This window comes from Heptranchias perlo, chromosome 36 (assembly GCF_035084215.1).
Source record: "Heptranchias perlo isolate sHepPer1 chromosome 36, sHepPer1.hap1, whole genome shotgun sequence".
NCBI classification, from domain to species: domain Eukaryota; kingdom Metazoa; phylum Chordata; class Chondrichthyes; order Hexanchiformes; family Hexanchidae; genus Heptranchias; species Heptranchias perlo.
The window spans coordinates 19,113,279-19,646,615 of NC_090360.1; the positions used below are offsets into that span (position 1 = coordinate 19,113,279).

Below are 533,337 nucleotides of genomic sequence, written 5' to 3' on the forward strand. Positions count from 1 at the left end.
TGGTATCATATTTGTGAATCTTTTTTGCACCTTCTCCAATGCCTCTATAATTTTATATTATGGAGACCAGAACTGTGCACAGTAGTCCAAGTGCAGTCTAACCAAGGTTCTATACAAGTTTAACATAACTTCTCTACTTTTCAATTCTGTCCCTCTGGAAATGAACCCCAGCGCTTGGTTTGCTTTCTTATGGCATTATTAACCTGCATCTCTACTTTTAGTGATTTGTGTATCTGTACTCCTAGATCCCGTTGCTCCTCTACCCCATTTAGACTCTTATTATTCAAGCAGTCTGTGGCCTCCTTATTCCTCCTACCAAAAGGCAGCACCTCACACTTATCTATATTGAAATTCATTTGCCAATTGCATGCCCATTCTGCAAGTTTATTAATATCTTCTTGTACTTTGTCACATTCTTCCTTTGTATTGACTACATCCCCAATTTGGTGTCGTCCGCAAATTTTGAAATTGTACTTCCAAAACTTGAGTCCAAATTGTTATTATAAATTGTGAACAACAGTGGTCCCAGCATTGATCCTTTTGTCAGTCGGAGTAGCTACCCTTTAAATTCTACTCTCTATTTTCCGTTTTGGAGCCAGCTTGCTATCCATTCTGCTACCTGTCTTCTGATTCCACAGGCTCATGAGTCTGATCATGGTAAACTACTCCTCCTCATCCTTCTCAACTTGTCTGCAGCCTTTGACACGGTTGACTACACCATCCTCCTCCAATGCCTCTCCTCCGTCATCCAGCTGGGATTGCAATCGCCTGGTTCCATTCTTGTCTATCCAGTTATAGCCAGAGAATCACCTGCAATGGCTTCTCTTCCCACTCCCGCACTGTTACCTCCGGAGTCCCCAAGGATCTATCCTTGGCCCCCTCCTATTTCTCACCTACTGGCTGCCCCTTGACGACATCATTCGAAAACACAACATCAGATTCCACTTGTACGCTGATGACACCCAGCTCTACCTCACCACCACCTCTCTCGACCCCTCCAACGTCTCTCAATTGTCACATTGCTTGTCCGACATCCAGTACTGGATGAGCAAAAATTTACTCCAATTAAATATTGGGAAGACCGAAGCAATTGTCTTCAGTCCCCGCCACAAAATCTGTTCCCTAGCCACCGACTCCATCCCTCTCCCTGGCCACTATCTGAGGCTGAACCTGACCATTCACAACCTTGGCCACCTATTTGACCCCGAGATGAGCTTCCGACCACATCTCCGCTCCGTCACCAAGACTGCCTACTTCCACCTCCGTAACATCACCCATCTCCGCCCATGGCCTCAGCTCATCTGCTGTTGAAACCCTCATCCATGCCTTTGTTACCTCTAGAATGGACTATTCCAATGCTCTGCTGGTTGGCCTCCCATCTTCCACCCTGCATAAACTTGAGCTCATCCAAAACTCCGTTTCCCATATCCTGACTTGCACTGAGTCCCCTTCTCCCATCACCTCTTTGCTCACTGACTTACATTGATCCCCAGTCCGGGAAAGCCTCGATTTAAAAATTCACCTCCTTGTTTTCAAATCCTTCCATGGCCTCACCCCTCTCTATCTCTGTAACCTCCTCCAGCCCTACAACCCTCCGAGATCTCTGCACTCTTCCAATTCTGGCCTCGTGCACATCCCCGATTTTAATCGCTCCACGTTGCCGGTCGTGCCTTCAGCTGCCTAGACCCTAAGCTCTGGAATTCCCTCCCTAAACCTCTCTACCTCTCTCTTCTCCTTTAAAACGCTCCTTAAAACCTACCTCTTTGACCAAGCTTTTGGTCACCTGCCCTAATATCTCCTTATGTGGCTCGGTGTCAAATTTTGTTTGAAAATTGCTCCTGTGAAGCGCCTTGGGACGTTTTACTATGTTAAAGGCGCTATATAAACTTCGTCTTCTTCTTCTTCTTCTTCTTCTTGTTGTGCCAACTATGCGGTTGAGCCTACTAATCGAAGGCCTTTTGAAAATCCAAATCATAGAATCATAGAATGATTACAGGACAGAAGGAGGCCATTCAGCCCATCGAGCCCATGCTGGCTCTTTGCGAGAGCAATCCAGTTAGCTCCATTCCCCCGCTCTTTTCCCGCAGCCCTGCAAATTTTCTCCCTTCAAGTATTTATCCAATTCCTTTTTGAATCTGCTTCCACCACCCTTTCAGGCAGCGCAGATCATAACTATTCGCTGCGCAAAAAGGATTTTCCCCATGTTGCTTTTGGTTCTTTTGCCAATCACCTTAAATCTGTCCTTTGGTTCTCGACCGTTCTGCCAATGGGAACAGTTTCTCTTTATTTACTTTATCTAAACCCCTCATGATTTTGAACTCTTTTATCAAATCTTTTCTTAACCTTCTCTGTTCCAAGGAGAACAACCCCAGCTTCTCCAGTCTATCCACGTAACTAAAGTCCCTCATCCCTGGAATCATTCTAGTAAATCTTTTCTGCACCCTCTCCAAGGCCTTCACATCCTTCCTAAAGTGCGATGCCCAGAACTGGACACAATACTCCAGTTGTGGCCAAACCAGTGTTTTATAAAGGTTCAACATAACCTCCTTGCTTTTGTACTCCATGCCTCTATTTATAAAGCCCAGGATCCCGTATGCTTTTTAATTGCTTTCTCAACCTGTCCTGCCACCTTCAAAGATTTGTGCATATATACCCCCAGGTCTCACTATTCCTGCACCCCCTTTAGAAATGTACCATTTAGTTTATATTGCCTCTCCTAATTTTTTCTGCCAAAATGTAGCACTCCGCACTTCTCTGCATTAACTTTCATCTGCCATGTGTTCGCCCATTCCACCAGACTATTTATGTCCTCTTGAAGTCTATTACCATCCTCCTCACCATTTACTACACTTCCAAGTTTTGTGTCATCTGCAAATTTTGAAATTGTGCCCTGTACACCCAAGTCCAAGTCACTAATATATACCAAAAAAAAGCAGTGGTCCTAGTACCAATCCCTGGGGAACATCACTATATACCTTCCTCCAACCTGAAAAAAAACCATTCGCCACTACTCTCCATTTCCTGTCACTTAGCCAATTTCATATCCATGATGCCACTGCCCCTTTTATTCCATGGAATTCAATTTCGCTGACAAGCCTATTATGTGGCACTTTTTGAAAATCCATATACACAACACCACCACATTGCCCTCATCAACCCTCTCTCTTACCTCATCAAAAACCTATTACATCTACTACATTACCTTTATCTACTCTTTCTGTTACTTCTTCAAAGAATTCAATAAGGTTGGTAAATCATGACCATCCCTTGTGAAATCCGTGCTGACAATCCTTTCTAATATTTTCAGTTTCTAGATGTTTTTCTATTACATCTTTGAGTAAAGGTTCCATTATCTTTCCTACCACCGACATCAAGCTAACTGGTCTATATTTCCCTGGACTTGTTCTATCTCCCTTTTTAAATATAGGAATAACATTAGCTATCCACCAGTCCTCTGGCACTATTCAATTTTCTAATGAATTTTTTAATGTATGTAATAGTGCCTCTGTGACCTTTTCCCTAACTTCTTTTAATATGCACGGATGCAATGACAAACGTCAGGACCTTGGAGAAGGAAGAGTCGTAGTTGGAGAAGACAAATGGGTCAAGTGAGCGCTTTTTGAGGAGGAGGTGCTAACAGTTTGAAGGTGAAGGTCCCTGAGGAAAGGAACTCATTGATAATGACAACAAACATGGCGGACTGGAAAGGGAGTCAATGATCAGGAGCTGTGTGGAGAGGGGATTATAGAACAGGATTTAGGTGTCATGAACATGATGAACTTGAAGAGGGCAGAGGGAGATGGAGAGAAACTGCAAAAAGGTAACGGTTCAGGGTGAGAGTTGATGGGGGACAGGTGAAAGGCTGGAAGCAGGGGAAGAATCAGGAAAGGTTTTTGACCTTGGAGACAAAGCACTACATGAGCTCTTTGCATTTGGGTGGAGAGCTTGTGAGCTAGGGCTCGAAGGAGGTCTTTGATTAAAAAAAAAAGGAACTTAGTGTTGTCCTTGTCCTCTAGGACGTTCTTTGAATTGTTCATAGTTTTTGGATGAGGAGAGTGAGGCTTAGTAATGCTCAATAGGGCCAAGGCAGATGTGGTGATTGATAAACCAGTTGTGCATCACTTATACGCAAGTTTACGCTCCTCTGACTTGAATGAGTGGAGAAGAGTGCTGTACCAAGGGGGATGACAAGAGAGGAAGACAGATTGATTTAACAGAAACCAAATCATGGTAGGCAGAGGGAGGGATTAAGCAGATTGATGGTGGGAATAGTGTTGTGCTGGATGAAGTACCACAAATGAGGGAGTTGGGAGTTTGTGAGGAAGCTAAGAGAGATTTTTTTTCATTGGCTAGTGGAGAAGAGTGGGATTAGGAAGGACGGTAGAGGGATGTGTGTGGGAAACGAGGCAAGGATGAGGTCATGCATAGGCTTATTAGCAAGATCTCAGAAGTAGAAAGGCCATGGGAGATGACGAGGTCAAAGGGGTGGCCGAAGATATGTGTTGAAGAGTTTATGTGGAGATTGAGGTCTAGGGAGGACAGGAGGGTGGTGAATTTGGAGGAGAGGGGGCTGGGGAGCTGAATAGGTTGAAGTCACTGAGGTTGAGGAGTCAATGCAGAGGCTAGTGGGGGAGAAAATGGAGGACATCTGAGTGAGTAAGTGAGGCTTGGGAAGGTGGTATATAACAAAGATTTTGAATGAGATGTGTAAGGAATGGAAAAGGCGAGTTGCTTGAACAAGGAGAAGGTGCCAGAGGAGTCAGAGGGTAGGGGAGAAGCCATGGTGAAACTTGGTGATAGGGGCCTTGCTGCTGCTACAGTGGTTTATACAGGAACATAGGAATTACTAGACGAGAAAAGATCAAGGCCCATCTAATTTGCCTTCTACCACCCTGGTAATCGCATGATACAACGATAATGGAGTCATTGACTAATCATAGCAATCAATCTCTAACAATTAGTCTACAACAGAACAAGTGATGGAATCGATAGTCAGACAGTGAGGCTTCGATAGGAGGGAAGGAGTCATTGGCTGTGAACCAGTTCTTGCCAGTGTCAAGATGTCAATCGATTCATCCATGATTAGATTGTGGTTGGTGAGAGCTGAGCATCTCATGTCCAGCAGACTGCCCGCAATGCCCAGTATCTAATTGTACAGTCGCATATTCCAGGGGTGTAACAATAGGACCCCCTTGTTGTCCGAACTGGATATCATTCCTTTGATTGTGCCCTCATGAGCGCTTGTCCAATCATTCAATAGGTAGACTGAGAAACACTTGGTGAGACAACACCTAATGTGATTGTTGTTATTTTACACATAGAAAATAAACATGCAGAGTAACAGTCAAAGCAAATGCCACTTCCTTTACTCAGTCTTGCTTCTCTCCTCATAAACTGAGGAAAAATAATAAACCATTCCCCATGTACCTTTTGTGGGTTGACTTGCTTGTTTTTGGCATTGGTTTCTATCTAGACAACTTCTAACTGACCTAATGATTTTAGTTTCCAGCTCTGGAACCTTGGCACACACCTGGTAATCTCCTAGTTAAACACTGACTGACTGCCCAAGGCTTTCTTCTCTCTTATATTCTCTGAGTATTCAGAAGGACAAGGCCTCTGACTTCTTCCCCGTTCAGGGATTCACCAGGGCTTATCAACCAACTCAACTGCCCCCTCTCCCAACAGTGTATTATCAGAAGACACTCCATGATGGGCTCACAAAGATAGAAACATCCTTAGTAGGTGTGAATGTTCACTGGAATCACTAAACTAACTTTCATCGTCTAAAACACGCTGGTTCAGATTCCTCATCTGAATTCTAATTTACATTTCCCAGCTCTGCTGTTCTGTGATTTTAACTCCTTGAGAGCTACACTTAAGCAGCTACAATTACTACAGTAACATTTTTAACCTCGATTACAGGGTGATCCTCCCATGGCAATTGAGTCAGAAATCATGGTATATATGTTCACATTTCTTGTGAATATTCAGAGAATAAAAGAGCAAAAGAGGCAAAGGCGAGATAAGGAGAAATTTTTTTATGCAGCGAGTTATTACGATCTGGAATGCATTACCTGAAAGGGCGGTGGAAGCAGATTCAATAGTAACTTTCAAAAGGGAATTGGATAAATATTTGAAGGGGAGAAAATTGCAGGGCAACAGGGGAAAGAGCGGGGGAGTGGAACTAATTGGATAGTTCTTTCAAAGAGGCTGGCACAATGAGCCAAATGGCCGCCTTATGTACTGTAAGATTCTTTGATTCTATGATTCTAAAAGGGACTCTTGGGCAGTCAGTCAGTGTTTCTAGAAGACCACGGGGTGCTGGAGTAGAGCTGGAAGCTAAAATCAAGAGGTCAGTATATGGTGTGTATCCACTTTGGATATTTGGAGGCAAATGTATGCTCACTTCTGGCTGCTGTATGTTCGGCCTCAAATCCTTTTTTAACCAAGGTAGGTGACATTTGCTGCTAGAATCGAGGGTGAGAAAGGCAGTGTTGCTCCTATAGTCAGATTTATTGTGAAAACACCCAGCTCCTTGCCAGTTCTCCTTCTTCCCTTTTCTCACTCGCTCTTCCCCATCCCATTGTTACTCACTCTTGCAAACTACAGTTAACATCCTATGTTCTGTGCCTCCTTAGCCTGAGGGATTGATTAATTTAATTCTGTCATTTTCTGGATGGTTCCTCCCCTCTTCGTGCAAACAGTTCTTGTAGCCAAATATCCTCCTCCCTTCCATTGAGCAGCAGAATTTCCAATGAGATTTGGAGGCTTGTGCAACACAGAGCTCCCTGGGCGGAGCTTCTTGATGCCATAAAAACCCAGCACACATGCCCAACGCAGCTAAATCTGCTCTCTCGATAGCTGTGTTCATTGTCACTGTTTAATTTCTCCGACAACGTCGCGATCTTTGGGTTAAAGAAATGTCCGGGATTGCTGATCAGATCAACCAGGCTGCCCACAATGCAAAGACTGCAGCAGAGGTTAAAGGTAATGAAGCTATACAGAAGCAAAAGTTTAGCTACCCCAGTGACTTTATCTGGTCAGTATTTGAATTCTACGCAACGGAAAGGTCCTAGGTTTGATCGCTGGTGTGTGTTGAGTTAGCTGAGGATGGTGGTCAGTGGCAACTATTGCGGTCACAGTGACAAACTGGTGCCAAAAATCGAGGAGAACAATTGAAGTGTTACCAATTATTGCGAATGTATGTAGCAACTCTTCTTAAGTGAAACTCTTGTGTGTTTTTACAGAAAGCCATTTCCATTTTGTTTATCTGACATAGGGCTTCTGCTAACTTCCCACATTTAGTTCATCACATCCATTCTGTATTACTGAGACACATACACTGTGTGTTCTAGCGAAGGGAACATTATACAGAGAATGAATTATCAGGTTTATAGGTTAGACAAGGAGCCAAAACATGTAATGTTGGAGGTCTTGATATACCAGAGTATCACACTGGGAGATACATTAGGGGAGTGTCACAGGACGAGTATTGGGTATACCTGAGAATACTAGTGATGGGTTTCAAGTATAGCGGCTTCTCCTCATCATTCAATCAACTTAATATCTGACCATTCAATTATTTTTAACAATAAATTACCACTGTACTGTGTTATTTGCATTGCTTAATCCAAATTATTGGATAATTCAAATCTTTTAAGCACAATAAATTACTATGAATTGTCAGGAGTATGTAGCAGAGTGTTACATTGATGGGTGTGGAATATAACAGAATGTTACAGTGTGGGATTTAACAATGTGTCAGTGATGGGTATGGGATATAACAATTATACAGTGAGGGGTGTGGGATATAACAGAATGATACAGTGTGTGGTTTATCAGATAGCATTGCAGTGAGGGGTGTGGGAAAAAACAGAGTTATCGAGAGGAGTGTGGGTGATATCAAAGGATGTTACACTCAGGAGTTTGATGTATAATGAAATGTTGCAGTGACAGGTGTAGCCTGTAACTGAGCATTCTAGAGTGGAATATGGAGTATATCAGAGTATTAGAGTCAGGATGTGGGGTATATCAGAGTATTAGGGTCAGGGTTTGGGGATATCAAAGTATTAGGGTCAGGGTGTGGGGTATATCAGAGTATTAGAGTCAAGGTGAAGGGTATATCGGAGTATTAGTGTCAGGGTGTGGGGTATATTGGTGTGTTAGAGTGAAGGGTGTGGGGTATATTGATTTGTTAGAGTGAAGGGTGTGGGGTATATTGATTTGTTAGAGTGAAGGGTGTGGGGTATATTGATGTGTTAGAGTGAAGGGTGTGGGGTATATTGATTTGTTAGAGTGAAGGGTGTGGGGTATATTGATGTGTTAGAGTGAAGGGTGTGGGGTATATTGATTTGTTAGAGTGAAGGGTGTGGGGTATATTGATGTGTTAGAGTGAAGTGTGTGGGTATATTGGAGTGTTAGAGTGAAGGGTGAGGGGTATATTGATTTGTTAGAGTGAAGGGTGTGGGGTATATTGATGTGTTAGAGTGAAGGGTGTGGGGTATATTGATTTGTTAGAGTGAAGGGTGTGGGGTATATTGATGTGTTAGAGTGAAGGGTGTGGGGTATATTGATTTGTTAGAGTGAAGGGTGTGGGGTATATTGATGTGTTAGAGTGAAGGGTGTGGTTTATATTGGAGTGTTAGAGTGAAGGGTGTGGGGTATATTGGAGTGTTAGAGTGAAGGGTGAGGGGTCTATTGGAGTGTTAGAGTGAAGGGTGTGGTTTATATTGGAGTGTTAGAGTGAAGGGTGTGGTTTATATTGGAGTGTTAGAGTGAAGGGTGTGGTTTATATTGGAGTGTTAGAGTGAAGGGTGTGGGGTATATTGGAGTGTTAGAGTGAAGGGTGTGGGGATTATTGGAGTGTTAGAGTGAGGGGTGTGGGGTATATTGGAGTGTTAGAGTGAAGGGTGTGGTTTATATTGGAGTGTTAGAGTGAAGGGTGTGGTTTATATTGGAGTGTTAGAGTGAGGGGTGTGGAGTATATTGGAGTGTTAGAGTGAAGGGTGTGGAGTATATTGGAGTGTTAGAGTGAAGGGTGTGGTTTATATTGGAGTGTTAGAGTGAAGGGTGTGGGGTATATTGGAGTGTGAGAGTGAAGGGTGTGGTTTATATTGGAGTGTTAGAGTGAGGGGTGTGGGGTATATTGGAGTGTGAGAGTGAAGGGTGTGGTTTATATTGGAGTGTTAGAGTGAAGGGTGTGGGGTATATTGGAGTGTGAGAGTGAAGGGTGTGGTTTATATTGGAGTGTTAGAGTGAGGGGTGTGGTTTATATTGGAGTGTTAGAGTGAGGGGTGTGGGGTATATTGGAGTGTTAGAGTGAGGGGTGTGGGGTATATTGGAGTGTTAGAGTGAAGGGTGTGGTTTATATTGGAGTGTTAGAGTGAAGGGTGTGGGGTATATTGGAGTGTGAGAGTGAAGGGTGTGGTTTATATTGGAGTGTTAGAGTGAGGGGTGTGGAGTATATTGGAGTGTTAGAGTGAAGGGTGTGGAGTATATTGGAGTGTTAGAGTGAAGGGTGTGGAGTATATTGGAGTGTTAGAGTGAAGGGTGTGGTTTATATTGGAGTGTTAGAGTGAAGGGTGTGGGGTATATTGGAGTGTTAGAGTGAGGGGTGTGGGGTATATTGGAGTGTTAGAGTGAAGGGTGTGGTTTATATTGGAGTGTTAGAGTGAAGGGTGTGGGGTATATTGGAGTGTTAGAGTGAGGGGTGTGGGGTATATTGGAGTGTTAGAGTGAAGGGTGTGGTTTATATTGGAGTGTTAGAGTGAAGGGTGTGGGGTATATTGGAGTGTTAGAGTGAAGGGTGTGGTTTATATTGGAGTGTTAGAGTGAAGGGTGTGGGGTATATTGGAGTGTTAGAGTGAGGGGTGTGGGGTATATTGGAGTGTTAGAGTGAAGGGTGTGGGGTATATTGGAGTGTTAGAGTGAAGGCTGTGGGTATATTGGAGTGTTAGAGTGAAAAGTGAGGGGTATATTGGAGTGTTAGAGTGAAGGGTGAGGGGTATATTGGAGTGTGAGAGTGAAGGCTGTGAGGTATATTGGAGTGTTAGAGTGAAGGGTGTGGGGTATATTGGAGTGTTAGAGTGAAGGGTGTGGGGTATATTGGAGTGTTAGAGTGAGGGGTGTGGGGTATATTGGAGTTTTAGAGTGAGGGGTGTGGGGTATATTGGAGTGTTAGAGTGAAGGGTGTGGAGTATATTGGAGTGTTAGAGTGAAGGGTGTGGAGTATATTGGAGTGTTAGAGTGAAGGGTGTGGGGTATATTGGAGTGTTAGAGTGAGGGGTGTGGGGTATATTGGAGTGTTAGAGTGAGGGGTGTGGGGTATATTGGAGTGTTAGAGTGAGGGGTGTGGGGTATATTGGAGTGTGAGAGTGAAGGGTGTGGTTTATATTGGAGTGTTAGAGTGAAGGGTGTGGGGTATATTGGAGTGTTAGAGTGAAAAGTGAGGGGTATATTGGAGTGTTAGAGTGAAGGGTGAGGGGTATATTGGAGTGTGAGAGTGAAGGGTGTGGGGTATATTGGAGTGTTAGAGTGAAGGCTGTGAGTTATATTGGAGTGTTAGAGTGAAGGGTGTGGGGTATATTGGAGTGTTAGAGTGAAGGGTGTGGGGTATATTGGAGTGTTAGAGTGAAGGGTGAGGGGTATATTGGAATGTTAGAGTGAAGGGTGTGGGGTATATTGGAGTGTTAGAGTGAAGGCTGTGGGTCTATTGGAGTGTTAGAGTGAAGGGTGTGGGGTATATTGGAGTGTTAGAGTGAAAAGTGAGGGGTATATTGGAGTGTTAGAGTGAAGGGTGTGGGGTATATTGGAGTGTTAGAGTGAAAAGTGAGGGGTATATTGGAGTGTTAGAGTGAAGGGTGAGGGGTATATTGGAGTGTTAGAGTGAAGGCTGTGGGTCTATTGGAGTGTTAGAGTGAAGGGTGTGGGGTATATTGGAGTGTTAGAGTGAAGGGTGAGGGGTATATTGGAGTGTTAGAGTGAAGGGTGAGGGGTATATTGGAATGTTAGAGTGAAGGGTGTGGGGTATATTGGAGTGTTAGAGTGAAGGGTGAGGGGTATATTGGAGTGTTAGAGTGAAGGGTGAGGGGTATATTGGAATGTTAGAGTGAAGGGTGAGGGGTCTATTGGAGTGTTAGAGTGAAGGGTGAGGGGTATATTGGAGTGTTAGAGTGAAGGCTGTGGGTCTATTGGAGTGTTAGAGTGAAGGGTGTGGGGTATATTGGAGTGTTAGAGTGAAGGGTGAGGGGTATATTGGAGTGTTAGAGTGAAGGGTGAGGGGTATATTGGAATGTTAGAGTGAAGGGTGTGGGGTATATTGGAGTGTTAGAGTGAAGGGTGAGGGGTATATTGGAGTGTTAGAGTGAAGGGTGAGGGGTATATTGGAATGTTAGAGTGAAGGGTGAGGGGTCTATTGGAGTGTTAGAGTGAAGGGTGAGGGGTATATTGGAATGTTAGAGTGAAGGGTGAGGGGTATATTGGAGTGTTAGAGTGAAGGGTGAGGGGTATATTGGAGTGTTAGAGTGAAGGGTGAGGGGTCTATTGGAGTGTTAGAGTGAAGGGTGAGGGGTATATTGGAGTGTTAGATTGAAGGGTGTGGGGTATATTGGAGTGTTGGTGTGAAGGGTGAGGGGTCTATTGGAGTGTTAGAGTGAAGGGTGTGGGGTATATTGGATTGTTAGAATCTGCTGCCTTTGGGTAAATTGCTGAATGTCGTATTTCTATCTCCAGGGAAAGAAGCAGAGTGCGCTGCTAAGAAGGGCTCATCTCAAGTGGAGCAAGTCATAAACCAAGGTGCAGTGTAACAACTCATCCTTTTGTCTATTTGCTATTTGTTTTGATGAAAATGAAGGAATTCCTCCACTCTTAGCCCTGTCCCCTCCCCCACTCACAGTTTTCTTACACCAGGCATCATCTGTAGCAAAGACCTGGGGCAACCTCCTCCGGACCCTCATACTGTTCCTGCTCTGAGCCAGTTCCTAGGAGAAGGGTTACAGCCTTCCACTGACGATTCTCCTTTGATATTTCCTTCCCTTGTGGTGGAGAATTTGGATCAGGAACTCCATGCAGTGGGGGAGGGGGGTGGGGAGACGAATCAAACTTGTCTCCCTCCGCTGCTATCAAACCGCTTAATGGACCATCCCTAACAGCCTCCCCTTCCTGCAGCATTGCTGCAGGAGTTTCTCAGAGAAGTGTCCTAGGCCCAACCATCTTCAGCTGCTTCATCAATGACCTTCCCTCCATCATAAGGTCAGAAATGGGGATATTCGCTGATGATTGCACAGTGTTCAGGTCCATTCGCAACCCCTCAAATAATGAAGCAGTCCGTGCCCGCATGCAGCAAGACCTGGACAACATCCAGGCTTGGGCTCATAAGTGGCAAGTAACATTCGTGCCAGACAAGTGCCAGGCAATGACCATCTCCAACAAGAGAGAGTCTAACCACCTCCCCTTGACATTCAACGGCATTACCATCGCTGAATCCCCCACCATCAACATCCTGGGGGTCACCATTGACCAGAAACTTAACTGGACCAGCCATATAAATACTGTGGCTACGAGAGCAGGTCAGAGGCTGGGTATCCTGCGGCGAGTGACTCACCTCCTGACTCCCCAAAGCCTTTCCACCATCTACAAGGCACAAGTCAGGAGTGTGATGGAATACTCTCCACTTGCCTGGATGATTGCAGCTCCAACAACAGTCAAGAAGCTTGACACCATCCAGGACAAAGCAGCCCGTTTGATTGGCACCCCATCCACCACCCTAAACATTCACTCCCTTCACCACTGGCGCACAGTGGCTGCAGTGTGTACCATCCACAGGATGCACTGCAGCAACTCACCAAGGCTTCTTCGACAGCACTTCCCAAACCCGCGACCTCTACCACATAGAAGGACAAGGGCAGCAGACACATGGGAAGAACACCACCTGCACGTTCCCCTCCAAGTCACACACCATCCCGACTTGGAAATATATCGCCGTTCCTTCATCGTCGCTGGGTCAAAATCCTGGAACTCCCTTCCTAACAGCACTGTGGGAGAACCTTCACCACACGGACTGCAGCGGTTCAAGAAGGTGGCTCACCACCACCTTCTCGAGGGTAATTAGGGATGGGCAATAAATGCTGGCCTTGCCAGCGACGCCCACATCCCGTGAACGAATAAAAAAAAAGCCTCCCCTTCCATTAACATTGACTTCTGTATTGCTTCTTTAAGCAGTAAAGGTCCTAAAACATTTCAAAGTATACCTGAGTTATTTTATTACAATGAATTCAGTTTATTTTCTAGTTTCCTCTTTCTATTCCCCCCCCCCCCACAAAGACATTTACTTTTGCTAGGGATACAACTTCATGGCAACAGCTGCCCTCTGATATCTCATCCAATGGGCCCTTCTTTGTGAGTTTTTATTATTTGTACTTGGGATGTGGGCAACACTGGCAAGGCAGTATTTATTGCCCATGCCTGGTTATCCTGAGGGCATGAAGCATCAAGTATATAGGCCAGACTGTGTAGCGGTGGCAGGTTCCCTCCCAAATCAGATGGCTTTCACGGTCATTTCATTCTGGTGCCAGCCACAAATTACCAGATTTCTCAATTCAGCGTCACAGCTTGGCCAGTGTGTGGGATTGTGATTGTGTGTGAGTTTACAGCCTCTGGGTTACTAATCCATTATGGTATCTATTAGGCAATTCAACCTTGGGAGAGATTTTGGCGAGACCTCCTCCTGCCTTAACTTGTGCATTTTGGGAAAGAAATTGGACCTCATTATGCCCATTTTAAGGGCGCAACGAGGGCCAAATTAGGGGAGCAACGTCCTGCACCTGATCAGCGACAGGGGATGGGGCCCCGCCATATTGGAACAGGCAGCTGCTCAGGCACCCATGGCGCCTACTTGGAACAGGCATTAGGCCCATCACGTATGTAAATGAGGGGCCTAACACCTACCTCAGGACCCCTGCGCTACATTGGTGAACGATGAGTGGAGTAGGCTCCGGGCCTCCTCCATTCAGGATTCTTCAGCGGTCGCTGTGGCCTAAACAACGACCACCGCCAAATAGTACAACGTCCCTCTGAAGCCAGGAGGAGCAGGAGTGCCTCTCCCAGCTCCAAAGCACTTCTGAGGGCCAACTGCCCCCTCCTACCCTCACCCCCTCCCTCCTGTCGTCCTTCCCCACCCCCTTCCTGGGACTTACCTGAGGGGCTGCTGCAAATGAGGAAATTGGAAACCTAGCAACAGGCGAGCTGCGTCTGGAGGTGCAGCAGGCCCGAATTATTGAGGTGGAGCTCCGTGCGCAGATGGTTATGTAACCAGAAATGGGCTTTGTCCGATTTTACGCCATTGTCACTGGATAGGATCAGAAACCCTGACTGATGCTCACCATGTCACACTGGCTCACACTGGATTGGAATTACCATTGAAAGTAGAGATTGGAACAGATTAGAGCAGTGCAATGTTGGAGTGTTGTGCTGAGACTGAATGCTCAGTGCCATAGGCAATAATGTTCTTAAAGTGGACTTCATAATACAGGACTGGTGCAATTCATTTACGGTACGGTTTTGTTCTTTCAGCTATTGATAGCGGCGCTGAAATGTTGAAGCAACAAGGGACAAAGGCGTTTAAAAAAGGCACCGCAAATCTTCCTGGCCTTTAAAATGATCTGTTGTTTGCAGCAGGAAGCGGGTGTAGATTGTTACAGTTTAACTGCGTCTCTTGTATTTGTAAAGGAATTAGTCCATTTAGCTGAATAAAATGGCTCAATAAAATAATTGTCAAATACTGCATTTTGTTCAGTTTTTAAAAATACTTATTTTGAACTCTGCATTTTAAAGTAATATCTTTTGATTCTGTTTGGCTAATTTATTTGTATCTTTGTGATATCTCCCATCCAGCCCTGGAGCAGTGCTATCAGCCCTTCCATAATGTGTGTGTGTGTGTTTGTGAGTATGAGTATGTATGTGTGAGTGAGTGCTTTGGGGGAGGAGAGGTCGGAGGTTTAAATTCCTCTACTTCCAGCCCTCACTCAATGGCAGAGTGCTTTTGGCCTGCTATCTGCTTTCCTTATATCACCAGTGTTCCCGGGGGAAGGGACTCATCAGTGGGCCTCCTCTCTCAGGATGGGCAGACATACCTCATTCATTGCTTCAGTTATATAAGGTATTGGTGAGACCGCACCTGGAATACTGCACACAGTTTTGGTGTCCATACTTAAGAAAAGACATACTTGCTCTCGAGGCAGTACAAAGAAGGTTCACTCGGTTAATCCCGGGGATGAGGGGGCGGACATATGAGGAGAGGTTGAGTATATTGGGACTCTACTCATTGGAGTTCAGAAGAATGAGAGGCGATCTTATTGAAACATATAAGATTGTGAAGGGGCTTGATCAGGTGGATGCGGTAAGGATGTTCCCAAGGATGGGTGAAATTAGAACTAGGGGGCATAATCTTAGAATAAGGGGCTGCTCTTTCAAAACTGAGATGAGGAGAAACTTCTTCACGCAGAGGGTAGTAGGTCTGTGGAATTTGCTGCCCCAGGAAGCTGTGGAAGCTACATCATTAAATAAATTTAAAACAGAAATAGACAGTTTCCTAGAAGTAAAGGGAATTAGGGGTTACGGGGAGCGGGCAGGAAATTGGACATGAGTTTAGATTTGAGGTTTGGATCAGATCAGCCATGATCTTATTGAATGGCGGAACAGGCTCGAGGGGCCGATTGGCCTACTCCTGCTCCTATTTCTTATGTTCTTATGTTCTGCCACCAATCTGCAAATTAAAGATGGGAATATGTGCTCCTCCCCCCACGGCTAAAGGCAGAAAATGGCCCACGGTAATTTTAATTTTCCACCCACCCATCCCTGGGTCCCCTCAGGATATTCTTCTGGCCTTGAGGCCTTCTGGCTGCAGCCAAAGGTCCAATTGCTGATGGCCCCTTTTCCACGCACTCCACCCCCAGTCCCAGTGTAAGGCCCTGCCAGGTGATGGACCTTTGCCAGGAGTGCACCCAGGCCATGCAAATGGCCCAGACCAAGAGAATCGCAAATGTAAGGAATCTTACAACACCAGGTTATAGTCCAACAAATTTATTTTAAAATCACAAGCTTTCGGAGATTATCTCCTTCCTTTAAAAGGTGCAATGCACTTTGACTGAACTCCATGTGACAAAGCTTTCTGTTTCAACAACTCTGCGTAAAAAAAATTCTCCTAGCCTCCCTCCTCACTCTCTTAGTGAACATTTTAAATTGATGATCCCTAGACTGCCCAACTAGAAATAGTCTATCAAAACCCTTCTTAAATTTAAACACCTCTATTAAACCTCCTATTAGGGAGAGAGATAGGGAGAAACTCTCGAGGAGAGGAGCAAACAAAACAAAAACTCTCTCTCTCTCGAGAGAGAGGAGCAAACAAGACAAAAGAAAGAACAGACACTCAGGGAGAGAGAGAAAGAGGCAAAGAGAGATAACCTAACCCGTCCAGCGGGAATGGGGTGCGTTTGGGTTGGATGCCCGGCTTATGCCCCACCCAATTTTACGCTGGACAAGTTAGGTTAAAATTGGGGCTTTAGAGGGACTTTCAGCTACGGTGATAGACACAAAACCACAGATACACGTAGCACGCAGATAAAGAGAGAGAGAGTCAGAGGGCCCGATAATAACGCAGAGATGGGTTCTGAGCCGGTGGGGGGGGGGCGGTGATAGTGGGTTTCAACATGGATACCTAATTATCATTTCACTTCCGGGTTTCGTGGCTCCAATCCGCACTAGCATGACACGAACTCAACTCGGCTATTTAAAGACCCAATTCAAAAATGAACTTTGGAAGAGTTGGGAGCTGTTGGAAAGAGACGTCAAACTTACAGCATGAACTCAGGACATTCAAAGGCTGCGCCCCGTTTGAACGACATCTCACTTGATGTACTGCTGGGTGCAGCGAGGAGCAGGAAGGAGGCAATCTTCCCCAGCAGCAGGAAGAAGAAACCTGCTGTCACCTAGAAGGCGTGATTAGAGGTGGCTGAGGAGGTCAGCAGGAGTATCGTGCCCCGTTCCTGGATCCAGAATCGGGAAACTCGGCAGTAAAACGGAACAGCACTTCATGGGGATGGTTAAATGTCCTAATCAGGTCAGGAAAGGTGAATAGTGTCTTCTAAAGCCTACTCCATCACATCACTCTTCACAGCCACTTAGGTTTCAAGAACACCCATCATTCACTTCCTCACCTCCCCATTTACCCATCCACTACTGCTACTCACCCCAATCCCTTATGCAATGTGATGCACCTGCCTGATAGCCACCCTCGCCGAATGCACTGCATCCATCGAGTGAACACATGCCTTACAGTCACTCGTAGGTCTGACGTTCCCCTTTGCAGGAGAAGCGAGCACAAAACACAAATGAGAGGGAGAGGACTGGAGGTGGCCCGCCACAGATTGTGCATCTGACATCAGCAGAGGAAGAGGCCATGGAGATCAGTGGTATCTCTGCATCCCTGACCATCGGAGATGGAGAGACTGAGACTTCACAGCTGCCTGGTGACAGAATTAAATATCTCCGACCCACACCTCATACAAGACTAAGTCACGTTGACTTGATTTCAGCAATGGATGAAATATGATCATCTTAATTATGCTAAGTAGCAACATTTTTACATTGCCAGTATTCATTCATATCTGTCTCTTCTCTCCTCCAGGGCCTTTATGTGTAGAACAGCAGTCACTGGACTTTCCTGATGACGATTCCTCACAGGAGCTGATTCCTTCTGAGGGTGCACCGTCACAGGGCATATTACCAGGCACCAGTGAAGATACTCACACTTCAATGGGTCCTGTTAGATATTTAGTTGGGTTTTCACCTGGTGAACCACAGTTCACAAGTGAGCACGAGCAGACATTGATGGCAGGGGCAGCTGTGGAGAGTCTGCCCCGGGGGGGACGCACTCCTCTCCAAGCCCTGCTCAGCTGGACACAGATGCTGAACCCTGGGGTCCATCAATGAAAAGGGGAATCATAGAGGGCCAGCAGCAAATTTGAGAGGTACTGGCAGACATGCCAAGCACACTGTCCACAATAGCAGAGAGGATGGAGGTGTTCAGCTCGAACATTTGTGGATTGATGTCGCAGGCCATTGCGAGAATATCTCCCATGGAGAGAGTGGCTTCCTCCATGGGACTTCAAATGCGGCTATCAAACCAGTTCATGCAGGCCTTGACAATGGCCATGCAGACTTTGGATGCCAACATGTCTGCCGCCTTAAACAAGAAAACAGATACCTTAGCAGTGGCCTTACAACATGGCACTGATCTGCACCAAGCTGTTCCCCTGCAGAGAGGTGGGAGTGATGTGCCGCTGTCCCAGGAGAGGGATGATGGCGAAAGGGGACATGAAAGTGGGGACGCCACTCAAAGCGCTCCCACGTCTCACCCATTGCCCCTCCCTCAAGCAGTACGTGGCATGTTGTCCTCAAAATGCCTCCGGTGGCACCCTGGAATGCAAAAAAATTGACACTTTCACATTGGTAATGCATGGCCATCAGGACCAGCAGGGAGCAGCTCTTCTTCTAGGATGCTGCAGATGTCTGATGTGACAATCTGAGCCTTCAGAAAGCACTGCCCTTCAGAGAGGTCAAGGAAGCTGAGCCTCTGCCTGTGCATCCTGTTAGGAGGGTAATGCCTCCAGCAAACTCGACCCCTCTGTTGCTCTATTGTTGTCTGCCTCCCTGTTGTCCATCTGCAGCTCCCACCACAGCGCAACCTTGTTGCCGTGGATGGTAATTGTCTTCCTTGTCCGAAGTCCAATCTAAAGCAGTCATGGCGTCACCCATCCTGATGTTCTCTGTGTTGCACACCTCCAAACTTCACCAATACGTCTGTCATAACAAGAACTCTCACCAAACCGTCTCCCAGAGGGAACTGAGAAAGCAGCTGTGAGCACTGAGCCTTTATCCATATCTGGACACCTGACCTTTAACCATCCCCATGAAGCGCTGTTCCGTTTTACTGCCGAGTTTCCCGAGTCTCTGTGCAGGAGGTGTTAATTTCAAATCTCTGCCAAAATCTCATGAAAGGACCCTCATTAATCCCCATATTATAATGAGAGCTCCGCCTCCCGAGAGTGGGTTACATGTCCGCACCCAAACCTGCCTCCGTTAAACTGGAGGTTGGAGGCGGGTTGGGGTTGGATTTCAGATTTGTGAAATTTTAACCTCCCCCTGCCCACCGCCACTGCCCCGCCTGTAATGGGGGGAGGGTTAAAATTCCCCCAGAGAGAGAGAGATAGAACCACAGTCACACACAAGGACAGGGATTGGGATCTGCCGCCACACATGAACTGGTCACGTGAGCACGAGATCGTGCTTCTAAAACATGACAATCAAACCATTGTGCTCCAGAGCTTCCAGACTTTGCTCCAACAGAGCGTGATGTGTCCACTACCGAGTGAGCTACCATCTTTATCCTTGTAGGGTTCTCCCAACTGAGTGGGCAATTCCATTCGGAGTCCAACTCAGAATGTCCGCACCCCCCTGGCAACAGTGACGGGTGAGCTTGTGTGACCAGCCAGACCTGTGGAGGTCTGGAGACGAGGCAGCGAAATACAGTGACTGTCCGGATAAGGTGAAGCCAAGCTCATGCTATCATCTGAACCCATAATAGGAGATCAATCCTGTATTGGCTTTGCATATTCCGGTGTTATTTTTAAAACAGTGAAGTCACATTATTTTTAATCACAATCGAGGTGTGTCCAATAGGATGTATTGAGATAAAGTGAAGCCTTCATTATCTACCTGATAGGGACATGGATGTTCATCATCGCTGGGTCAGAATCCTGGAACTCCTGACCTAACAGCCCTGTGGGAGCACCTTTCACCACATGGACTGCAGCGGTTCAAGAAGGCATCTCACCACCACCTTCTCAAGGGCAACGAGGGATGGGCAATAAATGCCTGCCTTGTCAGCGACGCCCACACCCCAAGAATGAATATATTTTAAAAATGTTCATGAAGCCATTGCTCTTTTCTCAATGACGTTGACTATCTTGCTAATAACACCAGGGCCCTCTTTAAATAAACACACATTGAACATTCACAGTAAGCTTCCTTGAATATATTGCAGGCTTCTGCTGACCCCTGACCTTCAAGGTAAACAGGGACGTTTCTTTGGCACATGCGCATCTGAAGGTTTTTTGACATAATGGGCCATCTCTCAGAAAGTCGACTGATGCTGTTGTTTTAATAAATTTTGCCCATTATGTTTCGGGGGGGTTTGAACCCATTTTTTTTCATGATATGAACTGTGTGGCTTATTTATTTTAATTGATTGGGGCAGAAACAACTAAAATCAAGGTACTTTTGTCCCACAACAAATCAAAATAAATTATTTGGTGAGGGGGCAGGGCTTGGGATTAATCATTTGTTTTAATTGGCTGTGGTAGAGACTAATTTATTGGCTGGTGCTAGGGCCTAATTGATTTTAATTGTCAGATTAGACATTCACTTATTGCCATTGATTGGACAGTGGTTCATTTAATTTAATTGCTGAAGGTAGAAATTAATTTATTTTCACTGGTTCGAGGGACAAATGGATTAATGTAATTAGCTGGGAGTACAGTTCATTTAGTTTAATGGAGTGACAATTGACATTGCAGCCACTCTACATCGCACATCCGACTCGGGTTAGGGTCAGGGGTTAGGGCTAGGGTTAGGAGAGATTAGGGTTAGGGTTAGGGGTTAGGTTTAGGGTGTTAGTGTTTACAGTTAGGGTTAAGGTTAGGTTTTAGGTTAGAGTTTAGGGTTAAGAGTTAGGATTAGGGTGTTAGGGTTTATGGTTAGGATTAAGGTTAGGGGTTAGTGTTAGGGGTTGGTGATCAGGAGCTAGGGTTTTGGAGATTTGGGGATTGTTAGCACTGGGCACCATGCGAGATCTGACCTTATGTCTGTGCAGTTCCCTCTGCATTGCATGGAGAAATCGCTGTCGCTGAAAGCGTCCTGTGTTAGTCGGCGTAGAAACAGGAGGAGGTGCTGATGGGAGAGCGTGACTCCTTCACACATTGTTCAGGACACTGCAATGGCACTGGACTGTTAGCAGTTCTACATTATCCATCACTGAAGCAAGGACTCCTCCTTGGAGAATATTGGGGTGACATATTGAAATCTGAAAGGAATTATAATCAACAGCCCCCTCGCCGATTCTTGGGGCATTTAACTGTGAGCAGGAAGATGAATCAACCACTCACAGAAGACAGCGGTGAGGTGGTGGGTTGAGTATCTGTAACCAATCTAATCTCTTTGAGGGTCCTGAGCCAGTACTGCTCCACCAAAGGGCAATTCTCAAGACATGTAAATGTCCTCCAACTCCCCCATACCGACTCCAACAAGCTTGGGGTGTAGTAAGGGTTCAGTGGTTGAGACAAAATGGGATGAAGTAGACTAGTTGTGGAATATTTAGTTCCTTCCCCTTCCTCACCAGTGCAGCCTGTTGTACGTTGATATGGACTACGGGGTCCTTCAAGCTCATTGCATTTCTTCTCCTCTTCACACTGACATGTACACACATGGACGCGTGTACACACATGGACGCATGCACACACATGGACGCATGCACACACACGGGTGCGCGTACGCACACAGATTCCATACACACATGTCCTGAGAGGGTGCAGGTCAGAAATCAGGGCTACGATACTGGAACCCGATATCCACTACCTCACTCATGCTGGCGAGGCTCCACGTTGGGAGGGGAACCTCACAACATGGAGCCTCACAGACTCAAACACATTCATCTCATGCGTGAGACTCCCAGCAAATATGGGATTGCTGATAGGCCTGGGCAAATATTCTCCATTCACACATTGGTGTCTGACCATTGCAAGATAGGGTGAGAAGACAAAGAAATGGGATTAGAATAGACAGCCCCAGTAAAAGAGGCCCTACTGGCACGAACACAATTGGCCAAAGGCCACGGTCTATGCTGTAATTTCAATGATCATTAAAAAGGAGTTGCTACACACAACAGTTTAATTCATTATTAAACTGTCAGTATCTCACAGCAAACAATTAGTTTTGAAGTTCAGTCACTATTGTCCAACAGTAGGGGACAAACAGACCGACCAACACCACATCCAAACCTCCCTGCGATCCAACTTTGATAACTGCAGATATGCCCCTGAGCCTACAGACATCAAGACCCGTGGCTCCTGTATTTGTAGGGTCATCGTCTGAACCAGCACAGGGGCGTTCTAGGTCCACTCTCCCACTAGGGACAGATTCTGAAACCCAACAGGCATCCACCTCACTGCCTCCTCTCATTGGGGGAACATTCAGAAGGAGCACAAAGAAATTGTGGAGAGCTGCCAGGGTAACGAGCATTGGCATGAATAATCCTGTCCCTATAATTGCCAATCACCTGCACACTCATGAGTGAAGTTGCACTAATGGCTACACAAGCACAATCAATTATGTCTGAGGCTGTGGGAATCTTGTGACATGGTGGAAGTGGAGGGCTCTGTGTAGTGCCGCTGGCTGCTTCCCAGAGGAATATTGATGAAATCTCTGGCCCTGGGAAATAAACAATGCATCACTGACCTCAGGATTGGGCTGGGGGAAGTTGATGTTGCAGCATCTCCCACCCATGGGGAAAGGGAGGAAGACGTTGGGTATATAAGGAAAAACCCAGAAAGTTCTGTGGAGAAGGGGAGTGAGAAAGATAGTCGGACGGATGCGTCATGCTATTGTACATAGAATTACATAGAATTTACAGCACATAAACAGGCCATTCAGCCCAACTGGTCTATGCCGGTGTTTATGCTGCACACGAGTCTCCTCCCACCCCTCTTCATCTAACCCTATCAGCATATCCTTCTATTCTTTTCTCCCTCTTGTGTTAATCTAGCTTCCCCTTAAATGCATCTATGCTAGTCGCCTCAACTACTCCTTGTGATACAATCTAACCACTCTCTGGGTAAACATATTTCTCTTGAATTCTCTAGTGATTTATTAGTGACCATCTTATATTTATGACCCCCAGTTTTGGTCTCCCCACAAGTGGAAACATCTTCTCCACATCTACCCTATCAAACCCTTTCATAATCTTAAAGACCTCTATCAGGTCACCCCTCAGCCTTCTCTTTTCTAGAGAAAAGAGCCCCAGCTTGTTCAACCTTTCCTGATAGGTGTAACATCTCCGTTCTGGTATCATCCTAGTAAATCTTTTTTGCACCTTCTCCAGTGCCTCTATATCCTTTTTAAAATATGGAGACCTGAACCGTGCAGTGCTCCAAGTGTGGTCTAACCAAAGTTTTATACAAGTTTAACCATAACTTCTCTGCTTTTAAATTCTATCTCTCTAGAATTGAATCCCTGTGCTTGCTTTGCTTTTTGTTGTAGTTGCTGAGTTGTATCCTAGTTGCCAATTATTATCTAATACACTCTGGTTCATATACCTACGTGTTTGGAGCTTTATTTGAAAGAAGCCATGGACCTGGTTATCCAGTGCTTACATGGACCTTCACACCTGCATGATGCGAGTGGAGACTGAAGGCTACGAGGTATGACAGAGATCACCCGCATTTGCTTGGAAAAAGCCAGTGCATAAAATTCAATGCAGCTACAATGTTCACATTCACTGACAGAACCCTACGTGTCCTGGAACTGGTTTGCAAGTCTGGTGACTAGGAATATGCACAGTTCTATTTTGCTGTCCTTTGTAATCTTAGCCTGGCCCTGTGGTAGTATAAGGTTGTGTTCAAATGGTGCATCTAAAGTGCAAATGCCCTGGCATGTCTCCTCTTTGAGAACCTGGAGAGAGCTTTGCCAAGAGGGGTGCCCACAGCTGAACACCGTAAAGCTCATTGACAGTTTCAGCAGTACAAACAGCAACCAAAAAAGAGGTGACTACAGCTTTAAGGATCTGTCAGGAGGGCTCAGTGAAGATCTCCCTAACTTTTCTTTATCCAGCAAGTCAAAACAGGCAACAAGAACAGTAATGTGCCTCTAGCAACAAGTGTCCAACTGAAGGGAACGGGCCTCCCATTTTAAACACCACTTGTCAATCTGACATTACACCTCTCACGAGCACTCTGTTTCTTAACCAGTTCCATGTTTCACCCCTGATTCCTGTGGATTTTAGATTAATTAAAAGTCTTTCATGTGGAACTTTATCAAAAACTTTCTCAAAAGTCAAAGTTAACTATATCATACAGATTTTATCTGCACCATTCTCAAAGAAGTCAAATCTGTTTGTCAGACAAGCTCTGCCATTTTCCAATCTATTTCTAGTGATTTCAGGTCAACTCCATTTGAACATACTTCATTTGAATGGTGCAAGAGCAGACAGCAATAGTTGAGTTTCTAGTAATAGAAGATAAAGCTTTTTAGTTCCAAAGGCACAGTTCAGTGAGGGTAACTCCCTGTTGTCTTTGCTGATTTCTAAGCCTGCATATGTCATATGTGTTTTGGCATTCAGAGCAACATAGGAACAGAAGCAGGCCATTCAGCCCCTCAAGCCTGTTTCGCCATTCAATTAGATTATGGCTGATCTGTACCTCAACTCCATCTACCCACCTTAGACAAGGCTTTTCCTGGTGCTGTAGGCCTATCTGTGGACTCCAGTTTCTGTATCAAGGTGTGACCTTAGCGTCTGCCTTCAATCTCTGAGTTAAGTAGGCAACTTCCACCTAGCCTCTGTACCACAGAAAAAAAATACTACACTGGTTCAGTAGGGGGCACTTCTCCAAGGTTAGAGTTAAGGCACATACATGGTTGGTACAGTGTGGGGCCTCACTCTGTGTTGTACCTGACCTGAGAATATCTGATGAGGCAGAAGAGCTTTGGTCTTCATAATAACCCATTTGGACCTGAGAGTGTTTGATGGGGCAATGTAGGGGGATATTTTACGTGCTAAACCTGATCTGGGTGCCAAAACAGGGGGGAAAAAAATCTTTCATTCTTCACCGCTGAATAACCTTCACTTTGAAAAGCACAAAAATTGACAAAATAAAAATGATTTTAGGCAGTTTGACTAATTGATAAATCGTGAGCCTCAAGCAGCTGTGATCTTATAGGGTTTACATTACTAGAATAATGAAAAATGATCAATAACTGTAAAGAGATGATGCTGTACTCTAGTAAAGTTTATTTTAATTCTGATATTTATTATAAAATCTGCAAGTGCTCAGAACAGTTAAATGCAACACACAAATTCATTGGACAGCATGCACTGCATCATCACAAGTTTCAACTGTCAATGTAATCAGGTGAGTGTAAGCAGACTAAAGACACACAGAAGTACAGTTACAGAGATGAGCGATGAGAGACAGATGCCGACACAAAGAATGCGATGAACTGATCAGCAGCAGCTCAAAGTCAGTTATTTAAGGGACTCTGTTATGTTGGCCACCGAGGGGGACACACAGAATGAAAGTAATGAGGTGACTGGAAGTGAGAGGGCTTTGGACAGCTTCCCTTCTTTTATCTTTAGCTATTAAGGTCTTGACACCTGTGGTCCTCGATTCTTTATGGCAACACTGGTGTGAAAGTTTAGGGGAGAGGGGAAGTGCACCCAGAATCTTCTGAGAAATCGATAGTCCTCATTTTCCAGTCTGTAAAGAGGGGAGAAAGACAACTCATTAGAATGGGCCATCTTGTGGATCGGCACCCTTAATGTTGCAATATAGTGGAGTGTGTATCTGAGGCAAGTCTGTAACACTGAAGGTGAATTCAGATATCTCAATAATCTTCATTGCTCGGCAGTTCAGGGCATAGCGAGTTAATGACAACAAACCAGTGGTTTTACTGAATGAGACTGCCCATGACATGGGACTACAAGACCCAGGGGTCTCAGTAAACAATTGCAGGTGAGTTGTGTCTGAGGTTTGAAGCCATGTTCTTCAGTGATGGGCAGTAATTGCAACACTCACTGACAACAAAAATAGATCTGGAACACCTCATTATCAGCGCTACCACACAAAGTGGAATGATACTGTACTCAGTATCAGTACATATTCTCATTGTGCCTGTGTTTAGAATCCAGTAGACACCTTCACTCATCAATATTGCAACTGAGGTGTCCATTTAATGCCTGAAAGGTGTTGTAATGATAAGCAGAGATGTAGGAGTAGAAAAGGAAATACACAACTGTAAAGGAAACTTGGGGGAAAGAAAAGGCTGGATATTCCCAAGGCAATGAGATTTGCAACTGAAACTTGAAAGGCAAGAGTTCACAAGAAGATCAAAGATAAAATTAACAGATGGTGGAAAGAAAGAGATGTAATGGTTGAAAAGATATAACAGAAAACTAAACACGGATTAAAAGACAGAAAGATAATGCAAATGTTTTTCCAGAGGTGCAGTTGAATGTTGGTCCATCTCTTTGAGTGGATGGAGAATTTTTAAAGGCAACAATAAGAAAAATTATATTGCTATTATGCTCTTATTTTACATTTTCTAATATTTTTTCCATTCTACCTTAATTTTACTTCATCCACTTAAAAATTATCATCATATTGCCTTCTCCATCTTGGTAGGAATAAAGCTTGAACCAAGCTAAAGGATAACCAAGTCCAGAGATCAACTATCAACTGATCGATCCAATCTCTACAGGGGACAGGAATGGACACGATTGGTTTTATCCCATGATCACAAAGCAGCACCGAGGTGGGGAAATGTGGGAATGGAACCTACCACTCTACTAGCTGTTAACTAGCAACCAAGCCAATTGGACAGTCTCAAAGAAATCCAGACCAAATGTCTGCATCCAGTTCAGTTCAGCTGCTTTTGCTCAGGATTAAGCAAATAAAAACAGGCCAGGAGTGCCGAAAGATCAGGACTGCTCGTCATTGTATTCTCCTTCACTGGGGAGGTGGGACAATCCTCACCACACATCGTTCTCCAGCTAGCAGGGCATCACTCAGAAAATGACATTCCCTGCTGCGCCACTATGCAGCCTGCCCAGTTTGCCATTTATGTAAATTAATGGTTGGAAAGTTGGACTTCAATATGGGAGCATTGTTGCACGAGGATTGCATCTTGCTGTTTAGATAGACAAGAAGCAATATCAGTTTACCATGAACAGTGTCCCATCATTATTTTATTTCAAATTAGGGGTGCTTGTACATTAACTCCTGCAATGCCCTGAGTTTATTACAGAGCACAACACATTGGTGGAATTGACCTGAGAAGGGAAGTGCCTTTTGGGGTTTGACAATATTGAGTAACTGTTCCAATTTCATTCTCATGGTTTATGCCTTTGGCTAAAGCCTCCGATAAGCTATCACCTTGTAACACCCTCTTCAGTCTTGATAGATCAACATGCAAAATCTACCATTTCTACATGGATAATTGACAGCACCATACTTTACAAATCTATCAATAAGCTAAGAAAGGAAATGGTTCACAAGTCAAAGAAGAAAAGGATGGGCTGCAAAGAATAAAGAGTTGGATTATGGGAGCACTGAAAAGAAAGTGGAATGTTCAGGGACTGAAAAAGGGATGGGTAGAAATGGGTGATTCAAAGTCTTCTTCGCAGACCACACTCTACCTCTTCAGTGGCCTCTGTAGCTTTCACCAATGGATCCTCTATGGTTTGTGCTCCCTCAGCCACCTGTTCAGCAGGAATTTCTTTACCAAATTCATCCTAGCAAAACACAGTCATAGATGTTATTGTCAGCCCCTACTGCAGGGAGAGAAAGTACCTTAGCATGCTCTCACCTGGGGACTTCCCAATTTGGTTGGATCCTGAAAGCAATGCACATTATAAAGCCATAAAAAGACTAGCAAGGTCAAGACTTCTCATTGCATAACAATATCCTGTTGGAGAAGATCATGAATCACTTTTAACATTGAGTTGAGCAGTACCTGTTTCACTGGCTTTACAATAGATAAGTACTCATGAGATTGGGATGAATGAGTTTCAGTCTATATCTGGAGAGGGACCGGGTAGTACAGTGCATTCGTACATTGTTCTTTCACTCCTGGCACTGGGTTTGAATCCAACACAGACTGGTGGATTTGAAAGCACCTTCTCTTTGCAGGTGTAAGGATCCTACCAACATTCTTCCTTCAACCAAAACCACAGAAAACAGATTAGCTGGTCATCCATTTCATTAGTGTTTGTGGGACCTTGTCATATGAAGAATGGCTGCCCCATTTGCTACAAGCAATGGTAGCTGCACTTCAAAATAACTTATTGATTGTGAGTCCCTTTGGGTCATCCTAAGAGATGTAATAAGACAGTATGTAAATGCAAGTTCCCTCTTCTTTCTTTACATGAAATAAGAACATAAGAAATAAGAGCAGGAGTAGGCCATACGGCCCCTCGAGCCCGCTCTGCCATTCGATAAGATCATGGCTGATCTTGGGCCTCAACTCCACTTTCCTGCCCGATCTCCATATCCCTTGATTCCCCTAGAGTCCAAAAATCTATCGATCTCAGCCTCGAATATACTCAATGACTCAGCATCCACAGCCCTCTGGGGTAGAGAATTCCAAAGATTCATAACCCTCTGAGTGAAGAAATTCCTCCTCATTTCAATCTTAAATGGCCTACTCCTTATCCTGAGACTATGTCCCCTAGTTCTAGACTCTCCAGCCAGGGGAAACAACCTCTCAGCATCTACCCTGTCAAGCCCCATCAGAATCTTATATGTTTCAATGAGATCACCTCTCATTCTTCTAAACTCCAGAGAGTATCGGCCCATTCTACTCAATCTCTCCTCATTGGACAACTCGCTCATCCCAGGAATCAATCTAGTGAACCTTCGTTGCACCGCCCCTAAGGCAAGAATATCCTTCCTTAGATAAGGAGACCAAAACTGTACACAGTACTCCAGGTGAGGTCTCATCAAAGCCCTGTACAATTGTAGCAAGACTTCCTTACTCTGAGTTTGTTTATTTTTAACCCATTTCCTACAGGGCATGATCCCACAATTAGCAATCTCACCGAGAGGGGCCTTGGAGAGATTTGCCCCATGGCACAATGGGGGTTGATCTTCTCTGGTGGGGGGGGTTAAGCAACATTGTTAACACAGAATAGAGGGAGCTTTGCCCTGCGACTAAAGCATGCGATAGCTGATTTGGGAGAATTTGATGCTGACACTGGTTTGAGTGGGAAAGTGCTCCATTCCCTAACATTAATATCTCCCAGCCTGATTTGCACAAAGAAAGTTATTAAATATTATGATATTAGGAAACAGTGATTAATTTCCAGAGAGGGTTCCTCTGGGTCCTCCCAGAATTCTAGGCAAAGTGGGGCCTGTTTGGCTCATTATGTCCGTGCTGGCACTTTGCTAGAATCCAGAATGAATCCCAGTGCTGCTCTCCCCCTGTCGACCAGAGTGTTCAGCTGCTTCAAATATTGATCCAATTTTCCCTTAAAAAATGCAATGATCTCTGCCTCAACCACTCCCTGTGGCAAAGCATTCCAAGCTTCAACGACTCTCAGTGTAAAGAAAGGTCTTCTAACCTCTCTCCTCACTCTAATGACAGCATAAGATTGATGACACCTTGTCACTGTCTCCCCAACCAGAGAAATAGATTTCCCCCCTATTCACTGTATCAAAATCCTTCACAATTCTTAAAAGAAACCTTTTAGCCTTCTCTGCTTGTGGAAGTGGTCCCAGTAGCTCAAATCTCTCCTCATACTTATAGTTTACAATCGCTGGCATCATCCTGGTGAATCTATTCTGTACGCTCTCTGTGGCTCGAATGCCCTTTTTCTATAATGGGGCATCCAAAAGTGCACACAGTACTCTAACTGTGGCCTAACCGTTGCTTTGTACAAATCTATCATTACTTCTTTACTCCTGTACTATTTCTAAAACCCCTGTTGGCCTTTTTGTGGCTGAATGAAGCTCAAACACATTGGGCCAGAATTTGCTGGCAAATTAAAGGTGCGCGCCGTTATTAGTGCGTAAAAAACCCAGTAATTTGTGGCGAGGAAGAGGTACACCACGAATTGCGAATCACCACAAATTGTTGGGCGATTTACATTGCTCCACCTTTAGCCTCACAAAAACTCCGCAGAAAGTTAGGGCTGGTATTTCACAACATAAGGACTCTCTTAATGACAAGATTTATTTTCCTGCAATGCCACTTAACCTCTCCGATCCAGAAAGGGAACAATTAAAACTGTGGAGTCTCATTCCTGCAGGGAGTAAATTGTTCCTAGACATTTTTTAAATTTAAAAATTTTTTTAAATCTTTCTTACTTTTACATAAGAACATAAGAAATAGGAGCAAGAGTAGGCCAATCGGCCCCTCGAGCCTGCTCCGCCATTCAATAAGATCATGGCTGATCTGATCCTAACCTCAAATCTAAATTCACGTCCAATTTCCTGCCTGCTTTCCTTTCTCTCTCTTTTTTCTCTCTCTTAATCCAATCTTTCTTTCCCTCTCTTTATTTCTCTTCCTGTACCTGATTTGACTCGAATTGACCTTATTTCCTTCCTGTTTCTTTTTCTATCCTTAAATCTCATTAAGGAGATAGACTGTTGGCCCTGTCGTTCACCGAGGTCCTCGCTGCCCCGTTATCAGCTCGCACTTCCAGCAAGTTACGGCGCAAAAATAGCTGGGGCTGAAGAGTGAGGAAAAATATCCAACTCACGGCGCTCACCGCGAGAAGGCCCCGCTCCGGCAAATTCTGGGCCAATGTTGCACAACCAAAAGAAAATCAACTCAGAGTTTAAGCTCAAAATGGAGAGCGTATTTCACCCTGAGCTACTCAGTCTTTCATCCCTGAGGAAATGTTTCAGTAAATGTGCCCATTTAAGGCGGGCTCCTATGAAACGCCGTGGAACGTGTTACTACGTTATCGGCGCTGTATAAATGCAAGTTGTTGTTGTGGTTAAATTGGTGCCCCTCCCTTCCCACTCCCACCATTCACTGGTCGGGTGCCTCAGTCAGCTGAGTGTCAGACTCGGGGAGACAGAAGCCCCTGGGTTATATACCTTGGCTGGGTTGCTCACCTTTCATCCAAAAAGAGTATCATTTCTTAGGATGTGGGGAGAAAACAGCGGACTGCTGGGACTGACCAGGACTGGCCATATAGAAAAAAGAGAGAGGAAAAGTAAGAAAGATTTTTAAGAATTTTAACATTTAAATCTCCTGGTTACTCAGCAGTGGAAATGGGGCTGAGGCGTTTCCCACCTCTCTGGCCCACAATTCCAGCGATGACATTTATCGTGGCCGCACTGTACTTGCCTTGGTTGTAATGGTATCACATAAGCCACCTTCAGTACTGTGCGTAACATGTTGGGACTGAGGGACCATAGAGAATTCATAACCCAGCCCAGAGCAGCTGCTGCAGGCTCTGCAGCTCAGCTCCATGTGACCGAGCTTGATCACGGCTATTTTAAGAACTGAGTACGTCAGTTATTCCTTTGCTTGGATTAACTCGTTCAGGCTGCAGACATCATGCAGCAGATTTCACTTCTCAGCCGGCCATCGGCAGCTCCCTAAAAGCCTTTAAATACCAGGTCCGGTTTCAGCAAACACACAGAACTGGTTAACAGGAGGATGTGCGTGGAGGGGAGAGGCAGGCGTGTCCACTCCTCTCACATGACCTCCGCATCTGCATTGCAGTAAACTTTTCAAAGTGTCACACCGTAGAATTGGAACCTGCTAAATAATGCTGAGTATGCGAGCGGCCTCAAGGGCACGTCGAGGGGAAGCAGCAGCCTGGAGGAGATGGAGGACACTCCCGGGGAAGGGTGGGGTGAGAGGGGAGGAAAAGAACAGACACATAACTGAATTACAAACACTGGTTGAATTAAACAACACCAGTCCTCTGGGAAAAACAGTTCTCACCTCTTCTTCTGCCCACAAACAGATTCAAAGGAGAAACCATCTGTACTTTAAAAATAATCACTGCCTTTGCATATTCCCAACTCTAAAATAATATTAGTTATTTTGCCAGTGAACCAGTAAATGCAACAGTAAATACTGCTGATGTCAGGGGGCCGGGGCCCTGAGTTTGGTCAGGTTGCAGGGTGCCTTGGGATGGTGTGCAGTCATGGTCTTATCGGCCAGTGTGTAGCACACAGGGGGCCTGTATATGGTGGGCAGTGCATTGCACGATAATTAGTTAGTATATAAATAGATGCACCCTATGTCTGGATTAAGCAGCAATTTTCAGCATGGCAATGAGCACTCTATGATTGGGTTCTTGGTTTAATGCTCCATGGATTAAAGAACTTTCCAACACAAAGCCAAAGGTCACCAGGGAAAGGGCTGATTAGTTATTTTAAAAAATAAACACTTTCTAATTCCTCCTCTCTCCTGAAGATGTTTGTTTCCGCTGGGGCTAAGTTCCAAAGGTGGAAGCAGTCCTCAAGTCAACCTTCATGTCTGGGCCTTTACAGTGAGCGTCGGCAGGCTATACGCCCACAGAGTGCATCAAAGCCAAGCCCAATCCTGTCCATGCCTGGAACTTCCTAACGGTGGGTCACTGGACAGCAGGACTGGGAACCTGGGCTGATTTTCCCACTCTCTAGCCCAGAGGCCGTCGAAGCCAATTCCAGCGAGGCAACTGCCACACCGACACAGATCAGCTAACTCAGCATAAACCAGGGATCAAAACCTGGCCTTTCCTAGACTGTACGTTCAGTTCCTCAGCAGGTGATGAACTTGTCAACGTAAACTTATTTTACTATGAAAGTCAATGGGTGGACGAGTTGCCCTCCTATTTCTGTACATGGTGTGCCACCCATTGACTAGAACTGGGAGAAGTAAGTGAGCTTGGCAGCAGCACATACAGTAACTCCACCTCACCTCACTAGAAACTGGAGCTATCAGCCTTCGCCAAATCCAAAACTGGGCGGGAAGTACAGTGAAGGGGGTGGGGGAGGTTGCAATCATAGTGTCAGCCCTGAAATTTATTTTACTTATTAAAAAATTATCAAAAAACTTAACAGCCTCAATAATTAATGCCTGCATAACTTAATAAGGATGAATTAAATGGAAGAAAATTGACTTCTTTTATTTTCTCTTTGAAATTTCGCTCCGCAAACGGACTGTCTGGTGTGAATCCAAATGGATTGACAACCCTACTGGAAATTTATGGCAAAAAAACTATTGGGTGAATTCACCGATCCATGCTGCCGGCGGGGAGCTGCGCTTGAAGAGGCCATTGGTTGGAGAATCGGTGCTCCAGTGCGGTTGTCTGTCCCTGAGCTGCACTGGGAGCCATGGGACCAGTGAATCTCCACTATGTGAAATATCCCTGGTCTTGTGCCAAATTGGTGGATTGTCAGGAGAATTTGGGAAATCAGCAGAAAGGTCAACTAAAGATAACAAATGGCAGTACCATAGCATTTTACAGCACAAAAGAGGGCCATTCGGCCCATTGCGCCCATGCCGGCTCTCTTAAAGAGCTATGCACTGAGTCCCATTTCCTTGCCTTTTCCCTATACCTCTTTTAATTTTTTTTTTAACCATTGCTTTTTTAAGAGCTATTACGGATTTTGATTCCCCCACTATATCTGATCGGCCATTTCATGTCCTAGCAAACCTTTGTGTGAAAAATTGTTCTAATCGTTTGCTTCATTTTTCAGGTGCTGATCTTAAATTTACGCTCTCTTGTTACTGACTCACTGGCCTATTTACCTCACCTGAACCCCGCTAGCAGATCTCCTCTTAACCTTCTCTGCTCTGGAGAAAAGAGCCCCAGTTTCTCCAGCCTCTCCTCATATCTAAAGTTTCTCATCTTTGCTCTCACCTTGGTAATTCTCTTCTGTGCCCTCTCCAAATCCTCGAGTTCCTTCCTGACTTGGTAAAGCGGAGGAATGCAATACATTTACTCTCTGCTTAGAAAGACCTTTGTTGGGGGGGAGGGAGGGGGGTGAAATTGGGGGGCTAGTGTAGAATGGGCAATAGCAAATTAGCAGCTTCCATTGGGAGGGGTTTAAAACAGGTGGCCGATTCGCTATTGCCCATTTTGCTCTATCGCCCAAGACTGATTTAATCTCCCAAATGTTCTCCTTGATCATTTACAGCATTGTTGAGATGCTAGGCAGGGTTCCTCTTACATTACTCTGATGATGTGCAGTTAGAGCTCCCCATGAAGTCCCACTCTAGCCCTTCTGCTCTCCACACTGTTGAGTCCTGTCCAATCGAGACTCAAACCTTCCATCTTTGTGAACCCCTAGGCGCAGTTTTGTGCTGCAGGCTTTTGCCCATTGGCGACTACATTGAGATAGTTCACCAGCAGCAAGAGCAAGTATGCTTTCATCTTACTCTCTGGGTTAGATTTAAGGGCTGCTGCCATGGTGCATTGCCTGGGCTTTGTTTATCAAGACCATGCAAAGTATGAAAACAGGAGCCAACACGATTGCTTGGCTTTGTTTTCTTGTTAATGAGGAAGAAAACTCTTCTGTTCCTCTTTCTCTACCAATAGCCTCCTTCAGCCAACTGGAAGCTGCAACACAGTGGCTCAACCATAAGGCTCTCTTGCTTCTATTTTCTCCTCTCTTTCCTGAAGGGAGATTCGTGCCTCTGTACTCATACTGTCCCACAGCGGCATGGCTGAGATTGGGAATTAAGTGAGTTTGCAAGGGATTCCTTCACTTTGTGGCGTTATATATTGATGCTTCAGCCTACTGTGCCGCAGTTTGTTTATTTGGGTACGGTAGTATTAGTGGATATGCTACTGGACTAGTAACCTAGAAGCCTGGACTAATTATCCAGCAGAACGTGAGTTCAAATCCCATTTCAGTTGACTTTTTTTTTAAAAAGCTGGTATCGGTAAAAGTGACCATGAAGCTGTCGGATTGTCCTTAAAAACCCAACTGGTTCATTAATGTCCTTTAGGGAAGCAAACCTGCTGTCCTTACCCGGTCTGGCCTATATGTGACTCCAGTCCCAACGTGGTTGACTCTTAACTGCCCTCTGCAGTGGCCACTCAGTTGTATTAAAACTACTATGCAGCGGTTCAAGAAGAAGGCCCAACAACCATCTTCACAGGGCAATTAGGGATGGGCAATAAGTGCCAGCCTTACCAGCGACGCCCGCTTCCCGAGAATGATTTTTTTTTTAAAAGTCCCGCACAGAAATTGCTATCTATTAAAGAATATATAAAGCAGTAAGAAAACCCTGGTCACACTGGTAGGTCTAAAGCATGCCCAGTTTACGGGGCATAGGCACTTTCATCCTATTTTCGATATACACAACGTTCGTTCTCACCAATTTCACAATCCCGCTGGCTGATGCCATGTTCTCCGCTCCTTCCACTGTCTTGTTGGCCACTGTGTTGACTCCAGCGACCACTGCCCCTCCGACCATGTTGGCCTGCTCCTTGGTTTTCTCAGCCACTGCCAACCAAATGAGAAATAAATCTTAATAACACACTCGAGGGTCCCCAGGAAATTGTTGTGGCACTCATCGCCACTTGTTAAGGAGATATCCGTTACCTGTGTTCACGCTTTGTACAACTCCTTCCTTTGTTTTGGTGCCTATTTGGGGGTTAAAAAAAAGTAGAAGTTACAATGGTGCAATTTCAGAACATGGCGTTATCACACTCCCTGAAATGATATTATTTCAATTTGCACTCCACCCTCTTTTTCCGGGGTGTAACACTCACACTCCACTAACAAAGAGTGGCCACTTGGATAAGGTACCAGAGGACCCCCCCCCCCCGCAGCTATTCGACTGTAAAGGGCTTCACAGACAAGCTCACTGTTCACTTGACATCCAAAGATACACTTTCAAACAGGGGTGCACCTCCATAACAGTCAGGAGAGGGAATGGCTTATTTTACTCCTCTGTGGCCCAGGCACCCTAACTGCTCCCCTGGCTGACAGCACAGATCAAGGTCCAAATCTGGAATCCTATTGGTCCGTCTGCCTCAATACCAGACTTGCTGGTGCTTTTATTCGGAGGAGCTCAGGGGTAGGGTCATCATTCCACCCTGAGATGGGGAGCTGGTAGGAGTCACACTATACACAATGGATAAATGCATTGAATCTAGGGTGTGTTAAGATGTGGACTAACCATCGAGGAAAGCTTCTCTCAAAGAGGGTGGGTCTTTTGGACATTTTTACTGTGCTCTGATACGATGGTTCAACGATAATGTCCATTGCTCCTGTTTCTACCGGCCAATTTTTAAAAAAAAATTCTTGGGCGATGCAGTTACGAAGAACCTTGGAATAGTAACATTCAAACCCTGTCTGAATCATGCACAACATGGATATTTGGCACATGGTGATACCCGTTTAATCTTTAGCTGTGGCAAGTTCAAGCCTCCTCTGAGGGACAAGATCAAAGACGCTGACTGGCCTATTCCTGTTTTAACAGGACCACCTGCATCCTGTCTATGTTGTAAACATGTCAGTCTTTACTCTTCTGGCTTTCGGTTGGCCTTGGGAACTGGTTTTTAGCCAATTAAAGCCCACCTTTTTAATTGCGCCCATCTCCAAAATGGATGCTGGAAGCCAGGGGAGTGAAAGAAGACAGAAGTTAATTGAAAGAGTTCTAAGTTTTTTTTTAAGAAAGTAGGATATAATAAAGAGAGATTAGTCAGGACTGGGGGGGAGGGGAAGTAAAATTAAAGACTAGGAACTGGGCAGAATTAATGGATTTAAAATTGTTTTTAAGCATTTTCTTATTAGTATAGGGTTACTGTTAAGTATTAAAACTAATTCTGACATTTATTACTGTAATGTTAGTGTTTGACTTAGCATCACGCTGTGTGAGCTGAAAACTTTTCAAACCTGGCTGGCCCAGAGGAGACGGGATATTCTCTGGTGCTGCCAGGGATCTAAGGGTTAAAGTATAGGTTTAAACCTCAATTCAGCCAAAGATGCTGGTGATAAATCTAATTGCCCCCCCCTCCCAATATCTGTGCCTGATGTGGGACCAGATAACTCAACACTGTCCAAGACCTGGACGTGAGACCTTCCTGGTCTGTGTGACCCAGTACCATGCCTGGTATCTGGTACCCATTTACCGATTGATTCAATCAGGGAGCAAGCTGTAGTTTGGTGCCCTGCTTATCTGGAACTCACTGACTCGTGGTGGGTCCATGGGTGTGAGCTGCCCTCTGGTTCCTCATTCAACTGGTCCTTCCTCATGTGTAAGCCTACACAATGAGTGTTGGAAGGTTACCCAAGCACTGTGAGTATCTCAGCCAGGTCTGATTGTAGACTGCAGGTGAGGAGACAATCAGGCAGTTTACAACATGGGTCATTGGATCATGATCTGGAGCAGGAAGCCTGGCTGATATTTCCCCCTCCCTAACCTAAGGGCATTGATACCAATTGTAGCACTCCCGTTGTTGCCCTGGCTGAGCTTAGCACAGACCAGAGATTGAACCAGGAGTTTCTTGGACTGCACAACTCAATAATACACCACAAGGGGCATTTAATTACAGCTACCCCTCTGTTCACTGACCTATGTTCACCAATGCCTCGATTTTAAAATTTGAATCCTTTTGTTCAAATCCCTCCATGGCCTCGCCCCTCCCTACCTTTGTAACCGTTTCCAGCCCTACAACGCTCCCAGAGCTCTACGTTCCTCCAATTCTTGCCTCTTGTCCATCCCCGATTTCCTTCGCCCGACCATTGGCAACTACGCCTTAAGCTATCTAGGCCCCAAGCTCTGGAATTCCCTCCCTGAACCTCTCCGCCTCTCCACCTCTCTCTCCTCCTTTAAGACTCTCTTTAAAACCTACCTCTACCTGTCCTGATGTCCCCTTCGTTGCCTCGATGACGATTTTATTGTCTGATTACGCTCATGTGGAAGCGCCTTGAGACCTTTTACTAAATTAAAGGTGCTATATAAATACAAGTTGTTGTTGCTTTAACAGATTCCTGAACCAATCAGGACTTTCCTTTCTGTAGGCAATGGTGTAACGAACGTGAAATGCTTCAGTTCTGCTCTGAGCTGGACTGCTCACCATCGCCCTGTCCCCTGTAGCTGAGTGACAGGGTGTCGCTGTCCCTCGGACTCACCCACTCCTAGTGGGGAGCCAAGTGTTACTGCTTCTGGGGCAATGCAGCATTCCTGGTGTTAGAGGGTCTGATGTGCTTGGTTAATTCTGCTTTCAGTGGGTTGGACCTTCCCCTGTCCACAATAAGCAGGTGGTCTTAAAGTCCACACACCCTCTTCGTAAGACCTCATAAAGAGATTAACAGTCCATTATAGTTATTACATGATCAAAACTATGTCACATCACTGTGAATTTTGCCGGTTAAGTTCTCGGAACCAATATATTATTGCATTGACACAAATCTGATCGATTTCAAATTGAAGAACATTGGAATACATCACATTGAAAAATAAGCCAAACTTGCATTAAGCAGCCTATAGAGTTATGATTGTACACACCAGAATCAGATGGTCAATAATGGGCAATATTTAACAAGCCTCAAACTAATCAGCTAATTTCAGCTAGTGGTGGGCAGTTGGGTGGGTTTCTTGTATAAAGGGGTGAGTTCACCAGTGTGCCCAGACACATAGACTTTCCAAGGTGCTGCAAAATGTTTGATCTACATGAAGATGTTGTTAATGTGCTGCTTGTTTGGAATTGTCACTGTGCTTTGATCTGTTCATTGAAAGAGCCAGTACTGAACGCTTTTCCCTCCCGACTCACTGGTAACAACAGCTAAGGTTCAATTGTAATTGCTTTCTGCTCCTCATTCACGATGAGCTGACACCAGCCCCATCTTCTCTCCCTTTCTTGGTTCTCATTCCTAGTCATGAGGGCGTGTGTAGGACCTGCTTCTACTTCACTGCCAAAGGCACTCCTGAAGATGGCTGCTTATACGGTACGAGAGAGAGGCCGGAGGCAACTCCCTCTCTGCGGGGAAGCATCTGTTCGCTCCCACCCCCCACCTGCACCTCCTTTAACAGTGTGGCCCAGATCCGGAGCTCCTGTGTGTGGGCCCAAAGGGAGACCAGGTTTACAGGCTCGTGTCCTATTGCAATGTGTTGGATCACTAGGGTATTGTCACATCATGCTAACACTGGCAGGATCCTCTTTAACCACAACCCTGTCATGAATTATCATTCTTATTGTAGATTTGTGAATATTTCAGTTACCAAAAATTAAGAAGTCTCAGGATCTTCCTGGTCATGGATTAATGGCGTCAGGACTCTATAGATTAAGATTTTCTATCCCTTTTTATGTTAAGTTGTGACGGGTAGCTGAGATGCCCTTCCTATTACTGAATATTCAAGACAGCCCGCCCTGTTTCTCTGCAGTCTCGTGGTCCCTCTGTGTGACGAGATGTACCACTCTGTAGCTCTTTGATTCTGTGCAAGAAACACTAAAAGAAAATCTTATTCTCTCCCCTAACTCCAATCCTTTGCTCAATTCCTCCCACCAGCTGCATGCAGTTCTACCAGATCTGCCTCCGTCTTAATCTGATCCCGTAGAGCAAAATAAATCTTTCAAATGATAAAGGGGGGAAAAAAGCCTGAAAGGCTTATTCAGCAGCGCTCCTGCTCCATCTGTCTGATTGTGTGATTCCTGGTCTGTTGCTGTCCTCGAGACAGATTTTTATTACTGTTCTGCCTTTACAGGTCACAGTATTCACATCTGCACCACGGATCCACCGCGGCCGCACCCCTCACCCCCAAATTCCAGCATGGCCATTGCACCATTTGTGACTTTAGAACCAGGCAGAGTAACAAGGGATATGAGAAAACAGAACTGAGTCAATGAGAGAGATTTTGCACCATTTAATTCAAATTAGCACAACCTAGACGAGCTGGTCCCGAGTGCATCCGATGTGAGGGTCTCCTCGCTGGTGACTGCTGACGAGGGACAGAGTGTGAGCCTCGACAGACTGGTGGGCTGCGGATACAGACTGAGGGGAAAAAAAGACCGACACTCGGAGAGAAAAAAACATACACGTTTCATACTCTGCAAAACTTATCAGAGAGAGATTAAAAAAAGCCCCTTTCCTTTATTGCGATGAATCGAATATCAGTGTTGAGAAATCATGAATAGAGCAGACACTGAAATGAAAATTCCAGTGAAACCCACCCAGCTGGACTATTTACAGTTATTCTCTTTAACATCGGTGTGACAGAGTTGGTTCAAAGAAATGCAGTGATAGGCAACGATTTTTTTTTAATGTACTTCAGGATGGATGCAGACAGATTCAATCTGTTCTCACCTCATACATACCCTCCCCTGCAAAACAAAAACCAACAGTAGAAAATAACACTGAAAAGGTCCAGACTGACGGTTTCTCAGGAATATTTCCCAGGTTCAAGTTGCAGGTGTTTAGCTGTTATTTCCTTACCTACATACATAACCCCTTCTTTCGTTTTCTCTGCAGCCTCTTGCACGCCCTGCTTGGTTTTCTCTGCTGCGGCCACCACTCCTTCCCTGGCAAACGAGAAACCTTTCTTCAGAGCGTCCATTGTTTGGAGCTTGAATTGCTAGTGTACGAGCCCTTTTTGAGGAGAACTCCCTTCAGCTCGCTCTATCAGCTGCTGCAGCTCCTCAGTATCAGCCCCAATCTTTTTTCCTTGCACTCGTCTTTTCGACTAGTCTCTCTCTCTCTCTTTCTCTGTTTGCACTGTGGAGGCTGAATGATGAATCTCGCAGCCTTGTCAGCTCTATTTATGATGTGCCTCGCCACTGGTCCACGCAGTGCTTATGAATATCTGCTGCTGCAATATTAATGACATTGATCAGGGAGGCAGACCGGTGGACTGACTGGTCTTTTCTGGAAATGTTCCAGGGAATCAAGAGCATTGGTTGAGAATCACTGCAGCCCAAAGCTGCAAAGGCACTGTAACCATCACTCTCAAATACTGCAGAGTGCCACAGTTGGAGCCCCTGTCAATGTACAGAGAGGCACTGTGGGCTTTCTTACAAAATCTGCCTCTAAGTAACAACAGACTTAACACCTGATGTATGTTTCCCGATATGGCTGAATTTTTAACATGCTGGAAAATTAAAAGTTGCACTGCAATATAAATTCTGCATTCTGTGCTAAGACAATATGGTGACCGTGACTCAGCTAAACAGAAGGATGGGCTGTTTGAGTCATTTACTCCGAGAACTATAATTAATATTGCAACCCTATCACAAGCAATACATTAAAGTTAAAAATATACATCCATATATTTTTAGTTTTGCCTCCTCGGTCAATTCATGCCCAGATACGGGCGAGGAGGTGATTTGTCCCCTGCACCTTTTTCCCTGGCTGGAGTGGCAGGACCAAACCTGTTTCCAGGCCTCGGTTGTGAGGAGCGAAACTGGCCCTCCATAGAACTCCCCATTGCTTCCCTGTGAGGGAGCACCTAACATCACCAAACTGCGTCCCGCCCAACCCCAACCCCACCCCACTGCTCCAGGCAGGCTTCAGACTTGACAACTGGGAAATTACAGATGTGTCCCCCTCCCATTAGTTTGGGGTATGAGTTTCCCCACACACCGTTAGTTTGGAGTATGAGTTTCCTCAAACACCGTTAGTTTGGGGTAAGAGAGTCCTCACACACCTTTAGTTTGGAGTATGAATTTCCTCATACACCATTACTTTGGAGTATGAGCTTCCCCACACACAATTAGTTTGGGGTAAGAGAGTCCTCACACACCTTTAGTTTGGAGTATGAGTTTCCTCACACTCCGTTAGTTTGGAGTATGAGTTTCCTGATACACCGTTAGTTTGGGGTAAGAGTTTCCTCAAACACCATTGGTTTGGAGTATGAGTTTCCACACAAACCGTTAGTTAGGGGAATGAGTTTCCTCACACACCATGAGTTTGGGGTAAGAGTTTCCTCACGCACCGTTAGTTTAGAGTATGAGTTTCCCCACACACAATGAGTTTGGAGCATGAGTTTCTCCACACACCCTTCGTTTGCAGTAAGAGTTTCCCCAAACACCGTTAGTTTGGAGTATGAGTTTCCTCACACACTGTTAGTTTGGATTATGAATTTATTCACACACCGTTAGTTAGGGGAATGAGTTTCCTCACACACTGTTAGTCTGGGGTACGAATTTCCTCACACACCATGAGTTTAGGGTAAGAGTTTCCTCACGTAACATTAATGTGGAGTATGAGTTTCCTCACACACCGTTAGTTTGGGGTACGAGTTTCCCCAAACACCGTTAGTTTGAGGCATGAGTTTCCTCACACACCATTAGTTTAGGGTAAGACTTTCCTCATGCACCATTAGTTTGGGGTATGAGTTTGTTCACACACCGTTAGTTTGGATTATGAGTTTCCTCACACACCGTTAGTTTGGGGTAAGAGTTTCCTCACACACCAATAGTTTGGAGTATGAATTTCCTCACACACCATTAGTTTGGGTGAGAGTTTGTTCACACATCGTTAATTTGGGATATGAATTTCCTCACTCACCGTGAGCTTGGATTTTGAGTTTCCTCACACACCATTAGTGTGGGGTAAGAGTTTCCTCACACACCACAAGTTTAGGGTAAGAGTTTCCTCACACACCGTGAGTTTGGGGTCCGAGTTTCCCCACACATCTTTAGTTCGGAGTATGAGTTTCTTCACACACCATTAGTTTGGGGTAAGAGTTTCCCCACACACCATTAGTTTCGGGTATGAGTTAAAACACACACGACAAGTTTAGGGTAAGAGTTACCTTGCACACCGTTAGTTTGGAGTATGAGTTCCCTCACACACTTTTAGTTTGGAGTCTGAATTTCCTCACACACCATTAGTGTGGGGTAAGAGTTTCCATACACACCACACGTTTAGGGTAAGAGTTACCTCACACACCATTAGTTTGGGTTAAGAGTTTCCTCACAGACCATTAGTTTGGGTTAAGAGTTTCCTCACACACCATTAGTTTGGAGTCTGAATTTCCTCACACACCGTTAGTTTGGAGTATGAATTTCCTCACACACCATTAGTTTGGGGTAAGAGTTTTCTCACACACCATGAGTTTGGGGTCCGAGTTTCCCCACACATCTTTAGTTTAGAGTATGAATTTATTCACACACTGTTAGTTTGGAGTATGAATTTCCTCCCACTCCGTTAGTTTGGGTATGAGTTTCTCCACACACCGTTAGTTTGGAGTATTAGTTTCCTCATACACCGTTAGTTTGGGATAAGAGATTGCTGATACACCGTTAGGTGCGGGAATGAGTTTCCACAAACACCGTTAGTTTGGAGTATGAGTTTCCTCACACACTGTTAGTTTGGAGTATGAGTTTCCTCACACACTGTTAGTTTGGAGTATTAGTTTCCTCATATACAATTAGTTTGTGGTAAAAGTTTCCTCACATGCCATTAATTTGGGGTAAGAGATTGCTGATACATCGTTAGTTTCGGGTATGAATTTCCTCACACACCGTTAGTTTGTGGCATGAGTTTCCTCACACACCGTTAGTTTGGGTTAAGAGTTTCCTCACACTCCGTTAGTTTGGAGTATGGGTTTCCTCACACACTGTTAGTTTGGGTTAAGAGTTTCCTCACACACCGTTAGTTTGGGTTAAGAGTTTCCTCACACTCCGTTAGTTTGGAGTATGAGTTTCCTCACACACCGTTAGTTTGTGGCATGAGTTTCCTCACACACCGTTAGTTTGGGTTAAGAGTTTCCTCACACTCCGTTAGTTTGGAGTATGGGTTTCCTCACACACTGTTAGTTTGGGTTAAGAGTTTCCTCACACACCGTTAGTTTGGGTTAAGAGTTTCCTCACACTCCGTTAGTTTGGAGTATGAGTTTCCTCACACACCGTTAGTTTGGGTTAAGAGTTTCCTCACACACTGTTAGTTTGGGTTAAGAGTTTCCTCACACACCGTTAGTTTGGGTTAAGAGTTTCCTCACACTCCGTTAGTTTGGAGTATGAGTTTCCTCACACACCGTTAGTTTGGGTTAAGAGTTTCCTCACACACCGTTAGTTTGGGTTAAGAGTTTCCTCACACACCGTTAGTTTGGGTTAAGAGTTTCCTCACACACCGTTAGTTTGGGTTAAGAGTTTCCTCACACACCGTTAGTTTGGAGTATGAGTTTCCTCACACACCGTTAGTTTGGGTTAAGAGTTTCCTCACACACCGTTAGTTTGGGTTAAGAGTTTCCTCACACACCATTAGTTTGGGTTAAGAGTTTCCTCACACACCGTTAGTTTGGGTTAAGAGTTTCCTCACACACCGTTAGTTTGGGTTAAGAGTTTCCACACACACCGTTAGTTTGGGTTAAGAGTTTCCTCACACACCGTTAGTTTGGGTTAAGAGTTTCCTCACACACCATTAGTTTGGGTAAAGAGTTTCCTCACACACCGTTAGTTTGGGTTAAGAGTTTCCTCACACACCGTTAGTTTGGGTTAAGAGTTTCCTCACACACCATTAGTTTGGGTTAAGAGTTTCCTCACACACCATTAGTTTGGGTTAAGAGTTTCCTCACACACCGATAGTTTGGGTTAAGAGTTTCCTCACACACCGATAGTTTGGGTTAAGAGTTTCCTCACACACCGATAGTTTGGGTTAAGAGTTTCCTCACACACCGATAGTTTGGGTTAAGAGTTTCCTCACACACCGATAGTTTGGGTTAAGAGTTTCCTCACACACCGATAGTTTCGGGTTTGAGTTTCCTCACACACCATTAGTTTGGGGTATGAGTTTCCCCACACACCGTTAGTTTGGAGTATGAGTTTCCCCACACACCGTTAGTTTGGAGTATGAGTTTCCTCACACTCCGTTAGTTTGGAGTATGAGTTTCCTCACACACCGTTAGTTTGGTGTGTGAGTTACCCCAAACACCGTTTATTTGGGGTATAAGTTTCCTCACATATCGTTAGTTTGGGGTATGAGATTCCCCGTACACCATTAGTTTGGGGTGGGAGTTACCCCAAACACCGTTAGTTTCAGGTGTGAGTTTCCTCACACACCATTAGTTTGGGGTAGGAGTCTCCTCACACGCCGGTAGTTTGGGGTATGAGTTTCTTCGCACACTGTTAGTTTAGGGTAAGAATTTCCTCACACACCGTTTATTTGGGCTATGAGTTTCCCCATACACCGTAAGTTTTGGGTATGAGTTTCGTCTCACATTGTTAGTTTGGGCTGTGAGTTACCCCAAAGACCGTTAGTTTCAGGTATGAGTTTCCTCACACACCGTTAATTTGGAGTATGATTTTCCTCACACACCATTAGTTTGGATTATGAGTTTCCCCAAACACCACTAGTTTGGGGTATGAGTTTCCCCACACACCATTATATTCGAGTATGACTTTCCTCACACACCTTTAGATTCGAGTATAATTTTCCTCACACACCATTAGTTTGGAGTATGAATTTCCTCACACAATGTTAGTTTGGAGTATGAGTTTCCTCACACACCCTTAGTTAAGAGTATGAATTTCCTCACACACCATTAGTTTGGAGTATGAGTTTCCTCACACACCCTTAGTTAAGAGTATGAATTTCCTCACACACCATTAGTTTGGTGTATGAGTTTCCTCACACACTTTTAGAATGGGTATGAATTTCCCCACACACCATTCGTTTGGGATTTGTGTCTCCGTGTATTATTGGATTGGGGTTTGCGTCCCCATGTAGTATTGCTGTTGGGTTTGGGTCCCTATGTCGTGTTGGTTTGGGGTTTGGGTCTCTGTGTAGCATTGGTTTGGAGTTTGGATCTCCGTGTAATATTGGTGTGGGATTTGGGACCCCGTATAGTGTTGGTTTCGGGTTTGGGTCTCCGTGTAGCACTGGTGTCGGGCTTCTGGTCCCCGTGTTTTATTGGTTTGGGGTTTGAGCCCCTGTGTAGTATTGGTGTGGGGTGTGGGTCCCCGTGTAGTATTGGTGTGGGGTTTGGGTCTCTGTGCAGTATTGGTGTAGGGTTTGGGTCTCTGTGCAGTATTGGTGTGGGGTGTGGGTCCCCGTGTAGTATTGGTGTGGGGTTTGGGTCTCTGTGCAGTATTGGTGTAGGGTTTGGGTCTCCGTGTAGTATTGGTGTGGGGTTTGGGTCTCTGTGCAGTATTGGTGTGGGGTTTGGGTCCCCGTGTAGTATTGGTGTGGGGTTTGGGTCCCCGTGCAGTATTGGTGTGGGGTTTGGGTCTCCATGTAGTATTGGTGTGGGGTTTGGGTCTCTGTGCAGTATTGGTGTAGGGTTTGGGTCTCCGTGTAGTATTGGTGTGGGGTTTGGGTCCCCGTGCAGTATTGGTGTGGGGTTTGGGTCCCCGTGCAGTATTGGTGTGGGGATTGGGTCCCCGTGTAGTATTGGTGTGGGGTTTGGGTCCCTGTGCAGTATTGGTGTGGGGTTTGGGTCCCCGTGCAGTATTGGTGTGGGGTTTGGGTCCCCGTGCAGTATTGGTGTGGGGTTTGGGTCCCTGTGCAGTATTGGTGTGGGGTTTGGGTCCCTGTGCAGTATTGGTGTGGGGTTTGGGTCCCTGTACAGTATTGGTGTGGGGTTTGGGTCCCCGTGCAGTATGGTTTGGGGTTTGGGTCTCCGTGTAATGTTGGTTTGGGTCTCTGTGTAGTGTTAGTTTGGGTCTCCATGTGATGTTGGTTTGGGTCTCCGTGTAATGTTGGTTTGGGGTTTGGGCCTCCATGTAATGTTGGTTTGGTTCTCCGTGTAATGTTGGTTTGGGGTTTGGTTCTCTGTGTGATGTTGGTTTGGTTCTCCGTGTAATGTTAGTTTGGGGTTTGGGTCTCCATGTAATGTTGGTTTGGGTCTCCGTGTAATGTTGGTTTGGGTCTCTGTGTAGTGTTAGTTTGGGTCCCCGTGTAATGTTGGTTTGGGGTTTGGTTCTCCGTGTAATGTTGGTTTGGTTCTCCGTGTAATGTTAGTTTGGGGTTTGGGTCTCCATGTAATGTTGGTTTGGGGTTTGGTTCTCTGTGTAATGTTGGTTTGGGTCTCTGTGTAGTGTTAGTTTGGGTCTCCATGTAGTATTGGTTTGGGGTTTGGGTCTCCATGTAATGTTAGTTTGGGGTTTGGGTCTCCATGTAATGTTGGTTTGGGGTTTGGGTCTCCATGTAATGTTGGTTTGGGTCTCTGTGTAGTGTTAGTTTGGTTCTCCGTGTAATGTTGGTTTGGGTCTCTGTGTAGTGTTAGTTTGGTTCTCCGTGTAATGTTGGTTTGGGTCTCTGTGTGATGTTGGTTTGGGTCTCCATGTAATGTTGGTTTGGGGTTTGGTTCTCCGTGTAATGTTGGTTTGGTTCTCCGTGTAATGTTAGTTTGGGTCTCCGTGTAATGTTGGTTTGGGACTGTATTTTTGCATTTTCTCACTCCTGCAGTTTGGGATTGGAGTTGAATTTACCTGCATGGCTCCTGTATCTGCTTCACAAAGTAGCCAGACACCATGTGACGATTATACTCGAGTCCTCATTACGTGTAAGATTGTGCCACATTAGTTTAGCAACAATAGGTAGAAGGTAGTCATTTGTTCTGTCTGGGCGATTGTGACAAGTGGGATCCTCTTGGGATCTCTTCTGAATCTTCTGCACTGCACAAAATTAATAAAATGCTTGGAGAAAAATACTTATAGACACTAAGTCAAGTGACCAGGTGACAAGAATTGGCGACTTCGATAGCTTTCAAAGGAATCCAGACTAATGAATCAAATAGAAATGCAAGATGGATTGAATGAATAATGTCAGGTAATGAACTTTCAAACAGGAACTATAACTTTTGCATGTAAGGAAGCAAAGTTTACTGGCAAAGATGAAAAGGCTAACTGATATTGACGTGAGCTCGTTTTCGTTTGAGAAAGGGAGGTTGAAATGAGACATTAACCAGGTCTTCAAATTCCGAGAGGCACAGATCAAGGGTGTCCGATCTTCTGGTGCAGTTGGTTGACTCCATGCTCCATTTTAGCACCTGCTTTCGGGTGCGTCCCTGGCGGGGTGGGGGGGGGGGCTCCGAAAATCGGGGAATCCTGGAGAGGGTCGGGAGCCCGGCTCCAACCTGCCCACTTCCGGGTTCCCCACAGACGCGCCGACGTGCGTGCGCAGCCCCCGCGTGTGGGACTCCCGCAGGCAATTAAAGCCACTTGAGAGTATTTACCTTGCTATTTCAGGTCATTAACAGACCTGATTAAGGGAATATGTGAGGAGGGGTGGGATTTTAGGGACAACAGGGTCTGTTTCCCACACTGGGGGAAACACTCCCAGTTGAAATGGACGTGTTGCAGCTGTCAGCCTGTGGCAGCTGCAAAGGTCCATTTGACAGGTGGGGGGGGGGCGGGGAGACCCTCACTCATTGCAGGAGGCCACTCTGTCACTTGGGACAAAGTTTGGCCTCCACCACCCTCCTCCTAACAATCAAATTCACCAACTTGCACACTTACCCCGGGGTCCAGAGACATTTACCTACCTTGCGGATCCCCTCAGATGTACATCTTCCGGATGGGGGCCGCCGTAGCTGCAGTCATGACCTCCTCGGTGGGCGAACAGCATCACCAGCCTCGCCGGCCAAGCCGGCCACCTCTGACACGTGGAGCTCCACAACACAGTGCTGTGACACATCCACCTGTACAGCAGGAGGGAGGGCAACCGCAGAGAGAGATGCTTCGCAGGGGGCACTACCCTCGCCACAGGGTCTATAGACCGAGGCTCAGCTTCCTGGACCTCTCCGAGCAGCAGGGCACACGGAGGCTCAGAGTCACTCGACACGTAGTCGTGGACATCTGCAGCCTCCTTCATGCTGATTTCACCGGGTGCGTTACCCACGCGCCCAATAGCCCCCCCGCCGCGGACCCGCAGCCCTGGTAACATCGAGCATGTATCACAACTAGTGAATGTGCCTCAAAGGCTCAGATTTAGGGTTTAATTGACCCTTGGGTGGGCTTATCATGAAATCGAGGGTCCCCACTTTCCACCTTTGTTTTTCGAGGCATATTTCCGGGCACAAAAGTAAACATTCTCGGGGTACAGTTCGGAGGGTCAAAGAGTGGTCTGAGGCAAGGTCAGTAACCGGGGTTTAAACTCATGAACAGGTAACAGAAAAATCATTAAAAATGTCATTTCATTTTTCAGTATTTTAAATTATAATATTTACATCATCAATTGCTGTTTCCAGTGCAGATCCTGGCTTAATGGGAACTCACACCAGGGGAATCACACACATGCCGGTCATGGCTTTCCAGCCACCAAGGCTAAAACCCTGGGCTGTGTTGTAAGGGGTTTCTTTTTTTACTGTTTCTCGGGCTTATAATAGGTCAGCCAGTTATGTTTTTCCTGAGCTGCCCTGCCCGCAGTGCGGTTGCGAATCGCTTACCCCTTCCTGATTCTGAGCTGAGGACTGGGGTGTCCGAGGGGACCTCCTAGGAAGTGCTGTTGGTGGGGCTACCCTGGCGAGCGGACCCTTGCTGTGGGTCGCAGCCCTCGCTGGCTGGGGGCTTTTCCCCTGTGGCTCCTCCCTTCCCAAGTCTGAGCTGGGGACAGGCAACCCTTCTCTGCCTGCTGCCGGTGGCTGAGAGTCTTCCTCTCCAGGTTCAAAACCTAGGTCGGGGGCGGGACTACCTGCCTCGAGCTCCTCCTCCTCCCCACCTGAGTCCCAGAAGAGAGGGGGAATGGTTTGGACAGGGGTCTGGGTGACTCCTCCCCTGATGCATGCGACTGCCCCTGCAGGTGCTGCCTGTGAGCTGGGAGCTGCTGGGAGCTGGGGATTTCTAACCTCGGGTTGGATCCCAGCTGCCTGCTTTTTCACCTCCACAGTACTGGGAACTGGTAGCTCTTGGACCGCTCCCCTCCTAGCCTTGTCTATGGCTCGTTCCCCTGCGCGGACGGTCAAGCCCAGGAATTTAACTTCCTGCTGACCGATCTGCGCTTTCTTCTCTAGTCATAGCGGGGCATCGTCAGGGGGGGCTGAGGGAGCTACCACACTGGTAGTGGCTGCTATTCTTCCCTGGCTGGCCATAAAAGATCGCATGGCCTCAAAAAATGACTCCATGGCAGCGGGGGCAATTCCTATCTCTGCCTCCCCCGTCGCTGCCTTTTGGGCTGGGGCGGTGGGATTCTTTCCCTTAGTATCCTTCCAGGGGTTTTTACAATCTTTGCGCAAGTGGCCATCCTTCCCGCACCCAAAGCAGTTTAACTTAGCCTGGGTGGGACGATTCCCTTCCTGGTGCCATTCCCTTTTATGCTGGGCCCCTGATTTAACCTCGTGGACTTTCCCCTTGGGTTGGGGCGTCTCGATACCCCTGATATTTTTAAATGCTATCGTGAGCTGGCGGATCACCGTTTCCTCGGTGGTCTGGGGGCTACGGGGGTCAAACCAGGCCGCAGCTCGTGTTCGAATTTGGGGCAGGCAGTTTGTCATGAGACAGCGGAGCCAGTGGGCTAATTGATCTCTGTTCAGGAGTGTCCGCCCTGGCATTCCCGGGCATGCGCTCCGGTAGACTGGCCACAGCCTGTCTGCGAAAGCCTGTGGGGACTCCCCAGGGAGCTGTACCGTTTTTCCCACCCGGGCGAACGGACTCCCATCATTTAGTCCCATGGCCTCCAATATCTCATCCCTTAACTCCTCGTAATCTTTCTGCCCCCTTTTGCACTCATCTGATAAGGTTTGGAGGAGGTCACCCCCCAGAGAAAACAGCAGCATTTTTGCTTGTTCTGCTTCATCGCAGTCATTAACGCACGCTGCCTGCTCTATCTCACGGAAGTGTAAAGAGGGGTCTCCCCTCACTGTAAGCTTAGGGATATGGCTAACCATGGCCCTGAGCTGTGGGGTGCCATGCGGCACTACAAACTGGTTCTGGATGGCCCCTAGGTCCTCGCCATCGGCGGGCGGGCCGTACCTCCGTTGTCGGAGGGGGTACACTGGTCCCGGTCCTGGTCTATCTACCAGGAATTGCTGGGTCTCCCCTAATGCTTCATCCTCCACCCCCCCTTGCTGCCAGACCTCCTGAAAACTCGGGGCTATGGGTGGTGGCCGTGAAGCCTCTGGTTCCCTAACCAGTGTCGTTCTGGGAGCTGCCTGAGGGACTTCCCTGTTTGGGTTGCCGGTAAAATCCGACTGGCCCGCCTTCGGGCTAAGGAGGCATACCATGCCCTTCGCCCTCGCTAAGTCCATGCCCAAACGTTCTATTTCTTGCCTGCAGGGGCGATGATCTGCGTCCTCAAACCCCTGGGCGCAGGCCAGCTTATATGCTGCCTTTACCTCGCCTACTTTCTCCTCCTGCTCTTTTAATTCTTGCGTGAGGCTGTGGATCTTATCCATTAACCAAACCTCACTGCCTCTCGCCTCTCTGACCTGGTATTCCAGGTGTTCCATTCTACCTCTAGCGCTACTTTTGAGCTCAGCGATCTGGTATTCCAGGCGCTCTACCTTTGCCTGGTGGTCCCTTGTCATCTGCGCCCTTTCTTGGTTTATTGCCTCGAGCGCTGCTAACCCTTGCTCTTCGGCTGCTGTCTTTTCCTGCAGCTCTAGGGTCAACTGTTTAATCTTGGCTGCTTGTACTGCTACAGCACGGTCTAGTACCAAGACCTGCTTTTTAAAACACAAGAGCCAGACCGCCTTCTCAATACCTTTCTTATACTGTTTACTTGCTGTCCACTGGACGGCTGCATCTATGGGACGCTTGGCCTTTAACATATCGCCCACCCACTTTTTCGCGATATTTACCTTGCCGCACACATAGGCAGACAACCTTTCCTCCATTGCGGATTCCTCCTCCGCACCACTGTCTGTCTTGTTACACACTTTCGCCTCAGCTCCTGGCTGGCTCGCCATTTCTGTAAGGGGTTTCTTTTTTTACTGTTTCTCGGGCTTATAATAGGTCAGCCAGTTATGTTTTCCTGAGCTGCCCTGCCCGCAGTGCGGTTGCGAATCGCTTACCCCTTCCTGATTCTGAGCTGAGGACTTATCGAGTGGTAACAAAGACAGACAAACAGACCAGTGGATTGGTACAAGGAAAACCAATGTTTATTAATAAGAAAACTAAAACTACAAGGTAAACAGTATAATACAGAAGATAAAGAAATCGCTATGGATGTAATACAGTCTTACACTTATCGGGTTGAAAGAAAACGGACACATCGAGGGAAAATTCTAAAATCACAAGTTTAGCAATATCCCCTTTAACCCCCAACCTTACACCTATGCTAGGTTGTCTTGTGGCGGCCAGAAAATTAATGCTCACCGGTGAAACAGATGAAAAGGCCTGGCCTCTGATGCCCTGCTGCTGCCGTCGACATGTGGTTGTGAGGTTTACTGGATGGCTTCCTTCTTAGTTGCTAGCAGACAGCAGGACCGGGCCAAGAGGCGAAGAGAACAGCCCAAGAGAGAGAGATACTGGGCAGCCCCAGTTATACCCTCTTGGTAACAGGTTTTTTTCATACCTTATCAGCTTGCTTCATTGTTTGATTTAAGCACGAAACGTAAGACAAAGGACCCCATCTCTGGCCCATTTACATTAATGGCCATTTCCTGTATCGATCTGTTTGCTAACTGCTTTACCATTGTTCCGAATGTACCTTGATGGTTCACCTTTTGTCCTGCGATCACTTCCTGCTCGAATTTTAATGTGTTGGCCGGCCATGTTGATAGCTTGCCTCAGGGCTAGAATGCAGCTGCATTGTTTAAAGAAACCTGTCTGAGACACGAAGCCTGCCAAGTTGTTGAGAATGCAATTTCAAATCTGCCGGTCCTCGGCCATGTGTCTGACTGCAGCCATTTTGAGAGACCTTGGATTTTTTAAAACAGTCACACCAGGGTTTCTTTAATAACTCCAATAAATCTTCGGGGTGGGGGGAACAGGTGAAATTTTGCGAATCCCTTCAGTGTGCATGCAGCTTCTCAACTGCTCCTGGCAGTGGAGTCTGTGTGTGGGGAGTTTTCAATCGGAAAACTGACTTTAAGTCGACAGAGGTTTTTGCAAAATGTACAAAGAACAGCAACAAGACTAATACCGAGTGTGGTACCCTTTGTGTGATACGCTGCAGCCTGTGTGTTATCCTGTGTGTAACACACTCCAGCCTGTGTGCAACACGCTGCGGCCTATGTTATCCTGCATGGATCATGCCATGCCCTTTGAAGGAGGCCCTTTGGTCTTCCAGCTGATTCCAGCTGGGTCATACCACGCCCTGTGTTATCCTGCATGTAACACTCTGTGGCCTGTGTTATCCTGCGTGTAACACTCTGTGGCCTGTGTTATCCTGCGTGTAACACTCTGTGGCCTGTGTTATCCTGCGTGTAACACATTATAGCCTGGGTTATCCTGCGTTTAACACACTGTAGCCTGTGTTATCCTCAGTATAACATACTGTGGCCTGGGTTATCCTGCGTGGAACACTTTTTTTATATTTCAAAATATAGTTTATTTCATAAAATTTAAAGATGCACATGGTTTACACACAGTTCAAATAAAGGGCACAAAATGCAGCACAGATTCAAAGCAATACAGTACAGCTCGGACACACTATGATCTCATTGTTACAATTTTAAAACACAGTACATATTTTCTAATACATTCTGTACAATACAAGGTGGGGTGGCCTTACACGGTGGCCTTTCCCCATAGAGCCTTTGTGTACATCGTCGCCTCAGTATGTCCCGCAGCTCGTACTCCTGCTCCTTGGATTGTGCCAGTCGGCAACACTCGGTCGTGGACAGCTCCTTCAGCTGGAAGACCAGCAGGTTTCAGGCGGACCAAAGGGCCTCCTTCACTGAGTCGATGGTCTTCCAGCCGCAGGTGGTATCTGTCTCGGTGTGAGTCCGGGGAACAGTCCGTAGAGCACGGCGTCCTGTGTTACCGAACTGTTGGGGATGAACCGGGACAGAAGCCAACGCATCTCTCTCCACACCCTCTGCGTGAAGGGGCGGCCTTGGGGTCCCCTGACCCAGATCCCCAGCATCTACAGGTAGTCAGACCTGACAGAGAAGGGGGCACTGCGGCCTGTGTTGTCCTGTGTTTACCACACTGCGGCCTGTGTTATCCTGCGTGTAACACACTGCGGCCTGTGTTGTCCTGCGTGAAACACACTGCAGCTTGTGTTGCCCTGTGTGAAACACACTGCGGCCTGTGTTGTCCTGCGTGCAACACACTGCGGCCTGTGTTGTCCTGCGTGCAACACACTGCGGCCTGTGTTGTCCTGCGTGCAACACACTGCGGCCTGTGTTGTCCTGCGTGCAACACACTGCGGCCTGTGTTATCCTGCGTGCAACACACTGTGGCCTGTGTTGTCCTGCGTGTAATACACTGCGGCCTATGTTGTCCTGCGTGTAACACACTACGGCCTGTGTTATCCTGCGTGCAACACACTGCGGCCTGTGTTGTCCTGCGTGCAACACACTGCGGCCTGTGTTATCCTGCGTGCAACACACTGTGGCCTGTGTTGTCCTGCGTGTAATACACTGCGGCCTATGTTGTCCTGCGTGTAACACACTACGGCCTGTGTTATCCTGCGTGCAACACACTGCGGTCTGTGTAAGCCTACGTATTATCCTGTGCCATCCACGTTAAATATAACCTCGTCCCATTGCCTTCTGGGAGAGCTCCATTGGCTGGTGGTCTGTTAGAGTTTTGCGTGAAACCTGTTACAGTGAGATCAAATAACTGCCTCTGCTCCCTCCACAGATAGTGTGCAGAAATCAGGATACATCAACTCTCCAACCTCATCAGAAGCTTTTAAGGCACAAGTTAGTTGTTGCTGCTAATGTGAAAGAAATGCAGGGCGTTTTGAAATAATCACAGCCGCCAATCCCCTAAAATAATTGAATTTATCTGCTTATCACTTATTGATCGTTCACTGCAGAATCCCGTGAGGCTCCAGTATACAGCAGGCACAGGCTGGAAACACTGCTCCTTGTAGCTGGACAGTGCATTATTGAGTCCAATGAATCTTACTCCAATGAAGAAGTGATACAGCCTTCTGACGTCACCGTCCTGCTGACGGGTGCCTGTAGCTAACCCCCAGTGAAAATCCTTCCTCCTCCCTCCCAAGACGAGCTTGCAACATTGCAAGGTCATATTGAGTGACGCTGCAATTATTGAGCAGAATATGATAATAAATCAATGTCATTACTTTCAAATGAAAGAGATTCGTTACCTGGGATTGGAAAAAAGGTCGCAAAGATGTGAATCAAATATGCAGCCTGTACCCAGTGACATGCGCTGCCTGCAGTGTAGAAGTAGGAAGGACCTGGTCCTGTGCTGGGTTAATGGATCTCACTCATGACTACACTTCAAAAGAACTTCATTGGCTGTAAAACGCTTTGGGATATCCTGAGGTCGTGAAAGGCGCTATATAAATGCAAGTTCTTTTTTTAATTAGGAGCACCACCATTTGTCTTGGTGCCTCTCAGAAGGGAAGAGACAATAAGCTTGGATTCCTGCTCCCTCTCACTATTCACTCACCCCTGCTGAAAAGTGAATACGTGCAGATGAGGCCTTGTTTGCACTCCTCGCACCAGGCTCACCGAGAATGGCCGCTCGTTTGGGGCAGACGGTGTCCGTGAAACTGTACCCCGAATGCACCAGTACCCTGAGGAGAGGACAGGAAGGGAGCAAACCTAACGTCATGGTCACCACTTCTGAGCTGTTCGTTGGGGGTGGGGTCCATCCTCTAAGAAAGTGCAACATGTTTGATGTCCCTGTGACATTAGATGCAGGTTTAAAATGAATTACATTTGATTCTGAGTGACTTCTGAGATATGCACGTCTCTTCAAGACTCCAAAGGATTCTTTGAAAGTGATTTATTTCATAGGTTAAATGATCAGTTGCCAAGATTAACGGAGAGAAGGGTCCTTTGTTTTTGTGTGTGATTGTGGGTGGTTTGTTAGGAGGATACTGTGGGTGAAATTGAAATGGTCAAACTTTAAATTGGATCCACAATCCTCTTCTACTAGGCTTTGATTTAGTACACAGTTGGTAAAGTATTTTGGATCTTGCCTCAAATTCCAAATGAAGATCCCAAAGATGATGATATGGGGCCAGTAATTTCCAAAAGTGCATCAGAATTATTTAACCCTACCCACAAACACCCAGACACTTAGGTGAGGTAATTGAGTCTGTGTCCATGGAACTGTACACTAGACTGTATCAAAGTCTTAAATCAACTGGTATCATTATTACCACTCATTCCTCTGTTCTATACTCCAACCAGATAAGACGGCCACTTTTAATTAAATAATCACTTTGCACTTCTGCTTTTCTCTACTTCCACCTTCGTAACGTCGCCCGTCTCCGCCCCTGCCTCAACTCACCTGCTGCTGGATCCCTCATCCGTGCCTTTGTTACCTCCAGACTCGACTATTCCAGTGCTCTCCTGGCCGACCTCCCACCTTGCACCCTCCGTAAACTTCAGCTGATCCAAAACTCTGCTGCCCGTATCCTAACTCGCACCAACTCCCGTTCACCCATCGCCCCTGTGCTCGCTGACTTACATTAGTTCCCGGTCCTGCAACACATTGATTTTAAAATTGCCATCCATGTTTTCAAATCCCTCCACGGCCTCGCCCCTCTCTATCTCTATGACCTCCTTCAGCCCTACAACCCTCCGAGATTTCTGCGTTCCTCCAATTCTGGCCTCTTGCGCATCCCCGATTTTAATCGCTCCACCATTGGTGACCGTGCCTTCAGTTGCCTAGGTCCTAAGCTCTGGAATTCTCTCCCTAAACCTCTCCACCTCTTTATATCTCTCTCCTCCTTAAGACGCTCCTTAAAACCTACCTCTTCCTGTCCTAATATCGCCTTATAGAATCATAGAATCATAGAAAGGTTACAGCATGGAAGGAGGCCATTTGGCCCATTGAGTCCGTGCCGGCTCTATAAAGTTGACATGCAAGACTTTTAATATATTGCAGATTTTCCGTTTTTGGCAAAAGCAACTGCATGCCACGATGCCAGTATGAGTGCTATTCTGTAGTGCATGCTGAGACAAATAAAAATGATATTTATTTCCTCCAAACTATATATATTTCCACAAAATAGCGCCCATCATAGTTAGTGACCATCATGCTAGTCATTAATTTTACTAATGAAAGCTTTTATTGTGATTTGTGAACATCATATTCCTTAATTAATCGGATTTATTTCTGTCTGCACTTCTAACCAGTGATGTAAGTGTCAGTGGCAATGATTATAAAATCATAGAATGGTTACAGCTCAAAAGGAGTCCGTGCCGGCTCTTTGCAAGAGCAATCCAGCTAGTCCCACTCCCCCGCCCTTTCCCCGTAGCCCTGCAATTTTTTTCCTTTCAAGTACTTATCCAGTTCCCTTTTGAAGGCCCTGATTGAATCTGCCTCTCCCACCCCCTCAGGCAGTGCATTCCAGATACTAACCACTCGCTGGGTAAAAAAGTTTTTCCTCATGTCACCTTTGATGTTTTTGCCAATCACCTTAAAGCTATGTCCTCTGGTTCTTGACTTTCTGCCAATGGGAACAGTTTCTCTCTATCTACCCTGTCTAGACCCTTCATGATTTTGAATACCTCTATCAAATCTCCTCGCAAACATCTCTGTTCCAAGGAGAACAACCCCAGCTTCTCCAGTCTATTCACGTAACTAAAGTCCCTCGTTCGTGGAATCATTCCAGTAAGTCTCTTTCGCACTTTCTCTAAGGCCTTCACATCTTTCCTGAAGTGCGGTGCCCAGAATTGGACACAATACTCCAGTTGTGGTTGAACCAGTGTTTTGTTAAAGGCTCATCATGACATCCATACTTTTGTACTCTATGCCTCTATTTATAAAGCTCAGGATCCCATATGCTTTTTTAACTGCTTTCTCAACCTGCCCTGCCACCTTCAACAATTTGTGCACATATACCCCCAAATTTCTCTGTTCCTGTACGACTTTTGGAGTTGTGCCCTCTAGTTTATATTGCTTCTCCTCATTCTCCCTACCGAAATGTATCACTTCGCATTTTTCTGCATTAAATTTCATCTGCCACATGTCCGCCCATGCCACCAGCCTGCCTATATCCTCTTGAAGTCTATCTCTGTCCTCCTCACTGTTCACTACACTTCCAAGTTTTGTGTCATCTGCAAATTTTGAAATTGTGCCCTGTACACCCAAGTCCAAGACATTAATATATATCAATAAAAGCAGTGGTTCCAGCACCGACCCCTGGGGAACACCACTGTACACCTCCCTCCAGTCCGAAAAACAACCATTCACCACTACTCTCTGCTCCTGTCCCTTAGCCAACTCTATATCCATGCTGCTACTGCCCCCTTTATTCCATGGGCCGCAATCTTGATGATAAGCCCACCGGGCGGCACTTTATCAAACATCCATATGCACCACATCAACTGCACTGCCCTCATCCACCCTCTCTGTTACCTCATCAAAAAACTCTATCAGGTTAGTTAAACACAATTTGCCTTTAACAAATCCGTGCTGGCTTTCCTTAATTAATCCACACTTGTCCAAGTGGCTGTCAATTCTGTCCCAGATTATCGTTTCTAAAAGCTCCCCCATCACCAAGGTTAAACTGACTGGCCTATAGTTGCTGGGTTTATCATTACACCCTTTTTTGAACAAGGGTGTAACATTTGCAATTCTCCAGTCATAAGAACATAAGAATTAGGAGCAGGAGTAGGCCAATCGGCCCCTCAAGCCTGCTCTGCCATTCAATAAGATCATGGCTGATCTGATCCTAACCTCAAATCTAAATTCATGTCCAATTTCCTGCCCGCTCCCCATAACCCCTAATTCCCTTTACTTCTAGGAAACTGTCTATTTCTGTTTTAAATTTATTTAATGATGTAGCTTCCACAGCTTCCTGGGGCAGCAAATTCCACAGACCTACTACCCTCTGAGTGAAGAAGTATCTCCTCATCTCAGTTTTGAAAGAGCAGCCCCTTATTCTAAGATTATGCCCCCTAGTTCTAGTTTCACCCATCTTTGGGAACATCCTTACCGCATCCACCCGATCAAGCCCCTTCACAATCTTATATGTTTCAATAAGATCACCTCTCATTCTTCTGAACTCCAATGAGTAGAGTCCCAATCTACTCAACTGACACAGTCCTCTGGCACTTCCCCCGTATCTAAGGATGTTATCTAAGATTATGGCCAGTACCACCGCAATTTCCACCCTTATTTCCCTCAGCAACCTAAGATGCATCCCATCCGGACCGGGTGACTTATCTACTTTAGCACAGCTAGCCTTTCTAGTACCTCCTCTTTATCAATTTTTAGCCCATCCAGTATCTCAACTATATCTTCCTTTACTGAGACTCTGGCAGCATCTTCTTCCTTTGTAAAGACAGATGCAGAGTACTCATTTAGTAGCTCAGCTATCCCCTCTGCCTCCATGAGTAGATCTCCTTTATGGTCCCTCATCGGCCCCACCCCTCATTTTACTACCCGGCTCAATGTCAAATTTTGTTTGAAAATCGCTCCTGTGAAATGCCTTGGGACGTTTTACTACATTAAAGGTGCTATATAAATGCAAGTTGTTGTTTTAAACCAGATTTTCCAGTCATTGTGTCACTTCCTTGCAGGATAAGCTGAGCAACTTTTATAAGAACATAACATAAAAAAGTACAATGGGCACGATATTGTAAAGGTTACGGTACTGGAATAGCAACCTCAACTGGTTCATTAATGCCCTTCAGGGAAGGGAGTCTGTCTCCTCTACCCAGTCTGGCCTACATGTGACTCCAGTCCCACTATGTTGTTGCCTCTTAATGCCTAGCAAGCAAGCCAGTTGTAAACAAGCACTGCAAAATAAAATTGGACCTACCTATCTGTAAAGACCCAGGCTAAGGAAATCTCATGCCATAGTCTTTCTCACTAGCACCTGGGGGTTGGTGCCCAATTTGGGAGAAGTGTCCCACAGACTAGTCAAGCAATAGCTTGATATAGACATACTCACATAATCATATCTGTAAGTCAATATCTCAGACTCCTCCATTACCAGTCCTAGGTGGGGGCACAGTCGTATATAGTTGGATGGGAGTAGTCCTGGGAGTCCTCAACATTGTCTCTGGACTACATGAAGCCTTCAGGTCAAACAAGGTCAAGGAAATCTCGTGCTGATCACCATCTTCCAACCCCCTCTCGCATCACTACTCCTCCATGTTGAACATCACTTGGAGGAAAGCAAAGGCACAGAATGTACTCTGGATGGGGGACTTCAATGTCCAACACTAAGAGTGACTCGGTAGCACCAGAACTGACCAAGCTGGCTAAAGCAGCTAGCTGACTGGCCCGACATCAAGTGGTAAGGGAACCAACAAGAGGAAATAACCTACTTGACCTCATCCTCGCCAATCTACCTGTCGCAGACACATCTGACAACAAAAGCATTGGAAGAAGTGACCACCACAGTCTTTGTGAAGATAAAGTCTTGGCTCCATCTTAAAGACAACCTCTATCATGTAGCATGGTGCTACCATCATGCTAAGTGGGATAGACTAAGAACCATTTACCAACGCAAAACTGGGCATCCATGAGATACGGTGGGCCATCAACAGCAGCAGAATTATACAACACCGCAATCTGTAACCTGGACCAGCGCATCCTTCATTCTTTCATCACCATCAAGACAAAGCCTTTTCACCATGTACAAGGCTCTAGTCAGAGGTGTGATGGAATATTCTCCACTTGTCTGGATGAGTGCAGCTCCAACAACACTTGAGAAGCTCGACACCATCCAAGACAAAGCAGTTTGCCTGATTGGTGCCCCTGTTACCAGGCTCAATATCAACCCCCTTCATCACCGGTGTTTGGTGATAAAAACCAAGTATGACTACAATTCACAGGATGCACTGCAGCAACGCACCAAGGTTACTTCAACAGCACCTCCCAGGTTACACTGCCAAGAAGGATGAACAGCAATGGCGTGGGAACACCATCACCACCAAGTCACACACGACCCTGACTTGGACATATATCACCATTCCTTCATCGTCGGTGGGTCAATATCCTGGAATTCCCTACCGTACAGCATTACGGCAGAACCATCACCTCAAGGACTGCAGCTGTTGAAGGAGAGCGTCCACCACCACCTTCTCAGGGCGACTCGGGATAGGCAATAAATGCCGGCCTTGACCGCGTTGCCCATATCCTGAGAACAAATATAAAAAGAACAAGGCAAAAAGGCTCGTTTCACTCATCAATCTCACTCCCTCCATGGGTACAATCCATTCTATTATGGAATCGACCCAATCCATTTGATTTCTTGTGGAAATGTTATGCAATGTTTCTCCTTGCTCCTCCCAAAAGGTAAATCAAGACTCCACTTTTTTTATTCGTTCATGGGATGTGGGCGTCGCTGGCGAGGCCGGCATTTATTGCCCATCCCTAATTGCCCTTGAGAAGGTGGTGGTGAGCCGCCTTCTTGAACCGCTGCAGTCCGTGTGGTGATGGTTCTCCCACAGTGCTGTTAGGTAGGGAGTTCCAGGATTTTGACCCAGCGACAAGGGGGGGGAGCTCCTCTAATTTTGATGCTTGTTAATGTTATTCTCATATTCTTTATTTCTTCATTTAAAACCAAGTTAGAGAACCTTTCTATTCCTCTTCATTTATGGGGTCTCTAAATGGATCCTGTTTCGAAGAAGTTTTTTGCTAAGTTGAAAAGTGGGCATTTAAAAAAAGGCAAAGTGCAAGCACAAAGTAGACCAATTGCTCATACACTAAGGGTAATTTGGTTGGTTTTGTTATGTGGTAATGGAGTAAACACAGAACTGTGATCTAAAGACCACATTCCAGAGCGAATGATCTGCAATATGAGAGAGGACCTAATCTCACCTTTTTCTTTGGTTTTCTGTTCTTTTATTTCCCCTTCTCATTCCAGAGCCACACACCTGCTCCCGGTCAAGAGAAGAGGCTAGAGACTGTAAAGAAATATAGGTTAAGGTATTTAGGGGAACCAGGCTCGAAAAGGTTAATTAGTCAACGCTTTAGCTAAAACCACTGTACCATAACATAGACTGCTCTTAAATTAACTTACTGCAGCTGCAGCCACTCTCAGCCATGAGAATCTTGTTATTACAAACTAAGGGAGGAATGTAACGGTACCCCACTCCTCTAGACATGCTGGAATGCTGAAGTTAGCCACTATTCCTGTCACCTTCAAGGTCTATAGAGTGATTTATCAACTGCAGGGACTGAGGAACATTGTGCTAGGGATAAGGAGACATAAGGGGAGCCACAAGGCACTGTCTCTTCTGGGCAAGTACGTGTTGATTCAAAGCTAGGTGGGAAAGTAAGCAGTGAGGAGTTCACAAAGAGTCTGCAAAGGGATATAGACAGGTTAAGTGAGTGGGCAAAAAGTTGGCAGATGGAATATAATGTGGGGGAATGTAAGGTTATTCTCTTTGGTAGGAAGAATAGAAAAACAGAATATTTTTTAAATGGTGAGAAACTATTAAATGTTGGTGTCCAGAGAGACTTGGGTGTCCTGGCACAAGAAACACAATAAGTTAGCATGCAGGTACAGCAGGCAATTAGGAAAGCAAATGGCATGTTGGCCTTTATTGCAAAGGGGTTGGAGTACAAGAGTAAGGAAGTCTTACTACAGTTGAACAGGGCATTGGTGAGAACTCACCTGGATTACTGTGTACAGTTTTGGGTGTCCTTATCTAAGGAAGGATATACTTGCCTTAGAGGCAGTGCAACAGAGGTTCACTAGATTAATTCCTGGGATGAGAAGGTTGTCCTATGAGAAGAAGGTGAGTAGAATGGGCCGATACTCTCTGGAGTTTAGAAGAATGAGAGGTGATCTTATTGAAACATATAAGATTCTGAGGGGGCTTGACAGGGTAGATGCTGAGAGGTTGTTTCTCATGACTGGAGAGTCTAGAACGAAGGGGCATAGTCTCAGGATAAGGGGTTAGCCATTTAAGACTGAGATGAGGAGGAATTTCTTCAATCAGAGGGTTATGAATCTTTGGAATTCTCTACCCCAAAGAGCTGTGGATGCTGAGTCATTGAGTATATTCAAGGCTGAGCTAGATAGATTTTTGGACTCTAGGGGAATCAAGGGATATGGGGATAGGGCAGGAAAGTGGAGTTGAGGTTGAAGATCAGCCATGATCTTATTGATTGGCGGAGCAGGCTCGAGGGGCCGTATGGCCTACTCCTGCTCCTATTTTTATGTTCTTATGTCCATAAGATTGGGCAAATTAAGGGGAGTATTTTGGAAAATACCTGATTGGATGAATTTTGCCACCATTCCATTTTTTGGGGGTTTAACTGGGGGAATCTGAGCCTTTGTTAAGTGTAGAAGACAGGAAAGAAAGTACCAGGCAAGTAAACGAGAATGAGAGTACATTCATGAAGGAACAGGGAATGAAATCGTCACTTCTACCCAATGGACAACCGGGTAATAATTCTCAAATGTGCTTTGTAAACTACTGCTTAAATACTGTAATGTATTGATTCTTGCTTGTGCTAAATAAAGTCATATGGCTATTAACCATTATGGTGTCAGTCTCACAATTGAACAGAGAGTCAAATCCTCACATGTGACTTAAAATCCAACCATTTAGATCTAAGAGAGCAACTCAGCAAAGACATTTCTCTGATTTTCTGTCTATCATTGAGGGGAAGTGATTAGTCAGCCTTGGCTCAGTGGTAGCAGTACTCTTGCCTCTTAAATAAGGAGTCTAGCCTTTACCGTCACTTGAAAACCTGTTTAAAAATGCATATTGATTTTAACATCTTCTGCTCTCTGATGTTTTCTTTAAGTAAATTTTCTTTCAGCAATATCTGAGGATATCAATGTGGGAACATATTTTAATATAGATTCTGTGTCCAATGAAGCTGAAACACCACTGAAGCATTTTGTATTAATGACTGTTCTTCTGTTGACATGAATCCAGCTCCCTCTCACTCTTGGGCCAACATCCTGTATGTTAATGAATACATCTTTGCTGATGTTAATCCAGCTTCCTACCTTCTGTTTATCCACTATTGGAGCTGCGAAATCCAACTTTATTGAAACAAAATGCCAACTCCTCATCTGCCTGCAACTCGGGCAGATGCTCCTTCTGATACCCGGCCAAAGTTATCTCTCATAACTTCTATGAATCCTCCTTTCTACCACTTTCTATCCAGATGGTACATTTGTAAAGCTCTCTTAGAGGAAGCTGACTTTTTTGGCTCACTCTTCTGCACCAACTCTAATTTTGTTAAAGAATCTCCCTCCATTACCCCATTCTTTCAAACATTTTGACCAGTGCCAATGATTTACAATGACTGAATAAGTCAGTTCTGTTTTTATTAGATGGGATTCCAGGATTTTTAATTGGTGTTTTGGGGATCACATTCCACGATTCCTCCATTTTTCTGTGAAAACAATGGTCTTTAGAATAACTGAAAACAAGTTTTATCTCCACTAAGTTTGTCAGATCTGCCAATCTTTGGTCTCCAATAAGATATCAGATTCTGATGATAACTTTCCCATTGTCCTCAAGAGGTGTGCTTCTGCATTTGCTCCTGTCCTGGGCCACCTCTTGAATGTCTCTTGCGTACAGTTGAGGCAGAGACCATTGCAACTTTTAAGGGAAGATGATGATACAGTGCTGTAGGGAAGCAGTGGACTAGTTTTGGATTTCTCCAGCAAAGAGCTAGCACAGACATGGACTGAATGGACTTCTCGTGTGCTATAAACATCTATGATTCTGTAGATCAGTCCATATTTCTTTCTCCTTGGAAATGTGTTTGTGTTCTCTCTACCTCATGGATGGGTTCTTTGCCATTCCAACTACTGACCCCATTGCCATTAAATTGGTACTTTCTAAAGTCATAAAAACTGTCACTAACTCTTGACCTATCCATCAGTTTAAAGGTGTGAGCCTATCTATGATTTTCAACATGTCTGTTCCACCTGTGATCTTGTTCACTCTGTTACACACCAATGGATCTTTGTTCTTGAACACTTTGATGACTGATTGGCATTTCCTTGGGCATCTCCAAACCCAAAGGTGTGCAGCCATGCACTTCTAAAACAAGTTACCATCATATTGACTCTCATCAAAGCTATATTCATGCCTGTCTTGCATCCTTTCAAATTGGACTATCTTTGCTTTAGGTAATGGCTCATCCTCTAAGTCTTGTTCCATTCACTTGGGAGTGCCCAAGGATCTGTCTTCTCTTTCTCACTCTGTTCACTCTACGTATTAATTATCTGCTTCACTATGTGTGACCTCAAATGGAATGTCCACATTTCCTCCGTTGCTAAAACTGCCTCCTAGAACTTCTGGTGCAGCAAGCAATTAGGAAGGCAAATGGTATGTTGGCCTTTATTACAAGAGGATTTGAGTACAGGAGTAAAGATGTCTTACTGCAATTATATAGGGCTTTGGTGAGACCGCACCTGGAGTATTGTGTACAATTTTGGCCTCCTTACCTAAGAAAGGACATATTTGCCATAGAGGGAGAGCAACGTAGGTTCACCAGACTGATTCCTGGGATGGCGGGATTGTCGTATGAGGAGAGATTGAGTAGACTAGGCTTGTATTATCTAGAGTTTAGAAGAATGAGAGGTGATCTCAACAAAACATACAAAATTCTTACAGGGCTCAACAGGGTAGATGCAGGGAGGATGTTTCCCCTGGCTGGAGAATCTAGAACCGGGGTTACAGTCTCAGAATAAAGGGTCGGCCATTTAGGACTGGGATGAGGAGAAATTTCTTCACTCAGAGGGTGGTGAATCTCTGGAATTCTCTACCCCAGAGGGCTGTGGAGGCTCAGTCATTGAGTACATTCAAAACAGAGATCGATAGATTTCTAGATGTTTAAGGCATCAAGGGATATGGGGATGGTGCAGGAAAATGGCGTTGAGGTAGAAGATCAACCATGATCTTGTTGAATGGCAGAGCAGGCTCGAGGGGCCGGATGGCCTGCTCCTGCTCCTATTTCTTATGTTCTTTTGTGCCCAACACTTCTTTCTCCCTCAATAGTCCTTAAGTCTACAAGGTCTGACCATGATTTTTATATTGCTTCCATATCTGGAAGGTTCTTCCACCTTCCTCATACCGCAGAATAGAAAAAATAAGCTTTTTATCTGAATGGTGATCCCTCTCTCACCTCTAGCCTCCAACTTCTCTAAACCATTCTCTCTCGCCTTTTTATTGTTAATTTTGTGGTCCGTTTTCCCCTAAACTTTCCTTTGTTGTTCCTCCTAAACTCTAATTATGAAATCCTGCACACTCTTTCTTCACCTTCCATCCTCACTCTAACTCAATCCTTTCCCAGGCTTCGAAACTGTGGAACTTTCACCTCCCTTGGTCTTTCTTTCCTTTTACAATCCTCAGGGTTTTTAACAGTCAGGTTTGGAGTCTCCACTTCCTCGTTTACAGGGGGAGTCTAGGGGACCCATGAGGTGGAAGTGAACGAATGAAGTGAACATTGCATAATGTTTTCCACAAGAGATGAACAGCCTCTCACATCAAACCCACATTGTTTTCAAACTTATCAAATTCCTTCACTTAAGATTTTTCAGGATTCTACTAATAAAATATTAATCCAGGAGATTATGTGGGAGGGAGGAAGAGAAGAGGAACAATGGGACAGGTGGAGCATTGGAGTGGATGGGGATGCAGATGGAGATTTCTTTAAAGGGCAGTTGGGAAACCTGGGTTGAAGGTCCAAAGTCAAACTGATTAGGAAAGGAGACAAACAATGAATTAGAGGTTAGGTAATGCCAAATTTGGGCGTTAAAATTCTGTTGAACAGGAGGAGACAGAGCAATGAGTCTACACGATAGACTGGCGTAAATAGGATCAGCTATGTTGATCTAACTGTCCGAGCAGTCAGTCCTGTTTGGACATACTTGATCCCTTCTATGGTACTAGGAACATCAGCTGCCCCAGGGAACCTTGGATATCTGACTGATCTAATAGTGCTGATTGGCCTCTACTAAGTGTTACCGTGTCCTTGACTTGGAAATATATCGCCATTCCTTCATCGTTGCTGGTTGACCTAATTCTACACAGACAGCAGGCTCAGGGCTCTGCCCATTATTCCCACTAGTACATCAAAGACCACCCCCCCCCAACCCACTGACAGCCATGGACTGTTTCCATGGGCCCCCAGCTGCTGCCTCCTGCCGCTAAATTCCTACCCCCGCCCGCCGGCCAGGTAGTCAATCTGGCCGGATGTTGGGCGGGGCACTGGAAAGGTATATTTAAATGAGGGTCAAAATCCTGGAACTCCCTACTTAACAACACTGTGGGAAAACCTTCACCACACAGACTGCAGCGGTTCAAGAAGGCAGCTCACCACCACCTTCACAAGGGCAATTAGGGATGGGCAATAAATGCCGGCCTCGCCAGTGACGCCACATCCCACGAATGAATTAAAAAAAAGTTACACTATTTATAAATTAATATTCATAAAACTAGAAGTTTAACAGCAACTTAGTTCAGCATCAATGTTTGGGCTATTGAGTAATGGTGGAAAACAAATTCTAGATTGGAACATGTTCATTAAAGAACAGGCCAAACTGTGGCCTCGATTGTTACGGAGGGTGCGGGGGAGCCCTGGTAGCAGGCAGTGCACCCAGCAAGGTCGGGGACCTGGAGGGCCTGCCGATCTTAATGGCAGGGCCTCATTTAAATATACCTTTCGAGTGCCCTGCCCGACATCCGGCCAGATTGACTACCTGGCCGGCGGGCGGGGGTGGGAATTTAGCGTCAGGAGGCAGCAGCTGGGGGCCCATGGAAACAGTCCATGGCTGTCAGTGGGTTGGGGGGGGGTGGTCTTTGATGCACTAGTGGGAATAATGGGCAGAGCCCTGAGCCTGCTGTCTGTGTAGAATTAGGTCAACCAGGAACACTTGGGGAAATGATTGTCTGAAGGAGGGGGGGCTCTGGCCACGATCGGATGAAGGGAGGATGTGGCCGCGATCGGGAGGGGAGAGTCCGGGGCTGGGGAGGCCCACGGGCTCTTTGAGGGGCTTGCCGGGGAAGCACTCTTGCTCTTCCTGGCCCAAAAGGAGTTCAAAGAAAGGCACGGTTTTAATACTTTCTCTGGCCAGTCGGCTCCTCCCGCTGTGTTGTTGCTGCCGGACACAGACAGTGCGAGACTCCCCCGGGGTGGACCTTAAATTTACAACGCGGCGCCAATGACATCATCAGAACGCAACTTTTGAATCTTAAGTAGGCGCCGCCTGTTTTTAGCGGGAGCCTCGTCCAGGGCCTGAATCGCCACCGTTAATATTATGGCGGCCGGGAACACGTCAGTTTGGAGGCCAGATTTACATATCTAGGATTTTAATCCCTCGCCCGACCCTGCATGTCCATCAGGGGTCGGGGTTAAAATTGAGGCCTGTTTCTGAAATGGGAACTCAGATTTATTTTGTTCTTTACAGTGTAACAGGAATCACACACAACTCAATGAACCAAAACTGTTAGTTTTCTCAGCCGCCAATACACTTTAGGAAAAACAGGAAACAACATATTTTGGAACTGATTCAATACAATAAAAGGGATCTAAAGAGGTCGGGTAAATCTCACGAGGCTCCTTTCTCTGCGCAAGACCTTGATGGAGAATTGGGTGTAGACACCAGCTTTGGTAGCTCCAGTTCTCTGATCCGTGCTGTGGTCGAGCAAGACCTCCGCAACGAGAGCCTCACCTCACAAAATTCATCCGATGGCGTCCTGGAGAAATAACGTGTGAGAATTTTACATCGTTTGTCAATAGAGTCTAATGACGCTAAAAAATGGACTAAATAAGTTTATGCATGGGAGGAAGGGAAGAAAAAGGTTCAGTGAAGAGCAAGGGAGAGAAAGACTTGCATTTCTCTAACACTTATCCCATCTCTAAGAAATTTCTCAAAATGCTTCACGAACAATGAATTACTTTGGAGTGCAATGACTGTTCTGTAGACAAATGCGGTAGTCATTTTGCAGAAAGACAGAGCGGGAGTGAAGTTAGATGCTACGGATAAGAGAGAATCATCTGTCGATGATGAGTTTTTCCTTGTGTCCTGCTCAGAATGCGAGAGAGCTGATTGAGTTTCCCTGTATATGGGAGTTGTATTGACGTCTGGGTTGGACTCGCACTTTATGGCAACAAGAGCTGTTGAGGGGAAAAGAAGTGTTTGCCGTAGAGAAGGAAATCAAGCTTCTTGGAGGAAATGAGGGAGTTCCATCTGGGATTAAAGGAGATGGTGAGGTCAAAAGTGTCAACGAATGAAGAAGGGCCAATGGTGGAGCCATCAAAGATAGAGGGGGCAGCTGTTGATTGGACTTAGAAGGACGTGAAGAAACTGTTATTTGATGAATTGCACAAGATGTGTTGAAGTGAGTGAATGAATTCTCTGCTGAATGAATGAATTCTCTGCTGACATTGCTGTGCTTGAAAGCACACAATTTATCAGATGCAGTATTGATTCTTCAAACTTGAAAAGTGCTGGTTGAGCATCTCCTGACTGTTTAATCATTCTCATTTTAAGAAACACAGTAAATGGTAATAGCCAAGCTAGTTACAATGATTACAGCAATTTACATGTTTAGTAGTCAATGTATCCACGATAGTTACAACATGTTACTTCTTCCTTCCTTCTTCTTCACTGTGCTCAAATCAAAACCCCTTGCCGTCTTTCACTAACTCAGTTTTTTTCCCAGGACTGTGGACTTGCAGATGCATTATGTACAGTACAGTGCTTGCAACAGGATCAGTGAATAAAGTGTGTAAAGTAGGAATTGTAGGGAGGGTGGTTATAACAGGTTCAGTATCTAGAGTAGTTCCAGTAGATGCGTTAAGTAGATGATGCATGCAGTCATAACAGGGGGATGAACCTCAACAAGAGTCACACCGTGGCCACAATGATATAGATCAAATTCCTACCATAACTCGTGCTAGTGAAGCCATTAAGGTAATGGAGACTATTGGACCAGACTATCCCGGCAGAGATTTGTAAGTGTGGCTGTGGAGTCCTCACTGACTGGCTGCACAGATTCTTCAATCATGTGTTTGACATTCTGCTGCGTACATATCTCTAATGATTCTTCCATCCTGCAGATCACATGTCCCACCAATGATGTAACTGATCAGATGCTAGGTTTTGGATCAAGGCTGCATCCAGGGTATCTTGTGCTTGCCTGGCTGGTGGAAGACTTGCATTAGAAGATGACCAGTTTGTGTTTGATGCATTTTGCCATAAGGAGATCATTCGGTATTGGCATCCCTGCCAACCATGTGTTAAAGCTTTCCAAAGTGATCAGTCTCTCTGTTTCTAGTGTTGCAGTAGTCATGTTTAAAAAATTGTTCTTGGGATATGGTCAACACTGGCAAGGCCAAATTTATTGCCCATCCTATGTTGCCCTGAACAGATCATCAATAGTCATCCTTAGAAGGTGGTGGTGGGCTTTCTTCTTGAAAGTAACAATTGTTTGTGCAACTGAGTGGTTTACTGAGCCACTTCAAAGGGTATTAAGAGGGAACCATGTAGTGTGGACAAGGCACATGTAAGTAGTAGTCGGTTCTCTTCCCTGAAGTGGGCACAGGTTTTATAATGGAAAAAGTAAAAGTGTAACAAGAGAAAGTAAGGTTTTGCAGGCAGGACGTGCCAGCAGACATAAGGAAGTGAATTGCGGCAGGAATTCTCCTGCTCGTCTGCTGTTTACACAGATTTTCTGGGGTTGCTGTGGCTCTTCTGCTGAAGTTACATGGGGGAACAGGACAACCTCCTCCGAAATTCACCCCCCAAGAGTTTTAATGCATTACTGAGGGAATGCTGCACGGTCTGAGGTTCCATCCTTCGATGAGCTGTTAAACTGAGGGAGGCCATCTGCCCTCTTAGGTGGATGTAAAAGATCCCATGGCACTATTTTGAAGAAGAGCAGGGGGACTCTCCCCGGTGTCCTGGCCAATATTTATCCCTCCACCAACACCACTGGTGTTGCTCTTTGTGGGATCATGCTGTGCTCAAAATGGCTGCCGCATTTCCTACATTAAAACAGTGACTACAATTCAAAAAGGACTTCATTGGCTGTGAAGCACTTTGGGACATCCTGAGGTTGTGAATAGTGCTATAGAAATCCAACTTGTTTCTCTCTTTCTGTGACTAATCAATCTCCCACATAGGAAGTCAAGGCCAGATACAGTCTTAAAGGACGTTAGCGAACTAATTGGGTTTTATACGACATCTAGCAGTTTTCACGGTCATAAATTACCAGATTTATTGAATTTAGTTTTACAATTGCCATAGTGGGATGTGACTTACTGGTCCAGTACCCACTGTACCCAAATATCTGGGTCACTACAAAACTGTTCTTCTTGTCATTTATCACCATCTTTGGTGTGTAGACACTAGTGATAGTGACAAAACGCTTCTGTTTCAGTGGCAGACTATCTAATTTCACGGTGAGGTAAGTGTGAATTGCAAATCCGAACCTGCAGGATGTAATGCTTCATTTGCCTGGTTGCTGTAGAAGAAGCCATCGTCAGAACTATCGTCCACCAAGTGTCTTTCTGCAGGCAGTTGTGTGATGACAATGCTGCAGCGAGCCAGCCTCCATGTAAACAAAAGAAAGAATTGCATTTATATAGTGCCTTTCATGACCTCAGGACCTCCCAAAGCGACTTACAGCCAATTAAGTACTTTTGAAGTGTAATGTAGGAAACATGGCAACCAATTTGCAGACAGTAAGGTCCCACAAACAGCAATGGTAATGATGGGATAATCTGTCTTAGTGATGTTAGCTGAGGGATGACTATTGGCCAGAACTCCCCTGCTCTTCTTCAAAGTAGGGCCATGGGATCTTTTACGTCCACCTGAGAGGGCAAACAGGGCCTCAGTTTAAATTCTCATCCGAAAGACAGCACCTCCGATAGTGCAGCACTCCCTCAGTACTGCACTGAAGTGTCAGCCTAGATTTTGTGCTCAAGTCTCTGGAGTGGGACTTGAACCCACAACCTTCTGACTCTGTGTCTTGTCTGTCAAGAAAAGTTCTGGTGTTCCGTGAAGCCTGTGACATTCTGGTTTTTAATTTCCCATTCATAATTCAGTTCCAATTTTAAATTTCATACATTTTGTCCTTAGTTTTATACACTGCTTTGATTTTATATTATAATTTATTGTTGAATAGCAAAATTTACAGCAATATGGGAAGCAGAGGAGTTGATTGGAACTTAGGAGTTTCTCAGCAGTACAGGCTGAAGAGATGGGAGATGTAAAACTGAGGTGCTACAGCCCCATCACTGGCAGGATGGTGTAATTACAGTGTGACAAGTTTACATAGATAGTTCCCATTATAAATGTGAATATAGTAATTTATAATGGAAAAAATTGAAACAAAAATGTAACAGAAAGTAAGGTTTTGTAGACAAGAAGTGCATGCAGATGAAAGATTGTTAATATATTATATAGATGATCCAGTGCAGTATTTGCTAAAGGTGCTTGTGACCTCTGAAGACATAACATCGACACTGCAACAACTTTTATTTTTCACTATCCACTACAGAGACGCCATTTGATTCTTTCTGCGGTGCATAAATGAAATGAGAATGGTCATCTGATACAAACAACCCAATGCTGATTCACAACTGCAACAGACACAGTAGTTACAACAAATATGGCAAGTTGCCACAGTACCAGGCACGGTAACATCAGATACAATAGGTGCAGCATCTACAGGTACCTTACCTACCCAAGTGCCTGTTCTTCATCTGTGAGTTTAGACAGTGAATATTGTCAGGCTATTCAACTGTGTACGGCAACACATTAGAGTCCGAGTTGTCTTCATTCACCATGCTTCCAGTAGAATCATTGCTAGCAATCAGGAGCAGGGGCTTGGGCTGACTTTAATCCATTCTCTGGTCTGGGGGTGCTGAGGCCGATGGTCCTGCCCCAACAGCTGCCCTGGATAAGATCATTCACTCAGCACGGACTGTTGGTCAAATCTGCTCTGGAAATGTTTTTACCGATTAGATCACTGGGTGGGGGGGGGTGGGGTTATGTTACAGTACTTGTAATAATTAGGGCACGGAGCAAATGATCAGTTCCACTGCGTTATAGTCAGGAACATTATGCCTGGCAGACGCCTCAGCTACATTGGTGCAGCTTGGCTCAGTTGGTAGCACTCTCACCTCTAAGTCAGAGTTTCAGCCCCACTACAGCACGTAATCCAGGTAGATCCTTCAGTGCTGAGGGCATGTTGTATTGTCCTGCGGATGAGATGTTAAACCTTATCCAATGGTTCAGGTGGATGTTAAAGATCCCATGCCACAACTTCAAAGAAGTGCAGGGAGTTCTCTTAGTATCTTGGCCAATATTCATCCTTCAAGGGAGTTCCCCTGTTATCCTGGCCAATATTCCTCCTCCAGGGTAGTAAACAATGTGGGCACCACACTTTAGGAATGATGTCAAGACCTTAGAGAGAACGCTAAGGAGATTTACTAGAATGGTGCCAGGGATGAGGGACTTCAGTTACGTAGATAGACTGGAGAAGCTGGGGTTGCTCTCCTTAGAGCAGAGAAGGTTAAGAGGAGATTTGATAGAGATTTTCTAAATCATGAAGGGTTTTGATACAGTAAATAAGGAGAAACTGTTTCCAGTGGCAGAAGGGTGAGTAACCAGAGGACACAGATTTAAGGTGATTGGCAGGAGAACCAGAGGTGACATGAGGAAAAATAATTTTACGCAACGAGTATGCACTGCCTGAAAAGGTGGTGGAAGCAAGTTCAATAGTAACTTTCAAAAGGGAATTAGATAATTACTTGAAGGGAAAAAAATATTGCAAGGCTATGGGGAAAGAGCAGGGGAATGGGACTAATTGGATAGCTCTTTCAAAGGGCTAGTACAGGCACGATGGGCTGAATGACCTCTTTCTGTGTTGTATCATTCTATGATTCTAAAAGGATTGTTCATTGCAAAGCTTTCTGTTAAGTAAAAACAACTACCTTTGTTCATGATGTTTTGCATCTTACATAATTCATACCGCTCACCAACTTGATAGGGTCCTAATTCATCACTGTCACAAATTTGTAAACTTTTAAGCAAAAGGTTAGCAAATTTTAGCATAGATTCCCTTTTCAAAGTTACTATTGAATCTGCTTCCTCCACGCTCTCAGGCAGTGCATTCCAGATCATTACAACTCGCTGGGCAAAGAATTTCTCCTCATCTCCCCTTTGATTCTTTTGCCAATTATCTTAAATCTGTGTCTTTTGGTTACCGGCCCTCCTGCCAGTGAAAACAGTTTCTCTTTACATCGAGTTACATCAAAACTACAGCACAGAAACAGGCCATTCAGCCCAACTGATCTATGCTGGCGTTTATGCCTCACACGAGCCTCCTTCCTCCCTACTTCATCTAACCCTATCAGCATATCCTTCTATTCCTTTCTCCCTCATGTGCTTATCTGGCTTCCCATTAAATGTATCTTTGCTATTCGCCTCAGCTACTCCTTGTGGTAGCGAGTTCCACATTCTCACCACTCTCTGGGTAAAGAAGTTTCTCCTGAATTCCCCATTGGATTTATTAGCAACTATTTTATATTTATGACTCCTAATTTTAGTCTCCCCCACAAGAGGAAACATTTTCTCTACGTCAACCCTGTCAAATCCTATCATTATCTTAAATACCTTTATCAGGTCATCCCTCTTTTCTAGAGAAAAGAGCCCCAGCCTGTTCACCCTATCCTGATAAAGATACCCTCTCAGTTCTGGTATCATTCTTGTGAATCTTTTTTGCACCCTCTCCAATGCCTCTAAATCCTTTTTATAACATGGAGACCAGAACTGTGCACAGTACTCCTAGTGTGGTCTAACCAAGGTGCTATACAAGTTTAACATAACTTCTCTGCTTTTCACTTCTATCTCTCTAGAAATGAACCACAGTGTTTGATTTGCCTTTTTTATGGCCTTATTAACCGGAGTCACTACTTTTAGTGATTTGTGTAACTGTACCCCTAGATCCCTTTGCTCCTCTATCCCATTAAGACTCTTACTATGGAAGCAGTATGTGGCCTCCTTATTCTTCCTACCAAAATGCACCACCTCACACTTGTCTATATTGAAGTTCATTTGCCAATTGCACGCTCATCCTGCAAATTTATTAATGTCTTCATGCGTTTTGATGCATTCTTCCTTTGTATTAACTACACCTCCCAATTTGGTGTCATCTGCAAATTTTGAAATTGTACTTCCGATACCCGAATCCAAATCGTTAATCTAAATTGTGAACGACAGTGGTCTCAACACCGATCCCTGTGGAACACCACTTCCCTCCTTTTGCCGGTTGGAAACAGTTTCTCCTTATTTACTCTATGAAACCCCTTCAGAATTTTGAACACCTCTATTAAATCTCCCCTCAACCTTGTCTTGCTCTAAGCAGAACAATCCCAGCTCTTCCAGTCTCTCCACATAGCTTAAATCCCCCACCTGACTTTTCCTAGTATACTGGCCAACTTTCCTCCCTCAAGGAATTCCATCAAAAACAAATTACTGGTCACCCATTCCCACATTACAACAGTAACTGCACAATGTGATTGATTCCATGTGAAGTCCTGTGGAATGTTTGAGGCTCTTGATAAGACATTACAACAGTGACTACACTTCAAAAATACTTCATTGGCTGTAAAGCACTTTGGAATGTCCTTAGGTCATGAAAGGCGCTATATAAATGCAAGTCTTTCTTTCTTTATACAAATTCTTTCTTTCGAGGTGCACCATGTACAATGCAAAGTGTTTACAATCACTGTACCACATCCATTAAATCACACACAGACAGTCTAGGCAAAAAGGACGACAGTGACAGGAAGATACAGTGGGATATGCACAATATGTAAACAACAACAACTTGCATTGATATAGCGCCTTTAACGTAGTAAAAGGTCCCAAGACGCTTCACAAAAGCGATTATCAAACAAAATTTGACACCTAGCCACATAGAGAGATAGTAGGACAGGTGACTAAAAGCTTGGTTAAAGAGATAGGTTTTAAGGAACTACTTAAAGCAAGAGAAAGAGGTAGAGAGGCGGAAAGTTTTGGGAGGGAATTCCAGAGCTTAGGACCTAGGCGGCTGAAGGCACGGCCACCAACCGTGGGGCGAAGGAAATCTGGCACGTGCAAGAGGCCAGAAATAGAGGAGCACAGCGATCTCGGGGGGTTGTAGGGCTGGAGGAGGTTACAGAGATAGGGAGGGGTGAGGCCATGGAGAGATTTGAAAACATGGATGAGAATTTTAAAATCGAGGCATTGCTGGACAGGGAGCCAATGTAGGTCAGCGAGCGCAGGGTGAATGGGACTTGGTGCGAGTTCGGATACGGGCAGGAGAGTTTTAGATGAGCTGAAGTTTATGGAAGGTGCAAGGTGGGAGGCCGACCAGGAGAATGTTGGAATAGTTGTGTTGGGAGGTAACAAAGGCATGGATGAGGGTTTTAACAGCAGATAAACTGAGGCAGGGGTGGAGACAGTTGTCTTGGAGGTGGAAGGAGGCGGTCTTGGTGATGGAGAGGATATGAGATTGGATGCTCAGCTCAGGGTTAAATAGGATGCTGAGGTTGCGAACAGTACTTGGGTTCGCTGGTGTCCATCCTCGCCGCTGCAGGAGGTGCAAGTAACAGGCCCCTGTAAACCTATTTGATTCTCGGGGCCACTTCCAAATCACAGTGAGATTATTGTAATTGCATTTTAACACCAGTGACTGGGATTTAGTTAAAGGAAACCAGGGGAGGTTATCTCAGGCTCTTAACCATTCTCAGTGTGTTTAAAATCTGTAAACCTGCGATTTACTTAAAAGCATTTCTTCAAACAAGTAGAATTAATAAGAGTTTTATTAATGTTTCATCTCCATCCTTCCTGAAAGTATTTTTTAAAAATCCGTCCTTCCCCCCGTCACACACCATTCAGCAAGATTCTCACGGTCTCCGCCATTGCTGATCCAGCAATAAAACGGATCAGTGTGATGTGTCTCTTCCATCCTTCACTGCCTCCACCTGATCTAAACTCCCTCCACTCCCCCCCCCACCCCCACCTCTGATCAATATCAGAGTCACCATCTTGTGAACTGTTTTAAATTCTTTAGGTTTTATTTTGGAAGGGGAGATATATCAGTGCTGGGAATGTAACACTCTTCTACTCTATTCACTCAATCAGCACCATGAGCTCACAGCGCATTACAATGTAGGATAGATTCAGGGTAACGCTCCACTGATACTACCCCAATAGGCAGTCCTAGGTCAGGTACTGCATGCTCCAAGGGTTTGACGCTGGGTCAGTCTCTCTCCACACTGCCTTTTCAAGCTCTATGTCAGATGTAGCTGGAATTAGATGCAAATTAAGCTCCCCATGCTCTTCCCTAGCAATGTGCCTTAATGTCAGGCTCATGAGAGCACCCCTACTGCACATTAACCTTTGAGTGAGGTTGCCATTTTGTAACAGGGAGGCCGCAGGGTCAATCCCTGGTCTGTCCTGAATGAACTGGTCCTGGCTGAGGCAGAGTTGCAGGCAGTACAACTGGCCTTAGTGTCCCCCAGCGAGGGAAGGTAAAAGTTATCCACTGTTCCCACTCCTCATTGTCATCCAGTGAGTCCCTACTGTCAAATAGTTGGCTGCCACCCACTGTCTCCGTTCACACATGAAGAACTGTCACTCAGTGAGATTCACCACCTTCAAGGGAGGAGGAGGGAGGAGGGAGAGGGGAGGGGAGGGTGATTGGGGGGGAAGGGATGGAGGGAGAACGTTTCCTGTGAATAATGAAACAGTGACACAGAGAGAGAGACTGCCCTCTCATCACTCTGGGCTGGATTCAAACCTAGGCCCCAGAATTGAAAGGGCCATATTCTGACCCACTGTATGTCCACTAGGGTTGTTAGCATTTGCCAGGATCAAAACTGGAGAGGGAGTGGAATCGGGTTTATGGCCAGGAGATAGCATCAGGCTTCAGTTTTTAGATCTGCTTTCCTAATGATATAAATGCATCAAAAAATGTTAATAAGAACATAAGAAATAGGAGCAGGAGTAGGCCATACGGCCCCTCGAGCCTGCTCCACCATTCAATAAGATCATGGCTGATCTTCGACCTCAACTCCACTTTCCTGCCCAATCCCCATATCCCTTGATTCCCTTTGAGTCCAAAAATCGATCGATCTCAGTCTTAAATATATTCAATGACTCAGCATCCACAGCCCTCTGGGGTGGAGAATTCCACTGAGTGAAAAAATGTCTCCTCATCTCAGTCCTAAATGTCCGACCCCTTATCCTGAGACTGTGACCCCTAGTTCTAGACTCTCCAGCCAGGGGAAACAACCTCTCAGCATCTACCCTGCCCTCTCAGAATCTTACATGTTTCAAGGAGATCACCTCTCATTCTTTTAAACTCCAGAGAGTATAGGCCCAGTCTACTCAATCTACGATATATTAAAAATCTTACATCTGCATGCACTTCCTAGCTACAAAACCTTACTTCCTGTTGTCACGTTCTTGTCACACTTTAGTCAACTTTTTCCATTATAAATTGCTGTGTCCACATTTACAATGGAAGCTACCTATGTAAACTTGTCACGCTGCAATTACACCCTCCTACCAGTAGTGGCACTTCAGCACCTTTGTTTTGTGTCTCCCAGTTCCTCAGCCTGTAATGCTCTTGTGCTGCAACCAACTCTATTTCTCTGTTTCCTAAATTACTGTAAGTTTTGCTATTTAAATATAAATAATGTAAAATGAAAGTATGATATAAAAATAAGGACTTTAAAATGGCGACTGAATTACATCTGAGCATCCTGATCCGATTATCCACCTGCCCTCTAACCTGCTTCACCTGAAGTCTACACTCAAGGGGTAATGTTAACTCTGGTGTAAACGGGCAATATCGGGAGTTGACTATTGACCTCAGTAATCTCCCCATCACTGACACCAAGATCAACGACGCAGACTAACAAGGCCATAAGAAATGCCAACCAAACAATGGGGTTCATTTCTAGAGGAATAGAATTGAAAAGCTGAGAAGTTATGTTAAACTTGTATCGAACCTTATTTAGAACACACTTAAGAGTACTGTGTACAGTTCTGGTCTCCATATTACAAAAAGGATGTAGAGGCATTGGAGAAGGTGCATAAAACAAGGATGATATCAGAACTGAGAGGTTATAACTATCAGGAAAGACTGAACAGACTGGGGCTCTTTTCTCTAGGAAAGGGAAGGCTTAGAGGTGACCTAATAGAGGTCTTTAAAATTATGAAGGGGTTCGATAACATAGACATGGAGAAGATGTTTCCAGTTGTGGGGGAGACCAAAACTAGCAGCATAAATATAAGATAGCTGCTAATAAATCCAATAGGGAATTCAGGAAAAACATCTTTACCCAGAGAGTGGTTAGAATGTGGAACTTGCTATCACAAGGAGCAGTTGAGGTGAATAGCATAGATGCATTTAAGGGGAAGCTAGATAGGTACATACAGGATAAAGGAATAGAAGGATACGCTGATAGGGTTAGATAAAGTAGGGTGGGAGGAGGCTCATGTGGAGCATAAACACCAGCATAGACCAGTTGGGCCGAATGGCCTGTTTCTATGCTGTAAATTCAATGTATTTCTATGAAATAGACTTGCCTTTTAAAAAAAATCTTTGGAATCCAGTTTACATTTTAGAAATTTATGGCCGTACACTAAAATCCAGACTGCGTGAAAAATCAGATGAAAGACAAACTCATGTTCCAGCCCCTCACCCAGCTCTTCACCGATACAACGAGAAGCAAAATATTGCAGGAACTGTAAGGTTTCCTGCAGTGAGTGCACCCTGCCCATAACTGAGTGTTTCAGCCCCAGGACCTCTTGTAACCTTTAGTTTAATGCGATACATCTCAACTGGAGTCAGTATTCTGCAGTACGTTGCCACTTGCCTCCCCAGTGTTCCCTGGCCCACTCACTGCTCTCGGTTTCTTGAACTTTCTGACTCTGCAGTATTTCCTCATAAACCATTTCCTGACACTAAGCTGCACAGCCAGCACTTTGTATGTTGGTAAAAATCAATAAACAATAAATATTTATAAGCCCGGGCATAATTGCAGTAACTAAATGTCTACATGGAAAAACGCTACCCTCCCCCATTGAGATTTAATTCAATAATTCAAAGGACAGGAGTCTGTCTGAGCAGAACATGTGCATCGTAATGAAATACCTGCTACAATCATTGAACAGCAGATCCAACCCCTGATCTGTAACAAATGGGAAATAGCTGTTTGATTAATGGCCACAATATTCAATCCAAGCCTTCAATCAGTCGCCAGGATCTACTAGCCACAGAAACAGGACCATTCAAGCCAACAATGGGGGTAGGTTCTGGACATCTGGTTTACCAGCCACAAACTACAAAAGTGGTGGGACAGATGAACCTGAAGTCAAACCTTGCTGAAGACATGTATTGACTGGAATGTTGGCTTTGCACTTTCCCTTCATGATTGATAACCTGACCCAGCAACAACAAACCCAACCCAGCAACAACAAACCCAACCCAACAACAACAAACCCCACCCAGCGACAACAAACCCGACCCAGCGACAACAAACCCAACCCAGCAACAACAAACCCAACCCAGCAACAACAAACCCAACCCAGCAACAACAAACCCAACCCAACGACAACAAACCCCACCCAGCGACAACAAACCCGACCCAGCGACAACAAACCCGACCCAGCGACAACAAACCCAACCCAGCAACAACAAACCCAACCCAACAACAACAAACCCAACCCAACGACAACAAACCCAACCCAGCTTTCAACATAGTAAAATGTCCCAAGGCGCTTCACAGGAGCGATTATCAAACAAAAGATATGACACCGAGACACATAAGGAGATATTAGGACAGGTGACCAAAAGCTTGGTCAGAGGTAGGTTTTAAGGAGCGTCTTAAAGGAGGAGAGAGAGGTAGAGAGGCGGAGAGGTTTAGGGAGGGAATTCCAGAGCTTAGGGCCTAGGCAGCTGAAGGCACGGCCTCCAATGGTGGGTCGAAGGAAATCGGGGATGCGCAAGAGGCCAGAATTGGAGGAACACAGAGATCTCGGAGGGTTGTGTTGGAGGAGGTTACAGAGATAGGAAGGGGGAGAGACCATGGAGGGATTTTGAGAATAAGGATGAGAATTTTAAAATCGAGGCGTTGCTGGACCAGAAGCCAATGTAGATCAGCGAGTGCAGAGGCGATGGGTGAACAGGGCTTACGAGTTGGGATACGGCCAGCAGAGTTTTGGATGAGCTGACATTTTCAGCAAACCTAGCCCGACACCCCAGCAGACCCAGCCTGACACCCCAGCAGACCCAGCCCGACACACCAGCAGACCCAGCCCGACACACCACCAGACCCAGCCTGACACACCAGCAGACCCAGCCCGACACCCCAGCAGACCCAAACCCAAGACCCAAACCTGGCTGGATCCTCCCCCCACCATCTGTGACCTGAAACCCCTTCAGGCCTGAAGGCCGCCCTGAGGTCTATGTTGGCTAGGTGCCTCCCTCCCACCCATGACCTACTGACCTGCGGCCTGAGCTGGACCCTGTCCTTACTGCCGCCTGCACTCTCCTCTGGTCCCTCAGCGCCTGACTATAGACAGGGGTGGGCCTGATTTAAATGAGCAACCTTGAACCAATTTTATGATTCAGGTGAGGCTGTGCCCAGTGAGAGCCTTGGAGTTTGTCGATAATTTATGTGGTTTTGGAGGCCTCTTAAAGGAAAAAGGTAAGTATAGTTTTGCATTTTTATGTCCCCTTGGCTGCATTTTACTCAATGCATAATTAGGTTGTACTGGGTAGGCCTCCATTTTTGTTTTTATCCCCCCAATACTTTTTCTCTATTGGTGGCTTCTGCTGGTTTTGACGTGGCACATTAGAGGAGAGGCTGTGCATCCCTCTGGGCACGGTGAACACATTGCCAGACACCAGCCCTGAGCCATTTTAGCTCTACCTGTTGTTGACTTGGGATCCGTACCTGGGTACGGCAGAGGGACACCTTGGCCTGAACATCTCGGCCGATCCTTGACTGCCAGCTTCGGCGCAATGAAAGAGAGAGTGCAAACGGGCACTGGCTGTAGACGATGCTTCCAATGGTGGCTCCTAGAGTGGACGGAAGTTCCCAACTTAGGTTTGTGCCATGGTCACAGGAGATGTGAACACGTGCAGTTTTGCCACCCTCCAGATAGGAGCTCACTTCTTCCTCATTTGCAGCTGGGTGCGAGGGAGCTGCATTGGCTCAGTCGCCATCCTCCCTCTGTGCAGATGGCACCTCTTCTTTTACTGGAGGGTGGACTTCAGCCTCAAAACAGGACTGCCCGCTTTGGTCCACCTCCTGTAGCAGGATGTTCAATTCTTCACTATCAGAGGGAACAGTGTTACCTACTTGTCCTTGTAGGTGGTGGAAGTCATGGGTTTGGGAGGTGCTGTTGAAGAAGCCTTGGCCTGTAGATAGTCCACAGTGCAGCCACGTGCGCCAGTGGTGGAGAGAGTGGATGTTTGAGGTGGTGGACGGGCTACCGATCAAGCGGGCTGCTTTGTTCTGGATGGTGTCGAGCTTCTTGAGTGTTTTTGCAGTTGCCCCCATCCAGGCAAGTGGAGAGTATTCCATCACACTCCTGACTTGTGCCTTGTAGATGGTGGAGAAGCTTTGGAGAGTCAGGAGTTGAGCCACTCGCCACACAATACCCAGCTTCTGACCTGCTCTAGTAGCCACAGCATTTATGTGGTTACTAGAGTTGAGTTTCTGGTCAATGGTGACCACCAGGATGTTATTGTTGGGGGATTCGGCGATGGTAATGCCGTTGAATGTCAAGGAGAGGTGATTGGACTCTCTCTTGTTGGAGATGGTCATTGCCTGGCACTTATGTGGTGTGAATGTTACTTGCCACTTATCAGCCCAAGCCTAGATGTTGTCCAGGTCTTGCTGCATGCGGGCATGGACTGCTTCATTATGTGAGGAACTGCAAATGGAACTGAAAACTGTGCAATAATCAGCAAACAGATCCACTTCTGACCTTATGATGGAGGGAAGGTCATTGATGAAGCAGCTGAAGACAGTTTGGCCTAGGATGCTGCCCTGAGGAACTCCTGCAGCGATGTACTGGGGCTGAGATGGTTTCCAGTAACCACAACCATCTTCCTTTGTGCCAGGTCTGACTCCAGTCACTGGAGAGTTTTTCCCTGATCCCCATTGATGAGTTTTATTCGAGCTCCTTGGTGCCACACTCGGTCAAAATGCTGCCTTGATGTCAAGGGCAGTCACTCTCACCTCACCTCTGGAATTCAGCTCTTTTGTCCATATTTGGATCAAGGCTATAATGAGGTCAGGAGCCGAGTGGTCCTGGCGGAACCCAAACTGAGCATCGGTGAGCAGGTTATTGGTGAGTAAGTGTCGCTTGATAGCACTGTCGATGACACCTTCCATCACTTTACTGATGGTTGAGCGTAGGCTGATAGGACTGTAATTGGCCGGGTTGGATCTGTCCTGCTTTTTGGCAACCGGACATACCTGGGGAATTTTCCACATTGTCGGGTAGATGCCAGTGTTGTAGCTGTACTGGAATAGGGGCACGGCTAGTTCTGGAGCACAGGTCTTCAGCACTACAATCGGGACCTGTAGCCTTTATGTCCAGTGCCGTTTCTTGATGTCACAAAATGTGCAGCAGCCTACACCCTGTGCTATGCGTGTGTAAACACTAGGGCCCAGTCCATATACACAGTGTGTAAACACTAGGGCCCAGTCCATATACACAGTGTGTAAACACTAGGGCCCAGTGCATATACACAGTGTGTAAACACTAGGGCCCAGTGCATATACACAGTGTGTAAACACTAGGGCCCAGTGCATATACACAGTGTGTAAACACTAGGGCCCAGTCCATATACACAGTGTGTAAACACTAGGGCCCAGTGCATATACACAGTGTGTAAACACTAGGGCCCAGTGCATATACACAGTGTGTAAACACTAGGGCCCAGTGCATATGCACAGTGTGTAAACACTAGGGCCCAGTCCATATACACAGTGTGTAAACACTAGGGCCCAGTCCATATACACAGTGTGTAAACACTAGGGCCCAGTCCATATACACAGTGTGTAAACACTAGGGCCCAGTGCATATACACAGTGTGTAAACACTAGGGCCCAGTCCATATACACAGTGTGTAAACACTAGGGCCCAGTGCATATACACAGTGTGTAAACACTAGGGCCCAGTGCATATACACAGTGTGTAAACACTAGGGCCCAGTGCATATACACAGTGTGTAAACACTAGGGCCCAGTCCATATACACAGTGTGTAAACACTAGGGCCCAGTGCATATACACAGTGTGTAAACACTAGGGCCCAGTGCATATACACAGTGTGTAAACACTAGGGCCCAGTCCATATACACAGTGTGTAAACACTAGGGCCCAGTGCATATACACAGTGCGTAAACACTAGGGCCCAGTCCATATACACAGTGTGTAAACACTAGGGCCCAGTCCATATACACAGTGTGTAAACACTAGGGCCCAGTCCATATACACAGTGTGTATGGGTTCGAAATATGGTAAAATATTATCTATAAACCGAATAACTGTCGACTAATATTAGGAACAATCACAGTGAGGAATTGCTGATGGAATGATTTTAATCCAGTGTATTGTGTTGCCGGAGTGAGACAGATAAGAACTGAAGAATAAGGTACCAAAGGGCCCAGTGAAGCTGAGCCCCTGGTACATTAACTCTCTCATCACTGCCGCTAAATGCATTTTAAATAGTCAAAGTGTTCTTCCCTCTGACTTTGCATGTTTGATTATTCCAAACATTTATCTCTCTTTGAATAAAGCCAGTTTTCTTCATATGGGTATCTGAAATTGACTTTGCACTAAATTCCCTTTATATCCCCTGGTCCAATTGTCATGGCAGACTTTGAATTACTTTTTGTTAATCTCATTCAACCATCCCATTTTATACAAAGCCATGAGGTATCTCTTCTTAATCATCTTCTTTCAACAACAATAACTTGCATTTATATAGCGCCTTTAACTCAGTAAAATGTCCCAAGTCACTTCACAAGATCGTAATCAGACGGCATTTGACACCGAGCCACATAAGGACACATTAGGACAGGTGACCAAAAGCTTGGTCAAAGGGGTAGGTTTTAAGGAGCTTCTTAAAGGAGGAGAGAGAGGTGGAGAGGCGGAGAGGTTTAGGGAGGGAATTCCAGAGCTTAGGGCCTAGTTTACTGAAGGCACGGCTGGCAATGGTGGAGTGAAGGAAGTGGGGGATGGGAAAGAGGCTAGAATTGGAGGAGTGCAGAGTTTTCGGAGGGTTGCAGGGCTGGAGGAGGTAACAGAGATAGGGAGGGGCGAGGCCACGGAGGGATTTGAAAACAAGGTGAGAATTTTAGAATGGAGACATTTGTGGATCGGGAGTCAATGTAGGTCAGCGAGCACAGAGGCGATGGGTGAACAGGACGTGGTACCAGCTGGGATATGGTCAACAGAGTTTTGGCTGAGCTGAAGTTTACAGCAAATCCAGCCCAACAACCCAGCAGACCCAGCCTGACACACCAGCAGACCCAGCCCGACACCCCAGCAGACCCAGCCCGACACCCCAGCAGACCCAGCCCGACACCCCAGCAGACCCAGCCCGACACCCCAGCAGACACAGCCCGACACCCCAGCAGACCCAGCCCGACACCCCAGCAGACCCAGCCTGACACCCCAGCAGACCCATCCCGACACACCAGCAGACCCAGCCCGACACCCCAGCAGACCCAGCCCGACACACCAGCAGACCCAGCCCGACACACCAGCAGACCCAGCCCGACACACCAGCAGACCCAGCCCGACACCCCAGCAGACCCAGCCCGACACCCCAGCAGACCCAGCCCGACACCCCAGCAGACTCAAACCCAAGACTACAGGAAATCCAGGCCAAACCCAGCACAGTACTGTGGGAAACCCATTGACATCAACATGCCACAACACACCCGACAAGCCCACCTCAACACTGCAATTTCCCAACATACCCAGCCCAACACTCCATCAAACCTATTGCAAGACCCTGACCTGCTGGCAAATCCAGTGAAACATTACGGTATATAGGGAGGGGATGGGGGGTGGACAAGATAAGGTGACAGACCAGTGATAGGCAGGGGAGGATACAGACAGAGACACCGTGGCAGGAAGGAGAGGCAATGGGAGAATGCGAGTGGTGGGAAGGGTAAGGGATGCTGGGGGCAGATTAATGCCAAGGGGGTTAGTTCTTCACATTGCTTTCTGTCATCACCTGGTGCCCTGGCTGGATTTTCCCCCCACCACCTGTGACCTGAAACCCCCTTCAGGCCTGGACAGGTCTCTCCCATCAGCAGCTGAAGGTCGCGCTGAGGTCTACGTTGGCCAGGTGCCTCCCTCCCACTCATGACCTGCTGACCTTCGGCCCTGGTCCCTCCCTAGGGAAGGGCAAGGCCGTGGAAGGATTTGAACATGAGGATGAGAATTTTAAAATGGAGGCTTCCGTGGACCAGGAGCCAACGTAGGTCAGCGAGCACAGGGGTGATGGATGAACGGGACTTGGTGCGAGTTAGGATACGGGCAGGAGAGTTTTGGATGAGCTGAAGTTTACAGAGGTTGGAAAACGGGAGGCCGGCCAGGGGAGCTTTGGAATAGTCAGGTCTGGAGATGACAAAGGCATGGATGAGGGTTTCAGCAGCAGATGAGCTGAAGGAGGGGCGGAGACGGGCGATATCACGGAAGTGGAAGGAGGCGGTCTTGGTGATGGAGCAGATATGGGGTCAGAAGCTCAGCTCAGGGTCAAATAGAATGCTCAGGTTGCAAACAGTCTGTTTCAGCCCGAGACAGCGGCCAGGGAGAGGGATGGAATTGGTGGAAATTCAGCCACGACTGAACTCCTGAGTTAAGCTAGAATAACTCAGCTTATTCTAAGTTTCCAATATCGCTCCTGATGAGCAAGGTTCACTAGTAGAAGGTCAAAGCTGGAAGATTACCCCTCATGTCACAACTGGACGAGGCCAAACAGCTCAAGCCATCTCCAAAGGGGATGTGGCGTCACACCGTGCACAGAGCAAGGCACAACTCCCGTGGACCTTATACAACATTGTGCAAGCGACACACTGAAGCTTTACCCCCTGGTGAACTGTTTGCTCACGAACATGTGAAAGTCAACGCCCTGCCATTACAAATCCATTCCCGTTTCCATGGTATCTGGCCCCCCCTAGTGTTCCAAAATTAAAAAGCTCATCACTGCTAGACAAAACTTGGTGCCACCAGAACTAGGTCAGTGAGGGTCTGTACTTGGGGAATCTCTGCACCACTTTATTTTTGCCAGAAATAAAGATGATGGCACAGAAAAGTTCAGTGAGGTGAGAGTTACACTTCATTGCATCGTTTTACTGAAATGTTAAATGAGACAGGCTTAAAGGCAGTCTGGAGTTAACAACAGGGTGCTGTAGGACATGGGAGGGGGGAGGGCAGCCTGCTGAGGGCTGAAACCCCAAACCATTTATCATAGAATCATACAGCACAGAAAGAGGCCATTCAGTCCATCGTGCCTGTGCCGGCTCTTTGAAAGAGCTATCCAATTAGTCCCATTCCCCTGCCCTTTCCTCGTCGCCCTGCAAATTTTTCCTTTTCAAGTATTTATCCAATTCCCTTTTGAAAGTTGCTATTGAATTTGCTTCCACCTCCCTGTCAAGCAGTGCATTCCAGATCATTACAATTCGCTGCATAAAAAAATGTCTCCTCATCTCCCCTTTGGTTCTTTTGCCAATTATCTTAAATCTGTGTCCTCTGGTTACTGTCCCTCCTGCCAGAGGAAACAGTTTCTCCCTATTTACTCTTATCAAAACCCGTCATAATTTTGAACACCTCGATTAAATCTCCCCTTAACTTTCTCTGTTCTAAAGAGAACAATCCCAGCTTCTCTAATCTCTCCGTATAACTGAAGTCTCTCATCCCTGGTACCATTCTAGTAAATCTCCTCTGAACATTCTCCAATGCCTTGACATAAGCTGATTTAAAAAAAAGAATTCCTACCCAGAGCAGTGGAGCAATCCAACAGATTGTCAGCCGTGGCTCATAAGAACATAAAAACATAAGAAATAGGAGCAGGAGTAGGCCGTTCGGCCCCTCGAGCCTGCTCCGCCATTCAATAAGATCATGTCTGATCTTCTCCCTCAACTCCACTTTCCTGCCCAATCCCCATATCCCTTGATTCCCCTAGTGTCCAAAAATCTATCGATCTCAGCCTCGAATATACTCAATGACTGAGCATCCACAGCCCTCTGGGGTAGAGAATTCCAAAGATTCACCACCCTCTGAGTGAAGAAACTTTTCCTCATCTCAGTCCTAAATGGCCGACCCGTTATCCTGAGACTATGACTCCTCGTTCTAGACTTTCCAGATGGGGAAACAGCCTCTCAGCATCTACCCTGTCAAGCCCTCTAAGAATTTTATATGTTTCAATGAGATCACCTCTCATTCTTCTAAAGTCCATAGACTATAGGCCCATTCTACATAATCTCTCCTCATATGACAACCCTTTCATCCCAGGAATCAATCTAGTGAACCTTTGTTGTACTGCCTCTAAGGCAAGTATATCCTTCCTTAGGTAAGGAGACCAAAACTGTACACAGTACTCCAGGTGTGGTCTCACCAAAGCCCTATATAATTACAGCAAGACCTCCTTACTCTTATACTCCAACCCCCTTGCAATAAGCATACCATTTGCCTTCCTAATTGCTTGCTGTACCTGCCTGTTAACTTTCTGTGATTCGTGTACAAGGACACCCAAATCCCTCTGACTACCAACATTTCTTAGTCTGTCACCTTTTAAAAAATATTCTGCTTTTCTATTCTTCCTACCAAAGTGGATAATTTCACAATTCCCCATGTTATACTCCATCTGCCGCCTTCTCACCCACTCACTTAGTCTGTCTATATCCCTCTGCAGCCTCTTTGTATCCTCCTCACATCTTACTTTCCCATCTAGCTTTGTATCATCAGCAAACTTGGATACATTACACTCAGTCCCCTTATCTAAGTCATTAATATAGATTGTAAATAGCTGAGGCCCAGGCACCGATCTTTGCGGCACCCCACTAGTTACAACCTGCCAACCCGAAATGACCCATTTATTGCTCAGTTGACATCACTCTCACCTCTGAGTGAGAAGTTCTTGGGTTCAATCCCCACTCCAGGACTTGAGCACATAATCTAGGCTAACTCTTCAGTGCAGTACTGAGGGAGTGCTGCGTTGCCAGAGTTGCTGTCTTTTGGGTGAGACATTAAACTGAGGCTTTCACGCTCGGGTGGATGTAAAAGATCCCATGGGGCTACTTTAAGGGCAGTGAGTACACCACAAAACAGATTAACTGATCGTTCATTCGTTTGCTGCGTGCAAATTGGTTGCTGTGGCAACAACTCAGTAAAGGGCTTGGGGCCTCCATGGATGAGAAAAGTGCCACATAAATGCTCATAAAGTTCTTTCTTTCTTAGCAAAAGCAATTACATTGAAATTACAACACAGAAACAGGCTCTTCTGCCCAACCATGTTGGTCTCTGTCCTCCACACGAGCAGGACCCTAATCCCATGTGCCCATCCTGTTCCCATATCCCTTAGTCCCCCTTTCCATCCACCAATTATCTAACCTATTCTTAAATGTTGGCATGGTCTCTGCTTCAATCACTAACTCTAGTAATAAATTCCACAGCAGCACAACCCTCTGTATAAAATAGTTTCTCCCACTCTCTGTCCTAAATCTCTTACACTTAAACTCGTCCCTCCCTTTGTTCTAGACCCTTCAATCACTGGAAACAATCTGTTTCTATCCACTCTGGCCCATCTCTACCCCAGAGGGTGATGGATGCTCAGTCGTTGAGTATATTCAAGACTGAGATCGATAGATTTTTGGACACTAAGGGAATCAAGGGATATGGGGATAGGGCGGGAAAGTGGAGTTAAGGTAAAAGATCAGCCATGATCTTATTGAATGGCGGAGCTGGCTCGAGGGGCCGAATGGCCTACTCCTGCTCCTATTTCTTATGTTCTTATCCCTTCATAATTTTAAACCCCTCGATCAAATCACCCAGTAATTTCCTAAAGACAACAGTCTCAATTTATCAAATCTTTCTGTGTATTTGTGTTTCCTCAGACCAGGCAGCACCCTAGCGAACCTGCTCTGTATCCTCTCTATAGCCTCAAAATCCTTCCTACAGTGCAGAGCACAAAAAGTTGCAAAAAAAATCCACCATCTACTGTTCCAAAATTAAAATTCTCATCACTGCTCCTTTCCATTGGAAACTGCTTCTCGTGCTTGTTTTTCAGTCAAGGACTGTGCTGTTATTCAGAGTCTCTCTGCATTTCTTTTCTTTAGCCAGAAATAGCACTGGTGGCACAGAAAAGTTAAGTGAGGCTGGAATTTATTTCTTCTGCTTGCTCTCCTTTTTGGCTGGATTCTTTTTCTTGTTGTAAATTTACCACCTTCTATTTCTGCCTTTCCTACTTGCTCTTTCTGATTGTGTTATTTTCCCCTGCCCCTTCCTTCCTAGTTTGAAAGACTCGTTACTTCCCATTTATCCGTTTTGCCAGTTCATTAGCTCCCTTCCTGTTCAGATGTAGCCCGTCCTTGAGGAATAGCTCCCGTCTTTCCCAGAGCTGGTGCCAATGCCCATAAGTGGAAATCCTCTTCTTGACATCACTCCTTTAGGCATGAGTTGAGTTCGCTAATCGTCCCATCCCCCTCTATCCTCGCACATGGCTGGGAGAGTAATCCAGAGAATACCAGCTTTGAAGTGCTGCTCCTGAACCTGCTTCATAATCTCCTGAGCCCCTTTTGAAGGACTTCAGGACTTCCCATTCCTATATCATTGCTCCCATGTGGACCACGATGACTGGCTAGTCTTCCTCTCTCTTCTTCCAAAATCTTCTTCAGTCTTTCTAAAATGTTCCTTACCCTAGCACCTGGGAGGCAACAAAGCATCCTATGGTTCTTGATTAAACCTTTCAAAAATGAGCTGGATAAATATCTGACTAGGAATGGCATTGAGGGTTCGAGGAATAGGTACAGACTCTGTTGATCAGTCTATAGGATCCTTTGGCTCCTGGGCTGCTAGGGGCTGGGCAGGTGGATGGACAACTCAGTGTGAAATTTTACTTGATTATTTTTGGGGATTAGAGAGTGTTAATGCAGAGCTCTTCCTAAGGAAATTAAGTGGATGGTCTAAAATCCGTGATAAGGTAAATTGTATTTGGTCTGAGAGGGCGAATGGTCTTTTCTCATTGTTTCCTTTATCATTTTTATGTAAGCTACTTGTAAAAAATAAAGCAACCCTGGAGTAGGGGCTGTGATTTGGGGACTCTCCAACAAGGTTAAGGGTCAAAGAACAGGAATCAATTCATTGAAACAGGCCATTCGGCCCATCGAGTCTGCACTGGTACTTTTCGCCACGTGATTTTACTGGAACTCCCCATCTGGCTCAATTGGTAAAAACAATGTGTAAAGAGGCCAAGAACTTGTATTTATAAAACGCCTTTCACAATCTCGGGACGACCCAAAGTGTTTCTCAACCAATGAAGCACTTTTTGATGCACAGTTAAATGTAGGCAAACATGGCAGTCAATTTGTGCACAGCAAGGTCCCACAGGCAGCAATTAGATAAATGGTGGTGTTGAATGAGGGAGGAATGTGGGCCTGGATACTGGGAGAACTTTTCTTTGAATAGTGCCATAGGATCTTTTATGTCTACCTGAGCCAGCAGCCGGGGCCTCAGTTTAACGTCTTAACCGACAGGCAGCACCTCTGACAGTGCAGCACTCCCTCAGTACTGCCCCTCCGACAGTGCAGCGTTCCCTCAGTACTGCCCCTCCGACAGTGCAGCACTCCCTCAGTACTGCCCCTCCGACAGTGCAGCGTTCCCTCAGTACTGCTCCTCCGACAGTGCAGCACTCTCTCAGTACTGCTCCTCCGACAGTGCAGCACTCCCTCAGTACTGCTCCTCCGACAGTGCAGCACTCCCTCAGTACTGCTCCTCTGACAGTGCAGCGTTCCCTCAGTACTGACCCTCCGACAGTGCAGCTCTCCCTCAGTACTGCCCCTCCGACAGTGCAGCACTCCCTCAGTACTGCTCCTCCGACAGTGCAGCACTCCCTCAGTACTGCTCCTCCGACAGTGCAGCACTCCCTCAGTACTGCTCCTCCGACAGTGCAGCACTCCCTCAGTACTGCTCCTCCGACAGTGCAGCACTCCCTCAGTACTGCTCCTCTGACAGTGCAGCGTTCCCTCAGTACTGCCCCTCCGACAGTGCAGCACTCCCTCAGTACTGCCCCTCCGACAGTGCAGCACTCCCTCAGTACTGCTCCTCCGACAGTGCAGCACTCCCTCAGTACTGCTCCTCCGACAGTGCAGCACTCCCTCAGTACTGCTCCTCCGACAGTGCAGCACTCCCTCAGTACTGCTCCTCCGACAGTGCAGCGTTCCCTCAGTACTGCCCCTCCGACAGTGCAGCACTCCCTCAGTACTGCCCCTCCGACAGTGCAGCACTCCCTCAGTACTGCTCCTCCGACAGTGCAGCACTCCCTCAGTACTGCCCCTCCGACAGTGCAGCACTCCCTCAGTGCTGCCCCTCCTACAGTGCAGCACTCCCTCAGTACTGCCCCTCCGACAGTGCAGCACTCCCTCAGTGCTGCCCCTCCTACAGTGCAGCACTCCCTCAGTACTGCCCCTCCGACAGTGCAGCACTCCCTCAGTACTGCCCCTCTGACAGTGCAGCACTCCCTCAGTGCTGCCCCTCCGACAGTGCAGCACTCCCTCAGTACTGCTCCTCCGACAGTGCAGCACTCCCTCAGTACTGCTCCTCTGACAGTGCAGCACTCCCTCAGTACTGCTCCTCCGACAGTGCAGCGTTCCCTCAGTACTGCCCCTCCGACAGTGCAGCACTCCCTCAGTACTGCCCCTCCGACAGTGCAGCACTCCCTCAGTACTGCTCCTCCGACAGTGCAGCACTCCCTCAGTACTGCTCCTCCGACAGTGCAGCACTCCCTCAGTACTGCCCCTCTGACAGTGCAGCACTCCCTCAGTGCTGCCCCTCCTACAGTGCAGCACTCCCTCAGTACTGCCCCTCCGACAGTGCAGCACTCCCTCAGTACTGCCCCTCTGACAGTGCAGCACTCCCTCAGTGCTGCCCCTCCGACAGTGCAGCACTCCCTCAGTACTGCCCCTCCGACAGTGCAGCACTCCCTCAGTACTGCCCCTCCGACAGTGCAGCGTTCCCTCAGTACTGCTCCTCCGACAGTGCAGCACTCCCTCAGTACTGCTCCTCTGACAGTGCAGCGTTCCCTCAGTACTGACCCTCCGACAGTGCAGCTCTCCCTCAGTACTGCCCCTCCGACAGTGCAGCACTCCCTCAGTACTGCTCCTCCGACAGTGCAGCACTCCCTCAGTACTGCTCCTCCGACAGTGCAGCACTCCCTCAGTACTGCTCCTCCGACAGTGCAGCACTCCCTCAGTACTGCTCCTCCGACAGTGCAGCACTCCCTCAGTACTGCTCCTCTGACAGTGCAGCGTTCCCTCAGTACTGCCCCTCCGACAGTGCAGCACTCCCTCAGTACTGCCCCTCCGACAGTGCAGCACTCCCTCAGTACTGCTCCTCCGACAGTGCAGCACTCCCTCAGTACTGCTCCTCCGACAGTGCAGCACTCCCTCAGTACTGCTCCTCCGACAGTGCAGCACTCCCTCAGTACTGCTCCTCCGACAGTGCAGCGTTCCCTCAGTACTGCCCCTCCGACAGTGCAGCACTCCCTCAGTACTGCCCCTCCGACAGTGCAGCACTCCCTCAGTACTGCTCCTCCGACAGTGCAGCACTCCCTCAGTACTGCCCCTCCGACAGTGCAGCACTCCCTCAGTGCTGCCCCTCCTACAGTGCAGCACTCCCTCAGTACTGCCCCTCCGACAGTGCAGCACTCCCTCAGTGCTGCCCCTCCTACAGTGCAGCACTCCCTCAGTACTGCCCCTCCGACAGTGCAGCACTCCCTCAGTACTGCCCCTCTGACAGTGCAGCACTCCCTCAGTGCTGCCCCTCCGACAGTGCAGCACTCCCTCAGTACTGCTCCTCCGACAGTGCAGCACTCCCTCAGTACTGCTCCTCTGACAGTGCAGCACTCCCTCAGTACTGCTCCTCCGACAGTGCAGCGTTCCCTCAGTACTGCCCCTCCGACAGTGCAGCACTCCCTCAGTACTGCCCCTCCGACAGTGCAGCACTCCCTCAGTACTGCTCCTCCGACAGTGCAGCACTCCCTCAGTACTGCTCCTCCGACAGTGCAGCACTCCCTCAGTACTGCCCCTCTGACAGTGCAGCACTCCCTCAGTGCTGCCCCTCCTACAGTGCAGCACTCCCTCAGTACTGCCCCTCCGACAGTGCAGCACTCCCTCAGTACTGCCCCTCTGACAGTGCAGCACTCCCTCAGTGCTGCCCCTCCGACAGTGCAGCACTCCCTCAGTACTGCCCCTCCGACAGTGCAGCACTCCCTCAGTACTGCCCCTCTGACAGTGCAGCACTCCCTCAGTGCTGCCCCTCCGACAGTGCAGCACTCCCTCAGTACTGCCCCTCCGACAATGCAGCACTCCCTCAGTACTGCCCCTCCGACAGTGCAGCACTCCCTCAGTACTGCCCCTCCGACAGTGCAGCACTCTCTCAGTACTGCACTGAAGAGTCAGCCTGGATTATGCAGGACTTGAACCCACAACCTTTTGACTTGGACAAAAGCTTCTGTGTTTGCAACAAAGCAATATGGTCCAGGATGGTTTGACTCCCTGGTCTGGGCTGTTAGGTGAACTCAAGCAGTGCCCCTGGACTAGGGAGGGCAAAAATCATCCAGAGTGCCCACTGTGATCACTTTCCCGTGACCCCTGTTGGAGAGTGGGAGGTGATCCAGGATCCAGCTCGGCTGTAATATCCTACACGGATGTATAGTCTACTGAAACTCAGTGGGTGTCCAGTGCCTCTGGAAGCATTCCTCACAATGAGCTGGGACCTTTGGGTAAGCAGAAGTAAATTAGAGGGTACGGTGGTGTGGTGGATGGGGGACTGGGCGAGTAAACCAAGAGGCTGAGAGTTCAAATCCCACCAGAGCAAGTTGTGGAATTGGATTAATTGGCCTGGAATTTCCTGGAAAATTTCGGCATCACAGTGGAGTTGTGCCCTTTCTCCCCCGAGGAAATTTGCACTTTACTGATTTGCGCTACATGTGAATGTCTTCGATTTATTTGCGACGCTTCTGAGATATGTATGCTGAAACCCTCTGCCACTCATCTACATAGCTCCAACCCCCATGCAAAAGAGTTCACGGGTGCTTCCTGGATTTACGTGAATAATTCACTGACCAAGATTTGCGCCCAAAGGTTTAGGCACAGTACAGCCCATAGTCACCCGAAACTGGTCTAACTGAGGCTTTTGGTTTTTGATAGCGATTTTCTTTGTGACTTAAAAAGAAAATTCTTACTGAGGCCTGCCCTCTACTTAACCAAAGTGATGTCAGTCTCAATGCATCTGAAATGTTTCACCCACCCCACAACCCCCAACACACTCAGAAAGATTCTTCAATTGGAACATGCTTCCCAATGTGGATACCCCTTTCCTGAATAATAACAGAAAAGGAGCAGTCAGAGGCAGGAGGCTCTGAGAGTGAGGCATCACAGCAGAAGACAGTGACCCCCTCGCTATTACCCCTGTTGGTGGTGCTCCATTTGCACTTGTTATATGATGGTTTTTACCTTCCAGCAAATAAGATTTGCAGGAAATTAAGTTCCCTTTGTCGAGATCGACACAGAAACAAGCATAAATGCTGGCGTAATCTTTGTATAAGTGCGATCGCAGGACATTCCATAATAAATCTGGTTATTTTTGGGTTGACACCAGTAAAATAAACTGCTGGATTGTTGTAAAAACCCAACTGGTTCACTAATGCCCGTCGAGGAAGGGAACCGACCGCCCCTACACAGTCTGACTAAGTGGTTGATCCTTGTTGCCCTCTGAACTGGCCTAGCAAGCCAATCAGTAAAAACAATCGGTACCAAGGAGGCTCATCACCACCTACACCGGCCAACTAGGGGGGGGACAATAAATGCAGCTTTGCCCACATCCTGAGAACAATTTTCTTTTTTAATTGGTGGTGTCGGGGGGGGCTAAAAATAATACAAAGAAACGTTCATTAATCTAAAGTTTGTTTCAGTAGAATCGAGAATAGTTTTGAAGATGGTTGTGTACAAGCTGTCTGCCTGTCCATTCGAGGTACAGCACCCTTTAGAAACATACCTTCTATTTATTGATTTTTCACTATTGGAGGCTTCCTCTTCCTGTGCTGAGCCTGCTGATAAGAACCTTCCTCCTTGTTCCTCCCTTGGTAAAATTAGGAATTGGACCAACGAGCTGTTTCCTTACGACCCATTGTACAATCTCGGTGCCGACTCAAGTCTTCACAGGAATGCTGGGCTGTATTGTTCCTCAGCTTTTGACGTTTCCCATGCAGACTGGGAGGGCTGGGAAGTTTTTTTTTCCCTTTTCTTTGTTTGAGATTTTCACAGAGCAACAACAAAAAAAAGGCAGCTTGCAGGAATCCAACAGTCATTCTCACCACATCCAGGGAAGGAATCAATTTTTTTTTTGATCGGAGAGAAAAATGATATTCCGAATCCTTGTCATTCTCTTATGTCTGCGATTGGCTTGGTTGAAGGGCCGTTTGGAGAAGCCTGAACATCCAGACAATGGTCACAAGGATTTCTTGAGAGATGAGGTTGAATTGAACAGGCATCGAGGGAAACGCAGAGAGACTCACCGCGTCAAGGAGCTTGACAATGTTGAGGAGCGGGTTGACACTGAGCTGGACGGCTGGGGCTACGAGGTGGTCCAAGGAACCAACAAACCTTTCTCCTATGTTCGAACCACCACCTCCGATTCATCCAAGAGGCTAATGCAGACAGCTTTAACCAGTGCAAGAGCATCTTTAAAATCCCCATCAGGCAGGCAAGTGGAACAGACACAAATATTCTTCAATGCAGTGCAATTCCTTACAGCTTTTGTAAGGGATTCTTGCAGAAAAAAAATTGTCCTTAACAAAGTTCTCTGAATATTGAAAGACTGATTGCCAATTCCAATCAGTGAGTCCAGTGTTTGAGTACAACCCCTAAACCAGCCGCCCAGGTTAGTGACATTGTAACGGGGCAGAATGGATGCAGGGTCTTAAATTTTGGAAAATGAGCAATGGTGCCCATTCCCTTCATTGGTCATTTGGTAAAGTACGCTGCTCGGTGTGGGACTGAGGGATCAGGAACTGGGTTCAATGCCTGGTCTGCGCTGAGTTAACACTCAGCAACAGAGGTGCCTAAATCAGCCATGGTCCCTGGTCCTGACTGTTATACAGTGAGTCCTGCTGGAAAGTGAATGCATGTGTGTGCGTGTGTGTGTATGTGTATACATGTGTATGTATATATGTGCGTATGTGCGTGTGTATACACGTGCGCCTGTGTGTATACATGCGTGTGTATTTGTGCGCGTGTATATGTGCATGCATGTGTTGGGGGTAAGGACAGGATTGGGCCAGGTTGTGGTGCCTGTCACTCACCAACAAGACTCTCAGATGAAGAATCAGCGTCAGTAGGTCACTATCTCTGTAGAACTGAACCCAGGGTCTTCGGGGAGGAGGTTAGAGAACTGGGGGAGTTTGACCTTAGAGGCAATAAATCTTGGGGCGGGGGGGGCGGGGGGGGCGGGGGGGGAGGGGAAGTGTTCCTTGTCTCGGGTAATATATTACAGGGACAACGCCCGTATGTCTCAGAACAGCTCTATTCAGCCAGAATTTCTGACTAGGCTGGGGGACAATTTGGAGCTGCCCAACCTCAGGATATGCAGCAGGCCCCAACCACTCATGACTTTTTCTGGGATTGGGTGCTGCTAAATCAGCTCCCAGACTGCTCCAAACCTCCGGCTCCCATTAACATGAATGTCGAGACACGGGCAGCCCATGTAATTGGCAGACGGTCCCTATGCCAGCACTGGGCGGAGGCGGTGGCGGGACGGAGCAGTGGTGATTGTGACTGCCGCTGGCAGTCCCTATGGTGCAGGTTGGCTACAAGTGTCCGTGCTACAAGCAGATGGCAAAGCTCTATAACTGGCACCATGCTGATCCAGAACCTGCGAAGACAGCTTCCCTCAGTATAGTCAACACTTAGTCATAATCATCTTTCCCACCGAATCACAACAGAAGTGTGACGCACCCGCTCAATATCACCACAATTCGACATTTCCATAAGTATGGAGAACTTTGTCAGTTGGGTGAGCAGTCTCACTCTGGTGCCAACTGGCAAGCCTTCTTTCATCTTGTACCACTTCAACCGTGAAATATTGTGATTCTGGCACTTTAAAATTAACCTCCACCATTTCTCTAAAATGTTCTGCTGACAACACGTGACTCTAAGTCTGCAGTTAGATACTGAGCTGCTCTGAAGGTTTGTATTTTGAGTTCCACTGTTCTTGTACGATTTTCCTGTTCTGTCGCACTCTTGTGAAAGCTTCAGTTACAATCGGCCTTTTGCAGACCTTAGGTTGGGTTTGTCTCTCTCTCTCCACACATTCCGTTTCCCAGAAAATTAAACCATAAAAAACAGGAGAAAAAAAAACGTAAAACCCTGCAAAGCAGCAGCAAAAAGTCGCTGGGAGAAAAATGAAAATAAAGAATCAGACAAAAAACCTCTGGCCTTTTTAAGAGCGCCTTCCTGAACTGAGCTTCCCTTTTACACCCACTGGTCGCTGAGTCAAGCTCGTAACAAGATCCTGTCCTCGGCAGAGGGGAAATTTCTTTCACTGTATTTATATCAATTTAAACTTATTTTACCATTTAAATATCGTGCACTTTAGACCCGCTGTGCTAATTGGAGAGAGATCCATTGAAGGGGGTATCTGCCCAATAGGGTTGCCAACAATAGGGTTGTCCTGGAGTCTCCAGGAATGAAAGATTGATCTCCTGGACGCTGCTGTTGCACTTTCCCCACAGTACGGCATCTTCTGGCTGTTCGACAACAGAAACAGGGATCAGCATTTTTCTGGGACTGACTGATGGGCTGTCAGGTTCCTAGTAACATGATGGGGAGACTCACTCTAACCAAATACGCATAAATTGATAACACTTCCATTCACTGTAGGGTTGCTAACCCTCCAGGATTGTCCCAGAGTCTCCAGGGATGAAAGATTAATCACCTGGACACTGATACCAGCAACTCTCAGGAGAAAAATCATAGGGGCGTTAAAAAAATGGTGTGTCTTCTTATCATTTTCTTTGAACACTTTCGTTTATTAGTTATAAAAATATTGGAGATGGACAAAAGGCTGTTTGACCGGGCGGGGAGGTTGTGAGACGGGAGGTCATGTGATGAAAACCTCCAGGAGTACGTCCAATCAGAGTTGGCATCCACATTTATTCTTAATGAATACTTTGCCTCTGTCTTCACAAGAGGGGGACGATGCAGAGATTGTAGTTAAAGAAGAGGAGTTTGAAATATTGGATGGGATAAACACAGTGAGAGAGGAAGTATTAAGGGGATTAGCATCTTTGAAAATAGATAAATGGCCAGGCCCGGATGAAATGTGTCCCAGGCTGTTAAAAGAAGTAAAGGAGGAAATAGCGGAGGCTCTGACCATCATTTTCCAATCCTCCCTGGCTACAGCCGTGGTGCCGGAGGATTGGAGGACTGCTAACGTGTACAGTTTTTTAAAAAGGGAGAAAGAGATAGACCGAGTAATTATAGGCCAGTCGGTGGTGGACAAATTATTGGAATCAATTCTGAGGGACAGCATAAATCATCATTTAGAAAGGCACAGGTTAATCAAGGACAGTCAGCATGGATTTGTTAACTTGATTGTATTTTTTGAGCAGGTAACAAGGAGGGTCGATGAGGGTAACGCGTTTGATGTAGTCTACATGGATTTTAGCAAGGCTTTTGACAAGGTCCCACGTGGCAGACTGGTAAGAAAGTAAAAGCCCATGGGATCCAAGGGAAAGTGGCTAGTTCAAAATTGGCTCAGTGGCAGGAAGCAAAGAGTAATGATTGACGGGTGCTTTTGCGACTGGAGGGCTGTTTCCGGTGGGGTCCCGCAAGGCTCAGTACTAGGTCCCTTGCTTTTTGTGGTATAGATTAATGATTTGGACTTGAATGTGGGGGGCTTGATCAAGAAGTTTGCAGATGATTCAAAAATTGGCCATGTGGTTGATAGTGAGGAGGAAAGCTGTAGACTGCAGGAAGATATCAATGGACTGGTCAGGTGGGCAGAAAAGTGGCAAATGGAATCCAATCCAGCGAAGTGCGAGGTAATGCATTTGGGGAGGGCAAACAAGGCAAGGGGATACACAATAAATGGGAAGATACTGAGAGGTGTAGAGGAACAAAGGGGCCTTGGAGTGCATGTCCACAGATACCTGAAGATAGCAGTTCAGGTAGGTAAGGTGGTTAAAAAGACATATGGGATACTTTCCTTTATTAGCCAAGGCATAGAATATAAGAGCAAGGAGGTTATGCTGGAACTGTATAAAACATTGGTTAGGCCACAGCTTGAGTACTGTGTATAGTTCTGGTCACCACATTACAGGAAAGGTGTGATTGCACTAGAGAGGGTACAGAGGAGATTTATGAGGATGTTGCCAGGGCTGGAGAATTTTAGCTATGAGAAAAGATTGGATAGGCCGGGGTTGTTTCTTTGGATATAGATATAATGTGGGTTAGGTAGAGAATAAAGCTCCCTCCACACTGTTCCAGGGAACTCTGCATAGATACAGAGTAAAACCCCTTTCTATACTGTCCAAACAAGCACTGCCATCTCAGGTGCAGAACGAGTTAGATTCAGAGCAGGGAGCTCCCTTTACACTTGCTGAACTAATGTAACATTCCCATTTCTCACAACAGCTCCCCTGAGTGAGATGACACTTGTTACCTCCTCTGAATGGTGTCAATCTGATATTGTCTCTGAATCGGGTCAAAACTTCTTCTGGAGTAGATTTCTTTGAACCTTACCAGGTTTGTACATCTGCAGGAGGCACCTTCACATGTCCCTGGATGAGAGAGCTCACTGCTCGCACTTCCAAATGAGACAGTTTAGTTGCTATCTGGAAGAGACGACTCAGCACTCTGTGCTAATGGAAACATATCTCACATCTTCTGCTGTATCTTGGAATTGGGGTGAGAAAAAAATCGAAAAGCATTCAGCTGCCCTACACCTTATAACTGGCATCAGATACACTGACACAGATCCTAAAATGTGCCATTTGCCTACATGTATCCTATAAACTGGTGTGAGAAGGTCACAGATCTTAAAACACATCACACTTTACAGCAGATTGAACCCAGTCTACCACAGCAGATTGAATTCAGTGTTGTAGAAGATTGGGGGGTGGGGGGGAAACAGTGGTGGGGTGGGGGGGAGGGGGGAGTGGGGGGAGTGGAAGTGGGGAGAGGAGTGGAGTGGGGGAGTGGGAGTGGGGGAGGATTGGAGTGGGGGAGTGGGAGTGGGAGTTGGGGAGTTGTGGGGGAGTGGGAGTGGTAGTTGGGGGGAGTGGGAGGGAGTGGGGTGGAGTGGAGTGGGGGGAGTGGGAGTTGGGGGGAGTGGGTGGGAGTGGGGTAGGAGTGGAGTGGGGGGAGTGGGGGGGAATGGGAGTGGGTGAGAGTGGAGGAGGAGTGGAGTGGGGGGAGTGGAGTGGGGGGAGTGGGAGTTCGGGGGGGGAAGTCAGTGAAACCACAGTGCCCACTAATGGCTGAAGCTGGAACAGTGCTGCTCCCAGTCACTCACTGGGCCGTTCTATCCAGTGAAGTCTGAGTGTAAATGCCAATAAATAATAGGATTTGATGGCAGAAAGGTAGTTGGGGTGAGAAGATAAATTTAGGAACATTACAAAAATCTATAAAAGATCACAAGGTAATTACAGATTCAAACCATCTTCTTTCATCCATCCGGGGAGAACCCACCACCACTCTCCCCACCGCAGAATCAAATTGTTTCTTATATGATTCCAGGGTTTTTATATTTTACCCAGGAGTCCATCCCAAGTGCTGCCCACTCTTTGACCTTTCACCTATTTGACCTGTGTCCCCTTGTCCTACTCTCGCTAATTAGTATGAAATAAGACTCTGGATTTATCTTTTCTGTACTGTTTGCTGCCTGATTTACTGCTAAGATCCTCTCCTAACCTCTTCCTTTCAAGCTGAAAAGGCCAAGTCTCTCCAATCTTTCCTCATAATTCAGAGCTCTAACATTAGGGATCAGCCTTGTAGCTTTTTCTCTACACTGCAATTGACTGTCTCCCCTGTGTCTCAGTGACCAGCACTGGACACAGTACTCAAGGTGTGGTGTTCAGTTCGATCATGACATCCTCTACTTTTACTCTACTTGGGGGTTACCAACTTTGGCTGAACGTATTCCTGGAGGTTTCATCACATGACCTTCAGCCTCCAACCACCCTGCCCGGTCAAAGAGTCTTTCTTCCCCCATCTCCAAATAACTAATCGAACAAAGTGTACAAATAAAATGAAAAACATACAATTTATTTTTCTCCTGGGTTTGCTCCCAGCAGTGTCCAGGAGATTAATCTTCAATTCCTGGAGATTCCAGGACAATCCTGGAGGGCTGGCAACCCTAACTCTACTGCTTTGGCTATGTAGTTCAACTTTCTGTTGGTTCTATTGATTGCTGCTCTGCAGTGTTTGGACATATTAGGTGTTGAGTCTCCTAAGACTCTGAGGTCTCTTTCAACTTCATTTTTAGCTATTCAGCCCCATTCATGGACTTCATCTGTTGCCCAGTTTCTCTTCCCATGTTCAGTACTTCACACGTGGCCTTATTAAATTCAACCTGCTGGTGTTCTGTCCACTTGTAAATTTTTTCCAGCTTGTTTTGCCTCCTCAGAATCAACTGCCCTCCTAGTTTGGTGTCATCTGCAAACTTGACCAGTGGCATTGGGTTTCTGAATCCAGGCCAGTGATGTAAATCAGAAACAGTAGCGGTCCCAATATCAATCCCTGGAAGACCCCACTCAGCAATCCCTCCCAGAACACGACATAATCCATTTAACCAGAACCTATTTTTTCTACCCCTCAACCAATTTCTTATCCATTCCCAAGATTTATCTTAAATCTTCACAGCTTTGAGCTTAACTAGCAGCCTTTTATGTAGAACATTGTTGAATGCTTTTTGGAAGTTTAGGTACACCAGGGCTTTTCACAGTCCACTTTGGAGGACACTTCCTCAAAAAATAGTCAAGTACATTGGCTGAGCAGGAACGGCCCCTTCTGAATCCATGTTGACTGGTTTCCACTAGCTTATTATCCTTAAATCTACTCTTGATAATTGCCTGGGTTGAAGATGTGGAGATGCCGGTGATGGACTGGGGTTGACAATTGTAAACAATTTTACAACACCAAGTTATAGTCCAGCAATTTTATTTTAAATTCACAAGCTTTCGGAGATTTTCTCCTTCCTCAGGCAAATGTTGAAGACTAATGGGTCTGTAAATGTCTGTCTGTTTTGTCACCCTTTTTGACAGTGGGCTTGTTTCCAGTCTAGTCATACCTCCCCAGTGTTCATCAACACCCTTGTGATCACCACCACTGCCATGCAAATCTCACCCCGTCTCTCTTAGTACACTGCGATAAATAACACTTACCCGTGGGGATTTATTTGTTGTCTCCTTTATATCAAAGTCATTAATTCTCCTTAGGTTATCAGCTTTTAGTCTTCTATTGTAAAAACTTGGAGGAATTCAAAATATTACCTATTGAATGCTTATCCTCTGTTTTGAGACCCATTTGCAGCTTTCAGAATTCTCACCTCCCCTCTGATGGGTGTTAAAGTACTTAAAAAAAAATTCTTACAGTTTTGTTTAAAGATCATAGCATTTAAATATTTAAAAGTTATTATTACATTTTGAAAGGCACAACGAACCACCATTTTTGTAAATATACCCAGGAGTTGTAGACATAACATTATTTGAAACTTCTTTCTCTCCCCTGGTTTTAGGAACTGGTGTGCATTTGTGAAATCCAGATTGTCCACTGCTGTGGTTTCATGTGGAGTAGAACGGTTTGTCCAAAGGTCCATGGAGCCCTGTATGAACGGGATGGTCAACTGCCAAAATGTAGTGTAAGTACCAAATGTGTGAGATATCACACGGGGGGGGGCAGCAAATCTGTTACGAGACATCATAGAGCAAAGAGCCTATTTGATTTCTCATAAAGAATGGCATTGAGCAAGAATTTGAAAGGACAAGAACATAATGAGTGAAACTTCTAATGGTGAAGCTGAGGCTCAGGGACAAGGTGTATTTCAGAGGAAGTTTGCTGGGACTTTTGGCTGGGAAGTCTTTGTCAAATAGGGAGGGTGGGCTGTTGCGGAACTTGAAAGTAAGGGCAAGAACGGTGAAAGCAATTCACTGGGGCACAGGGAGCCAATGGAATTGGGCAATAATGAATCTGTTTGACTTTGAGAGAGAGGACTTGGGCCGCAGAGTTCTGGATCAGATGAACTTTGCGAAGGGTGGAGGGCAGGGGACAGCATTTATGAGATCCACTGTCAAGGTGGTGGAGTGATTGAGGGTTTCAGCAGTTCAGGAGGTGAAGCAGCAGCAGAAGCACCATTGTTTGGAAGGTGGTCTCGGTGACGGACCAGACATATGGTTGAAAGTGCAGCTTAGGGTCAAATAGAATGCTGTGGGTGTACACCAACGAATTCATCAGGCAGCCAGGGAGGTCAATGGTGTCGGGGTCGGAGGTGCTTAGGTCCAGGTGAGAATCAAATAAGATGGTTTCAGTTTTGCCAGTGTTGAACTTGGGAACTTTTGACTCATCCAGGACTTGATGTCAAACATCAGGTTAGTTGGTACAGGCACAGCCTTGGAGTCAATGGTAGGAGTTGGTTGTTATTGGATTCTGACTGCATGCTTGTGAATGATACTGCCAAGCTTTGCATGAAGCTGATGCATCAAAGCTGGAGTCCTGGTGCTCACTAAGGGTGACTCTGCGATCAAGGGAGGAGAAAACTCGAAGAATGCATTGGGACAAGTAGAAGGACAACCATGAAATAGTGGTGCTACAGTGGAGAATGGAGAGGTGAACAATGGCAGAGAGGTTGAGGAGGAATGTAAGCCATGATTGCAGTGACACCAGATGTCGTTGGTGACTTTGACCAGAACGCTCTTGATGCTGCGGGCTCTTTGGAAACTGTATCGGAAGGACCTGAATGTGGAGTTGTGAGCATTATGAGCACATAATTGGATGGCACTGATGTGGTCAAAGACCTTGGGGAGAAAGGGTAGTAGTTTGCAACAATTGAGGGGTCAAATGATGGGCTTTTTCAGGAGGGCAATATAGAAGGCAGTTTTGATAATGGTACATACAATGTCTGTAGACAGGGAGAGATTGACAATGTTGGTAAGTGTTGGGCTGATGAGGGAAAGTTGGGTGTTCAGGAGCTGAGTTGGAAGAGGATTGATGGAGTAGGTGATGGGCTACCTAGAAGGAAATGAGTATAATGAGGGCTGGGTGAGGAGATGGAGAAGAAGATACAGTGTGCGTGGGAGGTGGTGGGGGTGAAGAATAGGGATGGAGGAGATGAGAAAAAGCTCATCAGAGTATTAGCTTTTGGGACATTACTAAAAGTTGCTTGCTCACTGGAGAAGGGCCCATCTCAAAGCACCTGGTGGTGACATCCCCCCGTGTGGGGGAAACGATTCTGCCTGGCAATGGAAGTGGGAATCAGGAATTCTGGTATCTGTAATCTTGCAGAGGAAGGATTTGATTCTGGAATTTAAAAACAACATTGGACAGGTAAGGAGAGAACTTGTTATCAACGTTTATAACTGTAAATATATATTCCATGTATTTCATAGGGCTTATGAGTTCAATCACATCAATGTTGCGCTCCATCTTCCTCTCTATGTGTTTTGGTCAATGCTTTTGCTCTCCCTCTCTTTTTCTCACTGTACCGAGTAGGAATAAACAGGTCTTTTTCCGGGTGGCAGGCAGTGACTAGTGGGGTACCGCAGGGATCAGTGCTTGGGCCCCAGCTATTCACAATATATATCAATGATTTGGATGAGAGAACGGAATGTAACATTTCCAAGTTGCAGACGACACAAAGCTGGGGTGGAATGTGAGCTGTGAGGAGGATGCAAAGAAGCTCCAATGTGATTTAGACAAGTTGGGTGAGTGGGCAAGAACATGGCCGATGCAGTATATTTGGTTGTAAAAACAGAAAGACAGATTATTATCTGAATGGTGATAGATTGGGAAAAGGGGAGGTGCAACGAGACCCGAGTGTCCTTGTACACCAGTCGCTGAAAGCGAGCATTCAGGTGCAGCAAGCAGTTAGGAAGGTGAATGGTATGTTGGCATTCATTGCAAGAGGATTTGAGTACAGGAACAGGGATGTCTTACTGCAGTTGTACAGGGCCTTGGTGAGACCACATCTGGAGTATTGTGTGCAGTTTTGGTCTCCTTATCTGAGGAAGGATGTCCTTGCTATGGAGGGAGTGCAACGAAGGTTTACCAGACTGATTCCTGGGATGGCAGGACTGACGTATGAGGAGAGATTTGTTCGACTAGGCCTATATTTACTAGAGTTTAGAAGAATAAGAGGTGATCTCATCGAAACATATAAAATTCTAACAGGACTAGACAGACTAGATGGAGAGAGGATGTTCCCGATGGCTGGGGAGTCCAGAACCAGGGGTCACAGTCTCAGGATACGGGGTACGCCATTTAGAACCGAGATGAGGAGAAATTTCTTCACTCAGAGGGTGGTGAACCTGTGGAATTCTCTACCACAGAAGGCAGTGGAGGCCAAGTCATTAGATGTATTCAAGAAGGAGACAGATATATTTCTTAATGCTAAAGGGATCAAGGGATATGGGGAAAAAGCGGGAACAGGGTACTGAGTTAGACGATCAGCCATGATCATTTTGAATGGCGGAGCAGGCCCGAAGGGCCGAATGGCCTACTCTTGCTCCTATTTTCTATGTTACACTTGATAAATAACATTCTAAAAGGGAACTAAACACATCTTTAATATGAACAAATATTCAAAAATGGAGAGGAGTTGCAGAAGTCTATAAATTACTTGGTTCTGTGAGACAGCAGGAGAGGTCAAGAGATGAGGGGACATAGAATGTAGGAACTTCTCCATTGCTACATTGTCAGGGATCAATGGTGATGGGTTTCCCTGAAACCAGCAATGAGTCCTCCTGCCCGGGCTGAGGATGAAGGAGGAATTACTTGAGACATGTGGAGGCATTTTAACAGAATGGACCTCTCCTTCCAGGTACCAACTGGCTTTTAGACCTATGTACAAGGTGAAGCAGATGATTGTGACTTCCTTGGAGTGGAGATGTTGTCCTGGACACACAGGATCCAACTGTGAACACTCAGGTAAGTCGCAGTGCAAATGGCAATAGATGGAGTACAACAATTGGCCTCAGTACCCAGGGTTAGGGAGGGCAAAATTGGTCATTTGTGGCTAATTGTGATAGATGGCAGATCTGATGGATGAGATACTCAGTGATTGTGGCAATGTGTGAAATGGCTGAGTTGCAACAGATGCATAGTTTAGAGTAGATATGATGAGGACTGCCTGGGATGGTACAACCAGAGAGCCATTTGGAGCCCATTTCCCCCTCAACTATGTCCCTCAGCAGACCTGCTGCTCTACGTCTCTCAGCCATCCAGCTCTTGGAATTTTGTTGGAGGTAAGATTGAAGAAACCATCAGCTTGCACTGATATAGTGGTTTTAAAAGAGCCTTTTTAGTGCTTCACAAGGGAAGGGGGTGGAACATGGAGCAGGAGTTGGGGGAAGAGGTGACCAACAGTGTGGGTGATCTCCTGGCACTTAGTTTCTCATGAGACTTCTGCCAATTTTCCAAAATGCTTTTTGTTTGTCCCCAGACCTGTCTGGGGTGTTTGGGAGGAGGCCGGGGAGATCTGGCTGCACATCAGGTGTTCAGTGCCCATCGGCCGTAACCCTCGCACCTGCAGACAATTAGTTCATGCAAGGGCTTCTCCTCCCAAAGGAGTCTGCGCGATTACACCCAATGGCATCTCGCAGGTACGTGAATCCCGGAGTAACCGTAACGTTGGACGTTTCCCGGGAAGCATCTCGATCACAGTGGGATAGGTTTTCAACTTGCCTCCCGTCTTAGAAACCGCCAGCATACTCTGAATGGCCGCTCCTGCCGTTATTCATACCTGTCGGCCTAAACTCACCAACCGGGCGGTGACTGCGGGAATTGTGTTCACAGGGTCAGCAGAGAGCCGGCTGCTCAGCCATCTGCAGCACAGGGCTGGCATGTCGAGTGGTACTAATGGTCAGCTAGGGCCCGAACTCCCTCGCTATCTCCATGCGGGCAAGCTGCATCGCTGAGCAATGGGATGATGCCGTGGAGTGGCTGAGAAGCCAACCAGCCTCACCAGCACCTTGTGCAGAACCACCTCCACCTCAGCGGCCACCAGATAGGGAGTCGGATGCAGGGCTGCTCTGACATTTGTCTGAATCTTGAGTTTCTTTACCTTTCACTTTATAATGTTCCTCCCTTTCGGCCTTGGTGAAGGCTGTTCATGGATTGAGTTGCCTCCTGTGCCTTTCCAAAGGTCTTCAGAGTTTTTGCCCCTCCAGCCTGACTCTTCACTTCAATTGTCCCCTTCTCCTTAAATTTCCATTTATGCGTAATATTCTGTTCCCACTAGCATGCTCCCTTCATGTCTGGCCATGCCTGGGGAATATTTAGTGCAAACTCCACACTTCTGTTTAGAGCTGGGTTTTAGTCAGACTCAAACGCTCAGATCTAAAGAGCATCCGTAGCAGCAAATCTAGGCTCTTGGATTAAGGAATGGTTTAACGTGGAACAGGTTGTACAATGGAAATAAATTAAATGGTTTTGACAGTTTGTCACATTTTTCCTAGTTCTTGAGGAGCTCACTGCAACAGCCTCCCTGAATCAGGCACTGGAGGGAGAGCAAGTGCTCGAAGAAATCTTAAACCCAAGTAGGTTACATTTCAGTTAAGAATTTTGAGATTGTAACTGCGGTTGTTTTGTTAATTTGTGAATGAACGAGGGTTATTCCCCACGTCTTGATATTACCAGCATTGGCTTCAAACAAGAAGTCAAATTATCACCTACTGTCCTAAACACAGGATATCCCCAGCACTGTCCATTTAAAAAGGAGCCATGATGTGGAGATGCCGGATGGACTGGGGTGGACAAACATAAGGAATCTTACAACACCAGGTTATAGTCCAACAGTTTTATTTGAAAATCACAAGCTTTCGGAGATTATCTCCTTTGTCAGGTGAGTTACATTTAAAAAGGAGAGTAGGTAATCAAAGCAAAATGGTTTCAATGAGCCTTTTCAGAAGCCTCAAAGGGATTGATCACTTTTAAACCCAGGCCAGAGCATCAGGACAATGTCTTTTCACCCAGGGGTCAGAGTTTGAATTCAGATAATGAAAGGAAAGTCTCCTTTCTCTGCTGGCTCTGAAATGGAGTCTGGGGTGTTCACCTTCTGCTACTCCTTAATCGTTACATCTAATAAACCTCACTCAGAGTTCACAGACTAAGTTGCTCGGTCTGTTGCAGTGTTTATGCTTCCATTATTCGAAGGACAAATTGAAGCACTTTACAAATGGATTACAAACCTGAGGAGAGAGCCCAGGAGAGCCAGGTTGGATTGTTCCATGAAATGAAGGAACCTCCCTTTAACAGAGAGGCAAGCAAAACAAGCCTCACTGCCAGCACCGCACTCTGTCCCTGGAGTAAACTTTATTGTGTTGTTAGCAGCCCTGGGAGACAGGTGTGGCTACACATATAGGTCAGTCACAGAACAACAAAAGCAACATATAAATCAGCTATTAAGACAGGAAGCCTGCCTGCCCCCCGCCCCTCACCCCGATTCAGGAAATTCCTGCCTTGATCCCAGGGAATTCTCTGCAATTTCCAGGATCCCTTTGCGGCTTTTCTTGTACTTGCCGGTTATTCGGGGACTGGCTCCAGATGTCCTGATTTAAATCATTATCGAGCAGCAAAACCAGGCTGCTCAGTGAGAGCCCGGCTGGGTTCACTCAGCCGTTCACCCTGGAGGTTGATGGACCGTGTATTAGGATGGGAGAGTGCAGGGACTGAGAAGAGCTTTCCACACAGTGCAGCATCTTCTGGCATCAGCAGTTTCTGGGACTGTCTGATAGGCCGTTAGGTTTATAGTAACCTGTTGGGGAGACTCACCCTAACCAAATATGCACAAATTGTTAACACCTCCATTCACTGTAGGGGTTGCCAACCCTCCAGGATTGCCCTGGAGTCTCCAGGAATCAAAGATTAACCTCCGGGACACTGCTGCAAGCAAACCAGGAGAAAAATCATTGCGGCAATAAAAAAAGGGGGGTTTTCTTTGAACACTTTTGTTTATTAGTTATAAAAATATTGGTGGTGGGTCCAAAAAAAAGGCTGTTTAACTGACAGTCAAGAATCATCCAATCAAGTAATAAAGTCTGTTCACTTTCCAATTGGTGCAGGAATACAGTGCCCTGTGAGGATGGACATGTCAGGTGACTAACCTCCAACCAGAGTTAGCAACCCTAAATTACTGTGACCCAGCCCCCCATTTAACGATCCTGTTTCCTTCCCTCTGTCAGTTATTAACTCATGGCCATATCTTACCCTTGATATGTACTCATGATGTGGAAATGCCGGTGATGGACTGGGGTGGACAAATGTAAGGAATCTTACAACACCAGGTTATAGTCCAACATAAAATAAAATTGTTGGACTATAACCTGGTGTTGTAAGATTCCTTACATTTTATATGTACTGACCTTAGTTTGTAAAGGAATTTCTCATGTACTTTACCAAAGGCCTTTTGAAACTCTACATGTGTTTTGTTGTATGGCTTCACTTCATAGAATCATAGAAATTTGCAGCACAGAAGGAGGCCATTTGGCCCATCATGTCTGTGCCGGCTGAAAAAGAGCTATCCAGTTTAATCCCACTTTCCAGCACTTGGTCCGTAGCCCTGTAGGTTACAGCACTTCAAGTGCTCATCCAGGTACTTTTTAAATGAGTTGAGGGTTTCTGTCTCTACCACCCTTTCAGGCAGTGAGTTCCAGACCCCCACCACCATCTGGGTGAAAGAATTTCTCCTCAACTCCCCTCTAATAATTCTACCAATTACTTTAAACCTATGCCCCCTGGTTATTAACCTCTCTGCTAAGGGAAATAGGTCCTCCCTATCCACTCTATCTAGGCCCCTCATAATTTTATACACCTCAATTAAATCTCCCCTCAGCCTCCTTTGTTTCAAAGAAAACAACTTCAGCCCATCCAATCTTTTCTCATAGCTAAAATTCTTCAATCCTGGCAACGTCCTCATAAATCTCTTCTGTACCCTCTCTAGTGCAATCACACCTTTCCTGTAATGTGGTGACCAGAACTGTGCGCAGTACTCAAGCTGTGGCCTAACTAGTGTTTTATACAATTCTAGCATAACCTCCCTGCTCTTATATTCTATGCCTTGGCTAATAAAGCTTTCTTAATCACCTTATCTACCTTCAGGGATCTGTGGACATGCACTCCAAGGTCCCTTTGTTCCTCTACACCTCTCAGTATCCTCCCATTTATTGCCTTGTTTGCCCTCCCCAAATGCATTACCTCACACCTCATTATTTTGAGTGTCACCTCCTTAAAAAAGTCTGATGTTTGTCCTTTCCCTTCTGAAATAATTTTGGCCTTTGTTTATTAGATTATTTTCAGTCAGGTGGTACTTTATTTTGTTTCTAAATATTGATTCTATTGGTTTCTCAATATTTAAAGGAACTAATCATCTCGAATTCAACTGGGAGCCTGTTTCACGGGTAAGAGAGTGCTTCATGTGTATGTGAGCTCAGTATGAAGGACAGGACAGTGGAAGCTAAACATAACCGCTGCCAAGTGTGTCTCTCTAAGGAAATCGTTGCATATCCAATGTTCCCTCCTTTAGACTTTAGACTTAGCAGGAGTCTATCATTTCAAAACTAATCAGCAGAAACAATATTTCAATGAGCAAGTGGTCAATCGATGGAACAGACTTCCTAGGGAGAAGGAGGAAGCAGTTAGTATTGATTCAATCAAATGCAAATTAGAGAGATTTCTTTCAGAAAATAACAATAACATAGAGTATATGAGAAATTTGAGACATGATGTGGTGAGTGTAGTAATGCTGGGGAGGAACAGGTGACTTTGGACCCATGGTTCCCTAAGCTCTCCACCACTGGGTTTTCCTCACCTCATGTCTGGGTCTGTTGTAGACTAATTGATAGAGATTGATTGCTACGATTAGTCAACAACTCCACTATCGTTGTATCATGCGACTACCAGGGTGGCAGAAGGCGAACTAGATGGAACTTGGTCTTTATTTCATCCAGCAATTCCTATGCTGTGTTTATCCACTGAGCCTTTGTGGCTGTTCAGCACTGAACGGTACAAACAGTTCTGCCTGCGATGTCTCGTGTACTTATCTACGTTCCTTTTTTGCTGTAGCAGAACCCGTTCCGATGATTGACGATGTGCAGGTTCAGGACTCGCAGCTGCATCATCTACAGGACGACGTTTCTGTCACTACTGCCTCCACTCAGGCCTTTCAAGAACTACTGAACGACCTACGGAAAACAAATCCCTCGATGGAAAGCAATGAAAACAAAACAGGTACACAGTCCAGGCTCAGTCTCTAATACCAACAAATATCTGGGTAATGCTCTGAGCTGTGGTTAAGGACCTCTCTTCATTGGCAGCTGTTACTGGTCACTCTATGTGGATCTCCCCTATTGCTGCTCATACGGAGTTGGGGATTTTTTTTTTAATATTCTCTGACGTGAGCATCACTGGCAAGGCCGGCATTTATTGCCCGTCCCTAGTTGCTTGGAGAAGGTATTGGTGAGCTGCTTTTTGAATAACTATTTGTAGCGTTTTGATACAACTGAGCATCTTGCTAGGCCACTTCAGAGGGCAGTTAATTGTCTACCTGGTTGGTGTGGGACTGGAGTCACATATAGGCCAGACCGAGTAAAGTCAGGTTTCCTTCCCTAAAGTGAACCAGCTGGGTTTTCACAACAGAGAGTCCAGTAATCTGTCTATCTCAGCCTTGAATATTTTCAACAACTCAGCGTTCACAGCCCTCTGGGGTAGAGAATTCCAAAGATTCACAACCCTGAGTGAAGAAATTCCTCCTCATCTCAGTCTTAAATGGCCGACCCCATATCCTGCGTCTATGCCCCCTAGTTCTAGACTCTCCAGCCAGGGCAAAACAACCTCTCAGCATCTACCCTGTCAAGCCCCCTCATAATCTTATGTTTCAATTAGATCACCTCTCATTCTTCTAAACCCCAGAGAGTATAGGCCCATTCTACTTGCCTCATTGGACAACCCTCACATCTCAGGAATCAATTTAGTGAACCTTTGTTGCACCGCCTCTAAGGCAAATATATCCTTCCTTGGATAAGGAAACCAAAACTGTACACAGTACTCCAGGTGAGGTCTCACCAAAGCCCCGTACAAATGTAGTAAGACTTCCTTACTTTTGTACTCCAACCCCCTTGCAATAAAGGCCAACATTCGATTTGCCTTCCTATTTGCTTGCTGTACCTGCATGCTAACTTCTTGTGTTTCTTGTACAAGGACACCCAAGTCTCTCTGAACACCAACATTTAATAGTTTCTCACCATTTAAAAAATATTCTGTTTTTCTATTCTTCCTACCAAAGTGAATAGCCTCACATTTCCCCACATTATACTCCATCTGTCACCTTCTTGCCCACTCACTTAATCTGTCGATATCCCTTTGCAGACACTTTGCATCCTTCTCACAGTTTACTTTCCCATCTAGCTTTGTATCGTGAGCAAACTTGGATTCATTACACTCGGTCCCTTCATTTAAGTCATTAATGTAGATTGTAAATCGCTGAGGTCCCAGCACCGATCCTTGGCCTCTGTAAGCTTATAGATACAGCTGGGAGGTCTGAGAAGTTTAAAAGTACATAGGTTAAGGATCCTCCCATCTTTTGTGAACTTCAGCTCATCCAAAACTCTGCTGCTCGTATCCTAACTTGTACCAAGTCCCGCTCACCCATCACCCATCCTCACTGACCTACATTGATTCCAGGTCCCCCAATGCCTTGAAAGAAGTCAAAAAAACAATTAGGAAGGCAAGGAGAGACTACAAAATTAAACTATCAAGGAATATAAAAAGAAATAGTAGAGCATTCAACAGGCACATAAATAACAAAAGAAAAATCAGGATAGGGATAGGGCCACTAAGGGATACGTAGAAACATAGAAAATAGGAACAGGAGTAGGCCATTCAATATGATGATGGCTGATCCTCCATCTCAATACCATATTCCCGCTCTCTCCCCATACTCCTTGATGCCTTTTGTGTCGTGAAATCTATCTATTTCCTTCTTAAATATATTCAGTGACTTGGCCTCCACAGCCTTCTGTGGTAGAGAATTCCACAGATTTACCACCCTCTGAGTGAAGAAATTTCTCCTCATCTCAGTCCTAAATGTCTTACCCCGTATCCTGAAACTGTGAACCCTCGGTTCTAGACCCCCCAGCCAGGGGAAACATCCTCCCTGCATCCAGTCTGTCTAACCCTGTCATAATTCTATATGTTTCAATGAGATCCCCCCTCATTCTTCTAAACTCTAGTGAATACAGGCCTACTTGACCCAATCTTTCCTCATACGACAGTCCTGCCATCCTAGGAATCAGTCTGGTGAACCTTCACTGCACTCCCTCTATGGCAAGTATATCCTTTCTTAGGTAAGCAGACCAAAACTGCACACAATACTCCAGGTGTGGTCTCACCAAGGCCCTGTATAATTGCAGTAAGGCATCCTTCCTCTTGTACTCAAATCCTCTTGCAATGAATGCCAAACTACACATGATAAACTCACAGGTAATAATAGCGAAATGGCAGAAATATTAAATAATTAACTTGCCTCAGTATTTACCAAGGAGACTAAGGTGGGCATGACATTAGAAGAAGAAGTCAAAAAAGATATAAAGACATTTAAGATAGAAAGGGTAGAGATAATTGATAAACTAATCAAACTTAGAGAGGATAAAACCCCTGGTCCAGATGGATTGCTTCCACGCATATTAAAAGAAGTTAGGGAGGAGATAGCAGAGGTACTATTACATATACAGAAAAATTCATTAGAAAAGGGAACAGTGCCAGAGGACTGGTGGACAGCTAATGTGATTCCTGTATTTAAAAAGGCAGATAGAGCCAGTCCAGGGAACTATAAACCAATAGTTTAACGTTGGTGATAGGAAAGATAATGGAATCCTTACTCGAAGATGTAACAGAAAAACATCTAGAAAGCAAAAATATAATAAAGAATAGTCAGTACAAATTTCAAAAGGTAAGGTTCATGCTTGACCAACCTTATTGAATTATTTGAATTTACAGAAAGGGTAGACAAAGGTAATGTAATATATTTGGATTTTCAAATGGCCTTCGATAAGGTACCGCATAGTAAACTCATGACTAAAGTCAAAGCACATGGAATTAGGGGACAAGCAGCAGAATGGACAGCAAGCTGGCTACAAAACAGAAATCAGAGAGTAGGGGTTGAGGGGAGCTACTCAGATTGGCAAAAGGTGGGAAGTGGTGTTCCACAAGGATCGGCGCTGGGACCACTGTTGTTCACCATTTACCTAACGATTTGGACTTGGGAATCGGAAGTACAATTTCAAAATTTGCGGATGACACCAAATTGGGGGGTATAGTTAATACTGAGGAGGACTGCGACAAAATACAGGAAGACATTAACAAACTTGAAGAATGGGTGTGTAATTGGCAAATTAATTTCAATATAGATATGTGTGAAGTGGTACATTTTGGTAGGAAGAATGAGACGACCACATACTCCTTCCAAAATAAGAGTTTAAATGGGGTAGAGGAGCAGAGGGATCTGGGGTACAGATACACAAATCACTAAAAGTAGCGACGCAGGTTAATAAAGCTATAAAAAAGCAAACCAAGCACTGGGATTCATTTCTAGAGGGATAGAATTGAAAAGCAGTTATGTTAAACTTATATAGAACCTTGGTTAGACCATACTTAGAGTACTGTGCACTGTTCTGGTCTCCATATTATAAAAAGGATATAGAGGCACTGGAGAAGGCGCAAAAAAATTTACGAGGATGATACCAGAACTGAGAGGTTATACCTATCAGGAAAGATTGAACAGGCTGGGGCTCTTTTCTCCAGAAAACAGAAGACTGGGGGATGACCTGATAGAGGTCTTTAAGATAGGGGGGACATAGAGAAGATGTGTCCACTTGTGGGGGAGACCAAAACTAGGGGCCATAAATATAAGATAGTCACTAATAAGTTCATTAGGGAATTCTGGAGAAACTTCTTTACCCAGAGTGGTTAGAATGTGGAACCCCCCCCAACACAAGGAGTAGTTGAGGCGACTAGCATAGATGCATTTAAGGGGAAGCCAGATAAACACATGATGGAGAAAGAAAAAGGATATGCTGATAGGGTTAGTTGAAGTATGGAGTGAGGAGGCTCGTGTGGAGCATAAACAGTGGTATGGACCTGTTGGGCCGAATGGCCTGATTCTGAGCTATACATTCTATGTAATTTCAAATTCTCGTTGTCGTACTTAAATCCCTTCATGGCCTCACCCTTCCCCATCTCTCTAACCTCCACCAGCCCTACAACTCTCCCCACCCCCCCACCCCCGCCAAAATTCTCCATACCTCTGACTGGCCTCCTGTGCGCGTCCGCTACCTCCCCCACCATTGGCTGCTGCACCTTCAGCCCTCTTGGGCCCCACGCTCTGGAATTCCCTCTCTAATCCCCTCCACCTCACACTCCTTCATTTAGACCCTCCTTAAGCAGCTTCTTTGGCCGAGCTTTTGGTCACCCCTCCTAACGTTCCCTTGCTTTGGCTTGGCATCTTTTTTTCCTTGATTATGCCTCTGTGAAGGCCTTTCATTTCTTATCTACGTTAACGGCACTATTTAAATGTAAAGTGTATGACAGACACGTGTATTGGAATAGGTGCAACAGGAAGTTAGTGTTACACTTACAGGAACGTTCACTATACACAAGACTTTAATATATTAATACATCATGTATTCCCTGACCAATCCAATTCCCCTGTTTGACACGACACAGGAAGAGAAAGAATACTATTAAGGAAAGTGCTGACTACTAGATTTTGCCCTTGAGAACAGTGACACCTAGAGACACTTAGAGTTCACCACAACTATTAAAATTAATTAAAATGGGAGACATTACTTAGGGCTGCTCACCTGCACCTCCTGGTGGTTGGTTTCAGAACACCAAAAGGGAAGGCTCATTATCAGATCATCTTCCATTTATGCTAGAGCTGGTGTGAGGGATAGGAACGTCCAAGAAAGGAGAGAAAATTCCAGTTAAAGCTTGTAAAATTCTATCCGACAGCACTCCCGCAACTTCCGAACTGAACTAAGTGGCTGGATAACTCTACTGCACTAGCAATACTGTAATTGCAGTGGGGGGCACTTTCATGCTTGCCATGAGATGAAAATTTGATAAAAATATAACAAAAGTAGATTTAAACCAGTAAATTGCTAGTGTTACCCACGGTCAGTTTTAAGGGGTTGGTGGAGAAATTGTATTTTCCCAGCTCTATAACATTGCTCACCTCTCCCTGCACTGCCAAAATTCTAATCCATACCTTCATTGCTCTAGAATTGACTCCGTAAATGCTGCCCTCTTTATCCATCCTTCACAAACTCCACTTTATCTAGAATTTTGCCTCCAGAGTCGTGTCTCACACAAGGTCCACGCTCCCATCATCCCTGTCCAGTTCATACTCTGATGGCTTCCTGTCCTCCAGGACAATTGGACTATAAGGTTCTTGTCCTCATTTTTAAATCGCTCCATGGTCTCAAACCCACCCACCCACCCCCACCCCTTATCTAACTGATCTTTGCCAGCGATATATCCCATTCTGTATCCTCTGTTACAGCTCAACCCAGCTTACCATCTGAGGCCCTCCTCTTTGGAACTCTCTTCCTTAACCACGTCACCTTGCTATCACTCTTAAAAGCTTCTTAAATCACTTTGATCATGCGTTTGGTTTCCCTCGGCATCCTCCACATGCTCTGATCTGTTTCCTTACACAGGTGGTTTTATAAATATGCAAACAGTGGCTCTGGTTGAATGTCGTGGAGGATTGTGATATGGATGGTCAGCTAAAATTTCTTACATTTTAAAATTACATGCAACATATTTTTGGTTTTACAGAATTTCCTGTGCTTCAGGATATATTAAAGCCTCATGTTGAAAATTTCTTGAGACAACATCTTCATTCATTGTGGACAAGCTTCAACAAAAGCCTGCAGGACCTGTCTGATATGGTCCACAATTTATCACAAAGTATAGAGGTCAACAGGAAGAATATTAACGAGCTCTCGAAACAACGAATGCCTCAAAGGCAACTGGAGGAATTCAGCACTAAGTTACAGTTGAAACTTGATGAGAACAGTGAGCAGCTGCGGAAAATTGAGGACATGTTGAATGATCATCAGCAGAAAATAGATCATGAATTGCACGCTCAGAAGGTTAACCTTGACCACAACCTAACCATGATTAAAACAGAGACAGACCTAAAAGTCAAGCGTAGCCAGAAGATGATTCAGATGAAGTCGCATCTTCTAGATAACTCAACAGCTGAGGTGAGGAAAAACCAAGATAGACTATGGCAAGAAGTCTACACTTTAAATCAAAATCTGGCAAAGATCGCTGAGATCAAAGACCCAAAGTCATGTCCATCATGCAACTCTAAAGATATCCGCCAAGACAAGGGAATGTCCAAACAGGACTTTGACCAACTCAGTGCAACTGTTGAGGTTCATTCAAGGAATCTTACACACTTAAATAGAATCTGTGGATTGCATGATTTTACATCAAATCTGGTTACCAATTTCCAACAACAGTTGGAGAAGCAGGAATCAAATTGTGCACAACTGGTGGCTGGCTTGAAGAGAGAGATGAATCAAAAACTGAATGAGACCAGTGTGGGTTTTACTGAGAATGTTTTGGGACTGAATGTTTCCTTTATCCATCGAAGTTCAGGTCACGAGGAACTTCTTTACAACCTTGACAATAAAGTGAAAGAACTGAGTCGGAGGTTGTATAGCATTCCAGAAGATGACCAACTTTGCGACTGTCAAGCGTTACTTGTGGATTATGGTTTGGTTGTTGATAACCTGAGGAATGCCAGTAACTTTATGGACAAAATGCACTTCGATCTGAATGATGTTAAACAGCAAGAACTAGACCTGAGCAATAACTTAAATGATTCTGTACAAGATCTGTTCATGGCTTTGCAACAAATTCGTCAACAAGTCCAGGACCTCCAGTACTTGCAGCAAGACGAAAACAATGCTTTAACTGAGGATATCGCAATACTCAAGAAGAATTCCACAATGATTATGAGAGAAATTAGCCATTTGAAAAAGCTGGATGCTACCATGGGCTCTCACATCAAATACCTCAATAGTTCCTTCAGTTCTCTTTTGGAAGATGCTTTGAGGCACACAGTCATTCTGGAGAGTTTGTTGGGACAAGACATATTGGAGATCACATCTGAAGGTGCAACAGAGCTCCAAGCGCTTTCTGTTCGCACTTTATATCAAAACCTTAATGAGACAGAGAAAGACCTTGCTACCCATAATATAATTTTGGAAAGCATCAACAAGAGGCTGCAGGTGCTTGAAGATGGCAGGTCAAATGATGAAATTAGGGAATTAATTAGTTCTGATGAAAACTTTTTGAAGGAAAGCTCTTCAGAAGTAGATGATAGAGACCATCGTTCCCTTGAACATACAGAACCAAACCATGAGGCAGTGGAAGAACAACAGATGGATGATTCAAAATATGATTCCAGTGAAATATTAATTATTAAAAAAGACATTGAGATGTTGAACTTGAAAGTAATTAAACTGGAATCCCATTGTAATAACGAAGACCCTTTCTACAATCGTAGCTTGGAACAGATGAAGGAACTGTTTACAAAGTCAGTGGAGATTCTGCAGTCAGATGTGTCATCTTTGAAACAGTTTCTTGAACGTCACATCTCTGTGTTTCAGAAGCTCACTGGCAGTGCAGACAATCTTTCTAATGGGACATTCCGTATTGGGCGAGGAGGCTTTGGCTCAAAGCGAATGAGAAAGCTCCACAAGCAAAGTCACCATGGCGACAAACAGCTGGAGATTTATGGAAATGCTTCAACTGTAGTCAACAAAAATAGCATCCCTATTGCACAGGGTAAGTGCATCTGTTGACAATTGTTTGTGAATGTGACTGTGGTGCACTATCCATCCTCAATCCCTCTGCAGCCTTTGGCACGGTCGACCATACCCTCCTTCTCCAACGCCTTTCCTCCATTTTCCAGGTGGGACTGCTCTCGCTTGGTTCTACTCTTACCCATGCAATCGTAGCCACAGCATTTCCAGCAATTACTTCTCTTCCCACCCTGTACCATTATACCAAAGATCGGTTCTCGGCTCTCTCCTCTTCCTCATCTACATTGCTGCCTCTTCGCGACAACATCTGCAGACATGTGGTCAGCTTCCACATATATGCTGATGACACCCAGCTCCACCACCCCTCAACCCATCCATTGCTTCTCTGTTGTCAGATTGCTTGTCCATATCTAGTCTTGGATGAACCACAATTTTCCCCAGTTCAACATTGGGAAGACTGAAGACATTGTCTTTGGCCCTCACCCAAACTCCGTACCCTCAACAGATTCCATCCCCCTCTCTGGCCATTGTCTCAGGTTGGACCAGACTGTTTGCAATCTTGGCGTCCTATTTAACCGAGCTGAGCTTCCGATCCTATGAACTCTCCATTACATCTACCTCTAACATTGCCCATATCAGTCTCTGCATCAGCCCAACTGCTGTTGAAACCCTCATACATGCCTTTGTCACCTCCACACTCCAGTCTAGCAGTAATGTCTTCAGGACTCAGTAATATCATCACTGACCGAGCCACACTTGGTAGTAGACATGGAAGTCCCCCTACCCAAAGTACATTCTGTGCTCTTGCTTCCCTCAGAGCTACCTCCAAACGATGTTCAACAGGGAGGATTACTGATTGATCAGTTGAGGGGGGCAGTAGGTGGTAATCAGCAGGAGGTTTACTTGACCTTGTTTGACATGAAGCTACAAGATTTCTGGTCTGCAATCAATGCTGATGACTCCTAGGGACACTCCCACCTGACTGTATCCCAATCTCTGTTGGGTCCACCCTGTTGGTGAGGCACAAGGATGGTGAGGAAGGAGTACAAGATGTTGGCTAAATATGATTCTGTAAGTCAGGCTGTCACTCGACTAGTCTGTGGGCCAGCTCTCCCAACTTGGGTACCAGTCCACAGAAGTTAGTGAGAAAAACTTTGTAGTCGACTAGGATGAGATTGCGGTAGCCTTATGCTGATACGATGCCTGGGTTGTCCCTGATAGATAGGTCCAATTTTCTTCTTATTGAACTTTGTAGCAATTGTTTACAACTGGGTGGCTTGCTAGATTACATTAGAGGAATTAAGAGTTAACCACATAATTTGGGACTTGAGTCACGTGTCGGCCAGGTTGAATAGGGGTGGCAGGCTCCCTTCAAAAGTACATCAGTGAACCAGTTGTGTTTTACAACCCAGCAGCTTCATGGTTATTTTTCTGGTGGTAGCCTACAAATTACCATATTTATTGAATTCAGTGTCACAATTTGCCATGGTGGAATTTAAACTCATGACCTCTGGGTTACTCGTGGTTATAAGGGAGAGATCGAGGCCAAGTATGGTCCACTGATAGTACTTATGCAGTTACCTTCGAAGTGCGAGAGAATCTTGTTGGCCTGTTTGACAGCTTCCATTTTTTTTTTGTTTGAATTTTTCTGTTGAGTCCCTCTACATTCCTTTGTATTTTCCAGGACGCACAGAAGTATAAATTCACTAAGGAAAGCAATAGAAACAGAAATCACATTAATTCTTTCTTCTCAAGCTCTTTCCTAGGTTTGTTTTTTTTGTTTCCCATGGTGTTGGCCTTGGTTCAATAGTAGCACTCAGTCTGAAGGTTGTGGGTTCAAGCCCCATTCTAGAAACTTAAAACATAATCGAGGCTGACACTTCAGTGCAGTACTGAGGGAGTGCTGTACTGGCAGAGGTGCTGTCTTTTGGATGAGATGTTAAACTGAGGCCCCACCTGCCCTCTCAGGCGGAAGTAAAAAATCCCATGGCACTATTTAAAGACGAGCAGGGAGTTCTCCTGCTGCCCTGGCCAATATTTATCCTTCAACCAACATACTAAAAAAGAAATGGTAATCAGTTGCTTGGTTTTGATTTATTTTTGCTCTTTGTTTAGAATTCCAGGCTGCATTTTTCGTGGGACTTTCCAACAATTCAGAAACTAACAGGATTTTGAAGTTCAACCAGATCTTCCTGAACTATGGAGACGGCTATTCATTGGAAAAAGGTTACTTCAAAGCTCCACTCAAAGGCATCTATGTGTTTGTGGTGACTATGGAGTTCGGCCATGGGCCTGGTCTTGGTTATCTTTTGGTTGATGGCAACCACACAATAACGCTTCAGAATAGCAGAAAAAACCAGCAGCACAGCAGCCTGGCTTGGGGCTATGCCATCCTCGAGCTCAGCAAAGGACAGCACGTGTGGGTAGAGGTGGCACAAGGGTTTGTAGTTCAACGGACTCCGCCTGAGACAACATTTGGTGGATTTCTGTTATTTAAAACATCTTAAGGTTTCATTACCAGTCCTGAAAATAGAAGAAACTTAAGACTATTTTAACAGATTCACTATTGGAGGTTTCCATTCAGGAACTATACTCTTGCTGAAGAGCTCCCTTTACATTATCACACTGTGCTCACTCGCTATAAAAAGAGTTTCCCTAGGTTTTACAGCTCATAGTAGTCAAGGTGGTATCTATTCATGTTCTCATAGATGCATTACATTTGATTCAGAAATTACACAAAGATGTTGTCCAATTTGGACAATCTATTACAGTAATAATAAACTTTGAACTCTATATTGTCTACTATAATATTAGCGCAGAACACCATTACTGCACCAATGTGCTCTTTGTTTTTACTATCTTAGTCCATCATTGCACTCAGGAAAATTATACCTGAGAATTTAGCTAAGCTTTCATTTCCAGAACCTTTGGCCTAACAGTGGGCCAATCTCATTGTGAGACCTCCTCCTAATGGTCTCACAACTAACAGCATTATTGTGTACTTATGTACAAATTTGAATGATACACACAATTGTCTCCCTATTCATTTACAAGGCATTACATTCTAACAGAAGCCAGCTGTTGTTTTTAACTGAAGCAGGAAATTCTGGATTATACTGCCCAACTAAGGAACAAAACCAGAGGCTGAATCCATCAATGTGTGTTGACCTTTTCTCAATTCCCCACTACAGTACATAGAGTTTTACCTAAATTTGCCTCTGGTTTCCTTCTGCCTCTCCCAGGATGTTGTACGACTGGGAGGAGAACACCATATCTGGAGGGAGGAGGGGGGGTGTGGGGAAGCTTGGTGGTCCAAATGGTCTTTTCCCGTTCTTTTATGTCCGTATATAGGTTATTACGGTTCACTCAGACTATCTTTTTGATAAAGAAATTGGTGGTGCTTTCATTTTTCAAGTTAGGCCTTGATTCATCTCAGACTGGAAATGTTAAAATGGCTTAGAAAGCAAGACCAATCTCTGGAATAGCAAGTCCTTGATTGAATGAGAAAGGATGTGAATCAGCAGAATCGATGAGTAGGGAAGGATTTCCGGCAAGGATTCAACTATAAATTTCATTGTTTTTAAAGATAAGAAGAGAACTCCAAAACTCAAGCAATTAAACAAATCATGGTTAGAGGTTGGCATGAAAAATAACATGGGAGCTGGCAATATGCCAGTGTGAAAAAAGCAATAAAATCATTCATCCTTATGTTGACTGATCCCCAGAGTTCTAAATTGACATGTTTTTATTCATATTGTTGAATTCACCAAATTATACATCAAATTGTGGGTGTCGCAGCAAATCCTTTGGGACCCCACAGCAGTTATGTAGTACTGTGTACTATGGCCCCACCTAAAGAACATGTAAGGGAAGAAAAACAAATAAGCACAGCTGACAGAGCGATTGTTTACTAAAATAATGTTATTTACTTAAAAGTCAGATACAGGACATAATCTGTGTACACGATGTACTTCTTGCAATGCAATCTGTGGTAAACTTAATAAGGCACCTTTTACCAGATGCTGTACAAAATAGGTTTATAAATCATTACACTTGGTTTAATGTGTTGTTTTACTGGCAATGACATAAGCATTAGAGTAACATTACTGCTTTAACCCTTTGTTGTCTGTCCATTTGCTATGTACAAATACGCTAACTAAATGATTTCATAATATTCTGATTCATACTTTTGTCCATGCCACAATGACAAATTGATAGGGTGATGTTGATCTGGCAGGTGGCAGATGGAAGTCACCCTCCCTTTTCTTTAAATAAACTAAAGGCAGGCTGATTTGAGAAAAAAGGCACAATCATTAAAAACATTTCTTTTAAAAACAAACTCCCTGACTCGCATGGTTTCCTTTGAAAGACAAGAACATCTTTTATAGACGTGGATAGGGCATTGAGTTTGCACCCCCTAGTTCCAGATTTAAAGGGCTTTCTTGCACCTCCATCACAACAATGCTGTTCCTCTGCACCAACTCCTGCTCATCTATGTACTGAATGTACCTCAATGTTTTAAGGGGATGAGTGAAAACAATTACTTGTACCTATTGTACTAAAATAATTCATGATTGGAGGGAGTAGGGTGAATGCAGGGACAGACAGCATTATTCACCATTCCTTACACCAATCCTTCATTATTCTATAGTGATTAAAAAGAAAATTCAGCACTCCAGATGTGAATTCCCTGCAGCAAGTTCAAAATGATAAAAGCTGTTCCAACCCAACAAGAACGTTCTTGAAAAGGAACACAATGATAAAACCGCAGATTTAAAAACATAAAAGTACAATGCACCGATGACAGTGTGTTTCATATTTTCTTTCACATGGGACTTTCATGCTTGTGAAAAAAATATCCAAAATGCATCACCTCCAGTACAATATCTCAGAATTCACGGCCTATACATGCTAACATTATGCAATACACAGCAGTATAATTGATTGGGCAGGAGTCACAAAATCACATCTCACTGATAAACATTCAAGAGGGCACAAGCTTGGTTATTGGTACTTCATCTTTCACATTCAGGGGTAAACATGAGAACCACAGCGTGCCCGTCACTGTACATGACTGTGCATGGTATGCAACAAAAACAATCCTGTTTATATGAATGGACCGCACTGTATCTTACTGACCCCACCCTCCTCCCCCGGGGGGGGGAAAAAGTCTCACGCCCTACTTTGGCTATCATATTTACAAGAAAAGCTTGCAAGGTTTCATCAGCCGTACTACACAAGATATAAACATTATGTTACATAACATCTTACAAGACTGTGGCATCTGGGAACCTGGCACAAATTAGACAACCACAGGATTATTAATCGTTCAATACATGAATATGGTTTGGAATTACTCAAATGAAATAAAATACACAAGAGTTGGCATTACATAGCTTAAAATCAACCAGCACTTTGCACTACCTGCACAGCTTCTTGTTTTCTCCTGGAACACAGTAAAGCTCACACTCACCTTCCAGAGTCACTATTAGTGTGGAGCAAAGACAACTACAACAAAAAAACAAGCTTTAAGAAGGGAGGGCAAGAAAACTTGAGTAGTTTTGTGTATTATGGGGATCAGTGGAATTGCTGAGTCCTTGGCAGTGATATTTCATACTCATGAAAATAAACACGTGAAATGCCACTTAAGCTGTGATAACTTGGAAGAGAATTTACACCAAATCAATACCGGCACTCAAATCAAAAGAATGGCAGCGGAACACATATTACATCGGCTGAAAGTCTCTCATTTAAGAGATACAGGATTTCACTTGTGCCTGTAGTGTTTGTGAGTAATAGCATTTTGCATTTGTGTAAGAAGAATTGTTATAATACAAGGTTTGTGATCTCCCACCACTCCTGAGGAGATTAACAGAGCTGCAATTCAGACTCTTACCGTACACCACTATCACAGCACTGGCTGAATGCTCTGCACTGCCTGATTTTCTGTGGTGAGTTTAGTCAGACAGGCCAAGAAAAATTCTCTCTCTGTTTTGCCCCAGAGCAAATAGACTTCCTGTGATCTAAAATGGATCTCCGCTAATACTCTAGGGCTTCAAATAACAAATAATGAAAAAACTAAGTTATAACTAGAGGGACATAATTACTTCTGAAAGGAAAACTGGGAGAACATAATTAATAAAACTATGAGAATGAATGTTTTTCTATTTCTTAGAAGACATACTGGTCTGTGAACCTTGCTGGCAACCTTTTGCTACCCACAAGAAAGTTGACTATCCAAATTCCAAGTTTTACAGGTGTTTACCCAGCTAGCAGACATCAAATTCAAGGCTTGCACTGCTGCTTGCCCTATTACATGAGAGAGGGCAAGTGGATGGATACAAAAAAAGGGGCAACAAAAGTGAAAATTAAACAGAGACTGAAAGGATTAGAGTTTCAAGAAGACAAGAACAAATCGCTTGACTGCCGAAGTGCAATCAGAACAGTGGAGCTAGCTGTGAACATAAAGTGTCCAGGATTCAAGAGAATAAATCTTGCCATAGCATGTTTCATACTTGGTGCCAGCAGAAGCTCACTCTGTGCAGCTAGCATTCACAAAATTCTTGCAAATGCCCAAAGTACTAGCCAATTTAACAAGACTTTGGAGGTGGGGAAGGGAAATAATTGTCGTGCCCTCATGGCTTATGAAGACAGGTGAAGGCAGATTTGTTCATCTGACCCCATTTACAGATAGCAGGTGAAAACCAACCATTAACTCCCAGCAATAGTTTTGCAAATTCATTCAGAATTGAGGCTTTCACAGAAAGCACCGTGTCCTGGCTGTGAGACACCATTCCTAGAGTTCTCATGGTGCCAGCTATCATCATTCCACTGTGGGCCGCAAACAGAGCACAAAAAAGACAGCGACACATAGGAATCCCAAGGAAGCTTAAGATACTCCAACAGCATTAATTTACGGTCTTATTTTTTTTTTAAACATGTTGCTGTCCGTTATGAAGTATGGCATAGAGGCTTGTTATCAGAAGTCCTTTCTTCACTCACTATGCCATGCATGAAACAGTTCTGAATTCAAAAGGTAATTATTAGCAGCCTATCTAGTGTGGTGTGTAGAAGGGACTGGAGCGAGTGAATGTCCGCCTCTCTAACTACACACAAGTCCCTGCCCCTCTTTGGGGCCATAATGTCAGCTGTTTAGCGGCTTGATCAGATCTTGATGTCTTGAGATTCCACCATTTTGGCAAGTGTTTTCTTCACTCTTAGTGCTGTCAACCGGGAGGCAGGGTTATGAGCCCAACATTCTGACATCAACTTCAGGACTGCTCTTAAACACTGTGGGGGTTGAAAAAGAGTAGGTGGGTATTATCAAGGAAAAACAATATTAGAGAGCAAAGTCAGATCTTATGAAGATGTACAGTACCTTCCTTGTAGTTCTAATATTCAGAAATAAGTTTCCTTAACAACTAAAAAAAAAACAGGTTCAATTCCAAGTTAACTGAGGCATATCATTTTTTTTTATTCCTCCCCAATTAATTGTGGACGCTAACTTTGTTCGGTTTTGTGGTGCTACAAACTTCTGATCCTCTGTCAGTGCCAGGCTAATTCACCAGCAGGTGGTGCAAGAAAGCAGCATGGGATAACTCATCCAGCAGGTTCCTCTCCCTATATAAGCAGGGAGCTACCCAGCCTTCAAATGCAACTTGCTCTTACCTCTGCCCTTTCCAGTCCTGCTCAGCCAATGAGCAAATCTGTCCCACACCCTGATACAGTATGTCAGTAATCCACTCCACAGTGCCAACTGGATTTCCTAAACTAGGTTATCAATCTAAATAATGATACAAGTAGGATCACTTGCTGTCTGGTTTGCTAATCTATACACATATACAAGCATGATGACTTTGAGTTAGTCTATTTTACGATCCATTACTAATTAGGGCAATCTTCTGTAAATTTTGTCTGCTACTAGTTTGGTCAAAGTGTAAATTATTTATTTCAATAACATTTCACTGTAAAATCTCCCTTTGGCATCTGAGCTGGTGCTACAGACTATGAAACAGGTGATCTAGATAAAGCTGGAATGCCTACTGCCCTTTTCGCAGAAAGGAAGTGTCAGCATGACTCCACCTGAACACTGCCCAGTAGCTGGGGTTGGGCAGGCTTCACCGTAAACCCAGAGGGATCTCATTCAGATATTAGCTCATCCAGGCATTGGTAAATACAATGTCTGCAGGGCCTGGAACATAAAATAGCCAGCTGCTAACGAGCTATATCTTTGCCAGCATATTGGCAGGCTGATTGCCAAAACGTTAGTTACACTAATGAGATGATAATCACCTTCTCTCTGGTTTAATACCTACCTATTTGCAAATTCAAGCTCACAATGGTCGTGAAATCTAAGTGTATGATAATTTTATGTTTTACCATAGCTTTCCAGAAATCAAAATATGAATGTCGGATTTCATGTACATTGACCTGTAAAACATGATTCACAAATTGCACCTTCATGCACATCTTTAGGTTCTAAATATAGGGATCCAACTATCATACCAAACTTTATGATAACACAGAACTCAATTCAAAGAATCGAGTGGTGTATTTCAGCTGTCGACAGTGTTAGTTGCACGGTCAGTCAAAAGAACTGCAGTGTCCTTACAGGCCTCACTAAGAAGCATGAAACACTCACCTCATCACTGTTCCACCTGTTAGAAACTGTCGGACGGAGACATTTAACACACGTCACTTCCCTCATATCCTCATAGGAGGGGTCGTTTGGCACCATGTCATAATACGGCAACTGGTAGTCCTCTACAATACCTGCAGGAAAAGAAAATCAAATTAAAATCAGAAGTGGGAATTCCCCTGATGACTTATGTCCCTATGTCCCTATGAAAGCAGTGCAATGGCAAAACCATTGGGTGTTCCACGGTTTCTGATCATGATGGACAGGGCCACTAGTTCTATACTTCATGGGTCAAGAATGTTTGTACATTTCACACACCTACCCTGCCATTCACTCATTAACTTCTCAAGGACCAATACAATTCCCAAACACAACTGGGTTACAATGTCCTCTTCTTCTGCTTGTTCTTTTTATTTTTTTTTCTACTTTTCCGTTGTCTCTTTTTTCTCTCTCTCTCTCTCTCTCTCAATCCACTCTGTTTCCCGCTCTTTATTTCTCTTTCTGTATCTAATTTGACTCTAATTCACCCTATTTCCATCTCTATCTTTCGCTCTGTTTCTTTCTCTATCCTTTTCTATCATTGGCTAAGGAGATAGACCATTGGGCACGATGTTCGCGAGGTTCCAACACGACAATGACATCACTGCGCCGTTATCACTTTAGCGTTCCAGCAATTTGCAGCCCAAATATAGTGCGCTTCGAACGGTGAGATAAAAAGACCAATTAAAGTTGCTCGCCACAAGGTGCCCCATTGCAGCAATTTCTGGTCCATTCTTCACAAGACACAAAATAGATATAGATGCAGAGACCATTCAGAGCATATTAATTGATTCAACTGTCCCTATCTCCATCTAAATCTATGTATAATTATATAAACTAAAGTGTTGCATTAGTGTACATTTTGTCAACCATATACCAGATATCACATATTGTTAAAGATGAACAATAATCTTAAAAGAGATAAAGAAAGCCAATCACTTAGTGCCAGCTGTTTCTAACCTGGAGCCTGAAACTTTTAAGCATTTTCCAATTTGTACAGTCCTTTGCCAAATAACAATTAAACTCTGATTGACCTGAGGCTTTGTTTACTTGACAATTAGACTTTATGGCTTTAAGAGGATATAGCTCCACCTTTGCAGCAGAATAATATACTGCATTGTATAAACATAGAAAGCAGCTCATCATTCGCCTTAGTGAGAAACATCACGGGAGCTTCAGTTACATTTGAAAATTCTGTATGAAATCAGTCCAACTGAGAAACGTGAGCGATCTGAATATTTTCTCTCATACACTATTTACAGGTGAATGCTGTAACATACCTCCTGTAAGACAGCGACGTGACATCTCCCATATGACTAAGCCAAAGCTGTATATATCTGCCATCAAGTAAGCCTGAAATTGGTTCTTGTTGAGGCTCTCATCTAGTACCTCTGGTGCCATGTATCGCTTTGTGCCCACTCGTGTATTTAGTGGGATATCAACTTCATTTGTGTCACTGTGAAGATAAGGCAACAAATAGGAATTAGGAAGGAGCATTCAAAGCTAATAAAAATATCTTGGATTCATTAGGAACTTTTTGAAGTTCGGGAAAAAAAATTCCCTATCTCTCCTGAAGACAATGACCTAGGCAGCTTAGCCAAGGGGTCAAGTTTCATGTGTGAATCTAAACAGTTAGTGTCAACCAGCTCTTGATTACGAGATGTGTATAAATAAGAGACCCTGCAAAGTGGATAAATTTATCTTTCCTCATCATTGGAGCAATCATCACACACGCATATACGTGCACAATACAAACACACACACGTGTTTTACCAAAATAAAATTTGGGAGGAGGGAGATAATAGCTGAGGAGGTCCAACCTCTGCTGTCAAGGCAAGTCCTGTGTATTAATGAAAGTTAAACAGAAATGTTTGGCATGGAGGAGCAGGAGGAGAGGAAGGGTAGCCCTAGTAATAAAGGATGAGATGAGATAAAGACAGTAGTGAGAAAGGATCTTAGCTCAGAAAAATCAGGATGTAGAATCAGTATGGGTGGAGCTAAGAAAGAACAAGGGCAGAAAACACTGGTGGGAGCAGTCTACATGCCCCCTAACAGTAGTTATAGCATTGGACAGACTATAAATCAGGAAATTAGAGAAGCATGTAACAAGGGTAATTCAATAATCATGGGAGACTTTAATCTTCATATAGACTGGGCAAACCAAATTGACAAAGTAGTTTGGAGGACAAGTTCATGGAATGCATCCAAGACAGTTTTTTTTTAGAACAATATGCCAAGGAACCAACTAGGGATTGTGTAATGAGACAGGATTAATTAGTAATCCTATAATAAAGGATGCTCTATAATAAAGGATCATAATATGATAGAATTTCATATTGCGTTTGAGAGTGATGCAGTAAAGTCCGAAACAAGGGTCTTAAATTTAAACAAGGCCAATCAGGTAGGTATGAGGGGCAAGTTGGCTAAGGTAGATTGGAAAATTAGATTAAAAGATATGACGGTAGAAATGCAATAGCGAACATTTAAAAGAAATAATTCATAATTCCCAGCGAATATACATACCCTTGACGAATAAAAACTCCACAGGAAAAGTGATTCAACCGTGGCTAACTAGAGAAGTTAAGGATAGTTTTAGAATAAAAGAAAAGGCTTACAATGTTGCTTAAAAAAGTAGTAAGCCTGAGGAATGGGAGAGTTTTAGAAATCAGCAGAGGATAATCAAAAAATTGATAGAGGGAGAAAATTGAATATGAGAGTAAACTAGCAAGAAATATAAAAACAGATTGTTAAGAGCTTCTACAAATATATAAAACGGAAGAAATTAGCGAAAGTAAACGTGGGTCCCTTAGAGGCAGAGACAGGAGAAATTATAATGGGGAATAAGGAAATGGCAGAGACGTTAAACAAATATTTTATATCTGTCTTCACAATAGAACAAAAAACATACCAGAAGTAGTGGGGAACCAAAGGTCTAATGAGAGGGAGAAAAATTTCCTGATTCAAATAAAATTGGGAAAAGAAATTTAGGAAGAAACACTGAGGAGCCCAAGAACCATTCTTAGCTGTATGCTCAAATCAAATCTGATCAATCTACAACGGAGGCCTGCAGTTCAATAACTGCGAGCCAAGAATACAGATTCCCTTGTGAGAAACTTTACTGCTTGAATGGTGGGCACATTAACTTTTGAAGAACTACATATTGGTCCAAGGGAGGCCTCTCTGGGCACAATTTCCAGATAGCCGCTTGAAGCAAGATTCCAAAAGGCATCCCCTGATCAGTCCTAAGGTCCAAAGTTTATAGATGGATTTTACAGTAGCAACATACACATGATTGGAACTGATCAAACCTGGGGCTAATCCCAATTCAATCAGATACTCAAAAGTAAGATGTTCCCCATCTATTACAGGTTTGGTGACTTGGTAGCTGGACATCCAACAAATATTATAAGCCCTACTACTAGACATTTTAATGTAGCTAATCAAGAAGTACCAACTATTTTTGGTACGTGACCATGTCCTAGCAATGGTGTCCATTGCTCTAAAGAAAAAGAGACCTTCTTTCAGGTTACGAATTGGACCCCTTTCCTAAACTACAGAAACAAAACCTGCCTGCAGACCATGGTGATGTTAGCCTCACTCATAACTGGTATAGCCAAAAGCCATGGTTGGTGCAGCCAGTCACAATGACTTTTACCTGTTCTGTGTAAACTTTCTATAGCATCCTGGGATAAGGGGAAATGGAGGAACATGTACAGAAACCATGGTGTCCAGAAAAAGGATAGGCCATCCAGGTCCAAGTAATTCATAGGAAACACTGCATACAGAAACCACCTTTTTGCTGCAAACATGAGTTAAATGTGCTGGGAGGAAGTATAAATTATGACAACCATGTTGCAAATTTTTATGGGCATACTTAGCATGTGGTTCTCCCAAAACTAACCAGGTTTGGCAAAATTCCTAGTGTGTGAAGAATTACTGAATGGAAGAAGAATAGTCATTTTCAACTACAAATGTTAGCTTGGCTCATTTGGTGGGCATCATCATAGAAGGCTATATTCATGCTATTGACTGTTGTTCAGGTAGCATGGTTAGAGTGCGTCACGTTGAACTTTCCTTTGTCTGCACAGTTATGAAGTATTTTTAAAATTAGTGCAAGTAATTTTGTTCCATTCCAGATGGTTTGCTGTTCTTGTCTCGGAGTCAGAAGACTGTAGCCCCCACTACGGACTTGAGCACATAATCTAGGCTGACACCTAGTGAAATGCTGCACTTTTAGAGGTGTTTGTCTTATGAGAACAATCATTTGTGTACCATGGATGTGTAGGTGACACTGAGTTGGTCTGGGATCAATGGATGCAATTTGAATTATTTTAAAATATTCTTTTATCAGGAAATGCAACATTTTCAGAGTTTTAATTGTGATGGAGTACAGGATCATGCAGAGTGGGAAGGATGATAATTCCTATTCAAAATGGGGCCACCCAAACACAAAACTGCTGCATACAGACTCAATGTAGGACTCCGCTTATTCGCAACAAAAGTGGTTGTGGGAAAGATTTTATAATTCCTTATATGCTTTAAGACATTGTGAATGGGCTGTGTATTTTTTCTCCATGTAAAATATTACCTATATTATTTCAACCCTGTCCCTCAAGGTTACAGTCACAATTAAAAAAAAGCATTTGCCTTTATATTCAGGAAGTCCTGCATTACCTGTTGAATTTCACAGTTAGGCCCAAGTCAGCAATGCTACAGGTTCCATTCTTTTTCACCAGGATGTTTTTGCTCTTTAAGTCACGATGTGCGATAGCAGGTTTGCCTTGCGTGCCGTAGATTTCTGTGTGGAGGTGACAGAGACCGCTAGCAGCAGAGTAGGCCAACTTCAGTAAGGCTTTGGTATCAAGCACGGTGCATTTCAAGTAGTCGTACAGCGAGCCATTCTCATGGTAATCTGTAATCAGATACAACCATGTCGACGAGCCTTTGCCTTCAATGTCTGCAGCAATAAATCCTGTTAAAAATAAAATCGAAAGACAAAGTTTAGCACTTGTCTTCTCGCATGATAGAACTAACTATGTCACCATGTCCAAGTGAAAGAGTAAATACAAGCTACTATATATTGAGAATGTTAAAGAAGAAATCTTGGAGAAAAATTAAGGGGAAGGATGTCTAATTAAAAACGGGGAGAGGCAGGCAAGAGGAGTAAATACACTGTTTTTAAACAAGAACAGCAAACCATCTGCAATAGAACAAAATTACTTGCACTGATTTTAAAAATACTTTATAACTGTACAGGAAAAGGCAAGCTCAAAGTGACGCACTCTAACCATGCTAACTGTACAATAGTCAATAGCATGAATACAGCCTTCTTTGATGATGAAACTCCACACAAATACTCATTACTATTACAGATGTTTCAAACACATTAATATTGCCTTGGATCCTTTCAGTGCACTTGGCAGCAGAATTTGTTGGCCCCATCCTGCTTTCACATCTGGTTAGAGGCATTGATGTGCATGCTGAAGTTGACCGATCATAGACCACCAAATTCCGGCACACTATCAAATCACACACAAACAGCATGACAATTTTAGGTAGCTTGTTTTCTGAGGCGAGTTATTTTAACACCAATCAAAAATGCAATTATTTTTCATTCTTCCTTGCTACCTGCCTCCTGAGGCAAAAAGGACTGACTGACTTGGCTGTTGCTGGACATTGTGCTACTGAATACTGGGCAGCAGATTATTGGACTTTTGTCAGATTATTTGAATTCAACTAAATAATAAGGAACATGCACCAGTATTTTCCACTGTGTGCCAGTTTTTATGGATCTGTTAAAAGTAATACACAGAGAAAAACACTGATTATAGTCATCGCTCAGTAAACTTATTAGGACCAAACAGATATAGTCAACATTGCACTTGGCCTGACGGAATGCATAGGGCTGTAATTTTGTGATAACATTTTGGTAAACCACGGTTTAGTCATGATGGATATCTTAGTAAAAATTACAAAGTCACGGACATATTTTGTGATAACCAAACTATCTTTATGTTGCTATTTTTTCCACTCTTCCCCCTTCACTTCTGCATTTTCTCTCCCCTCTTCACTTCTGTTTTTTCCTTTCTACTTTTGCTCCTTTTTTGTCCTTTTCCACTTCTCTTTTTCTCTTTGGCTTCACCTCTGTTTCGCTCCTCTATCTTTTTCTCTCCCCTTCGCTTCAGTTTTCCTCTCTCTCTCCCCCATTGCTTTGGTTGTGTCTCTTTTCACTTTCACTGTTTCCTCTTCCTCCAACTTATTTTCTTTTTACTTCTATTTGTCTCTGCAATCAGACATGGTACAAAGAGGCAGCACTTGTTCTGCTGAAGGGAAGAGCATAGCATGATTGACACAAACCCTCACCATTGCCCTATATGACTTTTAAAACAATTATTAAAATCATGGATCCAAGACGCCTCTGACAGGTTGAGCAGTTTCATTTTCGAGCACTACAGGCCATCTTTGCCTTCATTACTAAAAAGCTGATATCTTTCATGTGTAGCAGGAAAGAGTCAGACAAAGTAAGGAAAAACAAGTATACAAATGGTGGGGAGAAACATAATGGGAAACAAGAGGTGGGGGCGGGGGGAAGTAGTAAGAAAACAAACCAATTATTTCACATTCTATGCAGCAAATTCCTATGACAATTCTCAGGAAAGCACAACAGCCAATGAGAAATGCTAGCACATAAATCAATAATGTTAATCAGTGTTTGACGTATACAAATTGGATTGTTGGAATAGCTCACCTAGAATACTTTCGTGTCTCATTAGCACTGTCTGGTAGATCTCAGTCTCACGGAACCAGCTGGCCTCCTCTGCAGAAGGGAACACCTTTACTGCCACCTTCTCACCACGCCATCTCCCCATCCATACCTCACCATAGCGGCCTTTACCCACTAGCCGGACCATCTGAATCTGTTTTGCAATTGTACGTTGCACCTAGGGGGAGGGGGAGGAAGAAAACAGGAGTTCATTAACGACGACACACTGGCAAAAGACAACAAGAGCTCAAAATAACATTCAAAGTAATGGCTTTTCAATCCCTGCAAATATTGGGACTGGCAAGGAGCAATAGCATTGGGCTCGCAGGGGAGTGCTGTACGCATCCATGTGCAATCTTAGACTCAATTACATATCATCTTTTACATAAACTTTAAAGAACTAAAGATACAAAAATCTAGGGGTTAAGTGCGAGTTTAATGGGGACCCCCATAAAAGTGGTATCCACAAATTGTACCTTTTTAAAAATCTCTTGCTTGTTTTGAGTTTTATTGATGTTCAAAATAATCAATTTTATTGATTTTCTCCAAATTTACCTGGGATTTTTGGGGTGCAATTTTTTCCTCACTGATTGTCACTTTTTTTTAATACTAAAAATAAAACTTGAAAAATCTTTTGAGTTTTTAAACTGGCAATAAAAACTGACTTTCAAGATCCTTATTTATAATTCAACATTTAAAATAAGGGAGGTGGGGGGAGGGGATTGTAGAATTAGAACCAAAATACTAGAGTAATTTCTATAAAAGTGCCTAAACAGATATACAGACACTAGATGCATGATTGAGGCTATAAAACAATGCTGCATTTCATAGCAGTGCATGAGGGTTACATTTACAAAGGAAACCCTCTCAGAGTGCTGTGAAACTCTTTATTTCAATGCTTCAATCATCCATCTAGCCGATTATATAGAGTGGGTATTTGGACAGGTTATAATCTATTCGAGGAGTTTCATTTAACATGATAAACTGTATAAGCAAAGCTTAACTGGTTTGTACATATTTAAATTTGGATTATATTGTCTTATGCTCATTCCTGGCACAGTAAAAAAAAGTTTAAAACTTTATTTTGTAGATGTTTCCATACCAGTAGCTCAGTGTTCTGGTGTTCACAACTGGCTACATAGCATCTCTGGACTGTCACTACTGTAGCATTAGTTGATATAATAGGGAAATGCTATATAATATTTCTCATCTGAAGTAACTACAGCTCTTGTTCATTCCAGAATATAAGAGAAATGATTGATCCAGGCCATCCTAGTTCCACAGCACACTTGATAATTGCATTTCTAAAGATGACAGTGACAGCTGAGATTGCAACTCCACACCAAAAAATACAAACAGCTGAGAGAGAGAGATCAAATATTGCAGCCGCATTCCAGGAAGAACATGACCCATTTTACATTTAGTGCCTGCAAACCATGCAGCTTCATATTTAATATTCCATCACAAAATGGATCCTGTGGAGACTTGCATCTGTAAAGAACAGGTTGGTCCTTCTCCAATGCAATAGCAATATTCTAATCATAATCTGCAGATAGAATTCAATTCCAAATTCTGTTCATTTTAAGGATCTGCTCCCAGATGTGCTCTCTGTTTTTCTAGTGCAAGGTGCAGTTTCTTGAAGACCTGTCAGTTAGGACCTTCTTGTCAGAAAGACCCATTCAAATGATGTATTGGTGGATTTGTCTTTGGTCAGCTGCCACTAAACTTAGCTACACCAGTCTCTTCAATGGTTCAAAGGGTATATGCTTATTGCGATGTATTATTTAGTCAAACAAACCAGTAAGGCAATAGGTTCAATCTCTGTACTGAAATAGTTGATCTCAGCCAGGGTGGTGGTGCTATAATTGGCCTATGTGCCTCCAGGCTAGGGAAGAGGAAAAGCAGCAGTATTCTGCTTCTCATCACTATCCAGTAACCCCAGCTGCAAAAGCGTGCGCGCGCATGTGTGCATGGGTATATGGGTATATGTGTTTAGGTTAGCGGAGAACAGAAACAAGCTCAAATGTGATACCCATGGTTGACCAGTCCACAAATGGTCACTGTCACACATTACACATATGAAGAATGGTCACTTTGGCTAGATATCAGAGGCTTATGGCACCTGTGAAACCATTCTCCATCATGAGTCACCATCTTCAGAAAACCTGAGTTACCCTAGGGTTTGAATGCCATAACCTGTATGTAGAAGTAGAAAGGATGCCAACACCTGCATATCTTAATAGCCGACCAAAGATGGATTTACAAGGCCGTTCATAGCTGGGAGACTTAACATAGCAGCAAACTAATATCATACACATGAAAAAAAAGAGTTTTCTTTAAAATATTCTTTCTGGGGCTTCCACTGTACCACTTGTCCCTTATTGATCAAAATCAGCTCAGTCTTCAATAGAGTATCTATTCCTTCATCTTTTTTTGAAAAGAGTACAGTGGTTCCATGGAACTTTAGGATGAGAGTTCATATTTCTAATAGTTGCACATTCAGTTTCTAATTTCAACTATGTCACTGCGTGATGCCCAGGCCAAGCCCTTCCACACAAGGAGGGAAAATCAAAAGTTAACAATTGTTCTTGGGCTGCTCTTCTGAAGTTTGGCTAAAGAGCACAGTGCGCAGAAAATTAAAAGTAGGTCTCCAGTCTGTTCACTCAGCCAAGGAAAGGTGGGTGATGATGCAGGGGGCGAATTAATACTTGCTCTAAAACAGAAAATATAAATGACCTAGATTAATTTAATAGGTTAGAATTTAAGAATTTTTAGGAACAGGAAAAAAGCCAGTAGTCCCAACAAGGCTATGCCTTTTCATAATTAAACCCCCAGCTATGAGCCTTCTCACCACTCCTTAATTCCATCTTGCTTCACAAACGCCTCTAATTTTTTCTTGAATCTATTGATAATCTCAGTTCAATGACCTTCCCTGGTATCTTATTCCACAGGCCTGTTATCCTTTGGGAAATGTGACTTCCTGATTTTTAACTACTTGATTTTTAACTTGTGCCCCTTTGAACTTTTCACTATGGTGAATTTATCTTGGTCAAGCTCCTTCGTTATCTTGAAAACTTCACAAATGGGTCATTATGAAGCCTCCTTGCTTCAAAAGAAAAAAGCCCAACCGCCTTCTTTTTTTAAGATTTGAATTTCTGATACCTAGAATCACCTTTGCTGCTCACTTCACTGCTCTCTCAAATTTTACTCTAAGTAAGGCTCACCAGATAATTTGCTTTATAAGAGCAACACAAAAATGTTCAAACATTTTACTGAGTAGCCAATAGCAGATTAGCCTGAAGAGTTTAATTATGGCAGTTACACAAGCAAAGGACTATATAAAAATATTTCATCATGTACCTCTGACAATGCAGTGTTGAGTTGCTGTTCTCTATATTTTTACAATGTTGTTACTGGGTGTATTTAGCACATTGCCACCAATGCACTGCAGGAAAAATTTCACTTGAGCCAATGTTTTAATAGAATTTCAACGCGCTTTAACAGCAGATCGAAGTGCTTTAATAGTGCACCAATGTGCTCCAACGGCGTGCCGATGTGCTTTAATAGTGCACCAATAGGATGCCGCTGTGCTCCGATAGTGTGCTGATTTGCTCCAATAGTGTGTTGTTGTGCTCCGATAGCAGGCCAATGTACTTGAATACAGTGTAACCTTCAATTAACTGTTCTTACCAAATCAGCAGTACTTTACCCTTGTGTTAAAATTCTAGTGATAATATATAAGGGCAATTGTTTAATAGATCTGTAATGATATGAAGGTCTAATCTTGCTTTTTAATCTAACTGCTGGCATATTATATTGTTTATCAATGACTATCAATACAAATAATGCCCATCATACTGGTGATATCATCTCCCTTACACATTCCAAGCTCACATTTTCCTTTGCTCTTTTGCAGTTGGTGACCCACTTAGTTCTTTACAAATTGATCTATTAGTTTTAAATGGGATTAAGTAAAACTATCAGATGTAAACTTTAAGATCATTGAAACAATTGTCACATTCTCCCGAGTATGTGAAACACGCTATATAATTGCAAATTCTTTCTAAGGGAAACATGCAAACATTGGAGACTGTGCAGAGAAGTGCCACAAAGCTGGTCCCTAGTCCTAGAGGTCAGAGTTATTGGGGGAAACTGGAACAACTTGGGCTTGAATGTTTTAATCTTGAAAGGAGACAAAAGAAGGGTGATCTTAGAGGTATAAAAGATCGTCAAGATAAATTAGGAAAATTAAATTAAAATGCAAAAGTAGGACAAGTGTCCACAGGTTCAAATTAGTAACAGGCAAATTTAGGACATGAAGCTTTTCTTCACATGCAAAGTTATCAATGCATGGAATGAACTTCGAGATATAGTGGAGGCAAAAACCCTGGAATCATTTAAGAACCAATAGAATGCTGCAATGAGTGGGGGGTGGGGGGGAACTTTCGGGTCTTTCTGGTTGGATGAAATAAGAATGGCCTTCCTCATCCGTAATTATGTCATAAGGCGGACAATATGCAACCATTAATGATGCAGTAACAATCCTTTGTGCTCTCATCAGCAGAGGGAGGCTTGGTATACTTTTTGTAATTGAAGATCTCTGAAGCTTGGTTTCTGTAGTTAGAACCTTTTTTTGGTAACTACATACAACTTCACAATAGAATAGAAATAAATAAACTTGCTCATGTGTTGGGAGTTTTGTTCTCTCTTCCTTCAGATATTTTTTGTGAAAATTGGGGATATATCTCACAGCTAGTTTATCTCTGGAAAAAATGCCTTCCAGGCAAGGTCAGTTACAATCCCCTATGTCCTGGGATAGCAGGCCACAGGATCACACTACCCCTTCAGAGAGGTTCCCGATCACAGCTAAAGGTGAGGAGACATGGCGGGGGATCGGGGTAAGTGGAAATAATGAAGAGCAGGTGCTTCTCCAGCTAGGGAATGGACAGGTAAAAAAGGGTGAGGCAGCTGAGGCCAACCTCATGTAACTTCAAATGGCAGGATTGTTAGAGGCCTAGAAACAAACCTTTTTGTCTGGGAATGGTAGGAGTTACAGATGGAAAAACTAATTTTTAAACAGGACAAGACAAAAACCTTAAACATCTGCCAGTCCAACTAATCTGGATCTGAGTCTTTGCTATTTTGTGCGTGGTAGGGTCCAAGGATTGCAGGATTGCCAAGACAATAAATTGTCATTTGGATAAGCTACAAATTACCTGGAGAACCAACTCAGCTTGTGACAGACCAAGGGCATTAAAATCTGAAATTGTGTAATTTGTGCTCTTACCAAAAGAGGGAGCCCAGATCCACTACCTGAGCTCTGTGACTGGTCAATCAGGTCCTTCAGTGACTCTCCCGGCGGAATGAAGGCCACGTCCTGTTCAAGGTCCCGGTTATAGCGACGTCTGTCTGCCTGCCCCTTGTACCTGAAAAATAGTTGGTATTCATCATCTTTTGCTATTCATTCACTTTTAGTATACCACAAGCCAAGAAAGGGGGAAAAAAACTCTGCAAAGGCAACAGAATAAAGTTCATCTTTCAGAAAAACAGTGGAATAGCTGCTTACAAATAAACATCATTCCCCATTGTATTGCAACGCCAAAAAGGAAACAAGATATTTTAAACCAGATTAAAGTACATATAATCACAAGAGAGTCAAATTACCACATCTTAAGCTGCACAGATCTCATATCCTCCTGGGACAGGCAGGAAATAGGAGGCTTTAAAATGCAAATAAATAAGAAAGGAAGGGAGCAGACGAAGCCTTGGTTTAATGTCTCATCCAAAAGAGGGCTCCTGTGGCAGCACAGCATTCCCTCAGAACTGCACTGAAGTGTCAGCCTACATTATGTGCTCAAGTCTCTGCAGTAGGGCTTGAACCCATGACTTTCTGACTTAGCTGTGAGAGTGCTACCATTGAGCCAAGACTGATAATTGTGCAAAATGCTAGATTACTTCTATAGGCATGGTCTCCCTGACTGCTTGAAAGCTCATACAAATACAATATGCTAATCACCACTGGGTGACACTGTCTCTTTAGAAAGTTTGTGATTGTAAGACTATCCACTACGCTGCTGTACCAAAGGCCTCATTCAGGGCCCCATTTTTAGTTCTTTGCCAGAACGGGCACCATTGAGACTGCAATTAACCAGAAGAGCACTGAAGCACACAAAAATGGAGATTTGTACAGACAGTCTTAATTTCTTCCAACGAATGTGGAAGACCATACTGGTATTGTAACATTCCTCTTCATTCCTTCAACCTCTAGGTACAAACAGAAGTAAGTATTGTACAAGCTGGTAGTGGGACTCTCATCTTCAGGCCAGCTTGGAGCACTTACCACCCTCAGCTGCAAGTGAAGACAGTAATGCTCCAGGCAGTTGCCCCATGGATGGCATTAGGAAGAACTCTGCACTTACTGACTTAAGAAATGACCACCACACAAGCAACTCTGGTCTTTCCTTGGTGTCCTGCCCCGCCACGGAACAAAAGGAATTGCACCACACTGCCTAATTTGCTAACCTCTGTTTATTAGTGGCTTTATCTATAGTTTTGTTCTTAAAGGTAACAAAACTGCCTAGACCATTGAAAATCTTTCTACATTAAAGGCTAAAACCCTAGGAATAACAACTAAAACTATAGACTTTGTATTAAATTTCTACATTTTAGATGTTGCATTAAGAAATTGGCAATAGCTGAAACAAGTGGAACACATGTGACACTACTTTTCCTTTAAAACACAGCTCTTACCTGAAGTAGAAAGCAGTTGTGATTATAATCAGCACAAAGATGCAGACGATCAGTGAGATTAACAGGCCTAAGCGGTGGACATCACCCTCAAATAGTCCATCTGCAAGGAAAGGTCATGTTAAAAAATATCAAAGAATAATGTATCAAGTGCCATTAGGCACATTACCAATGCACTGATGTCAATCACAGCAGTACTGCCAAAATGCACATCGCATCATAAAATGCAAAAGATTTACCCAAGTTAATTTGACACTAATTGCAAGACACCTTCTAATAGTGATGAGGGTATTCAGCCAAAGAAGTTTACAATGTCTTATGATCAGAAAACTAATAGAGGAGATGGTTCGGGTATAGTCTAGGTACATTCCCACAAGGGGTAACAGTAGGGCAACCAAAGCCAGAGCTCCCTGGATGACAAAAGAGATCAGAAAGTAAGATGAAGCAGAAAAAGGGGGCATATGACAGATGTCGGGTTGATAGTACAAGTGAGTACCAGGCTGAATATAGAAAGCTCAGAGGGAAAGTGAAAAAGGAAATAAGAGGGGCAAAGAGAGAGTATGAGAATAGACTGGCAATTACATAAAAGGGAACCCAAAAGTCTTCTATAGGCATATAAATAGTAAACGGGTAGTAAGAGGAGGGGTGGGGCCGATTAGGGACCAAAATGGAGAGCTATTCATGGAGGCAGAGGGCATGGCCGAGATACTAAATGAGCGCTTTGCATCTGTCTTTACCAAGGAAGAAGATGCTGCCATAGTCAGAGTAAAAGTGGAGGTAGTTCAGATACTGGATGGGCTAAAAATTGATAAAGAGGAGGTACAAGAAAGGCTGGCTGTATTTAAAATAGATAAATCACCAGGTCCAGATGGGATACCTCTTAGATTGCTGAGGGAAGTAAGGGTGGAAATTGTGGAGGTACTGGCCATAATCTTCCAATCATCCTTAGATAGAGGACTGGAGAATTGCAAATGTTACAACCTTTGTTCAAAAAAGGGGGTAAGGATAGATCCAGCAACTATAGGCCAGTCAGTTTAACCATGGTGGTGGGGAATCTTTTAGAAACAATAATCCGTGTCAAAATTAACAGTCACTTGGACAAGTGTGAATTAATTAAGGAAAGCCAGCACGGATTTGTTAAAGGCAAATAGTGTTTAGCTAACCCAATTGAGTTTTTGATGAGGTAACAGAGAGGTTTGATGGGGGCAATGCAGTTGATGTGGTGTATATGGACTTCCAAAAGGTGTTTAATAAAGTGCCACATAATAGGCTTGTCAGCAAAATTGAAGTTTGTGGAATAAAAGGGGCAGTGGCAGCATAGATATGAAATTGGCTAAGTGACAGGAAACAGAGTAGTGGTGAATGGTTGCTTTTCGGACTGGAGCAAGGTGTACAGTGGTGTTCCCCAGGGGTCGGTACTAGGACCACTGCTTTTCTTGATATATATTAATGACTTGGACTTGGGTGTACAGGGCACAATTTCAAAATTTGCAGATGACACAAAACTTGGAAGTGTAGTGAACAGTGAGGAGGATAGTGATAGACTTCAAGAGGGCGTAGACAGGCTGGTGGAACGGGTGGACACATGGTAGATGAAATTTAACGCATGGAAGTACGAAGGGATACATTTTGGTAGGGAATGAAGAGAGGCAATATAAACTAAAGGGTACAATTCTAAAGGGGGTACAGGAACAGAGAGACCCGGGGGCATTTGAAGGTGGCAGGGCAGGTTGAGAAAGCAGTTAAAAAAGTAAATGGATCCTGGGCTTTATAAATAGAGGCATAGAGAACAAAAGCAAGGAGGTTATGATGAACCTTTATAAAACACTGGTTCGGCCACAACTGGAGTTTTGTGTCCAATTCTGGGCACTGCACTTTCGGAAGGATTTGAAGGCCTTGGAGAGGTTGCAGAAAAGATTCACTAGAATGGTTCCAGGGATGAGGGACTTCAGTTACGTGGATAGACTGGAGAAACTGGGGTTGTTCTCCTTAGAGCAGAGAAGTTGAGAGGAGATTTGATAGAGGTGTTCAAAGTCATGAGGGGTCTAGACAGAGTAGAGAGAGAGAGAAACTGTTCCCATTAACAAATGGGTCGAGAACCAGAGGGCACAGATGTAAGGTGATTGGCAAAAGCACCAAAGGCGACATGAGGAAAAACTTTTTTACGCAGCGAGTGTTTATGATCTGGAATGCACTGCCTGAACGGGTGGTGCAGGCAGATTCAATTGTGGCTTTCAAAAAGGAATTGGATAAGTACTTGCAGGGAAAAAACCTGAGGAAAGGGCGGGGGAGTGGGACTAGCTGGATTGCTCTTGCAAAGAGCCGGCACGGACTCCTTTTGTGCTGTAACCATTCTATGATTTTATAATCATTGCCACTGACACTTACATCACTGGTTAGAAGTGCAGACAGAAATAAATCCGATTAATTAAGGAATATGATGTTCACAAATCACAATAAAAGCTTTCATTAGTAAAATTAATGACTAGCATGATGGTCACTATGATGGGCACTATTTGGAGGAAATATATATAGTTTGGAGGAAATAAATATAGTTTTTATTTGTCTCAGCATGCACTACAGAATAGCACTCATACTGGCATTGTGGCATGCAGTTGCTTTTGCCAAAAACGGAAAATCTGCAATATATTAAAAGTCTTGCATGTCATCTTTATGCATTATAAATTCCTAGGTCTACATTTATAATGGAAACTATTTATATAAACCTCTATTGCCTTAATTACACCATTCTGCCAGGGGTGGAGTTATAACGCCTCAGTTTTGCATCTGCCAGCTCTTCAGCCTGTAACGCAGAGAAACTGCTATGCTCCAACCACCTTTACCTCCCTACTTCACAAATTGCAGCAAGTTTTGCTATTTAACTATTAATGATGATATAAAATCAAATTATTACATAATAAGGGTAGAGAGTATGACTTTAAAGGAGGGGCTGAATTAAATCTGCACACCCTGGTACAATTATCCCCATTTCTAACTTTGCTTCACCTGAAGACTACATTTGGTCTCGACTCTCCATGTGCAATGCCATGGAGTTAGTGTTATGTGCTATGCTGTGCAAAATTTATTAGCAATGTCATTTCAAGCTATTGAAGACAAAGAAGTATGCTGCACTGACTGCAGACCGTACCACCCTTCAAATAAGCACTTGCCATGTGCTACCTATCACACTACTGCAAAGCCCATGTCACAGTGCTTCAGAAAATTGCTGCAACGACAGCACAGACCTCACACTTTGCGATAGTTCAGACTAACCCAGAAAAACAAAAACAGCAAAGCCAATACAATTCATGTGTCATAATATTTTGGCTAAGTGCAGACTATGACAAAGCCAATATAAATCATATGCATCACCCTACTTTAAAAACAAATGCAATAAATTATACTAGTGCAGACATACCAACGTTTCAAGCTGATTAACAGGTGAGAAAATTGAAACTGCCAACAACCCTGAACCATAAAATTAACATAAGGCATCAGAAGCAAAGGTTTCAAATGCAAATTATCAATAATATTTTCCAAGTTAGATTTGAAATCTTGTACATTCTCCCAAATAGAATACTATATGATTATTGTGGGTGCCTCAGCTTTGATAAGCAGGACAGATTAACAAAGAAAAAGTTAAGAACATCAACTAAGGATTTTTAATGAGACACAAAAGTTCAGATGTTCAGACAGCTTACCTGAATTAGAAATTGGAGTAAGCGTTGGGTGCAAATCCTTGTTACAGAAGTCGGTCTTGCAGCACTCAATAGTTCTCCGTTTTCTCACTTTTGTTGAATCCTGCAGGGGGAATAAAGGACCAGATCAATGATTTAAATGTTTCCAAACCCAGGTTCCAAATAACAAATATCTTGGAAAGTAATTGAGGTTAGTTTACATTTCATACTTAAAACTCAGATTTGAATTAATATTTGACAGCTGCAGTTGTGTCAGATCTAACCGTGGAATAGCATACCACTTACATTAATTCCTATTACATACTCTTTCAAGAATACAGCATTATAAGTAAAAAAAAACTTTCTCTTCCTCCTTCAGATTTATTGCAGTACTTTTAAAAATTCATTCTCGGAACGTGGGCGTCACTGGCAAGGCTGGCATTTATTGCCAATCCCTAGTTGCCCTTGTACAGCTGGGTAGCTTGCCAGGCCATTTGAGAAGAAAGTTAAGAATCAACCATGTTGGTGTGGGACTGGGGACACATATAGGGATGGCGTTTCTTTCCCTAAAAGGATATTAGTGAACCAGTTGGGATTTTATGACAATCTGACAGCTTCAGTGAAAGGTCACTTTTATTGGTGCCAGCTTTTTATTTCCAGATTTTTAAAACAGAATTCAAATTCTGAAACAATGTTGGGATTTGAACTCAAATTCTCTGGATTATTTGGCTCGACCTCTGGATTACTAGTCCAGTAATTTAACCACTACACCATCACATCAGTGCTTCTTAGAAAGATCAAAATGGTTTAACACTTCAAAATTCTCCTAATCCTTCCTCTAGGGTATATACAGTTCCTCCTTCAGATATCAACTTAAATCAGGGCCTCATTCTGGCTTGAGTACAACTGAGTTTATTTAAACCCAATAACAGAAGGCCTGACTGAGGTGATTTCTTACAATGTGTTCCCATTCTTTTGAATGATGTCACCTTTATACATTCCTCATTCATTCCTTTATAACAGTTTCTCGGTGCGGAGGTGAGGGAAGATGATCAAAAGCTGGACTATGATCAATTACTGATGACATTACATAAACAAAAAAGTCAATGTATCAGAAGAATTTAATTCATTACAAGTTTTGAGATTTTCCAAGTTGGCACAAAGGACAAAACAGAAATCTTTTGTAGAATGTGGAGAAAAGGTGATTGCAGGATTCCTGGGAATTTATTTTTGACTGAATGCCAAGCAGAATGGAAGAGCCAGCCACAAGTCCCAATATGCTGAGAAGATGTGAGTGCTATATAGACAATTTGAGGAAAACAATCTTGCTGTCACATGGACCTTCCCAAAATACACTCTAAATACTTTAAAAAGAACCCCAAGTTTGGAAGGCTAGCCTTGAGGAATCATTGACCAAGGCAAGAGCAGATTAAGATCTTATCTTGCCAGTAATGTGCAGCAGCCATGGAAAGGCATTTGTGAACAATCATGTTAATGTAGAGCGGATAACACCAAGAATCATGTATGGATATTTTTCAAGCTTATCAATGAACCTCCATGGAAATGTTTGGTGTATGGATCTAGTACAATGTCCTTCAATTACTTGAACCCCAGTTTGGATTCAGTCCAAAATGAGTGAATTGAGCTCTTCTCTCACTCTTGCTGTGTGCAAATGTCTTACATAAATTGGATTATGACAATCTATATCCAGTTTCTAGCAGATATGGATCTACAGCTCAAAACTTCTCACAAATTGACACTAATTTGACAATCTCAGAGGCCACAGACATGACCGATGTGGGACATGAAAATATTGTATTAGAACAGCCAAGGATATTCTTCTGAGCCTGGTGTTTAGATGCACTATTGGGGCATTGTAGATGGAGCTTCTGATCTTTTGATCAAGTAAGCTCGGTGTTTATCTTTATTCCAAAACATTCTGGCAGTGTATTATCTTCTTCAAAAGAAATCCAGTTTCTTAGCCTCCATATTTGGAAACTGCAGCTCAGTAAAACCAGACTGAGTATATTTCTCTGTTCATAACAATACTGAGAGAATGTCAAAAGGTACAACAGCCGACTGGACAAAGAGCCCACATATAACCCTTCTTTTGAAATGTAACAGAAAGTACTCAAGTTAGATACAGCAAAATGTTCCTCCCTCAGCAAGGTGACCATATCTAGAAGGTAGGGACATAAAAATGTCCATAAATCTAGTACTAAGAGTAGAAAAATTCTTGGGTTACTAGGCTAAGCACAATGATCATCCAGCTGAAATAACATGGCAATTCAAGGGAATATACCCCTCCCCCAACATAAAAATTGAATCGTATAAATCCTCCTCAATCTGTTGGCCACTTCTGAGCAAGGCATAGGTGGTGTCCTTGCTGGTCATTATAGAGTCAACTCCTAACTCATAACTAAACAAAAACTGGGGCAGTGAAGGGGATTAAAAAGTTGATTGAGAGTAGTGCTTGTTTCTGAAATTATTTTAATTTTCTTTTTTGCTATTCACATTTAAAAGGGTTGTGAGAATCAATTCATGTTATGTAAATAACTTAAAAAAGATAAGTGTTATTGAAAATGATGTTTTAGACAGCAGCTTGCACCCACTGCTGAACTAAAGTATGTACAATAAAGTTATGCTTCTTTAAATTATCACATCAATTAAACTTTTAAAAATATTCTTTTAAAATAAATGTTTGAATACATCTCCAGCAAAAACAAGTCATTAAAAATGGTCCATAAACAAGCCATATATTCTTTAAAATATGAGAATATATGAATTTAGTGCTGATGTCAAAGGAGACTTTGGTTGGGGGGGGGGGGGGGTGTGGAACGACGGGGGACTCGTGGGGAAGAGGCAAGAGGGCAACAATATCATTTCATCAAGCAAAGGCATCATATGTACCTAAGGAAGATGTTGGTTGTATCTCTACTGAGAGTCAACATGGGAATAAGAACCTCTGGATTGGGCAATATACTGCTTTTTCAATGTATTATACAGGGCACACTGCTAGGTTCTAAAAATGAACCCTAGAATTTTCCATCAACAACAAAAGAATGTTTGTTTGATGGTCAATATAAATGTGATTAAAATACAACATCCTGCAGGACAGATGCACATACAAAAGTTTTGTAGCTTTGTTATATCATTTTAAATTATAAGTGATCAAAGCAGGATATTTGAATTGAACTTTCCTGCATCCTAGCTCTGCAAATGAATGAATAGCTGAATATCTCACTATTTTTAAAAGTCATCTTATAGGGTAAATGCCACCTCATAAAGCTGCATATTTACTGTTCCATACCATATGCAGTATGTATACACCACATTGCTAAACAAACTAATGTGCTGTCTTTAACAGCTTCACCATTGCCAGTAAGTTTGTCTCACCGCCTGACGTACAGTAGAGATAAGGGGGTAGAATTTCCACAGGGTTCTCCCGAACTCCCACCATACCTTCAACAGATCAGCGGAAACTCCGAAGAAATGACTACACAGCTGTAATGTCGGGAGATCTATCCCATGCAGTGGCACTGTGCTGACATCATATGTTCATGACATGTACATTCTTTAAACAAATGACCACAATATAAAATGTGGGACATGAGCATTGTAAAGAGAATACAAGATGCCTGGGATGTACCCTTACAAATGCTCCCAGACTTTATTTTTGTGAATTATGTGCTCATTAAATGAGGGATATTTGTTATAGTTGAATGAAATACTTTGCATTTTGTATGAATCCAGGTGCTTTCAGGTAGTCAGATAGAGAATAAAGCTGCCTCCTGTGGCCTCCCTGCGATTGAATGTCAAATTCAAGGCAGTTTAGTGCCATGGGCCCATATCCACTTGGACTGGTACTGCCCAAAACTATTTCACATAGGACTCTTACAGCCTGCAGACAGAGGAGACTTTCATCCCACCATTCTGGCTCCCAGAGGTGAAAGTGTCAAAGCTGCTGTGCCACTCAGTATCCTACTTTTAAAAAACACAAAAAATTGTGGGTCCAATATGAACAGAAAATAATTGCTTACCATTGCCTGGGTTCCAATGTAATGTTGTGCAGGTAATGAAGAAAAGTGAATTGAGAAAAATTCATTAGTTATATGAATGTATTTATTTAAAATAACTCCATATTTTAGAATGATGTAACAATACATGATGATTTTAATAAAATATAAATTACTTTTAGTTATTGTTTTCATTGGTATTCATTGCTGGAAGGGTGGGGATTTTCAGCTGTGCTGAGCGCACAGGCCATTCAAAGTGGTGCTTTTAAAAAATTAATTAAAAGAAATTGCACAGCAGAAAGTGAGCATTACTTGCCAATGTAACTCCTATTTTTCTGAAGGACACAGACTTTGAGGCTTAAACCTTTGCCCAACTTGCACAATATCTATTTATACAGGTGGAGTCCTCTTGATCTAAATCCCAATAGGATACAATCAGTTCTAAGTACCAGGCGAATGAGAAATTACAAGGTTTTTCAATGAACAGTGAGAAACAATTTCTCATCAGCTTGGTACTTAGGACTGATTGCATCCTATTAAGCACACAGTACTGAGTTTTGAAACTGTCAACGCTTGATGTTTAAAATGAGTCACAAAGGTGAAAAAGTGTTGGATTCCCTCGTAATCAGGTCTCTTCCCTTGATGAGGAAGTTAGGTCAAAAAATATAAAATTTTATCTGTAACTTGTTCCAGGCAGGGTCCACTGAGCTGTGGATAGGTATCAGACTCTAGTACCTTGAGGGAAATATCAATGGTCGGGTTAAAGTTTACCAGTAAGAGGGGCAGGCTGAAGAAACAGCACGTAGAGTCATGGGGAGTGTGAGAAACTGTTCTTGAACTATGCCCATACTTTAATCGTAAATACTTGTGCCTTGAGGGAGAACTGGGTATAACTTAACATAAGGAGTAATTTCTTCACGTTTATAGTTATTGATTTAGGATACAGATGGTCAACAGTAAATACTGACTCAGTTGATGTTCAGAGGGGAACTGGAGCAATTCCTAATTCAGTATGTAGTGGATGGATTGAAAAAACAAACTAGGAAATGGTTAGGTTGGATCCTGAAACAGGATATGGATGATAGTGAACTGGGTGGCTTTTTCTCATCCCAATGATGAACAACCTGTCCAGCACCTGGTAAATCGATAGCGCCTATGATGGAAAAATCCCTGTCACTGCAAACCTGATTCCAAGAAACTGAAGAATCTCAACTAATTGATGTAGTGATAATGGACAGAATCATGTGGGAGGGCAAGTAGCGGGCTGGTAGAAACCTGTGGTGTCTCAATATTGAAAATTGCTCTACATCTTGCTGAGTCGCTTGAGTTAGGCAAGCCGTCTTTACTTAAGCCACTAAAAGGTCATCAAAAATTTCTATTTGAGTGTTGGGATTAAAACTACAGTTTTTTGCTGGAGTGTTTAAACAAGTCCAACATTAGAGGATAAATGTCATAGTTACTTAATGTGACCAAAGTACTTTTGATGAAGACCGAGAAGTCTATCCTTGGGGGTATCCAAACGACTGCCCAGAGTCACATGCAGCTCACAAGCTCTGGCTGTCTGGTCCATGAAGCCCGAGCAACTCAATTTTATTTGCACTTATATTCCTCACTCCACTCGTTTCTCCCGTTAGAATTTCACAGGCCTGAGGTTTGGTGATGTTTTTCTCCGTCCTTTCTATCATTGGTTGAGAAATCCTATATCTGAACACCTAGATCTGATATAATGGCAATTTGAGATATATGCAAATTAACTGGTACATTCATTTGGACTTAATATGTGCCCTGCGAGGCTTCATGGTGGGCATCCAAGCGGCCCACAAAGACAAAAGTTTTGGACACTCCTGGTCTATCAAATAAAAAGCAAATCCACCAATACATTAACCATGAGGATCTTGAAGTGTGAGCTTAGCACAGACATGAGAGTGAAAACTTGGGATTCTCAGTTGAATCAGAGCAAGGGGAGAGATCATACTTGTAGGTGCTGTGAAACCTAGAGACCTAGAATGGTGCTGTTGTAATTGCACTGGGTGAGGAAAGAGACTACAGCAGTGTGGTAAAGAAAGAACTTGGGATTTACATTATAGCAATGAATTATTTTGAAATGTAGTTACTGTTGTTTTGTAGAGAGTTAATTTGTGCACAGCACGATCCTACAAACAGCAAATGAGATAAATGATCAGTTAAACTTTTTTGGTGGTGGCTCAGCCAGGACACTTGCATAACTCCCCATCTCTTTTTCAAATAGTGCTATGGGTTCTTCCACCTGACCAGGCAGGTGGGGCCTTAATCTAATTTCTCATCTGAAAGACAGCACCTCCAACAATAGAGCACTCCCTCAATACTGCAATGAAGTATCAGTACTAAGCATACTGCAATATACAGCAGTTTGCTGTTCAGTATACTACAGTATACAGCAGTGTGGTACTCAGTGTACTACTTTATACAGCAGCATACATATTATATTACAGTATAATGTATAGAATTAAATGGAAAACAGATGTTACTGGTGTATAACCTGAATAAGGCTTGAATGATATTCATAAAACACTTGTGGTTTGAAGTCATGTGCACTGAGTGCATGCAATATAATGCTCAACAGTAAGAAAATTCTTTAATGTGTGGCTGATTAGTGCAGATGTTGCAGAAAAGTGAACTGCAAAAAATGTGATAGCAAAATGCATGTTTTTATTCACTTATTTTAGAAGGATAGACAATATAACCAGAGATCCTTTTAAGTAGTTACCATTACAACATTTATTTTAAAAATTGTTTCATTTATGACAGTTGCATGCATAGCCTCACTTTGAGAGGTATTTGTCATTGGGCATTTTTGTTAATTGTAGTTGTACATGGACAAAATCTTCTTTCGGATTGTGCATCATATGGTATCTTGTTGAAAAAAAGTACCCAATATTATTTTTCAAGATGAGGATGCTAAAGCCAGTGCTCGAATAGCATCAGCTGAGACAAAAATTTAAGAACTTCTTTTACTGGGCTATAATCCTCTTGCATGCATTATAGTAAATAGCAGAGCAAGCATCGCGTAGAAAGACACAGGTTGGAGTTGGCTACAAAACAATAACAGAAAGGTTCAGATGACATCATCTGCTAAATCTCTATGTTGCTGTTTTTGAAACATACTTTAATTCAGTGAAAACAATTAAATTACAAATACATGACAGACTCCTCTGATTGAAACTCCAGCCCTATTACGCCAACTAACTAACTGCAGTGATACTAAGTTTCATAGGGAAATTGCATACCATATATGCATCACAATATATAAGACTTTTATAGGGGAACCACAAACTCCATATGCGTTACAGTACATAAAGCGCATTACAGTTAATTGTGGAATGATTTATATTATTATGGTGCTTGCTTTACGGTGCAAGGCTTGTACTTAAAGCTCATTTTGACCTACAGAAAGTACCAAATGAGAGAAATTTTCCAAAAAATAAAGAATGTCACAGAAATTGATTTTCTGTCATTGGTAAGTTTAAATAATGAAAATTTCAGAATACGGTTTAATCATCAGTACCCCCTATTCAATATGGTGATGGTTTGTATTCCAGTTATGGGCTTTCTACCAACATTTTTAACTTAAATTCACAGCAAAATGGTAGTTTCCATAAGCAGACTGAGGCTACTCTGAACTGAGTGGGATAGTGTGCTATGGGACTAATAATTACCCCTCAACTACAATATATTGCACTGGAGACCATGTGAAATGCCTACTAACTTATCCTGTCTATTCTGAAAAGTGCTAAATGCCACACTGTTAGTCTATTATATTCAGGATAAAACTAATGGTCGAGTTTATTTACAAGATAATTAACTGAAACAGAAAGACACAGCTAGTTACTGATGGTGCAATTAGAAAATAATAATAGGAACATAGGAGTAGGCCATTCAGCGCCTCGAGCCTGTTCCGTCATTCAATGAGATCATGGCTGATCTGTAAACTAACTCCATCCACCGCTTTGGCTCCGTATCCCTTAATACCCTTGGCTGGCAAAAATCCATCGATCTCAGATTTAAAATTATAAATTGAGCTAGCATCTACTGTTTTTTGAGAGAGAGTTTTCCAAATTTCTACCACCCTTTGTGTGAAGAAGTGTTTCCTAACTTCTCTCCTGAATGGCCGGGCTCTGATTTTAAGGTTATGTCCGCTTGTCCTAGACTTCCTCACCAGCGGAAAAGTTTCTCTCTATCTGCCCTATCAATTCCTTTCAAAATCCTCAAAACCTCAATCAAATCACCATATAGCCTTCTATATTCCAAGGAATATATGCCTAGTTTATGTAATCTCTCCTCATAATCTAACCCTTGGAGCTCTGGTAACATTCAGGTGAAAATCTGCGCTGCACTCCTTCCAAGGTCAATATATCCTTTCTAAGGTGTGGTGCTCAGAACTATCCACACTCCTCCAGACGTGGTCTAACCAGGGCTTTGTATAGTTCAAAAACATAATGGAGTATCCAGGCAAAGAACCATTTGACGAGCAGGTAATCACAGTTCATTCAAACCTATTAATGCTTTGATCTTGTGTAATTTTACTAGCACCTAGAACAAACCTTCTTCTAAAACAGATTTACTGCATATGTCTTTGCCATAAAGGAAGATAATATAGATGTCTCTCAACCATTACAGTTCAGAGTTATGGAACTCACCTGATAGATAGCTTTCTGAACAATGCTTTGGATTAACAGTAGTCAAAGATTTCTTCCTACTTAGCAAACCAAAACTAAAAACTTAAAAAAAAATGAACCAGAGTATATCCAAGTATAATTAAGGAAGGCCACCTGTACAATACCTGGGAGCAGAATATAGGTAGATCAACTGAGCTGTTCAACAGGCCTGTCCTTCCCTAATACAATACATAGCATGTGCACTTTGTAGGAAATTTTAACTTTTGTTTCCATCTGCTATTAGAATAGTTAATTCACAGTGCAATCCACAGGGAGATACATTCTGTACTTCTATACAGGATCGAGCTTTTATTTTGGGAGGGGGAGAATGAGTGGGTGAGGAACTCAAAGGGACAGAAGATGAGGACACATTTTAAAACAATGGGCTTATACAGTTTCTCTTTTTCAGAGGACCTCCACTGGGCAATTTAAATGGGGTTCCAACTGTTTAGGTCCAGACGACTGTATCCAGGACAAAGTATACTCCATAGGTATGATTCGATGAACCATAGAGTTGGAGGTGCAATTCAGAAAAAGCAAATATCCAATTATGGGAGTGTGTTTCCGAGAGAATCATATTTAAGCAGCTTGCTGCATGGGGTCTCAGGCTTGTCCTGCCGGCATTCTGTACCTTGAAATTATAGGAGTAAAGCTTTAGTACTGGCAACGAGGACTAGCTAGGAATTGGAGATCATAAACACCGTCCGGTGTTAATGAGTTGCTAAATTTCTTATTCTAGTGTGCCAGAATACAAAAGATTGCTTATAGATTTGAGGGAAGATGAAGTGGCAAGAATGGACTATTCCAACTTTGTGATCAGAGCGCAGTGGATGATGTGGAGACAATCAGTTGGAGGATAATCTGCATGCTTTTCAATTAAGAGATACTGAATCATAGAATCATAGAAGGTTACAGCATGGAAGGAGGCCATTTGGCCCATCAAGTTCGCACCTGCTCTATGCATGAGCAATCCAGCTAGTCCCACTGCCCCGCCCTATCCCCATAGCCCTGCACATTTTTTCCTTTCAAGTACTTATCTAGTTCCCTTTTGAAGGCCATGATTGAATCTGCCTCCACCACTCCCTTGGGCAGTGCATTCCAGATCCTAACCACTCGCTGTGTAAAAATTTTTTCCCTCATGTCACCTTTGGTTCTTTTGCCAATCACCGTAAATCTATGTCTTCTGGTTCTTGACCCTTCCGCCAATGGAAACAGTTTCTCTCTATCTACTTGGTCTAGACCCTTCATGATCTTGAATACCTCTATCAAATCTCTGCGCAACCATTTCTGTTGCAAGGAGAACAACCCCAGCTTCTCCAATCTTTCCACGTAACTAAAGTCCCTCATCCCTGGAATCATTCGAGTAAATCTCTTCTGCACCCTCAATAGGAGCTTCACATCTTTCCTAAAGTGCGGTGCTCAGAACTGGACACAATACGGCAGTTGTGGCCGAACCAGTGTTTTATAAAGGTTCATCATGACTTTCTTGCTTTTGTACTCTATGCCTCTATTTATAAAGCCCAGGACCCCATATGCTTTTTTAACCGCTTTCTCAACCTGCCCTGCCACCTTCAACGATTTATGCACATACACCCCCAGATCCCTCTGTTCCTTCAATCCTTTTAGAATTGTGCCCTCTAGTTTATATTGCCTCTCCCCATTTTTTTCCTACCGAAATGCATCACCTTGCATTTTTCCACGTTAAACTTCATCTGCCAGGTGACCGCCCATGCCACGAGTGTCTACATCCTCTTGAAGTCCATCGCTATCCTCCTCACTGTTCACTACCCTTCCTAATTTTGTGTCATCCGCAAATTTTGAAATTGTGTCCTGTACTCCCAAGTCCAAGTCATTAATATATATCAAGAAAAGCAGTGGTCCCAGCACCGACCCCTGGGGACCACCACTGCACACCTCCCTCCAGTCCGAAAAACAATCGCTCACCACTACTCTCTGTTTCCTGTCATTTAGCCAATTCTGTATCCATGTTGCTACTGCCCCCTTTATTCCATGGGCCGCAACCTTAATAGCAAGCCTATCACGTGGCACTTTATTCAAACGCTTTTTGAAAATCCATATACACGTCAACTGCACTGCCCTCATTCACCCTCTCTGTTACCTCATCAAAAAACTCTATCAAGTTAATTAAACACGATTTGCCTTTAACAAATCTCTGCTGGCTTTCCTAAACCAATCCACACTCGTCCAAGTGACTGTTAATTCTGTCCCAGATTATCGTTTCCAAAAGTTTCCCCACCACCAATGTTAAACTGACTGGTCTATAGTTGCTGGGTATATCCTTCCACCCTTTTTTGAACAAGGGTGTAACATTTGCAATTCTCCAGTCCTCTGGCACTGCCCCCGTATCTAAGGATGTCTGGAAGATTATAGCCAATACCTCCGCAATTTCCCCCCTTATTTCCTTCAGCATCCTAGGTGCATCCCATCCGGACCAGGTGACTTATCTATTTTAAGTACAGCTAATCTTTCTAGTACCTCCTCTTTCTCAATTTTTAGCCCATCCAGTATCACAACTATATCTTCCTTTACCGAGACTCTGGCAGCAACTTCTTCCTTGGTAAAGACAGATGCAAAGTACTCATTTAATACCTCAGCCATGTCCACATGAGCAGATCTCCTTTATGGTCCCTAATCGACCCCACCCCTCTTCTTACTACCCGTTTACTGTTAACATGTCTGTAGAAGACTTTTGGATTCCCTTTTATGTTGGTTGCTAGTCTATTCTCATACTCTCTCTTTGCCCCTCTTATTTCGTTTTTCACTTCCCCTCTGAACTTTCTATATTCAGCCTAGCTCTCACTTGTGTTATCAACCTGACACCTGTCATATGCTGCTATTTTCTGCTTCACTTTATTTTCTATCTCCTTTGTCATCCAGGGAGCTCTGGCTTTAGTTGCCCTACCTTTCTCCCTCGTTGGAATGCACCTTGTCTGTACCCGAATCATCTCCTCTTTAAAGGCCGCCCTGTGTTCAATTACAGTTTTGCCTGCCAATCTATGATTCCAATTTACCTGGGCCAGATCTGTTCCCATCCCACTGAAATTGGCCCTCCTCCAATTGAGTATTTTTACTTTAGAGTGTACAGAGTCCTTTTCCATAGCTATTCTAAACCTTATGATACTATGATCACTGCTCCCTAAATGTTCTCCCACTGACATTTGCTCCACTTGGCCCGTCTCATTCCCTAGAACCAAGTCCAGCAATTCGTCCTTCCTCGTTGGGCCAGAAACGTACAGGTCGAGAAAGTTCTCCTGAACACATTTCAAAAATTCCTCCCCTTCTTTGCCCCTTATATTATTACTATCCCAGTCCATATTAGGATAGTTGAAATCCCCAGTTATCACTTCCCAATGGCTTTTGCACCTCTCTGTAATTTCCCTGCAAATTTACTCCTCCATATCCTTCCCACTGGTTGGAATACAGAATACTCCCAGTAGTATAATGGCACATCTATTGTTCCTTAACACTAGCCAAATAGATTCTGTCCTTGACCCCTCCAGGACATCCTCTCTCTCCAGCACTGCAATATTCTCCTTAATCAATACTGCCACTGTGAAAAAAGAAAGTGACATAGGTAGAGTACATAACAGAGTCTACACAAGAGAAAACAATGAAAAGACTAAATAATGATCTGTGTTAGGTTATGCTAACACAATACAAACTTGTATGTTCCCTAAAATATGGGACAGAAATTAGAACATTTGTAATCTTGCATTAACTTCAAAAAAAAGTAAAACTAAAACCAAAAAGGTATGTTAGTCTATTTTCTTGCAGATATGCCCAAAGATCAGCAATCGAGTCATCAGGCTGGCTAATCACAATATCCAAAATTGAAATACAAGAGTGGTACATATTATAATATAATGCTATAGTAGAGAGTGAGATCCTTGCTTTACAGTGTTGGTCTTACCTTGCACTGGAAATCTGCTCCTTCTAACCTCATGCAGCCAGAGCCGAGGGTAATTTCCCCATTTTCATCCTCTTCAATAATGGCAAAACAGTTTCCATTTGTTCTGCATTATAAAAATAAATAAATTAGTAAGACTTGATGTGATATTTAGGTAAGCAAAATTAAGTGGATGTGTCAGTCAGCTTTCTAACTGCTGCCTAGTTCTGGTAATAATTGAACAAATTGAAAAATACAGCTATGCCTGGAGACACAGTTGGAGAGTCAGAGCTATGCCGAGGACAAGGATGACAGCTTCAGTATGTAAAGGAATTTCTTTGGGGGGGTGGGAGATGGGGAGAAGGAAAGAAAGCCAATCATGTACAGGCTAAGAACTGGGAAGTCAGCCTTTGCATGTGCCTACATGTCACACAAAGATGACCTCCTTTCAGTTGAACCTTCTTGCAAGATGCATCCTTTGTGCAGTAGGAATGATCTGCATCAGGTCACACTTTCCTGGTAAGAAGGCATACGTAGAGGTGACCTCAATGTTTTGAGATGTAATGATGTCACAGTGTGGGGCGTGTATCCATATGTTCCCTTTCCTGCCCTACATGTTATAAAAGGCAAAGCCCTAACCCCTTGCTAGCTATCTATTTTGTCCATTAGTGTCCATAATGGGGTTGATGACCAAAGCCAACAGAGCTGGTTGAGAGAGTGGGTGGAGCTTGAAAGATATCTTCCAGACAATGACCACCAATGGTAGGTAAACTTTCATTAGCAGATCACATTCTCTGCACACCACTGGAGACTATCAAAGTAGTACAAGACTAGAGGGAGGGGATGCCTTGAGAAGTGGATGCAGTTACAGCCAATAAAACTCATTGGGCAGTAAAGCCCCAGGTAACATTGTTTTCCGGAAGCGTGATTGGGCAACTGCTTGACAAATACCATGCTTCAAAGCTGTACAGGAAGTAACTGTGGATTGAGTGCAATGGCTTTCAGTGTCTGCAAGGTTCCTTGTGAGCAAAATGGTAACAGTGCAAAAGGCATTCTATAGGCAATTGGGCAAAGCACAATTTTGTAATCAGTTTGCCTAATGTCCTGCAGCTGTAGGAGACAAATAGATGACTAGGTTTGCAGGGGGATTCTAAAAGGTTGGCAATAAGAAAGCCTATCAGATTCTGACTGGTGAAGAGCACTGGGGGAAGACAAAAATTAGGGATAATCATTTTTTTTATTTGAATGAAAATGAGAGGCCATCTTGGTGAAGAATCTCAGCTGAGACCTCAGGAGCAGATGTACAGGGGAGCAGACAACATAGGGCTACCTGACCATCAGTTTTTGTATTTGACTGAGGCACAGGCATGATGGGCCAAATGGCCTCCTTCTGTGCTGTATCATTCTATGATCAAGCAGAAACCAGTGCTAGGAAAAGGCAGTTGTCCAATGGTAAAGGTAAATCCCTTGTAGGTATAAGAAGGGAATTGCTTGGTTTAGTGTTCCAAGCCTCAAATAAAGCTTGAGATTAGAGGGGTATTCCATCAGAATCTGAGACAGTTGGGTTGAGAAAAGCAGAAGTGGCTGCCACATGAACACATATCAACCCTGGTTTCAGTTAAAGGTCTACCAATAACCACTGATAACATAATATTGAAACTACAGGAGAAAGGTTTAAAAGCCTGCAAGATAGACTCTATGAACTTCTGTTTTCTGAAATTGTAAACTCTAGAGGTACATGATTTACAACATTTAGAATATCAACCACAGGGAGTGGCAAACCCTGACTGAAGAATTTGACTTGACATTTAGGATAGGAGGTCTATTTGGTACAGCAATTAGATGGGTCAAGCAATGTTGAATGTCAAAGTATCAGAAAACCTTGCATACATATCGCTTAGTTTTCCTATAAATTCTGGGATCAGAATGTAGGCTCAAATAAATTTGTATGCCCAAGAGACTGATAGGCCATCTGTCTGCTCCTTGTGGGAAATTAATTGCCCAGAAAGGCAAATAAGTGAATTTCCAAGTAACCCCAAAAACCTTGAAATAGATCTACTTGTGAAGGTAGACCAACATTTGCCATAACATGTGCGGTCTTGTTGTCCACCCTGGCTGAATGTTATGCCAGCCCCTATGATACAGACAACAGTGGGCAAGTGACTCACATCCAGAGAGGGACAAGATACAGGTTTCACCTAGTTTGCTGACGTGTTACTTGCCCATAGGTAGAATGACTTGTCCTGCACCAGAGGCTGGAAGTGTTGTAATGCTAGATTTATTGCTCTGAATTCCAAATGTCTTAAATACTATTGTGATTCTTGCTCCACCTGCTAGCCCTGAGACCACTGGTTGAGAAGGTGGGCTCTTCATTCATATATGGATGTATCTGTCACTACTGTATTGGGTGATGGCGGCTGCAGCAGAACACTGCAGAGCATATTGTGTTCCAGAGATCACCACTACTGATCCTGAGATGACCTCAGCTGAGTATATTAGAGTAAATCTGTGGGGAGACCAGCAGCATAGAAGGTTTTGCTGGAGATACCTAATGAGCAGTCACGTGTGGAACAAAGTTATTGTCATCAGACTGAGGATACAAAGACAACATTCTACTGAGATGCAAGATCCCTCTGTGTGTGTTCCCTCCTCTCAGGATAGACTGTGGCCCAGGGCAGAAAACTCCAACATGTGGAGGATGCAATCCACTGAAGAACTCAAATTAGATTTCAAAAACTGACGAGTGCAACAAAGTTGTCAAAGAGACAATCATAATACACCTTTATCAGGTGTAAGCTTTTCCATATCCCTATTCATGCCGTCCCAACTTCCGTGACATTTTCCCCATTTTTTAGTGGAAACAAAAAATGACTACAAAATAACAAGTTTACTACAACCATAAAGATGTTTCATTATGATTGTAAATATCTAAGCAAAGTAATCATCTCCTATGCTGCTCAGTAGGTGACCCACACCTCTTATCAAGTATTGTGAATCATACCCTCTCCGTGCTTCAAAATGTGCACGTCATGGCTCTAACAATTCTGTAACTGGGATGTTAGTATAATCACTTGAACAGGCTACATCATGAGACTATTTGTGTGACATTACAGACATTGCTGGTGGGACAAATGCACAGTTCAACTCCTCGCCATAAACTGACAGCCATAGCTAAACTGATCCAGTAAACAAAACAATCAGACGTACGTATGTTACCCATTACCCACATGCGCAGTGGATTGTGGCATGGTTTCATTAACTCCAGTCAATGAATGTAAATCTTGACCAAAACAAGAATGGTAGTGAAAACTCAGTTAAGGGTATATGATATTTTATATTTAGTGCAGCTGTATAGAATTATCAAAATTATACAACTAAATACAAAGAACTGATTATTAGAGGAAACCTGCCTTCACACTATAGGTCAGGCAAAGGCTTAGAATTTATGGTAAGACAACTGCAGACTAAAGATGGTCTAGGGTAAGGATTGTTATGCACAACGGCTGAGTTTTCTTTTGTAGATTATTTAAAAATCCAATTAAGAAAGTGACTATAAAAACTTGGATTCATTTTTAAGGATAGAGCAATATTTCCAAAAAATATTTTAACTAAGGTAATTAATTCCAAATAGAAATGTGAGGACAGTAAAATGACTTGGGTCTCAGAGGCAAATAAATAAAGGGAGAAAGAATCAGAATATGCTTAAAATACTTCAATAGGAAGGAAGGAATTTTAAAACTATGAAGCATCCGCTCTTATTTTTACTTTAACACATGATATTTTATAATATGATGGAGTGTGGTGGGACTACAGACATGAGGGGGTGAAGGTCTGGCAACATTTTAAAATCGACTCGGCATTTTTTTTTCTCCTGTGAACATTGACATGGTCTTATGATCACATGGCCTAGGATTAATTTTAAGCCGTACATACCATCAATGTTCAATAATGATACTATCAACTTAAACCATTTTCTGAATTTATTTGACTTTATTTCAGCTTGTAAATATATAATTTAAAAGGAGAATTTTAATCATAAGCTTTTGGTGGTAGAATGGCAATTTTAGCAAGCAAAGATACACCAGCCTTATAACGGTTAAACTTAACTAAAACTTGCATTTATATAGCACCTTTAACATAGTAACTGTCCAAGTCACAGAATGGATAGCAGGCAGTAGTAGAAAAAAATGGGGGCGGTGAGTTAACAGGAAGGTTTTGAGGAGGATTTCAAAGGCAAGAGAGGAAGCAAAGAGGGCAACTTAGAAAGACAATTTTAGATTTGAGGGCTCTGACAGCTCTACCACCAATGGTGGAATGGAAGATAGCCAGAATCAGAAGAACAGAGGGTGTTTGCCACGATGTTATAATGTAAGTGGGATATGTTATAATAGGGAGTTGTAGAATGAAGACGATATGTAGCTCCATAACATTCTCTACTAAATCTAAACAATTACAAGGTGTAGCAGCAGTGTTAGCATCCAGATGATCTTGTTGCCATCATTGTAAAGGATTATTGCACCTCATAGCTGGTCTACTATACATGGAACACTGTCTCAATGCTATCTGCAGACAACTACCAAAGCAAATGCACATCAAGCAGAAGTTAGAGATCTAAAACTAGATTTACTGCTGCTTTAAGTTAAAATAATAAACATCATTCTGCATTACTTAAATGAAATTCATTGTCACACGAAAAGACACTATCACATCATACTGAAAAACCTGTGCTATAAAAAAGGGCAAAAACTGGCAAGTGACAGCAGAAACATTCAAAACCACTGACTGAAGTTGTGAGGTAAGCAGGAGTACATTTTCAGTTCAGTAATAGCTTTGACGAGAACCACAGACCAGAGCTACACCAATCATTAAAATGTTGGTAGGATCGTACCTATGACCTTAAAGCGTAATCGCTCCATTTTTCTTCCCACATGATTAACACTGCACAGCTTTTCAATACTCTATAAACAACGAAGGGAAGACTTCTCAGCTACACTTCCAAACATGTGATGTAATGAACTTAGTGCTGGTGGACTGCTATATTTTAACTTTAATCTGTCCTGGCTAAACATCAATAACAAAACAAAATGATAAAAGACTAATAGGAGCAATGCACTTGGAGACACTATTAATGCTCATGACAAATACATCTTTCTTACTGCCTCGCTTTACAGCTTTTGCATTGTGAAAACTGTTCAGTGTACTTTTCTCCCACAACTGACAGACAGTGCAGTAACTCACTTGCATGTATTGTTCCCTTCCTCAGTTGCACAGTGACCAGAACAGTAACAATGAAGCCGTGGCTCTGCATCTTCAGGTGCTACAGTGGCACCATTTGCCTTCATGCCTGTTCCCATATGCATGCTGTCAGGATTCTGACCTTTATAGGGAACAAATAAAAATGGTTATTAGGGCATGGTAATATTGTAAAGGTTAAATCAGTTAGCAAAGATTTTACACTTTTATTTATTGTTGCTCTCACAATTGCTGCCATGCTTCTCCTTCAGTCAGGATGGTGGCACGGCATAGACTCTCAAAGTCTTCACAGTTGCTACCTATATCGTACGCATTGGGACGTTTTTTCTACATTAAAGATACTAAATAAATGGAAATTATTGTTGTTAATAACAAAAGGCTCACTCCCACTTACATCCTAGGCCCAAGAACTGGTAGTTACAGGTCTGTCACTAGTGGTGTAGTAACGTGAGGTTATGAATTAAGCGTAGCACACGAGAAACATGATGGACAACATTAAATTGTATTGGTTTGTGTAACATTTTCCTATAATGCATTGATATCAATATACTAAATAAGCCTCCGGTAGCAACTGGACTAGCAACCCCGAAGTTATGAGTTCAAATCCATGGCAAGTTGTGACATTGAATTCAATAATGACCACGGTAGTTGCTGGATTGTTGTTTAAAAAAACGAAAGGGAACCTGCCTCCTCTGACCTGTGTGACTCAGTCCCACATTATGAGGCCGACTCTTAATGCCCTCAGGGCAATTAGGAAATGGCAATAAATGCTGCCGGTGTCATCCCGAGAACAAATATATAAAAAAGTCTAGTGACAAGAATATATAGGAATAGTTCAATTGCTTCCTTTGTCAGGCCTTTCTCCAAGTTTCACACATGTCCTTATGCAAGAGGATAAAGTATGTCTTAAGACTTCAATGATTAGCCTTCCAAAGTATTGAAATCAGCTTTCAAAATATTATATACACACACACCAGACACACACAATTTGTAAGTTTACACACACTAATAAAATGCATTTATTCAGTGGAACATATCAGAACAATGCATTCTGAAGTCCTTGAAATCACTGCATGAAGTTTAAAAACTACACATGTAGTCATGTCTGAACATTCTGGGCTACTGAGAGGCAGGACATGGGACCAGTTAATGAATTGGACCAATTGCTTCCTTTCATTGTTAAATCAGAACTATCTTAGAATAATCACTTCCTATAGGGCTCTTTGATTGCACTGATAGGTTATTTTAAAATGTCTTGTAGGACAAAGAAAAGGCTAGAATTTTGATGTTAGAAGCCCAATTAGTCAGAGATTAAGAAAGCTTGGGCCTTCCAAATCTATAACAATACTGGAGGTAATGTGGCTACATCCATCTCTATTTTGGGGCTGGCAACTGGATGAGCATACTTTCAAACAGCAATCAGCCTTGCAGAAACAAACTCCTAAATCTATTCAAGGACAGAAATATGGCACCATTCACTTTTCAGTGTAATGAATCATCACCCATATCGGAATGAGATGATTTGAAAATTGTATATTGATTGTTTTGGTCAGTTATCGATATCTGTATCACTGCCATGAGGACCTGTTAAGTAGAGCTTAGCCACTGTCTTGCACATCTCCGACTGACTGAGATCAGATTGCCCAGCCTTGCATTTAACTCGGGATGCTGCAGGGAGGTTCCATTATCCCTAGAGTATGACTGATATGGGTCTGGACCAACTGGGGAAAGATATGACATAGCTTCCCCATCTATTCCAGTTGGTTGACCTATCAAAAAAAAAGATTCAGCCACATTAAAGCTTCAAGGCTTGTTTGACGCAGGTCCAGGCCTCTGCACAGCTTCCAAGTAGACAATATGACTGTTTTATGCTATTAAGTTCTTTTTATGAAGCATCTGTTGCTGTATCTCACTAAACCAGCATGTAGTTATTTGACTTTAAGTTTCTGAATACGTTGAAAAATCCCCTGGAATTCTCCTTAACATTAAAAAACTGAAATTACTAAACTCCTGCAAAGTTCAAGGTTTGCTTATTTCTGTTTCTGTATAAGTTTGTGGCTAAAAGCTTAGAACTTTCAAGATATGAAGGTTCTAATTAGAAAGATGTTACCAGCATATATCAAAGGAATATTATGTATCTAGAACTGTGAAGCAAAACCACTTCGCACTGATGTCTCTACTGTACCGAAGGCCAGGCCCACCCCAAATTCTAAGTTTGGCTTCTCACTAGATTACCCTGTTTTACTAGATCCTCATCAGCAGTAGAAGAGACCCACCTTTCAATTTCACACTTTAAACTCTGAATTTTCATTTTATTCTTTGTATAGTGATGTATATCTGTAAATGACAGATCTCATGAAGGGGTGATGGCTGGTCAAGTGATATTTATCGTTGTTAAAATTTGCTAACCTGTTACTTAAGTTTACAAATTTATGACAGTGACGCATTAGGACCATATCAAGTTGGTGAACAGTATGAATTATGTAAGATGCAAAACGCCATGACCAAATATAGTTGTTTTTATTTAATAGAAAGCTTTGCAATGAACAATCCTTTTGGAACCATAGAATGATACAGCGCAGGAGGCCATTCGGCCCATCGTGCCTGTGCTGGCTTTTTGAAAGAGCAATCCAATTAGTCCCACTCCTCTGCGTAGAATTATTTTTCCTCATGTCGCCTCTAGCTCTTTTGCCAATCACCTTAAATCTGTGTCCTCTGGTTACTGAACCTTCTGCTAATGGAAACAGTTTCTCCTTACTTACTCTATCAAAACCATTCACAATTTTGAACATCTTTATCAAATCTTCTCTTAACTGTCTCTGCTCTAAGGAGAACCCTAGCTTCTCCAGTCTTGCCTCATAACTGAAGTACCTGATCCCTGGTACCATTCTAATATATATATCAAAATTTATTTCAAGCAGCATCATCTTGATCTGACAATTTGGTATACTTTTTAAACCATCTGCTTAAACCCCTCTCCCCTCGCCTCCAACAACAAATGCGAGGAGCTCACGGACTTCTTTGTCAATAAGATTGAGATCAGCTGCCTCTGCCACTTCCCTCCCTTCCCCGAGCCCACTAAGCAAAACTTCTCTAAAGGCTCCCCCTGCCTTAGCCCTGAGCTCACATCTTTCTCTAGTTTCTCTCCTATCTCATCTTGTCCATGGGGTCCACCTCATGCTCCCTCGTCCCTATTCACACCAAACTGATGACCACCCAACTTGCCTTCCTGGCCCCCATGTCAGCTGATATTGTTAGCGATTCCCTCTCCTCAGCTACTGTTCCCCTCCCCTTCAAATCTGCTGTCATCACACCCCTCCTCAAAAAACCTACCCTTGACCCCTCTGCCCTTGCAGACTACCACCCCATCTCCAACCACCCTTTCCTCTCCAAAGTTCTTGAACGTGTTGTCGCCTCCTAAATCCGCGCCCATCTTTCCTGCAACTCCATGGTTGAACCCCTCCAATCAGGTTTTTGCCACTGCCACAGCACTGAAACTGCCCCTCTCAAAGCCACAAATGACATGCTATGCGACTTTGACCATGGTAAACTATCCCTCCTCATGCTTCTCGGCCTGTCTGCAACCTCAGACATGGTTGACCACATCCACCTTCTCCAAAACCTCTCCTCCGTCATCCAGCTGGGTGGGATTGCCATTGTCTGGTTGCATTCCTATCTATCCGGTCGTAGCTAGAGAATCACATACAATGCCTTCTTTTTCCGCTCCCACACCCTTACCTCTGAAGTCCCCCAAGGATCTATCCTTGGCCCCCTCCTACTTCTCATCTACATGCCGCCCCTCGGCAACATCACCCAAAAACATGTCAGGTTCCACATGTACGCTGACGACACCCAGCTCTACCTCACCACCATCATTCTCAACCTCTCCACTGCCTCGGATTTGTCATGCTGCTTGTCCGACGTAGCAAAAATTTCCTCCAACTAAATTCTGGGAAGACTGAAGCCATTGTCTTTGGCCCCCCCACCCCCCCACCCAACAAACTCTGTTCCCTAGACACCGACTCCATCCCTCTCTCTGTCCACTGTCTGAGGCTGAACCAGACCGTTTGCAACCTTGACGTTCTATTTGACCCTGAGCTGAGCTGCCAACCCCATATCCGCTCCATCGCCAAGACCGCCTACTTGCACTTCCATAACATTGCCCGTCTCCGCACCTGGCTCAGCTCATCTGCTGCTGAAACCCTCATCCACGCCTTTGTTACCTCTAGACTCGACTATTCCAACATTCTCCTGACTGGCCTCCCACCTTGCAGCCACCAGAAACTTGAGCTCATCCAAAACTCTGTTGCCCATATGCTAACTTGCACCAAGTCCTATTCACCCATCACCCCTGTGCTCGCTGACCTACATTGGCTCCAGGTCCAGCAACGCCTTGATTTTAAAATTCTTATCCTTGCTTTCAAATCCCTCCATGGCCTCACCCCTCCCTATATCTGTAACCTGCATTTAGCTGCTTAGGCCCTGTGCTCTGGAATTCCCTCTCTAAACCTCTCCGCTTCTCTATCCTCCTTTATGATGCTCCTTAAAATCTACCTCTCCACCTGTCCTAATATCTCTTTATGTGGCTTGGTGTCAAATTTTGTTTGATAACGCTCGTGAAGGGCTTTGGGACGCTTTACGACGTTAAAGGCGCTATATAAATGCAAATTGTTGTTGTTGACAACAAAACAACAGGGTGTTCTGAATATATTGCCACAATTTAGTTTTACCCCATGCTCTTCGTTTGTGCTTACGCAAAAGGTGGTTTCCACAGGCAGGCCTTTGCCCCCCTATGATCTGAAACTTGTACATAAGGTGAATTGGTTAGTATTGCATTGGATTAACAATTATCGACTTACACACTGGAAAGATGGTCAGAGTACCTGAAATCTCTGATAGACAGAAAAACACCATGGTGGTAGACCATGTATTTCAGGCTAAACAACAAAACAAATTTATTGCACGACGCATATCTAAACAGAAGTGAACTAAATTCTCAGCAAAATGCAATACAGTACTTAACTTCCACTGGTAATTAAGCAGCTAAGATAAGAGCATTCATACAATTCTTAAGGTCCTTGTTCAGAATCCTTTAACCGAAATTTGGATGACCGTAAGAGGGTAGTTAGCTCCACAGAACTCCTGTTTCATCACGGTTATATGGAAGTAAACAAACTGAATGACTGAACATAAGATATGGCGAGAGGTTGTAGCATTACATAAAAATTACAACATGGAAGCCATGCGTTCAGCCCAAGCAGTCCATAATGGTGGTTATCCTCCATGCAAGCAGCAGAACTAATCCTATGTGCCCATCCTATTCCCATATCTCAAGCAATATGATTTATTCCCCTTTCCTTCAACCACATCGTCAACCTATTCTTAAAAGTTCATTCACTAACTACGGTAGTGTATTCCATAATCCCACAATCCTCTGTGTAAAATAGTTTCTCCTGTTCTGTGGCCTAAACTTCTTACCATAATCTTACATTATGTCCCCTCCTTCTAGACCTCTCAATCACTGGAAACAGTCTGTTTTTATCTACTCTGTTCAATTCCTTCATAATTTTAAATAACTACCAAATCACCCATAAACTCCTCTATTCTAATGAGAACAGTCCTAATTTTTCATGTTTTTGTATTTGTATTTGTATTTCCTCATACCAGGCAGCATCCAAGTCAATCTGTGCTATATTCTCCCCATTTCCTCAACTTCCTTCATATAGCGTGCAGTCCAAAACCGAACATAATGCTCCAAGTGTGGTTTTACTATGGTTGTATATAGATTCACCATTACATCTCAAATTTTATATTCACACCTCCTCATAAAATCCAAAAAAAAAACCTGATCAAGACAGCTCCTTCGAACTCAGATCAAAATTGATCTTTCACAATAGGCAAGTGTTTTGAAGCAAACCTAAACTATTTCTCATCAGCCTGGTAATCAAAATGATTTATTTCTATTACTTGGGTGGATTGAAGGTGGAAAAAAACCTCCCCTCACTGTGTGGAAAATTGCTGATTACATCTGGTGCACTATGTCCCCTTCATAAAACACTATGGAGTGGACCATCCAACACCATGATGTCTCATATTATCAGGTATGGACATTCAAAGAACTGCAACTAGCCAGAGGCGCTCAGCGGGCCAAAAAGTGACCAGGTGAGCTAACCTCGCAATATGGTGCAAGGTTAGCTCACCTGGGCGTAGGCAACGGCAACGATTGATGAGTAGAGGTTCATGCATCATGAGTCACCACATGCCAGCAAATGGCACACAGACTCAGGACAACTTCGATACCATTAACATGTAGTGCCTCCAGACAGAACTGTAGATTTGTTCCAACAATAGGCTCTCAAGTAGAAGAAACAAAGGATATCTCACCACAAATGACACTGTGGCTTCAACTTTAAAAAAATCCAAATGCAATGGCCTGCTTAGTACTGTATTCACATAATATAGACATATTTTGACAACGCAGAATGAAGCCCATGTCCACCACAGCATCCGGTCACTTGTTTGCAATATATTTAGTAATCACATTTAGCTCTTGACCCTCTCCACAGGGAAAAAAAGTTTATCAACTACTTTTCATGAATATTACATCCCTTTCATAGCACAAAATTAGGAGTCAGATAAAATTAATATTTATTAAAACGTGAAGTTGTAAATTGATTTGAAATAGTGTATGTTAATTTTTTAAAAGAGAAGTGAATATGGAAGGTGTGGGCTGTTTGTGAAATTATGGTGATTCAGAAACAAATTTACTAGAGGGCTACCACTCTACCAATAAAAGTGCCTGTATGGAACCAGATACTAAACTCTATGCTTGCATAATCTGAAAAAGCTATTAATTTTAGCAAGACATAGACAATAATAGATTGTATTTCCCTCAAACAGAGTAACTTGGCTGAACCATTGACATATCTCATTTTTAATTAAACTCCTAACAGGCAGATCTGGCCCTACTAATGATGCCACCTCAGCAAAGTCAATGAACCCAATCATCTGGCAAGCACCAACTATGCAGACATCGCTGTTAAACAAGCAGAAGCACAATGTTAACAATGTACAAGTGGTCCTTTATTACCATCGGAGTCTGTCATGCCAGTTCACACATGATCAGTCAAGCTCACTATCATAGACCTGATCAGAGAATTATCTTATCTGTTTGGATGTCTACCAGTATTTTTGGCGGCCCAAAAAGCCAAAGATGCATTTGGGAACAGCTCCAGTAGAACTCCAACAGAAACAAGCAACTGTTTCCATTAAATTGTCAGGGAAACACCACTGTTACTGTTGTAATATCTCAATTTACCCCAGAGGTACACAATTATAATTAATGGCTTCAATTGGGCTGATAGAGGCACCAATTCAAGGTGTTTTACATTACAAGAGCCCATCCAACAGAAAACTTGCGATTGTCTTGCCAGAACAAGAGACCCATTTTTTTTTCTATGGATTTTATGGGCCACTGAATTCAGCTCTGCTTCTGGCCCGTTAAATGCTCAGAGTGGTTTAGTGCATCTAGCTTCATGACACTATGTGATGTGAAAATAAAACACTGAAGCAATGCAATGAACTAACATGTAATTATAGGAATGGCTTCCGCTATTGGGGGGAAAACTAACTGGAATCTTTGAGGTTGGAACACTTTTACAGAAATGAAGGTGGTCGGATGGCCAACAACCCAATTGATGACATCACCAATGTGAAGCAATGCTGCCACTCAAATTCCCCTGCAGAGTAGTGCATTCTAAAGAGCTTAGTTATGTTTTTTCTTTGTTTTTTAGTTCTGCTTGTTCTTTGCTCTCCGCCCCAATCCAAACCTACTCTCTTCTGAGTCAACCTCTGCTCTGATCCCCTTCTGCCGCCAGCTCTGATCTTTGATTCTACTTCCATCTGTTGGGAGTCAACAGCGCCACAGTCCCAGCTACCAACAATCTTTGTCTTCAAGCCTCAGTAATTTATAGGTACTGCATTCAAAAACCTTGCTTTTCCACTGCCACTGCTCACCTGGACATTGACCCCACAATGACTCCACTTTCGTCATCCACGCCGCTTGACCTGCTCCCACTAAACTGTGGCCGCTTTTATGAAAGCCTTACTGAGAGATGAAACCAACCCACAAAAGCATCTGGTAGATTTGACAAGCACACTCTTGTCTCCAGGGTTAAGGCACCAGGGGGCTAATAACTGCAGTGTTGATAGGGAGTGTCTCCAAAACCTCCAGGAACTGACACTACCCATGAACTCAAAACAGCTTACACTCAATGCTCAGAACAATGAAGCCTCAGGCTAAGGCAGACTATCTCAGGATTTCTGTCCACCAACCACCTCTGGATCACTGCTCCCTACTGCATTCTCTGGATTACTGCCACTAACAACCTGGGTTATCAACCTCCAACAACTTCCAACTGCAAACCACTTGTCTGACAGCTGCTCAAAAACTTGCATTTTGACCATTACATAGCATCACACTTCAATCTTAACTCTGCTGCATGACTCCAATCACTCAGTTACCAAACAGACCTCACCCTCATACTCCAACTCTCATACCTCCAGGTTTTCCCTTATCAAGCCACTACTCTAGGAACTTCCTCACAACGCCCCAGCTCTGACACTTGTCCATATAATCTAAGGTCACCCAATGTGTCCACGTGTGTAATTATTGTCTGCTGTTCCAGACCCGAACAATCCCCTCTTTTGGTATGCTCTGCTCTTTATTCTTCCTCCATCGCCTCTAACATCTGCCTACAATGCTCTCTCCTTTCCCACTTCTCCAGCAACACACCCCTCTCGATCCTCCATTTGCCATTACTCCCCAGGCAATGTTATACTACCAACCAAGGCTAGAATCCCTCTTGGTTGAGCACATTGCTTTCCTCCAATGGTATTTTCCACCTCCCTCATCAACACATCCATCGCTCCCTCTCGCAGAGCAGCAACCCCAATTGCCTCATCCCCCCATTTCCACCCATCATCCCACCCAACTCACTCCTTAGGTGTTAACCTCTCTAACCTCCTCATCCTTCCGGCATCTTCCACTGCTCCCCTCTGATCTAGCTGACAGTTCATCACCACTGTTCCATTCCACAGTGCCTTCTAGAATGTTCACTCCATTACGAACAAGAAAGCTGACTCATGAATGACAACTTCCTCCCTCTCAAAACAGCTACACATTACATCATGTGCCTCTGCAGCAGTGGCAATGTGGCGTTTGAGGAGGATGATGTGGTCGACCATGTCAAAGGCTGCAAAGAGGTCAAGGAGAGAAAATTAACCACAGTCAAAGACAAAGACATTTGTGACTTTAGTTGGGGCTGTTTGGGTGCCGTGGCAGGGGTGGAAACCTGAGTGGAGAGATTCAAACAGGGAACTGTAGGAAAGATGGGCATGGATTTTGGAGGTGGCAACACATTCAAGGATTGTGTAGAGGAAAGGAAGGTTGGAGATGGGGTGGTAACTCGCAAGGACACAAGGGTTGAGGGTGAGTTTTTTGAGGAGGAGTGTGATGACTAGTTTTGAAAGGCAGGGAGTCAGTATGAGGAAAGGGAACCATTTAAAATGTCAGTGAGCGGTGCGGGGGGTGGGGGGGGGGGGGAGCGGGTTGCAGGAAAGGAAGTTAGATGGGCAACAGATTAGTAGGAATAAGGTTAATAGGTCAGGAGGTGGGTCTCAGAGTATATGAGCTCCAGTTAAATATAAGGTAAAATAGGAGAGAAACCAAAGATAGATGCTAGGATGGAAGGGGAGCCTAGTGCAAGGTTCGGCTTGATGTGCAAGAGGAATAATCCATGTTCCCTGACTTTTATTCCTGATTCAGAGCCTGATTTAAGAAATACTGTTACAATTTTCACAGGTCCACGGGTGAACAAGGTCCTTTCCCCATACCCCAGACAAAATTACAGCAACTAGCAATATCTGATTACAGTTTGCTGGTGTAAACATACAGAATACAAATCAAAAGCAGATTTCCAAACATAGCGTCACTATTTCATTAAGGTTCTTACTGTTCTGTGCAGCTCCACTAGAGGGTGCTGCACCATACTGGTCTTCAGTAAATCCGTGGAACATCACTGCTCTTGCCATTACTACACTAAAATGTCCGTTTCCTGCAAGTGATTAATGTTTCGTTCTGGTTTTTGAAATTGATGTAATAAAGCCGCTTGTATTGTCTCCAAGAGCTGTTGAGTATGCCATATTCAGGAAGTGGCCAGTGTGTGGAGAGAAATAAATTCCCCAGCAATCAGCCGATGACTTCCTGTATGAGCTTCCTGCAGTTGGAAACCCAACAGCGCAGTGCATCACTGCCAGCATTTCAGCACAAACCTTTGGGTCATCCAAAGTGTTTCTACTGCTTGTTTTATTTTCAACAGAAATTGAAAGTCTAATATTCACTGGACTTTGATGTTGGTTTACTTCTCATTTAGCTAATGCCAGTTAATGGGGATGTGGTTAATAAGGCAATTTTTTCCAATACTAATAGACTCACATGTACTTAAAACCAAATTGTTAATTTTTCACTGTGATTTGCCATCACCTGGACAGGTTTTTTTTTAATAAATCGTAGTTTCTGCTCCCCATTCTTGTTTCTTTCAAGGTAAATCAGTAAGTGTTGAGAGCTCAGTTGGCCAATACAATTCTGGATTTGTTTGGCAAAAATGGAGTTATCTGAGGGACAAATCTGACACACCACAATTTTAAAAGTCAAACTGCACTGTCAAAAATATTTGCATAATCCATACATATTATCTCATACAAATTTTGTTACTTTTTGTATCACAATATTTAAATATATTCAAAACTGAAAATATAAGCTACTGTTTGGTGAAAACAAGACTCCCCACTTGCTTCGCCTTTTTGCCACAGGAGTAGGCCATTCAGCCCCTTGAATGTGTTCTGCCATTCAATTAGATCATGGCTGATCTGTATCTCAACTCAATTTACCCACCTTGGTTCCATATTCCTTAATACCCTTACCTAACAAAAATCTATCAATCTTAGTTTTGAAATTTTCAATTGACCCCCGGCATCAACAGTTTTTTGTGGGGAGAGTGTTCCAGATTTCCACTACCCTTTGTGTGAAGAAGTGCTTCCTGACACCCCTGAATGGCATAGTTCTAATTTTAAGGTTATATCTCCTTGTTCTGGACTCCCCCATCAGAGGAAATAGTGTCTCTCTATCTACCCTATCAAATCCTTTAATCATCTTAAAAACCTCAATTAGATCACCCTTTAGTCTTCCATACTTGAGGTGATACAAGCCTATTCTATGCAACCTGTCCTTGTAATTTAACCCTTTTAGCCCCAGTATCATTCTCCTGTCCCCTTGGTGCTGACTCTTGGAGTACAGTTTCATGGGAGCTAGTCACCCTCGGGTATCTTGCCCAAATATCCATTACTTACATACAAGATTGGATGGTTTTGCTAACAGATTATTTTACCATCAGGTATCACAATCAAACATCATCCTGTCCTCACTTGATCTCCACACAGGCACAGGGGTTACTGGATAGTGATCAGATCAGGAATCCTGTCTGATTTTCCTCTCTAGCCAAGGAGTGCTGAAGCTAATTGTGGTGCTCCTACCACTTTTCCAGCTGAGATTAGCGTAGGCCACCAATCACTCGAACATACCAATTAAGAGCAGGAATGGGCCATTCAGCCCCTCGTGCCTGCTCTGCCATTTGATCACCATTAATTCAGAGTGAAATTAAAGTGCCAAAACAAATGCATATGTCTCAGACTACATCTGTGAATAGTTAACCTTGCAAATGAGATAATGAAAGCAGGAATAATGACCATGAAAATGCAACTGTGGCTCACATGGAAACACGAGTGAGACCGGGAGTCTGTCATGAAGTACTATAAGTGGAACAGTATAGCGAAGAAACCAAAGCAGCCATCAAGCGGTTTTGGGACAAGAGTAAAACGGCTATCATGGAGCAGTGAGCTGAGTGGTTCTTGACTTAGATAATGCGATTAGCGTGGGGAAATTGAGCCAAGGTGCAAAGGAACACTTGAAATTTGTAGCTCAACCTTTCTACAATCATCAGAAGTTACAGCCTAACTTCCCAAAGTCACCTGAAAGCAACCTCCTTACCTACAAAGCAGAACTCCTCTCCACCCTTTAATTGAAAAGCAAGAGTGAATCAGGCCCTCTCTTGAAATTGTTCTTAATTCCCTTTGCAACATACCTAGAATTTGAACAGCCAGGCAATAGAAACCCCTCCCCTGAAGCTGCTATTCAACCCCAAAGCCCCTCTCCACTGAGCAATAGTTCTTAGATTGCACTTCAAACTCACATTCACCCCCCCCCCCCCCCCCCCCCACCAACCACCAACACCCCCAGGAACAGAAACGGCTAGACTGGACCAGAAACATTCCCCCTCACTGAGCAGACATTCAGGCACTGAACCCCAAGCCAACATTTATCCTCAACCTCACTTCTCCCACTGAGCAGAGATTTACGGATTGGACCAAAAACCCAAAAGAACTCTCCTCCCACAATAGAAATGCTGCTTTTGGACCAAACCCCTCGCCTCCAATGTGCAACAATTTGGACAACGTTACACACTCCCCACATTGAACATCAGTATCAAACTGCAACTCCCCCTTGGATTTAATACAATCCACTGAGCCGAGACAGCACAAATGTTCTCCCACCCCCCCACCGCACTGAATATCCCTCTCCCGCAAGGACCAGAAATATCTAGGGCATCCCTCAGCCCCTTGTTGGATTTCTTCCCTCTTCCTTACCTCCTCCATCTCCCTCACACCTTCCTCCTATTTCTCGTTCTCACCCCTTGCCCTGTCCTTCCTCGAGGCTCCCAACTGCCTCCTTCCTCTCTCTTCTTCTTCGTCCAAATAACAAGGGCAATAAGGGATGGGCAATAAATGCCGGCCTCGCCAGCGACGCCCACAGCTCATGATCGAATAAAAAAAAATTCCATGCCTTCTAACCTGCTTGACACGTATACTGGATTTGGTCTTGATTACCCAGATGAAATGCCACAGGAGATCAACTGGTATATTTTAAAGCAGAAGATTTAACCTTAAAATAGAAAACAGTTGCTTCTGGCAAGTGGCAATAACCTAAATCACAGAGATGACCCGCACAATTTCCTTCTCTCACTCTTCAAGAACAAAAAATATTACACATTAAAAACTTTCTGATTTGATGACCTAAACACTGATCAAAGTGAAGAAACAGTGATATAAATTTTATTTGCACTGCACTTGGAACAGCGACATTGAATATGGCAAAATCCACTCATCTCATGGGATACTCAGATCTAAACATTCAGATTTAAGTGTTCAAATAGTCAAAACAAAAAGGAGCCTGGATCTAAAATATCTGATCGAACAGCTAAAAAGCAAGATTAAGATTAAAATGTTACAAAACATAGGGTCCCTCTTAGAAACACTAGAACTCTTTCAATGCTGCTGAAGTGAAAGACCCTGGTTTTATTTGGGCAGAAAATTCATCATCTTTCGTATTTCACTGGTAAATTTTGTTTATTAAAGTAAAGGCAGCTCTTGCACTGAATGGCAATTACTTACTCCAAGCAAATACCACAGGTATTTATTTAGTACACCAACTGTTGAAGCGTTCCTGTACTATATACCAAAAGGAAAGTCGATGCCAGTAAGCAGATGCACTGCGAAGGGATCTCCTGAGTTGATGGCACTGAACCATGTCTGCCTCTCCAACAATCGTGACAATTCTGATTTTTTTTTTTGAAGAGAACTTCTGGGAGCAAGAGAATAGTATTTTCTGGTCTTTTAATATTCCAAGAAAGACTATTTTGAAATAAAAGATTTGCAAACAAAAGTATTTCCCATTTGACTGGAAATATTTTCTGTGTTGCTACTATAAAAACAAAACCTGCTGGATGCTTGCCAAGCAGGGTCTCCAAGCTGAAATTCATGAATTACATGATTTGTCCAAAAATATGTATTGAATTTCAACATTTTGCTTCAACAGTAACAGTAGTAATTGCATCACTTACATTTTGCAGTAGTGTAGATTCTATAATTACTAGTGTTGCTTTAAACAACAGCATCAAAGCATCCATGTTTTGAACACTTCTATCCATCTTACCTTCAAGGCTGACTATGAAAAACTGAATCAAGTGCCATGATAATCCAAAATTCCCAATTAGGGCATTTTCAATATACCAGACAAAGAGCTTCAAGCAATGGAATGCTAAGCATAGACAAACCAATAAAATACACAATGCCAATATAGTGATCCAGAGTATGCTTTATTGGCTGTCCAGAAGTACTTCCATTAGAGAAGACTGCACCAATTTAGACCATAAGACCATGAGAGATAGGAGCAGGAGTAGGCCATTTGGCCCTTCGTGCCTGCTCCGCCATTTAATGAGATCACGGCTGATTGGACTTTTACCTCAACTCCACTTTCCTGCCCTTTCCCCATATCCTTTGACTCCCTCGCTGATCAAAAATTTGTCGAACTCAGCCTTGAATGTATTCAACGACTCAGCCTCCACAGCTTTTTGGGGTAAAGAATTCCAAAGATTCACAACCCGTTGGGAGAAGAAATGCCTCCCCATTTCCATCTTAAATGGGCGACCCCTTATTCTGAGACAATGCCCCCTAGTTTTAGATTCCCCCATGAGGGGTAACTTCCTCTCAGCATCTACCATATCGAGTCCTCTCAGAATCTTATCTGTTTCAATAAGATCTCCTCTCATTCTTCTAAAGTTCAATGAGTGTAGACCCAACCTGTTCAATCTTTCCTCATAAGACAACCCTTCCATTCCCGGAATCAACCTAGTGAACCTTCTCTCAACTGCCTCCAATGCAAGTATATCTTTCCTTAAATAAGGGCACCAGAACTGTATGCAGTATTCCAGGTGTGGTCTCACGAGCACCCTGCTTTTATACTCCATCCCCCTGGAAATAAAGGCCAATATTCCATTTACCCTCTGGATTACCTGCTGCACCTGTATGCTGACTTTTTGTGTTTCATGTACGAGGACACGCAAATTCCTCTGTACCGTGCCATTTTGTAGTATTTCTCCATTCAAATAATATTTTGCTTTTTTATTTTTCCTCCCAAAGTGAATGACTTCACATTTTCCCACATTATAGAATCATAGAAGTTTACAACATGGAAACAGGCCCTTCGGCCCAACATGTCCATGTTGCCCAGTTTATACCACTAAGCTAGTCCCAATTGCCTGCACTTGGCCCATATCCCTCTATACCCATCTTACCCATGTAACTGTCCAAATGCTTTTTAAAAGACAAAATTGTACCCGCCTCTACTACTGCCTCTGGCAGCTCGTTCCAGACACTCACCACCCTTTGAGTGAAAAAATTGCCCCTCTGGACCCTTTTGTATCTCTCCCCTCTCACCTTAAATCTATGCCCCCTTGTTATAGACTCCCCTACCTTTGGGAAAAGATTTTGACTATCGACCTTATCTATGCCCCTCATTATTTTATAGACTTCTATAAGATCACCCCGAAACCTCCTACTCTCCAGGGAAAAACGTCTCAGTCGATCCAACCTCTCCCTATAAGTCAAACCATCAAGTCCCGGTAGCATCCTAGTAAATCTTTTCTGCACTCTTTCTTGTTTAATAATATCCTTTCTATAATAGGGTGACCAGAACTGTACACAGTATTCCAAGTGTGGCCTTACTAATGCCGTGTACAACTTCAACAAGACATCCCAACTCCTGTATTCAATGTTCTGACCAATGAAACCAAGCATGCTGAATGCCTTCTTCACCACCCTATCCACCTGTGACTCCACTTTCAAGGAGCTATGAACCTGTACTCCTAGATCTCTTTGTTCTATAACTCTCCCCAACGCCCTACCATTAACGGAGTAGGTCCTGGCCCGATTCGATCCACCAAAATGCATCACCTCACATTTATCTAAATTAAACTCCATCTGCCATTCATCGGCCCACTGGCCCAATTTATCAAGATCCCGTTGCAATCCTAGATAACCTTCAGTGTCCACAATGCCACCAATCTTGGTGTCATCTGCAAACTTACTAACCATGCCTCCTAAATTCTCATCCAAATCATTAATACAAATAACAAATAACAGCAGACCCAGCACCGATCCCTGAGGCACACCGCTGGTCACAGGCCTCCAGTTTGAAAAACAACCCTCTACAACCACCCTCTGTCTTCTGTCGTCAATCCAATTTTGTATCCAATTGGCTACCTCACCTTGGATCCCGTGAGATTTAACCTTATGTAACAACCTACCATGCGGTACCTTGTCAAAGGCTTTGCTAAAGTCCATGTAGACCACGTCTACTGCACAGCCCTCATCTATCTTCTTGGTTACCCCTTCAAAAAACTCAATCAAATTCTTTAGACATGATTTTCCACTCACAAAACCATGCTGACTGTTCCTATACCCTCTAACAACTTACCCACTACAGATGTCAGGCTCACTGGTCTGTAGTTCCCAGGCTTTTCCCTGCCACCCTTCTTAAACAAAGGCACAACATTTGCTACCCTCCAATCTTCAGGCACCTCACCTGTAGCTGTCGATGATTCAAATATCTCTGCTAGGGGACCCGCAATTTCCTCCCTAACCTCCCATAACGTCCTGGGATACATTTCATCAGGTCCCGGAGATTTATCTACCTTGATGCGCGTTAAGACTTCCAGCACCTCCCTCTCTGTAATATGTACACTCCTCAAGACATCACTATTTATTTCCCCAAGTTCCCTAACATCCATGCCTTTCTCAACCGTAAATACCGATGTGAAATATTCATTTAGGATCTCACCCATCTCTTGTGGTTCCGCACATAGATGACCTTGTTGATCCTTAAGAGGCCCTACTCTCTCCCTAGTTACTCTTTTGCCCTTTATGTATTTGTAGAAGCTCTTTGGATTCTCCTTTGCCTTATCTGCCAAAGCAATCTCATGTCCCCTTCTTGCCCTCCTGATTTCTCCCTTAACTCTACTCCGGCAATCTCTATACTCTTCAAGGGATCCACTTGATCCCAGCTGTCTATGCATGTCATATGCCTCCTTCTTCTTTCTGACTCGGGCATCAATCTCCCGAGTCATCCAAGCTTCCCTACTTCTACCAGCCTTGCCCTTCACTTTATAAGGAATGTGCTTACCCTGAACCCTGGTTAACACACTTTTGAAAGCCTCCCACTTACCAGACGTCCCTTTGCCTGCCAACAGACTCTCCCAATCAACTTCTGAAAGTTCCTGTCTAATACCATCAAAATTGGCCTTTCCCCAATTTAGAATTTTAACTTTTGGGCCAGATCTATCATTCTCCATAGCTATCTTAAAACTAATGGAATTATGATCACTGGTCCCAAAGTGATCCCTCACTAACACTTCTGTCACCTGCCCTTCCTTATTTCCCAAGAGGAGGTCAAGTTTTGCCCCCTCTCTAGTCGGGCCATCCACATACTGAATGAGAAATTCCTCCTGAATACACTCAATAAATTTCTCTCCATCCAAGCCCCTAATGCTATGGCTGTCCCAGTCAATGTTGGGAAAGTTAAAGTCCCCTACTATTACCACCCTATTTTTCTTGCAGCTGTCTGTAATCTCCTTACATATTTGCTCCTCAATTTCCCGTTGACTATTTGGGGGTCTGTCGTACAATCCTATCAAAGTGATCTCTCCCTTCTTATTTTTCAGTTCTACCCATATAGACTCAGTGGGCGAACCCTCGGATATATCCCCTCTCACTACTGCCGTGATGTTCTCCCTAATCAAGAACGCAACTCCCCTCCTCTCTTACCTCCTGCTCTATCTTTCCTATAGCATCTGTACCCTGGAACATTGAGCTAGCAGTCCTGCCCCTCCCTTAGCCATGTTTCAGTAATAGCTATAACATCCCAGTCCCATGTACCCATCCATGCCCTGAGTTCATCTGCCTCGCCCATCAGACTTCTTGCATTGAAATAAATGCAGTTTAATCTAGACTTCCCATGGTCTTTGCCCTGCTTTCTCAGACCATCTGTCCGGTCATGTTTTATACACTCTCCCTTACTGCCTTTTGTTTCTGTCACCACTTTACTTCCCACTGACTTCCTGCATCGGTTCCCATCCCCCTGCCACATTAGTTTAAACCCTCCCCAACAGCACTAGCAAACACTCCCCCTAGGACATTGGTTCCAGTCCTGCCCAGATGCAGACCGTCCAATTTGTACTGGTCCCACCTCCCCCAGAACCGGTTCCAATGGCCCAGGAATTTGAATCCCTCCCTCTTGCACCATCTCTCAAGCCACGTATTCATCCTAGCTATCCTGTCATTCCTACTCTGACTAGCCCGTGGCACTGGTAGCAATCCTGAGATTACTACCTTTGAGGTCCTACTTTTTAGTTTAACTCCTAGCTCCCTAAATTCAGCTTGTAGGACCTCATCCCGTTTTTTACCTATATCGTTGGTACCTATATGCACCACGACTACTGGCTGTTCACCCTCCCCCTCCAGAATGTCCTGCAGCCGCTCCGAGACATCCCTGACCCTTGCACCAGGGAGGCAACGTACCATCCTGGAGTCTCGGTTGCGTCCGCAGAAACGCCTGTCTATTCCCCTTACAATCGAGTCCCCTATCACTATCGCTCTGCCGCTCTTTTTCCTGCCCTCCTGTGCAGCAGAGCCAGCCACGGTGCCATGAACCTGGCCGCTGTCATTATATTCCATCTGCCAAATTTATGTGTTTTAGCAGATTTGATGACATGCTCTGGGGTTCTGATAACACTGCAGTGACTAAAGTAGCCTGAGGTTGTGCAGTTATTTGAACTGGGGATGATTTGTGCCCTCGAGGACCATTACACTTCCCCAGCTCTCTGAGTCAATGCAGAATAAGTCACCCAAAGGTAAACTACTGGACGATTCCATAGAGCAGCCCCAACTTTACTTGATTCTGTATCAGGCTTAGAGCAGTTCTTCTCTTGAGAACTGAAAGCCTTAAGTATTTGTGCTAAGCATTGAAGATTTTTTTCCAGCAAATTCAAAGCTCAGTTCAGGAAATCGTGGAATGGAAAACAACACAAGCATGTCTCGTGAGCAGCAGAACGGATCCATAACAAGATGTGCAAGTTTTGAGATCACTGTTCACATTAACCAAAGTTAATGATGAGCGTCTGAGGCACTAAATGAAGTGATGCATCACTTAACCAATCAACTTTGAACAAGGTAAATAATACACACATTCTGGGAACAGAAGTCAATGCCAATAACTTCACAAAAATAAAACCCAAGGGAAAAAAAGAGCTTTGATATTTAAGGTTAATATAACACTTACAAGAGAATACCCAACTACACAATTAAGAGAGTGAGAAGTATCTAAAAGTGTGTGAGTTACAGTTTCTTGTTTACTTGGGATCATAGAGAAAGAACTAATGCACACTTCCAGGATACGACCAATATCACAAATGATCCCAAAACACACTTTATGAAGCAACAAATCAGTTCATTTCCTTTCATTTTACTTGTATCTGACAATTGAATGAATAAGAAATTATGATTGGTAGGGTTACTCAAAATGAAGAATAATTCAGCATCAACTGAGGACTATTCTACTGAACTGTCCCACAGTCCTAAATGTTATTACTGTCTCTCAGTCACCTCATGTTGCTTTTATAGTTTAGAACTACTAGAGGCAGCCTGGGAACAGACATTAAGTGTAGAACAACTTCTGTGATGCCATGAATTTTTGGCCCAGCGACGAAAAATAGGGGCAGTGCACTATGGGTAGATTTTCCGAAACTCAGCAACGAGTGGCTGAAAAACACCAATAAGTGCATAGATATCCATCTCCCTTCATTACAGATAGAATTACGGGGCAATGGAGTAGAATTACTTCAATTTTAAATGATTTTCCTCATACTGTCTAGATTAATAATTTCTCCAAACCAGGAACTATCACTGCTTAAATGAAAATATTCAAAAGATTCGATTGAAATGGACAAAAATAAAATTTGAAAGCAATGTCAACATCAATCAAAATGATCTGCAACTGATTTAAAAAAAGAATACAGATAGTAATATTTTCTCCTTGCACTTACTGCCTTTACCAAAAAATATAGTTTACTGATCTCTATGCTGTGCCCTGAGCAATAACATTTAGCAACAAAAGCTGCTTTTATATCTTGGAAGCACGAGTTAACTGTGCTGCTCGACTACAATGTGCAGCTGGTCTTCATGTAAACCAGCTATACTGTGCAGGCTTGTCATACCATTTATGTGCAGACTGGCAGTGACATTTTCACTAGTGTGCATACATGAAGTAGTAACCAGCATGATTTCACTATAAAGAATAGCAAGGAGTGTGTTACGGTGTCATCAACAATGCACACTGTCACCACTGGAACAGTACATTTACTGGCCCCAGCAAGAGAGGCAGCAGTCAGGAAGGCCCAGTTATTTTTAATAAAATAAGTTTATTTAATGTAGCCGTTGGCTGCGCGAAGTCCATACTATGGGAGCCAGAGGCTGTAAACCAACATAACAGCAGTTTACGTGTTGTGAATAGTTGGGCCAAACTTCAAAAGGCATTTACGCTCTCGACTTGGGTTTGGAATAGTAATTTGAAAAGTGTTCATGCCACAGATTAGAAGAAAGTCAACATGAACTCGATATGTGTGTTACAATTCTATCTCGCTTCTCCCCTGCACCCTCCCCTCGGCAATCAACACTATTTGAAGTGCAAAAAAAATAATGGAAGCAGAGCGAAAACAGAACAGTGAAAATAGCACACCTTCTAAAAATATAATTTCTTTCAAAGGAAAAACAAAAAGAAAATGTTGAATTCAGTTCCCTGCTTTTTGCAAAACATTAAACTGAAGTTTCAAAACTGACATTTAAAACAACAACTTGCATTTGTGAAGCACCTTTAATGTAACAAAATGTCCCAAGGTACATCACAGAAGCTTTATCAAGCAAAATTTGACAATGAGTCACTTAAGTAGATATTAGGGCAGGTGACCAAAAGCTTGGTCAAAGGGGTGGGTTTTAAGGAGCGCCTTAAAGGAGGAGAGAGGTCGAGAGGCGGCGGGATTTAGGGAGGGGATTCCAGAGCTGAGGGCCTAGACAGCTGATGGCACGGCCACCAATAGTGGAGCGATGAAAATCAAGGATCATGGGGAATAGATTTGAGCTTACCTTGAATCTGCAGAATCAGTAGTAGATAGGCCCCAAAAACTGGAACACCAACTCTATGCACAATCATTCCTGTTGCTGTTCTAGCTCCCTGAGCCACTCCAATTGTAGATATGTGTGACGGTATATTCTTGGGAATTGAGTCCAGAGGACGACAAGAAGAAGGTGACTTCTATTAATTAGTCCTTACTTGGTCTGGTAGTCGACAACCCTGAAAGAAAGCAGGCCAATAAGGGGATTAGCATCATTTACACTCATACATAAATTGACAAATTTTAATCACTCGCACAGAAAAAACTACAAATTTTAATTTCAGAAACGGATTCAGCTAGATGCCAAAAAGGTTCACAAATAACCAAATCATTTTGAATTAATTACAACCATACACCATCACATTCCCAGCATGCCTAGGTTTCCTCTGCCATTTTCCTGAAGCACCAGCAAGGAAGAATTTCAGTCCCTTTGTGTCTGGAGCCAATAGGAATACAATTAATTCTATGGCTACAAATCAACATTTCCCACCCCACAGGATGCAGTTGTGAACCATCACTTACTGGTTGACAGGAGCACAGCGTGTTCCACAACTAATCTGAACAAGAGCTAGTGCCAACAGGTCTTGCACTTATAATTGGAAGCAACATTGAGGAGCTGTGTAGAGTTCAAGTGGCACAGTGTCCCAGTATTGCTACTAGGTAACTTGTTAAAAGAAGTATTAACTTTGTCTCAAGGAGTTTTTGTCTCCTTAGATTTCTTGTTACTTCTTTTCCCTTGCACCATCTACCAAAGCCTCTCAAGTTGATCTTTAGGAAATATACTAGAATCTTTTTGGAGGGAGACGACAAAGGAAGAAATGGAATAGGAAGACTCCCAACAATTGTCTCCTACCTTCCTGTGGGTGAGAAAGTTATACATGATGTGCTTTATGAAATGCACATTATAAAACCATTTGTGCCATTGGGATAAATTTGGCATTTAATTCCTGCTAGCGATCGATCCCATTTGTCAAGTGTAACAATATGTTAGATGTTATAGTAATGCTTTTTGTAACAACTAAGTATAATTATAACTCTTAGATTATTTTTGGAGAAGTACTAAATGATTTCACTGGAATAACAACTTGCATTTATATAGCGGCTTTAACATAGAAAAATGTCCCAAAACATTTTACGGAGGCATAATGGAAAAAAAACAATTTATATTATTGAAAGATCTTGTGTAGGTCATGTACTTCTTGTCTACAAACCTTACTTCCTATTGCCATGACTCTTAGGCATGCTTTTTGTTAACATTTCCCATTGTAATTTGCTATGTCAACATTTCCCATTCAATTTTTGCTATGTCAATTGTCACAATGTAGTTACATGCTCTGGCCACCAGGTGGCTCTAAAAAGCAAGATTCTGAAGTCTCCCAACACAGTCACCATCTTGTATATAAAAAAAAACTTTGATACATTAACTGACGCAGGGAAGTGTCACAAGCAATTGCTAGTCTCCTTCGTATGTTGTGCTAAGAGGCAGTCACTGATTAGCTCTATGAAATTGCCGCTCAAGTTATTCCTGGTTGACAACTTCAACCCTCGGACATTGAAATCTCCCATGATTATCATGATAATTTCCTAAAGCCATTCTTCTTTGTCTAAACAACTATTTGAACTGATGATTGAAAACAGTTGCCAATTACAACTTAATTGCACTTATTAATTTCTATCTAGATTAATTCTGCCTTTTCTTCTGCTGTTGTATCCATCTTTCTGCAGCTGGTATATGACTCACCAAAATGTCACCACTCTACCCAATTTCACAGGTCTATCTTCTTAGCTCGATCTTGTGCCCACTCTTCTGCTTGTAATCATTTTTCTGGGATGCCAATATTTTCACTGGCTGCAAATATCCCTAATCTGAAGAGTTTATTAATACACCTTTCATTAGTATAAAAACATTCAAGCTTATTCTTCAACACTTTTCTGTTACACCTCCATTTTCCTCCTAAGTCTGAACATCATCTCCACATCAGTCACAGTGTTTTGCTCAACCATATCCAATGCTATATCCCTTCCCCATCCAAATCTTTATTGTATTTTATTTGGTTTTTGTCAACAGATTTAACTTCCAACTATTTAATGACAGTTTATACTTCTTGTGTAAGTTCTTTCTACCTGAAAAACTTCCCCAATTACCTAACAAATCCCTCTTGCACACATTTTACTTGAACACTGATGCACCACACCCTTACAGTCAACTCAATGGATTGCTCTTTTTTTCAGATTGCAATAGATTTCTGGGAAATAACTTATGAATATGCTTTTCCAATTCATCCTCACAATACACCATTTGTTGCAATGTTACACTAACTATTCTGCTATACTGATGTACACGTGCTGTTTCATACTGTAGCCTAGGGTCTACAACATGACCACCACATCTTAAGTGCATGGCTTAAACAACTTGCCTTTAGCGAAGGTAAATGTCTCCAGGCACTTCACATAGGTATAATCATACAAAAATGGGTGCCAAGACAAAGAAGGAGACATTAGGAGATACGATCAAAAGCTTGGTCAGAGCGATGGGTTTTAAGGTGGGCCTTAAAGAAGAAGAGGGTGGTGGAGAGAAAGAAGGATTTAGGGAGAGAACTCCAGATCACGGGACCTAGATGGCTGAAGGCACAGCCGCCAATGGTGAGGCAAAGGGAGGATGGATGCACAAAAGATCAGAGTCTGAGGAAGAGAGATTGTTTTTGTGGTGGAGAGTATATGGGGTTGGTAGATCAGCTGGGGGTCAAATAAGACACTGGGATTATAAAGAGTCAGGTTCAGACTGAAGCAATGGCTGGGGAGGGAGATGGAATCAATGGCTAGGGTACGGAGATTGTGGTAGGCTCCTTAGGCAATGGCTTCAGTCTCCCCATTATTTACCTGGAATAGATCGAAGCTCATCCAAGACTGGATAGCGAACAAGTCATGTGACAACACTGAGGCAGTGGTTTGAGAGAGGTGGAGGAGAGGTAGAGCTGGGTGTCATCAACATACATGTAGAAGATGGCCCAATGTCCATGGGTGATATTGCCAAGGAGCAGCTTGTAAATGAGGAAGAGAGGGAGGGGTGGGGCAGGAAGAGAAATTATTGCTACGAATGCTCTGGCAACGATTGGATAGATAAGAGTGGAACCAAGCCAGAGAATCACACTGAGCTGGACAATGGAGGAAAGGCGGTGAAGGAAAATGGCTTTCTCAACCGTGTCAAAGCTTGCAAAGAGGTTGCGGAGGACGAGGAGGGCTAATGCATCATGGTCACACTCACAGAGGATGTTATTTGTGACTGATTAGGGCTGTTTCATTGCTGTGGCAGGGATGGAAACCTGAGGGCAGAGATTCTAACATGGAGTTGCAGAGAAGATGGGCATGGATTTCGGAGGAGATAACACATTCATGAACTTTGGAGAGGGAAAGAAGGTTAGAAATTGGGCTGTAGTTTGGAAGGACAGAGGGGTTGAGGGCGAGTGTTTTGAGAAGGAGGATGATTGTGGTTTAACCAACAGAATTTTTCAAGCTCTCCAACTCAGTGGGTAAATTCTGTTGGACTGAGTAGTGATCAAGATGTTTCAAAATTCAATCCCTAGTTTACACCAAGTTAACTGGCCTCAGCCGGGGTTACAGTGAGACACTAAAAGTGGGCCTAATATTCCTAACCTGTGCAGGGTGAAGTTTAAAAAAAACACATGGTCAGGGCACCCATTCTTCAACACCATCCACCTACCTCTGCTGGAAGCATGCATAGGAGAGTGCTGGATGAAAACATGATCAAGCTTAAGCTTCGCTGTGATAGCATCTACAATCAAATAACCTGCCAAAGCTCACTTGTCCAGACTAGCACATAATAAGAATGGCTGTCTGACAAGACAAGGAAAGGAGGTTTAAACCGACAATATGAGATAGATGGGGAAATGTACTAAAGCATAAATTTTAAAAATAACTGCTGGAACACAGAAGTTACATCTTGGGTGATTGGGACGTGGAGATAAGGTTCAGCTTGATAAAAATTTTATATACACACATTTTCAAATACTTTTGGCAAAAGGGTACATATTAACTTTAGTACATTGCTCTCATTCTCCTTGACGCACCTGGCAATACTCGCTCAAAAGTGCAGCTGGGTCCCAGCTAGACACTCGTACTCACCTCTCTATTAACGGGAAAAGAACTATCTTTATCCTTTCTAACCAAGGTGTGGCAAGCTGAAATATGCAGGCATTGGCCTAAAACCACAGATCAACAGGAATCTTACTTAAACATGAGATTTCTTGGTAAACTAACAGTACTTTTTGGGAAAATTTAAGGGCAAGGATTGTTTTTGGGGTGCTGGAAAAGGGAACAGGAAAAACACTCAAATCAGTTCACCACTTTGACATGCACTGAGATGTTTGTGATGAGACTGCAAATCAAAAGCCAACAGACAATTGGAGTCCTGTGAACCAAACAGTAATTAAACAAATTCAAGTCTGGACACGAGGTTACATCTTTTGGTGCATGTTTGTATATTTCTTTTTAAATTGGAGCCTGGGTATGCAGTGTGGAAGGAGTAAGCAGACTTAATATCCCCTTCAAATTTTTAACTAAATCCCTACCACATGTCCTAATCAGTAAGTAGCATGGGTAGCTTCCATCTTCCCATACAGTGACAACAGATATTCTGAGCCCTTATCATTTTGACAGATTCTAAATAATCCTGTGCAGAACAAGAGATAATCCTGCTTCGATCACATTTACAACCATGATAATATGGACCGTGGGGTTTGCAGTGTGTCCTGAATGCAAACTGCGTCTCTTCAGTATTTTTAAATGAAGATATGGAAGAAATATAATTAGATACTGCAAGACTACCGAAACAACCTCTGTAATTAAACAGTTAATGCAACACAAAGCAGATTGTGTTAAGATGAATAGAAATTGCCTTTTTTTGGCCTCTTATTTCTGTGGGCTTGACCCGCTGACCCCTGTCAGCCTGGCGCTATTATTCTTGAATGGCTAAACATGTCTGAGGTATTTGTTAAAGGATGTGCTGCAATTACCATCAGTAGCCACTTCCACCATTAATAACTTGATCTGTCTGTTCTTTGGGGACTTCGTGTATTTTATTTTAATTGCGGCTCTGAGCAGCATTCATGAGGACGACAAATTAGTGGCAGAGTGGGGAGGTTCATGTCACATCTTATTTTCACAAGGAGAAACAACCCATGACCTGTGGCCTAGTTTTCACACATCCATGACTCTTAGATAATGAGGAAACAAAAAGGCTTCCTTACTGCAAGGAACAGACAAAACCCCGAAGAGGGGAGAACAAAGTCAGCGCCTCAAACCAAGGCAGCGACAGATTCCCATGTCAGCTAGTCGAGTCTACGGGGTGTTGGACCATTTCCAAGATGTTAACACACACGGCCCTGCTGACCCAGTCACACTCCTGTCATGAGGCAGGGCACTCCAAATTCCTGGAACCTAGGTCAATCTATTGCCTTTTTTTGTAACTGCATGCAAGAAGCAGACCTTTGTACAGCAATTACTCTCTCCCTTTCCTTCGGTTTGAATTATAATACATATAGTTTAGCACAGATGTGCTGTGTATAAAGTTTAACAGGTTTTCAATTACAATTGCAGTTCATGGCAGGTCCCGCAGAGTTGCAGCCCTCGAAAACATCAACTTTTCAATCCAGGATTCCCTGAGGAGATCTACTTATAATTCTACCACTCCTGAACATATTTTTAAATAAGCAGATGACTACACTCAAATTACACAGCTACTGCGTGGAAAATGATTGAGTACTACAAGACATGAGAACACTGTTCAAGGCTTTATTATAAGTAAAATGTTAATTGAAAGCTAGGAAAGAACTATTATTGCCAAAATATTAATTTTACACAACATTTGTCTGACAGTAATCATGAAGTTATGAGTGAGGGAAAGTATTTATTTAAAGCAAGGCTTTAAAATAAAATACCACACCCTCATCGACATTGAAAATGCTGGAGCTATTCCAATGTACAAATTTACAAAATGGCTAGCCTCTAAGGATTACAACTGGCTGGTTCCCCGAGTTTTCCCAATGAACTCTTTTCCCATTGCAATTACCTAGAGTGGATATTGTTGTTTTGTCATATCAACTCTGCTTTGTGCACAATTTGATGATAAAGGGAGAGGAAATTATTTCTTACTACTAAATTACAAAATTCTAAGTATCACACTCCCATCGATCCCATCCTCTCTGAGCTTCACCAGCACCCTGTATCCCAAGGTTGCCAATTTTATCCAAGCCTCTCCAATTCCCTCCCCTTTCCCCATGCTTGTGGTCCACTGTCTCCCCCACCTCCATAGTGTAAAGCTCCTGCAAGTGAGGAGCAGTATATAAGTTTTCTGGGGAAGGGAAGGGTGGTGTTAGCGCCATAGCTACTGGTAAATTACATCTCGTAATAAGGTAATGCTAGACATGTGCAATGTGCCTGGTATAAGACAGTTAGAGGTATTAAATTTTGCACAAAAATTGCCACACATTATATACATATATAGATGCAAGCATCCCACAAATGCCATCAGTTTACACAAACTTCATTGCTAAAGATGGAAAATTGGGATTCATTTACTAAAAATAACTATTTGCATTTATAAAGCACTTAAGCACATCTCTCAAATATGTCCCAAAGCACTTCACATGGAATAAATTACACTGTGCAGCTGTTTTGTTCACAAGGTCCAACAAACGACAATGAGATGAACAACCAGTTAATCTGTTTTTGGTGGTAGTTGAAGGAGGAATGACAACTAGCATACTGGGAGAACTCCCTACTTTTCTTCTGATAGTGCCACGAGATCTTTAGCATCAAATAAGCTTGCCTAGTTGCTGTTTTCTGCAGGGTACTGCAAAACAGTCCCTGTTTCGTTCTTTTCCCCCTCTTTTTCCCTCCAACCCGCACTAAAAGTGGCAGGCAGTCAAAGCAAGATAGAATTAAATGAATAAAACAAATTAATCCAGATGAACAGCAGCTCCAATGATGCAGCACTCCCTGGGTACTGCACTGCAGTGTCAGTCTAGGTAGTGTGCCCAAATCTTGGAATGGGCCTTGAACCTACAACCTTCTGACTCAAGGTTTCAGTCACACTGAAACTGAAATGACTTCAGTCACAGAGAAAAATTACTAACTACTGAAACTCATTCGTCACTGAGAGCTCAGACAATTGCATCATTCTCATTATCAAGAAAAGAATGCAGCTGCTGGGGCTGAAATGGAAAGCATAAGTAATATATATTCAAGATTATTAATAAAAAATTTGTGAGGGAGTAATACACAAAAATACAAGAGTATAGGAGGTATTACAACTGTAATATGCCTCAATTACAGACACAGTGACAAGCATTTGTAACATGCAGTATCTGTAGAATAACAAGATGAGAGATCTAGGGCAGAATCAAGAGTGAAAATACTGGGTTGGAAGTAGGGGTGATGAAAAAGATTTAAATTAGGACTGCATCCTAAGCTGCCATAACAGCTCAATTGTGCAGCCAAGCAATAGCGGCCAGAGAATCCCAGGTTCAAATCCCGATTCTGTGCTAAGTTAGTTGACCTCAGCTGGGAGGACAATAGGGGCAGAATGGGCCTCAGCACTGCTGGGCTGGGGATGGGGACAATCATCACTCAGGTGAGGTCCAGAGGACACCCATTAACTATACCACAACATTGGATCAAACCTTCAGAGGGGAAGAAATGAATAACTCCCCCGCTGCAATGTAAAGCTACTTCTGTGGTTCAGTTATTTGCTTTATTCATTTAATTCTATCTTGCTTTGACTGCCTGCCACTTTTAGTGGGGTTTGGGGGGGTTGGAGGGAAAAAGAGGGGGGAAAGAACGAAACAGGGACTGTTTTGCTGTACCCTGCTGAAAACAGCAACTAGGCAAGCTTATTTTACATGAAACATCCTAATAATAGATCCTTGGCTCGAGGAGTACATTAACAGAGATTAAGCTTTTGCATTTCCAGGCCATTAGTCATAACAACTCGTAGTATTTGCCCAGCAAACATAGCTGTTTATGTAAGAATTGCAATGCAGTCATTTTTGATAACATAGCATAATTAGATTAATATCCTTACTGATTTCTGGACCTATTGTTAAAGAACTTTCAAAATTTCACATCAGGTTGGAGAAAGGGAGTGCTTTTCTTTGTTAATGCTTAAATATTGTAAAAGGACTGTAGTTACAGTTATTGAGGCCAGCAAATGAAAGTTATAGCCCCAATTACCGCCGATAAGTGCACACCCAAATCTAAATTGCACAAAATTATGTCACAAAGAAATACATTTGTAATATAGTTTTTACATCCTCATGATGTTTCAATGTATTTTACAACCAATAGATTACTTTTGAAGTGTAGTCATTATCGTTACGTAGGTAGTCGCAACAGCCAAATTGCGCACAGCAGAATTCCACAAACAGTAAATGAATAAATGACGAGATAATCTATTTTAGTGGTACATGTTGAGGAAGTGATGCAGGACACCAGGTAAACTCCAAAAAGCGCCATGGGATCTTTTATGTATCTCAACAGGCAGATAGGACCTCAATTTAATATCTCCTTGAAAGAAGGTACCTCTGACAATGCAGCACTCCCTCAGTGCTGCACTTAAGTGTCAGCCTAAATTGTGCATTTAAGTCCACAGGAGGGCTTGAACCCACAATGTTCTGACTCAGAGATAAGAGTGCTACCAACTGTGCCAAGCTGGCATTTAGGTTCCGAGAAGCCGCCAAGATGCATATGCAGCTGAATTTTATATATATTTAATTTCAAAAATACTCTGGCTCCAAAATTTAGCTTATGGCTATCAAAATGTAAAACTCCAATTTACATTTGAAATGAAAGCTGCAAAATCGTTAGACCAATAGCTGATAGATGTTATCACAGAAAGGTTACAGCATGGAAGGAAGCCATTCGGCCCATCCGCGCCGGCACTATGCAAGAGCAATCCGGCTAGTCCTGCTCCCCTGCCCTATCCCCATAGCCCTGCAAATTTTTTCCTTTCAAGTGCTTATCCGGTTCCCTTTTGAAGGCCATGATTGAATCTGCCTCCACCACCCCCTCGGGCAGTAAATTCCAGATCCTAACCACACGCTGTGTAAAAGTCAATCAACACACACACACACCCACCTCACGGGTAGTCTGGCATCTCGAACAATTATTAATCTTACAGGCAGTTTGGGATCTGGAGTGTGGTAACAATGGCTAACCTGACATGAATTCTGGGATCTGTAGCATAGTAACATTAACTGAATTTAAAGGTAGTTTGGGATTTGGAGCGCAATAATATTAGCTGATCTCAGGTAGTCTGAGGTCTGGAGCACAGTAACAATTGCTGATCTCAAAGTAGTCTGGGATCTGGAGTGTAGCTGTCATGTTTAAACATGGACTCATTCTGAACCAGGATGCAGAGCATACTAGGAAAGGGAGCTGAGGTGCACAGCACAGGGTGCGCAAGGAGGTGAGGGAATGGGAGGCACAGAATTTGAAAATTAAAACCAATGGACAAGAAAAGTAGGTATTTATCTGCTTGGTAGTGCTGGGAATACAGCAACTTGTGATGACATGTGTTCTCAGAACTTTTTCTGCTCCTGGATCAAATTTCCACTCAGAGGACAGAAATGGGACAAAACTTTGCCTGTCCAATCAGAAAATAAGAATATGTTTAAAGTACCAGATTTATAAAAAATATGAATCACAGCAAGACTAGCAATTTGCAGAATGAACCACAGCTTCTTGTTTGTAAATTTCTATATGTCGAATTCTGGGAGTTATCTATATCAGAATGACACCCACGTTGACAGTGGTGCATTCTGGGAGTTGTAATCCACAGTGTGACATTTGTGTATTAAGGGAACCACTAATTAGTTGCTCTCTTCACTCAAGCACCTGTTAAATGCAGCAAACTTCCAGCCCAACCTTCTAATTACAGGGCCCGGATTTAAAAAAATGTAAAAGCATTTGAAATAGAAATCAATTGTGTAAGTAATTATATTAGTGATTTTTAAAAAAAATATTTTTCTTGTGTTACATAGATTAGTGATGCAACTCTCCTGAGGTGACTCAGAAAACAAGATGCCAGCCAAAAAGGATCTTCAAAAAATATTTTGAGTAGTATCATTGTTATCCTGTTCTCCTCCTTAGTAATCATTTTATTGGTTGCTGACTGCTGATACTTGGTTCAGTTTTCATATCTCCTTGGTAGTTCTGTATTGGTAACTTTTGTAATAGATTTTTGTGGGGTAGAAATTAGTATATGGCAGACTCAGCGCTGCGCAAACAACACGCGCCTAATCACGTGGGCGGAACTAGGAAGTAAAATTGATCAGGGGCCCTCATTATCATTAAATAGGTGGCCTGTCAGTGCCAATCACGTTGTTAATTGGTAGCTCGCCTAATCGGGGTGTGAATATCGGGCGCTCCTGATGCAATTTACAGGCAGCCAGCACCTGGTAACTGGAGGGCAATTTCTCAACATGGCAGATGGAAGGATGTCCTCTTCACACCAGGCGGCAGGAAGGTATCCCGGCAAGCTTTTCAGCAGCAGTGGTCAGAGGTGGCAGAGCAGGTCAGCGTCAGGAGCATCACCCCACAAATCTGGCTGCAATGCAGTAAAAAGTTTGATGACCTGACCAGGGTTGCTGAGGTAAGACTGCTAACTTGTATTGCATTACTCTCTGCAAAGTCCTGCGCTACCTGAAGCCCTACCAAATCTTCCCACCCCCAATTATTAGTATTCTCCTCCTTTCACTGCAGCACACTTTACTCCACCTCCCTCTGCATCTTCTAATCTCACTATTACTATCTTCATCTCCATACTCCTCTGCCACCCTTCACACACTAGCACCATTATTCTCCCTTGACATATACATCGTCAAAGCATCTCAGTAGGCTACCACCAACACGCTCCTTTCTTTCTTGCAGGGCAAGCTCGCAAGAAATAACAGGGATGAGGAGAGAGGGACAGCATCCATTCACATCCTCTCCCAAGTCAAGGCGGACATCATGCGGATGGGTCGTGTCAGGGGCGTGGCGAGGCTAGGGGATGCGTCCTGCAGGATTCTTTCTCTTCTCACTGCTTTGAGCTGCCACTTATCTGTCTCTGCTTATTCTTGATATAAATGCTAATACTTGTCCCTCTTCCCTTTCAGCTGAAGCAAATGTAGAGCGCCTAAAGGCTGAGGAGCTCGAAGGGGTCATTACTTACTATGACAATTCACTCAACGTTACCTTAGCAAGCATCAGCTCAGACACTATGCATACTTTACAGGATAGTCAAGAAGGGTTGGCACTGGGAGACTCACCGAGCTCTAGTGCTTAGGAGCATGGGCAGGGATAAGGACCGGCCCAGGAAGCAACAGGTGAGAGAGTTTGGATCTCAGCATCCTGGTTCTGACGAAAGATCATCAACCTGAAACATTAACCCAACTTTCCTCTCTCCACAGATGCTGCCTGACCAGCCGAATGTTTCCAGCACTTTATTTTTAGTTCAAATTTCCAGCATCTGCAGTATTTTGCTTTTTTAATAAAAATGTAACATTTTCCTTCTATTCTCTACTCTCTTACTCCAATTTGCATCTATATTTAGCTATGCAGTTACAAGAGGTAAAACGATGATTCTAAGAACATCACTGATACAGTTAACTCACTGGAGGGTTATGCAATAAATTGAAATATAACTTCAGGATGTTGACCATTTACACAAGCAATCAACTGAAAATAAACAAACATACAACTGACATAACCTGAGCCCAGTGACTACAGTGGAAAGTTTAAATCCTAATGTTGAAACTTGCTTGAACTTTACTTGGTGAGTTTCAACAGTCCTCAGTTGGTATGAACTGGAACAGAAAGACAAATCAAAAAGTGGGAGAACAGCAGTAACTTCCAATGAAACTGACTAATGAAAAGTAGTTCCAAATAGAGTCAATGAATTATTAATTTACACTAGCAATATTGTAGTGCAGTTAATTTGGTATCAAATTGGCAGTTATTCCCTTTAGAAGCAACATACATATTATTTATAATTTACGATTTCTTTCCCAACATATTTAATATACAGATTGAGTTTCCTATGAACCGAAACTTGTGCCCTATGTGTCATAGGATGAACAGTTACATTACTCCTTAACTATGGTATGTTGCACCATGCTAAATAAAATTAGTCGTCAAATTTATTTGCAAGTAAGAAATAGGATACAGCAAGTTACTATAGTACAAATATTGACAAACCAATAATGATGAATCAATTCATAAAGGAGTAAAGCGTCCTCTAGAACATACTTTTACACAGTTCAATAATTTGCAAGACATTTGAATTACATTTTTTGGAACCCAGCTATAAAGTAGAGTGAACAAAAACTAAAAAGATATGAGAAAAACCTCCACCATTTTATCCTGGTCCAAAGACATCTTAATAAGGAACTGTCAGTCAATCAAGACGGAAATCATAATTGCTAAGCATGCTGTGTATAAAAAGAATTTGACAAGCAGATGTTCACACCTTGCCCAGGCCTCGCATATCTATTAATGCTTTAACCAAATATAATTTGATTTGCATTTATAATAAAGCTTTGACATCTTGGCTAATTTACAGAGATCAATTAACTTGGCATGATCCAATAACTAATTCATTTCCAGGCCTCCATTTTGAAGTTGGAGTTAAGAAAGTCAGCTTCTATCTGAGGCCTAATTTACTTCAAAACAGTTTAATGTAAGGTACAGAATTTTACCCCATTTGGCACAGGCTGAAAAGCTCTTCTTTCATCAAATGTGTGAACCCAGATTGGTACTGAATGGTACAGAAATTCAACACTCGGGTCAGGAATCTTACAGGATACTAGCCTGGCCTAGAATAACATTGCTTTGTACATCTATGATTCTATTTTGGACAGTTACATGGGTAAGATGGGTATAGAGGGATATGGGCCAAGTGCAGGCAATTGGGACTAGCTTAGTGGTATAAACTGGGCGACATGGACATGTTGGGCCGAAGGGCCTGTTTCCATGTTGTAACTTCTATGATTCTATGATCTCCTGACAGCAAATGAATGTTCAGCGAACCAACTTGAGATTTCCACACTGGGAAGCATGCTTGTTCTGTAGTGACACAAGTGTATTTCAAACATGTGGCGATGATGGCAGATATTAATGTGCTAGAGGTGCACCAGTATAAGCACAGCATGTACTTGGTCACTATGGTATCGTGTTTAGCTATGAAGTATTTTAGCTTGATAGCCATTTTACCACCATGAATGAAAGTGACCATATTTCTAACAAATGCACCTTTATGCACAGAACACTCTCTGCTCTCCTGGAAATTCTACAATGTCTGTTTACATTCATATGCTGCCCCAGGTCAGAAAGCTGCAAGGTAATGTCTATTTTGCACTTTCGTATCTGTTTACAGGTACACATATCTATTTCCCCTCAGATCCAACGTGCAAGCTTTGCTGCAAGCTGGTATTTTAAACAATATTTAAACGTATGAGCTCATTTGGTTTGACGATCAGGTGAAGTTCATCCCTAAGACCAGTAGCAGCCCTGAATCTTAATTAAAAACTGTGACAAAGTATTAGTTATGGAAACTGGTCCAATTAATTACAAATCTAGTTTTGTTGTGAATTTCTTACAAATCTACATCTTAAATTACAATAGCTAGTTAAGTATAAAAGAGTGTGGAGATATTTACTACAATGGTAGTTCCAAGTAAAACTAAATCCCACTATTTAAACTCTGAGTTGGCTGTCACTATAACGCAAGAACATTCACATCAGATTGGTAGAGCAATTTGACTGAGCGAGCTGGTGAAAAAACAGCCAATACTTTCCAGTCCGAAGGAACACTGTATAATTTAATATTTCCCGCTACATGAAAAACTCAATACAAACCTGTGTATAAAATCTTTTCATGTTTGCGGGTGGGGGTGGGGAGGAAGAAGAAACTGAGAATCTCATCCTATTCTGACTGCAAAATCCTTACAGCTACAATCAAAACTTTATACTAGTGTCTTCCCGCAGCTCCTCAATGATTTACTGGAAAATGTAACAATTGAAGAGGTACTGAGCCATATAGACCATATGATCCCAAGTTCAATCACGACCAAGGTATTAGTTTGGGCACTACAGTTTGTTTTAGCATCCCTAAAAAGAGGGATAAACCCGGCAATTACAGGCCAGTCAGTCTAATGTTGGTGGCGGGGAATCTGATAGACAATAATCCGGGACAAAATTAATTGGCACTTAGAAAAGTATGGGCTAATAAATGAAAGACAGCATGGATTTGTTAAAGGGAAATGGTGTTTGACTAACTTGATTGAGTTCTTTGATGAAGTAACGGAGAGGACTGATAAGGTTAGTGCAGTTGATGTTGTGTATATGGACTTTCAAAAGGCATTTGATAAAGGACCACATAATAGACTTGTTAGCAAAATTAAAACTATGGGACTAAAGAGGGAGTGGCAGTGTGGATACAAAATTGGCTAAGGGACAGAAAGCAGAGCACAGTGGTGAACAATTGTTTTTCAGATTGGAGGGAAGTATACAGAGGTGTTCCCCAGGGGTTGGTATTGGGACCACTGCTCTTTTGATATATATTAATGACCTGGGCTGGGGTTTACAGGGAATAATTTCGAAGTTTGCAGATGACACAAAACCCGGGAATGTAGTAAACAATATGGAGGATAGTAACAGACTTCAGGAGGACATAGACAGACTGGTGAAATGGGAAGACACATAGCAGATAAATTTAACAGAGAAATGTGAAGTGATATATTTTGGTAGGATGAGGAGAGGCAGTATACACAAAAAGGTACAATATTAAAGGGTGTACAGGAACAGAGAGAACTGGGGGTGTACATAAACACATCTTTGAAAATGGCTGGACAAGTTGAGAAGGCTGTTAAAAAAACATATAGAACCCTGGGCTTTATTAATAGAGGCATAGGGGCATAAAAGCAAGGAAGTTATGTTAAACCTTTTTAAGACAATGGTTAGGCCTCAGCGAGAGTATTGTGCTCAATTCTGGGCACCACACTTTAGGAAGGATGTCAAGGCCTTAGAGAGGGTGCAGAAAAGATTTACTAGAATGGTTCCAGGGATGAGGGACTTCAGTTATGTGGAGAGATTAGAAAAGCTCGGGTTGTATTGTTCTCCTTAGAACAGAGAAGGTTAAGGGGAGATTTGATAGAATTGTTCAAAATTATGAACGGTTTTGACAGAGTAAATAAGGAGAAACTGTTTCCAGTGGCAGATGGGTCGGTAACCAGAGGACACAGATTTACAGTGATCAGCAAAAGAGCCAGAGGCGACATGAGGAAACATTGTGTTATGCAGCGAGTTGTAATGGTCTGGAATGCACTGCCTGAAAGAGTGGTGGATTCAATAGTAACTTTCAAAAGAGAATTGGATAAATACTTTAAAGGGTAAAAATTTACAGGGCTATGGGGAAACAGCAGGGGGATGGGACTAATGGGATAGCTCTGTCAAAGAGCCGCCACAGGCACGATGGGCCGAATGGCCTCCTCCTGTGCTGTACCTACTATGATACTGTTAATTCCGAATCACCTAGACAACTTCAAATTTCAGATAGTGGATCTTCTCCAATGTCGGGTAAGGTCTATGCAGGCAAGCAATGTAAGAGCCACAAGCACTGCCATGCTTAGAGTACAGCATTGTCATCAGAATGACCTCTGCAAAAGTACTGTAATGTAAATGCAGGTTGAAACAGAGGTCTAGGTCGAAACAAACAAGTGGCCAAGCCCTCAAGAGGAGGAAACAATGGGAAAAGAAAGCATTGAACACACCATCAAATGTTTCAGGCAGACATGTAGTACAAAGGGAATATTAATAAGGGGCAAGACAATTATTAGGACAATCCTTTGTGGAGATACTTCTCATTCCATTTTGCTTTCCAACACTTTATCTTCTATAAAATGATTGAAGGCTTAAGGGAGAGTGTCAATATCAGCTTCCTTTAAAAAAAACTGGTGAATGTGTGTTCATCAAGGTAATGGAATGAGAAAAAGACATTCCCATTTTCAAGAACTCAGTGTTAGCACCAAGCATGCCCAGTCCGAGTACAGCCTAATTTGCTGCAGAATAATATTCGATTCACTCAGTCCCAATCTCAGAAGGGTGTCCCAGCTGTACAAGTGTGACATTTTTATTTTCCAAACCAGCTATCTTTGAGTGAGATAGCCAATTTAGTGATGGTTACCGCCAAATTAGGCATCTACTAAAAATGTGAGTCAAAACTCCCTGGACTCATTTTACATAGAAATCTTTGCAACCGACAGAGGTGTTGGCTGCATTTGTATTCAGGTCCCAAAGATAAAATGTCAGTGTGTTTAAACTTTTGTGCCACCCTGCCCTTTTACAAAGCTGATTTTGCAGAGCAGTCTGTACAATGAAGGCTGTTATTAATGATGCAGTGATCTACAAAATCAAAGTTGTTTTGCCATATAAGATTTTAAAGAGGGCGTTTCACATTTTTAGAAATCAAATTAGAGGGGTTTTTGTGGTTTAAGTTTAAATGTCCTTTTTAAGTGTTTTCTATATTTTTAAGAGACTAGTGATGACCTCATTGGAGGGGATACTGATAGTGTTGAGAGAGATGAAGTATCCATCTAATTGGAGTGAAAAGCACCATGGGTTAATGACTGTTCACCTAAGATGCTTCAGTGTCTCCAAGTGAAGTTGTCCTGCTAATTATTCAAACCAAGCTATTCATTCACACATATTTTTTCAAAATCTTTTGCTAGCCAAATATATTAAAGTTAATCATAGTTGTCTGCAGCTGCTGCTTTTTAAAAAATAGCTTTATGCAGGTATCCAAAACAATTCTTCATTCGCAGCCTAAACCACGGAATCTTACCCTATTTATAAAAAAAATAAGTTCAGTAGTTCAATCAGAAAGAGAATAATTGCCTAGTGTGGAGAAATTCAATCCTGCACATTATAATTTCTATCCATGGGTGGCAGTGATATATTGCCTCCTTTCTGCTTGCTCGCAGACTTCGTTGTGGGCAGGCAATAACAGCCACAGTTGGGGGACTGAGTCGCAAAGCCCGACTCTAACTAATAGATCAAACTGTATTTTGTAATGAAGCATTTTGGACACGTGCAATTTGGAACCTTTTTTTTAAATTGGGAAACCTCACCACAGTTAAATATTTAAGAGTTGGATCCTGTAAGTAACCCATCTTATGTAGCAAGCAAGTTTGCAATAATGTGGTAAAGGTGGTACAATTGTATGCCACTGAGATCCTCAGGACTGCGCCCATTGTATGCCAACAGGGGGCTTTGAAATCACTATTCATGTACTTCAGTTTATCAAAATCCAAATCCAGTCATGTGACTTGATTAACTGATAGTTATGGTGGCACAGGTGAAATGATGGTTATGGTGTTTTGATAATAGACCTATGACGAGGTTATTCTGCATAAAGCTAGGTTGTTCAATCAAACTAGTTTGATTAAAAGGTTTCCAACTACATTACTATTTTGGTTGATTCTTTTGATAAATCAGCTGTGTTCTTACACTTTACTCCATTTCTAATTCTGCACTGAGACACTTACAACTTTAAAATATGCTTAGAGTTCTGCTAAGGTCATCAGTTGCTCAAGTGTAATTTGAAATAAAATGGTTCCCGATCAAGTCAATTACAGCCATATTTTTTTCTGGGAAATTCCCGAGATCCTCCTCTGCCAAGTCTTGGTTCAGTTTTTTGCAGTAGTAAAATGACTAGCATATGCAGACAGTTAATGTGCCATTCTGATTTAGTCATTTTATTAAATGACTCAGTGGGTAAATTAAAAGCCTGGTGTCATACTGAGCCATACAGAGCAGGAAAGTGGGAAGATCTATTCCAGGTCTTTGCCAAGTCAGCTGATTTCAGATAGAGCAGTGTAATTGGTCTATGTGCCTTTGGGCATGGGGGGGGTGGGAAAAGATAGAGAAAATCCCAGTGGCCACTGCTAGGAGTGAGGTCAGAATCAAGTCCCACTTGGACATTTCACCTGCACAAATAGCCTGCTTATACTCATTTTTAAGGCTTAAACATGTGGCATGTAGCAAGTATTTGCAGTTGCCAGTGCCTTTAGAACCAGATGAGTCACTTCCTTCTGGAGCAGAAGGGAGAAAATTGAAGGTGGGAAAAAAAGCTCCGTCTTAATTGGTTTAGTTTGCTAATAGAACCGTGTGCTCATTTTCATTGCCTGGGGTGGGGAAGGGATTTTTTTTTAAAAGACAGTGTATTCTAACAGAATCCATTTATATCTACAAAATACATTGGGTTCAAAATGCTGTGATAATTATGCAATACGTGTACAGTTGGCTCTAATACATCGCTTACTACTGACATGGACATCAGAATGCACATAGCAATCTGTTTTCCTGCTGAGTCATAAATTTAATCCATTTATACTGAGTGTAGTTTCATGACTCACACGACATATTGGAAAAGATTGTCATCTCTTGTCTCTTCTCTTCCCACCTCTCCCCCCCCACCCCCCCTTATCCTCCATCTGCCTTGGCCTGTGTGCAGGTACAGGCTGAAGAAAAAACATAGTCCTTACATATACAATCTAATTTTAAGTCAAAGTTGTTTTTGCTTGAAAAAATTGAATTATCTAGGTGTGGAAATTAAGCAATTTTAAATGAAACAGCACACTAAAAAAAGCCATAAAACATCAAGGCAACTATAGAAATACGCCAGATAAAAACTTGAGCAAGTTCCCGCATTGCATCAACAATCGGGAGGTTAGGACTTCCTCCTCAACACCAACAGATTCAAAACTCACAAGTTGTGCAACATAAAATTCAAACATTTTATGAAATAGTGGAATTTTGGTTTGCTTTCTGTGATAGCACATCCATCCCCAAAATTGGCAGTTCTATTTAGTGCAGAGAAAAGTTCCATCATGTTTAATTAGCAGCCACTTCCTCAGCAATTGTAAATAACTGGATGCCAAGACCGTGGTGGCGGCTGGTTCCTCTACTTCCATCTGCTCACTGCATCTACTCATTTGGGCCGTTCTCATTCTCACTTCCCCTAGCAGCAGCATCCTCCCGCATAGCATCAACAATCCGGAGGTCAGGACTTCCTCCTCAACACTGACAACAGATTCAAAACTCACATCTGCTGGCAGTTGCAATAGAGAACTCACAAGCTCAAGAGGTTGGCTGTTTCTGAATTGGTCGTTGCTGCCTGTTTGGGATCCACGACTGCATCAGATGTAGCTACTTCCTCTGTAGATGGGATTAATTTACAGCACTGAAAGCAGCTGGCAATGCATCTGCTTTCAGCACCACCCCTCACCAATGATGAGTAGATCATATGGAGTGCCTGCAGGACACCCAATGAAAATGGCACATCAGCATCATACATGGCAATCATATTTCACACCAAACATTTCTTGTAGTGCTGTTTCTTAGCATAAATGACACCAACGTCCATTGGTTGGATCATGGTCATCTGTTTGGTGGTAAAAATATTAGTTCTGTAGATGCAAGTACTTCAAGCATGCCCCACAGCCGGCACAGGCACAATGCACCAAATGACCTCCTTCTGTGTTGTACATTCTATGATTCTAAGATGTCAACTATTAAGGCAACTTCTCTGTCTTTCGATGCCATGCTTTGGTCAAAGTAATGCAGCCACTCCTCAAGAAGACCACCAATCATCCACACCTTTTTGTTGCTTCTGCTGGTTACAGACGGAGTAAAAGCATTACAAAAACATTGGGTTTTTTTTTGTTGTCAATCACCAGCTTTCTTTTCTCCCCCGAGTCATGCTAGTGCAATAATAATTCACTGCTTAGCTTTTTTCATTGATGAAAGCTAATGTTCTGCTTGGGTGAAGCTAATAAGTTTGAGTGAACCTATATGCCAGTCTCATCAGCATACTAGCTGAGTTGTACATCCTCTTCCTTTGGCTACAAAATTTCTTGTAATCAGTGGTGATTTTCTCCATGTTTTTTGGGTAGTGGCAAGAATGTTAAGTTTCTGTACCACATCTTAATTTCTCCAGGGTGCTGCTCCACATATTTTATCATCTTGTAATTTACCTCAAATGGGAAGGGTCCAGTACTTCTGGCTGGCCACATTTTCAAATTGTTCTCTGTCTTCACTCAATGATGCACTGCATTCAGGTGGGGGAGGCCTGCCATACCTGGGCACTTGATGTTGGTCATAGGATTGAATTAGAATAAAATCAGCAGATTTCACTGGTCAAGACCCATTTGCAGTGGGAATTTAAATTTACAAAATATTAAAAATATGAGTAGAGCAACAGATTTTCAATACTTTTTCAGTGGGAGACATGTTTTGCATGATTGTGATTTAAATTAACAGGTATTTGAATAAAGCAACTTCAAATAATGAATATACTGTATACAAAGTAACTGTGAGATTGTTTAGAAGTTTGCCTTTTAGTTTTTTTTTAAAAAGACAATATCTGTATAACAGAAAAGGTAGGGTAGATAGGTTGGGAAGATAACCTGCACAACAGCAAATTGCATTTATATAGAGCCTTTAATGCAGGAAAACGTCCCATGACCCTTCACAGGAGCGCAATAAGACTAAAATTATATACCTGTATATCAAAGATCATTATATGCTTTTTCTTTACAGTTTGTTAATACATTTATTTCTCAACAAGCATTCAGTCTCTGGTGTTTTACTTAAAGGGTGATAAATAAACAGAAAGGCAAGATGGTCGAGGCAAAGCCATTAGTGGAATTCAAAATGCACTGGGATGCTAATGTGGGAGAGTTAGGATGCTAGAGGGATGATCCTAAATAGAACACATGGCTTGTTCACAGCTTTGTGTTTCTTCCAGTCATGATTGACGTATGAACTAAATGGCTAGAAACACAAACTGCAAAGCACTGTCTCTCTCCACCTATGCTGGAATAATATTCCACTGAAGGGTCAATATCCCCAAGTTTGAGTATAAGCATACAGTCTTGAGGATTTTGGTAAGGAACCTTCAATCAATATTCCACTCTGTTTGCCCATTACAACTGACATCAGTTGTTATCCAGTCAAATTAGGATAACAATTGATGTTAGTTGTAATGAAAAAGTAAAGAAAGACTTGGATTTATATAGCACCTTTCACAACCTCAGGACGTCCCAAAGCGCTTTACAGCCAATGCAGCACTTTTGAAGTGTAGTTAGTCACTGTTGTAATGTAGGAAAATGGACAATGAGTGGAGCATTGGAAGAAGGTTCATTACTAGCAAGACCTCTGATCCAGTAAGACATCTGATCAGTTCCCTCCCATCATTTTCAAGATGAAAGTTTTGACCTAGTGTTTGAACACAGCCTTGTCCTGTGCCATCTCTTTAATGTTACTCAGTCTAATTTTCCTTCTCTTTGGAAATTCACTTTTGTTCAACCTGATTACCCTAACTACTGCCCTTACATAGGTACTTTCTAAAGTTGCTGTTAAATGCCAATCACCAACCACCTTGACAGTTCTGGCCGAATCCATGATTGCCAGCATGGATTTCAGCATGGCCATTCCACTAGTAATCCCGTTGTCTATGTTAAATACCTGTGGAACTCAGCTCTTGAGCGCTTTAGCAAATCACCTGTCATCACTTTGCATGTCTTCACAGGGTCTGGCACTGTGCAGTGCTCAACAAGTTACCATTATGAGGCTTATGTTCATGGATTTCTAGTTTCCTCTCAAATTGCTCTATGTTGTAGCTGACTGCATGTCCTCTGACACACTTTCCATCAAGTCAAAGGCTCTCCAAGCCTCTTGTTCCTTCTTCATATCACTAACCACTCTTTCATCACACAACCCTATCCACTGTTTCGCTGATAATTCCACTCTACACTGATCAACTTCTCTCAGAACCCATATCAGTGTTCAAAACCTCTAGTCCTCTTGCAGCACATTAGTTGAATCTCAACACTTTGATCTCCAATAGGCAATGAAAATCTTGTTTTTCAAAGAAACTATCTTTCCAACTCTTGTAAGTGTTGTAAGAGCTACCACCTCTCCACTATGATTGTTTCATCCTTAGTCCTGACATAGGCTGTTAACAGAAATTTTGGGGGGCGGGGGGGGGTAGTAAATTGTATTTTTTTTACAATTCATACTAGGAGTTCTCCTCTTTATATTGCAGGTTGCACTGATCATTCCATGAAACAGCAGTACAATCATAGAATTATACTCATTTATATACGGAGATGTACAAAATGTAAGTGATCATAAGTGGCCCAAGTCGGTGATAAGACTTGAGATAACAAGGTCTTATGTGATGGCTAGGTCAAGGGAGTGGCTGTGAGTGTGGGAGAGAAAACACATGTGGAGGGTGAGGTTGAAGGTGGTGAAGAGGGCAGAGAAATCAAAGAAAATGAGGGTGCCTGATTTCAAGTGCAGGTTGAAGTTAGCAAGGTAAATGAGATGATTACCCATTGGTAAGCTAGGTCTTGACCAGGCCCAGGATATCAAGCTGCACTTTTGGGAAAGGTCATAGACGTGGACAGCCTTGTTATTAAGAGACTGACTTTGTAGAGTGAAGAGGAGGGCCATTGACATCCATAGACTTCCTGAGTGACAGGAGATGTCGGAAGGAGTGTGTAAAGACTCATGGGAGGGTGGGGAAGAATGGAGAAATTGACCATCAAAAAGCACAGTAAATGGAGTAAGAGCAGGTAATGAGGCAGTTCAGGAGGTTTTTTTTTATTCGTTCATGGGATGTAGGCGTCGCTGGCGAGGCCGGCATTTATTGCCCATCCCTAATTGCCCTTGAGAAGGTGGTGGTGAGCCGCCTTCTTGAACCGCTGCAGTCCGTATGGTGAAGGTTCTCCCACAGTGCTGTTAGGAAGGGAGTTCCAGGATTTTGACCCAGCGACGATGAAGGAATGGCGATAGACTGCCAAGTCGGGATGGTGTGTGACTTGGAGGAGAACTTGCAGGTGGTGTTGTTCCCATGTACCTGCTGCTCTTGTCCTTCTATGTGGTAGAGGTCGCAGGTTTGGGAGGTGCTGTCGAAGAAGCCTTGGCGAGTTGCTGCAGTGCATCCTGTGGATGGTACACACTGCAGCCACTGTGCGCCGGTGGTGAAGGGAGTGAATGTTTAGGGTGGTGGATGGGATGCCAATAAAGCGGGCTGCTTTGTCCTGGATGGTGTCGAACTTCGAGTGTTGTTGGAGCTGCACTCATCCAGGCAAGTGGAGAGTATTCCATCACACTCCTGACTTGTGCCTTGTAGTTGGTGGAAAGGCTTTGGGGAGTCAGGAGGTGAGTCACTCGCTGCAGAATACCCAGCCTCTGACCTGCTCTTGTAGCCACGGTATTTATATGGCTGGTACAGTTAAGTTTCTGGTCAATGGTGACCCCCAGGATGTTGATGGTGGGGGATTCGGTGATGGTAATGCCATTGAATGTCAAGGGCAGGTGGTTCGACACTCTCTTGTTGGAGATGGTCATTGCCTGGCACTTGTCTGGCGCAAATGTTACTTGCCACTTATCAGCCCAAGCCTGGATGTTGTCCAGGTCTTGCTGCATGCGGGCACGGACTGCTTCATTATTTGAAGGGTTGCGAATGGAACTGAACACTGTGCAATCATCAGCGAACATCTGACCTTATGATGGAGGGAAGATCATTGATGAAGCAGCTGAAGATGGTTGGGCCTTGGACACTGCCCTGAGGAACTCCTGCAGCAATGTCCTGGGGTTGAGATGATTGGCCTCCAACAACCACTACCATCTTCCTTTGTGCCAGGTATGACTCCAGCCACTGGAGAGTTTTCCCCCTGATTCCCATTGACTTCAATTTTACTAGGGCTCCTTGGTGTCACACTCGGTCAAATGCTGCCTTGATGTCAAGGGCAGTCACTCTCACCTCACCTCTGGAATTCAGCTCTTTTGTCCATGTTTGGACCAAGGCTGTAATGAGGTCTGGAGCAGAGTGGTCCTGGCGGAACCCAAACTGAGCATCGGTGAGCAGGTTATTGGTGAGTAAATGCCGCTTGATAGCACTGTCGACGACACCTTCCATCACTTTGCTGATGATTGAGAGTAGACTGATGGGCGGTAACTGGCTGGATTGGATTTGTCCTACTTTTTGTGGACAGGACATACCTGGGCAATTTTCCACATTGTCAGGTAGATGCCAGTGTTGTAGCTGTACTGGAACAACTTGGCTAGATGCGCAGCTAGTTCTGGAGCACAAGTCTTCAGCACTACAGCCGGGATGTTGTCGGGGCCCATAGCCTTTGCTGTATCCAGTGCACTTAGCTGTTTCTTGATATCACGTGGAGTGAATCGAATTGGCTGAAGACTGGCTTCTGTGATGTTGGGGATATCGGGAGGAGGCCGAGATGGATCATCCACTCGGCACTTCTGGCTGAAGATGGTTGCAAAAGCTTCAGCCTTGTCTTTTGCACTCACGAGCTGGACTCCGCCATCATTGAGGATGGGGATGTTTACAGAGCCTCCTCCTCCCGTTAGTTGTTTAATTGTCCACCACCATTCACGGCTGGATGTGGCAGGGCTGCAGAGCTTTGATCTGATCCGTTGGTTGTGGAATCGCTTAGCTCTCTCTATAGCATGTTGCTTCCGCTGTTTAGCATGCATGTAGTCCTGAGTTGTAGCTTCACCAGGTTGGCACCTCATTTTTAGGTATGCCTGGTGCTGCTCCTGGCATGCTCTTCTACACTCCTCATTGAACCAGGGTTGATCCCCTAGCTTGTTGGTAATGGTAGAGTGAGGAATATGCTGGGCCATGAGGTTACAGATTGTGCTGGAATACAATTCCGCTGCTGCTGATGGGTTGCTCGGGAACAGCCAATGGCATGTGCCACTGTGGATGCAGTAGCGGATGTCCAGGTTGGAACAAAGGGTGGAAAGACATAGAATTACATAGAAACTAAAACATAGAAACAGGTTTGGCCTAATTAGTTTGTGTTTATCCTCCTCATGAGCAGTAGTATTAATCCCATGCACCTGGCCTATTCCCATACCCCTTTATCCCTCTCTCCTTCAACTATCTGTCTAACATATTTGAAAGCTGACATAGTTTCTAATTCAATCACTAACTCTGATAGACAAAAGCCTTGAACGCCATCATGATAGGAGTTCTGTTGGAGGTAGTAATGGATGGGGTAGAAGAGTGACATTGACATGGTATACTGTGAGGAGCAAATACAAGGAGAGGAGAAGTTGGAAATTATAGGAGACCATAAAAAGAAAGCAGAGGAGCTTGGTTCCAGAGCCAATACAAGCAGGTGACTAGGCAGGAAGCAACCAGTAATTGCAGCATTACAAGTTCATGTGTATGAGAGGTTGAAAATAGTTATGTCAGTGCTGACTTTGTTTCAGTGGCACTCTTACTGAGTAGTGTCAGGGCTTGCCCATGGTACCAAGTTGAGGCCTGTTTGAGAGTTAGCAGGATCTGCTTCAAAGTCATTGAAGTAATCAGAAAGATTCCTATATTCACAACCACGATGATGGCATAACCAAGAACCATTTTTACTTACTGTTTTGAGAAAACATGCCTTCTACAACAACATAAGTATATGGCAGAATTCCCAAATCCAGAGCAAGTCTTATTCCTATTTTCTGGCCTAAAGTAACTTTTAAAAGCTTTTTTAAATTTCTCTTTACATCCCATTAAAACAACAATAACTTGTATTTATTTAGCGCCTTTAACGTAGTAAAACATCCAAAGCGCTTCACAGGAGTGTTATCAAAAAAAATTTGACACCGAGCCACCTAAGGTGACCAAAACTTGGTCGAAGAGGTAGGTTTTAAGGAGTGTCTTACAGGAGGAGAGAGAGGTAGAGAGGTGAAGAGGTTTAGGGAGGAAATTCCAGTGCTTAGGGCCTAGGCAGCTGAAGGCACGGCCGCCAACAATGGAGCGAATAAAATCGGGGATGCACAGGCGGCCAGAATTGGAGGAATGCAGAGATCTTGGAGGGTTGTCGGGCTGGAGGAGATTATAGAGATAGGAAGGGGAGAGGCCACGGAGGGATTTGAAAACATAGATGAGAATTTTTAAATCGAGGCGTTGCCGGACCAGAAGCCAATGTAGGTCAGTGAGCACAGGGGTGATGAATGAACGGGACTTGTGTGAGTTAGGATACGGGCAGCAGAGTTTTGGATGAGCTCAACTTTAAGGAGGGTGTAAGGTAGGAGGCCAGCCAGGAGAGCATTGGAATAGTCGAGTCTAGAGGTAACAACGGCATGAATGAGGGTTTCAACAGCAGATGAGCGGAGGGAGGGGAGGAGACGGGCAGTGTTACGGAGGTGGAATCGGCCGTCTTGGTGATGGAGGGGCTATGGGTCAGAAGCTCAACTCAGGATCAAATGGGACGCCAAGGTTGCGAACGGTCTGGCTCAGCCTCAGACAGTGGCCAAAGAAAGGGATGATCGGTGGCTAGGGAACAGAGTTTGCAGCAGGGACCAAAGACAATGGCTTTGGTCTTCCCAATATTTAAATAGAGGAAATTTCTGCTCATCCAATACTGGATGTCGGACAAGCAACGTGACAAACCAGAGGCAGTGGAGCAGTCGAGAGAGGTGGTGGGGAGGTAGAGCTGGGTGTCATCAGAAAGCACATCTGATATATTTATTTAATAGATGGAACAAGTATTACAATAAGTGACCAAAATCACTTGTTTTATTCAGATGGGTTCATGTGTTGCATAAATATCCTATCCAATGGTTCCCTGGTGTAGATCCTCTTTGGTATAGATATAAATAAACTAAGTCTACTGTTCTAGTTAGAACGATCCAAATTTTGCCCATTTTTAAAATTAATTTTCTCTTGTCTCCGGCCCAACGAGGAAAGAGGTATTGCTGGACTTGGTTCCATAGAATAAGGCGGGCCAAGTGGAACAAGTGTCAGTAGGGGAGCAGTGATCATGGTATCATAAGGTTTAGAATAGCTATGGAAAAGGACACAGACCACTCTAAAGTAAAAATACTCAATTGGAGGAGGGCCAATTTCAATGGGATGAGAACAGAGCTGGCCTGGGTAAATTGGAATTAAAGATTGGCAGGCAAAATTGTAATTGAACAGTGGGCAGCTTTGTGCAGTCTAGGCACATTCCCACGAGGCAAAGGTAGAGCAACTAAAGCCAGAGATCCCTGGATGACAAAAGAGATAGTGAGTAAAATGAAACGGAAAAAAGGGGCGTATGACAGATGTCAGGTTGATAACACAAGTGAGAAGCAGGCAGAATATAGAAAGTACAGAGGGGAAGTGAAAAAGGAAATAAGAGGGCAAAGAGAGAGTATGAGAATAGACTGGCAGCCAACATAAAAGGGAATCCAAAAGTCTTCTACAGGCATGTAAACAGTAAACGGGTAGTAAGAGGAGGGGTGGGGCCGATTAGGGACAATAAAGGAGATCTACTCATGAAGGCAGAGGGGATGGCCGAGGTACTAAATGAGTACTTTGCATCTGTACAATAATTTAGAACAAAATTAACAGTCACTTGGACAAGTATGGATTAATTAAGGAAAGCCAGCACAGTTTGTTAAAGACAAATCGTGTTTAACTAACCTGATAGAGTTTTTTGATGCGGTAACAGAGAGGGTAGATGAGGGCAATGCACTCGAAGTGGTATATATGGACTTTCAAAAGGTGTTTGATAAAGTGCCGCATGGTAGGCTTGCCATCAAGATTGCGGCCCATGCAATAAAGTGGGCAGTAACAACATGGAAACAGACAGTAGTGGTTAACGGTTGTTTTTTGGACTGGAGGGAGGTGTGCAGTGGTATTCCCCGGGGTTGGTGCTAGAACCACTGCTTTTATTGATACATACTAACGACTTGGACTTGGGTGTACAGGGCACAATTTCAAAATTTGCAAATGACAAAACATGGAAGGGTAGAAAACAGTGAGGAGGATAGTGATAGACTTCAAGACGATATAGACAGGCTGGTGCCATGGGTGGACACGTGGCAAATGAAATTTTAAGCAGAAAAATGCTAAGTGCTACATTTTGGTAGGAAGAACAAGGCGAGGCAATATAAACTAGAGCGCACAACTCTAAAAGGGGTACGGGGACAGAGACACCTGGGGGAAAATGTGCACAAATTGTTGAAGGTGGCAGGGCAGGTTGAAAAAGCAGTTAAAAATCATATGGGATCCTGGCCTTTATAAATAGAGGCATAGAGTACAAAAGTAAGGAAGTCATGATGAACCTTTATAAAACACAGGTTCGGACACAACTGGAGTATAGTGTCCAATTCTGGGCACCGCACTTTAGGAAAGATGTGAAGGCCTTAGAGAGGGTGCGGAAGAGATTTACTAGAATGATTCCAGGGATGAGAGACTTTAGTTACGTGGATAGATTGGAGAAGCTGGGGTTGTTCTCCTTGCAACAGAGAAGGTTGCAAGGAGGTTAGATAGAGAGAAACTGTTCCCATTGGCGGAATGGTCAAGAACCAGAGGACATAGATTTAAGGTGATTGGCAAAAGAACCAAAGGTGACATGAGGAAAAACTATTTTACACAGCGAGCGGTCAGGATCTGGAATGCACTGCCCAAGGGGGTGGTGGAGGCAGATTCAATCATGGCCTTCAAAAGAGAACTGGATAAGTACTTGAAAGGGTTACGGGGATAGGACGGGGGAGTGGGACTAGCTGGATTACTCTTGCATAGAGCTGGCGTGGACTTGATGGGCCGAATGGCCTCCTTCCGTGCTGTAACCTATGATTCTATGAAAATTGGCTCAATGGCAGGAAGCAAAGGGTAATGGCTGACGGGTGGTTTTGCGACAGGAAGGCTTTTTTCAGTGGGGTGCCGCAATGCTAAGTACTAGGTCCCTTACTTTTGTGGTATATATTAATGATTTGGACTTGAATATGGGGGGCTTGATCAAGAAGTTTGAAGATGATACAAAACTTGTCCGTGTGGTTGACAGTGAGAAAGAAAGCTGTAGAGTGCAGGAAGATATCAATGGACTGACTGGTCAGGTGGACAGAAAAGTGGCAAATGGAATTCAATCCAGAGAAGTGTGAGGTAATGCATTTGGGGAGGGCAAACAAGGCAAGGGAGTACACAATAAGTGGGAGGATACTGAGAGGTGTAGAGGAACAAAGGGAGCTTGGAGTGCATGTCCACAGATCCCTGAGGGTAGAAGGACAGTTTGATAAGGTGATTAAAAAGGCATACGGGATACTTTCCTTTATTAGCCGAGGCACAGAATATAAGAGCAGGGAGGTTATGCTGGAACTGTATAAAACATTAGTTAGGCCACAGCTTGAGTACGGCGCACAGTTCTGGTCACCACATTACAGGAAAGACGTGATTGCACTACAGAAGGTACAGAGGAGATTTACGAGGATGTTGCCAGGGCTGGAGAATTTCAGCTATGAGAAAAGATTGGATAGGCTGGGGTTGTTTTCTTTGGAACAAAGGAGGCTGAGGGGAGATTTAATTGGAGGTATATAAAATTATGACAGGACTAGATAAAATGGATGGGGAGGACCTATTACCCATAGCAGAGAGGTCAGTGACCAGAGGGCATAGATTTAAAGTAATTGGTAGAAGGATTAGAGGGGAGCTGAGGAGAAATTTTTTTCACCCAGAGGGTGGTGGGGGTCTGGAACTCATTGCCTGAAAGGGTGGTAGAGACAGAAACCCTCAACTCATTTAAAAAGTACTCGGATGAGCAATTGAAGTGCCGCAACCTACAGGGCTACGGACCAAGTGCTGGAAAGTGGGATTAAGCTAGATGGCTCTTTTTTGGCCGGCCCGGACACGATGGGCCGAATGACCTCCTTCTTGTGCTGTAATTTTCTATGATTGTCCCAGTTATTTATTTTTTTATTCCTGAAAACAAAATTACAATTTTTAAAGGATGCACTGCCTCAACTGAATCAATATCAGTGGTTTCTACTAAAATGCACAAATACTTGCTCTGAAAAGCAAAACCACCGTCTCCTGGTATCAGCGCAGTGAAAATCTATTTGTAAAATTGAGAAACAAGTTCATTCACTTTTTCCATTTAACTTCCAGAATGACGGTGATTCCAATGAGAAACAATAACACATCAACAAATGAGTATATAGCATAGCAGGGACTGATTTTCAAAACACCACTTTTTTGGTTAAGTAAAAAGCACATTCCAAGAAAGATGTCTGGCAGCCAAACCAATGTTTTTAAAGCTGTAATCGGAGACTTTTTAAACAAATGGCCTTCTAATGAAAGCATGCCTAGACTGCGTCTCTAACCCCCTTTCATCGTGTGCAGCAAGCCTTTCAGACTATTGGCTCTTTGCCACCTCCCATTACACTGAAGGCTGAAGGAGTTCTCCCTTTCCGCAGGCCCCTCCTCTAAAGCTGCCCTAGGCGCCCAGGCTGACATGCCTTTTAAGCACTGCTAGACTGCAGCACAGACTTTCTGGCTCCAGCGCTATTGTTTGCTCGGCTGCTCTGCCACACATTCAGGCCTTGATTAGCATAAGAATATTGCCATCTCCCAGCAAGCAATCTCTGTTGAGATCTTCACTGCTTAAATACCTCCATTCCTTCACCGTTGTTCTGCACATTGAAAGCTGCATGCAGCCAATGCTGTACCGTGCTCATTTTCTGATTAAAATACAAACTCACAACAGATCAGACTTTGTTGAACTTTAGTTTACCATCAACAGCCTTTGACAAAAGCAATGAGGCAGAACACAGACCAGCTTTGAAGTTTTGATTACTTAACCAATTAACTGCTGAAGTTCAGTGTAGGGAAAATGGAATCTTTGTTGTTTTATTTGTTGTTTTGCTACAATAAATTTCCATAACAATTTTTTTTAAAAAGGAACGACGTTAGGTGTCTATCTCAACCACCCTGCATTAAAACAGGTTTACAGTGAAGTCCCTGTTTAATTCCCAGCCTCAGCAAACATTCACACCCAGGATCCTGTCTAACAGCAGGTTTCTAATCTCAGCCTGATCATTAACACCAGCACCAAGTGCAACAGCACAAAAGAGGGAAGGTCCCTCCCTATCCTATACGATTTCACCTAACTGAGAAACTAGGATTGGTACAGACAAACTCAAAGATCATTCAGCCATTCCTGACAGGTTGAAATGATCAAGAACATGAGACACAATCTTTTTTTGGGGGGAAGAAGGGAAGGAAGAAAGTTGAAATTAGACAGAGGGATACTTGAGACATTTTGCTACGTTAAAGGCGTTATATAAATGCAAGTTGTTGTTGATACTATACATTTAACTGGAGAACAATCTGTTGTGCTGCTCAGGACCACCTTCTCACACTGCTTTAACCTTACAGAACTGCCACCAAGGCGCAGTTGGAACTTCCAGAGGCTTCCAGGCCCATCCTAAGAGGTGGTATTTGCTGGCAGCTCCGGAGGCAATGGAGCCCCCAGCACAAATGTTGCTTTCTCCAGCCATTAAAGTATGGATGTCAACAACAAAGCCATAATGTGCAGTTTTTAAAATGCTATTCCAGCTGTTGTGGAATCCACCCCACAATATAAACAGGATGATTTCTACTGCAACACAACAAAGCTATTTCTTAAAGAATTTCTGCTATATTCTAAATAATAGACACTTTTACAGTGATACAGTGCCTCTAATGCTAGGCACATGGTACACCCATCATCTGTGTCTCTGACAGTACCAAAATCAAACTTTTGTGTGCCCAGAGAATGAAAGTTGGAGGCATCAAAAGCAAGCAGCTCTTTCTATTGGTCCTCCAACAAGGGACCAGTGGCGCATAGTAGCATTAAAAATAGGAAAGCGATGCTTGGAGGGCTTGGGCCTCCACTTAAGTGCTGCTTTCTTGGAGCAACAAAGTAAAAGTTGCTTAACAGTGATTCAATAGCATGGAAATCTGGTCACCTGAGTATTCTAATCTTGATGAACCAGTCAAGAATCCATATTTTTGCAAACTTACTGACTGGTTAAGAACCTATACCTGAATCATCATCAGCACCAAGCCTTGTGGCTAGTGATGCTACAGATGGCACACTTAGCAGCATAGAGGCATCTTTAGAATATAGTAGTTTGCAATGCAGTTCCAGGATATTGTTGGTGTAGACCTCTTCCATTTTATGGCTTTTTTATATTGTAGAATCGCTTCTAATGGAAGGTATTTTGTAAAATAATTTGATTTCCGTTATATTGAATTCACCCCGATGAAATTTTAATCTTCTGCATGCAGCTGTTACAGGGACATGTTTGCAATATTCTCAGTCTAGTCACAGACATTTCCTGATATTGTCATAGGTCTATACATGCCCGCAATGTTAAAGATGCAGTGCTGAGCTGTACACCAGCAGCAAACAACTTGCATATATATCAAGCCTTCAATGTAGAAAATGTCCCCGTGTACTTTACAAAGGGTGAAGAAAAAAATAAAGGAATAATGGAGCAGATGCCAAGCCATGGTGCAAGAGTTAGGAGAGGGGATTGAGTGCTTGGTTGAAAAGATGGGAGTCCAGAGGCAAGGTGACTGTCTTGTTCACATCATAGCATTGCTGTCAAAGCACAGAGAGCTGCTTCTGAAAGCAGTGGTATAATATAAAGAAGCCATGAAGGCGAGATGGTTATGAACACCCTGTTCTTCTTCCTTGGCAGCCTCCCATCCTTCACCCTCCAAAAATACCAACTTGTTCAACATACTACCGCCCACATCCTGTCTTGCACGAAGTCCCACTTACTCCTCACCCTAGCTCTTGCTGACCTACACTTGCTCCCTGTCTCCCGACACATTGAATTCAACTTCCACATTTTCAACTTCAAAATCACTCTCCAGCCTTGCTGTCCTAACTATCCATCCTATCTCTGCTGCCTCCTCCACCATTACACCCACTCCTGCACCTTCAGGTCCTCTGCCTCAGGTCTTTTGTGCATCCCTTCCCTTCACCCCATCGTTGACAGCAGAGCCTTCAGCCACCTCCACCCTACACTGGAATTCCCTACTTAAATCCCTCCTTCTCTATCTCAAACCTTAGAAAACTTCTCAAAATTATCTTTTCAACCAAAATTTTACTCCTGGCTCTTAACTCTCCAATTCCTTTATCCACTTTCTTTCTCTCCCTCTTGGATAGCTTTCTACTTTGAAGGCACTAACCATGCATGATTGTGTTACTGGTTGACCCTATGAGCATGTACTGTACACGAGTGTACTCAAAACACACCGGGAGCGACCTCCAGCAGAATAATTCTGGGTGTTAATGTAAAAAAAGACCAGCAACATTTACAATTCAACAGAGGCATAAATTATAATGTGACAAATATTCAGTACTAGAAGACTAACAAAACGCTGTCAGAATTTCCATCAACTTTCCAAGTGAGGGTTATAACCTGAAGAATTAACAAGCCATTTTACCAGTTACAGGTCATCTGCCCCATCGATATAGAGTACCTGGTTTAGAAAACAGAAATCCTGGCGTGAGCAAAGCAGTGTGAGGTCTGTTCTTCTCGCATACTATTTAAAGAAACAATGTACAATCCAATCACTATTTGTTAAACAATCACACTTCGCTTCTGTGCGCTAAAGACAATTTGAAGAAAAAACAGCCCCAAACAAAAAGATATAAAGTTTATAAAATTTAACTAGTTAATTTTGTCATCTTAACTGTTAAGCAGTTAAGATGACAAAATTAATTGCGGTACTTAAGTATTGGTGCCAGCTTTCTCCTCCCTTCTCTGCAGTGCAACAGTCACAATAAACTGAAAATTAATGTTTGTAAACAAGATGGATGAGATAATGAAATTCTTATTTATTCTTCCCCAGGTACCAGCAGCTCCACAGTACTTTGATAAATGGCCACTCTACATCCATGAACTTAGAATCATAGAAAGGTTACAGCACGGAAGGCGTCTATTCGGCCCATTGAGTCCGCACCGGATCTATGCAAGAGCAATCCAGCTAGTCCCACTCCCCCACCCTATCCCCGTAGCCTTGCAAATTTTTTCCTTTAAACTACTTATCTAGATCCCTTTTGAAGGCCATGATTGAATCTGCCTCCACCACCCCATAGGGCAGTGCATTCCAGATCGTAACCACCCGCAGTGTAAAAGTTTTTCCTCGTATCACCTTTGGTTCTTTTGACAATCACGTTAAATCTATGCCCTCTGGTTCTTGACCCTTCCGCCAATGGGAACAGTTTCTCTCCATCTACTCTGTCTAGACCTTCATGATTTTGAATACCTCTATCAAATCGCCTCGCAACTGTCTCTGTTCCAAGGAGAATAACCCCAGCTTCTCCAGTTTATCCACGTAACTAAAGTCCCTCATCCCTGGAATCATTCTAGTAAATCCCTTCTGCACCCTCTCTATGATCTTCACGTCTTTCCTAAAGTGCGGTGCCCAGAATTGGACACAATACTCTAGTTGTAGCCGAACCAGTGTTTTATAAAATTCATCATCACTCCCTTACTTTTGTACTCTATGCTTCTATTCATAAAGCTTAGGATCCCGTATGCTTTTTTTAATTGCTTTCTCAATCTGCCCTGCCACCTTAAATGATGTGTACATATACCCCCGATCTCTCTATTCCTTTACCCCTTTTAGAATTGTGCCCTTTAGTTTATATTGCCTCTCCTCATTCTTCCAACTGAAATGCATCACCTCGCATTTTTCTGCGTTAAATTTCATCCGCTGCGTGTCCGCCCACGCCCACAGCCTTTCTATATCCTCTGAAGTCTATCTCTATCTTACTCACTGTTTTCTACTCTTCCAAGTTTTGTGTCATCTGCAAATTTTGAAATTGTGCCCTGTACACCCAAGTCCAAGTCATCAATATATAATCAAGAAAAGCAGTGGGCCCAGCACCAACCCCTGGGGAACACCACTGTACACCTCGCTCCAGTCCGAAAAACAATCGTTCACCACTACTCTCTGTTTCCTGTTACTTAGCCAACTCTATATCCATGTTGCTACTGCCCTCTTTATTGCATGGGCTGCAATCTTGATGTCAAACCTACCATGCGGCACTTTATCAAACGCCTTTTGAAACTCCATATACACCACGTCAACTGCATTGCCCACATCCACCCTCTCTGTTACCTCATCACAAAACTCCATCAGGTTAGTTAAACACGATTTGCCTTTAACAAATCAGTGCTGGCTTTCCCAAACCAATCCACACTTGTCCAAGTGACTGCTAATTCTGTCCCGGATTATCATTTCTAAAAGTTTCCCCACCATTGAGGTTAAATTGACTGGGCTATACTTGCTGGGTTTATCCTTCCACCCTTTTTTGAACAAGGGTGTAACATTTGCAATTCTCCAGTCCTCTGGCACTGCCCCCATATCTAAGGATGTTTGGAAGATTATGGACAGTACCTCTGCAATTTCCACCCTTATTTCCCTCAGCAACCTAGAATGCATCCCATCCAGACCGGGTGACTTATCTACTTTAAGTACAGCTAACTTTTCTAGTACCTCTTCTTTATCAATTTTTAGCCAATCCAGTATCTTAACTATATCTTCCTTTACTGAGACTCTGGCAGCATCTTCTTCCTTAGTAAAGACGGATGCAAAGTACTCATTTAGTACCTCAGCCATGCCCCTCTGCCTCCACGAGTAGATTTTCTTTTTGGTCCCTAATTGGCGCCACTCCTACTCTTACTAAGCGTTTACTGTTTACATGCCTATGGAAAACTTTTGGATTCCCTTTTATGCTGGCCCTCAGTCTATTCTCATACTCTCTCTTTGCCCCTCTTATTTGCTTTTTCACTTCCCCGCTGAACTTTCTATATTCAGCCCGGTTCTCACTTGTACTATCAACCTGACATAAGGTTCATAAGGTTTAGAATGGCTATGGAAAAGGACACAGACCACTCTAAAGTAAAAATACTCAATTGGAGGAGGGCTAATTTCAATGGGATGAGAACAGATCTGGCCCAGGTAAACTGGAATCGAAGATTGGCAGGCAAAACTGTAATTGAACAGTGGGCGGCCTTTAAAGAGGAGATGCTTCGGCTACAGTCTAGACACATTGCCACGAGGCAGAAAGGTAGGGCAACTGAAGCCAGAGCTCTCTGGATGACAAAAGAGATAGTGAGTAAGATGAAACAAAAAAAGGGGCGTATGACAGATGTCAGGTTGATAACACAAGTAAGAACCAGGCAGAATATAGAAACTTCAGAGGGGAAGTGAAAAAGAAAATAAGAGGGGCAAAGAGAGTCTCTCTGCCGCTCTTACTTCCTTTTTCACTTCCCAAAGGGGCAAAGAGAATAGACTGGCGGCCAACATAAAAGGGAACCTACAGCATGTAAACAGTAAACAGGTAGAAAGAGGAGGGGTGGGGCTGATTAAGGGCCATAAAGGAGATCTACTCATGGAGGCAGAGGGCATGGCTGAGGTACTAAATGAGTACTTCGCATCTGTCTGTACCAAGGAAGAAGATGCTGCCAGAGTCTCAGTAGGGTAAGATATACTTGAGATTCTGGATGGGCTAAAAATTGATAAAGACGAGCTACTAGAAAGGCTAGCTGTACTTAAAGTAGATAAGTCACCTGGTCCGGATGGGACGCATCCTAGGTTGCTGAGGGAAGTAAGGGTGGAAATTGCAGAGGTACTGGCCATAATCTTCCAAACATCCGTAGATACAGGGGTGCCAGAGGACTGGAGAATTGCAAATATTACACCCTTGTTCAAAAAAGAGTGTAAGGATAAACCCAGCAACTAAAGGCCAATTAGTTTAACCTCAGTGGTGGGGAAAGTTCTAGAAACGATAATCCGGGGACAGAATTAACAGTCTCTTGGACGAGCGTAGATTGATTAGGGAAAGCCAGCACAGATTTGTTAAAGGCAAATCGTGTTTAACTAACCTGATACAGAGTTTTTTGATGAGGTAACAGAGAGGGTAGATGAGAGCAGTGCAGTTGATGTGGTATATATGGAGTTTCAAAAGGCATTTGATAAAGTGCCGCATGGTAGGCTTGTCATCAAAATTGCAGCCCATAGAATAAAGGGGGCAGTAGCAACATGGATACGGAATTGGCTAAGTGACAGGAAACAGACAGTTATTTATCTGACTGGAGGGAGGTGTGCAGTCGTGTTCCCCAGGGGTTGGTGCTGGGACCACTGCTTTTATTGATATATATTAATGACTTGAACCTGGGTGTACAGGGCACAATTTCAAAATTTGCAGAAGACACAAAACATGAAAGTGTAGTGAACAGTGAGGAGGACAGAGATAGACTTCAAGAGGATATAAACAGGCTGGTGGCATGGGCTGACATGTGGCAGATGAAATTTAATGCAGAAAAATGCGAAGTGATACATTTCAGTAATCAGGAGAGGCAAAATAAACTAGAGGGCACAACTCTAAAAGAGGTACAGGAACAGAGATATCTGGGGGTATATGTGCACAAATCGGTAGCAGGGCAGGTTGAGAAAGCGATTAAAAAAGCATACAGTATCCTGGGCTTCATAAATAGAGGCATAGAGTACAAAAGTATGGAAGTCATGATGGAACTTTATAAAATGTTGGTTCGGCCACAACTGGAGTAGTGTGTCCAGTTCTGAGCACCGCACTTTAGGAAAGATGTGAAGGCCTTAGAGAGGGTGCAGAAGAGACTTACAAGAATGATTCCAGGGATGAGGGACTTTAGTTACATGGATAGACTGGAGAAGCTGGGGTTGTTCTCCTTGGAACAGAGACAGTTGCGAGGCGATTTGATAGAGGTATTCAAAATCATGAAGGTCTAGACAGAGTAGAGAGAAACTGTTCCCATTGGCAGAAGGGTCAAGAACTTGAAGGCATAGATTTAAGGTAATTGGCAAAAGAACCAAAGGTGACACGAGGGAAAAACTTTTTTTTTTTTTACACAGCGAGTGTTTAGGATCTGGAATGCACTGCCCAGGGGGTGGTGGAGGCAGATTCAATCATGGCCTTCAAAAGGGAACTGGATGAGTACATGAAAGGAAAAGAATTGCAGGGCCAAGGGGATAGTGCGGGCGAGTGGGGCTAGCTGGTTTGCTCTTGCATAGAGCCGGCACGGACTCGATGGGTCAAATGGCCTCCATTTGTGCTGCAACCTTTCTATGATTCTATGACATCTGTCATACGCCCCTTTTTTCCGCTTCATCTTACTCTATATTTTGTCATCCAGCGAGCTCGGTCTTTAGTTGCCCTGCCTTTTTCCCTCGTTGGAAGGTACATAGACTGTACCCAAACCATCTCCTGTTTAAAGGCCACCCACTGTTCTATTACAGTTTTACCTACCAACCTTTGATTCCCAACATACCCGAGCCAGGTCTGTTCTCATCCCACTGAAATTGGCCCTCCTCCAATTGAGTACTTTTACTTTAGAGTGGCCCGTGTCATTTTCCACAGCTATTCCAAACCTTATAATACTATGATCGCTGTTCTCTAAATGCTCCCTCATTGACACTTGCTCCACTTGGCCTGTCCCATTCCTCAGAATCAAGTCCAGCAATGCCTCCTTTCTCGTTGGGCTGGAAATGTACTGGTCAAGAAAGTTCTCCTGAACATATTTCAAAAAATCCTGCCCCTCCTTGCCCCTTATATTATCATCTCAGTCTATATTAGGAGACTTGAAGACCCCAGTTATCACTACTTTATGGCTTTTGCAGCTCTCTGTAATTTCCCTGCAAATTTGCTCCTCTATATCCTTCCAACTAGTTAGTGGCCTATAGAATACACTCAGTAGTGTAATGGCATCTCTATTGTTTCTTAGCTTTAGCTGCTTTTACATTACTTTTAGAAGTGTGTTTGTGCAACCGGTTCTAGAAGCAAGGGTATTGAGCAATGAGCAGCAAACTTGCCATATTTGTTAAGACCAGCCCGTTGGTTTACTGAGTCTTCCTGACAGTCAATCTTAGAGAATCCTACAAGTTTATAATGGGGTAGCCACCATTTGCGTGAGTCCCACACAAGGAAATCACAACACAAGCACCCGTCCAAGGCCAATCTGAAAGCATCTTTAGACATGCTGACAAGCTACCTTACTGTGCGGTTTAGAGATTTCAGCGGAGTCTGACCCTGCGCTGATCATATACCCATATGTATTCTTTGCAGCAAAGGTTGTAGGATAGCAGTCACAACTAGGAACCCTGTTTTTAAAAAAAATTCCTTATTCAATCCAGGAATATTGAAGTCAGTTGTAGGACTCATCTACCACTCTAAATGAGAGCAACTAGCTGAGCACTGACCAGGGATTGAACCCGGGACCTTCCTGGTATGTATGCTCACACTACACCTATAACAACGTGCATTTATACAAATACAAGTTCTTTCTTTCTTAAATAACACCTTTAATATAGAAAACGTCCCAAGGAGTTTACTGCGGGGGAACTCTGGAGATGATGTGTAGAAGCAGGAAGGTAAACCATTGCTGGAGATGTTCTGGCTGTGTTCGGATAGGTAGGAATCGAATCATGAGAGCAGTTTTATGGAGGTGAACAACTGAGAGGTGATGGGGGAGGATGCCATGGTCAGGCCATAGGAATTTCAGAAGATAAAAAAATTACTGGTGAAGCTCCAAACATAGAAAAAACAGTAACACGTGCACACCTCTGGAGTGCAGGAACTCATCGCGATCGGGACAGAATATTCACCCGCCACTGCAGCTGTGGGGTGGGGGGGGTAAACTGGCCAGTGCATGCATACTGATGAAAAAGATTTTACGGGCAAGTTTTGTGTATGTTATGATATAAATTGGATATTTTTAGCTTGCATATAGTCAACCAGCTGAGGAAACACAACCATCAAAAGAAATCAGAAAAAATTGAGTGATTTGATAGGTTTGTTTTGCTGCAGGTGCTAGTTCCTAAAAAAATTCAGAGTGATCAATTTGGTTGGCAATTCACGATAGGTAGGTTTACTCCCTGTCTATTTGAGTTGTGGTTAACTTAACAGATAATAGTCATTTGAACCAGTCAGGTACAAGTATGATATACACTTGGCATGTATGACACTCTCCCGTGTGCCATATATTGCCCACGCATTGGACACAAGAAATTGATGTCGCTGACCGTTGAAAGCTTGGTGTCAAAGCCTCTCGATACCAATATTATGCAAGTGTCAACAGTGGCTGTTGCAAACTAGTCTTAGCCTGAATACTTTGCATAATCACCTTTGCACAACTGAACAGCAGAAATCTATAGTGAAGGTGGTACCTGGCCTTGGACTTTCCTGGAGTTCTGCAGAATGATTGTAACTCAATCTTACATGTTCCAGTGTCAAACCACGTATGTGTACACAAGTATAAATATGTGCACACACATACACAAACACACACCGTGCATGAGCGCCCCATATACAAACAAATGCAGACCACATACACAGCGCACACACACACCACACGCGCACACACAATCACGTGCTGATACGCACATGCAAATATATACACAAGCACATATAACACACATAACACACTATATCCACATGTATAACATAGGCATACACCACCCACACGTATAAGATATGCACACGTATAACACACACAACACACATGTACAATGTACACACGTATACACAGCATACACACGCATATAGCATACACACATGTATAACCAGCATACACACACGCATAACCAACGTACACACGCATACACCAAACACAACGTACACACACACGTACACCACACAACGTACACACATCTACATAACACACATGTATAACATACAAACACGTATAACACACAACGTACAACATAATGTATACACAACATACACACCCACATATACACACAGCATACACGTATAAATATATGTACAACACATACATGTATAACATACATATGTATAACACGTTTAACATACACATGTATAACACGTTTGACATACACATGTATAACATACCTACATATATAACACACGTATAACATACACGGCACACGTACACCGCGCGCACACATACACAAATCGCACACATACAACATACACACACGTATAACATACACACAACACACGTATAACATACACAACACACACGTATAACATACGCACAACACACACACACTTATGGTGTGCGTTTGTGTGTTCCCATGCATACAGAGTTTTTACATTAAAATGTTATTTCAGACTTTTTGTTAGCTCTCCCAATGAAATGAAGTGGGTAGGTAGTACGTAAAGTAAGTGAGGAGAACATGAAACAAAGTGATTAACATAATTAGATTTAATATAAGCTCATTTCAATGAGATAAAAAGGAAATTAGCCCAAATAAATTGGAAAGATGGCAGATAATTGTCAGAACACAAACAATAGGAAACATTCAAGCAGTAAATATTTAGGGTATCATTGATAGATATTCCTCCAAGAAATAAAAGGATAAAAGGATGGATCCTTGAATGAGCAGAAAATTAAAATTAAAAAGCCTGTAACAAATCTAGGGCAAATAACACAAGAAAAATCAAAGAGTAGCAAAGAAAGGGTAGAGCAATGAGAGATGCAAAGATGTAATGCTGAACTGATACGAATAATTGGTTGGGCCACAGTTGAATGCTGTGTCCAGTTTTACTTTGGGATGAATGTCAAGGTTAAGGAAAGAATGCAGAAGAGATTCAGAAGATACCAGTGATAGTTCCCTCTTTATCTCATTGAAATTGGCTTTGGTTATGAGGGGGGACAAGAGAAGATGGGGCTCTTTTCACTAGAACAGAGAAACTTAATAGGACATCTAACAGAGGTGTTCAAAATAATGAAGGCTAATGATCAGGTAAATAGGGAAAATTATTTCCGCTGGCTGATGAGGCAGTAACTGGAAGGATTTAGAGATCACCAAAAGAACAAAGGGCGAGGATAGGAGATTTTTTTTAAATTTATGATGAGAATTGAGATTATAAAGAATGCCTTAGCAGAAAATGGTGGAAGTAGAATCCATAATAAAAGCTTTTACAAGGGAAGTACACAAATATTTGAAAAAGAAAAAGTTAAAATGATATACGAGGAAAGGGCGGGGAAATTATATTGTCGATAGCTCTTTCAGGCGGACAGCACAGGCACAAATGAGCCAAATGGTGTTCTTCTATGCTGTAAAATTCTGTGATTTTATAGCTTAACCTGTTCAACCACAAGTGCTGATTGAATCAAAGGAAAAAAAAGGAGCATTACGGTCAAGTACAGTCCTAGGCTCTAAGATAATGCTAGATATCATGATTATTGTACCTGCGCATAATGTATGTGGGCAGTATTAAGCCTGTCACATTTGTCAAAGTATACAATGAATGACTCAAGTGAACATCACTATCAACATAGTGCCATTAACAAATGGAATCGTACCTCAGAGGAACCAAATTCAATTTGAACAGATGTAATTCGGATTGAATACGCTGCTGCAGTAAGGATGAAACCTGTTAATTGACTTAAGTTAAAGAAAAAAGTTCCCTAAAAAGAATCTCCCTTCCTCCTTTAACTGCCATCACCAGGAGAAATAGGATATTGGATTTCCTTTCTGGCCACTAGGAAGATTGTTAATTATAGTGAAAAGGGATGGAGTGACATCCCACTGAGAATTTCACAACACATTTCTACTAAAAGTCAGAAAGGTCTCCTGAATAAGCCACATGTATCAGAGCTGCCACGTCTCATATTTTGTTGCACTGCTCTCAGGAGAAGCATCTTTTGGAAAAACCTGGTAAATGCAGACATCAAATGGCCATGTTTATATAGCAGTGATTGCAGTTTCAGTTAAACGAAGACTTTTGTTCAGGGTAAACGTGGCTATCACTGTAGAGCTTTCATTGGCTGCAAACTCCATCTCAATGAGTAACTTAACTGCAAAGGCCAGATGTGATACTTGACCTTCACACTATCTCTCCATTTCAGAGCTTTCCTGTTCATTACAAGCATTTCTGAATGCTGCATGGCAAAATAGAGTCTTCCCTGCAATTAAACCAATTTAGAAACTGACCCGCAATCTATCTGATGTACCAATATTTGGGAACCTCAGTCCTGTTTCTGTTATTTGAACTTGTTTCCCCAACAAATCCCCATGTGCCATACAGACTTCCAATTCTTTGATTAGGCAAATGATAGAGATTTCAAACCGTGCACAAGGAGTCAATGATTTTCTGCAGTGACTTGGAATCTTTAAGGGTTGAGCTTTGACAATAAGTGAAAAACAGCAATAATGATGTCAATCTAATGTTACATTTATACTGAAAGCCATATTAGAGCTGGTTGCCCTACCCTTAGGTTAACATTGCACTTACAGTCTCCATCCATTCCATCACGTTAACAGAGTTTATATTATCAAATATTGTGAGCTTGGCGATTATATTGTAACTTCAAGACTGCTTCAGGTGGACTCTGCTACTGTATTGACATTCTACAGTGTCCATGCAGATAGACCACCAGGGCATTAAATTTTAACACTTTGTCAATACTTGAAGATTACAGAATTATCAAATGAGACCAGAGCTTCAATTTTTAAATTGTCCCCAAAGATTAATGATCATTAAACATATTACGCCACTGTAAGACATGGCATTTAGTAACTGTGATAAGGTAGGCAAGTAGATACAAGGAGCAAACCACAAATGAGCGCTACAATGGAGTGATACACAACCGTATGGCTCTGACCCATTTAGGAACATCTTTGGAGCAAATTCCTCAGTCAATGTTGAAGTAGCAGCTGGATTGAAGCTACAAATTCTCCAGCTGTTGGTTTGCAAAGATCCTCACTGCTCTCCCCCCTCCCAAATAAAAACAGCAAGCATTCCGTTAATAAAAATTCAATGGTCAAACAGATGAACTTGGTGCATAAAAACAATTTTTGAACACATTACTCAGGGATGTAAATGTTAGATAAGGGATTAAAATTTTACCAATTCCAACAAATTATGTTTTTAAATGGAAACAAAAAAAAATTGTCTTGTACATTGGCTGCAACTATTAATAAAGAAAAAAACAATTACATTCCTTTACTCACATAATGCGTCATTTGTAAATTCTTCCCCTGCTTATTTTTCCACTCATTATCCTCCTCCAAGCCAGGGGAAAGTGGCCAAACTCTGACTCAAATACAACTGCCAACATCACTGCTCTATGATTGAACTGCTTCTTTTGAGCTCCTATGGTTGAGTGGGTAAATGTACAGCATGGCGTGGTACTAAGCCAGGCACACAAGTTGGTTCCAGGTTCAATTTCCAGTCTGTGCTGAATTAGCAGATTATAGCCAGGCCAGCAATTGGGAGCTGCAACTGGCCTTAGCACCCACATGGGAGTGGTGGGGGCAGGGGTGAAATCAGCCAGGGACGCAGTCTCGTAACCTCCATTAGAAAGTGGGTGCATGGCAGGCAGGCACAAACAGGACTGGACTTGGGTGTGATACTTTCATGGTCGAACAGCCTACTGACACTCACCAGCTAGGTTTAAATATAGGCAAGGTTATGGAGGACAACTGGCACTTGTGGTGCAAACATACGTTAGCAAAAGTCAGCACCTTAAAGAGGAAATTAGCAAAAAAGAAATACATGCCGCTGTTCAATCAAGGAAACCAGACGTCGAGTAAGCCCTCAACTTCCATCCCTGCCTCATGGACCACCTTTCCACACCGTGGAACTAACTGAAAATTGAAGAGGTAAGCTAGAGTGTCAGGTATCCTCGGTCTCCAACTATGCAACCTCTTGTTCTTTGACAATAAGTGAGGAAAGAATGCAAGTACAATAGCGTAAGTTGTGACCAGAATGACAGCATCAGCACCACATAATCAAAACTGGTGAAGAGGAAGTCCACTGCAAATTTTACAACTTATTTTGATAATTTAAAAAAAGATGTTGATAGATGAGATTTTCTACAAAGACCACTTAAAAAGACCGTTTGAAGGCCTTTTGGTTTTCAGTTAGTTGATTCCTAATAACCTTCAATCCCTTTGGGAAAACCATCCTAGTGCCAATTGCAGTACACATTCTGGAAGACTTACTTGTTTTATCTGTGCTGCTCCACATTATACGCAGTACTATTTTATATATTCTATGTTTGCACTCCATTCTCTATGGAGTTGAAGATCAGATGTATGGTGCAGATACAGAGGAAGAACCATAAAAGCAGAAGGACAATATAAAACAATGAGGTGATTATGAATCTACATTGGTTTAGCAACAGCTGGACTATTGTATGGAGTTTGGGGGTCTAAATTATAATAAAAAATATTGGAGGCACGGAAAAGAAGCAAAGTAGATTCACTGGGATAACGTAACAACAACTTGCGTTTACACAGAGCCTTTAATGTAGAAAACATCCCAAAGGAATTCACAGAGGTGTGATAAAAAAAAATGGTTGTCGAGACATAGACTGAGTGACAAAAATGTTGGTCAGTGAAGTGGGTTTTAAGGCGAGACTTAAAGGAGGAGAGGAATTGGAGAGGTAAAGAGTTTAGGGAGTCTAGGCGGCTGCCAATTGTGAGGCAAATGGATGCACAAGAGGCCAGAGTCAATAGAATGGAGTTTGGGGGGTTTGGGGGAGGAATTGTAGGGCTGGAGGAGGTTGAACTGAACAGTTCAGTTTCAGAGTTAGCCATCTGTTTTTTTTCTAACTTAAGACTGGACAATTAAAGATCAATTTGAAACTGCCGAATTTGCAATGTTTTATACGTACAGTACTTTTTATTCTCAAAAGCGTATATTTGTAGGTTTGTTTGCAATAAACTGGAGCATATGCTTCAATGACAGTAACGTTACATTGTACATTATGTGATATAGATATATCCAGAATTTCCTATATATATATATATATATAGGAAATTCTGGACACTGCACATGTTCAGACTGCACCTTCATGGAAATTATAGGCATAAATGTAGCTGGCAACTCCCTTCAGCTGGTGAGAGCTATACCTTTAGGAACTATATCAACTCTAAGCTCAGGTGTCACATTTCAGGATAATTAACCATTTGACCCAGAAGGAATTTCAGGTAATTTATATTAAGATGTTGATGTTAAATTAAATTTAGCTCACAAGGGTTTAAATCCACAGAACATACACACATTATGGGAGTACAAGTTACATCCAGTTGAAGTGCCTATCCAGAATGATATAAGCTTGAGATGATGGGAGTTTGTTAAGATGATGGGGTGTTAAGACATGTTGGAATGGTTTCATTCACGTGAGCTCAGTAGGTTTGCAGCTGTCGGGGCCCCACACCTATGAGGGCAGTAGCAGGTTTAACGACAGCTCAGCTGGCCAATTTCTGGGCACTGAGAGCTGGGAAGGGTCAGAGGTCAAGTTTCTGGCCTCCTGTCCAATTAGAAGTCAAGACAGCCTGCACAAATCTGGTGTAGAAGGCAGACATAGGAAGATAGAAATCTCTCCTTAATGTTAGCACCAAATTGTTTCAGAGATTTACAAGTCAGTAAAGTGAATGTAGCCTGCCTACAGGAATAGTGTAAGGAATCTTACAACACCAGGTTATAGTCCAACAATTTTATTTTAAAATCACAAGCTTTAGGAGATTATCCCCTTCGTCACCTGACGAAGGGGATAATCTCCTAAAGCTTGTGATTTTAAAATAAAATTGTTGGACTATAACCTGGTGTTGTAAGATTCCTTACATTTGTCCACCCCAGTCCATCACTGGCATCTCCACATTACAGGAATAGTGTGGCATGCTTTTCATTTTTGATATTATGAGGAGTGTTATGAAATGGATTGAAATTCACTGTAAACTTTATTGTTTGTTCACATATTACGTGTGTGAAAAAAAAAGGCTGTTGGTGTACAATTCACCTCACCTGACTACAGTGCTCATCTCTCTGCTGTCCAGAAAATTAGAGAAATGCCTGTAGCACCATGTGCAAGATTGCAGTGTCCAGTACACACAAGAGATTCACTATTATGACCCCAAGGTCACACTATAACATGACTAAATACTGGGCAGTAACAGTAAACTCGTGATCATAGGGGACCTGGGTCTGCTTACAGGAATGCCTAGTGACACTGAACCAGAGACACTATCTAGTATAGACCTGAAATGTGTATTGAAAGAGGCAGAAACCTCCAAATAAAAATATTTACAAAAGAAAAATTGTGGTTAAGTTTAATCCTGTTGTTGTGCAACTTTCTGTGTTATCTTGGTAGAAACCTTATTTTAAGCAACAGATATGAGTTTGTGAGTAAGAAAAATGACAGACAAAAGGTTTTGAGTGTGGTTCAATTTCAACACTGTTACATTTTCCTTATTTGAGCCAATCAGAAAGTGTGCCACAAAAGAGATGACTGAAGTGTCATATGGACATGAAATGTGTGCTGCCATACTATTCTTAATATATTACCAGCAATTCCCTGAGGTGTTGCTCATGGTCTAAGGATAAGGTGTTTTATAAGGACAGGAGTCAGATACGATGTAATGCTGAAAGGTTTTCTCCTTGGGTAATTATATGACTAGTAAGGAAACAATTCAGCTCCGTCCCTGAAAAGTTGATGCTTATTGCCTTTGAGGCACGTGCGAGCCAGAATTACACACTATGCTGCTGCCCACATCTGTCTGCACTGAAAATGTTTTCCAGATGGCTTTCGTTTCCACGTGATTATTTCCTGGACGAAGAAGCCTGCTTTTGTTTAAGTCAGGCTGGCCACAGTGACTCTGCGGCTGCCAGCCCTTCCCCCCACTGAGATGATGTCATTTCCTGCACATTTGCATCATTTTCAGACATGAGTCTTGCTCCAATGCTAGTGGTATTGATGCTTACGAAGAAAACCTTTATTGAAGCAAGTTCTAATCATTATGCTTTTGATGGACTAAAACTTTGAAATGGGCATGTTCAATTTCTGTTTCATCCATTCAAATATAAAGATCATACATTAGTACAGGCTTTGAAAACAGTCTAGTTCTGGATCTGGCAGTGCCAAAATATTAAACATTTAGGATATAAATGTCCAAGTTTTTTGTCTTTAAGGACAACTGATGTGCAGAACTTGGAGCTTTGTGGGCTTTATTAAATTTAAATTAATGTTTATCTTAATTTGTCTACAGCTCAAGCTGTAAATACCAACAGGAGTTTATATTTAGAATTTATCCATCACTGAGAGAACAGTGCTAATATTAACCCTTTCCAAAACCCCATGTCCACAAGAAATATAAGCACAAATAAAACTGAATGCCATGCCTCAAGGGCTGCATATGGTCCACAAGTCATAGCATGGCCACTTGTGACCGGCGATGTACAACCTCATGCTACAACCGATAACAGCAATCCATACCACTTGATGCTTAAAAGCAACATGTAACCGTTCCACTGGCTTCTCATAGAATAACTCAAGAATCGCAACGAATCTAATCCAGTGTATCAAATATGATAACTGTATTCCCATAAAGGTGAACACAAGTTTTTGCTAAAGCTTTTTTAATTCCAACATTGCAGTTGGAGGTTGTAACAAAAAAACCCACAGGAACAGGAGTAGGCCATTCAGCCCTCGAGCCCATTCAATTAGATCATGGCTGATCTGTATCTTATTTACCCGCCTTTATTTCATATACCTAACAAAAATCTATTGATCTCAGTATTGAAAATTTTAATTGACCCAGCATCCACATCCTTTTGGGGAAGTGAGTTTCAGATTTCCACTACCCTTTGTGTGAAAAGGTGCTTCCTGATTGCACCCCTGAATGGCCTCGCTTTAATTTAATTATACCCTCTTGTTCTGGATTCCCCCACCAGAGGGAATAGTTTCTCCGTATCTATCCTATCAAATTCCTTCATCATTTTAAACAACTCAATTAGACCACTCCTCAACCGTCTAAATGCATTGGCATACAAGCCAAGTTTATGGAACCTGTCCTAATAATTTAACCCTTTAAGCCCTGGCATCATTCTGGTGAATTTGCACTGTAACCCTTCCAAGGCCCAAAACTGTACGCAGTACTCCAGATGGGGTCTGACCAAGGTTCTGCACAACTGAAGCATCGCTTCCTCACTTATAATTCCAATCCTTGAGATAAAGGCCAACATTCCATTCATCTTATTGATTACTTTTTGTACCTGTACTTTTAATGATTTGTGTACAGGGACACCTAATTACCATTGCTCCTCCAACGCTCCTAGTTCCTTAACATTAAGAAAATATTCTGATTTGTCTTTCTCGGACTTCCCATATGAAAAATACCATTAAGACTACACTTAAAATTCCAAAAAATTGTAGGTAGGATGCAGATTTTTGGATGGATCTCAGCAAGAGGTGTCAAAGAAAGAAATTAACCTGTATGTTTTTCTAAAATGAGTCATCAGAATTTGTGGTAGCCCTGTAGGTAAGGAAACAGAAGCCATTTATGAACTTATTAAGTATTAATCATAATGGAAACAATATTGGTGAAACATGGTTTCTTTTAAATGTCTTTCCTGCTGCATGCAATACCGAAAGTAGGTGAATTTGGTTTAGTCTTCATCATGAAGAATGCACTAGGGCAGCAAAACACACAAAATTAATAAAGTTTTTAAAAGAAATTGGATGTGCAGAAAGAAGCTGAACGTGCTTTATGGTATACACACACACACACACAAAAAATTCTCCTCCCATCACTCTCTTTTTCTGAAGATGGTGACCCACACTTGGGCACAGTTCCAGATCCCAAGTGTCCATTCTTTGTGAGTCTGAACGGCAGTGTCAAGGGGCTCATCGAGAGTAGAAGAACCAGATCCTGTTTGTACCCAACGTCCACACAAGAGCATAACAACAGCTGCTAGCAACAGCCAATGGGAATGTGCTGTACACCCTTCCAGCATGGTAATATTTAAATAGTAACACTCCCTCTTGAGCTCGTGTAAAGTTGAAGACAGCTCAGCAGGGAGAGAAGATCAAAATCAGTTGCAGGAGTTAGGTCTGAAGTGATGAGTTGGGATGGACAGTTACTATTTAAACATCACAGTGTGGAGGAGTAGAACACATTCCTATCAGTGATTGCTCTGCTCTATGACAGTTATAAACTATTGAAGACAAATGGTAACTCTACCTCAACCTCTCAACCATCTATCTGGAGAGATGAAAAACAGGTGCTCGACAATCGGCTGACTGACAGGATAGTTGAATTAGGAGGACATAATTCCCACTGACTTTTAAAGCATAGTTTAGAAAATGTGGTCAACTTAGCAGGTTATAAGGGTGGTTGACAAGCAGGCCTCTACTGTAGTTGTGCCCCATACAATATTAATACAAAATTTCCCCTTCATACTATGCTTTCTCAACCTTTAGGTCTTCGCCCTACTGTACCACACACTATTCTTCAGCTAAGAAGATCGGCAATTAGTTAGCTCCCTGGCCTCTGCTACTCTATGAAGTGTTTGAGACTCCTGATTTTTTACTTCCCGTGTGAAGAACTGCAGAGATCCGGAACATTTTTTTTTTGAGAATCACTGGTGCAAACCCACATCCTTGCAGAAGCAGATCATCACTCATGTGGAAATCAAACATACACATGAAAACAAATGTGAAACTGCACATGCAAGGGTCTGGGAACACACATCAAGAAACAAAAATTAATTTAGCACCTGTTACATTACTCTGGGATATACAGAGTTCATTTTTCTAAGAGAAACCATACAAAAAACTCAGAACTGGAACTTTATACGTGCAGGTCAGGTTTTCCGAATAAAATAATTAAGTTAATGCCAGTAAAGGGTTACAAGTTGGAAAACTGCTGTTGTAGCAGGAACCTCTGTGTTCAAAGTTAATATGGCACTAGTAGAGAAATTACAGATCAAAGAGGTCATCAAGCAAAAACAGAATAGGTTATAAAATACAAACTTATTTTAAACTAAATTGAATTTAAAGAAAGTATGCATTACAAATTACATTGACCAAATGATTTAAGAGGGTGCACTTTGTTCAGAGTTAATATAGAAGTTAGAGATCAAAGGGGCTTACCATGCAAAAACGCTAGAAAATAGAAACCTATTGTTTTCTTCAATCAGTATTTTTAAAGTAACAAGATTTAAATACTGCTAAAAATGAAAGGGAACACAGATATTAAAACAGTTAATTATTTTAAGTTTTAACAATTTTGGCAGGAGGTGATTTTTAGGTCACTACTGCTCTGTTCACTTTTAAAAATGGGGCGGTAGCAGCACCAAATAATGTGGTGGGTAGTCATACTGACTTACTGCTGAGTTACAGTCCATCCCGACTTATGGCCCGACCTCTGTTCAGATGGCCAGAGCTCCCATCGGAAACAAGCGGGAGATTCCTACAAATTGGGGTCAAATAATGACGTTAAGCCCCAACACCATTTTCCACTCGGCCTGTCAGACAATTGCCATGTCCTGCTCCTGCCCATCAATCATTGGCAGTACAAGTTGGGAGGCAGTCAATTCCAACGAAAATTAAACGACTCCTCAGCGACAGTCAGGAAAAGCTGCTCGGAGGTTTGGGAGACATTTTTATGTCAGTCACTTGTGAGTTTTGAGCCTTCAAGGCTTCCAGATTTAATCTGCTGCTACAGTTTCTGCACACAAGATGTTTTCGTTCCCCACACTTATAACCCTCCCCTTTAAGGTGTTGCTGTAGGCTCTTTGCATTTGTGATTTCTTGCATCCAGATCGGAGAGCTGCCTATTGGGAAGCATGTTTCACACTGGCAGCTCACGAACCACATGAGAATGAGGACCAAAAAGGATGTCACTCTGCCTCCTCCGGGTGGCTGCCATGTACAACCTGCCCACCACTTGCCTGAATAGCGCACAAAATGAAAATTGCCCCATTCATTTTATGGGAATCAGCCTTTACAGAGGAATACTACTTTCAATGCAGCATTATCAATGTTAATAGCATTGCTATATTTCTGGGTTGTTTGGACTGGCTGTGGGGTATTTTAGTTTTGTTTTGTTTTCTAAGTGTTCAAATATTTAATAAAACAGAAAAAAACTGTTAATCTATACAGGAAAACTACAGCTGAATGCAAACCCAGAAATCACTATGTGAAAAGAAAACCGGGCAAGGTGTAAAATGGGCTGCCGATCCACTATCATCTGATTTTCGCACACCAAAAAAAGTTAAAATGACCACCCCCTACCTCATCTTTAAATCCATCACAGTTTATATGCACTGGCACTTAGTTCATCAGAATTAATTCTGCAATCCTCACATTTGACAGGGCAACAATGATTTCTGGGATTTTTGGGCTTTTTATTCAACAGGTGAATTTGCTGGAAACTTGAGCCATAGTAATGACACAATAATGGAGTGCGCCATTATTGAAATGTAAAAGTTCCAGGAAATAATGGAGTGAGTGAGTAATGCCATTAGATGCGTTGCACCATCATTTGCTGGGACATTTGTGCTATTCAGCCGATTTGCTCGTCACTCAGCCCACTGTTGCAGTCAATAGCGATTGTGCATTTCCCCGATTCATGCCCATTTCCACACTGCAGCCACTCAGACTGAAAAATAATGGCATGGGAGACCTGATGTTGACGTCATTTATGGCCCTCACCTGACACTCAGCCTGGGAGACCAATAAAGGGACCATTAAAGCTGTGGACCCTGCAGTCTGGAAATTGTTCAAGAGTTTTTTTCTCTAATTCTCTGAGTTTTGGCAGTCTTCCTACCAGTTTTGCCATCTTGTTAGTGTCTGAAGACAATTACTTTCAGGACCTCCACCTCTTTCTAAGTGTTAAGAAGATAAAAGCATTGCGATGGCCTATCAATGGGAATTCCCCTGTTCTTGATTATCATGGATGACTTGGAGGAGAAGCAGAGGGAGGAGGCTTGGTGCTTGAGGTACCATGGCCAGTCATTGAACCGAACTAGCTACCACTCTGTCCCCCACCCTAGTGACTGTCCATGGAGCTAATGTCATTTGAGGCACTGTGCAGACTGTGCTTCACCAAAGAAGCAATGAGCTACCTCTGCAAAATGCTCCATGAAGACCTGAAGCTGCAGTCTACGTCCTGCAGGGCCTTTATCAGTGGGAATAGAGGTGACGGCGGCACTCAATTTCTTTGGCTCCAGTTTCTTCCAGTCAGGCACAGGAGACCTATAACATCAGCCAAGGAGCTGTGAGGACCTGTTTTCAATAGGTGACAGATGTCATCTTCTGCAGGGCATCCGACTTCATTAAATACGACATTTCCCCTGCGTAGCAAAGAGACAGGGCCGTCAACGTCCACAAACGTCTTGGTGCTCAGTGCTTCGGCCACCTCCCTCCACACCACCTGGCTCACCTTGTGGGGCGCCCTCGCCCTTGGAGTCCCCAACAGCCAATCTTGTCGACGTTTGACCTCATCCAAAAGGGCATGGAGGTCCTTATCCCCAAAATTCTGTGACCTTTTGTTTGCGCTTTCTTGTGACATCTCGGGATGGGCAAACACTGGAAATTATTATTTTTTTTAAAAAGAGTTTTACATTGTTTTTTTTAAAATTGAAATTAACTTTTTAAAGTTGAGTTTCGGGGATTTCAGAAGTTGCAGCTCACTTACCTCCCATTGCCAAGCCTCAATCTCAGTTATGGCATGTGTTCTCAGCTTCTTATAGTACCATGTGGCTGGTCTGCGGGGTAAGCCATTGGCTGAAGCATGAAGAAAGTCCTTAATTCATCATTGAGCTCACTGTGCCATAGCCAGATTGATTTTCTTGAATAGTGTGAGATGAATGGAGAATGCAAATGTCTGATTAACACTGTACGTCGCTCATTGCAGCGTTCCAGCAAATTCTGGCCCATTCGTTACGCTGTTCAGAGTAATTCAGATACCAGCATTGGGGATTGCGCTAGCAGACCCTGAAACAATGCAACAGCTTCAAAATAGCTTATGTTGGGAAGTTTATCTCAGCTCTAGTTTTCCTGTATAGACTGACAATTGTCCCTAGCTGCTCTGAAGGCAAGTACCTTGCTAACCAACAACTTTTCAAATGGAAATTTCCCCGTGCATTTGCTTCCCATTCTCTAGTCAATCTGGTTGCCATTGTCACTTTCTCTGCTTCCAGGGAGATAACATCATACTAAGATTGAGGCTTGGCACAGGGAGGTAAGTGACCTGCAACTTCTGAAATCCCTGTAAATCAACTCTATAAAGTTAATTTCAATTTTAAAAACTTGGTAAAAGTAATTTTCAGTGTTTGCCCATTCCCCTTTCCAGAGATGTCACAAGAAGCTGCCTCAGTCTCCATACCATGACTAGAATGAATGAACAAATGTGCATTTATATAGTGCTAATCACATCCTCACGATGGTCCAATATGCTTCACTACCAATTAACTACTTATTTTTGAAATGCCATCACTGTTATGTAGGCAAATGTGGCAAGAATGATAAATGACAAACTACTTTTTTTTTTAAATATGCTGTGAGTTGGAGATGGAATGTTGGTTATTTTAGTTGAACTCTTCTTTGAATCTTCTACATGCACCTGTATCACTGGAACATGCAAATGAGGCCTTGTTTAACATCTCATCCAAAAGACAATGCAGCATTCCCTCAGTTCTAAACAGAAACATCAGCCTAGATTATGTGCTCAAGTCCTGGAGTGGAAGTTGAACCCACAATCTTCTGACTTGAGTTGAGGGTGCCAAGCTGATGCAATGTTCTGTTAAATAAAATCACTGTTCAAACAGATTCTTGTCACTTGCATTGTGAAGACTAGAAGAAAGCCACCTGCTAATAATCCCAACACTGGCAATTGACCACAGCATCAAGATGGACCAGAAAATTAAATAGACATGGAGGGTAGTATAACTTTACAGATTACAGTATAGGGGCATTACAGAATGTCTGTAGTTTTTTGGAGACAACAGTAATCCTGCTTCAATAAAAATTAGTCCCTGGTGGCTAGGAAAGAGTGTGGAATGGAAAGAAAGTGGAATGGAGAGAGGAAAAAATTGAAGATTTCTCATTCAAATTTGATGTGAACTGCAGCCATTTGGCTCCATTTCTATTGTGCTTTTTATAGCTTTATTCAATTTTTAAAGAGCATAATTACAAGATTACATGGAGGATGAACGTATAATTTTATTCAGAAGGAAGCCTGATGTATGTCTTGATGGTGTATGCTGACCAATTTGAAAACTCAATTAAACTCACTCCAGACTTCGCCTTGAATGAAATTTAGTCTTCCAACAGAACAAGGCAAATTTGCATTATATTTCCATCATGCCCTCAATTCTGTGAATGGCTTATTTTTACAATCATGAGGCTTACCATCAAGCACCCTCTTTTGCAATTTTCTTTTTTGTTCCAAAGTGATATTTGGTGCACACACAACCTATTGCAATAGATTGCACTGTTTTATATAAAGAATAGCACAAGAGATACCAGTGGTTAGATTATTTAAATGACAGCAAGAAGGCAGTCATTGTCAGTTCCAGAATTTTGAGCCTAGACCATTTAGATGACACAACCAACTTCAGATTGTGCAGAATTGGATTGAAGGAGTCATAGTGGGTGCACTAATTAAGTACTACACTAAAGGATTTGGCAGCTAGAGACAGAATATAAATACCGCAAAAATATCGTTTTTTTTTTATTAAATCGACAGTTTGATGCATCTGATTTATGAACCATCGGTTGGGCTAGATCGAACACGGAGATGGACCAGTAGCCCCGAGGAACTTTCACACTTAAAGCCAGAATATATAAACTACAGAAAACAAAAGGTGATTTGTTGAACCCATTCCTTTTAACAGACCTTGTACAATTTGTAACAATCACAGATTCTCCTCTGTTTATTTAGATAGCCTGAAGGAAGGGATCCACTATGTGCAGAGCTTCCAAAAAAGAGCACAAACTTCTCTGACTCCTAAAGGAAACGAAGTGAGAAAACTCACACACATCAAAAATTACAATCAACATCAGTCAACTTAAACCCTTCATTTTTTTCATTCCTATAATTCTAATAGATAGAATCACAGCATTCAACAGAGAATTTGATCAGAATGATTCTACCCACAGTAGCATACTAGAATAGCAACTTTTGAAAATTATTGTACAATGGCCGGAAAAGATGGCTCTCTACACAACAGTGTACATGGACATTGGTAAATGGATTCTTTTCCATATAGGTCACTATAGCACTTTCCAAAAGAAAGTAACATTTAACACAAAAATGCTCAGGTGACTGTATGGATCTTACACAGAATCAGTTCGGGTGGTTTTGAGCCCACAGAACAAAACATTCTTCTATTCCACATAAAACTGACAATCTTGGTCCGAAATGCCATGAAGACAGTGGTGTGGAAAGTGGAAAAATTCATACTGGTGTCGTAAGAGGTGCTCTTCTGAGGATAGGGCTACAGCAGATTAGTTGGCAAAGTAAAATGAGCTTTGCTCTGCAAATGGCTATTGTATACTTGATCTGGAACTGTCCAATGATATAAGTTTTCAACTTGCCTCCAGGGTATAAAACTAGCCACAAAGGAAATGAAAATCAGATGGTTTCTATAACCGGAGAGGGGGGGCAGGGGGGCAATCCACAACACCAGTTTTATGCCTAGACAGTAAATAAAAAAAAAATCTACCTCAAATGAGCGCAACAGTGATCTAACTCCCTAACATCAGCAACTCTTTGCCTTAATGAGCCCAAAGTTCTAATTTTTAGCTCCTTCCCTATAGCTGCCCCCATCAAATAAATAAATTTCAATAGTCCAAAAGTCCACATTAAAAATCATCTGAGATCGCCACTGGTTGATTTAAGCTGTATTACTATTGTTTGTTTTCCCCAGACTGTTGAGGCCTATAGCTCACAACAGCAGAAATGTTGCTATTAAAAAAGACCTTCTAAAGCACGTTGAGCAGTGATAATTCATTGTACTTAACCCCTCAACCCCTCAAATAATGAAGCAGTCCGGGCCCGCATGCAGCAAGACCTGGACAACATCCAGGCTTGGGCTGATAAGTGGTAAGTAACATTCGCGCCAGACAAGTGCCAGGCAATGACCATCTCCAACAAGAGAGAGTCTAACCACCTGCCCTTGACATTCAACGACATTACCATCGCCGAATCCCCCACCATCAACATCCTAGGGGTCACCATTGACCAGAAACTTAACGGGACCAGCCATATAAATACCGTGGCTACAAGAGCATGTCAGAGGATGGGTATTCTGCAGCGAGTGACTTACCTCCTGACTCCCCAAAGCCTTTCCACCATCTACAAGGCACAAGTCAGGAGTGTGATGGAATACTCTCCACTTGCCTGGATGAGTGAAGCTCCAACAACACTCAAGAAGCTCGACACCATCCAGGACAAAGCAGCCCGCTTGACTGGCACCCCATCCACCACCCTAAACATTCACTCCCTTCACCACCGGCGCACTGTGGCTGCAGTGTGTACCATCCACAGGATGCACTGCAGCAACTCGCCAAGGCTTCTTCGACAGCACCTCCCAAACCCGCAACCTCTACCACCTAGAAGGACAAGAGCTGCAGGCACATGGGAACACCACCCGCACGTTCCCCTCGAAGTCACACACCATCCCGACTTGGAAATATATCGCCGTTCCTTCATCGTTGCTGGGTCAAAATCCTGGAACTCCCTTCCTAATAGCACTGTGGGAGAACCGTCACCACACGGACTGCAGCGGTTCACCACCACCTTCTCAAGGGCAATTAGGGATGGGCAATAAATGCCGGCATCGCCAGCGACGCCCACATCCCATGAACGAATAAAAAATAAATAAATTGGCATATCACAAGGCAGTGCGTAATCAGCAACAGCATCTATGGAATTAAAAAAATACTGGCTTGCACCAATACACCCTTTATAGTATACAATGGCCGCCAACTTTACCCACAAAAACAGGCAAATGGGAGACCACTCTGTCTTATACCATCTGCTATTTTACAAATAACATCTCAGAAGCTCATGTGGAGGAATTATTTTTGGCCATTTGTACATTAGCTGTCAGGTTTCCCACTCCTGCATGAAGGACTGAAATCAGGAAACACTGATTTTTTTCACACAAAGGGTAGTGGAAATCTGGAACCCTCTCCCCAAAAAGCTGTGAATGCTGGGTCAATTGCAATCTTCGACATTGAAATCAATAAATGTTTATTGGGGAAGGGTATCAAGAGATATGGAGTTGAGGTACAGATCAGCTGTGATCTAACTGAATGGCAGAACAGGCTCAAGGGGCTGAATGGCTTACTCCTGTTCCTATGCTTTTTGTACCAGAAACAGCAGTGGATATAGCATAACTAGACTTTCAAAAATTAAATATAACAGTAAAAGACTGGTTGCGAAGATTCGGGCCATGATATTAAAGGTAAAGTGATAGCATGAATAGAGGATAGCTGAAGGCAGAGACCAGAGGTGAGTAGATGTTTCTCAAATTAACTGGACGCTGCCAGTGATGTGCCCCAGGGATCAGTGTTCTTCACTCAGAGGGTTATGAGTCTTTGGAATTCTCTACCCAAGAGGGCTGTGGACGCTCAGACATAGAGTATATTCAAGACTGAGATCGATAGATTTTTTGGACTCTAAGGGATATGGATCGAGCGGGAAAGTGGAGTTGAGGTCGAAGATCAGCTATGATCTTATTGAATGGCGGAGCAGGCTCAAGGGGCAGTCTGGCCTACTCCTGTTCCTACTTCTTATGTGTTGAGATTTCAACATAGCCATAGTGAGGGAAAATATCCATATTTCTCAACAATCCCCAAATTTAGAGAGCAGGCCAAAATATTAAGAATGAGAGAGCATACAAAGATTAGGGTAGGGAGAAAATGTATGACAAAAGCAATTCAATGTAGATAAATACAACATAGTACATTTTAGGAAGAGAATAGAATGAAAATAAACACTGAACAGTAGAGTGCAGGAACAGAGAAACCCAAGAGTACAAAGACAAACACAACCGCAGGAGGAAAAAGCCATAAAAAGAAAAAATTAGATTCTGGGTTTTCTATACCGAGTGAATACAAAAGCAAGGTTATGAATCTGTAAAAACCATTGTCGGGGCCACAGCTAGAGCAATGTGTGCAGATCTGGATTCCTCATTAGAGAAACGATATTGGAGTCATGGGCAAAAAGTGGACTACAGATTCACCAAGATATCATCAGTGATGAGAGGATAGGATTATGAGGAGAAACTTGAAAAACAAAGACATATTCACTACAACAGAGAAGGTTAAAAGGGGAATGTAACAGAAGTGTTAAAAGACAAATAGAGAAAGATTTCCACTAGTCCATGAATTGGATATAAATTTAAGATCAGTACTAAAAGCATCAAAGGGGAGGTTAGAAGAATTTTTTTTCATGCAATAGGTTATTAGAATATGGAATACATAACCACAAGTGGCCATTGAAGCCAAGTTCATCACAATGTTTAGGAGGAAATTAGATAAATGTTAAAGAAGAAAAATATTAGAGTACGGCATGAGCAGACTAATGGTATAAGATTAACTCCAATAAGGAGCTCGCACCAGCACAGGCATAATGGACTGAATGGCTTCCTTTTGCGCTGAAATATCTGAGAGTCCATACATTACAAAAAAAACAATGTTACATCTTATTTTGTCTTCATGGAAACTAACATTATTGATCACCATTTTCCTCTTCGGATGCTGTGGTGCTGTACATTATGAGGATGCTCCATATGCATCTTCAATCACATTCATTCACTTTGCATAGGAGCTGGCACTTCAGACTGGCCTGGGCAGTCATCTGGATGTGCCCATTGTCAGAGGCTCGCCATCATCTGATACATAGATATTAATGTATTTTTCCAGTTCCAGGAGATTCTGGATCAGTGTGTAAATTGTAGCTTGAAATGTGTTGCCCTGGCTGAGATCAGCTAACTCAGCAAAGACTGGGAAGCAAAAGCAGGCGGGGGGGAGGGTACTTTGTACGGAAAGTATTTCATACTCCATTTTCCTCTCCCTTTAAAGGATTGTTTTACGATTTAGATATATGTAATTTTTATATTATGATTCTTGCAGTTTTTTCCCCTACCCAGTTTCCTCCTCTCTTGAAGATGCTGAACCATGGTAGTGTACAGTTCTGTGGGCACCAGTAGTCCTCTTGTACCTTGTCCAAGAAGTCATTCTTCATGGGTTAGCCTGTACAGTGAGTACTGGCAGACTATTCATCCACAGAACAATCAACAGTGAGCTAAGTCTTTCCTCACCTGACGTCCACGCATGCAAACTTTCCAGCAAGTTCACTCAATGGTGGTTAGGAGTGGGAAAACTTTGGCTAAGGACACAAATACCAACAATAATGCCCCACTGAGACTGGCTAATATCACAAACTAGGCATTGAAGTCGAGCCTTCCTTATCTGCATGGTTCAGTGTCATACCACATGGTGCATTTGCCCACTGAGCTATTTGGGAACCCATGGGAACCCAATTATAGTATTATTCATGTATTGCGCTTTATTTTTGCTTGTTCTAGACATTTGTTTACTCATTAAATATTTCAACATTTATTTTACAGTTGATAACTATTGACTAATTAAATGTCATCTATTTGCTTTTTAAAAAAAAAAATATTCTTGGGATTGGGCAAAGCTGGCAAGGTCACATTTATTGCTCATCCCTAGTTTCCCCAATAAGGTGGTATCTTACGTGCACACGTTCCCTGTGGCCTAATAAAGCATGGCAAGTTGTTAATTAACTTTAATTAGTATCTTAATTGTCTACAGTATAATAGGATCCTAAAGCTAACAAAAGCCATGAAAGAAAATATGTTTGAAATATATTTTAATATTGCATGCTTTATTGGCCAGTTGTGCACTGCAGCCCTAATTGTAGAATATTAACATCCAGTCTACAAAAGGTAAGGCAGCTGACTGGTTAATGATACTGGACTAGCAAAAGGAAGAGAAAAGGAAAGAACTTGCATTTAGATAGTGCCTTTCACAACCTCAGGACATCCTAAAGCACTTTATAGTCAATGAAGTACCTTTTTAAAAAAAAGTTTAGTCACTATAGCTATATTGAAATCTCAACACATAAGAAATAGGAGCAAGAGTAGGCCTGACCGCCCCTCGAGCCTGCTCCGCCATTCAGTAAGATCATGGCTGACCTTTGACCTCAACTCCATTTCCTGCCCAATCCCTATGCTATTGTAATGCAGGGAAATTACTGTTATAATATAGCAACCAGCAGATTGTGAGTCCAAATCCCATCATCGCAATTTGAGAAATTAATCTGGTAATTTGTGGGGTAGCACCAGAACAATGACCATGAAAGCTGTCTTTTGTGATATAAATCCACGTGATTCATTAATTTCCTTCAGGGAAGGGAACTCGCTACCCGGTCTGGCCTACACGTGACTCTTGTCGCACAATATGTGGTTGACTATTAATACCCTTGGTGCAATAAGGGATGGTTAATAAATACGAGTGTCTCTAATTCTCTCTGGATCAGTTTTTTCCACTTTTCACCCTCTGACTCACGCTTTTCTCTTTGTAGTGTCTGTATTTGTGTCTCCCATTCTTTTTCCTCACTGTTTCGCTCATTCACTCCATCAGTTTCATCCCTTCTTTCTCCTCGCTCTTCAGTACATCTCTCAATGTCTTTGGATGACTCTTATACATGGTCCTTTAATGATGTACTAAATTTCTATTTCTAATCTTTTTAAGACCCCAGAGTACATAGTAAAAGGAACCACCATGCATTGAAATTAGACAAGTAAAGGCTGTTGAAGAAATAGTGCAACATATAGAGGAGGAGTGGATAGGAAGCCAAACCAGGAAGGACTGAGGGAATTGCGAGAGAGGTAATGGGCTCAGGTTTGAGAAGGAGCAGAGGAGGAACACCCATTTGACATGCCTTGGTCACCTGTCCAAATCTATCACTTGCGTTCAGTATCCATTTTTACTCTGCTGGGAAGCACTGTTAGCCATCTTTCTATGTAAAAGATGGTACATTGTAGAAAGTTTGTTATTGTCAATGATGATATGGTTACTTGTGATGAAGAATTCTGCTGCAGCCAATGTCCCAGTCTGTATCCTCACATTAAAAGGCCAGTCAGTCAAGGACTCCGAACTGCATATATTCTTTTTAAGTTTCTCCACATTCTTGGAGAGTGCCTGAAGATATCTAGATCGCACACTTGCTGGGTTTCCCACTTTCCTGGCCTCGGGGCTACTTTTGTCCACTTTCCCAACTGGAAGAAAAACTAAAATATCTTCAATTTTGTAGGTCAGTTCAGTTGTCTATAGATTTTATTTTGGCAGTCTAAATTGGCCCGATCCCCATTGAGCAGGAATCAAGCCTAGGTACCGCCCATAAGTGTGGCAGAAGAAGTGATGGGAAGCAGCCCAGAGCACAAATGCTGGAATCCTTTAAGACTGTTGGTTCTGGCAGCTCAGTTGAAGCACAGCAATGGGCTCTCTTTTTTCTTGGGGTGGTGGGGGGGGAGGTGGAGGAGGAGGAGAAAAAGGAGGCTGAGCTGGTACATATCATGCTGGAAGATCCAAAGCAGCAAAGAAGAAACTCTTGAGTTTACACATTTGGAGGGACAACACCATCAGCTGGGAAGACCAGCTTGAGCAGCCAAGCTCTGGAAACTGAGCAGAAGGCAAGTGTGAGCATTCCAAGAGAGATGGGGCTTTATGCACAGTAAGGTTAGTTTAGCTACTAGAACATGGAACTGGGCAAGATTGTTGATAATTTCTTGTCCCAACAATTATTCAATTTTTGTGGGTTTTTTTATGTTACAAATAACTTATTTTTAGGAGTATACAGTGGGGAACCTACACTATAGCATGGGATAGTGAAAAACAAATATGATTGCTCCAAGGAGTTTGAAATTTTTTTTTTTCGGGTGATAAGATTTTGGTGGTTGCCAGTTGCTCACTAGTTTGATTTTGAATCGAATTGTTGGTTTTTGTCAATAAGGCATTAGAGCCAATCAGAATGCTTTGCCTTACAAATACACACTGAACACAACTGCTTTTGCATTTGAAAATCTTTGATGGGATTTATATTAGAGACTTTTTATTTTAAAAAATTTCTGGTAGGTTTAAAACCTCCAGGCTGAACAGTGGTTTAAATAAACTCTCAAACGAAATACAATCTGGGTATTTTTTGCAATAGGGGTGATTTTAACCCTGCCTGCCTGGCAGAAACTGGGTGGGCAAGCAGTTAAAATTGGCCAGGAGACTTACTCGCCAACATCCCGCTCCATTCCCACAGTCTGGAATCTTAACCTGCTTTTCTGAGCAGGCAGCAAGGACAGCCGCCTGAAACTGGCGGGGTCCTTCTTTAAATCCGCAGATCAGGCTCCGATGATGTCATTGGGGCCTGACTGTTATTTTAACCAATGGCCTGAGCAGGAAAGCCAGTGGATTGACTGTCTGGTGAAGTCAGAGGGACGAGGAGCCGAGGCGACAAGAGGCCCAAAGAGATAAATTTTCTTGAAACTTTTCTTTTTTTTCCCCTCTCCAGGAGCAGGAGTGCTTATCTGAGTGACCCAAGAGCCGGGGACCATTCCTTCAGTCCCTGCTGACAACCTCCTACTGATCCTGCCCGCTGGTCAGCTGCTACATCTTGCAGGTTTCGGGTGGGCAACTGACCAGGAGCATGCAGATGAGGCCCAGGAGTTATAATTCCCCAGGCCTCACGCTACTGAGGTCAGGGGCGTTTGCCGCTTGACTTGGCCTTGTCCGCCCGATTCCCGCTCTGGGTTAAAATGTGTTAACTATTTACCTCTGCAGTTAAGCTGAAAGCTGATGTCTAATTCTATCATCCAGGCTGCTACATATTTCAGTTTATTGCTGAAGACTCCAGAGACTTATCAGCATTAACTTCTCCACGACTATGCAAAATCCAAGGCAACCAGGAGATGCCTGAATTGAAAGCCAGGGAGTTTTACAGAGAGTGATCAGCTTCAGTCAAGATCATTCCATAAAACAAGGAGCTGCTTGAATTGAAAAGGGTCAGTAGAGAGTAAAAGACCACCATCTGAAAAGAAAAATAATTTTTCAAAACCTGTATTAAAACAGCAAGGCATGACTGCAGATATTTGGTTTTAGAGACTAACTAGCTATAATTTTTTGCACAATTTTAGTTCATTCAGAAATAGGAATTCTCCAGGGAAGCAAATGGAGACAAAAATACAACTTCAGCTCAACAGCACAAAAATGCCCACAACTTAGCAATCTTATTCCCTGAGGCCAAAAGGATGGCCGATAATGGGAAATGGAAATGTCATTATGAAACACTGCATTTAAACATTTTATTTTTAAAAACTACCATGAACACATCTCAATAAGAGATGCTTCAGTGGGGAGCAAGGGGATTCCAGGCTTTTTGTCCTCGTGGGCCACTTAGGCATACATCATGAATCCTTACTGATAACATACAAGGCTAAATCAGTGATCCCATTAATTTGCACACTTCAAGCTGCAGCTTTTGCTTTCCTTGAACTCTACTTTAACCTACAAAACTGAATGCTTTCCGATAGTTGGGGCAATTAAAATTGAAGAACGTGTGCACAAGATACTCTTCAATACTATCATGCTCAAAGAAAATCCTACCACTATTATTATTAATGTAACTCAGAAACTAATCAAATTGTTTGAAAAGCCAGGAATGTCTGATATTTTATTGACTACCTATTTTTGTGGTGGCTAGGATTTGTCGAATATCTTGGATACAATAACCTAAAGTTTCAATATACTCAATGAGTTGAAGAAAAGATGCAATATTCTGGAAGTATTAGAGTCTACTCCTCTTGATTCAAAGTTGCTCAATTCAAATTATTTGATAATTTGTCAATGAAACACAGTGCAAGATAAAAATCTCCCACCACATTTTTTATTCATTTATTGGGCTTCCTTTCAGTAAATACTTCACATGCCTTAAGTGATAGCCCTTCAAGCTCTCCTGCATTCCCTGGAAATGTGTCACATTTCAAGCTGCTACATTCTAATTTTATACACAGCAACAGAGGGTCAAACCAAGATTCTGATCATGATGCAATCAAAACATCAAACATAAAGCAAATAGGATCTGGTAACTGTAATACTGACATTTGGATCCCAGACGTACAAGGTATTTACATATAGTCTGTTGGTCTGAACCAGGTCAGCAAGGAGGAAGGAAAGCTGTTGAAGGGGTTCCTCCACAACACTCACTTCCTGGTAGTTCAACTCAGGCACATTCTCCGGACTTGTCAATCACCTGTACTCATCAGAGTGCGATGTAGGCAAACAGCAAAGTACTCTCAAGGAACTCATAGCTTAATGAAAATATACTGCAGGATATATCAGTACATAATTATGGTAAGTGAACTTATTTTTAAACAACCCTGTTTGTTCAATATAATCTTAGCTATATTCCCAAAGGAGCTTGAGGAAAAATTAGAAATGTTTGCCACACAAGACTGGATAAATTTATTTTGTTTGCAAACACACGTTAAAAAAGACCAGTCTTATCAACATGTATAATACATTTCTGAAATAGGACCCACTTTTAATGCAAATTATTTGCCTCCTTCAATTTCCAACAAGCTCCCAATCTGAGCAATAATCCTGTACTAACTAACTGTTCCCTAGATAACCATATCAACCATTTGTTTTTGAGAGAATGGATGAGCTTAACTGACTCCCAAAAACCAAATCTGGCATCCTTGGGGCTGTAATTAAGACTGCAAAGAGGCGTTACAGGAAGAAAACAAGGCCACACACGACCATTCGCATGCATACCTGCTTGCCTATTGGGCAGCAGTAGTACATGTATTAATCTCCATATTGCCCATAAACTTCACAGATCCATCATTCTTTTCAAAACGAATGCATTTTAAACTAGCACACTACTAACTCCAAACATTTCTAATTCTCTCAACTCTATACAGTCTGATATTTTCCTCTGAATCAAGACTCAGCCGCCCAGACTCTCGGTCACCAATCCATTCTCTACTGCACTTCAAATGGTCCGTGCAATCCTGCCTGACACCACCATCAGTCATCTCTTAAGAGCTTGTACTATTTACAACTCTCATTCTTCATCATTTTAGTCTGAAAACTACCATGGTACTCTCAAGAGATGTTTGACCTGTGCGGGTTAGTGCTCTTAAAAGTGCTTTCAGAATTTTAAAGCTTAACAAGTCGATACAAAGGACTCTATTATGTGTACATCAGGCACAGTTCAGGAAATACTGGACTGAGTTCTAAGTTAAACCTGCAACTGATGCAAATTACTGCTTTATTATTTAACAAAACATTCAGTTTAACCCCTTCAGTGAAGGTAAAGTTGAATTCTTACAGTCTAAAATATTAATTACTAGGCATGTATTAATTCTTTGAATTTTTTGGCAGGGAAGGAAATTAAAAAAGAGAATCCTATAATCACTTTATAAATGTGCCAAAATATAAAAAGTTGAAAATATTTTTGAGGACATACAACTTGCAGATTTGATAACATCAGGGTGTAGTAGTGTGCTACAATAATGCTCAATCTCTTCCACTAGATGCAGCTAATGAGTTCTTCCCTGCATTTGGCAATAATATAATATATCCTCCACCACCCCCAGATTTTCCCTTCTCTCCCAAAAGCATCAACGCATGGTGGAACATAACAACAACATGCATTTATATAGAACCTTTAACATAGAAAAACATCCCAAGGTGCTTTACAGAGGCACAATCAGACCAAAATGGACACCAAGGAAAATTGGGAAATATTAGGAGGGGTGGCAAAAACTTGGTTAAAGAGGTGGTCTTTAAGGAGGGTCTTAAAGGAGAAGAGGGAGGTGGAGAGGTTTAGGGAGGGAATTCCAGAGTATGTGGCCTAGACGGCTTAAGCCACAGTCACCAACGGAGGAACTAAGGGATGGAGTAATGTACAAGAATTGGAGGAAGAGAATTTGTGGGTGGGGAGTTGCAGGTCTGGCATATAGCTCCATGGGTATCTGCAGCCCTCGCCAAAGTGATCATTCCTCATGTGGGAGCTTGGATGGCGAATGTCACTATTTGACCACTGCAATGTTTTCATCCCATTTCATCAGACATTAACGACTCAACCTCAGATCAGGGACATTTCAGACCACAACATTACTGTGACATAGCTAGGGTCCCTGGTATTCTGCAAATGTGGAAAGCACCACAGAATTTCTCCCTCAATGCAGAATTTGTCCATGGCACCGCACCCCCCACACCCCGCAACTTGCTCGGAGTACTTTGGAACTTGCTCTTTGTACCGCTCCTGCTCTTGATAGTTATAACTGCACTACCAACTGCATTTGTGATTGTTACAGCTGGTAAGCAGAAGTAGTCCTATGGTAGTCCACAAGCACAAGTCTGAGTCAAGCACAGATCTAGTTTTGTTTTTGATTGGCAAAAGCAGATTGACCGTATCAGGTTACGACTGCAGAAAATACAGCATTTTGGATTTCATTTCGTAAGACTGTATAATTGTACTATTGTAATCTTAAAAAAATTCTGTGGCCAATTAAAACAAAATACTTTTCCAATCAACAATGATGGGAAATCATCAGTTCTATATTGTATTGTGTTTAGGGATCCACTTCATGTATGAAGAGACAGCTGTATTTTCCACAATTGAGAAAAACAAATGGAAACAATGGTTCACACTTGATGTAAATGAAAGGGAAATATCTTTAAATATTAGAAATATAACAGCTAGAACTATAATTATTATTTTGGATTTTTCTCTACTTTTTTGGAGCACTGTGCACTATCTACACTCCTAGTGGCTGGCTGCAGCAAGATTCCTCTTGGGGCCGGGACACTTTTTGCGCCGCAGGCTTCCATATGGACAAGAGTCCCTTCTACATCTCTGGTAGCTTTCCAGAGAATCGACATTTTCATGCAGCAGAATTTGGTCGATTTGCCGTAAGTATCGGTATCGACATGCCAAAGAATTCTAGGGACCTTGGATGCAACATTCTTAGTTTACTAACTGACAGACAAAGGTCATATTTTGGCCAGTAAGTACTATAGCTTCAGTGTTTAAGAACTAAAGATGGAATTTTATTTTCAATCATTGTTAAACTATTGCTTGATATGTTTCGTGCAGGTCTTCTGGAGAAATTGTGCATAAGGATGTGTTTTTGGCATAGTTTTTAATTCATAATTTTCCTTGATTCCTACATTTTTCAACCTCCTCCCCCGACAAACTCAGGCTTTGAATTTTATTTCACATTTCATAATGACAGAGAAAATTAAGCCATGGGAGAACATCAGGCCAAAGCAGTTAAAAAGTACAGTTGATCCTCAATTATCAGTGATTCCATTACCTGCATTCTTGATTATCCACAAGATCTGGGAGAGTTGAGGATACCAGCAGTTTTTTCCTTCAGTCATCTCCGTTTTGTTCCTGTCAATAGGATCAGTTGCCATTGGAAAAGCTGACTCATCAACTGCCCTCCAAACTCTAAGCCTCCCCCACTCAATAGCCCATAACTGCCACGACAGACCTTCGAGTGCCAGTGCATCTCCAATGCCAACCATGGTCAACTACATAAGTGATTGCCTCCCGCAATCCTATTGGCAACCTACAGTATGCTCAAGTTAGTATCAGGAGAAGCATTTTTGGCTGTGTCTAGTGGGGCCAGGAGCTTGAGTTGCAAGTGGAGAATTTTTAGCCAAATCAGCTAACCTTGGCACAAGGAACAAAGCAATGGACAGGACTGCTGCCGAACAGAATAGAGGCAGAGAAGTAGTACGTTCAAAATTCAGAGCAGCAATCAGCAGTCTAATTTGGGGATTTTCAATTATCTGATAGATAATCTAGGTTTCATAAACATAAATGGGATATTTAAACTTATAATGAAACATCATATACAATGCCCCTGTCGCTGGAATCAATATCCACCCACATCACCATCGGTGCACAGTGGCTGCAGTACGTATGTTCTACAGGCTGCACTCCAGCAATTTACCAAATTTACTTTGACAGCATATTCCTCCCCTGCAACCTCTATCACCAAGAAGGACAAGAAACAGCAATGTTATGGGAACTCCACCATCTCCCAGTTCCCCTCCAAGTCACACGTTATCCTGACTTGGACATATATCGCTGTTCCTTTTTTGTGGCAGAGTCAAAATCCTGGAATTTCCTACCTAACACCACTGTTGGAGCACCATAACCACAAGGACTACAGCGGTTCAAGAAGGCCCACACTACATTCTATGGACAACTAGGGATGGGCAATAAATCTGGCCTTGCCAGCATCGTCCACATCCCACAAACAAAACAAATGTCTTTCACATAACAATTTGAAATTGCACAGCATCCCTGAATATTTTCAAAACTATAAACCAAAAAAAAAAATCACAATAAGGAACCTTAATTGGGGCCATGACTTCATTAATGGAGTGTAAAAAAACTTAGCAAAATAGCTGTCGATTCACTCTCCACTTTCCTGTACTTTCCAATGCCTCCGGTCCAATATTAGTACACTTAATTTTATGCCTTTTTATATTACAGAACTACATCTAATGCAATTGTGCAGATTCCCATTATGGCTGAATTTCTGTTTATACTGCGGGATAGATTGGGCAATGGGACAACTGTACACACACAAGATTGCATTTCTGGAAAGGACCTTACCTAATGTCTGGGGTTAGTTTGTGCAAGCCAGAAATGTGGAATCTTCATTTATGGCCTGGACAAACCGACTGAGAACTCAGCATGCCCATAACCAGAGTCAAGATGGCTTCTCAGGCACAAGTGCCACTGGCAGTGCATGTAGCTTTGTCCTGGATGCATTTTGAGAGGTGACAAGCAACAACTCCACCCAAATTTAATGCAGTGCCTCCAATGGCAATGGGTTGTTTACGCTATATAACTGTCTGCAATAGCATTCTTGCACTCACAGGCAAGAATACTACTGTGAGCCAACTATGGCCCTTTCGCGCCCTACTGCAGCTTTCTGCCCATTCCTCCTGTAAGGAAAGGGTTAATCAGACTGTCTTGAAGTCTGCTAATGATGTCTCCATATATTGTACTTAAGTACTTAGTAACCTTTAGCTTTTGCCTGTTAAGTGAGGACGTATAAGTCAATTTAGATAGTGACAACTGAGCTGTTGAATTAAGACTAACCTTAAAGCAATGGTCAGTTTAGGCAATAAACCTAATTAAAAGACATTCAAGAGCATATATTTCAAAGAGCTTTAATTAGTTGATAACAAGTTCTGCAAAAGGGACTACATCATCCTTTTCAGAAGCAGGAGATTGGTATGGAATGGTACAGATTTCTAATTGGAAGTTTTACTTGGTAGAATAGTAACAAAAGTGAAACTATTAATAAGATAACAAAATTGGGGAGTTGTACCAGTCTACGGAGAGAATTTGTTCAGAGACAAGCTCATTAAAATTATGGAGTTGTATGAAACGTGTATTGACATGTAGAAGGGATGGAAAAATAGGTATAAAAAGTGGGTGTTGGAATTATACTTTAGAATTCGATTAAGGTCTGATCAACCTGTAAAACTGAACTTGAATTGTCCGGTTAAAACTCGCACAGTTTTGTCATAAGTACCGGCTGTTAAATGATAATAAATGTGACATCTGACATTAAATGTTGCAGATTTGAGGAGTAAATTCTAAGAACGAACTCACAATTACTCCTTCTCTAAAATTCCGTTTCCTGACCCAACAACTATCTCAAGGCTTCCGGTCCTGATGTCAATGTCGATCCTTCCGCCTCTCCCAATTCCCAATGTCGGGCCCAGATTCTAATATGCACATCACCTGATTGAGATTTGTGGGTTTGAGGCACAAAAATGCTGCAGAAAACATCAGAGACCATTCTACTGGCCAATTACTACACGTATTCAGTATCCAGTAGAATAGGCTCTTCATTCTGCTGGCCAAGCATCCCATGAGAGCGATCAACAGAATGGTTTCTAATAATTTGTGTAATCTTATTGAATGAAACACTTGCACAAAACAGCATTCACAGCTGAGAGAAACCAAGTATGTTGATTGCACTGCATAAAGGACACCAGAAGGAAAGAGATAGAGAAAAGGCATGCCTTTTTTTTAGCATGTATTTTGGCACATGGAATTTGGGAAGGATATTATATGTCTTTTCTCCCAAACTTTCCTCTTGTAATTTTCCAGCATTATATAACTTTGCTGCTTAAGTGGAAGAGCTGAAGTCCCAACTCACACAGCCATTATCTCAGTAGAAAGAAGTTCTACATAGTTCCATAATAGTAGAATGCCTTTTTGGTTCTTCGTCCAACTCCAAAACTGAAAATTCAGTGCCAACTGTTACTGATTGGTCGAGTTTCAATGCTCCTCATCGAGATTGGATGTCAAGCAGCATAAAAAGTAAGCCACCTGGTATTGCTGGGAGCCCACAGCTGAGATACAGCTCTGTGAAGGCAGGTGTCCACCCTGTCATTTTGGTATTTGGGTGGAGTAGGTGCTATAGTATAGGGCTGACAAGATTTTCATTATCTGATCTACAACCAAACTTCAAATTATTTGCTTGTAAAAACAAATGTTGGCAATATAGTTCTTGACAAATATAGTTCAGAAAAATATATGCATTATACCTTATCAATGCTAAGTAAAAACTATGTTCTTGGTTTAATGTTTTTGTTTTTTTAATTGGCTTTTTCTATTTGTTTTTATGGCGCATTAGCTATTCATAAAAATGAGCACAGGGTGGGTCTATGAAAGTGCCCTCGAGCAAGTCATTGTTTGGGATTGTAGCCCTCAAATCAAAAGTTGCTGAGCACTTCTGCTGTAGTGTACAAAGGGCATTAAATTGCTAAAATGAAAACAGATGGTGCTAAACATTTTCCAAGTCACCTGAAGTATAATTCATTGCAAATGTGATAAAATCAGTCAGCCTTACCCGATGTGAGAAAAAAATTAAGGAACTTGCACATTTCACACTGCACTTTGAAGCACAACATAAGTAATCTTCTATGTCCACTGTAGTAAGAGTCAAAAGAACTGAAAAAGAATTCAAAAAACCTGCAGAGAGAAAAAAAAAATTTTTGTAAATAGGCAATTTGATTAAACAATGACTTCCTAACATTGAAGGCAGAAGTTGCATTATGTACATCTACGAAGATCTGTGGTCAATCATTGTCAAAGAGTTGCAAGTCTGGGTACAAAAAAGTTCTTAGTTTGCTATTACCATTCTCCTCCTCCCATCATTCAAAGTGCAGCACAAGGAACACTGGTCTGAACTCCATTCTTCAAATTTGAATGAAACAGAGTACCAAGTAATTTTATAAACATATTACAAATGGGTCTTCACTGGAAATATTAACCTGTCTTTTCTCCAGATGCCAAAAGACCTGCTACGAATTAACAATATTTTCAGTTTTTATTTCAGTTATAGCTTTGTAGTTTTTTCCTTCATAAACCAGCTCCATCCAATATTATTAAAATTTTAGCTTATGGTTAAGTTTCAGAGAGATTAACTAACTTGCAGGGTCTCCTTTATTCTTTGAAGGACAGGCATATGTTACAACTGCAAGAACATAGTCAAGTGCAATTAGTTTTGGGGAAATAAGGGTTAAGAAAACCCAATCATTTTTCATCATTATGCCATGCTGGTCACACACATTCATGCCATATAAAATCTCAAGACCTGCTCAATAGAGGCAGTTCATCCATATATGTATGCTGAGAACAAAAAGGGTGCCAGCATAGACTAATAGGGCAACTCTACTCAATAGCTTCCCCCCTTCAAGACCTAGCTCCCCATATGGCTACATTTTACTTCCTCCTCTTTAGCCAGTTATTAATCCATTTCCAGGTCTTACCCTTTATATCCATGGACATTAGTTTGTAAAATAATCTTTCATGCAATAATTTTATCAAAAGCCTTTGGAAATTCTGATACACCGCATCATATGCTTTTGCCCTGCCAATCTGAGATGCCACTCTCAAACAAGTTTGAAGTTCATCAGGCAAAGCTGGTCATCACATATTACATTACTTTCATACATGTGGAGATGCCAAAAGACCTACTTTCATACAGGCATGCTTCTGTGTTGCTTCTGATTATTGATTCTATTAGTTTTCTGATTATTGAGATCAAGTGAATGTTCATGTAGTTGTCAGATGTGGCTTTGTTGCACTTTTTGAGTCAGGCACCTGCATCTATTGAAACCTCTTCTGTTGAAACCTCTTCAGAATTCGTTGGGTCTTAAAACTATCAGCGCTTCACCAAATCTTTTTCTTGGTCTCTCAAGTACCCTGGGTATGGTTTACCTGCTTTAGGGAGTTAATTGCTTTTTAGCCCCATCAGAACCTCTGCTTCAATAATGTCAAAATCCCAAGGCACACACACATTTGATACTGAATACGGTACTTAATATCCACCATCAGAAAATCTTCACCAACTAGTCATCGAGCATTTTATCAAACCCTTCATGCTCATTTTTCAATTCCACATGGGTTCTTTAGGGTTTCAATTTGTGCCCCGACTCCCTCCTGCTGCTATCGATTTGTATACATTTTTTGCCGTCTCCTGATAGGTAGAAAAGCAGTGCCTCCTTGGAGACAGCCTACTGCTAAGACTGGTGAGGCTGATTGGAATTTTGTAACTTTAAGGACGCTGGGAATGGCTGAACCAAGGGCTGTCAGCTGAACAGCTCCTCCTTGGTTCCTCCCTGTAGGCAAGGGCTCAGCTACTGAATAGCTTCACCCTGAGATATAGGAGTGACTAATTTCTGTTGCCCACAGGTGCTTGTTTATAATAATCTCAGAAGTGGTATTGTTGTTCCCCCTGTTGGGAGAGGCCAGAAATGTTACCTACATACTTGGTGCTCTAAATTAGAGCCATCTTATATTTTCCCAGCTACTTCCCTTGGGGGGGGGGGGGCAAGCCCAGATGCATCATGGTGTAATCCTGCAGGCGAAGATAGATTTTCTTTGACTTATGCGTTTCTGGGTGCTTTTTGGAGACTTTGCTTGGTTTCATATTTGCCATTTTGTTAGTTCTAAGCTGTCATAATCGGGTTGGAGCCCAAGGCAAATTTGGCAAGTAGCGTGATTTTGTACTGGAGAAATGCTATTTGAACAATTTCCGCGTCCATCTGCAAGAGAATGGATTGCAGCACATCAAGTATGTTCACATCCTCTGGTAGCAGGTAGAGCCGCCAACCTCTCCTCTGACCGTAATTTTCTGTAATTGCAGGTCTGTGGACTAGTTGCGCCTGGATTGGCCCAGGTACACTGGAGATCAAATCCAGCCAATTCTCTTTTCCCCCCCATATGTGTGCCCAGCTGGCTGACAAAGACAGCTTGGTGTCTGCAATGCTTCTAATATACCCAACTGAAAACCAAAGACAGCTGTGTGTATGGATTGCTTCTCTCTCTCTGTCGGCGATTGCTCTGTTTCTTGGGTGCATTTGTGAGGGTATACCAGATGGTGCTTTTTAAATTCTTGTTCCACCTTTGCTCTTTTTGCTAGTGTCAGGATCCAAGGACTCAGCTAAGGTACCATGATCAGCTTTATTTTTGAGTTAGTGTCCAAAGGCTCTATCTAGGTACAAAGTGCCATTTTCCCTAATGGAAGAACCACCAATACAAAGGGAAAGGGCTGAGTTTTTTTTGACAAGAGAGAAGCCTTTTTTATATTTCAGATGTTTACAGATGTCTGGAATATTCTGTGCACTTGATGCCTGCTAAAGAGTTGAGCACTTGCCACGGTTTTTATTTTAAAAATTGCTGATCTGAAATCGGTTCTCACCAAATTGCCTCTCTTTGTGGGGCTGGGTCACTGCAAACTTATCAGAAATTGTACCCACATAGGGCCCTTTGTAAGATTTTCCTTTTTACTTTCAGCTAGAATCAAGTAGTGCTGAGGTACTAAGCTCAGCTTCAATTTTGGGGAGAACCTACTTACAAATGGAAGGAACTAGGTGCCTTTTCTTTGAGAACAACTTTGCAGTCGCTACTCCCACTGTTTACCTGCCTTCAGGGGTTTACTGCTGTCTGGAATGTCTATTGTTCACCCAATGCCTTTACTGAGAAGCCATGATGTGGAGATGCCGGTGATGGACTGGGGTTAACAATTGTAAACAATTTTACAACACCAAGTTATAGTCCAACGATTTTATTTTTAATCCCACAAGCTTTCGGGGGCTTTCCCCTTCCTCAGGCGGTGTGTCCCATTTTTTAAAAACAGGGTCTTTGTGACTGCTGGTCTTCCTGGGGTCTGTAAATGGCGACAGCACCTCTTGGTAGGGACTCACGATGATGTCACACTGGCCAAAATGTCACAGTCAATCTGCACATGCTTGGAATGGCAAGCTGCAATGTGGAAAACCAGCTGTACTATCCACAAGTAAATGCAGGAGAGTGGTGCAGTTAACACTGTCTCCTAAGTTCCAGACTGCAATATAAAAGCAGTTGTCACAAAGAGTGGAGAGCGCGATTAGGAGAAATTTATTTACACGGAGGGTTATTATGAACACGGACAGGGGGTGGCTGAGGCAAAGATAGTTACATTTTCAATGAAAAACTGGATTATTATTTGAAGCAGAGGAAAATACGTGGCAATGGGGAGAGAACACAGCAGTGAGATTAGTGCTGAATTGCTCTAGCAAAGAGCTGTCACAGGCACAATGAACTGAATGGCCTCCTTCTATGGCACTATGGTTATCTAAAAGAACAGTTTTTCCCTTTGTAAAAGATTCTCTGATCTCGTCAATTTTCCTGACTCAAACTGGCCCATGACAAGTTTACCTGAAGAGACCAATTCGACCAGTGAAAAAGAAAACCCAGTAAATACCATTATGCTTTATTTCTCCATCCAATAATACAAGAAGCTGCAGGGACTGGCTCTGGAAGTTGTTAAATGCAATGCAAGGAGAAGATAACTTTTACCAAAGCTGGTGTTTTTGTGTAGTCTTGGGACTTTGTATATGACATGGGAGTAAAATGTGAAATGCACTATTTTGAGGAGTAACTCATAAGTAAGAACACCCCTTCTCTAACAAGAGGACTTTCAAGAATAGTCAATACATTTTGATATAAATCATCTTCATTTACAATAGCACTTCTTTTACTCTACAAGTAGACAAACGAGATTCCATGTCAATTGGGTTAATTGAGAGGATATCTGATGCTTCCACATCGGAAAGCAGCACTTCCTAATGGCCATTTTAGGTTCTTCAGGCAATTCTCTTGCAACATAAGTCATGTGGGGATGGATTCAATGTCCTAAAAACCAGTGGCCACAAGTTTACAAGTATCTTTAAATATCATGTTAATGAAAATTCTCTTCTATTAAATCAGTGACTTCAATCTATAAGCTTTATCTGAATGCACAATACACCATTCAGAAAATTAAAAAATCTGGAGACCATTTCCGTATTTTATTTGTGATACGCATTGTCACTTACACTTCTGAACTGAATGCTTGTGCTGATAGTCCAAACTGGCGCCTCCCCTTATCCATTCCACTTCCCTTCACATACAACACAGCCTAGCAGTATGTGACTTCTGTGCCCTTGTCATCCACCCAATCGGTCAACCAGCTAACGATGGCCCAATAGGAAAGCCTTTCCATTGAAATGAAGAGCTATAAAATACACTGGTTTAATCAGCAAAGCAAAATGTACATTGTTTATACTGTTCAGCACAGAGTCAGTGTAAGAAGCCAAGCAATCTTATTGTATCAGGCCATCAGAGTTAGGAGTTGTACTAGCATGTCACCGACCCTCCCCATCGCTCCAAAATGTTTCTGTGCCAGTCACATTAAAAATAAGCTTGATATGTGCAAATGGGCAAGTGTAGCTCATGTATCAATTTCACTCCTCTTTCCTCTCCCTCTATAGCAGTTGAAAAACCAAGAAGAGTTTGCATTAGTAATTTTATTCTGTAGTTAGAAAGATAAATTGATTTAGCAGGAGTGTGAATGAGGAGAGATTATTTTATTTTTCACCTCTAAATTACAAAAAATAGGGTGGCACGTGCAGAATATCACGTTAATGAAAATTCTCTTCCATGAGGATTGTGCAGTAGACGTGGTCTACATGGACTTTAGCAAAGCCTTTGACAAGGTACCGCATGGTAGGTTGTTACATAAGGTTAAATCTCACGGGATCCAAGGTGAGGTAGCCAATTGGATACAAAATTGGATTGACGACAGAAGACAGAGGGTGGTTGTAGAGGGTTGTTTTTCAAACTGGAGGCCTGTGACCAGCGGTGTGCCTCAGGGATCGGTGCTGGGTCCGCTGTTATTTGTTATTTATATTAATGATTTGGATGAGAATTTAGGAGGCATGGTTAGTAAGTTTGCAGATGACACCAAGATTGGCGGCATTGTGGACAGTGAAGAAGGTTATCTAGGATTGCAACGGGATCTTGATAAATTGGGCCAGTGGGCCGATGAATGGCAGATGGAGTTTAATTTAGATAAATGTGAGGTGATGCATTTTGGTAGATCGAATCGGGCCAGGACCTACTCCGTTAATGGTAGGGCGTTGGGGAGAGTTATAGAACAAAGAGATCTAGGAGTACAGGTTCATAGCTCCTTGAAAGTGGAGTCACAGGTGGATAGGGTGGTGAAGAAGGCATTCAGCATGCTTGGTTTCATTGGTCAGAACATTGAATACAGGAGTTGGGATGTCTTGTTGAAGTTGTACAAGACATTAGTAAGGCCACACTTGGAATACTGTGTACAGTTCTGGTCACCCTATTATAGAAAGGATATTATTAAACTAGAAAGAGTGCAGAAAAGATTTACTAGGATGCTACCGGGACTTGATGGTTTGACTTATTGGGAAAGGTTGGATCGACTGAGACTTTTTTCCCTGGAGAGTAGGAGGTTTAGGGGTGATCTTATAGAAGTCTATAAAATAATGAGGGGCATAGATAAGGTAGATAGTCAAAATCTTTTCCCAAAGGTAGGGGAGTCTATAACGAGGGGGCATAGATTTAAGGTGAGAGGGGAGAGATACAAAAGGGTCCAGAGGGGCAATTTTTTCACTCAAAGGGTAGTGAGTGTCTGGAACGAGCTGCCAGAGGCAGTAGTGGAGGCGGGTACAATTTTGTCTTTTAAAAAGCATTTGGACAGTTACATGGGTAAGATGGGTATAGAGGGATATGGGCCAAGTGCAGGCAATTGGGACTAGCTTAGTGGTATAAACTGGGCGACATGGACATGTTGGGCCGAAGGGCCTGTTTCCGTGTTGTAAACTTCTATGATTCTATGATTAAATCAGTGACTTCAATCTATAAGCTTTATCTGAATGCACAATGCCAGCTCTTTGATAGTTATCCAATTAGTCCCATTCCTCTGCTCTTTCCCCATAGCCCTGTAAATTTTTTCCCTTTAAGTATTTATCCAGTTCCCTTTTGAAAGTTACTATTAAATCTGCTTCCATCACGCTTTCAGGCCGTGCATTCTAGATCACTACAACTCGCTGCTTAAAAACTGTTTCCTCATGTCGCCTCTGGCTCTTTTGCCAATCACCTTAAATCTGTGTCCTCTGGTTACCGACACTTCTGCTACTGGAAACAGTTTCTCCTTATTTACTCTATGAAAACCGTACATGATTTTGAACACCTCTGTTAAATCTCCTCTTAATCTTCTCTGTTCCAAGGAGAACAACCCCAGCTTCCCCAGTCTCTCCACATAACTGAAGTCCCTCATCCCTTGTACCATTCTAGTAAATCTCTTCTGCACCCTTTCTAAGGCCTGGACATCCTTCCTAAAGTGTGGTGCCCAGAATTTAACACAATACTCCAGCTGAGGCCTAACCAGTGTTTTAGAAATGTTTAGCATAACTTCCTTGCTTTTATACTCTATGCCTCTATTAACAAAGCTCAATAATAAAGGGGAAAGATTTCATTGCATTAGGAGCTAAGGTCACTGGCTGGTTATTAATCCAACCAGCCCAAAAGATGGTACAAACACTATTACATATGGTGACACAGTGAGTTCCCCAGTTAAGCTGGGCTAATTGCAGAGGAAGCAAGCAGAGGAAAGATGCTTCTTTCTGCCCCCTCTAAAGGAATGAAAACTGGGACAGCAAATCAATCCATACAATTATCACATGCATTTTAGCAGATGGCTGGAATAGCACTGCAGTCATCAGGGAAAGGTGTCAGCACCTACCTTCCTGGCTGAGGAAATACCTTACAATTGGCAATTTTATTTTAATTTGTTAAGAGATGAACAAAAATAGAGTATTAAACACAAAAAAAGTATCAGATCAAGTGCTATATTTATTTACTAAGCTATCGGTAGCAATTTCCAAAACTGTTCTAATGAGGGGTTAGAACAGTTTTGGAAATTTCCACCGATAGCTTAGTAAATAAATATAGCACTTGATCTGATACTTTTTTTTAAAAAATTCGTTCATGGGGTGTGGGCATCACTGGTGAGGCCAGCATTTATTGCCCAGCCCTAATTGCCCTTGAGAAGGGCACAGAGAGTGTAGGGTGCAATCCCTTCTGACACCCTGCACTGGGGCACTGAAGCCAATTACAGTAGCCCAACTACCTCAGAGGCAAAGATCAGCTGGGCTGCAATAATTAGCTTCTACGCCCCAGGACAGGAAGTGGTGGTGGGTAGGTGGGGGGGGGGGGGGGTGAAAAGAGAGAAAATTAGCCAGAGTTCACACTCCTGATTGCGACTCCAATGCTCCAACCATAAAGTGTGGACAGGGTTGGGCTCAATTATGCTGCCCTACATGATCATGGGACCTTTTGACACTACCTGGGCTCAGTTCAGAACAGTATCAAAAGCTACTTTTACAGCAGCGGGGTTGTGGGGGGGGGGGGGGGGGTAGGAGAAAAAACTGCAAAATATGGCACTTTACCAATCAACTCAGATGGGTATGCTGACATTTATACTTATAGCTGCTGTCTGTTGATGTTATTTAAGATAACTATTTACATACAAAACTGCTGCCAAGGAAAGAACACACCAGCAACAAAAACACATTTAAAACAATACTGTCAGGGACTGCACCTGGGTATAATATTATTCTGCAGGGAGAAAGAATTCTTAGTATTGTCTGAGATTTTCTAGATTAAAAAAAAATCCAAAATATGTACTTTAAAGAAAACCTTCTATAGGGACATATCCTGCATAAGTGCAGGTTGGTAGAGCCAAGGCTTTAAGAATCGACATGTGTACAGGATTATCTGGAGCCGAGTGCAAAAGAATTCCAGCCCCCAGTTACAGATTGCCCCCTTCAGGTTCCTTGCTGATGATTTGTCAAGAGTGCCCTGGAGTACTACAGACCTGCCTGGCTCAGGTATTGAAGCAGCAAGTCTGTTAGAGGGTTGACTTCGTTCTGAATTACTACGGCCTGGCATGCTGTCTGAACCCCAAAGGGACCCCGCCTACCTCCTCCTCCTCTAAAAGAAGGGAGTTGATGTTTAGGCTGGTGGATTAGGTGCCGTTCAAGCGGAGTGTTTGATCCTGGATGGTGTCAACCTTCTTCAGTGTTGTTGCAACTGCACCCATCCAGGCAACTATTCCATCACACTCCTGACTTGTGCCTTATAGGTGGTGGAGAGGCTCTGGGGAATCAGAAGGTGAGCCACTCACCGCACAAAACCCAGCCTCTGACCTGCTCTAGTAGCCACGGTATTTATGTGGCTGGTCCAGGTGAGTTTCTGGTCAATGGTGACCCCCAGGATGTTGATGGGGGTGAGCAGGAGCTCAGCAATGGTAATGCCAATGAATGTCAAGGAGAGGTGGTTAGGTTCTCTCTTTTTTGGAGATGGTCATTGCTTGGCGCTTGTGCGGTACGAATGTTACTTGCCACTTATCAGCCCAAGCCTGGATATTGTCCACGTCTTGCTGCATGCAGGCATGGACTGCTGCATCATCTGAAGAAGTGCTAGTGGAGCTGAACTCGTTGCAATCACCAGCAAACAGCCCCACTTCTTACCCTATAACGATGGAAAGGACAATGACATTGGCTTCTTCGACAGCACCTCTGAAACCCACGAGCAGCAGGTGCATAGGAACACCATTACCTCCAAGTTACACACTATCCTGACTTGGACATATATTGCCATTCCTTCATTATCCTGGAGGCTGGGATTGAGAACATATTACCATATATCCAGGGTTTGGTGCCTACCATGATTGGATTGCAGAGCAGCTGCTGTTGAATCTTCACACTTTCAACTGACAGAACCTGCATTCAATGGGGTATGGTGTATGTCCATGCTATGGTTAAGAGAATGGTGACAATGTAATCATTTTATGGTGAGTTGTGCTGTTCACCATGATGCTCTTGTGGTGCTCCTAGTATGTGTTGGTCATTTAGCAAGGGCTCAAACCCATGCTTGTCAGTTGTCCAATGAACAACTAGTGACTATGATGACGGAAAGGACATTACAAAGCAGCTGAAGGTAGTTGGGCCTTGGACGCTGCCCTGAGCAACTCCTGCATCAATGTCCTGGGGCAGAGATGATAGGCCTCAACAATTACAATACCTTCCTTTATGACAGGTATCACTCCAGCCACTTGAGAGTTTTCCCCCTTGATCCCCACTGACTTCAGTTTTACTAGGGCTCCTTGGTGCCACACTCGGTCGAATACTGCCTTGTTGTCAAGAGCAATCACTCTCACCTCAGCTTGTATCCATGTTTGGACCAAGACTGCAATGAGGTTTGGAACAGTCGTCCTGGTGGAACCCAAACTGAGCATCAGTGAGCAGGTTATTGGTGATTAAGTGCCACTTGATAGCACTGTTGATGACTCCCTCCATCATTTTGCTGATGATTGGGAATAGACTGATATAGCAGTAATTGGTTGGGTTGGATTTGATTTGTCCTGCTTTTTGTGGACAGAACATATTTGGACTATTTTTCACATTGGTGAATATATGCCAGTATTGTAGCTGTACTGGAACAGCTTAGCTTGGAGTGAGACTAGTTCTGGAGCACAGGTCTTCAGCACCACTGCCGTTTCTTGATGTGGAGATGCCGGTGATGGACTGGGGTTGACAATTGTAAACAATTTTACAACACCAAGTTATAGTCCAGCAATTTTATTTTAAATTCTTGATGTTTCTTGATGTGGAGTGAATCGAATAGGTTGAAGACTTGCAACTGTGATGTTGGTGACCTCGGGAAGAGGCAGAGGAGGGTCATCCACTCAGCACTTCTGACTGATGATGGTTCTAAAAACGCATCAGATGTGTCTTTTGCACATCGCCCTTCTACCAAATCTTTTTTTTTATAAAACATTTACTGTCCTCTAAATTCAACGCTGCAGCCATTTAGCATGGTGCCTCACTACCATTACAATCGCAACAGACGCCAAAATGCTGTGTCTGGGAGGTGCTGTATGGACCGCCGCCCCCCACCCCCAACAACTTTGTGACCTGGTAAATCATAAATTCAATGCTGAGTGGAAAGCATACGTCAGTATGCTCTTTATAAAGTAATTGATGCTATAGCGCAGGTTAGATAATATTTTACCATGATGTACAGCATTTACATACCATTTTATTATTCTTACTTTGCTTTTTGACATTTTAATGTATTTTCTGCCCCTCTTTAGGACCCTGTGCCACGTGCCTGCTTTCAGGCTTCAGCCAGTGCCACTCCTTAACTGACCATTAAAAGATTCACCACCTGAATTTTTCCATTAACCTCCCCAACCCCCGATGAGCACAACAAATGCTCTTAGCACAAGGGAAGACTTGCAGCCCCCTCTGCTGAGCTAAATGTTTGGTAGAAGCCGGATAGAAAGCTTGCACCAGTACAATGCTTCTCTCCACTGAGGGGAACTTTTCGGTTGTGGGGTAGGCCAAGTTCAACCCACGTCACCCCCCCCCCACCCACCCCTCCACAAAGAGCATTTTCAGAGTCTGAGTGAAGGGTTAACTCCACCCCCAAACTATTATGAATTCAGAGTCTGAAGGGAGGGAAAGTTTAACTCTCCCTTCCTGCTCAGATGAAAATCTGGGCTGCCTCTCCCTCCATGCTCTCACTTATCCCCCATTACCATCCTACTCCTGTACCCTCCTCTCCTCCCCCCTCACTCCCATCTGCATCCCCATACCTCTCCATCTTCGTCTTCTCCCCTCTCCCTTTTTCTCCTTTACCCCAGCTCCCAGCTCCCTCCCCACCATTCTCTTTTCCCCCTTTCCTGCCTGGATCTAATTATCCCCCGGCCTTCTAACCTCGATCTGAACACCGGATTTGGCCTGGACTCCCCTTGTGCAATCCCACAGGAGACTGACTAATTATCTATAATATATTGTCTTGCGTGTCACACTTCTTGCGTCACACTTCTTTCCTGACAACATCCCTATTGTCATCAAACAACATACTCTCCAACTCACCGTGAGAAACACCACAGAGAATTTGCTACAATACACACACAAATGTGCAAGTAAATTGTTAATAAAAAGTTCTTATCTTTCTGATACATCAAAATTCTGCCAATTCAGAAATACTAATAAAATAAAAAGAAATTTGCAAGCTATCTTTTTGTTGCATTAATCTTAAGATGCCAATATTCACAGCCTTAATCTCCCACTGTTGAAAATGAGAAACAGAAGGTGCTGCGCAAAGTGAAAATATCAACTCAGCATGCACTGTCACTGTAATTGTAGCACATCCCATGGCGCAACTTTGATCAATGTAGGTTGGAGGTATCAGCTGTAAAATATTCCTACTAAATTTTTGATTATTTGTCCACATAAATGTATATAATTTTGCTTTAAAGTTTTGAGAAGCTGTTGTCAAAATGGCTGCAGATAAATCATGGGCCCAACATCAATCCAGTAAAAATTAACGCAGTACTATCCTGTTACAAATTTGCCTTTACTTCCTGTATCTAATCAAATCAAGATATTGTCAGCACACAAGGTATAGAAGTTATATCACAGTCAACTCTTAGGCACTGCTCTCTTTGTCTCGTCATAAACTAGAAATGAGAATTTAACCCTAGTCAGACAAAACTGCAATGCATTCCATTCTACTGCTGACTGCTGCCTTGTACTCCATCCAGCATTTCAGCCCACTCATCACATTTTATGCTCACCGTATTCCTCTCCTTCAGTCACTTAACTGCATTAGTGTCCTTCAATAATCATTAGGTAATCTAAGGAGATAGTTACTATTGACACAAATATACAAATCACTTTTTTAAAACATTGTTAAGGATTCCCTAGTACAAACACCACTATTGTTTCCAAATATTTCCAAATAATCATTTAGCAGTATCCAACATTTACAGTCATTTGCAGTATACACAAAGACAAAGCAATTTCTACATAGCTCGATGATCAATGTACCAGACATATACTCCACCAGTGGTTCTCAAACTTTGTATGAGGATCCTCTGTAAATATAGACACATTCCCAGGGACTGTCTGTCCTAATTTCCAAAAGATAGTGTTAGCTAATCAAAGGAAAACAGAGTTTTCACTGCAGAAAAAAAAAATCTTAATATGTACAGCAACAGAAATAATGTGCTAGTAAGTCAGTGAGGAGGAAGATATAGAAATGTTGACCTCCGTCTCCAATCTGAAAATTTATGCTCTACACCAAACATAACGGCAACTACAACAACAACAATTTGCGTTTATATAGCCCCTTTAACATAGTAAAACATCCCAAGGCGCTTCACAGGACCGATTAACAAACAAAATTTGACACCGGGCCACATAAGCAGATATTAGGACAGGTGACCAAAAGCTTGGTCAGAGGTAGGTTTCAAGGAACGTCTAGCAGAGAGGTTTACGGAGGGAATTCCAGAGCTTAGGGCCTACGGCCTTGGCAGCTGAAGGCACTGCCGCCAAAGGTGGAGCGATTAAAATCAGGGATGCGCAAGAGGCAAGAATTGGAGGAGCGCAGAGATCTGGGAGGATTGTAGGGCTGGAGAAGGTTACAAAGATGGAGAGGACCGAGGCCATGGAGGAATATGAAAACAAGGATGAGAATTTTAAAATCGAGGCATTCCCGGACCGGGAACCAATGTAGGTCAGCGAGCTCGGGGTGATGGCTGAATGGGACTTGGTGTGAGTTAGGATACGAGTTTTGGATGATGAACTAAAATTTACAGAGGGCGGAAGATGGGAGGCCGGCCGGGGAAGCATGGGAATAGTTGAGACTCGAGGTAACAAAGGCATGGATGAGGGTTTCAGCAGATCCGGCCAATTACCGCCCCATCAGTCTACTCTCAATCATCAGCAAAGTGATGGAAGGTGTCGTCGACAGTGCTATCAAGCGGCACTTACTCACCAATAACCTGCTCACCGATGCTCAGTTTGGGTTCCGCCAGGACCACTCGGCTCCAGACCTCATTACAGCCTTGGTCCAAACATGGACAAAAGAGCTGAATTCCAGAGGTGAGGTGAGAGTGACTGCCCTTGACATCAAGGCAGCATTTGACCGAGTGTGGCACCAAGGAGCCCTAGTAAAATTGAAGTCAATGGGAATCAGGGGGAAAACTCTCCAGTGGCTGGAGTCATACCTAGCACAAACGAAGCTGGTAGTGGTTGTTGGAGGCCAATCATCTCAGCCCCAGGACATTGCTGCAGGAGTTCCTCAGGGCAGTGTCCTAGGCCCAACCATCTTCAGCTGCTTCATCAATGACCTTCCCTCCATCATAAGGTCAGAAATGGGGATGTTCGCTGATGACTGCACAGTGTTCAGTTCCATTCGCAACCCCTCAGATAATGAAGCAGTCCGAGCCTGCATGCAGCAAGACCTGGACAACATCCAGGCTTGGGCTGATGAGTGGCAAGTAACATTCGCGCCAGATAAGTGCCAGGCAATGACCATCTCCAACAAGAGAGAGTCTAACCACCTCCCCTTGACATTCAACGGCATTACCATCGCCGAATCCCCCACCATCAACATCCTGGGGGTCACCATTGACCAGAAACTTAACTGGACCAGCCATATAAATACTGTGGCTACGAGAGCAGGTCAGAGGCTGGGTATTCTGCGGCGAGTGACTCACCTCCTGACTCCCCAAAGCCTTTCCACCATCTACAAGGCACAAGTCAGGAGTGTGATGGAATACTCTCCACTTGCCTGGATGAGTGCAGCTCCAACAACACTCAAGAAGCTCGACACCATCCAAGATAAAGCAGCCCGCTTGATTGGCACCCCATCCACCACCCTAAACATTCACTCCCTTCACCACCGGCGCACTGTGGCTGCAGTGTGTACCACCCACAGGATGCACTGCAGCAACTCGCCAAGGCTTCTTCGACAGCACCTCCCAAACCCGCGACCTCTACCACCTAGAAGGACAAGGGCAGCAGGCGCATGGGAACAACACCACCTGCACGTTCCCCTCCAAGACACACACCATCCCGACTTGGAAATATATCGCCGTTCCTTCATTGTCGCTGGGTCAAAATCCTGGAACTCCCTTCCTAACAGCACTGTGGGAGAACCGTCACCACACGGACTGCAGCGGTTCAAGAAGGCCGCTCACCACCACCTTCTCGAGGGCAATTAGGGATGGGCAATAAATGCCGGCCTTGCCAGCGACGCCCACATCCCGTGAACGAATAAAAAAAAAGATGAGCTGAGGCAGGGGCAGAGGCTGGCGATGTTATGGAGGTGGAAGTAGGCGGTCTTAGTGATGGAGCGGATATATAGTCGGAAGCTCATCTCCAGGCCAAATAGGACGCCAAGGTTGCGAACGCTCTGGTTCAGCCTCAGACTGTGGCCAGGGAGAGGGATGGAGTCGGTGGCTAAGGAACGGAGTTTGTGGCGGGGACCGAAGACAATGGCTTCGGTCTTCCCAATATTTAGTTGGAGGAAATTTTTGCTCATCCATATGGATGTCAGACAAACACTGACAAATCAGTGACAGTGGAGGGTTCGAGGGAGGTGATGGTAAGGTAGAGCTGGGTGTCGTAGGCATACATGTGGAACCTGACATTGTGTTTTCAGGTGATATCTACATGCTGCCCCTTGGTGATGAGAAGTAGGAGAGGGCCAAGGATAGATCCTTGGGGGACTCCAGAGGTAACAGTGTGGGAGCAGGAAGAGAAGCCATTGCAGGTGATTCTCTGTCTGCGACTGGATAGATAAGAATGGAACCAGACGATGCAGTCCCACCCAGCTGGACGATGGAGGGGGCGTTGGAGGAGGATGGTGTGATCAACCATGTCAAAGGCTGCAGATAGGTCGAGAAGGATGAGGAGGGATAGTTTACCACGATCATATTTCATAGGATGTAATCTGTGACTTTGATAAGCGCCGTTTCAGTACTGATCGGAGGGATTCAAACATGAAGTTGCGGGTAAGATATCTTCAATATATACAATTGAGACCACGGTCCTTTTTAATAATTCTATCTTGAGGTAATTTTCATGCATCTGCCAATGAGTTCCATAACCTCGATGCGGGATGATCACAAAACGTTAGTAAGATATATTAGTCATGAACTTATAATTTTGGATATTCTGTTTAAGAGAATGTAGTTGAGAATTTATGTAGGGCATTGTACAATATTCTTTTCAATGACTGTCTTTCCATGTCTTTCCTTACTGTAAATCAGTCCTAGCAAACACCAACCCATCTCCAAGTGACCTCTCTAGGCACAAAAGAATTGCAGATTATGGAATTCTTAAGTACGTTTGATTGAATTGTGGAAATTTCAAAGCAGCACAATGGCTAGAAAGGAGTGCATGCAAGAGGACAGAATGACCATTACTCCAAACCACGAGTTTTCTCATATAGTTGGAAAGGGCTTTTCATGAAACAGAGAACTAGCACTTCCCAAAAGGGAGATAGGCAAAAACATATTGAAATGGTAAATCTTCAAAGAAAGACACATGCGCACAGTCGAACACACACCTCTCTCTCCTCCTCTTTCCCCCATAGCTGGCTATACAACAACACTGACTGAGCAAGTCTCTAATGCATCCTGAAGTAGAAGAAAGTGTGAAGCAGACAGAAGTTGGGTGGATGGAGATACTAAGAACAGGAATAACAAATGGCCAAGTGATGGGCAAGTTCAGTCTGGGTTGACTACCCAATAAGATTCTTCCTCCTTTGGGAAACACTTCTTTTTGTTAGCCACGTTCCCAGTAGCTATGCTAGGATTGATAATTCACTAAGTTGGTGGTGTCAATTTTTTTAAATAAGTAAAGCTTTAAAACTGTAATTTTCACCTCAGTTAACATTTTAAAAAAATATTGGGAAAACTCAGTTTTCCACATCAAAAGGAATAGCTCCTAAATTTTCTACCAATGAATTTGCAGATTAAATCACAACAATCACTTTAAATAATGTTGCAATAAAGGCTAGGGCAGAATGGATTGGGTTTGATTATGATAATTGATAGAGGCTGCATAACAGAAAAAAAGTTCTGTAAAGAAATTTGAAATAACTATTTAGTGTTATGTAACTGTCCAAAATATGCAGCTACCAATTATAATAAAAATAAATTTGAAAAAAGTCTGTGTGAACACTACAGCAGCATCTGATTGTGTACTGTGTGTGGTCTCACTTGCAGTATTTCTCTCTATAAATGACAAGTGCACATTGTTACAGTGGTCAACTGCAGAAAGACACCACAGCTTTGCAAACACTGAACTCAAGAGCAGGAATCCATTGTGAATTGAAGGTCACCTTCTCACTGTCTCCACTTTATTTATAAACAGTAAATTCCCACCACATTCACGAAGATAAAACTCCAGCAAATACTAAATCTTGGTAAGCTGGGGCAACCTGAAACTGAAGAGAATATCAAATGGCAACAATTGCTGACGGCCAGTCCCTCTCCATGGCAGACAGACTGTCACCAGGCCAGAGAGAAAAATTTCAAACTAGCCCATAAATCATTTATAGATTAGATCGATAACTTTCAAACAGGTTCAAAATTGCTACTTCGCGAGCATTCATAGGTCATTTTATATAACTTTGAGATGATTTCAACATCTAAACAAGTCTAACATTTTCTGTAGAGTAACATTTGCTTGTGATAGTGGGGGAGGGGAGACGTGCATGTGATTTTGATTTGGACTGAAGTAAACACAAGAGTGGGACAGAATTATAGATGCCACATCAGTTTCAGTTTAAGACAATCTCATTGATAAATTAGGTGGGGCAAATGAATTATTTTTAAAAATCTCAGGGACTTTCAGAAAAATTCCTGCTAGGGAATGGAACGGATTTCATTTTCGAAACCCAGGGGATAATTTTAACTCCCCACTCCATTAAAAATGGGAAACCCAAACCCAACCAGTCTACTACTGGTTTTAACGGAGATGGGTTGGGGGGGGCGGGCGACTAATCTGCTCTCCGTAGGCAGGTCCCTAATTTAAATATTTTAATGAAGTAGTTTATCTCAAATTTTAGTTGTGTTTCCTGCGGGCCGGGTTTCCCAGGCCTCGGGAAACTCAGCAGCTGAAGGGAGGCGAGAACAGCTGGATGCAACAGGCAAGTGTCTTTTCAGCACTGCTTGTGGGCCAGGAGAAGCAGACGTGCTTTCCCCCAGCCTACCAAGCAAACCTGATAACCTCCCCGCGATCGCTCCAATCCTCAACCCACCTCTCCAGTCCTCGACCGATGTCCCCCCCCCACTCCACAATCTCTCAGATCCCCAACGTCTTCTTCCCCCCCGATGTCTCCGTCTCCGCGCACCCTCCCACCCTGACGTCAAACCCAATCCACGATCTCTTCCTCCCTCCTCTCCACTTCCCGGCCTGGTGCTGCAGACCTTCCCACCCAACAGCCAGCCAACCTCTCAATCTGGCTGGTTTCGGCTGGGAAACGGAGTCCAAAAATTTTAATTCGGTCCTGCCGTTAAATTCGGGAGAACCTATGGGAAACTTGTATTTCCGGGTTTCCCAGCCACTACACCTCCACCCCGCCAATATCGGGGCCCAGTGTCAGCATCAAGCAGTCCCAAGTCAGGTATAGTCTGGTTAGATGCAGAGTAAAGCACTCTCTACTTTAACCCAACTGTGGGACTCAGTTCCAACCATGCATGTGTGATATTTTTCCACATCTACACCAGCCATCACGTGACCTCTCCGATTGCCAACTTAATGCCAAATTATGGCTAGTTTCAGTTATGTGGGTCATGCCATGAGGAACCAGATTATTGACCCGCTTCTACTCTGAAACCCAATGGCTTGTGAAAGTCACTTACTACCATCAATGGTAAACCTCTTTGCCAACTGGCAGCACTGACTTCTCCAATGGAGCCTGAAACTTGGCTCTCCATTTCTCCAGAGATAGCAGTGCTGCTTCACTTACATTACAGATCAGAGATGCCATCAGTTGTAATTTACAAGTGAATTAGGGATCTTCAATGCAGTACTGGCTCAAGAATTTATGAGAATACACATACAGTCAATTTCCTACAATTAGATCAAAATGATTTTTTGGTAGCATTCTGCAGCCCCAACTTCATTCTGCCAACCTTGCTCTTCTTACTTTGGTTTCCACTGTGCCAGCTCCAATTGCTTTGCTGCTTCTCTCCTGGACCTTATCACTCTTCTCTCCACTGCTGTCCCACTTTTAGCCCAATTCTCTGCTCTGTCCAGTTGCCAGCTACCTTTCTGCTAATGACATTAGGTGCTGCAAGAAACTATGGCAGCATTCCAGATTTTCAATGTTTCAACTAGCCCAGCATAAACTGTATGAAATAAAACAAGACTGTCGGCTCAAATTCTCAATGCAATATCTCACAAACTTTCCAATTGTTAGTATTACTTTCTGGAAATACAAATGGCTAGCTCTGAACTGTTCATGAAGCTTTAAGTAATCTCCAGTCACTCATAATCATGACTTCTGTTTATGTTGCTTTCTAACAATGTCGTTAGCCTGCTGTTAAGCATGTGGTCAAATGGATTGCTCTGTATTTGAATGTCACGTCTCTGGAGCAATCCCTGTAAAGGCAGGGTTGGTGATTTGGCAGTTCTCAGCTTACACAGTAATGCTAACCCCTACCAACTACAACTGGACCAGTTTTAACCCACAGTTCCCGGCGAGAACAGGGTGTGCGCCAGGGATTAAAATAAAGGCAGTGTCCTTTCCTCCAGCTCCAGGAAGCGGTAACAGGGTACTTAGAAAATCATAATAGGAAATTATAACAGGGCACTTAGAAAATTATAACACGAATAGGCGGAATCAACGTGGTTTTATGAAAGGGAAATCGTGTTTGACAAATTTATTGGAGTTTTCTGAGGATGTAACTAGCAGGGTAGATAAAGGAAAACCAATGGATGTAGTATATTTAGATTTTCAAAAGGCATTCGATAAGATGCCACATAAAAGGTTGTTACACAAGGTAAGGGCTCATGGGGTTGGGGGTAATATATTCGCATGGATAGAGGATTGGTTAAAGGACAGAAAAGAGAGTGTAGGGATAAACGGGTCATTCTCAGGTTGGCAGGCTGTAACTAGTGGGGTACCGCAAAGATTGGTGCTTCGGCCTCAGCTATTTACAATCTATATTAATGAAGGGACCAAGTGCAATATATCCAAGTTTGCTGATGATACAAAGCTAGATGGGAAAGTAAGCTGTGAGGAGGACACAGAGTCTGCAAAGGGATGTAGACAGATTGAGTGAGTGGACAAGGTGGTGGCAGATGGAGTATAATGTGGGGAAATATAAGGTTATTCACTTTGGTAGGAAAACAGAGTATTTTTTAAAATGGTGAGAAACTATTAAATGTTGGCATTCAGAGAGACTTGGTTGTCCTCGTACAAGAAACACAAAAAGTTAGTATGCAGGTACAGCAGGCAATTAAGAAAGCAAATGATATGTTGGCCTTTATTGCAAGGGGATTGGAGTACAAGTGTAGGAAAGTCTTACTACAATTGTACAGGGCTTTGGTGAGACCTCACCTGGAGTACTGCATACAGTTTTGGTCTCCTTATCCAAGGAAAGGTATGCTTGCCTTAGAGGTGGTGCAATGCAGGTTCACTAGGTTAATTCCTGGGATGAGAGGGTTGTCCTATGAAGAGAGGTTGAATAGAATGGGCCTATACTCTCTGGAGTTCAGAAGAATGAGAACTGATCTCATTGAAACATAGAATATGAGGGGGCTTGATAGGGTAGATGCTGAGAGATTGTTTCCCCTGGCTAGAGTGTCCACAACTTGGGGGCATAGTCGCAGGATAAGGGGTCGGCCATTCAAGACTGAGATGAGGAGGAATTTCTTCACGCAGAGGGTTTTGAATCTTTGGAATTCTCTACCCCAGAGGGCTGTGGATGCTGAGTCATTGAATATATTCAAGGCTGAGATGGATAGATTTTTGGAATCAAGGGATATGAGGATCGGGAGGGAAAGTGGAGTTGAGGTCGAAGATCAGCCATGATCTGATTGAATGGCGGAGCATGCGCGAGGGACCGTATGGCCAACTCCTGCTCTTTTTTTTTATATACGCCACATTACTGCCCGGTGCCATTTTAATAAGCGTGTTTCAGATAGCGTGTGAGGCTCTCACCGAAGGTCATGGTTTAAAGCCCCACTCCAGAGACTTGAGCACATAATCTAGGCCGACACCCAACTGCAGTACTGAGGGAGTGCTGCAGTATCGAAGGTGCCATCTTTCGGACGAGATGTTAAACCGCGGGCCCAGTCTTCCTTCTCAGATTGACCTAAAAGATCCCTTAACACTATTTCAAAGCAGATTAGGGACGTTCTCTCCTGTATCCTGGCCAATAGTTATCCTTCAACTAACATCACTAAAAAAAATTATCTGGTCATTATCTCATCATTGTTTGTGGGAGCTTGCTGTGCACAAATTGTCTCCCACGTTTCCTACATTACAACAGTGACTACACTTCAAAAGTACTTCAGTGGCTGTGAAGTGCTTTGGAACATCCTGAGCTCGTGAAAAGCGCTGTATCAACGCTTGTTCTTTCTTCTGCTTTCAGCTGCTGTTCTGCTCCCTGCTTGTACCCTCCCCCATCCCACTACCCAGCACAGACCCTTCTCTACTTTATGCAGGGGGCAGCTGCCTTACAGTCCTGCTTCCAGGAACCAGTCAGTGGAGTGCCAGCAATGTCCGAGTCTGGCCCGCAGCAGAGGTGCTGCATTAGGACTTCAGGTGAGGGATCACTGTGTTCATAAACTTTTTATTTCTTTCTACATATGAAGGAGCATTTTTAAACTGTTCAATACATAAGTTATTTCCTTTAACTGCCTTAACACTTAAATTATTTCAGTTATGATTTAGGAAAAGGACAAACGGGAAGAAAATTATACTTCATTACATTTTTATTGGCATATAGAGGGCATGATATTTTTTGATAAAAGACAATTAGGCATTTTTCTGACATTTAAGTAAGGCATCAGTAAATTGTCACACCAGGCTTGGTCAAATAAATGTGACAAATACAAAGTGCTCTCAGACACAAGAGCATTATTAAAGATTATATATTAATGTAGATAAATTTCAGCAAGGGCCCAGCAAAACTGACTTCACACTAAAGGGGTAGGGACCAATAAAATTTTGTATACGTTAAGTTCTGATTTTAATTAAAATTGATTGAATTGACAAGAACAGGATAAAATGCATTATTGTTTCTGCATTGGTTTCTGTCCATGTTCAGAACATGTAAATTTCATGCTTATATAAAAGGCCTTCAGCACCCAATTGTAAGTGTGCAGTATACTGTTTTCCCTTTACTGAATTTAAGTTCACTTCTCTGAGTTCATTTATGAAACTTAGCAATTTATTTCTTCTAAATATAGTAACTACTGTGAATGAGGCAGCCCAGGAGTTAAAACACTAAGCAGAGCTGTTGACATTTATGGTTAGGAAACACAATTTAATTTTATTCTCAATTTTCATTTGCATTCCAAATGTCGAAGTGTTGCCAGTTGGTGGGGTGGGGGGAGTGGAGTAAACAGCAGAAAAGAGAGGTAGTAAAAAGATACAGATGTTTTTCCTACACTGCTGAAATTCAACTCCTAGCAGCTTAGCCAAGGAGATGCATTTTCAGCTTTCATGAAAAGGTCAGTGAGCTCCTGATAAACTGCAAACTTTATGACTAATTTTTAAAAAGTCAAATATTTAAAGAATATGTACCATTAAGCAGTCACTTGCCTTGTCGCTCAGGCACAAAAAAAGATACACAAGGCTTCCTTGGCAGCTCAGTACATTCATCCAGTGAAAGCTGAGCCACACAAAACAGGAATCATAGAATTTACACCACGGGAGGAAGTCATTCAGCCCACTGCTCTCTACCATTGGCAGTCATGCCTTCAGTCACCTAGATCCCATGCTCTGGAATTTCCTTCCTAAACCCATCTGCCTCCTTAAAACCCACGTCTTTGACCAAGCTTTTAGTCACCCTTCCCAATATCTCCCTAGGGTTAGCATCCATTTTTTGATTAGGCGACTGCGAGGCACTTTTACACATTAAAGGCACTATATAAATGCAACTTCTTTTTGTTGCTGCTAGATCTTCAACTAGACCTGTCTACTCTAATCCAATCTCCCCTGCCCTTTCTGCCTTAAGGTTGTAGGTCTGTGCTAATGTTAGTTGGGAAAGCGGCAGGGGCGCTACAATTAGCCTCCATGATCTTGGATTAGAGGGGGAGGAAAAAAAGTCAGGATTCCCAATCCTGATCACTATTCAGTGACTTCTGCTGGAAGTGTGACCATGAATGTCCCATAATGGTAGAATCAAGTTCAGCCATAAAGCACACCAGAATCAAATAGACACTGTGAAGCTCGCACATGAATGACCACTTAGTCTGTGGCCTCCATTTTCACATTTCCTCTCAAGACAGAATAGACTTTCATTCACTTCATAGTTGTAGAAGAGTAAATGATCAATTCGCCCATTCCTCTTTCATCCAATGTGATGGAGTGGTTTCTGGAACCATGAAATACTTCAACCAGCAATTTGGTTAATCAGGTAAAACTAGCCCAAAAGGGTCAGCATAAGCATATCATCAAGATAGAAAGAAAAAGCTGCACATGCTGGAAATCTGAAAAGCAGAACATATGGTTTATTTGCACCTAAAAGGAGAAAGGTATGGTCTCTACCTGAAATATGACTATCTTCTCAAATGCTGTAAAGACTTACTGTGCAATTCCAACATCGACTGTTAAAAGTCATGCACAATAGAGGCCTCAAAGCCACCTACGGCTAGAGATGGTGCTCCACTTCAATAGTCTTTTTTTTATTTGTTCTTGGACTGTGGGTGACTTGGACAAAGGCGCATTTACTGCCCATCTCTAGTTGCCTCGAGAAGGTGGTGGACCACCTTCTTGAAGTTGCAATCGTTTTTACAAATGAGTGGTTTGCTAGGCCACTACATAGTGTGGGACTGAAGGATGGAGTGACAGGTTCCCTTCCCTGAATGACATTAGTGGACCAGTTGGGTTTTACGACAATCTGACAGCCATAAAATACCAGATTTATTGAATTCAATTTCACAACTTGCCTGAACTCTTGACCTCCGGGTTGCTAATCCAGTGCAATAACCACTGCACTGCTCTACACTTGGGTGTTTGATGACCTCAAGTTAAATAACAGATCATGCTTCCTTGTTGTGTACTTGTTGCTGTACATCATTCCCTGTCTCCATTGAGAAGAAAACTAGTTATTTCTATCCTTGAAATTATGCAACACATCAACACATTTCTATTTGTAGCATACTGAGGAAATAAGAAATTCAAACTATTATTTTTAGTTATGACACATATAATACAACATAGCATTTCTCAAAAGGATGCATTTAAACAAATATAAATAAACTTGGAGGAGTTGCTGTGGAGCTGCTGCAAGATCATCCCACAACAGACCATACAAAGCAAAATAGCAGGTTGGACATAAAAACAGGAAATGCTGGAAATACTCAGCAAGTCAGGAGCATCTGTGGAGAAAGAAACAGAGTTAACGTTTCAGGTTGATGATCCCTCGTCAGATGCTTGCCGAGTATTTCCAGCATTTTCTGTTTTTATTTCAGATTTCCAGCATCCGCACTATTTTGCTTTTGATTTAGGAGGTTGGACAACTGGACTGCAGCGTTCTCAAAAAGTAAGGTGCAACATACAGCACTTCTGAATTGCAAACTCCTTTGTTCCTGGCCTACTTGTAGTTATGCAAAGGCAGCTGCAACTAAGTTCTACTGGGATGAATGGAAATGGATGTAAAGATGGCTAATTTAAGTGTGTGCTAAAGCCAAGCTCTGTAATTTTAGTCTTCAAATATTACTTTACATCAACAAATTTGACTGTGTTCTTTTAAAGAGGATCAGTAAACTTTCCAGTAAGCATGGTGTCAGAATCGGGAGCAATTGCCCCCCTTAATTTTCCCTCCCATCTCCCCTGAAGGAGCTAATGCGACCTTTAAAGTGGTAGACTTGACACCTGGATCATTATCTGCTATCTTTTACTCTTTTGGAAGAGGAGCAGCAAGTAAGAAGCTAAATTAATTCACTAGTATGATTTAAAAATGTTCAAACATACAAATCAACTGTGATCTTTAAATGGGCCAGACAGATCAGTACATTGAACTGCATTAGCAGAAAGAGAGCAGAGTATGTGCTTGCACCTGAAATCCAGTCCCTACCCAAAACACAAAACACATCCTTTCTCCCAAAGATGCCTAGAAAGATGATGATTTTTTTTTATATACAATGCAAAGTTTAGCAGTATATAATCCAATGAAGAAGTAACAGACCTGTCACTACCCACCTCAAGGTGATTGTGTGTAAAAACAAAATCAATTTGGAATAAAATCACTAACTGGAAACAGATTAATGGAAATCTTATTCTCTTGCTGGAGCTATGACTACTTTGTACAGGTTAAGTTGTTGCCTGTTGTGTGGGTTCTTGATGACTGCCCAATGTAGATTCTGCTCAGCATCTTCAGTGAGCCAAACTAAACAAAATCCACTCATCAGGCTACCGTCACGAGATTGGTTATTTTATCTCAATGTACAAACTACCACGAGTGTGGAGTTCAAGAACTATTAAGCAAAGATTCATATTTCACTACCGCAGTAATGCCGTAACAAGCAAAACAGGAACTAACAATACCACCGGATCATTAATCTTGTTTGGGCTCGTCATTAATTGTTGATATAGACCTAGTTAGCTGAAAATTTCTTTCTTATGCCCATAGGCTTTGAAGTCCCATTCTGGGTTGAAAACTAAATAAGTCTCTTATAACAGAGGTCATTTCATGGTATTTCAGTTTCTTTTACTAGACCATGCACCTGACCATTTCCTGTAACATTTCCTTAACTGAGTAACACATCTAGGAAGCATCAGCTAATAATATCATCCCTGTCCTTACATACATTCCAGGAAGAGAACAGGTATAACAACACAGCAGCCACTGCAATTGACTTAAAAGGGGGTGATTTTAAAACCCAAGAACGGGTGGGTTGGGGGTGGGTGGGAGTTGAAAACAGTTGTTTTTTGGGTCGCGACCGCAACCCGGCATTATTTCAGAGTTTAACGCCAGTGTGGAAAAGTACAGGTTTCCCCACAGGGACTGCCGAAGTCCAGAACTGTTGCGGTCACGACCCGAAAAAACAACCATTTTCAACTCCCAACTCACCCATTCTTGGGGTTTAGAATCACCCCCTAAAGCTTCACTAAATTATTGTAGGAGATTAGTACCACATGTGTGCACCTTAGGTCTGCACAATGTACAGTTGAGCCCTGTAGTACTGGAGATCAGCTGCCATTAGGCATAAAAGTGCTTTTAATTTTTATCTGTCATTAGGGTGGGATGTTAAATCCATCCCCATAGGTAGGGCGAACAGGCAGAGCTCAAACACCTTTCAACAGCCAATCCAAAAGCAGCATTACTGCATGCCTGAGAACAGGTGACTTACCAGACCCCTCTGTGGGAGATTATTTTTAATTTTGTGGTTACATGAATTAAGTAAGAAAATAACTTAAAATGAAACTAAAACTACCAGAAAATACAAGTTAATGTTGCAATTACAAGTGTTCAATGTACAGTTGTTGAAAAACTGTGAGATCATAATTTACATGTAAACCGATGAATTGCAGGGGGATAAAAACTGAAAACGTATGTTGAATTGAGAATTTTTTTTGTTCTAATTTTTCCATGTCTTTGTACTTTAAATCTGCCTGAACTTGCATCCCTGCTACTGAGATGACTGGCAGTCAGCCTGCTGCCAGACCTGAACCAACATCCTCATTGGTTGGCCAGCCGGGAATGATATGAGTGGAATGAGTGTGGCAGGACATTGCCATCTAATTTTCTCTTCTCCTCAGGAAATACCACTGCTCAAATGAGGTACTGAACAGGATTAAACCTAAACTGCAGCATTCAATAAGCAGCATCAATGAATTCTACTGAACTGAGAATTTGTTCCACTCGTAACCGAGTACTCAGGCTCTGCCCTGCTTTTGGAGCTATGGTGTTTATATGGCTGGCCCAGTTAAATTTCTGGTCAGTGTTTACTTCCAGGTTGTTAATGGTCAGGGGACTCAGCAATGATGGTGCCACTGAAGATCAGGAAGTGGTGGTTCAGCCTTTTCTTATTGGAGATAGTCACTGCCTGACACTTGCATGTTGCAAATGTTACCTGCCACTCACAAGCTTCGGCCTGAATGTTTTCCAGGTATTGCTGTGGGCTGGCATAGGCTGTTCCATCAGAGGAGTTGTGCTGAACACTGTAAAATAGTCAGTAAATAGTCCCAATCTTGACCTTAAGACAGAGGGAAGGTCATTGATAAAGAAATCAAGTCAAATGTCATTTGTTCTAACATTCATTATGAATTTCTGACAGGCTCGTGAAGCAGATAAATGATCTCCTCCAGCATGCTATGGAGGAGTGGTAGGAGCACTAAGGCCCAGCACCTGTCAACTATGATTGTTCACTTGACCAATACAATGACATTTCCAAAAATATATTAACTACCTGGTGTGGTCTTTCTCCTTTTTCAAATGATATGTAGCTTCTACACACCATATAAGTATAGTCTAGATTAATAAGCTATGGAGAAACAACACGCTAACCATAGATAAAAAAGTCATCAAAATATTGCAGATACCCACTGTGACAAATGATATCCTACCTCCTTCATATAAACCCAGGACCTGTGCTCATGCACTAGTTGTTTTGATCTGAAATGAAACAAATTAAACCCATTCAAAAAATTTACCCCTGCAGGGATGGTTGGGCGAGATTGTGACATGTGGAAGAATGCGTAAGTCTGAAAGAAAGATGAAGACCCTAGTAGATAGGTTTTTTTTTTCCATTCCACATCCTTCGTACCACAGGACAATATCAAAGTGGTACAAAATTAGGAGGGGGAGGTCCCTGTATAGGACCGATCAGCCAAAAGTGCCGTTCTGTGCTGCAGCTAAACCTAAACAATAATAATGTGTAGTAAATATGTGAGGATTACTGCATGTTGCAGATTGGCATATACTATCAAGTGGAAACTAATTGAAAGGTATCTGGGAAGCAGCTATTGAAAGAATGGAATGATCCCAAAGCAGCCCAAAGGTTATTCTCGCAAGATGGTAGCAGCACAGGAAGCGCTCAACCATCCACTCTTTATTCACAGGTTTGTCTTGAGTCTTTACAGCATAGGTAACAATTAACTGTTGAAACTGCCTGAAATGTTATGTGTGAGAAACCGAACCTTTGCAAACATTTACAATAATTCCTGTTCTAACTTGTGTGGTGGTGGATAAATTGATGCAACAATTTCTTGACTCAAATCAAATTGGCAAATGACCATAGGTTAAAAACTCCAAGTGACTCCCAAGAACCTCTCCGTCAGAATTCAAAACCAAGTACAACTAAGCAACAATAAAGCTCGCAGTTCACTAACTGAGTGTAAACTAACTCTAACGGTGCAGTTTTCACATTAAAATCACATTTAAAAAGATTCAAATGATGGAACATTAACTTGTGAAGAAATAAATCATGGTCACAATTTCCAAAAAGCTTCCAGAAAATAAGACACCAATGGAAAGGCCCCCTAATGATCCAAAACAAAAATGAGCCGTGAAAGGCCACTATATAAGGCTACATGAACTCCAATAGAACTAGGCTTTAAACTAATGTCGAACAATGCTGGAGATACTCCCGAATATACAAAACATCACAAGTTTGGACTAACCAACTTAGTCAGGCTCTACTCAACGCCATAAGCTTTTCAGGGTTAATAAGACATTTCTAGCACAACTTTGGCTCAGACGTCTCATATCTTTTGGGATCAGCAGAAGCATATACAAAAACCTTTGTGCCCAGGAAAAAGAGACCCCTCCACACAACCCCACCCCCCCAACCAACACACAAAGTCTGAGTCCTCAAACAGAAACATACGAGTAGATGGTTATCCTAGTAGACAAACAAGTCCATCTCCGGATGTCCCCAACTCTTGAAGGTTTTCAGAACTACTTCTGGACAGTTCAGAGGGTGAGTGAGTGAGTGCCTTAGAGCATTGGTCGCTATGTTATTAAATATAAATAAAATGATAAGCTGAGAGAGTAATCTTTTGACCCAGAAACCAGCATATAGCAATTTCACATCTTGACACAGTGCGCAGAGCTAATCACAATAGTGTTGCTCAGCCACACACACTCACCAACTCACCCTCTACCATGGTTTGGAAGTGTTCCCGAACTCCAATCTATTGATATGCCAAGTGAACTGCTCTACTTTCCAATGCACACCCCATCCTGCCAATGCAGGCCTGCCACACTGTCTATTGTGGTGAAGAATGTAGCAAGAAATTTCCTTGTAGTACATTGTGCTCCTGTGGTCATCAAGCGAGGTCTAGGGCCAAAGGCCAATCTTTACTATTTGGGAAGCAGACATGCTACAGGGGATAACAGGCTTAGCAGGTTAAATTGAAGAAGTTGCATAAAAAGACATGGGTTGAAACTGTAAATATAGCTGCTATCGTCAGACCTAAAGTTCTTAAATAACCTGTCTATGGGATCCATAACTGTCCATGTAAAACAGATATCAGATCCCTAAGCACAATAAACTGATCTGCAGGCAGCAAAACCTTCTGCTGTGGCAGCTGCTCAGACTTCTCATAACAAACTATGGACTCCAGTCCTTGTATTGAGGATCTGCTGTACAATTGATGAGGCAATCAATGTATGCATATACAAGCAGATGCTCCATATATGTGTATGCATGGATTACAGATAGGCCCTTTAGTGAAACCATGGGTGCACAGAGAACAAAGGTGTGCATCTTATCCAGATAACTTTGCTCTTTGGAATAGAACTCGAGAAACATCTAGTGGCATTGTTGTATGGCCATATGCAAGTATACATCTTTTAACTATGGCTTCCAACCACTCTTCTCAGCACACTGCTTAGATAATCTGCAATAGAATATTGAATTTCTCCTGTTTTAGTTAATCAGTTTAGCACTCTGAGGTTTAGCATGTTATTTTGGGATCTACAAAATATTGGACCAGAAACCAGTTGTGCAGATTGGGGTAAACTAGTTCTATCATCTCAGATGTTAACTGTTTTCTTGCTTGGCTATCAATGCTGCTACAATTATGAGGTCCCACAGGCAATCTGATCTGATCACTCAATCATATCTCGAGGTCCCATGCATCCATTGTGATGCTGTCCCGTATGGCCACAACCCATAGGACAGGTTTCACTTTGGGTCACTGTCACCAAAGCGAGAATGTTGAAGCTTTGGGTGACTCTCATGTTAAATGCCTGTGTGTATTTAGAAATTTGATCCAACTGTATCTCCTTGATCAATCCATTACTATCTTCCTCCTCCCTCGAGGGAGTCCTGCTCCAAGGCTTCTTCGACAGTACCTCCCAAACCCGTGACCTCTACCACCTAGAAGGACAAGTGCAGCAGGCACATGGGAACACCACCTGCATGTTCCCCTCCAAGTCACACACCATCCCAACTTGGAAATATATCGCTGTTCCTTCATCATCGCTGGCTCAAAATTCTGGAACTCCCTTCCTAACAGCACTGTAGGAGAAACTTCACCACACGGACTGCAACGGTTCAAGAAGGTGGCTCACCACCATCTTCTCAAGGGCAATTAGGGATGGGCAATAAATGCTGGCCTCGCCAGCGGCACCCACATCCCATGAATGAATAAAAAAAATCACCTGTGTATGTTCTGAAGTGGGCGAATGGGATTGTTGGTTTGGGGCGGAGTATCATCCATCCGACTATGATTGGGTAAATGGTGTAATTCCCAAGGAGGGAATGGGTGTAATCTGCCTTCAACTTACACAGTAAAGATAGTCAATTGAAGTCAACTAAGGGTTAAGCATTAATCAGTGCCAAAGGGCATGACTAGATTTCTTGGGGTTCATTGTACCCTACATACCTTGTTCTGAACAACACTGGAAACACAGTGCAACTTATGGTTGCATTTCATGAACCTGAAGTAAATTTGGCATATGGTTAGACAACAAGTATTTTATACAACAATCATGAACATCAGCAATTGTGAACAGACTACATCTGTCCCATCAGATATTGATGTTGCCATAATTTTTTTTTATTCGTTCATGGGATGTGGGCGTCGCTAGCAAGGCCAGCATTTATTGCCCATCCCTAAATGACCCAAATATAGAGGCAGTTTGTTTTGATGCAGGCAAAAGTGCATACTGAATGTCCACAGCCCAGCTGGGGCGTACACTGTGCTCAGAATAAAATTCCAATTTGTACTTCAGCCACTTGTATGCTGATGTTATTGTGTTTGCTTTTGCTTGCATTATTTGCTCTATGCATGTTTGTCTGGGGAACATAGCATTAGTTAAGGTATTAACATATGAACTAAAAAGCCAGGATAGCTTCTTTCTTTTGCATGCTTGTTGTTAAAGAACAGCCTAGTATCTCTTCTGGATGTTCATTTTCCAGTGATGACTAATGCCAGCATTTAGGTTCTTAGGAAACCTGAAAATGAAAACAAAAATTCTATTTGCCCAATTTAACCTATTCTTGTACAGAGGTTGACGATATTAACTTTGACCAGAGAACTCCTACAGGAAGCCAAAAGACCTTTTAGCTGGGGAAAAGTAAACTGGTTAAATGGCAACGGTCCTACAGCTTTACACAATTTGAGAGTATCATGTTGGGCACCACCTAACTGCAACATGACGACATGCGATTTCCCCAAAGCCAACCAAGCTAAGCTAAATGGTTTGTAACGGATACAAAATGAAAAGTAATGTCCATTTTCAACATTTCTGGAGGGACTGAGCTGGTATAACTGCAGCTCACCAGTAAATTACTCTATGCTGGTCTAGAAACTGAAGAATTTCAAGTGCACAATCAATTCTTGTCCTGGTATATTTCTATCCAGAGGAAACATCTGCACTCTATTAAATGGTCATTTTAGCTTAGTGAATTTAGGGCTTTTCTGTGTTTTTGTTTGGGAATAAGGAAGGAGGGAGGGAAGCCACATTTGTACGCGAGTCAGCATAATAAACTTTTTATTGAAAAAGTTACAATCGTGGCACACCTCACAATAGCGGCGCCACAGAATAATGGGATACAGATTTGATTTCCCTCCCCATTCGGATTTCCTTTCATCTCAGTCACATTGTAGTGGGCGCTACAAAGTTGAAGCCAGGGTTCACTGCATGTGGAAGGAATTGCTCCTGTGTCACTTTCATGCTCCTCACAGCATCATCAGCATAAGCCCAAGGACAGCCTGACGATAACCATGGGGAAATGGGGAGACAACATATCCTCATAAAAATTGCTGAAGCATTGCAGAATTCTGTAATTACAATACATACATGATAAGGAAAATAAATTAGCAAATTTTTTTATAAATCTGAAATTTGAATTATCCAATTTCATTTTATCCCAATTAATAATGTGGTGCAACGGAGGGGGGAAAAGAGAACACAAAACTATGTACCTCTTCGGGAGGGATTATCTGACTAAAGAGCTACTCTGTCAGCAGTGGACACTTTTTTAAAACCCTGAGCTCCTAGATTGAACTAATTGATTTTTTAAAAGGGACATTAGATTAGGATTTAAAAAAGGTTAGAGACAATAAGAACACTTGCACTGCTATACTTCCACAATTCTGCATCAAATTTTGAACAAGTCTATTGTTCAAAATTCTTAAATAATCCAACAACAACTCTCATTTATAATAATGGTAAATTAAAAATAGCCAATAGTACAAAGAGATTTTACATCTGCTAACAACTGATGAAAACCAAGTGGCAGCAAAATCTGCAACAACTCATTACAAACTCTTTAAGGTAGATTCTTCAGTGGTATAGGCAATAGAGAACTTATGCAGACATTAGAGAGCCACATGCATGATTTAATAAGTCTCCAACATTGCAGCCTGTCCTCCCCACAGCTCCCAAAAGACAGGGTTTACTGCAGTAGACTGCTAAAATACACTGTGTTTTTCTCAGATGAAATACTAAAGACCAAAGCTACATTCTTTAATATCCAAAGTCACCAAATTAGAAAAAAATGCATCACATTTCATCATACTGAAATTTCATTGCAGCTTCACGGAGCAAATTTCCTATCAGCCAATGTTCCACAAGTGATTTCTCAGAATTTTTTCCAAAGCACACATTATAAATCATATTTCATGAAATGCAACAATCCTTCTAGCTCTGTAAATTGCCACTTTGCTTCTGAGCAGAAGAACAATAGCCATAAAGTACCACATATCCTTATAATCCACTGCAAACCTTTATTGCAAATAGGTCATTCAATCACTTGTGTTTTTCCTCCTCAAAGCAAAGGGCTGCAGGGGCGGGGGGAGGGGGGAGGGGGGGGCTGATTTACACACCAGGGCAATCTAGAGATTTTGCTGAAAGTCTGCCATAAAAATCACAAGCATAACTTTTACATCAATGAACCTATGGTTGAAGCAGATAGCATTGACACATTAAGGGGAGACTTGATGAATACGTAAGACAGAAGGGAATAGAGGGATATGGGAACAGGGTGAGAAGAGGCAATTAGAGTGGGAGGAGGCTCGTGTGGGTATAAACACCAACATATTTCTGTGCTGCAGATCCTATCTAATTCTGTGTAAAAAATTTACAGTGGCAACCCTAATGAGATTCCATTAACCACCGTATTTAATGCGTTTTACATATGTATAAATTAATTACAGGCAAATAAGTTTATCAATTATTCATGATTTTGCAGCTCTGTTAGGAATGCACTGTTTTTTTTTAAAAAAGAGGTCAGGAGGGGATTAACAAGCTCAAGGAGCATCAAATGCTTCTGGTCTTAAAATGGTTAATAGAAGGTTTTTAAAGTGTCACAAATTGATAAGACAACTAACTGCATACCGTAAAACACTTTCCATGATCAAATCATTCATTACTTTCTTCCATTAATGTATGGGAGTAAGGCTCCTATTTCCACCTCATTTTGTTGGTCTCCCCAAATTGGGCACCAAGATAGAGGGGGCAGGATGGAAACCAGCAATATGTCTCTGGCAATCCCATTCTAAACCAAGTGCTATGAAATGCACGAGAGTGGCTCAGTAATAAACTTTCTGGTGATTTATCATAGGTTTAAAGCACTCTCCATATTGACATGGTTGAGATCGAAACCTAGACCAAAAGTCTAGACAATCATGAGCAGACTGTACATTGCTGCTTCGCCCTTAGTTCAGTCATGACTAATGATCAGAGATCAAATTAAGCCAATTTATTTTTGTTTGCAAATGATATAAACCATGATGCAAATCTGTAGTTTCTCCTGTCATTTTCTCAATCATCTCAGGTGTGATAAATGGGTAAAGTAGCCTAGTGGTTTTAGTACTGGACTCGCAACCCAGAGGTCACAAATTCAAATCCCACCATAGCAAATTGTGAATCTGAATTCAATAAATCTGGTAATTTACATGTTAGCAAATTGTGAATCTGAATTCAATAAATCTGGTAATTTACATGTTAGCATCAGAAAATGACCCAACTGGTCCACTAATGTTCAGGGAGGGAACCTGTCACCCCCTACCTGGTCTGGCCTTCATGTGACTTCCCACATTACATGGTTGATTGTTAATGCCCTCAAGGCAACTAGGAACGGACAATAAATATTGCCTTGCCAGTGTTGCCCAATCCCAAGAATAAATTTTTAAAAATGAATAGTTTTGATTCCAGCAGGACGCCCTAAATTACTTTGTAGCTGCCATTATACCCTGATGAAAAGCAAGTAGCACAAACTTTGCTCTTTCTACTTCTCTCCAAAAAGTTGTCAACTTGGCTCTATATAGCATTTGTGACAGAGAATTGACAGAACTCATCCATAGACAAGAGTCTGCAGCAAGAGGCAAGCAATCCAAACTCTCCACCCTCTATTCAGGAGTCAAGTGAACCAAGTTATCTTTGTCCAATCTGCACAAACCAATGTAATTCAGTGAGGACAGGGTTGATGGGTGAGCAGAACTTAGTGCAAGATAGGACATGGGCAGCAGAGTTTTGGATGAGGCAAAGTTTACGGAGAGTGAAGGATAGTGAGCCAGCCAGGAGAGCATTGGAATAGTCAAATCTGGAGGTGACAAGTAATGGATGAGGGTTTCAGCTGCAGATTGGCTGAGGTAGGAGCAGAGGCGGGCGATGTTATCGAAGTGGAAGTAGGTGGTCTTGGGGACACTGGGGCATGGAAGCACTGGGGGTAGACATATTTAAGGAGGGACTCAAGGCCTAGAACCATTTAGAGTAGAGATGGGTGTTGGTGGGGAAGTGTCTGGATGTGGGCCTGGAAGCACTGCAGAACCAAGTCTATGGGATGACTCCAGATGTGATGTAAAAGGAAGCATATTATCAAAACTTCAGCAGAAGCAATGGGTGGAGCCCAATAGAGGAATGGCTTACTGTGATTGACACAGACTGCAGTTGATCAGCGAAAAATCAAGCGAGAAAGCTCAACACAATAATCCACGCTCCAGCTAAGAAATTCAAATTGAGCTCCAGGCTCTGAACACAGGAGTACGCCTCAGAAAAAATATTTTCAGGAATTTACAACACAGCCTGGACAACTCGGAATTAAACTGGCACACTTTATTCTGAATTTTTTTATGTACTTATGTGTAAGTGTTGCCTTATGGGTATTTTCAGCTAGCTGCAAAATTAACGTAGCATCTGAACCGAAGTTCACAAATTTATTTGAATGGTTTGATTGTTCGGTTTCTTCCACTTCACAGTTTGGGATTGGTATCTTTGGTGGGGGGAAAAACAAACCTTTTAATTGCTCAGCTTTCTCATTCTCCATTTGTACTTACTGACATTCAAACTGTTTTTGATTCATTCACATTAAGTTCATCAAAAATTTGATTGGTAACTTAACAGATAAGTGCTTACTCCAGTTAAGCATCAACCTTTGCCCTACAGACGTGTAATGCTTTGAGGTGTTACGCCGCAAGATAGGACATCTTACAATGTAACACTTTTGAGCTGTGATGCCTCTGAGGTCACACTCTCAGGTGAGATGCTCGTGAAAGCCCAACATAATGAATGCCTGCCAAACTAATCATGTAGATATACATCTAGCATCCCATTACTGTTCTATTATAGCATTCTAATTTTAACTATGAAGCTCAAGTTGAACAGCAGCCAATGTGCAGGGGACAAGGTTTGTTTTATTTTTTGCCAAGACACCTCTTGTACCTCTTAAATTTACAACAAATTACACATAGCTATACTTTGCATCCTAATATGCCAGCATACTCCAACCAAAAATTCAGGACATACTAGTCAATCTCCCGTGCGCAGCATACAGGGAGTCAAGACCAAGTGTAGTCTTCAAGTGAAACAGTCAGGGGTTAATTGGACCAAGGCAAAGTCCTCATTTTAAAGTTATACATTTTGTCCTCATTTTATATGATACTTTGATTTGATATGATAAATAGAAACATTTACAGTAATTTGGGAAGCCTGGAAGTAGTCTTGGTTGGTGCGTAGAAGTTTCTCTGCAGTACAGGCTGAAGAGTTGGGAGGTGCAAAACTGAGGTGCTGGTGTCACCACTGGCGGAAGTTTATTTGCAGCGTTACACAGTAAATTTATCATGGAAAAGTTAATAAAAACAGAAGATGGAAAGTGCAAGCAGACACATGATTTTTTAAAATATATTCTAGATTGTAATTTATTGCACATGCATTATTAGAAAAGTAAAATTATGGGAATCAAGTTATTTGCAGAAAGACCCAATGTACAATACATAAAATATTCTACATTAGCCTCCATCTACACAGTATCTAATCCTAGACAAACTTTGTTTTAAGGAGTCCAAACATCTAAATAGTCCCAATGCAATACAGTACCAATTTGTCAAGATTGGGAGGAATTGTGGAGGCTGTCAATCTCAAATATAGGCACATTTATATAAATTTGTATATTCACATACATACACACACAAAAACAGGATACTGTAGATGCGAGTCCTTTTCAGACCCCTGAAATAAAAAGGGACCTATCTATAGTGCTCAGACTATAGGAAAGGCAACTCCTAATTCACCCTTTTAATTCTACTGAGCTCAGAAATGCAATGCCTATTCTCACTTTGGGCAATACTTAATTGCAACATAAAGACAGCATGCCAGAAGTGCAGGCCTCATCACAATTAACAAAGCCCAGGAGATCATGACTCATACCAAATACAACAGCTCAGGCAAAAACTACACAATTTAACTGCAAATAAAATGGCCAGACTCAGAATGAAAAACAAGTTACTGCTAAGCTTGTAGTTAAAAAGCTGCCTTTGGAACTGAACCACATAGTTTACCAGCACAGCGCCAGATTAAAATTTGTTCAAACTGATCACAGTTTGGAGTAAAAACACCTAGAACTTTTTCCACTTTGGGGTCAGTTCAAATTAATCTGAGTTTCAAATAAAGCCTGAAACCTTTTCACTTTAGGCTCAAAAGGTAGCTTCGTGCAATATAAACATTTTCTATAAATTGTGTCATTTTCTTTGAGGAATCTTTAGCATCTGCATCTCTCAGCATACCACGAGTTTAAAACTGTACCTCACAGCACATGAAGCAGGTCCAAGTAGACACAAGTTATAGATGCTGGGAGAATACATTACTGATTTCAACTAAATGTGACTGAACGCTGTTCACTTGAACAGTCCAGGATACAACAGTCATCCACATTTAGCTGCCTTACCTTGGCGTCTTCCATTAATACTGAAAAACATGCTAATTTAAGGCTGTGTGTTAAATACTCTATCCCACACCCTCACAGCTGGAAATAAATGCAGAATTCAGACCACTTGCATTACAGCAGCAAAATCTTATTTCTCTGCATAAAGACTGCTGCAACATTTTTTTTTTGAGTACTGTAGTCAGGGAGCATTTAACCACACATTCACGATAAATGTTTTGCTCTTCCATGAATTTTTTTTCTTCTCTGGTAACCAACCCCTCACAGTCTGCCACTTGCTTTCCATCAGGCCACCTGGGAACTTTCAAGATTCAATTTTTGATGTTAGTAGTGGAGAATCGACTAGCCCCTCAGTTCTCCTTCAACAGTGAAGTTTAAGTCGCATTCAAAGAAGCAGAACACTGTTGTTTCTTGGTAGAAAGCAACTAGCTTGCTAGCATTGTGACCAGCCACCTGTTATTTGCTGCCACCTAACAGTGTCCTGAAACTACCAAAATAAAGGGTGTCCAAACTTTTTGTCTTAGTAGACCACTTACTTGTGCACAAGAGGAATTTATGCCCAGTTTAGAGGTCAAAGTAGGGGGCTCATCTTATATGCACATATGGTTCAATACTGTAGCTGGGATTTGCAGCGCTTGATTCTAGGTGCACCAAGGTACTTACTAACCAAAATTATATATTTTGTTACATTTCCGTACACAAAAGGGGCACTAATGAGAACTGAAGATGTAGGGTATAAAATAACTGTTGCAATGCTATTTCCTCGAGTAAACCCCAGCTACCCTCTGGCCCTCTCACGGAATTCCGCAAAGGGCCCATCAAGGCACCCACCACAGTCTCCTTACGAGCAGCAACCCCAACTGTCCCATCTTCCTCTCTCGCTGACCTTCCCACTGGGGACGAACCTGACCAATCACCTGTCCACTCACTTGACCCAGCACTGTCTGCTTGAACTCTTCCAGTGAATTAACAATTGCCCTCCTCTCTACATTTCCCTCCAGAACGTTCGTTCACTCTTGATCCACGACCTTATTGTGGATGACTACATTGGCATCCTGGCTTTTACTGAATCTTGGCCGATGGGTAATGAGACTTTGCTCCTTACCAAAGCATATCCACCTGACTATACTTTCCACCACATGCCCCAGCCAAACTACCAGTGACAATGTGGACCTCATCACCAAGTCACACCTTGATCTCTCGCACTACTCCTCTGGCAACTTCTCTTTTGAGTACCTCGCCTTGTTCCATTGAAACATAGAAAATAGGAGCAAGAGTAGGCCATTCAGCTCTTCGGGCCTGCTCCGCCATTCAAAATGATCATGGCTGATCGTCTAACTCAGTACCCTGTTCCCGCTTTTTCCCCATATCCCTTGATCCCTTTAGCATTAAGAAATATATCTATCTCCTTCTTGAATACATCTAATGACTTGGCCTCCACTGCCTTCTGTGGTAGAGAATTCCACAGGTTCACCACCCTCAGTGAAGAAATTTCTCCTCATCTCGGTTCTAAATGGCATACCCCGTATCCTGAGACTGTGACCCCTGGTTCTGGACTCCACAGCCATCGAGAACATCCTCCCTGCATCCAGTCTGTCTAGTCCTGTTAGAATTTTATATGTTTCGATGAGATCACCTCTCATTCTTCTAAACTCGACTGAATATAGGCCTAGTCAACCCAATCTCTCATGCGTCAGTACTGCCATCCCAGGAATCATTCTGGTAAACCTTCGTTGCACTCCTTCCATGGCAAGGACATCCTTCCTCAGATAAGGAGACCAAAACTGCACACAATACCTCAGATGTGGTCTCACCAAGCCCTGTACAACTGCAGTAAGACATCCCTGTTCCTGTTCTCAAATCCTCTTGCAATGAACGCCAACATACCATTCGCCTTCCTAACTGCTTGCTGCACCTGAATGCTCGCTTTCAGCGACTGGTGTACAAGGAGACCCAGGTCTTGTTGCACCTCCCCTTTTCCCAATCTATCACCATTCAGATAATAATCTGTCTTTCTGTTTTTACAACCAAAGTGGATAACCTCACATTTATCCACGTTATACTGCATCTGCCATGTTCTTGCCCACTCACCCAACTTGTCTAAATCACATTAGAGCCTCTTTGCATCCTCCTCACAGCTCACATTCCACCCCAGCTTTGTCGTCTGCAAACTTGGAAATGTTACATTCCGTTCCCTCATCCAAATCATTGATATATATTGTGAATAGCTGGGGCCCAAGCACTGATCCCTGCAATACCCCACTACTCACTGCCTGCCACCCGGAAAAAGACCCGTTTATTCCTACTCTGTTTCCTGTCTGTCAACCAATTCTCAATCCATGCCAGTATATTCCCCCCAATCCCATGTGCTTTAATTTGGCACACTAACCTCTTGTGTGGGACCTTATCAAAAGCGTTCTGAAAATCCAAGTACACCACATCCACTGGTTCTCCCCTATCTATTCTACTAGTTACCTCCTCAAAAAACTCCAGTAGATTTGTTAAGCATGATTTCCCTTTCATAAATCCATGCTGACTTTGTCCAATCCCATTAATGCCTTCCAAGTGTTCTGTTATCACATCCTTTATAATAGACTCTAGCATTTTCCCTACTACTGATGTTAGGCTAACTGGTGTGTAATTCCCTGTTTTTTCTCTCCTTCCTTTTTTAAATAGTGGGGTTACATTTGCCACCCTCCAATCTGTAGGAACTGTTCCAGAGTCTATAGAATTTTGGAAGATGACCACCAATGCATCCACTATTTCCAGGGCCACTTCCTTTAGTACTCTAGGATGTAGATTATCAGGCCCTGGGGATTTGTCAGCCTTTAGCCCCATTAATTTCTCTAGCACTTTTTTTACTAATACGGATTTCCTTCAGTTCCTCCCTCTCACTAGACCCTTGGTTCCCTAACATTTCTGGGAGGTTATTTGTGTCCTCCTTTGTGAAGACAGAACCAAAGTATGCGTTTAATTGTTCTACCATTTCTTTGTTCCCCATTATAATTTCCCTTATTTCTGACTGTAAGAGACCTACATTTGTCTTCACTAATCTTTTTCTCTTGACATATTTATAGAAGCTTTTACAGTCAGTTTTTATGTTCCCTGCTAGTTTACTCTCATACTCTATTTTTCCACTCTTAATCAATCTCTTTGTTCTCCTTTGCTGAATTCTAAACTGCTCCCAATCCTCAGGCTTGCTGCTTTTTCTGGCAATTTTATGTGTCTCCTCTTTGGATCTAATACTATCCCTAATTTCTTTTGTAAGCCACGGTTGAGCCACCTTTCCTGTTTTATTTTTGCGCCAGACAGGAATGAATAATTGTTGTAATTCCTGCACACGTTCTTTAAATATTAGCCATTGCCTATCCATCGTCATCCCTTTTAGTAAAGTTCCCCAATCTATCCTAGCCAACTCACACCTCATACTTTCGTGATTTCCTTTATTTAGATTCAGGACCCTAGTTTCGGATTCGACTACTTCACTCTCCACCTTAATGAGGAATTCTATCATGTTATGGTCGCTCTTCCCTAAGGGACCCCGCACAACAAGATTGTTAATTAATCCTTTCTCATTGCACAACACCCAGTCCAGGATTGCCTGTTCTCTAGTTGGTTCCTCAACGTATTGGTCTAGAAATCCATCATGTACACACTCCAGGAATTCCTCCCCCACAGTATTATTGCTAATTTGGTTTGACCAATCTATATATAAATTAAAGTCACCCATGATTATAGTTGTACCCTTCTTGCATGCGTCTCTAGTTTCCTGTTTAATGCCCTCCCCTACATCTCCACTACTGTTTGGGGGCCTATAGACAACCCCCACCAACGTTTTCTGCCCCTTGGTGTTTCTTAGCTCCACCCATACAGATTCCACATTGTGATTTTCCAAGCCAATATCCTTCCTTACTATTGCATTGATTTCCTCCTTTACTAGCAATGCTACCCCACCTCCTTTCCCTTTTTGCCTGTCCTTCCTAAATATTGAATACCCCTGGATGTTCAGTTCCCATCCTTGGTCACCCTGCAGCCATGTCTCTGTAATCACAACTATATCATAACCGTTAATATCTATCTGCGCTGTTAATTCATCTACCTTATTGCGAATGCTCCGTGCATTAAGACACAATGCCTTTAGACTTGTCTTTTTAAGATTGCTATTCATCTTAGTATTATTTTGCACTATGGCCATATTTGTTTTTCGCCCTTGTTTTCTCTGCCTTCCACAATTGCTTCTTCCCTTTCTGTCTTTTGTTTCTATCCTTATTTCCCCCTCCTCCGTCTCCCTGCTCAGGTTCCCATCCCTCTGCCATTCTAGTTTAAACCTTCCCCAACAGCATTAGCAAACCACCCCGCGAGGACATTGGTTCCGGTCCTGCTTGGGTGTAACCTGTCCCGCTTGTACAGGTCCCACCTTCCCCAGAACCGGTCCCAATGTCTCAGGAATCTAAATCCCTCCCTCCTACACCATCCCTGCAGCCACGCATTCATCTGGTCTATTCTCCTGTTCCTATACTCACTAGCACGTGGCACTGGTGGTAATCCTGAGATCACTACCTTTGAGGTCCTGCTTTTTAATTTGTCTCCTAACTCCTTAAATTCACCTTGCAGGACCTCATCCCCTTTTTTACCTATGTCGTTGGTACCGATATGGACCACAACTACTGGCTGTTCACCCTCCCCCTCCAGAATGCCCTGCAGTCGCTCCGTGACATCCTTGACCCTAGCACCAGGGAGGCAACATACCATCCTGGAGTCACGTTTGCAGCCGCAGAAATGCCTATCTGTTCCCCTTACAATTGAATCCCCTATCACTATAGCCCTGCCATTCTTCTTCCTCCCTTCCTGTGCATCAGAGCCACCCATGGTGCCACGAACTTGGCTCTTGCTGCTTTCCCCTGATAAGCTTTCTCTCCCCACAATATCCAAAGCGGTATATCTGTCTGAGAGGGAGATGGCCCCTGGGGACTCCTGCTCTACCTGCCTAGTCCTTTTACTCTGCCTGGCAGACACCCATTTCCCTTCTGCTGCGTAATCTTTACCAGCGGTATGACCACTTCACTGAACATGCTATCCACAATAATCTCAGCATCGCGGATGCTCCACAGTGAATCCACCCGCAGCTCCAGCTCCGAAATACGGTTAGCCACCCTACTCACCTCTCCTATAATGGCCTTGATGTGTACTATGCCTCCAAGCCCCACCCGAGTTTCTCCACGAGATATCGCCCCTCCTTACCCCTCAGCCTTTGCACTGAGTGACTTTGCATCCTTGGTGATTTCAATCTAAATCTCAGCTCTCCTTTCCCACTCTTCTCTGAATTCACCACTCTCCTGTCCTCCCTAAACCTTTTCTTTCATATAAACCTTCCTACCCATATTCACAGCTACCCCTTAATCTTGTCATCTCCCATGGCCCCTCTACTGCCATGGTCTCGATCAATGACCAGGCCATTTCCGACCACTTCCTTCACCACCTATATCCCTCTACCCCCTCCAAACTCACTTCCTTCCTACATCTGCCAAGTTACAACTGCACTTTCAAACTTCCCACAAATTCAATACCCTTACCAGTGATTCTAACTTCCTTCCCAGCCACTCTCTTGGGCTGAATCAGACTGTTTGTAACTTTGGCATCCTATTCAACTCCGAGCTGAGCTTCCAACTCTACATTCTCCATCACTAAGACAGCCTATTTCTATCTCTGTTATATTGCCTGCCTCCACCCTTACCTCAGCCCACCTGCTACTGAAACCCTCAACCATGCTTGCGTTACCTCCTGATCGACCATTCCAATGCTCTCCAGGCCAGTTTCCCATACTCTGTAAACTTCAACCTGAGCCAAAACTCTGCTGCTCGTATCCTACTCGCCCATCAACTCTGTCCTCATTGACCTACGTTGGCTCCTGGTTTCCCAATGCCTCAAATTTAAGATCATCCTCCTGTTTAAATTCTTTCATGGCCTCCCTCCTCCCTAACTTTAACCTCCTCCAGCTCGAAAACCCACTGAACACTCTATTTCTCTGACTCTGGCCTCTTGCGCATCGCCGCCGAGGCTTCACGCACTGGAATTCCCTCCCTAAACCTCTCTACCCCGCTTAAGAAACTCCTTAAAACACAACTCTTTGACAAAGCTTTTGATCAGCCCATCTAATAGCTCCTTCTTTGGCTATGTGACCATTTTATTTTTGATAACAACTGTGAAGTGCCCTGCGATCTACATTAAAGATGCTATAAAAATACAAATTATTGATGTTAACCCTTGTTGTATATGTGATTCGTTGGGTTTTTTTTGAGCTGGGGTATGGGGAGGGGCGGGGGTGTCTTATATATAGTCACCTTAAATGCCAGTACATATGGTAGATGCACAAAGTCGAGTCCCACATACCACCTACAAACAATTTGAGTTGTATTATGAAGTCTGGAGAGGATGCTAGGACGTTTGGCAGTGTGCAGATTGGAGAGAATGCCAGGAACAATTTGAGCAAAAGACAAGCCTGAGGCCCTGACAGAGGGAAGGCAAGGGGGTGGAGGAAGCTATTAGAGGGATTTGTAAAAAGTGATGGGTAAGCTTGATGACCTTTCTCATAACTTTGTTATGTTCTAAATTTTATTTTGAGGGTATACAGTGGAGTGGATGGGGAACCAATATCGCTGCTAAAAGTGTTCCGTAATTTCTTTTTTCAAGGATTTAATTAGTTCCTTTTATCATGGTTGCTGGATGTTAAATCAGTTGCTTTTTAATGAATGGACTTTGTTATATAGCATATATTTTCTTTTAGAGAAATGGTGATGTTTGATTGCTCGGCTGATTTTTTTTTAAAGAACAGATCATGATTTTTGATTGGAACATTTAAGCCAGTCAGCATGATTTGTGCCATACACATACTTACCAGATACAAAACTTAATATTAAAGTAGAAATACAAATAACAGTACTATTTACAACACTGCAGTTCAAATGGATCATTTTCCTCTTTATTTTGCTACATACCTTTTCAAGCTGTGTGATTTTTTTTCTTCCAGATACTCTACTGAATTTTAATTTCCCATTCTATTATTTATACTTAGGTGTTGCTTTTGCATTAATATTGTGGTTTTGCTCAAAACTATTAGGTATTGTGTGTACCTAGGCACCCCACCCCTCCAATCTTCACTGTCTAGTGCAATGTGACTTGAGGAATGAAGAATGAAGCAAAACCAAGAAATTATGATAGGGATTCTCATTTACCAATAAAGCATGCTGCTCCTAAACAGCACACACAATGGGACCGTGCTTGAAATGAACTGAAGCATGGAGATTGCTCGCATCAGGTATACCTCTCAGCCGTGCTCTTTGTAAAAAGCCACAGCTTAAAGTTTCAAAATAATTTAGGTGCCAGTTGACATCTTCATTTCTTTAGCAGGATAGCCAAAACTGGTCTGCGACGGCTGGCCGACAAGTTTCCTTCTGCTGGATGGAATCACTGTCTGAAATAAATTACTACAGAAAAGGCACAAGAGATCCTTGAATCTTAATTTTGTTTTTTTTAATTCAAATTTACTTAGCAATTGTCAATCAGATGACTCTTGAAAGACAGCCATCTGTTTTTCAGTAATGGCTGAAATTTAGTGACTCACTATGTATGGTATGGTTAGGAAGGTTATCCTGATATGCCTCATGCTGTGTATCTATTTCTCAAATTTTTTTTAAGAGTGAAATCTCCTTCCGGTGATCTCAAATGAAAGACAACAGGCTTTTAAACTCAAATCAGTAATTCTGATCAGAATTAAGATAATTAAATAATTTTTAGAAAGGGATGGTAAAATGCAACATATTCCAAAATCTGTATGTGGAACTTTGTCATAATGTTAACTTCAAACATTCCAGACACAAACCGGCTTAAATAGCATATGACTACCCTTACAGCAAATTTTAAGTGATTTTAGTCACTAAATATAAAATTTATTTGAACTTGGTTAAAACGAATTAACAGTATGTAAATATGGATTAGATTCAAACCTGCACAAACTGTTACTTCACTTTAAAACGTGCACCCCGAGTTGTAGTTTTATTTCCAATTGTGGAAGTTCTTTCTGTGCATCAAAACTTCCTATCTGATTTCATATTTTGTAAGTCACTTAAAAATACAAATGGAACACAATGGAAATTTAAAAACTATGTTAACATAATCTTTTAAAGACAGTAAACTTCATGTCATGCAGAGTATCTGCAGAAGTTTAACAGTGCTGTGAAAATATTTCATGAATTGCTGCTGGTACATTCACATCAAATTTACCATCAACAAACTTGCTATTAACCATCTATAAATAACATAATAGCAGTCCTTCTATCCATTTATAATGCAGGTTCAGACAACTGCAACTCTGATTTCCTGCCAATCTGCTTTCTGACCTCATTCTCTAGGCAATACCTGGGACAGTGACGAGTTTCAAAACCATCACATCTATTATTCCTACACAACAGGCCCTTCAGCAGCGCTCAGGCTTGCACAGCTCTCACTGGTTGCTGCCAAGAGGTGCCAAAGTACTCCCAGCCTCACCACACAGATGGATAAACCAGCCATGAGACAATGCCAATCAAGACAGGTGTTGCACAGCTTCTAATCACAGCATGGAACCCCAGAGGCCTACATGGCACAAATACTCCTCGCCTCTTTAGTCCAAATGCACATCCAAGCCAATTCTCAGGAAGAGAAAATAAGACCAACATGAAGGGGGGGAAAAGGGAGAGAGAGAGAGAACGAACAAGAGTTCATGCGAGAGAGAGAGAGAGAGAGAGAGAGAGAGAGAGAGTCTGGGAGAGAGGGGGAGAAAAATGGAGAAAGAAGAACTTGCAATTATTTACCACCTTTCATATCCTCAGAATTTCCCAAAATACTTTACAGCCATTGAAGTACTTTTGACTGTTGTAATATGGACAAACATGGCAGCCAATTTGCACACAGCAAGGTCCCACAAAAAACAATGGGATAAATGCCAGAAAATCTGTTGAAGTGGTGTTGGTTAAGGGCTAAATGTTGTCCAAGACACTCGAACAGCTGTTTTTCTTCGTATAGCGCCATGGGATATTTTACGACTACACGAGCAGGCAGACAAGACCATCTTATCCGAAGATGGCACCTTCAACAGTGCAGCACTCCCTCAATACTGCACGGAAGCGTTAGCCTAGATGAGCTTGAACCCAAAATCCCTGACGCAGAAGGCAAAATTGCTATCAATGCGCCATGGCTGACACTGATGGGGAAATAAGATAACAATCCCTCATTCAAAGCCCAATATAAGACAGGATCCCTTATGCCCCTTCCATCCCAAAATGATTCCATCATTGGCTGGGTTTACATAATAACCACACAAGTAAGGTACCAGAGGGATGTTGATAACCATGGGTCTGTAACCAAGTATAAGTCACTGCCTTCAGGAGGGGGAAAAAATACAGGTCTGACCTTCAAAGCCACAATAATTCCACCCCATCTCATCCCCCATCTCACCCCCTCACCACACTATCCACTCCAATTGTATCTCTGGTTAGATTTTGTATGACACTGGAGTTTTGCCTGATAAATCGTAAATCTAACATGGATGGAATGGACTTTTCACACCCACCAGTCCTGACAATTTTTTTAAAAATCGGAAATGAAAAGAGAGTGACAAATTCAAACAGACTCACCAAATTCGAAGAATTAGGCTGGTAGGATGGGATTGGGAATAGAAAAGCATTGCCGTTCCTTTAATACAGTTGCTAATGGACATTATACACTTTTAAACAGATATGAGAAACTGACTGGCACCAGTTTCCATGCTTCACCTTGAACTTCACCCAATGAAGCACGGCAGAACAGCCACCCTCAAAGCAGTTCAGAATGTCTCTCCACACTTCCAATCAAATGGACTATACCTAGTATCCTTGCTAAAGTACACAAACCCACTCTTCTCCTCCTCCCCCACCACCAAATTGAACTGATGCTGGAATCTTCTTCAAACTATTACTGTTGGGCTTTGGATCTGCTATTTTTCACCCCTCCCCATGAAGTGCATGGTTGGGTTTTTCCCTTTAAGTCTCCAGTGCCAGGTTTTGCCCTATTCGACTGAGTTGAACAATGACTCCAGCACTGTTCCCTGACCCAGCCCCGGGGGGGGGGGGGGGGGAGGAAAGGAAGAATGAAAGAGAAAGAAGTCAGGAAAGGGAGAGACATAGTAAAAAGAAGAAAAAAAACACAAATGTAAAGATAGAAAGCAAGAGATAAAGAAACAGGTGCTATTAAGAGCTTATACATTTGGTCATGGGCAATGCCATAGGAGATCAGTTTATTAAAGAAACAGCCCATCCCAGGCACCAAGAATTGTGCCAAACAACTAGAGTACAACTTCCAGAAATCACCATAAACCATGCACGCAGGTCCCCGGCAGACTGCGTGTGAACAGATCCCCAGACTGCCAGTAAGCAACGATGCAGAGGATCTACTGGCATGTATTACAAAAATCAGAGTGAATGGGAATTAGTACAATAAAAATCTCATCGCTGGGGTTTGGACAGCGGACTGTAAGTATGATTTATTGCTATCTTAACCTGAAAGGTGAGATTTTCAACATTAAGTCATGTGATTATTCTCTGTAAAGTACACTTTGCTAGAATATTGGTAATTTTAAACTTTTATGATGTGAGTAGTTCACTCAACTGAATTATTTTCCTGGAACTCTACTAGAGATTATCCTAAATATTCTTGTCTTAGTTTGTAGGACTGTGCAATTTCAGACAGAATTGTTCATGCTTGTAAGGATAAATTGATTAAAATTATGGTGAAGCAGGCTGGAGGAAAGCACACGATGATCACATCTTTATAGCACTTTCATAGCTCAATCTCTGAGGGGCAATAAAATTATTTTTTTTAAAACTGTGCCACGCACCACTCACTGTACCATGCTGTTTCCAAGGCTACCTGAAATATAAATTTCCTCCCACCCCACCCCCTGGAAACATGTATTGTACAGTACTCAGAAACTACATACCCCACAATGTCTTTAGCTGCAAATTCATCAACACTGCTAAATAAAACTTTCCAGACACACCTCAGGGTCTGTACTCTTAGAGATCATTAAAACTAATGACAGTACTGTACTATACTATCTATAGCAGTAGCTCAATATCAAGCATGCTTCTTTGCCTACATTTCATCTTAAAAGAGAACGTCAAAGGCCAGCACAGCACAGCTGGCCTGGAGGGTTTATAATGCTTGAAGTGGCTGTGGGAAGCCTAATAACAAAACAATTTATGATTTAAAGCCACCTTTTTAGGTCAGTTTCAAAACCGACAATTTCCACAAAATACACAGACTTCCATTACAAACTGATCACCAACTTGACATAAAATTGGCAGTTATTTAGTAGAAGAAAAGGTATCCAGACCCACTTAGCTAGCTGAAAAAGACTTTTATCAGCTTGACATTATGCTGGCCATTCCATCGCATCATCTTGCCACATTTTTTTTGCCTGTCTCATGAGCTATTGTCAACTCTACCAGACAGCAATAACCCCAGCAACTTTTTTTTGCGTCTTCGGAGTAATGTGCCATTTTCTCATTATATTCAGCCTCATCGCATCTCCTTTCTTATGCTAGTTCAAGGTCCCACAAATTAGTAATTCTTCTTGTCCTACTAATTTCCATCACATCTGTAGCACCATAGCTTAAAAAGGCCTATCGTCTTACAGCCTAATTTTCACACCTGGGCAATGCTGTTGACCACACAACACTTAAGCATTCAACTTCTCATTGCCAGCCTAATTTTACAGTTGTAAAACAATGTTGTTAAATGTTAACAAAAAGCAAAATATATTGCAGATGCTGGAAATCTGAAACAAAAATGAAAACAAAAATGTTGGAAACACTCAACAGGTCAGGCAGTATCTGTGGAGAGAACAGATGAATTAATATTTTGGGTGCTGCCCCTTTATGACATTTCAGATGAACAGCATTTAAAAAAGGAACAAAATACAGCAAAGGGGGTGGGGAAAAGAAATAGAATGACCTGCAATAGTATTAGCATGAGACAATAGGCATAATGAGAGGAACAGAGTACGTGTGAATAGCTGAACGAGGTGCGGACTAAGTCAGATAGAACGGTAAGCATGAAAAACAAAGCGAAGCAGGTTCCAGCAGCCTGGTAAATGAAAAAAAGTCAGTCAACACCAAGGTACTATTCCAAACATGTTTGTACTGGTACATACAGAGCCACCTCAGAGTTCCATATTGTAAATTGCAGAATAACCAGCCAGCATCTCCATACCAGATTGTTCTTGTACTTTTTCTTACAAGCTGCTCTTCTGCCAACCTATTAATCACTATAGTTTTTATGGAAACAGATCTAATTTAAACTACAGTTTAAAGCCTGACAGCCCACAGTGTGCTATGGTAAAAGTCAATGTTGCAGAAACCAAGACCAAACAAGTTGGCTCAGCCCCTAACCCACATTGCCTTTAAGTCTTCTTCCACAAGCATGTACAATGGCTTTGTTTCAAGTTTCAGGTCTGCACTAAATATTCTCTTGGCTTCAGTGTCACTGGTCTCTCCCATAATTGGACCTCACGTCCCCTACAATCCGGAGTTTACCTTTACTGCCGAATACCTAGTTCACAATAGTATGACCCAGGAATCGTAACAATGAAAACCCTTTGTAATAGGAACTAAATACTGCAATCTGTAATGTGCCAAAGTGAATTTCTCCTATCTCCCAGAATGAAGAATCATGAATACCTTACTGAGACGAGACCAATTGTAAACCAAGAAGCTGATTTATTTTACACAAAATAAAGGACAACATAATAGTCTTCAGTGAAATTCGATCTAATCTCTACTGCTCCTTATAACATTGAAAATAACCAATTATACAAACTTAACCCTTCACACAAGCCTATTTGTATTTTTTACAAGTCAGTATTCATTAATTTGGCTGGCTCTAATCTTAGAAAAAATGATATTACCCTCTCTTTCCACTCCAAGTTCTTGTAAACTATTGTTTCTTTCTTAGCTGGACAAGAAGTCAAAGGCTCAACGTCTGATCCTCTCCCAGCTCTCCATGTCCAGAGATTGACCAGTTGAGTTGCCAAACAAACCCACTATCTTGAAACATAAACATCCTCCATCCGCAGCATCTACATGTCCTGTTCAATCAACTCCCTACTGTGTTAAGTGAAAAGGGGTCCATTCTACCATATCATTTGTGACTGTACATGGGATTGATTTTAATGAACCTCCATTGTCTCAAACTGATTTATGTGGGAAACATGGTTCATCGGAGTATAATCCCTAATGTGATGATATCTAATCTGTATTTCTAAAAGCTGTATGTTGTGGATTTGAGTTGAGCTGAATTTAATTTAATACCAATATCTTAATACAAATTATCTGAAGTTCTTAGAGTCTAAAAGTCAAAAAATCACAATACAACAGGTTTCATAATATGTGAACATTCAGCTAACTTTTTAAAGTCTTCATAATGTATGTACATATTGATGCACATTTTCACATTGGATTCATAAAATGTATATATGAACGAACTTCTAAAGAATGCAATAAAAAGGTTTTTTTGCACTTATTGGGCTTGACATGAAGAACGATCATTTGCTGAGGTACTAGTTAAGAACAGAAGAAATAGGAGCAGGAGTAGGCCATACGGCTCCTGGAGTCATTCAGTAAGATCATGGCTGATCTTCGAACTCAACTCCACTTTCCTGCCCAATCCCCATATCCCTTGATTCCCCTGGAGTCCAAAAATCTATCTCAGCCTTGAACATATTCAACCACTCAGCATCCACAGCCCTCTGGGGTAGAGAATTCCAAAGATTCACAACCCTCTGTGTGAAGAAATTCCTTCTCATCTCAGTCTTAAATGGGACCCCTTATCCTGCGACTATGCCCCCTAGTTCTAGACTCTCCAGCCATGGGAAACAACCTTTCAGCATCTACCCTATCAAGCCCCCTCAGAATCTTATATGTTTCAATGAGAGCACCACTCATTCTTCTAAACTCAAGAGTATAAGCCCATTCTACTCAACCTCTCCTCATAGGACAAACCTCTCATCCAACCCGCTCATCCCAGGAATCAATCTAAGTGAACTTTTGTTGCACCACCTCTTCGATAAGGAGACCAAAACTGTACACAGTACTCCAGGTGAGGTCTCAATAAAGCTCTGTACAATTGTAGTAAGACTTCCTTATTCTTAAACTCCAACCCCCTTGTAATGAAGGCCAACATGTCATTTACCTTCCTTATTGCTTGCTGTACCTGCATGTTAACTTTTTGTGTTCCTTGAACGAGGTCACCCAAATCCCTCTGAACACCAACATTTAATAGTTTCTCACCACTTAAAAAATATTCTGTTTTTCTATTCTTCCTACCAAAGTGAATAAACTCACATTTCCCCACATTATACTCCATCTGCTACCTTCGTGCCCACTTATCTAACCTGTCTATATCGCTTTGCAGACTTTGTGTCCTCCTCACAGCTTACTTTACAACCTAGCTCTGCATTGTCAGCAAACTTGGATACATTACACTCGGTCCCTTCATCTCAGTCATTTATATAGATTGTAAATAGCTGAGGCCCAAGCACAGATCCTTGCGGCACTCCACTAGTTACAATCTGCCAACCTGAGAATGACCAGTTTATCCCTACTCTCTGTTGTCTGTCCGTTAACCAATCCTCTATCCGTGCTAATATATTACCCCCAACCCCATGAGTCCTAAACTTGCATAACAACCTTTTATGTGGCACCTTATCGAATGCCTTTTGAAAATCCGAATATACTACACCCATTGGTTCCCCTTCACCTACCCTGCTAGTTACATCCTCAAAAAACTCTAATAGATTTGTTAAACATGATTTCCCTTTCATGAAACCGTGTTGACTCTGCCTAATCATATTGTGATTTTCTAAGTGCCCTATTACCACTTCCTTAATAATGGATTCCAGCATTTTCCCGACAACTGATGTCAGGCTAACTAATCTGTAGTTCCCTGTTTTCTCTCTCCCTCCTTTCTTGAATAGCGGGGTTACATTTGCTACCTTCCAATCTGCTGGGACAGTTCTAGAATCTAGGGAATTTTGGAAGGTCATAACCAATGCAGCCGCTATCTCTGCAGTCACCTCTTTTAGAACCCTCGGGTGTAGGCCTTCAGGTCCAGGGGATTTACTGGCTTTTAGTCCCATTAGTTTCTCCAGTACTTTTTCTCCACTGATATTAATTACTTTAAGTTCCTCACTCTCATTAGCCGCTTGGTGCCCCACTATTTCTGGTTTGCTTTTTGTGTCTTCTACTGTGAAGACAGATACTAAATATTTGTTTAATGTCTCTGCCATTTCCTATTCCCCATTATAATTTCTCCTGTCTCAGCCTCTAAGAAACATAGAAAATAGGAGCAAAAGTAGGCCATTCAGCCCTTCGAACCTGCTCCGCCATTCAAAATGATCATGGCTGATCGTCTAATCAGTACCCTGTTCCCATTTTTTCTCCATATCCCTTGATCCCTTTAGCATTAAGAAATATATCTATCACCTTCTTGAATACATCCAATGATTTGGCCTCCACTGCCTTCTGTGGTAGAGAATTCCACAGGTTCACCACCCTCGGAGTGAAGAAATTTCTCCGCATCTCGGTTCTAAATGGCATGGCCCGTATCCTGAGACTGTGACCCCTGGTTCTGGACTCCACAGTCATCAGGAACATCCTCCCTGCATCTAGTCCGTCTAGTCCTGATAGAATTTTATATGGAACCAACGTTTACTTTTGCTACTCTCTCCCTTTTTACATACTTGTAGAAGCTCTTACAATCCGTTTTTATATTTCTTGCTAGTTTGCTTTCATAGTCTATTTTCTCCCTTTTTATCAATTTTTTGGTCATCCTTTGCTGGTTTCTAAAACTCTCCCAATCCTTAGTCTTACTACTCTTCTTCGCAACATTATAGGCCTCTTCTTTTAATCTAATACTATCCTTAACTTCTTTGGTTAGCCACGGATGAATCACTTTTCCCGTGGAGTTTCTATTTCTCAATGGAATGAATGTATATTCGTTGAGAATATTGAAATATTTCTTTAAATGTTTGCCATTGCTTATCTACTGTCATACCTTTTAATCTAATTTCCCAATCCACCTTAGCCAACTCACCCCTCATATCTATGTAATCGCATTTATTTAAGTTAAGACTCTAGGTTCGGTCTTAAGTATGTCACCCTCAAACTCAATGTAAAATTCTATCGCATTATGATCACTCTTCCCCGGATGCCTGCCAGTACCCACAGAGCCATAATCCAGCATGAATCACTGCCTTCAGGATAGAAGAGGTAAGGGGAGAAAATTGGAGGAACAAAATGCCATGAGGGTTGCTATGGATTCACTACGTGCATGGCAGCACTTACACATCCACTGTAAACATACAGACCTCTGTCTAGTGAATTCATGTGAATTTCAAGCGGTAAAGCTAATAAACTTTTATCCCAATATCGAATGTAACCTTTTGGTATAAACGGCATCATTTTTCAGATTATTTCCAATGCCCTACAAGTTAATCTAACTTGTCAGGTAGAATTATGCACATTTAAAAGATTTGCAATTTTCTAAAGAGCATTCAGAGTGACCTAGAAAATGAATAAAAACAAGGGATAGGTAATTTAATTCTTCACAGTATATGGTATGGCATTTCCACCAAAGATCTTTTTACCAATGTTCGACACGTCTGAAACTCTGCTCCTGAACATTTCGACAATAACAACTTGCATTTATATAGCACCTCGACGTAGATAAACAATCCAAATGTAATTTTTTTAAAAATGGACACTGAGCCAAAGGAGGGTGTCCAAAAGCTTGGTCAAAGAGGCGGGTTTTAAGGAGGGTTGCAGTGGAGAGGGAAGAAGAGGGGCAGAGGGGCTAAGGTAGGGAATTCCAAAGTGCGAGAGCTAGATGATTGAAGGTACAGTCACTAATGGTAAGGCGGGATCCCCAAGAGCCCTTAATTAGAGGAACTGAGGGTTTGGAGGGGATAGGGGCTGTAGGTGGTTACAACGATAAGGAAGGGTTAAATCAAGGGCTTTAAAAACCAAGGAAGAAAATTTTAAATTTAAGGAATTGGGGTGCCAGGAACCAACGTAGGTCAGCAAGAACAGGGGTAATAGGACTTGGTGCGTGATGGGATACAGGCAGCAGAGCTTTGGATAAGCTGGTTTATGGAGGGTGGAGGATCGGAGGTGACCGGGAAGGCATTGGAATAGTCGAGTCTGAATGTGACAACGGGATAGATGAGAGTTTTAGCAGCGGATGAACTGAGGTAGGGGTGGAAGAGGGTAATGTTACGGAAGTGGAAGCAGATAGTCTTTGTAATGGACAGGATACAGGATTAGAAGCTGATCTTGGTTGTAAACAGCCTGGTTCAGTCAGAGACAGAGGCTTGACTCTCTTCCGCAAACGGCAGTTGATGCTAGCTCAATTGTTAATGTTAAATCTGTGACTGATTGATTTTTGTTAACCAAAGGTATTAGGGGACATGCTATGGTAGGTATATGGAGTTAAATCATAAATCAGCCGTGATCTCACCGAATGGTGGAACAGGCTCGAGGGGCTAAAGGACTACTGCTGTTCTTATGTTCAAGGATGGGGATGCAATCAGTGGCAAAGGTATTAAGTTTGTGGCGACGGTCAAAGGCAATTGCTTTGGTCTTTTCAATGTATAGCTGGAGGAAATTGTGACTGGATGTCGGACAAGCAATCTGACAATAGAGAAGCAGTGGAGGGGTTGAAAGAGGTGGTGGAGAGGCAGGGCTACGTGTCATCAACCTACATATGCAAGCTGACCCCATGTCTAAGGATTGTGTTGCTAAGTTGCAGCATATAGATGAGGAAGAGGAAGGGGGCAAAGATAGTACCTTGGGGAACTGCAGAGGTAACGATGCAGGGTGGATAGAGAAGCCATTGCTGGAGATGCTCTGGCTATGATCGGATAGGTTAAGAGTGGGACGAAGTGAGGGCAGTCCCACTCAGCTGGACCACGGCAGAGAGGTGCTGGAGGAGGATGATGTGGTCAACCATGTCAACGGCTGCAGAGAGGTTGAAGAGGATGAGGAGGGATAATGCACCAGTCACAGAGAATGTAATTTGTGACTTTGGTTGGTGCTGTGGCAGGGCTAAACTTGATTGGAGTGATTTAAACAGGGAGTTGCGGGAAAGCTGGGTATGAATTTGTGAGGCAGCAACACATTCTCATAATCACTTTGAACAGGGCCTGGCACTGCACTTCTAAACCAGTTACCATCAATGTCGTCTTATGCTAAATTTCTGCTCACGGCTATCCAGTTTCTTCTCAGACTATTCTATCTGCGCTGCAGTTGAGGTTTCAACTTCTGACCCATTCCATCAACTCGGTTCTTTTTCCATATCAATAATCTCCTCCAATCCTTACCCAACTTTTGCTGACGATTCAATTCTGCATTCTTCAATGTCCCTCAGTTTACAAAGAACAAATTATTTTCTTTCTTTCCTTCTTTCAGATTACAAGCCCTTAGTGCACACAACCTGCATCCCCTCTCAGTTCAATTTTTGAATCGCTGAATCTTGTTACTTTTCATGCCCTTCGTTGGGCTGGCAAAGTCTTATTTCAAAGACACATGATCAAGCAACAGCCTTCTTTCTTTTGATGATTCCAATCTTAACCCTTTATATATTGACATTATTGGCCTCACTACTTCCTCTAATCTCAAATGGAACACCCATGTCTCCTCCAATGCTACAACTGCTTCCGAGAAGCTCAATTTTGTGCATTTCTTTTTCCTTCAACAACCTATATTGTCTTTCTGTACTTTTTTGATACTATAGCCTTTGAAATTCTCTTTGCTTCCTAACTGTGTTGAAATGAAGGTTAATTGTACAATTTCTCATTCAAACTCATTCTTTACCAGAAACAGAAAATTGTGCAACTCCTTACCTCATTCAACCTTTTCTTCCTTCTACAATTTACAAGTAATTAAAACACAAGTTTACCTTTATTTAACCACCACGTCTTGATCTCGGTTATTCTTTTCAACCTTAGGTTGTTCTGCACAATGTGCATTGGTGCTTATCAATTAACAAAAAAACCAAGAACACTCAGTATGTCTGCTTGAGCTGACATTTTTAAACTTCCACAACTAAAGCTGCATGGATAATACAATCTGGGTGCTATCAGATGAAACAGTGGAAATAAAATCTACTTATTCCATGGGTGCCACTGAGTATTCTGTTAGCACACAAAAGTTTCATCTGGTTTCAAACTTTTCTTTTGCAACATTTATGAATTTCTGAAGCAGAGAACACCATTGCAAAACACCAGCTGATGTGGCTGCTGTAAAAATATGGAAAATATTTCTGGTTACCAGACCACAAAAGAGTGCAAACATTCCTTTTTCAAGGTTATTGTATTTGTACTTTGATGCCAGTCAGCACTTTGATTTTAAAAAGCTGTACAAATGTACCATTGCTCCAGACTAAAAGTTGCCACCTTAGCAAGGGCCAATGAATCACAAAATAAGCTTGATGACTTTTATAAAGTTTGCTTTATTAGTGAAAGCAAAATGCTTAAACTGTTTATTTTAAATACACATATGTTTGGGTGCTATATTCACTCTGATTTCTCAGCATACAACTTTGCAGTTTATCTATAAAAAGTATACCTCAACAGTGTGTCAATTTATTTCATTCTGGCAAAAATTCCAAATCTTTTGAGACTCAATTTAAATGCAGCAGCAAATCAGCAAGATTGCTACAAGTTGGTATAAGTCACTGAATGGCAACGAGTCAATGTCCAGCCACAAAAAAAAACAAAGCAGCACAAGCTGGCAAGAATTCAAACCCATTTGATTATATATATACAAATGAAATCAATGTAGAGGACAGCACAAACATTGCAAAAACATATTCAGTTCAAAGGATAATGGTCTAATATTTATTGATGTCACAATGACTGCTGAATACAAGATTTGAACATTAAGTAGTGTGTCTTACTAATGTGGGCAATTGCACAAATAATGCAGAAGGTTTCAGCAGACTTGTACCCTTGACTGAAGCCAAAAGACAGTCATGTGAAAAAGAAAAAAAAAAATCAAACTGCTGTAGAGACTGAGACACACTAGGGGCAGAACAAAACCTGTGTTATACCAGTCATGGGTACAATTGATGTTGATACTTGGTCCGAACAGTGTAAAACAAGCATCCATTCTACACAGGTACATTATCTTGCTTTTTATCAAGTAGCTTCCTTTGGTATGAAAGCAATAAATTGAAATCTTTTTTTTTAAATTGCCCGAGTGAAGGCTAGGTGACTTGCTATAGTATTGTTGTAGGAAAAGGAGAAAGGCATTTTTACACTGGTTCTTGTTTAAATCGGATCATGGTACTCCGTATTTATGATTTAACAAAGGGTGCACATCCAAAATGTTGACTTGTCTGTTCTCTCCACACATGCTGCCTGACTTGCTGATTGCTTCCAGCATCCATGTGCCAGCTCCCCACCAGACCCACGGACTTTCTATACATTTTTCCAAGTTAAGTTTTTTCTAGCTTCTTTTTAGGACTAATGAAACAGGAGCTGCAGCAGGTCTTGCAAAGTCAATCTCGTTTTAAAAATTGAAATCCAATAAAACCCCTTGGTAAAAAGCAAAATACATTTGCTGCAAATCTAAAAATAAAAATAGAAAAAGCCAGAAATACTCAACAATCATAGGAACAGGAGTAGGCCATTCAGGAGTGGGTTCAAGCCCCAATCCAGAGACTTGAGCACAAAATCTAGGCTGACACTCCAGTCCAGTATTGAGGGAGTGCTGCACTGTCTTCGGACGAGATCTTAAACCGAGGCTCCGTCTGCCCTCTCAGGTGGACGTAAAAGATCCTATGGCACTATTTCGAAGAAGAACAGGGGAGTTCTGCCCGGTGTCCTGGCCAATGTTTATCCCTCAACCGTCACCACTAAAACAGATTATCTGGTCATTTATCTCATTGCTGTTTGTGGGACCTTGCTGTGCACAAATTGGATACTGCATTTCCTACATTACAGCAGTGACTACACTTCATTGGTTGTAAAAGCGCTTTGAGACCTCCCGAGGTCGTGAAAGTCGCTATATAAATGCAAGTTCTTTCTTTATTCAGCCACTTGAGCCTGTTCCATCATTCTATTAGATCATGGCTGATCTCTACCTCAACTTCATTTACCTGCCTTTTCACCATATCCTTTGTTAACCTTACCTAACAAAAATTTATCAATTTTAGTCTTGAAAATTTCAAGTGACTCAGCATCCTGAGTCTTTTGGGAGTTCCAGATTTCCACTACCCTTTGTGCATAAAAATGCTTCCTGATTTCACTCCTGATAGGCCTAGCTCTAATTTTAAGATTGTGTCCCTTGTTCTGGATTCCCCCACCAGAGGAAATAGTTTCTCTGTAACTACCCCATTGAATCCCCTGATCATTTTAAACACCTCAATTAGATCACTCCTTAATCTTCTAAACTCAAAGAAATACAAACCAAATTTATGCAAACTGTCCTCATAATTTAACCCTTTAAGCCCCGCTATCATTCTGGTGAATCTCCAAGGCCAATATATCTTTCCTGAGGTTCGGTGTCCAAGACTGAATGCAGTACTCCAGATGGGGTGTGGCCAAAGCTCTGTACAACTGAAACATCATTTCCTCACTTTTGTATTCCAACCCCCTTGAGATAAACACCAACATTCCGTTAGTCTTTTTGAACCTGTGCATTTTTAGTGATGTGTGTACATGGACACCTAAATCCCTTTGGTTCCCTAGTCTCTCTCCATTAAGAAAATATTCCAAAATGTCAACTGCTGTTTTTCCACAGATGCTATTTAACTTGTTGAGTATTTCCAGCATTTTTTGTTTTTATTTTTAAAATCCCATAGTAGTTGCATTGCGTTCACTAAATCCACATCCCTCTCCCATACCCCTCAAACTGAATTCCAATACTATATGGCTGCGTCGCATTTACAATTGTACTAATTGGCTCTAAAATCCCTTACACTAAAAATAGAAAATAAAGATTAACCTAATTTTAACAGTGTTGCATAGAAATGTACAACTAACTAATAACCACATTCTCAAAACAAAATGCTTGCAGTCAAATTACACAGAGCTCAATACAAGACTAAATCGGGGGAAGGGAACAATAAATAAACTGAGGAGCAATTCTTGTAAATTGGGAGCTCAACTAGTAAACAATAAAATATTTCTAAAAAGGATTAGATTCTGTGAACGGGGTAGCTACATTTCAATGGCATAAGTCAAGAAATTCAACTATCAGTTGAGTCAATTTCTTATTCATGTTAACACAACTTTTTATCTCTGATGCATACACAAGATAACATGTCGTGCTATGATTCTACATATGTATCTTTTCCTGCCTGCTATTTTCATATGTTCGAATAAACAAACAGATTATATAATAAATTTAAAAATTCATGTTTGACGTGTTTGACGCTTGTACTTCATACAGCTCAAGGCACTGTAAGTAGGACTTCATGCAGCATCTCAAAAAGTTTTACAAATTTCTTAACTGAAATAATTTTTCAATATTTAACTTTATAAACATCACACATAATGACAACAGACTTGCAGCTGTGTATGGAGGATGGCAGAGTAATGGGCACCACAGGCAATAGTTGATAGTTTTTTAAAAAAACGAAAGTTAAAAAAAGCAATACACAGACCAGCTCCTCATATATTCAACAAAGCCAATTTTTTAAAAAAAAATCTTTTCAAAATGTTTAACTTTGAAATAAAATTAAAACTAATATACTAGGAGAAACACTAACAGTCCTCAGAAAGAGATTTTTTTTTGAGAAGCATAAAGTCCTTCAGTTCCTTCCTCACTGCCTGCCCACCCCTCAGACTGGGGGGTTAGACCAGGGCAGTGTCAAATTAACCGCACGTTTAAAGTGCAGCCAGCTAGTCTCCAGACACACAGTGAAGTAGACTGTGGAATGCAGAGTGTAACCTGAGCTTGCAGACTCTCCTCCACCTCCCCCTTCCCCAAACAGAGTTGGTAAAGTAATCCCAAACCTGAAAACAACACCCTGGGATCTTAACACTACACGCTGCAGTTTCCACAAGAAATCCTACTAAGCCAGCATTGAGAAATGAAAGCACAATACTTTCCATGAATAAACAACTTGTCACAAAAACTTCACTCATTTACCAGGAATCAACATAACACAGTCTATTGTGCACTGTAATACAAAAAAATTTACAATTAATTTTGTTTTGCTAAATTATCCATGCAAAACTAAAATATTCAAACTAAATTCAGTGTGATTGAATACAAATGTACCAATAGAACACTTGCTTATATTTCTGAGTTCTGCATCAAATCAAATGTTGCAGGCACTCAACTTAATCTGACTACTTTGCTATAATCAGTGTTGAAGCAAGCACTTTTGATGCATCTGAATATGGAAACTCAGCACTGCAGACAGCTAATTCATATCAAAGTCACCCCAGAGGTGATCTATGTAAACGCTACCCAAGACTCAAAGCACAAACTCTTTCCATTAATACCATTACAAAGAATGACATAGAATGCACAGGTCCATGCCAGTGTTTACGCATCCCACTATTAAGTAGTCAGACATCATTACACAGGCAATTTGTTAGAAGAATAGCTATTTAGGCAAGATACTGGAGGGTGGTTGGAATATGTGCAGCCATATCCTAACATGGATCAACAACCCCCTTATTTTCTTGCCTCCTTTCCTGAAGGGTAGTTATGGATCGAAGCAGCCCTCATACCTTACGTCAGCAGACTATTCAACTCCTTGGGGGGTGCCGTAGGCAAGCCTGATCCGACGTCCATAACTTCTAGCAGGGATCCCTCGATTGCTGTCAGCAGTGGGAAATCCTGGCTAATATTTCTTCCCCCTAACCTAAACCGATTGTAATGCTTCAACTGCTGACCTGGCTGAAATTAGCTAAGTCAAACATTACCATCACCGGCATCTCCACATTAAACATTACATAGAATTTACAGTGTAGAAATAGGCTATTCCGCCCAACGGTCGATACTGGTGTTTATGAATGACACAAACATCCTCCCACTCTATTTACTTCATCTCACCAGGTCCTTCTATTCCTTTCTCCCTCATGTACTTATCTGGCTTCCCCTTAAATGCATCTATGCTATTTGCCTCAACCAATCCATGTGGTAGCGAGTTCCACAGTCCCACCACTTTCTGAATAAAGACGTTTCTCCTGAATTCCTTATTGGATTTATTCGTGACTTCTCATATTTATGGCCCCTAGCTTTGTAGAAACATCTTCTCTACGTCTACCCTATCAAACCCCTTCATAATTTTAAAGACCTCTATCAGGTCACCTCTCAGTCTTCTCTTTCCTAGAGAAAGGAGCCCCAGCCTGTTCAGTCTTTCCTGATAATTGCACCCCCTCAGTTCTGGTATCATCCTTTTAAATCTTGTTTGCACTTATTCCAGTGCTTCTATATCCTTTTTGTCATATGGAGAACAGAACTGTGCAGTACTCTAAATGTGGTCTAACCAAGGTTCTATATAAGTTTAGCATAACTTCTCTGTTTTTGAATTCTATTCCCCAAGAAATGAACCCCAGTGCTTTGTTTGCACTTTTTATTGCTTTGTTAACCTGCATTGCTACTTTTAATAATTTGTGTATCTGTACCCTTTCCTTTGCGCCTTTATCCCATTTAGACTCTTATTTTCCAAGGAGTAGGTGGCCTTATTATTCCTTCTGCCAAAATGCACTACCTCACACTTGTCTATATTGTAATTCATTTGCCATTTACATGTCCATTCTAAAAGTTTGTTAATGTCTTCTTGTATTTTGTCGCAGTCCTCCTCAGTATTAACTATACCCCCAATTTGGTGTCATCCTCAAATTCTGATACTGTACTTCTGATTCCTGAGTCCAAATCATTTATGTAAATAATGAACGATGGTTCCAGCACCGATCCCTGTGGAACACCACTTCCCACCAGTCTGAGTAACTATCTTTAAACTTTACTCTCTGTTTTGTAGCCAGTTTACTATCCATTCTGCTACTTGTCCCTGACTGTAAATGCTCTCACCTTAGTCATGAGTCTACTATGCAGTACTTTATTGAAGGCCTTTTGAAAGTCCATGTATAGGAAGGCATTTGTGTCTTCTGCCTTAGTACCGAGCCATCAGAGTGACTCAACTAGTGGTTTAAAAAGCTCACTTGCAAGTTACGGAAGGAGCAAATATTTCCTCCAATAATAAAAAGCAAGGCAAAAACTCAAGCAATGCAGAGAGGGCAAAAGAACTTAGAGAATAGAATTAACCTGGGGTCAGTACATTTGTGTGTAGAAAGGAGTCATGTGACTAAAAATGCAATGCATTTTAAAGAAGCCATCAAAAAAGTTCCCATGTCCTTTGCTGGCCTCAGTGAATCGAGCACAGTATGCGGATAACATATGGCAAACCAGCCAGGCTGCAATTGCCTGCCCAGTTGACCAGTCAGTAGACTTGAAAGTTTATTATTGTAGCTAACAGAAAAGCTAAATACCTGTATTCTCCCTCTCCTCCTCCCACCAACCCCATCAATAAAAAAGGGTCTCCGTGGATTAAAGTAACAACCTACATTATTAGTTTTTCCACCAATTCAAATTTAGTGTGCAGCAAAACAATCTGTTCAAAGATCTCCATGGATTTGATTCCTAAGTACTTTATCCACACTCCGATTTCTGTACCAATTTACACAACATAAAACCATTACTAAACCACCTGAAGATGGTGTATCCGACACTGAATTCAGGAAGGTGCTAGTGCTTCAATACTGCACTTCTAGTGCCAGTCGCATGAAGACACTGATGTGAAACCACTTCCAAGTGTACCATTATGGTATCTGAAAGGACAGCTTAAATGGAGAGTGAAATAACAGTTCAAGACATTCTGGTTGTGGGCCAGATTACCAGAAATTTTTTTTAAAAGTATTTTTGACCCCTACGGCTTTTATTTTTCAAGTTTTATTGGATTTTTTTGGTTTATGGATTTCTTTTGATGTAGCTACTTTTTATGTTGCAAAAGGAACAAGCCAATTTTTATTTACACATACTTTACATTTTTTTTTAAAACTGATTTTAATTCCTTTGGTTGCTAAATGAAAAATGTAGGATACGCCAGAACAGCTACCCCAATTGTCTGTAAAAAAAATATTATTGTAACTTTTAAGTTTTAAGTTTTATGTATCTAGTGCACAAGAAAAAATGAACCAAAGCAAAAAATCTGGTGTCTCAGTGCTCCAGACCCAGAAAAAATTCACACGTGAATCCAACCTAGCCGAGATTCACAAGCTTTAACATTTGAATTTCAATCCATGAGATGTATTAACTTGTTATACACTTACCATATCACTTTCCACACAACCTATCAAATGCTGTTTAAATTAAAACTCCAGTTTAGTTTGTACTAAAAGTATCTGGGACAGCAATAATTTCTACTTAATGATAAAGGGAACCAACAGGATAAACCAATCTACAAAGTAGTCACATTTGCATGGCTTTTTCTAAATATTCATGACAAAAACAATTTATTTTTAAATTCAAAAAGCCTCAATTACACAGAGTGACCCAAAATAACTGATCATAAACCGTGCAGACAGCTACTGGCAGGCGCAGAATGTACAATTTGAACATCTTCACAAAGTAGTTTTCACTATTTAAAACAAAGCATGCAATTACAATGATTTTACTTGTGTGTTTTAGACATACTGTTGTGCAGTATTAATCCTGTGTGCTACTTTGTTCTGCTTCCAAGCCTGTTTTCTAACTGTGTTTTATTGTACAGTGTATAATAAATTTTAATCCTGCCCTCTGAGAAAAAAGGATCATTTTAAAGTTTATTTTTATTCCACATCAGGACTTGCAGGTCATACACTTACAAATGTAGACGATATGGAAGTGAACACAACTGATGTAAAAATGGTTGGTAAAATTCTTTTGAATTGAACATTAAAAAGACCAGAGGCCTGCCAGCACTAATGGAATTAGCCAGCAATCAGAGCCTTCAGAGAAGAGGGGATAAGGAGAAAGAGCATAACATTTGGAACTCAAAAAAAATTAGAAAAATTAAAAAACCTTTTTGAATAATAAGCAAGCATAACATTCTCTAATCACTTGAGAGTGAAATTACAAAGAATTCAGGTAAAGTACACACGACCCCTCCAAAAGGAAAGAGTATCTCTAACATGACAAAACTGACAGTAAATAGAAAATAAAGCAGTTTAACAATCAAAATTACTTAAAACTTTAGCTAATTAATTTGAAAATAGTAAAAATACAGTATGTTTAACTTGAAACGCTAGATCAGGCTACCGGATATAATTAAAGAATGTAAAAACACCAGATTATCTTGGAGCAGGGATGCATAGCTGTTGGACAAGCATCACTAATTATTATGGAAAAGAGACACTATACTTCAGTAATGCCTAAATTGTCTTCAGTACCTATGTAATAACGACAGCAAGACTAGTGTGTCTACAGCGTCCAATCACATCTTAGAAACACCTCAAAATCCTTCACTTACAAATGATTTACTTTGAATTACAATGCAGTGACTTATGCGGGAAAACACTGCAGTGATTCTACATATAAGATTCCAAAACAGTGAGTAGAATAACCAGTTAATCAATTTTTGGCGGTTATGGTGGAGGGAGGAATGTTGGTTAAGACTCCAGAACTTTTGTCCTTCACTAAATAGTGCCATGGAATCTTTAACTTCCATCTAAAGCACTAGGGCTCCACAACTGAAGAATGGCACCTCCGCTGATGCAGTACTGCAGTTGAGTACTGACTGTGCACCCCAATCCTGGAGTGCCACAACCATTTGACTCAAAAGCAAAAGTGCAACCAACTGAGCCAAGTTTACACGGTAATCAGGATTAATATCCTTGTTAACTGCAATGTACTATTTTAATTCTGAGGTGATGTTCAATTCCAATGCCACCAAGACAAATCCAAGTAGAAGGGTGTGTTTGTGTATATATCAGATCTAAATTTGGACCCAAGTCCACCATTTGTGCACTACTGTTATGGAGACTGGGGAAGTCACATTGGATTTGAAAAGTCACTGAGTGGAAAAAGATTAAGCAATTAAAAATGAACTCCAACATGGGATCACATCAGCTAGAACTCAGTGCCATGTAAATACCTTTTAAATAAATACAGCGCGCTGTTGAAGGGGGATACTAATGCTTTTTCTGTTCTGCATTAATATTCAGACACCGTGTTTCAATAAATTCCTTTACACAAGGGTACTTGTGTAAAGGAATTTGAGGGTACTATAACAAGGGGACATAGATTCAAGGTAAAAGGCGGGAGGTTTAGAGGGGATTTGAGAAAGAACTTTTTCACCCAGAGGGTGGTTGGAGTCTGGAACTCACTGCCTGAAAGGATTGTGGAGGCAGGAACCCTCACAACATTCAAGAAGCATTTGGATGAGCACTTGAAATGCCATAGCATACAAGGCTACGGACCAAATGCTGGAATATGGGATTAGAGTAGACAGGGCTGATGGCCGGCGCGGACACGATGGGCCGAAGGGCCTCTATCCGTGCTGTATAACTCTATGACAACAGTAAAACTGACAAGCTCAATTGATTTACAATAGGTGTTTCAGCAAAGCCTTTTAAAAAATAAAAAGCTACCTCTCAGAATTTAAAAGGCATCTAAGATTTTTTCTCTAAAATTTAAGTGCTATAAGTGTCTATTAAAATAAGGCATTTGTTTCTCCTTTACCCCCTCCAAATTAAAAGCACTACTTAAAATTGCACTGTTTTGTCTTAGCTTAAGATTTTAAAGAAAATTTACAGCAATTTTATTTTAAAACAAATACATGTTCATTTGTATTCAGGGTACCGCACCCTCAATTCCTACAGGTTTTCCCAGAAAAGTATTTCAAGATTACTCAAGTTTAGGGTAATAAGAGGATAAGTAGCCCCACTGTGTTTGGCAATAACCACAAGTAGTACAGAAAGAATAGACAAGGGTATTGCAGTAGATGTAATATATTTGGATTTTCAAAAGGTCTTCGATAAGGCCTTCATTGTAGACTCATGACTAGAGCATGTGGAGTCAGGGGACAGGTAGCAGAATGGATAGCAAGCTGGCTACAAAACAAAAAACAGAGATGGGGTTACAGGTGGCTACTCAGACTGGCAAAAGGTGGGAAGTGGTGTTCCACAGGGATCGGCACTGTTGTTCACAATTTACATTAACGATTTGGATTCAGGAATCGGAAGTACAATTTTGAAATTTGCGGACGACACCAAATTGGGGTGGGGGGGGGGGGGGGGGGAGGGGGGGTGTACCCTGATATGAGCTTCCGACCCCTTCACCATGACCGCCTACTTCCACCTCCATAACGTTTCCGCACCTGCATCAGCTCATTTGCTGCTGAAACCCTCATCCATGCCTTTGTTACCTTCTGACTGAACTATTCCAATGCTCTTCTGGCCGGCCTCCCATCTTCCACCCTCCATAAACTTGAGCTCATCCAAAACTCTCCTGCCCGTATCCTAACTCGCACCAAGTCCCGTTCTCCCATCACCTCTGTGCTCACTGACCTACATTGGCTCCCAGTCCGGGAATCGCCTTGATTTTAAAATTCTCATCCATGTTTTCAAATCCCTTCATGGCCTCGCCTCTCCCTATCTCTGTAACCTCTTCCAGCCCTACAACCCTCCAAGATCTCTGCGCTCCTCCAATTCTTGCCTCTTGTGAATCCCCTATTTTAATCACTCCACCGTTGGTGACCGTGCCTTCAGCTGCCTAGGCCCTAAGCTCTGGAATTCCCTCACTAAACCCACCACCTCTCTACCTCCTTTAAGATGCTCCTTAAAACCTACCTCTCTAACCAAGCTTTTGGTCACCTGTCCTAATACCTCCTTATGTGGCTCAGTGTCAAATTTTGTTTGATAATGCTCCTGTGAAGCACCTTGGGATGTTTTACTACGTTAAAGACGCTATATAAATGCAAGTTGTTGTAGTTAATACAAAGGAAGAATGCGTCAAAATGCAAGAAGACATTAATAAACTTGCAGAATGGGTGTGTAATTGGCAAATGAATTTCAATATAGATAAGTGTGATGTGGTGCATTTTGGTAGGAAGAATAAGGAGGCTACATACTGCTTGGATAAGAGTCTAAATGGGATAGAGGAGCAAAGGGACCTAGGGGTACAGTTACACAAATCACTAAACGTGGCGACGAAGGTTAATAAGGCCATAAAAAAGGCAAACCACGCACTGGGGTTCATTTCTAGAGGGGCAGAATTGAAAAGCAAAGAAGTTATATTAACTTGGTTAGACCATACTTGGAGTACTGTGCACAGTTCTGGTCTCCATATTATAAAAAGAATATAGAGGCATTGGAGAAGGAGCAAAAAAAACTCAAAGATGATACCTGAGCTGAGAGAATATATTTAATCAGGAAAGGCTGAACAGGCTGGGGCTTTTTTCTCTAGAAAAGAGAAGGCTGAGAGGTGACCTGATAGAGGTCTTCAAGATAATGAAAGGGTTTGATGGGGTAGACGTAGAGAAATGTTTCCACTTGTGGGGGAATCTAAAACTAGAGGTCAGAAATATAAGATAATCACTTATAAATCCAAGAGGGAATTCAGGAGAAACTTCTTTACCCAAAGAGTGGTAAGAATGTGGAATGCGCTACCACAAGGAATAGTTGAGGCAAATAGCATAGATGCATTTAAGGGGAAGCTAGACAAGCACATGAGGGAGAAAGGAATAGAAGGGTGTGCTGATAGGATTAGATGAAGTAGAGAGGGAGGAGGCTCGTGTGGAACATAAACAAATGGCCTGTTTCTGTGCTGTGGACTCAATGAAGTTTTCAGGGAATATGCTACCAAGCCACAGGTGGCAACCTTCACTGCTGAGCATAAAGTGGCAGGGTACTAAACCTCCTCTGGTAAATTTTCAATGGCTCATCACATAAGTAATTAACTGGACTCGGCAGGCTTGCTCAGTGAATGTGGACTTGCTTTTATCAGAATGCAGTCATAATATGGAACAATGTAACAGCTAACAGCTAACAACTACCCATTCAGTCGACTCTGGCTCATTCTGCAGAAGTTTACAACACTGCACTTGGCTTGGCTCCAAGATCTTTGTTATTAATTGGGTTTCTACAAATTGTATTTTTAGAAGCCAAATGCTCCCAGCCATAATTATTAAGTGTGAAGTAGGGATGAAAATAATCAATTGTTTTGTCCACCTCAGGCAGATAAAATTATACATAACAGTACAAATTTACTGTTAACCATAGAAACTTTAGCACAGGTGTCCATTTTGCCCTTCTCACCAGCGTGGAATTTAGGGCCCTCTTGGGGATTGGTTTTACACCATGCCATTTCCTGCTTTCTCCCCAAACTAATCCCATATTCCTGCTTTCCCCCCATATCTTTTATATCCTTAAGTAATTATCCAGCACCTTTTCGAATGCATCAATTCCCACTTGTGGCGAAGCATTCCAGCTTCTTCTAATCTTCTCCTTTAAGTATCTTGTGCTCATCTTGTCCCTGATTTAACTACCAAGGGAAACAGTCTATGTTTATCCTATCTATTCATTTTATTACTAACCCTCCCCCACTCTCACTTTCTAAGTTTAAGAGAATATAGCCCAAGATGCTCTAGTGTTTCCTTGTAACTCAGACCCCTTATCAGAAAATAATCAATAAGGCTAATGGAATGCTGGCCTTTATATCTAGAGGACTAGAGTACAAGGGAGCAGAAGTTATGTTACAGCTATACAAAACCCTGGTTAGACCGCACCTGGAGTACTGTGAGCAGTTCTGGGCACCGCACCTTCGGAAGGACATATTGGCCTTGGAGGGAGTGCAGCGTAGGTTTACTAGAATGATACCCGGACTTCAAGGGTTAAGTTACGAGGAGAGATTACACAAATTGGGGTTATATTCTCTAGAGTTTAGAAGGTTAAGGGGTGATCTGATCGAAGTTTACAAGACATTAAGGGGAACAGATAGGGTGGATAGAGAGAAACTATTTCCGCTGGTTGGGGATTCTGGGACCAGGGGCACAGTCCAAAAATTAGAGCCAGACCTTTCAGGAGTGAGATTAGAAAACACTTCTACACACAAAGGGTGGTAGAAGTGTGGAACTCTCTTCCGCAAACGGCAATTGATACTAGCTCAATTGCTAATTTTAAATCAGATAGATAGCTTTTTGCCAACCAAAGGTATTAAGGGATATGGGCCAAAGGCAGGTATATGGAGTTAGATCACAGATCAGCAGTAATCTTATCAAATGGCGGAGTGGTCCCAAGGGGCTGAATGGCCTACTCCTGTTCCTATATTCCTTATCCCACTGGTATCATTCTGGTAAACCTGGCGTGCACTTTTTTCAGGATTATTATGTCCCACCCATTGAGAGGAAGCCAGTATTTCAAATGTGACCTAACCATCATTTGTACAATCATGACCTCTGATTTTATATTCACTCCTGCTCATTATAAACCCCAAAATGCCATTTGTTGTCCTAAAGTTATTTTTAAAAACTGTCCACCCACTTAAGGATTTATGCATCCAAATGCCTCGATCCCTTTGCTCCTCCACTACATTGAGAAAATGACCATTTGATGTATATTTCCCTTTATTATTGCTCCCAAAATATATTACCTCACATTGTTCAGCATTAAACTGCATCTGCACTTATCTACCCATTCTCCTCCTGTAGTACCCTGCACTCTTCCTGTACTCCCTATTTAGTATCAACAAACTTTCATATCCACCCTCCTAGTCATACATATTTTATATACATCAACCAAATCTTTCAGCCACCTCTCTATCCATAATGCCACTTTTCCTTTTATGGTAAGCCCTAGTTTTCGCAACCAATTTCTTGTGTGGCACTTTACTAATTGTTTTTTTTCCATATAAAATTAACCACCATAGTGTTTATATTTTGTTATTCTCTTAAAGTCGATCAGATGAGTAAAACATGGCTTGCATCTCTCAACTCTATATTGACCATTTCAGATCAGTCCATGCCTTTTTAAGTATTCATTTATCTTATCTCTAATTATGCTCTTTTTCAAATTTCCTACTACTGCTGTAAGTTTAACTGGTCTATAGTTGCCTGGCTCATCCCTTTCCCCCTAACTTGGATCATCCTACTGAATTTAAAGGAGAGATGAGTGGCAGAGAAAAGGAGGGAAACCCAATATTTTCTGCAAAAATCTGCTTTTAACCCTTCTCTGCAACACTGCCATCCACCCCCCACCCCACCAATACCCTCAGGTTCCTACAGTTAACAGTTAAAACCCTGCTCTTATAATAGAAGCTTCTATTGAACAGCTATCAACTGACGTCAACAGGGGAATTGCCACAGACCCCGCCATCCAGGAAGCATCATGTTACAAAATTCCTAGGTCAGCTGGGAAAAGCATTTTGCTTATGAAGACATCCTAACTCAGAACTACTTGGGAGGCAATTATTGATGTGGTTTTGCACTGATATGTGGCTGCACAGAACTCTGAGCATATTGTAAAATTATATAGGTGGGAGAGACTTAATCCTGAAAAGAAGCTGACTTAATACTTCCAGCAGATTCATTCTTCACTGAAGTCCCCATGAAAGTAAAAGTAAATGTGGAATTTGAAGGTATTTGACTTTGGTACTGTTTAGTTGGGGTCAGTTGGCGTAAATGTAAAGGGTCTCTGCACTTACATTGCTAAAAGTGCCCCCCTTATTCCAGTGGCAGCACGTTAAATGCATATTTTCATATTCCCCTGCTGGTTTTACAGAAACAATGCATGGATGCTATTATCTTGCAATTTGAAATAAGCAAGTACCAATGTAAAAAATACCTTAAAATACTTCAAAGACCATCTTTGAAATCTGATGCTGATCTCCAGGAAGTGATGGTAACTAATTCCCATTATGGTTAAGCTGCCCGTATCCTAACTTTCACCAAATCCCATTCACCCATCACTCCTGTGCTCGCTGACCTACATTTGCTCTTGGTCCACCAACGCCTCGAATTTAAAATGCTCATCCTCGTGTTTGAAATCCCTCCACGGCCTCACTCCTCCCTATCTCTGTAACCTCCTCCAATCCCACAACCCTTCAAGAACTCTGTTTTCCTCTTGTGCATCCCACATTTCCTTCGCCCCAACATTGGTGGCCGTATCTTCAGCCCTCTAGGCCATAAGTTCTGGCATTCCCTCCCCAAATCTATCCACCTCTCCATCTCTTTCTCCTCCTTTAAGACATTCTTTAAAACCTACCTCCATGACCATGCTTTTGGTTACCTGTCCTAATATCTCCTCCTTTGGCTCTGTGTCAATTTTGTCTGACTACACTCCTTTGAAGTCCCTTCGAATGTTTTACTATGTTAAATGCGCTATATAAATGTAAGTTTCTTCTTGTTGTATTGTGGTGATCAGATGTCATTTAACTGTCTGCCTATGCTGTTCTCTTGTGCGCTCAGTCTGCTGGGCTTGAAGCAAACTGGAACCTGAAAGGTTACGTGGATTAAGAATCAACTTCAATAGTTACTTCCTTACTGTAAAGAAACTGCAGTCACTGTGGCTTCAGATCATATCTTGCAAGCCCTCAATACCCTAAAAATCAACAGTACATGATATTTTAGAGCGTTCTACCCAATTAAGGGACCTCACAGTCCCTCCTTTTGTGGGTGGACTGTTGTTTAAAAAAATCACAATGTGCTCACCTTAATTTAGATCTTAAAATTAGATAAATAATATTGGTGGGGTCCTGATTTCAGGAGAACCCTCTTAAGGAAGTGACAAATGTGCAGCTAATTCCTGGGGAGAAGAACACAACAGATTCAACCCCACACTCTCATGAACCTAGCAGCTCATCCAACACTAGATAAGCCTTGTAATAAGTTGTAAGCTTATTACCAGTCAAAGCCCAATATAAAAAAGATTTGCATAAGGCCACCTCACATCTCTCAGAAATGTCTCAATTTCTGAGAGATGTGAGGTTTCAATCTCAATGAACTACCTTGAAATGCAGTAACTGTTACATAGGCAAATATGGCAGTTAATATGCATATAACAAAATCTAACAAACATAAATGAGATGAATGACCAAGTGTTGGTTGGTGAGGAATGATAGCTAGGACAATAGGAGAACTTTTATCTTCTTCTTCAACACTGAGAAAAAGCAGCCACTGGCAAAGTCCGGGAAAATTAAATTTACAAATCCTGTTGTATTACCTGAAGACAGTATCAATAGTATAAAACCCATGTGCCTGGAATGAATAAGTCCCCAAAGCTATGGTTCCTCAGAGGAACCATAACAACACTGTGATTTATAGCTTCAGTTGAGGGTGATGATCAGCTCATAACCAGCACCCACTATTGACTCTTTACCTGCCTAAAGTAACAAATTCAGTGCTGTCAACATCGTCTTTATCCCTGTGGCCTTCAAACACACACCAAACAAATTTGGCAACTTGTCTAGCACCATCTGTCAACTTGTCTATTTCTCTGATTTCAATGGCATATCAAGCCAGTCTGCTCCTCCGCCTCCACACTTCAGAGTACCACCACACCAAAGGAGGCATTCAAGAACGATTCAGTCAGCATGCTCTAAAGAGTCCAACTGAGAACAAAATTGTGCAAAACCACCAACTACTCAAAGAATATGTTTCCACTCTCTCATTCTAGCTGGCAGTAGTGACTCTTGGAATCGGCCTCATTTTGATATGTACCGAGAGGGAGCCTACCTTCTCAACATGATGGTAAAAAGTGGAATAAGTCTGAAAAATTGCAAATTCCATTATGCTAACATGGAATTTTTTTTTTTACATTTCTTAGTTACCAGTTAGATACAAACCAAATAGCGGTATATTTTCCTCCATTCACTGTTAGCAAAAAGCTAGTGTGACAATAACACAGATTTATACTTGCACCAACTCTTTTGGCAACATTAGTGGTCAGAGGAAAATAAACCCTATAATCTCACAATGTAGCTACACCTTTCTGGTTAGCCAATTATTTTTTTCAAGTGAACTAGCATATTTTACTTGATTTTTTTTCTTCTCCAATAGAAACCAATTAATCCATCTTTTCAGGACAATTTACAGTTTAGATTTAACTATTTTAAACAGAGGGTGCTGAAAGTTTGGAATGGACTGCCCAAGGAGGCACTGGACATCAATAATGTGGAAAAAATTATGGGAAAATTAGACAGACACTTGAGAGTGTAGATGATTGAGAGTTACTAGTTTATGGGACCAGCCAGGCGGACTGCATTAGTTTTATTTTCTGGTCCCGTACATTCCTATGTTCCTAAATTTAAAATGATCACAAAAAAGAATTAAAGGGGAGGTTAAAAAAATTGTTTACACTGAGCATAGTCAGAATGTAGGATTCTCAGCCATAAACTGTTGTTGAAGCAGAGTTCCTAAGTTATTTTAAAAGGGAATTATATAGTTGTTTCAAAAGAGGAAAGACAAACAGAAGTGTAGGTGAGACTACATGGCTCATGTGGAGAAAAACATGAGCCAGACCTGAAAGCCAAATACCTGTGCCTATGCTGTAACATTCTATGTATCTTATAAATTGATCATCCAATCTACAAAGCCTCTGTTCAGCCATCCAAGTCACTGCAATAAAACTTCAGAGTTCTCCTTTAAAAAAAAGTTGAATTTCCCGCTTGAGGATCCATCACTTGATTTAGCAGAGAGTACACAGAGAGTACACTAACAAAATTATACACACCTGCATTTGATAAGATGGTGAGAAGAACTTGTTGCTTGGGAATCTGCAACAACCAATTATCTACCGAGCTGATCTTCACACTCCCCCATATCCCTAATTAGCTTTCATTATCTACCCAGGTTCCCAGCCAATACCTGGTTAAAATCCCTGCCCAAACTATCAGGTAGTCATCAAATGACTCAATTAAATAAAGCCTACCAGATGGGGGAAAAAAAACTTGTGATTAACATTAGGCTCACAGATGTCATCAGCATCATTTGCATCTCCATTCATTTCTGAATGAGTATCTTAACATTCAGCTGTCTGAAAAAGAACAATCTCTCTTGCCCTCTTCCACTACATTTTTAGAATTATATGGACATCACACATTCACATTTTGATTTAGCAGTTTCCTTTGCAAATGTGGACTGAAGGTATACTAATATACTGTACCTTGTCATTTAATTTCTTCACAATCTTACAAAGTTTTTAAAAATTGCTGAACGAAAACTAACTTTTTCCCAAATACATTCACAATTCCATTTCACATACATTTACACCGTAATTCATAAACAATTACACACTTAACAGTAATTCATAAACAATTTAAGTGCATGGCAGAATCAAATTTTCACAAAATAATTTTCATCCAACTTGATGTATGCAATTAGTGTGCAGCTTATTTTACAACAAAGATATTCATTTATACAACATTCTTCACAATAACTATTGTTCCACCACAGTATGCAATACTTGCACATGCACACGAGTACTCTCCAAACAGTGGGGAAAAAACATTCTTAAATTTCCTCCACCTAAGAAATGGAATTTACTCGTTGTAAAGAGAGTGCAACAATAGAATCAGAGTAGCAAAATGTACTGACTAACAAGCCACAATCGTTAACAAATACCAAGACATTGTGAACAATGCATTAAAGGTAAAGTTGCAGTAACATACTGCACTATGGAGTCCTTAAAAACAGGTTCTACCTCCTACTATTCCACATATGCAACATTTTCAGCAAACTCAGGGGGAGGAGAGGGAAAAAGTGGATATAAATTTGAAAATACTGTAAAAACTGTACATCCCACTGCATTGCTCATGGGCTAAGGGGCAGCCCAGGAGGCTCAGTTCAATAAAGAAGTGAGTGGCAACCAAGGACCAAGACCCACAGAAAAAGAGTAAGAGGTTCCAAGATGTAAGGAGATTAAGTTTGAGGCAATGTTGATGGCAATAGGAAGCTGCTGGCCAGGGTTATGGAGGTGAGTTTCCTTTTGTTTGAATGTTTACTGAGTTAGTTGTGAGGAACTCTGAAAGGGAGTTGATTTTCTTCCCCCACCAATTATCTGATCACTTTAGAAATTCTACTGTTCAAAACAACCAGTGAGAAAGCACACACTTAAGCCTACAGGTCAGTCATTAGAGACACAAAAAGTAGACAGACAAACATCAATAATTGATGTTGTAGTTGACCTGCAATTCCTAGGAGTGAAACTAGTTCAGCAGCAGCACTCATGATCAGAGGACTGAAAACAGGTCAACTGTATATCCCTCATTCTGGCAATGATGCAGAGGGGGAGGGCAGGAGAGCACAGAGACAGAGGTAAACAAAGGATGGGAACAAAAAAAAAGGAAATAAAGGAAGAAACAAGACATGTAGCTCAAAAGTTTACAGATACACCCTATCCTTTGAAAACTGCCAGTTGTAAAGTTTAGTCTGTTAGCATACTGGACCTTGGCTCTTGGCTCATTCACATTACATTTTATGGTATGTTATGGGACATTTACTGCAGGACGCACCTCATTAGAAAACAACATGCGTGGCTCCTAAGGAGCACATTATAATGAGGATGAAGTCTATAATCTTGAGATGTTGAACAAAACCACATTGAAAAAATGTTACTAGGATATTTTCTGGGAAAACAAATGTATCATTTAGGCTTAGCAACACACCTCGGCTGCCAAACACTGGTGTGTTTTAGTAACACAAATAGAAAAAACAGCACATTATTAATTTACAAATAAAGCAAGTGTACATCTTAACATACTTTAAAGAATTATTGAACAAATTTTTAAATCATTATTCGATCAATTCTGAACTCTATGCAGATTATACAACCACACTAATCATTCCCCAGTATAGCCCATTTTTCATTACTAAAATGCCGATTTAGGGTTCTGTGTTTGCGTATTTCTTCTCAAATAGTTTGGATCCAATTACTTTCTACCAAGATACGTTCCAATTATTTGGCAGAATGAAGCATATTAAGGACCTTTTTAAACAAAAACAACTAATTTCTAAAATCAAATGACTTGAAACCTAGGGGCGATTTTCATATAATCATCCTAATACAAAGCAATGGATTTGTTGTAGTGAGTGCAAGGCTGTATTCTAATTGTGGGATTAGATGAGGTTAATCTACAACAACAAAACTGAAAATGCTTCAGAGTCATCGGAACCACTAGTTACATCACTGCCTTGAAGTTACTCTCAAATAATCTTTTACGAACATACAGTTTATTCTTTTCCCCCCACACACCCCAGCTGCTCCATAATTTTACGTCCTTTTTAAGGTGGTGTCTCACGCAGGGGTACAGTTCCACAGCCGGTAAGTATTTCACCCAACATTTCATGTTCATTTGACATCCAGACATGCAAACTTTCCAGAATAAGTCTCCAAATAGCAAATATTGTGGGAAATCCATTTTCTCCTTCTTTGCTCCAGGAAAATATGTCTCCACTGTTGCCCCAACTGAAATCAGCTAAAGACCAAGGATCAAACCTAGAACTTACCTTGTCAGTATAGCTTAGTGGGTAAACACAGACTTATGCAGTGTTGAGTCATCAGAAGAGTCAACATATATAGTTTTAATTTTAGCTCAGGAGCGATGGTCAATCAGTTTTATGCCAGCATGTGCTCTCTGACATGGATGTGTGGTGATGGTCACGAGAGTTAGAGTGACACTAATAAAAAAAAAATAGAAATAAAAAGACTTACATTTATATAGCGCCTTTCACGACCTCAGGACGTCCCAAAGCGCTTTACAGCCAATGAGGTACTTTTGAAGTGTACTCACTGTTATAATGTTGAAAGCACAGCAGCTAATTTGTGCACTGCAAGGTCCCACAAACAGCAATGTGATAATGATCAGATAATCTGTTTTTGTTTAGTGATGTTGATGGAGGGATAAATATTGGCCGGGACTCCCCTGCTCTTGGAAATTGTGCCATGGGATATTTTACATCCACTTGAGAGACAGTCAGGACCTCGGTTTATCGTCTCATCCAAAAGATTAAAAACGTTTATGATATCACCTCTCAATGAGAAAAATATAATGCCCGATATCACCTCCAATAAAAAATATGGTGTCAGATATCACATCCGAATAAAAAATATAGTGTCCAATAAAACAGGCAATAAAAAAACGGAAACTTTTCTCATTAGAACAGCACATGTTACGGGGCATAATGATAAAAATGATTTAATTATGAAAGGATGGGACAAGGTAGATAGAAGCAGACTGATTCCAGTAGTTATGGGGAAATTCTTTGTCTTGTGTATAAGATTACATAGTGTATAAAAATAACCTCTCTCAGAACCAACTGGACAATCTTATGGAATGAGCAACTGTTCAAGTGCTTTACGTAGATAGGAAAGTAGATTCACCATTATTGGGTTACCAGGGTATCATGACTTTAATAGTATCACTTAGGATTCACCATCTACACTAAGAAATCCTTAAAATTGATTGCGTCTTTCTTGATGCCTTGGAACTAAACATATTAACATAGAAGTCCCAACATTTTTAATAAAAGCCAGTTTAGCTCAGTGAAAGCACTCTCAACTGAGTAAGGAGGTTGTAGGTTCAAGCCCCACTCCAAGACTTGGGAACATAATCTAGGCTGACACTTCAGTGCCGTACCGAGGAAGAGCTGCATTGTTGGAGTTGCCATCTCTTTAATGAGATATTAAACCGAGGTACCATCTGCCTACTCAAGTGGACATAAAAGATCCCACGGCACCATCCAAACAGGAGCAGGGAGTTCTCCCGGTATCCTGGTCAACATTAATCCCTCAACCAACAGCACCAAAACAAATTAACTGGTCATTTATCTCATAGCTGTCTGTGGGACTTTGCTGTGCACAAATTAGTTGCTGTGTTTGCCTACATAACAAGTGATTACACTTCAAAAGTAAGTCATCAGCCTTGAAGTGCTTTGGAATACTCTGAGGATGTGAAAGACAGTGTATGATGCAAATTAATTCTCTCTTTAATTTAGAATGTCACTAACATAATCTGCTGGTTCATCACTTCATATGCTTGCTACAACAAAATTACACTTTAATTATAAGAATCCTCTCAAAGATCATGATTTCTGTTTTTCTCATTTGACTCTCTTCAACAAGACCTCAGACGTCAAAAAGATCTAAAGAAATTATTTCAAAATCAAAACCACACATCCATTCTATTAGCAACAATTTGTAATATATTAAAAACAGCACAAAGCACATTAACCAGAGAAAGCAACATTTTAAGTCAACAAAAAAATGCTTTTTGCTACATTTCTCATTTGTAAATAAACTTCCAGATATTAAATTTTCTTCCACTCTAAAGAACACTCACTGTTCCAGAGTAGGAAAAATTTAGTTTTTTCCCCCAGTAAACCAGGTCTGGTTGCCCACCAGGCCTTTCCGTTTGAAATCATTACCTCCCACTGGAATTGTTGAATCGCAAGAAGTTTTTCTCCTGGAGCCCAGGCATACATTAAAAATCTAGCTATTTAAAATAGTTCTGAAAAAGCTACAAGAAACACAAAGATTTTATTGCGTATTCCTGATCTGCAAACTATGAGCAACATAATATTTTCCAGTACCTATTCTATAAAGAGCCACATCCTGTATTAACAAGTTCCACTCAAAATGAAAACTCTCAAATATTGATCCACTGGTACCATTCTTCTCACAGTCGTTAATATAGTTGAGCCAAAAGGACAAGAAAATACATTCAGATGCCAACACATGACTACCGCTGCGCTCAAAAAAATGCTGGGATTTGGTTCCACTGCCAGAAGCAGCCCTACATGGCCATATCCTAGCCAGAAAGAATTACGAGGTGATCTGACCACCACAGCAGTGCTCAATTTTGTTCTCAGCAAATATCCAGCCGTACATATTCTAGTTTGGGGGGGAGGGGGGGTGGGGGAGGTCGCTGAACGAGCATTGGGACTGGAAATCCTGACATTTTCCTGGGCTAGGGACAGGAAAACTTTTAGGCCAGTTCATTGCCTTTAAACACAAGAAACTTCCCAAAGTACTTCACACACAGACACAAGGAAAACAGACACCAAGCCAGGGAGAGATTAGGAAGAATGATTAAAAACTTGGCCAAAGAGATGGATTTTGAGAAGGTTTTATAGGAGAGGGGTAAAGATTTGCAGATAGAATTCTATATAGTAGAATCCACGCAGCTGAAGGTTCTGCCACCAATGACAGCAAAGTGAACAGGAAGGCAGAAAGGCCGAAGACCGAGGAATAGAGTGTTGAGAGTGGAATACAAGAATAAGAACAGCTTGTTTATATAGCGCCTTTAACCTGGCAAAACGTCCCAAGGCACTTCATAGATGCGTTATTGGTCAAAATTTGACAGCAAGCCAAATTTTTTTTAAAAACAGAAGGAGGTATATAGGAGAGGTGATCAAGCATGGTCAAAGAGGTTGGTTTTAAGGAGTGTTTTAAAGGAGGAAAGGCGGAGAGGTTTGGGAGGGGGGGAATTCCAGAACTTAGGGCCTAGGCTGCTGAAGGCACAGCCACCAATGGTGGGGCGAAGGAAATCGGGGATACACAAGTGGGCAGAATTAGAGAATCGCAGAGTTGAAGGGCTGGAGGAGGTTACAGAGATAGGACGGGGAGAGGCCATGGAGGGGTTTGAACAATTATGAGAATTTTAAATTAGAGTCATTGCTGGACCAGGAGCCAATGTAGGTCAGTGAGCACTGGGGTGATGGGTGAATGGGACTTGGTGCGAGTTAGGATAAGGGGTGCAGAGTTTTGGATGAACTAAAGTTTACAGAGGGTGGAAGATGGAAGGCTGGCCAGGACAGCAATGGAATATATATTAGGGATGGGCAATAAATGCTGGCCTCGCCAGCGACACCCACATCCCATGAACGAATAAAAAAAAAATAAGACAGTAGGAGACTGCAGAGATAGAGTGGGGCAAGCCATGGAGGGACTTACAGACAAAAAATAATGACTTTAAACATGTCAGCAGATAGGAAGCCAATATAGGCTAGCAGGAATACTGGGCGGAAGACAAGCAGGACTTGGTACAGGACAGGATAAATGCGCAGAGTTTTAGATAAATTGCAGTTTGTGGAGGGTAGAGGACGGAAGGTCAGCAAGGACAACACTGGAGGTGATAAAGGCAAGTATAAGGGTTTCAACAACAAAGTGACTGATTTCGGGGCAGCAGTAGGTAATGTTGCAGTGACGGAATTAAGTGGTCTTCCACCTCTGTAACATCACCTGTCTCTGCCCCTGCCTCAGCTTATCTGCTGCTGAAAGCCTCATCCATGCCTGTGTTGCCTCTAGACTTGACTATTCCAATGCTCTTCTGGCTCTGCTGCCCATATCCTAACTCCCACCAAGTCCTGTTCACCCATCACCCCTGTGCTCATTGACCTACATTAGTTCCCAGTCTGGCAACACCACAGTTTTAAAATTCTCATCCTTGTTTTCAAAAGCCTCCATGGCCTCGCCCCTCTCTATTTCTGTAACCTCCTCCAGCCCAACAACCCACCGAGATCTATGCATTCCTCTAATTCTGGCCTCTTGTGCATTATCAATTTTAATCACTCCATCATTGGCAGCTGTGCGTTCAGCTGCCTAGGCCCTAAGCTATGGGATTCCCTCCCTAAAGCTTTCCGCCTCTCTCTCCTCCTTTAAGATACTCCTTAAAACCTACCTCTTTGATTGAGCTTTTGGTCACCTGTCCTAATATCTCCGTATGTGGCTCAGTGTCAAATTTTGTTTGATAACGTTCCTGTGAAGTGCCTTGGGACGTTTTACTACATTAAAGACGCTATATAAATGCAAGTTGTTGTCGTCTTTGTGTTGAAAAGGATATGGGGTCTGAAACTCAACTCTGGCTCAAACAGATCAGTCCAGTTCGGCCTTAGATGTGACCGGGGAGAGTGACGAAATAAGTAACAAGGGTGTGGAGTTTGTCACAGAGGTCGAAGATGATGGCTACTCTACTCCCAAAAATTGAGCTGAAGGAAGTTACAACTCATCCAAAAATGGCAGTCTGGGGAGAGTCAATATAGGTAGTGGAGATATAGAGCTGGTTGTCATCAGCTTAGATTTGAAAACTGACCTAATGCTGAGGAAACAGAAAGGGGAGCCGTGGGTAGATCTTTTGGGGTCTCCGGAAGCATGAGCATGAAGAGAAGCTGTTGCTGGAGATGTACTGGATATATTTAGTTTGGTAGGAGCGGAATGATGCAAGGATGGCAAGGTATTGAAGGAGGATGGTGTGGTCAACCACGCTAAACACTGCAGAGAGGTCAAGGAGGAATAACAAACCATGGTCACAATCACAGAAGCTCATGACTTTGGTTAGGGTCATTTTGGTGCTGTGAGTAAGGCAAAATCTAGACTAGAGGGATTCAAAGAGAGAATTTCAGCAAGGATAGAAATAGAGCTGGAAGACGAAAACATATCCTAGAGCCATAAAAGGAAAGGGAGATTGGAGATAGGACAAGTAGTTGGCAAGTGCGGAAGCTTTGAGAATGAATTTTTATTGAGGGGAGTGATGAAGGCAGTTTTGAAGGAGAAACAGATAGTGCTACGGAGAGGGAATTATTTACAATGTCAGCTCGCATGGGACTAGGAAAGGGAGTTGAGTTGCAAGAAGTTGAAGGAGAAAGCTATTGAGGGAGCAGGAAGTGAGTCAGACAAGATGAGCTTGGAGATGAGAGATGGGGGAGAAAGATGGAGGTTTCAGGGCTACTGCAGGTGAGAAACTGGAGGCGGGCAAGAGAAAGGGATGGATGCAGCAGCGGCAGATGTACGGATGGTGTTGATCTTGGTGATGAATAAATCCATGGGCTCCTTGCATGGTGTTTGAGACAAAGGTGGAGACACAGGGAGAAGTTTTAAGGAGGCAACCTGTCATGGAAGAAAGGAGTCAGGGATTATCCTTGCCCTTCATAATGATCCAATAGTGCGCAATCTTGGCTGAGCAGAGCAAAGCACATGATCAAGCCAAATTTGGCGATAGATAGCTAGGTCAATTGTGCACCAAGTACACTTGAGTTTGCGTTCTTCTGAGTTGAGAGCTCAATGATGGGCAAACTACAGGGGCGAGAGTGTGTGATTGTTTTGCTAGGAAAAAGTGCACTTTAGATAAAGACGAAGGAATGATTCAGCAAATTGACTGCGGTGAAGGTGACATGATTACTGGAGGCCAAAAGTGAGGAATTTGAGAATATGGTTTGAAGGAACCTAGGGGACAGATGGTAAAAGTAGTGAGATTGCTGGAGGGCGTGGGTGGCAAGGGAGATGAGGAAGCAGTCAGTTAGCCTTGTTGGAGATCAAGCCCATGGATGCATAGAGGACATGAGAAATGGAGTCGAGGGGTGGCCAAGGATATGGGTAAAGGAGTTTATATAGGAGAGATTGAGAAAGGACAGGAAGGAGCTGATTTAGTGGAGAGGGGGCTAGGAGAACTGAGGGGAAGACTGAAATTGAAGATAAGAAGTTGCTCAGTGCACAGCCTAAGGGAAAAGACAAATGAGGACATTTTGGGGAGGAAGCTGGCTTGGGACTTGAGGGAGAAGTAATTTACAAGAAATTAAAGTGAAAGCATGATGTATGAAAAAGGATGATATGCTTGAAGGAGAAAGTGCCCGAGATGTAGGCTGAGAGGCCAAGGTGCGAATTTAGAGGACAGCCATGCCGCCACCACAGCAAATGAGGCAAGGCAGGTAGCGATAAACATTGCCAGGTGGGGAGGCTTCCGTAAGGTGGGAGTAGAGTTGCCTGTATGCCATAGTTTTGTCAGTGCCAAGATGCCAAAACAATCACGCAAGATCAGGTTATAATGGCAAGCGCCCTGACTGCAAGTGAGCAGACATTTTGAGGGAAATACAAAAGGAAATGGCGACTGTTGAACTGTCGATAGGGTCTGGAGCAGTGGTGAAAGAGGTCAGCAGGATGGGCAGTAAGTTAGTGAGATTAGTGAGGAGCACACTGGGCAAGATGGTCAGCGAGAGTGGAGGATAGGACAATTGCAGTAGCTCCAAATGGCAGTGATGGGTGCCACGATAAACCCATTGGAGAATGCTGAGGAAGGCCGTGGTCTTATTCATGAAAGATTCGAGCCTGAGGTGGAGGCAGGAGAGAAAGTAGACTGAAGGGTGATGATAGGTGCAAGCAGACTTCAAGGAAACTTGATGGCAAAGAAGGAGGTGAAAGGTGGCATGGTCAGGTGAGGGGAAGAATAGTATGGAACCTGAGAAAGCCTAAAAGAGGTAACTATGATTAGTGGACTTCTGTCTGGAGTGGCAGCCAAGATGCGCAGTGGACACAAGGGAAGCCTAGGTTACATAAACAATTTGGGACCACACACTCAATACTGAATTATCAAAGGAATCCAAACTGCCAAATAACTATTAGATCCATAGATTCACACAGTAACTTTTAGGGAGGTATTTGCTTCTACAACTTAAGAGCTTCTGCTGACCTCAGTAATAAATCTACACTCACATTGAACACAACATCCTCATGTAAAACTATTGAATTACTGAAGAGAATTTAGGACTGGATTTTAAGCTGGATATGAAACACTTACACATAATATTATTCTGCCCAAATGTTCTGGTATTGCTGCAGTCTCAATGTAGTGAGGAACTGCTATTTGTCTACATTTCCAACTTAAGTGTATCTCAGAGGAGAAAATCATTTCCATAGCTTAAATCAGGCAAAACCTGGAACCACCTTTGTTGCTCTTTTCTGAAATTATTTCTACTGCTTCTTGCATGCTTTCAGAAATACAGTGATCACAACTGGACACAGAATCCACTTCCTTGGACTCAGTCTTTGGAGCTCATCACACCCAATTATTTTTCAAAAACAGATGGTTGGCATTCAATGTTCTATTTTGGTTTAGCCAGAGTAGCAGGATACCAACAAGTTATACCAGGATTCTGAGTATTTGCCAAATGAAATGAATGATGTTTACTAGTTTTCCATAAACTTTCATCTCTATTTAATCCCAAGGTCCACAGAAATTCCAGTTTCCCCATTACATCTTAAAAGTAAACTTTAAAATCACTTTTTTTCTTGCCGATTTAAAAACCTGTTTTCCCAGGTTTTATTTTTAGTGAACAAAAACAGAAGTTCAGAGGTAAAAAAGTGAGTCCTAAAAAATCTGGGTAAATTCAGAGAAAATCTGAAAAAATCGTTTTTATTTTGAATATTGCGAGAACTCAACAAACAAGCAAAAAAAAAGGATGCAGTTATACTAAAAGACAATCCAGAATTATCAACACAGTTCATCCACTTTTTTGGGGCTAGCCATCAGACTATACTTAAACCCTAGATAGTGTTTCAGTTAGAAGTAAAATTGAAGAACCTACGTTTATTATTGTGGCTCCCAACCATTGGATGGTGGGATCATAAAAATCGTTGGAGATTTTGCAGAGGAGAATGGTTGTGATCTTACTTTTAGTAAATGATGTTTTAGTGTATGACCCAAGTCAGCCTTTCATCGATAGTCTTCGGGGACTATCAGTGTGGTAACTGTCAGTGTACGACTGGCTGCCCTTGCTCCATACCCAAAAAAAACCTAACATTTACTGCAGCATAAAGAATAGTCCTCACAGCAGTACCAAAGGATGAACCAGATCCCTGTAAAAAAAATTATTTGCACAGCCTTCATTTCTTTTCCTGCCAGACACTGGCTCCAAAGAAGCATGTGCATCACATCTATGATGTCAGCATGGCACATACAACATACAATATGCATGCTGACATCATCAATTCAATGCACACGCATCCATAGACCTGATTTCTGGTTAATAATGGGGCAAATTTCAGGGTTTCATTCAAATTTGGGAGAAATCTTAGTTTTTAAATCAATTTACCATCCAAAAAAAATCACAGAATTTATCGATGGAAATTGGTAAAAACAAATTTGAATGATCCCTACCTAGAAGATTTCCTCTTACACCTTGTTCATTTCACATGCTGATGCTGAAAGAAACACCATTACGGCAACTGAGTTATTTTGGTTGACTAGAGTTGATGTTAAAGTAACAAAGCCTCGTATATCAGACAAAGCTTTGTTACTTTAATATCAACTCTAGGCAATAAAGTACTTCAACCCAACTTTTAAACTATTTTCTAATATAACCTTTTCTAACTAGTTTACTACCTTTGATTTGTTTTAAACATTATTTTCTGTTCCTTCCAGGTTCCACCATCTATGTTAGAAGAGGAACCTATATTTGAAACTTTAGCTTCCATTCAATTGAAAACAAACAGCCTCCAGAACTGGCTTTAATCGAGTGCCAGAACCCTAGTGATTAAAAGTCACAATAGGGACAAAGCCAGGTCAACCTTTGACAGGCCAAACCAGCAAGAGCTGCTGCAGGACAAATCTCTTCTGCAGCACTAGCAAGCAGATGATACCCAGATGATAACTATTGTGGCATGGTTGCAATCAATGATCAGAATATTAGTAATTCTTGAGATTGCTTTGCCGCCCCCCCAACTAGTTCTTTTCATTTTCAGATATAGGACTAGAATGGTTAAAGAATAAGTCTTACCATCGACCATATTTTACATTACATAGAATGTACAGCACAGAAACACGCCATTCGTCCCAACAGGTCCATACCGGTGTTTATGCTCCACATGAGCCTCCTCCCTCCCTCCTTCATCTAACCCTATCACCATACCCTTTTTCTTTCTCCCTCATGTGTTTATCTAGCTTCCCCTTAATGCATCTATGCTAGTCGCCTCAACTACCCCTTGTGGTAGCGAGTTCCACAATCTCACTGCTCTCTGGGTAAAGAAGTTTCTCCCGAGTTCCCTATTGGATTTATTAGCGACTATCTTATATTTATGGCCACCAGTTCTGGTCACCCCCGCAAGTGGAAACATCATCTCCACATCTACCCTATCAAACCGTTTCATAATCCTAAACACCTCTATCAATTCACCCCTCAGTCTTTTCTTTTCTAGAGAAAAGAGCCCCAGCCTGCTCAATCTTTCCTGATAGGTATAACCTCTCAGTTCTGGTATCATCCAAGTAAATCTTTTTGCACCTTTTCCAGTCCCTCTATATCCTTTTTATAATATGGAAACCAGAACTGTTCACAGTACTCCTAGTGTGGTCTAACTATGGTTCAATACAAGTTTAACATAATTTATCTGCTTTTCAATTCTATCCCTCTAGAAATGAACCCCAGTGCTTGGTTTGCTTCTTTTATGGCCTTATTAACCCGCATCGCTACTTTTAATGATTTGTATATCTGTACCCCCCAGATCCCTCTGCTCCTCTATCCCATTTAGACTATTATCCAAGCAGTATGTGGCCCCCTTATTCTTCCTACCAAAATGTAATACCTCACACTTATCTATATTGAAATTCATTTGTCAATTACACACCCATTCTACAAGTTTATTAGTGTCTTCCTGTATTTTGTCGCAGTCCTCCTCGGTATTAACTATAACCCTTAATTTGACGTTGTCTGCATTTGATTCAATTAACTAACATTCTTTGTTTTGTTTAGGTTTCTTTTTAAAGCATGAGCACTGATGGCATACTCAGATGGCCTGGGAAAGATATGAAGTTTGAGTGTGAAGAAACTGAATTAAAAACCACAGCTGATGCTGCAGGACTCATTTAGTAAACATATCTCTACTGTCATTATTTCACCTCCCTCACACTCTCCCAGCCAGTACCCGGATGATATAATCAGCTCCCTTTGATTAAACTGAAATATTCAAAAATCACAAGAAAGAATCAGAACACAAAATGCATGTTAATGATAATTCATTTTAACCAGCTTTTAAAAGGGGTCCTCATTAATGATTCTCTCTAAATGTGTGAAACTTAAAGCTATGATACTTGGTGCTACAGTATTGAACAACAGGATCTTTCTGAACACCAGGCATTCTTGCAACAGACAAGTGAGGATTCTAAAGGTTCAAATCTTTTGTTTACAAATATCTGACCTATAGCGTGGACCAAACAAAGCATTAAAAAAGAACACACTATTTTTGACAGTTTAGTATCAAATGATCTAATTTTTTGAACAGTTCATAAAGAAAAAAATCAGATAGCAATTTATGTTTCCAGAGCTGTATCCTGGAGACAAAACTACAATTGCTGTGTAGTTTCAAAATAGCATAGCAGTTTCTACACATCAGATTTTGAGGGTCTTTTGTAACCTCCAGTTTGCTTTTTTAAAATGTAATAACACAGTGAGCACAGGATAATCCACACCCAAACTATAAGAAGCATTTTAATCAACAGGGCTGTTACTTGTTATGCACCCCCCCCCAGCTAATTTTCTCTGCTTCCTTGAAGACCCTAACCTCTGCTAAGGTATAGATCAGCAGGTGCTGGCAGCCATCCAGTATCTCACCCCAGTGGCCATTCTCCATGTGTGAACTTAGAGGATGATTATCACCAGACTATGTGACCCAGAAGGGTATATCACAGAGACGTCCAATCCCATTCACACCAGACATACACACATTCATTTTTCAGCAGGAGCCCCTGGGTAGCAACTAGGAGCAGAAATGCTAGCTGATTTTTACCCACCATACTTGAGGTGTGCTAGAACCAACTGTCCTGCCCCAGCTGCTGCCACAAGCAAGAGAACCTAGCTCAGCACAGACCAGAAATCAAACTAAACAGAAAATACTGGAAATACACAGCAGGTTAATCAGCATCTGTAAGGAGAAAAGACAAGTTATAAAGTTTTGGGTGTGTGCCCTTGATCGTGTCTTTGCTGTTTGCAGATGTTGACTGACCTACTGCATGTTTGCAGCATTTTCTGTTTTTATTTCAGAATTGCAGTTTTTTTTCCCCAGAAATCAAACTAATGGTCTGTACAGCTTACTACGGCACCAAAATTGTGCATTTCTCCAATCAGCCATCTAAGGAGTGGAAAGTATTGTTAATAATTCTGCCACTTGGAAATACTATGGAGGAAGGCAGGGGGAAATGGAGGGGGGGGGGGGGGGGGGAAGAAGAGAAGACAAAAATAAACAAGGACAAAACATCGTAAACATGTGTCAAAATCAATGTATTCAAAAATGGTCTTTCAAAGTGTAGATGATGTGTGTTCATGTATTACAATACTGCCTACCTTATTTGCTTATTTATATGCGGTCTCATACACAAATGGGAGGTCACTAAATATTTGAACTAATATTTTTTACTAAGCATTCAGGACAATTAATGAAACCCAAATGACTTAAAATTGTTCTCTCATTAAAGTAATCAGTCTATGTACCATTTAGTAATCCAACTGAACAAAAACATTAAAGTAGGGGCAGAATATCTGCCTAAAATGATGGAATAAAAATAACTTGTGTTTTAATTGTACTTATCTTTGTGTTTAAATGAGGATATTTGCCACAAAACTGATGTTTGTTTCTGCTGAGAGGAAACTTAGTACATTTCTCAGTCTAATGTCATTTTTTTCTCCTCAATAGTTCAATAGTAAATCAGTTAAATGTTGGGATATTTACACTTCCAAGAAATGTTGACAACTGCGATAAACATAAACAAAAAAAAAATCTAACCAGAGATATCAAATTTTATTCTAAAACAGTTTGAAAAGATAACCCCATACAAATAAACAAGGCACTGACCCAGTGTTTGTGAACATTGTTCATTCTGAAGACAGTCACAAGAACCACTCGTGGGTCCCTCACACTGACGTAATATCTCCTGCAACACATCACTGCAATATCTACATTTATCAAAATTTCTCTTTCAAAATATACAAAGCAATTGGATAAAATGACAAATTGAAATAATTACTAATACAAGCACGGATTTATGAGTTTGACAGGTTGATTTGTATTTTTCAGATATATTTTCTTCCCAAAAGATCTGTCACTCACCTACTAAGAGGGCAGATTGATGACCTGTTCTCAGGCCTCTAATAATTTCTGATCATTACAAGTTGTGCAAGAGTGGCCCATGACAATCCTTCTTCCCTAACTTTTTATTTTCTTGCTGCAGAAATCCACATGGACTCAATTCCACACCGATACCCACATGACCCACTACTCCACGGCACTGCACAAATTCTGGTGAATTACACCTCTCCACTACCGCTGAATTTTCTAACCACATACATTACACTAGCTGTAATATTCAGGAGTTAGACAGCTTAGCCATATTCATTGCAAACTATGCTTCCTTGTGGTCAACCCACCAGGAGCCACTACAGGGGCACCTGCCAATTTTCCTTCTCTCAACAGATAACCTGGTCAAGTCTGGCACAACTTGCTCTCCAAGAAAAATCTGTGCAAATACTAATCAAGAAATTCTCACCTAACTGCACCAAACATTTCAGCCACTACAATGACACGAGTGGTCTTTTATACCTAGAAGGGAAAACACCCATACTTGATTTTTGTCACATCACAGGTGCAAGTGGCACATTTTGACCCAAGCTCTGTTATAACATCTAAACATATGCCAAACATTTTGTCCTTTTAATGGGTGACTTCCAATTTTGATCTGGACTCTTTTAAGCCCCCAGAGTCTAAAAAGAGACAAGAATTGTTTTTTTTCTAAACAAACCCAGGGCACTATATTTATGACAATCAGAAGTCCTATTACACACAGCACTGCCAAGTTGAGTTCATACCAAACACCCAAATCTTCGCTTCACCTCCAGCTCCAACAACACAAGAAAAACAAGATTGGACATGGGTTCACACAGAACACGTATTGTATGCACATTGAAAGCTACAGATCTAAGTATAAAACACATCTGTCCCAAACTAAATCGATTGGGATCACTTGGGGGAGGGGTGTCTGAAAAGAATTTCAAACACAAATTAATTCCAAAAACTGAAGAAAACAAAGTTCTACTGAAACCTTAGAAAACTCTTCTAGTAATTCTTTGAAGTACAAAAGCTAAAACTTGGAGACATTTTACTCCCTACCTCCCGCATCTTAAATGTGCGTGTTTTCCCCCCTTTAAGGCGGTTTCGGAATAATTTTTGCACCAGACCCCGATGTTGCAAGTTGCCCCATTCCCTCCCCTCTCCCTGCAGGCCGGAGCCAGGCGGCGCTCATTCCTTCTTCTCCCCACCACATCACATTTCTTTTTCTCTTTAAACCCAGCGCACTTCGCTTTGAGAACTCCCTCCCCACCCCCCCCCCCCCTCCCTCCTCACCCTTAGAACTCCTGAGAATATCATCTTCAAAAAACACTCACCGGAGCGGCACCTCCTCGAAGCGGCGAGAATCCTTTTCTCTTACGGTAAATGATCCTTTTCTTTTTAAAAAAAAAGTATATATGTTATATATAAAACCCGATTCGAAATCAATCCGAGCGACAAATCTCCTCCGTGTCTCTCTCTCTCTCTCTCTTTTCTCTGGCGCGCGCGCTCCCGACGAACAATCACAGCACGAGCGTTCCGGGAACACGCGACGTCGCTCGCTCGCTCCCCTGCCTCGTACGGGCATGCGCACGCATCCAAGCACCGTGACGCCACCAAAAAAGAAATATGCCGGGAAACAGGCGTCGAGAAGCTGGGAATTGGCGGGTAAGACGCTGAAGATACCGAACTGGGAATTGTGTGTGTTGTGTGGGTGGGAGAAAAAGGGCGAAATTTTATTTCCACTTACCCCTCCCCTCCCCTCCCCATTCCCTTCAGGCTGACTCTCGGTAACCCGCTCGAGCGGGTGACGCCGGCTCCCAGTTTCTGCGCGCGGCGGGCGGGTCGGCTTTCAAAAGTGTTCTGTCAACCGCCTTGCGTGTCACGTGAGGCGGCGAGGGTTGCCGCTGCCCCCTCCCCTCTCCCCCGTACAGCAATGGATGGACTGGGGCTCCTAACCTGGGCTGAACCGGACCCCGGACGGATCGCAGCCCTCTCAGGGACGGTGGGACCCTTCCTTGGGAGAGTTAGCTAGAATCCACCTGGGAAGAAATTCCTTCTTCCTCTGCAGCAGAATGGATTTTCTGCAAAAGATAGTAAAATGAAATAAAAATCCAGAGGAGGAGGAGGAGGAGGAGGGGGCGAAATTAGGAGAAATTCTTTTAGGCAGCGAGTTGTTATGATCTGCAATGCACTGCCCGCGGTGGGGAGCAGATTCAGTGGTGGGTTTCAAAAGGGACTTGGATATTATAGTAGGTTCAGCACAAGTTGGCAATTGTGCTCCTCATGCCTGTGCTCTTTGAAAGAGCTACCAATTAGTCCCATTCCCCTGCTCTTTCCCCATAGCCCTGCATATTCTTTCCCTTCACGTATTTATCCAATTCCCTTTTGAAAGCTACTATTGAATCTGCTTCCACCGCCCTTTCAAGCAGTGCATTCCAGATCATTACAACTTGCTGCGTAAAAAAATGTCACCTCTGGCTCATTTACTGATCACCTTAATTCTGTATCCTCTGGTTACCAACCCTTCTGCCACTGCAAACAGTTTGCCCTTATCAAAACTGTTAGTGATTTTGAGCACCTCTATCAAATCTCCCCTTAACCTTTTCTGTTCTAAGAACAATCTCAGATATATACTTGAGAAGGAGAAATTTGCTGAGCTATGGGCAAAGAGCAGGGAAGTGGGACTAATTGAATAGCTCTTCCAAAGGGCCAGCACAGGCACGATAGGCTGAATGGCCTTCTGTGCTGTATGATTGTGATTCTTAAAAGACTAATTTCCGTAGTGGTGTCGAGAAAGGGCAGGTTGGGCAAAGCTTCTGATGAGTTAAGACATGGTGACTTTTCTTGTGGTGGTACAATTTAAAAGGCAAATCAAGCACTAGGGTTCATTTCTAGAGGGATAGAATTGAAAAGCAAAAGAAGTTATGTTAAACTTGTATAGAACCTTGGTTAGACTTGTGCACAGTTCTGGTCCCCATATTATAAAAAGGATATAGAGGCATTGGAGAGGGTGCAAAAAAGATTCACAAGAATGATACCAGAACTGAGAGGGTATCTTTTTCAAGAAAGGCTGAACAGGCTGGGGCTCTTTTCTCTAGAAAAGAGAAGGCTGAGGGGTGTCCTGATGGATGTCTTTAAGATAGGGTAGATGTAGGGAAACTGTTTCCACTTGTGGAGAAATTCAAAACTAGAGGTCAGAAATATAAAATAGTCGCTAATAAATCTAATAGGGAATTCAGGAGAAACTTCTTTACTCAAAGAGTGGTAAGAATGTGGAACGCACTACCACAGGTATGATTGCGGCAAATAGCATAGATGCATTTAAGGGGAAGCTAGAGCAGCACATGAGGGAGAAAGGAATAGAAGGATATCCTGATAGGGTTTGATGAAGTAGGGAGAAATGAGGCTTGTGTGGAGCATAAACAACGGCCTAGACCAGTTGGGCCGAATGGCATGTTTCTGTGCTGTAGTTTCGATGTAACTCTATGTAACTTGTTGGAGCATTAATGTGCTGTACCATAGACTGACGGGATGCATTTCTCATCCCACCAATTCTTAATGCAATGAATTGCCGATGTCATCTGCAAAGAGTGGGGATGATAAATGGAATGCAGGCAAGAAAATTCAGGAAAGCCCACCTTATGCTTTGTTCAACTCTTAAAATCTCGGGCCAATTTCCCAATATGTGACCTAAACAACAGGGCGAGGGGGGAAGAGATAAAAGAAAGACATTTCTTGCATTTATATAGCATCACATCAACAGGGCATCCCAAAGTGCTTCATAGCCAATCAATTATTTTTGAAATTATGTAGGCAAACATGGCATCCAAATTATGCCCAGAAAGATCCCACAAACAGCAATTAGACAAATGGCCAATTAATCTGTTTTGGTGGTGTTGGTTAATGGATAAATGTTGAGATAGCCGGAGAACAACCTTCTTCAAATCGGACTATAAGATCTTTTATTATCCACCTGAGCATGAGAGATGAAGCTTCAGTTTAATGTCTCATCCAAAAGGCAGCACCTCCAACAGTGCAGCACACTCCCTCAGTACTGCACTGAACTGTCAGTCTTAATTATGTGCTCAAATAATGAAGTGGGGCTTGAATCCAATACCTCTGACTAAAAGACCAGAGTGTTACCACTAAGCCAAACTGACATATTACAAAATAACTTATAAGAATCGGGACAAAAAAAAAGAACTTCTCTACAAATGGTGACCACTCTGCCAGACTATGGCTTCAATAATATAATATGCATAGAAGTTACAACACAGAAACAGATCATTCGGCCCAACCAGTCCATGTCGGTGTTTACCCTCCAAATAGTTGTGATCACATTTACCTGTTCCCATATCACTTCGTCCCCTTTTCCCCCCACAGTGAACCAAGTCTTGACAAGAAAGGAATTAAAGTTATTCTGGTATGAGGTGGCAGTTTGTAACACACTTACGTTTTCTGCTTTAAGATTGGATTCCTGCTTTTCCTTCCTTAGGAAAGAAAAAGAGAATCAGAACAATGAAAGAACCAATTCTAGTGCTTCAACTATCATCCTGGCTGAAATCAGCTAATTCAGCACAGATCAGGAATCGAACCTAGGACTCTTTGGTTTTTAGTACCAACTGAGCCATTGGGCAGCCGAAAAATATACAGTGGCTCAGATTTTCCTGTAGCAGGATGTTTAACGACCTCTGCCGTTAGTTAGACTTGCCCTTGCACGTTTAGATTTTTAATTTTTTTGCATGGCAAGTTGCTGAAGGTGTAAGCTGATAACGTCGCAATGAAGGAAACAGGGCATCTGGGACCTGAGTGAACAGGGCAAGCAACTATGTACCTCCTTAACCAATCAGATTGAAGGATTTTTTTATTCATTCATGGGATGTGGGCGTCGCTGGCAAGGCCAGCATTTATTGCCCATCCCTAATTGCCCTTGAGAAAGTGGTGGTGAGCCACCTTCTTGAGCCGCTGCAGTCCGTGTGGTGAAGGTACTTCCACAGTGCTGATAGGTAGATTTGACGAGTCAAGCAGTGATAGTGCATCATGGTCACAGTCACAGAAGCTGTCATTTGTGACTTTGGTTATGGCTATTTCGGTGCTGTGGTGGGACAGAAACCCGATTGGAGAGATTCAGCATAGAGTTGTGTGAAGGATGGGCACGGCACCGTGGTACAGGAAGCCATTCAAGTGGGGGTAGTACAAAGGAAAGTGGTTGAAGTAGGCAACAGTATAGTTAGGGGGATAGAAACTGTTCTCTGCACCCAGGAGCATGAGTCCTGAAGGCTATGTTGCTTACCCGGTGCCAGGGTTAAGGACATCTCCTCCAGGCTGGAGAAGAACTTGGAGTGGGAGGGGGAGGATCCAGTTGTCATGGTCTACGTAGGTACCAACGACATAGGTAGGACTAAGAAAAAGGTTCTGTTGAGAGAGTTTGAGCAGCTAGGGACTAAATTAAAAAGCAGAACCACAAAGGTAATAATCTCTGGATTCAAAGATTGGCTGAGAAGGTTTGAGCAGCTAGGGACTAAATTAAAAAGCAGGACCACAAAGGTAATAATCTCTTGATTCAAAGAGTGGCTCAAAAGTGTGGGAGAAGTAGGTTTCGATTTGTGGGGCACCTGAACTATGCTGGGACCAGAATCGAATAACTAGGGAGGTAGATAGGGCTTTAAACTAAATAAGGTAGTGGGGAGGTGCCCGGTGGAGAGAAATCTAGAATGCTAAAGAGAAAAAACAAGGAAGCAGTGCAGGAAAGTGATTGGGGTAAGGATAACCAGATTGTGTCAGGAAGGGAACGAGTGTACAAACAAAAGAGTGCACTAACAATTAGGGTCCGGGTAAGAAAAAATGGTAATGACAAATAGGGCCATAGTACAAAAAAATGTTAAGATGTCTAAAAATGTTAAAAAGACAAATCTAAAGGCACTGTATCTGAATGCACAAAGCATTCGTAATAAGGTAGACGAATTAATTGTGCAAATAGTTGTAAATGGATACGATATAATTGCAATTACGGAGACATGGCTGCAGGGTGACCAAGGCTGGGAGCTGAATATCCAAGGATATTCGATATTTAGGAAGGACAGGCAAAAAGGAAACGGAGATGGGGTGGCGTTGTTAGTAAAGGATGAAATCGGATCAATAGTGAGAAAGGATATTGGCTCAGAAAATCAAGATGTAGAATCAGTCTGGGTGGAGTTAAGAAGCACCACGGGACAGAAAACACTGGTGGGAGTTGTCTATAGGCTTCAAACAGTAGTGGTAATGTAGGGGATGGCATCAAACAGGAAATTAGAGATGCATGTAACAAGGGTACTACAGTAATCATGGGTGACTTTAATCTACATATAGACTGGCCAAACCAAATTAGCAATAAAACTGTGGAGGATGAATTCCCGGAGTGTGTACGAAATGGTTTTTTAGACCAGTACGTTGAGGAGCCAACTAGGGAACAGGCTATCCCAGATTGGGTATTGTGCAATGAGAAGGGGTTATTTAATAATCTTGTCAGTAGAACACTTCATTAAGCTGGGAAAAATAGAGTGTGAGAGTAAACTTGCAAGGAACATAAAAGTGGACTGTAAAAGAGTCCAATCCGAAACTAGGGTCCTAAATCTAAACAAAGGAAACTACGAAGGTGTGAGGAATGAGTTGGCTATGATAGATTGGGGAGCTTCATTAAAAGGCATGACGGTGGATAGGCAATGGCTAACATTTAAGGATCAAATGCATGAATTGCAACAGTTATACATTCCTTTCTGGTGCAAAAACACAAAAGGAAAAGCAGCCCAATCCTGGCTAACAAAAGAAATTAAGAATAGTATTCGATTCAAAGAGGAGTCATATAAAGTTGCCAGAAAAAGTAGCAAGCCTGAGGATTGGGAGCAGTTTAGAATTCAGCAAAAAAGGACCAAGAGATTGATTAAGCTGGGAAAAATAGAGTGAGAGAGTAAACTTGCAAGGAACATAAAAGTGGACTGTAAAAGCTTCTACAAGTACGAAAAAGAAAAAGATTAGTGAAGACAAATGTAGGCCCCTTACAGTCAGAAACGGGAGAATTTATAATGGGCAGAGCAATTAAACAAATACATTGGTTCTGTCTTTACGGAAGAGGACACAAATAACTTCCCAGAAATGCTAGGGAACCAAGGGTCTAGTGAGAAGGAGGAATTAAAGGACATTAGTATTAGTAAAAAAATAGTGCTGGAGAAATTAATGGGACTGAAAGCCGATAAATCCCAGGACCTGATAATCTGCATCCCAGAGTACTAAAAAAGGTAGCCATGGAAATAATGGATACATTGGTTGTCATCTTTCAAAATTCTATAGATAATGGAACAGTTCCTGCAGATTGGAGGGTGGCAAATGTAACCCCACTATTTAAAAAAGGAGGGAGAGCATACAGGGAACTACAGACTGGTTAGCCCAACATCAATGGAAGGGAAAATGCTAGAGTCCATTATAAAGAATGTGATAACAGAACACTTAGAAAATATCAATGGGATTAGACAATGTCAACATGGATTTATGAAAGGGAAATCATGTTTGACAAACCTACTGTAGTATTTTGAGGATGTAACTAGTGGAATAGATAAGGGAGAACCAGTAGATGTAGTGTATTTGGATTTTCAGAAGGCCTTTGATAAAGTCCCACATAAGAGGTTAGTGTACAAAATTAAAGCACATGGGATTGAGGGTAATATACTGGCATGGATTGAAAATTGGTTAACAGAGAGTAGAAATAAATGGATCTTTTTCGGGATGGCAGGCGGTGACTAGTGGGGTACCGCAGGGATCAGTGCTTGGGCCCCAGCTACTCACAATATATATCAATGATTTGGATGAAGGAACCAAATGAAATATTTCCAAGTTTACTGATGACACAGAACTAGGTGGGATTGTGAGTTGTGATGAGGATGCAAAGAGGCTTCAAGGCGATTTAGACAAGTTGAGTGAGTGGGCAAATACATGGCAGATGCAGTATAACGTGGATAAATGTGAAGTTATCCACTTCGGAAGGAAAAACAGAAAGGCAGAGTATTATTTAAATGGTGATAGGTTGGGAAATGTTGATGTACAAAGGGACCTGGGTGTCCTTGTACACCAGTCACTGAAAGCAAAAATGCAGGTGTAGCAAGCAGTTAGGAAGGCAAATGGTATTTTAGCCTACATTGCAAGAGGATTTGAGTACAGGAGTGAGGATGTCTTACTGCAGTTATACGGGGCCTTGGTGAGACCATACCTGGAGTATTGTGTGTAGTTTTGGTCTCCTTACCTAAGAAAGGATATACTTGCCATAGAGGGCATGTAGCAAAGGTTCACCAGACTGATTCTTGGGATGGCAGGACTGTCGTATGAGGAGAGATTGGGTCAACTAGGCCTATATTCACTAGAGTTTAGAAGAATGAGAGGGGATCTCATTGAAACGTATACAATTCTGACAGGGCTAGACAGACTGGATGTAGGGAGGATGTTTCCCCTGGCTGGGGGATCCAGAACGAGGGGTCACAGTCTCAGGATACGGGGTAGGACATTTACATAAGAACATAAGAAATAGGAGCAGGAGTAGGCCAATTGGCCCCTCGAGCCTGCTCCGCCATTCAATAAGATCATGGCTGATCTGATCCTAACCTCAAATCTAAATTCATGTCCAATTTCCTGCCCGCTTCCCGTAACCCCTAATTCCCTTTACTTCTAGGAAACTGTCTATTTCTGTTTTAAATTTATTTAATGATGTAGCTTCCACAGCTTCCTGGGGCAGCAGATTCCACAGACCTACTACCCTCTGAGTGAAGAAGTTTCTCCTCATCTCAGTTTTGAAAGAGCAGCCCCTTATTCTAAGATTATGCCCCCTAGTTCTAGTTTCACCCATCCTTGGGAACATCCTTACCGCATCCACCCGATCAAGCCCCTTCACAATCTTATATGTTTCAATAAGATCGCCTCTCATTCTTCTGAACTCCAATGAGTAGAGTCCCAATCTACTCAACCTCTCCTCATATGTCCGCCCCCTCATCCCCGGGATTAACCGAGTGAACCTTCTTTGTACTGCCTCGAGAGCAAGTATGTCTTTTCTTAAGTATGGAGACCAAAACTGTATGCAGTATTCCAGGTGCGGTCTCACCAATACCTTATATAACTGAAGCAATACCTCCCTGTTTTTATATTCTATCCCCCTAGCAATTAAAGCCAACATTCCGTTGGCCTTCTTGATCACCTGCTGCACCTGCATACTAACTTTTTGATTTTCTTGCACTAGGACCCCCAGATCCCTTTGTACTGCAGTACTTTCCAGTTTCTCGCCATTAAGATAATAACTTGCTCTCTGATTTTTCCTGCCAAAGTGCATAACCTCACATTTTCCAATATTTATTGCATCTGCCAAATCTCCGCCCACTCACCCAGCCTGTCTATATCCCCTTGTAGGTTTTTTATGTCCTCCTCACTCTCTACTTTCCCTCCCATCTTTGTATCATCTGCAAACTTTGATATGTTACACTCGGTCCCCTCCTCCAAATCGTTAATATAGATTGTAAAGAGTTGGGGACCCAGCACCAACCCCTGCAGAACACCACTGGCTACTGGTTGCCAGTCCGAGAATGAACCATTTATCCCAACTCTCTGCTTTCTGTTAGATAACCAATCCTCCACCCATGCCAGAATATTACCCCCAGTCCAGTGCTTCTTTATCTTGAGCAATAATCTTTTATGTGGCACCTTGTCGAATGCCTTCTGGAAGTCTAAATACACTACGTCCACTGGTTCCCCTTTATCCACCCTGTACGTTATGCCCTCAAAGAACTGAAGCAAATTTGTCAGACATGACTTCCCCTTCGTAAAGCTATGCTGACTTTGTCCAATTAAATTATGCTTATCCAAATGTTCCGCTACTGTCTCCTTAATAATAGACTCCAAAATTTTACCCACCACAGATGTTAGGCTAACTGGTCTGTAATTTCCAGCCTTCTGCCTACGACCCTTTTTAAATAAGGGTGTTACATTAGCAGTTTTTCAATCTGCCGGGACCTTTGCCGAGTCCAGAGAATTTTGGAACATTTTTACCAAAGAATCCACAATCCCTACTGCCACTTCCCTCAAGACCCTGGGATGTAAGCCATCAGGTCCAGGGGATTTATCCGCCTTGAGTCCCATTAATTTACTGAGTACCAATTCCTTAGTGATTTTAATCGTATTAAGCTCCTCCCCCCCTAGAGCCCCCTGTTTGTCCAGTATTGGGATATTCTTAGTGTCCTCTACCGTAAAGACTGAAACAAAATATTTGTTCAGCATTTTTGCCATCTCCATGTTTCCCACCATTAATTTCCCGGTCTCATCCTCTAAGGGACCTATGCTTGCCTTTGCCACCCTTTTTCTTTTTATATAACTATAGAAACTCTTGCTATCTGTTTTTATATTTTTTGCTAATTTATTTTCATAATCTATCTTCCCTTTCTTAATCAATCCTTTTGTTACTTTTTGCTGTCTTTTGAAGACTTCCCAATCTTCTATCCTCCCACTAAGTTTGGCTACCTTATATGTCCTTGTTTTTAGTCGGATACTATCCTTAATTTCTTTACTTAGCCACGGGTGGCTGTCATTTCTTTTACACCCTTTTTTCCTCAGTGGAATATATATTTTTTGAAAGTTGCAAAATAACTCCTTAAATGAACACCACTGTTCATGTACCGTCTTACCCTGTAATCTATTTTCCCAGTCCACTCCAATCAACTCCGCTCTCATACCATCATAGTCTCCTTTATTCAAGCTCAGTACGCTTGTTTGAGAACCAACCTTCTCACCCTCTAATTGGATATGGAATGTAACCATGTTATGGTCACTCATTCCAAGGGGATCCTTAACTAGGACATTATTAATTAATCCTGGCTCATTACACAGGACCAGGTCCAAGGTTGCTTGCCCCCTTGTAGGATCAGTTACATACTGCTCAAGAAATCCATCCCTAATACACTCAATAAACTCTTCCTCAAGGCTGCCCTGCCCAATTTGATTTGTCCAGTCAATATGATAGTTAAAATCCCCCATAATTATAGCTGTTCCCTTATTACATGCCCCGACTATTTCCTGATTAATACTTCTTCCAGCAGAGTTGCAACTATTAGGAGGCCTATATACCTCGCCCACTGGTGTTTTTTTCCCCTTATTATTCCTTATCTCTACCCAAACTGTTTCATTATCCTGATCCTTTGTCCCAATATCATTTCTCTGTATTACAGTGATTCCTTCCTTTATTAACATAGCCACCCCACCTCCCCTTCCTTCCTTCCTGTCCTTCCTGATTGTTAAATACCCTGGCATATTTAATTCCCAGTCGTTGTCACCCTGCAGCCATGTTTCTGTAATGGCCACAAGATCATACCCATACGTAGTTATTTGTGCCGTTAACTCGTCCATTTTGTTACATTTTGGATATGATTTTAGATTTGAGGTTAGGACCAGATCAGCCATGATCTTATTGAATGGCGGAGCAGGCTCGAGGGGCCGATTGGCCTACTCCTGCTCCTATTTCTTATGTTCTTATGAATGCTACGTGCATTCAGATAAAGAACTTTCAAATATGTTTTGTGACACTTAGTTCCTGCTTTTTCCTTTTTTAACACTTTACCTTTTACTCCATACCTTCTGTCCCTTCCTGACACGCTTTCCTCTGTCTCCCTGCTCAGGTTCCCAACCCCCTGCCACAGCTTTGATGCTGGGTTAATCACCTTACGCCTTCTAGTTTTTATTTTATCTGTCGTGCCTAAAGTACACTTTCTTTCCGCTGCTCTACGCTTTTCCCTTTCACTTGTTCTTGAACAACTGTTTGTACTATTTGTATTGTAGATTTCCCCTGGGTCTTCCCCTCTCTTGCTGCTCTCAACTTTACTCCCTTCTGACTCCCCGCTCAGGTTCCCATCCCCCTGCCACTCTAGTTTAAACCTTCCCCAACAGCACTAGCAAACACCCCCGCGAGGACATTGGTCCCGGTCCTGCTCGGGTGTAACCCGTCACGCTTGTACAGGTCCCACCTTCCCCAGAACCGGTCCCACTGCCCCAGGAATCTAAAACCCTCCCTCCTACACCATCCCTGCAGCCACGCATTCATCCTGTCTATTCTCCTGTTCCTATACTCACTAGCATGTGGCACCGGTAGTAATCCTAAGGTGCACTAGTCTACTGCAGCATGGAATAATTCACCTGTATGAGCTCCTTCAATCCATCCTGGAGGGTGATCTCCAAAATAAATCCTTAAGAGTGGAAGACAGCCCCTCTCAGCTTCTTTCAGTTAATTTCCCAAGGCATCCATTGCTGCAGTGTGAGGATGCACGCAAAGTACTCATTGAGACTGCTCCATCATGTGCTACAGCTTACAGCATTCAGACCTCAAGGTAGAGATGCCTTTTCTAATTGCCTTCCCCATGTTAGCCAGGCTACTCAAGAGCCACAGACTCGTTCAGAGCATCCAGACTTCTCAAACGTTTTGTTTAAGTGGATGCATTATGCATATGGGCCAGCATCCTCTGCTCTGAGCATCTGCAGAGAGGTCTACTTCCTCAAGAGCATCAAGAGAGGCTTCTGAATGGCTGGGCCTTTGCTCTGAAGAATCATCTAGTGACATCGCCTCACCATTTATACTGTTCCCTTCACCAAGTGAATCATCCTCTATATCTCTAACCTGCAAAGAGGGTGATGTGTGTGTACTGTTACTGAAATGTGCCAAAGAGAAAGTTCCTGAGTATTGTCCCAAATGCATCTTTTTTTGTGTGTTTTTAAGCCCCCCTTTTATAAGAAGTGGGCGGGGGGGGGGGGGGTGCAGTTAGGGTGTGTTTATGTGCAGTAAATTTAAAAAAAAACCGAATAAATGTCAAATTATAATTTTATTATATCGGTCCAGGATGCACTCCAGCCCCTGCGGTGCCCACCAGTCACGGAAAGCCTCAAATGCATCTTGATTCTGCAAGCTGTTAATTGTATCCATATGATTTATATCAATTAGTGTTAATTGTATTCAGGTGGTGCGTATCAATTGGGGACTCTCGTATCCATTTAAATGAGAGCTTTTCGAGGGTGTGGTGTTGGTAATGTGGATCTCTGTGAATAAAGGCTTTTGAGCAACTGAAGACCAGGCCCTAGTATTCTATCCTTCACCACCTGGCTATCCAATTTATTACATGGTAGCAGAGGATGGTTGCCTAAAGGTGAAGGATGGAAACTATGATTTTTTTGGACATAAAAAAAACTTGAAAGCCTAGTGGCCATTGTGGAAAATGGCAGAAAGCAAGTTTAAATCGTCGAGGTACGATTTCCCTCCGATGTTCTCGGAGTTTGAACCGTATGACCAGTGGAAGAATGAGGTTGATGCGTGGACATGGGTACTACTCTACCAAAGAGAAAACAAGGCATAACCTTGGCGTTGTCGCTTCCTGAACGAAGTAAAATCAGAAGTAAGATATTTTCTGAGATGGATGCAGATCTTTTGAATAATGAAGGTTTTACCTTTCCAATAGAATTTCTGGATCAAATCTATGAGAAAGATGACCTGTTAAGTACCTATGAGGCCTGGTCAGCATTTGATAGATTTTGGAAAATGGACGGTCATTCAATGGAAGAGAATATCGTGGACAATTTTAACAAATTGTACAAAAGGTTGACAAAGTTCAAGCTGGGAACCCCTGGATCGGTACTAGCGTTTAAATTACTGGATTGTGCTAAGGTGTCTCATATAGACAGGCAACTGGTCCTAACTGGCATCCAGTTCTCGGAAAAGGAGACTCTGTTGGATCAAATGTCTGCTGCTTAAAAAAAATTCCTGGGGAAACAGTCATTCACTTCCGCCTTCATGGAACAAATGAGGCCTTCTGCTGTGACACAAAGAATAGAAGATTCGATGGTTACCAGGTTTCGAAATGTTACAGATACTAAATGTTGGTGCCAGACCAGGTTTAAATATTTTAAGAGACCGGATGCCGGCATCAATATGATGGAAGGATTAAAGGCAGCCAGATTGGTGATGAAAGCAAGTACAGCAAACCCAGTTATATCAACAGAAGACAAAATTGGGACAGTAATAACGGGCGAATGAATTCCAGGAATGTCCAAGGAAAAATCAGTAGATGCTTTAGATGTGACTCTAAGTATCATTATGAGGCGAATTGCCCAGAGCAAAGACACAGGATCTTTGAAATGACGCATGAAGAAAGTAGTTCTGAGGAAGAGGATGAAGATAATTATGAATATGAACAGATTATACTGGTCACAAGGAGTTTTAATCCTGTGATGAATGTATTAGTCATGGATTCCTTTAATTGTGCGGTGTTAGATAGTGCATGTACTTCAACTGTATGCGGGGTCGATTGATAAAATGTTATCTTGATTCACTAAGTAGTGAGGATTGACGCAAGGCTAAGGAATATAAAAGTTCTAAATGTTTTAGGTGTGGAGATGACAACACCTTGAGGTCACTTGAGAGTGGTAATTCCAAGTAAGATAGCTGGAGTAAGCCATTTTATAAGTATGGATGTAGTCTCTAGTGAGATACCTATGCTTTTGGGTAAACCGTCCATGAAAAAGGCAAAAATGAAACTTGATGTGGATCACGATGAGGCAATCATTTTTGGGAAATTGGGTAAACTGCCAATCAACCGATCAGGGCATTAGTGTATCCCTTTAATAAAACCTGATGTTTCTCATCAGTGTGTTAGGCAAGTATTAATGGCATCAGGCGATAAAGATAAGAGAGAAAAGAAACAAATTGTCTTTACATAGACAATTTGTCCACCCTACTTATCAACGTTTAAAGATCTTGCTAAAAGATGCAGGTGTAGTTGATGAGGAATATATGAGGCTCATAGAAGAGATTAGTGAGAACTGTGAAATCTGTAAGAAGTTTAGACGGAAGCTCCCACCTCCTATTGTAAGTGTTCTATTAGCATGTGACTTTAACGAGGTAGTTGCCATGGATCTAAAGGTATGGGACAAAGACAGAAATGTTTTCATCTTATATTTTATTGACCTGGCTATGAGATTTGGTATTTCTACACTAATATATATATATAGTAAGGAGAAGAAGGTTACTCTAGATAAAATTATGGAAAACTGGATAAGGACTGGACTTGGGATACCAACAAAGTTTTTGACCAATAATGGAGGTGAATTCGCTAATGCGGAGTTCCGATATGTGTGAGAATGTGGATATAATTGTCATGAATAAAGCAGCTGAGAGCCTTTTTGGCAATGGTCTTTGTGAAAGGAATTATGAATAATCAGGTGATTGATAGCATGGTGCATAAAATTTTGGCTGATCGAACAGAGTATAAATCGTCAACTGCCCTAGCATGGGCAGTTCATGCAAAGAATTCTCTTCAGATGGTTGGAGGATGTATGGCCCGAGAGAGCGGGAGGATAAGAGGCGCAGTCGGAGGCGATTCAGCTCATGACAAGTAAACTCATCATAGGCAGAAATTGAAAAAGTGACGTCACACGTCAGTAGATAGGTGATTGGTTGGTGAGTATCACTTTTTTTTCTCTCAAACTTAGAGCAAGGGTTTAACTAAGCTTAAAATAATAATTTTAACTAGATAAATTAATTAGTCAATAAAACTAAGAATAGCGACTGATTTAAAAACTCAAATAAAGTAAATAAATAAATTCTTGGTAGACAAGGAATGGCAGGGCAGGAGGTGCAGCATGCGGGAGTTTGTGGAGAGCAGCGTGATCCCAGGCAACCACATCTGCAGTAGTGTCAGCAGCTCGAGGAACTTCAGCTCAGAGTTGTGTAGCTGGAGTCCGAGCGGCAAACATGGCAATGCATCCAGGAGGAGGAGAGTTACCTGGACACTCTGATCCAGGAGGCAGTCACACCCCTTAGATTAGGTGGTAGTTTAGATTCGTTCAGTGGTCAGGAGGGTGTGACTGCAAGCCAGGCAGGTATGGGGACCCAGGATGTAGTGATGGAGGAGCCTTGGCCCTTATCCTTGTCCAACAGGTATGAGGTACTTGCTGCCTGCATGGATGAGAGCAAGGACTGCAGGGAGAATGGGCAAACTGACCACAGCACTGTGGTACTGGAGGCCATTCAAGTGGGGGGGAGTGAAAAGGAATGTGGTAGTGGTAGGAGACAGTATAGTCAGGGGGATAGATACAGTTCTCTGCAGCTGCGACCGAGAGTCCCAAAGTCTGTATTGCCTGGGTTAAGGACATCTCCTCGCGTCTGGAAAAGAACTTGGAGCATGAGGGGGAGGATTCAGTTGTCATGGTCCACGTAGGGACCATGTCAAATTGGCATAGGGACAAACAGATCAGAGTTAAATGCGTGGCTCAGAGTGGTGTGGGAGGAAGGGGTTTCGATTCATGGAGCACTGACATCAGTACTGAGGAAAGAGGGAGCTATTCTGATGGGACGGGCTCCTCTTAAACCGGGCTGGGACCAGCATCCTGGCAAATCGAATAACCAAGGCTGTAGATAGGGCTTTAAACTAAAAAGGGGGGAGAGGGGTCAGATGAGGGGAAATTTAGAAATCTAATGAGAAAAGTTAAGACAATAAAACAGTGGGTAAAGATAAGCAGAGTGTGGCAGGAAGGGGCAGAGAGTTTACCAATAATGGTGCAACAACAAGTAAGGTCAAAACAGAAAATATGGTAAAAAGTAAAATTTAAAGGCTCTTTATCTGAATGCACGGAGCATTCGTAACAAGATAGATGAATTAATTGCACAAAGAGATAAATGGGTTTGACCTAATAGCCATTACAGAGAAATGGTTGCAAAATGACCAAGGTTGGGAACTAAATATTCCAGGGTACATGACATTTAGAAAAGACAGGGAGAAGGAAAAAGAGGGGATGTAGTTCTAATAACATAGGATGATATAAGGACAGTGCTGAGAAAGGATCTTGGCTCAGAGGATCAGGAAGTAGAATCAGTATGGGTGGAAAAAAGAAATAACAAGGGGCAGAAAACACTGGTGCGAGTAGTTTATAGGCCCCCTAATAGTAGCTATACCATTGGACCAAGTATTAATCATGAAATAATAGGAGCTTGTAACAAAGGTAATGCAGTAATCATGGGGGACTTTAGTCTGCATATAGACTGGGCAAATCAAATTGGCAAAGGTAGTTTAGAACAAGAGTTCATGGAATGTATTCGAGATGGTTTCCTAGAGAATACGTCATGGAACCAACCAGGGAACAGGCTATTTTAGATCTTGTATTGCGTAATGAGATAGGGTTAGTTAGTAATCTCACAGTAAAAGGTAATCTCTAGGGAAGAGCGATCATAATATGATAGAATTTCACATTGAGTTTGAAAGTAATGTACTTATGTCAAACTAGAGTCTTAAACTTAAATAAAACCAATTACATAGGTATGAGGGGCAAGTTGTCAAAGGTAGATTGGGAAATTGAATTAAAGGGTTTGACAGTTGAAAAAAATGGCAACATTTAAAGAAATATTTCAATATTCTCAACAAATATACATTCCATTTGAGAAAAAAAAAATCCACGGGAAGAGTGATCCTCCTGTGGCTAACTAAAGAAGTTAGAGAGTATTAGGTTGAAAGAAAAGGCCTATAATGTTGCCCTATAGAGTAATAAGCCTGAGGATTGGGACTTTTTTTTAGAAACCAACAAAGGATGACCAAAAAATTGATAAAAAGGGAGGAAATAGAATATGAAACAAAACCAGCAAGAAATATAAAAACGGATTGTAAGAGCCTTCTACAAGTATGTAAAAAGGAACAGAGTAGCAAAAGTAAACGTTGGCCCCTTCGCGGCTGAGACAGGAGAAATTATAATGGGGAATCAGGAAATGGCAGATGCGTTAAACAAATATTTTGTATCTGTCACAAAAAGCATACCAAAAGTAGTGGGGAACCAAGGGGTAAATGAGAGTGAGGAACTTAAAACAATTGATATCACTAGAGGAAAAAGTACTGGACAAACTAATAGGACTAAAAGCCCACAAATCCCCTGGACCTGATGCCCTACATCCAAGGGTTCTAAAAGAGGTGGCTGCAGAGATAGTGGATGCATTGATTATGATTTTCAAAAATTCTCTAGATTCTGGAATGGTCCCAGTGGATTGGAAGGTAGCAAATGTTATCCCGCTATTCAAGAAAGGAGGGAGAGGGAAAACAGGGAACTACAGGCCAGTTATCCTGAAATCGTTCATCGGGAAAATGCTGGAATCCATTATTAAGGAAGTGGTAACAGGGTACTTAGAAAATCATAATATGATTAGGTAGAGTCAACATGGTTTTATGAAAGGGAAATCGTGATTGACAAATTTATTAGAGTTTTCTGAGGATGTAACTAGCAGGGTAGATAAAGGAGAACCAGTGGATGTAGTATACTTGGATTTTCAAAAGGCATTCGATAAGGTGCCACATAAAAGGTTGTTACACAAGGTAAGGGCTCATGGGGTTGGGAGTAATATATTAGCATGGTTAGAGATTGGTTAACAGATAGAAAAGAGAGTAGGGATAAACGGGTCATTCTCAGGTTGGCAGGCTGTAATTAGTGGGGTGCCACAAGGATCGGTGCTTGGGCCTCAGCTATTTACAATCTATAGTAACGACTTAGATGAAGGGACCGAGTGTAATGTATCCAAGTTTGCTGCCAATACAAAGCTAGGTGGAAAAGTAAGATGTGAGGAGAACACAGAGTCTGCAAAGGGATATAGACAGGTTAATTGAGTGGGCAAGAAGTGGCAGATGGAGTATAATGTGGGGAAATGTGAGGTTATTCACTTTGGTAGGAAGAATAGAAAAACAGAATATTTTTTAAATGGTGAGAAACTGTTAAATGTTGGTGTTCAGAGAGACTTGGGTGTCCTTTTACAAGAAACACAAAGTTAGTATGCAGGTACAGCAGGCAGTTAGGAAAGCAAATGGCATGTTGGCCTTTATTGCAAGGGGGTTGGAGTACAAGAGTAAGGAAGTCTTACTACAGTTGTACAGGGCATTGGTGAGAACTCACCTGGTGTACTGTGTACAGTTTTGGTCTCCTTATATAAGGAAGGATATACTCGCTTTAGAGGTGGTGTAACGAAGGTTCACTCGATTAATTCCTAGGATAAGAGGGTTGCCTGATGAAGAGAGGTTTAGTAGAATGGGCCTATATTCTCTGGAGTTTAGAAGAATGAAAGGTGATCTCATTGAAACATATAAGATTATGAGGGGGCTTGACAGGGTAGATGCTGAGAGATTGTTTCCCCTGGCTAGAGAGTCTAGAACTAGGGGGCATAATCACAGGATACAGGATTGGCCATTCAAGACTGAGATGAGGAGGAATTTCTTCATGCAGAGGGTTGTGAATCTTTGGAATTCTCTACCCCAGAGGGCTGTGAATGCTGAGGCATGAATATATTCAAGACTGAGATGGATAGGTTTTTGGACTCTAGGGGAATCAAGGGATATGGGGATCGGGTGGGAAAATGGAGTTGAGGCCGAAGAACTGCCATGATCTGATTGAATTGCGGAGCAGGCTCGAGGGGCCGTATGACCTACTCCTGCTTCTCTTACTTATGTTCTTATGATATAGTCCTTACCAACTAGTCTGAGCGCAATTCTAAATTACCTTCTGTTCTTTGTGATAATCCTCCTGCTCTCAAAGGTACTGCAATTAGTACCATTTTTTCTGAATATTTAAATTCTATGCATACTGGGAGACAGGCTTTTATCAAGGCTGAGGTATCAGAGAAAATCCGTAGAGCACCGAGGCATTGTATTAGACCATCTGAGACAGAGTTCAATTCAGGAGATTTGGTATACTATAAAAGAGAGGGTCATAGGAAATGGAAAGGCCCTGGTAAGGTAATAGGTCGTGATGGTAAGACAGTCATTTAACATGGCAATCAAGCTGTTATGATTCATTCCTCACGATTAATTGGAATTGATTATAAAATCCCAGACTCTGAGCAGTTGATAGAAGTCAACGAGGCACCTTGTGCCTCAGATGTTCAGGATTTTTTTGATTAGGTTCTTGAGGTACAGACTGAGGTAGATCAAGGGCTGGACAGTGGTAATGGCGCCAATCAAGAAACATGTGACAGAGCTATCACATCCACAGAACAATTACCCAAAGTGGGTACACGGGTGACATGTTCCAGAAAGGAGTAGTGAATGGAGGGATGCAACAATTTTGGGACATGCAGGCAAAGTTACTGGTAGGTTTAAATTTTGGTTGAATGTTCAGGATGATGGCCATGTAGCGAGATCCATGGACTGGCAGAATGGGGTAAAAGAGTGGAGAGTATGAAAGCAGATTACAAGTAGTGATAGGGAGTCTGGAAGTGAATCTCACGGCAGAAAACGATCGTGAACTAGAGATGAAAGAGGGAGATCTTGCAATAGTAGTCCCTACAGACATAGAGGTGGAAGTAAAAGACGTAGCTTGATTAGGTCAGACAATGAAACAAAGACCACAGAACAGTCACGTAACAGAACTAGAAGCAGAAGTCGTAATGATCGTGAAATTTTGGTGGCTGCCAATAATCTTGAGGATAAACGAGTGAGAGGCAAAACAAAGGGAGTAAGATAGTTGGAATGAATTTGAATGAGGTAACAGATAAGGGTCAACCAGCTTTGTCGCATAGAGGTGAGAGTGAAAGTGACTGCCCTTGACATCAAGGCAGCATTTGACCAAATGTGGCATCGAGGGGCCCTAGTAAAATTGAAGTCAATGGAAATCAGGGGGAAAACTTTCCAGTGTCTGGAGTCATACCTAGCACAAAGGAAGATGGTAGTGGTTGTTGGAGGTCAATCATCTCAGCCCCAGGACATTGCTGCAGGAGTTTCTCAGAGCAGTGTCTTTGGCCCAACCATCTTCAGCTGCTTCATCAATGACCTTCCCTCCATCATAATGTCAGAAGTGGGGATGTTCGCTGATGATTGCACAGTGTTCAGTTCCACTCGCAACCCCTCAGATAATGAAGCAGTCCGTGCCCGCATGCAACAAGACCTGGACAACATCCAGGCTTGGGCTGATAAGTGGCAGGTAATATTTGCACCATACAAGTGCCAGGCAATGACCATCTTCAACAAGAGAGAGTCTAACCATCTCCCCTTGACATTCAACGGCATTACCATCGCCAAATCCCCCACCATCAACATCTTGGTGGTCACCATTGACCAGAAACTTAACTGGACCAGCTACATAAATACTGTGGCTATAAGAGCAGGTCAGAGGCTGGGTATTCTATGGTGAGTGACTCACCTCCTGACTCCTCAACACCTTTCCACCATCTACAAGGCATAAGTCAGGAGTATGATGGAATACTCTCCACTTGCCTGGATGAGTGCAGCTGAAACAACGCTCAAGAATCTTGACACCATCCAGGACAAAGCAGCCCGCTTGATTGGCACCCCATCTCACCTTAAACATTCACCCCATTCTACCGCTGGTGCACTGTGGCTGCAGTGTATACCATCTACAAGGTGCATTGCAGCAACTTGTGAAGGCTTCTTTGACAGCACCTCCCAAACCTGCGACCTCTACCACCTAGAAGGACAAGGGCAGCAGGCCTTAGTTTAATTTTTTTTTTATTCAGAGAGAGATAAGGGAATCTGTTAATTGTATCCATATGATTTACATCAATTAGTGTTAATTGTATTCAGGTGCTGCATATCAATTGGGGACTCTCGTATCCATTTATATGAGAGCTTATCGAAGGTTTGGAATGGGTAATGTGGATTTCTGTGAATAAAGCCTTGGAAGCAACTGAAGACCAGGCTCCAGTATTCCACCTGCCTCTCCAATTTATTACACAAGCTGCCAGGCCTGGACTTCTGCACCCTCCAGCTGTGAAGACAGCACAGAGAATGATATGAATGACAATGATCACAGTATTATTAATGTGCAGTTAAGGAAGTAAATGGTTTCCTGAATGTATGTATTCACTGCCTGTAATTTTTACGATGTGGAGATGCTGGTGATGGACTGGGGTGGACAAATGTAAGGAATCTTACAACACCAGGTTATAGTCCAACAAATTTATTTTAAAATCACAAGCTTTCAGAGATTATCCCCTTCGTCAGGTGAATGAGTGAAAAGGTTCTCAAATCGCATATCTTATACTAAGCTGGGACAGCGTCACACCAATCAAAAGGTGTCGTTATTCAAACAGGCCAGTCACGGAGAACAGCATGTCCCAGTACACTGGATATACATTGTGTCAATTACACAGACAGACAGAAAGAAACCCAAATGGCACAGAGAGAGAGAGAGAGAGAGGGAATATTAAAAGCAACCGAAGAGGAAAGAGTCAAACTGGACTCCTCCGGAGGGTCGCTGCCCTCAGCTTGAAATGTATGCTCAAGCTGTCAGGAAATGCGTCACAGCCAGATTCATCAGGCGCACTCAGACAGTCCAGAATGTCACCCGAGCACAACGCAACGCCATCAACGCTCTCAAGACCAACCGAAACATCGTCATCAAACCAGCAGACAAAGAGGAGCCATTGTCATACAGAACAGAACGGACTATTGCAAAGAAGCATACCGACAACTGGACAACCAGGAACACTACAGACAGTTACCCGCAGATCCGACCAAAGAACACACCCACCAGCTCAACAAACTGATCAAGACCTTCGATCCAGACCTTCAAAGCATCCTACGCACTCTCATCCCACGTACTCCCCGCGTGGGAGACTTCTACTGCCTCCCAAAGATACACAAAGCCAACACACCCGGACGTCCTATCGTATCAGGCAACGGAACCCCATGTGAGAACCTCTCTGGATACATCGAGGGCATCCTGAAACCCATTGTACAGGGAACCCCCAGCTTCTGTTGCGACACTACAGACTTCCTACAAAAACTCAGCACCCACGGACCAGTTGAACCAGGAACACTTCTCACCACGATGGACGTCTCGGCACTCTACACCAGTATCCCCCACGATGACGGCATCGCTGCAACAGCCTCAGTACTCAACACCAACAACAGCCAATCTCCAGACGCCATCCTACAACTCATCCGCTTCATCCTGGATCACAATGTCTTCACCTTCGATAACCAGTTCTTTACTCAAACACACGGAACAGCCATGGGGACCAAATTCGCACCCCAATACGCCAACATTTTCATGCACAAGTTCGAGCAGGACTTCTTCACTGCACAGGACCTCCAACCAACGCTATACACCAGATACATCGACGATATTTTCTTCCTATGGACCCACGGCGAAGAATCACTAAAGAGACTACACGATAACATTAACAAGTTCCATCCCACCATCAAACTCACCATGGACTACTCCTCAGAATCGGTTTCTTTCTTGGACACACAAATCTCCATCAAAGACGGGCACCTCAGCACCTCACTCTACCGCAAGCCCACGGACAACCTCACGATGCTCCACTTTTCCAGCTTCCACCCCAACCACGTCAAAGAGGCCATCCCCTATGGACAGGCCCTGCGAATACACAGGATCTGCTCAGACGAGGAGGAACGCGATGGACACCTACAGACGCTGAAAGACGCCCTCGTAAGAACGGGATATGAAGCTTGACTTGTCGATCGACAGTTCCGACGGGCCACAGCGAAGAATCGCATAGACCTCCTCAGAAGACAAACACGGGACGCAACCAACAGAGTACCCTTCGTCGTCCAGTACTTCCCCGGAGCGGAGAAACTACACCATGTTCTCCGCAGCCTTCAACATGTCATCGATGACGACGAACACCTCGCTAAGGCCATCCCCACGCCTCCACTACTCACCTTTAAACAGCCACCCAACCTCAAACAGACCATCGCTCGCAGCAAGTTACCCGGTTTTCAGGAGAACAGCGTCCACGACACCACACAACCCTGCCACGGCAACCTCTGCAAGACATGCCAGATCATCGACACGGATAGCACCATCACACGAGAGGACACCACCCACCAGGTACATGGTTCATACTCCTGTGACTCGGCCAACGTTGTCTACCTCATACGTTGCAGGAAAGGATGCCCGGAGCATGGTACATTGGCGAGACCATGCAGACACTGCGACAACGGATGAACGGACACCGCGCAACAATCGCCAGACAGGAGGGTTCCCTCCCAGTCGGGGAACACTTTAGCAGTCAAGGACATTCAGCCACCGATCTTCGGGTAAGCGTTCTCCAAGGCGGCCTTCGAGACACACGACAACGCAAAATCGTCGAGCAGAAGTTGATAGCCAAGTTCCGCACCCATGAGGACGGCCTCAACCGGGATCTTGGGTTCATGTCACGCTACACGTAACCCCACCAGCAAAAAGGGGGGAAAAAAATTATGTTTTTAATATTCCCTCTCTCTCTCTGCCATTTGGGTTTCTTTCTGTCTGTCTGTGTAATTGACACAATGTATATCCAGTGTACTGGGACGTGCTGTTCTCCGTGACTGGCCTGTTTGAATAATAACGACACCTTTTGATTGGTGTGATGCTGTCCCAGCCTAGTATAAGATATGCGATTTGAGAACCTTTTCACTCATTCACCTGACGAAGGGGATAATCTCCGAAAGCTTGTGATTTTAAAATAAATTTGTTGGACTATAACCTGGTGTTGTAAGATTCCTTACATTTGTAATTTTTACTGCATACCTGCTATGCTCAGCACATGGCATTCACTTTCTTGGTTCACCAGCCACCTATCTTGGGGGCATTTACTCCCAGAAATGATACACATCCAAGCAACTTTATTAATTGAGACTGGTGGGGCATCATGGCCTTCTCTGCAACCAATATTACATCTGGCTCTGCTGCTATAAGCTAACATGCCCCAGAAGAAGCAAAAGGATTATCGTGCAAACTGTTACTGATAAACCAAAGTACACTGATGCAGCTGTTTTAAGTGCCTGGGTAAATCACAGTTAGCATTTTAGATTCACCATGACAGCATATTTTTTTTTGCCCTGCTGTGTCAACTAGCACATAGGGTATATCTACTCATTAATAGCATTCAAGGATAGGCCATGAATGGCATTAGGTGTACATATAGCAATAGCTTCTATTTATATATCGCCTTAAATGTAATAAAACATCTGAAGACACCTCACAGGTAGACATATGGAAAATAGACACCAGGCCAGGAAAGTAAAATAGGAGGTGCGACTAGAAGCTTCTTCAAAGAGATGTGTTTTGAGGATGTTTTTAGAAGAGGAGTGAGGTGGAGAGGCAGAGAGGTTGAAGGAGGGAATTTCAGGGAGTAGGATGCTGACCCTGAAGACTCAGCAACCAATAGTGGGATGAAGAGAGGGCAAGAAGCACAAAAGGCCCGAGTTAGAGCAGCAAAGTGTCACTAGGAGAGGGAAAGACTGGAGGAGTTGCTGGAGATAGACTGGAGCGAGGCCATGGAGCATAAAGACAAGGACAAGGATTTTAAATTTAAGACATTGGGGGACAGGGAACCAAAGTAGGTCAGCGAAGACGGGGACTGATGGCAAGTGGGACGTAATACGGGACAGGCTACGTACAGCAGAGTTTTGGACAAGTTGGAGTTTGTGGAGAATAGGAGGCCAGCAAGGAGAGTGTTGGAGTAGTTGAGTCTGGATATGACGAACGGACATATTAGGACTTTGGCGCAGAGAGGCTGAGTTAGGGCACGGGGCAGGCAACATTGCGAAGGTGGTAGCGAGAATGGAGATAATATGGAGTCTGAAATTATTTTGTGTCGTACAGGATGTCATGGTTTTACACAGTCTGGTTCAGCTTGACCCAGTGGCTATGAAGGGGACAGATCAGCCATGATCTAATTGAATGGCGGAACAGGCTCGAGGGGGCAGAATGGCCTACTCCTGTTCCTATATTCCTATGAATCAGTGACGAGGGAGTGGAGTTTATGGTGAGCCCGAAGATGGCAGTATCCTTAAAGACACCTTTATAGGACAGTGTGTGGTTTACTTACAATAGCATCCAGGTTAATTTGCCCCCATGTGTGCAGTCAGCACACTATGCAGAACATTTGTATATTAATTTAAAGTCTCTCACCACATTTAACTCATTACAATGGCAACACGATGCTCATGTTACAAGCAGGTACCAATAAGTGGCCTCCCAATCCCGATTTGTCCTTTTATATTTCTTAAATTGTTACCATTACCTTTACTTGGTTTTGTAAAATTTGTTGAATTGGATTCAATCTGGGGGAGGGGGCAGGGTTTATCCTGATGGCAACATCTCGCCAGGCAAATTGGTCTTCTGGCCTTTGTTGTGGTTCCCCTGTAGATGTAAAAGGATCAGCTGACCTCACCAGCACCACATCAACTAATTCCAATAGAGCCCTGTCAGTAAAATGGGCTGTGCCTTTGCCACCATTTCTGCAGAGTACTTTTTAACTTTGCAGCTGCTACTTAATGAAATGGCTTTTGAAGCTGCTTGAGAAATCTAAAGCCAGCATGATCACAGGTAACACAGGATTGGCAATATTTTCAGCATTACCTTTAACTCCAATATGGACAAAGTTTGCTTCCAGCAGAAAACTTGGGCGATTTCATTAGAAAGAATTTCAGCATTCACCAAGTCAAAAAAAAGCAGGGTTATCAACCTTGAAAACACTAAAAGTGGAAAATATAACCAAGGGTTCATAAATACAATATTTATTGGAAAAGGAGCTTTCTCGACAAAAAAGAGCTTTTTTTCCTTCCTCGTGATCCTTTCTCTCCCAAATCATGCACCAAATATGGCTGAGAGCAGGGAGGTGACCTGCCTGAGGCCTCCCTGAACTCGCTCTGAGCTTCTTCTAGGTGCATGAGTATGGCCAGGGTGGTTTTCCGGAATTGGCTCTCTCACCATTTGGTGCTCCAGTGTACTAAAAGTTGGATAATACATTCATAATAAATTAACTAAAGCTTGAAATATTTTGTGCCACGCAGTCCTTCTTCACAGGGAGTAAGCATCCATCCTCTCTCATCTGGATTCAAAACCAAGTTACACAAGTGAAAACATGGGGTTTAAATGCCCTCATTCCTTAACAAAAATAACCTGCAAGCTAACAATCTCCCAAAAATAGAATGGGTACTCCGCAAACTCTCCAAAGTCTCTGCTATGCATTCCATCTCTGTGGCACTGCTCTTTCCTTGGTGCTGCTCATACTTCTTGCAACAAACAGATTACGTTTTCTCGAACAATTTCCCCCAGTCTGCCCACGTGGTCACCTCCAGTGTACTCCAGGGCTACTGCCTTGGTCTCTCCTATATCATTTTTATGCTACCCCTCAATGACTTTATCAGTAGCATTGGATCAGCTTCCAAACGTACACTTAGCTTTACCTCGCTACATTTTCTATCAATCCAAAGACTGTTGCAATAGTCTAAAGTATCTTAGTTACCCAGAAAGGCTCAAAGAGCTGGGTCTCTATACTTTAGAGAAGTGAAGACTAAGGGGTGATTTGATTGAGTTTCGAAGATGATGGAAAGGATTAGATTGCGTTTGTGTAGACAAAATGATTCAACTAAATAGGTTAGGGTTAGGGAGGACCAGGGGTCTTATTCTCAAGTTATTTAAGGGCAGAACTGGGTTAGGTGTTAGGAGATTTTTCTTTTCCCAGAGAGTTGTGGTCCTATGGAACAAGTTACCAGTTCATGTAGTAAACACTGATTCACTGAATTCCTTCAAGCAAGAGCTGGACCTGTTTCTGGCTGGAGCAGAGACCTCCTCATTCAAGAGATAGGTATTTGGTAACATTAATCTGGGCCAGAATGGTCTCCTGGAATTGTTTTGATTGCCTAAGGGATATCGGAGAGAAATTTTCCAGATATTTTCCCCCGAATTGGCCTGGGTTTTTATCTTTTTTTGCCTCTCCTAGGAGATTACATGGCTTCTGGTTAGGGTGGGGAGTGTTTTTTTATTTGTTCATGGGATGTGGTCGTCGCTGGCAAGGCCAACATTCATTGCCCATCCCTAATTGCCCTCGAGAAGGTGGTGGTGAGCCGCCTTCTTGAACTGCTGCAGTCCGTGTGGTGAAGGTTCTCCACAGTGCTGTTTGGAAGGGAGTTCCAGGATTTTGACCCAGCGACGTTGAAGGAACGGCGATATATTTCCAAGTCGGGATGGTGTGTGACTTGGAGGGGAACGTGCAGGTGGTGTTGTTCCCATGTGCCTGCTGCCTTTGTCCTTCTAGGTGGTAGAGGTCGCGGGTTTGGGAGGTGCTGTCGAAGAAGCCTTGGCGAGTTGCTGCACTGCATCCTGTAGATGGTACACACTGCAGCCACGGTGCGCCGGTGATGAAGGGAGTGAATGTTTAGGGTGGTGGATGGAGTGCCAATCAAGCGGGCTGCTTTGTCCTGGATGGTGTCGAACTTCTTGAGTGTTGTTGGAGCTGCACTCATCAAGGCAAGTGGAGAGTATTCCATCATACTCCTGACTTGTGCCTTGTAGATGGTGGAAAGGCATTGGGGAGTCAGGAGGTGAGCCACTCACCCAGAATACCCAGCCTCTGACCTGCTCTTGTAGCCACAGTATTTATATGGCTGGTACAGTTAAGTTTCTGGTCAATGGTGACCTCCAGGATGTTGATTGTGGGGGATTTGGCGATGGTAATGCCGTTGAATGTCAAGGGGAGGTGGTTAGACTCTCTCTTGTTGCAGATGTTCATTGCCTAGCACTTGCCTGGGGCAAATGTTACTTGCCACTTATCAGCCCAAGCCTGGATGTTGCCAAGGTATTGCTGCTTGCGGGCACGGACTGCTTCATTATCTGAGGGGTTACGAATGGAACCGAACACTGTGCAATCATCAGTGAACATCCCTATTTCTGACCTTATGATGGAAGGAAGGTCATTGATGAAGCAGCTGAAGATGGTTGGGCCTAGGACACTGCCCTGAGGAACTCCTGCAGCGATGTCCTGGGGCTGAGATGATTGGCCTCCAACAACCACTACCAGCTTCGTTTGTGCTAGGTATGACTCCAGCCACTGGAGAGTTTTCCCCCTGATTCCCATTGACTTCAATTTTACTAGGGCTCCTTGGTGCCACACTCAGTCAAATGCTGCCTTGATGTCAAGGGCAGTCACTCTCACCTCACCTCTGGAATTCAGCTTTGGACCAAGGCTGTAATGAGGTCTGGAGCCGAGTGGTCCTGGCGGAACCCAAACTGAGCATCGGTGAGTAGGTTATTGGTGAGTAAGTGCCGCTTGATAGCACTGTCGACAACACCTTCCATCACTTTGCTGATGATTGAGAGTAGGCTGATGGGGTGTATGTATTGTGATGCACATGGCATCACAATTGTACAGCATAAGCAAGATGGACCAGTCGATCTTTTCCTGTCTATCATTCTTCGTATGTTAGTATACTTTTCAACTGCCTGTCTGATATTAACACTTAGATGAAACACAATTTTCTCGAGCTCAACGTTGGTAAAACCAAAGCTATCCGCTCCCTCTTCCCACTAGCACCTACAAACCTCTGACCTTGATACCGTCAACCTTCTTAGCAACTCAGGCGATCAGGAGGTTAGAACCCGGACGTAATGCTTAGCCTTAAGCTCAGCTTCCACCTCCACATCTCTTCCAGTGCCAAGATCGCTTTCTTCTGCCTCCACAACATTGCTGACTTTCATCCCTCCCTCTCAGGTATTGCTGTCAAAACCTAGTTCATGTCTTTATCACCTCAAGGCTTGAATTCTCAAATGCTCTTCTGATAGCCTCATGCCTCCACAAATTCCGACTTATTCAGAATACCGTGGCTCACGTCCTCACAGCTCATTGTTCCACATACCCCTCGTTCCAAGCTCCCTGGCTCCCCTCGTGGCCTCAACCCATACCTTAGCTACCTCCTTCAATCATATGACTCCTCCTCATACACTCTCATTCTACCATTGCTTGCTCTTTACTAAGGTTTGACTGAGTGGTGTGTGTTGCAGTCTGGCTTAATACTGTCCATTGCCATCTGGCTGAGTATTATTTCATGTCTTGGATTCCATTGTAAGGATAAGCTAGTCAGTGACTCCTGTTGACTGGTATGTGCCTTTTTAGCCTATTCTAATGTAGTCACCAAGTATTGCAAACCCTTGCTTTCATTTATTTCAATCCTGTAGGTTTAAATCAACTCCTCTGACCTTCTTGCAAAAGTGCATAGAGCAGAATACACAGTTGCTGAGACCACCCAGGGCCTGAGTGAAAAGCCTGTTTTCTGAGGTGCAGCTATGCCATAAAACATGGAATATTTTCCACTTCAGCTCCAGTTGCTGTGCACTCCATGAGGCCACACATGGCAGACTCCAGGAACATGAGGGTCTATAGCACAGACTCCAGGAACATGAGGCCACACAGTGCAGACTCCAGGAACATGAGGCCACACAATGCAGACTCCAGGAAAAATGAGGGCGCACAGCGCAAACTCCAGGAACATGAGAGCAAACAGCACAGTGTCCAGGAACATGAGCGCACACAGAGCAGCCTCCAGGAACACGAGAGCACACAGCGCAGACTCCGGGGAAACGAGAGCGCACAGCACAGACTCCAGGAACACGAGAGCACACAGCACAGATTCCAGGAACACGAGAACACACAGTGCAGACTCCAGGAACATGAGAGCGCACAGTGCAGACTCCAGGAACACGAGAGCGCACAGCACAGATTCCAGGAACACGAGAACACACAGCAGACTCTAGCAACACGAGAGCACGCATTGCAGACTCCAGGGATATGAGAGCATGCAACGCAGACTCGAGACACCCTAGGGTATATAACACAGGGTATAGGAAATGAGGGCATAACAAAAGGGTTCCAATGCCACTCCTTGGGGTCACTGCTCTCTCTGGATCTTCCTGTCCTTAATGCTGAATCATAGCACACTTCAAAATGGTAGAAGATGCAACAAAAATTATTTAAAGTTTCCCGGAGGGGGTGGGGGTGGAAGTGGGGCGTAAATTTTACACCAACAGCGCACTTTTCCTTTCAGAAAGTCCTAAACCCACCACTGCAAAAATTGCTGTTTTGTGCATTTCGTTTTCCCCCATAACACAATTGATATACTATTGGGTATAGGCACACCTTAAGTCAGAACAAGCTCATGGCAAATTGCATTCCTATTATAACTTTTTTGTATGTCATACGGGAGGCCAGGCCAGCAGGTGTCAGTTTTCACTAAAACCTGAATTGCTGAATGTGCTCCCAAAACACTAATAAAAATCCTGCAGTGCAATGAAATTATAAGGAATTTAACTTAGTCACCTTGAAACAATAGTTTTGCTCATTGGCCTTTTTTCAGGGTTGTTTTTCAGTTTTTCATCGATTGTTGATTTGTCATTTTTTGAGGGATGTGTCAGATTTCTGAAGCTGTTAGCAGCTTTTCTGAGTTTTATAGGTTAGCACACTTGTGAGTATTGATTTTTTGAAGAGCTAAACAAAGTAATGATGCTAGGACCACAGCTCATTGTTATTCATCCAGTTACCCTGACAACATAACACACTGAATACCAATTCCAAGCAAATTATTTTTATTGATACAGTGTCAGAGATATATCTTCCATGCATTCAAGGTCATGCAAAAATGAAAATAAGAACAAACCCTTTGGCCGACCGCCATTTATTGCAGTCCAGATGTTCTACAGGACAGAACGCCTGGAACTCTTACGTGCAAAGGCCAATCAGAATTTCATATGAATTGTTTTTGCAATATCAGACCAATCTCCAAACTCAAAACAGTGTCTTTGCGACAGCACATGCAAATAGCAGTGTAATAAGAACAACAGTGATTTCAAATTCATTTTTTAAAAACCAGCAACATATTTAAAAATCCAAAGCATAATTTAAAATTCGAGGAGTCCAGTGATACTATCAATATGCCCCACTGCAGAAGGCAATATCATTCTAACCAGTGCCACGTGCTCAGTAACATATAGTATCTATTACTGCAGTCACATGAAGGTACTGTATCAGTAGACCCCTTGCCCCTCCCTTAAACATCTATACTGAAAAACATTCCTTATAGCCAGAGGTTGGCACACATTCTCAGCAAACAAAAAAACAAGACTAATAAAATTAAGTAACTTTCAGGCAAGTCACATCCCAGTCACACATTCATTCGCTTCAGTTACAAATAAAGGTTGAACCAATTCAGATGTTTGTTTTAAAAGGTGCCTGAAGTTATTGTTCTGAACGGGGGAAAAATGGATCAAACACTTCGAACAATTAAAGATCCATTTCACAATTTTTTCCAGTTTAGAAACAAAGCAAGGCTGTTTGGATTATCAAATTACAAATCAGTCATTATTTTAAAAGTGATGGTTCTTGTTCAGATTGTACCAGATTTCACAATGTCCCATTGAAAAGTTCAAGAATGGCCCCAGGGAAGCACTTGTCCAAACGCATGAAAGAAAATGTGTATTAGATGTGTTAATCTGCATTTATTATAATCACAACAATGTAATATATCTGAATAGCAAGCCTTAATAGGAGCTTTCTCTAATCTTAGCCTTGTTATTGCATATCACATCAATCTCAAAATGTTACTTTATAATTAAGGAAAAAAGTCAAATGATTGGTTCAACCCATCAAACGTTCTGGTATCGTAATTTCCTTTCCACTTTTACACATCACAGCAGCATTTGTGCAGTATATAAAACATGAATGTCACTTCAAAAATAAAAGACGTAATTGATGAGAAACTAAACCTAATGTGAAAACTGTCCTTATGTGACTCACTTTTGTCTGTTCTACGGTCCTGTGGTCAGAGCATGCAGCAGTTTATTTCCAAGTTGTCACAATATCATTTCTTGGCTAAACCAAAAAAAATTAAACTACTGAACCATTTAAAGGGCCTGTTAAATCAGAACCTTCTGCTCAGGCTTATCACTTATCTTGTATATACCCCTTGTAAGTTGGCATCTCGTCATGCCAAATATCCAAGTTGGTCTTCTACCAGGCTATTTGCAGGAGTTCCTCTCCTATAGATGTCACAGTATTAGAAATATGTTTATGAAAAATCCATGAGAATTGTTAAAATCTCTTCACACTCCCACTATGATGGTTGTGGCCTTATGGCAAAACAGAGAAAGCTGCTTAAAATGTCTGTAAGAAGCTTCTCCACTCCCCTGACCAAGATAGATTACAGGCCTTATTTCAAACATTCTGGAGTCACAAAGATCTCCTCCATATCTTTTCCTTTTTGTTTGTACAGAAAATCTGCGCAGCAAGCCAGTTACTTTTTATGCTGGTTTGTGAAAGTTTTAAGCTTTGCAAAACCAGTGATATCTGGGGTTGGGATAGAAGGAATGAGAGTTAAAGGTAACTTAACTGGCTCTTTTCCATAGAATTTTACAGCATAGAAAGAAGCCATTCAGCCCATCACCCACCAGTTCTCTGAGTTACTCACCCAGTCCCATTCCTCTGCCCTTTCCCCATTCCCTTTAAAATATTTTTTCTTCAAATATTTATCCTTTTAAAATCTAGTCTAGATTCTCTACCACTGTTTCTGCTAGGGCATTCCATGTCACAAACAAAAACTGCTAAACTTCATTTGTCTACCGATGATCTGGAATTTATGCTTTCTAGATGCTGACTCACCAACCAGTGGAAATATTTTTTCATATTTATCTTATGAAAACTTTTCAGGACAAAAAATGATTTGAAGAAATAATCTAATGACTATTACTCTGTGACCCAAAAGTGATAGTGGGGGGTTTAGGAGGTTATTTGGTTATTTTAATCTCTTATTTTTTTTGTAAGTCAATCCATTGCTGCAAATAATAATTTCATGGCACCATGCAGCACAAGTCCATGCAGCCTTGATAATGCCCAGATTCCACAATATCACACTTATTGATAGAGAATACTTTTTCAAATGATGATTATACTGTCAAATTGTGACATCCCTTATCCTCACCTGTGAAATAAGAATTGGCAGGACTCTCACACATTCCTCCATATCTATCTTAGGATACAACTTTACAGAAAAATGTTGTCTAAACTCGCAGAGCTCACAGTAAGCTGGGTTTTGGATATGAGAAACCAAGAAAAACATGCAAATTAATACTTTCCAGTTGCTAAGGCTGGTGGCACAGGAGAAGGCAGATAGATCCGGCTAAGATCCACATTGCCAGATCTGCACCGCTTAGGTACCCAGTGCAATTTTTCCAGCAGGCCTTTTAGTCTGGCCTCAAGTGGTCTCACCAAGAAAGAGCTGTAGCTCCATTTTAAATATTTTCCAGCTGCTTAGGATGGGATTGGGCCAATCACTCCCTATGCCTGCCTGAAGTGGACCTAAGGGAAGTTCCATGAGCTCTTAAAGGGTAGAGGACTTTTAAAAGTTTTTCTGTACATTTTTAGTACTGACTTCTGTTACAGATTTTTGTTGGTATTTTAATTACATTATTTTCATTGCTTGAAAAATATGATTTTTCTTTTTCTTAACAGTGTGTAATGTTTATGTAGAACCTAAAAGAACTGAATGTTGTCTTCTAATTCACAGGAAAGCCAACTGTAATTGAAGCATTGCCAAGACTTTAGCAGAACAAGTACAGCTGAAAAAAGGAGGGAAAAATGGAAACTAAGGGAACGGCAAGACATCTAAATGAAGAGTGCAGTGGTGGTTAGCAAGTCAAGTAAGTCAAATTAAAGTTAGTGATGGGGACAATTTTGAAGTATCACAAATACAGTATTTTAAGGCTGAAGTGGTACAAGATGAAAGAAGGCTTGCCAGGGACCAACAGGCACCAAAGCTGGATTGTCCACACCCATTGTCACCAACCATATCTGCAGGCTCTGGTACTCCTACCTGGGAATGACCTTTGGGAATAGATCTGTAAATGGTTCTAGGTCAGAATGGAGCCAGTTGAAGACCTGTGCCAGCTGCTGCATTAACACCTGCCAGTTTCAATCAGTCACATCAACTTTTCTGTCTCCACCCTCCTTTAGGCTAGCATACGGATTAACTGCAGTATTAGGCAATATGCTGCCTGCACATGTATCACACAGGCGACTGATACATAGGTCAGCATGGCCTGCATTCACATCTTTCCCACTGAAAGCAACAACAGCGTGACACAGCTGCCAATGTCACTTACCATGCATTTCCCAAAGTAGTGGAGGCATTGATAGCACTCACGTGGAATCCTGCAGCCCACCTTCTGTGTCAGTGGGTGACCATGCAACGTGCAGGTAGGTTATATTACAACAATTTTATATGTGTAGGTGAGTGTGTGTCAAGGGTGTCAATTGTAATTTGAAGCTTGAATGTGCACTGTGATGAAGAATGGACATACCCGATAAACAATGAAAGAGCTTTACAATCATGTGAGCGTTTGGCATGAACCTCGCACTAAATGGGGAATAGATTGACAGGTATCTCCTTGCCCCATGGTTACTTGGGTTATCTATTTGATAGTCTGTTGGGTAGTCTCACCCTGGCAGCTTCCTCAAGGTGTACCATCTTCTTACACATCTGTTCCCAGGTCGTGTGGGCACGGTACACAGTATTGACCCTGACTGCCACTTCCCATCAGGCGTGCTGCACTGATATCATCTCGGGAGGGTGTCTTGGAGTGCCAAACAGGGCAACCTCACCCCAGATAGCAGCACCCCTACTTTACCAACTCACCAAACAGGAAGTTCTATTATTTGCCCAGAGACTTCAGTTCATGTCTCCCCATTTATTTTGCAAGCTACTTTTTTGCTCCTACAGCTTTTGGAAAAAACTGAAATATTCTTTCAAATATTTAAATCCTTTGTAAGGGTTGCAACAATTTTTTTAAATGACCACATCCCTTTAAATGTTAGCTGCACCCTTTAGGGGCTGCTGACACATCCAATTTTCCATTCCCTTTTTGGCAGGTTCCTAGTGCCAGGCCCAATATTGGCTGGGAAATTGCTGTGAATAATTCATTAGGGCCAACCCTGGAAAGTTCCAGGTGTTTTCCAGTGGGAAGTCAGTGAGCATTATGCAAAAATATATCAATTAGTGACATCTTTGGAAGGCAGCTACAAATGTACTTACTGAGCAGTACCAGCAAGGTTGCTACACAAACTTAGTTACTCTGTAACTGAAAGCTAGTTTCATCTTTCAGGTGCTTTGCAAGTTCCAACACCTAGCTTACCGTGAGCAGACAGCATGCCCCAATAATTTTGCTCATGGATAGCTACATCTTTCTTAAGTGTATAATTCCTATCAGGTAAAACATTAAATGAAAAACAGTCAAAAGTAAATCTTATAAACATAGGACTTGTCTGTAAATCTCACTTAACACCAATGTTTCCATCATACAAATGTTTTTTCTCATTGCAAACACATGCTACTGCTCACCATTTTAAAACTAAAATATTTGGACATGGGCTTGCCTGAAGGGCTTCATGCAGTTTAAGGCATTTCCACACTGTGTCACTTGGTTATCATCAGTTTGCACGTTGCAGGTGGTGCCTACGAGATTTGTATCAATCAACAACAAACATCTTTACATTCTTCAGAAAAATCTATTCTGTCAAATAATCAGAATTTCACCTCATATTATCAGCCATGGCTCAGTGGTAGCATTTATGCCACTGAGGCAGAAGATTGTGAGTTCAAGTCCCACTCCAGAGACTTGAGCACATAATCTGAGCTGACACTCCAGTGCAGTACTGAGGGAGTGCTACACTGTTGGAGGTGACGTTTTTCGAATGAGATGTTAAACCCATGCTCCATCTGTCCTCTCAGTTGAATGTAAAAGATTCAGTGGCACTATTCAAAGAAGAGCAGGGGAGTTGTCCTGGCCAATATTTATCCCTCAGTCAACATCACTAAAACATGGTCATTTATCTCACTGCTCTCTGTGGGACCTTGCTGTGTGCAAATTGGCTACTGCTTCTGCCATTACAACAGTGACTACACTTTAAAAGTACTTCATCAGCTGTTAAGCACTTTGGGATATCCTGAAGTTGTGAAAGACATTACAGAAATGTAAATCTTTTCTTTTCTATCATAATTTTTCACTTATAAAAAGAGTTCAAAACAAAGAAAAAGACAGCTATAATATTACAACAGAAGGTCACTTTTGCTGATGTTCTAATTCTATACAGTTTACAGGCTTTGAAATAAAGAAACAAAACAACTGAAGGCTGATATGACCACATCATGCAGTGAAATCACTCAGCTTGTTGCTTCTATGGGTAAATTCCCCAATCCCACACTCCCAGCAGGAAGCCATGCTCAAAGGGAGCGTGGATCAGAGATATATTTTCCAACTTGTGCTATTGGGAAATTTACTCAGAGCAACTACAGCAGAAGAAACTTCTTTCACAAACTAGGCAACAATACTAAATCAGTTCAGATAATATGGTTTAAAAAAATAATTAATATCATGTTTAGACAAACTGCAATTTCATTTCTTTCCTGCTAGGAGGGCCGGGTAAAATATCGGAAGCTTAAAATACAAAATAAAAAGTCACTGATGTGCCACAAACTGCGTTGTTTTGTCGTGTAGTTACTGTTGCCGGATTCTCAGCCTCTTAACAATGATATTTCAGTCACACTTCTAAATATATAAAAAGAGTTACATACATACAATAATACATAATATTTAATGCTGCATGCAGGATTCAAGGTTGATTTTAAAAAGTTCTATTCTATTAATGAATAGCGTATCATACCAGATGGATTATCAACACTCCTCAATTTATGAGATACAACTTTAAAACTGGACAGTGCAGAGTAGATTTATGTCTTTACCCACTGGCCATTAAGCCTGGGCAGAACGCAGAGAAAAATTGGGTAGGGAGGATCACACGCTGGGAACAGAATCCACCTGGCTTTCCTCTGCCCAGTTTCCCTTTCTGTGCTCCACTCAGGCGATGTTTAAAAACAAAAATTTGCCCCCGCACACGGTGCTCATGAGAGATGGGCCTGTCACACTTGTGAATTTAATAACAGAAACATGCTTTTAGCCCACTCTGCACATATCTAGTATATACTGGATTGTTATAACAAAGCAAAAGAAGGTTGGTTAATATTTCTAGTTAATGCACTCTTTCTACCTGTCTGCTGAGATTAGTACAAATCCAGTTTACCATCAGAATCATGTGACTCTCTTTTCCGGTCGCATGATTCAAAGATTATACTTTAACACTCAGTGCTTGGAATAATATTCGATAGGGAAAAGATGGGTGGAAGTAATAGAAGGTAGCTTTGATTACAATGTGTGACATTGCAATGCAGGTACCCACTATAGATACGATAATGCTAATTTGTTTAGATCTCTACTTCAGCTTTGTGCCCATCGTAAAGGTATTTAAGTTATTGCAGCCATTTTAAGTACAAATCTTGGCAGCCACTCTCATCTGTCAGAACCCACAAATTCCATGCAATAGCAACTGCACTTCCCACATCAGAGCAAGTGACGTTACCTCATCTCTTGCAACACAAGTTTCACTCAACGTAGAAGCAATACTGATTGATCCCTTGCTGTACCATTTTGCTGTCTATCCGTGAAATTGCTGAAACTTGTTTTGAATACCATTTGTGGCCAAGAGACAGGAAACCTTAATTAGTGGCATCAATGCTCCCATTCCTCATCTTTCAGCCTTTGAGACAGCCTCTGAAAGATTTGCCCTGCTCCTGAAATTAACAAAGGTTACCTGACTATCTGGACTCAGGCTGCAATCTCCACTACATTAGAATACAAAATATTTTTGAGTTAGAAATGTCCTATTTTTCAGCTTGTTATAAACTGCTGTTCTGGTGCTAGAGCTATTTTGATTTCAAGAATGCATCTCTCATGGACCTGCTTCAACAGCGAATGTCAGCAAGCAGTAATGAATACTGTAATTTTTTAACTTTTAGCTCATTACATTTTAAAAAGATTCAATGCCACTATTCAAAGAAGAGCAGGGAGTTCTGGCCAACATTCCTCTCTTAACCAACACCACCAAAACAGATTATCTGGTCATTCATTTACTCATTGTTTGTGGGACCTCACTGTGTGAACATTAGTGTGGTTTCCTACACAACCGTGACTGCACTATAAAAGTAAAGCACTGGTTGTGAAGAGTTTTGAGATGTTCTGTGGATATCATAAAGTGCTGAATAAAAGCAAGTTCTATTCTTCTTCCTAACTGCTTAAATTGCGAAGTTGAACATTACTACAACAGCTTACATTTATATATCACCTTTAACGTAGAAAAACGTCCCAAGGCCCTTCACAAGGGTGGAATCAAAAAATGAATACCAAGCCAATGAAGGAGATTTTAGGAGTGGTTTGGTTAAAGAGGTGGGTTTTAAGCAAGGTCTTGAAGGAGGAGACAGAGATGAGGAGGTGGAGAGGTTTAGGGAGGAAATTCCAGAGAGTGGGCCCTTGGCGCATGAAAACATGGCCACCAATGGTGGGTTAAGGGAGCAGAGATGCACAAGAGGCCAGAGGCAGAGGAACTGAGTGCTTGGGGGGAGTTATAAGGCTGGAGGAAGTTAGAGATAGGGAGTTACAGAGATAGGGAGGGCTGAGGCCTTGAAGGGAATAATATAACAATCAGGCTCAATATCAATTTTGTGTTGGTTAATCTGCATTAATCACACCATTTTTAAAAAAACATACTTTGACTACTGCACAGCATAAGTTCTGGTAACATTCCACAGTCAGGATCAGCGTAGATTGATCTTAAAATGCAAATTTGGCACAAACAAATTCCTTTGCAGAAATGTATTAAATTATTGCAAGCTTTAATTAGCTTATGGAAAAAGTAGGTTTTGGAAATGGTGATCTTGCTGTGAATAATCACTCAGCAAGCTAGAAATATCATAATTAAGATTAATGCAAGCTGGAAACAAAAGGAAATATTGCATCTCAAATCCTTGTGCGTAAGTTTCATCTAAAGGTGGGTCTTGCAACTTGGTACAAGTTAGGCATTGTGAAAAATGGTTTGCTGACTTGATGTCTGGCAAAAAAAAGTCCTAAGTACAACCTTTACACTGGTGCAACTTATAAATTAGCTTTCACTGGCTTGTGAACACACTGCAAGCTTGTCAATTCTAACACCAACATGATTGTAAGCCTACAGTAAGTTAAGGTTCACCGTGAGGCTACAGAATCATACAGTCACACAGCACAGGAGGCGGCCATTCGGTCCATCGTGTCTGTGCTGGCCCTTTGAAAGCACTATTTAATTAGTCCCACTTCCCTGCTCTTTGCCCTTGGCCCGGCAAATTTCTCCTTTTCAAGTATATATTTGGGATTGTTCTTAGAACAGAGAAGCTAAAGGGGAGATTTGATAGAGGTTCTCAATATCATGAATGGTAAGAGTAAATCAGGAGAAACTGTTTCCCCTGGCAGAAGGGTCGGTAACCAGAGGACACAGATTTAAGGTGATCGACAAAAGAGCCAGCAAGTCGTAATGATCTGGAATGCACTGCTTGAAAGGGCGGTAGATTCAATAGTAGCTTTCAAGAGGGAACTGGATAAATACTTGGAAGGGAAAAAATTTGCAGGGCTATGGGGAAAAAGCAAGGGAATGGGACTAATTGGATAGCTCTTTCAAAGAGCCAGCATGATGGGCCAAATTGCCAACCTGTGTTGTACTAACTATAATATCCAATTCCCTTTGAAACCCACCACTGAATCTGCTTCCACCACCTCCCTGGGCAGCGCATTGCAGATCATAACAACTCACTGCCTAAAAGAATTTCTCCTAATTTCATCGTCCCCCCTCTCCTCCTTTGGATTTTTATTTCATTTTATTATTTTTTTGCAGAAAATCCATTCTGCTGCAGAGGAAGAAGGAATTTCTTCCCAGGTGGATTCTAGCTAACTCTCCCAAGGAAGGGTCCCACCGTCCCTGAGAGGGCTGCGATCTGTCTGGGGTCCGGTTCAGCCCAGGTTAGGAGCCCCAGTCCATCCATTGCTGCAAAGAGGGAGGGGAGAGGGTGGCGGCAACCCTCGCCGCCTCACATTACACACAAGGCGATTGGCACAACACTTTTGAAAGCCAATCCGCCCTCCGCGTGCAGTAAGTGAGAGCGGGAGTCACTCGCTTGGGCGGGTTACCAAGAGGGGGCAGGGAGAGTGGAAAAAAAATTTCGCCCTATCCCCCTCCCTCCCACACGATTCCAGTTTGGTATCTTCAGCATCTTACCCGTCAATTCCATACAGACAGCTATCTAAGCTTGCAGGAGTGCATATTTTTCTGGAAAACAGTAGTACACAGGGTTAAAAGTGGTAATAAAAGAAACGAAACAATTACCAGCATCTTAATTTACAGTCTTGGGCAGAAAAGTTTGTTCAAATTGCCCTTTTCCCTCAACAGCTCTGACATGGGGCGATCATTCAGCCAACTGAGTTGGCAGTTGGTCAGAAAACCTGTGACTCAAACCATGATGTTGCCTGATATTCTCCTGAGTGACAGCCTACTCTGCTGTTTTATATCTACACTAATATATTAAAAATCTAGCACACACTTCCTGTTTGTCACATTTAACTTTGTGTCACAATTTTGTTATTCCTTAAGCTAGGTGGCGTTGCTTTATTTTCTGACCCATTGCCTCCCCACAGCACTGCTCACCCCTGGCCGCTAGTTCCCGAAGCTCCCTACTCATCTGACCTCTCCGCCCTGTTCTTACTGCCAGCTTGCCTGCATATCTTCCTGTTCCATTTTCTCCTCCATAGCTGCCTACCACTATCTCGAGCCTCAGGCATCTGCCACAGCAGTCTACCCACCCATTACCCTCACCTGTTCCTGTCTCAACGACTGGACCCTGCTGCTTCCATCTCAGGCTTTTGGCATCATGCTCTGGCCATATGCTTGCACCAGCTCCTGTCCCAGCTTCTAATCCCTCAGGATTACCCACCTGCCATCCCACATGGCCTGCACCCCCACCCATCAAAGTGGGCCAAAGGGATCCTGCCGTGGGTAATCTACATAAGAAATAGGAGCAGGAGTAAGCCATACGGCCCCTCGAGCCTGCTCTTCCATTCGATAAGATCATGGCTGATCTTCGATCTCAACTGCACTTTCCCACCCAATCCCCATATTCTTTGATTCCCTTAGAGTCCAAAAATCTATCTATCTCAGTCTTGACTCTGCCTGCATCCTCTCTTGAGACATTGCTGCTTCCAGTACAGGCCTTGGGCATCTGCCTTGGGACACTCACCGACATCTACTCCTTTCCTGACTTGTGCTCCCTCCACTTCTGTTTAAAAGCATTTAAAGTGCTAATATTCTGTAGAAATACTTTAAGTGCCTTCAAAGACCTAAAACCCTGTTTCCCTGCTCAGTACTGAGAAACAGATTCTTAGTTTCTTAAAGTTTCTGGGAGGGAGGATGGGACAAAGAGTGAGAGAGTGTAAGGGGAGTGATGGAGAAGCAAAAGAGAAATGGGGAGCGAGGCAGTGGTGACAGGCAGAGATAGGAAAGGGCGATAGGGAGAAGTGACATAAAAAAAAGAGAGAAGCAGCAACAGCAGCGACTGGGAGCAGGGGTTCACATGGGGGCAACCAGGTTGTGGAAAGACGATGCAAAAGAAATGTACTCACTTGATATGGTACACCTTCAGGAAGAGAGGAGGGGCAAGGTACAATGATGAAGAGAGGATGGCTGTAGTGAGCTGTAAGGTGTAGTCATCATGCTGCCAAGCAAGGGATTGAGAATGGGAAAGAGTATAGGAATGATAAAGGGAGATCATTCTGGTCATAGTAAGAATCAATGTTCAGCTACAAGAGAACAGGGAGGACGCATGGGGTGATAAGATAGAGTTAAGGACACCATTGCATGCAGGTGAACTTGGAGCAAAATGGTAGAGGAGTTGAGGCAAAGCAATGAGTGTGAATTAGTGCAGATGCGGTTGAAACCAACAGAGACACAGTGGGGGTGAAAACTCTCTTGGGTGATGGTACAAAACAGGCGACAGCGAATCAGCAGCCTGTTTTACACTCTGCCCGATATTAGTTTCCATTGATTTTGAGTTACTTGTGATCTTGCCATCTTCATTGTTGGGAAGAAGCAAAACAAATCCTAATGTCTCTGCAAAGAAATGAATGTCCAGCGGAGTGTAAAATGGGCTGTCGATTCGCTATCACCCGTTTTGCCCTGAGACAAATTTCATCCCCAGTGTAACAATGATTGTGGGGCGAGGGGAAGGAGTCGCAAACTCTAAATACATTCTCAGCATTTAAGCGCTTTATCTCTCCCCATCCACAACCCGCCACCTCCCACTTCAAATAAGAAAAATTACAGATGGAAAAGAAGATCACACAGAGTCAATCACAGCAGATCGAGCGAGAGAGATAGAGAGAAAAAGAAGAGGAGCTAAAGGGAGAGAAGAAAGCACCAACTCAATGACAACAGACAGGTAACAGAAACATTACTTGGTTTACTGTGAGCAGTGCCTTGTGGATCCACTAGTTTATATTAAAAATATCCTTCCTTTCTGTACATCGTTGCAAGGCTTGGGAGCCAGACCTTTATCTCTGAGGTTACTGAACACCAAGGTTCCAATAACATGCCTGCCCTTGGTACACACTTGTGGCAGGTTATCTCCCAGCTGCAGCCTGCATTTGAGCATTTGTTAATCGCACTGCTGTTTCCTTTCTTCTGGCCCAAGGTTTTCTCTATTATCTCTCCTTGCTCTTTGCCGATTAGAGCTGTGAGTTAAAGCTAAAGAATTTTCCTCCTCTGCTGTCTTTTTAAACTCCTTGCTTAATAAACAGAAGAGATATTTCACATTAGCAAGCCGTCCAGGCTAATTGTATCATTTCTGTTTAACAGTTACTTGTGATCTTGCTATCTTCATTGTTGGGAAGAAACTAAACAAGTCCTAATGACTCTGCAAAGAAATGAAATGGGGGTGGGTGAAAGAAAGAGCGAGAACCCTATGGGAGGGAGGGGCAGAGACAGACCCTACTGCTGGCAAGAGAGAGAACTTGTTTGGGGTGGGGAGGAAAGAGAAACACACAAACATCCTGTTAAATGTGGTGTTGGACAAGAGAGAAGGAGAAAGGCCATATTAGGGGTGAGAGACATAGAGATCCTATTGTGAGGGCTGGAGTGAGAAACATTTTTTTAACTTTTACCACCATCACATCTGCTGTGTGTATTAGGGAGAGAGGGGGGTAATCTTTTGAAGGACAGAGAGGGGAAAGGAAACGGAGAGAGGAAGAGAGAGCTACCCCTATTGAGGGAGAGGGATCAAGAGGGAGAAAAAGACTCTACTGCTTGGAGGGACGATAAAGAACCTGCCGTAGTGTAGGGGCGGAGGAAAGAGAAAAGAGAGATAAACCTTGGTTGGGAAGGGAATGAAGAAGCAAGACCCCAGAGTAGAGCATGAGAGGTACTTTACTGAAGGGAGGGGGGTAAGATAGTTTTGGAGAGTGAGGGTGGAGGAGAGAGGAGTTATCTTGTTCAGCAGGTGGCCAGAGATAGGGACTATTCAACAGAGGGGAAGAGATAGAAAAGAGATACAGCTGTGGAGAAAAGGGAACAGAGATAGACAGACAGGCACACATTCTGTTGAGCAGACAGAGGCGAGTGAGAGTGTGAGGTAACATATTGGGAGCATTGAGAGAGACAGGATAGGGGAAATTTATTTTTTTAAACATTTATTCTGATCAAAGCCACCCTGTCTCAGTGCTTGAGTGAAGGGTGTGGCCTTGGCACTGATTAGGTATGTGACCGGGGTTGGGTGCGTGGGTGGAGAATTCAGCCTCAACATCAAACAGGTGAGAGTGGCATCGGTGTTCTTAGTTGGGCAGCACAGTTTGGAGGGATTGTGAACTGGCACAAGGAAAGGGGGTAGGGTTTATGAGACTGGCAAAGGAGAAGATACTTCAGTAAATCTTCTCCTTGCCCAGTCCAGTACCCACCTCCAACCTGCTACATATTGGCTGCTATCATACTGCTTGTCATCCCCTTTAAAAAGGTAAAAGCTACAAACTTAGTAAACTGTAAATGAAAATATATGAGAGGTGTACAAAGAGTTTAGGAAATGGAGGAGGGGAAGGAGAGACAGAGAAGACACAGAGAGGTAAACAGAAAGAGAAAGTGAAATGAGTCAGATATTTACAGAGAATATAATGAAAGGAAATGTGTGAGAGCCATATAAAGAAAATAAAGAGTAGAAGGCAAAAAGACAGACAGAAAGGGAGATGGAAAGAATTAAAAAGTAGGAGAGACACAGTTACAACAACGACTTACATTTCTATAGTTGCTGATTATATATAAAATGTCTCAAGATTGCTTTATAGGGTGGTGGATGGTGAGTGGACACACAGGAATGGGGGGGAAGGAAGAGGGTTAGGAGGGGGAAAACACAGTGGAAGAGGAGGTCTTAAAAGGAGGCAGGGAGGGATCAGGCAAACCAAAGGAGATGCTGGGAGAGAGAGAGCTCCACAGGGCAGGGGCATGATAGCTGAAGGAGCAGCTAGGTGGAGTGGAGAATGAGCTCATATTTCAGAAAGAAAGATACGATTTTAATTTTTGGCCATGAACAACACCACAGGAGATTAACTAGTTTATATTTAAATATCTATGTATAGGGTTATGATGGTGTATTACTGGCTGCAATTAAGGACGTAAAAGGGAAATGGCTCACTGCTAATTGTCATCGTATTATGCAGGGAATAAAAAATAACAAAAAATAAAAATATCCAATTGTCTTAGTTGCTCAAAAAAAAGATATGATTACTTAACACTCTGAGGGTGAGCAAACCATTAGTAATTGGGATTTTCCACTTTGATTTAACTGTAGCTGACCCCAGCCCACTGAAATACCAAGGCAGATCCAAACCAAAAATAGCCAAATCAAAAACAAGTTAAAATGAGAAGTGTTACAAAATCCATAAATCGAGATAATTAAAGTGTGATTCTGTCCAGCCTGTCCTGATCAAAATGACTATGTTTGAGCAAGTTTGACTTTTTGGTTAAATAAATTCCTAACCCTTAAAGACAAAAGCTTCAGGGAGCGTACCAGTTGATTTGTGACATGGCTCTTGCCTACCCAAACTTATTTTAAGGTTCAAGGTAATTGTTCAAACATAAATGTGGAATCACAGGTTGCAGTACTGACAGAATATTGTGTGGTTGGCTCCACACTGCAAGCTGGTAAATTCTGCCCCTTCTCCCCCATGGACACATAAAATTGGGGACAGCAGTGGCAGAACTGCCATTATCATACATTCCCATAATCAGATTTTTTCTCCTTAAGCAGATATGTTAAACACTCCAAACAAGAGAGTGGAACTATTACATTGTTAGCAATGGGCATGGATTTTTAACAAATCCATGTACAAACTTAAATGGTACATGCTAAATAAAACCACAGAGATTCAGGGTGACTTCATTGCAATTTAAATCCACTAACCAGACAAAGCCTTCACAAAAAAACGACAGGACTAGGCCATTTAACACAGTCATTACAGACGTAGTCTAAAGGATGGCTGCATAACGCAGGTGCAGATACTATCTAGTTCAATTGGAAACCTGCTGGTTTTGAGAAACATTGGCTATCAAATCAGGATCAGGATAGCATCCATCAAGCTTAACTCTGTAAACTTTCCAGTTATGTGCAATGTGTTTTATTAGTATTGAGTATGCCTGATAAAGCATTGTGAGATGCTAATGTTTTGGCAGTGGAAAAAGTGCATTCCCACAATGCCCTGCACCCCACCCAGCAACTGGATTTTTACAACCACTCACAATGTTAGTTAAATAATTTGAAACTTAATTAAAATGAAAAAAAAGTACAAGAATGAAAACACTTAAAAGGCAGCTGTGGGTTCTGTTTGTTGGAAGAGGTAGCCCCTCTCCATATGCTCCTTATAAACATGCTTCCTCCAGGTTCTTTCCTTTTTCTTTGCTGGTCCCTGAGGTTCAAACATTAATGGCGTGAGCGTGCTTCTTGCAGAGCGGCTTGTCCTTTTTGGAATAAAATGGCTGACCCTCTAGGTTCACATGGCACACCTGAAGAAAAGACAAATTACAACAACTTTAAAGGCCAGACTCGAGTCAAACTGTAATTGTCACAGGTCAACTTACAAACTGATATTTCTGAATATTTTTATCTTGTTACTGAGGTGGATAAACATGGCTAGAGCCAGGCCAGCACCAGTTTTGTTTCCTTTCCTTTAGGTTTTCCCATGGTGTGCACCATTGCCCATCCAAGAGGAAGGGTAGGCAGCCTGATTCCAGGCCCATGCCAATGGTATTCTTTAATTAACGTCAGGAAGTGTGCAAAAGCAGTTAGGTTGGCCTTCCTTTCAATTTTCCCTCTATAGTCATTGGAAAGCTCTTCTACCTACTCAGCATCTCCCACACATGACCCTGCAGTTTGGCATCTTGTTGTCTGAATAAATCTTTCGTATGAATGCTATCCTAATAATCTACGGTAAAGCAAGGACTGATTGTCACCAAAACCACATCAAAAACTATCTTCCTGAGAGGAAGATGGAGTTATGTGACAAGTAGAGGAAATTTGTCCTGTTAAGTTTGTACATATGCTTAAAAGAGGCAGTAACCTATGTTTAAGATGGATTCCATTCACTTCCTTAAATTCAAAATGGCTAATCTGTCTGCCAAACAGTTAACCTTTTGATCTAGATATGAAATGATTGTGCATTTTACATTATTGTGAACTGGGAATGTTAGCAAATAGCATCACATTGTTTACTTGTTTTTCTATAAAATTGCTACCTCTATCTTAAAAAGGTTAGCAGTCTGTGCAAAGAACCAGTTATTTCATACGTACAGCACAGACGAAGCAGGAGTCATGCCAGGTATAACCCAATGCTTCAATGAACTTGTCTCCAGCCTCCACGGGGAAGTCACAGCCATGGCACTTAGTGCTGAAGAGGGCAATGTAATCTGGAAAAAAGGGTAAGAATCTCTCACTTCAGTATTTATCAGCAAGAAGTAACAGAAGAGAAAAAAAGAAACACAAGACAAATCATAAATTCGAATAAATAAAAAGGAAAAGAAGAACTAAAAGTATGCCTCACAGTCAATTAATCTGGCAATGGAGGAACGTTCTCCTCATACCATATTCCAGCTGAATGAGCACCAAGTGACCTGCTCCCATACCTCTGCCAAGGTTACTTGCAACCAGATGATAAAATGTGAACAAAGGTACCCTTTGTAGTGGTTCTTTCTCTTTTTAAATAAATATCTACACTGTGGGCACTGCCAAGCATCTGCTTGGCCACTCCCTCTGGAGGAGGGTTCGGATTTGGATGTCAATAGGTGGGGAACCACAGGTCCTATGTGCCAGTGGCACAGTTTGCCCAACTATGTAGCCACACCACCTGGTAAAATACCCCTTTCTAAATTCAATATCACCTCTCCGTCAAATAGATCGCTCGGTTCACCAAAATTTTACGGTAAACTATCCAATCAGCCGACTACGTTGTACGGAAAGGCAACGGTACAGAGGTAGGATAATGAATGTGTTAAAGATGGCCGTAAATGTTTTTATATAAAACAGGAGCAGCATCTGGAATAAGTTTTTGAAATCAGACATATATGTAAGTAGTGTGGATAGTGATATTATTGGCATACAGAAACATGGCTAAAGAGGAGGAGGGTGAGGAGCGAGGTGGGTATAGAATATTTTGCCAGAACAACAATATATTTGTTCAGTGCTGCTCACTCAATGTCTCAGGGCATTTAATGAGGGGAAAGTTGAATGGGGTTGGGAGAAATTGGAGCTGGGCAAGAGCACAAAGAGATGTTCTTCCAGAGGCTTTTAAAGGAAATAAGAGAAATGGTCAGGTGGAGTGGTTTAAAACGAGAGTTCTAGAAGGCAGAGATGTAAGTGCCTTAGGATCTGCCACATAATGTCCAGTGGAGTGAGCAGGGAACAAGAAGTAAGCCAGAGTCAGCAGAGCAGAGGGTGTGTCCTGAGACATATGGTGAGAGGAAATCACTCAGATAGGGAACAGCAAAACCATGGAGTGATTTGAAAATGAGTACACTGATTCTGAAATTGATACAGTGGGAACAGGGAGCCAATGGAGTTTGACAAGGATGGATACCAGAAATGTGAAAGATGACTCAGGCCATAGATTTTTCAATTGGAGTTTGTGAAGGATGGAGGGGGGTCAGTGAAGAGGGCATTCAATATTCAATAAGCCAGCCCGCAACATGAAGAAGTATGGATTGGGGTTTTGCTGGTGGAGGGACAGAGGCAAAGGCATAAGGAGATAACATTCTGGAATTGGAAAGATACAATCAGCAACTAAGTGGATTTGAAGGTCAACTCACATGGAACTATTGAGCAAGGTGGAGGAATGGTATTGGTAGAAGATGCTATAATAGTTATTGAAAGGGCAGATATAGTAGAGGAAGAGGGCAAAGGTTAATCATAGAACCATAGAAAAGATACAGCACAGAAGGGGGCCATGCAACTCAGCGTGTCCGCACTGGCTCGAAGAACAACCAGCTGCCCATTCTAATCCCACTTTCCAGCACCCGGTCCGTAGCCCTGCAGCTTACAGCACTTTAGGTGCAGGTCCAGGTACTTTTAAAAAGAGTTGAGGGTCCCTGCCTCTACCACCAATTCGGGCAGTGAATTCCATGCACCCACCACCCTCTGGGTAAAAAAGTTTTTCCTCGTGTCCCCTCTAATCCTTCCGCCAATCAGCTTAAATCTACGTCCTCTAGTTCTTGAACTCTCCGCTATGGGAAACAGGTACTTCCTGTCTACTCTATCTGGGCCCCTCATAATTTTGTACACCCCAATCAAGTCACCCCTCAGCCCCCTCTGCTCCAAGGAAAACAACCCCAGCCTATCCAATCTCTCCTCGTAGCTGCAATTTTCAAACCCTGGCAACATTCCTGTAAATCTTCTCTGCACTCTCTCCAGAGCAATTACGTCCTTCCTGTAACGTGGTGACCAGAACTGCGCACAATACTCCAGCTATGGCCTTATCAGCGTTTTATATAGTTTCATCATTGTATCCCTGCTTTTGTATTCTATACCTTGGCTAATAATGGAGAGCACACCGGCGTGTCAGCGGGGAACCCGGAAGTGCCACCTTCATGCACTCCAAGGTCTCTCAATTCCTCTACCCCTCTCAATATATTCCCGTTTACTGCGTATTCCCTTTTACTGTTTGCCCTCCCTAAGTGCATTACCTCACACTTCTCCGGGTTGAACTCCATTTGCCACTTTTCCGCCCACTCCACCACCACATTGATATCTTCTTGGAGTCTACAGCTATCCTCTTCACTATCAACTACACGACCAATTTTTGAGTCGTCTGCAAATTTGCCAATCATGCCCCCTACATTCAAGTCCAAATCATTAATACATACCACAAACAGCAAGGGACCCAACACTGAGCCCTGTGGCACACCACTGGAAACGGATTTCCATTCGCAAAGACATCCATCGACTTTTACCCTTTGCTTCCTGTTACTGAGCCAATTTTGGATCCAATTCGCCACATTTCCCTGTATCCCATGGGCTTTTACCTTTCTGACCAATCTGCCATGTGGGACCTTGTCAAATGCCTTACTAAAATTCATGTAGACAACATCCACTATACTACCCTCATCAATCCTCCTTGTCACTTCCTCAAAGAATTCAATCAGATTTGTAAGGCATGACCTTCCCTCAACAAATCCATGCTGACTATCCCTGATTAAACCATGCCTTTCCAAGTGACGGTTTATCCTATCTCTCAGTATTGATTCTAATGGTTTGTCCACCACTGAGGTAAGACTGACCGGCCTATAATTGTTCGGCCTTTCCCTTGTACCCTTTTTAAATAATGGTACTATGTTTGCATTCTTCCAGTCCTCCGGTACCTCCCCTGTATCTAGTGAGGATTGGAAAATGTTTCTCAGAGCATCCGCTATTTCCTCCCTGGCTTCCTTAAATAGCCTAGGAAACAATCCATCCGGCCCTGGTGACTTATGGGGCAGCATTTTAGCACCCGCTATCGGGTGCGTTCCTGGCGGGGGCCCCCGAAAATTGGGAAATCCTGGAGCGGGACCAGAGCCCGCCTCGAACCCGTGCACTTCCGGGTTCCCCGCTGACACGCCGGTGTGCGCGCGCAGCCCCCGCTGGTGGGAATCCCGCAGGCAATTAAAGCCAGCGGGGTGCCACTTGAAAGTATTTATTTGGCTTGTTCAGGTCATTAACTGACCTGATTAAGGGATTATGTGAGGAGGGGTGGGATTTTATAGAAAACTGGGACTGTTTCCCACCCTGGGGGAAACACTCCCAGTTCAAATGGACCTGTTGCAGCCATCAGCCTGTGGCAGCTGCAAAGGTCCATTTGACAGGTGTGGGGGGAGACCCTCACTCATTGCAGGAGGCCACTCTGTCACTTGGGACAAAGTTTGGCCTCCACCACCCTCCTCCTGACAATCAAAGTCACCATCTTGTACACTTACCCTGGTGTCCAGACACATGTACCTACCTTGCAGACCCCCACAGATGTACATCGTCCGGATGGGGGCCGCCGTAGCTGCAGTCATGACCTCCTCAGAGGGCGAACAGCATCACCAGCCTCGCCATCCACGCCGTCCACCTCTGATACGTGGAGCTCCACAACAGAGTGCTGTGACACATCCGCCTGCACAGCAGGAGGGAGGGCTACCGCAGAGAGAGATGCGTCGCAGAGGGCACTACCCTCGCCACAGGGTCCACAGACCGAGGCTCAGCTTCCTGGACCTCTCTGAGCAGCAGTGCACACGGAGGCTCAGAGTCACTCGACATGTAGTCGTGGACATCTGCAGCCTCCTTCATGCCGAGCTGCTCCCGGCTGGCCCGAGCACCATCTTCTTACCTGTCGCTGTCAAAGTCACCACTGCCCTCAACAACTTCTCCTCCGCATCCTTCCAGGGTGCAACCGGGGACATCGCCGACGTCTCTCAGTCATCTGTGCAAAAGAGCCCTGCAAATACACCTACACCCACTCTGCAGTGACACAATGGGTGGCATCAGTTGTGGGTCTTCATAGTGATCCTCAGGAGAGGGCATTATTGCACAAACCAGACAAGATTCGCGAAGAAATGGCAGTAGTGGTGCCAATATAATATGTAATGTGAGTTGGTCAGAAATTCAATATAAGTAACAACCATGACAAACCCTCAAACACCCTTGTGCATTCATGCTCACGACACATTTGCCTTACGCTGCCTACTGCATATATGTGATGCATGCCCTGTGGCTGCAGCACAGGTAGTGGCAGGTTGAATGAGGCTGACCATGAAAGATATGCACGAGAGGGTGAGTATGAGATAGAGCCATGAGATTGTATGAGGATTGGGTTGAGTGGTAGTGGCGGGATGAGTACTGGCGAGGTGAGTAGGTGCAGGTGAGACGAGGATGAGGTTTGAGTGAGTATGAGGGGTGATGTGACAGAGTAGTGTTGGCAGTGCTGAAGGAGATGTGGGGTGGGGGCGGTGATGTGGCAGATGGAGTGTAGGGGAAAGAGTAAGTGTACTCACTTTGGCTGACCTACTGAGGTCATTGGAGCGCCTCCTGCACTGTATGCAGGTGGGCGATATGTTGGTGGTGCTGGTGACCTCCTCTGCCACCTCGAGTCAGGCCTTTCTGGTGGCAGAGGCAGGCCGCTTCCTCCCGCCCACCGGGGGGAAGATCTCTGTCCTTCCCCTCCTCCTCACCCCATGTATTGATACCTGGAGTGAGGCATCATTAAACTGGGAGCAGCCTTCCCCCTGGGCTGCTCCATGCTGTGATTTTTTCTGTTTGTTGCAGCATCTGTCAGTAGAGGACTGCCCCTTTAAATAGAGCTCCTCCAGCTGACAGATCTTACTGCGCATGTGCAGCCCGCCCGACGCGCAGATCAGCAGTGGGGAACCCGGAGGAGAAGGTAAGTGGATCCAATTATGCTACGATCGCGCGGGGAGCTGACTGATTTCGCCGGGCACGTGGGTAACGCGCCCGATAGCCCCCCCGCCGCGAACCCACAGCCCTGGTAACATCGGGCCCATCAACTTTCAAGGATTTCAGTCCCTCTAGTACTTCATCTCTCGTTATGTTTACCTTATCCAATATTTCACACCTCTCCTCTTTAACTACTATGTCCGGATCATCCCTTTCCTTTGTGAATACAGAGATAAAATATTCATTTAAAACCCTACCCACATCCTCTGCTTCTACACACAAGTTACCCTTATCATCCCTGATAGGTCCCACCTTTTCCTTAGCTATCCTCTTGTTCTTAATGTACTGATAAAACATCTTTGGATTTTCTTTAATCTTACTAGCTAATATTTTTTCATGCCGTCTCTTTGGTATCCTTATTTCCTTTTTTACGTCATTCCTGTACTTTCTATACTCCCCTGTACTTTCTGCAGTATTTAGTTTTCTGTGACAATCATAAGCTTTCTTTTTCTGCTTTATCTTGCCCAACTTCTGGACAACCAGGGGGCTCTAAATTTGGAAGTGCCACCCTTTTTCTTTGAGGGGACGTGTCTGCATTGTACCCGTAGAATTTCACTTTTTAGTGTCTCCCACTAGCTTGCCACTGATTTCTCTTCAAGTAGTTGTGTCCAGTCCACTTCTGCCAAATCACCTCTTAGTTCTGTAAAATTTGCCTTCCCCCAATTTAAAACATTTACTCCTGATTTAACTCTGTCCTTTTCCATAATAATGCTAAAACTAACTGAATTGTGGTCACTATCCCCAATATGGTCACCCACTGTCACTTCACCCACTTGCCCATCTTCATTTCCCAGGACTAAATCTAGAATTGCATCCCTTCTTGTTGGGCTGGTCACGTGCTGGCTAAAAAAGTTCTCCTGGACACCGATCAAGAATTTTGCGCCCTCTGTGCCCCTCACACTGTTTGAATCCCAGTTAATGTTAGGGTAGTTGAAGTCCCCTACTATTATTGCCCTCTTATTTTTGAACTCAGAAATTTGCCTACATATTTGTTCTTCTATCTCCCTTTTGCTATTCGGGGGTCTATAGTACACTCCTAGTAGTGTGACTGCCCCTTTTTTATTTCTTAGCTCAACCCATATGGCCTCGATTGATGATCCATTCAGCATATCATCCCTTCTCACAACTGTAATTATTTAACCGATAATGCTACCCCCCCCCCTCCTTTTTTATCACCCACTCTATCCTGCCTGAAAACTCTATATCCGGGTATATTGAGTTTGGATCTGGATACCCAGATATAATCAATCTGGTTAGAAATCAGTGGTGATAATGAATAACAAAATAATAATTGGTAACTGCTATAGACCACTAACATAAGATGAACAATTAGATAGAGACATTTTTGGGCAGTTAAGAGCTGCAGAAAATCAATGTACTGGTCATTTATAAAGTCAATGAGGAGGGGGGAAAGGTACTAGCAACTTCATGGAGACAAGCATGGAGAACAGGTAGAGCAGGACATCAATGAAGGTTGGTTGGATTTGATATTTAGCAATCCACTGGCATGTGATGAGCACCTGGGATCTAGTGATCAGCACATAGATAGATTCAATATTACTGTGAAAGTTAAAAACAGAACAATAACATGTTGATGCATGATTTTAGAAGACCAAATTTTGGAACTGCATGAAAAAACCAGAAGGAAAATTAATTGGGAAGCCATATTTAAAAACAAAACATATGGGTAAGGAAGACAGCAGAGATTTTGATTGAGGTAGTCATACATGCCTGGAAGGAGGAGATTTGTTGGGTTCAATGGCCTTTTCTTGTTTCAAGCTTTCTTACATTCCTAGAAAGGGTTGCAGATTATGCAGCCTGCATCAGCATGCTCACTCCTTCATTCTCATCACACTACCTCTGTTGTATTGAGTGTGCTTGTCCCAAGAAGGTAAGGAAAGCATTTTGACAAAAGGAACTCTTTGAGGAAATAATTCCTCTGTATGTTTGTAGCAAAATCAGAAACATGCTCTTTGGTAACATATTTGTGACTTTGCCACAAATAGCATGTGCAGGAAATCATTCTTCTTGGTAATTGATATTAGTAAGAGAGCTGAGGTTCACTCACTGTTCACTCATTGTTCATGACTCACTGACAGCCATCTATTACCCAATAATAGACACATCCAAAAACGCTGCACCCAAAAACAGGTGTGAACATACACAATTGCTCACTAGCCCTAGGCTACCAAAGTATGAGTCAGGCTACCTCCATTTCAATTATTGGTTTCCCAATCTGAACTTTCCTATAAGAATAGTGCTTAAATAATCATACAACTGTTTTTTCTTTTTAACCATGCAATCATTAGTCTTTTAAAGAACAGCTGCTGTAGTAAACAGAACTCTATTCACTCATACAAAAACATGACTAGGACCATTGGTTTGTTCTGACAAACTGGTTGAACTTGTGGAAGATGTATCTCTTCCATCTTCCAGATGTAAATGAAGAATGGGTAATAGGCTAAGGTGTTGTTGGAGACTTGCCAGCACCCATGGCACCAATTCCCAGCAGGAGTCAGTGGCAAGGGTGGAGGGGTAAAAGGGAATAAAATTGGAAAAAGAAATGTGTGTTTTAACATCAAGGTATTATCATTTCATCGCTAGACCTCAGAGGGAGCTGTACCTTTTTCACAGTAGGGCTCTCCATCTTCCATGTGGAAGAGGCTGTTCCCAAAGGATTTCCCACAGGCAGCACAGACAAAGCAGGTGGTGTGCCAGGTCTGTCGCAGGGCGTGCATCACTTCCTGCAATGGAAGAACAGACAATTAGATCATCAAACTGAAGAACACTGTGCTCCACAGTCATTGCAAATTTTGCTGAGTATCACTCTGAAAGAAAATAAATATTTTACCCCATTACAAGTATTTCCCTGTCAAGCAATCATAAAGCTTTACAGATTTATATGGATACTCTTTACAGAAAAATCTAGCACAGAGAAAAATGAAGATAGTAGGCGCCTGCCTAAGGGCAGAACTGACAGAAAGGGTACTTTTACCAAGGGACTCTGCCTGGATTAACAGAAGGGGTGGAGGTATTGTCATTGCCTGGATTTATATTTCAGAACCACTTCAACCAGGGTGGAGGATGGGAGGCCAGCCAGGAGACCATTGAAATGGTCTAATCTGGAGGTGACAAGGCATGGATGAGGTTTTCAGCAGCCGATGGTCTGAGTGATTAATGAATGGAGTGCTACAGATAACTGGGGTGAAACTGGTCTTTGGCGAAAGTGCAAAATGGGTGATACTGAATCGGCAGCTCATTTTACACCACACCCGATTTTCTTTTCGATTGACTTCAATTGACTATCACCTGTTTAGTGCTATCATTTAAGACCAATTTCACCTTGAACTACTGATAAAAGATGATATAGGAGACAGTCTTCAGATAATATCCATTCTATGGTGATAAAGGAGGAACTCAACAGGGGATTATATCTCTGTGGTGTGTGATACTGTACTGAACTACACAGTCTGGGAAGACTTCACCTGATATTCCATTGTGTTTTGAATTAGCTGATCTCTGTCATGACGGGCCACTACAACTTGTTGCCCTTTGATGGGGGGAGGAAGTGAGCTGGGATTCCCACTCCTGGTCATTATCCATTGATTCGTACTGACTGTATATGTGGACAGTAAGCAAGGACAGGACTACGTTTGGCTTTGTTGCCTCCTATGACATAATAACCTGATGCACTCCCTGTCCAGCACAAAATGAGGACTCCCCACATGGCCGAGGCACCAGAGCACCCGTGAGCCAGAATCTGTCACTGCTTTCCAGAGTCCTTATTACTCCATTTCTTTACCAAATATTTGCAAGTATTATATTGTAAGTGCACTTAAATCCTTGATGAGCAACCAAGAGGGTATTCAAAAGGCTCTCCTGATGGTTCAGTGAGTTTATCCAGTGAGCAGTGGAGCCGTACAGATCAGGGAGGTCCTACGTTTAATTCCCTTTCTGTACTGAGTTAGCTGGGGTGGTAGTAGGGTCATTACTATTGGTCTCAGTGCCCTTGGATTAAGAAGGGGTAAATCAGCCAAGGTTCCTGCTCCTGAAGCTATTCAGCAACCTCTGCACATGCACAGTTATCTGGTACTCCTGAATGTGCCTGCAGTATAAATGAAGCAGATTTGGCAGCAGGAAAGCAAAGTTGTATTTTAGAACTGCTTCCAATGGACTTGGTTCTATAATATAAATGAATCATCATACTTTTCTACTTGTGCAGTTAACGTTGAATTCTGATTAGGTGCTGCTACCTACTTGTCTGCTCTTAATACTGTTTGCTCTCAAGTCCTCACTTACCCCCATGATCTTTGCATTACACTTGGCACAATTTGGAGCAAAGAACTGCTCATAGCACCGTTCACAATAAATATTGTTCTGCTCCTCTACAAATCCAGTATCAACCAGTGAGGTCTTGCAGTAAGCGCAGTTAAACTCTTCTGGGTGCCAGGAGCGGCCCAAGGCCACAAGAAAAGGACCTCTGGAGACAGAAAGAGAAATATAATATATAGTAATATAGCAGGATCATAGAATCATAGAACTTCTAAGAGAAAGGGTCAGAAAAAAAGTCAGACCCGAACAGAGATTGCATTGAGAGAGTTGGGGCTCAATTTTCAAAGTAAAAAACAGGTGGGTTGGGGGCGGGGTGCATTAGAAATTACCACCATTTCAGACCTGCCCCCAACCAACCTATTTCCGGTTTTCACCGAGGCGGGACGAGGGCCAGGCAACCAACCTGCCCCAGGAGGCGGGTCAGGCCTTAAAACCATTCAAGTAGGCTTCAGGCCTCCATTTTTCTTGAATTCCCAATTTCAACCCCGGAGGGCCAGGATTCCCGGGCCTTCTGTTTTACGCCTCGTTAAAGGAGGTGAGAAGGCCCGAGACTAACAGGTAGGTGCCTAGAAAGGCACAGCTTGTGGGCCTGGAGGAGCAGGAGTGCTTCCCCCAGGCCCAACAAGCCTACCTGCACTGACCCTCCAATGATGGCAGACACATGACCCTCAATCGCGGTCCCCCCTGCTGATCGCAGACCCCCCCCCCCCCCACCTTGACCGTGGACCCTCCGACCCCGATCCTCCCACCCCTGACCCTCCCCCTCAACGATCACGGGCCCCCATGATGACTCCCCGATCCCGTCACCCCACCTCCATGACTGACCCCCGATCCCATCCCCCATGACTCACGACCCCTGTGCCCACCCATGCCAACCCATGCCCCCCTCCCCCATCCATACAAACAAAGACTTACCTGAAGACTTGCCTGAACACATCCTCTCCTTGGCTGGTCTCCCGTCCGACTGAGACCAGCCTGCAATCAGGCCGGTCAGTCGGACGGGAAATTGACAAGACGCCCTTACGTCAAAATTGTAAGGACGTCCGGGAAACCCGTACTGATGGGTTTCCCGTCCTCAGTTTGACCCCCCCGCCCCCTTCCTGGCTCGGTTTTAAAAATGAGCCCTTGGGGTTTGAAAGCCGTAGAGAAAGCATAGAAGACAAACAGAAAAGCACAAAAAGTATCAGACAGCAGGAGAGAAACAGAGAGATAGTTACAGGTAGAGACACAAGTTTTATTTTTGTCTGTGAGCAATGACATGCAAGATCAATTAACAATACTACAATAAAAAATGTATCCCAATTTCTCCCATTCATAGTAACCATAGCACTATGCATTACAGGTAAATTCAGTATGACCTGTTAAACACCTCAAAAATGCTATCAGTTTGAATTACAGATCAATGCAAACCCAATCCCAATGTAGTGTTCCACTGGACCAAACCAGTTCTGAACCCCACCCACCTTATAGAATTCCAATGGACCAAACTGGCATCTCTGTACTGCCATTATACACAACTGCACTGCACCAATCCTTTCCCACTCACTTCTACTGCATCAAATGCTAATCTAACAAATCACTTCCTGTTCACTGTTATATACAGGATTTGTCATGCTAGGTAAGACCTAATTACAAAATCTTGCTCCAGGCAGCAAATGTTCCCTGTTTATCTGTTTTGGAAAGCACATTAAAAGTTAGGGAGAGTACTTTCAGTGGAAAGTGCTTTAGGTGTGTATTATTTCAAAAAGTGAAGCCTGTGGGGTCAGTTTTCATCCCCTTTCATTGTGTGGAAACGGGGCGGTAGCGTGATGAAAATGGCGGCACAGCACTTACCGCCCCATTCCCACCCACATCTCGCTCATCGCCATTTTGATGAGGGCCTTGAGGTGGGTGGCGCAGGCTCCCACCGGAAACAGGCAAATCAGGGCCTTTGATGTCAATAGGACCTCAATGCAATTTTGAAATACCAATAGGAAGAGCGTGTGCCATGCGCATTCCACCCATTGCTACTTGGCGTGGAGCGGCCTAACCAGTGACCTTAAGGGGACCGTTGCAGGCCACTCAAGAATATAGGTAAGCAAAAGGTTTTTTTTTAAAATGATTTTTGTGGTTTCAGAGAGAGCGTTAATGCTCCTCCTAGCCCTACAAAAATCCACCCCCTCCCCAAAGCACAACCCTCCCTCATGATTGCCTCCCCCTCCCACTCTAACCTACCTCCTCCACGAAGGAGCCGCCGACTTCCTGCCCTCCCCGATTGGCGAGCTGCTCGTGATGGAATTCAAATAAGGCCCAACCCTGAAAATGGTCTAACCGCTTCCATGGGGCGGGCGGTGAGCTTACTCCGCCTGCCTCCTGCTGAATGGAAGCAGTCACTTCAAAATCAACTTCTGTATCTCCTAGTTTGAGGGATACATCTTCATCTTTCTACCATATTGGGCTCAATTTTAGGAGGCAATTGCGGGTGCGTTGGGGGGCTCCGAAAATCATGGCAATCCCGTTCGGGTTCGGAAGCCGGCTCTAACCCTCCGACTTCTGAGTTTCCCAGGGAGCCACCAGCAATTAAAGCCGGCGGGATAATAGTTAAAGAGCCAAATGTACCTCATTGAGGTACTTAAGGCACTTTACCTGTGACAGATGAAGTAACAGTAACGATTTTTAACTTACCTGGGCGGCTTGCCCAGCGCTTCTGATTCACTCCTGTCAGAAAATGTTAGCTTTTGACCCTTCATCTGATACCGTTAGAACTGCTGATTTGTGATTGCTGCACCATCAACTGATTGGCCGCCAAGACATTCTGAAGCAATCAACAGGAGGGACAACCCGTCCTCCTTTTTTCTCCTTAAATACCCAACAACAACAACTAGCAATTATATCATGCCTTGAATGTAGTAAAACATCCCAAGGCACTTCACAGCAGCGATTATCAAACAAAATTGGACACTGATCCATATAAGAAGATATTAGGACAGGTGACCAAAAGCTTGGTCAAAGAGATAGGTTTTAAGGAGCGTCTTAAAGGAGGAGAGAGGGATAGAGAGGCGGAGATGTTTAGGGAGGAATTCCAAGGTAAGCTCCATGCAAAGAAGGCACTTAAATTAGCCACGGCTAAAGTGGAACAATAAGCGAACAAATCCTCACCTGATAATACTGTTACACTGTCCACACAGAGGAGTTCGGCTACTTGCTGGATATCTCTCAGCCCTTTGCACAAGGTTGCGAGTGCCTCCAGTGGTCTGCCCTGGCATTGGAGCATGTGCAGGAACATGGGCAGGTGTCTGGGGCAGGGTCAACACCGGTGGCTTTGGTGGTGCAGAATGTGGCAAAGGTTGAATATGTTTGGTGAGGGTAGTGGTGCTTTTTCCGGCCTGGAACTTCTGGGCGAAGCTGTCATCTGTTATCCACGGTGGTCGACTACCTGATGCTGGTTGCACTGGTTCAGGGGCTGGAGCTGGCTTAGCAACACTGAACGTGGCAGTGCTACTGTGCATGTGCTCTGAAGAGACTGAATTGAAAGAAACGGATAAATAATAAAATCCCGAACGGTAGCCCCACAAAACAGACATGGAGCTGAATTCTTAAAAAGAACACCTTTTGGCAGGCTATCTGTCTAAATGATTGTGATTATCGGACAAGCACATGATGTTCAGACCGTGCAATACAAAGGAAACAGTAAAAAGCAAAAAAACAGAAAATGCTGGAAGCACACAGCAGGTCAGTCAGCATATTATGGGGGTGTAGAGTGCAAGAAAAGTTAACGTGTCTGTTCCCTTCTTAGATGCGGCTGAGCGTTTCCAGTATACTCTTTTTTTGTTAGAGGAAACAGTGTTCTGTCAGAGAGAGAGAGAGAAAGATTGGAAGACAAACAAGAAGACAGAGAGAATGACCCAGATAGAATGAGAAAGAAGGAAAGAATGAGGCATACATTCCCCCTTCTCCATAGTTCATGCTGGGATTCTTTCCCCTGCCCGGTTGTAGCTGGTACTCTTTCCCTCCCTGCCTCATCGCATGCTGGCACTCTCCTTCCTGGTCATCTCAAAATGCCACTCCCAGCTTCTTCCTTCCCCCCTCCCCAACCACTCCTCCCAACTTTTCCCCCTTCCAGCTAAACATTGGGAAGGCCAAGTCCATCCTCTTTAGCCCCACCACAAAATTCGTACGCTCGCCACCGATTCCATCCCTCTCCCGGCAACTGTGTCAGCCTGAACCAGATTCACAACCTTGGTGTCCTATTCAACCCATATCCTCCTAATTACAAAGGCTGCCTACTTCCATCCCCATAACATTGCCCACATCCGCCCTACCTCAGCCCATCTGCCCTGAAAAACCTCATCCATCCTTTGTCACCTCCAGACTCGACTATTACAATGCCCCCCTGGCCAGCCTCCTATCCACCACTGTGATCTTCAGTGCATCCAAAACTCTGCTGTCCTATCCTATCCCGCACCATGCCCAACTCACCCATCACCCCTGCCCTCACTGACTTAGATTGGCTCCCAGTCCCCTAATAACTCAAATTTAAGATTCTCGTCATTGTGTTTAAATCCCTCCATGGCCGTGCCCCTCCCTATTGCTGTAAGTTTCTCCAATGCTAAAATGTCCCTTGAACTCTCTGTTTGTCTGACGTTAGCCTCTTGTGCGTCCCACAATCACTTCGCCCCACCATTGGCAACTGTAGCTTCAGCTATCTAGGCCCATGCTCTGGAATCCCTTACCTAAACCCCTCACCTATTGCTTTCCACTCCCCCTCTAAGTCTGTACTTAAAACACACCTCTTTGATTAAACCTTTGGCCCCTCCTCCTTTTCTAAGTTGAAGGCACTATATAAATGTAAGTTGTTGCTGTCGTCATTGTTTCCCCCCAAAAAACTAATCAGCTTTTCTCCCTTCAAACTCTCTCTTTCACTGCCATCCATTACTCCCTTTACTCAGTGTTGTTACTAATGGCAATGATGCTGGCCACTGCAATATGTAGCGAGGAATTTCTGCCTACAGTGCGCAGCGGTTGGATCACATCCATTTGTAACAGGACTCCAGTTGAGGAGCTGCCCATGACTGACATGAGCTGCAGCCAATTGAAAAGAAACCAGGCAGCTCAACACCCCTGCCCCAGTACTACCATCATTTAAGTTCAGTTTGTTTTTGAAGTGCCGGGCCAGCCCATAGATTAGCATTTTCTAAAGTTGCAAATTGACAGGGGAATGTGAATTGGTAACATGATGCCCACCCTTGGAGAACCAGTTAATTGAAGGAGGTCAACTATATAATACACTGTGCATTACATGGCATAGCACCCCGTTAGAAAACATTGTATCCTCAGGTCAGAATAATTGAATTTGACACTCTAGTTCTACACTGTGCAGCAACTTGCCCATTTGTAAAACTCCAGTCCATTAATTGGCTGTGCAAATCTAAACCAGAGTTAGAGCTGAAAATGCAGTCATCCAATTAGATATTGTGTTACTTTTTAGGTTTTTACTCCTTAGATATTTCTGTGGTTCAACATCTTAGCTGGGTCCTGTGGGGAAGCCTTCACTCAGTGTGTCCCAGAGAGTGCTTTTACTTGTCTAGCTATATAGGTAATATGTTCATGATGCTGTGGTAAACTAAAGGTACATAATAATCTCATGTGCCATTTTTTTCCCTTGCCATTCACAAGGGCTCTCTGGTCTAGCTATTATCTTGCCGAAGGCTTAAAGCAGATTCTTTAATTTGAATCAAACAGGCTGAGAAATACTTTAAAAAAATTACTGTGTCCAAGTACATTTAAATAACTGTTAAACTGAAAAAGAGCTGCCAATCAAATATATATTTGAAGCAGTCTCATAAAATGTTGCATTTGAATTGAATGGCTTAGCTGCTCCCTCATGTGCTTGGCTCAAATGACTAATTCTGCAACAGTTGCATCCAAATATGCTAAGACATTTTTATTTCTGCGAGTGAAGGACGTTTTAGCCCTTCATATACTGTAACAGAAATAAAGAAGTTGATGCCAATGTTGTATATCTCAGACAGAAATGCTTCATTTTTATCATTAGGAAGTGACTTGAATGTAACAGAGTCTGGTAACAGGGTGTATGCAACTAAAATGCTCCTCCGAGCCCCTTACTCTTTCCAGGGATGCTCAGATAGCCATCTTCCCTTCCCAACTCAGTCAAAAACAAATGGTGCTTTAGTGTATTACCTCCACCTGACTGATAGGCTGCAGGTCTGATACTTGCTGTGCTGACAACCTTTGGTTTGGAAGCAGGGTTTGAGGCTTCTGCGTAAAGTTGAGGAGCTGGAGGCCCGGTCACTGTGGTGTTGCTTGTGAAGCCGTCACTGGAGAATTTAAAAAAACAGGATGGAAAGTGAATGGGAAATACAAGGGAAGCATGATTAAGTTGTCACCTTTGGAACGGAGCCAAACAGGATGCCAAAGGCAAAGTTATCAAATCCATGACTGGGAGCGAGCAGCAGAAATGTCTCTTCTCTTATCATCAGTTTTCACAGACCTTGGATCAATGGACACATCCAAGACTTGAATACAGATATTCAATAAGCAGCCAATTCTCTTCTTATCCACAATTCTATCATATACATGAAGGGAATTGTTTTGTACAAACTACTATGGAAGCAGAAAGTGTTAAACTGTAAATCATGATGAGGGCTTTTGAATTGCTTCTCTGCCATTGCCCCCTGGTAGTGCTGTATCTTCTCAGCAGTCCAGTCTGAAGGGTTCAGCATGACTTGGCACTCGGTTTGTTTGAGAAAAAATTAGATATTTTTCCATTTAAAAAAAAAGATTTTGCCACCGGTTGCTGTTCTGCTTTTTCCTTCAGTGTTTAACAACATGTCCAAACACTACAGAGCAGCACCCAACAAGGTAACTAGAAGGCTGAACTATATGACTAAACCAGAGAGGTACAAAGTTGGAGAAAGTCTGGCATAAAATATAGTGTTCTGGTTAGACCCTACCTGAAGCCAAATTCAGCGAGACTGGGAGCACGAGTGAGAGACTGCGCTTTAACAATATAGCCCCAACCTTCCATCTAGTGAGGATACACTCCAAGAATGCAGCCTCACTGAACTTGCTCCAATTATGGTCACAGATACATTTGAACCCTGGAGGTGGTGCAAAGAGCCACACGACTGGTCCCTAGAACGAAAAGCACTGAGCTGAGGGAAGACTAATGAAACTTGGCCTTTTCACCATCAAAAGGGAGCTGACTGAGAAGGGATCTAATCAGATAATAAATATTATCGAGAAGTTAAATCTGGAACAATATCTGACATTAAATTATGACACTTTGACAAAGGGTAGAAGTGCAAACCATCAAAAGGTAACTCGAGGGAATGTTAGGATGTTTTTCTTCACACAATGATCAACACTTGGAATGGACTTCTTGGTCAGGTAGTGAAGGTAAAAACCCTGTAATTACTTAAGGAACAACTAGATGCTATGACGGGAGGTTGTAGGTTTCATCTGGTGGGTGAGCTAGGATGGGCCAAATGGCTTTCCTGATCCATATCTATCTTATGACCTTTCCAGCTAGTCACTGATCAGTCACAGAGTCTGTTTTTACAGAGCTGGGCTGGTTCTCAGCTTGGCTGAGCTATTAAACACCTTGGCTCCTCCCCTCATCTGGTGCTTCACTGACAAAGCTTTTACAGTTAGGACTGGTGAATGAGAACATCACCTGAGGCTCCGATCCCAGGCACACAATTTTAAATGTCACCCAGGACTCTGATCCAGGACAGGTGAGTTTGAATGTCAGCTGGAGTTGGGATTCTGGTTGGGCAAGTCCGTTTCAGGCTGGGATTCAAGGGGAGCAAGTCTAAATATTGGTTGATCCTTCTTTTCAGGGAGGTGAATCTGAATGTCATCCGAGGATAGGATTCATTGGTGAGTGAGTCTGAATGTTGGTCAAGGCTGGGATTCGGATTGAATGTGCTAAATAATGCACGTTGCAGTTGCTAGTGAACTCACACTCCTCTCTTTTGAGAAACTGAAGTTTGGCATTTGGCTCCAATGCTAAACATAAATGGCCAGCGTTTATTGAATTGTATGTTATCGTAGGACATTACTGCAGATCAAAAGAGTCTATGCTGGACTGCAACGCAGTTGCAAGACACTATCATTGCTAAATTCTGGAGTTGTGGCACGGTTCAAAGCATTTTGATTAAAGGTGTGTTCACCAAGATACATTTGATATGAGCAACATAGGATTACAAAGGAAACACTTTGAAAGGGACCCAAAATAGAAATATTGGATTAGTTGTGGATTGGGATATTTTTGTCAAGCGGAGTGAAGCTAAAGCTGAAAAACAGAGACGACAACATTCAAAAAACTAAGGCGGCAATGGAGGGAGGGGAATGGAAGGACTTATAGGTGCTGAAGTTCTCCATGAATATCTCATACTGACTATTCCTTCCTCCTTCATTTCCTTTCTTCTTGCATTTTTTTCAGTTTTATTTGTGGACTAGTGGATGTACTGTGTTGCTCACTGTAAACTGGGAGGGGGGGCACACTGTTTTATAAGGGCAGGAGTGTTATATCATGCAATTCACAGTGTATTATTCTGCTGCCAACGGCAACTGTTTGTATTCTGGCCCATGCATTTAAGACCATAAGGTCTCATTGCAGTGAACAGGCACATCCTCAGTTAAATAAGAAAGTTGCAAAATATATCTGGAAGCTGGAAAAATGAGAATACCTCTGTGCAATGTGAATACTTGGCATCTTTGTTGGCTGGTTAATATTGTACCTTCACACAATTTGTAAATTAGTGCTGTTAAAAATTTGTAGTGATTTGACACAAATCTATAAGAAGGTACCTAGTCCTTAGGGTATGTGCTGATTGAGACTGGTAGTTGGAGGAGGAAGAAGTCTTCTGCTGCCAGCTGTAGTTAAAAGGAGACAAAATGTATTAAACAAAAAAAAAGGACCTCACATTGAGTGAAGAACATGGTGCAGTTTCTCCTGTAAAGGGGTGTATGCAGTCCTCCTAAAATTCCACTTGTTTTCCTAATTAAAATATATTTAAAAGATTTTTAAGGGATGGCTGCAGCATACAGAAAAGAAACACCTAAAAATATTATTTTCCATTAGTTTTTTTTAATGTGGCCAGAGCAGTGTGAGGCTTATGTTAACTTCACTAAATTTTAAAGCTAGCGATAATTTAGCAACTCTGAAAGCAGCTGCAGAACAGATAGACTGCACACATACCATGTGTTAGAGATGGTCTTTGCAACTTTGCAAATTAAGGCTCCCAGCACAGAAGATGGGAATGCACTTCACAGAATTGGCCCAATAAGCTGCATCTCTGACCCGTACTCCTATCTGCACCAGGAGTGGAGCTGTACAAAATTTACCCTGATGTGCTAGCTCTACGACGATACTTGACTCTTTGCTTACAGTGTAGAATCACTGCAGTTCCTGAAAGCTAGAGTATGCACTGGTTGTTTTAAATTATAATCCATAGACCATATTTTACTCTGTGACTGTACTATTCTCAAACTACCCACAGTCTACCCAATGTAAATACCGCCTGACTATCAGATTTAGAGGAAACAGTAAGTTGCACTGTTATCTAACTATCCTTGTATCAGATTTTTTTTTATTCGTTCACGGGATGTGGGCGTCGCTGGCGAGGCCAGCATTTATTGCCCATCCCTAATTGCCCTCGAGAAGGTGGTGGTGAGCCGCCTTCTTGAACCGCTGCAGTCCGTGTGGTGACAGTTCTCCCACAGTGCTGTTAGGAAGGGAGTTCCAAGATTTTGACCCAGTGACAATGAAGGAACGGCGATATATTTCCAAGTCGGGATGGTGTGTGACTTGGAGGGGAACATGCAGGTGGTGTTGTTCCCATGTGCCTGCTGCTCTTGTCCTTCTAGGTGGTAGAGGTCGCGGGTTTGGGAGGTGCTGTCGAAGAAGCCTTGGCGAGTTGCTGCAGTGCATCCTGTGGATGGTACACACTGCAGCCACAGTGCGCCGGTGGTGAAGGGAGTGAATGTTTAGGGTGGTGGATGGGGTGCCAATCAAGCGGGCTGCTTTATCTTGGATGGTGTCGAGCTTCTTGAGTGTTGTTGGAGCTGCACTCATCCAAGCAAGTGGAGAGTATTCCATCACACTCCTGACTAGTGCTTTGTAGATGGTGGAAAGGCTTTGGGGAGTCAGGAGGTGAGTCACTCGCCGCAGAATACCCAGCCTCTGACCTGCGCTTGTAGCCACGGTATTTATATGGCTGGTCCAGTTAAGTTTCTGGTCAATGGTGACCCCCAGGATGTTGATGGTGGGGGATTCGGCGATGTTAATGCCGTTGAATGTCAAGGGGAGGTGGTTAGACTCTCACTTGTTGGAGATGGTCATTGCCTGGCACTTATCTGGCGCGAATGTTACTTGCCACTTATGAGCCCAAGCCTGGATGTTGTCCATGTCTTGCTGCATGCGGGCTCAGACTGCTTCATTATTTGAGGGGTTGCGAATGGAACTGAACACTGTGCAGTCATCAGCGAACATCCCCATTTCTGACCTTATGATGGAGGGAAGGTCATTGATGAAGCAGCTAAAGATGGTTGGGCCTAGGACACTGCCCTGAGGAACTCCTGCAGCAATGTCCTGGGGCTGAGATGATTGGCCTCCAACAACCACTACCATCTTCCTTTGTGCTAGGTATGACTCCAGCCACTGGAGAGTTTTCCCCCTGATTCCCATTGACTTCAATTTTACTAAGGCTCCTTGGTGCCACACTCGGTCAAATGCTGCCTTGATGTCAAGGGCAGTCACTCTCACCTCACCTCTGGAATTCAGCTCTTTTGTCCATGTTTGGACCAAGGCTGTAATGAGGTCTGGAGCCGAGTGGTCCTGGCGGAACCCAAACCGAGCATCGGTGAGCAGGTTATTGGTGAGTAAGTGCCGCTTGATAGCACTGTCGACGACACCTTCCATCACTTTGATGATAATTGAGAGTAGACTGATGGGGCGGCATTTGAACTTAATGCTCCGCATGCGGTCTCACTAATGGATTAAAATATTACTTCCTTGGACTGGCTAAAATACACTGACCTGCTATTTCTGCTGGAAACTGCTGTGTTGTATTGTGGAGCCATTTTCTTATTTTTTGGGTTGCTAATGTACAATTGCAGAATGTCCTGATGGGCCATACCTTGAACGCATTTCAGAACATTGCTGATATGTATTTACACATGGTGCAGTTTGCTATGAGATGTACATCTGCAATTGTCCTGTGAATGATCCAGGCACTGTGGTGTTATTTTCGATGACTGGTCCTCTATTACAGTCAAGTATTTTTCAGTTCATCTTTGGAAGTGCTATAACCTTTCCTCTGTGAGTACATTTATTTTTGTACCTATGTACACTAGCTTTCTGATGCAGAATAAGCTTTACCACTCCCCTCACCCAGCGCTAAGTCTGAGACTCCATAAGTCAATTTAGTATCATAATCTTCACGGAGAAAATGAGTTAATATTATGAAAAGCAGAGGTCCAAAATTTAATATCTGTAAGACCTTGTCAATCGCCTTTGTTCATTCTGAATAATCTCCATTTCTTAACATTACTTGGATAAAGTGTTGACTTGACTGAAGTAACCAAATAACAGCTCAACGCTTCCTGCAAGTTAAGATACATAAGGGTAGATTTTCAACTTGCCGCTCGGACGTGAAACGTGCATTGTGGAACAGCCAACTGTTACACAAACTGCACAATATTCATTTCCATTGATTTCAGGCGCTGGCTCTATAACGGACGGCCGATCCACGATACCAGTTTTACACCTGGGCGGCAAGTTGAAAGTCTACCCCGTAAATATCTCCAGGCCAATTGTTGGATTTTATTTCTTTCAAACTCATACCTGAGAGGATAAGGTCTTGCTTCATTTGTACTAAACTCCAGTATTTTCGCCCTTTCTGATCTCAGGCGTATAAATTTCAAAATTAGTGGCTCTGTTTTCCTTTGTCATGAATCTGCATTTAGCTGTTCTATAATATCCTGGCATCGAGGGCCGAGAACCCTCTAACTCATGAGCCATGAACTCCTCTGCGTCAACACAGAAGCTGCTGTTCAATGTTGCCATTTGTAGGATGAGCTGTATTAATGCTATTTTAGGACACCCTGTTTGTCCTGCTTCTTTTGACAGTTGGATACTTAAGATTTATTCTTTGAGCATTACTTTTATGGTGACTGTTTAAGAATTTAAAATATGTTCTTAGTTAGACAGAACAGGTTTAGCTGGGCCTAGTCCAATAAAGTCTGCACTGGATGAACTGGGTCAAGATTTTTGTAACATCACTTTCCGTAGGAGTTTTAGGTCATCCCGCCCTTAGGGTGTTAACTGAGACAGTGCCAACCTAGTTAAGCTTGTAACTATCGAGCTCTGTGGTAACTTCCCCCTTCCACCACCCTAAGTCCTACCTGTGGGAAAGTTCAGAGGTCTTCATCGGTGAGCTGCCTGGTGATGCCTAGCAGGTGTCTGCAGCTCGTCGGTCTGATGTTAATGAGGCCTCAGGTGCAGGGATCGAGTTCACATAGAATTTCTAGGGCATTATGTCTGGTATTTATTGTCCACCAGTCCTATATGGAGAAGTGGTGGGGGTACTATAATTGGCCTCAGTGTCCTCAGGCTTGTTGCTAGGACTCATGCTCCTAATCGTTATCCAACACCACTACTGGAAGTGCACAGCACACTGCCCACTCCCCCCATCAGAGGAAAGGTACCCTCAACTCTTGAGTAGGCTGAATTTGAACCTCCGTCCCAGTGGTGAAAGGACCATATCCCAACATACCACACCACCCAACCCTCAGAAGAGAGTGAGGAGATCTTCTGTTTGGTTTAGATTCAAACCCAGAGCTAAAATTAAGATTTTAAAGAATACTGAAATGTTATTGGAAAAAGGAACAGATGAAACTTTGGCAACAGAATACCTTTTTAAAGTAGGATACAGGAGGAATGCTTCTTACACCCCTCAGTATTAAGCACAGGTGAAAAAAGCACAGATTCCAAAATAATTAGTGCAACCAAGGATTAAGAAATGTGTGATTATGAAAAATATATTTTTTATAAAAACTCAGTTACTGTGAATACAAAAAACCACAGATCCCACAGACTGGGAAAAGTTAGATTGTTCTTGACTTCGGGTGTTATTGTTGCAAATTAGGCACAATTTGTGGAGGAAGAGGAATTATGGAATTGTTGCCGTCATGCTGTCCACATGAGGAGGGTATATATGGAAAATACAGCACCTCAAAATAATTCTCTAACACTGAAAAAAATACATCCTGAAATATTTCTAGAGATGATTATTTTGATATAAGAAATTTCTAAATATATTTAAAGTATCATTATTTACAGGTAAATGGTGTTGCAGATATACATGTCCATAATATATTGAAAATTTTACATCAATGTGCACTTTCTGTAAACTTTTGCCATTATAAATTCCTCTGCCCAAATTTAGAATGGAAATGACCTATGTAAATTTGTCACGCTGTATTAAACCTTCCATTACAGTGCCACCATTGACAGAGAGGTGTAATCACAGTGTGACAAGTTTACACAGGCAGCTTCCATTATAAATATGAACATAGGAATTTATAATAAAGGAAATATAAAAATAAAGGGAGGATGTGCGTGAGTTTAAAATGGGGACTGAGTTACGTCTGTGCACCCTGGTCCAATTATCCTGTGCTCTTTAACTTTGTTTCCCCTGAAGACGATACTTGGTCTTGACTGCCTGCATACAAGCTTTCTCTCTCTATTCCTTGATTAATCTGTTCTCGTGATTGTTCTCTGCTATATTATTCTCTTCTTGTATCTTTGTTATTCTCCCGCTAATCTGTCATCATCTATTACTCTCATCACATGTCTCGGTCGCACCTGCCCTTCTCCTTATTTCTTTGACTTTGTCACTCTAATTCTGGAATGGGCACAGCTGCTACCCGAGGGTGAGGATGGATGCTGAGCAGCACATTCCGCTGGTCTGCTGCATATGCGCCTGCACTCTTCACATAAAGCCTTGGGATGGCATGTCTGCAATGGGCCAGATCATGGAGTACAGGGGTCTAGTCTGGTACTGTTAACTAGTGAGAGAGGGGGTACCCAGGGATGAGGCAGTTGATTTTGCAAGGGGGCAGGGGAGACATTGGAAGATGGGATGGGGAAGATTACGAGTATGTTTCTTATTTTTTTTTGTGAATTACTAAATGTTCAATGTATTAATTATATGGGATTAGAGATATTTTAGGAGTATCTACACCACAGAATGTTTTTTTGGAAGGAAGCAAGTCTATAATTTGCTAACAGTTACAACTGCCTTCTGATTTACCTCAGCTATGATTACCCAGATTTACCTATTAAGAGCTGTAGCCTCAAAAGAACAGGCCAGGTTAGCACTAAGTATTACAGCCAGGCTCTAAAACCATCGATAACCCATGCCACAGGGGAATCAGCAGCGTATATTGAAAATCTGAGTAGAATCTTGGGGTAGAATTTACGCAGAGTTCTCTCGATCTCCTGCCATAACTTCAGTGTAAACGGCGGGAAGTTGTGGTAGGAGATTGGGAGAACTCCTACAGCCACTGGTGACCGTGTTTGTGTGCTGTAGTGTTGCAGAGTCCCTTCCACCAATCATATGGGGGCAAACCCCAGAGCATCAACCAGATCAACCAGTCCACTGAACCAATCAGACCTTTGAACTGTCTCTGTAGTGGCATTTCTGATTGGATCCCCTGTGATTATGGGCGTGAATGGGGTTTCCATTGCACTTTTGGCGACCGTACGGTGGTGGAATGGGAGAAGCTTAGAGGAAATTCCCAAACATTATGTTTTTTAGCTCCAATTTTGTCCTCACGATGTTTCATTTCCAGACACATTAATCTTCTACGTGCCAGTCAACGTAAAAGGAATGAATCGGTGGCCCAAGTCAAGTGTTCTAAAGTTCTATACTCAGGAGCGGCAGGATGTGGATTTGCATCAACCTTACCGCCTTCTCCCCTCCAAACAGCAAGTTCACTAAATTGGACATGCAGTTAATAGCCGAGGCTAGGAGCTTCCCCACAGAAAGGGAAAAATAAGAGGACAGGTTATCTCAGTCTGCACTCTACACTCTACATCTCAACAACACTAAAGAAAGAACTTGCATTTCTACAGCGCCTTTCACAACCTCAGGACGAGCCAAAGTGCTTTACAGCCAATTAAGTACTTTTGAAGTGTAGTCACTGTTGTAATGTAGGAAATGTAAATTGCACACAGCAAGATCCCACAATCAGCAATGGTTTAATGACCAGACAATCTGTTTTTAGGTGTTGGTCAAGGGATAAATACTGGTCAGGACACCTTCCCCACTCTTCTTCAAAATAATGCCATGGGATCTTTTACGTCCACCCGAGATGGCAGACTGGCCCTCAGTATAACGTCTCATCTGAAAGACAGCACCTCCGACAGTACTCCCTCAGTTCTGTACTGCACTGTCAGCCTGCTCAAGTCTCCAGAGTGGGACTTGAACCCACAACCTTCTAACTAAGAGGCAAGAGTGCTACCAACTGAGCCACAGTTGACACTGACTGTGGGATGGCAGCAGAAGACGTTCAATTGGGGAATGGTGCCTGGTGCAGGGAGAGAGGTCTAATACAGGGGAGGAAGAGCAACACAAACATTGGGCAGCCACCCTACTCCACTTTCCAAAGGAGGATGTTGAAAACTTAGTCACTGGACAATATCTTCCTGCCAAATGTCAAATATATCTGCAACACATCAATTAATATGTTAGCATACAAAGATGTTGATTATATTATATTTGTATATTCATTATAGATACAATTCATAATGAATTCTTCAACTATTTACAGATTTATTTCTAGGGCTTGTTATACGTTTAAAAATCCATCTTTATCCGTATGTGCTCTGTACATGTGGTCCTTTATAGGATTAGTTTCCACGGATTTGTGGTACCTCAGCTTTGCTTTTCCCAGAGGAATAGAACTAGGCTTGGTTCGTTTGGGTAAGGAAGGCGCGTTGATGAGTGGAGATATACGAATCGCCTCCAAGGCAGTCCTTGGTTTGACACCGAATCTACCCCACAAAGAATTAAAAGAAAACACACACGTATTATGAAGATGATAAAATTCATTTCACCAGTTTGGTTCGTTCCTTTCCTGACTTTTGCTGGCACAGACTACCCTCCAGTACTCAGCTTAAGTATCCATTCTTTATCTGTGACTCCAGGCTATTTGACCATCGTGGGCATCACAGCTGAGCCCAATCCAGCCCTCCGCCTAACATGCACACAAACGTACTGTCTAGCAGGGGTCACCAGACAACGATTGGGAGCAGGGATCCTGGCTGATTTTTCTCCTTCCTAGTCCAGGGGCACAGAGACCAGCTGAGATCAGATCACTCAGCAAAGACCAGGAATTCAACATGGGAAAATCCTGGTCATATGGTACAGTATCACAACAAGCTTTGCACTCTCTTACTCAACCATCAGGGTTGCTGATTTAACAGTTCACAACCAACCATTAGGTATGTCTCCTTCGATTCAGTGTGCCCTTTACATCTCTTTGCACCCAATTCAAGAACACCATTCATAGTGGGATGCAAGCAAGACGCTTGCTTGATTTAGAAATGGCGGAAGGGGTAAGAAGAGGCCTAATATGCAGCAACTAACCATGATCTTTCAGGAATAAAGCAAGTTTAACCCCTTAAAATAAAACATTCATGCTCAGGCTGCAACAGTTACCATAATTGTCAGACAATGCACACACAGCACTGAACTTCCCATAAAATCTCAACTTTCTTTTTAGTGACCATCTGACTTAAAAAGAACTTCCTGACCACGCTGACCTATCGATGGGAAGTCTGATCACACGCAGGTACAACTCCAGTAAAACTCTAAAATGGAAACCTTTTTAAATTTTTTACCAACTTCATCATTTGTTCCCTAAATTTTGAAGAAAATAAAAAACACTTTTTAAGCCTGCAATGAAATTAAGAGAAACAGTTGTTTCCCTAAGGAGGGTTACATTTAAAGGACACTGTCCCCACGGAGTGCAGTTATATGCTTCATATTTTAGAAAATGCTGAGTTTTTCTCTCCCAAAATGCTGACAATCCCCTGTAGTCTGCTTCCCTTATATTAGCTCCCTTTGGAATTTTTAGGAAGGCATGGATAAGGAGGACTGATGTTCACTCCAGTCTGACGACTGTCCTCTGCTTGTGCTGTGGTGGCCATCGGACTAGCCGGTGAAGACAGAGTGATGACATTAAAAAATACATCCAGACCATGGAGTGAGGTTGACAATAGAAGTGGGGTGAAGTGATTGTGGCTGCCCATTTCTGCCAGGTTACTGTGGCAGAGACATTAACAAGAGTCAGAGTGAAGTGATGTGAAAGCATTTTCACATTACCAGGGTGCCAGTTACATTGCCCATATGCCACTGACAATCAGTGTGTGGCACACTTCCATTGTCGATGAAAAGAAGGCAAACTCCATGCCTTCGACACAGCCAAATAACTGGTTTCTCACCCTCAAGTCAGAGAGGCAGCAAATGCAGCTTTCATTTTATTGGCCCTCAGCAGAGACAGGGGCACACATGCTCTGTTAAACAGGGAGAGTGGTGCTCGGAGGCGGCAGGCTTCCTCTTTCTCAGAGCTCAGGCACCAATATAAAAAGAGCCTACAGTTGGGAATTTTTTTTTCTAAACAGCTTAAAGCTTTCAGGAAGGCAACAAATAACTCATCAGTAAAACCTTTGCTACTGTGTCATCATGGATCATGACAACTTCACTTCAAAAGTCATCAGTTTTAAGATCCTTGGGATAATACTGCTCCGTAAATCTTTGGTGGTAGCAAGGGTGGGCAATTGGAACTACTGACCTGCACTTGCATCTGACGAGACTCCCTGTCGGCAGTAGTCTCCCAGAATTAGCCCTTTTGTATTGGGCTTAAGTAAATGCACTATGCTGCAGTACTTTGCTTCTCCCACTGGATGTCACCAGCACCCCGTGCCAGCAACATTGACACAAACTGGGCGTTGCACACAGCTTGTGAAGTTGTGGGACTGAACTTTCTCAGCCGGAGCACAGTTGAGAATGAGAATTCACTGTGGGAACAAACGTGCAAACCTATTGCTTCATGCCCCACACTGAGGAAAATAACGAGTCGAAGAACCTCCAGGAATACGTGCAACCAGAGTTGGCAACCCTCTATGTAGCCCTAGGGACCCAGATTAGGTACCTTTGTCTAGCCTTTTGTTTCCCCAGACCTCAACCTGGGAACTCTTTAACTTTCCTCAGTTTTCACTTCCTTTTACAATCTCCAGGTTGTAAGACCCATTCTGATGTCACCTAATGACTATTTCTTATTTTACCTCATTTGTTCTACTGTTTTCAACCCCGGTGGTATCTTGATTCTCAATTAAAACATTTTGATGTATGTCTTTAATTCTCATTGTGATGATTAAAAAAAAATCCAAGGATTTGGAAAATTTTTGAACACAGGCTCCTCTTACTGTAGCCCTGTTGTTCAAAGGTGATCAGGAAATTATTTAGATCTGAATTTGTCAGAATTTACTAGGAAAATTAATGTCTGATTTTGATCAAACAAGGTTTGCGCTCTGCCACATTGAGGTCCCATCCTGGAACTCCCCACATCTTCCTTCCACAACATGACCCAAGATTTGTGCTGATTTGTTTAAGACTACTATTCCCCCTGATTCAGAGAGTCACAAAAATCTCAAGAGTAGGCTGTAATCTGGGTTCTGATTCCGAACCAACCTAAATTTGTGGCCAGTTTCAACAAGTCTAGTTCAACCCAAATCCACTTAGATTTGGGCAGTCGCTTTCGACAAAGTTGTTTTTATAGTTTTTTGTGATTGTTGTGGCCTTTTAATCCATCAGGCACTCTCAGATCAGGTAGACTGAGGAATACTTCCCTCAACAATCACCCTCACATTGGAAGAACAGTATGACCGCCTTTGTACTATTCTCCCCTTCTCTGTGAGAATGACCACTGCTCTATAGTGTAGAAGTTTGGGCAGTGGAGATTAACATATGAGGTTGCCATTCGGCCCATTGTGTCAATGCTGGCTGTTTGCTAGAGCAATCCAAAACTAAACTACCTGGCAACAAAGGAAGATGGTTGTGGTTGGTGGAAGCCAATTATCTTGACGTCACTGCAGGAGTTCCTCAGGGCAGTGTCCTAGGCCCAACTATTTTCAGCTGCTTCATCAATGACCTTCCCTCCATCATAAGGTCAGAAGTGGGGCTGCTCGCTGATGATTGCACAGTGTTCAGCTCCATTCACAGTTCCTCAGGTAATGAAGCAGTCCAGCAAGATCTGGACAACATCCAGGCTTGGGCTGATAAATGGCAAGTAACATTCACGCCAGACAAGTGCCAGGCAATGACCAACTACAAAAAGAGAGCGCCTAACCATCTCCCTTGACATTCAATGGCATTACCATCGCCTAGTGTGAATTATTCCACTTCCCACAGCAGTTATCTTGAATGATTAACACCCACATTAACTAGCGAACAGAAGAACCTCAGCCAAATGTGTCAAGTGTTTGTTAAAATCAGAATTGGTCATTTCCAGCCTATAATCTGGAGCATTCTGTTGTGTGTGTGTTAATCCAGTTTCCTGTACTGCTGAGCTCAGTCCCACTGCAGCCCACTGAAGTCATAACATTTAAAGTAAAAGGTACAAATCAAAATTACTACCACCTCCCCGCCACTGAACCAGCATCCCTTCACCACGGAGTCCACACACCCCTGCATCAAGACAGCTCACCTCCCCAATCAGCCAAAGCGCCCACCACCAAAACCAGCAATAAACATAGGAGCTTCAGTGAGTACTCGGCAAAAACTAACAGTCGCTGCAGGCAAGGATTCTCCCTGTAGCTCAGAGCCCACGTTTTCAGATAAGTTTCTTACAATCAACTGCAGGGGAGCTCGTTTGTTCAATACTCCAGGAGATTTTAGGGGCTTTTCACATTTTGGGATAGTCAAGCAAGAGATTCATGCATCAACTCAGAGTCCGGGGCTGGGGGTGTGAGCGGTGAACCAGTATGGTCCACAGTGTGCTAGAGTCATTTGTTGCCAGGTACACTCTGGGCCTCCAGTGTTTATTGTTAGTGACATCCTTTTTGTAGCTTTGCATAAGGTCAACATGGACAGATGGAAAGAATGAAGGGAGATGGATGTACCTAGTCTGCGCAGAGATAGCGGCAGCTACAGTGGCAGCAGCCAGGGATGTGGTCCTGGACCCAGCAAGCATGGGTGAAGCAATGGAAGGTGCAGCCACTCTGAAGAGGACACAGTGCAGAAAGAGAGAGAAAGGCATCAACACTACAATGACATACGTAGCTCAACACAGCAGCTAGCATCAGCAGACACCAATTAGACCAGAGCATTACTGAAAAACACCAGTAGATTATGGGCAGGAACTAGAGTGCTCTGATTGGCTGAATCATATTGTAAAATCCATAACAAATCAGATGGTTTTTAAGATCCAATGAGCCTTTTAATCTGTCGAGTGATTTGTTTTTGATCAATTGAGAATGATGTCTGCAGATGTTGGAATTGCGCAGTCAGCACATCCTGGAGTGTACAGCGGTGCATAAAATGCATCCCGTTTCCAAGGCAACTGTCCCCCATGAACAGCCCAATCGGATAGTTTCAATTTTTACTTCCTGGTTCTTAATCCTTTTTTCAAAAAATAATTCCAGCTTCTCTGTGTTTTTGAAAATTATATAATTAAATGAAAGATAATTTATGATATCACCTCCACTGACATAGAACAAAGATATTATGGAGGAGGAATTCTGTGAAGGACAGGTCCTTTGCACCTATAACTTAATGACAATAAATCAAAAGGCATGCTTTATATGGAACAGTAGGCCTGCTGCTATGCCAAAACCCATCATTAATGCCCACCTTTTTATTCATTCTTGCCTCAGCAACACAGGAAAGTGATGGAGGATATCACTACTGAGCCCCTGTGATTCATGCAGTAGTTTCACAGGGCAATCTGGATGAGGAGCCTTAAGTGCGGATTGTAAAATGTGTAATCAGTCAAGGGTTTACACAAACACCGCAAAGGCTGGTGGAATATTTCTTACCCGCAATGAAGCTTTTGGGTGTCACTGTGTCACAGCTACTCCATGAGTCTCCTGTAGTGCAGTGTTGGCTCACATGCACCTCCATGTAGCTGCCAAAGAATGCCAATACCTGCCTAAAAAGCACTCTCAATTGCATTGTTTTTTTCTTTCTCTATTCTTCCCTCCCCTCTCCTAAAGGCGCTGACACAGCAATTAGACATCAGTTCTCCGACACTTCACCCAAGTGGCAATCTTCCATGCGCCAGTCTGGACAGTGAATGTTGGCAGCCAAGCTGGATACTGTCACACCTCTACACTTCCAGCAGGATAATGGTCAGCAGCAGGAATCCTGGCTGGCTATTTACCTCCCCCAGCCTAGGGATACTGACCCAGCAGTTCTCCCTGTTGAGATCAGCTAACTCATTGATGAGTCATTGAACCCGGGACCTTCTATTCTATATGGTTCAGTACCACTAACCATTGGAACAGCTAATTTTACCAGTGTGAAAATGACAGACTCCACCAACCCTGTATGCATGAATACACTAACAGGACTCTAGTTATGTACTGGCATCTGTTACTTATCCTCTGGCTGGTGACAAAAATGGTCACATAAACTCTCTTAAGCAATGGCGACATTTCCCCCACTTGAGTCATTTTTTTGTGTCGGTGGCAACACCATGGGCACAAAGCTCATAAATAATTAGAAATTATCATTGGTACTGTGAAATCTGTCAGCTGGGGCACCATGATGGAAATGAATCTGCCCCAAATAAGGAACCTGCTAAGCAGCACTTTGGGAACATCTGTGGCACTAGTCCAGATAGCCTCTGCCTTCAGTAACTGTACAAACATAAATTGGAAAGCTTGTGATTGCCCAAATCGGACCCGAAGTAAACCACTTCACTTGAAAAATCTGCTATAAGGAAGATTAAGTGTGAGGTGATACATTTTGGTAAAAAAAACAGCAGTAATTATAGTCTGAATAGAAGCAGGCTCGGTGCTGGGGAAAAGCAGAGGGATTTGGGTTACAGGTTCAAAGGACATTAACGGCAGCACCGCAGGTTGATAAGGCTATAAAAAAAAGCTAATGGTATTCTAGTTTTATCACGAGATATAGAATATAAAAGTCAAGAGGTAACGATGAGCCTATAATGAGACCTCAGTTACAGTACTGTGTGCAGTATTGAGCTCTATACTATAAGGATATTAAGGCTTCAGAGATAGTGTAATGAGATTCACTAGGATGCTGCTTGGTATAAGGAAATACAAATATGAAGAAATACTTGCAAACTTGGTGCTTTTCTCATAGTAGGAGGAGGTCATTCAGCCCATCGTGCCTATGCCGGCTCTTTGAAAGAGCTATCCAATTAGTCCCATTCCCCTGCTCTTTCCCCATAGCCCTGTAAATTTTTTCCCTTCAAGTATTTATTCAATTCCCTTTTGCAAGTTACTATTGAATCTGCTTCCATCACCCTTTCAGGCAGTGCATTCCAGATCATTACAACTCGCTCTTTTGCCGATCGCCTTAAATCTGTGTCCTCTGGTTACTGACCCTTCTGCCACTGGAAACAGTTTCTCCTTATTTACTCTATCAAAACTGTTCATGATTTTGAACACCTCTATCAAATCTCCTCTTAGCCTTCTGTGTTCTAAGGAGAACAATCCCAGGTTCTCCAGTCTCTCCACATAACTGAAGTCCCTCATCCTGATTCCATTCTAGTAAATCTCTTCTGCAGCCTCTTTAAGGCCTTGACATCCTTCCTAAATTGTGGTGCCCAGAATTGATCACAATACTCCAGCTGCGGCCAAACCAGTGTTTTATAAAGGTTTAGCATAACTTCCTTGCTTTTGTACTCTGTGCCTCTATTAATAAAGCCCAAAAATATGTTTTTTTAACAGCCTTCTCAACTTGTCCTGCCACCAAAGATTTGTGCACACACATCCCTAGGTCTCTCTATTCCTGCACTCCCTTTAAAATTGTACCATTTAGTTTATATTGCCTCTCCTCATTTTTCCTACCAAAATGTATCACTTCATACTTCTCTGTGTTAAATTTAATCTGCCATGTGTCTGTCCGTTCCATCATAAGAACATAAGATTAGGAGCCTGCCCTGCCATTCAATAAGATCATGGATGATTTTCTACCTCAACTCCACTTTCCCGCCCTTTCTCCATATCCCTTGATTCCCTTAGTGTCCAAATATCCATCGATCTCCATCTTGAATATACTCAACAACTGAGCATCCACAGCCCTCTGGGGTAGACAATTCCAAAGATTTACAACCCTCCGAGTAAAGACATTTTTCTCAATCCTAATTTCTCAGTCCTAAATAGCCAACCTCTCATCTTGGGACTATGACCCCTGGTCCTGGACTCTCCAGCCAGGGGAAACAACCTCTCAGCATCTACCCTGTCAAGACCTCTAAGAATTTTATACCTTTCAATGAGATCACCTCTCATTCTTCTAAACTCCAGAGAATATTGGCCCATTCTACTCAATCTCTGCTCATAGGACAACCATCTCACCCCAGTCTGTTTATGTCCTCCTGAAGTCTATTACTATCCTCCTAATTTTTTACTACATTTCCGAATTTCATGTCATCTGCAAACTTTGAAATCATGCCCTCTATACCCAAGTCCAGGTCATTAATTTATATCAAAATGAGCAGTGGTCCTAATACTGACCCCTGGGGAACACCACTGTATACTTCCCTCCAGTCTGACAAACTACCCTCCTCTGCTTTCTGTCCCCTAGCCAATTTTGTATCCACGCTGCCACTGTCCCTTTAATCGCATAGGCTTTAATTTTGCTAACAAGTCTATTATGTGGTACTTTATCAAATGCCTTTTGAAAGTCCAATACACAACATCAACTGCACTACCCTCATCAACCCTCTCCGTTACTTCATCAAAGAACTCAATCAAGTTAGTCAACATTCATTATAAAAATGCAGATTACGGGGCAATATGATTAAAGTGTTTAAAATTGTGAAAGGATGGGACAGGGTAGATAGAAGCAGACTGTGTCCAGTAGTTGAGGGTCTAGAACAAGGGGTCATAGATACAAGATTAAATGTAAGAGGGCAGGAGAAACTTCTTCACACAGAGAGTTGTGAGGCTGTGGAATTCACTTATGGGGTTAGGGATTGAGGTAGAAACTATGTCAACATTCATGATTAGATTAGATAAGCGGATGAAAGAAAATGGGATAAAGGGATAGAGCAACAGGGTGGGTAAATGTGATTAGAACTACTTGCTCATTTGGAGGGTAAACGCTGACACTGACTGGTTGGGCCGAATGGTCTGTATCATTGTTGCAACTTTTATGTATGTATTTCTATAACATGCTGCCAAGTCAACCTGACAGTACAATCAGAGGCGGTGATACCCTGGTCAATCGGCCAGGGAACAAACCTCCGACCATTTGGTCTGATTATAATTCTGGGGAGGGGGGAGAACACACTGACCAACTGGCTTGACTATAATGAACAACATCTTGTGCTCATATAGTGTCTTCTAGAACTGGTGTGGGTTATAAACACCGGCATAGACCAGTTGGGTCGAATGGTCTGTTTCTGTGCAGTAAATTCTATGAAATCACTGATACCAGAAGCCAGAAAAGCAGCAGAAAGTCTGTGAGGGGGAAATGCCCTCTGCACTGTGGGCAGGACAGATAGCAGAGCAAATCGATCTTTCTTTGTTAAGTAAGAATCCCTCCAAATGGGCTAGTGTGCGCATGCTCTTTATTTTTGTAAGGTATTTAAACAGAAGTTGAACTGATTGTACCAAGCGACTTGCATTGTGTTTTATCCCATGTTTTATATGTTTTGCCTATTATGGGGTAAAGCAGCTTACAAACCAAACCAAACCAAACGATGCCCAGCCAGGTGTAACTCGGACTACCTTCGGATGATCAAAGGGATACACATGCTTAAGTCACGAAGATCACAAGGCCGTTTCATTGTTGTACTCCTGGGTCCTGCTACTGTGCTCATAAATATAAGGCAGTGGGAGTCAATTTCCATTAAAAAGCAGGAACCAAACTACTTAAGGGAGCGACCGAAAACGCTGAACCCGAGCAGATAGCAACAGCAGAGCCATAATCATAACAAGCAGGATAAACTCATGGGAAAGGTGCTGAAGGGTGTGGTGAATGAGAGCTGGGGCTAGAAATGCAAGTGCGTTGGCGATAAAGCCATGAAAAGGTTAATAGCATTTTGGGTATTATAAATAGGGGCTTAGAGTTTAAGAGCAAGGAGGCAATTGAAAATTTGTACAAGGCAGTTTTGGGCATCGCATTATTGAATGGACATTAAAACCATAGAGCACTAGAATCATTCGGCCCATTTTGTCCATGCTGGTCGAAAAAGAGCTATCCAGCTTAATCCCATTTTCCAGCACTTGGTCCGTAGCCCTGTAGGTTACAGCACTTCAAGTGGACATCCAGTTACTTTTTAAATGAGTTGAGGGTTTCTGCCTCTACCACCCTTTCAGGCAGTGAGTTTCAGACCCCCACCACCCTCTGGATGAAAAAAATTCTCCTCAGCTCCCCTCTAATCCTTCTACCAATCCTTCTGCTATGGGTAATAGGTTCTCTCTATCCACTCTATCGAGTCCCGTCATAATTTTATATACCTCAATTAAATTTCCCCTCAGCCTCCTTTGTTCCAAAGAAAACAATCCCAGCCTATCCAATCTTTTCTGATAGCTTAAATTCTCCAGCCCTGGCAACATCCTCATAAATCTCCTCTGTACCCTCTCCAGTGCTTTCACATCTTTCCTGAAATGTGGTGACCAGAACTGTGCGCCGTACTCAAGCTGTGGCCTAACCAATGTTTTATACAATTGTAGCATAACCTCCCTGCTCTTATATTCTATGCCTCGGCTAATAAAGGAAAGTATCCTGTATGCCTTTTTAACCATTTTATCTGCCTGTCCTGCTACCTTCAGAGATCTGTGGACATGGACTCCAAGGTCCTTTTGTTCCTCTACACCTCTCAGTATCCTCCCATTTATTGTGTACTCCCTTGCCTTGTTTGCCCTCCCCAAATGCATTACCTCACACTTCTCTGGATTGAATTCCATTTACCACTTTTCTGCCCACCTGACCAGTCCATTGATATCTTTCTGCCGTCTACAGCTTTCCTCCTCACTATCAACCACACGGCCAATTTTTGTATCATCTGCAAACTTCTTGATCTAGCCCCCCACAGTCAAGTCCAAATCATTAATATATACCACAAAAAACAAGGGACCTAATACTGAGCCTTGCGGGACCCCACTGGAAACAGTCTTCCAGTGGCAAAAACACCTGTCAACCATTACCCTTTGCTTCCTGCCACTGAGCCAATTCTGGATCCCATGGGTTTTTACTTTTTTGACCAATCTGCGATGTGGGACCTTGTCAAAAGCCTTGCTAAAATCCATGTACACCACATCAAACGCGTTACCCTCATCGATCCTCCTTGTTGCCTGCTCAAAAAATTCAATCAAGTTAGTCAGACACGACCTTCCCTTAACAAATCCATGCTGACTGTCCTTGATTAACCTGTGCCTTTCTAAATGATGATTTATTCTGTCCCTCAGAATTGATTCCAATAGTTTGCCCACCACCGAGGTTAGACTGACTGGCCTACAATTACTTGGTCTATCTCTTTCTCCCTTTTTAAACAACGGTACAAGGTTAGCAGTCCTCCAATCCTTCGGCACCACGCCTGCAGACAGGGAGGATTGGAAAATGATGGTCAGAGCCTCCACTATTTCCTTCCTTGCTTCTCTTAGCAGCCTGGGATACATTTCATCCGGGCCTGACGATTTATCTACCGTCAAAGATGCTAAACCCCTTAATACTTCCTCTCTCACTATGTTTATCCCATCCAATATTTCACACACCTCCTCCTCAACTACAATCTCTGCATCGTCCCCCTCTTTTGTGAAGACAAATGCAAAGTATTCATTAAGAACCATACCTACATCTTCCACCTCCACACATAGATTACCTTTTTGGTCTCTAATTGTTCCTACTCTTTCCTTAGTTATCCTCTTGCTCTTTATGTATTTATAAAACATTTTTTGGTTTTCGTTAATTTTACTTGCCAGTATTTTTTCATGCCCTCTCTTTGTTTTCCTAATTTTCTTTTTAATTTCACCCCTGCATTTTCTATACTCCTCTAAGCATTATTGAGCTCTTGGTGTCTGACATAAGCTTTCCTTTTTTGCCTTATCTTACCCTGTATGCTCCTTGTCATCCAGGGGGCTCTAGATTTGGCAGTCCCACCCTTTTTCTTTGTGGGAACATGTTTACTCTGAACTAATAATATAGATTGAACAAGATGGTTCCAGGATGAGTAACTATAGTTATGAGGAGAGATGAGATACTGATTCTATTCCCAATGGATCTGAGAAGGCTAAGGAGATTTAACAGAGGTTTTTAAATTATGAAGGGTTTTGATAGGGTGAAATAGGAGAGACTATTTCCTCTGGTTACGGAGTCATCCACGGGCAGTCATCAATTTAAAATGGTTGTTGAAAGAATGAGGTGTCAGGAGAAACTTATTTACACAGTAAGCTATTAGAGCGTGGAATGCTTTGCTACAGGGAATAGTTGAGAAAGAGAAGGGATGATCAGATAAGCAGATGAAGATACAGGACAAAGGAGAGAAAGCAGGGCAGGGGATTTTAGTTTTGGATGCTCTAGCAAAGAGCTGGCACAGACACGATGGGCCAAGTGCTGTAAACTTCTATGGTTTTATTATAGAATACCGTGCCCTGTCTGTAGATAGTGAATACACACAACGAGCCCCTTGGGGAAAGAAAATTATCAGTACAAAATTTATTCATGACAATAAGTAACAATTGTTTTTGTCAGCTGGGATAAGTTCAACAAGTGCTGAAACCCATCACTGTTTAAAAGTCTCCAAATCAAACTGAGAAATCCTCAAAGATACTTTCTGTTTGCCTCATATAGAGAGTGCACACTCTCCCCCAGCAGGGACACACCCCACTTAATCCCAGACAATTTAGGCACAGGAAGGAAAGAGCCAAGACTGAGAGACTCCCACCTGTGAATCGGGGCACCTTATCAGCATAGAGCACCGATAAACTTCCCACTGCTTATCCGGCTACAAGCAACCTACCCGTTAGGCCATCTGCTTGTAGGGTTAATGGGAGTGGAAGAGTCTCAGTGTCCAGTGACAGATCTACTTTTCCAGATCCCACCAATCATCAACCTCGCCCGATTACAGCAATCTGCCTGGCTAAGCTTTGAGGTCAGGGAGTTTTCCCCAAAGGATTTCAGTTTTAATATCCTATTTTCAGAGCTATCATTGAGAGGGCAACTCAACCCCAAACCCGGCTTTCCTACTTCCCAAGGAGGATAGTCATTAGTTGATCATTTGAAAACTGGCAAAGATGGGCAGCACTCCCCTGGAATCCCCCAAAAGTGGCATGGGGAGCAGTATAACCCACCATGACATTTGGGGATGCATTGCCACCATCTCCTGACCGCATACCCCATCAAATGGTGGTTCTACCAGTTGCAAGACAGCATGTCAGCTGCGAATGCTTGTTGGAGTTTAACCCAAAGAAAGGGACAGAACAGTAACGGCCTCTTAAAACTTGCCTGCTGAGACTGCCCTGAATGCTCAGTGGGTATATGCACTGCATTGTGCGATGCTGAGCCATGCAAACCAGGATCCCAGGTTTCATTCCCAATCAATGCTGACTTAGCTGAACTTAGTCTGGCCTGGATTTTCCCACCCCACATCAGGCGGGATATAGTAAAAAGAAACAGCAGGAAAAGGGGATGGTGAGGCCGAATGTCATCGCTCCACCACACCTGCATTCTCCTTCCCCTGCTCTTGCTGGGTTGACAGTCAGCTGCTCCAACCCGACCCACCGCATGCAAATTGCAGTGTGAGGGGGGAGACAGCAAGCCACCCTATTTGCCTTCCTTCCACTGCTGTTTCCACTGCCCCAGGGATCGCTAGAAGAGGAGGTTAGTAATCCCTGAGGTAGTGGTGGAAGGCCCCCGATGCACGTTTTGGCAAAGAGGGGGGGGGAAGAGAAGGTACCCCATAGTGGGCACATCTCCCTCCCATGAGGGAACATTCCCTTACCTTTAGGCCTTGGCCCGCAGTGAGGCACAAAAGCTCCCTTTCCCTCACAAAAGCTCCTTCATCTTCGGGGCTACTCTACCCCTTTAAATTATCCCACCTCTTTGGGGGCTGCAATGGCAGTTCCACTCTAGGACTGCCAGTATTTTCCACTGGACCACTGGCAGGCTCTCGCTTGCTGGTAGGGACCCCGCCCAGGGAGTCTGCCATGCATATCTAAAGTCCAAGACTGTATTTTACCACATCAGTACAGATATTATGTCAATCAATGTCTGTTAGAAACACAGTTATACCTAAGCACACATGCAGCTAAACAGACACGGACATGGTAGCAGTTCAGTCCTTTCAGGCTTTGCTCAGAGGGGCAAAGTGAGTCCTGTCTAACCAGGATATTACCAAATGTAAATCAGCAATCTTTCCTGCAGAAAATCTAATACCTTTGCAGAGCAGGAGAGGCCGGCGCAGCAGGACCGTCTTGATTGGCAGCAGCAGGTGGCAATTGCGTTGTCATCAGGTTAGCGACAGCAGGCTGATTGGCTGAAGCAGTAGGCATAGCAGCATAGGCAGGGCTGGCTGTTGACGAAGCTGGCTGAGCATGCTCAATAGGCGTACTAATCCAAATTACAGAAGGAAAAACAAAATCATTAAAACAAAACAGTCTCACTGTCGAACAGGCCTCAAAGTCGAGCCACCAGCTGAATTCTGCACAGCCAACATCTTGGGAATCACAGCAACATCACAGGGGGCTGGGGAATTAAACAACCACTGGTTCCTGTGCCCGAGGGAGAGGCACTTTTACAAGTACGATTAGAGCAGAATAATTGCTAAGCTAAGCTGTGATTTTGGAAATGAAAACAACACAAATATCAGAATGGATATCCCATCCCCAATGAAAACAGTCCATAAAGCCACTTGGCATTTTAATGTTTGTGAGGAGGATTGTTTCAATTATGTAAAAATACTGGAGGAGATACTGAGTGCAGCGCTATTTCAGGCAGCCGTTCCTTCCTCCCATTAATAACAACTATGGGACAGAAATATACCAGGTGCCTCGATTAAAATGTCACGAGTTAGCAAACCAACACTGAACAAAGCGAATCCCATGGGAAAGTGTGCTCCAAAGTGTGCTCCATAGCACCACAAACTGGATGCAGCTTATGGGTAAATTCTAATAGTGAGATGGGCCATCCTACAATCAGCCTGGTGGGACTGTTCCACTTCTATAGGCTGACAATGGAATCAATACTCTGCAGGAGAGGAACTGGCCCAGCAGTTATAATGGAAGATTTAGTAAAGCACACAGTCTGTTGTTTGGAAAAAAAATCTCAAGAGAGTTCTCCTGTCATCCTCAGGAGGACGGACTGTCCTCCACACTGTACAATGAGAAGAGCTAATTTTACACAGAAAAAAAGGCTGTAATGAAGACACTAAGTCATTATTAAAATATTTACAAGTTTGCACAAAATACTAAGCGTGTTTCAAGAGGTCTTAAATAGAGCACGTTGGGTAAATTTCACCAGTGTGTGTTCCCAGCTCAGACCCTCGCCTTCTGGAACTGGTACGGATAAAATTTGCCCCAGTGTGTTACTCCTGGTCCGGCTTCTCCCAACCACGACATGTTCATTGTGCGCGGAGAGGATTACATTCGAATTGTGCACAAATATGAGTCTTTCCCACCAGTTATCTGGTATTGCAATTTGTTGAATGTGAATGGTATTTTAATCGGGCTTTTATGTAACCAGGATTTGAAGAAATCACTGATTTTCACCAATTGGGAACTTGAATCCCAGCACACTGCTTGAACAGGAATTTCAATTGAATAGAGATGGGAAAAGCTTTAGATTGATCCAAGAACATAAAGAATGGTCCAGGGCCTCATCTAATTTAAGGGATTATTTATCAGAAGCTAAGAATTTCTCCTCTCCCCTACTCAAACACAATTTACATGGAAGCCTCTTCAGTTCAATGTAAAGTCGATGGGATACATTCTCAACCTGGAAATGGAAATGGAGCGATTTCTATAACGGGCGGTCAATCTGCAATGTCAGTTTTACACTTGGGCGGCAAGTTGCCGATCTACCCCAGTGTATATCAGACACAAGCACCAGTTTTATAGCATTATTCTCACCTTAACAAGTGCAAAGAAATCAAAACATATCAGTAGAACACCTTAGCAACAGAACAGCAGAGAACATGGAATGAAATGGAATGGGAAGAGGTCACAGAGCCTAATCCTCCCCAAGAACCATGTACTACTTGGCTTGTCACCACCATGGATAAAACCGTACCCATCCCACCCAAAAAAACTCCACTGAAATCTATTATACCGCAGAGGAGCTGAAACTTACTCCAATTCACCGCCAACATCTCTATCATATACTTAACAAGTAATTCGAGAGTGCTGGTTCTGTTCTCCGAATGCAGAAGGCAAACCCCCAGACAACACTTCCAGGATGGGCAACAGCTGGGAGGGTCGCCTGCAACATTGGGAACCACTATATGTGGCTCGGATCCCCACAGATAGATCAAGCAACTGATAAGGTGACTGGTAAGGTACGCAAGTGAGACCAACTGACGAGCTGCCTTGGTGCAGGATAGGACTGTGTCAGTTACACTCGAACAGCTGGAACCAGTAACAGCCCAGAACACCATGTACACAATAACACACATTGGAGCTGCCCTGTCTCCCCGATCCCGCGTACATCTTGCCCCTTGAGCTGGTAGGTTTACGCCATTAAATGTGTGTGACTGCTTACCCTCATCACATATACTGGACCCTACGGAGCACCACAGAGGAAGCTCAGAGGAGATGTGCTGCAGCAGGCGCCTGCCTACCCATGAGCAGGTGGTGCTCACAGTTGTGGAGGAAACCACAAGACCCAGTGTGTGTGTGGTGAGGGGTAAACTGGCCCACATGAGCAAGGTAGTATTCAGTGTTCAACCTCTTGCAATGGTCCGTCCGGTAAGTACAAGAGCACAACATTACAATCCACATTGATCCATGCTAACCGGCTGCATTGTGCATAGGACCTTTCAACAGTCCTGAATCAAAACCCAAGAAATAAGAGGAAAAAAAAATCACAAAAACATAAAAGCCAAGGGTGAAAAAAGATCATTGGCCTGAGACTTGTCCCTCTAGTACCTAACTCTCTCAGCCTAATATCAAAATGGATTTGAAGATACCTAAAGTTGGCAGATTATTCCAGATATTTATCATCACTTTTTAATACTGGATTTACATTTATTATTCATCAGTTAATATTTCTAACCGCTAATCCTATCATTATCTTATTGAAACCATTGAATATTTTATGGAGCTTAACCAGGTCTTCCCTTAACAGTCTTCTCTTTAGGCTGGCAAGCTTGAATTATTTTAACTCTTTCTTTATAGCTCCTCTCCCTACACTTGGAATCATTCTTGTTGCTTTTCTCTGTACTCTCTCCAGTACTTGCGTATCCCTTTGGTAGTGTGGCAGCCTAAGTGAAATCTGCTCAGTGCATTGTCCAGCTTGTATTCATCTTGTAGACTGAAGTCCCAGTGTTCTGGCTATGTATCCCAGCATAGTTGCTTTACCCCATTGCTCCAACTTAACTCTCCTAGTCCAACAATACAATGGCTCGCCAGCCTTGATTAACCCTGAACACTTAATGCATTTGTACGAATTCCCTTTGCCCACCATTTTAAGAGAGACATTACCCTGTATAAAATATAATTTTCACGGCATCATTTCGAGCCCAGCCACGTTTCCTATCCTTCACCGACTTATTATTCAGTCCCACACTCTGCCTGCATTCCCATGACTTTCAGCTGAATTAGAAGGCTTTAATGTGGAACTTTGTCAAAAAACTTCTGAAGGCCCAAATAAAAGGGGAAGGTTTCTTGTATACACCAGATGCAGTGAAACCAAACACATTTATAAAGAATGTGTTTACGAGTTGCTGCACCTAGCACAGAAGAAATCTTCCCGCATCAGAGAGAATGGCTCTGTCTGCCTCTAATGTCCTCAAAGAAGCCTAGGAGGTTAATGAGTTATGATCTTCATCTTCTGAAACCATATTGGCTATTTATTATGCTATTGCTCGACAGGTAGTCCACCAGCATGCCCTCCCATCTCAACTGCACTGCTGTGAGGAGGAGGTGGGCAGACGGCAGGCAGTTTCCCTGGGAGGGGGGAAGGATGGGAAATTGCAGGGAGTCACCGAGGCTGCATCCAGGCATCTCAAGAACGGCTTAATGAAGACCTGGGAAGTTCTTGGCTTCTTGGTTCACAATGTGGGGAGCAGGGGGTAAAATGAGGATAGGAAGGGGAATCAGTAACAGCACAATATACCATCCCTATCCCCACAAAGAAAAAGTACATCAATTTGGGAATTTATTTCAAGGCTGAAAATCCTGATTTAAGAAAAGATAGTTCACGGGGCAACAGTGGGGGTGCAGTGTATGGCTGTCGGCTGAAAACCATATTGGGGCTGGATGTGATGCTCCCTATGGTTGAATGGACCAACAGCTTCATGCATTCAATACGGCCACTTGGATGAGATATCACAATGGATCTTTAACCCAGCAAGTGTGGGTGCCTTCGGGAATAGCAGAGAGAATTGCACCTCCTCCCCTCCCCTCAAAAGTCTTTGTATCAGCTTTAGTAAGATGTAATTTACAAATCCGATGCCGTTCGCCATATCTGCCCTATTAAAAAAAACTTTCACTCGTCATTGTACATTTTCGTGTGATCTGAACCTCAGTCACCTGATTCACAGATACTCTACAGCTCATATTTTTAAAGAGACCAGTCTGAAATGAAGCAGAGGATGAGAAGAGAGAGAGAGAGACAGACGGAGAGAAAAACAGCGCGCGCATTACCTGGTCTCAGCAGTCTCAGACCTGTGCTCCATCGGACCACCAAAGTGAGGAAGGGTGGGTGAAGAGACAGGCAGCAGTGAAACAGGAATTACATTAAAAAAAAGTGAAAGTGAGAAGCAAGTAAACAATCACATAGGAAAACGTGGCAGCCTAAAATAACAAACCCCCCATCCCCCAAAACAAGGCTCCTGCAAAATAAGAGCCTACTTGTTGATAAAATATGGAATATTCCTTCAGACATCATTCCTGTTGCACTCCAGCACTTGACAATGCATTTGTCTACTCCTTTTGGCTGGGGCCGGTTTTGCTTCAGTAATGTGTGTGATAAAAGGACGTGATGGGGAAAAGAATAAATCGGGGCTTTTTGTTCTGAACGTACTCTTGGCCCCACATGCTAGATCAGGTTACTCAGTGTAGATGCCTGGGCTGCAAGAACAGTGTTAATGGGAGCAAACTCCAGGGAGGTCTTGGGAGTTGGAACTTGTTGGAATCCCCACTACAGTGATAAAAGATACCAAGGGACCTACATCCCATGATATGGAGCAGATTCAAAGCACCTCTCCCCTCACGAAACTCATCAGGAGGCTTGCCCCTTTTTGCAAAGTCCAGGAAACGAGACTAAGCGTGGGTGGAAGGGGATAATGAGAATTACTAACCTCCAATGATACACCTCCACATCATAAAATGTAAAAGTGGAACAAAAGAACTTCTTTCATTTTTTAAAAAATACCTTTTGATGTCCGGTTTATATTTGAGATTTCCAGAAAGCCCTCTCGATAAAAACAGATCACCAGATTCAAAGTCAGTTGGGCAGCCCCACTAAGGAAGAACTTGTAGTTATATCATTCTTAGGATGTATCAAAGTGCAACCAATGACTTACTTTTGAAGTGCAGTCACTGTTATGCAGGCACTACTCAAAGGAAATACTTGATTGTTGAGCAGTGCTTTTTCTAAAATCAGTTGTTTGTGAGAAAGTAGATAAAACCAAATGCAGTCCTGAATAGAAGCAATATGTGTTGAGTGGTGGTTTTAGCGTGGGTGTGTATAGGGTGTGAGGGTGCAGGTGTATACAGAAACATGCTTTTGTGCCTCATCAACATAGCTGGCAGTTAGCGATGAGATGTGCTTGAATCCACGGAGCACAATTTTTAAAAAAACTGGTGAATCAAAATAAAATCAGTGAACTTGTGCGAAGGTGCTGAGTGAATTACAATTCCATGCAACCCATTAAACACATGATTAGTTGACACACAAAAAACACGCTCACCATAAATGATATTTTAGGCTAATTTTATTTCTGTGGTGATGACATTCATTGGAAAAATCAACAGCCAAGGCAGGCATCCAGGTGTCAGCGATTCTTCAGGCTTCGAGCAGCATTAGGCCTTTGGGTCACTGCCTACCAACCCCACCCTCCATTGCTAAGGTAAACTACATGGACGTGTGTAGGAAAGTGACAGTGAACTGGCAATGTGTTAATGTTGGGAAAGTGAAGTGACTTTTAAAGTGGGAAAAGGCTCAACATTTGTTGTAAAGGACAATGCGGATGGAAAACAAAAGGCTGTTGCTAGAATTCCAGAGGGTGACAAAAGGTGTCAAGAAGACACCTCAAATTGAATTTCTGGAGACACATTGGGGTTTAAATTCATTGGGCTGTAGCCCAAAACGGGCAATAGCGACTCGGCCGCCCCCTTGATATTCTTTTCCATTGACTTCAATTTAAGACAGAATCGGGCAGGGTGTAAAACGGGCTGCCGATTTGCTATGGCCGCTACGGCTAACGTCCAAGTCTAATTTATACCCCATTATTTTGAAGCACGTCACTCTATCAACATCTTGAAGACCAACATATTTTGGAGAACTTAAGAATCAAAAATAAAGTAAGAAAAAGAGTTTAGGCCCCAACGCCAAGAGTTTCATCGTGACAATTGTTCAGAATAAAAAACTGCCATTTTCTAGCAACAGCCTTAAATGAACACAGACATAGCCAGCTATAACACAGAACAACTCTACACAAATAGACAATACCAGTTGTTGTACAGATTAAAATGAACAAACTACAGCAATCTGCTCTTAACACACCCAAAGTCTTGGACATTCCGGGACAAACAGAAATCCTGCTCATATAGACTGACCTGTCTTCCAAACAGGTTAAACTGATTGGATGAAGCACCAAACACAGCAAACCAATAGGATATTTCAAATATTTAAACTGTATTTTGATCCCTGTCGTCATGCTAATTTTCAACCGATTGACATAAAGATTTTGCTTTAAAAAGGTCTGTATCATGGGTAAAGCATCCATGAGAAACAAAGTATGGTTAAATAACTGGTTAGTTTGGATTTGAAATATCCAACTGGAACAAATATAAGGAGATGTGTTAGAGAACCAAAGAGTTCTACAGGCTACCAGTCACAAAACACAACTTTGGTTAAAAATTCTAACTCAGGTGCTCCCCCAATAACCTAGTGGGTAAAGACACTGCCAGGTGAAGGACTGGACCATATACAACAGAAGTTCCAGGGTTCAATCCCCAGCTTCTGTGGAGTTAGCTGATCAGATGCAGGGCAGCAGTTGGGCCGCTACAATTAGCCCCATCTCAAGGGTGGGGGAGAAAAATAAGGATCCACTAGGGTCCCTGCTCCTGATCGCTATCCAACGACTCCAGCTGGTAAGTGCACTGGTTGATGGTTGGGGAGGACAGGATCAGGCTCGGCTGTGATGTTACCCGAGGTCAAAAATGTTGCAGAAAGTCACACATGAAGAATGTCCATGTGGGTAAGGTACTGGAGGGTGGCCGGTCCCTGAGCAACTGTACCCCAAGAAAAGAAGATATTATGCAGGGCACTGAACTCCACATCTCAATTCCCAATATGTGCTCCTGGTACAAAAGCTCTTTGCTGGGAGCACAAATTCACTGGTACCGTGGGCTAATTCAAACTACACGGCAGGCAGCATTCAGCAATGGGATATCACACCACCTGCACTGGATGAAGTATTGGCTGGGGGAAAGGGAGGGGAAAGCACCTGTACCATGTGTTTTACTGACACCGATTGTTGGGCACATTGGAACTTGTCCCAAACTGGCTTCAGACCAGGTACTGGGGATTTTGAGCGTTGACACTGAAATTCTGCAGCTTCGCTTGTTCAATATTGTCATTAATTTTGTGTCACAAAAATTAAAAATGCGACGCACTTTTGAGAAGAAGGAGTTGGTTGTGTTTTGCGATTGGCCTATAGAGATGCAGTATCTCTCTGCTGGCCTACAAGAGTCTCCATTAAAAAGAAAACTTAAGATCTAGAAGATACCCAGTTTCCTGGTGCTGCAGAATTCTTCACACTCTGTTTATATTGTAGCTTGTTCATTTTTACCTCCCCACTCCAGAGAATAAGATGGTAGCTGACAACTGTCAAATATAGCTTTTGAGATTTTGTCCCCAATTTTTAATATTTTTATTTAATTTTTTCTGGAGCAGCTCCATCCACCATACGTGGATAAGTTTAGTTAGGAGCATGGGATGGTCCAGGTCATACAACTTTTCTACGACTACCATCAACCCTGCTGTGTAATTGAAAAGAGCGTTGACAGTGGTCCAGCCATGACCTTGGCTTTGTTTCCCCATCCGTTCCACCCTATCTGACCTTCACCCTACCCTACGCAAGATGGAGTTGTTGCAACGTGGTTACCCACTTTACCTCAAGGCCTAGCTGGGGAATATCAAAACTTTTTTCCCTTGTAACAGTGGCTGTGAACCTCTCCAAACCGGGGACAAAGATTCCAAGAAGCTCGAATCCTGTTGAGGGCAATCTTTTTTTAAAAAAAAAGTTAAGAAAATAAATGAACCTCAGAACATAGAGGCCACAGAAGAGATACTGCAAAATCCAGCATTATTCACTAGAGTGACAAAACTACAGAGAGAGACAATAGCTGCTGAAAGGAAAGGTGAGAAAGTTAAGATTACAGCTTATTTCATGCCGTTTTTAGTTCACAACTATTTTAGAGGCAGGTAAAGCCATATCTGTCTTTCTCAGCCACTGCAGTTAGAGGCAGGTCCCACGCACAGGAGGGCTCCAGCCGAGGCCCATAGCTTAATCTACATTTGAGTCTGCTTGCAGTCTTAACATAGGGAAATAACTGTCTCCCAGGAGGGGAGGGAAGGGAAGGGAAAGGGAAAGGGATGGGGTGTTAATGCAGACCAGACCAGAGTAGGATCACAGGAGGGGGGAAAGGCCAACATGGCAAATGTTAGATACAGAATGACTCCCAACGTGCACAAAACAGACCGATAAAGCACAGAATATGTACAAGCATCAGAAAGATAAAAGGCCAGAGCTGCAAGAGTTTAAAGAAAGCATACATGACCATGAGCAAAAACCACAGGGAAGGCCAAGCAGAGAGCATATAAAGTGGTGGTTTGAAATACATACACGGGGATAATTTTGCGAGTACACATGGGTGGTAGGGAGCCTCACAAACCCGGCCCCATAGTGCCAACCCATGATTTTTTTTTCAACAAAAGACTAAACTCCTCCTATCAGCATTTCTCCAAGTCAATATGACATTTTGCCAGTGGTTGCCATGCCCTTTATTACATACATCAGCAAAACCAAGGCAATTTGGCTAGAGTTGCTCTCTTGGTCTCCAAGTGCCATTTTGTATTCTTGTCGCTGACGTCTTTCCCTAATTAATTTGCAGTCCCCAGAGATGAAGGCTAAAGCAATAACGAGTAAAATTGCATTTATTGGAATTCATACTGGAGTCCTTGGCCAATTTAAATCTCAATTCCCCCCTATATTTTTGGTGATTTTTTTTTTCTCTCTTTAAATTGAGGGAAATAGAACGCTTTCCATATTTGTCACCCAGCACCAGCTTCAAGAAAAGGCACGGCACAGGTCAGGTCCTCGACTCTGCGCCAACTCAAATCTCAGAAAAGAAAAAAAACCTAGGCCTCACTTCCTCAAATCGGTTCATTGTATTCCCCTTCTTAAAAGGGAAAAATAAGGAAGAGCCTACAATTACACCAGGAAATTTCAACAAAGTGGTTAAGGAGTTGCGCCATCCGCTTGCTACCTTTCCAAAGCAGCCATCTTTTAGAAGCCCAAGTACAGAAAATGGTTTTGCAGAGTTACAACAACAACTACACAGTAAAGTGCAAAAAGAGAAGGCAACAATGAAGCACAGACACACCGACAGATGGGATGAAGATACTGCTCTCAGACAGACAAGAACCCCCATTTACTGCTCCCCAAGTTTTGGGTCAACACCATTTGGGGCAACATGCACTCATCAGAGTGAAGAACATGCATGTCTTTTTGTATGGAAGCTGCATAAAGACAAGAACACACGAGTTTAATGCTTTTCATGCTGGGTCTGTGACTTGTCCAGTGCCAGAAATCTGGCCCCGTAACAAGTATGTGCTGTGCACATAACCCATGTCCTGTGATCATCATAAATTCAAGGTATGACACACTGCCCAGGCAATGACAGTGGCCACTTTACGTTGTCCCATTAGTTTGATTTTAAACGTTTTCACACAAAAAAATAAATGGATATATTTTGTACAAAAAAATTTTATTTTTGAAAACTCACTTAATGATTCTTTTAAGACTAGCTGTTAAAAATTGGTTTACTTAGCAATAGAGGATGGAAAGGCAGTGAACTGGTCAGTTATACTGAGTCTAGGTGGTAGGGTAACATGAGCAAATTTATATAGATCAAGATTTCTTCACAGGTGACCAAGACATTGTCTGACAAACTTAAAAAAAAAATTAGTGATCTAAGGTTAAATAGTTCAGTGCAACCTCAATGTTGCTAATATCATGAAGAATGAGGAGAACTGCTTTTGGGTCTTGATTCTGGGGAGAAGGAAGGGGTAAGTGTCAGTAGAATGAATGAATTAGATGTCAATGATTTTAGGCAATGGAGCAATTGATGATGACATGGAGGCAAAAAAACAAACAAACCTTCTGGGAGAGGTCAGGCACCAAGGGTCACCTCACACACAAGCACCAACTCCCAGCAATACAGCATGCAGTTAGTAAGTATCCTAGCCAGCCATGGAGGGGAACACCCCAGCCATGGAGGCATCCAGCAGAAATTGAGTTAGTTTTTGGTTTGGAAAAGGAACAGCCCATTGCAGATTGGATATTTCCCTATGTCACAACCAGACAAGCAGTTTACCTGACAGGCCTCTTTTTTTTCAGCTGTCGCCATGGAACAGAATCTTCAAGAACACATTATTTGCACAATTCTGAGGAAGTCTATTTGCCCACGTGTCACACCTGTGTCACTTACTTGTGTCCCTGTTATTAAACAAAGTCCAACCAGGATTTTAAGAAGCCTACCTCCTCCTATGCAATTTCTCTAAGTTTATTTACGACTTGTTGGGAAGCAGTTTTTCTTGTTTCTTTGCTAACTGGTAGACAACATCCTTGAGAAGGGACCTGGGTCAGAGGCTTCTCCACAGCTGTTGATAGAATGTGCTTGCAGTGGGGCAATGGTTGCCAAGCAATTTGACTACATTTTTTGCTTTGTTGATGTAGTGTCCTGTCAAAATTTATCACTTGGTAAAGTATCCTGGCCAGGAAGCTATTAAAAGACATGGGTAAACAGTTCGAGGAGTGCTGGCATTCAAACCTTTAACACCTAGCTAGGAGTCTAACATTTACTTAAATACATTTACAGTGCAAATTCTTTGCATTATTCATTTGGACCTTCATTTTGAAAGCTCAGTTTAATATTTAACCTGCACTCAATGTAAATGGGATATGTTTATACTACAAAATATAAGCAAAGCCCCACTTCAGTGTGTGAGGACTCCTTCAAAATCATGATGCAATAGTCTTTCAACTGGGATCCCCTCACTGAACGGCGACTAGGCTCTCTGCTAACATCACAAATGTAAATAACCACTCCATCAGGAAGGAGCCCCCTCCCAAACCAGTTTAAAGTCATGTTTTAAAAAAATATTTTTAGACTATTTTAGAAAAATATTTTAGAACATTTTCCAAAAATTCCTGGTAGCTTTATTTACGTTTGTTTAAAATTTTTTAAAAGAAAGACAACATTACGATGTCTGATATATTTAAGTGTCTGTTTACCAGATGTCCTGTCTGACAGGAAAGTGGCCTAACAGTACAGCTGTACATCTCACCACTCAAAGGGCATTTTAAACCAAGGAAGGGCAGCAATGTTCCACACAGACTGTCTGAAATGAGCAGAGTTCACCATTGCCATTAGATGCAGGTTCTGTTATCCCTTATCACAAAGTCCGAGGGTTTTCTGAAACTCGTCAGTCAGAATCCTATTAATAATTGGACAGAATTTAAATGGACAGCAATGAAACCTTGAAAGCCTGTACTCATTCTCAAATAAGCCTACCATGAGTGGACCAGTCTTTACACTACAGTCTAGTGCTGTTCGATGCTCGTTCCAAGTTCAAAGTTGGAGTTGGAATGAAGACTCATGTTGTGCACAAGCTTGAAACACCATTTAAAAAGTGGAGTGGTGGAATGCCCAAACATCTCAAACAAAACAAAGCTAAGACTCAAACCGTCAGTTGTTAATTCTTTGGAGTTCTAACTCATTGACTGGGATCGGAATGATCCATTAAAATTGTCCTGAATGCAAAATTCATTCACAAAAGGTCTTTATATTAAAAATATTCAGCAAATATTGTGACAATGCCATTATCAACACAATATTAAAGGACATTGTAACAGCTCACTTCAATAATTCCATGTTCAATACCTTCTCTTGACCTCCTCCTGCCCCATTCCGGATCATGGAAGGAAGCATTGAGGAGGTGCTCTCAACACAGAGGAATGTGTACTTTTGCTATTGTGATCCTCAAAGAACTGTGGTTTACAATCGCATTCCATGAAGCACTACCAGTTTCAACTGGTGGCAACATGGGCAATAGACAGTTGCTGGTTCTAATCTATGTTTATTCCATAGGTGGGAAGCTGTTTAATCAACAACTGTAATGCGTTACCTAGCAAGTCAGATCTGAATGAAACTCAAATGTAAAGTTAGGCTGAAGGTTTCCTAATCTAGTCATTCTAACCCAAACCCAACTCTGGAAAGCTTGTAAGGAGTTCAGGTTTCTGTACAAGTCTTAATTCTCATGAACAGATCTGCTGGCTCCTCATAACACGAAAACTCCTGTCCTCGCCCACCTCCACTCGCCCCAGTGTCACGATTTCAAATTCTCATTCTCAAGTTCCTCCGTGACCATGCAAACTTCTCTGGCCCTCCATTCCAGCACAAACCATTTGCTCTTCCAACTCTGATCTACATGAGTCCCTCTCCCTCTGCTCCACTACTGGTGGTAAAGCCTTTATCTACCAAGTTCCTGCTCCCTGGAGTTTTCTTCCTGATCCCCTTTTAGCCTTGCTGTCTCAATACTTACCTCTTTGATCACCTCCCCTACTGCCTGCTCAGTGTCTATCCCTTGCCCTGTAAAATATTCATGTGAAATGAGCTATACAAATGTAAGTAGCTTTGAAAAAGTAATGCCCCCATAAACCAAAACGTATATACATACGTACGTGCACACACACAAATGTATGGTCAGTCCACCATTATGCCAAACAGGGCAATTGTTTTACCATAGATTAACTTCAATGTTTGTGCACAACACTGGTCGATATTACAGTTCTAATTCATTTTAGAGAGACAGTACCTCTTCATGTCAGCCTATTTATATCAAGTCTGATATCAATCAATTCATCTTTACATATCCCCTGGCTTCTAGATTTAAAGCCATCATTTGGATTTCATGCATCATATGTAAAAAAACAAAGTCCATCCAAACCTTACTGGCCACCATAGATATCATGCATGCCATTTCAAATTGAAAATCACTGGACCATAACTGGAGACTACTTTTCTGGAGCTCAGGTATACAGGGATGGTCAGAATTACTGATCTCTCATTCGGGGTCATGGAATGCTACAAGTAAAACAATCAACAAGTTAACATCCTAATGAAACAATGTCTGTCAGCATTGCTTCAAGCCCATGTTAAGGGCCTGGTGCTGATTTGCCTTGAGAAATGGAATAGCTACAACATTAAGAAAAGGTTGGAGGAAGCTCACAAAACCTCAGGTTTCCTGGGGCGGGGGTTGGTGTGAGTGACGGGGAGGAACAGGGAGGCCTAATTTCTGATCTCAGGGTATTAGAACATCAACCTTCTTTGCACCCGGTAGTTACAGAAAGGGTAGAAATTTTGATTAAGGTATGAAGATTTGATGCACTAGTACTACAATCCTATGTGTGCTATTTTTACAACATTGGTCCGAAGAAGTGAAACGGTTTAAACCCATGTAAAAGTAAAGCACACTTTATTGTAGTATGAGTCTATAAAACATATGTACATAAAATTTGCCAATTGGAATTTCTATCTTCTCAAGTTATCTGTCCACATAGATGTGGTGGCTTCATCCTCTTAACAGTTAGGTGCAACCCCTTTGAGGCTCCCGACCCAGGTACTGTCTCTTTAATGCAACTGCTAAAGAAATTAAACTGCTGAATAGTCCAACTCCAAATAATGGGATCATGATTCTTAGTGAGTGTCTCAGTGCCAGATCTGATCAGTATAGAAAGAGACTGGAAGAGGATCTAATAGTCTTTTTTAAACTTGATTTTTTTTATTTCAGAGAAAAAGTGCTCGTATATACAGAGAAATCGCAAACCAAAGCAGCCAAGCACAGAATACAGGAACCAAATGATCACACACACCAAACAATCTCACTATACCAGAACCCAGGTTTTATGTGTTACTCGTCTCCAACCCATTTCAACCCTCGTCTACTCAGCTCAAATCAGTCACAAACAATCGTATTAAGAGGCCATGGTCGTACGGGTCAGTTAGGGACTATGGGAAACTGCAGATATGGCTCAGACCCCAGTGCCATTTACTCAAGGTCCCAAACCACCACTACAAGGCAGTGACTTTTTTTTGTAAAAACAATGTTATAACACATCCCACTTATATTTTGTAATTCAACAGATTTTTTTTTAAAAAGAAACTATTTTTAAAAAGGGGGGTATTTGTTTCTCGGTCTATGGAGAAATTCTTCGAATTCTTTTTAAAAATATTGTTTTCTCCTCCTTCTCGCAATCAGAACAGTGCAAATGCAAAAATGCAGTGTAATCCTCACCTTCACAGATCAGAAATGGGTCAAGTTTGATCCCTGCTCTGCTGAACTAGCTGAGCTCAGCTCGGTGATGGGTGCTACAAGTTGCCTCAGTGTGGTGGGTCAGGGAAAGATGGGGAAGTGAGGTACGGGCGAGGAAAAATAATCTGCACTTAGGTTCCCCTCTCCTGATTACCATTAGGGTTACCAACCTTCCAGGATTGCCTTGGAGTCTCCAGGAAATAAAGACTAATTTCAAGGTCATTGCTGCGAGCAAACCCAGGAGAAAAATCATAGGGGCAATAAAAAATTGTATTTTTAAAAAAAAATTCTTTGAACACTTTTTTTCATTCGTTATAAAAATATCAGACATGAGAAAAAAGCCTGTTTGACTGACAGTCAAGAATCAGCCAACTGGGTAATGAAGAGTCTGTTCTCTATCCAATTGGCGGGGATGGACATGTCGGGCGACCAATGGCAGAACTGTGGGGGCGGGGTGGTTGGTGGTAGGAGGTCATGTGATGTTACCTCCAGGAATACGTCTAACCAGAGTTGGCAACAAGTGCCCCAGGCTGCAAGGTGCACAGACATGGGTGTCAGATGAGGAAACTGTAGGCCCCACACTTGAATAGCTTGCTGACAATGACTGTTGAGGCTCAGCCCTGAAGAATAACCACTTTGATGAGTTATCAGAGCACTGTGGGCACAACGAGAAGTGGACCACAGCACGAATCAGCACCTTCAGCAGAGAAGGGGGGAGAACCGGGGGGAGATGGGAGCGTGGAAATATAATCGCACTCTCATTCCGAAATTTTCTTTGCAAAAAGGCAGCGAGATGTGTTATAAATATCAGACACAGTTTTTACTCAAATCCCTCCATCCCATTTCGGTCATTCACTTTCAGCTCAATCTCGCCAAATTTGACATATTACCTTCAAAAGTTAAATAATTTATAAAATACTTGCAATTTCCCCTCTTCTGAAGGAATGCTCACACAGTACAATTATCAAAGAATAATTTGCCTAATCTGGTTACTGGAAGTAATTTCAAAAAGATTGTTTCATAACCGTTCATCTAAATTCAATGAAATAGTCCCTCAACTTCACTGTCCAAAAGATAAACCCTCCATGGGGATTTGAATTCATTTGTCCAGCAATTGTCTGGTGCATTGTTTGCCTTGTGCCTTTATTAAACTTGGGTCATTACCCAGATGTGGTGGGATTCAGCCTGAATTATTCGGGGTGGTTCTCCATGTTTCCCTTTTCAGACCCATGTCTCAATCTTAAAAATACTTGTCCCAGAATTTGAATCCAATCAGAAACCCAGACTAAAAACTGAGGTTCCTGTCATGCTGGGCTGCTTTGTGAGAGAAGCTAAGCAGTAACAGATCAACTATTTAAACAGAGTATTACGGGAATTGTGCTCGACTTCTGCGAGGATTTGTACTATGTGGGAATGAGGCTTGGTGAGAGGCATGCAACAATAGTAGCGCCCAAAATTATTGCTTAAGTAATTAATCAAATGGACCAATATCTGCCTGATTATTTCCTGTAGGGCTCAGGCAGGGCAAAGGATTGTGCGTCAGAGTTTTGGTGATGATAGACACTAGCAGTAAATAAGAACGAGGTTTTATCAAAGATGTTGCATTGCCCACATCAACAATCCGTTCAGCAATCTCCGGGCAGCTACCTGTGATTTGGTAAAAGCAACTAATTCAGCTTTCCAATGTGATGTGATATTTTGTCCATTATTACATGTCCCAGAAAATCCTTCCCCATTTTCCTCAAGTCCTTGCTCTCCCCCGAAGCCTCATTGTCTGACCTACTGTCAGGCTCAACTGTGTTATGCGAGCATTCCCTCAGGCTAGACCCACCATCTAGACTTCCATCAATGAGACAGCAACAGTCCTTTCAAACTGCACTCTTTCTCAAACAAAAGGAAGCTAACAGTTTATTAATTCCCTCGCATTTCTTTGAAAGGAATTCAGAGATACAGAAGCTGACTCTTTATAAAGAAACAGGACTTTTAGCATTTTATTGGCAGAAAAACCTTCATACATTGAGAAGTACTGTGCTGCTAGGAGCACTACATTGCAACAGAGGAGGGATACAAGGCCAAGGACACTCAACAAGCACTTTGTTTAACTTGTTTTAAGAAGATTTGATGTTCTCACACTACTTTTTTCTATATAGCCACTATGACAATAATATGCCCTTTTTCTTTGTTTAGTAATTCTATCTTGAAGTGTCTTATTACACGTGGGCAGTTTAACCTTTAATATTAAGGATCTGTGCAGACAGACCATGATGCCAATTGCGCAATTTGGCAAAGCGTGGACCTTTTACTTCATGTTCAAACTTTTCCCTGTGGCATAGAGAAAGAGAGAAAGAAAGAGAGAGGAGGAGAAGAGTAAGGGATTAGGGAATATGGCCTCCGCTCTCCTGACCTTATAACTGTATAACACACAAACCAACCATTACCCAAATTACAAGGCCTAAAAAATCCCCAATTGATCTGTTGTTACAACAACAAAGAGAGGAAGATGCTTTGTATGTTGGTTTCTGAATCATTAAGGCCCTTAAAATGACAACCCCACACACATCAAAATACCTTGTCAGTTCTGTGTTAGAAGCAAGAAACTACATATGAAACCAAAGTATCCCCCACTCATTAGTGTAGATTTGACAGACCACATTGTCTGGGGGAAGATCATTTGGGTAGCACCACATTATAATACCAATGCCTACCAAATTAGGACCAGCCCATTAAACAATGTGTACTAAGAGAATTATCCCCTGTAACTCTCGGCACATACCCACCTCTACAGGGCCCTGGATGTCTGTCCCAGGCAGAGCTAGATGTAGAATATTCTTTGTTCAATTTCAAAATTTTCAACCAAAGGTTGAAATTAACTATTTGTTATCTTAATAATCCCACATTTCTAAAATTAACTAAAGCTGAGGGTTAAGTATGTTGTATCAATGTCGTGTTCAATATAAATTGTCTGAAGTATGTGTTTAGTAGGCCAAATGACTCTGCTGCTGTTGCTAGAAGCCTACCTTGATTTTTTCATAGCATCCTCATCTGGATCTTGCACTGTAAAACAAAAGGTGTAAGTGAATTTCCACGCCCAATGGAATAAGCCCATGCTCCTTTATATCCACAGGGCTCCAAGTTAAACGGTGATCCTAATGGTCAGTTTACTGGAGGGGTTTCATTAGAAGATGGCAGCTGTGCCAGTTCAAAACGTCAGAGGGTTCAGTCTTCATGAAACTTAACCTCAGAGATGGGCCTAATTACTGTTGAATCACAACACAGGCAAAGGTTTGGCAGCCAGATGGAAAGGGAAGAGATTGCAAAATCTGTACAAAGATCAGCTAAAGTTCAGTTTGCTGAATACTGTTTCCAGTCAATCTTACAGCAATACCATTCGATAATTAAAGGATGGAAAACTAAACTAAACCCTGCATCTCGGTGAGCTAGATTAGAATCCAGGAGGATAAAGGGTGGCGTCTATTCAATTACCCCATCCAATCCCATCAGAGAGCGATGACCATTCTCCTCTCTTTCTGGGCTGTTTTGGAGCCAGGATCCAGCAGTTTCACTAGAATCAAGAACCCAGGATTCCTATGAAGGCTTCACAGTCCTGCGTTAAAACAGGACCGTTAGATCAGACGTACAAATGTAGGATTTACTCTTACAGTTTTACAGAAGTTTTCTATTTCTGTTTACAGTGAAGCGGATTTAGTTTGAGCGATTTACAACCAATTCTTCAAAAATGCTAATCTTCAGAATGGGAGATGGACAGTTTAAAAAATGTACATCAAAAAAATAAAAGGAGGCACAGAATATATTATACTGCACTACTGTTAACTTAGAGACCTGTGTATGACAAGAGAGTGGTGAGAGAGATGGGAAAAGAGAGGATCATTTCTAAAATAATCACTTTATAACCAGCTTTTTACCTTTGAGTTCTGACATATTTCAGGATTTTAAAAGCTTATTTTTGGTTGGGGAGAAATTGCAATTTTAGAATTTTGACATCAAAATGTGCAGTAAGAGCAAGCCTGTAATTTTCTCCCACCAATGCCATTCCTCCATTATTAATTTGTTAAACACCCTCAATGCCTGCTCACCTGTACACTCTGCTCGACGGTAATCTGCACCACACCCCATCACACCAAGCAGGCACGTCTGCTTCAGCATGGCTGCTCGCTGGTAATGCCTGCTGGAACTGTACTGGCTCCCTAACTGGCAATGACTCCCATATATGCATAGGATAAATACTTGAAGGGAAAAAATTTGCAGGGCTACAGGGAACGAAGCAGGGGAATGGGACTAACTGGATTGCTCTTACAAAGAGACGGCACAGGCTCGATGGACCGAATGGCCTCCTTCTGTGCTGTAACGATTCTATGGTTAGATGTTGATGCTCATTTAACACTCATACATCCAGATGAGATATGAGCAAATGGAGCCAAAACACAGCTTCTTAGTTTGAGCTCCTAAGTTTCAAATCTCCCTACCCCCACTTTGTAATATTCCTTCGACTCCTTAGACCCCACACATTGAGTCACCTTTCTTCGACCAAGGCAACAGACAGACAAGCTGCTCTCAGACTTCTGCTAAGCTTGCTCTTAAACTGGCTAATGGAACACATTACAGAGATTTGTGGGGAGTTGTTCCAAATGCTGGAGGAGAGACCAGAGGTCCTAGCCATTCACACTGACACTACTGTTTGCACCTGCCTGCAGCTCAATGGAGGGACATCTACTCATCCCCATATACTGTAACCCTTTGAGCACCACAGTGCATACATCATCAGAAACACGTTACTTCCAGGGAACATGCAAATATTTGTCAATGACAATTGCACTCAACCCTCCTTACTTCATCTCTTGGGATTGAACTATTTTGTGTACTTAATCAAGGTGAGCATCTTGGGACGAGAGGATTTAGTTATAAGGAGAGACTAGAGAAACTGCTGGGTGATTTTCAAGTAGTGCCTAAAATGGGCGCGAAGTCAGCAGAGTAACTGCTCCGCCTGCCCATTAGTGCCAGGCCTCATTATCATGTCGCCAGCGAGCTGCGGGTGTTAGGTGGGCGCCCCGTTACAGCTGGCCGGTTCTGGGAGGGTGGAAAATCATCCGGTAACCACATTGTGCCAGTCAGCATGTCAGCCCTGGTGTGGGAGGCAATCTCGGGTTGGGGGGGTGAGTGCTCAAACAGGCCTGCAGCAGGCCGCGATTAACGATCTGCTCGCAGACCTTTGCTAGTGCTATAGTATAACTGTACCAGAGAAGCGTGGACAAGCACCAGCCTCCTGCATGAATCTAGTGCGTGTGTACACTCATACATCTGCAAGTCCGTTTTGCTGAGGTGGCAACAGATGACTTAAATACCTGCCAGCCTGGCATAACAACACCTCAGCAGTCAAAACTGTCATACTTGAGATGGCTTGAATGTTACACTGGTGCCAGATGTCAGCCAATGTGTTCCCATTCCCCTTCCCCTGGGATACTTGATACATCCCCTAGAAATAAAGCGTTACAGAAAAATCTACTAGTATTGGATTATTATTTGGTGTATTTCATTCAAACAATAAACATTTCTACAGATCTCAGAAGAAGAAAGTGACCACAGCTTACTCTGGTAGATGTGGTTAAATTCAGTAATTGCTCCCATCGAGCAATCCCAGGTATGGTGCAGAGTAAAGCTCCCTCTACACTGCCCCATCAAGCAGCCCAGATCGGGTATTGCAGGGTTAGATCAAGGGTAAAGCTCCCTCGGCAGTGATAAATCAAGCACTTGCAGATCAGACAGAGTAAAGTTCCCTCTTCTCTGTCCCATCAAGCACTTCTAGGTCAGCTGCAGTAAAGGTTAGCTGCAGAGTAAAGTTCCCTCTACTCTGCCCAATAGCGGGCTTCAATACCAACCTCAGAACCACCTCCTCCTGCATCATTTCCCACAGTGAGGCCAATCACTAATGGAATCACTTACAGGCCCTTTCATTCTGTGGACCTGTACCCAGTAAGCACTGGGCTAACACCACATCAGCCCACTTCACTTAGGACCAGCAGAAAGAGAGGAGACTTTCATCTCACCGGTCTGGGCCTGATCTAACCCCAGGTCTCATTAGTAACAAGGTAGCTGGCCAATTGGGTACAGCACCCATTTCTCCCCATTTAACAGAATGAAAGCTTTTCTATACTTACAGTATTCCGTTCCAGTCATCTGAGCAAGAATGCGGAAAGATTTGGACTGCAAATTGGCAGCCCTGCGGGTCCACTCATCCAGCTCCTGCTGGTGGCTCTGATGTTGGGGCTGGTTAGTGTTACGAACGACAGCCTGGTAGACTGGAGAGGCAATGTCGACTAGAGGATCTTTAACATGTAGGTTACTGCAATAACACAGAGAGTTCCATTTTACAATGACACATCCTAACCCCCAGCCTATTACTGCGATTCCCCACCACTGCCACCCCCTTACCCCCAGCATCCACCACACGTCTGTCTGTGGTGGAGTCTATTCAGGTGCAAAGAGACATTTTCCAGTTCTCTCTTGGGCAACTCAGTCCTAAGAGTCTCTAGATTCCCTTTGGCCAAAGAAATGCTTGTAATAACAAAATGGATTTTTATTTTTTGGCAAGGATTCAGAACCCTGGAATGTTCTCCCATCGTCTCTCGCCCCAAGGGGTTTGCCAACTGCCGCCAACAGGAACGGTGGGAAACCCCTCCCAAGGCCTGTGCTGGTGATGTTCCAAAGCAGGTCACTGGGAGGACCACAGTGGTACCCCAGGGTAGTTGCCCTCCAATTTAAAGCAGGCAATCTTTGTTTGTCACTTCTCCTGGGCTGCTCAGGGAGATGGTGAGTTTGCACCCACAATTCAGTGACACTGTACATTTCAGCTCAAACACTTTACGCTACCATTCAACTGCTTTGCAAAAAAATATATATTTTAAAAAATGTGCAAAACTTGATAAAAATAATCAATAAAATATTCTAGATTTTGAAATTCAGTGAGCCCTGTATCAGCGAGCTCGAACTAATGTCTAAAGTCCAATCATAGCCAGGTGTGTTGGAGTCGGGAGGGTGTAGTTTGTAATTTTATTGCTGGACATGTGGTCCAGTTCTCAATGAGTTATCAATACATTCATGGCCCATTCAGAAAACCTACAGAAGGGTCAAGTAGAATGGAATCAAACAAAACAAATGGCAGATAAAAAAAATTGCCTTGAAAATCTCAGCTCAGATTTAAGGTGGATCTCACACATGCTCCCTCCCCTTGCTATTGGTTTCAAGGGTCAAAGCACTGGATGGTGTGGTGCCAATAAATATAGACCAGGAAGCACTGGTCTATGCTGAGGTAGCTGATCTTTCCCAGGGTAGCAGTAGGGGTGCTACAATTGATCTCAATGCCCCTAGACAGGGAGAGAGGAAATTTTCAAGATAAAATACTTACTCTTACCCTTACCCCACCCCCCCCAAAAAAAAATTGTACGAACATTGTTCTTAAATACATATCTGGTCCCATGAGAGATATTCCTATTCGTTCCAATTCTTCTCTCAAAAAAAATGTCCCCCACCTTCAAAAAAACTAATGGAGCCATTTGGTTTTCTTTCTCATTGTCTAACCTTTGCATATGCACAAGTTTAAACCTCTACAACAGTGGTGGTTCCATTCAATTCTTCATATCTACTGGCTATGGTGAACACCCTCGCTTCACAAACCTGGTGCACAGAGTCAAATCCCAGTGGCGGCCGACTCTTAAATCGGCCAATAAGTCAGGCTGAGTGGAGCCCACTGATATTGTGGAGGAAAGGGAAAAAAAATCCATTGTCTGTAAATGGTGCTTTCTGCGGGCTCAGTGCAGAGAGGCATTTATGATGGTGGTTGTGGAGCACTGAGTTGGCCGTTATTACTCAACTGACGAGGTAACTGGAGGATTGGAGAGCAAGGGGGAAGAAAAGACGAATATAGGAGATGATGGGAAATGAAATGTTATGATGACTGTGAGCTAACTTTATATGAAGTCAATCTTTGAAATCTTTTAGTTAGGTACTCACCTCCACATCACTGATGGGTCACCTGTTGGTCTCTTCAAGATTAGGGCTCAGCAGCTGGTTGTAGGTGATTCTATAGACAAATTCTAGCAAAATGGCCACATTCTTCTAGGTTGTCTATGGATGCTCACAGGTAACATTGCTCCTTGACAACTCCACTCCCCCCCCCAACCCCGCAAATGCCAATGAGCAGTGACAAGAACACGGCGAGTGACTAAACAATCTTTAAGACACCGATTGTACTTTTTGGACCAGTCACTGCAGGTAAGTTTTTAACTGTCCCCATTTTTTGGAAGGTTGGGGGGGGGTGGGGAGGATTCCACCATTGGAATTTGTACAACCATGATGCTACCCTATGGTGTGTTCATCCACTGCACTTCCATTTTGTTCCTGAAAGTAAGCCAACCCACTGGCAAAGAAAATAAGTTGCCATCCCACAGACTCTCAGCCCAGGGATTAGGAGTTTGGATTCTAGAGGCTTGATCATACGTGTGCCAGTGAGGCTCCTAAACTGGATCAGCCCCAGATATTCTTTGCCTGGGAACACAAATTATTCTGTATGATAAACATCCTAGGCCCCTTGGAGCCATCTAAATGGAACAGAGTATATAGTGATGACGTAACTTGTTAAACTGCGCTAAGTATTGAAGCTGAAACTGGACTGCAAAGCATTTCTGGTCAGACTGAGAGGCAGTGAAGAAGACCATGAAATATTACAAATAGCTGCCAGTCTTGGCTTTGCAGACTGTTAAGTGTTCGGCCAATGGGACACTAATAACACTTCCAACAAGCTGGTACTTTGAAGTGAAATACCAAGATACTGAAAATTAAAACCGGTCAGTATCTTACTGTCGCTAAGAATCAAATGAACTATCAAATGAACTTCCAAAACAGAAAAAATGAATTGGATTCCATTGAGTGCTGGGACAATCATCAATCAGTGCAACCTTAATGTACACATCACCAAGCCGAACCTTCCTTAGCATCCAACAGTCAGTAAGTGGGCAGAAAAGGTCAATCACACAGTCAAAGGAACGCCTGTACCTCAGGTAAATTATCAGTGAACGATTATAGGCAGTTTATGTAATACGTGACCCAAACAAGAACAAGTTTTAAATCTCCAGGAGTCATCCCTCAAACATCTCAATTTTGCTATATAGCTCAAACCCAGTCCACTATCATGGGCTGGACCACAGATAGATAGCTCTGTGCTCCACTGACCAGTCCCTTAAAGGTGTGTAAGAAACACGCACTGAAGGTACAGTGGCCATTACTCAGTATGTCTAACTAGCACGTTTTGCATTTTGCAGATTCCCCCTGTTGCCACCTCTCTTTAGTCACTTTTGCCTAAAGTCCCAGTTCTCTGCCACAATCTCTGTCTGGTAAAGAAACTGGCTTTTGGCACTGCCCAGCAGCTGCAATATCATGCCCAGACAGGCTTTATCATCAGTTTGTTGGAGCAAACTTCAGTCTAACAGAGTGTTTGTGTCTTCCTCTGGAAAGGTCAATGGCACAGGAAAAAAAAAGGGGCCGACCTCTTGTCTGAAGATTTTATTCTAAAACTGTTCAGTCCAATTGTCAGACAGCACCACAGTGAAGCCCCGTCACTATCCCCATCATTAGGGAACATCACCAATGAGAAAGCCAGCAGATACTCAGGAGTAGATCGTACAGACAACCTAGTAATTGGTTTTACTTTATTCACGGGAGATATTTCACAGAAATATAGTCAACTTCCTTTAAGCAGATATCAGTAGAATTACCCCATTCTATGCAATATTGGAAGAATATTGCATTTTTTCAAAAATATGTAACTCATTTTGAAAGGACATTCCTTTATGGTTGGGTAGGACAGCCCCAACGCAAAATTTTCAGTCTCCAACCATCTTACATCCCTCCTACATGACCCCTTCCCCTCTCCCCATTGACATTACAGATTCTCAGCGATATCTTGTTGCATTTTAGGCATCTGTGTCCCTTTGACCATTCTTCTTGTCCTTTTTGACAACACTGAAACTTTTTCTGCACAGGCCAGTCTAAAAGCACAGCTCTCTTCCAATTGGTAACTTAATGTTTCTTTTGGGCTTAATGTACTGTGATGTTTCTCCCCCTCAGGTACACAGCCTTGTGATTAAACAACCTGCCATTGGTTGCACAACACATTCGAACAAAACAGGCTCCTTTTATTCAAGACATTCGAGTGCATGACTGATTATAATCCACTCCAAAAGGTCAGAGCAATTGCAATGTATACAAAAGTTAATTTTCTCACAGGTAGACTCCAAACCACGACACAAAACACTGACCGTGGTAGTTAGCTCAGGTTAGCAAACATCAAAAACAAATTAATTTCTGGCTTTGCTAGTGAAAGAGTCAAGAGTCGAGGGACAACCTAGCGACTAGCTCAATGATTTTAATGTATGAGTATATATCGCACACTCAATTCAACATCCCATGCAGCATTGTGGAGAACTTTAAGGGCAGACATCAGCATTTCAGGTTTACACTGATTTTTACCAAATTAAACCAAGTGGAAAAAAATTCCTGGAAGAATAACTTAGACCATAATTTTTCAGGACAATATTTGAACTCATCCAATGATGTGCTGAATGTATGTGTTAGGACTGTAGGACATTTTAGGAACTGGGAAAGAATATTTGGCCCAACTAGCCCACCAAGTTGTGGTTAAGCTCAAATCCATCTTCCCACCATATCTCCACAAATGCATCTAGTTGCCTCTCTGGCCCATTTATATAATTTACTTCCCTGTTGCCTTATTCCATTAGTTTATTATTATGTGTGAAATAGATTGGTCAGAATTCTCTGCTTTCTTCTAAGTTTCCCAATTTTGAAATCTTTGTCAGTGAGATCTAAATGTCATGTTCAACTTTCTCGATATCCCTTCATATCTCTTTTCTGATAAAAGTATATCCAGTTTCCCAACCCTTTACTTATACCGTAAACTCAAGACCAAAGATTAACTTTGTTGCCCCACGCTATTTAAACACAGAGTGAGCTTCCTCTCTGCAATTAGGAGGCAGGTGAACTATTGCAACAGGCTCCCAGGCACAAGACCACGACTGGTTGGCAGCAATGCCACACTACTTCCCATGACACCAGAGTTCCTTGTGCCCTTTCAATTACAACTACTGTGACTAGCACAAATTTAGCACCATCGCCCAAAAGTATTGACACTGGCACAGGTCTAACGATCGCCCTCTGACTCTATTTGTTGTTGATGGGGATGAGGAAAGTGAAGTACGTTTCAAATTATTCCTGGAATTTTTTTTCTGAAAGTAGTAAACCAAAAATGAAAATGTCACGACACAATTTCAATGTAAAATGGCAAGGAACCAAGAAAGGGAACTCCCACCTCATGTCTATGATTGAAATGGTGTCTCTGGCCCACGTGAGTTTAGTACAGATTTGGTTAAGAAACGATAGTCTGGTTACGAAAGATGGACCTACTTACGCAAATGGAGGTTCAGGGCCACTGAGGGTCACATGATCAAACACCACCAGGGCATTGATCATTGGTGTCCGTGATTATTAGGAGGTAGTCGGTTTGATTGACAGGTAACAAAAAATGACGAGGACAGATGTGTGTTAGAAATGGGAATTGGTGGGGGTGGGGGTGGAGAAAGAGAAGCAACATACAATTAGAATAAAACAGTGCTCTACCAATCAAAATGAAAGAGTTGCAATACTAATCGCTGATCTACAGAGACTATCACATTGTCAACATTTCGAGAGCCTTCAGTGAGCCATCCACAGGGGAAGAGGTTACACGACGTAAACTGTTACCATAGTGATGGTACCGTCATCCGTAGCATCAGGCAAGACCCGGTTCAGATACAGTGTGGAAACCTCTGACGAATGGTATACAATAAAGTATTTTTCCCCACAGTTTGAAAAATACGATCCTTATATAAAATCTTTTATACAATGATCACACTTGAAACATGGAGTCAATTTTTCTTAATCTTGTGCTCACTCAGGTGATGGATCAGTTTTTGTACCCAGCATTAGTGACATCGAGCACTCTTACGTCAGATATACTGTGGGTTAGATGGAGGGTAAAGATCTCTATTGTGCCCCAATTTCAACCAGCATCACTTCCTGCCCCATTGTGATTCTTCCATCTCGTACACTTGCCAACCTTGTGACCTCTGAGTGAGTTTGCTAATTTAATGGCCAATAGTATTGAACTGTGGACTGCTCTGGATCCTTGTGTATCAGGAACTGAGTCAACATCAGGCAAACTCATCTCACCGAGGACCCTCACACCTGGCAACAAGAGGATACTTTACTTTCCTCTATCCAAATTGGACTCAAACCCCGATCCTAGCAGTGAACCCACTCAATCAATGAAATCCCACAGCAACAAACTCCTGAACTTGCATTCTATGCTCCATCTTGGTTGATGAAGCACTGGAACAGATGCTGACAGCCCCGAATACAAATGGGACAGGGTTCTCGGGCTGGAAAGACAATACAGTCCCTTCAATACAGGAGCGGGAACGGGCTACAAAACTCGACAGGCAGGTCCTGGCCTTACTGGGCTCTCTCTCTCAAAGAAAGATTTCAGTGATTGTTAAACCTGCGGTCGAGAACACGCTGAATGCTGAATACATGCGCCAGTTATCGCTGACTCCATGACAGCAACATGGAGTCTTTCAAAACAAACTGAAGCCTGTGCCCAAATCTAGGTTTCTTTTTAAACAATAACACTCAATGATTTTCTGTAAGAATCTCATTCATAGCGTGGACTTTTAAGTCCAATCTAAAATCTAATTAGGCCTCAAATTCCATTGATGGACAAGACCCATAGACCTCACCCTAGTGTCAAGGCTGCAAAGAACGCAAGCACATGATGACCTTCAACCTTTGACTGATACCAGAGGAACCCCCTTGGCATAGGGTGTCCAACACCTCCAGCTCCCTGCTTAGATGCACGCTGCACGTATACAGTCATACACACATAGACACGCGCACAGGCTGTATTTAAAGAAAGCTCCTGATGTGTGGCGGAATTATTTTCTTGTTTTAATAGTTCAATGGGTTGCATGAAGCTGAGGCACATAGAGGCTCACTCTACTAGTAGTCATCGGATCGAAGAATTCATGAGCAATTTCTGAAAACTAAGCTCATTCATATTTGCAAACTGAAAATGGCTGCCTCTTTTTCCCTGGAGTTGAAAAATAATATCACACAAACCAGCCAGTGATGTAACGATCAGCTGTTGTTCCTTTCGTATCTCTGGGACACCTGCATCTGAGAGGATGGCCGGGAGATCTGGTGTTGAACCCCACCTCATGCCACTCAGAGGGTTGCAAGGAGATATGTAAATGTCTCAAGAACAATTCCCTTCAATTTTGCCCTTTCTGTGGAGAGGCAGCCTGGCTGAGATTGGGAGCTGGGCAGCACCTGGTACAGGAGGGGGAGGAAGCAGGGAGGAAAGGTGGATCTTCAAACCTGCATCCCATGGCGGCTACAACTCAGTGCTCCAGTGGACACACTGGCACACAGCTGGTACTGGTATTTCTCAGCTCGGACACCCCTTTGAGTATCCAGGACTGTTTCAAGTACCAGCCTACAGTGGCTTGCCAAGACTCCCATGGCCGATGACCCTCTACAGAGCTTGAAAGGACAGGTCTCCAGAGGAAGGAGCAAGGATCAAACCCATAAATGACTATCAGGTCTGAAGTTTACTTCTCATTGAACATCCCGTAATCAATCACTGTCTTTTAATTAAATATTAATTGTTTATTTTTCTATTAAATGGCTTCATTTATTATATTCCCGTTGTTTATAAATTTCAGTGACATACAATGGCTCCTCAAGGTCTTGACATGCAAGCAATGGATCTTAGCTTCTCTTGGCCTACCTTGAAAGATCACTGCCCCTGGCATGAGCCTGACCAGCAATGGCATCCATGATGGCATCTTGAGAGTACATGCTGATGGGGGTGTTATACTGGGCATGGATGATGGTGGCCTTCCCACCAGGGCCTTTCACTTCGATGGGCTTGTGTGTGGACAACACAGAGTCCTTCAGAACGTTGGGGTTGAAACGCTCCACATACTCACTAGTTGTCGTGGGAGTGAGGCGGAGAGAGAGGAAAGGAAAGAAGAGTAAAATGTGAAAGGAAGAGAACAATGCAGGGCAGAAAGTGTAGCTTGTGATGATAGAGGAGGCAGTGGATAAGCAGAAGCTTCTTATTTTTTTTACTTTGAATCTTCATCCCCGTTTGCAAGTTCAAATGTAAATCCAAAGAAACAAAGACTATTATCCAGTCTTCTCTTTGCACTCCCCCACCCCAATTCTCTCCCTTCTTTCACACTGTCCATATTCAGAATACTGTACGTCATTGTGGGTTCCTACCTTCAAAAGGCCAGTGATGGGTTGGAGTAAAGAGCGACTGGGTGATTTCAGGACTCATCTTAAAAACGGTCACGTCTGCGCCTGTGACTCTCTGAGGGGAGGAAAGGAGAAGGCACGGGGAAAGTCAGCTCTGTCTGATCTCTTGCACCTGCAAACTGGAGGTACAGTGGGAGACCCTGGCGACCATCATCGTGCAGCCCCTCAGTGGGAAGTTAAGGTTAAAAACAAACAAAAAGAGAACAAACGTAAACACAGAAGATAAAAAGATCAATTGCCTTCAATGCCACCAAAGCTGTGCTTAAAATCCATGGTTCACAGTGATTTTAAAATAAGTTAATGGAGTCATGTCAGCAGAGTGCCAACAGTTCTCACACACTGTATTCCTAATCTCCAGCGCCTCAGCTAGACAGGTTCGGCAACTTCCCGCTGGGGAAAGGGAGGGAGAATTCAGAGGGCAGGTATTCCTGGAGCCCAGTATCCCATGAGATTCTCTGGTGAAGGGCAGGAAGTAGGACGAACCCACTCAGTGGGAAACGTGGCTTCAACCAGGGAGACCCACAGATGCAGAAAAGGAAACAACCAAGAAACTGAAACTTCTGCTTATCCTTCCCCGACGTCTGCACATCGTCAAGGGAACTAACAGGCCATGCAGGTCACCAGCTGACTAGGAGTCGTTCAAAGGAGCCTCAGTTTTACACTACATTCTATCAGTCCTTTCCCCCAAATGAAAATAACAAAAGTAATTTAAACAGAACAGTTTCTTGTATTTGCTGTGTTAACTCAACGGTACGTTCATGCCAGAAGCCATCAGCTACTCAATTCCAGGATGTTGGAGAAAACCTTCAGATGTGAAGATGGAATGCCAGCCGACCATTTCCTCTTCGTTCTGCTGTCACTGGCACTTAAGTAAAATACTTGTGTTTTTTTCCTTTCAAGAAAGAAACCTGTTTGCATCCCTGCCAGATGCATTAAAATGCAGAGATATCACAGGGCCCCTTTACAATGATCAGTCAATATCCAGCATGCATTGCACAAACTTGCCTCATTGCCCAGCATGCACTGCTCACACCAGCGTTGCCCAAGGTCAAGGCAGAAATGTCTCATTGCCCAGCATGCACTGCATAACCTGTCATATTACCCAGAATTCACACCTGTCCTTTTAACCAGCATGCACTGCAGAAATCTAGCTTAAAGCCCTCAATGGGGGGGGAGGGGTGGAAATGAGGGGCTTTGTCACTTCCAGTTTTTTTTGGGGGGGCCCTTACTTCAAATTCCAGAATTGTTCCAATCTCCCAACTACATTTGGCTGCACTTCACGCCAACTGTTTTTGAATGGACAGTCCCGATGCAATTTAAAAAAAGCACAAATTGCCTGTGTTCCTCATTAATTTGACAGCTGCTAATTCTTCTTTTCCCTCTCAATATCTTGGCAAGAAATTAAAAATGCAGTATGTAGCAGGTAGAGGATGGACTGGACTGGACTCCGCTCCAGCCTTGTCTGTTGAACTCCAACTCGGAACCAAAACGAGGAGAATGGCAATAAAAGGTGCCTGGCCTTGGCTATCTGGAGTCTCAGCAAGAGGAAGAACAAATGGGGGCAACTTTGGAGTCACCATCCTGCTGGCAATGATGGCTCGATGGGTGGGAACGGGCCTGCCCGCCCTACTATTCTATCTAGAAGAGGATGAACAGCGACAAGTGACAGTCCTGCTCTCCTGCCTGCAACCAGATGCTTTTGAACAGCAGAGGGCAGAGTAGGGTCGCCAACTCTGGGTTGGATGTATTCCTGGAGGTTTCATCACATGACCTTCCACCTCCATCTGCCCCGCTCAGTCTTTTTTCTCCTCCTCTCCAATATTTTTATAACTAAAATTGAAGTGTTCAAAAAAAAATGAAAACAAACATCAGTTTTTTTTTTAACGCCCCTATGATTTTTCTCCTGGTTGTTGTTCGCAGCAGCATCCGGGAGATTAATCTTTCATTCCTGGAGACTCCAGGACAATCCTGGAGGGTTGGCAACCCTACAGCAGAGGGCAGCAGCCTCTGGAATAGTAAGAACATAACATAATACAGTATAACCGGGGGGTCACAGTACACTGCTCGACACTGCTAAACAAATTGAGTCATGCGGCCATAATGGATTCTGCTTATTTTTGTGAACATGGAGATTTCCTCCAAATGTGGGAAGTCCTTGCTTCTTGTGATGACCTCACTCACTCCCAGGTCAGGTACAGCACGGGCTGGCGCACCCTCTACATCATCCCAGCTCTAACCTGGGAACAGATCCAACCGAACCAGAGCAATATTCTCATTCCCCAGCCAGCCATGCAGGATGGAAATGCTGCCTTTTCAGCGAGGGCTCGGTGTGAACCAAGATTCCCTACAAGCTAAGTGCGTTTCCCCTCTGTTGAATTTTATGAAAAAGGCTCTGCGTTCCTTGCTGATTGGATACACCCAGGCAGAGATATAAAGGAGTCGTTACATCAGGCGCTGGAGCTGACGCACAGCCTGGAGTGATGTGAGCACGGGCCAGAGATTGGGGCTGGAGGCTCATTCTCCGACCCGCCATCACCCCTGGCAAAGTTCTGCACCAGCAGGCAAGCCTCACCCCATCACCCCTTTATCAAAAAACCCACAAATACTTCAAATCCAAACACCACCCCGTCAAGAGACAATGACAGAATGTTCTTTTAACCATTAAATCAAGCAGTAAACTCATAATGTAAACACCTAGTGGGGCTATTACCACAAGGGCTTGGAAATTCCTGCAGCCTCACTCTGCTGGTGCCCCTATCTGCCCATGCCCAAATCCCGGGGATGTAGTCACTTGCATAACCGAGGCAGGCCATCCCCGGCTCGAGACGGTCGGCCCTAGTAAGGCTTAGGGTCGCCAACTCTGGTTGGACTTGTTCCTGGAGGTTTCATCACACGAACTCCAGCCACCCCCTCCCGGTCAAATAGCCTTCTTCTCCCATCTCCAATATTTTTATAAATAATAAACAAAAGCGTTCAAAAAAAAATTTGAAAAAACAATCTAAAAAAAACTTCCTCTCTGGTTTTTCTTCTGGGTTGCTCACAGCAGTGTCCAGGAGATTATAATTCAATGCCTGGAGACTCCAGGAGGCTTGGCAACCCTAGTAAGGCTGAACGGGTCTTCCAAGGCCCCAAATGGGTCGAAGAAAATGTATTTATTTATATATAACAATTCTTCAGCAGTCACTGGAGCCACTCTGACTAGAAAGGTAATCAACCCCCTCCAGGATCAATCACCTTACACTAGTGACGGTTTGTGGCCTTTAGAAGGCCTCCAACAGATTCACAGCAGGTCTCCGCTGGGGCCTTTCTGGGGTGTAAAGGGAACAATTATCCCAGAGACGCCTGGAAACTCCCTCCAACATGGCCCCAAGACAGTGAGGAGGAGGGGGTCGAAAGATCTGCCAGTGGCTCCCCCCCCACCTCCCACAACCGAAATTTAAGGGTCCAGTCTAAATGGGGATGAACACTGGTCAGAGCCGGGTTTCAGCCCCCCTCGAGAGGTGACTTATTCCCTCTCCAGTCCCAGGAAATTTAAGGCCGTTATGTAACAGAACGCAAACAAGGAATTTATGACAGTGAATTAGTGCCTCGCACGATAAAACCAGTAATGGTCTCCATCAGACCTTTACTTATAAATATCTATGATTTTTCCTCATTTTATTTCCGGTTTTCACACCAGAAGGAGGCTGGAAACAGTGACATGGTTTTCTTGATGTGCAGAACACAGGAAAATCCCAATCTAAAACTACACACATTTATACAGAAAACGTTGGAAATACACAGCAGGGCAAGTCAGCATCTGAAACACATCGTCAAACATCAACCAACTTCCATTTCAAATACTGACTGTCCTGCTGTGTATTTCTAACACTTTGTGGGTAATTTGTCTCGCTCTGTACTTACTTGTGTGTGTGTAACTTTGTCTCCTCTTGTGCTTTTGCATGTGTGACCCTCTGTAAGCATTGTGTATTGGGCATTCTCTCTCTACTTATCTACCCGTCCAAGCAGCCTTGTTTCTTTGTGTGGCCGTCAGTCCGTGAACCCATCTGTCTCTCTCTCTCTCTCTCTCTGTCCATCTCTTTCCTTCAGCTTCTTTTCTCAATCTTCTCCCTTTCCCCTTGTTATTTTTATCCTTTCATTCTGACACTCATTTTTCATTCTCTTTATTGCTGTCCCTCCTCTTTCTCTCTCATCTCCTTGTGCCCTTCCACCCATGGGCTACCCACCAGCAACACCACTGCGTAAACTCCAAAACTCTGCTGCCCGTATCCTAACTTGCACCAAGTCCCGTTCACCCATCACCCCTGTGCTTGCTGACCTGCACTGGCTCCTGGTCCACCAACGCCTTGATTTTAGAATTCTTATCCTTGTGTTCAAATCTTCCATGGCCTCGCACCCTCATTATCTCTGTAATCTCCTCCAACCCTTTAGGAACTCTGCGTTCCTCCAATTCTGGCCTCTAGTCCATCCCCACTCCCTTTGCCCAGCACCCAGCATTGGATGTCGTGCCTTCAACTGTCTAGGCCCCAAGCTCTGGAATTCCCTCCCTCAACCTCTACACCTCTCCCTGCTCCTTTAAGACCCTCCTTAAAACCTAAGTCTTTAACCGAGCTTTTAGTCACCCGTCCCAATGTCTCCTTCTTTGGTTTCGGTCTCAATTTTTGTCTGATTACGCTCCTGTGAAGTGCCTTGGAATGTTTTCCTACATTAAAGGTGTGTATTAAAGGGGATCTGTGTGCTCTCTAATGTCCTCGGTGGATCACAATTTTTTTGGTTTTGCCGAACCATACAAGTTTGCAGCACAGGAAGAGGCCATTCAGCCCATTGTACCTGTGCTGGCTCTTCTTCGCTAGAGCAAATCAAAACTGATCCTACGGCCCTGCTCTCGTTTCACAACCTATAAACCTTTATCTTAAATGGGATTCTTTATAAAACTTGTTGGAACAGCAGATTCAAGAAATATCGGTACTGGTGTTCAAATCTCAGGGATCTGATAGAAGATGCCATTTTCCTGTTTCCGTTGTGTAGACTGGAGACACTAACGGGACAAACTACAAGATGAGCGTGCACTGTTTCTAAGTATTCAGTATGAAATGAAGCATTACACCACAGCGATGAATCTGTAAAGCAGCTTGGGCTTCAATGTCCTAGAAAACAACTTCAAATTGAGTTCATGCCGCAGAGCAACTCAGAGAGAAGGAGCAAACACAGCAGGTTGGAGCAACAAACACTGGGGGCTTCATGCTGCCCTTCAGCAGATCACATCACACAACACACTACCACAATATGGCTGCCTACTAACTTGGCTGTAGTGTTGACGATCTGTGGGAGGAAAGAATTGAAAAGATGGTTTAGTTCTCAAATCATACTAACCTGATCTGTCGCAACTCAGAGTCTCAGAGTTTGCGGAGAACGGATTTCCCTATTTGTTATCCTCCCCACAGAGGGGCGCTCATCAATTTTCACTCAATACACCCGGGGATCAGTGAGTACAATATTCTGCATTGACTAGGTTCTATTTAATGAACGTTGCACAGGATGAAGTCCTTTATCAGTGCGTGACTGCAAAACAAATCTGTGATCGGAGCTGGTGAAAACGCACCCTCAGACAACCAGGCGTGAACTCACTACTGACTGTGCACAACTGCCAGTTATTAAACACCACAGGGACACTAGTACCCGTTAGCAATGAGCCCCGACTTGTACAGAACACTGGGGGAGCAGGGCACCACACATCCCCAGCACTTCAGGAAAGCAGACGTGACCCTTCATTTTAAATAGGATATGATAAGAGCATTATCATAAGCAGAGAGACACAACTCTTACAGAATGAAAGATACTAGTGTAGTATTAGACCCTCTTTAAGAACCAAGAGCCAAGGTTGGGACTAGTGTGGTATTGGACCCTGTTGAACAGGGCATCAGTGGCAGCGTACAGACAGCTGAGACTGTCATGGGTTGTGCTGAATTTACTTACCTTATTATTACTACAGGTGACCATGGCCCAGCCCCGATTCTAAAGGCCACTCTGATTCCATTTGCCGTTATAGTTCTTATCCCAGTAATGCCACTTGTTACAGCCAGTTTGAATTTGGTGGCTTAGAACAGTCACCCCTCACTGGGGGAATAAATTCTAAACCCACCTGCGAAGGAGCCAACAGACTCGCCCAACCCACCATGTCCAGATTCAACAACCCACATTCAGATCTCCAGGAGGGGCCTCTGGCACATCGCCAATTCAACTCGGCATTTTGGCAAGTGACTGCCTTCATTCCTATGAGAAGCCCAACCCTATTGGGGTCGAAGTTCATTGTGCTATCATAGCCACAGACAGCAAGCCAAAAAGGTAAAAAAGACAATCTGTAACGTCAAGAGAACAAAAACAGTGAGCCTGACTCCTGTCCCCGACTCCCATCACCCTCGCTGCCAGTGAGCAAATGGCAGACGAGGCGAACAAATTGGCTCACACTGAGGCAGCACCTTATGATACACACTTACAATACCAGCCAGCAACAAGACGATTACACAGAACCAGCCTGAAAATACACAGCTGTGGCAATGTCTTTCAGTACAATTTCTGCTGACGTAGGCGCCCAGGGTCGAAGAGCACCGAAGACCAGTGACTGAAGGCAACTGGGCTGAAAATTATTGCAGTACTTCAATACGGCCACTAGGGGGCGAATAATCTAGTGCCCCCTTGTGGCGCGGATTGAGTACTGCAACTCTACGCCGAGTTACCATTTTCGACAGGCCCATTGGGCATTTCTTTCTAAAGTTTCTGACATCCCAAAATCAACAGTCGCAATGGAGATCCTCTGAAATGCAGACGAATAACAAAATAACTTAAAAACAAGTAGTTTCTCCCTCCATTATCTCTCTAACTCTTGCACACACCCAGGGTACAGATGGGGAGAAGTGGAGAAGCAGAGTACAAAATTACAGATATTAAATCTTTTATTACGACATGCGACGCTTCCCAAGCCAATAGTATCAGAAGAAAATCAGTTATTCTTAAAGAATTGTTTGTAATTATTCACAACGTTGAAAGTGATCTGGGTTCAGTTGGTTATTCCTTGGCTACACTGCCTTTCTGTGTCTCAGATTCCTCTCTTGCCCTCGCCCCCTCCCTCTGTGTCCACGAGGTCGATCCTCCCATCCTCTTCGCGTCTCCTGCTAGGCTGCGGGAGGCTGCAGTGTTCCGTGTGCTCGTTGCCGGCAGTCTGAGAGAAATCGGACTCCCGTCTCACTCTGCCACAGTTACACTTGCAGCTGCTCAGAGCACTGCCGTATTTGGAAGTAAAATGCGGAGCTGCTTAGTCGGCACAACCTTTCCAGGGAGAAATGGTGACCGCAGCATTCCACTCAAAGTAGCAACAGATCCGAGAAGGAAGGGCCGGACATCGATCTCAACCAGCCATTCTCGGATTGCAATATTGCGACCGTTTAATCATCACTGTATTTCCAAAATCACTGCCCTTCTCGTGGAGAAAGGCATCTTGATAAATCTCTTCCTGAGATGTCTACACAATGGGGGGAATTTTAATCTCCCAGGATGGGCGGTTAAAAACTCGAAAATCTGAAACCTGACTCCAACCCTCCCTCTTCTGGTTTTAACGGAGACGGGTTGAGAACGGCCGGATCTGCTTTTCCAGCACTGATTGTGGGCCGGGAGGAGCAGGAGTGCTTCCCTCCTTTGGCCCCCTAAGCAAATCACCTTCCATCCCCGCGATCAGATCTCCCCTCACCCTGCGATCGGACCCCCGACCCACGACCCAGGTCAACCTCTGATCCGTGCCCGATTTCTCCCCCCCACCGCCCCCTTGTCTATCCAATCCCTCCCTCCTCTCCCCTCCCCTCCCCGCTTGCAGCCTGGCACCGCAGGCCTTCCCGTCCCACAGCCAGCCCTCTCAATCTGGCCGGCTGTGGGACGGGAAACATGGACAAAAAAATTTAAATGAGGTCCTGCCGTTAAATTCAGCAGGACCTCCGGGTTACCTGCATTTCCGGCTTTCCCGGCCTCCAGGACCTCCCCGAACTACCTCCCCGTAAATATCGGGGCCACTGTGTCTGCATGCAGAGTGCAAGCAAGAGCAAACAGATTGACTAGATGAAAACACAGTTCCCTGCGAGCCACTCAGCAGAGGATTACAAACAAAATAAAACACTAAAATACAAAATAAAATGATTCCTGACAGACACTGAAATCGAGCGAGGCCCAGACTTTCTCTCACTGCACAGTTTGCTCCAATACCAGTCAAGCTTTCAGATGCGCTTTTTCCATCTTCAGGACTGTATGTTGCCAGCCACCATCTCTCTCTCTCTCCATTACCACCATCTCTCTCTCTCTCCACTACCACCATCTCTCTCCCTCTCTCCACTACCACCATCGCTCTCTCTCTCCACTACCACCATCTCCCTCTCTCTCCACTACCACCATCTCTCTCCCTCTCCACTACCACCATCTCTCTCCCTCTCCACTACCACCATCTCTCTCCCTCTCCACTACCACCATCTCCCTCTCTCTCCACTACCACCATCTCTCTCCCTCTCCACTACCACCATCTCTCTCCCTCTCTCCACTACCACCATCGCTCTCTCTCTCCACTACCACCATCTCCCTCTCTCTCCACTACCACCATCTCCCTCTCTCTCCACTACCACCATCTCCCTCTCTCTCCACTACCACCATCTCTCTCCCTCTCCACTACCACCATCTCTCTCTCTCTCTCTCTCTCTCCACCATCTCTCTCTCCATTACCACCATCTCTCCCTCTCTCCACTACCACCATCTCTCTCTCTCTCTCTCTCTCTCTCCACTACCACCATCTCTCTCTCTCCACTAGCACTATCTCTCTCTCTCTCCACTACCACCATCTCTCTCTCTCTCTCCACCATCTCTCCCTCTCTCTCCACCATCTCTCTCTCTCTCTCTACTGCCGCCATCTCTCTCTCTCCACTACCACCATCTCTCTCTCTCTCTCCACCATCTCTCTCCCTCCCTCTCCACCATCTCCCTCTCTCTACTGCCACCATCTCTCTCCCTCTCTCTCCACCACCACCATGTCTCTCCACCACCACCACGTCTCTCTTTCTCTCTCTCCCTCCACCACTACACTCACTGAGACTCTTGGAGTTAACACCCTGCTCGGACACATTATTTCCAGGCCCTGACATTCCCTGGGGGGTTCGCCGGCCGTAACTGCGGTTTCAGCCACTTACACTGTTTCTCTGGGGCTCCTCCTGCCAAATTTGCAGCAGGAAGCTAGGTGAGCCCCCCATGGAATCTCGGCACTGTGCCCAGTCCGACACGAAACAGAACGGAAACTCCCTCTCCAGTGTCAGGTTAGGTCCCGAGTCTCTTTAAAAAAAATTCTCGGGATTTTGCCGTCGCTGGCAATGCCGACATTTATTGCCCATCCTTAGCTGCCCTTGAGAAGGTGGTGGTGGGCCTTCTTCTTGGACCCCTGCATTGTAGTAGGTGGCTTGTTCGGCCACTTCAGAGACAACCACGTTGGGTGTGGGTCTGGAGTCATATATAGGCCAGACCGGGTAAGGACGGCACGTTTCCTTCCCTAAAGGACATTAATGAACCAGTTGGGTTTTTACAACAATCCGACAGCTTCATGGTCACTTTTACTGATAGCAGATTTTTACAAAACTGAATTCAAATTCTCAAACTGCTAGGATGGGATTATGAGCTCACTTATTAGTCCAGCCCTATGGGATTAACTAGCCCAGTAACATAATCACTACACTACCGACTCCAGATCAAGGCTATGTTTACAAACGTGCTGTAGCTTCTGTGTGAACCAGTTTCACTTTGCACCAATGTTACACTTTTGTTGTAAACACTGCCACTTACAGTGAAGGTGATGGATCCTAAGCCCTGAATATGTACCAACTATCGGTCAGTACCGTCATCTGTAAACTACCCCCAGACTCAACAAGAGGCCAAGACGAGCAGCTATTTGTAATAAAGGGGGTGTGAAAGGGTCTTTAAAGTGCTTCAGAGACCAGGGAGAAGCATCAGCTCCACATCATCCAAATACACACCAGGACTATTCCAGGAACAGCAAACTGGAGGCAGAACTGCTTGTAACTCATTCTCGCACCAGATGTATATCCAGAACGGTGTAAACTCAGCAGGAAGATCCTTGCACAGAGCCCCCAATCCTCGCTCCAATTCAGCCATGTTCCCTCCTCCTAGATCTGGCCAGGAGGTGGCTCTGGATTGGTCACTCAGTTTAATAGCCAGAGACAATGCGATATTCCAGAATCCAATGGCCACTTTGGAAACCTACACCTAGAGCCCAGCACCTATCCCACCCCTTTGGGTGGTATTAAGGGTTACGGAAGATGGAGTTAAGATACCGATCAGCCATGATCTAACTGAATGGGGCTGAATGGCCTACTCCTGTTCCTAGACCGTGGGCGGAAGGCTCATCCAGCGGGCGTGGCCAGGTGGTCTCGAATTCTCCAGTGTTCTCCAAAGCCCTCAGCACCATCGCAGATGACAAGACAGAGGCGCCAGTACCGAGGGGCCGGGCAGTGCGAGTGGCAAGGGCAACGGTGCCAGCTTCAATCAGGTGCCGCTGTTTGCTGGTCCCTCACTGGCACCAGTCAGGCAAATATAACCTGAGGCGAACTACTAGGAAAGAGGCTGGGAACTAGAAACTGGTCACAGGGCTGTTTAGCGAGGGGCAACCTAGGGACTACTTAAAAATATAAGTCCACTTAACGTCATAAACGCAGCAGGCATGTGGTGAGCTACCCACCGTGTACTTAGTTGCAGTTTTAGTACCTACCCTCGGAGGAGTCCACCTGCAGAGACCCTCTCCCGCCAGTCAGCCTTCCGGGCTGTTGCCCTCGCCATTTCCTCAACAGTCTCTTTAGCGTACAGGCCCATGGGGCTGTTGTACTGCCTGCGCTGGCTGGCGCTAGGCGTCCCATATTTAATACCAGTTATATCAGAAACCCTTGCTGTTGCCCGAGAAAGGCTGACCCCTCTTTGAGGTGAAAGGTCGGAGGTCAGGGGAGTAGCTGGAGAGAACATCGAAGTGGCCATGGAAGATGTCTGCCTGAAAGATCCTGTCAGTTCCGAGCTACAAGACAAGCTGCTGTCCCTCGTGCTGCTGAGGTAATCGTAGGACATCCCGTTTGCTGTTAGCGTACTATCAGAGAGCCGAGCAGCTTTATTGAGCTGGTATTCGGGGGCTGATGTCAGTTTCCCGCTCAGGCAGCTGGTGCTGATTCGCAAAGCTGGCTCCTGCAGCAACAAACACCCGAGCACAGAACAAAAAGCAAAAAGAAGACAATCACAGATCACATGCAAATACACAGCACACCACCGATCAAAGCAAAAACAAAAAAAAAGTTAGCGGGCCCAAATTATCCAGCATTCGTTGATGGAGAACGTGAGATTGGGCACCTTGCAGGATGGTACCAGTCACTTAACGAAATATCGTCTGTGGCACGAGCTGAAAGACCACGTCACCAGGAGCAGTCGGGCTGCCACTTTAGTCTTTGAGTAAAGCCGTCTGGAAACGTCTCGAATGCACACCGGGCGCCAAAATTCTGATGTTGGAGCTGCCAGTACATTTCCTCCCCACCTGCTCTTTGTAACATGGAGCTTGTTGGTTAATAAGGTTCTCAATGAACTTGCATCACCTACAAGTAAACATTTAAACCTACCCTGCTCAGATGTGCCCGATTTTACCCTGCCCTGCCCTGCTCCCACTCTGGCTTTGGATTTGGCAAAAGGCGGTAACTCAACAGTGGCAGAAACTACATCCTTATATAATAGTGAGACAATGAGGTTTTGGGAAGGAGACCATAGGCCCATCTAGCCTGCTCTTCCAAACCATTAGTTTCCTTATTGTGATTCTGGAACCAACAATCTCGCATCCCCTTCCCTAATAGAAATTCATCTAGTCCTTTTAAAAAAAACAAATCTGTTCCACTACCCCCACTGGTAATCTGTCACCCAATTCAATCTCCCTCTTACTGAAAAACATTGCCCAAATTTCCTATTTTCCCTGAACCAGAGTTCTCGAATCCTGTGACCAACGGAACTTTTCTGGATCCAAGTTCGCCATACCCATAAAAATCCTGGACACTTCCATCAAATTCCACCTCATCATCCTCTTCTTTAGAGTGTTGGGTCCCAGGATGGACAATCTTTCCTCCTAACTCAGCTCTCTAAGTTCAGGAATCAGCCTGGTAGCCCTCCTTTGAACTCTCTCCAATAAGTCTACATCTTTTCTGCAATATGGAGACCAGAACTGTACACCGTACTCTATATGTGGCCCCTTCAAGTCCAGATACAGCTTCGACATCACTTCCTCAGACTCAATAGCAACACTCTTAGCTGTATGTCAACATTTTATTTGCTTTCTTCACTACTTGTTGACATTGAACAGACTGCTTTCATGACCTCTCCACCAGAACCCCCAGATCTCTTTCCTGCTGTTACCTCAAGCACATTACAACATAACATGCACTCTACATTCTTGCTTCTTCTATGTAGACTCATGACCTTTACACTTATAGGTGATCCCATCTGCCACCTCTCCACAAATTCCATGGCCATTCCAATTTCTGGGAAGTTACACTGAAGTCCACCCAACCCTAGAGCAGGCGCCTTTGAAACTGCAGAGTGTTTATACTTGTATCCAGAGTGATTCCAGTTTCATTCAGGGTCACTGCCTGACCATAGAAATTGGATGCATATGAAAATTGGAGTGATTTCTTTGAAGGAATACTGTCGAAGGCCTTGTGTGTTTTGTTCACTGAATTGGGTGAATTCCCAACGCTTGAATTAATCCGAACCCACTTCAGCTCCTGGCCCACGGTCCAGGAAAACACGGAGAGACATGGCGTGGTGGCAGCCATCTTGTTTGTCCCCCTTAAGGTTTATTCGGTCACCCTGTGGTGTAAGTGGAGTAGGTTCGTGAACCACAGGAAGACAGTCACATACTGATGATTAATCTACCTCTCTCGCACTCACTATTTCCTTCCAATCAGTCCGTGTTACTGACTGTATCTGTACTGATGTTAATCCAGCTCCCACACACCACCATGCTCACAAACTGCTCCCAGCCAGCACCCCGTGTTACCGACTGTATCTGTACTGATACGAGTGCAAAGGAGCTGCATTGTCAAACTCGGATTAAAAACTTGTGCGTGTGTGCGTGTTAATGAGCTGTGTGCAGAGGTCTTGTTAAATTTGAAAGGATTAAGGGATTACTGTAATAGTTAAAGGGTCAAATTGGATTTCCACCAGATATTGCCTGTACCATCAGACTTCAAGTCAGAAGTCATCAGACAAAAATAAAACATTATAAATGAACTGTTACAATTTTTAAGGGCGGTCTGTCACTGAGGTTTGTGTTTCATTTAAAGTTGCCTAGCACACTGGACATGCCCGTCCTCTCAGTAATTTGCCAGCACAGGGGTGACCGACCCTTTTAAACCAGCGCACTGTGTCAAGGGAGAAAAATGTTTGTAAACGATTGGGGGAAAAAATGATTTTACCAAGCCCGAGACTCAATGGGATGGAATTATTCGGTCTCTTGTGAGAGGCATCGTTACAAGCCAAAAATAAAAGTTGCCAATTTTTTTTCCCAGCAAAGCTACGGCCCTTTTAATTAGGGGGAAAAAGTAACTGTAAATGTGAAAGATAAAGCATCGTGTACTCTTTTTAAACAAATTACAAAGAGCAGCAGCATCTTACCACTTAAATGGACAGCAGCTAAGGGCCAAAATCCCCGGGAAATAATGCAATTTCTCCAAAGACCCAGCTAAGAAAAGAAACAAAATCAGGGAGCACCCAGACTCCAAGAAGACACTCCTTCGAAGATTATTCTTCGATTCTCTGCATCAATGGCCTGTGTGGGGGAGGGGGGCACCAGCAAGAACTAACAAACTGTCTGCAGCAGTCCTGTTAAATTTGAAAGGATTAAGGGATTGCTGCAATAGTCTGGTGAAAGGCCAAGTGTGAGTCAAGAAGGGTTTCTACCATTTGCCCCAAGGTGGTGCTGTGACCTCATTCAAAACCACACTGCAAATGGAGACTCGTGGTAAAGGCACAGAATGGAGTCAAACCTTCTGCAGATGGAGTCTGTCCCCTCGTTTGCCATCTTCCCCCAGTTGTAAACAATTTTACAACACCAAGTTATAGTCCAGCAATTTTATTTGAAATTCACAAGCTTTCGGAGGCTTCCTCCTTCCTCAGGTGAATGCTGGACTATAACTTGGTGTTGTAAAATTGTTTACAATGGACTATAACTTGGTGTTGTAAAATTGTTTACAATTGTCAACCCCAGTCCATCACCGGCATCTCCACATCACATCTTCCCCCAGGATCACACTCATAACTGAGAGAGAGACAGAGAGAGAGAGAGACACACACACAGACAGAGAGAGAGACACACAGACAGAAAGAGAGACACAGAGAGAGAGACAGACAGACAGACACAGACAGAAATAGACAGGGAGAGAGACACACAGACAGACAGAGGGAGAGAGAGGAGAGACAGAGAGAGAGAGAGACAGAAACAGACAGAGAGACACAGGCAGACAGAGAGAGAGAGAAGAGACAGAGAGAGAGACACAAAGAGAGACACACAGAGACGCAGAGAGAGAGAGACACAGAGAGAGAGAGAGAGAGACAGACAGACAGACAGAGAGACAGAGAGACAGAGAGAGAGAGACAGACAGAGAGAGAGAGACAGACAGAGAGAGAGAGACACAGAGACAGAGAGAGAGAGAGAGAACGAACTTCCCCATTTCAACAAATGGGGCATGTGAGGAAAAGCGAATGAAAGCCCAGAGTCGATTGGCTTAGGGCCCCTGTCCGCCCTCTCCAAGTGCCCAATGAGGAGGCACTGCCGACAGCAACATCTTCGAGGCAAGAGTTTGTGAGCAACACAGAGGGTTTGGGGGGTGGGCGGGGGGAGCTGGGGTAAAAGAGGGGAGGAGAACCTATAAAAGGGAAGAAAGTCATTTCAAAATAGGATTAAGTGACCAATATGTCAATTTTTAAAAAAAGTCAGACAGATTTACACATCAACAAAGCTCATTAACAGCAAGACCAGTGCAAATTCAGAAAATGATTTTGATTAAGACATGCGACTGAAAGCATTCTCCCTTTAACCTGTACAGACACAGCAACAGCAACTCCATCACAGCCGACAGAAGCCAAAAGCACAATGGCAGAAGGATGCCCTTGACTCACTTTCCCCTCTTTCCCCCCACCTTTCTCATCCTGGTTAGATGCAGCCGGGTAGCAGCCATTTTGTGGACAACTCCCCATTTCGCTCTTATAGAGCTGCATAAATCTGGTTAGCAACAGGAGTGAGTCCAAAAGGGCAAATACCAACCCTTGAACACTTGGGCCGTTGGGACCAGTGAATCTTCACGTCAGCGAGGAGAACTGGCCAAACATGAATGGTGTAAGATTAGATGGGTACTAAACAGTTTTGCTCTGACTTATTCTTGTGGGACAGGAAGCTTTGCAGAATCTCTTTCCCCAGGAGATGAAATGGGTTTGACAGGACCCATGAGGGAGCAGACTGATAGCCTGTGTCGGGAATGAGCTTGATGAGGCAAATGGCCCTATCTCGTTCCGTGCTTACTCTCTTACTGCGATTCCTCCACTGTGATTGGGATGAACAGGCCGTCACCCTCACTGGTGATCTTGCTGAGTGGAATTTAAGAATGCCACGTCCAAGAAGGTCTCCACAAAATATCTGCTGTCGGCCAGTCTGTAAATATCACTTTTAAAAGCATAAAGCAGGTTAACATGGGATAGCAGAGAGAATTCTTCTGTGATTCTCAACGTCAGTGATGTCCGTGCTCTGGAATCGAACTCGTTCCATTTTATTCATCCGAGTTTCACCATCAAGCACATCCAAATCAGGTCTGTTAGATGCAGAGCAAAGGTCCCTCCATCCTGTCCAAAGTGTGTCCATCAGCCCCAATCTATAAACATCACCTCTTACCGAATTTTCCATTTCGCCAAATAGTATATTGCCTGACGCAGATGGTCAGTTTGTGCCAGCTTTGCCGTCACATTTACTGGGGACCTCCAGTGGGAGGCTGGTGTTGATGGTGTTCCATTCTTCCCAGTGCTTCCCATCTATTGGGGCTGGATTCACTGTTCTGGTGAAGGTCGCTGTGTTGCCATTGGGAACGGGAAACCTGACCAATTTCCCCTGCCCTCACCCTGGGGTGCTGCGGCTAAGTGTAGCAGTTGACTCAGTACAGATTGGAGGTCAAGCTTAGGACCTGCCTGGTCTGTACGACTCAGAGATGGTGACCCCCTGATCTAGCGATGGCAGCGATAGAATTTTTGATCATTTTTGCTGAACGTTAACTGCTAAAGATGGCAGATTTCAAGACGGTCATTCCCAGTCATATTTACACGACAATTACAGAAAACACAATTGTCTTGGTGATTGGTTGCTTAAGTTAATTAGCTAATTTAGAAAAGTTGATCAGAAGCCTACTTTAAGGGAGCCACATACCTAACTCACAGTGCTTGGCAAACAGTCCTTTGCTTATGAATGGTCAAGACAACAACATAAAATACATCAAAACATATCTTGTCCCTTCCAAATAAACGTAAAGCCAACCCTTTTTCATGACAGTGGTGCTCTTTTAACATGTCTATGGTTAATGGACAATCTCAAGAGTTACCATCACAAGGAAATCCAACTGCGTACGGCCAGGTTTTCAGGTGGAGAGGGCAAGTTTTTCCATCATGTTACTCATTTTCTGTTTCATCTTCCTTCCCTGAAATCTTATCTTCAGTTTCTGCACAAACATGTCACTGGAGTTGCCAGGACCATCACCTTTCAGGTGTGAATTATAGGTAAAATTATGTCACCAATGACTGTTGCATCTTGCACAGGAGCGGGGCTCTACAAGACATTTTGTTATCCTGGAAACAAGCATCACGTAAACGGAGATATGCTCGACATGAGAAATTCACGTCCTCAACGATATCAAAAGTCACACAGAGACAATTATACTGCTTTTGGTCACTGGGCTAAGAAAATACAAGAGAGGAAATAAGAGAGTGGCAGTGTATTGACTGCAGAGCCAACATTAAACTGAATAATGTGGCAATAATCTTACCTTTTGATGAGGGATAACTGGCATGGGAGAGTCCATACGGAGAGCTGCGGTGGGAACCGGACCTGGGCGTTTTGATCTGAAAGAACAAATCCAGAATATTTTTTTTTAAAACTCTGAACAGTTCCTCCTCCTGTAGCTAGGTTTGGAACTCGCCTCCTTTTTAAAAAGGGATTCTTCCATACAATTGCCAGAGCCAGATTGTTGCTCCAATTTTCTCTCCCTTCCCGTGAGGAAATAAGAAATAAGAACATAAGAAATAGGAGCAGGAGTAGGCCATCCTGTGGTGGGCCTGGCTGGAATCCATTTCAGACTAAAAACAAAGCTAACTGTACTGCACCTGTAGGTGGCACAGTAAGCATAACGTTACGTGACCAAATGATTGAAATGGGGACGGACCTAATGTTATGCGACAGCCCACAGGCGAATGCAAGGGATAAACAAGCTTCAGTCTGGGTGGGCTTGGGACGCCATCCCACACCTCAGTGACACCCCAATAACAAACACTTCTTCACTAAGCTTCAACATAAAATTGATCCTCTTTAGTGTCACGCACATCTTATGCAGAAAAACCCCACCTCGGAGCTTCTGACTAGCTCAGTAACTCTGCTGGCTTCACACTGCCTGGTTAACTGAGTGCACATAGTCAAATATAAGCCCACAATTGGAGGTGACTGTCCATAGAGTTGTCCGTCAAAGAGACCACAAAGAATCATTAGCACTGCTCCTCTCTGACTTAACCCACGTCTTAACTCCAGACCCCACTGTCAAATGAAACCCACTACTCCAAAAAAGACACTAATGCCATAGGATTTTTAAAAATTTGAATGGGATGACTTAGTTCATTGATTTGTGCTAAAAAATAGGCATGATCAGTTAGATAGCCTCCTTCCAAGTAAAATAACAGCAATCAAATCAATCAGACTAAGGCCTTCCTGAAAAATACATGACTCTGCTGTGCACCGAGGTGTGGAAATTAGCCAGACTGTAATACAGAGCTATGCAAGTTGCAGACAAGCTAGCAGTAACTGGAGATACTAGCTAATTTCTGGGAGATTCACTGTAGTGGCCCAGGACCATTATCCTCTGATTTACACTCTACCTGTTGAGAGTGTGCCTCACCTCTCTGGCTGTGCCTGTCCATTCCCCACACAGCTTGGGACTTACGCTGTGAGCAGTGAGAGGATGAACCTACAGCTCAGTACTCCACTGGGCACATCAGTGCTTTTCAACGCAGGAGAGGTGCAGGAAACCATCGAGCTGATCAGAGGAAGTAGATAGTGAGAGGGAGACATTAAGAAAGGGTCAGGCAATCACCTCAGGACACTGGAGTATCCTTATGCAGCTCAGCAGTATCAAATTCTGAAGGGGTTCGATAGGGTAGATGTAGAGAAGATGTTTCCTCTTGTGGGGGAGTCAAAACTAGGGGTCATAAATATAAGATAGTCACTAATAAATCCAATAGGGAATTCAGGAGAAACTTCTTTACTCAGAGAGTGGTGAGAATGTGGAACTCATTACCACATGGAGTAGTTGAGGTGAATAGCATAGATACATTTAAGGGGAAGCCAGATAAACACATGAGGGGGAAAGGAATAGAAGGGTATGCTGATAGGGTTAGTTGAAGTAGGGTGGGAGGAGGCTCATGTGGAGCATAAACACCAGCATGGACCAGTTGGGCCGAATGGCCTGTTTCTATGCCGTACATTCTATGTAGTTCTAAGTAATTCCACGTAAAAGAGAAATGACAATGGTGTATGATCCTGGGCAATCCAAAAGATCCAGAACCTATTCTCATCAATCCTATTTAACATATTGGCACCAGGAAAAAAAAACATTTTAGTATTCATTCTCGGCATGGGGCATCGCTGGCAAGGCCAGCATTTATTGCCCGTCCCTAGTTGCTCTGAGAAGGTGGAGGTGGGCCGCCTTCTTGAACCGGTGCAGAGGGCAGTAAGGAGTCAACCACATTTGTGTGGGACTGGAGTCACATATACAGCAGACTGGGTGAGGACAGCGTGTTTTCTTTCCTAAAGCACATTTAAACCAGCACACTTGAATATTGCGTATGGATACCCTTCTCGTGCTATTCTTAATTCATTACCTCAAACTGCTTTCCTTATAGCTCATGCCATAGCCCCTCCCCCTCTGTTTTTGCACATGGTAATGATCTGCCAAACCCTCCGGCCTGTAGGTTATGAGGGCCCTTTAGTCTGAAGGGCAGAACGGAAGGTAAAGGGAACGCTACAAAAATATTATCAGATGACATGTGTTCCACCGTTCAGCCCAGTGATCCATCACAGGTCGGTAGCAGGGAGCGAAGATTAGGAGCTTCGTTCAGCACTTTCACTGCGATCGCAAGACCGCACCCTGAGATGACCACACGTCACCACAATCAAAGCCCCCAAAAGATGACATGGAATTATACCGAATGTACAGCACAGAAACAGGCCATTCGGCCCAACTGGTCTATGCCGGTGTTTATGCTCCGCACAAGCCTTTTCCCTCCCTACTTCATCTAACCCTATCTGCATAACCTTCTAAAAATGCAGCATAGTCACTGCACTTTCCGGTCTGCAGTCAGGTCGAGTGTTCTAGGGGAGAGGATGGACGTATCTACACCACAGTCTAAAGTCCAGTCAACTGGAGATGAAAGCTAAATGATGGGGGGTGGGGGAGAGATATGGGTAAAAAAAGAGAAAATCAGAGCCAACCAAAAGAAATCCACCTAAGAACAGACATGGATTTCTGAAAACATTTCTCAGATATAGTGACCTTCATCCCTTTCCCTCAGGATTTTGAACATTTCAATGTACCTGGACATGTCTCAGTTTATTATTACCAGCAATGTACAACAGCCGTGTCAGAGATAATGGATAAAACCAGCAAAACCTAGAGTGCTCAGCGAGTACAAGGGATCAATTAATTCCACTCTGGTAGCCAATGGCTTCAACCCAAGCTGTTGCCAGGATTCCACAGGGATCTTACAGATCTTTTACCAACATGTCCTTATAAGGGAAGGAAGAAAGAAAAGGAAGGAAGGAGAAAGTAAGAGGGGGAAAGAAAAATATAAGAGAAAGCAAATTCAGACTCCATAGGGTTCATCTCTCACTCATTTTATCACATATGCAGAGCGAGAGCTTCTGAAGGATTTGGAGCTTTTAGTGTTAGAGAGAAATCAAGTACGTTTTACTGGGCTGTCAGCTTAACTCAGTTGGTAGCAGACTTGCCTCCGAGTCAGAAGTTGTGGGTTCAAGCCTGATGCTGGAGTTTGAGAACATGATCGGGGCTGGCAGTAGCGAGTTACTGGGGATTCTTTCATTTTGGTCTTTGCTTGTTGTCTGCTTTCCATCAGTCCGGGTGTGTCCTCAGTCAGTCAGCGATCTAACAAAGCCCAAGCAGATAGGATTGTGGAAACTCCTGCCCCGGGAGGGAGGAGACAGGGGATAAAGTTGATCATTCTCATGGGACAGTCAGTCAGTCATTGAAGCTCGGACCCTGAGGGAAGGCAGTCGGTCCATTGGGACATTGAGAGTTGACCGTGTAGCATTGGCTGGAGTCACACGTAGGTCAGACTGGGTAGGTGGCAGGTTCCCTCCCTGTGGAATATTAGTGAACCAGTTAGGTTTACAACCATTCAGTGGATTTTATGTTTTTTTTGGTACTAGCCCACAATTCACCAGATTTTATGAAATTCAATTTTACAACTTCCCACGGTGGGATCTGAACTTCTAAGCACTAGCCAATCCTGCTCTATGTCCAGCACCAGAGCAAAGGACTCCTAGTCCCAACAGCCCTAAATAAAAACCTCCTTTTGTGAAAGGGATGGGGCCCAATTCCATAGCCAATGACAGCTCCCTCTCCAGTACCTCGCCAAGTGACCACTCACAAGAAGGGAGAAAAACCAAAAACAACTCTCTGGGGGCAGGCAGAAGATTCTAGACTGGAGCAGGTGATCACCCAATTTCAACTGATCTTTGACCTCGCCAGACTCTGAGTCTTACACCAACCATGGGACAAAGAAGTGACATTTTGGCTGAAGCACACTCCTAGCCATATAGAAAGAAAAAAAGAGGAAAGAAAAGGGAGATATGGCTCCATAAAGAACAGTGCTATTCCAAGGAAAGAAAAAGACTTCCATTTATATAGGGCCTTTTTACAACCACAGGACATCCCAATGCACTTTACAACCAATGAAGTGTAGTCACTAGTGTAATGTAGGAAACACAGCAAGGTCCCACAAACAGCAGTGTGATAATGACCAGATAATCTGTTTTAAGCATTAGTTGATTGATAAATATTGGCAAGGACACTGGGAGAATGCCTCTGCTCTTCTTCAAATAGTACAATGGGATCTTTTACATTCCCCTGTGAGGACAGACTCTCAGTTTAACCTCTCCCTTAATACTCCCATAAATTGCCAAGTCTCTGGAGCAGGACTTGAACCTACAACTTTCTGAGTCCCAAGGCAAGAGTGCGACCCACTGAGCCACAGCAATTCTACTCCTGACAGTAGGCCTATTGACATCATTTGAAAACTGCTAAAGGTTCTTCAACTTCTTCCCATAAAAGGGCATGGAACATGAAAAATTGTGACCTTTAAAAAAAACACTTTGGGAAGACAGAAGGGCAAGAAAATTTGGTGCCGTTTGCCACATCACCGACCAAGTGACATTTCAAATGTGATTTAAAGCATCGTGACAAACGTTTTTTTCATGGAGGTGATGCCTCTTTAAAATACAAATGGTGTCTACCCCGTCCCAGGGCAGCACCATCACTTGCCGAGGGGGCAGGCAGTAGCCCAGTCGTGGGCAGCTCTATCAGTAGGAACATAGGAACAGGAGTAGGCCATTCAGCCCCTCGATTATTCAATTACATCATGGCTGACCTGTACCTCAACTCCATTTACCCACCTTGGTTCCATATCCCTCGATGTCCCTCACCCAACAAAAATCCATCAATCTCAGTTTTGAATTTTTTAATTGACCCCCATCATCAACAGCTTTTTGGGGGAGAGAGTTCCAGATTTCCACTCCCCTTTGTGTGAAGAAGTGCTTCCTGACATCGCCCCTGAAAGGCCTAACTTTAATTTTAAGGTCACACCCCCTTGTTCTGGCCTCCCCCACCAGAGGAAATAGTTTCTCTCTATCTACCCTATCAACTCGTCGAATCATCTTAAACACCCCTTAATCTTCTATACTCGAGGGAATACAAGCCCAGTCTATGCAGCCTGGCCTCATAATTTAACCCTTTTAGGCCCGGTATCATTCAGACAAGATGCTAGGATGTGCAGACAGCAGTGTGAGGCCTCCCCCTGCCCCCTCCCCCTTCCAGGTAGGGAGATGCGAGCTCCCAGCCTCCACACGTCAACGTTGCTGAGATTGAAAATTCACTGGCGTCGAAAACAGCAGGTGACAATAGACGACAGGTGTTTTACTTTTGTTTTCCTGCCAGATTTCTTTCCCCCTTCACTCCCTGCTGATGTACAGTTCCAAGTTACCCCACTCACCCTTCAGGATCTTGCCTCAGTGGCTATAATTTGTGTCAGCGACTATGGGTCGGCTATTTAACCACGTGGTGCATCACAGCTGGCCCAATCACAGTCTTTTCCCACACTTACTTCCAGTAGGGGGCCCCTTGGCTGGTTTTCCCCTCCGAGGGAATGGTATTACAACACTGTAAAAGATCAGCTAATTCTGCATAACAACAACTTGCATTTATATAGAGCCTTTAACGTAGCAAAATGTCCCAAGGCGTCATCGGACAAAATTTGACACCAAGCCACATAAGCAGATATTAGGACAGGTAACTAGAAGCTTGGTCAAAGAGGTAGGTTTTATGGAACGTCTTAAGAGGAGGAGAGAGGTAGAGAGGTGGAGAGGTTTACGGAGGGAATTCCAGAGTTTAGGGCCTAGGCAGCTGAAGGTACGGCCACCAATGGTGGGGCAAAAGAAATCGGGGATGCGCAAGAGGCCAGAATTGGAGGAACTCAGATCTCAGAGGATTGTAGGGATGGAGGAGGTTAGAGAGATAGGGCGGGGCATGGCCATGGAGGGATTTGAACACAAGGACAAGAATTTTAAAATCGAGGGATTGCCGGACCTGGAGCCAATGTAGGTCAGCGAGCACAGGGGTGATGGGTGAAGGGGACTTTAGTGGCCTCTTTCAGGCCAGTTGAGCCAAATGACCTTTCTCGCCTCTATGCACATTGCGATCTTGTGAACTCCTTGGGTTTGTCCGATGCCCCCTCCTCATTCAAGGAAGTTTCCTAAATTTTCCATTTCTAAATTCAACAGAATTTAAGAAAGGACACATTTCTTATCCCTTCCCATTTTAGTTTCTTTCTCCTCTCTTTAGATTTCCCCCTGTACTTTGCACCAATCAATGGCTCTTCTCTGCTCCCAAGTCAAGGATAAACCATTTTTAAGCTGTTCACTGGGGAGTGAGAGAGGGATCCACGATGAATGCACTGTCCAATTTTCTAAGCCTGTCTTTGGGGAAGCAGCCTTGCCTACTCCTGCTAACAGAGTGTAATCAATTATAGATGTTTCCTTTAGTTCATTAAGTGCTTCATATTGGTTTTGAGTGTGCAATTTGGAGATAGTCCCTTAGCAAATCAGCGTTTGACTAGGTTTCAATTACCAACTTGAGGCAGACGCTCCTGGTCAGGGAGATGACAAGATGGATTTTGGTTAGCAGAGTCTGAGGTGCTGTGTAAAATGTTGATCTCAAACCTGAATAAAGATTCCTTTGTATTCAAATCTTGGCTTACAAAGAAACCATCACAACTTTAAATATAAATAATCAACTCAAAGTGTGGGCTTTGCCATCATGGCAACACCCTCAGCTGTGAGTCAGAAGGCTGTGGGATCAAGTCCCACTCCAGAGACTTGAGCCCATAATCCAGGCTGACACTCCATTGCAGTATTGAGGGAGTGCTGCACTGTCGGAGATGTCGTCTTTCAGGCGAGAAGTTATACAGAGGCCCTGTCTTCCCTCTCAGATGGATGCAGGAGAGTTCTCCCTGTGTCTTGACCAATAATTATCCCTCATGTAGCATCATTATATTATTTTTTTTTATTCGTTCATGGGATGTGGGCGTTGCTGGCAAGGCCAGCATTTATTGACCATCCCTAATTGCCCTTGAGAAGGTGGTGGTGAGCCGCCTTCTTGAACTGCTGCAGTCCATGTGGTGAAGGTTCTCCCACAGTGCTGTTTGGAAGGGAGTTCCAGGATTTTGACCCAGCGACGATGAAGGAACGGCGATATATTTTCAAGTCGGGATGGTGTGTGAGTTGGAGGGGAACGTGAAGGTGGTGTTGTTCCCATGTGCCTGCTGCCCTTGTCCTTCTAGGTGGTAGAGGTTGCAGGTTTGGGAGGTGCTGTCGAAGAAGCCTTGGCGAGTTGCTGCAGTGCATCCTGTGGATGGTACACACTGCAGCCACAGTGCGCCGGTGGTGAAGGGAGTGAATTTTTAGGGTGGTGGATGGGGTGCCCATCAAGCGGGCTGCTTTGTCCTGGATGATATCTGACTATTTATCTCATTGCTGTTTGTGGGATCTTGCTGTGCACAAATTGGCTGCCACATTTCCCTACATTTAAACAATGACTACACTTCAAAAGTACTTCACTGGCTGTGAAGCACTTTGGGACTTCTTGAGGATGTGAAAGGCACTATATAAATGCAAGTCCTTCCTTTCTAACTTCACTTGGTCTCAGAACTATAGCCAAAGTGATCACTGTAGCTAATGCTTCACATGGGGACAAAAAAAATCCAAGAAGGGACTAATACTTAAATGTAAAGAAAATAAGGTGCATGGAAAATGTAAGATCTGGGGGTCCTGATTGACAATAAATTGAAGCTATTGCAACAATGCTCGGCGACAGTGAGTAAAACAAATCAGATGTTGGGCTGTATTAAAAGTCAATATTGAGCCCAAACAGTGAGGTAATCCTGCCAAATTATTGTTGCGACCGCACTTAGAATATTTTGTACAGTTCTGCTCACCACAGTACAAAAAGGATATTGCAGCTTGAAAGGTTAGAGAAGAGAGCAACCAGAATGATTGAGGGGATGGAGGGATTGGATTATGTGGAGCGATTATGTAAATTGGGCATCTTCTCACTGGAGAAGAGAATGTTGGGAGACGATATGATCGCTGTTTTTAGGATTCTAAAGGGACTGGATAATGTAGACCATGACAAGCTGTTTCACCTTGTCCAGAACAGTAGAACCAGAGGACACGGCCTGCTCATGAAGGGGTTAAATTCAAAACTAATCTGTGGAAACATTATTTCATTGAGCGAGCGGCTAATCTATGGAACCGGGTCCCTAGGGAGACGGTGGGAGTAAAGAGCATTGATTCATTCAAGTGCAAATTAGATAATTTCTTTCAAAAAATATTTAGGGATACAGTATAGGAGTAATTTGAGTCATGACATGTGGTAAGTGTGGAATTCTTAGGAGGAACAGATGACTTAGGACCTATAGTTCCCAAAGCTCTCCCCCACTGGGTTTTCCTCGCCTCATGTCTGGGTCTGTTGTCGGCTAACTGATAGAGATTGATTGCTATGATTAGTCAACAACTCCATTATCGTTGTGTCATGGCGATTACCAGAATGGTAGAAGGCGAACTAGATGGACCTTTTGTCTTTTTTTGTCCAGCAATTCTTACCTTCCTATAAAAGATGACAGAAAAAGTGAAGCATAAGTCTGAATTAAAAAAGGTTCATGTAGGAGTAAAATGGAAAAGTTGCCACCAAGCTAACAGGAGATCTCACAGAATATTGGAAATGGTTAAAACAGTATTTTAAATTGATGATAGGAGCTGCTGGAGCAGATGAAAGTATCCATTTTCCTATCTGTATTCAGGAAGATGTATTAAAAGTTTCAACGCTGAGCAACGACAGATTAGATGACAAACTAGGGATTTTCTGTCTTTATTTTAGATGTTTTTATGATGTAAAGATAGTTTCAAAATGGGCGATAGTTTGCGTGAAAGAGTTATTTTCTTCAGAATCAGTTAAGATAAAGACACTTTGATGGTTGATGAACACACAACAAAACAAAAGTAATTTCCAGTCACCATCTGCTGTCAAAACAAGCGGACTTTATATCTCGGGAAGCTGGCCGTTAAAAGCCATTAACATCGTATCTTCCAGGGTGTGAAGATAAAATGGCTCTACATAAAAGAAGCTCCATGACATAATCACCAATTCTGGCTGATAGCTTTTATTTCTGGAAAAGGCATCCAGACTCCGTGAGGATACACGTTACTTTGCGTGCAACATTTCGTCTCCAAAGATTATGGGCTGACCGTTTATTTTGTCCCTTAGAATGGTTACATGGGAGTTGTAAAAGATTCCACTTTCTGAAAAGACTATTTAACTCCTTGTGGATGGTTTCTAATTTTCTATTGTTCCAAAATTTTTTTTTTTACATATTTGTTCTAAGGATGTGGGCAACACTGGCAAGGCAGTGTTTATTCAGTTAGACTTAAAAACTCCCATGCCACTATTCAAAGAAGAGCAGAGCTTTTTACCCGTGTCTGTGACTCGGTGGGTAGCACTGTCACCTCTGAATCAGATGGTTGTAGATTTAAGTACCACTCCAGAGGCTTCAGCAACTAATCCAGGCCGACACTCCCAGTGCAGTACTGAGGGAGTGCTGCACTGTCAGAGGTGCAGTCTTTTGGATGAGATGTTAAACCAAGGCCCCATCTGCCCTCTCAGATGGATGTAAGAGATCCCATGGCCCTAGTTCAATGACCAGCAGGGGAGTTCACCCTAGTGTCCTGGCCAATACTTGTCCCTCAACCAACATCACTAAAATAAGTCATCTGGCCATTTTCTCATTGCAGTTTGTGGGATCTTTCTGTGGGCAAATTGGCTGCCGCATTTCCTACATTACAACAGTGACTTCAAAAGTACTTAATTGACTGTAAAGCGCTGTGGGACGTCCTGAGTTTGTGAAAGGTGCTATATAAAAATGCAAGTCTTTCTTTTTTATCTATGTCTCTGATACCAGTTTGATGGGTGTACATTAATAGACACTTTGCAAGGAGTTCAAGGCTGTACTGGCTCATCATTTGATTCAGATGACATTTTAACATGTATTAACCTAGAAAACTAGCAAAAGCTGACCAACAGTTTCAAATAAGCTGGCACAGCCCCCCAAAAAGCCGACTACTTAAAAGCAGCCCTGTACATAGGATCATGACATGCAAAAACAAGTAATTGCACTGAAGGTGCAGAGGGACATGGGCCTACCATAACTTAAGCAGCAGGTTTGCCCAACAATCCATCACCTGTAGAGGAGGATGTTTTGCAGCAATGAAGGAGTTAGACCTGTAACTAGTAGTAATCCCATAACCTGCTGATATTTCGTCCTGTAACTGTGTGCTGCCCACAGCTTTCCCCATACCCCACAAGCTTACAAGGTCATACAAAACACAGCAAGTCAGGTGGAGTTAGTATCTATCTGAATGCGACGCTTCAGCTAACATTCAAGAGCAGGTCACTGGTTAGTGACACCACACGTACCCAACATTGCCATCCTGCATTGTAACTTAATTCTCTACCCATCTCGTTCATTCACGTCACATTAACAAGTCTACACCTACTTCTGGAGGCTCAGGTTCAGGGAGTAGGAAGCCGACTTGATCTTGTTCTGGCAGTCCAGGTGGGTCATGCCCTCTGTGCTGACCCCATCTATGGCCACGATGGTATCTCCCTGGTTGATGTTTGCCAGGGCCGCCTTGCTACCCGGACTTATCTGAAATGACAAGAAGCGTCCGTGAATGTTGGAAACTTGAAATTAAAACAATGACAGAACCAAATAGCTAACCAACCAACATCTGAAAGAAAATGATAGACTAATGTTTCCATTATATCCCTTCATCACACTGGCATGAACAGCCGGGATACAACTGACAAGGGCATGTCCAAGAAAACAGAACAGGAGAGGGCAGCAGAACAGAAAAGGAAGAGCTCACATTGGCTAACTACTTTCCTAAAGAGGCAGCGAATGGGCGTGACAGTCCATCGACAGATCTGAAAATGCCAGGAGGTGATTTATAATGTGCAGCACTCCATAGAGGTGGCTTGAAATTGGAATTAGCTATGGAAGCATTTCAAAGACAAAAGGGGAATCAGAAACTGCTCCAAAATGGAAAAACAATCAAATGTAGAATCCAACAGGAAAATAACGGAGCAGACAGCTAAGGTCTGAAGTGTTGGTCAGTCTTCAGATCTCAGGGCTAAAGAGTGCCCAGGACAGATGAGATTCTGCTTCTGAAGTATATACTGAGTTTGGTTATACCACTGAAGGAAGCCACAGGTGGAAAGGTCAGAATGAAAATGGGAGGAGTTGAAACAATAAGCAACAGGGAGGTTAAGATAATAATTAGCAGAACAGAGATGTCCAATAGATTGGTCTCCCCCAATATTAACACGTGTTAATACTAAATTAACATCACCTTTCACCCCCTCCTTTTGTTGACAATTTCTCCCCTCTGCCCCTCCCTAGAAGGAACAGACTCCTTACTGGGTGCCATAGGAGCTATTTGCCCTCTGATACCACCTCTAAGTGGCCATTATTCATCTATGCGCCTCAACAGTGAACATCAGACAATTCAACTGATTGAGGCATCACAGAAGGGCACAATCCCTTCATTACCCAATATCCATCTCCAGTAATGGGTTGCAGGATAGTGATCAAGGCTGGAAATCTTGGTCCATTCCCCCCCCCCCCCCCCACCCCCCCAACACTACCTCTTGCCAGCCCAAGGACAATGAGCGAATTGTAATGCTGAGATTAGGCAACTCAGCACAGAGTGGACGTCAAACCTCACTTGTCTATAGGACTTAGGAACTCACTCAACGCTGATGGAGCCAGTCTACTGTCTAAGCCCTGCTGATGCCTCTTACTGGAGACTATCGGTTGCAGACGTTAATTAATGGGCAAGAGATTTTTTTTAGTCCAAAAAACACACACACAGTTGGTATGAAAATATCATCCGAGAGATAGATTGAAGCAATATTATAATACATATAGACATAGTGCAATATTGTGTCTAGAAATCCTCTCACCTCCAGACAGAACGAGAAAAGACAATGGTAGCACACGGCAGACAGCAATGGGCAGTAGTTACACCCTCCACACCAGTCTCATGTCATCATCAAACAACCACCTTCATCTAAACCAGGGTCATATGAGAGATAGAGAGAGAGGGAGAGAGAGAGAGAGGGGGAGAGAGAGAGAGAGAGAGAGGGAGAGAGAGAGGGAGAGAGAGAGAGAGAGAGAGAGGGGGAGAGAGAGAGAGAGAGAGGGAGAGGGAGAGAGAGAGGGAGAGAGAGAGAGAGAGCAGCACCTCACACACAATGAATTTCTTTGAAATGCAGGAGCCGTGTTGTACACAGCAAGATTCCACAACCAGCAAACAAGATGCGTGATCATGTAATCCTTTTCTTTTGAGGAAGGACCAATAGCCAGGACCCCAGGAAAACTCCCTGTTCTTCATGGGAACATTGTTCAAGGTAACTTTCTCAAGGGCGATAAATGTTGGCCTTGCCAGCAATGCCCACATTCCATGAATGAATAAAAAAAAACGGCTGCATCCATCTGACAGGTCACAAGGGGGGGCCACCTGTTTTAGGCTTTAATCAGTTCACTCTTACCCATGAGGCAGCTGCACCACCACCTCCTATTCTTCAGTTATCACAATAACCGAGTTACATCGTCTGCTAACCTCAAGAAGAGACCTCAGCCTATCGTCGATCAGAGGAGCTGATCACTGAAGGGATTTTTCCATGTTTACGCATCCTACACCAGCCTCACAAACAACCCACAGAGCACCCTCTCAACCCACCCTCTTCGTCATGATGTCGTCTGTAGACTGCTCTACGTTTGTAATCCCCATTAAACAACATTTATGGGTTCCTGCTCTTGACTGGTGTTGGGCGTCCCCTGCTGGATAGTGCTCGCCAAGGGAGAACAGAATCAGGCTTGGCTGTGATGGCCAGCACAGTCGAATAGCAAGCCAACATTTTGGCCACTTGGGTAAAGTACCAGAGGCCTGCCAGCAGCCATGGAACCGTACTGCCGCAGGAGTTCCCGAGTCTTCAGGAGGGGAGGGGAGAGAAGGGAAGAAGTCTGGGGAAGCCTCACTTACATGCCAAGCACAGGGCACCCTTTCTGTGAGGAAGACTGTATCTACATCCACTGCATAAGCCAAAATGATTAGATATATAATCTCTGCGGGAGGATCCAGATAATTTATAACATTCACATCCATCACTGCCACTGAGTGTTTTGTGAAGAAAACTGACCCTAGAGCCTTGTTAAGCGATAAATATATCTGCGTTGCTGACTTGGCCAATGTGCTTCATAGGCAGTATGAGTTAGTGAGAACCTAGAGCTCCTTGCACCTGCTCCACATTCATCAGACAATGGCACTGCCTGCTGGCTTCTTCCCCTTCTGTGGACACTCAGCCAGACTTGGAGCAACACTGACAAACATCTTTGTGTCGTACTCGAGGGGCTCAAAATTAGTCGAAGGAACATCAACAAAAAGGGGACACAACACTGACTAAATCACAGGGGGGAAAAGAAAAGAGGATTAGCACCTTAGTGCATTAAGTTCAAAAGTGCGTTATAAGAAAACGGCCACCCTATCTCAAGAATGCAAGTCACAAGATTAACTACTTCCATGAAATGATTGATTAAATTCCAACCCCACTCATTCTTGGGCCCTGGGAAACCCAGCCCACAGCCATCAAATTCAAACGGCTGCCAAAATCTGAGGCACGCAGCCTCATTAACATATTTATATTACCCACCCGTCTCTCGAGAGCAGGTTAGTCGCCCGCTCTGGTTAAACTGGAAGTAGGCGCGCTCCCAGCGGGTTGGAGTCGGGATTCACATTTTTGAGGATTTAACCCCCCCCTCCTGCCCGCCATCCTGGGGGGCTAAAATACATCCCGTAGTTTCCATCCGTACTGGGCTGTGTGTGACAGTGATAAGGGGGCATTTATTAGACATCTACTTGATATCGATTTAATCAAAACGCAATTATTTCAATCACTGTTAATGTGGAGTAGATTGGATGAATTGGTCCAATTCAATTCACACATTGTTGGTAAAGGGGGTTAGAAACACTCAACAGTAGACTATGATCCAATGTGGTCATTATTTAGCAGCCATGAAAAATTCATCTAAATTTGCTCATTTCACAATGGAAACAAGTCACCTCCTCTCAGTGCGCCACTCATTCAATTGTTTTACTACAATCTTCTCGTCACATAGCAACATCTCCCTGGGGAGCTCAACAGTTCAGTGTGTGGCTGAGCAACAACAACTTGCATTTATATCGTGCCTTTCACGTAGTAAAATGTCCGGAGGCGCTTCATAGGAACGTTATCCGAGCCACATAAGGACAGGTGACCAAAGAGGTAGGTTTTAAGGAGCATCTTAAAGGAGGAGAGAGAGGTAGAGAGGCGGAGAGGTTTAGGGAAGGAATTTCAGAGCTTAGGGCCTAGGCAGCTGAAGGCACGGCCGCCAATGGTGGACTGATTCAAAATCGCAGAGATCTCGGAGGGTTGTAGGGCTGGAGGAGGTTACACAGATAGGGAGGGATTTGAAAACAAGGATGAGAATTTTAAAATTGAGGCGTTCTCGGACCAGCAGCCAATGTAGGTCAGCGAGCACAGGGTGATGGCTGTACGGGACTTGGTGCGAGTTAGGATACGGGCAGCAGAGTTTTGGATGAGCTCAAGTTTATGGAGGGTGGAAGATGGGAGGCCAGCCAGAAGAGCATTGGAATAGTCGAGTCTAGAGGTAACAAAGGCATGGATGAGGGTTTCAGCAGCAAATGAGCCGAGGCAGAGGAGGAGATGGGCGATGTTACGGAGATGGAAGTAGTCAGTCTTGATGATGGACAGTATGTGTGGTCGGAAGCTCATCTCAGGGTCAAATAGGACGTCAAGGTTGCGAATGGTCTTGTTCAGCCTCAGACAGTGGCCAGGGAGAGGGATGGTGTCGGTGGCTAAGGAACGGAGTTTATGGCTCATGGACTTGCCCATGACAGTACTGGAGAGTTCGGAAATGTAGTGAACCTCTGTTTTCCTGAATTTCAAACATTTAAAGGGTTTTATTTTAAATGTAAAGCAAATGCTGCTCTAAAATTTGTGTGTCACCCTCATTATAGAATGATACAGTACAGAAGGAGGCCATTCAGCCCATTGAGCCAGTGCCGACTCTTTGTAAGAGCTATCCAATTAGGCCCACTCCCCTGCTCTTTGGCCAAAGCCCGGCAAATTTTTCCATTCCAGTATTTATCCAATTCCCTTTTGAAAGTTACTATTGAATCTACTTCCACCGCCCTTTCAGGCAGTGCATTCCAGATCATAACAACTCGCTGCATAAATTTATTTTTCCTCATGTTGCCTCTGGTACCTTAAATCGGTGTCCTCAGAAGCAGTAAAGCAGCAGAATATAGGTCCGCAGCAAGTTAAAAGATAGAGCAGTGGCCACAATGCATTGCTGTCAGAGGTGTCGAGCGTGTTCGCAGGTGATCTCCACTTGGAAAGATCCCAGCTCTAGCTACGCCAAAATAAAGGCCAGATGTTTCCCCAAAAGACAGGGAACAGAAATGATGTGTGGGAGAAGGCAACTTCTTGCTGCCTGTCCAACGAGCAATGAAACCACATATTCGCATTTTCACATTCAACAAGCCTGGCAACAGTTTCCTTAAATAAACCTCATCTGTTACACCTGAAGCCAGAGTCTTCTGTTATTTTTATCTTGTCGATAATGTATCCTGGGTCCAACGGTCAACTATGATCGTGATAAACTGCATATCAGATTTTACATTTACTTCCCAGCATACCTTCAAAACTGATCAGATGGGGAACCCAATAAACCAGCTGGATACAAGATAAAACAGAGAACTGAATTTGTTTACACTTCAAGAATTAACAGCAAAGAAGGAGTAATGGATAGTGGAAAGCAAAGGATAGTGGAAATCTGGGACTCTCTTCCCCAAAATATAATGGGCAGTCAATTGAAAATTTCAAAACTGAGATTGATAGATTTTTGTTAGGTAAGGATATTAAGGGTTATGGAACCAAGGCAGGTCGATGGAGTTAAGATACAGATCAGCCATGATCTAATTGAATGGCAGAACAGGCTCGAGGGGCTGAATGGCCTCCTCCTGATCCTATGGCAGTACAAACATTTAGGATATCTGTTGAAGAAGCCACCTGTTCCCTCAGATCCTTTTCAAGTCTATTGGTCTATCAAGTCTAAACTGCCACTTCCTTCAGGGAGAAGGGCTTCTTTTTAAATACACGATGCAATCAACCATTCACAGAGCTCTTCAGACTAAACAACCTTCAGATGCACAAAAAGAGGGGAATTTTCACCTTCACCGCTGGCCGGTAATCCGGAGGAACGGATCAGCCAGTCCTTTTAGAACCTGTGGCATGAAAATCGTTTGGGTTTTACAGCGGGCAGGCGATCCACTCCGCCAGATCATCACCCGTGTGGTGATGGTGAAAATTTACCTTAATATTTTTTAAGGAACAGAAAGATTCATTTGGTTTAAACCCTTTGAATGTAGATTTTTTAAAAATCAGTTGTGATCAATCATTCTACCTCCAATATTTCCATTAGACCGCAAAATAATGAAGATGGCCCAGTGGAATATTAATGAGAAACACGCATTGTGTGGAATCATAAGGACACGTTCAGTTATCCCATGTACCCAACAGGAAGCCAAGCTCAAAGGGAATTGAGGTCATGGAAAGGACTCAAGCGCCTGTATTCCCTTTGTGCTCAGCCCCCGAGTGCTGGTTTGGTAACTTTAGAAAGAATGAAAAGAACTTGCATTTATATCGTGCCTTTCATGTCCTCAGGACATCTAAAGTGCTTCACAACCTGTTTTTGTTCTAATGTAAACAATTTTACAACACCAAGTTATAGTCCAGCAATTTTATTTTAAATTCACAAGCTTTCGGAGGCTTCCTCCTTCCTCAGGTAAATTTACCTGAGGAAGGAGGAAGCCTCCGAAAGCTTGTGAATTTAAAATAAAATTGCTGGACTATAACTTGGTGTTGTAAAATTGTTTACAATTGTCAACCCCAGTCCATCACCGGCATCTCCACATCATGTTCTAATGTAGTAACTGTTGTGTAAGCAAAAGTGGCAGCCAATTTGTGCACAGCAAGGTCTCACTGACAGTGTAAGATAATCTGTTTTGGTGGTGTTGATTGAGGGATAGCTGTTGGCCAGGACACTAGAAGCATTCCCCTGCTCTTCAAATAGTGCCATGGGATCTTTCACATCCACGAGAGTGGGCAGACGGGGCCTCGCTTTAACATCTGATCTTAAAGACGGCACCTCCAACAGTGCAGCACCGGGAGTGTGTCAGCCTGGATTATGTGTTCAAGTCTCTGGAGTGGGGCTTAACCCAAAGCCTCCGAACGCAGAGGTGAGAGTGCTACCACTGTTCAAGATACATTTGTCCAATTGCTTCACCAAATGAAGTATGCACAATGGAAGGGTACAACAAGCAGAACAAAATGAACCATTTAAACATACAAAAAGCTAGGTCCTCAACACTGGCACGTCCTAGGTTGTTTTGGAGCACGTTAACAACACCAAACAACCATGAAAACACTGAGATGTCTGCTCTCAATCCACAAAACATAACTCCAGGTCTGCAAATCTGCCGTTATCTGAAACTCCCCCCACTCCCCCCAAACCTCTCTCTCCTCCTTTAAGTCACTCCTGAAAACCTACCTCTTTGAGCAAGCTTTTGTTCACCTGTCCTAATATCTCTATGTGGCTCAGTGTCAAATCTTGACTGATAACGCTCCAGTGAAGCACCTTGGGATGTTTTTACTACGATAAAGGTACGATATAAGTGCAAGTTGTTGTTGTTACTAGAGATGAGTTTCCACACCATGGAGGGCCATCATTACTTTCAAAAAGAATCACCTAATTATGTTAATTAGGATGAGGTCGTTGAAGCTCTTTGAAGTCTAGTCCAGGGGCTGGAAACCCACAGCAAAGCACTTCTTAAAATAATTAACCCTCAATTGGTCACAGTTCAAACGTTTTATTCGAACTTAAAAAAATTCCCATTGTGTTTTGTTAGCCCGGATGCTCCTAGTTTTCCCAGAATCAGTGAACTCGCTGCGCTGGTGAACATTGGTGCAGATGTCATGACACACACACCCCTCACTATTCTCTCTCGTGTAGCTACATTCACCAAAATGTTACGGGCAGTCAGCGCACGCGTGGACCGACAGACCGCTGCCCGCACACGGTGCAGAAAGACCGTCTGCATCTTACACTAGGGTCGCCAACTCTGGTCGGACATATTCCCGGAGGTTTCATCACGTGACCTTCAACCACCCCGCCCCCATGCTCCCATCATTGGTCACCCTGACATGTCCATCATCATGATGCCCCGCCTTCCCACGCCCACTGAAAACTGAACAGACTTCATGACTCGATTGACTGACTGTCAAGGTTCATCCAAACAATATCTTTTTATGACTAATAAACCAAAGCGTTCAAACAAAATGAAAAAACACATCTTTTATTAATGGTCCCATGATTTTCTCCTCGATTATTGCAGCAGTGAGCTGGAGATTAATCTTCAATGGAGGGTTGGCAGCCCCTATTTTACACAGGTAAATGTGGGGGAGTGGTGCAGTTAGCCCTTCCCCCCCAGACCCAGGCTACAACATAAAAGCAGCTAAAATCAGATCAAATTGGACAATGGTTCTGGGTCCTGGCTTTTCACCGCAATAGATCACTGGCAAAATTAGCCGGTCAACAGGAGACGGCTTTGTCAAGTAAAGTGTGCAGTCAAACTTTCCAATGCAACAAAAAGGTCAGACATTCTGTACATTAAGATAACAAAAGGTCGGAAGCTTAAAATTACAGCTTTACTGATAGTGCTTTCAGATTGGTTCTCATTCCATGCAATGCTGCGGTTTGATAACAGCTGCTGAGCGCCCGAGTCCAGCTCACACATCTCACCTACATGGATTAATGGGCTCTCTGTCTGCACGTGTCTGTGTCTGCGACAGACAGAAGCTGTACTCACAGCATGATAATACCGCAACATGCATCAGATATGACACATTCCCAGCAGGTGGGGCCAAATAAGCTCAGTCCCGAGTTTGTTACGATGTCTGGTTTGCTGATGGACAACTATTATATCCAGTGGGCACCTGGTCTGTGTTCTGTTTCATCCACGGAAACTCAGAGCAGTTTAAAAGCATTACATGGTTTTTTAACTAAATATGGAGCCAACACCATAAAAATAGGAGAGCTCTCAGCAGGTTCAGCTGACGCAGTACAAAATGTCATTAAGTAGGACAATACTGAATCTAGCACTGGCTGTGCAACATCCCAACTACAGGAACTGCACGTCCAAGTTTGAGAACAGCGGGACCATTGCACCCACAGGGGACCGCCTGCCCCTCGCCCTGCAGGAAAAGGGGGACCGCCTGCCCCTCGCCCTGCAGGAAAAGGGGGACCGCCTGCCCCTCGCCCTGCAGGAAAATGGGGACCGCCTGCCCCTCGCCCTGCAGGAAAAGGGGGACCGCCTGCCCCTCGCCCTGCAGGAAAAGGGGGACCGCCTGCCCCTCGCCCTGCAGGAAAAGGGGGACCGCCTGCCCCTCGCCCTGCAGGAAAAGGGGGACCGCCTGCCCCTCGCCCTGCAGGAAAATGGGGACCGCCTGCCCCTCGCCCTGCAGGAAAAGGGGGACCGCCTGCCCCTCGCCCTGCAGGAAAAGGGGGACCGCCTGCCCCTCGCCCTGCAGGAAAAGGGGGACCGCCTGCCCCTCGCCCTGCAGGAAAAGGGGGACCGCCTGCCCCCCGCCCCTCGCCCACCCCTCGGGACACGGGGGACCACCAGCATCATTATGCGACATGTTTAACCATCCACATTTCTCCTAAACCATTTTTCTTCTGCGCGCAGCTTGATTTTCTAATTAGAAAACTGAAAGCGAGCAGCACCTTCACTCTCCCCAACACCAAGTTAGTGTAGCTCGGATCACGGACAAATTATTTCGAGAACATCTAGCCTACCCACCAGATCTCCTGTTGATTTGGAAGGCAGGAATATCAACACATGGGTTAAATTAATCATTATTTTTAATAAATTTCATAAGTGATTCGCTGAAGCAAAAAAAGAATACAGGCAAAAATGCTGAGCAGAACAGCACTTGTATAAGAGAACTGGAAACAGTCCACAAAGGGTTTATCTGCTCTCTTCAGAATGCTGCGTTCAGCTTTTATTAGTTTCCTGGAATAGAACTGTTCCTTTGGGTGAATCAGATGAGCCTCCTCCTCTTCTTTGGTGACCCATGTGCAGGCTTGGGGTATAATCAAGTTGAGAGGTTACACTTGAGAGGACTACAGGAGCCCTCAAATACCCCTGGAGCTCTGTGCACCTGGCCAAAACCGCTGACCGCAAATGTTCTCATAACTTCTACCCAATTTTCCTTTGACGACGGTACGGTCAATCGATGACGATCAAAGGAACATTCACTTGGACCTCACAACATGAAATACGCATCAGAAGTTACACACTGGAGAAGGAGAAATTTGCAGCGCTATGGGGAAACAGCAGGGGGAGGTGGGACTAATTGGACAGGTCTTTCAAAGAGCCGGCACAGAGATGATGGGCCGAATGGCCTCCTTCTAAGCTGTATGGTTCTACAATGGCCGGGGTTTTTGATTACGTAGGTATGCCAGCTCCTGATTTACCGCCCCCCCCCCCGCCCCGCCATTTATTTTGCGCGTCCAAAGAATCGTGTACTGGTTTGCGCAAAGCAGAAAATCCCACTGTCCAGAACCCAAACACTCAAGATTGGCCTCCATCTCTTTATATTATTCAGTTCAATTCACACCTCGATCAAAACATCCTTCTAATAATGACTTTCTGGTGAAAAAGGACTAACTAGGGGACATTTTCAACTTGGGGCCTGGATGTAAATCTGGCCGGGGGGGGGGGGGAGGGTCGGCCGCCAGCTATAAAAACTGTCCGATTTACATTTCCACTAAAATCAAATGGAGATAAAAGTCAGAGGGTTTCTGTAACGGGCGGGCCATTCGCAGCAAGTTTCACTCCCGGCCCCAAGCTGAAAATCTGGCCCTATTTTGAAAGCGAGTTACTGTTGCTTTAAAAATATATTTAAGATACATTTTACTTGATGCAGGGAGACAGCTGTGTGCGTATCCCAAACACAATAAACCAGCTGTTGCTGCTTTGTGGGATTCACCCCTTAGAAGTGGAACAGAGCACAGAAAATCGTGCACTGCCGAGGTCAAGATCTTGAAAAGTCTGCCCGCCCGTCTCTGGTCTTTTAATAGAGTCTGTCGTTTGTTGTAGGATGCTCAAGTTGAAAGCTCCTGTGTGGAGAGGGCAGCTTGAATTTAGGCCTATGTGTTACGTTACCATGGGACAGTCCGCGGAGACAGTTGTAAAATGGGGGGCTGTTTTTTTCAGCTGCTGTCAAAAGAAAAGTTCCATCTGGGTGTTGAGGGAATTCAGCATCACTTGTCCTGAAGCCTCACCCCCTAAATATTTCATGAAGGAGGCGGCAAGACTGAATCCGCAGCTGCAGACTCCAACAGAGCGGAGTCAACATAAACAGGCCAATGATGACAGGATATTCAAACCACAAGAGGCTTTGACACCTGGGGAACCAGACAATGAGACGAGGGGTTGGGATGAAACTCTCAAATGGGATCATAGACATCCGTGGCTTCCTGATAGGATATTAACTCATTCAGTCCTTGGCCTTAGTCGGAGGTCCATTGAAGGCAATGGGTTTTTAAAAAAATGTTTTCTGAGCCAGTAGCTCAGCCTGCTCGAAAGAGCAGTACCACCTATCTCAAGCTGGCTAACTTTCTCCGCCCTGATTTGTACTGGGGTACCAAGCCAAGGTCATGTGCTTCCCCAAAGGAAGGGAGGAGCGAGAGAAAGTCAGAGCCACTTAGGACCAATCTCGTACACTTCCTAGCAGTTGGCTTCAAAGCAATAGTGATGATGCCCTAGGAACAGGTCAATTGTCCTTTCCTCAGCTAGGCACAGTGTGGCTCATGAAGGCCGCAGTTAAATGAGGGATATGAATTCTACCCACTCTTAGTGACCAAACCATCTTGCAACAGGCACAGGGAAACTCAATCTGTTGGCAAAGTCCTTTCAATGTACCTCTTACAGGCCATGCTCTCCCATCAGAGTCTAGAACTGGGGGGCACAGTCCCAGGATAAGGGGTCGGCCATTTAGGACTGAGATGAGGAGGAATTTCTTCACTCAAAGGGTTGTGAATATTTGGAATTCTCTACCCCAGAGGGCTGTGGATGCTCAGTTGTTGAGTATAATCAAGGATGAGATCAATAGATTTTTGGACTCTAAGGGAATCAAGGGATATGGGGATCGGGCAGGAAAGTGGAGTTGAGGTCAAAGATCAGCCATGATCTTACTGAATGGCGGAGCAGGCTCGAGGGGCTGAATGAGCTATTCCTGCTCCTATTTCTTACGTTCATTGCAATTCCATTTTTTTTTTACAAATTCTAATGCCAGTTATCAAAATAGCCCAGCTTGCTGGGTTTATACAGTGCCTATCCTTACACACCCAAATCAAACAGTATTGATTGTGGGAGATACTTCACTAGTAACATTCACTGTCTGCTCGACATTATTGATACAGTGCAACAAGCTGTAGGTGGAATATCCCACCCCTTCTATTAATTGTTTCTTAAATGATTTCGAGGTATTTGGCACCTCTACTCTATCCATGTTTTATGAGTCTATAATTACATTTTACTAGGTTGAACCATGTCCCTTTGTTCTACTCTTGCAACTTAATTTAAAGTGATACTCCACATTTCCAATGGTGCTTTCCCTCATCACTGAATAGCCATCTGACAGTACGAAGTGAACCTTTCATTAGAAGTCCTTCAGAGGATAGGAAAATGTTCGAGTGTTGGATTATCCTGGTCCCACTCCTCCTCATTGCTGCTTTATTCGATCTGTTAGAAGCCATGCATCAACCCTGTCCGCTGCTCCTAGCGACCCTCGGAACTTTGCTTCATTGAGGAAGATGGGGGAAGGGCCACGTAATGTCATGGGTGAAACCAGTAGGAGGGAAGATGAAGTAAAAATCTAGAAGCTTGGGTTCAGTTGCCTGGATATCGTAGGAGGAAAGGAAGATCGGGAGAGGGAAGTGGTTCTCCAGTTTTGAGGTCTTCGGTAAGTAGTAGAGGTGCAATGAAACTAGATTTCAACACAGCGAGAATGTAGGGAAGAGGAGAAGCATCCAAGGAAAGAGCTTTCAAGGCCCTTGTCAGGGCATATTCTGGAAAAAGTTCACTAAATTCTAACCAGTGATTCAATTTCTATGAATCACGATTTTGCACACACACTCAGCAATCTACAGTCCTGACCATCTAGTGAGAAGCCCTAATCTATGTGGACACCGCCTGAGGAAGGGGAAAGCCCCCGAAAGCTTGTGGGATTAAAAATAAAATCGTTGGACTATAACTTGGTGTTGTAAAATTGTTTACAATCATTTCAACAAGTTTACTCTCTAACGCACTCAGGAACTGTACGTGCAGTCGGTGCAAAGTGTCTTTTTTGCTGATTGTATATTTGCATTTACACCTAAAACTGAGCTTGCTGAAAACCCCCCATAGCAGTCCTAATGCTCATAATGACACCCATCCTTCTGCATATTTTATTCAGTTCTTTTTTTAAAGTCACATGTTCGCAGCGAGATTGCCTGCCTGGCGCCGACTGCATGAATAACTCATTAACCCACAGGGTCTATACGGCTGACTGGAGCAGGACAATGGAGCTTAGCCTTGCATGCTCTCTTGTAGCAAAATACAGGTTCCTGCATCATGTATACTGTGTCTAATCGCACCCTCCGCTCCAGTATAGCAGCTGACTAACACTGGAGACACTCTACTGAGTCTGTACCTCACCCAGACGCAATGGAACACAGGAAAAATGATCTGCAGAGATCACTTCCCAACAGATTAGCTTGTGCGGTGAACGTCCTTGTACTTACTGTGTTACTATCTGCCCATCCATCAGTTGCTGCTTCAGAAGTGAAAGCACACACTAGTGACAAAGTGAATAATGTCAATGACTTTGAATCTAGTTGTCAAAATAGTTACCGGTATTTTGTTAATTGGCTTTTGCACTGGGAAATCAATAGCAAGACATTCTGGAACTTTCCATACCCGCTGTAAGCGTGAAGCCAGAAATCCCAGTGGTTAGTAACTGAGGTGAATTAATTTATCAACTGGTTTCCACAGTTTGCTGACAGAAAGCAGTCCCTTGATCACAAACTGCAGCGACATTCAACTTGTGAGCTTGAGTTAGATGGCAGGTAGGTAGAGGCTTTGAACAGTTGAGCAAGTCACTTTCTGTGAAGTGGTCAGTGAGATGACATATTATTAGGAGGAAAAAAACCAAACCACAGTAGTATCCCCGAGAGAGGGTCACCGAGAATGGGAGCAATCTGTCTCTGGAACAGTGACCAGATACATGGCTGCTTTAACAAACAACGCCTAGTAAATAGATTCTTTTCTGTTGAAGATTTAGGAACAGGAATAGGCCATTCAGCCCTTCGAGCCTGTTCCGCCATTCAATTAGATCATGGCTGATCTGTATCTTAACTCCATCTACCCACCTCGGTTCCATAACCCTTAATACCATTGCTTAACAAAAAATCAGTTTTGAAATTTTCAATTGACCCCCAGCCTCAACAGCTTTTTGGGGGAAAGAGTTCCAGATTCCCACTCCCCTTTGTGTGAAGAAGTGCTTCCTCACATCACCTCTGAACGGCCTAACTCTAATTTTAAGGTCATGCTCCCTTGTTCTTGACTCCCCCACCAGAGGAAATAGTTTCTCTCTATCTACCAAATCCTGTCATTGTTTTAAACCTCAATTAGTTCACCCCTTAATCTTCTGTGCTCGAGGGAATACAAGCCTAGTCTATGCAACCTGTCCTCATAATTTAACCCTTTTGGCCCTGGGATCATTCTGGTGAATCTGCACTGGACCACCTCCAAGGCCAATATATCCTCCCAGAAGATTCATGCATTTTGCTATTTTCATTTTTATACAAAAAACCCCATAATTTTTGCCTTCAAAGCCCAAGAATGGTTTGATGTCTTTATTTGGTCGGTAATTTTCCATTTGGAACCAGGGATGAGCAGGTAGGGTTTACAAAACAGCAAGTCCTGGTGTGCTCTTTAAATAGCCATCAAACATCTCTAGAGTTTGGACACACTGATGCAATTTGGAGAGCTGTAGCCTGCTCACTTCAGTTTCTGCAGCTAACAGTGATGGATCTGTGACATTCACCCCCTCACCAAGAACTCAAAGCTCAGGCTTCTCACGCAAGTATAGGCCTCCAGCTGAAATTATTGCTAAAGGCATTTCGAGCACAGACAATGCTATTATACAGGATCATTGTCACACAAATTTTCTCATTCATATCTTAAGCTGCAATCTTTATTTCCAGTCGTAAAATGGCAGTTCACAGGATTAAGAATTTAAAATTATTATATGTTCTCTTCAATTTTGTTTTAAAAATTGCTAACTGTTGTTGACGGCCCATTTTTGATGAACAGCTTTTTGAAATTCTGATTGGCGATTTTCCTTTCAGTTTGGTACAGTTCCAATCTGTTCCATTGCAATTTGTCAATATGAAACTTTCATCAGGTGGTAGAACTTTGCTCGTGTGCACACATACACATAATGCCGGCTGCACAGGGAGGCGGCTTGTGTGCAGCATAAACGTCAGCACAGACCAGTTGGGCCGAATGGCCTGTTTCTGGGCTGTAGACTCCCATGTAATATAGTGATGCCACTATTTCCGGTCAGAATGGAGATGATGGGGGAAATCGCCCGTCAATCATGCCTGGAGACTGCACTTAATTTTATGCACATAATGTGTGTTATGTGACTATCCTCTACTCTGTGCATTTTGCTGAAGAAATCACTTAGCTTCTAGCGGAGAATCTGCTCCAGCTTTGGTCACGTTTGCTGTAGTTTGTAGAAACTCTTTTTAAATAGAATCTGTAGACGGTTTGCTGTAGTGCGTCGTTTAAATAGACTTTGTTTGCTGTAAAATAGACAACTTGCTGTGAGTCCTGCCATAAGTCTCGCCCATTGGCTAACAAAGTGCAACTCATTGGCTGACACAGTGGTATCCATGGACAACGTCCAGGTCGTGACACAGGAAGTATGTCACCTTTAGAATGTCACACAGAAAGCAGGCTACATCAGAGGTAGGTAGGAGGGAGGCCACAGAAGCTGTCCGAACCCCATGATTAGATCCCAGTGCGTAACTTATTCCCAGGTGTTTATTATTCTATATGAGTGGATCTTGAATGTTAAAACTGGATGTTTTTTAATGGCCAAAATGCTACATCATATAATACACAATGTATCGCTGCTAAAGTAGATCTGTGTTTTAAACTGTCTGGCCACTGTACATAAACACAGCCTGAGGTCACTAAGAGGTTAATTGTTGTTTGCTCAGGAAACTTGGAATGTCCGTCAGTTTTGGGTTGCAGTTGAGAAGCATGCAGCATTTTAAGATTGATTTTCATCTGCAATAAGTGTGGCAGTGTATGACAATCCGAGCCTATCGATGTTCCATATTATTCTCGTGGAACTCCCACACTTTGCTAATGGTAATGGAATGATGTGCTGTTTTCCAAGTACAGGGTCATTATATCATGTAATGCACAATGTACTGTCCTGCTGCTAAGGTGAAACTGTGTTCCTTTAAAGGCTTAAAGTCTAATTGCTATTAAGTAAACACTGGGGGATATCTGAATTTAATTGCTTTTCATTCTGCAAGATAGGAGAATACAGACTTCCTCTTTGGCATTTGGTAAGGGCAGTAAGCATTTACAGACACTATGGCTCCTGTGTCAATTAAGGTGAGAAGTAGGAACACAGGAATAGGCCATTCAGCCACTCGAGCCTGTTCCGCCATTCAGTTAGATCATGGCTGACCTGTATCTTAACTCCATCTACCTGTCTTGGTTCTGTAACCCTTGATACCCTTGCCGAACAAAAAATCTATCAATCTCAGTTTTGAAATTTTCAATTGACCCCCCAGCCTCAACAGCTTTTGGGGAAGAGAGTTCCAAATTTTCACCACTCTTTGTGAAGATGTGCTTCCTGACATCACCCCAGAATGGCCTAGCTCTGATTTTAAGGTTATGCCTCCTTGTAGTGCGAGGGATTGCGACTGTGCGCCTGAACCCAACTGTATAGCAGCCTGTAATTCACTCCCAAATATCAATCATTAAATAAATGCACAAAAGCCACCAGAGCCAATTGAATGGATTCCAGCCTGTAACTCACCCCTGGGTATCCATCCCTCTATAAAATTCTGTTCAGGGCAGAAAGTATCTGCTGATACTGTCCATCTCTACCAAAAATATCCCCTGTCCATCACTCTCAAATCAATGAGTCAGGGCATAGCTGACACAAGCACAGAGCAAGCACTTTAGTTAGACAAACACAATAATCAGATACTCACAATGGACACCCCTCACTTCTCATTAAATGCATTTTACTTTCAAATCGGCCTTCCCCCATGAACGCTGGCTAACAACTAACATTTACTCATACAGCAGCTCATCACCATTCCCGGAAAGTGTTCTAACCCCCAAAATATGGAATTTTTCTAAAATGAAAATACTGCCCTGGACACGGGGACTGTTCAACTGAAAGGTCAGACTGTGGGATCGGAGTTCACTCATTTAAACCATTCTGACCTTTATTCTTCTCAGATTTATCTGAATCTAAGTCTTCACATTTTATTTGTTAAAATCAAGCACAGTACTGAATTTACTTGTGTGTTAGCTGTGGCTCAGTGGGTAGCACACTTGCCTGTGAGTCAGAAGGTCATACCTTCCAGGTATGAGCACAAAATCTAGGCTTACATTCCCAACTGAAGGAATGCTACACTGTCAGAGGTGCTGTCTTTCAGATAAGAGATTAAACCAAACATTTGCCCTCTTAGGAGGATGTAAAAGATCCCATGGCACTATTTTGAAGAGGAGTGCAGGAGTTCTCTCCAGTGTCCTGGTCAATATTTACCCCACAACCAAAATCTAAAAACAGATTATCTGGTCGTTATCACATTTTTTTTGCGGGACCTTGCTGTGGGCAATTTGGCTGCCGCGTTTCCTTACATTATAAGTGACTACACTTCAAAAGGTACTTAATTGGCTGTAAGCGTTTTGGTGCATCCTGAAATGAGCTATAGTCTTTCTTTTTTTAAACTTGACAAAGGGGAAATATTTGCTCTGGTATATATAGACAGACAAACGTAATGAGGGCTTCACGTACACATCCCGTGTCTTATTTGCCTCATTTCTGGTGCAATTCCCCTTTTTATGGGGATTGCAGCACATTTACAGGATGCGAGAGGGTAGAGTTCCAAACCGGGTGACACCATATTGTCTCAAAGAAGTGGCATAAACCGTGGTGCCCAATACCACATTCACCACAGGTCACTGGCTGTCTTTAGAACCATAGAACCATAGAAAAGATACAGCACAGAAGGTGGCCATTCGGCCCATCATGTCCGTGCCGGCTCGAAGTACAGCCAGGTGCCCATTCTAATCCCACCTTCCAGCACCCGGTCCGTAGCCCTGATTTTAGATTAGTCTTTAGACTAGTACAATGTACACTTGAGCAATCCATGCCTGAGTACATTATATTACACAATATACAGGTACAGTGAAACTTGTACATTAGGGACATCTAAGGGACTTGCATCAGGTGTCCTTATTTTCAAAACGGTCATTTTATGGACAGTAAACCGGATGAGGCAAATATCCCAGGATTGGCCTCATCTCCTGCAGAATTCCTCTTTTTCTCACCCTCACCTGCCATCGTGCCTAATTCTGGAGCCCTACCAGTGGGATGTGGTTTCAGTTCATTGGGTTTCCCTGTTCATTGCCATCCCAGGGTCCTTTTCCATTGAGGGAGGGATGTCCTGATCCTGTGATCTGTTACGTTGGCAGCCTGCGCAGGGTAAGGTGGCTGCTGTAGGGCCAGAGTGCCTGGGAGACCCCAACCAAATTGGGGAGGGGGAGGATTAATGTCCTGCAGACCCCTGTCCGGGACCCCCTCCCTCCATGTGCTGCAACTGCTAATATTTGGAGACGGGGAGGTGGATAGGGGACGTGAGCAGCTCATCAGTACCAGGCACACTGGTGGAGCAAGGTTGCCAACTCTGGTTGGAGGTATTATCACATGATGTTCTGACTACGACATCTGATCACATGACATCAGATCACATGACTTCTACTAATGTTACTGGGTCTCCTATAGTTGAGAATCTTTATTTGTGGTTTTGCACCAGTAGCTGTTTGAGAGGTTCCAAGAACAGGAGACCGACCATGTGCAGGCGAAGAGGGGGAGCAGAGGGCGGGGAAGGGAGGAAACCATTCTCTCCATCTCTCCCCCGTTCCCCAGTCTCCCTCTCCCAACTCGAGGCCCCTGCGATTTCAGGGCCCCTAATTCCTGACTTCCCCCCCCCCCTACCCACCGGCAATACCCGGATTTTGTGTAATGGAGATCTCTTTACCAAGCATCCATAGCGGTAGAGAAACCCCTCTATCCCTGGGATAGAGCTGTGCAAGCATTCGATCCCAGAGATAGTGGGGTTCCTCTGCTGCTATGGATACTGGGTAAAGAGATCTCCATTACACAAAAGCCGTTTTTCACCCGCTACCGCCTCGCGCTGACCTGCGTGCCGTGTTTTAAGTTATAAACGGACTTGCTGCATTGAAGGCTGTCCATAATTTGCAAGTGTCCATGGCATCAAGGTGCAGCTTTTATCTACAGTATTACAATACAAGTTATTTGGGATTATCAGTCAGTGTCCCCTTTTTTTGGAGGTGTTCATTTTTACAGGTTTCACTGTATTTTAGTCACAGTGTGAAATGCATGGTTGAAGAGAGATGAATGAAGTGTTTCAACATAAAAAGGTAACAGAAGGGACTTCTGCAAGGCGGCGACAACAGGCTGGAATAATTTTAAAATTCTCATCCCTTCATGGCCTCGCCCCTCCCTATCTCTGTAACCTCCTCCGGCCCTACAACCTGACGAGATCTCTGCGCTCCTCCAATTCTGGCCTCTTGCGCATCCCCGATTTTAATCGCTCCACCACTGGCGGCCATGTTTTCACCTGCCTAGGCTCTGGAATTCCCTCCCTGAACCTCTCCACCTCTCTCACCTCCTTTAAGATGCCTACCTCTTTGATCAAGCTTGTCGTAATATCTCCTTATGTGAATTTTGTATTGAATTTTGTCAGGAAATGCTCCAGTGAAGCGGCTCGGGACTTTTTACTACATTAAAGGCGCTAAATAAATGCAAGTTGTTGTTGGAATATTCAACTCATTGACAAGCCAGAGGGAAAGATATTCCCTGTTCTGTGGCTGAATCCTAGCGACTCACCAGCAATTCTCCACTGGCCGTCTGTGTTTCTCTGCATTGCTTATGTATAAATTCTGAACAAGCATTTATTGAGCTGGACAAAGTTTACACACTTTGCAGCACAGATCACATGGCAGTCGAAAAATACATTGCACAGAGGATGTCAGACTGTTGTGTACATTTGAATAGTACTACGTCCAATGAGGATGTGGTTGTTCCTTGGCTGAAGGCTTGGGTGGAGCAGGGGATGTGTGTAGGCTTTGAGTGTTATCTACCTCCTAGCAATTTTCAGGTAGACACTGAGCTCGACAGACCCCTACATTCACCCGGTGGCCAAAGATCTCTCAAGTTGCTAGGGGTTGGGCAGGCTGGGCCCTCAGAAGAGGTCCACACTTCTCACTGCTCCTCCAAATGCAGGGGGTGCCCATGCATTCTCTGTACTTCTGCTGCACTTGATCCTGTGTGACCTTTTGGACTTCTTCCTGAATCCATTGACTCCTCCCTCGTTTATACCACAGGTGCATTTTACACCATTTTGTGCCTCCAGTTAAGAATGTAGGGCAAGTAACGAGCACTGATACAACTCCTACATTACAGTCACGGCCTTAACTAATTACACACCAATCGCAGACATCTTTGGTTAGTTCTGATGAACGGTCATCGACCTGAAATGCTAACTCAGTTTCTCTCCCCGCAGATGCTGCCTGACCGGCTGAGTGCTTCCAGCATTTTCCGTCTTCATTTCAGATTTCCAGCATCTGCAGTATTTTTGCTTTTGTTTCGGTTATTTACATCCTGCTCGCCGGAGAAGTTACAAGCTGGAGGCAAATAATTAGCAACATCAGAAAGACGTGAGAACGGTCAAACAGACCAAATCACTCCGACGAGGGCATGAATTAAGAGTCTGCTTCATGGATGAGCAGCTCAAACGGGGTCTCCACACCAAAGAAAATTCCTTACATTAAAAAAAAACAATTTCCATGATACAAGGTCCTCACTGATATTACAGACTCGCACCCCCTTTGATGTTTAGTTTGGGGCAATGGTAAATTTTAGAAGAAAATAATTTTTCCTTGTCAAAACTTTAACAATAATATGCACAGCATCAAAGAAGAGAGTTTTATTTCATGTTTTGAATGGCATAAGAATTATATAGTGAGAAGTAATGGGATACGAGGCTCGATCTGGAAGATGTTTCTTCCTTCCAAGCTCTGCAAACTGCTGTAAATCAGCCGGCTGTTGATGTGCTTTGGGTGGATGCAACGAGAAAGCAAAATTGGAGCTGGTTAACAGGTCACTTTAGGCGCCTGTCAAGCAAATTATCCCAAGCCAGCCATTACTGGTTGATTTGTTATGTGGGAATCTGATCAGAATCCTGTTTGGATGAGGCCCACATTTCTCTGGCGTCAAGTGGGCCGCTCAGTAGAATTTTTCAGCCCGTGGTTGGTGCGATACAGCTTTATTCTGCCTACTTAAAGGGCAGGCAGATGGGCAAACTATTCAACGAAGAGGCCAATTCCCTTCCCTTCTGTTCTTCTCATTTTAGTGAGAATGTCACATGGAGAATGAGTTTGAATCACTGACATACAGCCACTTGAGAGCCCAAATGTTTCTCCTTCCTATCAAATTGCACATTCTTGATAGGTCAGATGATTGTTAAATGTTAAGAGGCTCTCCTGAGGGGCAAATTGATACTTCGATGTTAGTGATATTTTGGCCTTTGAACATATCTTAAAAAAAAATCGTGAATTGTACCAACCCCTGGGTTTTCCAAGAGTCTATTTCCCACTCCTATCACATGAAGGTGTGGAGCACCTCTTCACCAAATGCAATAAGGGCACAAGAAAAGGGGTCAAGGATTCCAATGCTGTCCTTTTATCTCTGGCAAAATTCAGTCCAGGGCGATGGAAATCTCCTCTCCTCTCCTCTCCTCTCTCCCTGCTGGCTTCTGACTTGAAATGAATTTGGACTGTCTCAGCCCAGTGGATTGCTAGCAGAAAACTGCTTGAAGAATCAAAGAAGCATTCTTGAGATGGTCACTGGGATAGAGTAAATGAAGCATCTCCCTGTATCTAACCTGGGAACACTCACTGAGCAATGTAGAGGTAGTTCTATCTGCCATTAAACCCATATCATACATGACATGGGGATACTTGATGTAGTCACTAAGGGCAAGAGATAGAAAAGTTCGGTTCTCCTGCATAAACATTGCTCAGAGATGAGCCCAAATATTCAAATAAAATCAGGTCAATCCGCAGCGTGCATTTTTTCTAGAGGCATCTCAACCTGGCTTCTCTTAAAATGTCTTCCCCTGCACACTACCTTAAGTCGGCTGCATTAAACATCATTGCACGATCGAATGAAGTTTCCACAGATTTCTCCTTTGCTGTTTGTGGGACCTCACTGTGCGCGAATTGGCTGCTGCGTTTATCTACATAACAATAGTGACTGCACCTCAAAAGTCATTCTTTGCATGCAAGGCGCTTTGGGGCATCCTGAGGATGCGAAAGGTGCTGTATAAATGCAAGCTCTTTCTTTCTCTCCGTGTCTATCATGCAACGGGGTATGTAGCTTGCCAACCAAGAATTGCTGCAATAAGGCCATAGATTCATAGACATTTACGGCACAGAAGGAGGCCATTCGGCCCGTTGTGTCTGTGCCTGCCAAAGAGCTATCCAGCCTAATCCCACTTTCCAGCTCTTGGTCTCTAGCCCTGTAGGTTACGGCATTTCAAGTGCATATCCAACTACTTTTTAAATGCGATGAGGGTTTCTGTCTCTACCACCCTTTCAGGCAGTGAGTTCCAGACCCCCACCATCCTCGGTGAAAAATTTCTCCTCAGCTCCCCTCTAATCCTTCTATCAATTACTTTAAAATCTATGCCCCCTGGTTATTGACCTCTCTGCTAAGGTAAATGGGTCCCTTATGAACAGAAATCGCAAATCATGAATGGTAAAGTTCACAAAGAAATTAAATAGAATTTTTTTCATTTTAAGATTTAATACTCCCCATTCTCCATCATGGTTCTCCCCATGCCAGTCACTCACCTTTGTGATTGGGAGGAAAGGCTACAGCCTTGAACTTTACTAATGAGGTTAAGAAGCAAGAGTTATTTGTGTGTTATGAAAAGTTACGAGGGGAGGGAGATTGTGGCCCACCACCTGATAGTCTTTTCTGATAGTCAGTAGTCACTCTCTGCTTACTGACCCTCCCAAAGCACAGTAGAGTTTGGGATCTCAGACATGGACACAGTGCAATCTCAGGAGCAATTTGGTTTTCTCCGCCCTGTGGCTTAGTAAACTAGAGCAGCAACCAACGGTATTATATCTGAGTAACACACTCCCATTCAACAACAACTCTCATTTATATAGCGCCTTTAACATAGTAAAACGTCCCACGGTGCTTCACAGGAGAGACACCAAAGAAAATTTCACACCAAGCCAAAGAAGGAGACACAAGGACAGGTGACCAAAAGCTTGGTCAAAGAGGTGGGTTTTTAAGGAGGAGAGAGAAGTGGAGAGACAGAGAGGTTTAGGGAGGGAATTCCAGAGCTTAGGGCCTAGACTGCTGAAGGCATGGCCACCAATGGTGGGACTGAAGGAAGTGGGGGATGCACAAGAGGCCAGAGTTGGAGGAACACAGAGTTCTCGGAGGGTTTTAGGGCTGGAGGAGGGTACAGAGATGGGGAGGGGTGAGGCCACGGAGGGATTTACACTCTACATTTACAGGTTAATGTACACCTCCATATATTAAAGTAAAGCTCTTTTTCCCGGTCAGCTGATGTTACAACTGTAGTCCCGTGTCATGATCCTATAACACGCCCCTTCCTAGCACACAATTTGTTTTATTTTAAATGGCCAGTTTCACTCAAACTGCAGTCAGGTGTAACAACAATAAGACTTCTTGCAGGAGTGGGATTTCTCCCACCCCTATCCCAGGGACACAGAAGCCAAATGCAGTGTCCCGACCCCTTGGCCCATCCCAGATCAGCTAACTCAGCACAGACCAAGGATAGATTCTTGACATTGCTGATCTCTACAGGTCACTGGTACACATTTCCCCCTTAAATCATCAGTGGAGCTGCAGGGGTGAGGGACGGGTGAGGAGACTAGTTTAAATTCTAAACATTCTTTTGAAACAACTTGCAAATACAATGGAATGCAACTTCTATGAAACACAAAATGTTCACTGGAAATGACACGATATAAAAATACATCTGGGGTTTGCTATAAAGGACATGGGCTTGGACGTGCCAGGCCTCCTTTCGAGCTGACAGCACTCACATACACAGCAATATCTGTAGCCTCAGCTATCTGTCACTGTTCTCTGACCTTCAGCTCCCGGCTATTAAAAGCTCCTGCCTGTCACCTCCAACAGCTGAGAGCTGAAATAAACCTGAAGCCCCAAACTCACGTAAGGAGCATGCTGGCTTTTAGTCAATCTCAATCAATCAAACAGGACTTCCCTGAACAGGCTGGCGTGGTCGGTGCTGTCACTCAGCTTATTTGGTGCGTAGGGTACGAATGAACAGCCACACTAATGCTGAACGATACACTCCCCATGATACACCAACCCCCGGGTTAAAGAGCGCCAATGCTAAATCTACTTCTGTTCATCAACCTTCCATGTTTCTAACCGACCGGACCCTCTGGGCCTCCAGTATCCTGAAGACCAAACTGACCTCCCCTAATGAGCTGACAGGAGAGAGGAGGGGCAATAAAATGGGGCACAGTTGGGCAATGGACAGAGTTGGCCTAGTGAGTCGCATAAAGGGACAGAATGGTAAGAAAGGGCAGGCCCAAAGCATTTTACAGCCACATAAATTACTTTTGAAGTATCGCCACCATTGTTTTTGTCGACAAACATGGCAGCCAATTTACAACAAGGTCCCACAAGCCACAGGGAGGAGATTTGAATGACCATTGTATTGGTTGAGGGAGAAATGTTGGCCAGGATACCAGTACTCTCATGTTCACCTGAACAGACAGATAGGGCCTCAGTTTGACATCTCATCCAATAGATGGCACCTCCGACAGTGCAGCACTCCCTCAGTGCTGCACTGAAGTGTCAGCCTAGATTATGTGCTCAAGTCCTGGAGTGAGGATTGAACCCACAACTTTATCTCAAGTGAGTGCGCTACCACTGGGCCAAGCTGACTAACATACACGTGCCAGCATCCTACTGACGCACCGAACTGGTTCAACACATTTACAAGGCTGAGTAGGAAGTTCCAAATATTTAGAGGGGTCAGGAGGCCCATGAAAACCTGGCTCGCTGCTGTCTTCGGAATACCACTGACCAGTATCAATGTCGACTGCACAGGATTCACACATCCAGAGTCAACAGCACTTAGTGGTCTTGATCGGGTGGATGCAGTAAGGATGTTCCCAAAGATGGGTGAAACTAGAACTAGGGGGCATAATCTTAGAATAAGGGGCTGCTCTTTCAAAACTGAGATGAGGAGAAACTTCTTCACTCAGAGGGTGGTAGGTCTGTGGAATTTGCTGCCCCAGGAAGCTGTGGAAGCTACATCATTAGATAAATTTAAAACAGAAATAGACAGTTTCCTAGAAGTAAAGGGAATTAGGGGTTATGGGGAGCGGGCAGGAAATTGGACATGAAGCTGAGTTCGGATCGGTCAATGCCCTGTGGGTGGCGGAGAGGGCCCAGGGGCTATGTGGCCGGGTCCTGCTCCGACTTCTTGTGTTCTTTAGATTTGTGGTTGGGATCAGATCAGCCATGATCTTATTGAATGGCGGAGCAGGCTCGAGGGGCCGATTGGCCTACTCCTGCTCCAATTTCTTATGTTCTTATGTTCTAGTGTGTGTAAAAAACCTTTAATTCATCACTGATAGGGTAGCTGTAGAGCAGATGTTTCCACTTGTGGGAGGAGTCCAAAACTAGAGGACACTAATATAAGATAGTCATTAATAAATCCAATATGGAATTCAGGAGAAACTTCTATACTCAGTGTGGTCAGAATGTGGAATTTGCTACCACAACGAGTAGTTGAGGTGAATAGCATGGATGCATTTAAGGGGCAGCTAGATAAACACATAAGGGAGAAAGGAATAGAAGGGCATGCTGATAGGGTTAGATGAAGGGTGAGATGAAGAGGGGTGGGAGGAGGCTCGTGTGAAGCATAATCACCGGCATAAACCAGGTCACTGATTTCTCTGCCATGCTCTTCACGTGGCCAGTTTATCTGATGACACGCTCCACTGGTTATATGAAAAAACGAGGCCTACCTAATTTTGACAATTGAATTAAAGATATAGATTCAACATTCTGATAATGAACCCTAAAGGTCATGATTTAATCTTTTTTTAAAATCCCATTTGATGATAGATTTGGTTAGCACAATGAAGTGACAGGGTGAGAAAATGTCATTGAGTCCAAAGTTTCTCCCTCAAATACTCCAAATCTCCACTCACATAATTCAAACTGTTATCATAAAAACCCACAACCTTTTTGCCATTACCACCTTGTCCAGCGAACATTACCGATACTTATCACTGATTAAAGTTCTTCTTCCTGATGCCAAATTTCAATTTACTTTCCACTAATTTCCATTTATGTTATCTGGTCCTGCACTTCTGACATACAGGTTTCAGTCTTGGCTCAGTGGGAGCACCCACTCCAGAAAATTGAGTACATAATGTAGGCTGACATTTCAGCGCAGTACTGAGGGAGTGCTGCGCTGGTCGGAGGTGTCGTCTTTCAGATGAGACGTTAAACCAAAATCCCGCCTGCTTTCTCAGGTGGACGTATAAGATCCCATGGCACTATTTCACATTGCCAGTGTCCTGGCCAATATTTATCTCTCAACCAACATCACAAACAGATTATCTGGTCATTTATCTCATTGCTGTTTATGGGACCTTGCTGTGCACAAATTGGCTGCCGCGTTTCCTTATATTATAATACAGACTTTTAAAGTATTTCATTGGCTGTGAACTGTTTTGGGACATCCTGAGGTTGCGAAAGGTGCTATAGAAAGTCAAGTTGCTTGTTTCTCCACTTTATCGATACCATTTAAGATCTTATACATCAATGATTAATCCCCTCCTTAACTGTCTTGTGTGCAATTTTGGTCTCCTTATCTGAGGAAGGATGTCCTTGCCATGGAGGGAGTGAAATGAAGGTTTACCAGACTGATTCCTGGGATGGCAGGACTGACGTATGAGGAGAGATTGGGTAGACTAGGCCTGTATTCACTAGAGTTTAGAAGAATGAGAGGTGATCTCATCGAAACATACAAAATTCTAACAGGACTAGACAGACTAGATGCAGGGAGGATGTTCCCGATGGCTGGGGAGTCCAGAACCAGGGGTCACAGTCTCAGGATACGGGTCATGCCATTTAGAACCGAGATGAGGAGAAATTTCTTCATTCAGAGGGTGGTGAACCTGTGGAATTCTCTACCACAGAAGGCAGTGGAGGCCAAGTCATTAGATGTATTCAAGAAGGAGATAGATATATTTCTTAATGCTAAAGGGATCAAGGGATATGGGGAAAAAGCGGGAACAGGGTACTGAGTTAGACGATCAGCCATGATCATTTTGAATGGCGGAGCAGGCCCGAAGGGCCGAATGGCCTACTCTTGCTCCTATTTTCTATGTTTCTAGGTCTTCTATCCTGGATTATAAACTCTAAATTTTTCTAATCTGTCCTCATGTCTCATTGCATTTACATTTGGGATTAATCTAGTCACGCTTTCCTGTAACTTTTCAAAAACAGGAGAGTAAAACAGAACATATTACTCCAAGTGTAGTCTGACCAGAGTATCATACAGCCGTAGTCAATTGCTCTGGCTATAAATCCTAGCATTCTAGATTAACTTTATAATTGCTTTGCCACATTGTCTAGACAGTGAAAGTGAACACTCCGAGATTCTTTTCAAAGTCTCCCTGTATTCATTCCAATCCATTAGTGTAGGCTTACAACCCACTTTGTCAACCCATGTGCAATATTTTACATTGTTACATTTCATATTTCATAACTTGGTGTTGTAAAATTGTTTACAAATATTTCTGCTCAATTGCATAACCAACTAAAATTCTTTTGCAAATCTTTAGCTGCATCTTCAGCCTCTGCTACTCCCCTTATTTAATATTGTCAGCAGAGTTGTCAAGCTTACCGTTAGTCTTGGTATCCAGGTCACTGTGATTATAGAGGCATCCAACCTCTGACCCTGTGGGAACCAACTCAACACCTCCCCCCCCCCAGATACTACACCTGAGTATTCTTGGTTCCTTCCCCCCGCCAAAGTGAAATTCTTACCTAATCTCAACTTCCACCGTGCATTCCTTCAACTTTAATTAGATATTTTTCATATGGAACCATGTGAGGAGTCTTCGAAAACAACAACCACAACTTGCATTTATATAGCGCCTTTAACATGGTTAAAAACACCTCAAGGCGCTTCACTGGAGCGTTATAAGGCAAAATTTGACACAGCCACATCGAGATAGTAGGACAGGAAGAAGTAGGTTTTAAGGAACATCTTAAAGGAGGAGAGAGAAGTTGAGAGGTTTAGGGAGGGAATTCCAGAGCTTAGGACCCAGGCAGCTAAAGGCACGGCCGCCAATGGTGGAGCGATGAAAATCGGGGATGCGTGAGAGGCCAGAATTGGGGGAGCGGAGGGTATAGGACTGGAGGAGGTGATGAAAGAATCAGAAGTTACAGAAGTTAACAGCACAGGATATTTACAGCCTCACTGATATCTTAGAGTACTATAGGAAATAACAGTAACGAATTAGGCTCCAAATACTAGATGAGAACTTATTCCAGACGATGAAGGTGAAAAATAACTAAGCAAATCAATGGAAAAACTGAGGTGAAAAATAGGGAGATTATAGTGACAGGAGGTCAGTGTTGTGGCCTGTGGACAGCTATCTTTGTGTTCCAATAAAAAATGCAAGTCTGTGATTCATATCAGGGGCTAGTGGTGTGGATATAGGAGAAACTGTTGGTGGGAATCTAACAGGACAGGATGACGGTACGGCGGAGACATTAAATAAATATTTAGCATCAGTTTTTACAAATGATGGTGGGAGTGAGAATTTCGATGTGCTAGGAGGATATGGAACAGTTGTTAGAAATAACTATAGAAAAGGAATTGGTTCGGCAAAAAAAATTAGAACTCAAGATGGATAAGTTCCTACTCCCACAGCTGTTGACAGAGGAACGAGCTGTAATTCTTCAACTCTCCTTAAATTTGCAAATCGTGTCATGGGACTGGAGAGGGCCTTTGTCCAAGAAGGGAGAGAAGGATCAACCAGGTAACTGTAGATCCATCAGTCTAATGTCCTATTGTGGGCAAACCCTTAGAATCCATAATTCAAGATTTAAAAAAAATGACCAATTAGAAATACACGGGTTAATCAAGGGCAGCCAGCATGGATTTGTTAAAGGCATGTCGTGTTTACAAAATTTTGAAGCGTTTTATGATAAGCTGGCAGTAGTTAACCACTTGAAGGGGAACAACACAGGGAGAAGGCAGTCTGAGGTACTCAACTATAGTGACAGCCAGATCACACTGGGAACAGATAAAGGCGGTAAAGTTGTGTTTTCTGACATACTGACGGTCTTTGGTAGAAGTGAAGAGTTCCTGCCTAGAATTAAAATTATGATTGTTTAGTCAGCTGGTGCAGAGGAAATGATGTTGGCTTTGCAGACAATTGGGATTGAGTTGATTGGAACATCTGGCAGATTCAGGAAAGATGAACTTTACTGAACGTGGCAAAGAACTTACATTTATATAGTGTCTGTTCACCCCAAAGTGCTTCATATAATTATTTATATCTTAAAGGGCAGTCATTTCACTTTATCCCAATAGGCTCACAATGAGCAAGGAGATAAATATGTAGCAATGTCGATGGCCACGAGGAGAATTCCCTGTTCTTCAGAAAGTTTCACGGGATCTCTACGTCCATCTGAACAGGCATACACGACTAGGTTTAATATCTCACCTGAAAGGTGACACCCTCTGACAATGTAGCACTCCACGAGCACTGCACTGAAGCTTCAGCCTAGATCAAGCCCTGGAGTTAAACTCGAACTCACACTCTTATGCCTGAAGTAAGAGTACTACCAACTGAATAAAGCCGACGAGAGACAGGAGTTAAGAGACAAGCTATTAATATAGAGAAATGAGGCACATTTAAGCTAGATACATCCTCAACTGTACAGAATTGGACTTCAGAGTAAAGGGAAAAAAAACGCAGAATATTAAGCTGGGCATAATAAATAAGCAAAGATAGCAAGCTAGATGTATAAAGATACATGATGATGCCCTGTATCCAAAGGGCAGAAAGGGAGGAGTGCTGGCTTTATATATTAGATATATTTTGGAAATGAAGCAAGCTGAGTTCACATCCCAGGGTAAGACACAAAATGAAAGTGTGCCTTAAACCAACAGAAGCATATAGGATGAGGTTAATGGTTGAGTCTGTGACAGAACCCAGGGCAGTACAAGGATAAAGGTAGAATTTTCCATAATGAAAGCAGAACAGTTGGAACCATCAATGATGGGCGATTTCAATCAACGAACATAACCTTGGAGTAGCCAAACATTTGTGGGGGAGCTGAATCTGAACTAGTCTAAAAATAATTTGCAGGGCTTCGGGGATAGGGTGGGGGAGTGAGACCAGATGGACTGCTCTTGCACACAGCCGGCAGACTCAATGGGCCAAATGGCCTCCTTCTGTACTGTAACCTTTCTATGATTCGATGATTCTAGTCAACACAATACACGAGTGACCCAGTCTGTTAAGAACTTGACTGGGATAACTTACATCGTGACCTGGTTCCAGCAAGCAATAAGGACATCATTTATAATATAGCTGTGAAATTTTTAGGACCTTGTATCCATTACATGATCAAATAATCTGGAACCAGATCCAAGACAAAAATATATAAACTATAGAAGGAACGAGAAAGGAAATAATTGGGAAGCAAACCTAAAACACTTGCTATTGGAGGAAAAATGGAATAATTTTAAGATAAAAATAAGGAGAAATATGCAGAATAAGTACAAGAACACCCTGAAATGGATGAATTGGGCAATTAAAATGGAAAACTAAAACACAAAGTACAAAACCAATAGGGAGAAATGAAGGATGAACTTTAGGAAGAGTACAGGGATGTACCAAAACAGTTTATATATATTACAGGTGCCAAAAGGGCTCTGGAAATAAAACCAAGCACCGTGATAAAGCTCGAGTTCAGTCTCATAACAGCAAGAGTAGGTGGAGGGAATGAGAATGCTAAAGAGATAAAAATGGAGTTGGACCATTCATGCAATAGGTGGACAAATGGCAGATACAATTTAATACTGACATGCATATTGGCCAAAATGATGTGCAACATTATAAAATGAATGGAATGGAACTAATGCAAAGTAACTCAAACGGGATAATAATGGACTTGTAACCGGCAATGTTTAGGCAATGGGGCAGGGCAAGTTAAAGCAAACAGAATGCTGGGATATTTAGCCAGTGGAATGAATACAAAGTCTAATGAGGTTATGTTGAAGCTTAGTTAGTAACACTCTGATCTCAATCAGAAGGTCATGGGTTTGAGCCACACTCCAAGACTTGAGTATATAATCTAGGCTGACACTTCAGAGCTGTAATGAGGGAGTCCTACAACCTAGCAAGTGTCACCTTTCAGATGAATCGTTAGAGCGAGGCTTGAACTGTCTACGCAAGTGGTTACTAAAGATTCCATGGCATTATTTGAAGAACAGGGAGTTCTCGATGTCCTGACCAACATTTCTGTCTCAATTACCACCACCAAAAACAGATCAACCCCATTATGCATCTCATTTATTGTTTTTGGAACGTTGCAGTGTCAGCTGCAGCTCAGTGGCAGCACACTCGCCTCAGACAGAAAGTTGTGGGTTTAAATTCCAATTCAAAGACTTTAGCACATAATCTGGCTGACACTTCAGCGCAGTACCGAGGGAGTGCTGCACTGTCGGAGGTGCCATCTTTCGGGTGTGACTTTAAACAGAGATCCTGTCTGCCCTCTCAGGTGGACAAAAGATCCCACGGCCACTATTTTGAAGAGCCGGGGAGTTCTCCCCAGTGACCTGGTCAACATTTATCCCTCAACTTTAGCAACTTTTACAACTTTCAAAAAAAATATATTCCACTGAGGAAAAAAGGGTGTAAAAGAAATGACAGCCACCCGTGGCTAAGTAAAGAAATTAAGGATAGTATCCGACTAAAACAAGGACATATAAGGTAGCCAAACTTAGTGGGAGGATAGAAGATTGGGAAGTCTTCAAAAGACAGCAAAAAGTAACGAAAGGATTGATTAAGAAAGGGAAGATAGATTATGAAAATAAATTAGCAAAAAATATAAAAACAGATAGCAAGAGTTTCTACAGTTATATAAAAAGAAAAAGGGTGGCTAAGGCAAACGTAGGTCCCTTAGAGGATGAGACCGGGAAATTAATGGTGGGAAACATGGAGATGGCAAAAATGCTGAACAAATATTTTGTTTCAGTCTTTACGGTAGAGGACACTAAGAATATCCCAATACTGGACAAACAGGGGGCTCTAGGGGGGATGGAGCTAAATACGATTAAAATCACTAAGGAATTGGTACTCAGTAAATTAATGGGACTCAAGGCGGATAAATCCCCTGGACCTGATGGCTGACATCCCAGGGTCTTGAGGGAAGTGGCAGTAGGGATTGTGGATGCTTTGGTAAAAATTTTCCAAAATTCTCTGGACTCGGCAAAGGTCCCGGCAGATTGGAAAACTGCTAATGTAACACCCTTATTTAAACAGGGTAGTAGGCAGAAGGCTGGAAATTACAGACCAGTTAGCCTAACATCTGTGGTGGGTAAAATTTTGGAGTCTATTATTAAGGAGACAGTAGCAGAACATTTGGATAAACATAATTTAATAGGACAAAGTCAGCATGGCTTTACGAAGGGGAAGTCATGTCTGACAAATTTGCTTCAGTTCTTTGAGGACTTAACATACAGGGTGGATAAAGGGGAACCAGTGGACGTAGTGTATTTAGACTTCCAGAAGGCATTCAACAAGGTGCCACATAAAAGATTATTGCTCAAGATAAAGAATCACTGGATTGGGGGTAATATTCTGACATGGGTGGAGGATTGGTTATCTAACAGGAAGCAGAGAGTTGGGATAAATGGTTCATTCTCGGACTGGCAACCAGTAGCCAGTGGTGTTCCGCAGGGGTCGGTGCTGGGTCCCCAACTCTTTACAATCTATATTAACGATTTGGAGGAGGGGACCGAGTGTAACGTATCAAAGTTTGCAGATGATACAAAGATGGGAGGGAAAGTGGAGAGTGAGGAGGACATAAAAAACCTACAGTGGGATTTAGACAGGCTGGGTGAGTGGGCGGAGATTTGGCAGATGCAATACAATATTGGAAAATGTGAGGTTATGCACTTTGGCAGGAAAAATCAGAGAGCAAGTTATTATCTTAATGGCGAGAAACTGGAAAGTACTGCAGTACAAAGGGATCTGGGGGTCCTAGTGCAAGAAAATCAAAAAGTTAGTATGCAGGTGCAGCAGGTGATCAAGAAGGCCAACGGAATGTTGGCTTTTATTGCTAGAGGGATAGAATATAAAAACAGGGAGGTATTGCTGCAGTTATATAAGGCATTGGTGAGACCGCACCTGGAATACTGCATACAGTTTTGGTGTCCATACTTAAGAAAAGATACACTTGCTCTCGAGGCAGTACAAAGAAGGTTCACTCGGTTAATCCCGGGGATGAGGGGGCGGACATATGAGGAGAGGTTGAGTAGATTGGGACTCTACTCATTGGAATTCAGAAGAATGAGAGGCAATCTTATTGAAACATATAAGATTGTGAAGGGGCTTGATCGGGTGGATGCGGTAAGGATGTTCCCAAGGATGGGTGAAACTAGAACTAGGGGGCATAATCTTAGAATAAGGGGCTGCTCTTTCAAAACTGAGATGAGGAGAAACTTCTTCACTCAGAGGGTAGTAGGTCTGTGGAATTTGCTACCCCAGGAAGCTGTGGAAGCTACATCATTAAATAAATTTAAAACAGAAATAGACAGTTTCCTAGAAGTAAAGGGAATTAGGGGTTACGGGGAGCGGGCAGGAAATTGGACATGAATTTAGATTTGAGGTTAGGATCAGATCAGCCATGATCTTATTGAATGGCGGAGCAGGCTCGAGGGGCCGATTGGCCTACTCCTGCTCCTATTTCTTATGTTCTTATGTAACCAACATCAATAAATCAGATGATATATCTCATTGCTGTTTGTGGGATCTTGCTGTGTGCAATTTGGCTGCTGTGTTCCCTACATTACAACAGTGACTACACTTCAGAAGTACTCCCCTACTCTTCTTTGAAATAATGCCATGAGATCCTTTACATCCACCCAAGAGGGCAGATGGGGCCTTGGATTAACGTCTCATCCAAGAGGCTGCACCTCCGGCAGTGTGGTGCTCCCTCAGTACTGCACTGGGAGGAGCAACCTAGATTTTGTGCTCAAGTCTCCAGAATGGGACTTGAACCCTCAACTTTCATGACTCAGAGGGGAGAGTGTTACCCACTGAGGCCAGGCTGACAGTCCTTATATGCTGCACAGAATATTGCAAGGCCTGCTCTGTTTGAGGATCTCCCTTGCAACCAGTATTCTGTTATTATTGACCTGCATACTGCCAGCATTGCCAATGGCCCAGAAGAAGACGGCCCATGCAGCATCCTACATCCCTCTCAATGTTTGCGGGCAACAGCACATCTACACACAACCCATTAGATGTGGCTAGTAAATTTAAGTAGATAGAATTGAGTGAGGAAGGATGCACAGGTAAGTATGAGCAAGGGTTGATGCCAGAGGAGCGGAAACTTGCTGGGCAGATGGCCAAGTGGCACTGGAATTGGGCAGATGGGCAAATGGCAGCCAGTGATCCCCTGTACTTTCCCAAATGCAGCAGTGCACTGGAATTGGGCAGATGTGTAATGCTCCTATTGCTCGTCAGTGGGAAAGGCTAGCCATGTTGACCAATGCGTCAATCACGTATTTGACACATCTGCGGTCAGCACATTTGCCTGACACAGAAGTGTCAGCCTGGAATTGGCCTGAAGCAGAAAGGTTGAGGCGATCATAATCTTGACTGCCATTGGTAGCGTCCGGTTTATGTTCCAGGTTGGCTGCAGAAGGGTAATTTTGCACGGCTCTGCTGCCAGTACAGACGCTTGCAAAAATATCCCTCTGGCATCTTTGCAGATGATAAAACTTTGCAACTATCTCCCTGCTAACCCTGAGCCTGCAGAGGCAGTTGTCTTCGGTCATTGGCAGGCAGGTATACCCAGGCCTGTAGGTATGGTAAGTGGCATAATCGAAGATACTTGATCCAACGATGAAATTCCGTAATTGGGGCACATTCAAATCAACCCCATGATTAAATTTTACTTCACTTGCCACCCACCACAATACTCTGCAGCTTGCACCTCGATGCCTTGAGGCCCTTTTAGCTCCTGTGGAAGTTGATAATTGGGAGAATTCCTTTTCTACTCCCTCCCTTCTCCTCACCCCATCTGTTTCTGTTCTGCTGAAGCCCGATAAATGTTTCAATAAGTCTGCTTTCCAATGAGCAACAAAGAACTATTTTTGGGTGATTTAAAAACAAATTTCCCGTAACAAGAAAAGTTAGAGTTAAGAAACAACAGAGGTGCCATTACACTACTGGGTGTATACTATAGGCCACCAACTAGTGGGAAGGAGATAGAGGAACAAATTTGCAGGGAAATTACAGAGGTGCAAAAGCCATAGAGTAGTGATAACTGGGGACTTCAAATATCCTATTATAGACTGGGATAACAATAATAATAATAAGGGGCAAAGAGGGAGAGGAATTTTTGAAATGTATTCAGGATAACTTTCTTGACCAGTACATTTCCGGCCCAACGAGGAAGGAGGCATTGCTGGACTTGGTTCTAAGGAATGAGGTGGGCCGAGTGGAGCAAGTGTCAGTGGGAGAGCATTTAGGGGGCAGCGATCATGGTATCATAAGGTTTAGAATAGCTATAGAAAAGGACACGGGCCACTCTAAAGTAAAAATACTCAATTGGAGGAGGGCCAATTTCAGTGGGATGAGAACAGATCTGGCCCGGGTAAATTGTAATTGAACAGTAGGCGGCCTTTAAAGTGGAGATGGTTCGGGTACAGTCTAGGTACATTCGCACGAGGGCAACTAAAGCCAGAGCTCCCTGGATGACAAAAGAGATAGAGAGTAAGATGAAGCAGAAAAAAGGAGCGTATGACAGATGTCAGGTTGATAACACAAGTGAGAACCAGGCAGAATATGGAAAGTTCAGAGGAAGTGAAAAAGGAAATAAGAGGGGCAAAGAGAGAGTATGAGAATAGACTGGCGGCCAACATAAAAAGGAATCCAAAAGTCTTCCATGGGCATATAAATAGTAAACGGGTAGTAAGAGGAGGGGTGGGGACGATTAGGGACCATAAAGGAGATCTACTCATGGAGGCAGAGGGAATGGCCGAGGTACTAAATGAGTACTTTACATCCATCTTTACCAAGGAAGAAGATGATGCCAGAGTCTCGGTAAAGGAAAATATAGTTGAGATACCAGATGGACTAAAAATTGATAAAGAAGAGGTACTAGAAAGGCTAGCTGTACTTAAAATAGATAAGTCACCTGGTCCGGATGGGATGCATCCTAGGTTGCTGAGGGAAATAAGGGTGAAATTGCAGAGGTACTGGCCATAATCTTCCAAACATCTGTAGATACGGGGGTGCCAGAGGACTGGAGAATTGCAAATGTTACATCCTTGTTCAAAAAAGAGTGTAATGATAAACCCAGCAACTATAGGCCAGTCAGTTTCACCTCGGTGGTGGGGAAACTTTTAGAAACGATAATCTGGGACAGAATTAACAGTCACTTGGACGAGTGTGGATTGATTAGGGAAAGCCAGCACAGATTTGTTAAAGGCAAATCGTGTTTAACTAACCTGATAGAGTTATTTGATGAGGTAACAGAGAGGGTAGATGAGGGCAATGCAGTTGATGTGGTGTATATGGACTTTCAAAAGGTATTTGATAAAGTACCGCATGGTAGGCTTGTCAAAAAGATTGCGACCCATGGAATAAAGGGGGCAGTAGCAACATGGATACAGAATTGGCTAAGGGACAGGAAGCAGAGAGTAGTGATGAATGGTTGTTTCTCTGACTGGAGGGAGGTGTACAGTGGTGTTCCCCAGGGGTCGGTACTAGGACCACTGCTTTTTTTTAAATGTATATTAATGACTTGGACTTGGGTGTACAGGGCACAATTTCCAAATTTGCAGAAGACACAAAACTTGGAAGGGTGGTAAACAGTGAGGAGGATAGAAATAGACTTCAAGAGGCTGGTGGCATGGGTGAACATGCGGCAGATGAAATTTAACACTCAAAAATGCGAAGTGATACATTTCGGTAGGAAGAACGAGGAGAGGCAATATAAACTAGAGGGCACAATTCTAAAAGGGGTACAGGAACAGAGGGATCTGGGGGTATATGTGCACAAATCGTTGAAGGTGGCAGGGCAGGTTGAGAAAGCGGTTAAAAAAGCATACGGGATCCTGGGCTTTATAAATAGAGTCATAGAGTACGAAAGTATGGAAGTCACAATGAACCTTTATAAAACACTGGTTCGGCCACAACTGAAGTATTGTGTCCAGTTCTGGGCACCACACTTTAGGAAAGATGTCAAGGCCTTAGAGAGGGTGCATAAGAGATTTACTAGAATGATTCCAGGGACGAGGACTTTAGTTACGAGGATAGACTGGAGAAGCTGGGGTTGTTCTCCTCGGAACAGAGATGTTTGCGAGGAGATTTGATAGAGGTATTCAAAATCATGAAGGGTCTAGACAGGGTAGATAGAGAGAAACTGTTCCCATTGGCAGAAGGGTCAAGAATCAGAGGACGTAGATTTAAGGTGATTGGCAAAAGAACCAAAGGCAACATGAGGAAAAGCTTTTTTTTTTACACAGCGAGTGGTTATGATCTGGAATGCACTGCCCGAGGGGGTGGTGGAGGCAGATTCAATCATGGCCTTCAAAAGGGAACTGGATGAATAGTTGAAAGAAAAACATTTGCAGGGCTATGGGGATAGGGTGGGGGAGTGGGACTAGCTGGATTGCTCTTGCATAGAGCCGGTGCGGACTCGATGGGCCGAATGGCCTCCTTCCATGCTGTAACCTTTCTATGATCCTATGAAAGCTATTCCCCATAAGATTGATTCCAAAAATATATATCTAAATTTCAGAAATATTGAGAAAAATGACTGCTGGTAACATGACAGAGAGTTCTCTTGTGCCCCTTCAAAACCGGCTTTGAAGGCAAAAAGTGCAAATTGCAGCAGGTATCATTTAAATATCTTTACATTTTTCTGAGCTGTTATTGGAGGTGTGGTGCCAGGTTTGTTCAAGTAGGCTAGCACACAATGGAGCTGTGCCAGAAAAGTATGGGCAGAAGCAACTGTGCATGAAACATATATGAACTTTGCTCACCAAATTTTCTGACTGCCCCTGTATCTTAACCATTCTGCATCTACTTAACTGCCAAAGCTGACTGGAAAATCAACCCTTAAGTTTCATCTTAAAAGATGTATGTTATCTTACAGAAAGGACAGGGAGACAGCGTGATTACAGTATAGATGTCAAATCACCGACGTCGTTCCTGCAGAATGAGCAATATGTTTTACATTCCAAAACCTTTACCGTCAAAATTATGGGGAACTTGCTTTGGAATCTCAGATCTCAAGAGGTCATCAAACTACGAGGATATTCACATGACCAGATCCAATTTTCAGGATTCCGATATGGTAAAATGTTGAGACAGTGAGAAGGTTCTCTCCTTCGTAAATTTCCAGTCTGGTTTGTAAAGAGATACATTGCTGTGTTTAGTGTTACATATTATTTCCAGCACAGAAACAGGCCATTCGGCGCAACTGGTCTATCCTATGTGCTTCTCGAGCTTCCTCTTAAAGGCATCCATGCTATTCACTTCAACTACTCCATCTGGTAGAAAGTTTCACATTCTAACCACTCTCTGGGTAAAGAAGTTTCTCCTGAATTCCTGATTGGATTTATGAGTGATTATCTTACATATTTATGACCCCTCGTTTTGGACTCCCCCACAAGTGCAAACATCATCTCTACGTCTACCCTATCAAATCTCTTCATAATTTTAAAGACCTCTATCAGGTCACCCCTCAGCCTTCTCTTTTCTAGAGAAAAGAGCCCCAGCCTAATGATTTGGACTAAGGAATCGGAAATATAATTTCAAAATTTGCGGACGACATCAGATTGGGGGGTGCAGTTCATACAAAGGAAGAACCAGTCAAAATGGAAGAAGACATTAATAAACTTGCAGAATGGGTGTGTAATCGGCAAATGAACTTCAATATAGATAAGTGTGAGATGGTGCATTTTGGTAGGAAGAATAAGGAGGCCACATATTGCTTGGATAATAAGAATCAAATCGGGGTACAGGAGCAAAGAGGTCTCAGAATACAAATACACAAATCACTAAAAAGTGAAACAGGTTAATAAGGCCATAAAAAAGGCAAACCAAGCACTGGGGTTCATTTCTAGAGGGATAGAATTGAAAAGTAGAGAAGTTATGTTAAACTTGTATAGAACCTTGGTTAGACCACACTTGAGTACTGTGAACAGTTCTGGTCTCAATATTATAAAAAGGAAATAGAGGCATTGGAGAAGATGCAAAAAAGTTTCACAAGGATGATACCAGAACTGAGGATATACTTATCAGGAAAGGATGATCAGGCTGGGGCTTTTTTCTCTAGAAAAGAGAAGGCTGAGGGATGTCCTGATAGAGGTCCTTAAGATAATGAAAGGGTTTGTAGGGTAGACATTGAGAAAATGTTTCCACTTGTGAGGGAGCCCAAAACTAGAGGTCATAAATACGAGATAGTCACTAAAAAAATCCAATAGGGAATTCAGGAGAAACTTCTTTACCCAAAGAGTGGCAAGAATGTGGAACTTTCTACCAAAAGGAGTAGTTGAGGCAAATAGCATAGATACATTTAAGGGGAAGCTAGATAAACACACGAGGGAGAAAGGGATAGAAGGGTATGCTGATAGGGTTAGATGAAGTAAGGAGGGAGGAGGCTCGTGAGGAGCATAAACGCCAGTATAGACCAGTTGGGCCGAATGGCCCGTTTCTGCTGCACATTCGATGCAGCCTGTTCAGTCTTACCTGATAGTTACAAACATACCAATTAACATTAGTAGCAGGACTTGTCAAATTTGAATGGTTTACGACTTGAATGTTACAGGAAGAGACGAGCTTTCTTTTTATTTGTCACTGAGCAACGCTGCACAACAACTCGTACCATGTGATCATCAGACTGTCTTCATTCCCCAACACTGATGTCTGTGCTCAGCCGAGGATTCTCCCTCCCTCCTTGTTCCTTCTTGGGAGTTTAGTTGAAACACAAGGGTTGACTCTGCAATCTGGCACTCCCTTCCCCAAGGGGGTGAGACCGGCAGGAAGTGTATCGTGGGAGAGCACAGGCTGGACGTAAGCTGTTTCACTCGATGCGCTCCCTGTAAATGTCACTCCCGGCCGGTGACACCGTCTCACCAGAATCACTAGGTCAACGTAGGAGAAACCGAGAAAGGGTTGGGAGGGAGAAGAAATGGGATAGAAACACTCTCAGTTGCATGTGAAACATTGATCATATTTACAAGGTGGACAATCCAATATTATTCCCATTTATTACCTTTTGGTTCTGTCACACTCCACCATAGAATCATAGAAGTTTACAACATGGAAACAGGCCCTTCGGCCCAACATGTCCATGTCGCCCAGTTTATACCACTAAGCTAGTCCCAATTGCCTGCACTTGGCCCATATCCCTCTATACCCATCTTACCCATGTAACTGTCCAAATGCTTTTTAAAAGACAAAATTGTACCCGCCTCCACTACTGCCTCTGGCAGCTCGTTCCAGACACTCACCACCCTTTGAGTGAAAAAATTGCCCCTCTGGACCCTTTTGTATCTCTCCCCTCTCACCTTAAATCTATGCCCCCTCGTTATAGACTCCCCTACCTTTGGGAAAAGATTTAGACTATCTACCTTATCTATGCCCCTCATTATTTTATAGACTTCTATAAGATCACCCCGAAACCTCCTACTCTCCAGGGAAAAAAGTCTCAGTCTATCCAACCTCTCCCTATAAGTCAAACCATCAAGTCCCGGTAGCATCCCAGTAAATCTTTTCTGCACTCTTTCTAGTTTAATAATATCCTTTCTATAATAGGGTGACCAGAACTGTACACAGTATTCCAAGTGTGGCCTTACTAATGTCTTGTACAACTTCAACAAGACATCCCAACTCCTGTATTCAATGTTCTGACCAATGAAACCAAGCATGCTGAATGCCTTCTTCACCACCCCATCCACCTGTGACTCCACTTTCAAGGAGCTATGAACCTGTACTCCTAGATCTCTTTGTTCTATAACTCTCCCCGACGCCCTACCATTAACGGAGTAGGTCCTGGCCCGATTCGATCTACCAAAATGCATCACCTCACATTTATCTAAATTAAACTCCATCTGCCATTCATCGGCCCACTGGCCCAATTTATCAAGATCCCGTTGCAATCCTAGATAACCTTCTTCACTGTCCACAATGCCACCAATCTTGGTGTCATCTGCAAACTTACTAACCATGCCTCCTAAATTCTCATCCAAATCATTAATATAAATAACAAATAACAGCGGACCCAGCACCGATCCCTGAGGCACACCGCTGGTCACAGGCCTCCAGTTTGAAAAACAACCCTCTACAACCACCCTCTGTCTTCTGTCGTCAATCCAATTTTGTATCCAATTGGCTACCTCACCTTGGATCCCGTGAGATTTAACCTTATGTAACAACCTACCATGCGGTACCTTGTCAAAGGCTTTGCTAAAGTCCATGTAGACCACGTCTACTGCACAGCCCTCATCTATCTTCTTGGTTACCCCTTCAAAAAACTCAATCAAATTCGTGAGACATGATTTTCCTCTCACAAAACCATGCTGACTGTTCCTAATCAGTCCTTGCCTCTCCAAATGCCCGTAGATCCTGTCTCTCAGAATACCCTCTAACAACTTACCCACTACAGATGTCAGGCTCACCGGTCTGTAGTTCCCAGGCTTTTCCCTGCCGCCCTTCTTAAACAAAGGCACAACATTTGCTACCCTCCAATCTTCAGGCACCTCACCTGTAACTGTCGATGATTCAAATATCTCTGCTAGGGGACCCGCAATTTCCTCCCTAACCTCCCATAACGTCCTGGGATACATTTCATCAGGTCCCGGAGATTTATCTACCTTGATGCGCGTTAAGACTTCCAGCACCTCCCTCTCTGTAATATGTACACTCCTCAAGACATCACTATTTATTTCCCCAAGTTCCCTAACATCCATGCCTTTCTCAACCGTAAATACCGATGTGAAATATTCATTTAGGATCTCACCCATCTCTTGTGGTTCTGCACATAGATGACCTTGTTGATCCTTAAGAGGCCCTACTCTCTCCCTAGTTACTCTTTTGCCCTTTATGTATTTGTAGAAGCTCTTTAGATTCTCCTTTGCCTTATCTGCCAAAGCAATCTCATGTCCCCTTTTTGCCCTCCTGATTTCTCTCTTAACTCTACTCCGGCAATCTCTATACTCTTCAAGGGATCCACTTGATCCCAGCTGCCTATGCATGTCATATGCCTCCTTCTTCTTTTTGACTAGGGCATCAATCTCCCGAGTCATCCAAGGTTCCCTACTTCTACCAGCCTTGCCCTTCACTTTATAAGGAATGTGCTTACCCTGAACCCTGGTTAACACACTTTTGAAGGCCTCCCACTTACCAGATGTCCCTTTGCCTGCCAAAAGACTCTCCCAATCAACTTCTGAAAGTTCCTGTCTAATACCATCAAAATTGGCCTTTCCCCAATTTAGAATTTTAACTTTTGGGCCAGACCTATCCTTCTCCATAGCTATCTTAAAACTAATGGAATTATGATCACTGGTCCCAAAGTGATCCCTCACTAACACTTCTGTCACCTGCCCTTCCTTATTTCCCAAGAGGAGGTCAAGTTTTGCCCCCTCTCTAGTCAGGCCATCCACATACTGAATGAGAAATTCCTCCTGAATACACTCAACAAATTTCTCTCCATCCAAGCCCCTAATGCTATGGCTGTCCCAGTCAATGTTGGGAAAGTTAAAGTCCCCGACTATTACCACCCTATTTTTCTTGCAGCTGTCTGTAATCTCCTTACATATTTGCTCCTCAATTTCCCGTTGACTATTTGGGAGTCTGTAGTACAATCCTATCAAAGTGATCTCTCCCTTCTTATTTTTCAGTTCTACCCATATAGACTCAGTGGGCGAACCCTCGGATATATCCTCTCTCACTACTGCCGTGATGTTCTCCCTAATCAAGAACGCAACTCCCCCTCCTCTCTTACCTCCCGCTCTATCTTTCTTATAGCATCTGTACCCTGGAACATTGAGCTGGCAGTCCTGCCCCTCCCTTAGCCATGTTTCCGTAATAGCTATAACATCCCAGTCCCATGTACCCATCCATGCCCTGAGTTCATCTGCCTTGCCCATCAGACTTCTTGCATTGAAATAAATGCAGTTTAATCTAGACTTCCCTTGGTCTTTGCCCTGCTTTCTCAGACCATCTGTCCGGTCATGTTTTGTACACTCTCCCTTACTGCCTTTTGTTTCTGTCACCACTTTACTTCCCACTGACTTCCTGCATCGGTTCCCATCCCCCTGCCACATTAGTTTAAACCCTCCCCAACAGCACTAGCAAACACTCCCCCTAGGACATTGGTTCCAGTCCTGCCCAGATTAGACCGTCCAATTTGTACTGGTCCCACCTCCCCCAGAACCGGTTCCAATGGCCCAGGAATTTGAATCCCTTCCTCTTGCACCATCTCTCAAGCCACGTATTCATCCTAGCTATCCTGTCATTCCTACTCTGACTAGCCCGTGGCACGGGTAGCAATCCTGAGATTACTACCTTTGAGGTCCTACTTTTTAGTTTAACTCCTAACTCCCTAAATTCAGCTTGTAGGACCTCATCCCGTTTTTTACCTATATCGTTGGTACCTATATGCACCACGACAACTGGCTGTTCACCCTCCCCCTCCAGAATG

General features: G+C 43.1%; 4 protein-coding genes and 2 long non-coding RNA genes across 8 annotated transcripts in view; 2 read left to right on the top strand and 4 right to left on the bottom strand.

Moving 5' to 3' along the window:
* Nucleotides 1-6,829: 6,829 nt before the first annotated feature.
* LOC137303987 (uncharacterized) lies at nucleotides 6,830-14,776 on the top strand. The gene is made up of 3 exons (XR_010958498.1): nucleotides 6,830-6,987; nucleotides 11,731-11,793; nucleotides 14,569-14,776. It is a non-coding gene; the product is annotated as an uncharacterized lncRNA (long non-coding RNA).
* A 10,336-nt stretch (nucleotides 14,777-25,112) lies between these two features.
* sncga (synuclein, gamma a) lies at nucleotides 25,113-40,462 on the bottom strand. Its single transcript, XM_067972378.1, has 5 exons — nucleotides 40,221-40,462; nucleotides 35,382-35,423; nucleotides 35,155-35,282; nucleotides 27,518-27,613; nucleotides 25,113-25,580 (listed from the first exon to the last, which is right to left on the bottom strand). Exons 1-5 carry the CDS (start codon nucleotides 40,339-40,341, stop codon nucleotides 25,569-25,571), a joined length of 399 nt encoding a protein of 132 aa, XP_067828479.1. The 5' UTR covers nucleotides 40,342-40,462; the 3' UTR covers nucleotides 25,113-25,568.
* Nucleotides 40,463-68,170: 27,708 nt separating this feature from the next.
* On the bottom strand, nucleotides 68,171-96,189 carry LOC137304181 (uncharacterized). Its single transcript, XR_010958523.1, has 3 exons — nucleotides 96,013-96,189; nucleotides 71,135-71,253; nucleotides 68,171-68,394 (listed from the first exon to the last, which is right to left on the bottom strand). It is a non-coding gene; the product is annotated as an uncharacterized lncRNA (long non-coding RNA).
* On the top strand, nucleotides 96,131-124,403 carry mmrn2a (multimerin 2a). Of its 2 annotated transcripts, none has more exons than XM_067972690.1 (7): nucleotides 96,131-96,720; nucleotides 103,753-103,875; nucleotides 107,050-107,156; nucleotides 108,686-108,766; nucleotides 112,290-112,454; nucleotides 118,062-120,086; nucleotides 122,180-124,403. In XM_067972690.1, the coding sequence occupies exons 1-7, from the start codon at nucleotides 96,377-96,379 to the stop codon at nucleotides 122,569-122,571; spliced, it is 3,237 nt and encodes a 1,078-aa protein (XP_067828791.1). In that variant the 5' UTR covers nucleotides 96,131-96,376; the 3' UTR covers nucleotides 122,572-124,403. The 2 variants fall into 2 exon arrangements, with proteins under 2 accessions (XP_067828791.1, XP_067828792.1); XM_067972691.1 differs by having other exon boundaries at nucleotides 112,293-112,454.
* Nucleotides 123,968-347,176, bottom strand: bmpr1aa (bone morphogenetic protein receptor, type IAa). Of its 2 annotated transcripts, XM_067972693.1 has the most exons (14): nucleotides 347,028-347,176; nucleotides 256,616-256,737; nucleotides 253,040-253,119; nucleotides 184,946-185,153; nucleotides 163,784-163,922; nucleotides 158,570-158,672; nucleotides 145,953-146,052; nucleotides 142,255-142,354; nucleotides 140,792-140,930; nucleotides 135,490-135,682; nucleotides 133,416-133,713; nucleotides 130,022-130,197; nucleotides 128,706-128,836; nucleotides 123,968-127,354 (listed from the first exon to the last, which is right to left on the bottom strand). In XM_067972693.1, the coding sequence occupies exons 4-14, from the start codon at nucleotides 185,010-185,012 to the stop codon at nucleotides 127,229-127,231; spliced, it is 1,572 nt and encodes a 523-aa protein (XP_067828794.1). In that variant the 5' UTR covers nucleotides 185,013-185,153; nucleotides 253,040-253,119; nucleotides 256,616-256,737; nucleotides 347,028-347,176; the 3' UTR covers nucleotides 123,968-127,228. The 2 variants fall into 2 exon arrangements, with proteins under 2 accessions (XP_067828794.1, XP_067828793.1); XM_067972692.1 differs by lacking the exon at nucleotides 253,040-253,119.
* Nucleotides 347,177-377,074: 29,898 nt separating this feature from the next.
* ldb3a (LIM domain binding 3a) overlaps nucleotides 377,075-533,337 on the bottom strand; it is a 256,055-nt gene continuing 99,792 nt past the window's right edge. Inside the window, exons 3-21 of the mRNA XM_067972340.1 lie at nucleotides 489,240-489,391; nucleotides 478,621-478,696; nucleotides 472,287-472,747; nucleotides 469,477-469,548; nucleotides 467,625-467,841; nucleotides 466,785-466,804; nucleotides 460,950-461,150; nucleotides 458,535-458,555; nucleotides 453,214-453,398; nucleotides 450,058-450,094; nucleotides 449,267-449,362; nucleotides 432,434-432,607; nucleotides 411,603-411,668; nucleotides 408,969-409,105; nucleotides 405,927-406,290; nucleotides 402,756-402,936; nucleotides 401,080-401,200; nucleotides 393,288-393,403; nucleotides 377,075-392,503 (exon numbers count right to left, since the gene is read on the bottom strand). Coding sequence (XP_067828441.1) covers nucleotides 392,414-392,503; nucleotides 393,288-393,403; nucleotides 401,080-401,200; nucleotides 402,756-402,936; nucleotides 405,927-406,290; nucleotides 408,969-409,105; nucleotides 411,603-411,668; nucleotides 432,434-432,607; nucleotides 449,267-449,362; nucleotides 450,058-450,094; nucleotides 453,214-453,398; nucleotides 458,535-458,555; nucleotides 460,950-461,150; nucleotides 466,785-466,804; nucleotides 467,625-467,841; nucleotides 469,477-469,548; nucleotides 472,287-472,747; nucleotides 478,621-478,696; nucleotides 489,240-489,391 — 2,787 coding nt within the window. The 3' untranslated portion in view covers nucleotides 377,075-392,413. The remainder of the gene's footprint in view (nucleotides 392,504-393,287; nucleotides 393,404-401,079; nucleotides 401,201-402,755; nucleotides 402,937-405,926; nucleotides 406,291-408,968; nucleotides 409,106-411,602; nucleotides 411,669-432,433; nucleotides 432,608-449,266; nucleotides 449,363-450,057; nucleotides 450,095-453,213; nucleotides 453,399-458,534; nucleotides 458,556-460,949; nucleotides 461,151-466,784; nucleotides 466,805-467,624; nucleotides 467,842-469,476; nucleotides 469,549-472,286; nucleotides 472,748-478,620; nucleotides 478,697-489,239; nucleotides 489,392-533,337) is intronic.

Coding starts and splice junctions, on each gene's coding strand:
- sncga (XM_067972378.1), bottom strand. CDS start 40,341: ATGGACGCTCTGAAGAAAGGTTTCTCGTTTGCCAGGGAAGGAGTGGTG. Junction 35,424..40,220: donor AGAAGGGGTTATGTATGTAG/GTAAGGAAATAA, acceptor ACCCCCAAATAG/GCACCAAAACAAAGGAAGGA. Junction 27,614..35,154: donor CCAGCGGGATTGTGAAATTG/GTGAGAACGAAC, acceptor GTGTTTTGCTAG/GATGAATTTGGTAAAGAAAT.
- mmrn2a (XM_067972690.1), top strand. CDS start 96,377: ATGATATTCCGAATCCTTGTCATTCTCTTATGTCTGCGATTGGCTTGG. Junction 103,876..107,049: donor GTCAACTGCCAAAATGTAGT/GTAAGTACCAAA, acceptor CTCTCCTTCCAG/GTACCAACTGGCTTTTAGAC. Junction 112,455..118,061: donor AAGCAATGAAAACAAAACAG/GTACACAGTCCA, acceptor TTGGTTTTACAG/AATTTCCTGTGCTTCAGGAT.
- bmpr1aa (XM_067972692.1), bottom strand. CDS start 185,012: ATGATTGTGCATAGAGTTGGTGTTCCAGTTTTTGGGGCCTATCTACTA. Junction 135,683..140,791: donor GATCTGGGCTCCCTCTTTTG/GTAAGAGCACAA, acceptor CCCTCCCCCTAG/GTGCAACGTACAATTGCAAA. Junction 128,837..130,021: donor ACGTCGCTGTCTTACAGGAG/GTATGTTACAGC, acceptor CTTTTCCTGCAG/GTATTGTAGAGGACTACCAG.